Genomic DNA, 576,716 nt, shown 5'->3' on the forward strand with positions numbered 1-576,716 from the left:
TCTCTAGGCATGTGGGCCATCCAGCAGAGGCAAGTAGTAGGCCAGGGGCGAGGCACCAATTTACTGCCTCCTGCACCTGCCGACTGAAGCTATTGACTTCTTTTGCCTAATTGTCATGAATACATGCTCATTGTTTCCAAGACTCCTTGACACTAATGGAATGGAAGGGCCCCAGAATGACACATTACAGAGAAGAGAACTCGGCAGCGGGATCCTCTTTTCATCAAGTGGCTCATGTTCTTCATAGCATGTAGATGCGTCCAGAGAGGTCTTCTGGTTTCTTAAAGGACAGTCCAGGCTGCCTTGTGCCTCTCCCAAACCGCACATGCTTGCTAAAGTTCATGATCACCTAACACAGAAGTCTAACTCTTCTTGATGATTGCTGATAAAGAATTCATATTGCTCTGCTGCTTCATGGCACTTTGGGGAACGGTGGGCCTCTGAAGCTGCAATCAGAGCTGACAGCGTTGAGACAGCGCTGCCATATATCTTTCTATCCTGATCTGCAGAGAGAAACAAGCCGGTTGAGACATTCTCCACTGCTCTGTGTTCAATTGCCACATGGGGCAGGATGTGTGTGAGAGAGTAGCATCCTCTGTCACCACAGTTCAAGGATATGGGTGCCACTTCCTGGTGGCAAGTTGTGAAGCAGCTGAAAAACAGGCTTCTGCATTCCAGCGAAACCACCACCGGTGGGATTTCCAATGGGGTGTTTGCCGCTGAGATGCAAACTTACAGCAAAATGAAGGAATTCACAGGGGAGACAAAACAGTGTGGGGTGGGGGGGTGGGGAGAGGAGATGCTTGATTTCATGTGCCTCGAGACCATATCCTAGGACAAGTTGGTTATTCACTTTACCTTGGCCGTGATGATTAATGAGCAGCAAAGCAGCGCTGGGTAGGGAACTACTTCTTATGACAGTATCTGATGCCAGAGCTCAGTCGCCGTTGTAAACAGGCAGACTAGGAAGCAGGGAATTGGCAGTGGTGGGAGTGGTGGGGCAGAGAGAGAGAATGTTCCCATACAGCTACTTTATTTTGTTACTTTGAGGCTGTTTTACAGCAACCATAAAAGCTTGCCATAAATCAGAGCCTAGGCTATAAAATACAGGGACAGCCACATTTAGATGAATCCGAAAGGGGCTAGGCACCCCCCCCTTCTGCCACCGGTAGCCCGGAGGATGGTGAGAAGCTCCCCACCTTCTCTGCTTCTTTACAGCCACCTGGTGAGTGGAGAAGTAATAGGGGGTGAAGAGGAGCTGAAGGAGCCACTGCTGATATGAAAATATCACTCCAGGCACAAGCTCGGTGCAACAACTGGGCTTGTTTTTGTGTGTGTGTGTGTGTTTTAAAGGAGACTTTTTGCATTGCAGAAATTTTACATCCCTCCCCTTCCCCTCGTCAATTTTATGGGCAGGCAATTGGCGCAGGGGGGGAAATAAACTCTTTAAAAGAGCACAATGTTAGTGTTTTGTTTGTTTTTTTAATGTGATTACACTGCCTGATATATTCATAGCTCAAGTGCCTTCCTTTAAAGAGTCAATTTTTTATGATTTTATTGTCAGATCCAAATTCAATTAAAGGGCTGCTGTGGAAATCAAGTCCACTCGCTTTTGGAGGAGGGAAGGAGGACACGGTCATTTTTATTGGGCTGAGCTCATTTCGGCGACACACAAGTTCTGTGCCATCCAAGTTCCCAGAAATCAATGGGATGTAAGCCTGCATTATCTTCCTACTGGATTGCAGCCTTAGGGCAAAACCAGGCTGGACTTTTTGCATGTGTACAATATGCTGCTGATAGTCAAATAAAGAAGAGGCACAATACTTACTGCTTCTTGTGATATGTCCCTGTCCCCGCTTTTCTTCTTCTTCTTATAAAGCACAAATCTTGTTACTCATTAAGTGGTACAGCCTTTGGGTCAAATAAGATCATAGGCAAGCTGTCTTATACTGTGTCCATCTAGCTCAGTATTGTTTACCAGTGTTTCCCAAACTTGGGTCTCCAGCTGCTTTTGGACTACAGTTCCCAGCATCCTTGACCACTCGTTTTGCTAGCTAGGGATGATGGGAGTTCTAGTCCAAAAACAACTGGAGACCCAAGTTTGGGAAACACTGGCCTAACAGAGCTTCAGAAGTTACATTCCCACTCTACCTGTAGATTCCTGGGATTGAACCTCAGACCTTCTGCTCCCAAGCAGATGTTCTACCACTGAGCTTCAGCCTTTCCCTGGTCTGGGTGGAACCTTTGAACCGTTCCACCTTCTGGCTGCTGTGCTGTGCATACCTCTTCAGGATCGGACCACTGTTAGCAGTGCAAGCTCCAGGTTTTGGGGACCCCTTGGGTCTGATGCCCCCCAAGGTCTTCCTTCTCATCCCCCCTGCCATTGGCCACTTGCTTTTCATCTGCAAAATGGAAAGGATGGACAGCAGACCTCTGCTGCTGCTGCTGCTGCTGCTTCTCCTTCTTACTGCTTGCTCAAGCTCTCCCTTTGGGTGCAAGGCTAGGAAACTCTTGGGAGAACATAAACACGACATCAAAACCCAAGTAAACCACTCCATGTAGCCTTCCTCAGACAATTTTTAAAAATCTCTTGTTAAATATATCAAATCTTATTAAGGACACGCTTTAAGGCCGTATAACACAATATTTCTGATACAACAAGCAAAATGCAAGATGGGATACACAAGTGCAGACTGACACCTCACGTCCCAGAGTCTTTGCCCTGCCTAACAATTATTCATTAGGTTTTCTATCATGCCTTGTTTTCTCTCTTGGTCACAATGCCACCTTCCCCAACCTAGTGCCCACCAGGTGTTCTGGACTATAATTCCTATCATCCCCAGCCAGCATGGTCAATGGTCAGCAATGTTGAGAGTTGTAGATATCTTGCAGCCTCTTGCACCAGGTTGAGGAAGGCTGGCATAGAAGACTGTGCCCATTTTGAGGGACAATAAGCAGGCAATTTGCTGCAACAAGAACATCCTATTGTACCTGGAATCGATAGACTTTATCTGGAACAAACATCTACAGAGAATAGTTGAAAAGGTGCTCTTGCCTGATTGGTTTTTTGTTTCTGGGGGCATTCTGAACTCTGAGAATCTTTCAGGATGTTTCTAGAATCTATTCTGGCTGCTGAGTATAAACCTGTACATTTGATTAGTAACAACAGAATCTCCTCTCACAAGAAACTCACTCTTCAAAAGCTGCTGTAAAAATTCTAGGATTGCTTGAGGGAAAGGGCGTGAAATATTATTAATAACGCTTTCTTATAAGATCATTTACGAAAGTGGGTCTCAGTATTACTTTATGAAGTCCAAACACTTGAGCTGCTAAAGAGGTCCATGGTGCTGAAATGTGGTCAAAATGAGGCCGTTGCACTGGATTTTAGGGGGATCTCAGTTCCCATATGTGGTTTTCCATTGTGACCTTGTGCAAACTCTCTGGAGGCAGCAATTTTTGAATGAAATTTGCTCTCCTGGTGTGCCCCTCAGGATTTCAGGCTTATGCCCATGAAACTTTCTCATTGCAAGTTGCAAGGGATAGGAGGCAAGGCACTATGACAACTAATGACCTCTGTTTTCTCTTATCAGCTTGTATAGCAATTGTTAATACTGTGTGAATCTGACCACTGTACCAGGGAAGAGAGCACTTGCCATAATAATAATAATAATAATAATAATCTATTTATTTTATTTTAAAGCATGTATAAACCACTTAATGTTTGAAAAATCTCTAAGTGATGTACAACATAAAAATAAGGAAGACTAGCATTAAAACAAAAATACAACACAGAAGTTAATTAACAGGAGTTCTATCCCTGTCAGATTTTGTGTGTAGGGGGTGTGTGTTTTTTAAACTGTGTGTGTTTGATATCAGAGTCGTGGCAGGTCCTGTATTTTGATAAACAGGAAATTCCCAGTAAGCAATCTGAAGGTATCAGGGGCAAGGCTGAGAGGGAACCAAAATACTATCCTTGGCCTCATTTAGTCTCATCACAATTAGCCACAGTTTGTCTTAAAACAGTGGTTTAATTGTGAATGTGCTTCTGCCCCCAGGAGTGGTAAACCTCCATTCCTGTGGGCCAACGCTGACCCACTAGAGGTTCCAATTTGTCTTCCAATAACTTTCCCCCCTTCAAATCCACACCCACCCGTCAATCAGCTGACTTCACTCCAATGGAAGGGTGATGAGCTGATGGGCAGGGTTGGAGTTCAATTATGTGTCAGCTGCACACACCAGTTCAGCCGATGCAACAGGATTTAACTCCCTGTTCATAATACACAAATGGAAAATACTGGAAACGCAAATGCAAATACCACAGACTATGTGCACCCTTAATGAGGAATTTCATTATGGTTTGGGCGGGGAAGTCTCATTTTTGTGATTCTTAGTGCCTCCCTTTCAACTCAAGTAAGTGTTTCTCCTTGCCAACTTCTCTAGTGCCCTTTCCCCTGAAATGGAGACAGTGCAAGGCACGGCTTGATGTTGTTCTGCACCCGTCTGCCCTGTAAATCTGCTGAGAATACAGAAAGAAAAAAGACAGAAGAGACTGAAAGCAAAATATCGGGGCTGGAGTTTGAGGCAGAGATAGGGAAAGCAGAATAAAAGAGAGAGCCAGTGTTACTGTTCCCTGCATTCTTTATTGTACTTCCATTGTCTCATTTGCTGTGTTTGTGTCATTTATCTCACTGTTCAAGGAAAAGTTTGGAAGCAAGAGAGAGCGATTAGTGGTGTTTAAGTTGCCATAGCAATATAGTCCATATTCTTTCCCCCAAGCATGCACACACCTATCTTAAAACCCCGTTGTAGTTCTGCACGGTTTTTGTCTCTTCATTTCCATATGAAAGGGAGGTTCCTCAGCCTCCAGGCATTGCTTGCTCCTAACAATACAATAATGGGATCCCTGATTTTAGTGCTGGCCTTTGCAGCTGAACACACTGATTTGTGCAAATAAACTACAGGAGGGGAAAGCAGCCTTTATGAGTTACAACTCTCTCTCCCAATCTCTCCCTTTACTTCTGCCATTTCCCTCTTACTGATCATGAGTACAGGGACTGCTGGTGAGAGCAGGACACAGAAATGTGTGGCTGCTGTATACTGGAAGAAGCTGCTTCTCTCCTGGTGTGTGTGAGGGGGGAAGTTGTGGCTCCTTATTATTCTCCACACGAGCATAGCGTATATCTGAAATCGGCGTGGGCAAAGATAATTGTGCCAGTGCTAATGTGTTGTGCAAATACGCAGTAAAAACCCCCGAAAGGGCTTGCAATTTCAAAAGAGAAATAGAAGTCCATACTGAAAGATAAGCATCTTCCATTTTACTGATGGGATCATAGAATCATCGAATAGCAGAGTTGGAAGGGACCATTAGGTTCATCTAGTCCAACCCCCTATGATGAAGAAATCCTTTGCTCAGCATAGGGCTTGACCTTGAGATAAATATTCTCATGCTCTATCAGTTGAGCGAGAAAGATTCCAGGACTTTAAAGCAGCTCTGCAACCATCTTGTTTTTTTTTTTATTAAACCAACTCAGCTTGCCAATCTTGTTTCAGATCAAACTTTTCAGACTCAGCTGTTCTTTTTTCCTGAAGATGTGAATAATCAGTTCAACACCCCTCCTTTCACCACCTTGATGAAAGGCAATTATGCAAATAACCATGTAGACACTGATTGATTGGCTAATATGACTTCAGTTAGTCACATTCCTTCCTGTCAATGCTTCCTGTGTTCTACTTGCATATTGATCTATCTATTGTTAATCGAATAACTTTAGAAAAATATTTCTGATTATCTATGCTTCATGTGGGATCTGACATCACAATACATTTTTAAAAAAATCTTAAATACATTTTAATTCACTGGGTGCATTTGGTTCCTTTGAGAGCTCTGTCACCTTTGTCACAGACACAAGCCACATGATTGTTTGAAACTCTGCATCTTTGAGGAGAAAGGCTAGATATATGATCTCTAAAGAAATAATAGAATTGTAGAAATGGAAGGAACAACGAGGGTCATCTAGTCTAAACCTCTGCAATGCAGGAATATTTTGCCCAACATGGGGCTCAAACCAACATCTCTGAGATTCAGACTGTCATGTTCCACCAACTGAGCTATTTATGTTAGACTGCTGGAAGCTGAGAGTGAAGGAGAATAGATCAACTTTATTATTGCCCACATTGGGATAGCCAGTGTGGTGATCTCCACATGTTTCCTGACCACAGCTCTCATCAATCCTGACCATTGACTGGGCCTAATGGAAATTGGAGTTCACCCACAACTGGAGGTGACCATGTGAGCAACACCTGTAGCATTGAGGAAATGTATCTAGAAATATTGAGGTAGATGAGCTTCATCTAAATTTCACTAAAAATTTGGTGTCATGATTTGTAATTACCTGGTTTGGTATATATATGAAATTATCTAGCTCACAGGCTCCACCTGTCTTATGAGTTCATCTCCAACTCAGTTTGCTAAATAAGCATACTTAGAAACTTTAACAATCAGCAAACCAGATTCCTATAGCCAGCTGCTTCCTAGACATGGCCTCCATGACAATGATGCATTGAGTAAGGAACACCTTCTACCCAAGGATGGGACCAAGCTAAAATTCACAATGAATGGTTGTGACTGACACCTGGACACAAATGTTTTTCCTTCTGAAGATGTTAGCTAGATCATCTCTGATGCAAGCTGGAATCCTTCTGTCAAGGATTGTGCTTCAGTTAAATATGTTCAAAACTGTAAAGTAATATCATGGAATTACAAATAATAAAGTTCAATAATCATGAAATCCAGGTTAAAATATTTCACTTTTTAGCAAATAGCACACTTTATTAAAATAAGTTGTTGTTCTATTCATTTCTCTCTCACCTTTCCTCCAGGAAGTTCAAGGTAGCATACATGGTCCTCTCCTTCTCAATGTTATCCTCTCAATTTTATTATCACAACAACCATGTGAGGTAGGTTAGGATGTGAGACAGTCACTGGCTGAAGGCCACCCAGTGAGCCTCATGACTGAGTGGAGATTTGAACCCTGGTCTCCCAGGTTCTAGTCCGGTTCTCTTAACACACTATAACACAATCACTCTGTTATATTGAAAGCAGCAGAGTGTGTTGAAAGCAGATTGCTGTATTCCTCAAACAGTAGAAACATGAATTCTGAAATACAATCAAGAAAACAAAGCCTTGTCTGCAGAATTGCCAGCCTCCTTTTAGAGGATCTAGACATGGAATGCATTGCTTGCAGTGATTTTATGTGTGGGGTTCAGCTGTTGTTTAAAAAATGGTTCCACATTCTTCCCAGCAGAGATGACAGCAATCCTCCAGTCTCCCGCTTCACCAGCCCTTCAGCTGCTGCCTTCCTAAGCAAAACAGATCCTTCATTAACCATTACCCCTGGCTCGGAACATTGCTAGCCCCAGCCTCAGTAATCCCATTAGTTTTTCTTTCCTGCCTGGCATTATGGCCTCTTATCAGAGGCCTTTCAGAACCCTGGATCAGAGCTGCTGTTCCCGTTCAGTGTCTCTGGGAAAGTCATGAGGCAAGCACACTGTGCTTGCTGCTGTTATTTTCTTTAATTGGAATCTCTGTTGAATCTGCTAATTAAGTTCTTTGCCTGCAACTAATATTCGGCTGCTAATTCCTCCCAGGAGTGTTCCCTGCAGCAGAGGTTGCATTGGCTGGCTTCTTGCCATAGCATCTTCAAGGCAGGAGGGGAAAGAACGAAAGAGTCCTTTTAACCACAGGAATGACTCGTGCATTGCCTCTTCCACATCTGAGTCCTGGTGCAGTTTTGTTTTGATATTTGATGGTCTAGAAGTGCCAGAAAAGAAAAGAAGTCATCCATTTCTCTGATGGACAGCACCTATTGTGCAGTGCCTGTGACATCACTAATGAAGTATACCAGTGGTGAAGTTGGGAGTGGGAGCAGCTCAGCTAAGGCTTAGTCCTAGCATGTATGGAAAGGGGTGATGCAAAGAAAGGGTTCTGCTGTTGTCACATTGGATGGCCATTACATCCTCTTTTTTCTTCTGATCTTTGGCTACCCTGCCTTCCTCTATTCCACAAGGCCTGTAGGGTGAAGGAAGCTTCAGGGGAATCAGTCATGTGCATCTCCAGTTTGGTCACCCTCGGCTGCGGTCCATGACTCCTCCATGCACATCTGTGGGCTACACAGGTGGCAAACCAAGTAAAAATGCTTTTGCTTTTTCTCAGAAAGAGCGAGAGAGCAAGAGATTCTGGATTTACTAAGGAAAAAATATTGCTGTCAGCCAGTCCAAATTTCTGGCTTCTGCACATAAATTCCTGGCAACTGGCCCAGAGTTCTGTTTTGTGCTGAACTGTTCTTGTTCTCGTTTTGTTTTCTTACTAGTCGACAGGAAATCCTAGTTTCTTACTGTGCTGCAGACTCCCAGTGGAAACTAATTTATAATACTTCAGTGTCAGGGGCAATATGCTTCTATGTAGCAGTTGCTAGGAATCACAAGTGGGGAGAGCACTGCTGGACTCAGGTGCTGCTTGGAGGCTTCCTCCAGGCACCTGGTAGGCCACTGTGAGAACAGGATGGAGGATTAGATGGGCATTTGGCCTGATCCAGCATGGTTGGGCTTTTCTTATGCTACTGCAAGACACATTTCCTGAATGTGTGTGTGTGCTAAAGAGATTAAATCAGGTGCATAGATGATGAAATCCTGAGAACTGCATAGACACGGGTAGGCTGATAGCTATAAGCTAATGACAATGACAAGCGAACAGCTTAGCTTTGCACCCCCCAAAGTCCTTCCTTGACATAGCATCTCTGTGTGAATTGTCATGGGGCAAAGAGGCTCCCACCAGTTGCTCTTAGACTTGGCACAGGCATTGGGCTCAGATGTTGAATTAAATGACATATACGGCAACCCCCCCTACGTGTCTTATCTGACATATGGAGCCCAGTGAGACTAATTCCAAGATAAGCAGGGTATAGGATTGCAACCTTTATTTTTTTAAAGGTGAAGTACCACTTAGCCTTCCCTTGCAATTGTTTTCCAAGAAGCGACAAGCCCACTGTCCCATTTCTCTCGGGAAAACTATGAAAAATGAGGCAACTTCCGAAGTGAGCAGGGGAAGCTGGCAGAGCAGCAGGATCCCCTTGCCAGCTTTTGGGGAGATTTAAATGGCATTTAATTAGCTGCATTCAGGTGGCCACAATGGTTTTTTTTTTCCATACAGCAGCAGCAAGGAAGGATTGCAGTTCCTGGCATTTGTTAATTAAAGCAGCTCTTGACAGAGACTAATGACTTCTTAATGAGTCTGTTGTCTTAATGTCTTATTAAGTTTTGACTCTTCTCTTTCCTTCCCTGGCCGCCATTTTCTTGGGAACTTTGCAAGTCATGAATTATTGATATTCCCCCTCCCACTTCTCCCCACCAATGTTTTTTTCTCATGTACCTCCTTGATTTTGTGGCTTCCTTCTTTAAAAAGGAGATCCAACCAAGCTAAAATAATCAGCTGGATTATAGCCAGGATAAGGAGCATAGTAATAAGGAGCTTAGTCCTTCCCCTAAAGCAATTTATATGACAATTTATATGTTGAAGTTTGGGTGCAAGTTAGCTTGCAAGTTAGCTTGCAGAAGAGGGATTTGCACGGGTCAAGACAGACAGAGTTAGGAACCTCCAGATTCCCAGACTATCCTTGTAACGTTAAACTCTTGAGCTGACCCCTCTCTCTGAAGTTTAGACTGATATTCTCAGGTTACATCTTGTTTTACAACGTCCCACTCCTCCTCACACTTCTCACTCAGTCCTCAAGATGCAAAGTCACCTTGAAGATATCTTTTGGGAGAATAAAGGAGCAAACATGACTGACTTTGTTATTCTCCGGACTAGTTAGACTAGAATGATAAACTTCTATCCAAATTATGTACTTACTACAATGAACTACTTTATTATTTTCTTAATGACAAGCATCTGTGTCTGTGAACGGCAGCAAGAATCTTAACCAAGATTCACGTGCCAAACACTGCTCACACTCCATATGAAAGGGTTTCAATAAGTAATTGATCCAGTTAATCCCCAAAACAGTTCATACAAGTAGGAAAAGGGTTCTGGAAGGGTAAGAATGAGGGTTGCTCCTTTGGCTTGGAATAAGAACAGAAGAACATGAGGTCAATGGTCCATCTAGTTCAACATCCTGTTCTTGCAATGGCCGACCAGATGCCTGTGGGAAACCCACAAGCAGGACCTGCAAGCACAAGAGCACTGGTATTCAGAAGCATTGCTGCCTCTGACTGTGGAGGCCGAGCATAACCATCATGGCTAGTAGCCCTTTCCTCCATGCACCAGAAGATATGACCCATCTGATTGATGTGAACAATGGAATGGGGTCCTAAATGCCACATCTACACTTCCCTGGCCAGTGGATATGGTTATGACATGAAGCCTGCCCATGAGGCAGATGAGGCAGCCGCCATGGGCATTGAATGCCCAAGAGGCAACATCCCTGTGGGCACCTCACCCATCCCACAACTGTCAGAGAAGCAGCACTGGCTTCCAGCAAGATCTTGTGAGAAAGCTGTATAACCCTGATAACATGCCTTTCCTTTGAGGTGGTATCTGTGTGAGAGATGTTTCCACAACAGTAACTTCAGTCTGAACTATAAACTCATTGGGTTGTTGTATCCAGCACTAGTTCTACTAGATCCATTGAAATTAATGAACACAATTAACTTAGGCCCATTAATTTCAATGGGTCTATTCTGAGGAGTAGCATTGGATGCAACTCTTCATTGCTACTCAAGCAACATGATACATGGAATCACTGCTATTCTTTCACCAAAATGCCCAGGGGGCAGGGAACTCAGAAGCAAGTGGCTCTAGTGCCAATGGATAGCAATTACTGTTAAATCCCACCTATCTTTTTATGTGTTCCACTTTCCCAGAGCCTAGAGCAGTTCCAGCTCAACAAAAAAGGTTGCAAGGCAGAAAGCATCCACTGCTGGCCAAAAAGAAATACATGTCCAAGCATGGCTTTGGAGAACACTTGGGTTTAGAGATGCAACACATCTCGCTATTCTGGGGAAGAGTGTGTTTCTGCTCAGTCTGCTGTCCAGGTGCTAACTGTTAATGGAGAACTTGGAGCTTTCTGTTCTCCCTTCTTATGCTTCTTTATATTTTAACTGGTCTTTGACTGGACAACCCTTCAGACAGACAGACACGTGGCCACTGCACTGGAAAACCAACTCAAGAGCAATGTTTTCTCTTTGGGTCTCCCTGGTGGTTCCTGCAACCCTTTTTCCATTGTACCCTACTACTCCTCTCTTTAACTTCATATTTATTCAGGAACGGTCCCATTTTTTCTCGCCGATATTTCAGCTGGCTGTCTCAAGCATTTGTTGTTTGTGTTCCCCTGGAAGCATTATTTATATTTGCAATAACTCATAACTGCAGCAAAATGATATAAAGAGAGAGAGAAAATAGGCATGGTCCAGAAGCAAAACAATTTTGTTGCAGCCGTGCTGAACTTTTACCAGGTTCAAACCCAAATATGGTTAAGAGAAGGAATATCTCATTATCTTGTTTGCTCTGAGGACAATTCATGCTTCAAAAGCTAGGCAGAGTACCGACAGCAACCTCCCTGGGTTAATTGAGTGTAGTGTTGCCACAGAAATGCCACCGCAAGCTAAATCCAAAGCAGTTGTGAAGGTTCCTCTTTAGATGGAGCATTTAAAGAAAAGTCAGTTGGAGCCAATATGGTCCTATTGATAAAACTAACAGAAATTCTCAGGAAGGAGATAGGGATGTTCTGCATGCCCTTAAGGTATCAATGGAATTAAATAAAGAAAAGGTTGAAGTGAATCTGTTCAGGCTCTTTCTTTGGTAAACTCTCCAGAGATTTTGAGGGAATTGTTTTGAATTTACTGGAAACCGTTTCAAGAAAATTAGCAAAAATTATCAGTAAGGTCACACCCACACTATACATGTAATGCACTATCATACCACTTTAACAGTTCTGGAGAATGCTGGGTATTGCAGTATGTTAAGGCTGATGGAAGCTGAAGCTCTGTGAGGTCAGCATCCTTAACAAACTACAGTTCCCATCAAGGCTTGATAATCATCAAGGCTTCATACATGCCTAATTGAGGAGGACCCTTTCCTATGGAATGCTCAGACCTTGGAGTTTGCAGCATTTTCAAGACCTGTGAAAATATTACAATGAACACATGCAGAAGATGGAGTGAGTTTGTATCTGCTGACCATGCCTCTCCTGTACATTCAGCAAAACTTCTGATAGGGCCTACAGGCATGCCAACTGTATGTCAGTAAGCAGTGTCTCCATGATCATGAGCTCTAGAAAGAGGAGAGGGCAAGGCTGGTGGCCTCCATTCTCCTCTGTGTGCATGCACTGGAACATACAATCCAAGTGATGTTCCCATTGCAAGTGTTGTCATTGCAGAGAAATCACACTTTCCCAGCACTCACATTGTTGGGAAATGACAAAATGAAATGCTTCCTAGAGGAAGGCATAGAAATACATAAATACATCTTTTCTAGAGCTGTGCATTTGTCTTCGATGAGGAAGCCCACGAAAGTACCCCTGCTTCAGAGCTACTCAGACCACCTTAGCATTCAGGGTTGTTTTGGAACAACTTTAGGGCCTCAGGAGAGCTTCTAAATTGGTTTTTTTCTGATTCAGTCTTGTAACCTTTCCCCAGGTACAGAGGAGAGGGGTTCTAGCTTCCAACCAGATAATGATTCTCCTTTCACTTCCAGTCACCATGCTTTGGGGAGTGAAATACAAAGAACATATTTCAGAAGCTGTTTCCATTTCTGTGATTTTTGATGCAGATTGATTAGGAAACAAAATAATCATTCTTAACATCTCAGATACTGTTTTTCGGTCATGCCTCCCTAATCCCTACACCTATCCTTGTGACATTTTGCAGATAACAAACAATTATACTTTCATGTAAATGATGTTCCAACAAATTGCCTACAAAACCATAAGAAAGCACATCAAACTTTAACACTGAATTATAATGACACCTGGCATAACCTCCCCAGGGGCGTAGCTAGCTCCTTCAGTACCTGGTGGGGTGGGGTGGGGTGGAGCGACCAGCCCACAAGGCCACCACCGCGATCCTAACACAGGGCGGGGGCCACCGATGCAATTTCTTCTTTATCTAGAAGATTGAGTGTCCTCAAGAAAAGGTTAGATAGCAAATGAGTTCTCTCCATACGCATGGGCCAAAAGATAGTTGGAGGTTTCCTCAGCTTTTTATGAGGCATCACCAGTTTGTTGCTCAAATATTCACCACAGACATCATGCCATAATACTTCCTGTGATGGCTTCTCTTTCTTACTATCTCTTCCTTTCAATAATTGGGTACAAGACTTGATTTTTAACATTTTTTTACAAGGGTAGATGTCATCATCTCAAGATTACAGCCACTTATTACACCCCTAATTTCAGCTCTGCCTGAAGCAATATGGGCAGTGCAAATTTCAGAAAAAGTACCTTACATTTTACAAAGTGACTCTTATTTGCAGTCATTATATCGGGGAAGGTTTAATTTCACAGGCATTAAAATTCAGTCAAACTGGAAAATAATCTATCATCTTCCACCAACTTCAAAGCAAGGGACCAGGTGCTGTAGAAGGAAGCCAGTTTTCTGAAGTCCCAGGTCAGATAAAAAGATATTGCATCACTGGGCTGTCCCCCCACCTGCCTTTGGCAGATACGTTAGGAGGCCCTGCAGTGTAAGAGCAGAAAGTATGACAGTTCCTTCATCTTTAACTGCTTAACCAGAGAGCTGTTGAAGACGGTGGTATGCTCTTGTTGTTAAATGGCAAAGAGCACAGCGTGAAGTAGCAGCTCTTGCCCACAAGCAGATGCAACAGTGTTCCACTATAGGTCACAAAGGTCTGTGGATGCTCAAGCACATTTACATCCTTTCCACTGCCTGTCCTGTTCATAACTTGACCTTTCTGCAAGGAGTTCAGGGCCGTGTATGTGGCTCCCCTCATCCCTGTTTTTATCATGACATAAACCCTAAGAGGGGTTGAGTGATCGGCCCATGGCCACCCAGTGAACTTTATGGACAAGTGGTAATTAAATTCTAAGCCTTCCAGTCTAGGTATATTGGCTCTCATCCTCTCCTCTAATTTTAGCCACTCCTAGTTGCCAATGTGGTAGCCATTTTAAAACAAGAACACAGTGCACCTGGGAATGAAGTGAGCATCATGACATGGTGTGTTGGGGTATTTTGAAGGATTCCCTACATGAAACCCTAGAGAGCTGCTACCAGTTAGTATAGATCATGGGTGGGGAATCTCCAGTTTGATCCCAATTTGGCCCACAATGACATTTCCCCTAAACCACACCTATGTGCCCTGCACCTGACATCATCTGTAGATTCAAAGGAACAACTGTGAGTTCAAAATCACCTTCCAATTTTTTAAAGAATAGGGTTGGAAAGGAATATCCATGCTCAGGTTCCATCCTGCCCTCACTTTCCAGAAAGCACTGCTGCAGCCACAGGGTTTCTGCTCTTGTGACCTAGCTTGATAACTGCAGGAGAGCTGTGGTTGGTTCCAGTTGCTGACCCCAACCTAGACTCCATGCATACCCACTATCTCCAATTATCTCAATAAGGTCAGTGAATCTTGATTAAATAGCTTATTCACACTGGGAACCTGCAGTTGATTTGTGGGTGTGTGAGTTTCCTAATGCGGCCCTCTTGTCATAACACAGGCTGCCAAACTGCATCTGTTGAACCATTTTACTTTCTGGCTATGGGCTTAATAAAGACTGACAGAGTCTGCAGTTCCAGGTAATTCCATTGTCAGTTTCCACAGCCTATCACACCTAGTTAAACAACGGCAGAGAGAAAGGCAAGGATGGAGGAAAGGTGGGGGGAGTCAGGTGGAACTCGGGCTGCCAGAGCCCATCTGTTGAATTAGCCATGCTCAGGCACCTGATACCACTGCCTAGAGCATCTCTGCAGTCTCTGACAGGGGCTGGAAGGAGGTCACTAACGCAGGCCCAAGAAAAAGACCAGATCAGCCTGCTGCTCCCAAGGAAATAAACACATTGTGGAATGATGAATGATCCAATCAAGATTGATGGGGCGAGTGCCCTCTGGTTGTGCTTCTTTGCACGGATGCTGTCAACTCGGGGCAGCCACCTTTTTCCTTACAGAGGCTTGGAGTCTTCAACCATCTGCATAATAGGCAGGAAGAAGTGCAGCTTTTCATTCTATGGCTATGCAACGATGGAGGAGAAAGCGGCTGACTAGATTTCTGGCTGTCCCAGAGCCCATATCCAGAAACGCTGGTATTTGTTGCCACATGTGATAATGCTGTATTGTTTTTAACACTTGATTGGGAGCCGCCCAGAGTGGCTGGGTAAACTCAGTCAGATGGGCAGGGTATAAATAAATTATTATTATTATTATTATTATTATTATTATTATTATTATTATTATTATTATTACAGTTCATGTCCCCTTGTTTATTTGGCTAGCATGGTGAATAGCATTGGGGTCTGTTTTTAGTCACATGGAATTAGAAAGGCAAATGTATGACCAAAATCAATTTGGGTGCTGTGAAGAGTCAGCGTTCATGACATGACGCTAGCCTAGGATGGCCACACTGGGCTCCCATATCTTTAAGAGCTGTATAGAAGAGAAGCTTTTGGTAGGTAGATTCCACCTTCTGTACAATTATTAAGGATACAGAAGCCTTATCCTCCTTTGCATCTGATCACTTTGGGTGTGTTCATATTGCAGCCTTAGAATGCAGTGAAGTTGTTCCAACCAACCCAGTGCATTTCACAGCTCTTTCCCCCTATCAGCACAGCTCCATCAGTGTGAGATTCATTTCTGTTTGTGTACACACCGGGAGGCATTTGGGATGTCTTTGCCCTATGCAAAGCTGTTCACACCTTGGCTAGAGATGAATTAGGAATGGCTTAAGGACTCTAATCAGTGTGAAGCTGGTTTGAGAAACGATGCATCAAACTATAGTAATTTATAGCGAAGCACAGGATACATATGCCTTTTGGATAATGTTGTGTAAAAACCCTGGGAATCTCGTGAGTGCACAATAAATAGGAATGTGAACACAGCCTTAGATGAGGCTTTTCTTTTCTTTTTGGGAGGGTGTGTGTAAAATTATAGAATGTGGAGAACAAAAGCTGGTACCAAAATGGGGACAGGCTCCAACACTGAAGTTTCCTCTCTGCGTTTCTTCTGACTTTCCTTAGGCTAAACTCAGAGCCAGGGTTGTCGTGAAGACTCAGCACTCATCTTTTTCTGAAATTGCACAGCAATAAGAACATAAGAAAAGCCCTGAAGGATCAGGCCAGGAGCTCATCTAGGCCAGCATCACATCCTCGCAGTGGATGTAGAGAATTCTAACTCCCTGCTACCCTTGTCTCTCTCTGCCCACAGGATGTCTTCATATAAACATCACTATCATCACCACATAGTTGGCACTCCCATTTGAGACAGAACTCAGCTCAAGGAACCAGTTTTCAATTCCAATGCTCCGTTCTGGGGAACCTGTGATGTTATAATACTAAACACATACAAGGATGCCATCTGCACATGTGCAGAGTACCAGTCCATCATCAGTGAGTGACTAGTCAGATCTCATACATCTAGATTCCATGTCTGTGCACATCAGCTTCAAGCAGGTTTCAGGCCTAGCCATCTCGTCTTTTGCAAATGGTGCACTGACTGCATCCTCAAAAGTAAAGCCAACGCAAACCTTTATAGTTGAAAGGATCCTGAGTACAAAAGAGCTTTCAATCTTTCAGCTAAATGTTCCATGTATGTCTACGGCTTCCTCTCTTCTGGGGCCGCCCCTGTATTATTTCCATTATCACAATGATTGCTACGGAGGAACTATAACGACAACCTTGGCCTCTTTCTGAATTGCAAAAATCTCAAAGCTTGCAGGGGAAATCAGAATTCTATCACCTGTTAACATAATAGCCTTGGTTACCAAGCCCCATCTACAGAGCCTCCTCCCTCAGCAAGGCTGCAGCCTCAAAATGAGGGGAATATGATTGCCAGGTAAGCTTCTTTGCAGTGGTGGGGGCAACTGGTTCCCAGAGCTATTTATCACCATCTGTCAGGGCTCCCTACAAATGGCTGAGACCCTGCAGAAATGCCGGGTGGGCCTGTCATCGCTGAGCAGGCTGCTCAGCACCCTGATTTATGGCTCTGCTTTTCCGAGCTGCCTGGATTCGCTGAGATGTAGGATTTCTCTCTAGATAGAACTACAGCAGAGGCCCAAAGAGAAAGTAGCTGGGGGTGGAGAGGACCTGCTGGGCACAAGCAAATTGCTTATAGTTAGGTTCAAACTTGGAGCAGCCACCCATCTCCTGCAGAAAGGCTACTCCATCTGATCTCCCCCTCCTGAAGCAAGGTCATCCCCTGAGCTCTGTGATATTGGATTTGATCTAGCACAAAAGTTGATCTCAGAATAAACATGTTAGTATGGTAGTAACCAAAATGTTTGAGTTAGATCCAGAAGGGCGCTGCAATCCAAACCTGGGGCAGAGTCAGGGGGTGGGTGGGTATTAATTTTAAAAATACATTTGTATTCCCCCTTTCCACAAAGAAGTTCAAGGTGATGCAAAGTTCTCCTCCCCCCCGTTTTATCCTCACAATAAACCCGTGATGCAAGTTAGGCTGAGAGACAGTGGTGGAATCTACACACATATAAAAAAAACGCTGTGAAAATGCTTAAAAAAAACCACGTTTTGAAAAATAGATTGAATTTGTCATAGCTCACTATCGTCATCTAGTGTCACATTTGCACACTGCACTTTACAACACACTTAATTTATTTGCAGCTGTATAGCTGAGTCCAGTGACTGGCTGAAGGTCACCTAGCGAGCTTCAAGGCTGAGTGGGTTTGAACCCTGGTCTTCCAGGTCCTAGTCTGACAATCCTGCCATTCTACCACACTGGATACAGTGGAGGTGCTTCTTTCCACCCAGGATCGCTGGCCTCCATCTGTGAAGTGACACTGGATGAATGTGCTGGTGGACCTGCTGGCAGAGGTAGCCTATGGAAAGCCCTGAATGGGAGTTTCCTGGGATGGGGAGGTGCTGAGCTGGGTTGGGATCAACTGGAGTTCAGGTCTGCCCCGCTAACATCACATGGCGGCATCAGCCCTGATTTGGGCCCAACCACTGCATAACCTTTAGGCTGTTGCAATGATTGATTTCCTTTTCCTACTACCTTCTGCTCTGGGCTAGCAGTGGCCCCACCATTCTGTTAAGCCCCACCTGGATTTGGATTGCAGCCTAAATTAGTTGCTCTGCTGAAATTCATTTGAGAAGTTAGTCATGACTAAGGGAGGTTTCAGTGATTTCGGTGGGAGCTAAGTTCTACTAATTTAGTCTGGATCCGACCCACAGAGTTTGAGAAGTGAGATTCCAACCAGGTGAGAGAACCAGAAGCCACTTTGTTCAGTCCAATAAGATTTTATAGGTCTGTTAGGCCAGCTCAGAATTGCCAAAGCATAACATTAACCATCACCACTCTTTTATACCAGTCCAAATATATCTGCTGAAAGCTCTCCGTGGGGCATCAAAGTGTGCTGAGGATGGAAAATCTCCCTATTTAATGTGTCTTGGCAGGAGATGAAACACTTGAATATATTCTGACACCTCTTTCCTCCTCTCCTTTCCCCCCACTCTATACATCATTACATTGATTGGACACGCTATAGACACTGAGATATACAGTTATCATCACCAACATTCACATGCATTGAGGTGGGGAAGTATTTATTTATTGATATAACATATTTAATTCCTTTTCTCTTAAAAAGACAAACACACACATCCAAGATGATATGCAACAAATATGATTTGAAATGAAGACAATAAAATAATAGCATAATTAAAAGAACAACAACAAAGCTCAGCAGCTTCAATTTAAACCATTTAAAAGGCACAGAAGAAAAATGATTGAACTTTGTGCCTAAAGGACAGTAATGAGGTGCCCTTGGTATGCACACACACACTGTCAAAAACTTGCTCATCCATTTACTAAAAAGATATACTCACTCACACATGCAGAGTCAGGGACAATTTGTGCAAATATTTTAGCATTCTGACAGGTGGGTTGACTCAATTTGCAATGCAGTTAGGTCTGCAGCGAAACAGTTTTCTGATTGGTTTACCAGAAGCCTAGATTGCAATTTGCCACACATTTAGCAAGTCAATGCACCAATCTGCTTTCAGAGGCTTTGCAGAGTTGCAGTCAGGGCTTAATACACCAGTATCACCACACCCTTATGAAACTCTATAATGCTGCTGCATTTGGAATGGCTGTGTTCAGGTTTTGTCACCCCATCTCATTGGAAGGATATCATAAAACTGGCAGAAGTGCAGAAAAGACAACCCAAAATGATCAGTGGGCTGCCATACCTTTCCTACAAGAAAAGGCACTATATTCAAACCACATTCCACAAATATTCCACAACCATAAAATTTGCACATATTAGCAGTTATTACTTAGTTATTTTTAAAAGTTATGTAGAGACCATTTTGTAATCGTTAAATAAATTACGCATTACTAGCATTTATTTCTTTATTATGACATTACTATTAGCCAACATTGGATACAAATCTGTACACTCATGTGCCCTGAATCTGTGTATTCATAAACACACACTGATATATACCACAAAATCAATTGCCCTGTGCCTTATGTGCAAACTAAGCATATTCCACTTTTGTGATCTCAGATACAGATGTACAGGCTGACATACATTCCTGAACAATCCATCTTTGGCGAGTCATTCAAATATAGCTGGCATCTTCCCTCCTTGATCCTGACCTCCCGCCCTGGCTCTGGTGAAATGCCTGGCACAGAGCAAGAGACTGGAAAAGTGCCTTTGCCATCATGATGGGAATAAAAGGTAGGAAATCTGGCAGGCGACTTTCCTGGCTCAACAGACCACAACAGCCAGAAAAGCAGGAACAGGGCTGTTATCTCATAGAGCCACCTTCTCTGCACTGCATATCTACAGGCGCTCCTGGAGGAATTAGCCATGGCACACTGAGTTAAACTGTCCCGGGAAGAAACAAATGCATCTCTGTTTTATCTTGCCAGGGGAAATGCACTATATATACAAATGTAGCAAGGCCTGAAGAGCAAATTTAAAGTGGTGACTTCTACCTTCTCCATTCCCCAAATTGTGGGATTCTAACAGACCCAATTTTGCCTGTTAACTCATTTTCAGTGGTTTGGAGATGTGCATCTGCAATGCAGGACACAACTGATGCATCTCTGAGGAATGGTGTCCCACCCCTGCTTAAACTTCTCCCATGAACATGGGCACCAACTCCTAGGGGCCAAGGCAGTTTTGGCTCCCCAAATATTTTTTTTATGGGGACAGGGCCCCCTCAATATTCAGAGACCGTCACACGTGTGACATCACGCGCATGATGTCAAGATGTCGTGCGACATCATGTCAGGCCTCCTAATCCTCTGGAGAAGCTGGTGCCTCCGCCTATGAAAGTTAGCATTCTTAGCAAACATTCCCAGGGTTCTTTGGGGGAAGCCATGATTGTATAAAATAGTATGATACTGCTTTAAATGTATAGTGCAGATGTGGCCTGAGAGGACAGGCAGGAGAAGAACAGTTGGGGAAGGAGGAAGCAAAGGGAGAGAACAACAAAATAAAATCTACTCCTGCTAAAACGTGCTCCCTGGGGTCTGAGCATCTGTTGCCTGCTGAGGCATACAAAGAGGATGGGTGGCTCTTTCACTCCCCCCATAACCAAAGTGGCTTTAACAGCATAGAAATAAGCATTCATCTGACTGGGAGTGAAACGAGCGCACAGCATGAAAACAAATGCAGCTAAAATAATTACAGGTTGCAAGGAATCAATCAGGGCTGCGTAAATAGCCTGCAGGAAGGCATCAGACACACTTGTCTTTAGTTTCACGTGGTTAGAGTGCACAGACCTCCCAAAACACAAACACAGTCCCACTAGAACTCGATACAGACAATAGCTTTTCAAAGACTTGAAAGGAGCATTGTAGAGCTGCTATTACACAACACATGATCTTTTTCTTCTTCTTCTCCCATCCCCGTTCTTTGGTCAAACTAGGTTTGCAGAGGTTTCTTTTTTTGCAGTTCTTCAAACTGCAATGCTCCAGATGCCCTAAAAGAGGCACCATGTGCAAAGCTGCACAGCCATCCCCACCCCTAGCATCAGGCAAAAACTACAGCTCCCAGGATTCTTTGGGGGAAGTCAAGCCTGTTTACAGTGGTATATACTGCTTTAAATGTAGAGTGCAAATGGGGTCTCATTTAAAATGTGGATGCATATGAGCCATGGGTAGGCAAACTAAGGCCTGGGGGCCGGATCCGGCCCAATCACCTTCTCAATCCTGCCCACGGACGGTCCGGGAATCAGCATGTTTTTACATGAGTAGAATGTGTGCTTTTATTTAAAATGCATCTCTGGGTTATTTGTGGGGCATAGGAATTCATTCTTTTTTCCCCCTTCAAAATATAGTCCAGGCCCCCCACAAGGTCTGGGGGACAGTGGACTGGCCGCCTGCTGAAAAAGTTTGCTGACCCCTGATATGAGCAGAAATCATACTTCTGTGCCTGGTTTGGGATACAGAAAAACACTTTCGCCAGAGCAAATTCTTTTCTATAAAAGAAACCCCTTTCCTTCTTTCAGTTTTATCCCTAACATGGGTGGAAATGCCTCTGTCATACCCCCTTACTTTAAAACGGTGGTCTGTCTCCTTCCTCCAGACACTGGGAAAGTCCAGGACTTTCAGGACAGACAACCTATCATGCATTCATGAGGTTCTTTTAGGCTCAGCTGTCGTTAGGTATTCAGGCAGTTAATTCACAGAGACACACTGTGAGAAATGAGAGGGCAGAATCATTGTAGTATTGAAATTTTCATGGCTTGCAAGCCTCATTACAAAACACTTTGAGGGAACAAGACAGAAACAATTTTCCAAGATGTTTCCTTTGCTTTCACAAACCCAGATGAATAACAGCTCTGCACATTGCTCCTCCGGCTGCACTGCAACCCAGCTAGGGCACTAACCCCAAATTTGGTTGCCTCTTCGCATCGACCAACAGCGACATTTAGCCCATCAAAAGCAGTTCCGTGGCTTATTAGTGGTCATTGCTCAAACATGGAGGAATCTACGGACAATGGATCTGTGGTACAAGAATGTGCGGGAACTGGCCACACCTGGAAAAAAACACACCAAACAAAATACCCATGCCCCTCCAAGGAAAGAAGAACTCACAGATGCCTTTTTTGCAACATGGTGGTTATTTGTTACATACACAAACACCACTGGACAGCCAAACCAGTTACCAGCAACAACATCACAAATATGCCTCTGAGTGATTGCCAATTGGAATATTCCATGACTCCTTACCTGCCCACACTTCATGCTAGCTATGACCAGAAAACAAATCATAGCACCCAAATGGAACTAACTGCATAATGAATAGAGATGATCAAGGAACATCTCTGCTCCTCTTACAAACTCCCCCTCCCATTGTCTCCTTATCTGCATTCTCAGTTGTCTCAAGGTAACTGATTCCCAGAGAAACTTGTATTGGGACTGCAGCCCAAATAGCATTGGACATAACATTCCAACACTGAGTACCAAATATCTGATGGATGTTCGACATTAAAATCTGCAGAGGGTGGTTATGAGGAGAACTGGGGGGATTTGTGGATTCCTTTCACCTCTAACACTAGCCTCTTAAATATCTTGTCTCTATAATCATCAATATGCTAATCAGAAGTGGTAGGGAACTGAAAATGAGGGAAGGAGCCCCTAGATAATTGGAATATATTCACTGAAATCTGTTTTGATTTGCGGTAGATCGTGATTATGCTACAACAAGAGCCCGGCATTTTGTTTGTGTTTTATGTTATGCTGGCTACATAGTGAAATTTTGTACTGTTGTGTACCTCTGCACTGCGTTTTGGGGAAGCATTCACAAAGATTGAAAACTAGGGTCCCTGTACTTGGTATATTTATTGTATTTTGCCAGACGGGGCGGGGGGAGCGGGGAAGAGAGTTCTGAGGTTTTCCAAGGGCAGGGAAGTCATTTTCACCAGAATAGGAGCCAGCTAGCCCAGAGGTGTGTGCTGCATTATAACAGATTCAAAACACTCATAAAGTCATGTCAGTGATTTAGCTTGCCCTATGCACACTTACTTGGGCACAAGCCCCATTGCAAACAACAGAACTTACTTTCAGTGAACATGTAGGTTGACATGTATTAAAAGAACACCAAATGAGAGCTACAATTGGGAGTCTTACTGTGATAGGAGCAAGACTCTCATCAATTTCAATTTTCTTTATTTCTGCTTTTTCATTGGTAGGCTGATATATCTAGTTAAATAAAGTACATTTGGATTCTATTTAGGTTTTAGAATGCAGTCCTATATATGTCTACTTGGATGTAAGTTTCGTTGAGTTCAGTGCGCTTACTCCTTGGTAAGTGAGCATAGGATTGCAGCCTTACTCCCAGGTGAGTGAGTACAGGATCACTGTCTTAGTTTTAGTTCTCTTTGTGTGAACTGGAGGTCACAATGTTCTTTTGCATGCAGAGGGAGGTTATCTGATTTCAATAATGCTAATGGTTATATTTTTTAAAAAAAGCCACCACAATATCTGCCCTCATACTATGTAATACATCAAGGCCTTCAAGGTGGCTTACAAAACAAAATCCCATGGATATACCAGCAGATTAAAATTCACAATAATGACAAGGGTATCAAAAAGCAAACCTGATATAATCACTCACAGCCAGGGACAGCACTTAAAATAGCAATGCACAGCCACCACTTCAGTCTATTTCCATTACGTGGAATGCCTTCCAAAAAAGCCAGGTCTTGAATGACCTTCTAAAGCAGTAATCTATGGGGAATCCATGCCCCTCCAAGATGGTGCTAGACTACAACTCCAAACATCCTTGGCTATTGACCATGCTGACTGGGGCTGATGGAAGTCCAGCAACATCTGGATAGGAGGGCAGAGGTTAGCCACCTTTGTTCCAGCAATAACAATGCTGAATCAACCAGTTCTCACTGACAGTACAAATAAACTCACCTCCTTTCCCAAAGATAACTAAAGATACAGAGAAGAGGAGGAATGATAACCATCCTATTCCCTTTCCAATCTCAGTCAGTTTCCTTCTTCATGGATGGATCAAGCCACTCACTTATATTTTTTGAAGCATCCCACAGAGAGGGAAGGCAAGTTTATTTAAATTATTTTATAAAAGTATTTAGAAACCACCAATTCTTAAAACAAATATCACAGTAGTATACAATCATTAAAACATCGCGTAATTTTTTAAAAAATCATAAAATACATACCAAATGGACCAACACTGCATCAAATTAATTCTCAAAAAAAACAAAAACAAAAAACAAAAAACAGCAACAACAGAAATGTTTTCAACAGGTGATAAATGTCAAAATTGGAGGTGTCTGTCTGATTTCAGTGAGAACGGTGTTCCAAGTTCTGGTGCCACTCACAATGCTAAAAGCCTTCGTTCACATACACACTCCAAGGCACATGAGATAAGTGTGGAACACTTAGGAGGGCTTTTCAGGCGATCACAATGATCTGTCCAATCAATAAGGGACAAGGGACATTCAAGTAATCTGGTTCTAGGCCAGTTAGGATTTTTATTCACTTAAAAGTAATACATTGAATTTAGCTTAGGCTACTCATATATTTCTATTCAGGAACTACAATCTGTGTTCCTTGGACTGAACAAAGTTTGAGCACCTTCCTTTTGGCTGACAAAGGATGTTCCGGTGCGCATCAATGCTCCCAAAGGAATTAACTTGTCCCTTCCCTCCCCCCAATGGGATAGAAGCTGGTGTGTAATTATCTAAGCACATACAGTACAATAATTACCATGGCTCTGTGGGAGGAGCACTTAAATAGTCAGCATGTCAGATGAAAGGATACATTGACAGGAAAATCCTTCTGTGTAACCTATTTATATTGGATGCTGAATGGAGGGGGCTAGATTGTCCCAGCAACTCCATTTTCATTTATGCACTGCAAGTTGGGAGACACACACACAAATGGTTGCTTTTCTTGCCTCCATTAGGCGAGCTTTCACCATAGTCAGGACCTTGGCCAGCCCACACATGAGATCCCAAAGTAGATCTTCTCTCACTCCTTCCCTAGTGGGGTGGTGGGCACCATTTCATGGTTCAGCTTAGGTGCCAAAGTGTCTTGGGCTAGCCCTGGTCAGGAGGACACAGAGAAGGTTCCCTCTGTCAGATCTGAAGCAGCCTGGTGCGGGTGTTCCTAAGTTATCCTGGGCCACGGCCATTCAGAGCTTTAAAGGTCACCATCAACACACCTGGATTTCAATAAATGGACATATCCTGATGATTTACTTTGCTGCATTTTGCATTTCATTTGTGTAGCATAGTCCATATTTTGCTACTTGTTTTCCTCTGCATGGTTTAATTTAGGTAAGTTTTCGATGACTTAAAATGTATATCCTGCCTTTCCTCCCTAAAGGCAGACCAGGGCTATTCCCAATAATAAAATTGCATAAAAACTATCCAAAACAACACTATATTACAGATAGCAGTTAAAATCAGCATTGTAAAAAAAACACAAAAAACAATAACACTTCATAAGACTATTGCCCAAAAGCCTTTACATATTTCCTGAAAGCAGGTAAGGAGGCGGACTGTCTGATTTCCCTCGGGATGGAGTGCTGCAAAAAAACCAAACTGAAATTTAAACAAGAGCACTGATTCTAACATCTGGATGGAAGGGGTTAAACTTCTCTTTCCAAACAGAATATCCATCACTGCCAATGCCTGCTCTCTGTGAAAGGATTTGCCCAGCCCGCAGTAGCAGATGGAGAGAACTGGTCCATTAAGAGAGGCTCTGAGCCATGAAAGTTATTTTCAAATTTGGTTCATCACGAGTAGCTCTCTGAAAAGAGGGGAACAATTTAGTTTGGGACGGGTTGGGGAAACCACTTTGGACCAGGATCTAAAAACGACCAACCCTCCATGAGCCACGTTGACAAGTGGGTTGGGGTACCAACATCTCAAACGCATGGTGCCATAAATCAGTGGTGGAGAACCTCTGGCCTAATTTGGCCTACCTGGCCTCTGAATGTGGCCCATGAGATGGGGAAACCATGCTGACCTTTCCCATGATTGACCTCATATGATGTCAAGAGCAAGGAACTTTCAAATACTGACTGCCAATGGCCCATCTAATCCACCACCCTGTTCTCAGAGTGGCCACCCAGATACCCATGGGAAGCCTATAAGCAGGACCCAAACACAAGTGCACTCTCCCCTCCTGTGGTTTTCCAGCAACTGGTATTCAGAAGCCTTATTTTCCATGAATTTGTCTCATCCTCTTTTAAAGCCATCCATGTCGGTGGCCACCACTGCCACCTGTAGGACTGAGTTCCCTAGTTTAAGTATATGCCACATAAAGAAATGCTTTCTGTAATCTGTCCTGGAATCTTCCAACATGCAGTTTCATTGGGTGTCCAGCACTATGGGGGAGGCAGATTGCACTGTTAGTTATGAAATTCAGTGCGTACATCTTCTCTCACCACTGTTGTTCTGTGAAAGGAGAAATTGGGTCTGCCAAAATTCTCCTTTCTCTCAAGGCACAGGAGGCTTGACCCATATTGAATCTGGCAGTACTGTATGCAGGCTGCACAATAAGTTGCATATCTGAGCACGTCATGCCTTTGTTAGACCTTTTCCCCCTGAGGCAAACTGGGAGGATATTTCCTCAGTAGCAACAAATGAAGGAGAATTCTTCTTCTTCTTTGGCAATCACTTGTAGCCGAGTAAGATTGCCTTCCATAAACACGGTTTTAACAATGGGTCCGTAAGCGACTGTGGAGGCCAATTCTGGATCCACACATCCTTCCACAGTGGGGACATTGGTTTCTGGGCAGGAGGAAAGGTGAAGCATGAACAATTACATCTGAACAAGCACAGTAGTGGAGAGGGCAGGTGGAAGGGGAGGGAGGGAGAGAACAAAGCCTTTTGTGATACCATATCTTAAGGGATGATAACAGCACAGCACAATTTGCTGGGAAACTGATCCAAGGAAGCTAGACCAAACAACTCAGGCTGCAGACATGCACTCACTGGTTTGTCAAGGGCATCAGAAATATGAACGTTACACCGAACCTGAGGGGAGGGGGAAATTCCTATTCATTTCCCTTCCACTTTTCATTTTGACATTTTCTAGCTGATATATTGCCTGCACAATGCTCCTTCCCAACTGATTGATCTTCTCTTGCCCCGAGGGATGTTTAACTAGATGCTAATTTAGTGCCATGGTCAGCTCTGAAGCATATCAAAATGAACAAGAGCTCATTTGGCAGCATTAAAGCATCGATTATTTCTAAACATGTTGGTGGGTAAAATGCTACCTCAAGGTTTGGTTGAACTACAGACCTAACACAGCTTGAGTAAAGCATGTCAGCTTTCTTTGAATGCATAAGGGAGTGGTTCCCCTTTTGACATTCAGCACCCCCAGTAGAGAATTCTCCTCCACCTCTCTGAATTCAGAAAAGTGACTGAAGTTCTTCAACTGAGATTTCTGGCTTGTTTGTTTGTATAACCAGCAAATTGCTTCTTACTATAAAATAGATCAGTGGTGGAGAAAAAACAACACCAAACTTTTCCTAGCTGACTGGGGAGGACAGGCACAAACTCTTCATCCCCAGATCTGTGCTCCCTGTTTTTATTTCTCTAGTTTTTATTTTAAGCAAGCCATGTACTGTACATACTGCCAAGAATTAGGAACACTTCACCCCCCCAAAAGGGGTGGGGGCATAAAATTTATACACACAACTTGTGAACATCCAATGCAGCTGAATGCTGGAAGATTCAGAACAGTTAAAAGAAAGCTCTTCTTCATGCAGCACGTTGCTGAACTGTGGAACTTGCTGTCACAAGAGGCAGTGCTGGCCACCAACTTAGACTTAAAGCAGAATTAGGCAAATTCATAGAGGGCAAGGCTATTGATGGCTACTAGCCATAATGCCTATGCTCTACTTCCACATTTGGAGAGAGCAGTGCTTCTGAGCACCAGTTGCTGGAAACTGCAGAAGGGGAGAGCGCTCTTGTGCTCAAGTCCGGCTTGGAAGTTTTGTTATGGTTTTTTAAAACAAATACAAATATACAAGCATTTGGTTGGCCACTAAGAGAATAGAATGCTGGACTAAATGTGCTATTGGCTTGATCCAGCAGGATTTTCTCATGTTCTTATGGATTCCTGTCAAATGTGACCTCCATAAATCAGGGGTGGGAAACTTGTGTACTTCCAGATGTTTTAAGACTCCAAATCCCATTGGTCTCATCCAGCATGCCCAATCTTCAGGGATGATGGGAGCTGTAGTCCAGAAAGATCTGGAGGGCTGCAGGTTCCCTATTCCTACCCTAAATGAAGTTAAAATTCAGCCTTATCTTTCTTCTTCGTAGACTGTCTGTGTCTGTAAACACCACCCAGATCTGCCATCCTCAGCTGAACACAGAACCAGAAGACATTAGAATGATTCCTTCCTTTCTGCCCCTTATGTCTGGACCTCTCTCCTGGAATACCTATAATAGCCATAGGCAAACTTGGCCCTCCAGATGTTTTGGGACTACAACTCCCATCATCCCTAGCAAACAGAACCAGTGGTCAGGGATGATGGGAGTTGTAGTCCCATAACATCTGGAGGGCCGAGTTTGCCTATGCCTGGCCTATAACTTCTATCTTTTCCTTCAAAGATCAGCTTTCTCTGAAACCTTGCACTTAACCGCTTATTTCTCATCTCCAACTAAAAGTAAACCTAAGGCTGACCTGAACTTCTCCCATCGGCCCTTGGAGCCCAGCACACAGAAGCCACAAAATGGTGGCAGCGTCCTGCCATGCAGCTACTGCTGCCCAACTCTCAAGCAAGTGAGCAGATATTTACATTGTTAAGCTTCTTTTTGGGGCACAGGCCTGCCATTTTTGCTTGTTATTCTGTAAAGCACAATGGGTACTATAGCAATGAAATTGTTGCTGCTATTGTTAAGAGTACATTATTATTAACCTTCCCTCCCTTTTTGGAGGGGTGGAGGGTGGGAACAAACCAGAACTCTCAGCTGAAGTTGTTTCTTGCAACAAAGCTACCTAACCAAGTGAGGGACCACACTGTTCACTAGCACCATTAATCTTTGTACATGGTTCTATGTAAAGCAGCAATGATCCAGTCTGTAGGTGTCCTCTTGGACTGCTACTTGCTGCACGGGAACAGCATAATGCTTTTTAAATGAAGGGTCACTGTATTTACCTTTGCTATGAGGCAGAAGCTTGGAAATTTTAACTCCACCTGGTCTGGTCCTGTGCCTCTAAGAGAGATGGAGCAATTAGTGGATTACCATCTCAGTGGATGAAAAGTGCCAGTTAATCAATGTCCCGTTGGCAGCACATCTACACAACTGGCTCCTAACCTTTATTTTTCATTGCACAATCATCCAGTTTCCTGAACATGCACATTTTAGGTGTGGGCATACAAATGGTCTAATGCAGGCTGAATGTGAAAATGTTCGCAAGGACATTTATTCAAAGCACAAAGGTAGCTTTGGTGCAATCTGACTTTTTAAGGGTTTTAATTACACCTGCTCTTCTCCCTTTGTCACGCAAACAAATAATGCTTAATAGAATTGAAGGACTTTTGTATGTGAAAACCCCATGTTCTTATCATTCACATAATGTGCAGTCTTCTGAACATATGACATCAAAAATTAAACAGTTCAGTATGTAGAAGATCTTTTAGCATTGAAAATATGAGGCAACTTACTGTAAGTTTCAAAATAATCTTCATATTTTGAGGGTTAACTTTTTGAAACGCTAAAGACATCTGCAAACATTTCAATTCAAAGCTTTCTGAATTTGAATCTCTACATTCAGCATTTGTAGACTGGCAAATTAATCAATGTCTAATTCAATCTTGACATTTGATTCAATTTGCTCCCAGCCCACAAAGCTGAATTGAGGGCAGCAGTGGCAGTAAGTGCTTCTGAAAGGGGTGAGTCTGTTGTCCCCAGAGGAATCTAATTTGTGTCCCTTTCCTACTCTCATGTGTAGGAAGGAAGTTTGTAGCCCTTCTTTGGCTGTCAGGGTGACTTAGAAGGTCATCAGCAACTGCAAAGAGCTACATTAAGAAGAGGTGAAGGTGGTGGTTAAAAATGCCTTTTCTCCCCTTGAACTCTCTACTTTCACACACAGTCTCCTATCCTATTCCAAGAAGGAGCTATTGGCCAATGGTGTGATTAGCGCCATGGAGAGGAACAGTTCATAATGGTTCTGTCTCACTTCATGATGAGTCTGACTCAAGTCTTTAATTTGGGCTTCATTCTTTTAAATTGGACCTGCTGTAAATTGAGCATAAGGAGCTCCCCAACACTGCAAGCTCTTTCACGAAGTTACTGGGGAACATAGTTTGAGTGGGGTACTTATAGCAGTGGAGGTCTCACATGTAAGGCACTATATTTCACATACTCCCCATCACTTAATTTTGTGATGCTATAAAGCTTCCCCCATCATCAACCTCTTCCCATACCCTTGGTATGTTCAGGAAATGGAAGGGTGGGGAGATCTGGTGATTAATTAAGCCTATTGTGAGTTGCGCCCAAACCTCTTTTTAGCATTCCAAACCTCACAATTTAACAAGAGAAGGCACTATCACTCATGAAGATACCTTATGTTCCTGCTATAGATATATCATGAGACTTCAGGGCAACTTCAGGGAATACACAGTGCAAAGAAGGACTCTAGGGTGATAGGTATGCCTTCAGAACCATGGACAGCACACAATGTAGTTCAAACTAAGGATAGCTAACTAGTGAACGAATCAGTAATCTGACCTGATTCTCAGATAAGGCCAAAATAGCTGTCTACTGAGGTGCCTCCACACCATTAGTATGATTTGTTTAAGCACACATTTAGGTTTGTGGAACTAATGTCAATTAAAGTGCTCTAGCACAACAAATCCATTTTTCCCCCAATGGACTTTTGTGGTTAGAAAAGTGATGGGGAAATGCACTGAAAAGGGAGGGATGAATGGATGATTAATGGGAAGACATATAAAAGCCCTACAAGCAAGTCAATATGAATGCTTGTTGTCATATAGCTTTCCTGCAATCACATCATGATGAATGCTCAATAAAGATTGGGCATAGTCTAACATCAGCATAAGTTTTGTGCAATCAAATCAGGATGAATACTTTTTTTAAAAAAAATGCTTGATGTTTTTAGTATGTTTTTAGATCTGCTGTAAGTCACCCAGAGTGTCTGGGGAAACCCAGCCAGATGGGTGGGGTAGAAATGTTGTTGTTGTTGTTAGGTCATCTGGAGGAGCTCTGAGAGCAAAAATACTTGCTCCACCTCTCAGGTGGAAAAGATCCCATTTAAAGGATAATGTTCTGGTTTTTCTGAAATAGGCACGCCAGCAACACCTCTGGAACTGACTGGCTTGCTGATGAAAGCAGGATAAGACAAAAAGGAGAACAGGCTTCAGTGCCCAATGATGCAAAACTCTTTATTGTAGCTCAAGGCATTTCAGAGTGAAAAACTTCTTCTTCGGGAGCTTGAAAGGAGAATTATTAAAATTCAAAAACACCTCATTCCACTTAAAAAAAACAGCTTGAAAAAGTAGTATAGCAGTATTTTCTCTGGATGCTCACATCTATGTTGAACCTTAAAAGGTGACATTTGGATGATGGGTGACTTAGGAAGCAAAGTCTTCTCAGTAGGGCTATCAGCCTGTTCTGTGGATGTCTCTTTCTATTGGTTGGTTCCTGGGATGGTCAAGATATAGGAACCCTGGGGGAGAAATAAATTTTTCCCAAGGCAATATTGAGCCACAAGCTTTGAACAGTTCATTGTAAATGTGACCTGTGTTTATTATAGAGCAAGAAAGAGTCAAATGTCTGTAGCTTTATGGCTGGTGTCCTATAATGCTGTGACAGACAGTATCTGACAAGCACACCAAGGATTGAAACATGGCCCTTTTGAGTCAGCAATAGCTAGAAATCTCTGCCTTGAACTAACAACTCAGTTTCTGAAGGTATAATATGTGGCACTTAGAATGAGTTATGACCAATCCATCACTTAGCCACAAAATACCAGATGTACTTGTGGCTAAGTGATGGATTGCTCATCAGTCAGGCCTACTTTATGTGCTGTACAAAAAAATAGTGTAAGTTCAAATGCTTAATTTTTGCAATGTTTTTCTGAATGTATTTGGGGAATAGGGAATTGGCTGCCCATCTTGCTACTCAATATAGCTTTTGCTGTTTCAAATGTGCCCACTGGCCCCAAAAGGTTGGCAACGCCAACCCTAAGCTGTGGGAGAGGCAGATTTATAGAAAAGGAGCATATTACTACTACTACTACTACTACTACTACTACTACTACTACTACTGCATCTGACTGGCTTGCCCCAGCCACTCTTGGTGGTTTCCAGCAAGATAGAAAAACACAATAAAACATCAGACATTAAAACTTCCCAATATAGGGCTGCCTTCATAGGCATACATGAAATAAAACGTATTTTTCAGTCCGTCAGTGGAAGGTCCAGAAACCCACAAAGAAATATCAATCAAAAGAAGCTGAATATCAATGCAAGGTATACTGACTGAGATATAGCTGAAAGTGAAGGAAGCCTTCTGGTCTCATTAAGCTTGATATGACATCTGAGAGGGACCAGAAGTGACCTCATGTGTCTCCTGGCACTTGCCTATATCTCCATACGGAAAGATCTGTCCTTCGCTAATGCCCCTCCTCTGTTTCCATTTTCAGCATGAAGCATTTTCTTGTTTGTCTTCACTGTGTCTTGGCTTTATAAATATTTATAGGATGTAACACTGAGGTTTGTCACATGTAATTATGTGAAAGTAACATGATGCTGTCTGCAGGTGGCATGTGTAGGTTGAGATGCTTTGCCAAAGGACATGATTGAATGGCATGAGGCAGAAGGAGAATTGCCTGATAGTTACGCTCTCAGCAGCTAGAGAAACAGAAGCTCTTTCCTAAAACATAAACAATGGGGACCTGGGCAGCTCAAACCAACCCTTTCACAGTGTTCACCTATCTCGTTGAGTGCAAAACAGGCAGTCACAACGCCATCCTTTCATTTTGCTGTCTGGTGGGAATTTAGGAAACATGGATTCACTTTCCTTGCTCTTTCTCCATAAAGAAGCTACTTCAATTTTGTGCACTTATAAAATTCAGACTTTCCCAATCTTGCCAATGCAACATTTATGACAGAGATTGCAAAGTATTGTGTTGGTTGGATAGTGTGTATATCTGATGTCATATAGCAATTATTTAAATAGCTTATCTGGAGACAAAAAGCTCCTGTCACATGGAAGTCTATCACTTCTGTCTGGGACTCCAGGCCTTTCACCAGGAATTGCATGGCCTGAAGATGAGACCATGCTTAGTAAGGTACCCAAGAGTATTTATGTTTAGGCTTTAGAAGAATGCAGGAGTGTGCAAAACTAGCCCCTGTAACTGGCAGTCAATATGAAGTCTCTGGGTTGGCCAGGTCTGGTATAAGCATTAGGAGCATAGTTTTACGACCTAGTGAGATCAGCAGGGTATGTCCAGAAGGATCCTGTCATACTTCTGGGTCTCAGGTTGGAGAACACATGCTCCAGATTCAAGTACAGGTCATCCTAACACAGTTGTAAGAAGAATGGAGGTTGCTTCCATATTAAGGTCCTTTAGTAGTGCAATTTTGCAATTAAAAAATGGGAGAGGAAATCCATTGCCCTGCTCCACCCCCCTCCAGGAAATCTGTAGCAACACCAGTGACCGGAGATGGGGGCATCTTGGGCAAACCACATCAGCAGCTAAATTAAGACGAAGACGAAGACGAAGACGAAGACGAAGACGAAGACGAAGAAGAAGTTATTATTATTTATACCCCGCCCATCTGTCTGGGTTTTCCCAGCCACTCTGGGCCACTCCCAATAGAATATTAAAAACATGACAAAACATCAAGCATTAAAAACTTCCCTAAACAGGGCTGACTTCAGATGTCTTCTAAATGTCAGATAGTATTTTATTTCCTTGACATCTGATGGGAGGGCGTTCCACAGGGCAGGCACCACTACTGAGATGGCCCTCTGCCTGGTTCCCTGTAACTTCACTTCTCACAGTGAGGGGACCGCTAGAAGGCTCTCGGAGCTGGACCTCAGTGTCTGGGCAGAATGATGGGGGTGGAGGCGCTTCTTCAGGTATACTGGGCAGAGGCAGTTTAGGGCTTTAAAGGTCAGCACCAACACTTTGAATTGTCCTTGGAAATGTACTGGGAGCCAATATACAGCCACATATTTTTCAATTGTAAGACTTTTAAAGGCATCTGAAAAAAACCCAGCCTGAAAAACTGTGGACTAGCCTGAATTTGCCATTACTGAACTGTTCCTTTCTCCTGATATCTAGTGAAACAGGTTTAACTATCCAGGCAGCAAATTTCTAGCAGGAGAGACTCTTGCTAGTATCAGTCTCCTCTGTTTTCTCACTCAAATGTTCCCAGAGCCATTTTGCATTAGTCACTCTCTCCTCCCACAGACGACAACAAATACTAATGGGATATGACACTGTAACAGCTGAATGAAGTGCCACTAATGGGACGAGGCTGTCACGTTGTCTCAGTGCAAGGGAAGCCTTCCATGCAGCTTCAGCTTGTTCTCACCCATGCCTGCAAGCGCCAGCCTGCCCCTTGGGCACCCAGGGAAATCCAACCTCATGAGCATCCTCCAAACTGTTCATATAGTGGCAGGGAGGAAACTGCGCAAGCATATGCCACGGAAGACCGTGACTTGGCTGGGCTTTGTCAGCTAACCACAGAGGCATGACCTTAGCTACAGCACTCCCGAAGTCCCCGCAGTGAGAGTGCACTGGCCTCTGACCAGCTCAACAAATACAGACCAGAGAACCTGTCTGTGTTTCACAGGCATGTCCACGCTTCAGCTTGGTTGGGTTTCAGGAGCTCATTATCACACACAGCACTCATCCAGCTCCCAAGGCTCCAGTCAGGCATCCAATACGGTTTCAGCAGCATGAACTGGGGGATAGCTCAGTTGGTAGATCATGAGACTCTAAATCTGAGACTCATTAGTTTGAGTACCATTTTGGGCAAAAGATTCCTGCATTTCAAGGGGTTGGACAAGTTGATCCCTGTGGTCACTTTCAACTCTACAATTCTGTAAGTTGTAATCTAAGTCTGGGTACAATCTTATACCCACTTACACAGAAGCAGCAGTTAATAAATCTGTGATTTCCACCCCTCCATTCCATTTCTCATTATTTCCAGTTTTAAGTTCAGTTCATCCTATTCCTGCACCAGTTTGTGATTTTAAAAAAGAGAGTCCCCATAGAAATTCATCTGCATTTTGTTATGTTATGTTCTCTTCATTTATGCATTCTTATCTACATTTCCCCCTAATATATGCATTTTGAACACTTGTTTTGGTTAGAGAACAGCACTGCAGCATTCAGAAAAGTGTGAATTCTGAAAGGTAGCTGTGTTTTGGTTCACATATTGTTTTCAGCAGTGTGAATGAAGTGGGTTTGCATTAAAATGTAAGTGGAACAAAATTTCTCCCCCCATCCCTACCTGAGAGAAAGCCTCATTGAATGGGACTTACTTGTGAGCAGACATCTATAAGGTTGCACTGAATATTTACCTTCAATGTGCATTCTGAACTCCATAATCTCATATTGGAGAAATACAGGATTTAGGGAGACTGCTGCATAGAGAGAGCTACTCTCACAGCCTTAAATCTTTCTCTTTTGTATAATGTCTGTGAGCTCTTTGCATTGTTATTGTTATTGGTTTGGTCCAGATACGAAAAGAGTCTCAAGCCCAAGCTGACCTCCCTCACGCAAGTCTCCAAGAAGTTACAGCTACTTCTTCAGCCTTGGTCAGCGGTTTTCCCATTGAACAATGGACGGTCACAGTATCATTTTTGTATAGCAGCCTGTTCTTTCACTTGAACTTCAACCATATGAGCATGACTCACAGGGTAGGATGACATCCATCCATAATAAACATTGGTCTCCAACATCCTGGAGCCACCCACACTTGGAGCTGTGATGATTACAAAGCCATTTCCCGTATTGTCATAACCTTCTTTTTATTATAAGGGATCACCTAATGACCACTTGTGCTTGTCAGTGTTGCTGCTGTGTGGCCCCAATTTATGCACTTGTATCTACCTACATGCCTGCATACCCATTTGTAGGCAACAGATCTATATAAGAGCATGATTTTCTTTTGTTCTGAACGTTTCAGCTGCTGGAGGCTTTTGAATTGCACACCCAGACTCTCAAATAGTCTTGCCATTGTTCTCTTCACTTATCACTGTGCACTGAGTCATACTGTTATCTGACAGTGCAGGAAGGACGGGTCTCTGAGATATCAGATGCAATCCAGTCAGCATCAGGCTGTTTTGTTGGTTTGAGTCTGTGCTTTGCCTTCAGAAGGGTAGCAACAAGAGGGGGAGGAGGGGGAAAACTAATGAGATTAATCCTCTGAATTCATTATGCAAAATCCTGGCATCCATCCAAGCTCTCTTGCACGAGCGGTCAATGCCTTCCTTTAATAGCATTAAGCAAAATTACAAATCACAATGTTGGCTAATCAATCTCAATAGGTTTCACTGCATCCATTAAAAAGAAAAGAAAACTCCATCCAAGAGAGCCTGTAGTCACTGGAATTCAGGGTGGGGGTGGAGCTTTCTAAGCATCTTCAGCAGTAATTGCTGGAGAGGATGCTGATGACTTTTATCTGTTTTGAAGTTCTTATGCAGGCAGGCATAAAGGTGGATATGAGGAAAGAAGAGACAGAAAGGTGGTTGGGGGGAGAGCAGAGTGAAAATAATCGGGAAGGGGCAGTGCACAGGAAAGCAAAAGCAAGGAGGAATCTGGAGTCGGGGGGGGGGGCAGATGAGCTCAGTTTATCTTTCTCAAGCAGACTTGACTGCTTTTCTGTTGCTGAAACTGACCAGAGATCAACCTATCACAAAGCCATTCATCTGCACCCTCCACCGGTTCTTTGGCCCTATTTTGATGGTTGCCACATGGTTGATGAAGAAACATGGCATCACAGCAGGCTATGGAGAAGCACCCCAACATTGCCCCAATGAACTCAGTGGGACCTGTTGAAGAAAGAGGCAAAACTTTTTTCAAGAACTTCCCTTGATTGATTACAAATGGAAACAGGGCTTTTCCTGAAAATTAGGCTGTGACAGAGACTGGGTAACCAGCATGGTTCCCTCAAGATGTTGTTGGACTACCAATCCTATCAGCTCCTGTCAGCATGGCAGATGGTCAGGGCTTATGGGAGTTGTAGTCCAGCAATACTTGGAGGGCCACAAATTGACCACCTGAGATTTAGAGGAGACTTACTTTTTTTAAAAAAAAAATCCTTATAATTACAGGACACATATTGAGAAACAAGGGAAAACAATAATTTCAAGCTCCCCAACCCTGTCTAATGTCAGTTCTTATCCAGATAGTACAGTCTGGAAGATGTTTACTTGCAGCAACTGAGCACAGCCTGTTTCCAAGCTAATGCTGAAAATAAGAGTACAAAATGTTGACCAGAGCACACGGAAAAATCTAACACCACAAGTCCCTGTTCTGTATTAACCCAGAGTTTAAAGGGGCCACCAGTCCATCAAATCTTCTCCAGCACAAAGCATTTCACAGGCAGCTAGTAGTTTCCTAAGCAATTTCTAAGGGCAGGCCCCCTCCAATAATCATGTGGCACAGGATAAAGGATCAGCAAACATCTAATAAATCCTTGATTCAACAAAAATGGGAATGTATTTGTGTTTGCAAGGGGGTTATAACTCACTCTTTTGACAGTACAGATTTGTCTCTACAGCACATTTCATAGGTTTAGCGGGGGTCTTTTAAAAACCTCCAACTTTTCCTCTTCAAATTCTGAATTCTTTAAGAAGAGCAGTTGGCAGTGAAAGACACTTACTAGCCTATAAAAGCAGATGTGGAGAGCCTTGCACTCATAGGCTGCATACCTCAATCTCCCAGGCCACATCCCTAACTGTCCCTCCTGTGATCCCTACCTGAGTGCTTTTGCCCCCTGTTTACATTTGTTTAAATATTACATTTATCCCTTCCTCTCCCCTTCATTTATCCTCACAACAACCCTGTGAGGTAGGTTCAGCTGAGAGATAGTAGACCAAAGTTACCCTCTGAGCTTCAAGGTTGAATGGAGATTTGGATCTGGGTGTCTCCAATTCTAGTTCAACACCCTAACCATTACACCACACTGCCGTCTTGGTTTGCAGAGACCTCTGCCTCTGGAAATGCTGGGCAAAATGCAAAACTCAAGTGCCAGTAGGAGACATCTGTTAGAGATTTGCATGTGCAGAATCAGGAGAAATGGTAGAATGGGGAGGTGGCAAGGTGAACTCCTCAGAACTAGAATCTCAGGAGGTCAGGATGAAAGTGAACTGGTGGCCCTGTGTAGAAGTGGCATAGCAGGTGAGCACTTCTGATACCACAGATTTTGACATTTGAGAACACTAGAACAGCAAAGGCATTCATGTCTCTGGAGCTGGAGTTAACAAATGAGCTATTTCAGCAGAGCTGCCTCAGGGAGCTTCAATGCACTGGTATGCTTGTCTAAAGTCAATACCTTCAACTCTGGACTTACATGAATATTGAGCTCTTCTCTCTCTCTCTCTCTCTCTCTCTCTCTCTCTCTCTCTCTCTCCATTCCCCCACCACCTTGTTCAAGAAATAGCAGAAAAGGGGTCTGAGGGAGATCCCTTACCAGAGGCATGAGGAATCCTTGGCCCTCCAAATATTGCTGAATTACAGTGCCCAGCATAGAACAGCAATGCTGTACACCTGAATTGCCAGCAGCATTGTCACTTCCAGTTACTGGAAGGGCGAAAGGTGAGGCAGCAAGGATGTCAGTGCTGTGCAGGAACCCTTGTGGAGCCAATCTGATATTCCCACCAGTGCACCCACACAACACCAACATCCTCCCTCCCTCCCACCCTTCTGGTAGGAGGTCAAGTTGCGGGAGGTCAAGTTGCAGTGGTGACCCTTCCTGCCAAACATTGTGGGGATTACTACAACTCCCAGAATCCCCAAGCACTGACTGTGCTGGCTGGGGCTGATAGGAGTTGGAGCCAAACAACATCTGTTGGCTACATCTTTGGAATAAGAGTCATGTTCAGTGGGGCAGTTCACTGTTAATAGAGACAACTCTATATTAAGGAATTGGGGGCAGTATCATGACTTGGGCTTATATAACCTGCCTGTGGTGTAATAAGATATAGTTCATCTCAAACAATCCTACCACACAATTTACCTCAGCCCAGGTTTCAAGACATTTGGTGGCCCAGTTTCTCTGACTCCCACAGCTTATCCAGGCTAGTATAACCCCCTCACATTACCTCATTGCCCTCATACTCTTTCTACCTCAAAGTTTCTCTCACAATGCGTTCAATTAAATTCCAGTTGTACATAAAACTATTTTAAGTTATAGAGCAAGAGTAAGGCACTGAGATTTAAAGATGTAATGAAGGACTGTAGGTTTTTCCTCAAAGTCTAACTAGAATTGAGAGAGAAGTGGTCCCTTGGTACCAATACCTACAATGGAGTAATTTGATTCAAGACTAGCATTTGTGCAAAACTAATTGGAATCTGGCTGCGTTAAAAATCAGATCACTAAGTGACTCAGTCAGAAGGGGGCACATCAATATTCTACAACTTACTGAGGCCTCAAGTACGGCAAAAATAAAAATAAAAATCCCACCACAACCATCTCTTTATGCTGTCAAATGGTTCCAGGTCTTTTCCCCAGAGGAGAAATAGAGGCAGGTATGGTCCATCACAGTCTTCAACACAACTTGAATCTTCCTCAAATTTTTTTTAAAGAGAAATCTCCCCTGTGGTAACAACAAGGAGCGCACTCCAGCAAAGTTGCAAAATATTAATGAACAATGTTCCAACCATGGTTGGGTGGACATATTGTCAGCTTGGTTGGTTATGTCCCCAAATCAGAAGATTCTGAACCTGGATACACCAGTTTATTGACTCAGTTGTGAGCTATTGCATCCTATTAGACATGTGGGAAGCCCTCCTAAGTATCCCACAGTTATCTTTTATTCATTTAGTGGTTACACTGTAGAATCTACAGTGTTGCTAGGATGTTTAGATATAGAAACTGTGTGAACAACAACAACAGATGCTGAATTGCGACTAAATGAAAAGACCTTCATTTGCTGCCTTTTACAGGTTGGCATGATAAAATGTGGGAACCTTTAGTAATGGATGAAATTTCAGAAAGAGGCATATGACCTGCTCTTTCTAGAAAAATTGTTTCCATGTATTGTTAGCTCAGCAAAAATAATACATAGAAGACAAGTGCATCTAAATCAATATTTATTGTTTAATGTTAAAGAGAGGGAGAGAAAGAAAAAAACAAAGAAAAATCACTCTTCAACTGTAAACTTTAGTGATCTTTGATTTTTTGATACTGTGGAATGTAGAAGAAATATTGGTTGTTATTATTGCCTGTTTTGTCATTGCTTTCTTTTTTCTTTTTTAATTAAAATCTATTAAAAATACAATTGGTGGCGATTATGGAGTATTGAACAGTTCTGAGAAACAGAACAGTAAAACAGTATTGCTGCACGTTCTGGGACAACACCTACTTGGAGGGCCCTGGAGAATGAGAACTGTGTGTTTGCACAGCTAGCAGAAAGCCTGCTTTGTTGGTTCCATTCTGTTTTCCTTTTAAAAAGTCAACGAGGGCGGGGGGGGGAGCCCAGGGGCCCAAATCAGGGACTCAACTTGCAAAACCCACTTTACTTTCTCTTTACCATGGAGTCAGATTTGAGAGACAGAGGAATTAACCAGCCGAATCTCTGCTATGCTGCAGTGCCACCCCCATGGGGGGGGGCTGGAAATGCAGCTTCCCAGACTGGTCAGGATCATGTGACTTGTGGAACCAATGGGGGTCTGGCTATACAATTCTTGCTCTGAGGTGTGTTCCTCAATCTGAGTAATTTGCTGGGTGGATTAATAACACAGATTGCCACAGTTCTCATCTGCCCAAACTGTTACCCAACTTTCAGCCTGTGATTTTGTGCTCATGTATATGGGGCCACTGGATAAGGGTGGGGCAGAACTTCAGTTAGTGAAACTGTTACGAAAAAGGAGCAATGCAGAAGCAAGCACCAGGTGGCTGGAATGGTAAACAGGATGTGGGTGATATTGGATTGTCCCGTGGGAAACTGGGACTGTCTGTAAAGTGCTCTGAGAGCCGGATGTTACCTCAGAGCAGCACATGACCCTGTACTGGAAGTACATGGGTGGAGTTTATCCTCTCTCTGCAGTGGGAAGCAGAGTGTGCAGACATGTTTTCTCTGTACTGCTGAAAGACAGAAATAAAGACATGTAAATATATTTCTGTCTGTCTCATTCCCCCCCCCTGGAGATGGGAGGGGGAGTGGTGGTGTGTTCTCCTTCACGTTGAGGAGAATCGCCGAAGAGACCTCCTTTGATCTTGCCGGCAGACGCTGGCAGGGGAGGTCAAGGATTCAAGCCGGGCACCTGGAGGGTGGCCAAATTCCTCTGGACTAAGAGCTGAGCTGGAGGCTCTGACTTTTGGCTTGAATCCCGATAACTGGTAGCAAACCGATGGTTATCTGATCTATGAGAATCTGCATGAGAGGTGAGAGGTCGATGAATCGTTGCCATCCTCTGCACCTAAGGAGATAAAGAAAAGCGTCTGCCTGCAGCCAGAAGCTGAAACAGACAGCTGGACACCGAGAGGAGTGTATTTCAAGGCAACGGAGCCAGAAAAGGTATGCAGCATTTCGGGCTAAGAGAAAAGTGAACGCAGAAAGGCTTAATCTCTGGTTCACAAGAAAGAGCTGCATTTTAAGAAAAACAGCTCTGAAAGGGCAAGCTTGCATACCAGGAATTCCTGTGGTGAGATAAGGAGTTCCGTCCTGAGCAGGTTGCTAGGCAACGTCTGCCAGTTACTGAGTGGCCTAAAAAGAGCCTGGGAAATCGAAAGTGTATCTGCGCAGCTGTGCAAGGGTTTTGAAAAAAACAGCCCAAAGGCAAGCCTGCCAGTGAAGCAGTAAACAGAGACTTTTGGAGTTTTACTGGCTTGAAAAGTGAAAGCTGGCTTGGGATTGAGTGTAAAGCTGACCCTTGGATTCAGCATGGATGCCAAGAAGGGGGGAGTGCCCCTGAGTGCCGTGGTTCTGGATGAACACAGCCGGCATGCTGCACTGGAAGTAAAGGACCGGGGGAGGGAGGAACGGAGTTCTAATTCCCCCACCGATGAGGCTACTGGAAAGGATGCTGTAGCTTTGAATGCTGTGCAGTGTTACAGTTGTGGACAGGCTGGGCATCTTCAGCGGAACTGCAAGAAGCCACGTCAGCCAAAAGGAGCGAAGGGCCGCTCAGCGAAGCCTGAGGCGTCAGGCAAAGGTCGTACCAAGCCTATGGTGAAACCTGGAAAGGCTTTGATGGCGAAAGGAACCACGCCAGACGTTGGGAACTCGTTTATTATCGACACTGCAGCGACGGTTCATATGTCCCCACACAGAGAACTCTTTTCAACGTTTAAGAAGCAAAGCTTCACTGTGACACAGGCCAATGGTCAGGAGCTAGAAGCGGCCGGCGTGGGGACTGTCTATCTTAAGAGTCTGGACTTGACAATAAACAATGTTTACTTGGTTCCTGAATTGAAGTTCAATCTGCTGAGTGTTTCGCAGATTGCAAAGAAAGGACTGAAACTGTCCTACGATGCTGAGAGCTGCGAGATCTACAAAGATGGAGAGTTATATCTTTCTGCCAAACAGAAGGATGGACTTTATTTGTTGACTTTTGCACACAGTGATTACATGGAATGTAATTCATCTGTGTCTAACCTAGTTTCTCTTGCAGGTGTGAGCAAGAAGAAGACCGGAGTCAACAGAGCATTTCAGCGGGTGTATGCTGATGTGATTGGTCCTCTAGAACCATCTAGAGGCAATGCAAGATATTATCTTGTGTGTGTGGATCATTTCTCTAACTATGTCTGGGTTTATGTGTTGAGAAAGCCAAAGGAAGCCTTAGAGAGGTTTCAGGAGTTTTGTGACAAAGTTAAGAGTATGCATGATGCTAACATTGATTGTCTATTCACAGATGAGAAGCAGATTTTTCTTTTACAGGATTTCCAGAGGTTCCTGCAGAAGAAGGGAATAAGACACAAGGTTTCTGTTTCAGCGGAAGCGTGGAACAGGAGTGTCTGTGTACGGGTGAACAGAGAATTGCAAAAGGGGATGGAAGCGCAATTGCTTAGTTCACATCTGCCACATGAGTACTGGGCCGAGTCTCTAATGTCGTTCTGTTATACGAAAGTGAGAAAGGTTTCAAAAGAGTTGGCAAGTTCTCCTTTTGAGAAACTGTTCCACAGAAAACCTTCTGTTGCCCATTTCAAGGTTTTTGGGTCTCATGTGAGAACAGAAGCTCCAGGTGGAGTAAAGAATGCCAGAGGCATTTTTGTGGGGTATGAAAAGGGTCTCTACAGAGTAATTTTGTCTGAATCTGGTCAGGTGATTCTCACAAAATTTCTAGAGAGTGCTCCTGAACAGGAGAGAGTGATAGTACACACATTTCCCACTGAGGACGATTCAGATGATGATGATTTCACTGATTTCAGCTGTACAGAAAGTGATGACACTGATAGCTCGGAGAGCTCAGTTGTCACAGTCATTGAGAGGAAGTCTCACACAATAAATAGGCCTTCACAACTGAAGGATGAACCACTGTTTACCATTGAAACTAGTTCTCCAAAGAGTCCTGAGACTGGACCAGTGAGCAGAGAGGATCAGCACCTCATACGTAGGTCTGAGAGAGTTACAAAGGGTCAACCACCCAAGAGGTACTCAAAAGAGTTTGCTAACTTAGCTGTTGCATGTGTTGCTGTTGTAAACAACCGAGGACAGGTTGGAGCTGTGTCTAAGTCAGAGACAAAGACACAACAGAGAGTTGCTAGCCAAGGTAATGCAGATGCACTCATTCCTTGGAAACCAGACAACCAGAGAGGTACACTGGGGAAACCAGTGGCGGGGAGTTCCAAGGGTGGAACTGAAACAACAGGGGAGTGTTATGTGTATAACAACTGTTTGTTTTCTTCTCTGGGTCATGCTTTGCTTGCTGCAACACGCATTGATTCTTTTGGGGGAGGATGTTACGAAAAAGGAGCAATGCAGAAGCAAGCACCAGGTGGCTGGAATGGTAAACAGGATGTGGGTGATATTGGATTGTCCCGTGGGAAACTGGGACTGTCTGTAAAGTGCTCTGAGAGCCGGATGTTACCTCAGAGCAGCACATGACCCTGTACTGGAAGTACATGGGTGGAGTTTATCCTCTCTCTGCAGTGGGAAGCAGAGTGTGCAGACATGTTTTCTCTGTACTGCTGAAAGACAGAAATAAAGACATGTAAATATATTTCTGTCTGTCTCATTCCCCCCCCCCCTGGAGATGGGAGGGGGAGTGGTGGTGTGTTCTCCTTCACGTTGAGGAGAATCGCCGAAGAGACCTCCTTTGATCTTGCCGGCAGACGCTGGCAGGGGAGGTCAAGGATTCAAGCCGGGCACCTGGAGGGTGGCCAAATTCCTCTGGACTAAGAGCTGAGCTGGAGGCTCTGACTTTTGGCTTGAATCCCGATAGAAACTACCTAGTTCATACTTCGTGTAACAATTTGTGGATCACAAGACAGACATCCTTCAAAAATGGCACTTCATATTTTTCAATGTAGCTATCTAACCAAGGTTTGAACACAAAACAGCATGTGCATAAAATGCATACATTGGTGGAAACCACATATAAACATGGATTATATTTGCAAAAGGTTAATATCAGGCAAAACTGCATACAAAAACATATGTACAGTGGTACCTCGGGTTAAGTACTTAATTCATTCTGGAGGTCCGTTCTTAACCTGAAACCGTTCTTAACCTAAGGCACCAATTTAGCTAATGGGGTCTCCCGCTGCCGCCGTACGATTTCTGTTCTCATCCTAAAGCAAAGTTCTTAACCTGAGATACTATTTCTGTGTTAGCGGAGTCTGTAACCTGAAGCGTCTGTAACCCGAGGTACCACTGTATTAGGTGAAAATCACATTACAGAATGCTGATGAATTTTCAAGAGGACTTTGGGGGTGGGGAGCAAAACTGAACAAAACGTAAGGCTGGAAAAATGAGAAACTGAAACTGACACTTTCGCCTGTCCCTCTCTCTGGATCCGAGTCTGTTTCACTTCTATAATGCCCAGATATTGGTAGTTGTATAACCCTGCAGGAGTGTGCATTGCAAGAACATGTGCCTGCAATATAGCTGTGATCTGTAATATGGCAGTATGAATGCATGTCTCCAGCTTCAGATCACAGTACCTGTGTACAACCATCTGCAAATAAGCCGGCAAACAGAGAATCCACTCCTCGAAGGAGGGAAAGCCATTGCTGTAGCTTCCCCTTAGCTTCCCAGCCTCCTCCTCATCTAATCTAAAATTAACTCCACTGTTCAGCTGCATTTAAGCAAAACCAGTTGCTATGGCCACGCCAGGGGCTCCTGGATGTAGCGAACGAGGCAATCAGTTAAAATGAATAGCCACCGAGCTGATGCTTGCTGTAGGTTACATATGAAGTTCATTCACTTGTTAAACCTAATGGACTGGATTGCCCGTGAATTGGAAATGTAAATTTTGTCTCTTTCAGTGGCTAGAGTTCGAAGCAGGAAAGAAAGCTAGGGAAAAATGTCGTCCGGCAGCTGCTGCTACTGGTGACATGAGCTGACAAACGCCGCAAGGCGTGACAGCTGACGGGTGGCGTCGGAAGGGCTGCGCTTTCGGCAAGTAAGTGGCAGAAATCACAAGGTTGAGCACCCCAGTAATTCCTCAGAAGGTGCCTATAATATTTAGTTAGTGCCTGTCCTGGTGTTTTCTCCATTAATGCTGCTATTCCTTTAATCTTGACCCCTGCTACTTGCATAGCCCCTTTATGATTATAGGACCTTTGCAGGCAAAACCATTAGAACTGTGAAAAGCAATGTCCCTGTGGCTTCATAGACATGACCATTTTTGACAGTAGTTGTAACACTGAAGTATATCACCACTGTTTCTAATATCCAGCATGAACACACACACACACACTCCATCCCCTCCCCCTCCAATGTAAGATGTTGTCAAAAGTCACAGATTTTAGGGGTGTGTGGGGCATGGCAGGGAGTGAACCTCAGCAAATTTGAAATACCCAAACAAGATTAAATTGCAAAAGTTAAAAGTATAGTCAGGTAACATTTGTTGTGATGAGATGCAGAGCTTCTTCCTCAAAATAATAAGTTCAGATGTAATGCTGAAACAGTTTAGCATTAAAAGAATGAATCTAGGCAAAGTAAAGCCATGGGGATTTTTTCAACCTTTTCCTTAATTTTTTTAAAATTAACTTGCCATGCCATCTGACCCAAGAAACTGTGGGTGATCTTGCCAATGGTTTGCTGAAACAAGCCAAGTTCCAACTGTGTTGTAAGAATCTAGATTGTTTGAGCAAATCACAGTTAAGATAAACCACAGTTCAGCTTTGATCACAACACTAAACTGTGGTTATTAGAACACTAAGCAGAAGCTTCTGGTACCTTCTTCACAGCCACCCTGGAGGAGAAGGGTGTTTGAATGGCTGATCCTCATAATGCCAAACCTTGGTTTAGTGTTACATGTGAACCCCACAACCCTTATTTTAAAGCAAAGAAATGCATGCCATTTCCATGCAAACCTCTTGTAATTTTTTCTATAAAAATAGTGTCTTTCTGTCTAAAGCCAGTAAGCTGGCCAGAGTTATAGGAGCTGCTGGAAAACTTGTGGTTTGAAACACAGATGGCAGATACTACCTGCCCAGCCCTATCATCCCTAAATGGGATCCTGGATACAGGAAAACATTTCCATGGTAGTCACATGTTGCCAGTTAGGAGCACTGGTAAGGGTTGGCCCAGGGGACTTTGGTGTGAGTGTGTGTGTGTGTGTGCGTGCGCGCGTGTGCGTGTGCTGGACCTCTTAAACTTAATTTTTAAAGGCAGCAACAACTTTGCTTATAGGGTGGGCTGGGCACAGTGCTTGTGAGAACCAGCCATGTTCCATGGAAATTTGCCCAGAGGTCCCCAAATGTCAGCCACAATTTGCATGTATGTATAGGAACATAAGAAGCTGCCTTGTACTGGATTATCACTGGCCCATTTAGGTTAGTATTGTCCACACTCACTGGCAATGGCTTTCCAGGGTCCCAGGCAGGGTTCTGTTCCAGCCCTACCAGGAGATGCCAGGGATTGAACCTGGAACCTTGTGAATGCAAAGAAGGTGCTCTACCACTGAGCTATGACACTTCCCCTGCTCTGAGTCTCCTTCTCCTCCATTCAAAATAAGAACAAGAAACCAGGTCTTCTCAGGTATCACCTTTGGAATGCCCTTCTCAATGAGGTTTGTCTATTTTTCGGTTGCTGCCAGGTGAAAACCTTTTATTTGGCCAGGTCTTTTAATTTGCTGAGTTTTATATTACCCTGGAAGTTGATTGCTGCTGTGTTCTAATGTGTTTTACTGTTAGTCATTTTATTCTTAATGTTGCTCTGAGAGCTTTGGCTGAAGTGCAAGCAGCTAATAAAAGTTTTAAATGAATAAATAAATTTTACTATATATAATATATGAGGAAGGCAGAGAGCGTAGGTCATGCTCTGCTGTTGGCCCAGTCAGCGACCCATTTCTAGTGCCTGTTGGTTTTGATTTTTTACAAAGAATGATGGAGTGAGAGGATCTTGTCCTCATTCAACTCAGCTGGACCTGGGCACATGAGCACTCTGCCCTCCTGCAGTTTCCAGCAACCACCAGTCAGAAGCACAACTGCATTGAGGCAGAGCATAGCCATAACAGCTAGTAGCCATCAAGAGACTTCTCCTTCATCAATTTGTCTAATCCCTTTCTAAAGCATGTAAATTGGTTGTGAGTTGTCCAGAGAACCGTGTTATTGGGCAGCCTATAATCTATGCTGTAAATACACAAATAAATAAAGTTGGCAGAAACAAAATGGCAGCTGGGCCAATGAAAGAAGAACTCTGGTGCTGCCTATAGCTGAAGCAAGAAGACACCTACCATGTGGGTGGATCACCCACAGATTCCAATTCTGAATTTTGTAGGGATGTGCACTGGATTCAACCAAAGCCTGGACTGAATTGGTTCAGTTGGGGGCCAAGGATCCAAGTTCAGGCCAAGTCAGGTTGAGACAGCCCTGGATCACCCTGGGTTAGGTTGGACCACCTGGAGCTATCTAGGACTGGCAGGGGTGAGGCATCAAGCAGGAAGGCTGCTGGTGAGTAGAGCATTTGGTCCTGTGGGCTGTTGGTTGTTGGTTGTTCCTTCTCAATGGTCTTCCCCACAGGCATTGATCCTTCCTATTCTGGGTCTGGAGGGTGAGATCAGATGCAGCTTCTCCTTCCACTGTTCCTCTCCCCACCATATGCTTAATTATTAAACGTTATCCCTGCCAGGCTGGATGTTCCTCAGGTCATGGACAATCCAGGACTCAGAATCAGGGGCAGAGAGGGTGCTCTGCACAGCCCTGGAATTTTGCACCTCTACTGAAAAGACAGAGCAATACTGTCCCAAACTTTGCTGCCTGCAAATGGGGTGGTGAAATTCAAGGTCCATTTGGGTTCAGTCAGTCAGATAAATCCTGGTTAAAACATCATTAAATATATTATACAGTCCATATAAATATATATTGGCTATACATTAATAGGTTTTAATGAACTATTGCATATCCAGTGCTATAAACAGTTACCATTGAAACAGGATCCTGGCTGCTTGGGATCAGCTGCAGTTACTGCCCCCCTGCTAGAATGAATAAGATACTTTATACTACAGTATGTATAAATAGTATGCATGTTATGTTTGTCATACCTTACTTACTGCTAGGAAATAAACTGCAAAAGAGGTGTGATGTTCTGCTCTTTCGTCTTATATTTTTCTTAAGGATTCTGCTACAACCAAATCATCCCTTTATTGTTCCTAACCCAGCAGCCCAAAAGTGCCAGCAAAAAAGTTAATACCAAATTAACTTACCAATTTTGTGTTCAAATGTCAAAAATAAAATAAAAATTGAACATAAGAGAAAAATTTAGCTCAAAGAAGACTTGAGTTATTTCCAACACTGAAGCAGTCTTAATTTAAATTAGGAGTGAAGAATTGAAACACCGTATTTAAATGTTTTTTTTTAAATACCCAGAAAAAGGAAGATAAAGTAGAAATCAAAATAAAAGCAATACAAGCATCAATACATACATTTTACAGCAAAAGATTCATACTGGGTGATATTTGAACTTCTTTGAAGTATTCTTTCTCAATAGCAAGGCTTCTTCAATATTCTAGATGTGTTTACTATCACTCGGATGGGATATCAGCCTCAAATAACCAGCATGCTTAGCTCTAGTTAATGCACAAATGGGTTAAGACCATAGAGTAAGCTAATTTGCCAAAATCAGCTTGGTCATGCCTTCTCACCTTGGGATGAAGGGTTAAGCAAAGGTCTCTGTTCACTCTCTTCCACCATGTGAATCTGACCAGAAAGGACATTTGGACTGATCACGCCAAGCCTAGACCATGTGTTTCGAAACATTTCACCAAATTTTGAAACTAGGTGTTACTGCCTGTGTTTGATGCTGTATGGAAAAGCACACGAACCTGACCTTTGAAGAGGTTGTAAGTAAACCATTTTTAACTTGCCAAACTCTGTGGTCTTTTCTAAGCTAAAGGGGAAGCATTGGAAGCGATTTAAAATGGGATAGTCTAACAGCCTATAGTTCGATGCTTTACTTTGCTGCATGTTTTGTGATTTAAAATCTCTGCTGGGACTCTATTATCAGGGAGTACTTGCCCCAAATCTGGATCTAGGCATTCAGGGAAATCTTTTATTATTACCAAATAATAACCAAAACTAACACGTTCTTTCCATGCCAACTAATGGATCCACAACTTAGTTACTTATCATTTGCTGATTCTGTGCAACAATCACATGTGTACCGGTAATTAGGATTCTGATCTACCAGGAAATTGCTGCCACTCTGAGAATTGCACGTAGGCAATATGTGCTTATGACATTAGCCCACTGAAATACAGTAACGTACAGCTGGATAGGGACCCTGTTCAACCAGAAGGCTGCATTCCATTTTCAACAGCCTCCCAGGGGCCACGGGCCAGAAGCAAATGTAGGCAGAGCAACACATGTTAAATCACCTTTCCAATGACTTGTTTCTACACATACAAGCGGCAACCATTTTTGGCACATCCAACTGACATACAGCTGCTGATGTGTGGGTCCTTTTTGGACCTGGGAGAGGGAGGAATGGGGGCAGAATGGTGGGGTGGAATAGGGCAGGCTGGGCTTAGGCACATTCTGCTGACATTCACTTTGACCCAGAATACCACCTTCGGAGAACTGGGGAGCTGCCTGTAATCAAACATCCCTCTCTATCTTCCATTCAAACAAGCAAGAGGATTTTTAAGAGTTCAAGAATAAATTCCAATCAGCAAAAAGTACTCAAGGAGGTGTAAGCAAGGCCAGTGAGGGGTATGGCCTGGGAAAAGTCCAGAAAGCAAGACAGAGAGACCTGGAGGACTGAATTTGCACACACACACGCAGACTTGAGGTTTCCCATCGCTGGTGTAACGCAACATGCCAGCCAATGTAAGTATAATATTGTTGTCAAACTGTTTATTCAAAGACTTGATTCTGATAAACAATTAGTGCCCTTAATATGTAGTGGGAGATTTTGTACCATATTTTGTAATTTTAAGTCAATACAGAGACAGCAAGAGAGATCCTTTCGGTTGTTGTATTGTTTCCAGAAGAATGGTTGTGTCTAGGGTGGCTGGCTTTGTGCACTTGGTAACATATAAAACCCTCCAGGAGCAAGACTGATAAGGAAATTGTCTGTCAGATCTCTTTACCCCAATATACATGATAATGATGGGATTCAATCTTTAAAATAAACATCAGAACATAGGTTATCATCACTTTAGCTACAGCAGATCCCTGCTTGTAATAACTTTACATTCAATGGATAACACTGCCTACGAATACAGGATACAGCTGTCTGCGGGACCTGCTTGACTCCATTTTATGCAAAGCTGTTTGTGGGGACACTTGAACAAGGCATCCTGAAAGAGCCTATTTGTAAACCACTTATATGGCAGTGGTATGTTGCTGATGACTTTGTGATATCACCAACTGTATATATCCCTCTTTCAAGTTTGCGTTTGGTAACACCACCAATAAGCCATCCATCCCTTTCCTTGAGCCCTACCACCAGAAACAACAAAAAAAGTCACTGATCACAACAACAAATGCACTGATGCCCACAGCTATCTAGAGTGGAAATACAGGCATTCCAGACATATGAAGAGAAGCATTATCCACAGCTCGAATCAAAGTCATCTGCAACAACAAAGAAAACGACCAAAGAACCAGTTAACCTGAAGAACACCATCTGCACAGAGGATATCCTCTACATGTTAATACAACATCTACCAGGAAAGCATTTTACCTGAAAACATGTTCTCCATGAAAGTGATGTATCTGTCAACAAAAACCACCTTATTCTGTGTTTAGTAGATTTCTATCCAAAATCTCCTAGGTATCACCCGGCAATCAGAGAAAGCTACCCATTACTAGCAAATTCAGAACATCTTGCTCAAGCAATCAGCAAGCCTCCTGTTATAGCATTCTGCCAGTCTCCAATCTATGGAGACTATTAGTGAAAGTTGTACTGAAGCCACCAATCAGCAATCCTAGATCACATCCTCATGACTCAAAACACTGTATTGCCTGTGTTTATCTCATGCAGACAGTTACCTTCAAAAGCACTATGACTGGTATAATTTATTATATCAAACAAAACATCACTTGTGGGCCGTGCAATGTAGTTTATTTCAATGAGTGCAAATGCCCAGAATGCCACTCAGTTCATGGGTAAAACAACAACTGATCTACGCACACTTTTTAGGAACCATAAGTCCACAACCTTGATTGGAAAAATGGAAAAACTAGTTGCAAAGCACTTCAATTTGAATCATAGTGTCTCTGATTTATCAGTTGTTGTAACAGAGATGGCCGTCTGACCCAAGAGCATTGGAAACATCTGGGTCTATACACTTGATGTTGACACCACATGAGCTCAGCTCAGACAATACTATTACCTGACATCACTCACCTACAGAAATGCTATACCTCTGACTATTCCATCCTCAGTGTCCTAGAACTGTCAATCTCTTGGGGTATGGGCGGGGAGTCTCGGGCCCCAATGTGGCCCTCTGGGCCTCTCTGCCTGGCCTTTGGAACTCTTCCCAGGCCACGGTCCCTCTCCACAGGTCACACCTCTCATTGACCCTGCTTTGCCCCCCAAGCATTTTTGCCTGGAAAAGAATATGCCCTTGAGATCTGATAATGCCTTTGGTATAATGCTGTGGGTGGTAACTAGCCTACTATACAAAGATAAATTTTAATTCATTGCAACAACCACTTTTGCCCCTAGCCACACCCACCACTGCCACGTAACCGTTGGAAACTCGCTCAAAAGAGATCACAGTCCTTGGGCTGAAAATTGTTCCCTGCTCTATATTTCTCTTTTTCTTTCATCCCTCTGTCTTTCTTCACTCCCCCCTCTCTCTCTGTCTCCTCTTCCCCTCCTCCTTGCCACCCACATGAAATTAGACAGAGGGTCACATTAAACTGCATGGAGGGCCATCTCTGGCCCTGAGGCTGCCCAACCCTGTTCTAAACCCTGGAGCTCTGAATAAATTAATCTTTCTGATGAACTAGATATCCAAACACCACAATATTTCAAACCTGCTGCACAAGCACAAATTCAAATATTCTTTCCCCAAAGACCAGCATTTGAATCAATACTTAAAAAAGAAAGAAAAAAGCAGTTTCATAGTACTCCTCCTGGGGTTTGCTCTGAACACGATTCCCCAGAGCAGCCTTTATTTGTTCATCGTGCTGTTTCTCATAAAAAAGTTTGGAAGAGAAAAACATAATGTGTCATTGCCTTGTCCCTCTCAAGTATGCTACTTTTACTCTTAAAGCTAGACTTGTATCCTACTCCACCTTATATGTGAATGGGACAAACTATGAATACCAGTGACAATTTATGAATATAAACTGGAAATCCTTTGATTTGCATTTGCATCTTGCCTTTCCCCCAAAGAGCTCAGGATGCACCAAGAAGTGGTGGCTGCCCAAGTCTTTAGTATGTCTGTTCCATGACTGAGCAGGATTTTGCACCCAGCTCTCCTAAATCAGAGTTTAACATTCTGTCTGTTACACCCCTCTGACTCTCACGTATTTAAGGCCACAGTCCAATGGAGCACTCACTCTTATTCAGCCTCCTGTTTGACAACAGGTGGTGACTTATCCTTTATTTTGAACAAAGGTCATCCTCTTAAATGCCTCACTGGATTCATTGCTTTTATGCATGTGACTGACCAGTGCAATTGCTGTGCTGCCTCCTTGACCTCAATGCGTGACCCAATGACACTATTAATTAGTGGCATTTTTCAGAAGGTTCAATTGATTGCATTCAGTTACTAATTGGATTCCAGCACAACTATAAACTAAATTGGACGGGTTTGGTTTCTCCCCAACACCCACATTACCTATAACACTTGCAAAATGGAACTGTTTTACTTGCCTGGATTTTATGTTGGTTAAATAATTGATTGCTAATTGTTGTTGTCCCTTCATTACCCACCATCATTACTGTAAAGGGCAAGCTAGAGTTTGTTTGCTGGGTCTAGTTACTTGGGCAAAAGTCAAGCCTGCATAGAAATGATCAAAGCTGGATCCTCATTATGTGCTAGCATAAGTACATCTCCATAGATTTCAGCACCGTCACTCTGATTTATATTGGCTAAGGATCTAACCCAGAATAAAACTCATGATCTGTCTTGCTCTTAATGGCTTTATTTACTAATCTGGGGAAAATGAACTTTCCCTCTGACAGACAGCACAGCCATCATCTCTGAATAAAAAGGCTCCTGCTCTTAGCAACCCACAAATTATAGCTATGCTGAGTGTTTTATCAGTAACAGTTCTACCCTGACAATTTATGTGTGGCCAGGCAGAACCCATTTGGAATACTCAAGCACGCCGACTCTTTGATAAGTTGCATTTGGGTCTTCAGATGCTTCACATTATAAACAAAGAGGATGAGTTATATATAGTAAATAGGGACCCTGGCAGGGTGGCTGGGTTGGAAACACATTCTCCATTGTGTGTCAATAATTGCAGAAGTCTCTCTTCTCTGTGTTATAACTTTCCTTTTACTATATAACTCTGGTGCCTTTGTCTGATCCTTATGGCATCCAATAGGTGGAAGCTAGCTTTGAAAATATAGGCTTCCTGACTGGTCTTTAACTTGGTAGATGTGATGCTGTATCTGTGCCAAACCACAGGCCAGTGGAGTCTAACATCCAAGGCTGAATGAACCATTATGCTAGGCAAACAGCAAACTAAGGCCAAATGGAAATGCTTTTGTGGTGCAATTAGGATTGCTTCAAGAGCATGATCTTTGTACTAGGGTCTTGCAACATTTAAATTGCTTAGATCAATTTAGAACATTATGTCTACTCCTACAGCACAAAACACGAGAACAGTGGGCCAGTTTCCAGTTAGAATACTGGTAGATTTGCCGCTATCAGGAACAGAATATAGTGTTTACTGCCAAATATATCAACAGCAACATATAATGGGCAATCACAAGGTTCTCAGCGTGCGGCTAGGTGTACATTGAGCAAAGGTGTGTTCACACTGGCAGTGTATTGTGATGTGTGGGGGAAATTGCAGTCAAACGTAAGTATGCCTAAGTGCTAGTTAGCTCATGAAAGGTTTAAGACCAAGGAGGTCTGTTCCTGGACTCAGCTAGGTCACATCTGCTCATCTCTGTGAGGGAGGAAGTGTAACTCTCACCAGCCTTATCCAGCATGGCCATGGGGGCTGATGGGAGTTGTAGTCTAAAACATCTGGAGAACACCAGGTTGTCAATGGCTGCTTTAAGCAATACCAAATAGGTACCACTTGCAGAACCTATTCCACAAGACAATGCCATCACAATCTTGGGGAAGAATTGCATTTTCCAAGACAGTACACTTTGAACAGCCTCAGTAAGAAACATTGGCTTTTTAGTCTGTTTTTGTTGTTTTCCAGAGTGTTGAGCCATTATTTCTCATGATACTTTTTTCTTCCCCATTATATTTTTTGCAAGTATTTGTAGTACTTCAAAAACCTGCTGAATGTGCTGGACCAGAGACAAGGAAAACGAGAATAAGTATGCATATATACCATGGGTAACAATCATGGCTCTGTTGTATTAGCTTCAGTTGGCTTAAGAATGATTGGCCCCACTGTCATAAAATGAGATTTCTTCACAACAGAAGCAATATATTGAGAGAAGACATCTGCACCTCAAACAACAAATAAGCAGAGCATTGTGCAACTATGTATTTACTGGACGGGGGTGGAGGAAGAGAGAGAGAGATAGTTGCATCCAGCCCATTGATATGAACACTGACAGAACAGAGAGCCTGTTTAATGGACAAGAAAGGCAGGTAAGCTGGATGTGATTCAACACAGAGCTCACATGCCCTTTGATGTGAACTTGCAAGGATCAGCTCATTCAAGAAAAACCCTTTAACCAAGGCGCCAATGTCATGAGATATTTGGCATCTTCAGAACTGACTGACACCTACTCTGTGGTACATGGGGATTTTCTTTGCTAAGCCACTCACAACCCATTGGTCATAGATAATTGGATAGTCCTTATATAATGTATAATCCAGCATGTGCGCATGAGCACCCAGACACTGAGAAATGAACTGCTTACCAAGGACAGGCATAAGAGACGTGCACTTGGAGAGTGGAACCTTGTTAACTTTTAGACTTATGAAGCTGCCATTTCATAAACCCTCTGAAGAAACAAATTGTCCCTCCCCATTTCTCAGTTTAAAATTAATAGCAGAAACATCCAGTTACGGCCGATAGGTAGCTGGACACCATCTGATTGCCACTGAACATGAGCCGTATCTTATCTTCCTCCTTTGCAACTGCTCAGAGAAAGAATTATAAACTGGTTGCCTGGGAGACGAGAACGGCACTGCTTTGGGTGATGAGGAGTTCTGCTGCACCCAGGACTCACTTAAGGCTGCTTCACACAGCAATAAACCCAAGTTTGTTACCAACATTCAAGAAGGACCTGCCAAATCTCTGGGCTTTCCGTTGAGCTTGTGTGTTCTGTTTTGGTTTTTTAAAAAATGCTATTTGCATTCACAGTTTACATTTTTCAGAGTATTCTTAAGGGGTAGACGACACAAAAGCTGATGTCTAAAAAGAGAGATGCCAAGGGATGGACTGCAACCTACCTAGAATCCAGTATCTCTGATCTAGAATTGCCATGCAATCTCAGACACATGGACCAGTCAGTGGTTGCTCAAGTGGAGGGAGAAATGCACTCTTCATATGCCCAGATAGATTTTTTTCTCTTTGGGTTTCTTTACATGGTCCAGAGATGAGCTCTTGTGAACAGGTTCTGAGCTGAGACCTGAATCAAATTTATTTATTTCATAACATTTATACACTGCTTGATTGTTGATTGATTGAAGTTGGTTTTTTACAAAGTTAAACCCAGGTAATGTCTATGGAGATGGCAGAAGAGCAGGGAGGAGGGGAGATGGGGACTCACCATTTTTATACATTATGGCTGTAACTTGCCTTCCTCTCAACCCCCATTTCGTCTGGAAAAACACTATGTACCTGCATCAATCAGCTCCTATACACATGCCCAATGGAAGAAGAAAAAGACATTATCTCAATGAACCGAGGGTCCTTAGACCTTATCTTTGCCACTCTTGGTAATTTCTCTAGGGAGGATTTCTGCTTGCTGCCTCTACTTTTAGTGCTAATCAGCCATTTCCGGCTGCAAGGATGTATTGATCGGATAACGCGGGATGATAGGCAGAGGTGGGAAAGAGAAAACCGAGCAAGTACAGAAGAGCATTACCTCCTTTAGATACTGCAGCTGTCAGCTTGGAGAAGAGGCAGACTGCATCCCATACAGAGCAACTTGCCAGTATACAAACATTAGGATGCTGATATGACCTCCAGTGGGGGTTCAAGAGAACACCTCAAGGGGAAGCAAGCTCTGGGAGAAAAGGCAGTATTGTAAGTATATAACAAGAGCCTGCTGGGTTAGGCCAATGGCTCATGCAGTCCAGCGTCCTGTTTTCACAGTGATCAACTAGATGCCTGTGAGAAACCCACACAAAACCCAAGCACAAGAGCCTTCTCCCCTCCTGAAGCTTCCAGCAACTAGTATTCAGAAGCATTACTGCAGGCATCCCCAAACTTGACCCTCCAGATGTTTCAGGACTACAACTCCCATCATCCCTAGATAACAGGACCAGTCATCAGGGATGTTGGGAATTGTAGTCCCAAAACATCTGGAGGGCTGAGTTTGGGGGTGCCTGCATTACTGCATCCAACTATAGAGTATAGCCATTATGGCTAGTAGCCATCAACAGCCTTATTATTTGTCTAATCCATTTTTGAGGCTGTCTGAGGCCATCATTGCTTCCTGAGGGATTGAGTTCCATAGTTTAACAATGCACCTTCAGGTTTGTCCAAAGGCAAGGTTGCTTTTGGTCACATGGCGAAACAAAGCATAGTTACCTTAGGAAACTGTTTCATACCATATTCATGATGAAACAAATAGTTATCCATAGAAAATTATACCCCTACCTTTTGAGAAAGGTCCTCTATAAAGCTGCTTACAATCTCTGGTAAAAGTCAGCTACACCTGGCAATCAAATACACAAAATACAATACAGCTGAACAATATAAACCATCATAAAAAGTGAAGTACAAGAATGGACTATAAAACATAATGTGGGCCATAAAACAGTATAAAAAACACAAACCAACAGGAGTGAAAAAGGCAGAAATAAAATAGGCTGATTTGGGGAGGCTTGGGAGAAAAGTTTTCAATGCATGTCAAAACATTGCAACATTGCGGTTTGTTTCACTTCTAAGGGAAGAGGGCAGCACCGGTTGAATGGACTGCACTGCTAACCTGGATTCCCAATGCTGAGTGTCGCTGCTGGTTACCAAGAGGGGAGAGACAAAGAGCAGGAAGGTCTGCAAGGTGCCTGTACAGCCAATCTGATGCTCTTGCTGCCACGCCCACCCACACTGAGCCTCTCTAACCCTTGGTAACCAGCAGCAAAGCTCAAAGTTGGGAAGACGGGCGAGCAACAGTGCTCTGCCTGCACCCCACTCCTGGAAGTGATTTCCACAGACATAGGCTCCATTGGTGCTAATCTTGTCCCAGTTCAAATACTGAATCCACCATGCCAGGGAACTTGTACAATAGCCAGGAGTGTCAGCTTGGCCCCACAACTGTGGGACTTCATGGGGAATTGTGTGGGTGCTTGGGCACCCAGGGCGCTGGCACCTGTGGCAATAGCTGTGTCCCTGGGGCAATAGCTGTGTCCCTGGGGCAATATGCTAACACTATTTTCCAATAGTCCAAATGGGGGAAATGATTTTCCTGTTGATCCTATCCCACAAGTTATCAATCAATTAATCCTTTATTATGTGGCCACAGGCCTGTTAAAAATATTTATTTATTCTTCCAACCATTTCACCAATTGTTCTATATGCTCCTTCATTTCACCAATTGTTCTATATGCTGCTTCTCTGCTCTAAAAGGAACTTCCAAAATGTCCCTCATAAAACCACAAAACCCCCACCTAGTTTTATGAGTGGGTATGCTTCTGAATTCCACCCCACATCATTGTAAAATCATCTCTAGAACCTGGTATTAGAGACAAGGAGGCACCAATGCAAGTTTGGAATCCACTGCAAAAATCCAGTAAACTTCTCACAGAAGCATCTGTCTCTTTCTTCCCAGCTGCCCTTCCATTGAGTTCCCATGCTCTTTCAATCTTTAGGACCTTCTTCAGTCCAGCTCCCTGCACAGCTCCTCTAAAGCAGTGTCTTTTTTTTTTTAATTTATATTTATTGAGGTTTTAACAATAAACTCAACAATAACAATAACAATAACAATAATAATAACAACAAAAACCACTACACACTACACAAATACAAAAAAGAAAAAATACGAAACAAGAAAGAAAGATGAACAATCAAACACGTAAAAGAAAAAAAACTGCATATAAAATTAAACTTTCCAAAATGTCCTTTCATTAACTTGTTCCTTTGACTTCCTCTCGCCTCCCTTTTTGCATTCTACTTTAATTTGTTATTTTAGCAAATCCTTCTGATTTAACATTACCTGCTTTTTCATAATAGTATATTACACACAATCTTAAAAACAGCTTTTGCAAAAGTCAAATTGTTTAATACCAGTCTCTTTCTAAACTTCTTTAATTTTGCCGTATTTCTGTAAATAGTCTTTAAATTTCTTCCAATCTTCTTCCACCTTCTCTTCTCCCTGGTCTCGAATACTGCTGGTCATTTCTGCCATTTCCATGTAGTCGATCATCTTCATCTGCCAATCTTCCCGGGTGGGTAAATCTTGTGTCTTCCAATGTTTTGCAATAAGTATTCTTGCTGCTGTCGTAGCATACATAAAGAAAGTTCTATCCTTCTTTGGCACCAATTGGCCGACCATGCCCAAGAGAAAGGCCTCTGGTTTTTTCAGAAAGGTATACTTAAATACCCTTTTAATTTCATTATAGATCATTTCCCAAAAGGCCTTGATCTTTGGGCATGTCCACCAAAGGTGAAAGAATGTACCTTCAGCCTCTTTACATTTCCAACATTTATTATCAGACAAGTGGTAAATTTTTGCTAGCTTGACTGGTGTCATGTACCATCTGTAAACCATTTTCATAATGTTCTCTCTTAAGGCATTGCATGCCGTAAATTTAATACCAGTGGTCCATAACTGTTCCCAGTCAGCCGCCATAATATTATGTCCAACATCCTGAGCCCACTTAATCATAGCTGATTTCACCATCTCATCTTGAGTATTCCATTTCAACAGCAAGTTATACATTTTTGACAAGTTTTTACTTTTGGAATCTAATAGCTGTGTTTCCAATTTTGATTTTTCCATCTGAAAACCAATTTTTTTATCCAAATTATAAACCTCCATTATTTGATAATAATGGAGCCAATCACGCACCTTGCTCTTTCAGTCGGTGGAAGAAGATTGGAAGAAATTTAAAGACTACTTACAGAAACACTGTAAAATTAATGAATGTTAAAATGATGCTGGAATGGACCTAAGTGGACTTAGTAATAAGATCAGTAAGAGTACGAAAAAATGGTAGGACAATTGGTTAACTTTATACAAGTTGTAAATTCGATGAAAATCAATCTAAATGTTATAATGAAAAAGGGGTAAGGATATGCTGAACTAATGTTATGACTGGGAATACAAAAAAGGGAGGCGTGAGGAGGTCAAAGAAATAAGCGAATGAGAATTTTGAAAAAATGAGGAAATTGAGTTGGTTTTTAATTTTTTCTTTTTTTCTTTTCTTTTTCCCCCTGTTGTTATGTGTTTGAGTGTTTTTTCTTCTTTTTGATGTATTTTCTGTAGTTTTTCTGTTTTTGTATGCATTCTTTTCGGTTATGATTATTCTTTGCTCTATTTGTGAAAACTTTAATAAATATCTATAAATTAAAAAAAACAAAACTCTGTAATTTCAACTTATCTCCTTCCTGTTCTAAAATTTCCCAATACTTCGGCCAATTGGCCTCCATATTGAGTTTTTTCAGAGCTTTCGCTTCCATTGGAGACAGCCACCTTGGGGTTTTGTTTTCCAATAAGTCCTTATATCTTATCCAGACATTGAAGAGGGATTTTCTAACAATATGATTCTTGAATGCTCTGTGTACTTTGACCTTATCATACCACAGATATGCATGCCATCCGAATGCATTATTAAAACCTTCCAAATCCAAAACATCCGTATTTTCAAGAAGTAGCCATTCCCTCAGCCAGCAAAACACAGCTGATTCATAGTACAATTTAAAGTCCGGCAGGGCAAACCCACCCCTTTCTTTAGCATCAGTTAAAATCTTAAATTTTATTCGGGGTTTCTTGCCCTGCCAGACAAATCTTGAAATATCTTTCTGCCACTTCTTGAAACACTCCATCTTATCTATAATCTGCAATGCTTGAAACAGAAATAACATTCTAGGCAATACATTCATCTTTATAACAGCAATTCGGCCCAGCAATGACAATTTCAAGTTCGACCAAACCTCTAAATCCCTTTTCACCTCCGACCAACATTTTTCATAATTGTCTTTGTATAGGTTAACATTCTTTGCTGTCAAATTCACCCCTAGATATTTCACTTTCTTAACCAAAGTTAATCCTGTCTCTCTCTGGAATTTCTCTTTCTGTCTGTTAAATTTTTCTCTAACACCTTAGTTTTCATTTTATTTAGTTTAAAACCAGCTACTATTCCAAACTCTTGAATTAATTCCAGTACTCTTTTTGTACTGGACTCTGGTTCCTGCAGTGTCAATACCAACTCATCTGCATATGCTTTCAATTTATACTGTTTTGCTCCCACCTGAATACCTTTAACCAATTGATCCCTTCTTATTATATTTAACAGGACCTCCAAAACAGATATAAAAAGCAATGGGGAGATTGGGCATCCTTGTCGTGTACCTTTCTCAATTTTAAATTCTTCTGTTACTACATTATTAACAATTAGCTTGGCCTTTTGCTCTGAGTAGATTGCACCTATACCATTCTCAAACCCCTGACCAACCCCCATCCCTTGTAGATTTTTCTTCATAAAACTCCAAGAAATGTTGTCAAAGGCTTTCTCCATGTCCACAAATATAAGAACAGCTTTAGTATTAATGTCCTCTTGTAGTTTCTCCAAAATGTTTATGATGTTCCTTGTATTGTCAGACAAATGTCTGCCCGGGAGAAAGCCCGTCTAAAGCAGTGTCAATGTGAAGTTTTAATCCCAGCCAAATTGAACCCTATCCAGTTTTACTGAAGCTGCGCTATTGACGGACATGTTGTCAAGTCACATTAGTTGAAACAGTTGGTGCCAGTGGTTTTCAATATAAATTCAGTGGCTTCCCCTCACAGAAACATGTGCATCTTCTACCTCCTTGCTCCCAAAACACTAGAAGAACGCTGCACCTGCTGGAGGTCTTGCCCACCAGTCTCTGAGCCAGTGGCGCAACAGAGATGGTTGCTGTGGCAAAAGATTGCAGCTATTCTGAGTGTACCGACACAGAATGCAGCACGATAGGAAAGGATTGAATGCAAGTGTTGTCGCGTTCAGGCTCCAGTTCTCAACAGCCCATGTAAAAGAGGACACAGCAGAATCCCATGCAAGATTGCTCAGATCAAAGTCCCACCATGCTCAATGGAGCTTATTTCCTAATAAGTGTACATATTTAGGAGAGACATTGCCCATTCTTTTGTAATTCAAGAAAATCTTTAATAAAAACTATTTTGCAATGTGGTGCCAAGGGATAATAATGACTCTGCTAGCTTTGCACCTGTGCAAGGCTCCAAAACACCCAGGGGTTTTGGAGTGGGAGGGAAGCAATAGAAGAGGGGAAGAACTGGGAAACAAATGAAAGGTGGTACAAACAAAGCATGACAACTGGGTTCTGTGGACATCCTTTCTTATAACCATCCTCCTAGCTGGTTGCCTTAAGGTAAAGGGTAAAGGGACCCCTGATCATTAAGTCCAATCGTGGCTGACTCTGGGGTTACGGCGCTCATCTCGCTTTATTGGCCAAGGTAGCCGGCGTACAGCTTCCAGGTCATGTGGCCAGCATGACTAAGCCGCTTCTGGCGAACCAGAGCAGTGCACGGAAATGCTGTTTACCTTCCTGCCAGAGCGGTACCTATTTATCTACTTGCACTTTGACATGCTTTCGAACTGCTAGGTTGGCAGGAGCAGGGACCGAGCAATGGGAGCTCACCCCATCGCGGGGATTTGAACCGCCGACCTTCTGATTGACAAGTCCTAGGCTCTGTGGTTTAACCCACAGCGCTTACTTGCTGGCAATTCTGGTTTCTCTGTTTCTTATTTTTCAAATGTTCAGTTCTTCACATAAGTTTAATATTTTATTTTAAGGGGGGGAAATCACCAGATTTTAGTGTGAATTTCCCCTAATATACACATGTTTGTATGCAAACTTGCCTGATATGCAGATTTCTGCAAAGCAAATTTCCCTAACTTAATGCATTATGTGTGTTATCCTCATTAATGCATGCATTTCAGTGCAAATTTTATGCTAGTATATACATTTTAAACACATAGGCTAGGGAGCTGCAGTGCAAAATTTGTAGAGGTGTGGGTTTTGAATAATGGCTTTGTTTTGGTTCAGAAAGTGTGAATTAGGTGGCTTCACCTTGAAATATGAACTGAATCAAATTTCTCCTCCATCCCAAGCTTTATTCATCAGTGTTCCTAAAATGAAGGCAATATATTGAAAGCCAAACAGTGGCTTCTCTTGTATTTAAATGTGAATTCTCTGCTAGGGACACATATACTGTTGAAGTATAAAGCTGTCCTAAACAGCATTTAATTATTATAGTGGTGCTGCAGAGCAGTAAAGCAAGGAACTTTGCAGAGTAGAATTTAATGTTTGCCTACTGTTTAGCAGAAGGCTGGCATGGGGGGTGAAAGGCTGTTTCCTAATTCATGGAGTCATATATAGCAATTATACAAGACAGCAAAGGCTCCTTTAGCAAAATGACCAATTTTGGCCAAAGCCCCAGCCAGTGTCAAGCAATGTCACTCCATCATATGCAATGGAACCACTTTAGTTACAGAAACAGGAAAACTCAAGCATAAAAAACCCCAGCAGTTAGAGGGACCAGAATTTCAGAGAAAGTTTTCTATAGGATCTCAAATAGTGGTCTTCTTTTACTACATTTTTGAAATGAACCCCTAATGTTCAACAGAGCCCCTCTGTATACATCAATTAGAAACAAGACCTATGTTCTCCTGGTATGCCCAGGTGTAGCTGTTTGACAAAATACAGTCTGCCTTACTTGGCAATTAACTCTTGTCACTTGGCTAGTTATAATGAGTTTGGAAAATATGCTGATGTGATTTGTGCATTGTAGGGAAATTCACGTCAAAGTTAATATTGTTTCATCTACTGTTGCTATTGTAACATGCAAATTGGAGAGGCGTCTCTATCTCTAGGTTTCGATGCAGTCTGCAGCAGCTGGATACAATGGCAGCAACTACTGTCCGGTTTGCACGTTACCTTTTCTGCCATGGCTCAGTGGTAGAGCACATGTAGATAGTCCCAGGATCAGTTCCTAACATCTCAAGGCAGGACTGATACTGAGAGAGATGCCTATGAAAAGCATAATTGCCTACAAACATGTATATTAGAAGAAAGGGACACTAAAATGCTAGTGGGGGAGGTGTTTTTAGGACTTTATATGAAAAAATCTGGAAACTGATGTAGAAATGTGGCCAACTGAAGTGAAAGTTAGAAAAACAGGAAACCAAGAGAAACTGAACTTGAAATATTTATCTATCCCTAGGTGCAGTGTGTGCGTGTGTGTGTTCGTTCCCTGTAACATATGCTGGAGGGTGTGGAACATTTTCAGAAGGATACAGCTGTCTGCATAAATAGGAATTCAGGTTTCCATCAGCAGCCTAGGGATTCAATACTTGGGTCAACTCCTGATATGTTTTGAGAGAGGGTAGAAAGGTAAAGGGACCTCTGACTGTTAGGTAGTCGTGGATGACTCTGGGGTTGCGGCACTCATCTCACTTTACTGGCCGAGGGAGCCGGCATACAGGTCATGTGGCCAGCAGGACTAAGCCGCTTCTGGTGAACCAGAGCTGTGCACGGAAATGCCATTTACCATTTCTGCTGGAGCAGTACATATTTATCTACTTGCACTTTGACGTGCTTTCGAACTGCTAGGTTGGCAGGAGCAGGGACAGAGCAACGGGAGCTCACCCCGTCGCGGAGATTCAAACCGCCGACCTTCTGATCAGCAAGCCCAAGAGGCTCAGTGGTTTAGACCACAGCACCACCCGCGTCCCTTTGAGGAAGGGTAAATGGATTTAAAACAAGACAGGACTCCTGCAGCTTTAATGCTTGTGTAGGAAGAGGGAATTTCAATAGGTGAAAGTCTCATTCACCACAGATATTAAACCTGCAGGCCCCCTGTTCTCTTTTCCACCTGGCCACCCTATTGTGGGGGGGGGGGAGCAGAGCAGAGCAGAGCCTTTCATGTGTACAAACTAGCCAACTAGGATGGTGGTGTCTTTAAACTCTGACACTTCCAGTTCTTTGTCTGCAAAAAAGAGATCAAAGTTTTATGCTATTCACTTGCCTTGTAAGTGCTGAGGACTAATCAGCACAATCAGCATGGTAAAGTGCTTTGGAGGCTAATGGAGCCTTGTAAGCATTTTGTATTAATATTTATTACTCTTGATTAAGATGGGAACCAAATTGAGTTTCTCATCAATGACCCTTACAGCATACTCTGGGCAAATATTTTCCCTCCCTCCTCTCTCTGCAGCGGTCCAGGTTTTTGGGACTTGTCAGTGATACCACCTACATGAGAAATTCTCATTCGTAGGGGAACAATCAATTTCCAGGTCAGTAACCATATATGAAATTGGAACACTTTGTAATTTTCACTGAGTGAACTGTTTGTTCCAGTAGGAGAAAGCTGGGTTAGTCTGCTCCAGTGAGGGCAGGGAAGTGCATGTCTGCAGGGATGCTTTTAAACACGTCCTCTGAAGAGAACAGCCAAAGGATCTTCACCTAGCCTGACATTTCAAGCTGGGCAAAGGGAGACAGTCAAAATGGGACTCCTTGCTTCAGATAAGAGTCCTCTGCAGAGCCACACACAACTGCTAAGGAAGTGTTTTGATCATCATTAGCACTGCTGCATTTAAGAAGCTGACCAAAAACGTTAAAGGATGCATGGTTGCAAAAAGGAAGACAGAATTATTAGCCAAACCGGAAATTATTTGACTCTTCAACTATGGGATTCCAGACTGTCCCATGTAGCTAAATGGGGGTGGGGAACCAGTGGCCCTCCATGTGTTGCAGGAGTTGTTGTCGTTGTTTAGTCGTTTAGTCGTGTCCGACTCTTCGTGACCCCATGGACCAGAGCACGCCAGGCACGCCTTTCTTTCTCTGCCTCCCGCAGTTTGGTCAGACTCATGCTGGTAGCTTCGAGAACAGTATCCAACCATCTGTTCCTCTGTCATCCGCTTCTCCTTGTGCCCTCCATCTTTCCCAGCTTCAGGGTCTTTTCCAGGGAGTCTTCTTTTCTCATGAGGTGGCCAAAGTATTGGAGCCTCAGCTTCAGGATCTGTCCTTCTTGTGAGCACTCAGGGCTTTCCTTAAGAATGGATAGGTTTGATCTTCTTGCAGTCTATGGGACTCTCAAGAGTCTCCTCCAGCACCATAATTCAAAAGCATCAATTCTTCAGCGATCAGCCTTCTTTATGGTCCAGCTCTCACTTCCATACATCACTACTGGGAAAACCATAGCTTTAACTATACGGACCTTTGTTGGCAAGGTTGCAGGAGTAGTGAGAAGCAAACATTTCTCTCCCCCCCCCCCCTACAATGCTGTATTATGACACTAGGTCTGGGATATTGTGGAAGATGCAAAATGGATGCCGGGCTGCCAAGATAGTTGCTGCTGTTGGCGTTTACAGCAGCAGCAAAACAAAAACCACAACTGTAGGTAAAAAGAAAGAAGACGAGCTACCGAGCTACTGCTTCATGGTGAGCTCTGCCCTTGAGAATGTATTGGAGAACTTCTCCTTCCCCCAGAGAAATTTGGTGAAATGCAGATGCATCCCATTTCTAGATAATGTCAAGAAGCCATTTCACAGCTCCAGACTTTTTCACTCCCCTCTATAGCCATGCCTGGTTACTGGGAAGCAAGAGTTGTGGTGCAAGGTGGAAAGAACTGGTTAAAGCTTGCAGTGGTCTGTGCTGGATGGCTGTCCTGGTTGCCCCAGGAGTTAAATTTAGACCAGTTGTACTCCAAATGCTGAGCCTGTGCAGCTTTTTCTAAATCCATATTTACATATACATTTAAATACTTAATCACAAGATATGTATTTAAATATGTATTATATATCCATGTATGCATTTTAAATGCATTTTATCCTAAAATAGAGATCACTTCTTGAGCCAAGAACTGCACTGTAAAATTCCAAAAAGTGCGAAATCTGGATGGCAATGTCATAATTCATGAACTAGCCCAGGAGATTTAGTTCACTATAAAATACAGACCAAATGAAATTCTCTTCTATTCCTAGTTTCACCTTATCCAAAATGCTCCTGAGAAGTTCCCAGGGCCCTGCAATATCACCAGACACTTCTGAAGTGAGCTGTAGCTTTGTGGGGGAAAACAAATCATTGGCAAACAATAATGAAAAGGCATCAGATGCACGTCTGGCAGAGATCAGCACAGCGGGCAGTAGGATTGCTTCACGCTGGGCTCTTCCACTTCAGAAGCCCTTTGGCTAATCAATAGGGTTTGGTGCTAAGGAGAATTTTAATTATTCTAGGAGTGATGCATAGAAGTCTCCTTGCACTGGGGAACTGTTTTTCTGTAGATAATAGATAACATGTTCCCCTCCCCACCCTGCAAAAAACCGTGAGGATCAGGTCAAGTTGACTGTGACTCACAAAAAGCCTGTATTAAATGGAACAATTGCTTTTGTCCCAGTAACCACTATCCTCTGCACAGCCCAGCTTCTGGATAGAAGTCATGGTACCTAGCCACGGCCTCCACATTTTATGGGAATCTAGTTCAATGCAGTTATGTGCCAAGACCAGTATTTGGTTTGGGGACTTGTTCAAGCATGGGCTTCAGCACCCCACATGTTCTCCAAAAATGGGCTCTCTTGACATTTGTGGGGAAATTGTGACCTTTCAGATAGGCTTTGGCTTTTGACTTGCCTTTCATTTTAGTTTTGATGCTTCCACAGGTATGTAAGCATCAACAATTACTTTGTGGCATTTTTAAATATGTCCTATTGCCCAACTGTGCTGAGCTCCTAATACAGTGGTACCTCGGGTTACATACACTTCAGGTTACATACGCTTCAGGTTACAAACGCTTCAGGTTACAAACTCCACTCACCCAGAAATAGTACCTCGGGTTAAGAACTTTGCTTCAGGATGCGGCGGCGCAGTGGGAGGCCCCATTAGCTAAAGTGGTGCTTCAGGTTAAGAACAGTTTCAGGTTAAGAACAGACCTCCGGAACGAATCAAGTATTTAACCCAAGGTACCACTGTACACAAATATTTGGGTGTTTACATGAGATTTGAGGGTCAAATGTGACGAGTGGCTAAGAGATCCATAACTGGATCTCCCATGGGTACTGCTATTTGTTATTGTTTAAAGCAGCTGGGGCGGTGCGCAAATAAAGTCAGGGAAGAAGGCAACTCTGGTGGTTGGTATTTAAGCTTCTCCCCTGCACTTTTTTTCCTGATCTAATTCACACATTTTCCAAACCACCTATCTGCACCCTGTGGAAAACTTACTGGTTTTTGTATGATGCCTTTCTATTTTCTCCTGTGGAACACCAGTTTTTGGGGAGGGAGGCAATTTAGATTGGTAAAATTGTCTGGTGGAAAGGGTCAAATAAACACCCAGTTTTTCACCATCGCTGCCTTTTTCAATGTACATACTTGTTAATTGATTTGAACTTAAAAAAAGAAAAAGAAAAAAAGAAAGAAAGTCTGGAACCCCTGGCCTACCTGGCAGCAAGTCAGTATGTCAAGTCCAAAGTTCAAAGTCCAGGGGTCCATCTACACAATCAAAGTCCAAAATCTAAAGTCCAAAGATCAGGAAACACAGTCCAGGGCCAATCCAAGTAAGCAGTCCACCAGTCAGGATACAGCCCAAAGCATAGTCCCATAGAGGTCCAGGAGAAGCCAAGGCCCATCAACATGGGCAGTTGAGCAGATACAACACCTCAGCTCTGCTTCCCTTTTGTACTTTTCCTGCTGATTTCAGCATCTGGGCTTGATGAGGCAAGTGACCCTCACCTGCTCCAAGCCTACTCCAGCTGAGGAATCACACCCCTCCTCCCAGAGTTAGCAAGCCCCACCTGGCCAGCTAGAGAACTGGGCTGTGGACTCTTGCCTGCCTCAGACTCCTAGAGCACTTCTCCCATTGCTCCCTATGCCTCAGAGTCTGTTGTGTTGATGGAGACAGGGGTCCCTCTGGTTCTGGTGATGAGTCCTGCTGCTCTGGTTCCTGTGTACTGACCATCATCCCCTCGCCATCCTCCATCACCCAGTGAGTACTTACTTCCCCATTCACAGCTTGCTCCATTGTGTCCCAGTCTCAGCTACACCCCTTGCTGGGATCCTCCTCCTCCTCTCTGTCATCCTGCCAGTTCATAACAGAAAGTGGGGAAACCCTGTCACATATTTCCCAGTCTCTCTACTTTAGACCTGAGGGAGTTAAAAATGTGAGCTTTAATCTGCCTGCACCCAAGTTACTCATCTCTAAAATTGAGTTGGTTTTCCCTTTCCCATACTCTTTGATTTTTGATGACTGTAACTTCTATAGTATATATTTGACCAATACTCTAGATTGGTCTGCAAAGCAATTCATTCTATATGTGCAAGTAGCTTGTCCAGTGTCTTCCCCAGGCTCAAAGTTCCATAGAATTCCGGCTCTATGTACTCACACTTCTAGGCTAGTATTTGGTTAGGGAGGACTAAGCAAGCAAGGCATGAATTGCACAAACAGTGTAGTCATGAAGGCCAGGAAGCAATTCGTAATACAGCAAGGGCCGAATCTACCCCCAGATCAAATCATCTCCACTGTACTGTATTGACTTGGTCTGGGGAGCTATGCCAGTTTACAGCAAAGAAACCACCCGCTCTCCAAAGATGTATTAGTGCTCCTGCTTATCTTTCATTTACAGCCTGAAGCTGCCATGCTTCTTTCCGTTTGCCAAAGGGGTGTTCTTTAAACAACATATAAAGGCTCTAAAAGCAAGAGGAGGAAGCAGACAATTCTCCTGAAATTAAAATGGCCAGAATCTCAGGCTTGGCAGGTTCCCAGCCCAGCTCTGTATTTTCAATGCTTATTTGCAGAAATGCTGCCACAAGAAACTAGCAAAAGCTTCGTTCTATTCAGAGGCATCTGCTGATGGAGCTTTTTGGGAGAGCGGCAAGCCAAGGAAAGGGAGCAAGAGATAAACACTGTGTCATTTAAGATCAAAACTCTTCTTTAAAAAACACAAGATGGCCGTGCATTGCCTGCCTGAGGGCCCCACTTTGGAGAGAGTCTCAACCCAAAACCAGTGCATTAGCCTTGCTGTTTCCCACCTTAAGAAAACCTGTCAAACTCTGGCTAGAAAACATTGCAGGAATCCTTTAAGTTAGCAATGCCTAGGGAGGGGAATAAGGCAAACTTCCTACAGATGAGGCATAGGCCTGAGGCAAAATATATGTTTGATCTCCTGGAAGGAGGGGGAATTAAAGACCTTCTTAAATAGTGTACTCTGCACCAAGCTAAAGGCAAATGGCCTTTCCCTAGGGGAGGGAAAGTGTGTTTGTGAGCCAGGAACTGCTCTAACTATTGCAGTCTTTATTAGGGAATGGTTTTAAGATATCTCTCTTTCATACTTTCTCCAGAATTCTCAGTTTGCCTGCTCCGAAATGTTTTAGGCAGGAATGGGGGACCTGTGGCTCTTCATGTGTTGCTGGACTCCAGTTCCCATCAGCCCCAGCCAACTTGGCCCATGCTCAGGAATGATAGAAGTTGTAGCCAAACACATCCAGAGGCCCATAGATTACCATACCCTTGTTTAGGGGATAACTAGAAAATAACAGGCGCAACAACAATGTAGTGTATTTCTTACATACAGCTTTTGGCAGCTCTAATAAAGTTTAAGGACCCATCACTGTAGCTGATTCCAATCTACTGCTAAGTGTAGTCTAGCTACACTGTATTTATAGCGACTTCAGAAGGTGTGTCTATTTTGGAAAATGTTGCCAAGCTTCATGATTCTTTGGCTTGGAATACGAACCTTGGTAAACTGTAATTAGGAAGAGGTGAGCTGCTGTTTGCTTGGCTCACAAACCATCTCAATCTTTTCTAAGTATTGCTAGTGAGTACAGTATTTAAAATTCAAGTGCTGGGTGGGGGAGTTGCAAGTCCCCACCAGGAAAGCTTGCAAACATTGAGATGCTGTATGTTTAGACATATCTCCTCCCTTTGCATGCAAAGCTATCCTGTTACATTGTGTTAGTGGGAGCGAGACCAGCTCACTGCCTTGCAGGTCTGTTCCATATGCTGAAATGATGGTAGTGTGGTGTAGAGGTTAAGAGCGGTGGACTCGTAATCTGGGGAACCGGGTTCACGTCTCCGCTCCTCCACATGCAGCTGCTGGGTGACCTTGGGCTAGTCACACTTCTCTGAAGTCTCTCTGCCTCAATCACCTCACAGAGTGTTTGTTGTTGGGGAGGAAGGGAAAGGAGATTGTTAGCCGCTTTGAGACTCCTTAAAGGGAGTGAAAGGCGGGATATCAAATCCAAACTACTACTACTACTACTACTACTACTACTACTACTACTATTCTTCTTCTTCTTCTTCTTCTTCTTCTTCTTCTTCTTCTTCACATGCTCAGGACTGCAATTTTCTGTCAGGATCAAGAAGCATGTAATGCAAGACCAATGCCACCAAGTAAGATTGTTTGGGGACTCACAAGCCTATTCCCATCCATAGCAACACTGTGAGAGTTAATCCCTTCGTGATCTGTCAAAAAGTATTGTGGATTCATTGATTTTGTGAAGTCAAGCCACTTGCATAGCTTATTCACTACAGTGATGCACTTGAAATTGAAGGCCTGGCCAATAGCCTATGTGGTAATCCTCCCAAACCCTTGCTTCACATTGCAAAGAGCCAGTGTGGTGTAGTGGTTAAGAGCGGTAGTCTCGTAATCTGGGGAACCGGGTTCACGTCTCCGCTCCTCTACATGCAGTTGCTGGGTGACCTTGGGCTAGTCACACTTCTCTGAAGTCTCTCAGCCCCACTCACCTCACAGAGTGTTTGTTGTGGGGGAGGAAGGGAAAGGAGAATGTTAGCCGCTTTGAGACTCCTTAAAGGGAGTGAAAGGCTGGATATCAAATCCAAACTCTTCTTCTTCTTCTTCAAAGTGACCTGGCTTACCTCCTGGCAGTGCAGCTTCTCTTACTACTGTACAAATGTAACTAAAGAATATGGGTTTGTCAACACGCACACACACCTGACCATCAAGCATAGGTGCCTTCTTTGAGTTAGGAGCTATTAAATGGGCTCACCAGCCACCTACTTCTAGGTACCCTCAACAGCTACCTGACAGGCAGAAATTCAACAGGTGTGGTTTCCCTTCTTCTCTGCACCTTCATGTTGGCAAAATGTTTCCCTGCTCAGTCATACATCTGCTAAAGGCACATGAGCTTTGCTGAGTGGGGCTGATGTAGCACTCCTGTTGTGGTACAGTTCTTGCTGCTCAACATGATAATATGCATGTACCAAAACTGCTCGCAGAGCAACCCTATGAACGTTTACTCAAAAGCAAAACCCACTGTCTCTAATGGCACTTACCCTCTGGTGAGTGTGCTTAGGATTGCCACCTGTGTCCAGTAACAGCAAATACATATTCTGAAGGTCTCGTGCATCTATCAAAAGCAGTCATCATTAGGTGCTGAGTATATTATTATTTTTTGTTGTTGTTCTTTTGATTAATACCTCCATTCATTTGCAACACCCTTCTCTGCCATGTGAATTTCTCATGGTTATATACATAGTATTGGTGGAAAGCGGAAAAGAGAAAAGGGGAGGGTGTTGTTAAGGAAAGAGAATTTGCCAGGGACTTGATCCTTAACTTAGATCAGTGCTAGAGCCCACTGGACCAGCAGTATGTGCGATAATAATAAGTAACATCATGCTTCTTCTGAGCAATGCAAAACAACTTTGCCTCACTGATGAAATATCATAGTAATTTGCACATGCATGTACGTGAACATTCATGTGTACACACAAAGATATAGATTATGAACAGGAGACTGGATTCGTCTACCTGGAGCCCCAACACACATTTTTAGCAATTAGTCCTGGAAAAGAGCATTCTGTTTGGGTATAGCCTAGTTAATGTGGAGTAGAATGAAGTATTCTTCTGGGCTCCCAGCAGGAATGCTCACTCCTTTGATGGAGAGAGAAGAGAGTGAAAGGATTTGTCTGTGTAATAGATGTTTCCCCTGAAGGTCTGCGTCAGATCCCCAGGTGGGGAGCCTGTCTCTAGCTGCTGATATTCAATTCCATGTCACACATAAATAAGGGAGAACAAGCCAGCTCCTATTTTTATAGGCCTTTTATCTTTCACTCTCCCTGTCTCTTATTCTCTCTCTCAGATACACGTCTTTTCCTGCATATTCTGGGCTTTGCAGTACAGCACTAATTAACTTTGCTAATTAGCTCAAGCTTGCACTCACTGACAATAAATATGCAGTGCACTGTGAGTGCAGAGTATTATTAATGAAATGGACACAGACACCTTCACTGGGGAGAAGAAAGCTTAAGGGCTGTGTGTGCGCCAAGCGGCATCGAGAAATATAACGGATGTGGCAATGAATTTATTCTGTGGCTCATAAACCTAGTACATTTCCATCTCCTGAAGTAACAGACACCAGGGAAAGGAGCAAGGTACTATCAGTGTGTATGTGTGAGAGAGCAGATTCAGTAGTGGCCAGGACTCCTGCAGCTTTAATAATTGTATAAAAGGGGAATTTTTGACAAGTACATCTTTCCCAACTGCCTATGACCAGAATTGCACCATCTACATCAGGGGTGGCCAACTCCCAAGAGACTGCCATCTACTCACAGAGTTAAAAACTGGCAGTGATCTACCCCATTTTGGGGGGTTCAGGTCAAAGTTCTTGAGCTTTTTTAGGAGGGAAAGCCCTGCTTTTTGGGGTTCAGGTCAAAGTTCTTGAGCTTTTTTAGGAGAGCCCAAGTTGTTGAGCTTCTTTGGGGGGAGGCACTGATCTACCAGTGATCTACCACAAACGTCCACTGATCTACTGGTAGATCACAAACTACCTGTTGGGCGTGCCTGATTTATATAATGCATTAAAAGTGAAGGAGGTATGTCTTATACAGCACAGACCAAGTCACCCAGCAAACAGGAAAAGAAAATACTTTGTTTTTTTAAACATTTATATACTGCTTCATCATTTGCATTTCTAAGTATCGTGCGCAAAATTAAAAAAAAAAATCTACAGAAAATGAGACAATAAAACAACAAAATTACCATCAATCTGAACACAGCCTTACAATGCCTGCCAGAACGAGAAAGCCTTAGCCATGCACCTGAAGTTCAGCAAGAAGGGTGACTGCCTAATCTCAATAGGGAGGGTGTTCCACAGGTTTGGAACAAATGCATGGAATGCAGTTAGGAGCCATGTGTCTGAGTCATGGGGAGCCACCAACAAAGGCTCCTCCAGATAACTCAGGCTAGGATATAAGGGATCAGGTGATTCTTAAAATTATCTGGACCCATGCTGTTAAGGGCCTCGTAAATGAATGCAAGAACCTTGAACCTGGCACAGTAATGCATGGACAGCTCCCTGGAGGCAACAAATATGATTAGGCTGCAGCTTATCAATCATGTGGGGGAAAGACCATATTTCAGTAGCAGCGGTGCTTTTCTTCTTTAAAAAAAATCTTTAAAGGGACTCTCATTTTCCTACAAATACTGAAATACTGCCCCTCAATGAGGCCAAACTTTGATTCATAAAATGTTTAGGGGTATGCGTACCACTGTGTCCCCCCAGAAAAAGCACTATCAGGGTCCCCGGTTTGCAGGCAGAAGGTCAAAGGTTTTGTTCCTGGCACCTCATAGGAGTGCTGGGAAAGACTCTGTCCTGAATTCCTGGGTATCTGCTGCCAGTTAGTGTAGGCAATACTGACTCAGGTGGACCAACTGACTGATTTGGTATTAGGCATTTTTCTATGTACAGAACAAATAATTCAGGTACTTCGAGGGCTGCAGTATGGGACAAGGCTGGTCTGCCTTTAATTGTTGTGCAGAGAAGGGTAACTTCAGCAAGGGAACCTCACCCTACCCCATTTTTAAACATAAATATTAAAGATACAGGAGCGAGGGAATGCCATACTCAGAAGCAGGAATCTGCACAGATGCACATCTGGATCTATGCATTGCATGCTCATCTGGGTCTCTCTGAACTGGTTGGATATGTCTTTCGGTGTAGATGGGGACACACATCTCTGCCCAGGACCCTTTGGTTGGTGTGCCTGATTAGTTGCACATTACTAGAGTTCAGTCAGAACCAATGTGTCTACTTTGTTCATACATTAATATATGGAAGTTGTATATGTGTCACCCGCATGTAAGTCCTTCAGTTTCCAAATTACAATATGACATTGCCAGTGCTTTTTTGTGAATATACTCACTGGTATAGAGTATCAGCACCTCTTTTTTTTCTGCCCATAGCAGCCATTTTGTGTGGCATTAACACCACTGATATCAAGAGTACGGGCACCTTCTTTCCACACCCAAAAAATTGGACTGTCTTCACCATGAACCACAGAAGGGTGCAGGACCCCACCTGATAGTTAAGAGTGTAAGTTCCTAGGATGAAAACTAGAATTTAAACTTAGCATTTTTACTCTTGATAAAAGCCTTTCCCCCACCGCCTTTGCTCACTGAAAGACTGCTTCTGAAGTTATTTTACATAACATATTGAGGGTGGAATAAACTTGGATTGTTAGAAATAATAAGCAGAAGAATACACAGTTGCTATGTCCCTGACTCAAATCAGTTTCTCAGCCATTGACCTGGGAATACAGCAGCCTATCCTTTATGAATACCAATTACTAGTAACTGTGTTATTCCATCAAAGTTCTAAGAAACTGTGTGCCTTTCACATATCTCTCAGCGCCTGACTAAGGGAAACATGGAGCTATCAAGACTATGAAGTCCATTTCTCTGAACTACTCTAGAGGGATTTTGGACCAGATGATTGGCTGGTGTAAAATCACTGGCCTCAAGGAAACAATGCTGGTTGGTGGCAACAGAAGATATGACCCATTGCTCTCAAAAGCTGAAGCTGTTTTGGCAGTGTGAGGCTGGATGTTCTTCTGTGGCTTTTCAAAACAACTGAAAACCTATGCAAGAGAGTTCCATTAAAAGTAGAAAGGAATAAGATGAAACTTATGGATTATTCAGTGCTTTAACCAACAGAAACGAAAAGGACCAGAGGCATTGCATTTTAAATCTGTCCTGTGGCAGGTTGTTTAGATTATCTAGCTCTAGAACAGGTGTGGGGAATCTTTGGCAGGTCAGATGTTGCTGAACTACAACACCCATTATCCCTGGCCATTGGCCATGTTTGCTGAGGCTGCTGGGAGTTGTAGTTCAGCAATGTATGGAGGGCCAAAGATTCCTCAAACTTGGTATAGAAGAATGAAACATGCTCCTCAGAAAGCTAGAAACATCTGATTTGTTTGGGTCCCTTTGATTTAGAAAGAATTCACTTCTCCATTTGGATTTTGCTAATGTCCTGTGACATAATGAGTGCCATTGGCCCAATTATGTCCAATGTGAGAGAAGAATTGTATGACTGGCTGTGACTCGGGCTGCTTTCGGACATGGGGTTTATTGTGTTCATTTTACTGCTTATAATGCTAGGACTTCTGTCCTTATTTCTAATATTCCTACACTGAAGTACCTGTTGTCTTATGGAACTTTGGTTTTTGATTAATATGCTGCCATGCTGTGCTAAATTTTAAATGGTGAGAAAGAACTGAATGCCAGGATTGTTGTTGTTCAGTCGTTTAGTTGTGTTCGACTCTTTGTGACCCCATGGACCAGAGCACGCCAGGCACTCCTGTTTTCCACTGCCTCCCGCAGTTTGGTCAAACTCATGCTGGTAGCTTCGAGAACACTGTCCAACCATCTCATCCTCTGTCGTCCCCTTCTCCCTGTGCCCTCAATCTTTCCCAACATCAGGGTCTTTTCCAGGGAGTCTTCTCTTCTCATAAGGTGGCCAAAGTATTGGAGCCTCATCTACAGGATCTGTCCTTCCAGTGAGCACTCAGGGCTGATTTCCTTAAGAATGGGTGTTGTTATGTACTGATATGTTCACCCACAACTTAACAGGAATGCCAGGATAGTGACCCAAATTTTATGTTGTGAAATTACAATGCAAAATCTCCAATGTTTTTCTGAGTTACAAAGGTTGCAAATTGTTTCTTTTCTGCAAACAATAAACAGGGAGAATAGCACGAAACTGCCACTAGATTCCACTAGATTTCCAGAAGTAGCTTTAAGTCTAAAAGGTAAAAATTATTAGGTAAAGAAAGAGAAGACGGAACAAAGTGCTGCCTGATTGCAGCCTCAGTTATGGGAACTGGGGTCTCAACCAAGCAGCTGCAAAGTAGAAGGGAAAAGGTATACTGTATTTGAAACAGACAGGTGGTGGGTGTGAGGCTTTGCTACACATTTAATGTCCCCCCACCCAGCACTTCCCCTCTGCAACCACTTCTTCTCACCCACCACCCAAGCTGCTATTTTTTATTTTTTTATTTTTTTACTATTCTTCATGAGGAAAAGCAGCTGGGGAAGGGAACTCCAAGGGAGGGAAGGGTTAAGCACATACCACCATTTTGCGCTGTTCATCAGATTTCCAGGCATGATATGCAAATCCAGCCTGAGAATGGCTTTCCTTATACCATTTGCATTATACAGCTTTATCTTCCCCCTTATCTTCCTGCTCCCCCTGTTACAAAGTCAGATGCAACAGATGTGTGCCTTGTCTTATCCATGTCTGAAAAATGCAACAGCAAAGCCTTTTAATTCCTTAATTAACAGTAACTAATCATTCGGCATTCTCCCCTTCTCTCCCCCCCCACCATTTTTTTTAATGCAAGTGCTTGTTTTTTGTGACAATGCAGAAATAGCCGTGTTGCCAGGCAGAAAATGCAGGAACAGCTTTTTTCCTTCAAAGTGTTTTTCCCCCCTCCCTGCTTTTAGAGGCTGCTGGGGAAGGGAATAAAAGGACTAGTAATAAAAACAAGCCCATCATGTTAACGCTCCAGGGGAGGCTACTGTTTCATTTGTATTAATCTGAATTGGTTGTATTTATTTGCCCCCAAAGTAATAAATGTTCATCTCCATTCCGAAGGCCTGATATTTAATAAGGCATCGTTCACTTCCATAGAGACAGCCTGTTTCTTTCATTGGAATGCATAGCCTGACCACACTTAATTTCTCCAAATCTGGCTCTTTATAAGTAGGGACAGGAATGGAATTGGAGACAGAAGATCAAAGAGCAGGGCCTTTCTGGGGGGTCTGGTTAAGACATGAATATCCAACACTTGATGGCTGGCTGGCTGCTGTATATGTGAATCGACTCCACTGACAAATCATTGCTTTTGAGGTGATGTTACGTAATACAGAAGTTCCTTCTGTGGTGTTTTATCTGTGATGGCCCCATTTGTGCATTGAAAAAAGCAATTCCTTGAAATTGCAGTTAACCACTGATGAATATAGGGACACGGATGGCACTGTGGGTTAAACCACAGAGCCTAGGACTTGCCAATCAGAAGGTTGGCGGTTCGAATCCCCGCGACGGGATGAGCTCCCATTGCTCGGTCCCTGCTCCTGCCAACCTAGCAGTTCGAAAGCACGTCAAAGTACAAGTAGATAAATAGGTACTACTCCTGCGGGAAGGTAAACGGCGTTTCCGTGTGCTGCTCCGGTTCGCTAGAAGCGGCTTAGTCATGCTGGCCACATGACCTGGAAGCTGTACGCTGGCTCCCTCGGCCAGTAAAGTGAGATGAGCACAGCAACCCCAGAGTCAGCCATGACTGGACCTAATGGTCAGGGGTCCCCTTACCTTTACCTTACTGATGAATATGCATGCCTAACCTAGTGGTGGCAAGGAATGAACTTTTGGTACCTCCAGTCCTTCCAGTAGACAGGATGCTCCAGCCCAGTCTGACCTGATGGACAACAGGGTGGGGCGACAGCAGATCACATCAACTAGATGGTTGGCCTGCTGCTTTTAGAAGAGGCAGATATGTCCCAATGTTATTATTATTTGGTATTCAAGCCAATATTTTCCACAGGATACATACCACATTGCTGGTTGTGTGCTGCGGCATCCAGCTAAGAAGGAAGCTGCCAGAAGGAAGGACTGTAGGTTAGTGGTAGAGCCCTGCCTTGCATGTAGAAGGCCCCAGTTTTAATCCCTCGCATCTCCACATATGTGTGGAAGATACCCGCTGCCTGAGACCCTTGAGAGCCACTGTCAGCCAATATAGATAAAACTGAGCTAGATGGACTAGGAAGGCAGCTTCCTCTGTTTCTATGTCATCTGAATATCCCTTTGGAATATAAGTATACTGACAATCTCCCCCCCCACCCCCATTTTTAACCATTCTAGCCATCAGAGATTATTTCTCATTGCCACAACAGTCAAATTGCAAGTGAAGCTAGAAAATGTTGTCTTGCTCTACAGTTATTGTGCATTACAGGCATTTTACAGCAGCTTTTGCATGCTGCCATTGGTAGAAGAGCTTCTTTGAGCCAGCGTTATCTCTACACAACGTTGCATTGCCAACCCCCAGGCACACTTCCTGCACCTACTGTTAAAACAGCTGCATTTCCTTGACAATGGTTTTCTTTGCCTGAAAGTTCACAGCAGCTCCAAAAGCAGCACTGTGAAATAAGCATTCCACTTACTGAACCAGGGGGGGTTGCCTGTCAAGAAGCTTAATTACGCACACTGGCAAGGCAACACTGCATAAAACCAGAGTTGTTCTGTTAATTCTCCAACCACGAGCAGCATCTATAAGGTGTGATGATAGTAGTACACAACATTTATCATATTTGCTGGTTTAGCGTGCTGTTTCTTTCTTTGTGGGTTGGAGCTCTGAAGAGTGGGATTCACATAGCTATCTCACAGCTTTGCAAAACAGAAGGATGTGTCAAATATGCATGCATAATCTCAGAGGCCTTCGCCAGCCACGCACACAAAGCAGCATACAAGGTCTGCTCCACAATACACACATGGACCATATTACTCACATAGTTTCACCGTGATAAATTCAACTCATTCCTAGAAATACCACGTCCTTACACAACTGCAAAAAGAACATTCTAAGAAGGCTGTAGGCTGGGATGTGGAAAGGATTTGTGATAGTCAGATTACTGGTATATTGTTAGACTAGCAGATAAAGAATAGCTAGGGTTGCCATATCCCCAGGGAAACCAGGACATGTCCTCTTTTGGGGAGCCAACATGCCAATCTGGCCAAATTTTTATATTTTAAAAGAAATGTCTGGGTTTTTCGGGTTTGGTCTCAGGCTCAGGCTGCTCTGCACACCACAACTGTTGCCAGCCCAAGCTTGGGCAAGAGGCTCACAACCCTCAATAATAACCCTCAAGCAATAATAAAAACAAGTTGAATGATTACAACTTAAAACAAAATTAAAATACAACATTAAAATATTGAAACATTAAAATATTAAAATGCCTCATTAAAATGCCGCATCGCAGGAGGAGAATGAAAAGAAAAAAGAGAGGGAGGGAATCAAATTGGCTCCAAGCCAAAGGCCAGGCAGAACAACTCTGTCTTACAGGCCCTGCGGAAAGAAATCAGATCCTGCAGGGCCCTGGTCTCATGAGGCAGAGCGTTCCACCAAGCCGGAGCCAGAGTTGAAAAGGCCCTGGCTCTGGTTGAAGCCAATCTAACTTCCTTAGGGCCCGGGACCACTAGGGTGTAGCTATTTATGGACCTTGAGGCTCTCCGTGGGGCATACCGGGAGAGGCGGTCCCGTAGGTACGAGGGTCCTAGGCTGTGAAGGGCTTTAAAGGTCATCATCTTCCATGAACTGGTGTAATCCTGTTTTAAAGCCATCCAAGTTGGTGGCCATTGCTACCTCTCATGGGAGTGAATTCCAAGTTTAGTAGGTGCTGTGTGAAGAAGTACTTTCTTTTGTCTGTTCTGAATCTTCCAATATTCAGCTTCACGGAATGCTCTGAAGTTCTAGTATTATGAGAGCGCATGGACTCTCACTATGACATTTCTTGTGCTCCTGGGTGCTTCTAGATTGCACCCAATGTGCAGTGTTCTGTGCTCTCTTGTCTTTGTAGAAGAAGAGCACAGATCAAAGAATAGTTTGCTGTGTTATTTTAGTTATGCCCAAGACAAGTACCTGACAGCACAAACAAGTAGGTGCAGAACAGCTTATTGTCAGCCAGACACCTGATTCTGCGAAGGCTGTACTGCAACCAAAGCTGCATCTTCACTTACTATTAATAAACCTCCAATCTAGCAAAGCGTTTGGGTAGCGTTTGGCATGATGTATCACATGCTCAAGGGTTTAGTTGATAAAACAGTGCTGTTGGGTGTGTGTGACACATTACTTTTGCCAAAGATTCCTTGCACTACCAGTGTCTTTTCTTATTATACCTCTGGGAGGTAGCAGTAGGCTCAGTCCCAGCCCAGCAGGAACAACTTCCACTGGTGATTAAACCCACAGCTACTTGCTCCATCACTCTAGGTTTCTCTGACTAGCACTGACAAGATCTGGCCCCGCTTAGTGTGAGAAATGTGCTGTGTATCAAAGAGGCGTGCAATAGCCTTAAGCCAATTGCCAGTTTGATCTTGGGACTGAGCTCACTTGCTAACTTTCACTGTAGGTGTTGAGACCGTCAGACATTGTCCCTTCAGTTTGCATTTTATCTCTCCCCCTTCTTCGGCAAAGAAGCAAGCCCCAAACTTGGAACAATTGATGGAATAGCTAATATAAAAGCTGCTGGGTTTCTTTGGCTGGTGAGGACCCCATTACATCTTGTACAGTTGATTGCTTTATATCCTGCAACACCACATGACCCACTTGCCAGGGAGAGTATCTGTCAACATCTCTGTATTCCTTTGTATCTAGAGTACATGAAGCTCAAAGTCCCATAGCTCCAATCCCACTTTCATCTCCAGCAGTCAAAGCAAACAAGACAATATGCCTTACTGGGCCAAAATTAACTGCAAGTTTAGAGAGATTGTTTTGATTTAAAAAATAATAATATCAGCAGTGCTTTTTTTCAGCTAGAGTGTGCTGTAGCACAGTTCCAGCACCTCTCAGCTGGGCACCATGATGGGCTGGAACTCCCCCTGTCCACTTCTTGCCTCTATGTACTTCTTAGAATTCAAAAATGAACATTTAAAGTCAAAATGGAAGCTGACCAGTGTCTGTGAGTCTACACTTTTTAAAAAAGATCTATGAATCCATCTAGCTCTTAGCCACTCCTAGGTGTGATTAGTCAAACTATGGGGTGGGGCCAATTCATATTTGTTTTCCTTCGAACCCTGCAGGGTTGGCCAGAGCCCTGGACCCTCGGCACTTTGGCGTGCCCTGCTGACAAGGGTCACAGCACTGGAACGGAAGGCGCTCTGCTGCTAATTTAGCAGGGCCGTACCAGAGCACCTTCTGGTCTGGCGCTCCAGTGCTTACTCACACCAGAGTGAGCTTCTTTTGGTCTGGAGCACCAGAGCGCTCTGAAAACTGGGACATTCTAGGATGCAAACCGAAGCTGGGATTGGCTTCTGTGTTTATGGATGTCCCATTTAAAGCAGGACAATTGGGAGGGGGTGCTTTCCTTATTTCTATAATGTGAATGCAGGCAAGCCCTAGATTAGCTAAAATCTAGATCTGATTACAGAATGGTTCACTTCTGCTTTCTGTCCCACATTAGCAACATTCTTCTGTACCCACAAACATCACATGAGACACTCAAAGCAGCTTGAGTTGCTATGCTGCATGTGGAAAGTAAACCACCTAAGGCCTATGTCCAGTATGTCCTGTGAGAATGAAGGAAGAATTGTCTGCCTGTATAGTGAGATGTTCCATGTCAATTTAACCCAATTTCACAACCCAGACGAAATCTCTCTGGGCTCACACAAGTGAAATCAAGTGTCTCTTTCTGTTGCCTTCTTAACTCTGCTCCCCAGAAGACAAATATTATTATTCAGAGATTAAAGTTTTAACATGCAGGCGTTTACTTAAGTTTTAAATTCACATTTGCACTTCATTTGAATTCATTTTGCTGTATAGATGAGTCCCAGGGCCTCTACCTTCTTTGCTGAGAAATCCTCAGGGCTGCTTGAAATTAGCTACTGCTATTCCCCCTGAAGGCTGACAGGACAAATTGTGGCAAACTGCTCTTTCAGAAAACTTAACCCCCCAAATGAGACATGAGAGAGCATGCAACATCAGGTAGCTGGGCTTTTAAAATATATACGGCAGCTTCCACCCCACACAAAATATGACCAGGGCCAGCCCGGGATATTTTGCTATTTGAGACAAATAATAAGATCCCCCCCCACCTCCATTCCACATACAAAAGCTGACTAGACTGGCAGCTGAACACTAGCAATGAGATAATGTCCTGCAGGCACCAGCAGGCAGCAGGCTAGTTTAGTGAGTGCAGGACATGCAAACACATTTCTGTCCTGCAACAGAGTAGAATGCCGCCTGAGGTGCTTGCCACACTCTGCCTGATGGTAGGGACAACCCTCAATATGGCTCATGCATGCAAGCCCCTAAATCACACTCAATTATGGAAAGGTGACAGATATTGAAAATATATGAATAGGCAATAAGATAGTATATATATGAAATAGTGGCCTGTGGGGTGGGGGCCACAGAGCTGCCTTCTCAACATCAGTGTTGCTGCAGCTTACCTGGATGGGTCTGGGATGCTAATGAGGTTAGAATAGCATGAGTGCACAGGTGGGAGTGTTGGGCTGGCTCTGACCGTGCAGCTGCTCAGCCTGACTTCACTGGTACCCTGCCCAGCCGCAGCCTCTTGCTCAGCATGGACACTGAAGAAACATGACAATGGAGCAGCAGTGGGGAACCTTGGAACCAGGGGGGAAAGGCAGCCATCCAAGTCTATTTACCTGTTCCCCTTCCCAGACCACCTACCATCCTCTCTTCCCAGTCCAGCCCCTTCACCAGCCCTGTTTTGCACCATCCTCGGGTGATTTTGCCTGGCTGGAATGTGTCCTTGAACTCTCCTAGTGCATTTTGCTTGCCTGGGTAGAGGATAGAGAGGGTTGTGTGGATGTGTGTAGGAACCAGCCTCCTGTACAAAGTTAAAATTGCCCGTAAGCCAGGATTATCTAAAGTGATGGAGCATCCAGCTGGCACCATGAAAGCAATACAAAGTTATCTGGAGAAGGAAAAGGGCAATGGCAAGTGAGGAAGATGAAGAAGATGAAGGTGACAAAAGGAAGCAAAGGAAACTGACATCAACTCCACTCAGCAAAGGAAGGGAGCTTTGGAGAACAAAGAAGAAAATTGAAAATATCACACTCCTCAAATCTCCTTAGATACAGAAGGGAAACCTGAGGCCGGGGCAGGTGATACATTTGCACTTTAGCCCCTATGTGTGAGAAAGAGGTGGAAATGAATGTCAACCTAATGAAGGGAGATGCATCTTACAGACTGTCTCTGCCTACCCCGCACTTACCTGGTGTACCTGCCCTGCATACAACTCTAATAATTCATCCCACTTGTTTCCTTTCAGCAGATTTGTTAGTGTCATTGAATATAGAGTATGGATGGGTCTTTTTTTTAAAAAAAACAGTGTAGGTGACATTTGACAAGCATAGCAAGCAGTCATGTCATTGCACAGCATGGTACACATGCACAGATTCGATGCATTTAAAATTGCAAGAGGAGGGAGAAAGAGGGACTGATGCTTAGCTGATTTTTACTGACCTAGATTTGTAAACTTCACTGGAGCTGAGCCGATAGACACCAGCTTTGGCTGTGGAAGCTGGACTTCACCGGAGTGGCCCCATAATGTATACAGATTCAGAATTCAAGCCTGAATCTGGATTCAAAAAGCCACTGTTCAAAATGTGCACAATCAGTTCTTCCAGCAAGTTTTGATGCATAGTTTTAAAAACAATTGGCAATTCACTACATAATGTAGTGTCAAATTCTTGGAAATAAAATATGTCATTACTTAAAAACAAACAAAAAAACCAACACATTTGCATTCCACCTTTCTTCCAAGGATAGGCAGCACACCCAGGGCTATCCCCTTTATGCTCATAACAGCCCTGTGGTGTAGCTTAGGCTGAAATAGAGCAACATGTGCAAGGGCACTTTCTTAATGTCATGGAGTGGGGAGTTGAACAAGGTCTCTCAAGAAGTCCCCAGTCAATCCAGAAGTCCGTCCGCTACTTCACACTGGAATTATTGCTCTGAACATGCACCATCATGTTCTCAGCACACTAAAAACTTGGATTGCTGCAAAATTCTCGCAGATAACAAGGATATGAATGCTCCTGTACATTTCACACATCAGGAAGTGCTGGGCACTTGGCAAGATCTGCCCAGGTCTGCATGATAATTATATTCCATAGCATATGAGCAAAAGTGAAAGCAGAAAAATCCCACCCTTGTATGTGATACTGACATCTAGTTCCTTATTCAAACTCCAAATCCACATGCCAAAAGAAATAAAATCAAAATCTCTGCTCAGACTCGCCACCAAAAAAGAAGTAGTAAACAAATTAGAAATTTGTAGAAAGATACTTTTAGATGGGGGGGGGACCCAGAATCAAGCAGACAGCAGCAATCCAGCAACATCAACACATCAGCTGGCTCTGACTTTGTTCCTTCAGCTGATGGCATGGGGCTGTCAGGTACTGTCAGAGTAATTATAGAAGATTGCTACAGGATAAACATCAATGTATTTTGAAGAGTAATTGTGCTGCAGCCTCGGGATCCTTTCTGCATGTCAGGCAGCAGGCACCAATTTTAGCTCTTTGCTTTCTGACAAACTCAGGAATTGCAAACCCATTTCATCCATTTTTCTTGCTTCTCCTTCCTCAGGTCATTCTTTCTTTGGGAAATCAGCTCCTAAGCAACATTACCCAAGAAGACATTGGCATTTCCCAGAGAGTTGGTATTAGAATGAGACTAGAATCGAAGGAAAAACTCTGCAGGTTGAAGATTTGAAGAATTTAAAAATAGGCTCATTACAATAATATTGTTGTTCCATTTCCCTGCATCTCTGCACTTCATGCTGCTATTAAGCATAGCTTTTGTTTATGTACAAGCTTTTCTTTATCTGAAGTGAACAATTTATTGTCATTGTTTGCCTTCATTACAGTAAGTATGTCTCTGAAAGTCATAGGGCAAAGTTCTGCTCAGTGTCATTGCAAAAGGCCACCTCCATCTAGTTCAGTCTGCTAAAAATGGATATCTGAGTCATTTCTCTGTGGAAACACAATGGTGGCTCAATATGCCATACAGGAAGTAATTAAATATGATACGCCCCATGTACCATATGACTTGGAAGGCAATTCCAATTAGCTGTGTAGCTCACTGGTAGAGCACTTGCTTTTCAGTTCAATCCCTGGCTTCTCCAGTCAAAAGGATGTTGGGTAGCAGAGCTCAAAAGGGACTGCTGCCTAAGACTTTGGAGATCCACAGCCTCTCAGAGTAGACAATCCTATTCTGGTTATATGGATCAATGATCTGATTCAGTATAAGCTCTTTATGTTTATATTTGTAAATACTATTCTATGTGTAGGGACACAGGTGGCACTGTGGGTTAAACCACAGAGCCTAGAGCTTGCCGATCGGAAGGTTGGCGGTTCGAATCCCTGCGACGGGGTGAGCTCCCGTAGCTCGGTCCCTGTTCCTGCCAACCTAGCAGTTCGAAAGCACGAAGTGCAAGTAGATAAATAGGTACCACTCCAGCGAGAAGGTAAACGGCGTTTCCGTGTGCTGCTCTGGCTCACCAGAAGCGGCTTAGTCATGCTGGCCACATGACCCGGAAGCTGTACGCCGGCTCCCTCGGCCAATAAAGTGAGATGAGCGCCGCAACCCCAGAGTTGTCCGCGGCTGGCCCTAATGGTCAGGGGTCCCTTTACCTTTATACTATGTGTAAGTACATAGCTTAATACCAAATTTATTGGGATCAGCTAACAGTCATAGAATAGTAAGCTGGCCTCATCTTTCCTCTACATTAATACTGTTGCATGCTTCTCCAGTCTCCAAGTGGTGTGAGATTCCAGGCACTTACTCCTGAGGAAGCTGACTTGACTTCAAAACCTACATTTACTAATTTCAGAAATTATGGGGAGAACCTGGCACCCGGGAATTTTAGGGGATCCTTGCCCCCTGCAAACCCCTAACACTACCAATTATTTCACTTGCCACGGGAGTAGGGCCCATCAATTACCCTAGTGCTCTGACAGTTGCCATCACCATTCTGGTTCTTAAAGAGCATTCCCTTGCATTCCCTTTCTGCTCTGCTACTTACTGCTTCCAGTGTACCTAAAGCTTCTGCTACCTGGTAGCAGAACCGATCAGTGGTGGGAGTGAGCCCCTTTGCAGCTGATGGTGTCCTAATGATGTCGGATGATGTCACCTGTCAAAGTTGGTCCACAAAGTTGGCCCTGCTTGAAGGAAAATTTTGAAGTTCCTTGTATCCCTCTACTCAACTTCTCAAATGTAGTAAAGGGTGCACTGGGGTTCCCATGATATCCCTGCTCCCTCCTGGAAGTAATGACTAGTCATAAAATGGAGGGAAGGGGTAGCTAGTGATCCACAATGCCTTTCACTCCAATGGATAGAGGGTGGTAATGTATCCAGCTTCATTTTGAAAGCACAATCTGTCATGATGACACAGTAATGTGTGCTGGCACACAAACTGGAAATCCCTGCTCTCTAGTTTCCCACATCTCTGGTCTTTCTGCCTGTTTCTTATGTATACATGAGCTCTCAACATGATTTCTTTTTTTCATTCTTCCTTTCCTTTTGTTCCCAGGATCAATGCCAACTTATTTAACATTGCAAACACCCAACACATAGCAACTAGGATAAACTGTTAACTCATTTCTGCAAATTTGCCTAAATTGTGCAGAATTGGGATTTTTCTCCTTGCAAAAATGGGGGTATATGGTTCGGCTCCACATGTATGCAAACAAATTGACCCACAGTGCCATCCAGCCTGAAAGGGACTCTTTGTTCGTATATTGACAGATCTTAACATTTTGAGAGCTGTATAGCCAGAAAGAACGGCAAAGACTGCCAGAACCCAGCAGCTTCAATGAAGACTCCCTTTTATGTTAATTATAGCCAATGCTTTCAGACTATTAAGCTAAATCAAAACAGGATGCCCTTAATCTGCAATAAGTATGTTCACACACAAACCACCATCAGACAAATTAAAGAGATGAATTACAACTAATTTAGTTATTTGCATTTCAGTTTGTATAAAAACAAGCCTGCAGGCATGTGCTATGGGTTGATTTTCTTTCTTTAAACCAAAACTTGGACCAGGTAGCCTTTCAGATAGAGGACTCCTTCACATGGAGGATTGTTTTCTGGCAGCACTTCCAAAAGAGAACTTCTTAAAGTAGAACACAAACCCACCCTATTAGTGAACTTTAAAGTCCTTTAAATCTGGACTTTTTACTTTCTTTTTACTAATAGTACCCAAGGCAGAATGAGTAAAGGGAAATGCTGGCTGGCTCAATCAAATGGCTTCATCAGGCTTATAAACCGGCCTGCGCTGACTGACAGAGCAGGGTCGTACTGTCAAGAGTTGCTCTGTGTGAGTCTATCAAGATACTCAGTGAAGTGAAAGACTAATAATCCTAGTTCAAGGCAGTGATTATCGTTAGGTCAAGTACTGTAAAAGAACTGTCCATGCCTCCACCTCTCCTGTGCTTCATCACCCATTCCAATAAGCAGCATGCAGAGGCGGACTCAGAGTCTTATGCTAACTCCGGAGTGACTGGATGCAGATTTTTATTGGGGACCACCTAAATGACAACTTGCCGCAAAAATCTGGCAGATGTCTCCCTCTGGTTAGCCCTGCGTTGTATATGAGGCCAGTTGCATGGATTGTAATGGCTGATGACCTTAATATCACAGGAGCTATTATCACTAAGTACCTGTTAGTACATCAGGCTGTCTCATGGTCCACCTGGGACAGAGGCTGTATCTGGAAACATATAGGCTCATTACAGACAGACTGCAAAGTAAAGCCCCCACCCCTCCTGTATTCTGCATATGGCTTTCAAATCAACATTTCTAGCCTGAACATCAAAATTGGCAGAAAGGTTAGCCAGAGCAGCCTAAGCTCCTAGCTGTGCAGCAATAAAACTACAAGCACATTTGCAAAGCTAAGCAGGTCTGGTATGGTTTTGGCAACCTGGTGCCCTGAGATTTTTTGGACTACATTTCCCATCATCCCTGGCCATTGGATATGCTGGGTGGGGCTGATGGAAATTGTAGTAAAAGGAAACACAAAGCTGATGAAGTCTTATATTTATATATGTGATTTCCAGTCATCAACATGTTGGATGTCCATATCCAGTGGGAAAACAATCACAACACATTCCACACTTTCTGTGGAGAAGAGTAGTTTTAAGTGAGCATGTTGTATCAGGAACTATTTTAATTTTATATATCACACACACACACACACCTTTTCAACTTGGGCACACTTGCTGAGTTGACACATTACACTGGTTTAGGAGAAGACTTAGGAGAAGGAAACGAGGCTGGAACTACAAGTCCCACAATGCACTGAGATTGGCCTGACTGAAAGAATTTTGAAACACATTCCACTGAGCTGGCGTAATTTCTCCCCTTCTCAACAATGCATATTGAAAAGGGTCGTTAACATATGGGACAGAGAGATTTTTTTTGTTTGCTGAGCTGCTGTCCTTTAAACCAAAGTAAAGACAAATATTTCAAAGAGGAAGGATCGGGAATGGGAATGGGAATGGAGAATGGTGAAAAATGACTCCCTGAAAGGAGGGAGATGAATGAAGGTTACGCTGGCAAAGATGTAAGGTGGCATTTTAATGATGCTAATTTCCATGCCTGTCCATTTTTCTCTTACCGACTAAGCACCTTGGTTTGGCTGTGCCGCCTGCCCTTTCGCCCCATCCATTACACCCCACAGTGGCACCAGTGAGACACCAGCACCAATTTACTTGATAAATTCTGCTGCTTGTTATTTGAGGGATCGGACAGGCATCGCGCTTTCGGGAGATTAATTTTTGATTTATGGTCGGCAAACATGATTTATTTGGATCCTTCCCCAGGGCAAAGGCAGGGCTGTAAATATTTTAAATGCTGTTAGCTGGTGACAAGAAACATCGCTGGATGGGAAGCAGGGCAGATGGGAATTTGAAATCATAGCAGCCTTTCCACTAAATTACTTAAAGGCAACTCTGAATATTTGGTAGTCTGTTTAAAGTGGGGAGTAGGGAAAAAGCAGGGAGGGAAAGATGTTAAATTGTTATCTTATTAACTGAGACAACATCTCCTGCTTTCTCAACGGAATCCATTTGCTCCCAGTCCTGCCATTGATTGCACAGCATTAAATCTCCAAGCCTGCTATGTGGCACTTCTGAGGGAATAAAATGTCCCCCAGGGAGAGGAGCAAGGTTACTGTAAAAATGCTCACGAGGGTCTACTTAGAACCACACCATTAACATAACTAGCCATAATAACCTGGCACTTTGGGTGGATTCTGGGCCATCTCTCAACTGTGCTTTCTCTTCACAATTGAAAGTTTATTATTGTAAGAGCCAAGGCTAGCCAACCTGTGGCCCACCAAAAGTTGCTGGGCTACAGCTCATATCATCCCTGACAGCTGGCCAAGATGACTGGAGTTGATGGGAGATGGTGTCCAACATTACGGGACCACCTCTCCTGGTATGATTATCCTCTACCAGGTCCAGGGCCTTCTCAGCGATGGCTCCGACCTGGTGGAATGCTCTGTCCCATGAGACCAGGGCCCTGCAGGATTTAACTTCCTTCCGCAGGGCCTGTAAGACAGAACTATTCCGCCTGGCTTTCAATTTGAACCTGGCCTGATCTTTTGTTCCCCTTCCTTTCCTCCCCTTTGTTCCCCTTTGTTCCCCTTCCTTTCCTCCCCCTCCCCTTTTTGTGAAGATTGCCCACCCTGGGATCCCACAGCTGGTTCTCCCCTGGTCTCCTCGCTGGCCCAAGTGGGACTAAATTAGCCAGCTAGCCCTGGTGATCACCTGATGTTTATTGGATGGATTTTCCCCCTAAATTGATTTTTGATTTTTGATTTTGTTGTTATTTACGTTTTATGTCGTATTTTATGCTGTTTTTTTTTTTTTTTGGTAGCATCAATTAAGTGTTTTTAATTTGTTGTTAACCGCCCTGAGCCTGGTTTCCTGAACCGGGAAGGGCGAGGTATAAATAAAAATTTATTATTATATTATTATTAACATCTGGAATATCGTAAGGTTTAGCCACCTCTGACCTATATTGTCCCATCCTTTCTCCAAAGGGCTCAGGGCAGTGTGCATGCCCCCCACTTTATCCCCACAACAATTCTATGTGAGGTAACTTACTTACCTGCCTCTAGCTCCTCTGATCTTTGCTTGCTGCTCCAGATCGTGATTTCTGCCTGACTGGGACTGTGTACTACTTGCCACTGGTCCTTCCCCCTAACAGTTAGGAGGTGCATGGGACCCCAGAAAACCCTGAGAACTGGGCAGAAAGACAACTTCTGAGGTAGATGGAGATGTCAGTGGGTGGGTGCCAGCTGGAACTCACTGGAACTTGGTTCTGGCACATCTCAGGTGGGTGCCATTACCATTATAAGAGAATAAGGGAGGTGTAAATGGTGAGTTCTGGCACCTCTTTTTTAAGGAAAAAAAGCACTGCTCATGCACCTAAAATAATGTGAGACATGAACCCTCGAATGTGCAATCACTGAATTGCCACTGGAATTATAGCTGACAGCTTGTTGTTAAATATGTGCATGTGGTTTTATGTGCAAGATATGAAAGACTATATGCATATATGTGTTAAGGGGAGTAGGGATTAAAGGATCGTCTTGATGTTGTAGGTTGAAGAAATTTTAATAAAAAATTAAACAGTAAAATCTGAAAACAACAAGCATTGGGGGAATAAGAAGCTGTGTGCAATGGAAATATGCTCATGTAATACTTATGCTTCTTGGAGGGTAAGGAAACACATTTTGAAGTGCAGCCTGCCGCCAGCTCCTTTAGAAGTTACATTTGGCTTTTTCATTATCACAGTCAAACCCCGCCTCCTTGTTCCCACAGTGTAAGACTAGCTTATTCTCCTCAATTGAAAGCTGGAGGGGATGTGAGGACTGAATTATTGGGAAGGTCAGAAGCTTACAACCATGGTCTTTAATGTCTGGTGCAATGCATGCTGTTTGTGGCAGGTGCAGGCTATGGAAAAACAGGTGGTGCAACATATTTTTCCACCAAATTGCAGCTATGAGCTCTTTGCAGGGGATCTGGGAAGCAAGATTTATTCAAGGGCGGGTGTTCCTCTGTGCCACAAGTCCCTCGGCACTTGTGCCTTGATGCTGTGCTTTATTGACAATCTGAAGACTCTGATCAAAGAGAACCTGGATACTGCTCCTACTGCGAGAGGAAAGTGTACTCTGTGAGCAACTCCAGCAAAATTATGCAAAAACATGCAAATAGGGTGGCTTTTTTTCTTTGTATTTGAAGATTTATTTTAGGCCTATCTCACCAGACGTTAGAGACAGAATTTCTTTTTCAGTGGTTGCAAGTTAACTCCTGAATATATGCCACTCAGTTACTTCAGTAACATCACTGGGGATGGACATCATCAGCTTTCACCGAAGGCTTTTGCCCACAAAGAGGGCTGGCAGGCAAGACTGATCTGAGCTGTCATTCTCTCCCTCTGAAAAACAATGTGCTAAACTTGGGGTCTGCTAGTTATAGCTGCACAATATTTCATCTCCATTGGAATATCCTGCACTGAGCTTGGAGTTGGAAACATATGTATGCAGTAGAAAGCCCATTAAAATACTCTGAATTGGGTTAAGCTGTTTCTTAATTAGTTTCAGGAGATTGTTACAAGTTTATCCAATTCGGTGAGCAGTGAAAACTGTTAACAAATACACTGATAAGCCAAAAGAGGAAAATGCTAGGATGTCTGCTCCCTTTATTGTTTATTATCTATTTGTTCCTAAACAGTGGCCACACATCACTGTGGGATCAGTTGTCTGCTGTGTGCTTTCATGCCTTGAGCACAGACAATGCTGCTGCTGCTGCTGCTGCTGCTGGAAAATGCTGGGTTATTCATTTAAGCATCTCAACTCTTCTCTAACAACAAACAACACCTGTGATCAATTAGGTCAGGGACGGGGAACCTGTGGTCTTCCAGATGTTGCTGTCCCACAACTCCCATCCATCTCTGACCATTGGCTATGCTGACTGGGGCTTATGGAGTCCAACAACATCTGGAGAGCCCATCCCTGAATTAGGTATTTACTACTGAGATAAAATACAGGGTCTTGTAAATCATCTGATCCTAAGCATTTTATTCTGCTAAGCAACCACTTCATCTGTAATGTTCAAGAACATAGGCATCTATTAGTGTCACATCCTGAAGCCTAAGGCTTCTCCATGTGACCACATTTCCTGCAAAACCTATCCTGAGAATCATAGAATTGTAGAGCTGGAAGGGACCAGGATCATTCCAGCCCAACTCCCTGCTATGCAGGAATATTTCAACCACATGGTGCTCAAACCCACGACCCTGAGATACATAAGAAGTTCCGTGTGTTCGAGAGGTGGCAACTAGGAGGGCAAGGCTAGTGCTGGCTTCACAGGCGGATAGTGCTAAAAGTAAAATAGGCAGTATGGCAGTAGTTGGGGTGTTTGTAGAGGTTGTAAAGGTGGCTATTATTAGGAAAAGAATAAGCATCATTCCTTCGAGACAAATTAAAATAGACATGAAATGGGTTCGGTGAATAGATAAGCCTAGGAGACCGAGTAGAAATGTAATTTTTAATAAGAAGAGAATTATTGACATGTTAGGGGTTCTAATAGCATTAGAATTTATTAAGTCGAAATTAATTGTCTTAGTTAGACTAACCCCCATATTCAGCCCAATCTAAACCACCTTGAGATCATTCATAAATTAGGCCACTAGTTAGAAGTATAATAATTGTAGAGGTTCATATTATGGTTGTTATGGGTTGTGATAGGTTAATTGCTCATGGGGTTGGGAGTAGGAGAGCAATTTCTAGGTCAATGGCTCATCTAGTCCAGGATCTTGTTCTCACAATTTCTGCCTATGGGAAACCAGCAAGCAGGATTCAAGCACAAGAGCACTCTGCCCTCCTGTGGTTTCCAGCAAGTGGTATTCAAAAGCATTGTCACCTCAAACCATAGATGCAGAGTAGAGCCATCATGGCTAATAGTAGACAACAGATGCATTCTGCCTACCTGGGTTGATGTGATTCATTATATTTCTATGCTGCTTTTCATTCAAACAAATCACAAAGCAGCTTACAAACAATGAATAAGTAGAGCAAAGTAGAACATCACAAATACAGCACAAATCATCGGTAAAGCAATGGCAACCCATAAAGCACCCTCACAAAACATATAAAAAAATAAGCTAAACAGCACAATTGCAGCACATGTCATATTATAGGATTCACAAAGTACTGCAGCATTCATAAACTATAAAGCAACACCAACAACATTAAGAAAATAGCAACAAAAATAAATAAATCAAGCACTGCCACATTCATACAGCACTCTCCCCACCCCCATGACTCACAATCTTTCACTCTATCCAGTTCATTAAAAGGCACACACACACATAATGTCCATGGCAGTAACTCCCTTCTGAAGGTTCCTTGGGCTGGAGGTGGGGCAGCACAGGTAAAATCAATGATGCCATGATGACAAAGTCTCTCTCCCCTCACAGTTCTTCCTCTAGAAACAGCTCCTTTATGAAGGCTCCTGGGGCTGGAGAGTCGAGCTAGGAAGGTGGAAAAAGCCATTGCACGATGGCCAGCACAAAGTCTCTCTTCTCTCACTTCATGTTGGGTTTCTTTTCCATTGACAAGCTGTGTTGTAAATACTGTACTCCCTCTGGCACTACAGGTTTAGGAGAACCAGAGATGTGGCTTGCCAAGAGAGGCTTGGCTTCCTACCCATTTCAAACGTGAATTCTGCAAGACAGCCAAAGACACCACGGGCTGTCAAATCTGAGGCATTCTGCACTATCCCCCTAGTCTTAACTGCAGGTTTTTTTAAAAAAATGTATGCCTCTCATTAGGGAGGTTTTTAATCATGGACAATTACATCCATGACAATTACATCCATCAAGGACCAACTCCAGGCCTCCTGATCCATTACATTTTGATCTCGCTAATTCATTCTTGTCGTGTGCGCTTACAAGTCCTACACCCCTCATTTTCCTCCACACATCTCCTTAGTCCCATTCATCTTTACAAAACCAGTGACACACACAACAGTGAGGGAAATGCTATGGCCGCCTCATTTCCAGGGTTCCCTTGCCACTGCAGCAGGCAGGTCTCTTGGATTGGCTCCCAAGCTATAAAGGCCATTGTGCTGTGCTAGGACTTTGGCAGGTTGAAGCATACGCCTGACATTTGCATAGGAAGATTCTTTTCACAAAAGAAAGGCTAATATTGACATTCCCTTCTTCCCTGACCCCCTTCTTTCACGCTGAAGAATAGCTTCCTTTCACTGCAAGATCCGAATGGATTTGCAGCCCAGCAACTGTTTGCTGTTCCTGATGGGAGTGAATGCTCATTTTGAGGATATTCACAAAGCCATTTGCTGTTGATGTTTCATGCAGAGACATCTGTAGTCCAAGGGGCAGCAGTACTCATTCATATATGGTTTTCAATGCCATCCCTAATGGGAAAGCTGAATAGCTTACCCAGATAAACAGTAAGACGTCTTTGTACAGTTCAGCCCCTGCTATTGGAGCTCTGGGTTCTGCCCTTTTGTGAAGGCAGCAGCACACTCACCATAACAGATAGTCTCAAATTTTAAAAAAGCACTTCTAAAAAAAAATTTGTGTTCCCTGTCTTTGTGGCATTGTCCACAAAGGCTGAAAAGATCCTATAATTCCTCATTAGCATAGCTAGAGGACAGCTACAAGGGTCATTCTCAAACAGATGGGACCAACTATCGTGCTTGGTTTAAATATAACAGAGGGACATGTGAAGCTGCCTTATGCTGAGTCAAATCACTGGTCCATCTAGCTCAACACTGTCTACATTAACTGGCAGCATCTCTCCAGGGTTTCAGGCAGGGATCTCTTCTGGTCCTACTTGAAGATGCCAGGGACTGAACTGGAGACCTCCTGCATGCAAAGCAGATGCTCTGTCACTGAGCTACATCTCTTCACCTGGGCATGTCAAAAAATGTTTTCAATATGAGGTTAGGTGTGGCTTTTTGCTCACAAGGTGGGTTGCTGGTTCCTGTGTATACCAGGATATCATGGCATAGGTGCATACTGCACCAGCATGCTAATTCTAAACAAGAAGGAAGTAGGGGTCTGTTTTAAACATGATGACAGACACATATAAGTGTGCATAAAGGGCCCAGGGTTGGGATTCAATTGGGCCTTTATAAAAACTAAATGAGAATGTGGAGGTATTTATTAAGTTAAAATATTCATACCCCACCTTTCTGCTGCAGCACCATGCTTAGGAAATTTACAACAGGGAAAATTATAAAATACAAATAAACACTAATATAATATACATAAACAATTTCCATTCCATACAATAAGTCATGGGCTGTAGCAGGAGATAAAACATGGGTAAAAACCAAAGTTTAACTTTTAGGATGTTCTGAAGAAGTCAGTGTTGTTCCTTCTGTTTATTTAGAGTCAGAACAATCTTGTTCAAGGACTAGTGATCTCACTGAACTTCATAATATATTTTGGCTCTGAATATAAACTTCAGGAAACCCTAATGCCTGTGATTGACCCAAGGTGAGCAGTACAAACCCATACAATTATGGAATAGTTCCCCTCTGACTCAGTTTGTAATCTTACCCAGAGAATAACTCTTATTTCTGTCTCCCATGTCCAGTTCAATTACTCACCTACATCCATCTATTTATTGCCCCCCTTTTCTTTCTGGGTGCAGCAGATTTAGCAATGGCAGGTGTATCCCTCCTCCCTTTCCCTTCCTTCTTACCATATGTTGGCCTTTGCCTGAGCAGACATCAAGCACCCTAAAGAAATTAAATTCCCCACAGTCCCTGTTATGTAAGCTTCTTCAGGATGCTGAGGATATGGGTGTGGAAGAGAAAGAGGGGATCATTATCCCAACTTTAAGCAGTGACATGACCACTAATTCAGAAGAATAGGTGCCCAAAATTATCAGAGAGCCATGAGGCCTGATGATGCATATGGCAAAGTACAAACCTTGACTTCCATTTAGGACCCAGTCACCCACAGGTGATCAAGTGAGAACCCCCTGGGGTAGCACCTTTCAAGCAGAAGCCCTATAGGAGCTATTGTCCTCATCCAAAGGACTGCTCAGTCTCCACCCAGCTAGAAGTAACGGAGTAGTGATGGACTGCAAGGCAGCAAGGATGAGAAAGCCTAGCCCTTTAAACAGCACATATCCCAGTGGCAACAGCACCTGGAATAGGTAGCCAGGTCAAGGAGGTTCCTTTTGGCTCCCAGGTGGCCATAATATGTAAGCAGGTCCCTAGGAAAGTTCATGTAGCAAAGAGGATGCCAGAAAAATCATGTGATATCAGACTTATATAGTATATATTATTATCCTGTGCCTCCCTGCTCAAGTTTGTGAGATGTATCTTCTTCTCAGCTTTTAAAACGGATAAAAGCCAAACACAGTTTTTGCCAAATTAATTAACTGTTGGTCCAGATGTGCTGCAAAGATCAAGATTTGTCCCTTACCTCATGTCACCACCTAGTGGCAAAGGGGAGAGGTGCGGAACACAACATCAAAGTTGAGGCGGCCTGAGGACCATTAATGCATTGTGTTTATAGCCCTATCATGCTTTCTTTCTGAATCCATTTGGGAATTGTCCGACGCTCAGAGACTCTCAGCATTTTCTCTTTGCTGTTTTGCAAATGCATGGCCAACTTGTCTGTCTTCCAGCTATGATCCGGCTGATTCAGGTCTCTGGTAGACATCTAGAGGAGGAGTCAGTACTCCAGCATACAATTTATACACCCATCACAACCACAGCTCCAGTGTAGTGGCAATGTGTTGTGTAAGCAAGAGAAGCAGCAGAAGGTGAGCATGACAGCAATCCTTGTTGCTCTGATGCCTCCATTTCTTTATTTCTTTTCTTTTTTCTGGTCTGCAGCTATTGTACCAACCTTTCATGTTAGAGAGGAGAATGGAGATGGAGGAGTCAGAGCAACAGGGGTTCCTCTCATGCTTACTTCCATGTATAGCATCTTCATCCCCAGCTGCCAGAGGCTAAAGGGCTCTGCTGTCTAGCTACCCACTTTCTGGGACCAGAACTATAGAACTCAAAAGCTTGCAACCTGACTGCTAATTCAGCCAGAGATTGCCCAGTTCTGAAGGGCCACCAAACAGTTCATGGACCTTAGCTCCAGAACTTCTTCCTCTTTATAGTTGCAGGGCAATGTAACTTGTACATGAGGATAAAATTGGTTTCTCCTGTCTCCCTCTCTCTCTCTCTCTCTCCCTGCACAACAAACAGGATGAAATCTTTTCCTCCTGCTGCTAAATTGGAAAAAAAGGAAAATAAAACAAAACAGCAGCAGCCTAACAATAAATATCTTGGAGGGGAAAAATAACTGGAGCATTGAAGATAAAAGAACGGCTGTTAAATGAAAATGTTCGGGCAGAAAGGCATTAGACAGCACTAGTAATTGTTAATTTGTACTCGGTTGGGGTACGAAAGGGCTTTTATTACTTCAAATATGCATTTATTCTGTTTTTCCATTTGGAGGAAGTAACACACAGATGAAGCTCTAAACCCCCAAGGTATTGGGTGAAATAAAGTAAAATAAAATAAAAATCTCCTGTAATGGATTCCATGCTTTTCTGGACCCAGCCACCAAGCCACATTATTTTAAACTGTCTTGTAATGAGTGACACAGAAAAGCCAATGGAGCCGGCAGCTTCTGCAGTGTGCATGCAGTTAACTTGCTATCATCAACAGGAAAGCAAATAAGCTGATCTGCCATGCTCATGAATGGCAGGGTCTTGACTGTATGGATAGGAGTGTTGTCCAGTGGTTAGTGATTAGGTTCAGATGGTATGTCAGTATATGAATCTGTGACTTAACTGTGTTTGCAGTTTTTTAAAAATAGTTTTTTCTTTCTTTCTTATTTATTTATTACATTTATAGAACACCTTATCTCTGAGGAGCTCGGGGTGGCATACATTCATCTCCTCACAACAGCCCTGTGTGGTAGGCTAGGCTGAAAGGCGGTGACTGGCCCAAGGTCACCCACTGAGCCTTCATGGTCAAGTGGGGATTCAAACCCTGGTCGCTTAGGTCCCAGCCCAGCACTCTAACCACTACACCACACTGGATCTTGCATTTGTTTTGGGAAACCACTTATAGGGCAGCAATATCGATTCAGATATAATTAGATACTGAAAAAATGAGGTAGGGGGACAATGACAATATCAGGGCCATCTCCAGTTGGATGCTCCCCTCCTCACCACATGGCCAAGTGAAACCATCCGTCCTGTGGAAATGAACACCTGAAGCTAGCTGCTGCCTTTGTGGGACTGCTTGTTCTGTGAGCTTGTGGTTATTGGTGTATCCCTTTTGATTTTTAAAATCTTTGTTAGACGCTCTGAAGACTCCTAACTGAAAAGGGGGGTATAAATTTACCAAATAAATGATAAATAATAATTTGATATGCAGCCAGCGGCAAGGAACTTGCATTCCCTGTTTCTGCCAGGACTGTGCTCTAATTGTCAGTTTGCCTCTGACTGCTGGGGGAAGGGGAAGGGCACTCTGGCTCCTGGCATGAGCCCAAGGTCTAAGGGCCATGAGGGACACACTTCCGTTTGTCCCGCTGCTTTCCCCCAAGAAAACCCGCAGTTTAGCACTGAATCGGACGGAACAAATGGCAATTGAGTTTTCCACGAGTTGCCATTTGTTCTGATTTAGTGCTGAAGAGTGGGTTTTCTGGGGGAAAGCAGTGGGGCAAAGGCAAAATAGCTCAGACCCATGCCTAGAAAGTGCAAGAGAAGCGGAAAACCACTTGGACCCATGTTTTCTATGCACACCATTTTGCTTCTTTCCCTTTGCCCTCAACTCTCCTTCCTTCAAACGCCTGGTGGCAGGGCTCATGTATCTTATTTTGATTTCTTTATGGTGCTTAGCAAATGCAGGTATAAACAGATAAATAAATAAGACACTGTGCCACGTTGCTTCAATTCCATGGTTACCAGCTGCCTCTAGATTAGCTTTTCCTGTCAGCCTTCCATATTTTGTCATTTGCTAATTGCTTGCCTGGTTACTCTTCACTTCTTTGTGGCTGTTACCCACCCAAACAACAGCTTGTTGTCCAGTCACCGGTGTGTGATTTAATAACATAAGGCAGCCTTTGCGTGATCGAATCTGCCCAGGGACCAGCAGAATCTATCTATCTGGAGTGCAAACTGTGCATTGTGGTTTCAGTTGTCACAAGCACCAGTTTTACAATACCGGTACTCACGTGATCAAGTGTTTGCAGTGCTGGTTTAGATAATCTGCTGCCTCGGATGTTCCTGGGGATCCAGGACTGCAAATCTCTGGCTGATGACTTCACAACTGCAAGGGTTGAAAAAAGATGCTCAAATACACACTCCGTGAATTAATTCTTTAGTAGTAACACTTAGCTTCCAGTTATACATGATTGATTACTGTTTTGCAACTGCTATTTCCACTCATAATAATAATGAAGGAGAGAGGAGGGAGGGAGAGAGAGGTGAGGCTTGCCCAAGCAAGTTTGTCCATCCTCAGACTCTGTTTGTTGCTTGTCTCCTTGTGTATGCATCAGCTGCCCTTATGCATTAATGATCTGTGCGCACACCACAGCTTTATGATCTGTTATTCTCTGTAATGTTTCATTAAGAGTTTGTAGCAGAAGTTCCCAGTGGGTGGGTTACGCTGGCTGATTTGTAGTGCTGGGACGGCCATGTTGCCAGCACACAGTCCGATCCATTAAAAGAGCATCACCTCCTTTCCAAACTGGTTTTCCTTTACATTTCTTTCCTCTTCTTATTTTCTCCTGCTCACTGGGTGCTTTGAACTCTCTAGTGGCAAAAGCAGTGACAGGAACCAGGGAGACAAGAGGAAGGTGTCTATAGCTCTTATTTTCCTGCTTAATAAAATATTGACCTTTGTCTAAACCAATCAGCAGAGGAAGGGCTGCATCATAACCTGAAATGCATTAAGCTTTGCCTTAGCTGCAGTTTTTAGAATGCCTCTGTTTTGCGGGTTGTTGCCATGGAATGCTGCTGATTTTCTAGTGGGCTTGGTGACATTTTTGCTGGTTGTAAAGACAAGACCTTTGAGCATCCAGGTGAAAACTTAGAAGCACTTGTGTCAATCAGAATTGACCATGGACTGGTAAAACTGTATCAAGGCCTAGGTCCTTTGGAATATCAATGCATTGACATTTTAGATCTGAGTCACCCTTGTTTCAACTCACCTGATCCTCTCCTACTGTCTGACAACCCAGTACTCTACCCACATACTTTGCTTGGTCATCTAATGTAAGCTGGAGGTCTTCTGAATGGACATGGAGACACTTCTTTTTTTGGTCTGTGTATTGTCTAGCACACTGATGACCTAGAAATGTGCATACGTTTCTCACAGAAAACAGTGGGATAAAAGTGTGCTGGTGGGGTTCTCGCCCGCCCTCAATCTCTCTGACTCTTTGACATGTGTTCAGAAGTTCTTCCATAAATGCCACAAAGCCTTTGGTCATTTGAAAAGGCACTGCTCCAAAACAGGGGACTGAATTGAAAAGCCACCAGAACTTTAAAAGAAAAGTGTGCACACCAGTATATCTGCTTAACCATGAACTCTAGGATCCTCAGGAATACAGGTCACTTGAGTATAAAAAGGGTGATGACAGCTGCCCTGAATTTTTCTCCAGTACACTGTTAACATACCGGGCTTTGTGAGTGTCAACAGTCTTCTCTGTATAGCAAGAATGCAGGTTAAAAAAACACCTCTCTCTTTCTCTCTCCGGCGCATGACAACATGACAAGACTGTTTCTTGGTGGCCCAATGCTAACTTAACCTAATGGGTGATCCTTCCTAAGACAGCTGTTGGCTCTTAGCAATTCACACAAGTATTCATAATCATAAAAGTATTCTGGGGGTTTTTCAAGTGCAAGTTAATCCAAGCAAAGTTTTATTGGGTACTGATGCTCAGCAGGAAAGCGTGTAACATAGAATTATTGTGCTGCAGTTCTTCCATCTTTCCTTGGACAAGATGATTGCCTCTCTTTTGATTATATCTAAACTTGGAAAGATATATTTGGGGAGCCTCTGTGCCAAAAAACAGAAGCCTAAACCCAAGTGGGTTCCCTACACGGGCCAATATTACTAACAGTCCAAGTGTGATGTTCTCCATTACCCCAGTCCAGTGATAAATATGTCAAGTATACTAAGAGTATGAGAATCGATTCTCTTCACAGGATCAACAAAGCAATTTGCTGTCTGGGCCTTGTTCTGCCGTGAATAATAAACAGCAATAATGGAAGCACGGGCAGTTTAACACACCTTGCGCAATCTGGAATTTGGAAAGTGTTAAGGGCCACATTAGTCATTAAAAGTAAGGAATAAAATAAAGAAGAGAGAATATAAAGAATAAAACAAAGCCCGGGACCTGATTGTCAGCATTGTCTCTGGCAGCATCTAATCCATCAAGGCCTCTTCAGGCTCCGGAGCTCTGCCATCAAACAACAGCCACTAATTCAATGAGGTGTGAAAGCGCCTATTTGTGCGAGGAGAAAGGAAATGGTACTCTTTGCCCAGAGACAATCGGCCTGCCACTTTTAATCAGTTCAGAGGCCATGAGTGCCAGGGCTGGGGATGATAAAGGTTGTATCGGGGTATGGTGTGCTGATTCAGTGCAACCATGCGTACCACAGGTCAGTGCCCAAAGGGGGGGGGGGAGGAAGCAGGATGGCTAGGCCAGACTCAGGTTTGTCCACCTGAAAAGAAGTGGAATGGCATTCCCAATGCATCTTACCCCGCTTAAAGCTCTGTCCTGTGTAGCCTATGCCAAATTGTCTGAACTGGTGTGGGAAAATTATGTCCAATAAGCTCCACCATATATCAAGGCAAGGACTTCTTCTACATAAAAATATTTCATTTGGCACTTCAGATTGTGGGTTGCTTTGTTTCATACAACTCTGGGCAATTCCTGCTTGGCGCAAGTCTGAAGTAGATAGTTGCTTTGGAGAACTCAACAGATAGCTATATATCTATATCTTTCTCTGTGTGTATGTGCAGAATTGGGTGAAATTTGCAAGGATAGCAGCCCCTTTTGAGGCAATGAAGACTGCCACATCTGAGACAAAAATGGTGCAGACGAGCCTTCTAAGGGTTGAGGTTTTGATGGTTTTTTAAAACAGAAATTGCTATGTGTGATGGGGGGGGTAGAATTGGGTGAAATTTGCAGGCATAATACCTTAGGGATGATGTTTGCCAAACTTCAGGCCAGTAAGTTGGGAGAGGGGATTGTGCTAAGTGCCCACAGAGCTACATGAGGCCCAGAATGTGTTTTATACAGCCCCGGGTATCACCTAAAGTTGCTCCTGTTCTTCCATCCCACCAGGGTTCCTTCCTTTGTATTAATTTCCTCCCGATTTTCCCCAGCTTTTAAAAGAGTTCCCCTCTCTGCCTCACTTTCTATGTAATTTCAGAACAATTGGAAAGGGCAGCATTTTATTTGATAAAATAAATTGGTTTTTTGCTTGCTATTTTTAAAAACTTTTTTCTGGTTTTGTGGTTTGGGGAAAATAAGTTTCCCTCCCAGCTGTCTGAGAACAAATTGGTAGGCTTCTGCCATGTGTGTATAAAGCGAGAGAGAGAGAGATTACTTTTGCTTGATTTCCAGTTTAGTAACTGTATTGCTCTGCTCTACTTAAAAACAATCATCTGCATACTTATTTACTTCTAATTTATATAAGAATGTATAACTATTTTGTTCATAAAGAATATTCAAGCAGTGAATAAAATACACACAATACGTAACGAATACATCAAAACAATACTAAAACAGCATCTAAAATGTCTTCATTATATGCGAAGTCAGTTACAGGAAAAATTAGTAACAATTCAGCTGACACAAGCCTGAGTAAAAGTATTATGTAAATATCTAAAGCATCACGTGGAAAACACCTGCCTGGTTATCAGTGAAACAGAGTTCCTCAACCCAGTGCTATCACACTCAAGTGCCTTCAGTCTTCAGTCTAGCATGTGACACTCCTAGTGGGGCTTACTTCTGAGTAAACCTCCATAGGGTTGAGAACTCTAATCTGAGATAGCTATGGGGGAAATTGAAGCAGGGTGGTCTTTATTCTGAATTAGTTCATTTCAAGCACCTTTATATGTGGCTCTGCCTCCACACACCACTGGCACATAACCCATTGGGCCCATGCCTGAATAAAAAGATGCCCTCCAGAGTCACCAATTTTTGTTTTTGGGCTGAGTGCATCTGAGCATAAGCAAAAGCCTTTCTCACCTGACAGGGAAAAGTTCAGAAAGAAAATTGAGTTAAGCACAGTGTGCATTTGAACATCCACAGAGTGACCCTGAATGGGCAAACAGCACAGCCATATTTTTTTAATTCTGGTATTACATCCTTCAGTCCTGGCATGTTCTTCTCAACCCTACAATCTCCCCCCATTTCCAATTTGGTATGTTAGTACCAACTCTTAACAGTACCCTGAAAATGTTATGAGGAGTTTTGGACATAATCTTCATGTGTGGGCTAATCAACAATTAAACAATTTGGCCTGGATGACACATGATTGGCTTGTGTTATGGATAGTTGCATGGAGTCAGGTGGGGTTGCCAGTTCTAGAACTAACCCTGTAGCTATCCCTTTTATAGCAGAGAGCAGGTATTAGAAGGATTTACACATTCCTTGGAAACATGAATTACGAGATTGCAGGGTCACATTGGCTAGTCTTGTCCCACAAACAATGCACGCACAGGTCATGTGCATACCAGTGGCATGAAGTAGCCCTATACCTGCACATACTGATGTGAAATTATGTTCTAGCATTCCCATTCAGACCATAAGAGGCCTCCTTTGTGTGTGCACTCCGACACACTCATGCACACAGCGAAAACTATTTGATTCTGCAATTTCAATCAGAGATTTTCCAGCCTGCTGCCACTTCTCCTTAAGAACGCGGATTTTACAAGATAGAAAAATAAAGTACAGGCTTTGAAACAGCAGCAACATTTTGTTATAAGAAGAGCTTTCTTCAATCCCAACCTCTCCACCTCGTTGCTTTCCGTGTTATCCCCCAGCCAAATCTGCTGCCTTTTCTAGACCTGTTCAATTTGAACATCATGGATAGTTAAAAAGAAACAGACCCCTGGAACGGGCACCAGCCAGAGAGAGGAGCATTTTGACTACTACTAAGGTTCTGTCCCAGCATTAAGGAAAGAGGCTCCATGGTTGGAAGGGAATGGCCACTTTGAATAAAGGACTGCAAAAGAATAGTTACTTCTTCCTAACTAGGGGTCCTTTGTCTTTCAGCTTGATCACATTCTCTTTGCTACTCAGGACTCAACCACACTTTCACTTGACCCATGTTTTGATCGTAAAGGTACCCCTGACTGTTAGGTCCAGCAGCGGATGACTCTGGGGTTGTGCGCTCATCTTGCTCTATAGCCCAAGGGTGCCGGTGTTTGTCTGCAGGCAGCTTCTGGGTCATGTGGCCAGCATGACTAAGCCACTTCTGGCGAACCAGAGCAGCGCACGGAAATGCCGTTTACCTTACCCCCGGAGCGGTACCTATTTATCTACTTGCACTTGGATGTGCTTTTGAACTGCTAGGTTGGCAGGAGCTGGGACCAAACAATGGGCGCTCACCCCAACGCGGGGATTCAAACTGCCAACCTTCCAATCGGCAAGCCCTAGGCTCTGTGGTTTAGACCACAGCGCCACCCATAATATGTACCAATTAATTCCCCTGGGTCCAAGATTAATTCCCCAGGGTCTCATTGTGAGAATCCCATTTTACCTGCTGAATCAGATCTTACCAGATGTGCAGAAAATCCAAAGCCAGATGTTGCTTAACCAAGCTTCAATTCAGTGGGAAAGGTCAGATTTTCATAAGGCTTAGCTATGGGAAGGAAAAACTATTGGATTTGGAGGATTTAAACAGTTCATAATATGATCAAAATACAAGGCAGGCGAAAGTGTGGACGAACCCTAATACTTATTTGTTTCCCTTTCCCTTCGTGCCTTCTTGTGAGCTTCCCACACCTCTTCCAAATTCACTGCCTGTGTGCCAGCTTTTTAGGGTGTCACATGCCATTCAGCATAAGAGTGGTTATTATGTCTTATTTTAAAACATGGCCTTGGATTTTAAATGTCCAGCTGCTTCCTCTTTCAATTTCCAGCTCATGAGTTGACAAATTCTCCATTTGAAGGTCAAACCCCAGCTCCTGCACACATGTTTTATGAGCCCAGGAAGAAAAGAGGGGGCATTTCCTTTGAGAACTCAGTGAGGCTTGTTATGTATATTTATGAAAGAATTCTCCCTGGATGCTTGAACACCCGTTTAACCACTGCACACAGGGATCACAGTGCAGCATTTGCCTCTTGAGGACCAAGATAACAGAATAAACTTTTGGTGTTCAAGTTCAGGGTTAAATGATCCAACTGAAGTTGAAACACCACGCTCATAAAACCTACACATTTTATTTCAACAGCCTGAGGTCTGATGAAATAACTTCTCTGCCATTGCATACCCTCCCAGTAGGCCTTCCTGAAGATGCAAGAGATCAGCACGACCTGATTGGGACCTTGGGACCCATTATCAAGTTGGCTAAGGTGTTTGTTCCCAAACCATGGGTCCTTTGTGCTGAGTCCAAGATCTCCTGCTCCTTTGCCCATTAAAACTATTCAAATTATTCTTTGCTTTGACTAGGTGCACTATAAAATGCAGGGCCAGTGAGAGTCTGCAGACATGCTGCCATCTTAATTTGACCAGAGGCACTTGTTTTAGTTTCAATATATTCACAAGTTCTTGCCAAAAGATTGTGAGATGAAATGGAGAGCCCAGTCCACGTGCAGTGCACATGGCCCATAGCTCAGATTAAGGCCAGACAGACGGTCTTGGTTTTCTGCCCTATGAGATTCATCTAAATTTGCATCTCTACATATTGTAGGGGACATCTGGAACCTAACAAGCCTCCTAAAATTAAATTCCTACATTTAAATGAGTACATGCAAATTTTATGTTAATCTATGCCATAGGTCTGTGCACCATGTCTTTTAAGACACTAGCAAAGCTCCTGGGGTTTGGCTTCTTGCCACCCTCTGTATTTTTACATGTGAGGGTCAAAAGGGTTAAGATCTGGTGAAGTAGCAGCTTGTTTTCGTAGCCTCCAAGAAGCCTCTGGTGAAGATGTCAAAAATCATCATGAGCTGACTGAGGCTTGGATTTCTTGCCGCTTTTGATTCCTTGATGCTTTGGGAGTTGTATTGTCAGGCAGTCAGGGAGGGGGGAGGCAGAATCCTGTTATGTACTCTCCTGCTATTTCCCGGAATATATTTGTGTCAGCTGGCTCCCATGGAAATCTTGGGGTCAGTGTTCCTTTCTATAGAGCTAGTGTTATCAAAATGGTAACCAACAGTGCTTTTCTGTCAAAGAAATCGGAGCACATTTATTGCAGAAAGTTTCTGCCACCTACAGACCACAATCAATAACGTTTCCAGGGAAAAGCAATTGCAGAAGCCTGACTTTTCAAAATATGTATGTGGTAGCAACTTAGTATCTAGATATAGCAAGATGTGATTTTTATTTGTTTGCTTTGAAATCTGCTTCTTCCACAAACTTGGATTTGTGGCCTTCTGGACGGCATAACTGACCACTTTGCCACCTGGACTTTAATGCCAAGAACATTCTATGTCACAAAATCATTAACAGAAGTGGCTTGCAACCTGCTTCCAACTATCTTATTGCAGTTTGGGGGGGGGGAGGAAAAACCTGTGTCTGTAAGTGATTAATTAATTGATGAAATCAATTGAAAGCCAGACAGTTAATCTGTTCAGGACATGATCTGAAGGCACATGAGGCAGCAACCTTGCTGCAGCTAATAAGGTTTGGATCTGATTAATGCCCAGATAGAAGACTCACCTGGAAACTCTATGTGCACACCTGGAGTTCTATGAAGTAAAAAAAGTTGTGAGCAGCAGCAGATGAGACTTTGCACCACTGTGCAAAGCCTTCCTTTCCTTGGCCCTTCTACTCTCCCATTCAGTAAACAGCAGTGCCCCCACTGCCAAGAGGTCAGGTAAGCACCACTGCCTTACCTCATAGCCACTATAGGGGGTGGGGTATACCTGTAATTACTAAAACCAATTTCTTCTGGTTAACAGAGTCAAGAATAAATTAATTCAGAAGCAGTGGTGTAGCTGAGGCTGGACTTCAGGGTCAAAGTCAAGAGCCCTGCAAATCAGCCCCCACCCCAAATAAATGACCATCTAGAATGTGACAGAGGCCATAGACCTATTGTGAGCACCTTGGCCTACGTAGATATGCTTCTGCCTACCCGAGTTGATGCAATATCATTGCATATTATTATTATTAACATTTTATAGTAAGAGCATAAAAAGAGCCCTGCCGGATCATGCTAAAGGGCCATGTAGTCCAACGTTCCGTTCTCACAGTGACCAACCAGATGCACATGGGCAGCCTGCAAGCAGGATCTGGGTGCAACCGTGTTCTGCCCACCTGCAGTTCCTAGCCACTGCCATTCGGACCCTGAAAGTGCAAGGAAAACATAGCCTTTGTGGCTAGTTGCCATTGATAGCCTTGTCCTTTTTTAAAACTATCCAGATTGGTGACCCTCACTCCATCTTGTGGGAGCAAATTCTATATTTAAACTATGCACTATGTGAAGAAGTATTTTCTTTTGTCTGTCTTGAAATTTCCAACACTTTATTAGCTGTCCCCTACTACTAGTACCGAGATCCCCCCCCCCCCCGTTTTACAATTTGGAATATTCATTTAAACAACCTTAAAATATCGATGACTTCCCTTCTTCTCTTTCCATGGTTCATTTTGCATAACATAAATCCCTGCATATTTTACATAAACTAAAGCATTCAGTATTCCATTATTATATCCATCAAAACTTATAAACACTGTTGAATTTACCTTAATGCTGCCAACGTTTTCAGCAGCGGTTTTCAACCAGTGTACCGTGGCATCCTGGGGTGCCTTGAATGATGGTCAGGAGTGCCGTGGGCAACACTGGCCTCTGTCCCCCTTTCCTTCCCTCCCTCCTCTGATGTCCTCTTGTGTCTCTCCCTCCCAAAGGATTGCACAGCTGTTTGTTGCAGAAGCCCTGGCTACAAGCACCCCAGGCAAATGGTGACTCTGGGGCTGGCCAGGGGGTGCTGGTTGCCAGGAGCTAAGGAAGCCTTGGAGTAAGCAGGCAAGCAGGTGAGGGAGCCCAGCCAGCCAGTCCACCAGCCCAGGTCCCTGTGGGGCAGTGTGAGGAGGCACCCCTCTTTGGGGCAGGGGCGGGGCAGCTCAGAGACCACGGGTGGCAGCAACAGCTGCTTGGAGGACTCCCAAGGAGAGAGAAGAGGAGAGGAGGCTGAGGGAACACTCCACAAGGGAGCATGTTCAAAAAAGGGTGAGAGGCTGCCTGCTTTGCAGGCAAGGGGTGACATAACTGGTGCTTCTGAGCCCCACAGGGGTGCCACATAAAAATGTATTTGGTCAAGGGAGCCGTGGACTCAAAAAGGCTGAAAACCATGACTATAGATAGAAATAATAAAAATATCCATCGCATGGTCGGCGGTTCGAATCCCCGCGGTGGGGTGCGCTCCCGTTGCTCGGTCCCAGCGCCTGCCAACCTAGCAGTTCGAAAGCACCCCCGGGTGCAAGTAGATAAATAGGGACCGCTTACTGGCGGGAAGGTAAACGGCGTTTCCGTGTGCGGCTCTGCCTCGCCAGGGTAGCTTCGTCACGCTGGCCACGTGACCTGGAAGTGTCTGCGGACAGCGCTGGCTCCCGGCCTATAGAGTGAGATGAGCGCACAACCCTAGAGTCTGTCAAGACTGGCCCGTACCGGCAGGGGTACCTTTACCTTTTACAACAATATACGATGAGAGAAGGTAAACACATAACTTGTGAAAACCACAGAAACCTTACTTCTTACTATCTAGTGTAGACAATAATTATGCACATATTAGAGGAATAAAAATTCTTTCTGTGGTGAAGATATTTTTACAGCATGCACACAGAATCATGCTCATTTCCCATAATTTGCAAGTTTCATTTGGCTCGAGCAAATTCCTTTTAAATGTCAATAAGTCAATGCATGATTGAAGTATTCAATAGCAACACAGTTGAACCAAGAATGAACTTTGACAAAAATATTACACAACTGTAATGATTTTGGCAGCATCAGTAGAAGGGATGTTTAGAGGGGTATACTCATTTCAAAAGAGGACCACAATGCTGAGGGAATTAGATGTCTGCAGATATAGCATGAATAATGTCATAATAAACTTTTACCTTCAATGCTGGTGTGGTCCATGATTAAGCCTTTATTTATTTATTTATTTATTTACTTACTTACTTACTTACTTACTTACTTACTGACATGGTGGCCAAACTTGTCAATGCTCCACTATTTGTCAAGACCACAGTCTTCCATATCCTGGCACAAGCATAGGAAACTATGGCAGAGTTTGCACAAAATATGACAACTGATATTGGCTTCGCCACATCACTACCAAGTCTAGATTGCCTACCTGGCCTTGAATATGAAACTTTGATTTTAAAATACCTTGTTCCACACCTAGAAATATGCCCAGTACAATGACATCCAAACAAGATCAAAGATGTCTGTGGTAACCATGGAGTAGGCATCTAGAAATGAATAATTCTATTGATTCTTGCATCCAACCCATTTCCCATTCCCCCTTTTCCGTCACTTTCCCCCAGATTTCAGAGTAAATTAAAGTTACATTATATTCAACACTGATGTTCTACTGCTACCTAGTGGCTACAACCTATCACATCATTCAATAACATTATTTACAAAATAGAAAGTAGGTTCTTCAGCTGTTGTACTTGGGAGACGAGTCAGTGTACTATGGATGGTGGTGGTGATGATGTATATCAAGGGTTAGGAACCTGTGGCCCTCCAGATGTTGCTATGCTAGGTGGGGCTGATGGGAGTTGGAGTCTAACATCCGGAGGGCGACAAGTTGCTCTTCCCTGATTTACGTGTATCCTTTAGGAAGCCCAGAATGGTTTATGTGGGCTCCTAGCAGCTTCCCATCCAGGTACTGATCACATCCACACATCAGAAGCCTCATAACTCTTACAGGATTTGTGCCCCCAGACCAATCACTGCATCCCATTGATTTGTAGTAGTTGAAATAAATAGAGGTGTACGAATGACTCCCAAGAACTTTCAATGTCTCTAAATAAGCAGGTATTACAGAGGTTCCATTAGTGCTCTATATAAGGCAGAAACAACAACAACAACAAAACAACAAAACACCCACAGAAGAGAGATTTGAGAACCACCATTTGAGAATTTGGTGGTTGTATCCCTGCCAGAGAATGAGAATGAGAAGGTGGATCTGGCAATGTCTCCCAGGGAGAGGCAGACTCTCCCTGGGCGGAGTGCCTGCCCTCAGGCCATGAATTCCTGCAGTGCCGAGTAGCTGGGCATTCTCCACTTCTGCTTCAAAGCTTAGCAGGGAGGTAGGGAAATTCATTTGAGCAACTTCACAGCTCACATGTAGTCTTGAAACCTGTTTACTGATCTTGGGCATCTGAAACTTGACCTTGATTCTGAATTGGTCTTTTTATGACTTCCCCTTTACCTTGTAAAAACATCTGGACTATATGCTTCTCTTCCCACAATGCTGAGTCTGCGATAATAAATAATCACTTCTTTTCTTGTAAGTGAACTTCTCTTTTGGGGCAGAAAACAGTACAGTCAAGTGTTGATTACTTTTTCTTCTTGGTAACCTGCAGAATTTCTCATTCTCAGATTCGGTTTGGTGCATAGTTTGATTCTTTGGGATCCCTAACATTATCCAGGAGTCCAGCATACACAGATTCTCTCTGTCACAAAGGAAACTGAGATAAAAGTGCAAATATAATGGGTCTTTTAAACTCTCTTCTTTACCAGCTTCAAACTTTCCCCCTGTTGAATTTGCACCGGTATCCTTTACATTGTCTTAACTTGATAAGAAGGAAGATGTCTTAATTGCTGCCATCAAGCTATACTTAATTATATCAGGGAAATAGACAACCCACAATAGAGAGCCTATATCAAGAGAGCATTTAACAATGGATGCAACGCCTGGCATATAAAGGGGATGTATTAAATAAAAGTACCAATTTATTTTAAAGAAGCAGAATGATGAAACAAAATATAGTAAGGCAAAGGATGACTTAAGAAAGGGATGAGGGACTTGTGGTCCTGCAGATGTTGTTGGGCTATAACTTCCATCATCCCTGACTTTTGGCTGGGGATGATAAAGAGTTCAGCAACATCTAGAGAACTACAGATTTCCCATTCCTGATATAGACAGATGCCTTTCTTCACCATTTTTTGTTAACATGCAGTGTACATAAATAGCAATATGACTAAATTTGTGGAGGTTTTTTGGCTTTCCAAATGTAGTTCAAGCAGTAAAATGGAAGTAGCCATAGCAAGTAAGCCAGATTCATTGTACTAGGTTTGCTAGTACTGTACAATGTACTAGATTTGAAGCACATTCATGCTTCCTCTAACCTCTGAACTGCTCCCTCCCTGAGAGGGCTGAATAGATGTGGGATGTTTTAAGTGAAACATTATCATTTTCCATAAAGGTATCAAGACACTGGCAAAGTATTCTCCTATGATGTAGCAGAGAACTAATGAAGCTTTTTCCAAGGTACTAGCATTCACACACACTGTGACACTGATCTTCGAGTTGAACTTGCAAGCAGCCCCACTCACCTCACAGAGTGTTTGTTGTGGGGGAGGAAGGGAAAGGAGAATGTCAGCCGCTTTGAGACTCCTGAAGGCGAGTGAAAGGTGGGATATCAAATCCAAACTCTTATTATTATTATTATTATTATTTTAAAAAGTTTTCCACTTTTGATCTTTTAGACTGCCATTAAATTTTTAGATAACATGTCCAGTGAAAAATGAGTCACCGGAGAAGCTTTGGGCTGTGCAGCAGTATTTTATAAAATAACAAAATATTATTGGAAGGTTTCAGCACATGCTAGATAAAAATAATAGAAAGTTAATAGAATCATTGAGTTGGAAGAGGAAGCATTGCAGGATAGGCCATATAGTTCAATCTTTTGTTTGGTGCAAAGAATTCAGACAAATAGCATCCCTAATTGATGGTTATCCAACTTTTGCTTGAAGACGTCCCATGAGGGCATGCTCATTTCCCTTCTCAATCAGAAGATGGAATTTTTGTTTTAAAAAATCACCTGAAAGGTCGTAGCTCAGTGGTAGAGCATCTGTCTTGCAAGCAGAAAGTTCCTGGTTCAATCCCCACTGGCATCTCCACGCAGGGTTTGGAGACACTCCTTCCTGAAATCTTAGAGGTCTGCTGCCAGTCAGAGTAGACAATATTGAGCAAGATGGACCAGTGGTCTGACTCAGTATAACACAGCTTCCTGTACTCATTTATATAGCAATTTATTGCAGGAGGGGACCATTTATTTAAAAGTGTGTCTTGGAGGTTGGTGGAACAGTAAAACAGCCTTTACTTTAGTGCCCTTCTCCAGGGAGGAAGCAGTTTTATGAACTTCACTGCAGTGAGCGCTTATTTTGGCACTCCAGTGAAACAGGGTGGAGGTAAAAAAGTAAAGGGGGAAATATACACACAGAAGGAAAATATACTATATCAAGAGTCTGACAACAGATGGCAACAGAGTACAACAAATGGAATAAACAATACGAGCATATTCGCAGCTGCCCTCTCTCTCCATACTCTTTATAACTTTATAAATATCTATAATATCTCTCCTTTATTTGCATTTTTCTGCCCTTAGCAAACATTTTAGATATTCCTTCACTGGGAAAGAGCTGCTACCCTTGACCAGCCCTTTTCTGCACCTTTTCCAACAACTAGAACATTATAAATGTGACCAAAGCACAGATCTGTATAATGGTACAAGGATTTCCTTTACTTTTGGTGCAATGTTTACATCTGATTTTCCACTTAAATTCCAACGTCAATTTCCTGCAAAGTCATAGACAATTTAGATTCCAGCACTGTATATCTGAAGTTAGAGGTTTTGTCCTAAAATGTCCCACTTTCTGTTGAACTGCATTGTTGGCCTTTCCTCATTTTGAGAAATCCTTTTGGGGGATATCAAACAAGCTAGGTGTGGGGACTTGCAGTTTTAACCATTATCCAAGCCTTGTTTTTGGCACAGCAACATTGCTACCGCCTTTGCAACGCAGGTGGGGCTATAGTTCAGTGGGAGGACACAGGTTTTGCATGCAGAGTCCTCTGGCACTGCCAGGTAACACTAAGAAAAACTCCTCCTTTGAAACCCTAGAGAGTTTCTGACGCAGTTAAAAATACCGTCGCCATATTGGGAAGTTCTGTCGGAGGACTTAAGTCTGGGAGGAGAAATAGAGAAATAGAGCTGTTTTTATATTGTGGGTGAAACTTCTCAGAGGGACTTAAGAACGACAGTTCTGTGATTAATGATGGAAAGAGTGATGTTATCTATGAATGCGATGATATATGGAAACCATCTCGATTTGAGGATTGGATGAATGGAAAATTCACACAGGATTATTATTGGTGTTTATTATAAGGAGATTATCAGAAGAGATCATAAAGAAAAAAGAGAAAATATACGAACAAGATGAGATGCGGAAACAGCAAGATAAGACTGGATAGAATTATGAACTTTGTTTGGACTGATTCAGACATTAACGCAGTAGCAAGAAGATGATCAGAATCCCCCTTCGGATCTTGAAATATGGGTCCCCTCAACAAAATTTAAAATTCGGCTTTGTAATTCGGAATTTATGTGATGTGATTTGATTTGATTGGTCGGTTAATAAAAATTATTTTTTTAAAAATAAATGAAACCCTAGAGAGTTTCTGCCTGTGAGACTAGTCCAGACTGAGCAAGACAGCACCCTACATTTCCAAACATTGATGCATGACATAATGTATGGATGGTCCCTAGCTGACTGAAGGAAACTATTGCTCCATTGGGGCACACAGCAATGCTTATCAATGACATTATTTATATGTACTTAATTGATCTCTCAGAGAAGCAAGCGGCTCTATCTTCCCCATGAAATGTTTTCATTGCCAATCACTTCCAGTAAAGGAGGGATTATCTCATCCTCCTATCCTCCAGGGCCCGCCTGCCTGGCTAATAAAGTCCACTAATTCCTACGGGGAATTTCCTTCCTTCCTTTGAAAAACAACAAAAATGGGCCAGACGGGAAGTGATGTCATGGTACAGGAGACAGGAATGATCTAGCTGGCCACTGTGAGAACCAGATGCTAGACTAGGCATGCCTTTCTTATGAGAAAAACCCCTGAGGTTTCTAGATTTCTGGTTCACTTGGGTGTGGAGAGGAAGCCATTGGGGCATAGGGAGACAGATCTTAATGAAAGGCTCTGGTTCCTTTCACTATATTTAGTTAGTTAGTTAGTTAGTTAGTTAGTTAGTTAGTTAGTTAGTCAGTTGGTTGATGGATTGTATTTATAGCCCCCCTTTTTTCCAAGGAGCTCAGTATATCTTACATGGTTCTCTCCCTCCTCATTTATTCCTCACAACAGCCCTGTGAAGTAGGTTAGGCTGAGAGGCAGTGACTGGTCCAAGGTCCCCCAGTGCACTTCATGGTTGAGTGGAGATTTGAACCCTGGTCCCCCAGGTCCTGGTCCGACACTCTGACCACTATACCACACTAGCTTATATATATCATGCCATGCTCCTGCTATGCATGCATTGCATCCTATGGCCTCCTATATTAAGGAATTCAGCAAGAGCACCACCTTTCAGTCTCACAAATGATAGATGCACAGTTGAATGAGGTCTTGGAATGCAACAGGAAATAAACCAGCGAGGAAGGGGTATCCACTGAATCATATTAGTTAGATCCAACTATGAGCCTTATAGTATAGCCTCTCCTCTTCCCCGAGGGGAGGGGTTGTGAGCAGGAATCACTTCCCACGCTCGCGGGGCGGCGTGGCCAGGCCCCCTGCGTCACTGAAGTCCTGGGCCGGCGTCATGTCCCCCAGCCAGCCAATCCGGCTGGGTGAGGGGCGTAGTTTAGCCGCATTTAAACGGCCGCGGGCCCACGAGCTTTTCCTTGTTTTGTTCCTGCTTCCTCGGATCACCCGCCTGCCCTCCCTCTAGGTTTTGCTTCAGTACTCGACCTTGCTATGGACCTCAGTTGGTTGCTTGTTCAAGGGGCCTGGTAGGTATTTTTTCCACTTGGCAGATTGGCACCAGCCAGTTGGTTTTTCACCTACCTTGTAGCAAATCATCACAACTTTGTAAGGTTTGGCAGTTAGGCATTGGAAAATGTGTTGCATGTTGGAGGGGAGGTTGTGGCACCTCCCCTTGTAGGGTATTCTGTTAAAGGGATCCGGCGGTTGTGGTGCCTGCCCAGGTGGTGGCTAGGGCTATGGCACGACCCTCGGTGACTCTAGGGGAAAGCTTCCAGTTGATGTGCACCAACAAGCTCCCCCTACAGGTTGTTAACCCTTGTGTGACTCCCTGCAGAGTGGGCAGGAGTAAAGTATAGTCTGTTTAGACCCAATGCCTAAGCCAATATCACTTACATGCTGTAACCAATAAAGTTGTGGCCTTTTTTAGCCCATTAACCTAAAATACTTGTGTCCTTGTGTCTTATTTCATCACAAAGCGGGGAGCGGGGCCTTGACCCACAAATAGCATTTTCTGAGATAAACATTAGGCTCTGTATCCATCTGGCTTGTAACAATGGGCAAAGAAATTAATTAGTGAGAGTGCTTCCGTCCTCCCACTATGGATCCCAAGGGACTTCAGAGCCTCAGGGGTTCTCCTGCTTTCAGAAAAATCCTGGCAAGCTTTAACTGTATGTCATATACCTGATATCTGTACATTAATGTGAACATTACAGTGGTACCTCGGGTTACATACACTTCAGGTTACATACGCTTCAGGTTACAGACTCCGCTAACCCAGAAATATTACCTCAGGGTAAGAACTCTGCTTCAGGATGAGAACAGAAATCGTGCAGCGGCGGTGCAGTGGCAGCGGGAGGCCCCATTAACCCAAGGTACCACTGTATATGGATAAAGAAGGGACAGTAAAAAATGAATGCCTAGAGGAATATTTAATACTGAGCCAAGAGATTTCAGGATGCACTAACTTTGTCCTCTGAACCACTGACATTTTGCAAACACGTTTCAGGCACATATATCTAAGAAAATAAGCACATAATAAGAACCCTGCCGGTTCAGGCCAAAAGTCCATCTAATCTGGCATTCTGTTCTCACAGGGACCAACCCGATGCCTATGGGAGGTCGATAATGGCTTTGTTCTACCTTCACAATCATATACCAGTTTCTGGGAATCACAAATGCTTGCTGGATTCCCACATGCAGCTGGTTGGCCAGTGTAAGAAGAGGATACTGGATGGACCTTTGGACTGACCCATGTCTAGCTCAGTTGGTTAGAGTATGGTACTGATAATGCCAAAGCTGCAGGTTCGATCCTTGTATGGGATGGCTGCATATTCCTGCACTGCAGGGGGTTGGACTAGATCAGCCTTTCTCAACCTGTGGGTCCTCAGATGTTGTTGAACTACAACACCCATTACCCCTAGCTAGCAAGGCCAGAGCTCAGGGATGATGGGAGTTGTAGTCCAACAACATCTGGGGGCCCACAGGTTGAGAACCACTGGACTAGATGATCCTCAGGGTCACTTCCAATTCTATGATTCTATGTCTGGAATGTGTTTGCAAAAGGTCAAAGGTTCAGGGGACAAGGCTTGTGTATCTAGCACTCTCCTGGCCTAATATTTCAAATATATGACATTTTGAGGACCAGAGTCCTGTTTTCTTTCTTAAATTAAATTAGAGATTCTTGGAGCTGAGGAAGAAGTTTTCTGCATGAGCTGAGGAAGGAGTTTTCTGCCAGAAAATCTGGAATGTGATTTGGGGCTGGGTTAATTTAGCAGGGGCTATTTGTTCTATCAGTACCTTTCTGTAGAGCTCATGTTCTCTTCTTTGTCAGGCTTGATCTCCTGGATAATGGGTAGCGGATCCTGCCTTGTAGCAGGTGGCTGTGCTTTTGGGCCTTTGGGTTAATTAGGCTCCCATGGTGGAAATAAAAATTCCCATCTTACTCAGTCCAGATCTGAACCAGATTCATAGCTGAGGCTCTGGACACAGTCCTTGCATTGCTGCCAAGGCTTCAGCACATTGTCTTGAAAACCATTTGTGAGAGATTCTTAATTTTTACATCTGCAGCACTGTCTGCGGTTCATTAGGCATAAGCATGCTGTTGACCTATTGGTACTCTGTGCTTCTTGGATTTTATTTCCTAAAATGACATTTTCTCCTCTAAGATAACAAGTGAATGCATGAATATTGATGAAGCAAAAGGTCACATGGACGGAAAAAATAATTCAAAGGCTGTGCCATGAGAATGAACTCTTCAAAGCCATAAGCTTGGTTCAGTCAACTACGCCTTTGTCAGTAATTCAGCAAATAACGTGAACACCTGATTAAATTGCAACTGCTTTGGCTAACTGTACTCTTGCTCTGCAAGTCACATGTTTGAAATGCTACTGAATTTTCCTTAAAATACAGGGGCTTTACTTAAAAATGCAGGGGCTTGTATCTGATGGGCTCTATTTTTAATAGAAAAAGTAACTGCAGAACCTGCGTCCTGTCGAAGAAAAATTGCATATTTTACTCCTAATTTGCAAGGTTGTGTTTGTTTTTTTAATGCATTAAATAGAACATGTTCCTCTGGATTTAAAATATTGAGGGTGCAACTTCAAGTTACACATACGTCTGTGACTTATTCATGGGTGTTGTTCAAACTGAGCCTGCAGTATGAAGTAGACGGCTGGTGCCAAGAGTAGAAGCAATTCTTAATCTTCTCCCCTCATGCCATTTTAAAAAGGAGCCTCCCTCCCCATGCCAATCTTCCCCTTCAGCTTGCAGCACTGGCAGCTGCAAAAATTTGTAAAAGTTTTTTAAAAAAATATAAACACATAAATAAATAAATAAATAGCCACAGAATTGGATAAGACTTGTAGATCTGCCCCCTTATGTGGAAACTCCTGGGGAAAAACATATCTTGGAGCGGGAGAAAAAATGAGCAGATGAAATCTGTTTTCCTTCTTCCCCTCCCTCCCCAACTTTCTTATACTGAATGTTGGTGCTTTGTAGAGCAAAGGTCTCGGGTTTAATTCCTGGCACCTGCAGTTAGGGCTGGGAAAGCTTCCCTGTCTGGAACTCTGGAGAGCTGCTGACAGTCTGTGTTCAGTCAGTACTGAGCTAGGTGGGCTATTGGTCTGACTCGGTGTGAGAAAGTTTCTTACAAGACACCCATTGTTGATCTCGTCAGTCACTTTATCCACTGCTTGCTACGTTCTGACCACACTTCCAGACACAAGCATTATGTAGCTTTGTGGCCTACTCCAGCAGCTCAGTCTGCAATAGGAGACAACAGTAATCCAGTTGGAGAACAACATGTTTTATTTATCAACCACTGATCTTAAGATATTGGCTCTTTCTTCCTATTACTCTTGTCATAGGTCTTGTCTCCAAAATAATTACTTACTTCCCTTCTCTCTCTCTCTCTCTTTCTCTCTCTCTGGCTTTCAGAACTCTCTTGGGCTGCCTTTGGGCTCTATCCACAAATCCCTCTGACTAGGAGGTGCCCCGAGAGAAGTGCGAGGCATAAACTTCAACTTTTTGTTATTCAACTAAGGAAATCTGTGAGAGAAACCAGACATCTACATGTGTATCATTCCTTCTTTGAAGAGTATAATTCAAATGCACCTTGAAGTATAGGTGCTGTACATCTCAATCCAATAAATGTTCATTTTCTTAACCAACTAATTTTACTGATCTGCTTTTAATGTTTGTACTGATGTTTTTATTGTAGCATTATATTCTCATGTTGTACACTTATTATTTTTCCACAAAAGTGCAGTTTATATGTTTTTAATTTAAATAAACAAAACCCTCTGAGCATTTTCTTCTTCTTTTTGCAGGGGAGGAGATGCCACTCTGGAATGATGGTGGAACAATATGGTGAGGTATAGACTGTAACCATACTTGGAAGTGAATGTGCGTCCAATTTCACCCCCCATTACTGACCCTGCAAGTGACCCAGTCACACACAATGGATTCTGTCAGTTGGATCGGGGTCCCTGGCTCCATGAAGCCCACATCAAAACCTACGTTATCAGATTTTCCTTCCTATAAGTTTTTATGATGACCATGCTATTTCAAATCTTATGGTGACTTAAAAAACAAAACAAAAAATCATTTTAAAATCAAGTCCATCAGATCTCTTGGCTGAAGACATAGGTGTCCTAATAATAATAATAAAATACTACTACTAATAATAAATGGGACGCGGGTGGCGCTGTGGGTAAAACCTCAGCGCCTAGGACTTGCCAATCATCAGGTCGGCGGTTCGAATCCCCGTAGCGGGGTGCGCTCCCGTTGTTCGGTCCCAGCGCCTGCCAACCTAGCAGTTCGAAAGCACCCCCAGGTGCAAGTAGATAAATAGGGACCGCTTACTAGCGGAAAGGTAAACGGCGTTCCATGTGCTGTGCTGGCTCTCCAGATGCAGCTTGTCACGCTGGCCACGTGACCCGGAAGTGTCTGCGGACAGCGCTGGCTCCCGGCCTATAGAGTGAGATGAGCGAACAACCCTAGAGTCTGTCAAGACTGGCCCGTACGGGCAGGGGTACCTTTACCTTTACCTTTTTACTAATAATAAGTTATTTATACCCCACCCATCTGGCTGGGTTTCCCCAGCCACTCTGGGTGGCTCCCAATAGAATAATAATAATAATAATAATAATAATAATAATAATGTGATAAAACATTAAAAACTTCCCTAAACAGGGCTGCCTTCAGAGGTCTTTGAAAAGTCAGATCGTTTTTTATTTCCTTGACATCTGATGGGAGGGCATTCCACAGGGTGGGCGCCACTACTGAGAAGGCTTTGCCTAGTTCCCTGTAGCTTCACTTCTCACAGGGAGGGAAATGCCAGAAGGCCCTCGGAGCTGGACCTCAGTGTCCGGGCTGAATGATGGGGGTGGAGACGCTCCTTCAGGTGAACTGGGTCGAGGCCGTTTAGGGCTTTAAAGGTCAGCACCAACAATTTGAATTGTACTCGGAAACGTACTGGGAGATGCAATGGGGTGCTGTTTTCAGTAGCTAGGCTATCAGATTCTCACACCTGTCAAACTCTTCTGCTAACAATACTGCACCCACACATTTTAATGCCACCCGGGTGTAAAATAATGAATTGCCCAGTCTCTGATCCTCTTACCCCTAATTTGGACTTTTCCATAGGGATTTGAAACCTGAATCCAAGTGGGGACATCTGTTGCTGAACATAATCAGGAGCACTGGGGAAATTGACAGGGTGGGTTTTTAGTCGCTACACTGACTGGGTCTGTCAGCTGCTGTAGCACCTCTGCTCCAGCAGGCAGTGCCCTTCTCAGGGGGAACCGCAGTAGGAAAGTTTTTTGTTTTAAATTGGATTATGTTCAATGAGGAATGCAATGTAACAATTTTCATTTAGGTGGTGTAACATAAGAATTGCAGTTTAATGGCTTAATTTAATTAAACAGTAATGATTGTGTTATTTTGGTGAAAGGGAAAAAAATGTAATTTACCAGTACTGTTATTATACTTAATCATTAAATGACTGTGAACTATAGTGATGTACATGTAGTTACATATGTGTGTTCTAGTCGAGCTGCAGCCACCATAGTCCACTTTTTAGATGCCTGGTGGGAACATGGCTGAAAGCTGAAGAACAGCAACTCCTTGTGCGTATGAAGTTTAATTTTCAAGAGGCATCTATCAAAATAGTGACAATCAGCATGGCTTTAAAAATTGTAATTTCGTTTTGTTTTTGAACATAGTATTGGGAACACAATCTAAATTGAATATAAACAGAACATGCTAATAATCTTTAAAAATGGAGCAATGATCATTTAACAGATGCATGGCCCTGTATCAAGCACATTGTGAAATATGGCTACTGTATTTCTTGTACAGTATATAAATCACCCTGGGGAGTTCTTAGGGGAGGAACATTTAATTTTTCCAAGTCTTTTGGTGATGTAATATTTTAACAACTGTTAAAACATATCTACTTATTCATCAGCTGCTTTTTAAAAAGCAACATGTATAGCATATCCCAGAATCACTTTCACTTTTCTATTGATCCAATAGACTAGAACTGAAATATATTTGCTCCTTGACATTCTTCTCAAAATTATCCTTTGTGAAGTTAAATATTCTTCAGGTAATATCTGGGTAGTTAAACATTAACCAAACTTTCAAGGAGTGTATTTTATATCTCTGTTATACACCCAATCATATTTGTTTTCAATATTTTATACCTGAAAAAATATTTGATATTTTGCAGTATATGACAATGGGCTCCTACAGAAGAAGAGCAGGATATGAACACCATAAATAATAATACATAATAAGAGTACACAATGGTATTAAGCATTTGACAGGTAACATGCAACAATAGTCATATTTGACAGTGAAGAGCTTATAGAGAAATGGTGTTCACACCCACTTTTGGACACACTGACTACTGCCATGTGGTCGTTGGAGAGTTGGTCAAGGGTAAATGTGGTCCTTGGGCCAAAGAAAGTCAGCCTGATGTAGACGATTAACATCACGAAAGGCGAAAACCAATTAGCCTTTCCCCCTCCTCATCTTATTTGAAAATATTAATACTTTGGTATCATAAAAACCCTCATATAAAGGCATATTTTTATCGGATTATTATTTGTAGAGTGTTCTAATCCAATGATGGGGGATTAAATGGGTAAGACTCACATACTTAAGATACTGCTCCTTCTGCTCTTCATTTAACTTAATGCATCATGACAGTAAATCCAATTCCATGTTTGGCTTTCCCCCTTTATTTCCAGTTTAGACTTAAAATTCATCAGTTTGAGTCAGGTATTGGAAATATTCTTTTTTAAAAATGTGGTTATTACATGCAATAGGTTTCTATAGCAGTTACTGTATTTAGTGTTGACCCTATTATCTCTTGCTTGCGTTTCAGTATCACTAGGCCATGCCCTATTAAAAACGTTTCCTTTGAACAAACAGTCTTACTGAATGCCTCTAAGCAGACTGCAATTTTAAAATCTCTTATTCCAGTGTAGCATGTTCGGTAGGACTGCCCCGGTCCCTGGAATATATGATTAAAACTACGTATGTGAGACAGGGTTGTTTTCAACATCCTGGGAAATCTAGGGTGCTTTTAGTTAGAAGCAGCACTGTCAGCTCCTTGGTTGTTGTTTTTTTTTTTTTTTGTTTATATAGGAAACTGGTACCTGTCTGAGGCCTGGGCCTTGGGTTGGTGTCCTTTTCAGTGCAGGGGTAGATTCAGTCTAGATCGCAGCAGTTTGGGGTGTGTCTAAACCTGGAGAATCAAGCACAAATGTTGATCAACTAAGGCGTCTTGTTTCAAAATAAAAACAAAACGGGGAGGGAGAGGGGTAAGCAGTATTGTTCTTTTTCTGGCAACTGGACAAAAGCAAAGAATAATACAGATATATCATCCCCCCCCCCCGTCAGCTGACATTCATATTTAAGCTTGCATTTGGGGGTGGTCTGCTGGCTTTACCGGCCTGGTTTTTCTTTCTTTGCTATTGTATTTCTTGGGACTCTTTCTTGCCTGTTTTTATCCTGAGTCTTGAATGCCTGCCCGTCTGAACTCCAGAATTATTTCTGCTTCAACTGCCTCAAGTTTTGTTGTTGCTTTTGAGGCTGGTGTTTCTGTAACCCTTCAAGAAATGACAGGCCCAAGGAGGCTAGCATCTACAAGGAGAGGAGAGAGATAATATATTAGTTCCAGTTTAGGCTAGGAAAAGTGGGCCTGGATGACTCCAGGGAAAACTCTGAAGGGTAGCAAAAAGCAGTAGGATAATGTTCCCAAATACTTGTGCTACCACTTTACACTGCCCCACATTTTTCACTCACAGTCCATTGAGACGCATCACTCACTTTGTACTCGATCATGTCCTCCAACCCAACAAAAAACAGAAGCCACCATTGCAGACCTGGCTACCACAATGCCACCTCTACCTAACCAGACCCTCATGGTAAGAGGGGGCAGCAGTAAGATCCCCCCCCCCACCTTCTCTTTGACAGGAAGAGAAAACTAGTTTAGTAGGCCCAGGTTGGAACATTATGCCTAATCAAGTGAAGTCCAGCTCTGTGTCTGCCAATAACATTTTAGGGACACAAAATACCTCAAATAAAAGCTCATTCTCTAAAAATCAAACAAGCATTGCCCCCGGGTTCACCAGAAATGGCTAGCCCTGCAGGGACAACACTTTCTAGAGGAGGATCCAGAAAAAGGGCATTTTGAAGGCCGGATTCCTAATGCAACTGTGGAGAATTTGGGAGAGATTTTGGACTACAGGGCTGTCAGCCCTGTGTATCATTGTTTTGTTTCCTCTCCAATATAAACGCCCACATTTAAACCAAAACATTGTTTTGAAACAGCCAGCCAGGCTTGTGATTGATTCTTCTGTGAGAAGAGTTAGGCACCAAAACCTGGCTCTCCTTGTTGCCAGGGTCAAATAGCAGCTAACATGACGGAACTTGTGTTGGGCTCCATTCCTGGAAATCTGCAACTAGTTTATGGGTCATAGTGCCATGACCACATCCTTGGCATGGATGTAGACTCTACCCATGACTGCCTACTACATCAGATTATGATCTCCAAATATATTGTATGTAACAAATCACTTTTATTACTGTGAAGAGAATAGCGTGATAACATGACAGCTTGTTTACTGTGACTCCTAAGGAGTAGAAGCCAGCATAATTCCTAGGTCAGAGAGTATCACTCTTTATGTTAGTAAAGAACTGTGAATGATTTGCTTTGATATTTTATTTATTACGTTTATCCTGCCTTTCTTCCAATAAGCACAGGGGGTACTGGGTTCTCCCTGCCTCATGGCCATTTTATCCTCACTGCAAAGTGAGGTAGACGAGGCTGAAAGAGAGCGATTGGTCTAAGGTGACCCGGTGAGTTTCATGGCCAAGTGAGGATTTGAATTTGGCTCTCCCCAAGCTGAGGGCAATGTTTTCCCAAACTTGAGGAGAAAATATAATCCTCAGTATTTTGCTGTTTATATGGTTTTGAAAATTATGTATACTGTGTATTTTTAAACTCTTTGAAATTGTCTTTTATAAAGAGCTAATTAGTGTATTTATAATATTTTGTTTGCGGCTTTTGTCTATGTTTGTTGTGAACTGTTTTGAATATACTGTATACAAAAAGCAGTGTACAAATAATGTGCCTGTGACTGACAAGAGTGTTTCTTATGGGATATGGACAGCATTTTCTTCATCAAACAAGTGAAGCCAGGTGAGCAAATTCCACCAAAAGAAGACTAATTTGTTCCCCACAAGAGCATTATAAAAACCTTATCTGGTGAAAGTGTCCTCTTCTGCACCTAATATACATCTAGTTGTAACATTTTAATTCATGGGATTCATTATCATATATTTGTGAGAGTACAAGTTCTAACATTTTTGTCAAAATAGTTCAAAATATCCCTGGAGATGTTCATTTGAACATCATCTTTTGCTGTTGCTCTCATGTCCAGTTTACAGGCTTCCCATAGGCATCTCCTCAGCTGCTGTAAAAACAGGATGCTGGACTAGATGATCCAGCGGGCTTGTCTTATGTTTTAGAAGTGGATCTTTGGCTTGTCAAGAGTCAGTCTTTTGACTCTTACATTGAAGATCTGTATTGACAAAAACTTTTCTATGGATTTAACCAGATGAAACTATGTGAATAATCCCAGAAGCCATTCTCATTGGATACAAAATGTTATTAGCACTGGTCCAAAGTGTTCAATTATATCAGGGTAAGCCACATGGTTGGACCACAGTTCCCCTCATCCCTGGCTTTCGGCCATGATGGTTGGGGCTGATTGGACTTGTGGTTGAACAACATCTAGAGAATATCATGTTGGCCCTTATTGTTTTTTCAGCACTCACCAGTCAAGTATCCGGGGCGGGGGGGGGAGTTATTTGTATAATTTTAGCATTATTCTAGGGGTCCATCTCTGTGAAGTTGATAAGATATTTGAAAATATAAGATATATGAAATGGAATGTTTGTTTAGTAATTCAGTTGATTTCTTTGCTTCTTATTTCCCAGCAATCACTGCAGCTGTAGAATTCATTTGACGGTTGTTGAATTTCTGCTGTAACAAAAATCTTGGCCCAAGCACCTTGGCCACAATCCAATGATGGACTTAAGACCAATGAAATTAGAAAGCTTAAGTGTGCCTTTCTTTCAGTTGAGTTTTGGCTTTTGTTGTAAATGAAAGGTCACAGATGGGACATAGTTGAAAGGGACACAAAAATAATCACACTGTACTTGCCTTGTCAAATATAGTACAAGCAGTTGAAGTCTTCAAATAATTTGGTTTTCTACTAAAATCTGCTCACAAACAGGATTTATGAAGTCCAATACACTTGGGCAGTCATGAAGAAAACCATGTAAATTATTATGTTAGTTGACTCAAACTTTCCAAGCCAACCTGAGAATCATATCCAATATTTATGAACATTATTTGATATATAGCAAGGAATAACAATGGGTTGTAGGCTTGTTAATATTTTGTGAGGGTTTGATAAAACCAAGCCCTTAGTCTGCTTTGCAGACGGGTGCTGTGTAGCTGTAAACAATAAATATTTGGGAAGGTAACTAAACACATCCTTAGCTTGAATGAATCCAAAACATTAGACTATTGAGACTACAGTCCCTAATGCTTTACTAGATAGTAAAGTCCATTGAACACAGTGGAACTTGCTTACAGATAAATTTATCTGAGACCATGCACCTGGTGATTGACAAAAATCCTAAGCACAGGAAGTTGCTACGCACACACTCAGCATGTGTGTACCCCAGCTGAGCTGGGATGGGGTAGTTATGGTGGTGTAGCTCAGCTGAGCTGATAACCAGCCAGCTGAGCCAGAGATTCACTGAATCCAAAATTGCTCAGAATTGCTCCCTGAGGCTCCTATATGTAATTTTCAAAATATTTTCTGGCAAACTATGCAAACTTCATCTAAGATAAAGTGAAGTACTTGAATTTAAGATGATTTAGTCCCACTGAGATCAATGGAACTAAATCCATCTTCTTTTACTTGATTAGATTATAGCCTGATCTGTAATTCTGAGTCGTAAGTATGTATGCTGTTTTATGTAGGAGGCTAGGAGCTATTGGAATACAAATGGGTTTATTAACCACCTTTTCCATCTCTGACTCCTTTTTGAATTTTCTTTTAAAAGTCAACTTTTCCTTTCATTAATTGAATAATTTCCTTAACTGAATCTCACTCAATTTGGTACTTAATTTGATGTGACAAATTCATTGTTTTTCCTAAAATTTCTGCATGGTGAATATTCTCTTGAATATATTCCCATATAACAGGAGCTGTGTTTGAATGCCTTTTGGATAATAATTGAGGACATGCAGAGTCTCAGATTTCACTATACGAGGGCATGTTTTTGTGCACAGAAAAAGTACCTTTGGTGATACTTTTAGACCAGATCATCCTAAGAACTGGTTTCAAACATTCTGCAATATTGAACTCTTACAAAGCCTTTTTAAGATGTTTATTTATAACTTTCATTTATTTATTTAGAACTACTGTGATCAACATTACACTGGAAGTTCCCAGGGCCGTGATGCATTCATATTAAAATGAAATAATGGTACATTAAAGAGAACATTACATTGTCAAAATAATTCATCATAAACATCACAAAGCAGGGAAACCATCAAGCAGTAGTAAGGTTTATCCTCCTTTTCCTGGTACCTTAGTTGGGATTTACCCCACCTACTCATATTCTTTAAATAATACACCATCACACTCAGAACACTGGAAGTGTTTAAAAAATACCTCACATCCAAGAGCATTTCTATTCCTTAGTATCCACAATGCTCAGTCCGAAAGCTTTCTTAAATTGGTTTTACATTCTTCCACATTTCAAAAATCTGCATTTTATTCTGCCATTTTTCTCATTTGATTACAGTAACACGCTAGCAACACAGCCAAATCATGACCAGCATGTTCCATAAGTTATTCAGATGTCACAGCTACAGATGGACTATTGTTTGTGGCACCTCCAGACCTACTCCTTCTGTGTTCCTGAAAGAGGGTGTGTTAGCATCACATATAACGTGAGTACTACTTAAAAAAATACTTTTGCCTCACAACTTCTTGAACACTGAACGGATGGTCCGCAGGTCATTCTTTATCACCACGAGACCTAATTCCCCACATGGTAGCCTTTTGATGTCTCTCCAGTGGCATTTCTGGGCAAGTTTGACTCATCTCTATTTAAACTACTATAATTCCAGGGACAGCCTGTTTCCAGGAGTGATTAGTGTGGCAGTATTTCGGGTCACAGACTGCACATTATTTTCCAGGCAGATTACTGTACCAGCCTAAAGCCTTTCTGCTGGCTACTGCCAGCAGGGGACTAACCACCACCATTTCCACCCATCTGCTTGGCAGGTAGAAGTGGGAGGTCTATGCCAGCAGAGTGGTGCTGGTGTTATTCTGCAGAGGGAGGGTGATGGAGACCCATAAAACTGGGCAGAGGGACACCTCAGCTCAGTCCATACCCACTCAACCCAACACAATGGAGGGCTTGGATTGCTCTGCCAGTTTGGATTGCAAGTCAAAATGATCAATGAAATGTACCAATTCTATACAAACACATGGAGGAAAAGTGGGAAGATCCCATTTTGTGGAGCTGCAGCTTGAAATATGGAGCAGCAAGCAATCCCAATTTATTCATAAATGACGTTCACATTGTTTGACATGTATAACTTTTAAATTAATTTTCAAAAAAAATTCAATTAAAAATAAACATTTTACAAACTGATTGATATCCAATGACTTCCCTTCTCTTTCCATGGTTCATTTTATATATCTTCCATTCCTGCATATTTTACTATAACCATTCAAGTCAGTTTTCCATTTTTACACCATTCAAACATTAATTACACTGTTGAATTTATCTTAATGCTGCCAGCGTTTTCAAGTTGTGTCCAATTATTTTCCATATATTCAATGTTTTCCACTCTTCTTTAAATATATGTCCTTCTGGCTCTCTTGTTCTGTGTTAAACCTGCTAGTTCTGCATATTCTAACATCTTAAGTTGCCAATCCTCTTTGTCTCTCACTCATTTTCCATTTTTGGGCTAACGAAACACAGGCCGCTGTTGTTGCATATATAAACAAGCTTTTCTGACCCCTAGGAATTTCTGTCTGGGTTATTCCCAATAAAAAGGACTCTGGTCTTTTGGGGAAGGTAATTTTAAACATTTTTTTCAACTCATTCTAAAGAATTTCCCAATATTCATTTACCTTTTTACATGTCCACCACATATTGAAAAGGTCCTCCACCCTTTCTATACAATAAATGATGCTCACATTGTTGGTTCCTCCTGCCCTTTCCCACCACTTTCCACATCTGTTATTCGATGGTAAAGCTTCTATGAGCTGCAGCGTCCATTCTCTTAAAAGCAGCTATTAATGTCCACTTTCTATCCTGCATCAACAACCCTTCGAATAGTGCAAAAGAGGCTCAGAGGTACTTGTAATGTCACGAGTGTATGTGCATTATTAGACGATGGTGGAAAGTGAATTTGACCATTGTCCCACCCATTCAACACGCTACCCGACAAGCTCTCTTTCCATCCATGAAAAATTACGCTATAATAAATTTAAGCTGCCACAAAAGTCTTCGTTGCCTTTGTGGCATCCAAGTAACATAACCCCACCTTTGAAAAATACTTGCTTTTTGTGCCAGTCCCACGTGTAATTCTCCCCTGCTTTACATTAGTTACTCCTTCTTTATTACAAAACAGAATCTGGGGTACCTCAAAGATTAATGCATCTCATCATGGCATCAGCTGAGTGGCTCAGTCCAGGAAAGCATATGCTAGAATAAAAATGTCTTTCAGGTGTCCCAAGGCTGTTGGTTGGCTTCCCCTGCTGCAACTAAGAGGCGACATTATTTAGTATTAGAGGCTTTACCTGGTGCCATTTGCTTTTGATCATTCCTCCTTCCCTATTCCTCTATTAACCCATCGTCCCCACTCAAGACCCCTGGCTAATGACTTCTCTCACTTTCTCCCCTTGCCTCCTCAGTTGGGTAATCCATCACGTCCTCCCTCTTAATTAGCACCCGCCTCCTCCCTGCCTCGCGCCTGTTATCGACCGACACGCCACTCCTTTAATTGCTGGAGGAGGAAGAAAGAAAGAAAGAAAGAGAGCGAGGGACCAGTAAGGGGAATCTCCGCGTGGCGCGTCGCCTGCCTGCTTTGACTGTTTGCAGGAGGTGGAAGCAGCGGCGGCGGCAGACAACGAGGAGGAGGCGCGCTCCTGGGCCCTGGCGCGCACTCCCGCCACCGCTCCTCCCGGGGGCGCGCACGTGGTCCCCCGGCCGCGCGCCCGATGGTCTCTGCCCTAATGCGGGAGTCTGAGCGAGAAGGCGCTGCAGAAGGATGGGAGCTGTGCGGGGAGGAGGCGGCGGCGGCGGGGGCACCGGCGGAGAGGTCTTGTAGCCCGGCGGCGGGTGCGGAGCAGCAGCGAAGAGTATCTGGGCGGCGATGAGGCAGCTGTGAGCCTGGCCTTGCCGGCAGGGAAACAGGCAGGGGACTCAGCCCGGGCGGCGGCAGCGGCGGCGGCTGGCCAGGTAAGGCGGCCGCGCTTTCTCCACGGAGGTGGCTGCATCGGGCAGCTGCGGCCCCAGGCGGGGAGATCGATGGAGGCATCTTTCGCATCCCCGGCTTAGGGCATCAGGAGGTGGCGGCTCCCGTCATGCAGCAGCTAAGCAAGCAGGGAGAGAGCCAGGAAAGGGATGCAGCTTCCACCTTTGCCCTACCAAACGTCCTGATCTCCTGTCCTGGCTCCACCAGCTCATCCCCCCCCCCCAACACACACCTCGCCCCACTGCAGACCCCAAAGGCTCTTCTTGGCCTCCGCTGCTGGTCTCACTGCAGACCAGTGTCTTGCCTGTCATGCATTGGCTGTGCACTTTGCCAAGCAGTTTCTGCTCCTCATGAGCCCCCTTGCCCCTCAGCAGGGCATCTGGAGTTGCTTTGGAGGTGGGGGGGGGGTATACTCTTGAGGCATCTACAAGCTCCAGTATCCTGCTACTGCGGGTAAAGGAGAGAATGATGTGACCCAGCCTCTTGAAATTTGGCCTGCTTTCTATTGGGTGGGGGAGATGTTTGACATTTCTGGCTGATTTATTTATTTTTTGCTGGCAAGGAGGCTGGGGAGAGACATCCCCAAACCCTCAGACATGAGGAAGCTCTGTGTAATTCAGCTTCCTGTCATATATGAAGAATTGTTGTCTGATGCTCAGTAGGCCCTGATGCTGTGACTTTTCCAGGTAGGAAGATTCTTGGAATACAGATGCAGATGTCTCCCTTTCAGGACAAAGCTGCAGATACATTGAATGGCCATTCTTCCTCTTTTTGTTCTGTCTCGGGTCTTTCGGTTCACTTTGATTTAAAGCTACAAAAAAGAACTGACTAAAATGTGTTGGATACATGACAGCTTATAGATGCTCAGTCTAGAACTCTGAACTAGCACCCCCCCCCCCATTTCCTACCTACTCAGAAGCATCAAGGCCAGTGTTTGATGCAATTTCTTTCTTTTCAATTTTGCCTATGTATCTACAGGCTCAGGTGTGGTACAGATAGCAGTGACGTGTTTATGTGTTGGTTGCTTGAGAGATCTTGCCTGCACAGTTGGAAAACAAGGAAGAACCTCAAGCCCCATAATTCCGGACCTAAAGGGGCCACTGGGAATTTATGGAAAGCTATCCCTTTGCCTGTCACTTGGCTTTAAAAATGGGAGGGCAGAACATCTTTCTGGAGCATCTGGTACTCATTTCTGATAGGAATAGGATGCTAGAATACAGGGATTTGCTCTGGTGTGGCAGCTACAACAATATTTTCTGGGGTGGGGTGAGGCAAATATACGCTGTGTATTAAAAGCCATGTTCATCATGAGCTGTGAGGATCAGAGTTGTGGACATATTTTAAAAGAAGTGAGCTTTGCATAGGCAATTTGAGTCAGCCTAGTTGGTATTGATCAAGGAGGTGAAAGTGCTGAATCATTTGTACTTTTTCTTCTCCCAGCATGTTAGGCTCTTCAGTCCCATTATCGTCTTCAGGAAGTGCAAGATCTAGTTGCTGAATTATCAGCCTTCAGCATCTTCTTTCACTTTAACCAGTACTGGCATGGTGTGGGAATCCTTTGGACCCCAATAGGCAGCTCTTAACTTCATCTAAGTGTGACTTTAGATTGTTCTTCTTTTGATTTAGCTGCTCCTCTCAATGTCTTAATAACGTTTATGACACAGAAAGTGTGTTTACAATATTAGCTGAAACGTATGCTTGGAAAATACTGCCAGTAGTTGAGAGAGGATTATTTTGATATTTAGGTATTTGTTACTTTTCAAAATGAAAGGGTCTTCCCCACTGATTCAGTCACATTTTAGGTTTTAGGGATAGGTGTTTATTGTGTCTTACTGAACACTGATCAATATCCAGTGCTGCTATTCATTACAGCTATGTGTTAACATCGAACATTTTAAAGTCCCCATTGATTTTTTATGGGAGACAGTTAATCACATGTTTAACTCTCCCACTGAAATGCATTTATTTCAGTGTTTATAGCCCCAAGTATGAAATGGCACGTTCAATTAAAATATTTGTTACCTAGAAATGAAAACTACCCTTTTTAGGGTACGACTCTGAAAATAGTACATCAATAACTCCCCAACCTTTTGGCCAACTTTATGCATATGAAGATCCAGGATGAATGTATGTTTAGACCAACACACTGACTATTTTTTTCCTGGGTCTCTACCTCCTTACAGAAATTGGATTTGGGGACCTAGACAGAACCCATATGAAAGAACAATATCTTGCAATCATCCTAAGTCTTCATGTGGGTAGAATTAGCTAAGAGGTTGTGCTCACATTTTAAAAGGATGTTTGCAGTGGCAAACATGATGTCTGTGAAAATAAGACCATTGGTGATGAAACCTGTCTAGCCTGTGTAGCATATTTTTTTTTCTTTTGGAATGTGTTTTATTCCTATAAATATATACTGTGTATATGTGTGTGTGTATGTATGATTCAACTGTGCGAATTTACTCGCGAGTAGTCTCATGGACTTCGGGAGATTTGCCTGCTCCATTTTGGCTGTATGAGAGTGCATCTTCCAGATGTTTTGCAGACTTGCCTATGCCTACAACTTACACCTGCAATATGCTGCTAGCAGCCTGATCCATTATTCTCGCAGTAAATACACCACACTAAAGGACTTATTCTTCATCTTGGAGGTAATCCTTCCAGCTCAGACTTGGACCTTTATGTGACTATTGCAGTTATTCAGCAGTCTCCAAGAATCTTTTTCAAACACCTTGTTATTTGAACTTGAAACGTGGGTAATAGTAAAAAAAAGGCCCTGACAGTTGATCTTAAAGGTTGTGATGAGGACAAGCCTGTAACTGAAGTATGCAAGGGCTAACTTTCTGCTTAACTTTTGATAGACTGTGCCTTTTGCTTTGGGCTGACATGATTTTTCTCTCTCTTTCTTGGGAGGAGAACTATATCAAGATGATGCATAAGAGGAATAGAAGCTTGCTCACTTCTTTGGGTACCTTTTGGCTCTTTTAGGGCAAAACCAGCAAGGATTCTGTTTCCCATGTGCTCCTGGCAAGAAGACAAAATAAAAATCTCTTGATTGAGAAGCCGGCGCTTCTCTTTATTTTTTTTCTTAACCATGTTACCCTAAAATACCTATCCATTAAGCAGACAGCTAAATTGATTGCCAGCATGATTGCTCTGATTCCTCAAAATGTCTTGGTGCTAATCAAACTTACCGTAGCTAATTGTTTCTAAATAAATAAATACCAACTGCCGTCTCTTCATGTTCCCATGAAAATGAAGTGCACTAAAGAAAGCATGTACTGGCAATAGAAAGAAATGGCTTCTGACTCTAATAATCAACGGAGGCAGAGCACCTCCTAAAGTTTAAGAAGCATGATTTGCCTGTTGTGTTTGGTGTTCCCTGGGACTGATAGAATGTGATAGCAGGGGCACTATGGCAGGAAATCCATTTTATTTATCTTAAGGCTTTTTCATGCTCTAGATTCTAGAATGTGGGACTCTGTCGTCCTATATTTATCTAAAGTAATTGCAGTATATAGTGCTCCGTTATAGAACAGTACAGGACAGCCTCTTTTTCTTTCTTTTTAAAATACACATGGCCTGGGGAACAAGAACATTTGGCTAAGCAGAAATTCAGGTTGTTGAGCGTGCCTGAAAATTATATAGGGTGACTTTAGGGAGAAAACACAGTGCATTTTGGTAGCTGCTTCAGATTGCATATTCTGTTGTTTCAGAATGTCTCACAGCCTTTAAATGTAAAGTAGGGATATATTATTCTTGCATTTTGAGCATGGCCGGGGATCCCACTTGGAGCTGCTTGACTCCATGGATAGCCTTCCCATGGACACTTTCTTCTGCATGTTTGTGTTTGTGCTGAACAGAAAGACCCATTCTGTTTGAAAGTATCTTCAAACTCTGCAGGACAATATGAAGAGAGAAGCCACAGCTCAATGATAGAGAACATGCTTTGTGTGCAGAAGGTCCTAGGTCATAATTCTTGGCATCTCAAGTTAGAAAGGATCAGAAAGCAAGAGATAGGACATCAGAAACCCTGGAGAGCTGATGCTGGTCAGAGGAGACATTGTTAGGTCAGCTGGACCAACAGGCAGACCTGGTATAAAATCACCCTATGTTCTTATGAAGCAAGTTGCTCCACACATAAACAGAGGTGTCCCTACAGTCCTCAAATGTATACCACCTCATTGTTCTCACTCTACTTCCATTTAGGTAAACTATTTAATTGGTATTAATGTAAGAGGATTTGCTACAGGGACTGCCTGAGAGAGGGGTTGCTTGGATGTCTGAACTTTTGCCCTTCTCTTTTCCCTTTTAACAATACAGGAGATCAGTTCTGATCACAATTATTATTATAATCTGAACCTAAACGACCACTGTATTTGTAGAGCAGTGTGCATGTGAATTACCATATATCGTCCCCTGCATCACCTCAGAGGGACTAGTAGACATGTGTAGTAAGAGCTTCAGCTTACCAGCTTGAGGCCTGTTATGGATGTAACTGCATACTGTTCATTGTGCTCTCCATGAGCTTTGGGTCCGCGTGGCTACTCACCCACCCACCCCATCCTCCAACATGGGCATGAGGAAGAGATCGAAAACTTTTGTTTCCTTTTTCAGTCAATCACAGTTTTAGTGTTGCATCCAAATTCTAAACTGTGGTTGATCTTAACAGCAGTTTATTGAAATAAGTAGTTTATTGAAACAAGCCAGGGTTTATTATCTGGAAGAATCATTATGTGATTCTGCTTTCTTCAATCTGTGTATGGAAAACTTGTCTATAATGTATAAGTTAAATGTGTAAGTTCCTCTATAGCAGGGATGTCCAACAGGTCAATCAGGATCAACTGACCGATCCCCGGAAGGTTCTGGTTGATCGCGGTCTCCTTTTCCTTTGCGGTGGCATAAGAGCATCTGACCCTGCCTGCTCGCCCCGTCCTTCTTTTTCGCATAAACATTGGAACGGAAGATGGAGTTTTTGCTGTTAGGTAGATTGTTTCGTTAGCGAATTTTTGGTGAGCGACTTTTCCCCTTTCCCTTTACTCAATTTTGACATTTTTGTCTCAAAAACGTGACTTTCTTACCTAAAAAAGCTCAACAACTTTGACCTGAACCCCCCAAAAGGGGTAGATCACTGCCAGTTTTTTATTCTGTGAGTAGATCGCAGTCTTTTGGGAGTTGGACGTCCCTGCTCTATAGGAAGCAAGTGTGTGGAGTGTGAGGAAGAAACTTTCTGACACCCCCCAGCTGAATGGTGTTATAAGAATTTTAAGGTCATAGATGTATAATAAATGTACATGGATGTACCAAGCAAACACATACATAGATATATGGACCACATGTCTGAGGCAGCACAGGAGGGCAGTCCTGAAACCATTTTAACTCCCAAACTGACCAAATGTTTCTCTGCAAGGAGGGAGGAAATGAAAAAAACCTTCCCATTGTCTCAGGAATTAAGTAATTACCATCTCAAAGGAATGGCCAGACTACCAGAAAAGGCACTTAGATAAGGCATTATCATATAACCTGGCAGACAGGAAAAACAACAACATTCAAATTTCTGTTGTAGACCGCCTTTTCTGTGATGTATGTATGATGTATGGAGGGGTGGTCTTGGGCTCCAGGGCAGGGAATTGCAAAATGGATATATAAGGCCTTGTGCGCCGTTGATTGAGGTCTTTCTCCTCTCTCCTGCATGTGGGGGAGCACCCTGTTGCAACAGTCAATAAAGAACAGGCTTACTAGCTGCTTTGCTTCTCAGTATTCTCTGGTTGGTCTCTATTATTTTCTCCTACTGATAGAGAACCTACAAAATGACTCTATATGGGCTATTGGATACCCCATAAGGGAAAAGGATCACTTTTTTTTACTTATATCAGTGGCTACACTGACTGCATAACCTCCAACATTTCTCCAATTAAGTAGTCCATAATGATTATTTTACCATTTATACCCCACACATCTTACTGGGTTGACCCAGCCACTCAGGGCAGCTTTCAACATATATAAAAACATAATAAATCATTAAACATTTTAAAAAAGCTTCCCTGTACAGGATTGCCTTCAGATGGCTTGGGAATTGGATAACTCCATACCCCACAACATTTCTCCAATGAAAATAGGGACATCCTAAGGAAAAGTGGGACATTTCAGGATCAAATCAGAAACCAGGAAGGCTTCTCTAAATCAGGGACATTCTTGGAAAATAGGGACACTTGGAGGGTCTGTGACTGTGTGTGTTACATCACTTTTACACTTATCGCTACAGAAGAAACTTGAGGTAGGTCTAGAAAAGTTCCAGATGCCACCATTCCTACCAGGAAGGCCACCTCTTTTGTAGTAATGCTCTTCTGCTGTTAAATATGGTAGTCAGAAATTTAGAGTGTGTAGACTTTCCTAAGACTGAGATGTAGGAAAGCTGCATCTGTTAGTATTTCTATCTGCTATGCAGCAATTAAAGCCCTGCTAGAATGTGTAGAAGGAGACTAAAAGCCCCATTACCCTGTCAGGCAGCTATCTCTAAACTAATATTCAACGTTTGCCCCTTCATGGATCTTTAAAAACATGATAGCAGCAATTTGATATACTCACAGAGGTGCTGCCTGGATATTCTGTGCTATATTTCATCGCTGCAGGCTGGCATCATGCAACTGACTTGATGAACTGGCTCATTCTCTGTGCCACACATTCTCATTTTCACTGACTCAGCTGTGTCCTTTGCCTGGTGAGCAGCTCATGCTCTCTCTGCAGAAGCTAATGTGTGTTTTAATATCTGTTCACCAAGGCGCAAATCTAATTTGTTTCACTGAACTTTGTGGTTTTTAGACCCTGGCTCCTTAAGACTTCTTTTAAAGAGTCAGAACTGATTATATTTTAATTTTTTTAATTTAGTCGCAGGGGGGCTCCTACCGTTCTGTGATTTTAATGACTAATCCATTCTCTTGTTCACAATACCTGCTGCAACTACTGTGGTTTGTATGTGGAGTGTGTGTATTTCTACGTTTGCATATTCACAAACAGGATAACTGGGCAGATCAAATTGCATGGTCTGGGCTTTAATTAGAGAGTTTCACATCCATCCTTGCTTAACAGGTCCCCTACAGCTGATCTGTTCACTTGACAGCAGTTAGGCAGCTGCAGTGCTGAGATCATTGCCTAGTGTTCTGATGGGCATTGTCTCCTGCTCCGCCTGTCTGTCTGTCATATCCACCTGTTATCTTTTGTTTTGCACTTAGTTGGGGTTTTCTTTTAAGCTGGGCTAATCTTGATTTGTTCTGCTTCTGTGCAAAGGGGAGGCCCCCTAATACATAAACAAAGTTCTACGGTGCCAGTGCCATATCAAAAAAGCACCTAGTTGGCCTAATTCTTGCTGCCAGAATTACAGTGCAAGCCTGTGTGTGTCTGCTTGGAAGCAAGCCCCACTGAATACAAAGGGATGTACTCTCAGGTATGTGTTTTTAGGATTACAGGCTTCATCAAAACAATCTGTTTATCAGAATGAAAACAAAAAACTAGCAGGTCTTATCTTTGTCTTGTCCTTTGGGCATGGATGCTTAGGCCGTTTGCATACTGTTTAAAGCACATTCAAAACACATTTTGCTTGAAGAATTCTGGGCACTGTAAGGGTTGCTGGGAATTGTAACCCTGTGAGGGGTAAACTACAGTGCCCAGAATTCTTTGAGCAACAGAATATGTTTTAAAGGTATAGTGTGTACACAGCCTTTCCTGTTCCCTAAATTTCCTTGGGTATTGTATTTTATTAAGATCTGCCACCCCCCATGTTAATTCCCACTAAAACAGCCTGTCAGAACCCACAGGTAGACCATTCCTTCCCCACCCCTAACCCTTCAACACGTCTCCAGAGCAGCTTCCAAAAAGTTCAAATTGCAATAAAACAAATTAAAACAAGAACATAAAAGCACTGCAATATGAAAGCAGTCAGTGAGACAGTATCTTATCAAAGCTCATTAATTCCTTTATTTATCATGTTGGAAATAGTGCGATTAGTAATAGTATTTAAAGCGAACCATCAAGGGCTATAGGTTTGCTCATTTCCCTAGTAACTCGTGTGTAACTGTCAATTAATTTTTTTATTTAACAATAATCATATAGAACTTAACTGTAAAACTATAAATATTTAATTGCATCCTTTTACCCGTTTCCAGTTCTTTCTCTCAATCATTTGGGATGGTTGTATGAGTCCTCCTGGAAACACTTTCAGAGTGGTGTCATTTGCTGTCATTGCTATGCTAATTGAATACTTTTATTGAGATTGAAGGAATCAAATGTTATGAAGGAATGGGTTAAATAAAAATGAGGCTTTTACAGTATCAGACCTCTTATAGGGATTACTGTGCATAGTTAAGAAGATAATAAGCAGGAGATTAAAAGCCTTATGAATAGGAATACCATGGGATGAATGATTCAGGTGAATATTTTTAAAGGTGATTCATGAGAAGCAGCTTTGGTCCTGGAATTCACAACTGAATTTTGGGGCTATAGTCTTGGGTGTATGATTTTAATCTCAAAAACTGAATCCCAGAGATGTGGAGTAATCAGAAGCTCACGAGGCTCTGTGTAGTTCCCCATATTTATTAAAAGGCTCTCTCCCAAGTAAGTGAAGGAACATTTCTGTCTAAATGAAATATTTAAACTTTAAGAAATGTGTGTGATGGAAGCATATACATCAAGCAGTGTTTATAATGCAAAATAGTTTGACTTTAATATTGGCATCAATTTTACAAGAAAGCGTAACTAGACTATCATGTTTTGAGTTCTCTGCCTCCTTCTGTTTAGGCTAAAGGCTGAAATGAAAAGGCTAAAAGCATAGAAGCCTCAGAAATCAACCTCTTCCTGAACCGCAGTGGCCTCACTATTCAGTGGCTGCATGTATACTAACCCAATTGCTTCCTGAAATCCTGTAAATGTTGGAAAGTGACTAACTCAAGCAAAAGGTTTTCTTGTTGCTTGCAGGTGTGGAATGAGTGAGATTGGAGAACAGATGTAGGGATTGCAACAAGCTCCTAGGATAGCACACTGCGGGGCAGTTATTCCTTTATTACCTTTTAATATGAGTTTATTAAGCACATTGAATTTTATTAAGTTCTGTACAAGATGTTGTGTTTTTTAATTCCCTTCTGAAACAGCTTATTGAAAGATCTCAGGAGGCAAGGGAGGAACAGGAAGCAGGAAAATGCACAGTAATTCTGGTATGCTTAGTCTCTGAGTAAGCTTTGTGAGGTAGGTGTGTAATTAAACAGCAAGTGGAATGGGGAGGTAGGGGAATGATGGAAGGGGAATGTATGTCTTTTGCCATCAGCTCTACATGTGTGCATACCTGTCAAAATAGATACCAGGGTTTTTGCTTCCTCTTCCCACATTCATTTTCACATGTGTAGTAAGAAATGGCCCATGTGAAGCAGCTACCAACTATATATTCAAGATTGAAGGGTTGATACTTCTCTATCCTCCTTCTCCTTTATCTCAACTTCTGCAGGCATTTTCTCTGACTTACTGTCAATCTGCATCTGCTGTGCTTTGAATGCCCTGTACCGGCATTTAAGGTAAGGGCGTCAGTTTGCTTGTATGTTTTAAAGCTATTTCAGTGCCTTCCTGAACTGCAAGCATATCCCATGCTAATTCAGTGAAAGATTTCCACCCCCAATCTATCCCATGTATAATTCATTTTAACATTCAGTAAACTATACTATAAACATGCTTGGTGTACCTAGGGTGCAACTGCAAATGCAGTTGTAATAGCGACCCCAACCTACTCTTGAAATCTAGGAGGACTCTCCAACAGAATTATCACTGCCTCTATAAAACTACAGTTCCCAGTGTTGCTTAAGGAAACACAATTATACATTATACAGTGGTACCTCAGGTTACATACGCTTCAGGTTACATACACAGGTTACATGCAGACTCCGCTAACCCAGAAATAGTGCTTCAAGTTAAGAACTTTGCTTCAGGGTGAGAACAGAAATTGTGCTTCGGCGGCACGGCAACAGCAGGAGGCCCCATTAGCTAAAGTGGTGCTTCAGGTTAAGAACAGTTTCAGGTTAAGTACAGACCTCCGGAATGAATTAAGTACTTAACCCGAGGTACCACTGTATGAAGTTAAAGGCAGCTGAAGTGTGCACTAATGCATTCAGAAGCATGTGCTGCTTGTCAAATGCTTTAATCTAGGTAACAGATGCACCCAACATGCCAGAAGTCTCCAAAACACCATTTATAAACACGACACATTATAAAGTACCAGTCTGCAGCTCTCCTATGCATACAGATCTGTGTTATACCTTTTTGCCCTGACTTTCGACACTTAAGTTCTATATTTTAGGACCCACCTTATTTCTATAATTGTAACAGAGGGAATTCAGGGAAGTCCATTGGGTATATCAAAATGCATCTGTTGTTGGCATCTGTCTCAAGAGACAGTGGAGTGCACCTCTGGAGGTGAAGTTAAATCACTTCATTAGCGGCATTGAAGTGACCTCCCCTGGGGCGCAAGCCCAGGGCTGTGTGTATGGAGATCCTGGGATGCTTAGATGATAAGACCCTGCCTTCTCAGCCTCACTGATTTGGTCCAAAGGAAAGCAGAGCAATACGATTAGCGCCAGCTTGGCTGCAGGAGTTGCTGGAAGGAGGCATACAAGGCACCATCCAGCTGTCTTAGGGACTCAACTCCCAGTTGGTGTAGAGTTTACTCCTTGGCGTTTTCTTCTCCCAAAGATATTCTGCAAGGCAGTGGAGATTTAGGGTCAGTGTTTTCCTTCTTATGGATGGGATACCTTCCCAGGTTGACAAGCCCTATCTGTCCTCTCTACTGAACATGCAGAAACTGCCTTCTTGATTGTAGATCTCGTCTGCTCAATCTGCCAGAGCCTGTCTTCATATGCAGGGGAGGTCCTTCACTTATGGATGATTTGAGACCCATCAGCTATCCTCACCTGGTTTAGCCAGCCAGTTGAAGTTGGTTCTGTGGTGTGGCTGCTGTCGCAATCACTTCTAGGTGATTGCTGAGTGCAGGGTGGGGACCAAAGGTGGACAAACTACCCCAGAAGGAGCACTACATGTCCCCCACCAGAGGTACTACCCCTCTCCTAACACCCCATATATCCCAATTAATTTAATTCAGAATTATTAATGTGTCACTTTTCTCTGTTAAAATATTCAGAGCTGCCTACAATAGAAGCCACCCAAATAATAAAACAAATGAAATCAATAGAGCCAAAGCAGCAGCAGGTATCGGAGTCAACAGAGCAGTTTAAAAACCTCCTATATGATCAACAAGATAAAAGCAACAAAACCACACATCACCCTTTAAAATCTTAGGAAATTTTTTGAAAGATGGAAACTGTCTTCCCTTAAGAATGTTGGTGCTTCATTGATTTGCCTGCGGAGGTGCTCCATACAATTCCAGTCACATGTCCAGTCACCACCCATGTAATCTTCTGCAAGCCTCAAAGCAGATCTTAAACTAGGAGGTTTATATGTGGGGAGAGGGTCCTATGAATATAGACAAATGCAGACATTTGCTTGCTTGGTATTGCATCCTTGGTGTTGCATCAAATTTAAAAAAAATGCAAAGGTGCCAACTAATGGAGAAGTTAATAAATAAATGTGTTGAGCTCAATTTTTTCCAGTCATTTGCAACAGAGTTGGGGACCACAGACTCAAGTTGGTTTTGCTTAAGAGCGCCCTTGAAGAATGTACTGTAATCAGAATACATTGGACTCAATAAGCACAGCTTTTTGCACCTGGAGGATTCTTCCCTATCCCCCCCCACCCCCACCCCATTAGTCAAATGCTACCATCTTGATTATATTTATGTAGACAGCTAGTCTGAGTTGTAGAATCATACCACTTAATATTCATTGTATTACTTCTCTCTAATCAAGTGTTGGTTCAACTAGGCCAATTCCTGTGTCTGTGACACCTTCAGTATCATGTTGCGATTTGAATAGAGCTCAAATGTAGCCTGCAGGCAATCTTATGTATTTCATCATTTTATATCCCACCCATTTTTCAGAACACTCTGGGCAGCAATGTATGCATAGAGAATTGATACATAGCCAAGTGCTACCAAAGGCAATGTAGTTGCTGCATATTTAGCAACACAAATATGCTGGTTTTGGTTTTAGAGAAAGCTGATCCTCTGCTTGCTGTTCTGAATGAAAAGACCCCATGACTTGACACAGAAAGGATGCCTTGGATTTCATTTGGACAAGAGCCATAATGAAGAGAAGATAAGCTTTGGATGTTAAGGGATTTAACATGATTCTCAATGTATATAGTGAATTGATGTTTCAAAGCTTTCCAGGGGAAAACATCTTTCCCGAGCTTTCTCCAAAGGGAAATGTCTTTTGAAAACATAACAGTAACATTCAGATGGTACTGCTTTCAAGAATCTTGCAGTTATACACTTAAATCCTCCTAGATTTTTATGAAGAGGGTTAAAACAATTTTGCAGTGCAAGCAATAAATAAACATTCCCCCTCCGACTGGCTTTGTTGTGCAGAAGTATGATGACGCAGATGTGTGACCCTTTCTGCATTTGAGTGGAGTGGGAGATCCCTATGCTGATGTGGAAAATAGCCTTGCCAAGTGAGAAATGCCTATTATCTAAAGCCACCTTTTTACCTTGAAATATTAGGGCTCTTGGGAAAGGGCAACACTAGTCTTATTAACTGTCCAGGGTGCTGAATCCTTTGAGAGTGCTTCTTTCTAGTTTCATTTCCAATAGCCTGTGTCATTCAAGTGTAATTAAAATAATTCTAAGTAACCTGTCCTTCGGAGCACAGGCAGCAGCATAAATCCATTAGGCACCCCTTCTACCTTTCACATATTTGCATAGCTAGAACATAGGCCCACTTTTGAGTAAACATTGGTGTTGATGCTAGCTTAGCTTTTAAAAATCTGTAGGTACAACCTGCATAAGCTGGCAGTGTGCTCTATTAGGTTTTATTGTGTAGCTGACATTAATGTAGTGCGTTAATAGTGTTGACTTCATTCTACTGATAGTAACAGAGATGACTGGCGCTTAGTCAGGCTGTACCTCTCTGTTATATATGGTACCACCAGCACCTAATGTTGTAATTACACTACTCTCTTTGTGAAAAGTCATAAGAGCTGCTAATGTTCTCAGTGGTGCAGCATGGCTCTGCTATGAGAAAGATCAGTCTGTATGCTGAACTGTACTCTCATGCCATTGCTTAATTTGTCTTGCTTTCAGATTTGCAACAGGCCCAGTAACAAGTGTGCTTGTTGTGAGCTCATTGGCTTTTGTACTCAAGTTCTTGTGACATACACGCAGATGTCTATAGCAGGCAGAGAAATGGGCCTTTGTAATAGGCACCCATGGGGGAAGGGTCATAACTCAGTGGTAGAGCACATACTTTCTGGGCTGGAGATCTCAGAAACTCTTAGGTAGCTGGTATTGGCAAAGACCTCTACCTGAGACCTTGGAGAACTGTTGCCAGTGCAACAGCTAGCCAAGCAAATAATCTGATCTGGTACAAGGCAGCTTCCTGTGTACCTATGATTGTGCCTGTGAAGTCCCCGAAGTTCTCTCATATAAATGGCTCTGGTTAAGTACATAGCAGGAGCATGCCCCACGGTTGTTCTGCTACTACAGTCCTTTATGAAGTGCTGTTACAAAGATTTCAGCACTGCTAGTCCTGGATGGCGCTTTAGCTTTTCTTCCTGGAATTGTCAAGCAGGGCCATTCATTCACTTTTCACAAAGGTATGAATCACCCTTCTGCTTTGAGAACAACCTTGTTTCTTATCTCCTTATGTTTGCTCTAAAAAAAACCAAAACACCAGAGGCAATATTTCAGGAGGCCTATTAAAGAACAAAACATGTATTGTGTATTATAGATGTTATAGGGGGGGAAATTGTTCCAGGACGTATTGTAATTTATGTGCATGGCACTACATAAATAGTACAATACCTGACTCTGAATGTTTTGGGCTCTCTTAACTTGTTTATAGGAAGGGAGTTTGCCTAATTTCTCTCTCTGCCTTCTAGCAGACTTCTAGGCTTGAAGCAAAGATGTATAGGTGAATTTTTCCCCCAACAGGGTGGAAATGATATATTGACTAGTCTGTTCTGGTCTCTTAAAATCCTTGATTCAGGTAGGTAGCTGTGTTGGCCTGACGCAGTCAAAATAAAAATAAAAAAATAAAAAAATTGTCTAGTAGCACCTTATAGACCAACTAGGTTTGTTCTGGTGTATGCTTTCGTCCGCATGCACACTTATACCAGAACAAATTTAGTTGGTCTATAAGGTGCTACTAGACAATTATTATTATTATTATTATTATTATTATTATTATTATTTAATTAAAATTCTTGTTTTCTTTGCCCAATTGGATTACATATATTATAAAAGTAAAATTTTGTTGTTACTGTAAAGCTGTGAAGCATAAAGTGAATTTCTTCTGAATTTTAAAGCTATTGTGATGAGCGGTGATGCTCAGAACAGCGACTTGCTGAAGGAACCAGCCAACAAAGCCAAAGTGAAAGATAGTCTTTAAGACTGTAGTATTTCACAAACATATAATTAACAATAAGGTGCATGGTATTCTTGAAGGCAGTTAATTGCATTGCAAATATCACCCTGTCAGATCACATTTGGTAGCTGAGCCTTAATGTAGCTAGCTGCATGGACTTAAATAGCAATTGTGTTTTTCTTGAGGATGTTGAAGCATTGTGTAATCGTTTTGGTAGTTTGAAAGGATGTTTGCCATTTGATTTCACCTCAAATGTAAAGAATTAAGTGTTCTTAGAGGAAGTACAGTGGGTTACATAATAGAGCAAATTGCAAACTCTTTCTTTGACAGACCAAATGCTTATTGTGCTCCACATCTGAAAATCTTTTGCATCACCCCACTTAAAACATGGTCACAAATAACTTAGCATTGTTGTGCCCTATGAGAATGTAACTTTCTTGAGTGTTGCTTTAAATTTAGGTTGCACTCAGAGGTCTAGGATGGGGTAGTGAAGGAAAGTAATAATCTTTTCCATTTTCTTTTTGTTAAATCTAGGAGTATGCCATGGAAGGTAATGTTCACTACTTAATAAGTGGTGACTAGTCTTGAGGTTCTATAATGCTTTGTCTTTCAGACAAACTACCTTTTGCCTGATCCCTTTCATTTTTCACCCCATTGGGGATGTTGGAAAATTAGCATAAGTATCCTGTCTCACTGCAGTGGAACAATCCAGTCCATCTTGTTCATTGAGAAAGGTGAGTCAGACATTTTAAGGCCTAGGGCTTTGCTGGCTCAGCTAAATACCCTACTTGATAAATTCCCACAGCAAATTACACAGTCTTTCTGTGCCTCAGTTGAAGAAAGACATACCAGGCTCCTCAGGTACTGTGGTTAATATGGGTTGGATAAATTATTATATTTTATATTTATATTATACCCTGCCTTTTTCCCAGACAAGACTCAATAAATAGCATGGCTAGGCTAACATATCTTGAAATTAAGGCCATAATAATAATAATTTATATGCCACCCATCTGACTGGGTTGCTCCAGCCACTCTGGGCGGGTTCCAGTGAATTAAAACATCAAACACAGTAAAACATCAAACATTTAAAACTTCTCTATACTATGTAAGAACAGAAGAATAGTCCTGTTGGATCAGAACAGAAGTTTATCTAGCCCAGAACTCTGTTCTTACAGTTGCCAGCCAGATGTACATGAAAAGTCCATATGCATGACATGAGCACAAAGGCCCACTACCCACTCATATTCTCAAGTAACTGGTATTCAGAGGCATTGCACCTCTAATCCTTGAGTCTTTTATCTCTCTCCTGCCTTCTTTGGCAATTAACCCTCAGCAATTACAGCAATTAACCTTCAGCAAAAGTCTGTTTGGTCTTTCTTCATATATTCTCACATATATAACTAAACACACACACAGTGGTAATAGCATGTAATAAAAAGGTTAGATAGTTCAATGTATGTACATTATCCGTGTAGGAATGCGAGTGGCGTTGTGGTCTAACCACTGAGTCTCTTGGGCTTGCTGATTAGAAGGTTGGCAGTTTGAATCCGCGCAATAGAGTGAGGTCCCATTGCTCTGTCCCACCTTCTGCCAACCTAGCAGTTGGAAAGCATGCCAGTACAAGTAGATAAATAGGTACCGCTGCGACAGGAAAGTAAACACTGTTTCCATGTGCTCTGGCTTCCATCACGGTGTCCCATTGCACCAGAAGTGGTTTAGTCATGCTGGCCACATGACCCAGAAAGCTGTCTGTGCTGGCTCCCTCAGCCGGAAGCGAGATGAGCTCCTCACCCCATAGTTGCCTTTGACTGGACTTAACCATCCAGGAATCCTTTACCTTACATTATTCATAACAACAATCCTGTAAGGTAGATTAGTACTGCAGAGAGGAGAAGAATTTAGTAGACTTAAGCAAGCCACTGTTCTATCAAATGAGTGCACAACTTAGATGAGATTTAAACCACCTTGCCTTCTTAGCAATGACCCCACCCCACCTCCACCAGCTCTATTAAGTACACATGACATGGGAAGCCTAGGCTATTTCCATAACTAAAGGTGACTTTTCCCCTTTGGGTAAATGATAGTTTAACTGGAATCTTTCTGAATTCTGGGCCTCTGGGAGCACTAACCACAGCATCAATTGTGACAACACATTTTATGATGTAGTGATGTTGACCATCACTAGGCTGAGATCACCAAGTTATTGGCCACAAACTATCAAACAGTAACATTCCCCAAGTGCCTTCTGAGCTCTGCTGACTGGAATTGGGTCAGAAGCCATGGAAGATGGGCTCTGTGGCTTCCTGCCAGTTCTTCTGGTCACCCAACACGTGAGCAACCCGTTTTGATAAGGTAAGAGGCACATTATGGCTCTGTCCTCTAACTCCACCATCCTCAAGTTTGAAAAATCCTTGGTTTGGCATTAGAGCTGTGAAACTACCTATAGACAAGCAACTTATTGTCCTAAGACCTTTGGACTGTTCAGATGTTCTGCCTGCATACACCTACTGACTACATGGGGAAGTGGGGCCACATCCTCAGTTGCTGGCTATGTCTCAGTGGTCATATATTTGCTGAGGAGCCCCTCTGTGTATACAGTGCAGGTGTGGGGCCCTCATTAACACAGAGAAGAGTGGTTAGTATATATGGACAGGAGATGAACGAAATGTAAGCAGTTCTGATCATCCCCACAGTGGCCAACCAGATGCCTGTGGGAAACTAGGGAGCAGAACACGAGCGCAGGAGCACTCTCCCTTCCTGTGGTTTCCAGCAAGTTAACATGCCAGCAAGCCCTCCCATCTATATTCTTCAGGTCAGGAAGGCTGACACTTTAGCAATGAATCTGCTCAGCTTGGAAGCTTACAGAAGAGCTGGAGGTTCTGCCCATTCCTGGCCCTGATCCAGGCAAATGCTTCCAAGCACTCCCCTCTTGTCCTGAGAAGCCTCACATGCAACCAGCCAGCGATGTATCTGAAGCTTCTCCTGGCTCACCATCTCCTTTGCTTCTGTGAGTCTGGGGTAGATGGAAGAGGGTCTGGGAGCCAGTCAGAATCCCAGGGGCCTGAGGCAGGGACCTCCAGCCCATAGGCAGGGATATGCAGATCCAACAGATCTTCAGGGTTATTGGCAGTAGAGATCTGCTGAGGGGGTGGGGTCCTGTTGCCTTGGTCTGGGGAGGGCTGAACCTTGACAATACCATGTCAAATCACCATCTTCCCTTGCCCTTGTTTGGTCCTTTTGCTTTGCTTTGTATTTTAAGATCTGATGGTCCAGCGAAGGAGCACAGAAAGTGATTCTTAAGGTTCACCTTCCTTCTACCCCTGCAGTGAAAGATTATCATCTTTGGGGTTGCTAGGTGGAGGTGTTCTGAAAGGGAGGCTGACTGAACTAAGTGGCATGTTGGCTGGCTGCTGATTGGACAGTGGCTACCCTTTTGAAGTCTCATGCCTTGCTTGCTATCAGATCCTATGCCTTTCAGCTGGAAGCTGGTCAACTGAGATCAGACTATTGTTGCATGTGGTTGGGTTGCACTGAAGGAGAGCTCTAGGTACTCATGAATGAGATAAGGGGAAAGTGGGAAGGCACAGGGGAAAGGAATATTTTGTGGAAATTAAAGAGGAATTGATTTAGAGGGGATTATTATTATTAATTAATTAAATTGTATACAATCCTTCATCCAGGAATCACAGACCTGCTTACAATATATTTTAAAAATTCAGAATATAGTAATAAACAAAGACAATAACCCCACAGTTCAAAAGGCTACAGATTGTTTAATGAGCCAAAGGCCAAATAGGAATGTTTTTGCCTGGCGCCTAAAAATGTGTAGATGGAGAGCCTCCCTGCAGAGGGCATTCCACAAGTTGGGAGCCATTGCAGAAAAGGTCCATTTTTATGTTGCTACCCTCCAGACCTCGTGGAGGAGGCACATGAAGAAGGACATCAGACTGTGATCTCAGGGTGCAGATCAGTTCATATGGGGGAAAGCGATCCTTGAGGTATTGCAGCCCTGAGTCATTTAACGCTTTATAGGTCAAAACCAGCACTTTGAATTAGGCCCAGAAACTAATTGGCAGCCTGTTCAGTTGGGCCAGGATTGGTATTATATGCTCAAACCATCTTGCCCCAGGGAGCAACCTAGCTACTGAATTCTACACCAACTGACATTTCTGAACCATTTTCAGAGGCAGCCCATGTATCACATGTTGCAGTAATTTAACTTAGAGGAATCTGATGGCCAATGAATTTTTGAGGAGAGAAGAATTTTGGGTAGAGGGGATTATTTGTGGGCTTTATTGAGCATAAGGTTCCACCTCCGCCTTGTACTCAGCTTGTGGTCTTCGACAAGTCACTTGTCCCAGTCTAGAGCAGCTTCCTGGTTCATGGTCATGCCCATTGAGGTGCCTCTGGAAAGCTTACAAGGGCAACTGCATTCTCTGCTGTTTGTCCCCAGCACCTGGTATTTAGAGTCATACTGCTTCTGAAGAGGGAAGTTCCTGTTGCTTATCCTGTAAGAGATGGTTGGTTTCCTTGAGTGGAGGCTAGGATGGCTTTAGGCAGATGCAGCCAGTGGCAGACTTTGGTAATCTTTCATATTATGGCATCCTGTGTGAGGCCAAAATTTAGCACCCCGAAATGGATCTTCTTAATGATGCATCTTCTCAATTTTACACTCCCTCAGCTCAGCACCCTGTTTGACAGAACCACTTGCATCTGTTGCAGCCAAGGGACACCGTGGGTGGGAAGGACTTGCAATGTGGGTGGGGGATGTAGCAGCCTTGGTTTGGGGAGATACTAGTGCTCTTGCTAACATATATAATGGTATTAAGATCTATAAATTGCAGAGGGTCAGTTTAGTTTCTCCCCGTACGAATTGTGAAATTTCTCCCTAAGGCCACCTGCAAATGTATCGTGACAGTGCCAGAAGTGCTGTGTCATGGATGGCAATGCTCAGACCGGCTGAGGCAGACAGTGCCATTCTTTTACTTTGCACTAAAGAAAGAAAGGGATGGTAGTACCATTTAGAAGGGCTTTCTTAACTGGAAATGGAAAGACTTGGACGTTTTGTTCAGTAAACAAGAAAGTGTACTTTCTCTGCCAAATACCTGGATTTCCGCCCATAGTTCAACAAAGGCTCTCCTGTTTGGATACAATGTCTCTTTTCTATGGCACTTTGGGTGTAAAAGATGCTCTGAGAGAGGTGTGCAAGATCTGCAAAACATTATTTTGAAAATAACAAGATGAACACCTTATTTTTGTGGCCCAAGCATTCATGGTCTACAGTCTAGTTCATCAGGTGTTTGAAGTGTGAATCTGAGCTACAGGTGTATAGTATATATGTGTGATGCATGCAGTTGTGTGCATTTGTGTGTGGTTTGGAAGGGGGAAAATACATGCAGAAAAGTACAGGTGTAGATAATTAACGTTATTAACAGTGGCCATTCACACATAGAAAGACAGTTGGTGATAGCACAGACTTCCCTGCAGTGATAAGCCAATTGACTCATGTAGCACGATAAAAATCCTTTGTCCCCATTCAGTCCACAGGTGATAGCTTTGAAGCTCTTGAAGAACTGTAATTCAGTGGTTTCATTTGCAAGTCTCTATTCATACTTTTCCTAATCATGAGGATTAAGGCTAGGCAAACACTCTTCTGCAGGCTAAATGACCCTTCCTGCTTGTGATCATTCTGCCTGTGTTTTGACCTTAGCTGAAATCATTTTTGTGATGTCACAATATTTTAGATTGCTTTGTCATTGTGTTGACATATGCTAAGAAGCTGAATGGATGAGGCAGAAAACCTCTGTACATTCTAGTGTATCAAGTACCAATAGGAATGCAAAAGAAAGGTGGAATTAGAAGTGATTCAGTAAGTTATAAAACAAGAATGGAGAAAAATATGTGGCCACACTCACCTTTTAGTTACTTCATAGACAAAAGCCATGGTGGTGGTGACTGTTGAGGTCTCTTAGATGGTCATCCTGTGATGCTTTGTAAGACCTGACTTTATGCGCTAATGAATGTCTGGATAAAGGTCAACATTTCAATTTTACTGGAATCCACTTCACTTGTGTTTTTAATATTTCCTTTGCAATACCTCTATGAAGTGTTGAAGACCTATGGGACCCATTCTTCAGACTGGAAGTCATCAAAGAGCAGAAAGTCATTTCTTTCTACAGTAAGCAGAGGGTAGCCAATTATAATCTAACAACCTTTGGAGACTTGCTAAAACCTGGGCATTTTGGAGGGGCTCTTTGGCTGGCTTTTGAGAATCATTATAATCTGTGCAGATCAGCTGAGGAGGGAGCTTATTCCCCATCTCCACTCCTCAAATGACTGATATCCCAGGAAGTGCCTCTATCCATCCCAGCACTGTGTCTATTGCTAAAAAAGAAAAGAAAAAGAATTGTTGCTACTGCCAAAACCAGTGATATCTTGGAGGGGTGAAAGAACAAGTTTCTGGAGGAGCAGATTAAGCTCTCAAACTTCAATATCACACTAGTTTAACCACCGGCTTCTATAAAATGGAGCATCGACTGTTGCTTTGAAAGAACCTTTTCCACTGATCCTACCCTGATGGAACTGGAAACCTTAGCTACAGGGTCAGGATGCTGTACTAAGCCTTACATTGGGCTAGTAAGAAACCATAGGACTTAATTGATGCATTCAGCATACTAACAATGAAAGAGATTACACACTATCAAAGCCAACAAGCAGATGTCTTGAAAGTAAAAGATTCTAGTAATTACTTTTAAGTCCAGAGAATTGGTCTTTATCTCCCTTCATTCTGTTGGATGCTACATCCTAATCCATATGAGTGATACTTTGGGACTTGATCTTTCAGGATTTGGAATAAGTACATCTCAAGTGGGTGTTAATTGGAAAGTCAAGTGCAGCCCTGTGGATCCTTACCTGGAAGTAGGCCCCATTGAACACAATGGCACTTACTTCTGAATAAACATTCATAGGCTTGTGTTCTTTGACTCTTCTGCAGAGCACTGCTTGATCCCCTGCATGAAAACAGCCACCAAACATTTGTCCTCAGTCCGGTACATGCTTATGATATTGTAAAGAAACCTAAGCGTGAATTTGAGACTTTCAATGATACAGCCAGCAACAATTTCCATGGTTGCAGCAGCACATTTTCCATCCAACACGCCCATGGCTTTATCACAGTCTTGCTACCTCTGAGTCTTTCTCTATTATGTAATACATTCTGAAAGAATGACTTCCATCACTCTGCATTCTGTGGGAAATTGCTGTGTCCAGAGATCTGCAGAAGAGCTGGCTATCGATGCCACTATTGATGCTATTTGTTGTTCAGGCAGAAAAAAGCATAGCATAATAGAACCAGATTTCCAAAACTGTTGACCTTCTTTTCTAGTTCTGCTGAAATTCTGGCCTTCAAAAGTAACAATGGGTACAGTTGCATACCTGGCACCTCTGGCACTCTATTCCTAATCCTGGAATAGGAATTTATTGCCCCTATTCATCTGGAGAATCCCTGGTTGGGACAAGTATGAAGGAGCATGCTAAAAATTCTTTCTATTCCTGTGATCCATCTTGGAGGAGATGCTTGGAAAAAGAAGATATGTGCTTCTTCCTCCATTTTAAAAAAATGAACATGGATATCATTGTACTTTGCCATTGGTTCTTTCTTTTGATGCCTTATAAATGTGAATATCTACCTTGGAGAACTTTTTAAAATTAAAATTAATCTCCTGCCTTTCTACAAGGCAGCTTAGAGCACCTAAACACAAAGAATTATACAAATCATAAATTCTTATGTCTCATTTAAGGTGATATATTGGTTTCCTGTTGCGTGCCAGTTTCTTGAATAACCTGGGTGCTCTTTACCTTCTGAGATTAGGGTGGTGTGTTTGACTTTCACCTTGGTTTCTGCTGCTTTCCAAATTGGTTCTGCCATACCTGAACTTGGGACAATTCTGTAGCCTAAATGAGAGTCCTTTCTAAGCGTTGTACAATGTTGAGGTTTTCTGCCTAATAATTTTAGCCCACTTTTTTTTGGCAACATTTTATAGGTTGCTAGGGAGGTAACTTTGCACCTGTGGGAACCGTCTACTGAACTGATGGGGCTGATTTGGTGTAAGCTGGTATGTGCATGAGGCATGTGCTTCCTACTGATTCTGAACAGATGCTTCAAAATGTCAGGCAAATGTGTTGCCTTGCACGACACTTCATTCTTCCAGTCCCCCCCCCCCACATCCCAGTACATAAAGGGAAGTACTATCCCACCCCACCCCCCAGTCTGAGAAAGTTCCAGGACATCAAGTAATCCTGACTTCAAATAATTAAGACTATAATAAACTTGCAGACTTGTGCAGCGTGGGTTCAGCAAAGATGAGAAGCTAATGCGAACCTGAAAATCTTTATTTTCACTCTTCACAAGAGATTTGAAGATGATCTAGTCCATTTGGATACATTAACAAAGCAGTTGAGACTGAACCGTATATTTATATTTAAATTTATACCCCCTTTTTATTTCTTTTTTATTCTCTCTTATTTTCGCTCTTCTTTATCCTTTTCCTTTTTTTAGGTTAGATTGGTTTTTATTGTTTCTTATGTTGAAAACTTTCAATGAAAATATTTTGAACACACACACATAGACATTCTCTTCTTTCTAACCTCCTTTGTATTTTGTATTCCTTAAAACCTACCTTTATATTTCAGCCTACCCTTTTCTTCTTTCCATGTTATATTAGTTATTCTAGTTTAACCTTTTTTGTTCTGCGTTGGGCTGTTAAATCTATTTTGTAAGTGTATTTTGTATCTACAGTATATTATAAGCAGTAAATCTATTCTGTAAGTGCTAACAGTTCAAAACTATGCAAGTCTACTAGGTCAGAATGGCTTTTTTGAAGTATTGAAACCTTCATCCATTAAAATCAGGCACAGCTGCAGGACTTGGCATATTTGGACAACAGTCATACCCCAGACACGCTGGCAGGGCCTACTGAGTTTGACATTACTTCCTGCTGCCATGGGGCCCTTACCTGACACTGCTGCTCACCTGATACTGCTGCTAACACTCACCATTGCATTGGGGCACAACGCTGCACTCGCTCCCCTGAACTTCTTTACCACAATGGGTGACACTTCTGGACTGGTCTAAATTTTCTCAAAATGCAGTGTTTAACATTGATGTCAAGCATTTTATTTGGGGTAATTTCAAATTGTGGCTAGCTGTAATGGATCAGAGCTAAGCCGGTGCTTGGCTTCCAGAGGTGCTGCCAACATCACCCTCCAGGGTTAGAATATTTGAGGTGTGGGGCTGGGTGAAGCAGTGCTAGGCAGGGGTCCAGACAACTTCACAGTGGCAATTCTGGATGCGGCCCAGGTTGGCACCCGCAGGCCCATTACTACTACCAAATTGAGGGCCCACTCAGGCCCTGTCAGCTGTCTTAATTAAATTTCAGGAGCCTTTAAAATGTCACAGTCATTGCAATCAGCCCAGGCTGTACTTTTGAAATAGCCTTCTCTGCAGTGATGAGCAACACAGGGATGTTAGAAGTCTGCCCCTTAACTTTGAAATTTGTATCCTGAAGAGGTCCATCACCATGTCTGTGTGAATTGCTCAGTTGAGATCAAAGCCATCTGCACATAGAAATGTGATGCTGGTGCTTCTGAAAACTGTTTAGCCCTATGCATCTGATAATTAGATGCTGATTACCAACATGTTTAAGGTGACACTTGGGAGTTCAACATATTTTTCCACCCCCACAGCTTTGATTGACACTGAATTCTTTATTGCTTACTTGCTTTGCTTTTGCTTTTGTCCCTCCCACATTTGTTACTTACAGTACAGAGGAACTGTGGTAACTGCATTCTGGTTGAAATACACATATTTTCCTTTTGACAATATTCAAGGCAGGCAAGATTACATGTGTGCTCCCTTCCTCCCCAGAACTTTGCCTGATCTTAAAAATATCCCTGCAATAAGTACGTGCTAACCATTGACCGCCTATATATAAATACAGACTGGAAGCATTTAAAAGAGGTTTTCTTACTTTGCTTGTATTGGGCACCTAAGCACCAAGCTTTAAATGTCACATGTGGCTGAATGTAATTTTGCACAATCAATAATTTTGTCAGCCCTGTTTCTAGCCTCTTGCTGGTTTCCATAGATACAGATGGGAAGTGACAGGTTCTCATTGTCTGTGTTGACCCCATTGTAACCTTTTGCTCCTGGACTTCCTTATTAGGGAATATGCTTACTTTGCTGTCTGAGTTCCCTCCACCACCGCCACCCCCCATCTGTATCGTGCTTATTTTGATTTTCCTTCAGATTCATCCAGGACAAAAGCGCTAGCTAAATCTGCCCTTGCTTGTTTGCTACAGAAACTTTTGGACTGACATCTCTTTTGGACTGACAGCTCTTTTGCTCGATGCGTGGTGTGTTGTGGTATGTACACAAAAACCATGCAGCATGCTTACACCAAATGGAATCCAGTGTAAAAAAGGAGGGAGAAGACTTTTAGTGTGTAATTTTCAGTGTAAGCTGTAGAACTAATGAGATGAAGTTTCAAGAAGGAAGGAGGGATGGAGAAGTCCAGTCCTTTCCTTATCCTGCTCACAACTATCCCTCTCATCCATTCCCCCAACAGACAAGCTGGGCTCTCTGCATAGAAGTGATGGTGAGAAGGAGTGGGTTTATCATTCTTCTTCCACTCATCCTCAACTCTCTCATCCATCACTGAGACCATTGCCTCAGGTATATAAAGAGTCGTGGCAAAGTCTGTTATTCCAAACCATGCCCTTCACCCTGTTATCCCAAACTGAAAAAGACAGAGACCTCTTGATCCCAAGAAGGAGGCAAATAATGTTCCCACACATACATTACCAAGACAACTTTTGTTATTAGGCAGGATATAAATACATACGCATAAATACATATCAGCTATATTTTGAAATGACTGAGGAGGAATAGCCTCCACTCCTGCCAAACCTGGGGTTTGAAAGTGAAGGAAAAGATGTCCCATGTTTTATATATGAAGTGGTTTACTTTAGGACATCACTGAAGTGTGTGTGGAGGTGTTTAAACCCGTTTCCTACTCATGATAGCACCACTTAATAATTCAACTTCTTGTTTGGGGATGGGTTTCAGTTTTGTGATAGTACAAAAGTGTTATGTGATCTTAGCAGCTGGCTTACATGCAGACACAGACACACATGCAGCCCATCAAGTTTGGTGGGTGTGGTAGAGTGAAGTGCCTGCAGAGTTCTGGTCCTTTCCCCAACCCCACTTCAAAATGATTTTAATTCTATGGATGGTCATCTCTGATGGGTTCTATAGTTGCATCCTGCACTGCAGATTCTGGACTGGAGTCTGTGTGTGGTGGTGGTGGGGGGGTCAAAGATCCTTTCAACTTTGTGATGCTCATTGCATCTTTATGTCCCTCACATGCACCTGTTTCCATCCCCCCCCCACTTATTTCTGGAATTTGTCTCCATACATAAGCAGCATACCATTTTTTTAAGGGGGTGAGAATCTTCTTGACATACTGACCAGAATGTTGTTGTTGTTGTTGTTTAGTCGTTTAGTCGTGTCCGACTCTTCGTGACCCCGTGGACCAGAGCATGCCAGACACTCCTGTCTTCCACTGCCTCCCGCAGTTTGGTCAAACTCATGCTGGTAGCTTTGAGAACACTGTCCAACCATCTCGTCTTCTGTTGTCCCCTTCTCCTTGTGCCCTCCATCTTTCCCAACATAAAGATCTTTTCCAGGGAGTTTTCTCTTCTCATGAGGTGGCCAGAGTATTGGAGCCTCAGCTTCACAATCTGTCCTTCCAGTGAGCACTCAGGGCTGACCAGAATAGATAATGGTAATTTAAGAGATCATGTTCACAGTAGAGGAACATGCATAGAAACCTTAATTACAGCACTGGATACTTAAAGAGTACCCTTTGCTTGTAAAAACCCTCTTAGCTGCCAGTCCTGTCCCCACCCTACCCCTGGTCCACCACGTCAGTGTAGAAAAGGTAGCAGAGGAGGGAAACTGATGAACAAGATGAGTGGCAATTTTGGATGAAGTCTGTCATGCTGGGTTTTCCTGAGTTTAGGGAAATCCTCGGGAAAAGCCTGTGCTTTCCCCAAGAATTCTAAAAGAGAGACTTGGAGAGACCTAACCCATTCCAAATCGAGGTGAGTGGATATTGCTATTACTGCACTTGCTCAGTATGCTGACCTCAGTGCCAGGGGAAAGGTTTCCTTTTTTATTTTGGCAGTTGGTCCTGGGTCAGTGCACAAACATTTAAGTGTTTGAAAAGCTGCCAACTATAACCGAGGGGCAGTCCTGTTTGGGCTATATTTGCTCCTGCTGTGAAGCAATTATCCTTTCATTGTCTCTTAAAGCCTCCACTGTTTTGCAATGCTGTATGACTTAAAACACTTAGCCAGCTTGGCTGTGCAGAGTGTCCTAGGGCTGGAGCACTGCAATGCTCTCAGAATATTCCCCTATCAGCTTTGCCAGCAATGCAGTAAGTGATTCAGCAGAACAGCTCCAGTGCAGAGAAGTACTGCAAGGAACTGGATGAGTCTTTTCCTATGTGTCCATGCCCAGGATCTCTTGGACCCCAGCATGTTTGCATTTGCTTGCAGTTTTAGTCAGCAGCCTTTCACATTTTAATTATGCCTAAGCCCTATTGAACTCAGTGGGCTGACTTTGAAATAAGCATGCACAGCATCAGGCGGTTAGTGCTTACATTTGCACTTTTTTGTTTTAAACCCTATTGGGTAATTTAGGCACAGGCCTTTCCTCAATCAACTGAGCAAGACAGTGGACTCTTTAAAGGAGTTAAAGGGCCACTATAATGTTGCAGTCAATGCTATAACAGTAACTCTTTAAGAGTTCTAATTGTCTGAGAGTCAGTGGTAAGTAGTGATACATGTTGTGATGGGAAGCTGTACACTTTTGTCTGGAATATGAGTCACACCTACCTGCATGGGTTGGGAGCTAGAAAATCCATCAGCTGGGTGCAAGCAGCTTAGATTTTGGTTGCCAAAAGCTGCATTAAGGTTTTAGGGAGTTCATTATACTTTAGAACCAATATTTGCTGCTTTTATAGCCTCTGTACCCCAGACAACTTGCGGAAGCTATATCATAGAATCATAGAATTGAAGAGTTGGAAGGGAATGTGAGGATCATCTAGTCCCACGCCCTGCAATGCAAGAATATACAGCTGTCCCATAGTTGCAACCTTGATCAAACCTGCAACCTTGCAACCATGGCATTATCAGCACCACACTCTAACCAACTGAGCTATAATTGTGAATATATTATAGCAAAAGTCAGTGTGTGTTCCCTGCCAGTGTAAACTAATCCTGTAAAGGCCCTCCAGAACAGCTTTCTGAAAGGAAGAGCATGAAACAATCTGTATGTAGATTTTGATTTGCATGTCCATAGATGATGTACTTAGTACTGTAGCTTGCCAGCATCTGGTAGTGGAGACTAGGAGAAAACTCAGCCTCCTCTGTTGCCTGCTGCTACAAAAATTGCAGTGGTTCCATAACAAAAACACAGCGGCAACAAAATGGTGGCCAGTTTGGCATTTGTGTGTGGCTGCCTCTCCATGGTAAAAACTTCCAGTGTGGTCACAGGTTCAAATCACTGAGAGAAGAACCACTCAAGAAGAGCATCTCTGGATGAATAAAGACCAATAGAAGAGTTTATGGCCAATCCAGTAATTGATCTTCTTGAAACGGGGACAGCAGTACAGCTCCTTCTTCTGGAAGAGCAGAGAAGACAAAAATGTCTCAAGAGAACTAGTCTAGTGAACCTCTAATATATTCTCCTGGGTGGGGGCTCAGAGCCCTCATCACAGTATTATCCAGTGATGATCAAAGGGCCTTGTTTTATGGCACAGCTCTGCTTACTTTTGAGACGGCTTCCCGAGGTCTATGAAAATGAGACCTGCTGCCCTCTCCTCATAGTTTAACTTCTGCATCATGTTTTCTGCCCTCTATGATTCCTTAGCTTCATAAACAGAGCTGGTACAAAAAGGAGACGGCATCTTTTGGAACAAGAGAAAATAGGCTGCCGTACAAGGATCTCTGGCTTGCACTGTGCAGAACATGGGGACTGGCCCTAGCTGGCACTTGAGCCTGTTTTCAGCTGACTCTGAGAGAAGCATAGAGTGGGCAGTGTCTTGGACTACAACTCCTGCATTATTCACGAGGGAAATCCACAGAGAGGGAGGGGAGGAGTAAACAAGGAGAGTGTGCAATAGCTGTTAATACGTGGCCTGGTGTGCTCTCTCATTTGCTGTGGCACTTGAAGGTTTGGTGGGCTTGAGATAATGAGCCTCTATGTAAGCCACAGAGGAGGAGGGATGGTGAGCAGAGAGTGATTTTTTTCCTTCCCAGCAGCAGTTGCATTATATCTATATTTGACCCTGGAAAAAGTCTGCTCGGTTTTCACAGCATCTGAAGGCCAGAGGTCTGCTTCCTTGGAAACAGTAAGGAGCAGCATTTTTCACCCACCTGAGCAGCTTGGAGGTTTCCTTGGTCGTCTTAGCAATCATGACTGAATTATTCCTTGCCTCGCCTGGAGGACCATCACTTTTGGGATAAAAGTGACTGAGAGACAATTGAATAGCCCTGGCAGGGGACAGAGAAAGAGGAGGAGAAATGGCTTAATTGTGAAAGGTGACAAAGGTAGGCTGGTCTGCTGATTTGATACCAAATTCTTGGAGATGTAGATTAGATTTGAACAGGTTCTATAAGATGAAATGGTGTAGAAGAGTAAGTGAGCAGTTGGTTGGTCCAGTACCTCTATGCCAGCATCCTCTAGAAGGGAGCACTGAAATATTGGGTTGTGGCCTCTCATCCAGTCTAAACAAAACATTAGAGATGGAGTTTTCTAATGCAGCTGTGTCTTTAGCATTGCTTGAGGAAATCCAATGACAACATGATTTCTGATTTTGTTTTGCGGCAATAGTTTCATTTTAGCTCCTTTGCTTTTTCTGTGGTTGCTAGCACTGCACTGTGCTCTAGCACTGTCAATAAAATTAATCCATATGTGTCCCTCTCCCTCCCTCGTGTTCTTGTCCTTGAATCTCTCGTTGATTTATTGCGTGTCTTCACATGCACCTATTTGAATTCAAAGTTCTGTTGGCAGATAGGGGAGAAGTGCATTGGGCCTTTGTTATCTGATGGGGAAAGCAGAAATAATTTGATTGTTGTGTGACTTTGATTTTCCAGTCATGGTAGAAATGGCAATATATCTTTAGATGTACAGTGGTTAAAAACTGATTTAAGGAAACACAGATGCAAACCTCAGAGCTAGAACACTTATAGATTTCCCCCCCAGCTACATTTTTAGAATACAATGCAAGATGAGGTATGGTGGCAGGGGAATGTCCACTTTCCTCCTCTATGCCTGAATATTTTGCTTTAAAAAGGAAGATTTTACTGAACTCTGAATATGTTACCCTTCCTATAAAAAGATATGCAGCCTGGGCTCTCCCCCCCCCCCAAATAATTAAAAAACACTCAGAGCAGATGAGAGTCCCTAGCATCTTGTAGTCTGCTTGCCTTTTTGTATTCTGCTGCTCTTCTATTCTTGTAACTTTGGCCTTTTTTACTGTATTATAAGCTTCCCTGAGCTTTTAAAAGGAAAGGCAGGCTATAAATGTTTTGAGTGGATAAATATTTCTGAATGATGGCAGGTTTCTTCAAAGAATCGAACATGTTGGCATCCTTCTGCTTTGTAACAACAATAGAGGTGATCAGTAATGAGAGGCAGGAAATTTCCCATTTCTAAAAATGTGTGGTTTCATAAAATGAATAAGTAATGTAATGAATGGGTACAATAGCAGTCAAAGTAGGCAGCTTCAAAGTTATAATTAACTTCTTCAGGTGACTGTTCTTAGGAGAGCATGCTTGCCTGTGTAAATAAGGGTAGTTCTTTGGGTGGGCTCAAATAAGTGCCTTAACATTCTCGTTGCCTTCATATTTTAAAAAAAATGTAAAGAAATGTAAGCTTGTCATATCATATTTAAGTATTCTAATAAAATACTTTCTAAGAGAAGCTATGCACTTATTGACTATATTTAAATCACGCAAGTAAGTGCATTTTATGGATTTCCCCATGCAATAATTCAATTATATGTTATTGCCAAAACATAAAATAAAACTTGAGACATATACATCATACTTTCCCCCCTTTTTTCTTTTTAAGGTAAGCATGTTAAAGCAGACCCCAATCAATTTTAGTCCAGCAGAAGCCCAATAAATTTAGGGCAGCAGAAAACTCTTCATAATTTTCTTGGATTCAAAACTTCTCAGAAAACCCACATCACTGGATAGGATAAGAGCAGTTTTGAGGCAAAGGGTCATGGAAATGAGTAGGAAGCTTTGTGCCAAGTCTTTCTTCCAAACTATATGGATCAGAGTCTGTGTGATTGAAAACTATACAGGAAGTCTAACTTGGGTTCACCTCAGACCGCTGTCTGTTGGTTACTTGATATGATGATCCATATGTAAGAAAACAGGAGTATAATGGAAGGTAAGCTGGTTAGCACATGAAGTTTTTTTTACTCTTCCTAGGGCAGGTGTATTATTAACTTCTCCCTACTCAATAAATAGATGCTACTGATAAACATGCAGTTGTGCAGTACATTTTAAAATAGTTGTATCTATCCCAGCAGGTAGAATCTAGCTACTATCTTTTATTCTACCTTAAGAAGTGCCTTTCCCATAGCAATCTGCCCATGCCCTTAGGTCATTTGCTGAAGTCTTTCCCAATGTCATCCTTACCAGAGGAGAAGTAAGTAGCAGCAAGAGAAAGGGCCTTTCTGTATTTTTGTTTGACACTCTTGAAGCGCATCCTGCTTTCTTTCAGACCCCAGGAAAAAACATTTTTGTTTACCTATTGTCAGCCTGTTGGTTGGGTATAAATGGAGGGGGGGAGGAATGAAAGAAAGGCAGCTCTGTATATGGAAGTTTTTAGTTTTGATGTCTTACTGTGTTTTAATTTGTTGGAAGCCACCCAGAGTGGCTGGGGCAACCCAGTCAGATGGGTGGCAAAGAAAGAAAGAAAGAAAGAAAGAAAGAAAGAAAGAAAGAAAGGTGATGATGATGATGCATCACAATAAAACATACACACACGAGAAACATGGGACTTTTCTCTTTGGGGAGCGAGTGACTGAGAGGCATAACAAATCTATCTTGAAAACGCATAGGGAATAGGGCAATTCATTTTGCGCGAGATAGAGATCAGCCAAAGGGGGGACATGAAATCTCTTAATCAGCAATTGCCTCTGGGTTTTGCCATCTGTTCTGACAGGTGCCACCCCTTAGCTCCCAGGCTTTGCTCCCTGCGTCTCAGGATCTGAGCCCTAGGACATCTGGCAAGCCTAGCTAGAACTGTTCTAGCAACAGCTGTGCATTGAATACAACGGGTCCCATTTCCTCCAGAAAAACTAGTCAAATGTTGAATATCTTAATTTGATGCCTCCTGAAAATGGGTTCTTGCATGCCGTTCTTTCTTTCATAATGTATGTCATGACTGTGCCAAGCAAGAGCTACTAGTGCCAGTGCATTGTAATGGGTGTTGACTGCTCCTACAGCTAGGAGAACGAATTTTAGGTTTCTCAATTCTTAGGGTTGGTAAGGGTTAGTTCAGAAACTCAGTATACCCAGCCCTCCTAGGTTTGTTACCACTTCAGCAGAGCCGGCCCTCCCATGACACAGGGTGAAGTGCCTGCCCACCCTACTTGCTTCTGCCACCAAGAGGGAGGCGTTCTGTTGTGTGACATTGCTGCTCATCTCCCCCCGCCCCCAGGCAGAGAAGCCAAACGAGTGCCAAAACCTGGAGGAGTGCTCCAGCTTCTGCCAAGTTGGGCAAGTGCTGGAGCTTAGCAGTGGAAGTGGGTGGTGGTGGGCAGGGCCAGGAAGTGGCAATTTCCATTTTGCCTCAGATGGTGAAATGGGATGGGCTACCCCAACCCTTCAGAATGTAGATGGGAAACAACATACCTAAATGCTCAGCTATATCATAACGAGCTTGCAAAAGGGAAACTGAAGACATTGGCAGAACATTCTGAGTTTGACATGGATGAAACATTCATGGAGTAACTTGTCCTGTCAGCTGATTGCTGAAGTGGGAAAGCTCTAAATCAGCCCCTATACTTGTAGGTTCTTGTTAAACAGTTAGGGTTACTTTTTTCTACCTGCTATCTCTATTCTCTATTTTAATTATATTTTATTGTTTTATATTTTGTGTTTGATGCAGGCTGTAAGTCACCTTGACTGTCTCTCTACACCAATAAACCAACAAGTAAAAGCAGTTCATAGAACTGAGTTGCTCAGTGTATAGAAAGTTTTAGAAATAAATATTAAATCTTCCTAAAAGGATTGAGGCATGCTGCCCCAAACTGAGACACTAACTGGACAAAACAATTTGAAAGTTGCTGCATTTTGGTCTGATTTTTTTTTTTAACCTGTGCAAGTAACAAACTTCACTTTGCATTGAGATTCACTGCCATCCAACGCATTCTCCAAATAATAATTGCATGTCACAATGCCATTATTTTGAAAGCGGTCTCCAATTATACTTTAGTTTCATGTCTCCGATTGGAGCAAAGGCAATATGAACTATTAATCATACCTTAAGCGAAAGGAGTTAGATATGGTGTGGGGGAGTAGGTGAAGTACATGGCAGTTTCCCTTGCCCATTTCATTAATGAACCATTCATGTGTAACTTCTGCAAGTGCAGAAGGAAAGGAAATGGGATTTTCAGAAGGTGTTAATAAGAAGTGCTGATTGGACCACTGGGATCAGAGGTGCTGTGAGCACATTCTATAAAATAGCACAAAAGAGCTTGGGTGGTAATTATTCTTCAAACCATTCAGTGCTTGTGTCTTACTGCCTGACCCTGTTAGCTATAGCTCCAAGCACAGCAACTCAAGGATCGTGTTCTAGGTCCTAGTGCCAGGACATAACTGAAGCTTCTAAGCTAAGGCTTGGATCCATCCAGCAATGCTCCATTAGAGCACTTGTATCTGTTGACATTGGGAGGAAGGTTTCTTTCAGTGCCTTTACTTGGCCTCTTTGCATGGTCTGCAGGAGCCTTTCTGGTATTCAAGAGCCAAGGAGCCAGGTGTGAACATGTGGGCCCAGTCATAGGGGTAATGAAGCACATGGAGGTTTCCTGGCAGGCATGTTACTTAACCACGGAAAAAGACAGGGCACTCTGGCTATCAAGTCTTACTCTGAGCTATGGGGTGCCAACAGGATATTCTGGGCTCTGTACACTGTATGTGGATTGGGCCCTTCACCACACCACACCACACCACAGGTGCCTCTGGGCACATTGTGACTGGGATCTCAACCGCACTGTGTTTTGTAATGTTCTCAGTCACCCTGTAAAGAAAGTGTGGGATTCAGTGTCACGCTGTTCCCATCATTCCATCTGCACAAACATTCCAGATTGCCAGATGAAAGGATATTCCTTTCCTCCCCTGCACACTGTTCTGGGGGTTCTCCCAACACCCCTATAGCTAATTTCAGGGGACACGCTGGGTGAAGAGAGAGGGGAAAGCCCCATTGCATATGTGGAATTCCTTGCACAGGGCTTCTTCTGACATGGCTGGTTAGGTGAAACCCACCCAAAGTTTTAAAAAATGATCTATTTTTTAAACAGGAGAAGGGACTGGAGAATGAGGGTCCAGAACAAAGGACTCGGGACTCTGTTCCCCTCACTGCTCCCCCAACAATGGACCTGTTTCCTAGGATTGAAGAGCAGTGAATGTTAGTACATTAAAAGTATTACACCTCTTTGCCTTCAGGCTTAGAAGATAGAAGATAATTAGGTATGGCCTGGCATGCTTTACATGTCTTGCTATACATTGGACATGTCTTATGTCTGATCTTTGTAAGCTGTTCTGGGAACCCTTCTGGCTAAAGAGCAGGGTACACATGGCTTTAAAGAATGATCCCAAGGTCCATCTAGTCCAGCTGCCAACTTTCAGTTTCTGATGTTGGACAGCCAGGTACCTTTTAATACTCAAGAGTGAGACATGGTGTTGATGTCCGGTCTTTGTTGTACTTTTGAGTCTGAGCAAGAATCTCTCATTCCTAATTGTTTTGGCTAAAGATCATTGTTAGACATAATCCATGATGGATTTTAGTGGCAATGGTGCACATTGCAGTTTGCACCAAGATAAATGAAGCTTATCAATGAAGCACCTGGCATTTAATCATGTTTATTCTGTTTCTTTCAAGCCATGTGAACCTGAAGTCCCCCCCCCCAAAGGAACTGTGTTTGTTAATTGGAGCAGGGGTGGAAAGGCCTTCAGACTTTTGAACTTTGTGTGGTAAACCCTCATTCATTCTCTAATGGCTGTTATCTATGCATTACCATAGGGGTTACCTAACTGAACATTCCTGCATATGGAAAACTAGTATTTCCGGGAGAAAGTGCAGCTAGAGCCTTCCTGACAGCTCAGTTTTCTACGTGCAGGAAATTTTTGTGCATGGAGAGAAGCATTAAGTCACATATGCCTCATCTAATTAAGGTTCAATTACGAATTAGGCAGCATTGCCTGATTCTTTCCTCTGCATGTTTTCTTTCCCACCCAAACCAGTGTGGGCAAGTTGCAGACAGAAGGAAGAACACTTGGAAATATTGTTGCCTTAATTCTTTCCCCTCCAGTCTTTTCTCAGCATCACAGGCCTGTTTATTGAGACAGTGTCATCATAAATCTGTGTTTAGAAAAGGAAGTTATTGGCTGTGTACACATTACTGTTTACTCTGGCTACAGTGCATTTCCACTGCTTGTTTTTGAATTCATGTACACATATTACCTAAGATCCAGAGTTATACTGTAGTGTCTTGTACAATACTGTGTTTTTATGTGGTTTCCTTCAATCCAACGTGAGCACGGTTTCCTTATTCAAGTTGCATGGAATCCCAGGTGTGTCCATTTGTGAAGACTACCTTTCCATCTGGATTTCTGGGGGCAGAGGCAGGGCAGGGAAACCAACCAGGCAGTACCATCAGGTGAAGACACCATCACCCAGTCTCTACCCATTGGTATGGGTGACTTCAGTGCACATGAACCCATGCTGATATGTACAGCAGCAAGCAAATTTGACTTGAAATGCAGTGAGAAAAAACAACCTTGCTTCATTTTAAGCCGGTAAAGTGTACACAGCCAATGTCTGTCTGAATTTATATCTTCAGTGAAGGGGTTCTTTTGTTGCCTGAATAGCAGAGTTGTCCAAAATTCAAAGTAAGTGTAGATCAAGCAAAATAAAGATAAAAGTGTATTCAAGAATTTGAAAAGAATATTGTGTGTTAAACGTGTTACCATTTGAAGAGAGAGGATATTGTGCCTATTTAATACAGATCTGTCCTCCTAAAGAGCAGCTGTTCTTTCATATGTTGTGCATATTCTGATTAATTAGAACTAGATTTTGACCTTTACAAGCTTTAGATATCACTTGTAGTTCTGAGCTTGGAATATTTATTTGAAGCATTTATAACCCACTCTTCAGTCAAACATGCTTCCAGGATGGCATATGAAAAACAGTAGTAAGACTGTCCCTGTTCTCAGGCTTAGAATCCAAAAAGACATGACACAAAATGAAAAGGGGATAGGTGGGGAGGTGAGGGGGAAAAACACAAGCCATCTTTCATGGATGCTTTAGCTGAAATTCTTGCATCGCAGTGGTTTGGACTCGATGGCCCTCGGGTCCCTTCCAACTCTTAAGATTCTATAAGCTTGGACACTAGTTCTTCTAGTTATAGCTGTTATAACACAGGCATGTAGTCCTACAGTTATATAGCTCTGCCTGTATGGGAGTGTAACTGCTCTCAATCAAATCTGGGAGCAGAACTGGTGGCAATGTCTGGGGCGTGGCAGATAGAAGTTAGAGTTGTTTCTGTGATGCAGTTCTTTCCTCAGACAGGTGACCTGATGGAAGGTGGGCTCTTCACAGGAGAGGTACTTGATGGAGTCACCAAAGTCAGTGGCAATTAGTTTAGTTAATGCACTTTATTAAATCTGCATGTTGCTTCCCAATATAAAAAGTCCTATAGCAATTAACATCCATTAAAAAACACACAAATACATATTAAAAACAAATGTAACAATATAGTACAATATATCATCACTGTTTCCCAAATGGCCAGGAAAACAAATAGGTCCTTACCTGGCACTGAAACATTGGTGCTTCCCTGGGACTTCCCTGGGAAGAGCATTCTGGTTTGGGCTGCCTTGGCCTCAACAAAGGGTAACCCCTTCCTGGAAACATTTAACCCACCCCCGATCCGATTGAGGAGCAAGAAATATTGACCAGGTCAGGAGGACACGATAGTTAAATGCCCAGTCCACCAAGCACTGCTGCCTTGTACTTTGGCCAGTGGTGTAGCGTGGGTTGTCAGCACCCGGGGCAAGGCAAGTAATTTGCGCCCCCTAACCCGTGGATTTTAGTAGGGGCAGAGAGCTGCGAGTGCAAGCGCGCCCCCCCCCCAGATGTTGCGCCCGGTGTGGCCGGCCCCCCCTGCACCCCCCACGCTACGCCACTGACTTTGGCTACCTTTTTGTGAGCCTCCTATTGAAATCGGTGAAACTTAAGAGAAGCTGCATGATAGCAGAGTTTACTGTTTCACTCCCCATAGCAAGGTAAGTTTGACTTGTTGCTGTTTGAAAACAATGTCAGAACCTGAATTTTTGCTCAGCTTCAGGTCTCCTTGAGAAAAGAGTAATTTTATTCTTGCTGATGAAAAGAGTTTATTCCCCCTATATCAAGTACTGCAAGATGTCTATTCTTATGTTATAGATTTATAGATTATAACCTTACAAATTGTTCATTGTAAATACAGTAAATACTAAGCAGTGTATATGATGACAAAGACCAAGAGCAATCATTTTGAAGGCATGGGTTTAATTGTAGCTAAAGTCATTGTGTATGGTCTTGTTAATTTGATCTCTGAAAAGAGGACGCCTGTGCAAAGAGAATGCCACATTCATGTTGCATTTCTTTCAAATGTTTGTCTATCCAGTGCTTTCTACTAAAAGTAGAACTGGAAGGTCAACTTTGATTTACCATGCAGATTCCACATAATTCAATTTTAAGAATACAAAACACAAGCTTGGCTGGCATAAGTAACAATTCCTGACCTAGAAAAGATTAAATTAAGGTTTAAACAATTGCACTATCTCTGCTAGAGATGAGAAATAGCTGGCTACACCCAGGGCATCTGGGGACTTAAAATGTGAATTTAAATATGAACTTTTAGCAAGGACACCTGTCAGTCTTCTATTCTTGAACTGAGTTGAATATATCATGTAAAATGTATCAAGCAGTTAGTAGTTATATGGCTGACATTGATTTGAAGGAAACTTGGCCGTATGCCTGGGAAAGGATCCCCATATTGAGGTCTGCTTAATTGTATGCTCAGTTGTGTTCAGCGCACAGTGCATCACAGTTCATATCCTTACTTAGACCAAGAGCAACACCTAGGGCAGTGTTTTGCCAAAGACCCCACAGAGAGCATCACGTATGTATTCATTATGTGCCACCCTCTTCCTGCTTTAATGGTATTTCTAATGTCCTAAAACATTGGCTATGAGAACCTTAATGTTGGTGGACATGAAAGTCATGAAAAGTACCCTAATGCTGAAAGGGCTGAAGTGATGAGTTGGGTCCTCTCTTTTTTCTGCCAGTCTGTGCTTCTATACCTCAGGGAGTCCATTGTTTACTTTCTCTTAGTAAATGAAACTCCATAGCCCTAATCTCCATGAAAATGAAAGCATTAAGCTTGATTAAAGCTTGCGAAAGAGCATAATGAGATCTACTTGAAAATGTGCACGGAACTCAGAGTCCCTATTAATATCTCAGTCATAGTAGCCCAGTTATACTATTTGGTTTCCTGAAATGTCTCTCCATACCTAAGGCTGAGTCTCTAAAGATAATATATTTCTGTGCTCAGTAGAGCAAGGAGCAAGCTAGTAGTTCAGAGTGTTTTAAGATCAGCAGTCCAATCTGAACCAGGAAGATAAAGTGTGACCTCTGGTAAGCAGTGATTGCAGTAGTTATTAAGTGAGGTTAAGCTGGTTATTACTCCCTAGGATTGCATTTTGGCTTGTTGCTCTCTTCCAAGTGAGAGGCTGGATTTTGAAGCAGTGGCTGTCAAACAATGCAAGACATGGGCCATGCCTACAGTTTCAGCTCTGACTTTCCTGTTACTTGAATGCAAGGAATAAATATCTCTATTTAGCTAGGAGGAGGGGGCTGCTACGATTGAAGAAGGCAACACTCTGTGTGATGTGGGTGGAAGAGGGGGAGGTGGAAGCCCTGCTTGGCAATTTCTATGCATTACCGGAGGCAAGAATCACACATACTTTTCATGAATAATTTTTGATCATTCAATTCACTAGGGAATCCCTGTGCATAAATGCAGGTTGTTATGGATACAAGAAACTGCCTTGCTCCCCATGGATTGTAACAAATGGATTGTGTTGCTATTATGGAGGACTGTGTAATTTTTATTTTTTTTATTTTTGCAAAGCATCCCAAAAGAATAAAAATCTCGGTAGCCTCATAAAAGGTTCAATAAAAAAAAACTATTTAAATTTCAAAGTCATGGGTTTTCAGGGGTTTTAGGGCATTCTTTAGTTACAATAAAAAGTATCTCTACTGAAATGTTGATCATGTAATAAGTCCTCTGATCTAGCGGTTTGCTTTGTAACTATGACTGTAGCAGTGTTGCTTTAAAATACTATTCCCTAACTAATATCTTTAGTTAGCAGCTTCTAGTTTATTTGTCAGAAGTTCAGACTGTGACTTGGCACTTGAGATAATATTTGCCTCCATCATGGACTGAGCAAGTTTCAGCTGCTTGGCCCCACTCCCTTGCCTCAGAAGAGCTCAATGGGTTTGCCTAGTGGGTAGTGGGCAGGATCCTGGCACCATGTGGACACCAACAATATTTCTGTTTCTGATACTACATTGATTTTATTATATTGTGGAGATCTTTTGTAAGTCACTTTGAGAGCCGCTAGGGCAGGCATGGCCAAACTTGGCCCTCCAGATGTTTGGGGAGTACAGTTCCTATCATCCCTGACCACTGGTCCTTTTAGCTAGGGATGATGGGAGTTGTAGTCCCAAAACATCTGAAGGGCCAAGTTTGGTCATGGCTGCTCTAGGGGCTATAAAGTGGAGCATAGGTATTTTGAATGAATGAATGAATGAATGAATGAATGAAAGCTTTCCAAAGCAGGGATGGATCATATGCAATTGTAGGGAGTTGATTAGTATTTTGGATTTCCATTTGACTTTTGAGTATTGACTGAAAACAAAACTATGTCCAAGAAGCCACATTGCTGACTCAAACACATGAATTGTCTCTTCCTTTGGTGCACTCAACATTTTGCTGTAGGTGAGTTCTTGGGATTACTATCTAGCCGACTGAACTAAAACTGAAATGTCCAAGTTTAACAATAATATAGCATATTGAAGGTTTTGTTTAGTCATTTGCACTACTATCTGACCAGATATGAGGATTGATTTATCAGAATGACTGTGGAGCTCAGTATGCAAAAAGATGCACTTTTAGAGAGCCTAACATTTCCCCATTTGGAACAAGAATATAGGAAGTGCCTTGTCAAATTATTGGTTCACCTGGCTCATTATTGTCTACACAGTGAATGGCAGTAGCTATCCAGTGTCTCAGACATGTGTCTTTCCCAGCTCAACTTGGAAAAGCCAGGAATTGAACCTGGGACATTAAGCATCATCAGGTTTGATAGCCAGCATATGACTGTAATTGGTAGTGTAAGTAAGGAGGACTCCTCCATTGGGAGAAGGAGCTGTACCAGTGTGCGCAACTACAAACAAGATTAGCATCAGCCCTTTCTTTGTCATCCCCCATATGCCCAGAAGGAGCATTTATTTGCTGGCCTTGAAAGACGAGCTGAACTCACTGTTTTTTTCTGTGGCAGGCTCTGCTTCAGTACATTTATTAGGTCTTTAGGCCATCCCCTCAAGGGATGCAAATGGTTTTAAATAGGCATGATGACCTATATCACAATTCAAGGTGAAAGCAGGTCAAAAGGAATATGCCGGTGGATTTAACCGCACTAATCTGGTAAACTGAAATTAACTCCCAGCCTTTCCCTTTCTTGGCCACAGTCCCTTGTTTGCTCGTAGGTTACCCAGACAAGGATTCAGAGTATGTGCCAGCCACATTGTAGTCTTTATTGAAAGGACAGACAAGTCTATATTAAAAGAAATCTGGGGGATATTCAGTCCAAATGTAATGATTGGTTAATAGTAGGCCAGCGATGGGGCAGAAATTTGCCTGTAAGGCAATAGTCATATTGAGCAAGTGTGGTCTAATGTGTTGTACTTAGACCCAGAAGATCTAAGTTCAGATCCTTGTGAACCATGATGCTCACCCAGACATTACACTATATGCATGCACTTTCAGCATAATTTACAGGTTTGTCATGAGAATAAAATGGAGAAAATCCATGTATACAGAGCATCTTGGGGGATGGGTGGGATAAAAATAAAATGAATACTAACAAATACTTCTGTTTGCTTCTTTAAAACAAAAATTGAGAGTTGATGTGCACTCCAGTATTAGAGGGAGGATGCTTTAAAAAGTACCACATAATGGTGGCTCATCACTGAGAGCTGACCAATGACCCATATAGTTCATCATGCTGTTCTCCAACTAGCTAGTTAGGGGAAGTCCGCAAGCGTGACATGAGTACAGTAATGTTCTTCCTACTTAGAACTCTTTTTCCTGGAGACGTCCATGGCAAATCATTCAAATCAGCCATATTTCCCTTTCTAAGGGAAAGTCTGTTTCATCTTATCAGGACAGGTAACTTTCAAAGGACTTGAACTCTTAAGGTTCATCCTTACTTTACACTGTAGATAGTGATCTCTTTAAAAATTATATATTTCTATCGGGTTCCTGCACTAAAGCTCTGCTGCGATGAAAGAAATGATTTGTAAGCTGCAGCGTCTAAGATTGCATTTGGCTTTGCCGATCCACTGTATATTTTCAGAGAGCCATTTGAGCAGTGTTGGACACACATTTGACTTCTGGGACCTTAAGGGTGTGGGGTTATATCATTATTTGTGATACACTGACTAAGGTTGCAGTTCTTTGTATATATGTTAGAAAATAAATTATTCAATTGATTTCAGTGGGGCTCCTTTCCCATCAAACACTGAGGCAATAAGGCAGGAAGAGATTTGAGAACCATGTTTCTAAGGAATATAACACATTTCTCCCAGCAGAAAAAGATTAAAGCAACAAAGAGCTGGGGTATGAATACATGAATTGTTCTTTGACTTTTCATTCTGCCTAGCTCCTCTTGTCTGCAGATATTATTAGAATTTTATGCATGTTTGAGAATGAGGGAGTCTGTGCAATTGTTTGGCATCCAGCTGTCACGTGACACCCCACTTAAAACGCTCAATAGAAAATTCTTGAGTTCCCACCCACCTGCCCTCCAATAATTGGTTTTAGCCAAACGGAAACTTTATATATCTTCTGCAAAGTATGGAAATGTTTATGTAGATAAGGAAAAAAAATGTTGTCCTCCAGTAACAAGCATATAATTTGTTTATAATCCACTAAATAATGCCAGACAATAATGCCAGACACATTTTCTAAAGCAAAATGATCTAGTATTCTATAGTAACAACTGAATTTCATCACTTTTTCTATAATTAGCAATGCTTGTTAAGGGCCAGATTGCACGGTGTGATAAATATGGTTTTTAAAAAGCAGACAAACTCACCATTTTTGTTTTGGATAAAAAACAGCCAGGGCTGCCCAGTCCAGAGTGTGCTGTTGATCTGGATTGGAGCTTTATGCTGTTTTCCTGACAAAAATACTCCCCACCAGCTGCTAATGGCCCCTGAAAATTCAATTTGCATTGAAAAGCACATCTGGGGGCAAATAACAGCCAAGGAACTTTTCAGCAAGAAACTGGCACCAAGTCCGGAGCTCAGTGAGACGAGAAGTTCTTATATTGATTTCAACTCCCCTCAGTTTCAGCCAACATGGTCAATGGTCAAGGACATGGGTAGGCAAACTAAGGCCCGGGGGCCGGATCCAGCCCAATTGCCTTCTCAATCCAGCCCGTGGATGGTCCAGGATTCAGCATGTTTTTACATGAGTAGAATGTCTCCTTTTATTTAAAATGTATCTCTGGGTTATTTGTGGGGCCTACCTGGTGTTTTTACATGAGTAGAATGTGTGCTTTTATTTAAAATGCATCTCTGGGATATTTGTGGGGCATAGGAATCAGTTCATTTTCCCCTCAAAATATAGTCCAGCCCCCTACAAGGTCTGAGGGACAGTAGACCAGCCCCCTGCTGAAAATGTTTGCTGACCCCTGGTCAAGGATGATGGCAATTCTAGTCCAACAAAAGCTGGAGGCTATCATTTTTATAGTTATAATTTTAAATAACTGCTGTGCATCTCATTCTACTCTAAGTAGCTTGGTTTGGGCCCAGGTGTGGTTAAAAGTAATTAAGCAATAACTAGTCTGTGTGAAGTGCTCCTAGGAAAAAGCCCATATTGTTTGAACATCATTTGCATTAATCCATCTATTGGCTAAAGACCCCTTGATACATTAGCTAAAAGAATTGGTGGTTTTATGGCACACCGTATTACCTTGCATAAACTGAGCAGAATGGCCATTAAAAATCCTGACATTAGGTATTTGGTACCAGGGTGTATGTTTGACTTGCAGCATATATGGAAGAATATGTATTAAATGGGGAGTCACAGCCAGCAGCAATTCAACCCTAGCTCTTAAGCAAGCAGAGTTGATCTGTCATTTATTTGCTAATAAAAAAGCTTTGTTAGTAGGATTGATGCAAAAGTTCAGTCTCTTTTTGGTTATGAAACTGCAACAAATTAAATGGGAATCCATCAGTGACTGGTCTGAGAATTACTAAACATACCATAAACAGGAGATGGCAACAAGGTATAACTTTGCACGTTGGGAAAAAATGGTTTCTCATATTTAAGGAATGTGGTGCTTACAATGACTTTTAAAGTTTAATGCTTAAGAAAGTTTTTCATTCGAAAGAACTCTGTTTCCATGTTGGCACTAACATAAAGGTCAGGTTTCTCGTTCTCCTTTCCCCAAGTGTGTCACTTGGATGCTCCAATTTCTGGGCAGATTAACAGGAAAAACTTGGCGTGCAGGAGAACATGCTGTTAGTAAAGGGCAGGGCAAACCTATTCTCTAATTATGCTGGAGAGGGAAGCGATAACGCTGGCACTGTGCTGGTGGAAAGTCCACCTTGTCCTGTGCATGTTGCCAGAACAGGAGCAGAAGGGGAAAACACACAATCAGAAAATAAATAATCATAGGATTGTAGAGTTGCTCACTGAATCCATGGAAACAAAGCTTGCTAGTGGCAACCAATCTGGGACAGTGCTGACGATGTTGACTAGCCACAGTGATGGGGACACACCCACCCAGTAATACTTCTGTATCATCATAAAACCATGCTAGAGGGCTGCTACTCAATCAGACCCAGTGGCCCAGCCAACAGGAACACTGTTCAGCCAGGCCCTGGTATTCCTGTTGACAGGGGTTCAAATCTCCTTAAAGGGGATGAAAAAAGAAAAGCAGGAATAGGGAGAGCCTATGCAACTCATGCAGTTTCCGTGGCAAGATGTCTGCAGGAAATAGTTGTCCCTCTTGGGATAAATGTTTGTGACCCTCCGAGGGAGTTGATAGGAAGGCCACCAGAATAATAGAGACAAATGTTCTTGCTCATCTTTTGCATACCTTACCAAAAACCAAAACAAAAACCCCACAATCCACATCTTATGCTGCAGACAGCAGACACAGCTTCCAGAACTCAAACCCACACTGTAAGTGTCACAGAACAGTTCCTAACTTCTCAACTGCAGCAACAGATAGGCTTCAGACACATCATGGGATATATGTCTCTCCACACCTTCAGTTTCGGGATCCAGTAAGAAATGGCAGAAGCACTGGGGCTGCAGGAGGGTCTGGTCTCGTGGAACAGTGTGTGTTTTATGTGCTGGAAGTCCCTTGGTGAACTCCATTAGCAAAAAGAGGGAGGGCCCCCACAGCCAGGATATCTAAGCCATTCAGGTGGAGTGCTGCCTGAGTCAGTAGTCCGGCTTCTGCAAGGGCCAACCAGCCAGCCCTTATGGTTGATGTAAGTGATCCTGCCCCACCCCATGTTTTTGTCTGATAAGCCAGCCTTGTCAGGTAGCCCCCCACCAGGGCATCAGCATCCTTTCCCTGGCAGCAGCAAACTCATCCCACAGTGCAACCTGAGATGCCTTTTTAGGCCAGAGGACACATTTAGAATTTTGAGAAAGTGCTGTAGAAGCCAGTCACAATAATGGTTGCTGTTGGGAGCTGGGTGGCAAGTCACAAAAAGGCTGCCATACATGAAAGCACAGGAAAAGAGTCAGGGCCTCACAATGGCATGGGCATCTCATCACCCACCACCACCAATAGGGGGAAACACAGCTACATCAGCCATCATCGTGCTCCCTCACAAATAGAAGCTCTTTGCATCTCTTCAGAATGGATGGGAGGGTGGATGTCTAGTCCTGGTATCCAATTACATGTGGGCATGTTTAAGGAAGTGTTTTTGATTAATACAGGAGAGGCTGAGCCAGTGCAAACTGGAACTGAACAGGAAGAGCAAACAGTCACTCATGTGTTAGATTCTTAAGGAGATATGTACTGAGACATTTTGTGAGTGCCATAGGAGGAACTGGTGGGCATGCTGGTGCCTGCAGGAACCATGTTGGTGAGACTTGATTATTGTTTCCAGCCAGCACCCCCACTGTCTCCCCTTTTGCTGCACAAGCCAGTTGTTTTTCCTACCATTTTCACACTTATATGTGCCACAGAATTTCTCTGAAGCATTTGTCATACTTGATGATAATGATGGCAGATGTGCTGAGTGGACCCGGGAGCTGCCTTGCCACCAAATGTTCTCTTCAGATTGCAAGGCAACATTTAAATGAGAGAATCTATGCATAGCAATGAATTTATTTATTTTTTACTCTTTTGTATGTTGAAATACTTGGCTCTTCCAAGAAAACCATCTCAGTTTTTGGCCTCTCCCTTTCTTCAGGTACCTTGAAAAGCATATTAAACCACTCATGGTTGCTGGGCAAAACATGAGAGTGCCATCTTTGGTTGATCTGCTGGGCCTTCTCTGAAGCATTTTCCACCATCAGAGAAAAGATACAGAGATCAATGGGCCTGAAATCCATCCAGTAAACTTATCCCTGTATTTATATGTTGTGGCAAGATATATTAGTTCAACACTACAGTCGTTTGATCCCACAGGAGAGAAAAGCCACTTGTGCCTACTTCGTTAAGCTAATGCCAATCGCTTGAGCCAATTAACAGTAATTAAACTGGTTGGATGGGATTCAAAAACCAGATGGGGTGGGATGGGATGTGTTGGAAACCCTTTCTGTGTTACCAGGATGCAAATAAATAGTGAGAAAATATTCAGTTCCCAAAAGTCAGAGACTTTGAAGAAAACAACCTGCTATTTGGCAGTGAGGAAGATTAACTGTTTTATGATGCTAAGTAAGGAATGATATTAGGAGAAAGTGGAATAGATAAGGGATGCTGGTATGCATTTCTCTTCCCAGAAGTCTGTGTATGGTGTAAATAACGTTGAAATTGAGCCTTGGTAAAGGAAACTCTGGAAGAGGAGTGGTATGCATAAACAAAGGCCAGAGTTTATTCTCTACTTTCTTAGTGTTCAGAAGCATCTGAGTAAGTACAGTGGTACCTCGCAAGACGAATGCCTCGTAAGACGAAAAACTCGCAAGACGAAAGAGTTTTTTGTTTTTTGAGTTGCTTCGCAAGACGAATTTCCCTATGGGCTTGCTTTGCAAGACGAAAACGTCTTGCGAGTTTGTTTCCTTTTTCTTAAAACCGTTAATACCCAGGGAATCCGTGCTTCACAAGACGAAAAAACTCGCAGAACGAATTAATTTCGTCTTGCGAGGTACCACTGTATCTCTTTCTTACCATAACTTTGGATCAAGAGTCCACCTTTAAATCACAAATGTTAACACACACACATGATTATGAGAGAGATCTGCTAAGTCACCAACCTGAATCTTTGTAAAACTGTTTCACAATTTTTAAAGAATGAAGCAACACAAACATCCATGAATTAAACATTCAAGTAAACAAACAGTCCAGTGTGTGTATGTCCCCGCCCCATGAGCTCAATGATTCATTCTGTTCAAGCTACTATTTAAATATATTTGAGGAGGGAGTGTAAACAGTTGCACTCTCAAGCAAGATGGGAGGGATGGAGATTGTGGAACAGCACATGTCTATATCAAAAGACAATTGTTTTAATCTCCCAAATAGTATATGCTTGAAGTTGGTTTCACCATCAGATGAGCATTCTAGGGATGGAAGAGAAATTGGTTTGGGCTGTATTTCAAACTGAACCAACCCAATTCACCAGTCCTGGAAGCGGATCAGAACGCAGATAGATCACATATCTTTTCAAATTTTGCAAAGCAGCTTTGGTTCAAGAAATGCTCACAAGAATGTGCATTTTATTTGTGGGCGGAACGTATATTTTAGGGAAGCAACTCTAAATGAAAAAGTGTTGTATATCCAATCACAAAGAAACTATTTGAAGATACAGTGGTACCTCAGGTTAAGAACTTACTGGAAATTTGTTCTGGAGGTCTGTTCTTAACCTGAAACTGTTCTTAACCTGAGGTACCACTTTAGCTCATGGGGCCTCCTGATGCCGCCACGCAATTTCTGTTCTCATCCTGAAGCAAAGCTCTTAACCCGATGTACTATTTCTGGGTTAGCGGAGTCTGTAACCTGAAGTGTCTGTATCCCGAGGTACTACTGTATACTGAAGCTGGTGAGCCTGATTATATGAGATTTCAGAAGATAGCAGTTAAAAGTGAAAAAGTGTTAACATAAAATACTATTTTTTATTTTTCTTATTTTAGGATTTATAAACCACTCAGCATTCAGAGAATCCCCAAGTGGTTTACGGAGATAGATGTTAAACACAATAGAGAGCATAACATTGTATTAAATCATAAAAAACAAGAATTTAAAATTAGAGAAATAAAATAGACTACCTTGGCTGGAAAGAAAAGTTTTCAACAAATGTTGGAACATAACAATGTTGGGACTTTCTACACTTTTAAGGGAAGAGGATTCCAGAGAACTGGTTTGTTCGAATCACAGCATCCTTTACCACAGGGACGTGTGGTACCATCAACAGATTTTCATTCACAGATCTAAGAGTCCAGGGTGGGATGCAGGGGCACATGTGACTTCTAAGATACCCTAGTCCAGAATCATATAGAGTTTTCTGTACACTAGCAGTAAGTTTATTAGAAGACTGAAGCTAATCAGAAGAAGTGGCATTTACAGAAACAAAGGTCCAAACAGTGACGCCACTGAGTCTATGTTGGTTTTTGAATATTGAAGGAAGGGGAAAGTATGGTTGGCTATGGGTTAAACCAAAGTGGCCTTCACAATATGCTGAATCATGAAGGGACTAGGCAGCATATATCTCAGCACAGGCTGCTTCTCCATTTTCTTGTTTTGATGTACAGTGGTACCTCTAGTTACGAACTTAATTTGTTCCGGAGGTCCATTCTTAACCTGAAACTGTTCTTAACTAGAGGCATGCTTTCGCTATTGGGGCCTCTTGCTGCCACTGGGCCGCCAGCACGTGATTTATGTTCTCATCCTGGAGCAGAGTTCTCAGCTCGAGGTAACTCTTCCAGGTTAGCCGAGTTTGTAACCTGAAGCGTTTGTAACTCAAGGTACCACTGTATTAGCGTATTGCCTTTGGGAGTGAGGGGGCATGCCATCACAGTGGTACCTCACAGTTTAGAAGGTGTTTGAACCAATAGGATGGACAAATAGGATGGACAAAAAAGTTCAGAGATTATTTTAGTGTTTCTCCCCCATGTGACATCTGAAGGCAGTCCTGAGAAGAAAAGCAGGGAGAACTGGAATGGGCATTAGGCTGCTAGGCAGTCTTGTGCTCTTAAAATAACCAGGTAGATGATCCAGTTCTTTTAGCTTTCTCACCACTTCTGCCTGTCTCCCTGAGTTTTCGCTTAATTGTTTCATTTCCCCCACACCCACGTTTGCGCTTTGCAATGTTATCTAAAGGTTGCACGTCAGATAGCTGAAGGATAGAATGTCAGATTCAGTGCTCCTTTAGTCTGTCACAGCTGTTTGAAGGGCCTGGGGTTTTTAAAGAAATGTCAAAGGCATTTTTGCAGCACATGGAAACCAGATGTGCTTTGGGAAAATGGACATCGGGAAGAGGAGGGCAACTTAAATGTGTATTTAATCTTCCTGTTCAAAAGGGTGCACAGTGCTGGGTGGCACTGAGACATGTCTAGAGAACTTTAATAACCATATTGAACTTGGCTAGGATTCTATAGTACCTCTGGACTAGACTCAAATACTTAGCTTTTTCCTGAAATAAGTACAGCTTCCTGGAGTGAATGACCAGACATTTGTAACCATACTGCCATGTAATCATTGCAGTGACTTTACTCTTCTGTGAAAAGACTTCCTTGTTTTTAAGTATAGATTATTATTCACACAAACTGTTTTGCATTTCTGAAAAATTGGTGGAAGAGCAGTATTGCTTGAGGTATGACAACTGTATTTTTACACTGTTAATGCTGTAAATTTACTAGATCTGCTGCTTGGGAAACTTCTCACACTGAAATCTGAGGAGAGACAGATTTCACAAAATATAGTTATACCTAAGGGGTCTTCACAAAGCTGGTCATGCAAGGGCTGAAAGTCTTTAATTTCAAACTCCCATCTTTTGGCAAGGCCTCATCTCTGCTATGGAACAGAGATATAGCCAAGCTTTGCAAGTCTAAATTGACATAAGAAACAGATGTTGTTATTGCCTAAGGCTCAAAAAAAATATGAGTATGCTGTTTGCTTGTTTTTCTCTTTCCCAGAATTTGTTTATTTTCTTGGATAGGACATCATTTCTGACTCAGAATAATTTAGGCATGTTTAGGACAACCCACTATCTTCATAGTAAAACTTGCTTCCAGTGCAGTCTGTGGGACTTGCATCCTGAAAACATATTGAGATTAGAGTTGTTGACCTTGTATTTTCTCATTTCCATCTTTAGCTGAGGGGTGTAAGCATATTCTACCCTAGCTTGAGATAATGGAGCATCCTTGGATGCCCAGACCCTTCTCTCGGCCTTGCTGATGTGGTCCAAAGGAAAGCAGAGCAATACATTTGGCACCAGCTTGACTCCAAGGAGTTGCCAGAAGGAGCTGTAAAAAGTGCTATCCAACTGTCTTAGAAACTCCAGTCTGGGTTTTCATAGGGTTTACCCATTAGCCTTTTCTTCTCCTGAAGATGTGCAGCAAGGCAGCGGGTACATACTTTTCCTTGGGATTTACTCCTGAAGCCTTTCTCATGAATGAGGATAGCTGCAAAGCAGTGGAGGTTTAGGATCAAAGTTTTCCTTCTAGATGGGCTACCTTCCCACATTGATAAGCCCTATTTGCCCCTCACTTCCCTCTACAGCAGTGGTTCTCAACCTGTGGGTCCCCAGATGTTGTTGGACTACAACTCCCATCATCCCTGAGCTCTGGTGATGGGAGTTGTAGTTCAACAATATCTGGGGACTCACAGGTTGAGAAAGGCTGCTCTACAGCATGTGCAGTCACCACGTTCTTGACCATTGGCTAACTATTGGTCTCATCTGCTCAATCTGTCAGAGCCTACCTTCACATGCTGGGACATCCCTAACTCACTGAGGATCTGAGACCCATCAGCTACCTTTACCTGGTTTAGCCGGCCAGTTGAACCCGTTTCTAGGATGTGGCTGCTGTTGCCTAGTGGCAACTTCTAGGAGCTACAGGTGAGAGCTAAGTGCAGGGTGGGGACCAAAGGAGCACAATATATCCCACACCAGAGGTACTACCGTTCCCCTAACACTCAACATGGGTATTTTATGTGCATTTCAGTTTTGTGCATTGCTAGAACATGGAAATCAGTTTTGTAAAGAATGGCTTAAGTGTTTAACAATGTTTAACCATATGTGTCTAGACCGTTACTTCTTTCATTGTTTTTTATGTTATTTTAAGAAAACTGCTGATATACTGAGCTAAAATATGTGAATTTAGTTAGCTTTTATTGGATAGCAAAAAAAGTGATATGAGATCCTGCCTGTAGTTAATTATTCAGACACAGAATGAGAAATTATGAGGACTCCAAAGAATTCAATCCTTGAACCATTTTAGAAACAAAATGTTGCTGTGTATATATGTGAAACCAAATCTGCCTAAAGGAGACATTTGCATTGTGTAGTCACAGGTTAAAGTCTTTGCTGTTGTATGGAATTGCTTCCCTCACAGATGTCAAATGAAGTGGCTAGCATGTATAAATTAATAATTATTAAAGTTGACAGCTAATAGTTCACACAGGCAGTGACAATGAATCCCCTCATAGAAGTGGAAATGATAATTTGCTTTACTTGGGGCTATTTTTTTAATTTTATTATTAATCTCCCTAGAGCTGCTGAATGAGGGAAAAGTTCACACTCAGACCGGAAGGGTCTTAGACAGGAGGCTTATTGCTATAAGTATTGTAGATACAAGGTGGCCCCATAAGTTGGTTCCTTCTTACCTTTGTTTTATTAAATAGCCATATAACTGATCCTCACAAGAAAGCTATGCGGGTTCATTACTACTGGGCATTTTGCATGATTTAGATAACAGGTTGCCGACACATTTAGGCCCTTAGGCACATCTGCATTTTTGAGTGAGTGCTGTCGTTGCTACTCCTTTCATCACTTATTTCTCTGTGCACCTCAACCCTGATCAGCTCTTCCTCCTTAGAGACAGACAGACAGAAAGAAAGCACATGCATGCACACTTCGCTTTTCTAAGGGATCTGTGTAAAAGTCAAATCTAGTAGAATTAATTTGACCATTGAAGCACATAGAGCTGAAAGACAAAGTAGGGAAGGGTGTCATTCTTCCAACTTCCTCTTTCTGCTCTCTTTCAAGGGAGAACAAAGTAACCATCCTCACCACCTCATGACCAAAAGGGAAGTGAGAAGTGAGGGAGAGGTCAGAGGTTTTGTGACCACCAAGAGAAGACCTTAAGGGCCAATCAACTCTTCTTGGGCAAGGTTCTTGAGCAGGTGGTTGAATACCAGATCCAGGTGCTCTTGGAGGAAACTGATTTTCTGGATGCATTTCAATTTGGGTTTAGGCCTAGTTTTTGCAGAGAAACTGCTTTGGTTGCCCTGTATTCTGTCAGGAGAGAGACAGGAGAAATATGTCTTTATAATTCTTCTTGACTTCTCAGTGGCTTTCGATACCATTGAACATGGTATCATTCTGGAGTGCTTGTCCGAGTCAGGTGGCACTGCTTTGCGGTGGTTCCAGTCCTACTTGGAAGGTCATTTCTAGTGAGTGATGCTTGAAGACTGCTCTTCGGCACTTTGGAGCCTTCAATGTGGGCTTCCTCAGAGTTTGATTTTATCCTGCATGCTGTTTAACATATACATGAAATCACTGAGTGGGATTAGCCAGAGGTTTGGAATACATTGTCAGCAATACTTTACATCTTTACATCTGCAGGTATGGCACTGGATGTGGTGGATCGTTGTCTTATTTCATTAATGGACAGAATGAGAGTTGGTTTGTTATCAGTTTACAAGCTGGGTATTCAGTTTTGTTATTTCTTTCTTGTTCTATAGACTGTTCAGTATTAACCCGGGACTAAGACAAGAGTATTTAAACAAACACCCGGAACCACAGTATTAAGGTAAGACATTCTACTTTATTAAAATAATTCTGAGAATTCCCCCTCCCTACAAGGCCTGTGGTGTGTTAGAACCATTAGACAAGCCATCTCTAGAGGCATAGCCAATAGTACGGGATGATGGGAATTGTAATCCAACAATATCTAAAAACCACCAGGTTGGAGAAGGTGGCATTGGACCTAGAGGAGACCTCCTGCTTATTTAAGTTGAACCTCTGCATCATAACTTTTGTTTGTTCATCCCTGATGCCAGCTTATGTTAGCTCATATGTTTGGAAGAGCCAGAGCTGTCTGTGTAACATTTTAAGGTGTCAAATTAATCTAATGCCTGTTTCACAGGTCATAACTTTGATGAATTTATTCTCAGAACACTGCTATAAGCCAGAGAAGTGCAAACAGCTTTATTTCTCTGTGAGGGGAATGGATCAGAGCAGAAAATTAAACCTTGATCTCTAATTTGACTAGCTTTGTAAATCATATATGCATCCTTACATCAGAAGACTTGGAAAATAGTGGATACTATCCTCATGATGATTGCATGATAATCAGCAATGAGAAAAGTTCAGAATATTCAATAACTGAATGGGAATATGTGGGACATGACAGAGGTATATAAAATTGTGGGTGATGTGGAGCAGGTGGGCAAAGAAAAGTCTTCCCCCCGTCAGAATATTAGAAGCATCAGTGAGTCCTTCATTGATGCTGAATGGTGGGAGATTCAAGAGCAGCCAAATGGAAGTACTTCTTCACACAGTGCATGAACTATGAAATTTGATACTGCAAGATGCTGTGATGGCTGCCAACTTAACAGCTATAATGGCTACTAGTTATGATAACTATGTACTACCTGCAGTGTCAAATGCATCATGCCTCTGACTGCCATTTGCTGGAAATACATCCTAGTAGGAGAGAAGGTGTTGTACTAATGTCCTACTAGTGGTCATCTGTTTGGACACTATGAGAACAGAATACTGGACTAGATAAGCCTTTGGACTGATGAAGCATGGCTTTTCTTGTGTTCTTATTCAACACTGTTCCCAATTCTGAAAGTTCCTTCCAACGCCGGAGTAGACTTGGCAGAAGGAGATGTTTCATGCTTTGAATTTCAAGGGCAGTAAGCATGAGGTGGCTCAGCAGAATATTTCCCCCTCCCTCTCCCACATTGATTACAAATTGTGGGTTTTGCTTCTGGGTTTAATAAATGAGGGCAGTTCATGTCCTTAAATATCCTTATCCTTCATCAGTCTCTTCTTGACATGCTGCACGATCCGTGCAGCCAGCTTTCTAATCTTTCTGATTTCTAATTGGATGCAGAGAAAGGTTAGGGGGCTTTGTGCGATTCTGTCCTCTGCCGCCTCTGAGCATCTTTGGCTGTAGGGATTTGTTGCAGACAGCCACATGAGCCACAGCCTCTGAGAGGCTGAATTAGTTCACAGCTATTCAACCTTGGTTTTGCTCTTCCCCTCCTCCTCCTCCTGCTGCTGCTGCTGCTGCTGCTGCTGCCGCCACCAAGACACAAATTGAAATGTAACCCATGCTCTGGTCACCATTATTTAGCATCACAAACAATGAGCAGAAAGGAGAAGACTGGCCCAGTTACTTTGGTGGATTCAGCCAAATGGATACTTCAGTGCGTTCCATCTGCATCCTTTCAGGACAGTGCTTTGTTTGCATATGTTAACCTTAGCCATGGTTCCATGTGCTCAGCATCTTTAAGCAGATGAGCCAGGAAGGATAGCCAAGCAGTACAGAAAGCAGGATTCGAGAGGAAGCACTATATTAGCAATTCGGAAATCATTATTCAAGCTGTTTGTGAGTTAGAATTTAAATAGAAGATGGTCGTGTCAGATTGCTTACAGCACAAGGCTCTGGTTTAATGGGGGTGGGAGTGTCAAAGGGAGAATTTCTGCACTTGCAGCTTCTTCCAGCACTGGGTGCCCTATGATGTGAGAAGCTACATCTGCTGAAACTTTCATTTCTAAAGAACTGTAAAAGGCATAGAAATTGTCCCATATGCAATGTGTCAGACATGTGCAGACCCTTGGGTGAAATCCCTTAGGATACCATATCCTTTACAGCACACATTTCCTCAAATGTTCATTGCCTCATGAGTGAAAGAGAGTAGCTTAATAATTTTGGTTGTAATGCTTGGGAACTTAAATGGGTTCTTTAAGGTGACACAGACCAAGCAGCAGAGCAAGTGAGCAAGACTCTGAAAGTTGGCCCATCTTTCTCCTTGGACATGCAATGGTTGCTTGAGCTCTTTGACTCATAGTCCTGAATTCAACCTAAGACTGGAGAAAACATTCGCAAGCAGTGATAATCAGGTTTGCCAGGAGCAGTACTTTGGTCCCAGGCCATTTAGGCCTTTATATGCTACTATCAACACCTTGAATTTGGCTCAGTATCTCACTGGCAGCCAGTGCAGTACTTTCAGAACCAGTGACACCATTAGACTTCCCCATTAGCAGGTTAGCCGCTTCACTCTACACTAGCTTCAGTTTCTGGACTGTCTCCAAGGACAACCCCACATACAGTGCATTACAGTAGCCCAGACAGGCCACCAAAGTATGGACAACATTTGCTACCTTTTTGTAGTATTTGAGAAAGTCTTCTGAGATACTGCTGGAAAACTTGCAGGCAAAACTTGTGGCTGTTTTGCATGTGCAGGTGTCACAAAATGTGTTTCTGTGTGCGCAAATACCATGCCCTGGTTCCTTGGACACTGGTTTGTAAATTGCATGGTGGAGAGGTGAAAAATCAGCAACCAAAATCCCAGTGCCCCCTATGTGCCTTCCTTGAGAGAGAAAAACTGTAGAACAGATGGAAGCCAAATAGCATGTGATTGGGAGAGAGAAACCCAGACCTTGCTGCAGCGATTCCGAATGTGAATTTATAGATTAGTAATCGGCTAATTTTAAAATGACAGATGCTGCTGCCTTTAGGGAGAGGCGATGAAGGGTGTTTCCACACATGTTAGCAACCTCATATGTATAGTCTATCTATCTGTGCAGTTCACTTCCTTGATTTGCATTGACTATTTGCAGGGCTAAGGGGAGCTTGGGCAGCATAGTGGTGATTTCCTTTTCATGCAGTGAGGTGAATCTCTTTATTCTACGGAATGGCATCATTTGAAAGCACTGTTGGAGAAGCCCATGGGATAGGGGAGAGAGAGAGAGAGAGAGGGATGAATGTTGCAGTTAATAAATAAATAAATATTTCCCAAGGACCAAAATTTGAAATCCCTTCCCATAGCCCAATCTGCTTTTTACCTGACTGCTGACTATGTTGGCTGGGCTGATGGAAGTTGGAGTTCAATAACATGTGGAAGATCACAGGTTATCTGATTTTGTTTTAGAACCACTACCAGTTGCTGCATGTACTCAATCTAGTCCAGAGGACAAAAGGACTTACTGCACAGATGTCTTACATCACATTGCAAATCTCCTTGTCACCCCCAGTAGCTGCCAAGAACATAATTTGTTGGGTTGGAGGCTCTCATTATAATTGTGAAGCTTCATAGCACACTACAATAGCCTTCATCAACCTATTGCCCTCCAGGTGTTGTGGACTATAACTCCCATCAGCCCCAGCCATTGTGGCCATGCTAACTATTACAACATCAAATGTGTGCTAGGCATGAGAGATAATGACCCAGGGGCTTAGTGGAGACTGAGTCTTCCCAGTCTTAGTCCAAAACTCTAAACACTGCATCACACTGGCTCTTGCTGTACATACCATCTCTATAGTGTTTATTACAAGCATAGGCAAACTTGGCCCTCCAGATGTTTTGGGACTACAACTCCCATCATCCCTGACTACTGGTCCTGTTAGCTAGGGATGATGGGAGTTGTAGTCCCAAAACATCTGGAGGGCCGAGTTTGCCTATGCCTGGTTTATTAGCACTGTTGGATTCTAGAGCGATGAGCTCCAACGCCAGCTGTTGCTCTTCTGGCCTTTTGCTATAGCAACACAAAGTGGTTTATATTTTATATGCTGTGGCATGTGCTTATTCTGAAAGGGTGGAGTGAAATGGCTTGGGAAGAATTATTTTGTCCACACAGTCTCTGGGTGGTGTTTTTTTTTTAAAAAAAAATACTACAACAACCCACACAATAATTTTGTCAATTTGCAATGCTCAATGGTGATGTTTGGGAACTGGCCAGCTCATGCCACCTTTCCAAATTTCCTAATATATAGAGATGTACATCTCATTGTTTGGTCTGTGTGCAGTTTTAGAACCAGCCATCTAATAATAATGCTTTTTTGTAACATCCATTTTAGTACCAGCATTTTATTCATACAGCCTGAGGGTTGTGAACTACTCAAAAGATCCTCCCAGTGGATATTCATCCGTGACATATCAGGCAAGATGGAGAGAAAGAGTAGGAGGGGTGGGTGCAGTGTACTGTGAAAATTGCTGTGGTGATTGGAATCAATGACTGTGAGAAATATATGTTTCCCCCTTGAAAATGGTCCTTAATGGGTGTTGAGTAGTTAAAAGAAAAGGTCTGACAAAAACAAAAAAAAGACCCCAACTTTTAGTTATGCATTTAAATGAAAGTATTATTGTCTTCCTTTCTGGCTCTTGAACTCTTCTGGAATGTGCAATTAACTTTTGATGAAGTGTGTTTGAGTTGTACCAGAGAAGCTGTCATGATATGTTGCAACTAATGGTTTATATAATAAACAGAACAAAGTTTAATTCAGTGTTTTATGAGACTAAATCAACACAATCACACAATGACAAATGCAGGAGGTCTATATATTGTTGTACAGTCTGTCCATAAACATCTGGGTATCTCAGCATATAATATTTACATATAGTACTGCTCAAACAGTACCTCAGATTTTATGCGTAGCTTTTTAGCTCTCCAGCGTTGATACCTACGCATTAGCCTACCACACAATGCCAGTCCCAAATAAATTCCTTCTCTTCCATAAATTTATTTTCAAATTCTATAATATGAGTGTTTTCATCCATCTGCTTCTTCTTTTTCTAGTGTTGATTTAGATTGTTGACTGAATTAATAGTGACCTTAGGGCTCTGATGCTTTTCATCTTTGTTTCGACAAACCTACCCAGATATGAAAAATATTGATATATGTTTTAATCTGCTTCTAGTGTATTGCTGATTTTAAAAATATTTTAAATAATTGTTTTTTATGGTTTTTATTGATAATTTTATTGTTTTATTCTCTTTGAAAACCGCTTGGAGTAGGGGCTTTGTTGTTGTTTGTTTAGCAAACAAGTGGTGTATAAATTTTATAAAATAAATAAAGTCTAGGCCCTAACAGAAAACCATTAGCTGTTTTTACTAAGGATAAGGATCTTGGTAAACAGAAGAGCTTTCAAACTGTAGGCATTTTGTTCATGGCTCTCATCTTGTTTGCAAGTAACAAAAGAGGGATATTATATCCTGAAGCTAAACAAATAAATTTCAGATTTCAGCTATCAGTCATTTATTCTGCAGCTATGGCAAACAACAACAACAATAACCTGATGTAAAATGTCTTTTATGTGCAATATCGTCCATTTATGACAAAGATATCATACCTACCATGAAGCATTCTTGTTAATATAAATGGGAGATCCAAAGAAGGTAGTTTATAATCAAGATACCACATTATGGCTGGGATGGAAAACCTGTGGCCTTCCTGATGTTTCTGGTCTTCAACTCTCATCATCTCTGACCATTGGCCATGCTGATTTAGGGCTGTTGACAGTCGAGTTCAACAGCATTTGAAGGCCACAGGCTCTTCATCCCTGATTTATTCTTTGCTTTGTGTAATCCCAGTAAGGTAAAAAAGGTAAAGGACCCCTGGGCAGCTAAGTCCAGTCAAAGGCGACTGTGGGGTGTGGTACTCATCCTGTTTTTCAGGCCAAGGTAGCTAGCATTTGTCCACAGCCAGCTTTCTGGGTCATGTGGCCAATATGACTAAACCGCTTCTGGCACAGTGGGACACCGTGATGAGTGCCAGAGTACACGGAAATGCGTTTATCTTCCTGCCGCAGCGGTACTTATCTACTTGCACTGGTGTACTTTCAAACTGCTAGGTTGGCAGAAGCTGGGACAGAACAACAGGAGCTCACCACCATCAGGCAGATTTGAACCGCCGACCTTCCGACCAGCAAGCCCAAGAGGCTCAGTGGTTTAGACCACAGCGTCACCAGCATTTTCGTGTGTTTCCGTGTGCTCTGGCTTCTTTCACAGTGTTCCGTTGTGCCAGAAGCGGTTTAGTCAGGCTGGCCACATGACCTGGAAAGCTGTCTGTGACAAACACTGGCTCTCTCGGCCTGAAAAGCAAGATGAGAGCAGCACTCCATATTCACCTTTGACTGGACTTAACCGTCCATAGGTCCTTTACCTTTTTGCCGTGATCGCAGTAGGAATCTAAACAGAAGCAGCATCTCTCTGTCGTCCAAGTCAATCCCAGTAATAGACAAACATGTAGAGATTGTCTCATATTCTCCGCTTTCAAAAAGCAAGTGAATGGAAATGAGACTTTCTTTGTTTGTTTGACCTGTGACTTCCTGAACTGGGTTTTCCTCTGACCTCTTCATTTGGTCAGGTTCTTTGATGGACAGCTACAACATATGGATTACTGTAGGAGGCGCTTCCACAATGAGGCAGATGGAGAGCTTGCAGGAGGGGAAACAAAAGCTGTCAGTGGGAGATGCAGGGGCTGCGTGTGCAAAGGTTCTGTGAAATGGTCATTGATTGGGAATCTTCCTATTTTGCAGATGGGCCTTGAGATGGGCTTTAGATCCTTTAGCTTGGTCAGTGTGTTGGTAGAATGGAAATAGCGAGGGGGGGAGGAGGAGAGGGTTGAGGCATGAAATTTTAATGAGCAGTTAATTGATAATGTATCCCAAGAGACTGGTGTGCTAGAAGGACATCTGATGGAAAAGAATAAATTGTGTTAGGCTCCCTGTGGCACAGAACTTCCTTCATTTGGAGCCAAAGGGCTGGAGAGGATACTGTAAATGACTTTTGGAATAAAGGTTGTTTTGCCGGCATTTATGCTCACGGATGGTGTAGGGCATAAAGAGGTAAGAGAGTAAAGCCAGCTTTTGTGTTTCATACATACTTAAAAATAAAGGAAAAGAAACCGCCCTGGTTATCCTGCTTGTTCCAGTCAGTCATAAAACTGAGGTGATTCAGGACAGATTAGGAGAACTGTCAGAACAGGACGTAGAATCAGAGCCCCTACAGTTGTCTTCTGGATTTGTGATAGTTTTTATAATGTATGACAACAGCCAAAAGTGAAAAACAGATTCCTTATAAAGATGGAAACCAGGAAATCCAGTCCATGTATTATGGGAAAATGTATGAGGCAAGGAAGCTGCATAACACGTAATCCTAAGTAGGTCCTAAAATGTTCTTCCTACAAATGACATTTTTAACATCCTTTTAAATTGATCCCTCACCTTGTATAAACCAGTAACAAGTTGCTGTATTCTTTGAAATGTGATGCAGAAACCTCTACAGGAACAGTTTACTACTGAATCACTTGTAATTATGTGATTAAAAGCTATAAAGCAGGAATCACAAAGTGTCTTCCTGGGGATATTAGCAACTGGCATTTTAATGTTCATTCTGTAAATTGTAAATACAGTTTAAATGCTTAATTGCTACCAAAAGTACTCTGATACTCCTGAAAGGCTGATTAAAAACAGTTCTCTGTTTTGGGATATTTCATCTCTTTAATTTTGCCAAGGAAATATTATTTTCTCTCTCACTTCTTATCTTCGCCTCTGTGCTTTTCATTGGTGCTTTTTTCACTTTTATAAATGTTCTCTAGACTTCTTAGCTACTCCTTTTCTATACTTTTCAAGGTTGAACTTGAGCCACTATTTACCATGTCTGCCCCACTGTGGTGATAATAAAGAACAGTAATGCTCTCCCACAACTTTGGTAATTAAAAATCCCAATGACCATGTTCCCAATAACCATAGATAGAGGAATCAGCCTATGTGTGAGCAATCCCTTCCCTCCTTCCAGAGCAGAGACAAAAACCACAAGACAAAGAATTACAGGCAAAACAGTACTTATGGTTTGTTTCTCTCCAAACAAACCACAAGAGGGAAGCCAAGAACAGCCCTTGGTTTCTGGTCATGATTTGTTTGGAAAGAAACAAACCATGTGCTGGTTTGCATATAATGCTAAGTCAGCTGCTCTGTAGTTTCTTTCTCCCATCTAGGAAGGAAGTACATATAGAGTGATTGAGCTGCATAAACCAGCATGCAGCTCTAATTTCCCTAACCATAGTTTATGGCCTATGAATGGTGATCAAAATCACGCCTTTATTTAGTTGGCTACTATGTGACAAGCGAAAGCTCTGCATAAAGAGATAATAAGGAAATCAACTGGGCTTCCCAATTTTACCATCTGCATTTTAAAAGCCACATATTCTTCCTGTTTGTTAAAAGCATGATAATTGTGGCTATTTTTGTACATTGATGCAGTTTAGTACTGTGTGATTTTTCATTGTGACTATAATTAGTACTTGGATGAAGTTTACTTTTAGATTCTCATTTACATAGCAGAGTAGTTATTCGCACAGATACCGGAAATGAATTAATTTAAAACTAAATATAAACTGTGTGCCTTAAAGTGTGTAGAGATGCAAAATATTACATTATATACACAAAAGGAAAAAGGATGGAGTACTCAGTCTGGGGATGTCTGGACTCTCTAAGCAGAAAATATTGGTGATAAACAACACATTCCAATTTTGAGCTATTCTTTGGTAACTTAGTGCCTCAGGGCATACAGATAGTGGAAGGGTTATTAAATTGTAATACAAAGAATATCTAAGTCTTAAAATCAAAGTCAAGCAATAGTAATAGTGTTTGATCCCTTTGGGAAGAGACCTGGAGCACTGCTGCTAGCCAGCATGGACAAATGCTGAACTGAATGGGCCAATAGTGTGATCTGAGAACAGATTTAGGGGGTGCATGAGGAGACGAGAGTGAGGGAAAGTTCCTTCTCACAGCCAAAAGTCCTTCTGCTAGTGGTTCTATGTAGCTGGATACCACTCTTTCATTTGTTCTTATGTCCCTTCTTGTTCTTACGTTCTTATGTCAACCCTCTGTTGACATGAATCATTTTTGTCTACAGCAAACCTCACCCACAAAATGTGACATAACAAGGATGCCTCATGATGTATATATGACTAGGAACTACAGCTGGCATGGCATTGCTCTTTTGGGCTTCTTCCCACAAAACATTTGAGTAGACAGCTTAAAAGTTAGTTGCCCTGGGCATTTAGAGCAGGTTCAAGCACTGGCAACCATAGCTAATTAATCACTGTTAGCGAAGATGAGAAAGGCCTTTGCCTGAGATCAGGGAGATTTTCTGCCAGTAAATCTGATGGTATTGCAATATAGATCAGTGGTTGCGCTTTATAACATTGGCACCGCCAAACAGATCTTTGGGTTTCTTATTTGCCTTTTCGTTTAGTATTTATAACTTTCACTGTACAAAACAAGTGATTCCAGAAGAAAAAATTAAAATGTGTACTTTGAGATGTGTTAATGAAGGCTTCCAGGTGGAAAAGTCAAAGTTAGAAACAGAATTGTTAGAACCCAATACTAAGAATCTGTCAAGAATGTACAACTTGCTGTTGAAATGGAATACACAGGATGAAACGGTTAAATCAGCTATGATTAAATGGGCACAGGATATTGGACATGATATTATGTTTGCTGACTGGGAACAGTTATGGACCACCGGAATGAAGTTTACGGCATGTAATGCCCTAAGAGAGAATATTATGAAAATGATTTATAGGTGGTACATGACCCCAGTCAAGCTAGTAAAAATCTACCATTTGCCCAATAATAAATGCTGGAAATGTAATGAAACTGAAGGTACTTTCTATCACCTTTGGTGGACGTGCCCAAGGATTAAGGTCTTCTGGGAAATGATTTATAATGAAATTAAGAAGGTGCTTAAGTGTACCTTTCATAAGAAACCAGAGGCTTTACTCCTGGGCATGGTAGGCCAATTGGTGTCAAAGAAAGATAGGACGTTTTTTATGTATGCTACAACAGCAGCAAGAGTTCTACTAGCAAAGTATTGGAAGACACAAGAATTACCCACACTGGAAGAGTGGCAGACGAAGGTGATTGACTACATGGGACTGGCAGAGATGACGGGCAGAATCCGTGACCAAGGGAAAGAGACGGTGGAAGAAGATTGGAAGAAATTTAAATTTTATCTTAAAAATTGTTGCAAAATTAGTGAGTGTTAAAATGTCATGGGTAAAGCACAGCAGATTTGCAGCGATAAATGATTGGACAAGAGGAAAGAAAAGGGTTAAAGAAAGGAATTTATAAGTAATTTAGATCAGGGGTTGCTGAAGAAGTTTAAAATAGGGATGCAGAAAAGGGAGGCATGGGGAAGTCATTGAAATTGGGTACAAGAAAAAAATTCATGAAATTATACATGTTTATATGTTTGTTTGTTTGTGTTTGTTGTTTGTAATGTCTTATAATATATGTTGAAAAGCCAATAAAAATTTTATAAAAAAAAAAAGAGATGTGTTAATGAAGACTACCCCTTCCTCCCACCCTAGTGCACACACATGGTAAGTGTGTGTGTAAATAGCCCTGTCTAGATAAAGATATTTTTACCGCTCAGTCTTGATTCTAGAGATTTTTATTTTGGCAATGCTTTTGACTGGCAATACTTAATCCTTCTTTATCTGCCCTTTTCAATCAGACATAGATGTAAGATTGAATTCTCATCCTGGAGCATTACATACTATTAAGCACTGCAATATGCAATCTAAATGCAAAGAAGCATGTAATATGCATCATCACAAGGCATAAAACAACACAGTGAAATTTCTGTTCAGGGTTTGTTTGATTCTGCATCTGGCCTGTACCCATCATGCTTGCTTTTAGCAGCTTGCTGGCCTGCTGTGTGAAATCGCCCTGTCTTTCTTTCTCCCTGACACTCTCTTGGGGTAGCCTGAAGGCAGCCACTTAACACAGTGATAATAAAAGGGGTCAATGTACCTTGACTCTGAAAACTTGACTAAAATGGCATATATTAACATGAATAATTAGAGTATTTTTAAAAAAATGACATTTTGAAATGGCAAAAGGGCAGTGTCAGGGCTTGAGACATTCAAGAGAACCTGAGAAAATAGCACACTCACTACATAATATTGTAGACTCAAAATAAGGAGGCAGAGCTATACTAGAGATAGGGAAAGCTGGATCTTAAGCATATCAACAGACCTCCTTTGACCTCCCCAGTTGTCCCATCGGCACAGACTATCCATTTTGGCATTACTCTTATTTTTTGTGTGAATTTCTTTTTGTATTTTTTGACCTGTGCTGAATCACGAGATGTGGAATTTTTGAAAGAGATACCATATCCAGGTAGCCTTTAAATTGTGGTTTGTTAAACAAACCATGAGTGCAAACAAACAAGCAAAACACGGCTTGATTCCCCACACTTGGTTTTTATTCCACTTGCTCTTGCCTCACGCACCTGTAACTTGACAAACGTCGGAGGTAGGGTGGGCAAACAAACCATGCTTTGTAAGTAAGACTTATGCGGTTTGGATGTAAAACTACACCATAGTTAAGACCAGCCATGGTTTATTAGCCAGCAGCAGCTCATGGCTTTACACTGGTGGTTTGCTGCCAGAAAACAGACTATGGCTAGTCTCCTGGATTGATTGTGGATGTTTAAACATAGTGTTATGTGTGGAAAATGCCATTATGTTTATGCACTTCTTAAAACAGCTATATATTTTCACCCTCATTTGAAGCCAGCATCTAGTGGAACTCCACTATAACACCTGTTACCTGGAACCCACATGCAATTCTTTTTATCTACAAAGCTAGCTTGGTGACAACAAATAATGTTCTTGTTACTGATAAACCTGGGGGGGGGGGAATTAGTCATGCATTTAATAAATCACAGTTATATCACTGTCAGCATCTCTGTGCGTTTCTCTGTTAAACCCTTTCGTTTTTGCATTAGTAAGAGTGTGGGTGGAATCTCAGTCTCAGGGACAGAAAAGGTCGGGACAGCGTGGGCTGTGTTCTGATCTGATGTACAGCTGTGGGCAAACAGCACTATGTGTGTCTCCTGACTGCAAACCACCCACTCGCACAAGTATGGCAGCAAATTGCTTCTAGGAAAACGGTGAGTTGCCCGCTCATAAAAAGATGTCAGTGGAGCTGTCAGGCACTGAGATTTCTTACATTTGGAGAGATTGCATTTGGATCTTGTTTACTCTGTTAACATGTTTGCAAAAATATGAATGGCATTGCCTGTAGGTTGATAGCTTCTGTCTTTCATTTTTATCATACAGTGAATACCATTCATTTTGAAACTGACTTGCCTTCTTAATGTAGTTTCTAATTCCCATGCAGTATATCAATTACCATGGTCTATCTCCTTTGTTACTTAGCTTTTCACAAGACACCATCAAGTTGACTCTTGGGAACTGTTTGAGGCTGCAATCCACACACACCTTCTCTCTCTCTCTCTCTCTCTCTCTCTCTCTCTCTCTCTCGTGTGTGTGTGTGTGTGTGTGTGTGTGTGTGTTCTGCCAGGCAGCATCATCAGAGTGATACAAGTGTCACTCCATTGGTGCAGATTTCTCCCTTCTGCCCATTGAACATGAGTGCAGGTATACGATCCGCCAGCACTATCCCTTTCAGCAGAGCCCAGCAGGAAGCCCTGAAACATGGTGTTCCAAAAGTGGGGCAGGGTTGAGCTGGCTTGAGAACCACTGCGTCCTAAGCCACTGTCACACCCTACCAGCGTTGAACCCAATCTGGGCCTAGTTGCTGTGCCAGCCTGGAGCTTATGCAGCGATCAGGCCTAATCTATCTATCTGCCCTGAACCTTCCACTCCTGCCACCAGGAATGGCCAAGCAGCAGATACAGCGGTGGCTTTACTGCTCCTCAGAACTGTGGCAATAGGGACTTTGGATGGTTCTTTAGGTATATTACTAGCACCTGGCACCATTTTCAAAGTAGCTTTGGAAATTGAGAAAGTCATTTAGAGTGGAAGACCAGGAGGAGGGCCATGTAACCTTTCACTGCCAGCTGTGTTTTTACTCAAAATTGAAAAAGCCATGTGGGGTTTTTCTTTGGGAAAACAGCTGGTGGGGATAGGTTATGATTCCCTTTTTGCCACTTCTCTGCTCTAATTTTCTCCCTCCGAAAGCTGATTTGCTGGTCCCCATTGAATGCATTAGCGTTAATGTGCAATTAGTCCTTTGGTCCTATGTTGCGCCGTCAGTGAGTGCCAGGAATTTATCTCCCAACTTTTTTTTTTTTAAATGCAGTCAGAGCTAGGATTGTGGAGGGGTCACAAGGGGATCTAGAGCAGGTAAGCAACTTTCCAAAGTGCTGATTAGTTCAGAAAATTTACTGTTCTCCCAAATTTGTTTTGCAAATAATGACTCGTTTCATACCTGTCCAACAGAATGAAATACTGGATAACATGTATATCAGGTGTTAGAAAGAGTAATGGTCATGAAGTTTTTATTTTTGTTATATTTATATTTGGTGACAGCTGGGAAAACATCTTTAGAACATCCGTTGGGGAATCACAAGCTAAAAAAAATCACACCCCTCTTAATCTCTAATCTGACTGGTGAAATTGGGACAAACAGAGAGGATTTGCTGGTGTGTGTGTGTGTGCGCGCGCAGTGTTGGATTCCCAGAATAAGATGCTGAATTTAGCATATCACTGATTGAAGGAACAGAGAGAGAGAGAGAGAGAGAGAGAGAGAGAGAGAGAGAGAGAGGAGAGAGAGAGAGAGAGAGGAGGAGAGAGAGAGAGAGAGAGAGAGATGCCGGCTTCCATATGTAAATTACCAGTGCATTTTAATGATAGGCATTATATGCAGGACATTGCTTAATCCGTAACAGAGCCTAACAGCACATTTTGCAAACGGAACAAAGAGTAGATCATGGCTGAAAAAAAGCCACATACCATAGATAAGTGCTGTGAGCCTTTGTCTTGCCATGTCTTCCTTGTATGAGTTCTTTGAGTCTGAAAACTAGTAAGCTTGGCCAGTTTTGAGTAGTGCTGTGCCAAATTTTCATGAATTTTGATTTTGGATTAGAAGTGTTGGAATTCATTTCATGCCCTGTCCCAACCACTTATCTGTACCCAGCTGGATTGGGGGACAGAGCATTAGCTCATTTGCCTCTGTGCATTTAGCCTTCTCCCCAATCCATAACTTTTGAAATAGGTTTTTAAACATACTTTCCGCAAAGAGCTGTGAAAAATTGTTTAAAAGCAGAACACTCTTTGTAAGGGGGGGAAAGAATGCACCCCCTTTTGTGGTGGTGGAGGTATTCTGTGCTAGTTTGGCATCAAATGAGACTTGCTTATATAGAGTACTGCCTCGGATTACCTAGCTCAGAAACCAAAGCTGTAATGGATGAGCTTGCTATAGGAGCTCATTGGCTTCCTTGAGCCTCTGGGTTCAGTTGTACAAATCCCCTGACACATGACAAGTTTTGTGGCAGATAAGGCCATCAGTGACTACAAGTCATGATACTTATATAGTACCTCCAACTGTCTTGAAAATGCTGGGACTGTCATGAAAAGCCATCATGGCTTCTCACTATGTCATGTGGAGCCCTGAATTCTGCAATTGGGAAAGGGAGTGGGGAGGGGCTGGAGCAGGGGCAGGAGGAGGAGGCAGCCTGGCCACTCACAGGGGTGCAGCAGGACCTGGAGGGAGGGGAAGGGTGCCACTGTGCTCCTCAGCTCTCCCTGTCTGTACCACTCAACACACCTGACTGTGGTGATGGTGGCGGCAGGAGCACACAGGGGCCCTTCGGTGGTCACAGCTGCTGACCATAGAGACTACATTACTGGCATGGAAGTGCTGCCTTGTAAACATCTGGTGTGGTTGCCTCCTCTGATACCCATGGCAGGCTGATGGAAGCCTCCCAGTTTTACCATACATCATCTAAGACCCCTGCATATAACGAAGACATTTGCTGGTACACTATTGTTACATACCACCCTGTTCCCGAATTCCTTCGGCAATGTGTGTTTTCATGCAGAAAAGTGGTGGGAGGCACTAGCTGGGGAATCCCTCAAGGGGGAAATGCTCAGAGCCAGGGGATTAGTGGTGGGACGGCAATGCCTGGTCAGAAGGAGCAGACTGAGAGGAGGAGCTGTTAGACACCGAAGAGGCAACAGTGTTTAGTGAGCAGGAAGAGACTGGGGCAGAGAGCAGTCCAGACCCAGAGGCAGGAGAGGAGCAGGGCAGGAGACAGGATGAGGCAGGCTACTGAAGAATCCAGGGAGTCTCCCACTCCTGCTGCAACCAGGTCTCTCTCCCCCCCCCCCCCCGTCTCCCAGAATACACAGAGAAATGAAGAGAGACAATACAACAGAGCCTTAGGCTGCTAAGGAAGGAAGTGGGGGAGGGCCTAAAATCTGTCACTGATGTGTTATGAGGGTGGATTCTTCCAGTTGTGAGATGGTCTTTAAACCAGGTGATCTAATGAGGCCTTAGAAACTTGAATTCTTTCCATAATGAACTTGCAGGCTTTAGTGGTTTACAAGCAGAATAAGAGACATGCTTGGGAATGATTTAATGTGCTTATATATTTGGCTATATTTTATTGCTTGTTGATGTTGAAGTCCATATTCCTCTCTGGTTATGTTTGTAAGCAGCAAACAGTTGTTCATTTATTCTCCAGGAACTAGGCTTTTTCTTCACCTAGTCCAGCTATTGTCTTCAGTTAAAATACAACAGGGCCATGAATCAGCAATCATGGCTATCATCTTGCTTGTAAACTGCTGGTGCTACTTTTACTATCCCAGGAAAATTGTGTTATTCCCTTGCTAAATTCCTCTTCTTTGGTACACGGGAAGGACTGAGAATGTAGACGTCATTACCCAAATTCAATAAGGGCATTTCTTGGTCCCTTCCCTGCATATTATGGAGAGGTGGTGGGGAATAATTGTGAATTAACCAATGGGTCATACTGCAGAAGCAAAGAGAAGGTCATCTGCCATTCTCTGCAGCTGTAGAATATATTTTTCCCTGTTGTACAAGATAAGCTCTGATATATACAAAAGAGCATTTCAAGTGGCAGTCTGTTAATTACTCATCGCCATCTCCTTGGGCCAGTATGTATACATCGTCATCAAGGGTTTCCTCCAATTTAGTCCAAACTATTCAATATGTTCTTAAAACATCCTTGACAAAATTGCTGTTTAAATGAACTATTACCAGTGCAATGATGCCTTCATGTTCTTATATTTGCTATTTGCATTGATGAGCTGCCTCCAAAACTGCTGCTTATTTATATTTCATGAAACTGGGGTTTCCTTGCCTTACCAATAGTTTCCTCTTGCACCATTGTCCATGTGCAACAACTGTAAACTCTGACAAGGACACAGAGTAGAAAGACAAGTCTGGGGATGCTTTCTCATACAGCTTTGTTTTTATTTTAGATATGAGCTAATGTGTCTGCATATCTAAATGGAAGCCAGATATTTATAGTTCTATTCAAGATAAACTGTAAATCAGGGATGAGGCAAGCTCTGATGAGTTATTGTAGTAGTTTTGGGAAGCAGGTTTTTGGTTTTTTGAAACTGAGTGATTTATCCCCATTTGTATTGCCTTTAAATTCACATTACCAGAGCGACGGGTGTGCGTGTTAATTCAAGACTTGTCAGAATGTTTCTCAGCCTGAAATTGTCATGGGATGTCTGTTTTGTAACCATCTTGGTTATTTCACTCAGTCATTGTGCTAGAGATTAGCAATCTAGCACTGGAAGGTAAGTTTAAAGCGTATGAAGTCTAGAATCCCCCGCATGTAAGCACTTGATATTTAATTTGATAACAACACAATGAATTATATTAGCTGGTGAAATGATTTATAATTTATAATGTTCATTAAGTATGATTGTATTTACTTCAAAATTAGATCCATAATTGTGTATATGTTACCTTGAATTTCCGAAATTCAATGAATGTTGGCAATGCCCAATAGAAGACAGGACTGGTTGGCTAGAATCCTGAACAGGAGCACTGCACACTGAAATAGATTGTTGCATGTTGTTGTAAGTACGGTAAATGTAAAGGGACCCCTGACCATTAGGTCCAGTTTTGGATGACTCTGGGGTTGCGGCGCTCATCTCGCTTTATTGGTTGAGGGAGCCGGCATACAGCTTCCGGGTCATGTGGCCAGCATGACTAAGCCACTTCTGGCAAACCAGAGCAGCGCACGGAAACGCCATTTACATTCCCACTGGAGTGGTACCTATTTATCTACTTGCACTTTGATGTGCTTTCAAACTGCTAGGTTGGCAGGAGCAGGGACCGAGCAATGGGAGCTCACCCCGTCATGGGGATTCGAACCACCGACCTTCTGATCGGCAAGCCCTAGGCTCTGTGGTTTAACCCACAGCACCACCTGCACCCATTTCCTTCCTTTGCTGCCTGCCACCGAACCCATCAATTTGCCATTGTTGCATCAGAGAGCCATTGTCAGTCAGTGAACAATGATGAGCTAAATAGACCAAAGCTCTGACTCAGTATAAGGCAGCTTCCTATATTCCTCATTTAGGGGATTAGATGAATGTGGTGTTCCAGAATATCTAATTGGTGCAGTGCACACACGTAGTGTGCTTCAGCTTGTTTTTTCTAGTTCTGTGATCATGCTTTGCAGGGGACCAGCAAACAGCTTTTCTGCTTTGAGTATAGGGGTATAAAGTATACTTGAGTTACAGAAAGGCAGATGAAGAAGTGTGCATGCACACGAAAGCTCATACCAAGAACTAACTTAGTTGGTCTTTAAGGTGCTACTGGAAGGAAAAAAATTTTTTGTTTTAAGAATACTTGAGTATAGGATAAAGGATGCCTGAGATTTCCCAGGGCACCTACTCAATTCCTGAACAGATCTTATAGCAATAAGGAAGAACATGGCAAGCTGTCAGGCAGACATATCTTTAATGACCAAGGGAATATTTTCCAGTTCTTTATTATTGTTTTTTTCCTTCAGTCTCTTAAAGCACTATTGTTTGAGCAGAAGATATTGCATGCATGAACCATGTGTTGGATCCTTGTTGAAATTTGGCTCTCAGGAGGCAAGAAGAAAGCAGGTTTTAACATTTTTAAAAACCACCACTTCAGCATTCTGAATCATGTAGCAGCTGCACCCCTGCAAGAATTTCTGAGCTATTATTTAATATCACTAGTTTCTTGTACATTTTTCATGATTGTGGTAATAGCATTCCTCTCTTTTCTCAGAGGTACTGGGAAGTTCGATATGCTAACACCAGAGTGATGGTGGCTGGGCATCTCAGTCTTTCAGAATAAGACTTCAGTAGAACAGATGGAGTCTGTGTCTTACAAACTGGTCTGTGCTGTTCTCCCTTAGTCTCTTTCCCATTGACAAAAGCGGTGTTATTTTCATGAATTTAAAAAAGCACTATGTTCTGTATCATTGTGTGTGTACACAGAAGTCACTTCCAAGATCTAAGTGGACAATGGCTGACTTCCACCAGTCAGAGGCGTAGGAAGATCAGGTCAGGTGGTACCTGGTGCGGAAAATTTCTTGTCACTCCCCAAAAAAACATTGATTATATTTTTGGCTGCAAAAATGGTTTTACGTTATTTCATATTTTCTTACAAAGGAATGCAGATTCTGGGCCTCTGATAATAAGTAGGCGACAATGGACAGATACTTAAACCTACAGGATGGGTTGTGTTTTGGCTTGTGTTATTTTATTTATATTTATTGTTTGTTTATTTTAATAAAATTTATTTTTAAAAACCTGCAAAGTGATTTACCAAAACAAAAAAACACCACAGCAGTAAAATCAGGAAAAGTGGGCTGCGTGCAGGGGGCGGGGCGAAGGCAAGACCTAATCTACTCAGCCTAGTCTCATTTTCTTCACATAGGCCAACTTTCCAGGACCCGGGAAACCCAGTGGAGGGTAGGGCATAAAAAACTTTTTTAAAAAATGCCTGCTCCAAAGGTTTTATCTTACTAAATTAGGGATTATATAACTATATCTGAAATTTCATGCATACCAGTTAATATCTTGACCCAGCTCCACTGAATTGAAAATTCCACTTTCACAACATAGGAAAACGGCCAAGTAAACAGCTATTTTCATCGAGGAGGGTCAAGATATTAACTGATATGCATTAAATTTCAGATATAGCTATATAATCCCTAGTGTAGTAAGATAAGACCTTCAGAGCAGGCATTTAAAAAAAAAGTTTTGGGTTTTTTTTAACCACCCTAGTAGGGCAGTAATTGTTCCTTGATAATTTGTCACACACACCCCTCCATGATGGCACCTGGGGCGGCCCGCCCCCCCTTCCTACACCCCTGCCGCCAGTGAGATAAGACAGAACATACAAACAAAACTTCTACACAAATTGAAGGTTAAGCAGAAGAAAGGTGATTCTGTGTCTCTTTCTGAACACTCCCTATTCCCTCCCCTACTCTAGGAAATCCTTTTCACCTTTCCTATCTCAGGCTATCTGGAAAGTTGAGTTAAAAGGTGGAAAGCTTCCTCACTAAGAGAAGTTGCATCTGAGCATCATTTTCTCAGTAAATACAAAAGTGACAATTGACCTGGTAGCATATGCTGTTGCAGAATGCTGAAGTCAGTACTATTGTTTAGTACAATAGTAATTACAAATACTGTAGTTATTATTACAGTATACTGTCAACCAGCTCAAGGGTACAGGACACAATGGATAGGAGGTGCATGCTTTTAACTGTGTGTGTAAGACTGTGGGGTGGGGGTGGGTCTGTGTGTGGGTGTGTATATGTGTTTGTGTGGGTGGGTGTCAGCCCTCTTTATCACTCCCTCTAATAGCAATGCAATCACCACTGGGGTTTGTTGACAGGACTAGAACTGAAACAGGAACAAAAGGAAAGTATCAGCATATTTGTGGGGAAAGATTTGTAGAAGTACAAAAAGTATACAGTGGTGCCTCGCAAGACGAACGCCTCGCTAAACGAAAAACTCGCAAGACGAAAGAGTTTTCCGTTTTGGAGGTGCTTCGCAAAACGAATTTCCCTATGGGCTTGCTTCGCAAGAAGAAAGCCCATAGGGAAATCTCCGCCGGCCTTCAGAAGAGGTCCTGGACCTCTTCTGAAGGCCGGCGGGGGGCAAAAGTCTTTGCTCCCCCCCCGCCTGCCTTCCCGGGATAGCGGAGAAGTGCAGCGCGTTTCTCCGCTATCCCGATGGCTTTTGAAGGCAGGTGGGGGGGAGCAAAGACTTTGGCCCACTGCCGGCCTTCAGAAGAGGTCCTGGACCTCTTCTGAAGGCCGGCGGGGGGCAAAAGTCTTTGCTCCCCCCGCCTGCCTTCCCGGGACAGCGGAGACTTCTCCGCTGTCCCGGGCGATCTGAAAATGCTGGCGGGCGGCAGCAAACGCTGCGCTGCCGCCCGCCAGCATTTTAAAAGCCCCCGGACAGCGGAGACTTCTCCGCTGTCCCAGGGCGATCTGAAAATGCTGGCGGGCGGCAGCGAAGGCTGCGCTGCCGCCCGCCAGCATTTTAAAAGCCCCCGGACAGCGGAGACTTCTCCGCTGTCCCGGGGCGATCTGAACATGCTGGCGGGCGGCAGCGAAGGCTGCGCTGCCGCCCGCCAGCATTTTAAAAGCCCCCGGACAGCAGAGACTTCTCCGCTGTCCCGGGTCGATCTGAAAATGCTGGCCGGCGGCAGCGAACGCTGCGCTGCCGCCCGCCAGCATTTTCAGATCGCCCCGGTACAGCGGAGAAGTCTCCGCTGTCCCGGGAGCTTTTAAAATGCTGGCGGGCGGCAGCGAAACGTTCGCCGCCGCCTGCCAGCATTTTCAGATCGCCCCGGGACAGCGGAGAAGTCTCCGCTGTCCCGGGAGCTTTTAAAATGCTGACGGGCGGCAGCGAAGCGTTCGCTGCCGCCCGCCAGCATTTTCAGATCCCCCCGGGACAGCGGAGAAGTCCTTGCCCCCCCCCCAGCCTTCAGAAGAGGTCGGGGGACAGACTGTCCCCGGACCTGGTCTGAAGGCGGTTTCCCTAGGAACGCATTGATTGATTTTCAATGCACTCCTATGGGAAACCGTGCTTCGCAAGACGAAAAACTCGCAAGAAGAAAAAACTTGCGGAACGAATTAATTTCGTCTTGCGAGGCACCACTGTATCTATGTTGGTTTTTTAAAGGGCTGAGCATTCTCAGAAGCCACAGAATGTTGAGTGTTAGTTGTAAAAGAATCTGGGGCATAAACTACATTTACAATTCTGAATTTTAACATTTTATGTATTTATTTTTTCCTCTAAATAAGGTGTCATGTAGAGCTAGTAAATATGAAGAGTTTCATACTGAAATTTACCCAGTCTATTAGAACTGAATAGACTTTCTGTGAAAAAGTCAGGGGGAAAGTGGCTTAATCCTTCGTGTGACCCTCTTCTTAGTTACCAGGATACAAAAGGCTAAATGAAATCTGGAATTTGCTTGCCTTTTGCAGTCTTCCTCCAAATATTTTTTTAAGAAAGATGAATACAGTGTGTATGAATCTTAGTTGCATGTCATTAAATCATTTTCTTTTCTTTTTACAGTAAATCATATTATCCTGCTGCACTACGGTAGTAAGACACCACTTTGCCTTGTTGGAGGAAACTGGGGACGTAGGATCTTAGCCAAATATTCAAAATGGTAATGCAAAGATATCTCCTAACCTATACGGGAGTGGTGCTCGCTTTATACTTTCATCACCTCATCAGAGCCATTGAAGTCCCTCGGGATCGTAAGTCCACTGATTGTTTATTCATTTATTTATTTATTTACTTTCTCAGTTCCATCTCTGGGACAGCTGTCCCCAACCTGAGGTCTTCAAATGTTGCTGAGCTACAAGTCCCATCATCTCTGACTATTGGGCACACCATAATGTAGTCCCAATAATAGGTTGAGGAAAGCTGCCCTGGGGAGTTACTCAATTCATTGGTTAGAGAAAAGACTGGATGTTTGCCCTGACTTTTTTTGCTCTATCTTTGAAGATAGTCAAGCTTTCATGACAAATGTCCTTGGAAGCACATAACTGGGTAAAAAAAAACAGACTCTGTAACTTGAACTAGACTATATTTATATTCAGCTGCTTGGAGGGGAAGGAGGTAACACAAAAGATATAAAGGCAAATTCACAGAATGTAAAATGGACCCAGGACACATGACATATTCAAAGAACATTTCAGATGTCCATATTGCCTGATGGTTTCGTTCCATGGCCCAATCTGTTTTCTATGTGTTGGGAGGATGGTTTTATTTTCATTTCAGCTCATTATGTGTTTATGATTGTCCAGCCAGAAAGGCAACTAATAGCTGGGTGCCTGGCCATAATGTTCGGTTGTAGTCTTCTTGGTCATGTAAATAGATCATCTCTCTTTTTGTACTAGCAGCAGTAACATGGCTGTTACTGCTGGTTTAAATGGTTATTAGTGGAATGGCTACCAAACTATTCCAGTAAAGAGAAAAAAACACCCAAGCTCCTTTCAATATGAATGGAAAAGCCATTTTCAGACCAATGTACTGCAGCCTCTATTTCTTTTTATTATTTGACCTAGAAAAGTAGATCTCAGGAGCTTTGAAGCTCTTGTCTGGGATTGCTTTATGTTCTAATCTTGACTCCTACTAGGAACATAGCTGCCTTATATGGAATCAAATCATTGGTCCATCTATCCCAGTATTGGGTGCAGTAACTCACAGCAGTTTATCTAAGGTTTCAGCCCTCCCTGGAGATGTCTAGGACTCAACCTGGGACTATCTGCATGTTTTCCTACTGAGCTATGGTTCTTCTCCAAAGGGGATGATTCAAAAAGAACATCTGGCCCCTACCATGTGATAACTACATGCTGTTGTAGCTGAACCTGGTAACTGTGGTTTACTTTCTGAGTTCAAATCACACTGAATTAATCCTACTTTCATATGGTGTTTGGAGTCAGAGACTCATGAATTCCTGGCATGAAAATAGGCTCCTAACTCACCTTCATCTCATCTCAGAAACAGTAAAAGCTGGTGTGGTCAGCACCCTTTACCTGATATTTGGACTAAGGGATCTGAATTTCCCCTAAGTCATATACAGTATATGCTTGCTTGCCTATATGTACTGTATGCTTTACCAGTTTACCTGATAGTATAAGGACCTCTTACATATGACCTTGTATACATTTCCTGTATACATTGTATACAGACATTTACACCTGCCCAGCATCCTTATTGTGAAATTTCAGCAATCATGAAAACTCTGGTGATTCATATCTCCTAAAGTCTTTTATTATTATTATTTGTACCTGAAACATTGAAATGTTTAAACATTAAAAATGTTTCAGTTAAAAAACTTAAAGTACAAATAAAAAGAAAAAAAGATTTGAAGAGGTATGAATCACCAGAGTTTTTGTGAATATTGAGTGGAAATGTATAGTTTAAACATTTTGAAAGAACACATATTTGCCTTTAGGTTTCTGAGTCTAAGCAATACTATTTGCATTCATGAGAATTGGTTGCATTTAATGATTGTTCATTTCAGTATCTTTTTTCTTTTGTTTACTATGCATGGATAACACAAAGCTCAGCAAAATTTCAACAAGGCTGCTGCATCATGTGATAGAAGTTTTGTTTTGCTATTGTTTTAAACTGGTTGGAAGCATCTGTTGTACATCCCTATTCTTCACAGGAACTGTAAAAGAAGAGTTCTAAGCATGGGTACCCACCCTGGCATTAGTTAGCAGTGGGTGTCATGGCCATGCTTAAGATAACTGAATTAGCAAAAACTGCTTTAGCAGGAAGCTGGTTTAAAGAAACGGAGTTCTCTCCATACGTCTCTTCTCCCCAACCTTATACTGTATACAACTTTCAAGTCTCACATCGGATGTGTCTGATCTATAGAAAGGACTTTATGAAAATTGAGACAACGTATGTATTTTGGTAACCAAAGAAAATATTAATAAAAAATTTAAATAATAATAATAGACAAAGCTCTGTTGCATTAGCAGAGAAAGTATCTCAGCTCAAACAGAGCTAAGCAAACACCCCAAAGGAGAAATTTTAATGGAACTTTCATACCAATATTGTTTCAGAGTCAATCACATAATTTTAGTCACTGGGACCTGGTACTGAATGAAGACACTACAATCTTAGTTATGCACGCTTCCCTATGAGAGAACACAGTGGAACGTTCTTCCCAGCAAACTTGCATCAGATTGCACCGCTAGAACCTTGTTGGTTTAATATAATGCAGATTTTGTTAAAAGGTCTCTTTGTCATTGTCTAACTCAGAGGTGGGGAACCCATGACCCTCCAAATGTAATTGAACTCTTAACTCCCATTAGCCTCTGACAGCATGGCTAATTGTCAGGGATGGTGGGCATTGTAGTCCAGCGACATAGGGAAGGGCAAAGGTGAAGGCTCCCCAGGCCTAACTGACACTGAGTTTGATGATGAGGGCGCTAATAATTTTATTTGGGGCACAAGCTTTGATTGCTTCTGGTTACACTTAATCAAAAACTCACTACTTGTTCCGATAGGCGAGTCTCGGAAAAGGAACACAGGGGCAGTCGAATCAAATACAAGTACTTTCTAAAGAGAGAGAGATTGAGAACTTCTTACTGGTCACAGGTTCCCCCCCTCCCTTTGAATGGAAGAATGAGTGTAATACGACCTTAGAAAAGAGAAAAAAGGCACACTCGGTACTTGTTCTAAAGCTTGCTTGCTTTTAAACAAACTTTTGCATTTCTAAAGCACCTTCCGTCTATTATCACTTAATTCCAATAATAGTCCTCTTGGGGCAGGAGATGTATAAGATTAGCTCTTTGTTGGAAGTTATGTAACTGCAGTACAGTTTTATGTGCCGTTTATGTCAGTTTTACGGCTTTCCATTTGCTGTGTTGGGGCTGTTGCATGATAAATATGTGTCACACATACAAGGAGCAATGTTCAGATGCCATCCTCCTGTGCCTCTTATGTAACACGCACATGGCCTCTCTTGGCCTGTGTTGAAAATGTATATGAAGTGGTGTCCCTAGTCTACCCCTTTCCCTAAAGAACATTTTCAGTTCAAAGGCTGCAGTCTTAAGTATGTTTACTAGAGAGCTCATTGGGACATCCTCTGCGTAATTATGCTTAGACTTTCACTTCATTTCAACTTGTGCTTTTTGACAGCTGAGCAATCCTACTAGGCAGCAGATATTGGGGTGGATGCAGTGCATATCCTTTTGGTGAGATGGTTTGACAAATGTTTTGAAGTATTGCCTACTTCAAAGTAGTGTTGCTCAACACAGGACCTTGTAACAGGATGATACAGAAAAGTGGGGTGCCCCAAATCAAAGGAAAACATTAAGGGATCTGGAATACATCTGCCTCACCCAGCTGGGCCCATTTCAAAGGTTTTCTTTCCCTTTTGCATGCATCAGGCTCTAGAGTCCCTTTTCCCTTCTTTAAGCTGCTGGGGAATTGGATTTTTAATCTTCCTTTTATTGAACACAGCAAAGTGCTCTGTCTCCCTTAGCCCTCTGGTGCCTGCCCATTGTTTGTGGCAGAGGCTCAGCTAATTAATTCATCACTCCTATTTGTGAACTTGAAAGGTTTCAGGTTTTACTAAATCGAGCAGGTGGTGCATAAATAGCTACAGCTGCTCTGGGTTTATGATAAGTTTGCAAATTGATGACTCTCCACACAAATGAGCTCTCTTTTCCCTTTGAACCCAGACCCTCAAGCCCTCCCTCTTTCATAGAGATTAGTGGTTTCTACAGGTGCAGGGGTGAGTTAGAGCAAATGTCCACCAGTGAAGCCAGGGTATCAGATTTGAATTCTGAGTTGTTTAGCCAGCAAACTTCCCCTTGATGATGTTGGAGAGGCAGCTGAAAATATATTGAATCAAACTTGAGCATCATCTGCATTCAGACAAAGGGATTCTTAAGAAGAGGCTGATGATAAACATAGACGTCTGCATGAGAAACCCTTGCTTCACCTTCTTTAGATTTTTGGGAGCTGTTGGCAAATATGTATGGAGGGAGAACCCAACAGATATACTTACATAAACTGGAGACTCCTAGGGAAACTTAGTTGCCATAGAATTAGAGAATTACCAATCTCATGGATGGGTAATTGATTAAAAAAAGAAGAGGATAAGAATAAGAATAACTAATATATTTCAGCTAATGTTCAGACATCTTAGGGTGGGGCCAGTAACATCATTGTAGGGACAGTAGGCGTGATCCACTTCACATCTTTACCATACTCAAGTAGGTAAGAAGTGGAAACCGTTCAAAAGATAAACCAAGGGGTTCTTTGGCCATTGGTTTCAGTGGGAGAGAGGGAGCAGACACTCTTTATTTTTAGTGGGACTATAGCAGGGAAAGAATGTGTTGGTTCCATGCTCCCAATCCTGATTCCCCCCCCCCACTTCATGGTTGCTGTTTAGAGTTTTTAAATGATTTGTGGAGGTCTAAATGGCATGGTTAACCTCACAAGTAGGCTAGCTCCAGATTTCTAATGTTGTCTGGTCTGGTTCGCATGGACCAAAGTGATTCCTCATGAAGTCTCCCTATCTGTATGGAATATGTATCATTAGTATCTCCATATACAACTTCCCACTTTAATTGTTGTGTCAAAAAAAATGTTACAGAGATTGTGGAAATAGCTACCGACAAGCAGGCCATACTTTAAATTCTCCAAGGGACCAGAGGCATACATGTAACTGAGGATGGTGTTGGCCACATCATATGGAAATAATTTTTGAACCTGTGGGCTAACCCTCAGCCTGGTCTTTCACATGCTTAAGCCACTCTCAATAAACTGGAAGTAGATCTTGTCTGAGGCTTTTGTCCGTCCTTTAAAACAAGAAGAGGAACCTGTGGCCCTCTAGCCCATCTCCCATCAGCCACAGCTGGTACAATGCATGGTCTGAGATGATGAGACTAGTGGTCCAAAACCATCTGGAGTGACACGGAACTACCTATTAAAAGTCTTGAATTGCCTTTGTGGTCTTGAGGCATTAACTGTAACCTATGAATTTCTCTTTACACTTTTGTTGATGTTTTATGTAACTTTTTACAGGAGCTCGGAGTACTAGACATAAGCTAATCATTGCCGTCCTTAAAACGCTAAGTTTTCAATTTAACTTTTTTAGATAGCTATATATACATACTAGATCTAAAATGTGTTAGACTAACCCTTCCTCTCTCTTTCTTTTTTAAAAATACGCTTACACCTTGGAACTAACAGCAAGTATTCAAGATACATGTAAGTCTTACTTACTGACTTGTTTTTTCTCCAAAGCAGCTGTCTCTTCTTGGGGGGGGGGAGAGAACGCAGGACCACTGTGCATAGTAACCATGTACATAGCAGAAATGGGGCCATAGGATGGGCATTACTTGCATGGTAAATAGCACTAAACACTGGAGTCTGACTTTTTGAAGCTTGATATTCAGCACTTGGATGGTAACATAGAAAAGCTGTATCATATTCTAACCCAGGCTTCCTCAAACTCGGCCCTCCAAATGTTTTGAGACTACAATTCCCATCATCCCTGACCACTGGTCCCACTAGCTAGGGATCATGGGAGTTGTAGGCCAAAAACATCTGGAGGGCTGAGTTTGAGGAAGCCTGTTCTAACCAAACTAAGGAAACTTTGTTATTTTAGTATATGGTACTTGCTACATTAACATCAAATACAGGTAAGATACAAAACCGTTTGAATGAAGCTTTTATATTGACTTAACTATATAGACAGTCATCTTCCCCAACATCCCCAATTCTTATGAGTGATTTGGGTTTCCTTTTGAACTCAGTGTGAGGTAGAGGAGTGTGTGTGAGGGAGGAAAGCTTATTAAAGCCATTGGCAGTCTGAAAATATATTATATAATGGTCACTGGGGAGAGAAAACCTCAGGAGAAATAGAATACTGTGGCTTGTTCCAAGGCAGCAGGCTAGACTTAACACCAAGCCAAGCCAATAACATAATTACTCCTACTTGGGGGGGGGGACTCACTGAGCTGCATTCCCATGTTCCCCCTCCAATACACCACAACTGGTAAGAGCAGCAGTGCTCCATTGCAGCTTACCTATCCTAGTTCTCTGCTGTCATATGCATACATATGGAGATGGTGCATCATAGTAGCTTTGGTGACAGGTTTTCCAGGTGTGATTCTAGGAGCCAAACCTTCTTATTGAGCTCTACTCTACTAAGTGGATGAACTTACTTTGTGGCGTCTTACATATATTTGCAGATGACATGTGGATTCAGATGCGGGTGTATGGTACTCTCTTGCGATGACCTCCTTGACTCCATCTGCATGTTCTTGTTTTTCTGTGGTTGTTTCTTTCCTGTCCTGATTCTTCTCTTCCCATACTTGAATTATCAGATGATAATTATGTGAAGATCAAGCAATTTGGGAGCACCACATTGTGGGGCATTGGCATATAGAGTTTGTAGGTCCTGGTATGGCTTTGTCTGGTAACATAACCTAGTCATAATGGCAAGTCTGTTATGCAGTACTTTGCTATCAGTGTGCCTGTTCACTGATATTAGATACTGAAAAATTTCTTTGCTGATTTCTGCAGCCTCTGTTGTTGCACTTGATCTTGCAAAGACTTGTCTGCGTGCAGAAAGGAAATTGTTGCTGCGACTCAGCAGGTTGCAGGAGAAGGGGCAGATCAACAGTAAATGCAGACCAACATTGGTACATCTGGCTGTAACCACTAGTCATCTCATGCTTTTCTAGAACTCATTTTCTGCAACAGATTGCTAGTCTTCTGTCCCAGTTTACACCTGAAAGTTATCCAGCCAAGTAGCCTTGGATGGATTTTGCAGGAAGAAGTGCGCGGCTTTATTTTTTTTTTTATAATATTTTTATTAAACAATTTTTATATTCATACAAACAAAACATACATAAACAAACAAAAGACAAAAACAAAACAAGAAACAAGTACCATTTCATGTCCTAATTTCTTAAACCTTTCTTCTTCGACTTCCTCATGCCTCCCGTTTCTGTATTCCAAATTCTAATCAATTGTTCAGCAAATCTTCCCTTATTTTGCTATAAATTTAAGCTAATCATCCTTATTCTCCTTGTCTTAACCATTACTAATAGTAACCATTTACTTTAGTCCAACATCATTCTAACTGTCATTAATTTTGTAATATTTCTTTAAATAGTCCTTAAACTTTTTCCATTCTTCTTCCGCCGCTTCTTTTCCCTGGTTTCGGATTCTGCTCGTCATTTCTGCCAAGCCCATGTAGTCCATCACCTTCATCTGCCATTCTTCCAGTGTGGGTAGATCCTGTGTCTTCCAGTACTTTGCAATGAGTATTCTAGCTGCTGTTGTAGCATACATAAAAAAAGTTATATCTGTCTTTAACACCCCTTGGCCGACAATGCCCAAGAGAAAGGCCTCTGGTTTCTTAGGAAAGGTATATTTAAATACCTTTTTCAGTTCATTATAAATCATTTCCCAGAATGCCTTAATCCTCGGGCACGTCCACCAGAGGTGAAAAAATGTACCTTCCTTTTCCTTACATTTCCAACATTTATTGTCAGGCAAGTGGTAGATCTTTGCAAGCTTGACTGGGGTTATGTACCACCTATAAATCATTTTCATTATATTTTCTCTTAAGGCATTACATGCCGTGAATTTCATCCCGGTGGTCCACAACTTTTCCCAGTCAGCGAACAAAATATTATGACCAATGTCCTGAGCCCATTTAATCATAGTTGATTTAACCATTTCATCTTGTGTATTCCATTTCAGCAGCAAGTTATACATTTTTGACAAATTCTTAGTACTGGATTCTAAGAAGTGCGCGGCTTTAAATGTGGGCAGAGAAGAGGAATAGTCTCTTTAAGTTGCTTGCCAGAAATGGCACTCATTGGCCCAGTTCATATGTCTCATTAAACTATGGTTTAAATTGGAGTTACACATCTGTCAAAAGTGCAAGGGGACTCGCTGTCAGTACTGATCAGCTGATTGGTGGTAACAGCAAACCCTTTGGAAGTCTGTTGGATGTCTGAATTCAGTGATGTCAGCCATCACTAAGGATGGGGAGAATTGAGTTCAGTTCTCATATAAAGCCAAATCTATCAAATTCACACTTTCAAAACAATATGCAAGCTGAAACACAGCTATCCTTCAAAATCCATGTTTTTCTGAATTTTGCAATGTAGTTGTCCAACCAAACAATGTTTTTTTAAATATGCATATACTGGGGAAAAGAGTAAAATGTCCATGCTGTCAGTCCATGCTGTCAGGCTGCCAGACTCTGGGCTGTATCCAACTAATGTGTCCCACCAGTGGAAGGATTTATGCTTGCACAATTGAACATTTCCCCCTCCCACTGTGCGCAGCTCATGGCCTCCCAAAATCAGCTCCAAAGGGTTAGGAGAACCCCTAGAACCTCTAGCTCCATTCAGTCATGCAGAGGAAATGGTGTTCCAATTTAAACTGTGAGAAGTTCGAATGTATGGCTTTGCATCAGGAAAAATACTTTCACCTACAAAGGAAGGTAGAGGCTCGAAAATATAGTCTGTACAAGCCACTGTCTTAGGGAAGTATTTGAGTCGAGGAAGGAGGTTCTTGATTGTTCCATGCCACAAGAGACCCAAATAGTCTCATTGGCATGGAGTGCCTTTATCCAGCTGTGGCCAGTTCACCTACTATAGCTGTTTCTGATGTGTTCTATGTAGGGATGCCCTTGGAGACTGTTCAGAGATTGCTGCTGATGCAAATCACAGCCACTCATGGGTTTTGACTGCTTAAGACTATATTGCATCAGATCACAATGATCTGTACTGGCTGTCTATTTACTACCAAGCCCAATTTGAGGCTATGGTGTTGACATAAAAAGTTCTGAATGCCTTAGGACCTGGTTTCCTGTAGGACCATCTCTCCCTCTATGACCTGCCCATACTCCGAGATTTTCTGGGGCCTCTCTTGTAATACCATCATCTACTGACATTCATGGGTCTATGTCTTATCCGATAGCTAATTTTGGCAATGACATTGTGGCTATAGAACATCCTCCACCTGAAATGTGGCTAGCACTGCCATTGTGCATCTTCTGTGCCTGTTGGAAATATTTCTCTTTCTCTGTGCTTTCTGAATATTTAAAGTATCTACTCTGTATTGTAGTGTGAAAAGATGGAATGTGCTTTTTATTGAATTGTGATTTCTGCTTTTAATGTGCTTTGTCTGTTTTTGTAGTTCAGTTAATCAGTACCCGCCCATGGATCTTGTGATGAATGGTGTGATAGGAATAATTAAATAACAATAGCAGCTTCCATTTTAATCTGACCTTGGGTGCAAGCCACTGAGAAGATCGCCTTTGCTCAGCTCATTTCATTTTGATAGGGCTTGCAGGCTAGAAACATCGGTGGATTGTGCTCCTTGCCTTTCACAAGCAGGAAGGCAAAAACAGTGCATAGAGAACTGATGATGTGCTGCAAATACGACAACCTTGCATTTCTTTAGAATATATGGACTGTGGAGTTCATACTTCAATTTGTAAAGGGTCTTTGTTTGTAAAACAAAACAAAAAAACAAGAGGCATGGATAATGTTGGAAAGAGCACTTGCTCTTATTAATTTGCTGTTTCAAATGGCAATAAGTGAGAATGTCTTTCTTTGCCTCCTATTTATTCTCTCTTTCTCTGTCCCTCTTGCGTATACTTTACAGTGCCTCAACCCCCTACTATTACAAAGCAGTCTGTGAAGGATTATATTGTAGATCCGAGGGACAACATCTTCATTGAGTGCGAAGCAAAAGGGAACCCCACTCCCACGTGAGTGCAGTTCTATTTTATTTGTTAGGTTTGAATTCCACCCATTCATTGTGGAGCTCAGAGTGGTATAACAAAACAGGTGCTTATAATCAAAGCAATGGCTAAGCCCACACCTGACTGTGGGTCAGAATAGCACTGCTATTCTGGCAGCCTTTCATGGTGAGTGTAAGCATGCACCGTCTCTTGAATGCAAGGGTTTTTTGTTGAATGGCTCAGATGTCATTCATTAAATTGCATGTATTGGACCACTGTCAGAATACCCATAGCAAATTATCTCTGGAGCAGTTTAGAGGAGTTTGTATCATAAAAGTTTTGTTATTGCCCTGGTAACTGGATGCCTTGCAAGAAATGACTTGCAAATGCCACCTGATGGCTATTCTGTGTAAATTATTTGACCACTTTATTTCCTCTCCCATACCGATAACAAGGAAAATATGCTAATATATTTGCATTAGGCTTATCCTAGAAAGTAGAATAGAGAAATACAACTCATGAATGCATTAAGGGTTGGTGGATCCAAAATAACATGTAAACCATGCAGTATTGGATAAAGCTCTTCCTGTGCAAAGAAGGTAATTGTCTCTTTGATGTAACTATTTTTATAGATTTTTATGGACGCGAAATGGAAAGTTCTTCAATGTTGCAAAGGACCCAAGAGTAAGCATGAGACATTGGTCATCAGGTACACTGGATGTTGACTTCCGTAGTGGTGGCAGGCCAGAAGATTATGAAGGGGAATTTCAGTGTTTTGCTCGGAATGACTTGGGGACAGCCATCTCCAACAAAATCTTTCTGCAGGTTTCAAGTGAGTATAATTATGACACTATTAGAAACCTTATTATTTTAGAACCTTATACACTGTGTCATTTGTGTTTGCAAGGGCTTTTTGTATTTGATAATTGTTAATGTGTAGTCTGTTAGAGTCTAGTTCCAGTGTCTAGCTAAAAAGCGTTCAAAATTAATACAGTGGAACCTAGGAACTCGAACAACTCTGTTCTTGAATGTTTCAGCTCTCGAATGCCGAAAACCTGGAGGTAAGTGCTCCGGTTTTCAAACGTTCCTCAGAACACAAATGTCTGACGTGGCTTCTGCTGTGCAAAAACCAGCTGTCAGCCAATAGGAAGCCACACCTCAGAACTCAGATCGTTTCAGAAGTCAAACGATCTCCCGGAACGGATTATGTTCATGGTCCGAGGTTCCACTTTACAAAATTGCAGAAGTCACCTTCCATCACAGCAACTCAGAGAATCAGTGCTTTATCTTCGTTGCTGTTCTGTAATTTGTTATTTATAACACCTAAGTCACTACCACCCTGCTTGTTCCCAAGTTACTCACAAATTTCCTTATTGGTCAAGAGTAATGTTTCTGCTCGCTTTCTTCAAAGGTTGACTTTTTTAAAAAAAAAAACACACATCCTTTATACTAGGATTTTTCAGGGGTGATCCATGGGTGAGATTCTGAAGGAGACTCTCTGCTAGGTACCAAGGAAGTATATATCTTATTCTTGACAATCATAATTTTTCTGGACACCAAAAGTGGTTTAATAGTTCAAGACTTAAATTATTCCACAGTTGTTTCTCTGAGAAAGCCAAAATCTGCATTTAAGTGATATCTTAGTAGAAAATTAATATTGCATAAGCCAGAGCAGTGTAAAGTATAGGCTAGTATAAAGTTGGAATAAATTTTGGTATTGACAAAAGGTGAAGAGGATTAAATAATGTGGATGGATCTTGTGTTGGGATATGTATCCCTGTGTGTGAAAGGGGTGTGACTATGGTTTTAGTCCCACCCACCATTGGCATGCAGCTCCCAGAAGGTTATGCAGCACTTGGAAAGGAAAAGGTTCTCCACCTCTGCTTTAGACGGCAGAGCCAGATAAAGTGAGGAAAGCACGATGGGATGGTGACTCCTCTATGGAGCAGTTTCAAAAATTAGCACCATGTACCTTTTGATGTATGCATGTAATTTCTTTTGTGACATTTTTATTTGCAGAGTCTCCCTTGTGGCCAAAGGAAAACTTAGACATTCAAGAGGTTCATGAAGGTGCTCATCTTATCTTGGCATGCAATCCCCCTCCTGGACTGCCGCCTCCAGCTATCTTCTGGATGAGCAGCTGTAAGTCTTCACACTGGCTAGCAGGCTAGAACTGTGCTTGGAAACGAAGAGGGTTCCCTAACAGGACATGAGTGTAATGGTTTAGGCTGATCTCGGTGATGCTACTGTTTCCCTCGTCTATACTGACCATTCATGGGGCTTGGTAGTATTATGGCACAACTGCAAAGGAGTGAGCTTTTCTGCCTTTCCACACTCTCATGTTGTCAAGACTGAAACGAAAAGAATCTGGTTGTGGTACATTCAATATCTGCTGCTTGTTAATATACAAAAGAAGATGGAGCTTCAGCCAGAGATAGCCCACGACCTCAGCGGGGTTATACTCCTCCAGAGCTCACCCCAGGATCTCATTAAGTATCGAAGAGGATTCTGAGATGCACTTCTCATATTGCACACTGCTTCCTTAATGCCCTTAAAAATGCTGTTCTAAGCTATTACTCTCATTGCTCTGCTGTTGGGATGTCCCTGGCTGCAGCTCTTGGAAAGAGCTGGTTTGCATAATAAATTTGAGACCTACGTTCTCAATCTAAATATTTCCTTTTCCATGTGGACTGCATGTGCATGGGGTAAACTGACTGTGTCGGCTGGTCATATTTACAAAGTAACTAGTCTTTATAGCAGCGAGCTATGTGGATTTTCTCATGTGTGTTGCTGAACACTCATATTGTGATACGATTTTATTGTTTCTATTATCCTTTGGGGAACTGCGTGGAAAACTGTCCTACTGGCAGGTGGCATAACAGTTCTGTTAACTAAGCAAGTAAGCAAAATTGGTTCTTTGTGTTGCTTTTCACCCATAGTAAGAATTTGAAGTACCTAGCTTGGACTATCAGAAATGTCTTGAATTGAGTTCTGCTGTCCAATGCTAGCTGGAAGTAATCAATTTATGTATTTTCCAGGTTGCTGGGGCTAGTAGATAATTGCCACTAGTTCTATCCATTACAAAGGTGCAGAGCAGTGAGTTCCAATAAAATTTATTGTTCTTTCTTACAGCCATGGAGTCAATCCACCAAGACAAGCGTGTCTCCCAAGGACAGAATGGTGACTTGTATTTCTCCAATGTCATGCAGGAGGATGCCCTGACTGACTACAGCTGTAATGCTCGCTTTGCCTTCACCCACACCATCCAGCAGAAAAATCCTTATACCCTCAAAGTCATGACCAGTAAGTATTTACTATGATCAGCTTGGCTGGAACTTCATGAGCACAATCCCTGCTGTGTTGGCGACGGTCAGAGAAACCATCTCCTTACAAACATGGCAGTTTTTGTAACATTCCCTGAGTTATGAGAGGGGCTTTTACTACATGTTCTTAGAGGTGTGAAAATGCTTTATTTAACACATTGGTGCTCTGTCCTTCCTCCAAGAAGATCAAGACAGCTTACATGGATTTTGGAGGTTCAAAATGCATTTTGAAGACAGCTCTTCTTATTGGGCATATAGTGTCTTATTTATCTGTGAGGAATGTAAACATCAGAGACATCAGCTGACATATCAACATAACAGGTTCTAGCGTGTCCACATATTTTTCACATACACGCAGGTCCTGCTTTCTGAATACAATGTGTTCCCAAGAAATCGTTTGTTGGGTGAGTGTTCGCATAACAAGCTGATTATTTCCATTATTTTCCTATGGGAACATTTCTATTCCATGCTTTCTCCCTCCATGCCTCCTGCCTAAAACTGCTGCAGCCAATCAGCAAAAGCCAAACAAGGGGAAAACTCTCCCTTGCCCAAAATAGTTGCTGCCAAGCAGCAAAACACAAACAAATAAGGAAGTGGGCAAACTCCACCTGTTTGGATATCTGAATCAGCCATTTTGTAACGTGGTTTGGATATAATTCTTTGTGTTTGAATATCTAAGATTTTAGATAGCAAGCATTCTGGCAGCAGGACTTGTTTGTATGTGCTTTTTTTAATGATATACTGCTGTTTTCTCTGGTTTGGTTACTGGGTTGGATTCAACTGAAGAGCACATCTATTGCAATTAATGGATATAATTTAGTCATGAAGATTAATTTCAATGGGTCTACTTTGAGTAAAACATAGTTGAATGTTACCCAGTATTTTAAAGGGGTTGTTGACTAAATGCTTGGATATCTATGATCAAACAGCAAGTAAATTCAAGAGATCATTTTTAAAAAGACCTATCAGGTTGCTCATATGACTTGTTTGATTTTTTTAGTTCATCCTTCCCTGTTTGCATAAACAGTGTTCCACAATGCTCACAAAAGGATGTGTAGGCCAATTGTGCTAATGGAGTGTTCTATGGCATGTTGGATCATTTTAGATATCCTACTGTGGCCTCTTATTGGAGTTTGTGTGGTGATGGTGATGTATTTTTTTAAAAAAAACTTTCTTGTTTTAAAAGATCTGTGTACATCCCCCCCTCCGTAATGAGCCAATATAACCTTGTCCAGTATTCCCAAAGTTTTAACCATCTCAGAATGTTTAGTAATTTATAAAGGAAATGTGCATTAGCAGTGTGCATTGTATTTAGCTTCAGCCAAGCCATGTTGTCAATCACTCCTCCTATTGCTTCTAGTGCAATGAGTAGCACTCAGGGCATTTCTGGTCCACCCAGGATGTCACTTATGCATGCTTTGAGGTAAGCGGCGCTGAGCACACCATCAGACATCACTGCCAGCCCACTTTGCATGGCGTCTATTCCCCACAGAAGTCAACAGGTCGCACTTGGAACTGTGTAAGGAGAGAGCGAAGTGAACTTGCTGCTTACTTTCTCATTTATTATATTTGAATCCTCACTGATTTGAATGTTCTTCTATTCCAGTGACTGGTGTGTCCCCCCAGTTTAAAATTGAAACTTCCTGCTTCTTTTTTTCTTCTTCTTGCCCAGCTTCTTATTACTGCTCGCTTAGGTCTGGGGATGTCTTTTAAGGGCATGCTTCATTCTGATTGCAATGACATCTGAATTATTTAGACCATTGTATGCCAAATGGGGTGGGGAGAACATGAAAACATGGAGGCCAGAAGCATGCGCCATACCCACAGTCAACCCAAAAGACACACAGAAGAGGGCTGAATTATTGATAATAATAAGCATTCTCTAACCATCTCCATGGGTAGAATGTCCTGCAGAGCGGAAGCAACTGCATTGGCATCTTCTGCCTACTTTCAGGATGACCTCAGTTTCAACCCATCAAAGAGCATCTTCTCTAAGGATGGAGAGAAGAGCATGATTAGATTTCATTCTTGCTACTTTAATAAGCAAAGGGGGAATAGAGATCAGCAGGCTACAAACTAACCTTCTTCTTAACCCTCTACTGACTGCTACATCATTTTGCTGCCGCAGCATCACTTGCAAGTTGAGCAGACCATATCAGACTTGGAACATTTGAATTGCCTCTCATGAAATTGATATATATTAAAGGAGCAAGGAAGAGAGATGGCAGGGAGGATTCTAGGACAGGGAATATCTTAAATGATTGAAAGACACTGGCTTGCTGGTGGGGCAACTTCTCATTCATTTTATTTAGGGTATATTTACTTACTTACTTACTTACTTACTCACTCACTCACTCACTCACTCACTCACTAGTTTAGTGAAGGAAAGTTTGGAGCCATTCCTGACGCTATTAAGCGTTACAGTCTTGAGAGCGTAGAGGAGAAGATTACTATAAACTCCAGCCTACAAAAGTAGCCTCTCAACGTGGCTACACAGCTAGATGCCAAATAACATAGAATAATAATAAAGAACTAAATCTATTCGTCTGTAAGAAAGAAGAGGTGTGTGCTTCTTTGACAAATGTTTTCTTTGTTTCTAAGAAAAGGAAACCAAGGATTAATGGACTTGGGAAACACACAAATATAACAAGAGAAATATACAATTGAACTGAAATATTCATTGGGATGTTTGAATTCAGTGACATCAGCTATCACTAGGAATGGTGTGGAATTCAATTCAGTTAGCATTTAAAGCTGAATCTCTCTAATTTGCACTTTCTGAAACAATATGAGGACTGAAACACAGCCATCCCTCAAAATTTGCGCTTATCTGAATTTAGTGATGTAGTTCACCAACAGTGTTTACAAAAATGTATATATTAGGGGGAAATGTGCATAAAAATCAATATATTCATCAAAATAATATAGAGAAATGCATTATATTAGGGAAATTACTTGCAAAAATGTGTTAGGATGCTAGGGATTTTTTGTGAGGATTTCCTCTAGAAATCTGTCAATAGGTGCAAAAAATTGGAGAACTGAATTTAGGAATAGGAAAATGATAAAACCAAAGTTTGCAGATCCTTCCGTCATTAGTCATCACTACAGCCAATTGGTACTAAGCAGCCCAGTTTTTAAGTGGCATTTAGGAAGGCATGCATACTCCTTAGTCTGTCGTATCAGCGCTGTGTGAGGATATGGCCTTTGTACTTCATTCCTAGAGACATGTCAGTTGAAGTTAAGAACCACATTGCTCTTTTGGCCAGCAGATGATTCTTCATTGCCTAGGCCTCTCTTCCTCTCTCTCAGGGCATTAAGTCTTAACCTCTGTTACTTTTGAAACTGCTGCCGTGAAACCTTAGCAGAAGAAATGTGTTTTTGTGCTAGCAGTTGATTGTGAGGTTACAAACACTTGGAACTTTACGGATCTCTCCCTTCAGGGCTGGATAGACTATGAGGCAATTGATGCATTTGTCTTGGATTCTGTCCTTGCAAGGGTTGTCAAGCAGCAGCTGGATATCTCCAGTGCTGGGCACTCTAGTCATGGAGGAAAATGAGTACAGAACCTGGTAAGCTTGGAGGTGTAACTGAAGTACAGTGGTGCCTCGCAAGACGAACGCCTCGCAAAACGAAAAACTCGCAAGACGAAAGAGTTTTCCGTTTTGGAGGTGCTTCGCAAAATGAATTTCCCTATGGGCTTGCTTCGCAAGAAGAAAGCCCATAGGGAAATCCCCGCCGGCCTTCAGAAGAGGTCCTGGACCTCTTCTGAAGGCCGGCGGGGGGCAAAAGTCTTTGCTTCCCCCCCCCCCGCCTGCCTTCCCGGGATAGCGGAGAAGCGCAGCACGTTTCTCCGCTATCCCGACGGCTTTTGAAGGCAGGCGGGGGGGAGCAAAGACTTTGGCCCACCACCGGCCTTCAGAAGAGGTCCTGGACCTCTTCTGAAGGCCGGCGGGGGGCAAAAGTCTTTGCTCCCCCCGCCTGCCTTCCCGGGACAGCGGAGACTTCTCCGCTGTCCCGGGGCGATCTGAAAATGCTGGCGGGCGGCAGCCAAAGCGTCGCTGCCACCCGCCAGCTTTTTAAAAGCCCCCGGGACAGCGGAGACTTCTCCGCTGTCCCGGGGCGATCTGAAAATGCTGGCGGGCGGCAGCGAAAGCTTTGCTGCCGCCCGCCAGCTTTTTAAAAGCCCCCGGGACAGCGGAGACTTCTCTGCTGTCCCGGGGCAATCTGAAAATGCTGGCGGGCGGCAGCGAAAGCTTCACTGCCGCCCGCCAGCATTTTAAAAGCCCCCGGGACAGCGGAGACTTCTCCGCTGTCCCGGGGCGATCTGAAAATGCTGGCGGGCGGCAGCAAAAGCTTCGCTGCCGCCCGCCAGCATTTTAAAAGCCCCCGGGACAGCGGAGAAGTCTCCGCTGTCCTGGGGGCTTTCAAAATGCTGGCAGTCGGGAGGAAAGCCCTCCTGTCCCCGGAGCTTACGGGGTGGGAGGTGGGGAGAAGGGCTTTTCTTCCCACCGCCAGCCTTCAGAACAGCCTTCTGAAGGCTGGCGGTGGGAAGAAAAGCCCTTGTCCCCCCCCCCCAGCCTTCAGAAGAGGTCGGGGGACAGACTGTCCCCGGACCTGGTCTGAAGGCGGTTTCCATAGGAACGCATTGATTGATTTTCAATGCATTCCTATGGGAAACCGTGCTTCGCAAGACGAAAAACTCGCAAGAAGAAAAAACTTGCGGAACGAATTAATTTTGTCTTGCGAGGCACCACTGTAGATTCCTCTGCAGACAGAAAGATAACAGTAACCTACTTTATATCCAATCTATTTGTCCATCTAGATCAGTATTGTTTACTACCTGCCAGCAGCTCTTCAGGGTCTCAGGGAGAAGGAGGTTTTTCTGTCATCTGCTAAATGGAGCTGCCAGGGTTTGAACGTAGGCCGTCTGCATGCAAAGCAGATGCTCTACACTGAGATACACTCATTCCCCTTTTCCTTCCCTAGCATGAATGGAAATAATAAACTATATGAGCCATGGCTTAGCATTATGTCTAGATCAGGGATCATGGTTCGTTTTGCCCCAAACATACCACAATCTGAAGTCAAGGTTTGTTCTTAGCTTCCAGATTTGTTTGAGCAAAACAAAGTGCAATCTCAGTTTCAGCTATAACATTAAAATGAAGATTTTAACTTGTTGCGTCCACTCACACTAGGGGAGAAAAGCTCATGGCATGCCATTAATTATGGCTTTCCATGACTGGCAAACAAGACCTTGGTGTTAATGCTGTATAGCAGGCATGGGGAATATTCAGCCTGCAAGCCTATTTAGGCCCAGCATGGGTCCCAATTTGGCCATTTCCCAAGACTGGCTGTACTACAAATGAAAAATGGGTCATGACATCGAAGTGATGTCAAGTGACTGAAAAGTGGCATGGACCCCACCTACCCAGAAGTGACCAATGCAGCAGTGTAGATGGAGCCCTGCTGCTCTTCCAGCTTCTGAACACAGCTCACCGCCTTCTGTGTTAGAAGCCATGCTTAATTGATGGCCCTGCAGGCAGGTTTTCTCCTGTCACCTATTGATCTAACGGAAGAATGTTGAAACAAAGGAACTAGAGGAATGTCAAGATCTTGTTACTAACACATAAAACCTTGAATAACTGAAGGACTGCCTGACCCTAAAAAGACCTGTACGATCATGTGGATCATCTGGTAAAAGTTTACTTGTAACACCACACTGTACTGAATTATCACTTGGATATTTTCTGCCCTCCGGAGTACCCTTCCTTTTGCCCAACAGTTGCTTCAGATGTCTTGTACAATGCATCTTCCACCCTTGCTTTCCCTGATCCCTGAGACTGGACTTCGTTGTTGCTAAGTTTCTGTTTTTATGATACCACTTAAGAAATTTAAATATTAAACAGTTTAGACAAATAGAGTTTGCAGTAAGTTGTATGTAATGGGAAACCCTTAATTTGTATGCTATGGTTGTCTTTGCCCTTTACCTAGTGACCCCTAGGTTACAAGTGGCTCCATGGAAGGCTCATTAAGAGTACTGTATGTCTCCAGCCATCTTGTTCTTACATATTCACTTGGAAATTGTGTGCACATTTCCTACCTAGAGACCCTTTCAATAGAGGACCACTTTCTTCCTGTATGTAAAATAGATTTCATCTTATGTTCAAAGGAACTGAACTGCCTTTCTGTGTGAAACGTTGTTCGGTGATCTGTTTTTGTTTCAAATCTGGATACTTGTTCAGTATTTTGTTTTGTATAAGTGCTCAATCCACAAAAGTTATTGCTTTGCTATGATGATTAATTTTCTCATCTGAAAGCGAAGTAAAGAGGCTGTAATGCTAGACACACTAACTTGAAATCAGTAGTATTTACTTCCAAATGTGTTGAGGATTAGAACATTGATCTTCTTTTGGAAATACAGAATAGTAGTCATTCCACTTCTTGGGGTGTCCTAATCCTTAAAAAGATAGTGGCCTTTTTCACACATCACAGTGAGCCATAAACAATGGCTTACTGTGAACAGACAGTATCCTCGTGGACACTGCCAGATCATTTTCGTTTTGCACCACCACCTAGCAGGAGCAGGAACAACCACAGTGCTTGGTTTACCATGTTGTCCAAATCAGGTTTGTGGCTTGTTTCTCTCTAAATGCACAATGATCAGCAAGCCAAGAATAAACCTTGGTTTCTAAATGTGGTTTGCTTATGGGGAAACAAGCCACACTAACTCCAAGGAGACATGTTTGTTGCTTCTGACAGAGGTGGAACGAAGTGGGAAGGATCTGGCAGAGTGTGTTACTGTGCTGTTTGTCCATGGTAAGACATGGTTTATGGAAGGGGTTGCTAATCTGTGGCTCTCCAGACGTAGACTCCAACTCTCACCCCCAGCCAGCTTGTCGAGACATCAGGGATGATGAACGTTGTAGTCTAACAATATCTAGAGGACAACAATTTAGCCACCCCTAGTTTAAGGGTTAGCATGATGAGCAAACAAAGCCCATGAGTGTAGCCTTAATGTTTAAGATTAAAGCAGATTACCCCTTTAAAAAAACCTCATTTTTTTCTAATGTAAGTGGTCGCTTTTGTGTTCAAACGTACTTTGCTTTTCAAAGTGTCCTAGGTCCTTATTTACCTACATGGCTTTTAGTATGATGTGGTATACTGTCAGACTTAAACCTGACAATTTTAGCAAATCTTAGACTAATAAAGGTGGTTTAAAATATATGGCCATTTTTTTCTTATGTAATTTTTTATGTAAATCCTAAATGGAGTCATGGAATTTCATGAAATGGGTGGTATCGGGTTTGGAGAGCGACATTGGTGAGGTACATTAAAGTTCCTCTGCATTTATGCCATTTTCAGTGTTATAGTAATGAAGACTTACAAGTAGTCTCCCACACACACCTTGTAAGAGGTGAATGAGGACACAATAGTTCGGGTGCTTCAGCAGGTCTAAGTGTCCATTTTGAGGATAATATATACCAAGCCATGCTTGGCGGGATGCTGGTGCTCAGCAGCACCTTCGTAATCCAGGTTTTTTAAAAAAAAAAATGCTGTCCCATAACTTTTGTGGGTTTATCTGCAAGCCTACTGTTGCTATTGGATTATTTCTAATGTGCTTATCGCTTTGCATTTTTCAAAGATGAAAGGCAGTTCATTCTAATGCTTCCATGATCTATTAAAACCCCAGTTGTTTTTCTTATACTTTCATAACTTGTTTTTTCATTGTTAAAGCTGAAAGTAATCCATCTTGTACCCTTGGAACAAATATCAGGAATGCATTCTTTATCTTTTTTCTTTTTACAAATCTGATGACAAACTAATTGTCCTTTCCAAAAGTAGAGCTGGATGTTAACAAAGTGATTGATAATAATAATTAAAATGTTTTGATTGTTTCCTGGCATTTTAAAAGTCAAACTTAAAAATCCATATGTTTTTGGAACGCATCTGAACATATTTGATTTTGTGTTAATGCGTGTTGGGTTTTTTTAGTTCATAATTTTGCATTTCATAGAAAAAAGCCGTCTTCTTCAATTGCTGCCTTCCGTTGCTGTGTTCTTTGTTTCTTTCCAAATTGTGTTGAAGTTTTTCTGGGATGTTATGTGTATGTCGTTGCCTCTTTTTTATTTTGCTTTTTGCTTTTTTATAATTTCTGTTGTGTGTGTGTGTTCTTTTCCTTTTGTACACCTCCTCTCCATTTTGTCTTTTGTTACTCCGTGCATGCTTTGTTGCCTTTGGTACGCTCACGTTCTTTTGTTTATTACAGAGCATCCCCATAATGAAACGTCCTTTCGAAATCACACTGACATATACAGTGGTGAGTCAATACTGACTTCTGGAGAACTTCACGTTCTAACTCCTCTGTACCTAACTTGACTTACTATTGTGTTAATAACACTTTTTGGACGGTCAGTGAAAACAAGGCAATTTCATGGACATATTAAACTTTTCCTATATATTTTACATGTCTCCCATCTTGAGTACTCGGACTCCACAAATTGCACTTGTTTAGTCTGTAGCACCTGAAATGTGTCTCCATTTAATGGTAGCTGTTGGCAATGATGCTGGTAATGTCTTCAAATCAGTTCATACATGTGATGTTGCACTTTATTCATGTGGTGTTAAATGGATTACTTTTGTACTGTATATATGTTTAAAAAATTACCCTGTCCAGTCTGAGCTTTTAAAAATCACATGTAGTCAAATTCTGTTAATCTAAACCTCGTTGTTTAGATAGCACGGATCAATACCTAGCTGCGAAGAAAACAGCTCTCCAACAAAGTTTTACTGAATACACACAGGCGATGAGATCTACATGTAAAAAATATTGTGCCTTTTTCCTCATTCCATTTAAAAGAAATGTCTATAATAGGTATGATTGTCAGTAGTCGGTGATAAAACCATTTGATTTTTCCTTCCTGATTGATAATCTATGTAATTTTGTATGTAATGTTGCATTTTTTTAATGCTTCCAAAGATTATTTGTTCTTTCTTCTTTGTCTAAGTGAAGAATACTTCCTCAGGAGAATGTAACACTAGGAGAAGCCTGAATTATCAATTGTGCTTTAGATATACAATCACTTGGCTCCCAGGGGGCCCTGAATCATTCTTCTGCCGTATATTGAAAGTTGTGTGCAAATGGTGTGATAATGTAAACAATTGTAGGGGGATTAACTTCAGTGGAAGGGGAAGAGAGTTTGCGGAAAATAGAAACAAAGTACTTTTTGTTTGCAATAGATTAGAAATGGATGTGTATTAGTTTATAGTGAAATAAATTGTGCACACAGGCATAATCTCAGTTAGTTACAAATAACAGTTTGTGAACTTACTTTTGTTTTAAAGAAAAACATTTGAGAGTTGTGCATCTCTCTGCTTTGGAAGTGCCTATCTCGCTACCTTTCTTAAAGTAAGAGATTCCAATAAGCCAATCTAAGACCATAAGAACCTTCAGGATCAGGCCAAGGGCCCATGTAGTCCAACATCCTGTTCTCACAGCTTCCCATAGCAGAACTTGAGCACATTTCTGCCAGGAGCTTGGCCTACACTCGAGTAGGACCCAGGCAGAGAAACATGCCCAACTGGCATGTTCTCTCCCTCCTGGTCGTTCATTCGGGAGCTTCAAAATCTTTCTTCTGCCCAAACATCACAGTAACCAATGCCAACCGACGCCGGCACACTTAGGGATCCGCAGAGTTTGCGCATCATGCATAACAGACCTCAGCAACTCAGCATTTTGGCTAATCTACTTTATTTACATATAAACACACACAGAGCACTGCAACATGGCTCCCTCTGTCTCTAGCATCAGACAGCAAAGAGAAAAAGAACAAAGGACAATAGTCCCACTTCACAGAACACAGTAACACAAACATCCTGTCTCCGTCACTTCCCACTTTGTGGAGTTAAAACATATACCATCATGTGATAATCCCATGACTGCAATCATGGAGCAGGAATTCTAACAATTTCTGCCCCATCCAACTTGTGTTTTGTGTACATTTCATTTGATTTCTTTTCTCATTGTTTGGAGACTGTGTGCTCCGCAGTTGCCACATGTGTGCCCTCAGAGGCTTACTCTGTTGTCTGTTGGGTACCCTACCATCGTTTCTCCCCTCTCTGAAATTAGGCTTGAAAGAAGTTGTTCTGTTGTAGGCAGTGAGACATATTGCCTCTCTGATCAAGCAATCTGAGTTGCAAAACATGGATCTTCCTGTCCCCATCCTCCTCCTAAACTTGGTTTTAGCAGCCACGTGCTTTTGTGTGGAACAGGTTTTCCACTCCAAGTCAAGGCTACCTTTTTAATTCTCTTGAGATTAATCCATTTCTGTAGGTTGCTAGAACCACCAACCATCTCTTGGGGACATGGGTGTATACTTCTTACTTAGTACCCTAAAATGGAGCAGCATGCATTTTCCTACTTCCTGGTTGGTTGGTTGGTTGGTTGGTTTGTATTACATTTATATCCCACTTTTCTTTCTTCTTCCTTTGGATTTTGGTGTTGCATTTTTACATTGACAGGCCAATTTGGATGTACAGGCCCCCTAACATGGAGGCTGTCAATTCCTCAAGGGGGTGAAAACTGTTGGTTTGCAAGCCCCCTCTACAGAGGCTGGCCCCTCTCACTGTCCTCGGAGCTTGCTAACCGGTAACCTCCTCTGGCTGATATCTCGGACAGACCAGGGAGATTTTGATAGGTGACATTTTCCCAAGCGTGGGTAAAATGCACAACCCCTCCTCCTGCTTCCGCAGGGGAAAGAAAACAAGTCAGAAATCTATTTACATGATGTTTATTTCTGACATTACAGCACTAAAGAAAAACACGTCCTTTCAGTTCAGTTCTTCTAGCAAGTCTGACAAACTTCCTGTACATGCGCACACAGAAGGTTTCAAGTTACACTCTTCACAAAGACTTATCCAGCCTGTGAACATCCTGGGAAATTCTTCTTTCCCACAGATAGGCGCATCATGTGATGTCAACAATCTGGCTGTCTGCAGCGGTGATGTTTCCATATACTGACAGATATCCAGATATCCTGATTGATTGAAGGGCCCCTGATCCAAGAGTTTCCAGCTTAGGCTTGGTCATGATGCTGATCAGTTTACAGTATCTCTGCCTGCAGTGCCACTGGCCCAAGTTGAGAGTCAGAGCCCATACTTATGCTTAGGGTAGAGATCCTGCTACATTTGCTAGGTGTCTGCTATAGTCTTCTTCTTTGTTATTTTGTTAAGTGTAGCTTTCTCAACAGGGTTTTTCCTGTTTCCTTAATCCACCTCACCTGTCTGAATTAAAGTTTAATCTAATAATAAATAGTTCAGATTGGTTTTTAATAGTCCTCTAAATTATATTTTGAGAATAGTATCTGCCTGTAGATCAACTATTGTTTTGGACTGCTTTGAGAGCCATTTTTGTTGAAAATCAGTGTACAAATATAGTAGATAAATAGTGAAGAACAGCCCAAACTTGAACACTGTTTCCATTAAGGTTGTTAGCACTCCTTCATTAGCTTCTGATTGGGCTGTCTGGATATAGACTGGCCAGAGCAAGATCTAAAAGATCAAACAGTGTAATGCTATGGTGTCTGAATAAAGGATGTAAATTTTGTATCGTAAAACATGGCTGATGATTTGAAGTGAAGAATATGCTACAATGTGAAAAGTCTTAAGAACATAGCTACCATATAAAGTATGGATAGGCTGGTTTTGTAGTAGCAAAAACTGCCATGGGAATACTCTAGCAAGCTTGCTTCTCATGTTTGGAAGCAAGTTTAACTGAAATCAATCATTTGTGTTTAGAACTTCTTTTTTTAACCCTCACCCCTCCCTGCAAAGTGCCTGCAGCACAGTATGTTCTAAGTAAATGGAAGAGTCACAAGAAATGTTCCTTTAATTAGAATCAGGGATGCCCTTGAGATGCCCATAGAGGACAGCTGTTGAAAAGGAAGCCACAATTTACTGAAGAATAGTCATGGTTACATGACGCAGACTCAAGCGTTCTCATGGCAAAACTAAAAGAAGGTAGTTGTTGTGCACCTAGCATAGAACATCTTTATTATGCCAGACCTACTTTAATCTCTCTGGCTGAAAAATTGACAAAGCATGCTTAATTTCCAAGAACATTTTTGATGTGAACATAAGATCTGTGCTAGATCAGACCAAAGTCCAGCACCCAGTTTCCTAAGCGGCCAAGCAGATGCCTCCAGAAAACCTATAAGTAGGGCATTAAGGCTATAGCTCCCTCCTAATGTTCCACCTCCACTGTCAGAGGCAGTATGCCTCTGATTACCAGTTGCTGGGAATCACAGGTGGACCAAGGGCTGTTGCATACAGGTCCTGCTTGTGTGCTTTCCACAGGCATTTGGTTGGCCACTTTGAGAACAGGATGCTTGCCTCTGGCCTGATCCTTCAAGGTTCATGTTTGTATGTTCTTAGTCCCCAACAACTGGTATTCAGTTACATGATGCCTCTGAATCTGGAGATTGCATTTGAGCATCATGACCGGTAGGCAGAACTTCAATGAATTTTTCGAGATCACCTTCCAAAGCTATCAAAGCTGGTGACCATTGCTTCATCTTGCAGCATGGATTCCATAAAGGGCCAGATTTTTTGCATGGATGTTGGAGAAAGTCAAACCAGCACCAGTCTGGCAAATAGATCAGGAAGTAGCGCTAGAAATAGGACTGGTACTTATCAGGCTCTGTGACACCCTGAAAGCTCATCTATAGCATCTGAACATTGTTCATGGCTGTGTCAACATTCTTTTTCATATTAAATAAGGCTCACCTAAGCTCATAAGTGTGTGCATTTTTTGAGCTCTACTGTGGGGCACTGATAATGTCCAGGTCAAGCTTCAAGTTTGAAAATTAGGCATGAGATGCTTTTTCCTACAGAGAGAATTTTACACCCAGCTGCATCAGTGAATCACTGAACTCCTCAAGGCCTGGTTCATATGAGGAAAAGAAATTCACATTAGCTCAGTGTGTATGAATCGAACTGTAGTCTAAGTGGGTGAGAGACACGATAGAGGATGTTTTTGCAGACACCCAAATGTCTGGAACAGTGATTCCCAGAGGAGGTAGCATAACATGCTAGTGAGAGAGACCAAAGCTATAGTGGGGCAGTGTGAGTGGGGCTGCATTACTGGTCTGGCTTCCCAATGCCATGTGTTTCTGTCAATTGAGAGGGGAGATTGGCTCTGATGTTGGGATTGCACCGCACCAATCTGACATTCCTGCGCCAAGCTCCCCACTGCCTTGTCCCCTCCCTCTCTGTAACCAGCAGCAACAGGCAGCATTGGGATGCCAGGTCATGCAGCCATGCTCACACACCACCAGCCGCTACTGAACCAAGGTGCAGCTTGAAGTTAGGACACTTGGTTCAATGCTTCTATTGTTCAGTGCTCATTGGAATGTACCGGCCCAATGCAGTAGTACTGATTTTCCCTTCCCCGTGCCAGTATTTAGACAGTACCATCATTTGAAGGGGGACCAAGGATGCACCAGGATTCCCTCATGTACCCTATGAAGTGGCACACAGGAGATCTTAATGACTGCTGTTTCCCAGAAAGTATGGTTCCATACCTAAGCTCTGAGTGACTGGACTTAGGGAAGGGTGAGACCATTGGGAATGATAATAACTGCGCTATCCTACAGTTCCAAGAAGGATGCATGCTGACTGACCTGGGGACTAATTGAGAAATGTGCTCTCTCTCTCTCTCACGGCCTCTGTGTGTGTGTGTGTGTGTGTGTGTGTGTGTGTGTCTTTGGGTGTAAGAGTGAAGTGTTTCCATTTTAATCCAGAAAAACGCTGACCCAGTATCAAATGTTTGAGCTACACTTCATCAAAAGTATTTTTTTAATTAAAATAAATTGTAATATATAAAATTAAATTAGGAGCTCTGTTCTTTGATATTGTTCATACTCTATTCCTTACTTTTCTAGCTTTCTTAGAATAATTTTACTCCTAGGAGCATATTAATAATACGGAAGCTTGAAATTTAGTAATGTATAATCTTTTCCTATTACACATTTGTAAATCCGATTAAGGGGATTATGCACAACTCTGCGCCTCCTGCATGGTGTGATAGATGCAAAGCTAGTGCCCAGCTGAACTCCATTATTTCAGTGTTGCAGGGTCTGTTTCAGCAACCAGGACAGATTCACAGGGAGCTCACAGAAACAAAAGTGTTGTGTGCACAGGGCAGAAGAGATTGGAGCAGAGATATTATGATTATGTGGCAGTATGAGTACCCTACAGTAAACTTGGTGTTGTATCATTATGGTAACCACTGGTCATAAACAAGCCAGAGGCAGGATTTTCTAGCAGAGCAGTTCTTCCTAGAGCCAGATATACTATTTTACTTTGTGCCTTGGTCTTAAGATGGCCATGGAGCTGCATTGACCTGTAATTTGTTGACCACCACTGTGATTTGATGTTGCTCAACTGCACTGGGATAAAAAAAATAAGAGGTGGGGGACACAGTTGGTAAACAGGACTAGCTTCAGTTGTGCAGTGGTTCAGCAGCCTCAGTGGTGCAGTTTTATTCTTTGAATTACATCTGGAAGAAGGTGTTAGCGCCAATGGTGCCCTTCCTCATGGGGAAGGTGTATGCTGCTCATAGAAGGACAGTCTTATTCTAGTGCTGCCCAAGAAAAGTGAAATACTGTTCCACTTGTGCATCCTCTAGCAAAAGGAGAAAAGCATGTGGACTGCTCTAGAACCTACCTCCCTATTATACCACAGGTGCAAGCTCTTCCACAAGCATTTGAGGAAAAGCACTTCAACCTGGTGGTGGTGGTGTTTTAATGGTTTGTTAATATTCAAAGGATTAAAAGAGTAAATTATCCCAGTTGTCCAAGACACATCCTGCATGTACATGACAATTATATTCTATGTGTTTGCGTCAATGATCACACTACAGCTGTTCTATCTGAAGATGGTCAGCATAATGAACTGTTAGCATCTCTTCCACAGGCTCTTTGGAAATAAGTAAGGGTTGCACAACAGCAACATTCGTTCTTAGTGAAATTCCCATTTGTTTCAAAGAAGCTTATGTCAGAGATGTTCCTGGTGAACTGTGCCTCTTTTTTTTGTAAGCTTTGGTTTGTGAGAGGACATTTTGTTACTGGAGATTTACATTAAAGATTCCAAGCATAGCAACCATTGCATAGGAATCTAGGAAACTCCCTTATACTGAGTTGGACCATTGGTCCATCCAGCTTAGAAATCCCTGGGTTGACCCTGTGCTCTCCAGGGCTTTAGAGAGGGGTCTTTCCCAGAGATCTCTGGAGATGCTAGGGATTGAACCAAGTCTCGTCTCTACGCAAAGTAAGTGTTCAGTGAAGCAATCTGAAATATGTCTTGTAAATGCTATCAGTTATTTACTTTGTAGTGATATGCTACTAACCAAATAATTAATTAACTACATGCTTGCACATACATATATATATATATATATATATATATATATATATATATATATATATGTATATATATATATGTGTATATATTGTCATCTCATATGTTGCTGCTGCGGCTTGTGAACAAGCCTGGAAGTTTGAATTGCGGGTTTTCCTAATGAAGTCCTTAGGCTCAGCCTGCAGGTGAACTTAATTTTGCGGACGTTTATCCTTGACCCTACATTCCTTTCCTGCCTATACATATGAGAGATCTTCAGCACCCATGCCCATAAACAGACCATAGCCTCTTGCTGAACTGCTGGTTCAGGATGGAGTTTTCATCAGTGTAGTAGAAATATTTGTCTAAACCAATTCATTCAGTACATGTCTTACATTGCAGCATCCATTTATCTTAGTCCAGTAGCTCCAGTCCATAATTTGCTTCCTCTTTTAGCCTTGAATATCTCTTGGCTAATGCCAGACATTTACCTCATTTAAGAGCACTGTTAACGTGGCTTCATCAAGCTGGAAAATAACCTGCTTTTTTGTTGTTGTTGCCTCTGTTGCTTTCAGCCTATCATGTCTCCTTTGCCCACTTCTATGTTTTATTCATGTGGTTAGTCTGTTTCCTTTGCAGACTTCTTTCATGTATTTATGGAAAACTGTTGTGGTGGGTTTTTTTCAGTCTTCCATGTACTTTTTTGGTTTATGTGTTTTAACACTTCCATGGTTCTTATACTTGTCTTGTCAGTCATCTTGCCTTAAATGTTTGCTCCCCTCCTTTGCAGGCTGTGTGTGTCATCATCTATGGAAATCTCCAGCTCCTGAAAGTGATGCCCCCACACTGAGTAGCACAGAATAACTATGTTATTATTATTATTGTGATAATGTCTTGTGACACCATTCATTAACACAGATTGTAATGTCATCATGCTACTGGGTTAATTTTCATTTAAATGCGCAAATGTTGCACTATTGTTTGCCTAGTGCAGAAAAGAGCTCTGTCTATGTACTGTGTTTTTACATCCTATGTGAGCAGCCTTCTTGTATTTATATCTATTTTAGGGAGGGTGCTGGTTTGTTCTTTTCTTTTTTTTATTATGTATTTGTTGTTTTTATCTTGTATTTTTATGCTGCAAACTGCCATGAAATCTACAGATGAAGGGTAGTATAAAAAACAAATAATAATTTTAATTTTAATATTATATCTCATATTGCCACCCTCCAGACCTCTCATGGAGGAGGCACACGAAGAAGGGTCTTGGATTATGAGGCCCTGTAGATATTGAAATATTTCACTACTATGTTATTTTCATTCCTATCCAACTGAAATTTATGTGCTCTTTCTTAGTAGGCAACACTATTATGTTCAGAAGAGAAAATTTGTGTATTTTGTACGGGAGTCATTTGTAACCCAAACTAGTCCATTACAAAATAAATCTATTTTTGAGAGATACAGGAGTGGTAAATCACAGAAAGTAATTATAGAGGATAGAAGTAATTTAGTGCATAAGATCTAAACTCTGTGTTTGTCACATTTATTTTTTCTTCCCCCAGAACATCCCTAATTAGTACTAGCAAATTCACCAAGCTGAAATTGATAATGTAGAAATGACAGTCATTCTGTATTCGCTCTCAAGTAGAAACAACAGTCCAGCTACATTTATCCTTGTCAAGGCCCATTGACTGCAGTGACATAATTTATTTTGAAGAAAAATGGAAATCTATAATTTTACTAGAGCTGCTTTTCAGAGTCAAAGCGTGTACATTGTTAAATGCAAAATCTTACTTAAATTGACGTGTTCTTGCTATGAATAAAGTGATCCGTCTGGAACATCACCATTCCTTCTTGCCATTCCCTGCTCCTTCCTGCCCTTGTCTGTTATTTCCATTTCAATTTATCATTTCAGCATCTGCCTCAACCGCTACAAAGACTTCCCCATCAAGTCTGTGGGGTTGGAAAGACTCTGGTTTTCTGTGCCTCTTGATATGTTTACATCCTGTCTCCTGCTGTTGGTTGTCTTTCATTTCCAGTAGCTCTGTAGAGAAGAAGGATTTACAAGTGTGTATTTTTCCCCCTTATGTCCTGATTTCAGCCCGAGGTATCACAGAAAGGCACCCCAGCTTCATGTACCCCATTGGGACTTCAAGCAATCAGATGGTGCTGAGAGGGGAGGACCTCTTGCTGGAATGCATTGCCTCAGGAGTGTACGTACCACTTGGGATCAGGGGAACCATGGTGTGTCACATACGTCTCTATCATCCTGGTCTAGATCTTATGTTTCCTGCAGATTTTCATGGGGGTAAAATCACAGCTGGCTGTTGATTCCTCCTTATTGGAGTGTTAGCAAATAGAAAGCGTCTCCTTTAAGGATGTGAAATAACGTGGCTCCAATGGGAAACTAAAATCCATTCATTTTAATGGGATGTGGCTTGACTGTTGTTAACATCAACAGTAATATCTATGGTTATGAGAGCTTTTCAAGAGCAGTACAGGGATAATATATGGCAGGGGTGGCCAACTCCCAAGAGACTGTGATCTACTCACAGTTATAAACTGGCAGGAAGGAAAGCCCTGTTTTGGGGGGTTCAGGTCAATGTTGTTGAGCTTTTTTGGGGGGGAGCCAGTGATCTACCACAGACATCCAGTGATCTACCGGTAGAGATCAGTTATCACAGTTTATACTGCCAACATTAACTCCTGTACCTACAAAATAGTGTTTATCAGTAGGAAGCTTCATTCAAGCAATTTATATGACCCATAAGCCAGATTCAATAGTTATTATACAACTAACAGGTGCCATCAATGCAAGGATGGGCAATGGCACTTCCCCCTTCTCCTACCCCATGCCACCCCACATCTGTCCCAGGGATTCCCCCTCCAGAACAGAGTGGGGGGAGTATGCAGTGGGGAAGGAGAGAAGGGGAAAGTTTTGTTGTACAAACATAAATCCTTGCACTGACACCACGCATTAGTTGGATACCACCCATAATTGCCTATTCTCAAGTGTCAATGGCTTACAAGGCTCTCTCAGACCAAAGTCTTTCCCTGAACTGCTCCCTGAAATATTATTACCACAGAAACCAGGGGTTTAACACAGAATCTTGTACGTGCATGTACTTAAGCATTAAATCATTGTTTTTCTTCAGTGAAGGTACATCCTCACAACCTCTTTGACAGGGCTTGTCTGGGATTTTGAGAGAATGCTAAGTGAGAACCCCAGCTTTAAATTAAGAAGCTGGGCTGCAGGGAATTCCTTTATAGTGTACATTTCATGTTGGGAGAGGCTTCATGTCAAACCCTATTCTCCTCTTTCCTGTAGCCCAACACCAGACATCGTATGGCACAAGAAAGGAGGTGATCTCCCAGCAGGCAGGACCAAGCTGGAGAACTTCAACAAGGCTCTTCATATTGCCAATGTTTCTGAGGAAGATTCTGGGGAATACTTCTGCTTAGCTTCCAACAAAGTGGGAACTAGCCGCCACACAATCTCGGTGAGAGTGAAGGGTACGTCATATTTACTATACCATTCTTATTCCTTTGCCAATTAGCAAATCAAAAGGCACCTGGGAGGGATTTGTGGAGAACAGAGTGTTCTGCCCTAGAAGGATGGGATCAGGCTAACCTGGGAAATCTTCCTCTGTAGCAACCAAAGATAAGAAATATTTCGTTCATACACACCCTTCTAGCTAAACTATTGAAATCCTCTGCCATCTAAGCTTGTGGCTCATATATCTTCCTTGTACTTTGCAGAAGAGAACATAAGCCTGTCATTGCTGGTTTGGTTTTATGGGAAATGTTCAGGAAGTATTTTTCTTAAACTGCATGAAGCCTGTTGCTGAAATAAGAGCTATTTATCTATCTGCCACATTTATATGCCACCCAATAACAGCATTCTCTGATTAACATGAGCGACAGGTTATAGGTTGAAACTGTAGTACTTTGGCTGCAGGTGGGAGATTTCAGGATGGAATGTTCTTGCATTTTTTTTAAAAAAAACACACCTGCATGCTGAAAACTAGATGTCAAGGAGAAGGATTCAAGATAACTCTTATTTCTCACATGCTTGATATATGTACCTAGGAATTTTTATTCCATAGATGAACATTCAGACTTAATACACTTAGTCATTAATATCATTAGGGAGAGAATACATCCCCTATGCAACATTCTGTCATTATGAGAGATGCATGTTTCCTCAAACCAGGTTGATCTAATTTGTGCCTCCAAAACATTACTGTTCCTGTCAATACGAAAAAAGACTGTCTTCAGCAAAGAGACAATGGAATTTTTATTTACATGAATGAGAACAGTACAGTAGTACCTCTGGTTACAAACTTAATTTGTTCCAGAGGACCGTTTTTAACCTGAAACCGTTCTTAACCTGAGGTACCACTTTAGCTAATGGGGCCTCCCCCCGCCGCCACACCACTGCCGTGCGATTTCTGTTCTCATCCTGGGGCAAAGTTCTTAATCCAAGGTACTACTTCTGGGTTAGTGGATTCTGTAACCCGAAGTGTTTGTAACCTGAAGTGTTTGTAACCTGAGGTACCACTGTACTCTTTTGCTACCTGTAATGTGAATCCTCCCTGTGTTATATAAGAAGAACCCTAGCTGTATCTTATCCTGGAGGTGTAATATCCACAAAAAAACCACTTAGTAATAATAACCAAACATTTCCAGCAATGACATCAATTTTGACCTTAATTGTTTTATAACCTATACCAAAGTGCTGATTTCCTCCCATAAAGCTACAAACTACCAAGGCAAGCTCCATGTTTGAGGGGATCATGGGCAAAGTGCCCTTTAGTCAGCCCCTCCTGGGACAGAGTCCCCCAGCCTTGCCTGGTGGTGGCAGTGCTTTGAGGCCACTTAAGTTTCCCACAATGCCTGAAAACATTGCTTTGATACTTTGTGGGAAATGAACCTGGCTGCTTACTGCTGCTGGATTTTTATTAAGTGTTACTGACACAGGCTTATCGTGTCTGCTGTTATATGTCTATGCTGGTCATGTTTAGCTGTTCTTGAGATGGTGCATTTAAAAGGATGATTATCAGTCACTTTTATATACTAATCAGTATAGCCTATGCTGAAAGAACACAAAAGGAGCTTTGCTGAGATAGCTATAATACACTTTGGTGTGTGTCTCTCACTCTCTTGTTCTAAAGCTGCTCCTTACTGGTTGGATGAACCAGAGAATCTTATTTTGGCTCCTGGTGAGGATGGGAGACTGGTTTGCCGAGCCAATGGTAACCCCAAGCCTTCCATCCAGTGGCTGGTGAATGGAGAACCTATAGAAAGTAAGCAAACCTGTTATGAGATAATGGCTTATGTGTATCTTGATTTCATGGGTGTGGAGAAGGAAATGCTGTAATTTCAAGTAACTGTGATCTTAACTGATGACCATACATAGCATCAGTGGCGGAGCTTCATGCTCCGGCACTGGGGGGCGGAGAGCAGATGGGGCGGGGCTGGCGTGCATCCCAGGGGCATGGCACACCGCTTGCGGGGCGTGGCGCCCAGCGCGGGCTGGGAGGCAGCCGCGTTGGCACCCCACCGGGATCATGCTGCCGGGGGCAGTGCATTCCCCCCACACTCCTCTTCCTCTGCCAATGCATAGCATCAGTCATGATAATCTTTTAAAGGGAAGACAGAATTCTGAACAAATTCATTAATTCCCATAGTGAACTATATTATGATATTGGGGATCTGCCTTTAAGCACCACAAAAAAAGGAAATCATTTCCACGTCGAGATGTTTGGCTTTGCAAAAATGTGTATATTGGGCAAAATTGCATACAAACATGCAGTACTGTATATTAAAATAAATTCACACTTAAATTCTGATGAATTTTCATGAGGACTTTAAAAAAGACACAAACTGATGTGGAAAATGGAAGACTTGGGAAAACAAGAAACTGAGAGAAACCAAAATTGGCAGATTAGCCGAGCCCTATTAATGGCAAGGCTAAAAACTGTGTATCACTTGTGTTTATGTCTTTCTCAAAGGTTCCACTCCCAACCCGAGCCGTGAAGTAACGGGAGACACTGTTATGTTTCGGGACATCCAAAGTGGCAGCAGTGCTGTATACCAATGCAATGCTTCTAATGAACATGGGTACCTGCTGGCTAATGCCTTTGTCAGTGTGCTGGGTAAGTATTGAATGGACAAATGGGCTCTTGACATCTTTCGATTATAGAGGGTCAGTGAAGGCACTATTTTGAAGTGAACATGAAATCATTATTTCGATTTCCCTAGCAAACCATAACATCCTTGAACGCCAACTGATCTAACTCACGAAAGGCAAAGGTGTTTACTTATATGTGTAGGCAGTTACTGATAGGCAAAAGGAATATATTTATTCCATTCCAAAGCTAATTGTGTCATACACCCCATCTAGAATGGATTCAGGACAAAAATCCATTAATGAGAACAATAAGCAAAAGCCAAATAAACAAAAATGTAAAGCTAGAAATGAAATATATTCTGTAAAACAAATGAAAATTTCTGACTACCTTTATAGGCTATCTATGTATCTATCTATCTCTTTTAAAGATGTTATTCCTCGGATCCTTGCCCCTCGTAATCAGCTGATCAAAGTAATTCTAAACAACCGGACTCGTCTTGACTGTCCATTCTTTGGATCCCCAATCCCCACATTACGATGGTAAGGATTTTTATTATTAAGCCATAGCATCTGTTTGGGACAGATAATCTTTTTTAAAATCAATTGAATTTCTATTAGAATCAAATGTGTTTCAATTCATTGATAAATGGCCATAAAGGAATGTATCTTGGATGTATCTCAACCACCTGCCTACTGAGCAGAGGATTGCTCACTTTCTCTGCAATCCTGTACCCAAACTTGGAAGTCAATCTGCACCTTTATTCTGCTTCCCTCTCTTACAAGCGTTCTCTTGTGTTGTTGTGAGGTTTAAGAATGGCCAGGGAAGCACGCTGCATGGTGGCAACTATATAGTGCACGAGAATGGGACTTTGGAAATAATCAGGGCTCGGAAAGAAGACCAAGGAACTTACACCTGTGTAGCCACCAATCTTCTGGGAAAAGCACAGAACCAGGTTCGTTTGGAAATAAAAGGTAAGATGGCTTCTGTTTAAGCAGAGAGCAAGCATCCTTCAGATAATGTAGATCTTGGGTACCCTTTGATGACAAGAATGCTATACCATATTTTTTCGCCCTATAGGACGCACCTTTTCCCCTCCAAAAATGAAGGGGAAATGTGTGTGCGTCCTATGGGGCAAATGCAGGCTTCAGGAAGCTATCTGCAAGCCTTGGGAGCCCGCGGGAGTGCCCGTCGGGCTCGCAAGGCTTGCGGGCAGCAGCCTGCAGCCTGAAGCACAGGGCGCGCTCCGGAGGGCGCCCCGTGCTTCGCGCAGATGTCCGCAAGCCTTGCGAGCCCGGTGGGAGTTCCTGCCGGGCTCGCAAGGCTTGCGGGCAGCAGCCTGCAGCCCGAAGCATGGGGCGAAAAATACAGTATTTGGTTCATGCTCATAAGGTTAAAAAGCTGTGATCTTCAGTGGGTCTTAAGGTAGCTTCAAGTATAACCAGGAGGGAAAGCAGCAATACATGCTATGATGTGACTGATTGAGTGTTCCTGAAATAAATGAACTATGGGCCTCTGTCACTTGCTGAGTTGTAGCTGATAGACTCCCCTGAACTAATGCTAAGCAACAATTTCCAAAAGTCCTGTGAGTTGGTTCATTTCCCATCCTGCTTACCTGTTCCATTATGAGAAGATACAGAGGCTATCTAGCTTTGGCCACAGAGATGGGAATGCTATGGACTCCCAACACCATGCACCACACTCCAGTGACAGGAGGGATCTGTCATTTGACCCTGTTTCACCACCTAATGAGTAGATCCTTGCAACATACGTTAAGTGGAGGGGGGTAGGGTAAAGGAAAGATAGAAATGAAGGAGAAGGAGGTGGAAGTATAAAGATTATAGAGAGTAAGGAGAAAGGGTGGGATAAAAGAAGAGGTACAAATGGAGACGGCGAGCTGAAAGGGGACACACTCTGTCACACACTCTGCCAGCATTGGGCTTCCTTGCCTTTGGGGGCTCCCTAAGCAGATGCTGAGAACTCTGAAGGGACCGCAGAGTGGGAGTAAGTGAATATATTGGAGAAGTACATATCTGTAACAGCTTATCCAAACTAGCTTATCCAAACTAGGTCAGTTCCTGCCACTGGAATTTGTGATATACTGCAATTTTCCATCTATTAGATGCCCCCATATATAAGACTCCCCCTTATTTGGGGGGACTCAATTTTAAGAAAATGAGGGGAGATGGCCCAAAGTTGTTGAGCCTCTCTGCCCATGCAGCTGCAGGCAGGAAACACTCCCTAGATCGTTTCCCACGCACAACAGCATCAAGGGAAGTTGCGCTCCAGCCAGTTGGCTGGAGGGCATCTTCCCCCATGCCGCTGTGTGTGGGAAACGATCCAGGGAGTGCTTCCCATGCGCAGCGGCATCAGGAGAAACTGTGCACCACCAGCCAGTGCCCCCAGATCGCTCCCCGTATGCAGCGGCATCTCTCCCCCCCATGCCACTATCCGTGTATTGGACAACCCCAGTTTTTTGACATGATTTTTGTGTCAAAAAACCTCATCCAATACATGGAGAAATACGGTAACTTGCTTCTCTAAAACAGCCATTTATCAAATCGATCCATAGCACAAAAGTACACGTCTCAGATACCACCACCATGTGTATTAAAAGTTGGCATTGCTATGGAATAAAAGAATATTTACAGGATTGATCACTCTTAAATGTGTAGTTATGGGTATGGAAAAGAATTGCAGCTAGAAATCTGTAGGAACTCTGCAATCTGACCAAATTATTTCTCATTGCCCAAAGTGACTGTGGTTTCTTTCCACTAGACTTCGACTGACTACTCGCACAGTCCCCAAAATTACATTCTTACGATTTATAACTTCACAGATCTAACGAGGATCATAGATGGGCCAAAGGATGCTGTGCCAAAGAAGGGTTCCACAGTTCATCTAATGTGTCGGGTTAGGCATGACCCCACGCTGAGACTTACGGTCACCTGGCTCAAGGATGATTCCCCTCTCTATTTTGGAAGCAGGTCTGTGCTGTCTTCGTTTTCATAGGCTGTATGTTTCTCAAGTTGTTAACATTTTATGTATCCAGAGGACACAAAGAAGGAATAAATCCTTTTGCTATGTTGGTAAGCTGTACTGCTGTCTTTTCTCCAGGGAGGGGGACCGTAGTTTTAAGGTCCCAGGTTCTGCCCCTGGCATCTCCAGGTAAAATTATCAAGTGATAAGTGATAGGACCCTGGAGAGCTGTTGCCAACCAGAGTAGACAATATTGACCTAGATCAGGGATGAGGAAGCTGTGGGCTTCTGGATGTTGTTGGACTATAACTCCCATCATCCCTGATCATTGGCCAAGCTGGTTAGGGCTGATGGGAGTTGGAATCCAACAACATCTGCAGGGCCAAAGGTTCCCCCATCCGTAGATGGACAAATAGTCTGACTTTATATAAGGTAGCTGTGCTGCCAAAGCCAGCCAGAATCACTCTCTTCTACCATACTGAATAATATTATTTCCATGTAATTTGTTAATTAGTGTCTTACAGTATAAATAAACTTGGAATGGCCAATTGTTGCCATATTGTTCCTGGGGGTGGTGTCTCTATGCTGCAGTTAATATTGCTTACTCTGGCATACAACAGAAGTAGCAGACTGAGTGAAAATAACAGTGGGTGTGTTTCTTACCTCCTACTGGAAATTAAAAGCTTTGCATGAGAATCTAAAGTCTAGATGACAGCAGCAAAGTGTGATAGAGAGGTGGAGCTACTGCCGTATCTCTAGCCTGGTTGCTCATACTGGCCAGGTTGGAAGGTGGAGGTGCATGTAAATTGTTGTGTCAGCCTGGAACTGGCCTGGATATGGCCCAGTGCTGGTAAATTATAGCAGGAGAGCCAGCTTGAGATCTAGCAGATCCAGGGCTAGCTCAGCCTACCCCAAAACACCATATTTTGGAGCTTTCTGAAGGCTACCACTGTTGAGGATCCCTCTGTCTGTACATCTCCTGTACGTTCAGTGGGTGCAATGAGAGTTCTGCGCCAGTGGACGGACACCTTTACCCAGTTACATGGAAGGGCATTGCAAAGGGGGTTTCAATTGCAGCCAAAGATTTTGTCACCAGAGGTCAGAGACTGTTTTCTTACCCTGCCATGTTACAGAACGTAAAATTGTTGTACTAGATCATTTTATATTTTATCTCTTATGTTTGCATTTTGTTTGTAACCTGCCCTTAGATTATAAGATGCAGGGCAGCATAAAAGTATACTAAATAAAATAAAAGTGAATAAACATACACAAGATAGCTGTTGCAGCTGGTCCTGCCATTGCTTGAAGCAAGCTGTGGGGTCAGATTATTCTTACTGTGTGTATATTTATTTCTAATGTTTTCCTTTTGTGAAAGGATGAAGAAAGAAGAAGATGGCCTGACGATATATGGAGTGGCTGAAAAAGATCAAGGATATTACACCTGTGTTGCCAGCACTGAATTAGATCGAGACACTGCCAGAGCCCATCTCACTGTTCTGGGTAACTTGATATTCCTTTTAAGTTTACAGAGCTTGAGACGAGGTCCATGGGGGGACTGACAGCTTATTTTGACAGATTTTAATACCTGTTCTCCTGTGTTGTAGAGTAACACATACAGGGTACTATGTGCAATGGTCATGAAACATATAACAAATTCCTTTGAATTTGGAATGTTATTCTTAACAATTTCTAACACCCTGTATTGTCTTTAAAGTAAAAGCTTACCCAAAAAGGTTTCAGTGGTCTTTCTGAGCAGATATCTGAAGATTAACCAGGGCACCTTGCTAACTGTAGCTAATTTTCATGAGGATTAAAAAAAAAAGTCACAAAATGCTGCAGAAATGTGGGAAGCTGAATTTAAAATTGGAAAGATGAGAAATTGAGAGAAATGAAATGGACAGTTCCTTCCATTCCTTGTTGCAAGTGACCAGGCAGGGCCCACAGGACTTTGGTTAATCTGAAGTCAATGAAGTACACTTGAGTTTTGTCCAGATGTTGAAGTCCCTGACACCTAAGCAAACATTTTGAACAACTCTGCATCTTTTGTGTTTCGGTCTTGTCTGTGAGCTAGTTAGGGAAACACTGATGATAACTGGAATACATTTAGGTGCATAGCAGGGCCTGTTTTCCAAGAAAATTCAGTGAAGGCTGGTACTCTGGTCCTTGTGGTGAGTGGTGCTGATAGGGCTGGACCATGGGACACAACTGCAAGAGGAGGGACTGTAGCTCAATGGTAGAGCATCTGCTTTGCATGCAGAAGCTTCCAGGTTCAGTTCCTGGCATCTCCAGGGAGTGACTCTTGCCAGAAACCCTGGAAAGCCACTGTGAGTTAGTGCAGACATAACTGAGCTTGATGGACCAATGGCCTGATTTAGGGTAAGGTAAGTGCCCTGTGCTCCCAAAGGGCACCACCATGGTAGTCCCTGTCTCTTCTTTTTTGAAACCCTTACAGCAGGGTTTGGTGCACAGTTGCCTTTGGAGCAATGCTCTAGACAGTTGAACCCACCCAGGTGCCTCTGGTCTCCATGTGGGCTCCATAAACACTCTGATAAATTAAAAAGAAAGATAAAACTATCCAGAGCTTTGCTCTGAATGCAGCAGCTTGTTTGCTCTGCTGTTTTGTTTTGTTTTGTTTTGTGTGTGTGTGTGTTTTTTACGTGTTGCCTGCTTCCACCCCAAGAAGGAAGAAGTGCCACGACTAAGCAAACTTTTTTTCCAAAATGTTATTTTAGAGATTGTCAGGTATGTTGGAGCCAAAGCGTCCATCAGCCTCTATAAAAAAGTTTGAAAAAAGACTAGGAGAATAAACTTAATTTGTTTTCCTGCTGCTTGTTAAGGGATGGGGAGGATGAGTCCTTTTTACTTTTTATTTTTGTATTTGTGGGAGGATATCCATTCTTTCACCCCCCCCCCCTTTTAAACGTTCCTGGTTGTAGGAAGGTAACAGACAGGTTCCTTTCTTTCCCCTCCTCCAAGCAAAAGAGAGAACTAGGGTTCTGTCCATTCCCTTCTCACCATTTAGAAGATGGGAAGCAACTAGGGCCGCCTGGTAGAGGAAGACAAAGTGTTTCAGTGGTGGAGGAGGGTCTGGAAGTCATCTTGCCCAGGGCTTCTTGAAACCTGGCACAGCCACTGCACATTGTATCCCTGCAACAAGTTGTGCTTAAGAATTGAACTAACCATCTAAATAGCTAATATCTATTTTTGCAGCTCCTTCTTCTGTTAACCGTATGACCCTACCCAAAGGTAATCACTACTGATCCATTTACCACTTTGATTATTATTAATTTTTACATTCTCTTACACTGTTGCTTGACCATTGCAATGACTGGTATGAAATTTAAGTGCCTCTGAAAGTTGGATAACTTTGGCTGGCCCAAACCTCATGACAAATATCCCTGATAATTGGACCTCATTGGGGTAGGGGATCTTGATTTCTACTGCACAAATTGTTGTTGATGTTGCCCCCTACCGCAAAGGAAGAATATTTTAACTAGTCTGCATGGATGAATTTTGGGGGCTGATGCTAAAAGTGATGGGAGGTGTTTCTCACCCTCCTTTTTATTTTTGCAAGGTGACCTTTGCCCTTCATTGTATTTATGTTCCTTCTTTGTAAAGCTCTGTCTTTGCAAAGAATGTGGATTAACTGTTAGGGCCCTCTTACGAAGAGGGCAGAGAAAAACAGAACCTTGGATAGTTCTAAGTGAGCCCTGTTGTCTGAAGTGCTCTCCTACCAAGGTAGCTTTATGAAGATGTCCCAGCAGAGGCCAGAAGCCAACTGAAGGCTGGTAGGACCTGTTGCATGGTTGGTTCCACCTATGTAGAGGAGCTGGCTGAGTTGTTAAAGGGCCTTCCCTGATCTTGTAGCCTTCTGCAAGGCTGATTCCTAATCTGAGTCCATCAATGGAGGCAGGGCTGTGTTCTGTGTCCAAGAGGTCCCCAAATGCAATACTGGCTATTCTTCATCTGAGGAAATGGCCTTAGTGGAGTTCTCTCTGCTTCATGCTGCAAGGTCCCAGAATCAGTGGTCATGATACCCAAAGATATTAAGCACCAACTCTTGAGTGGACTAGCCCATGAGGGACACCTGCTCCTTACATGTATCCTTTTGCCGATAGCACGTCCTGAACGTCCTCGTGATCTTGAACTAACTGACCTCGCTGAAAGGAGTGTGCGGTTGACGTGGATTCCTGGCGACGACAACAACAGCCCTATCACAGGTCAGCACTTGTTCCTCTACTTTGAAACCCTACAGGTGAACAGTGTTGCTGCTTTGGTTTGGTTTCCTTTCTGAAAGTCAGCTGGCCGATAATTATGTCGCAACTTTAGCAAGCCTTCACACTCTGCTCTTCTAGATTACATTGTGGAATTTGAAGAGGATAGATTCCAGCCTGGAAGTTGGCACAACCATTCCCGTTACCCAGGAAGCGTGAACTCTGCCATCCTGCGCCTTGCACCCTACGTCAACTATCAGTTCCGAGTAATAGCTGTGAACGAAGTAGGAAGCAGTTACCCCAGCTTGCCTTCTGAGCGATACCATACGAATGGGGCACGTAAGTGCTATTTGACTTGAGTGGGTGGGTATATTTGAAAGGAAAAGAACACTTACATAAGATTATGCAATTGTAATGTACACAAGAACAAGGACAGATAAAAGAGAGAGACACTAAGAATGTGGATTGTGTCATGCGTTACCTTTTTAGGTAGCCCATATTTGTCACCATGTATTCTCATCAGGCAGTAGTGGCCAGTCTCAGTTCCCTGGAAAGTGTACCTGTGAAATATATCCATGCACCTGTTCATCATGTTGTCCCATTACATTACATTTAATGTGTACACATAAAAACATTTTTGGTGCATCTTATCCATGTCATGCAGAGATAGGGAATCTGCAGCCATTCAGATGCTGCTAAGCTGCAACCTCCATCAGCCCTAGCCAGCATCACCAATAGTTAGGGAGGATGTGAGTCAAGTCCAACAATAGCTGGAGGGCCACAGAACTCCCATCCCTGGTGTAATGTACGAAGCAGCCCTGAGCTTTTTCTGAGTCGACCAAGTATCTTTAGGCTAATGGGCTTTTGTCAGAGATCCTAACAGATATGTACTGGCTTGGTATTTTAAGTTTAAGATTTTGGACTGTAGATGTGCATGGAGTGCAAGGGGAACCTCACAAATAAATACTTTTCTCAAATTAGGGAAATGATGGGCTGGATTTTGATATTTTTTTTGTACAAAACATCAAAGAAGGCATGTTTCTGTTGTAAGGCTCTTGTGCATCTTAATTTACTCATAACCCTTTGTTTAAATATGTGGTGGGAAACATGACCTCATGGGCCATAAGCAGCCGTTGACCAAATTCCATGCAGCCTCTGCAGCTGATTAGTTCAGGCCAGTGTTAATAGAAACACAGAAGGAGAGAGAGAGAAAGGGTAGCACACATAGAGGGAATTCTCTGTAGTGCTGTACACCGTAACCACTTTCTCTCTAGCCTTACCAGCATGAGCCGCTGCTCCACACTGACTTTTTTGAGGGAGTTAATGTCCCTTCATAGTTTCCCCATCTTTGTTTTAAGTGCTTTTTAAACAACTGACACCACCAGTGTCACAGTAACCTTAAAAGTTTGCTTTGCAAATAGCTTTTTTAGTACCATAGCAATTGCATAGGTCTTTCCTTTTGGCAGAGGCTTTATGTGGGTCTCCCCTTTGTGTTCTAGCCTTCCTATGTGGGAAAAAAAAAAGATTATTCCTTTAGCAATATTGCAGGGTATAGAAAAGCTTGCGGTAGCTGTGTTGTAGCATTCAATGCTTTAAAACAAATTTCATGTTTTAATTTATTTCAGGTCCAGAAATTAACCCCACAGGAGTTAAAGGAGCAGGAACAGCCAAAAATAACATGGTGATATCCTGGACGGTGAGTTAACATGGGGGCTATTGTTTATAGCACATTCTTTTCTTGCATACAAGGTTTTCATTCCATGGCCTTTCCTGCAATAAATTTTATCACAAGCTAAATAACTCTGCATGTGGTTTACAAAAATTCATTGACAGTAATGTACAAAAAAAAATTCAACACCTTCTAATACTTAAATGATATTTACAATGCCAAAATAATAATGGCATGCACAATCCAATATCTCAAAGCCAAACAGTCCAAATATTCCTGCAGCAAGTCCAAGAGAATAACTCTCCATGTATATACTTGTTGCTGGTTCAATTCATATAATTGGAAACTGTGCAGTTACCTGGATGCATTTTGCATTTGTTATCTCTAAAGTGATGATGATGATGATGATGATTATTATTATTATTAGAATTTATATACCGCCCTCTACCCAGGGGTCTCATAGAATCATAGAATAGAATAGAATCATAGAATCATAGAGTTGGAAGAGACCACAAGGGCCATCGAGTCCAACCCCCTGCCAAGCAGGAAACACCATCAGAGCACTCCTGACATATGGTTGTCAAGCCTCTGCTTAAAGACCTCCAAAGAAGGAGACTCCACCACACTCCTTGGCAGCAAATTCCACTGTCGAACAGCTCTTACTGTCAGGAAGTTCTTCCTAATGTTTAGGTGGAATCTTCTTTCCTGCAGTTTGGATCCATTGCTCCGTGTCCGCTTCTCTGGAGCAGCAGAAAACAACCTTTCTCCCTCCTCTATGTGACATCCTTTTATATATTTGAACATGGCTATCATATCACCCCTTAACCTCCTTTTCTCCAGGCTAAACATGCCCAGCTCCCTTAGCCGTTCCTCATAAGGCATCGTTTCCAGGCCTTTGACCATTTTGGTTGCCCTCCTCTGGACACGTTCCAGTTTGTCAGTGTCCTTCTTGAACTGTGGTGCCCAGAACTGGACACAGTACTCCAGGTGAGGTCTCAGGGCAGTTCACAGAATAGTCTGCTGCAGTGAAAACAGAGTGTCCTGTGACACAGTAAATACTCAAGCTGCATATTTGGGTATAAGCTTTTGTGGGCTAGAGTCCATAAAGGCTAAGAAGAAAGCTCGAAAACACACATAGAGAGGGAGGGAGGGAGAATCTGCCAATGGAGGGCAACATTTCATGCATCTGATAAAGTAGACTCTAGCATATGAAAGCTTATGACACCATGGGCTTGTTAGTCCTGTTTGTTTTTAGATCCATCTATGATTCTGTATCCTCTGGAGTCACAGAAACACTGTTCAGGTGGCAGGGATAGCAGCTGGTGTTCAAAGTTAACAAGAGTAATAATGGATTTCTTAATTTTTGTGTATCCTTTAAGCCGCTAAATGCAACCCAGGTTTACGGCCCCAACCTCAAGTACATTGTGAAATGGAGAAGAAGAGACACCCGGGAGAGTTGGAACAACAGGACGGTAAAGGGTGACACCAACCAGTTCACTGTCACACAGACGCCCATCTATACACCCTACGAGATCAAAGTGCAGGCCAAAAACGACTATGGGGTTGCTATGGAACCTGAGACCGTCATTGGCTACTCGGGGGAAGATTGTGAGTATTCTCATAGATGTAAAGAGTTTGGGGTACCAAAAAAGACTCCACCACTGGCGGTCTTGCAATCCAAGATCTTATGTGATTGGCTCTGTTAACAGGAGGCATTGAATTCCAGTGAGAGGCACTCTGGAGAATGAAACACTCATGTAGAAACTTCAGAGGTCTCTGGAGTGCCCCAACAGACCATTTAGCTTGCATGCCCATGAACTTCAAATTAACTCCTTTTTCTTGAAGATTTATATTTCCATCTCTTATTTATTTAAAACACACATATCTTCTTTATTTAAAGCATTGATAGAATATTCAAGGCAAGCTAACAGCACACACGAAAAGCAACATAACATGCCAACAATGAATAACACACTATATCAGAGGCAGAACAGCAGCAGACAATATAGTTACTAGGCTGCCTCAGCATTTTGAGGTTAGAAAAAGATATTATTCCATCTTACGGGTCTAGAACAGACTCTAACAAAGGTAAGTAAGTAAGTAAGTAAGTAAGTAAGTAAGTAAGTAAGTAGATAAATAACATTCATGTGAAGGGGGATATAAATAAAAAGTTACATGGATAAATACAAGAGAGTGTTGGATGTAAATTGTGAATACTTGGGCTCAAATCCGTATTCACTTTTACACTGAGAGTTAAGCATAGACTTAAACCTTTTCCATTACAATCACTGGAATGTAGAAGTGCTTCATTCCACCTTTAAAAGGCATCCATCTTCTATAACTTTTACTCCTGTTCACTTCATATATTTATTGCTCCACAGGAGGTTCATTCTTTTGCTGTGTTTTAAAAGGGAGGAGGAAGCATTGATCATGTAGACTTAAATGATTCGGAGACTTCTGAACATTCGTACCTTGCAGTCATGCTGTTGGTGGAGGGAATAGGGACTGTTAACACACCATATGGTAGCGGTTTTATTCACAAACAAACCTACATGGGAGTCTTGGTCAATGGCCAGCATCATTTCTAAAGTCAGCTTGGAAACAGGTGTCCGCTTATCTGTACGGCAGTCCCAGACATGCTGAGAACCAGTAGACTCTAGGATACAACCATGCAGTGAGCTCAGAGTTACAGTGCTCGGATCATCAGCCTGGTGATCTCTGCCTGATTTTAGCTCCCACAGTTTATGATTCTTAAAGAAAGTTTCATGCTGGAATTATTCCCAATATTCTCAGGAACATAAGAAATTCACCTGACTCCTCAAACTATAATCCCCTTTTATTATTCCATAACAAAATTCAGAAGTGACACATGAATCATATCCTCTGCTGCCATGTTCTGTAGCAGAGGTGGAGAACCTATGGTCCTTAGAACGTTGCTGGACTACAACTTGAATCCTTCAACATTGGTCATACGCTGGCAGGCTGGGGCTGATGGGAATTGGAGTCCAACAACATCTGGAGGCCCATAGGTTGTCTCCCCCTGTTCTAAAATCATATCCCAAAACAAAATCTATAGTCACCAAGTGAATTATGCCCTTCAGCAGCTGCCAGATAGGTCTACAAGGCACAAAAATGATTGCCAGGCATTGAAGTTAAATCTATATGTGATGCTTGTTTTGGTCATTGTGGTTCTCCAGCAATCATCTAAAAGAATTGCTGACTAAGCCAACTCTCAAAAATATATTATTCACTTTGAATTAGCAGTGTAACACATGCCAAGGGCTCTGTCAGGTTACAAGGTTTAGAAGTAGATATCTAATGATCAGAATCAGAAGGAAATGGTTGTTTTTTAAATGGCAACCCAAGTTAAAGGGGGTTCGAATGCCTCCTGAAAATTGGGTGAGTATCTAGGGAGGTCAGGTATATTCTACTATGTTCTACCAGGGCGTAAAGAGAGAGGGATCAATCTAGAATGCCCTGCTTGTCAAGTCAATATGTACAAACCTGGTTTATGAAGAAATCTCAGTTGATTTTAGGGATTGCCTCTTTACTGTGTCATGCCACAATCTTGTTAGCATCTTTACTCTAGGTCAGGCTTCCTCAACCTCGGCCCTCCAGATGTTTTTGGCCTACAACTCCCATGATCCCTAGCTAGCAGGACCAGTGGTCAGGGATTATGGGAATTGTAGTCTCAAAACATCTGGAGGGCCGAGGTTGAGGAAGCCTGCTCTAGGTTCTTACAGGCCTTCTTGGTCAAAATCACCTTGTGGATTGTGTTCAGAAGGCTCTAGCAAAGCAAGGCAAATAATGGTGTCATACACTTCCACGTGCTCTTCTTAAAATGATTTTTTCTGTGTAATTTTGTATAGATACAGATTAACAACGTAAAAAATAACTTGCAACAACAAAGAAATAGAAAGGCGAAGTAAGTGGGGGAGGGGAGAAGATGAGGTAGGAAAGGAGGGATGTAAGAAAGAAAAAGTGCTGCAGTACAATGGGAAGAAAAGGACTGTGGCAGAAAAGGACTGTGGCCGCTCCTTTTTTGCTTTGCAAAATAAAGCTAAGTAACAGTTGCATGCAACTATGAATGACTTGTTTTTTCAGGACCAAGGACAGCGTAGCCAACCTCTCAAAAATTGCTTGCGTATCAAAGCTTCCATCAGCTTGAAAGATCACAGAATTCACTTCTATTCCTATTAATAAGTAGAGCAACCCTTCCTTCCAGGTTGTATGTAAGGTCACAGTGTGTAAATGGGAGTGGGGAATCTATTTTATAGTAAAATTTTGCTGCACCAGAAATCACAACTAGTTCACACATCAATGCTGTGTTAATTAATTAACCATTTGCAGTGGGGAAGGTGAGAAAATGGGTAAACTGATGCTGTTGATGATGTTTTCAGTTGTGCATATCCTTCATGGCTGCAGTTCACAAGGGGGCAGGGAGGGGGGAAGATGAAGAAATGCCACCATCCTCTACTTAGTAGTCTGCAGAAAGAAATACAGCATGGTGTCTGGGTTTTCTTCCAATTAAAATGTAACTGTTCACTTAGGGTTGTCATATTTCAGAAAGTGAAAATCCTGATACAAAAGTTGTTGAGCTGGGGGTGGGGCAAAATTGTTGAGTTTGTTGTTTTTTCCCAAAATCTCCCCAAAAAAGTTGAAGTTTTTGAGCTATTTTTAAAGAAATTCACCACCAAAAAGAATGGGTTGCCATATAGCCGGCTTTCCCTGCACATTTTTTCTGATTTTTGTAAATTCCGTCTGGACGCTATTTCCCGGATATGGCAGCCCTATGTTCACTGCAAACTGAAGTGCTCTTCTCAAATTATCCAGATACATTGTATGTAAACTTGCATCCAGTCAGTTGCGTGGTAGACTTGTTTCATTTTGTTTTGTCTCTTGTTATCTACACTTTTTGCTATTATCTTGGCTCTACCCAGCCCTGGAGGAAGGGGCAGTAAGAGCAAATCAGCTGTCCCCCACCACATGGTGTTCAGCCACAGGAAACACTTTCCAGCAACAGCTGTTTCCCTCCTCCTTGGCCTGAGTATCATATCCTGTCCTCAGGGAATGGGAAAATACATAAGCAGGTTTTTCCTCCCATCTGCTCTGTAGCCCAGCCAGCCTGCTTACCAGGAAGCCTCTCATCCTGCTGGGGTAGCTTCCTTGCTGTTTAAAGAGGAAAGCACTTTTTTAAAAAGGGGAAAAAAGGAAATGAGTAACAAGCAAGGCAATAAACTGCATTGGTATTTTGAACAATAAGAAGCTACAACGGATGTAGTAACTGAACGAGTAAAATCTATTTTACCAATGAGATAAAGTAAAGAACTTTATAACTCCTGTAAAAGTAGTACAATGCAGGCATTTTCAAATTCTGATTGTAGGTAACTAAGCAGTCAATAGGCCAAACGCTTCCCTGGAAACCTTTTTAATCACCTTTTACTTAGGGCAGAGTGGTTTTGTGGGGTTTGTTTGTTTTTATGGCGCTGAGTGATATGAAACAAGCTTGGTTGTTCATGGCATGTATATTTTCCCACTGTTCTATCTTATAAACAGGTTTTGCAGCGGGGGCGGGTTTGGGATTGTTTAAAAAATCAATCAGTAAAATCTGTTTGAACAGAAGTGCCGAGAGAAGCAGCAAGTGTCTAAACCACTAGTATCCGACATGGTACCTTCCAGGTGTGTTATTGAACTGCATCAGCCCATCTCAATGCTTTTAATGGTCAAGGGTAAAGGGAGTTGCAGCTCAACAACACCTGGAGTCAAATATGTCTCTGTCAGGCCACCAACTCTCCTTAAAGCTATGGACAAAATGTTTCTGCACTTATTCCCTGCAACAGGAGTAACTTTTCTCTGGGTTAACAACAGCTGGATAAAGAAATTTACCTCATCGGTTCCTATGGAAATATTTGCCATATCAATATTCTGCAAATCTCTCTCAAAGAGACAGTTCTGAAGCTGAAATTTAAGACCTGCTGCTCGCCTTTGCTGTGAGGTGTTCTCCTCTTAAATGGGCATTTCTCCATCTGAAATTGCTTACTACTGCTTGTGGGGACTTTCAGTTGTAAATGATTTTATGGGTACAGCATGAACTTGATTTGTTGTGAATCAAACACCTCTGAATTTAAAAGGCATTTGTATAAATCTCTAGAGTTGCCAGTTTTCTGTTTGTCAGGTGAACTGTAACATTGTGAGTGCACTGGTGAGGTAGGCAGAAAAGAGAAATGTGAGAAATACAGGAAACTGGCACCAGAGTAGAATGGATCATGCCATCATGCAAACGCTTGTCAAAAATGTGCACTTGAAATTGCTTTATATCTCCACATGATGGCAGCAATGTTTAAGAGCAGCCTCCTGTTTACATGATTTTCTTTGGGTAAACCACTGTAGCATCAAGGGAGGGAAATGGGGATTTTCTTCAAATTTCTGTGTATGCTTAATATCTGCTTTGCTTTATTCTTGGCAACTTAGATCCTAAGGCCGCTCCCACTGATATTAGACTCAAAGTTGTAAACAGCACAGCAATCAGCCTGCAATGGAGTAGAGTGTACCCGGAAACCGTCCAGGGACAACTTAAGGAATACAGAGTGAGCAAAACCCAAACCCAATCACATTAATGTGGCTAACACCCAACACTAATGATGACTGATGGTTACATTGTCTTTTACACAATGGAGATGACATGAAACACCCAGAAATTGCTAAAATGGCATTGAAGACTATTATTATGTAGACAATAAGTATTTGCAGTTGTGTTGGTGGGCGGGTGATAAAGTACAGGTGTAAGGGCATACAGAAACCAAAATATTATTACCAGTTGTATATATCCTCTCCACCCACTTCAAAGAGTTTAGACAAGGAGACTAGCCTTTTCCTTGAAATTTAAGCAGTTTTAAATTAGTGTGCCAATTGTGGTTTCCGTCCAAGAATCCACCAAAAAAATAATTCTGTGATTTGTTTTGAAGGGTTGCTTGGGGGGGGGTAGGGCTGGGGGAATGAGGAAGGGAGACCAGAGAGACAAAGCATTTTTTTTAATTGCTCTTTTTCAATAGGGAATCCAATCCAAGTTCGATTTTAGCAATTCTTCATCCCCTATTTTGAAGAAAGCCTGTTTTGATCTTTTGAATGTTAATTGGCTTCTTCCTGATTCAAAATCATGAGTTTGTACTTAGCCTTGAACTGAAAGCAAAAAAAGTCTTCATTTCAAAGACTTTACATTATGTGCAAAAATAAATTTGATCTTTGCGTTTATTACAATTTAGATTCTCCATTCTTATGGACTGGCACATTTTTTTAACCTGTTCTATTTCATGTTCTAAAGTTGTGCTATTGAGAGATATTTTTCTACCATTTGGAAGTCAAAAATGTGCGTCCCATAAGCATTAGAAGCCATGTAACATTCTGATCATGCATAGGGCAACACATCAGGTACCTTCCTAGCCAATCATATCCAAAGTACACACTATACATTCTAGACATCTCTAGGGAACTTCTAGACCAGGTGTTCATTGAGCATTCATGCTGATATGTTTGTATGGAGGTTCTACAAGGTTGCTGGATAGTGGCTGTTACTCCATACTTTTTAGAACACTTGTCAATTACTTTTCTTTTTCAGTGAGTAAAGTAACAGAGTAATTGTACTAGAAAGTGTGAGATAACATATATATTTTTTCTGAATGAACAGCCTGTCTGGAAGCACCCCTAGTTGTGAACATCCAGTTATTGCGCAGTCAGTTGGAAACAGAGAATTCCAAGTAGCTGCTATCTTATGAGGTCTTTCTGCTTACAAAACAAAACCAACAAACTGTTTTTAATGTGGTTAAGAAAATCAGCTCCTAGAGCAGTTTCCCCTGACTTCTGTGTCATCCCCAGTGTGTATTTAGCATGTCATTAATCAATACACTAAAGTTCTGTTTCGGCCTAGTCAGAATTCAAGGATTGTGCTCAGGGATAATAAAAAATGTCTCCAGAAAGCCAAACATGTTCTGTCCTCAAGTTCATGTTTTTTCTCTCTCTGTTTTCTGTCTTAGCAAACAGAAAGCAAGCAAAAATTCACACAAATCAGCAGTGAAATACTTTCTTTCAAAATTGAGTTATATCACTGCCCTGGGATCTTTGGATAAGGGGTGGGATATAAATCTAATAAATAAAATAAATAATAAAATATATTTGAAGCATTTGCACATTTCTCAGCTCTGAGAATTTTCATTCATAGGGTATATTTTGTTTTATTTCTGCCTCTGTACTGGAGTCTGGTTTTATATATATATATATGGCCATGAGTGATTCTTGACAAATTAAAATTTCATCCTACTACTACTACTGCTGCTAATAATAATAATAATAATCAGTGAGAGATGAGGGAAGACTGCAGTTTGAAGCCTAGAAGCCTGGTCTTTGCTGAGGGGGCAGTTCTTTGATAGCCACTGCATAATCTGCCTAAATGGTCTTGACCAAGAGTCAGCTTCCATATGTCTCAGTCTCCCCATCTGTAAAATGAGCAATAAACAGTATTGACTTCCTCCTCTCCTGTGGAATGGTTGATGAGATCGAACTAATCCTTGTGTGGAAGAAGATCCATAGTGACTTTGTCCTTGAAATCCAGTTAACACTCAGATGGGGAAAACATCACTCACCTTGCATGTTTCTTGAAGGCCTACTTCTGGAGAGAAAGTAGTTTGCTGAAGAATCTATGGGTCTCTAAGAAAAAGCAGTCTATGGGTTTTACTGGAGACCGGACACGGGGCATAGTGTCCCGACTGTTTCCTTACAGCAACTACAAACTGGAGATGGTTGTAGTCAACGGGAGAGGAGATGGGCCTCGAAGTGAAACTCTGGAGTTCACAATGCCTGAAGGAGGTAGGTCTCTGCATAATATTGGCCCAGCTTGGCAGAATCCCATCCTTTTATGTGTGAAATAAGAAAGTAGAACAGAACACGGTCTTATTGAGAGCCTTAGAGTTCCTTAGGTTCTACGTCATCAGTCCTGATAAAGACTTCAAAAAGGATTTTCCACTTGAAATGAATAGTTAGGCTGGCTTCAGCTGCCAGATTACTGTGTGCTCCTGCAGTGTGGAGCAAGGCAAAAGTCAACACAGTGAAGCCCTAAGGACTGAGGCTGTTCTGATTCATGGGATTGTTTTTTACCAGCTTCAGACTCACAATACATAATAGATTATGATAGACAAATGAATGCACAAGGAAACTAACTGAAATTGGTGAGTTAGGCAGAGCACGATGCACTGACTTTTGACACCAGGTTTTACTTCTAGCTATACTGTTTGTCCTCTTAAGCATTCTCAGACAAGTCTCTCTTAGCTTTATTCTGTAAAATTGGAACAGTCATGAGATCCATTGCCGCACATGGCAGTATGATCTATGGAAGGGTTTTATGTTGCAATTACTACCTAACTCTACAAATTCCATCTGATTCTTAACATACTCAAGGATGGATTTTATGGTAGAATTGAGAGTACTGCCTGTATTTGCTTTCACAGCTAGATCAATAGCTTTTCATCAGTTCTCATAACTAGCAGTGAAAGCTTCTTTAATGTTTACAGTTGCCATCTCATATCACTCTAATGGACCATGCTTTGACTGATAAGCACCAGCGCCTTTATAATTCTAGAGATACTTAAAACCACAGAATTGCACACCAGACAGATATCTTTGTTCTTGAAGATTCTTCCAAGAATTCATTCCAGTTGTAATTTTTAGAAAATGAAATCCTGGGGTCCCCCCCCCCAGCTGTTGCTGGTTTTGGTAACTGGATTGAATGAAATCTGCTTTCTGCCTTGCTAGTGAGCCAAATTGTGCATTTATATGTATCACACAGAAGCTTGAACTGGGTCCACTGCTTGAGTGCACTTAAAAGGTAAAGGGACCCCCTGACCATTAGGTCCAGTCATGACCGACTCTGGGGTTGCGGCGTTCAGCTCGCTTTATTGGCCGAGGGAGCCGGCGTACAGCTTCCAGGTCATGTGGCCAGCATGACTAAGCCACTTCTGGTGAACCAGAGCAGCGCACGGAAATGCCGTTTACCTTCCCGCCAGAGTGGTACCTATTTATGTACTTGCACTTTGGCATGCTTTTGAACTGCTAGGTTGGCAGGAGCAGGGACCGAGCAACGGGAGCTCACCCCGTCGCAGGGATTCGAACCGCCGACCTTCTGATCGGCAAGTCCTAGGCTCTGTGGTTTAACCCACAGCGCCAACCACATCCCATACTTACCTACTTGCTAAATGATCTTTTGCTATGCATAGAATTATACTGGTAAACCCTGGAAGTTTCAGCATAAAACTCTGACCAGCTGCATATTGGAAAGGCATTTAAAAAATCCATTCCATTTCATTGTGATGCAGGGAGGTGAGAGCCCTGCATCCATTGGGTCAGTCAGCATTTCCACACATATGTGGATCTCATCCAGGCAGCAGGCAAAGGAGGATTAAAAACATCTGTAGGAAAAGACCAAACACCCACACAAAGAAACAGCTTCTGTTTGATTGAGTTCCTAATGCATTTTGAGCAAATCTCCTTTATCAAGGAAATTTCCTTCCAAGCAGTCTTTTTAAGAAGCATGGATGGAAACTACCTTTATAAAAGCAATTTTCTTGACATCATTTGTGAAGCTGTCTTTTTTTTTACTCTCTGACCCATATACCTGCCCGTAAAGGCATACTGCAATACCCTGCTTGCGAGCCCCCAGTGCTCGACTCTCACATCAACATCAATAGGACTTAGATGGCCTTGGCTTTGGTTGCATGAAGCATCATGGATAAAATGTGGCTCCTGTTGCTCAAAGTTGAGTGTTGTGATTTGTGCTCAGATAAGCCTTGTGTGCTTTGAGCATAGGAAACAGAGCTGGTTATGGTGAGGGACTTTAGCTGTGATGAAAGCAAATGGGCCAAGAAGGCACCATCCCAAAGAGATAGAATGATGAAATCCACTTACATATTAGGTTATCTGTACAGAACTAGGTTTTTAATTATATGAAAACTGCATCTGGCAATAGACAAGCTCATAGGAGTGGCTTAGCCCACAGAAGGAAGCATCAATGACTAAATTTGCACAACTATGAAACAGTAGGATAGGTTCCTGTTAATGGAGGTATGATTGTGTTGCACTGAAACTGCATCTTATATAGCTCCTACCAAGTTCTCCATGCCACCAGACTCAAACTTTTCTATATGCATACTCTTGACCAGTCTGCCTTCTAAGTTACCTTACCTTATACGTCTTTTTCCTCTTCCCTTTTCTCTCTCGGACCCATCTTTCCCTGAAGCACCCAGCCCCCCAAGGTATTTCCGAATCCGCCAACCAAATCTGGAAACCATCACTATGGAATGGGAACACCCTGAACACCCCAATGGCATTCTTATTGGATACACCCTTAGATACCAAGCCTGTATGTCCTGTGCTTGTTTTTGTTTGTTGTCTCTTTATTAACCAGGATTTAGAATCTAATTTATCTGGAATTAGAAAAAAACAATACTAATAAAAAAGTGGAGGGGAAATCAGGAATTCAGGAATTAGAATTTCTTTGGGAGTTGAATTGCATATCTTAGTTCAGGAGGATTCCATAGGAATCACTAACAGGCTAATTTCCAGATACATGGGACAAATTATCTTACTGATCATTTTGATTCTTTAGTTAAATGTTATTTACATAAGAAGATATTTCCAAGAATATGGCCAGTGGCCCCTGAAAATGTACCTCCTTCCCACCCCTTGATAGAATTTGAACAAGCATGCATCTAACTTCCTAAAATCTCCTGCCCCTAACTGTTAGGAAATGCATGAACAATGTAATTTTTGCTCAAATAATTAGAGCAAAAGCTCTCCACCATAACAAATCCCTGACTTGAAAGCCCCTGCAAAACTAACATGGTGTATTATCTTTGGCCTACATGGGAGCTAAAAGTTTAATTAGCTTAATTAAAGTTCTTCCTTGAATGCATAACATTCCCCAGCCGTTTTTGCTTAAAAGTCCTCTAAAATGAACATGCCCCATTTTAAACAAAGCCAGTGCTTTTGTCAGGTGTAATCCTAGTCTAAGAAGTGGTGAGATGCATAGCATAGCATGTTTCTCAAAACAAGACTGAAGCCTACACAGCCTGCCTCTCTCTCCAGTTAATGGATCCAAAAGTGGCAGAACAGTGGTGGAAAACTTCTCTCCTAATCAGACAAAGTTTATACTCCAGAGGACGGACCCCATATCACGCTATAGATTCAACCTGCGTGGCAGGACACAGATTGGGGAAGGTGAGCCTGCCACGGGGGAGTCACCACTTCCACTGAATGAAGGTAAGTGAGAACATGATGCCAGTGTAACTGGGGTGAGAGAGGTGTGCCCTGCCAAGCTGGACATACAAGCTTCATCCAAGAGTATTTCAAAATCCACACACGCCTCTATAAAAATCAGCCTTTGACGTGTGAGGTCTTGGCCTGCTGTAAATTGATCAAGAATCATTTGCAGCCTCTTAAATATGCCCCCTCCCTGTCCCACAAAAGTAGCTCTCTTAATCATGTCCCATTGCCATATAAAATCCTTATCAAAACTACTTGTGAAGTTCCATGTAGCTCTATGTGGGAGTTCTAAATTGTGCGATTAACATTGTGTGGAGTAGGAGAGCACCCATTGGCTCCACTCCAGTTGTTGCTTCCCCTGCCAGTACTGAAGACACATCAGGGGAAGATCTGAGAAATGTAGGCTTTCCACTGGATTCAGAAGACATCTCCACATGACGTTAGTCACATGATTTAGAATGTCCACACAACAGCTTTTGGAGTGACATTGATGCTGGGGGTGACAGGAAGTACAACCACCTGGAGTTTTTAACAATCAAGTCGAGTATAAATTTTATGAAATAAATAAGTACAAGTGCCTCATGCTGCCTGTCCTTTGCATCTCTGCCTCATGTGAAACATTTCAAGTCTTCATTTCTTTCCCCAGACCCTAGCCTGTCCCTGTACTGTAGGCATACTCTCTTTTTTCAAAAGGTGCAAGATAACATTGATAAAAGATTCCACGTCATTTCCCGCTGCTTCTCCTTTGTGAAATGATTTACCATAAATTATTTCTCCTGCTATGTGAGAATACAGATTTCCCTACTATAAAAGACAGGATTGTGTGTTTCAAAGGAACAGCTGATAACAAAAATTGCTAAGCAGCTTTTATGCAAAACCTCTCGATTTTATTCTGTAGTCAGCTTTCCTTTAAGCTTCTATTATGTACTTTTTTCAGTGCAAATACTGGAAGAATGAGCTTTTAATAACCTTTGTTGTTCATCAAATGTATTCAAATGATTTGAATGTGTTTCCTTTTTACCCCAGCCACATTTTTAAATAGCAGTGCTGTCTTATGTATTAACGTTTCCATTGTGTTTTATTGGTGTTAAATTCAGTATTTATATTCAAGAACGATGGATTTAGCTGTATTATTTTTAAATAATGAGTGCGTTGCAGAAAAGCAGTTCAGGGGTATCATATATATCCTGCATTGTTTTTCAAAATAGTTAGTTGCATCATTTGGGTCTAAAAGATATCTTTATCCAGCAGGTTGTTTGAAGGTACCAATGGCTAAGCATCACTCTTGGCATACAGTTGCTAATTTTAGACAGGGTGGATTGATTTAAACCAAGGTGATTCAAATTATTTAAATAAGCAAGGAAAAGGCTGTCATTGAACCAAGTTTCCCATTTATATTTCATCTCATATTTCCTAAAGCGTGATGCAGATCTGACCAGTAGACCGTGTTCATTTACAACTAGTTAAAGCAGGAATAGGGGAAATGTACCCCTCTGGATGTTAGACTCCAGCTCCCATCATCCCTGACCATTGGCTATACCAGCTGGGGCTGATGGGAGCTGGAGTCCACCAATGTTTGGAGAACAACAACTTCCCCATATCTGAAACAGAGCATTAATTATACTATTGTTTCAGTTTTGCAACCAGGCCTTGCCTCCCATAGTCAAACAATATGCATTTTGCATGTTTTTATTTTCTTTTACCAATAGAAAGAATATCTTTAAAATATTTCCGTATAGATTCTTTCTGAATCTATGCAGATGACAGTTTGCAAGGTTAACAGCACAATCCTGCATGTTTACTTAGAAGCAAGTAGCCTTGACTTCAAAGGGGCTTTCTCCAAGTAAATGTGTTTATGGCTGTATCCTAAGGATAGAAATGTAGGAACCTTCATACCCGTACAATGTGGACTTCAGTTCTTCTTTCCAGTATTGCTCCTTTCTGCTTCACTTGGCCCAGCCGCACCCTCACGGGGCAGTGGGAGGGGGGAGTAGCAAACAAAAATGAAGTGCTTATGGCTGATAGATCAAAGCAGGACTCATTGTTATTGGGCAGACTAAAGCAGTTTATTTTTATCTGGTGAAGATGAAGTGCCTATGTTTGGTAGGTGGAGTGTAAATCTTCATTAGTGAGAAACGATCAGCTTGGTTTTTCATTTACATATAAAAGCCATCTTTATCGGGTAGAAGACATGCAGTTAGAGATTGACTGTAGAGTTAACACACCACTGTAACTATGAGTTTGCAAAAAAAGAGAGAGAGAACCTCAATAGGCTCCTTGGGTTTGGCAAAGGAGATGTACAGTAGTTCTTCCACCATTGGCCATCCCACTCACTTGCCTGCATGGAATTCCTTGTTGCCTAGAGTAACCAGGCTAGTTGATAAATTCAAGGGTGGACAAGCATGCCTGTAGCCTCATTACTTAATGTCAAACTAGATGATTATGAGAAACTTAGTATTCATAACTTAGTTATTTTTCATCTAAATACCTGTGTGTATGGGGTGGTATACCAATTTAATAAATAATAATTTAAGTTTTTAGATTTTAAAATTAATCATCATTTTTTTAACCCATTCAAGTTTTTAGGCAATAATAGTAATTCATTCTCTCTGTCTACATCTCTCTCCCTCTCATTTTCTGATTCTCAAATATATGTTTGTGACATGATTTTATCCAATGTTAACAGGTTTCAAAGTTGACTAACATGCCAGTAACTGTTTGTGTTTGGCACTGCTGGGTCTTTTGCAAAGTAGATTGCTTTACTTGAGGTTTATTTTTACCTTTAAATGTACTTATTTGTAATAGATTGCCATTCTTTCAATGCAATAAGAGCTAGACTGTAAATCAGGAAAACAATTGCTTGATAGGCAATCATTTTCACCACCACCACCTTGCTTGCCATAATAATTTCAGATTTTAAGCAGCTCTCAAGTTTTTATTTTACTGACATTAGTATCCAGCTTCTTGTATGTTGTGTTGATTGGCTCGCTCTGTATCTGCCCACTCACAGGTCCATTAAGTATAATTTTCTCCCTTTTTTTGAAACTTGACATGTTTTTCAGGTTAGGGTATACCAGATTTGCACTAAACAAGTAGAGAAGAACTGGCTTTTGGGCAAGCAGGCTGTACTTATGCAAGCTTAAAACAACAACTCAAGAGGGCAAAGGGTTTGAACAGAACCCCATGACTCCAACACCACCAACACTCCACATTAGGTCTCTCCTAGCTTCCAGCCAGGTTCCACACTAACCCCACTCCCAAACTAGGTTCCTTGCCCCTAAAAGCCCCTTGCAGGCTTTATGTCCTTCCTGGCCTTTTCTAGCCTTTTAGGAAACACCCAGGCCACTTGGGGTCGGTAGGCACACCCCTGGCACCATGGCATCTCCCTTTGCTTACTCCCTTTTCCTTGGCAGTTTCACAGCAGTAGAATAGAATTATTTCCAGTGGTCTCTGGTTGGAAGATCACCTTTTCTTTTACTAGAACCCATATAAAAACAACCTTACATGATAATGCAGTACTTTGGTATAGCAGTCACCATTTTCATCCCAGAAGTCTCGTGGGAATGACACTTTGTCATCACCTACTGTCGTTCCCAGATAGATTCTGGCAGAAGAAAATGGCTGCCAGCAGCCTGCTGGGAAGAGCTTTGTTTGCTACCTCGGGTAAGTCCCTTATTTTTCTGCCCTTCATGACCCTCTGTCCAGAAGACACCACCTTTCCTGTTGCACTGCTTACAAAATAAATGCAGTGAGGGGGCCATTTTGTTCAACCAATGATGCTGCTTGATCAAAATACCCATCCATTCTGAGGGAAGCAAAAAGAGAGAGAGTTTTTATTAAGGCTAGCAAAAGTTCTTAGGGGTATTAGACAAGGCTGCCAGTTGTTGACTTCATTAAGGGCTTGGCAATAAAACTCATTGAGTGACTTTGAGCAGATGCTGACAGGGCTGTGGATACAACAGTTGCTCTGCCGTGCAGTCTCTTCCCCACCTTCCCAGGACAGAACTACACTGCCCAGAAGACAAGTATTTTTGCAATGACATATTAGAGTACAATTAAGACTATAATGTAGAGGTTTTTAGAGGATAATCTACAATATGTTCTACAATTATTTCTTTTCATTTATGCTAAGGAAATAGTGCTTTCTAGAGAAAGGGTTTCCTACATGGTATCAGTCTTTACGGTTGTATATACCAGGGAATGAAGACCAACAAAATCTCCCAACTGTTGGAGAGTTATGGGAATGAGTCATGGGAATGTGCTTTGTTACAACATTAAGCAGTTACATGCATTTGAAAGAAAGAAGACAGAATGTGAATACTTTTATTTGAAATTGTATATCCTTTGTTAGCTTTCGTAATAATAATACATTCTTCTGTAAGGCAATCAGCTTGCACAACGTAAGAACATCTCTGCAACTTGATATACTATTAATCAGGCTTAAATACTTCTTATTGATAGGGAAACCTATAAAACAGAGGCATCCAATAGCCTCCTGAAAACTGCAATAAATGAGCTAGAGATGCACAGCCTTTCCCATCACTGCTGTAATCAACAAACGACCCTCCATAGGAAAATGCCACAACTTGCAGACTTGTAATAGGATAAAATACTCTTTGTGAAATATCCGTCAAGCTAAGTGAAAGTTCAGTAGCCCTCTGGGAAGTGAGTGCAAAACAAAGCTGACTCTTAACATTCTGTAACGTTTCCAGAAAGACCCCCAAATTCAGCTCAGTCTCTCACATTATTTAATGAGCTGTTGCTTTTTATCTCCTGAATGGCAATATGTGGGAAAAGTATTTCCCTGAATACACATTTTAAAAATGAACCGCTTCCCATATTTCTATAAGTGGGCAGCTTCCGGGTATGTTATATATAGCACTTGCTGATAATGTTATCAGATATTTCTTCCCATACTGTATTAAGGGGGGGAGGGGATAATGTTCTGGTTGACAATAGCTAGTGAATACGCTGCAACTTTTGAACTCTGAAGGTGCTTCCCGCACTAAATTTGGATTTTTCTTAGAATTTGCAAAACTGCTTTGAGGAAGAGTGGAGAATTTAAATAATGGTTCAGAATCTTATTTCTAGACACATTTTTCCTGGATTTGTTGTATAACAGCTATGCATTTGTTATGTTGCTGGTAATTTGAATTAGCCCAAGAGCAATCACAGCAGTCTAAAAAGGCTTTCTTGTAACAATTTCTGTAGAAGAAATCTGGGGAGTGGTGAATTAGAAATTTTTCCTTCTGATTTGCAGCAAACCGTGGTTTGTCATTTCAACAGAATGTGGCAAACTGTTGCATGCAAACCGTTGTTTACAATCAAACTGGGATACCAAACCACAGCTAGATTCTCATTTGAGATCCTAGTTTTATTGTAAATTATGGGTTCCATAAACCATAGCTTGCCACATTTAGAGGAAATGAAAACGTATGGTTTAGCACAAATTTGAAGTAAAAGCTTCAAATCTGCTCCCCTTGTGTTCAGTGGAGAAAGGAAGGGGAAGGAGGAACAAGCAAGCCTAACACTTGGCTAATTCTCATAATGACAAACCATGAATTGCTGTTATGTCTGAATTGAGGCAATTACTCTATTGCTGATGCTGTTTGCATCACAGTAATCGAGTGCAGTGTCTTCCAGCATTTGCATTAAAACAACAACTATACACACACACACACACACACACACACACATTCACACTCATATAAAATAAAGATATTCTGAAAAGGTCTGATATACTCAAAACTACTCTTTCTTTCTCCCAAACCTTTGCTTATCTTTCCAAGATACCCAAGTATAGTTGCTTTGCCAAAGAGAGCCAGAGCTCTGTAGGCCCTGCAACATTTAATGGAACTTACTGACCAGTTTGAACAACAAGGTCATCTTTCATTTTTATGCTGAATTCTACCCATAGCTGTCATGTGTTAAAGTGACAGTGTGCAGACTGCCACCAGATGCAGAAGATTCTTCATACTGTGATTGTTGCTGCTTTGTCAGTGTTCAAAGCAGTGTGCGAAACCCCAAACTACATTGACTTCTGCATGTAGTGTTGGTAATGCAAGACTGCCTCAGTGTATGTGGCAACACAACTGGAATTCAGCAAAGATTTCATAAATACTGTAGTGATCTTGTGGGTCAAGGGAATTGTCCCTCAGTGGAATCTCATGAGTGAGATTTTGCAGGATCTTCAAATAAAAGCGGAGATGTGTACCACTCAGATTATTAATGAATGTTGAGCAGTCTCCGTAGGCAGAACGTTTAGGCCCATCAGACACTCCGCAATACGCAGCTAAGCATTTGGAATTGCACAAAAGCATGTTGCCTAGAGGGAGCCTTGCCAATTTTCTTTTCTCCTACCGATGCAGGGGAGGCATTTATAAATGGAAATAAAGATCCAAGCCACAGCTTCCATTTCTCGCAGACGTTATTTGAGCCAGGGGATGCGAATGAAATACAGTATTCCTGTGGTTATTTGCATTGCCTATTGTCTCATCCATCATAAGTGTCTAAGAATCGATAATGAGCTTGCAGCCAAGTTGCAGTAGAATAGAATTTGTCCTGACATTTAGGGGACTCAAATGGAAGCTGACAGGATGCGAAAGACCCATTTGGTTGAATTTAAAACCACAAACTGCAGAACTTTTGCCCCAAGAAATGAAGATACAGTGAAGGAAACCAAATCAGCTGTGTCTCCCTGCATTGGTTTGGATGGTCATTTATGGTAAAGATTGGCTGGGGGTAGCCATGGAATATGGCGGACTAACACACCTTCTCTTTATTACAGCCTCAGCCTGCCATGTTTATGTACCATGTTTGTTCTGTGGTTTTATATATTCCTGTGTTCTCTCTTTCCCTTCTTTCCTCATGTTCCCCTTCCCTGTGTTTGGCGCTGCACACTCTGAAGTTCTTCCAACCTCAGGTACTGTACCAAGCTGGCAGACTACACAGGCATGATGGGGCAGTGTGAGCTGAAGGCTTGTCTCTTGGGAGCGCTGGCATTATATAAGCATGCACCAAGTTAACCCTTTCAATGGGGGAGAGAATGTATAGACAGATGCATTGGCAGATAGCCTCCTCTTTCTGATGTAGGGAATGGGTCCATTGAAAGGGTTGACCATAATGTTTGAGCTGCTATTGCTGCTGCTGCTGCTGCTGCTGCTGCTGCTGCTGCTGCTGCGCATGTATGCATGATAGGCTTCTGCATTTTTTATTTTATTTTTGCTGTTGCTACCACTTAACAACACTGAGATACAGAGAAGTTGCATGTGTTTATGCACACGTGGGAAAACTGAAGGCTGTCTGGTGAATGAAAGGCTCAATCTTCTGCATACGTGCAGGCCAGAGGCCCCATCCTCTGCTTGCCCCATTCCCTCAAGCTACATGTGTTAAGAGCATAAGAAAAGCTTGCTGGATCAGGCCAAGGACCCATCTAGTCCAGCATCCTGTTCTTACAGTGACGAACCAGAAGGTGAACCATCCGTAGGAGAGTTGCTCCATGAGTGGACCAGGGTGCTTTTCCAGGGAAAAAAGACATCAGGTTGCCTCTCCCTACTCTAGATCCTAGTGTTAACAACAGTCTATAATGGGGAAGAGGCATTTTTAAAAAGAAGAAAACATCCTCCCCAGGTTGCATTTCAAAGTTGTGTTCATTATAGCACCCTAACCTATAACCTGAGAGCAGCTATTGTTTTCCACTATAAAACTGTGTCTAAAAGTGCCCTAGTTTTGGAAATGTGTCTCTCTGGAACAGCATCCATTTTTCAGTTGCATCATAGAAAGGTCCACATTTGCCTTTGGTCACAACTGGAGGTGGGAGTTGTTTTGTTCTCCTGAGACTGTTAGTCAGACACAAAGCAATACCCCCCCCCATTTCTTTTCCAGGGGTTGTCTGGCTGACAGGCAAAAGGGTAGCACCAAATTTCTTTTGACAGCAGATGCCAGAGACTGTCTGCTGATCAGATTGCAGGTGCCAGGAGCTTTCTGTAGCCCAGCTTGTGGAGTACCAAAGAGTGTCCCTGAACCCTTGTGTCCCCAGCACTCAAAGTTTGTTCACCGCAATAATAAAAACAGTCCCCTTTTGGCTTGGGAAATCTCAGTTGGCAGGAGTCACAAATACAGAACTCTGGGAAATGAGAATGCATTTTGGTGCCCTTGGTATTCTGGGGTTAGTTGAATCCTGGACAAGAAAAGGCTTCACCCTCTCATTGAGCTTACAGAAGCTGCTACGTTCACAGGATGAGAGAGAAATAATTCACTCTCTAGCCTTCTTGCCCCATCTAAAGTCTTTGTTTGCATTGGATTTGAATATTTTAGTAGGGTTTGGGCTGTATTTCCTGCTGATGCTTTCCCCTGCCATATTTTGTTGTAACTATTTAATTGATATTACTTTGCAAACTTACTTTCCTTATGTATAGATCCTCCCTCCTACCTTTTTAACTGTATTTTTATTCCCAGCGATACAAAGGGTAGCAGATTGATTATTCTTGATAATTAAAGAACCAAAATTATATTTCTGCTCTAGGTTAACCAAGTGCCCACACATTTTGGGTTAGGCTTGGCAGGGCTTCCTTGTGAGTAAATGAGCATCAGATCGTGCTTTTAAATTGGATCAATATACATTTTTGGATCAGAATACATTTTTTTGCATTCATTACTCCTCCCTATTATAATTATAATCATAATCGAGCCCTGTAAAGTTGATAGAGCTCAGAAGAACCTTGAAATACAGGGGATGTAATTCAGCTGCAAGCTGCAATTGTGAACCTCATTTTAAAACATGGGCAGCACCTCTCTCTGTCTCTCTCTCTCTCTCTCTCTCTCTCTCTTTCTTTCTTTCTCTCTGTCTCTCTCTCAGACATGGCTGAGGCTGGCACCCTTGAGATTTTGAAACTCCATGGAGTTGGCTCATTTGCCTCTATTGCTGAGTTGGTCCTGGAGCTTGGCAACCAATGATAACATAGGAAGTTGCCTTATACTGAGTCAGACCATTGGTCCATCTATCTCAGTACCGCCTGCACTGATTGGCAATGGCTCTCCAGGGTTTGAGGCAAGGATTTTCCAAAGCCCTACCTGGAAAGATCTTGTATTGAACCAGGGACCTTCTGAATGCAAGGTAGATGTTCAATAATTGAGTTACAACCCTCCTCAAATTTGCCACTAGTAAACTGTGATTACTGTATTTGTGGACCTCTGATGTTAACCAAACTCATTACTGAACAGCACCAATAATACCTGAATCTAATCTAGGCTCTATTTGAGCATGTATGAATGTAGCATTATATAGGCCAGCTTTGGCTTCACCCTGACCCATGTTTTGTTTGTGCAAATAGCAGACAGATTTTTACTGCTTGAAGTCAGACACATCCCACCTTGGAAAGGGAATCGTAAGGTTTTTGTTATGCTTTCCAGAAGAACTACTGTGTAGCGGAATTCAGACTAGAATCATGAGATCTAATAATATTAACAATCAAAACTGGAAAGTGTCAAGAAACCCAAGTCTGACAATTTTGGAGACATAAAATTGATAGAACCAGAGCAATATTCTGTGCAATGTCAAAACAAAAAAGCCTTTTACTCAGACTCTAAAGCTGACAGTTGCCCTTTAGTCTAGCATATTTTGTACTGATGTACAAACTGAATAGAACAAAGCTGTACATTTAGATGGACTGAAACTTCAGGGGTTGCTGGACGACAGTGTGAAAACAGTTGCATGGCCTACATAAAAAGGGCCTGTCCAATTTGGTTTAAAAGGATGCCAGTCTAGCACGGCATACATTAAAATTATTAGCTCTTATGAGTGGTGTTTTGCAGCTCCTACAGAGTAAATGCATGTGTGGTTGCCAAGATCCTATGAATGTTGACATGTGCACTATGAGCAAAAGGCTCTTAGTTCCATGTTTTCTTTATGATGTGATATTAGCCACTGTATGAGCTAGACCTAAGGTTTACATTAGGGACAGGGAAGGATTTGACGTTCCTCACGTACACTTAGGAATCCAGCAGTGTGCTCTGATGAAAGAAAGTGGCTTATTAGAGTTGTCTGCCTTGCTCTCCTGCAACCCTGATTTAAAGGATTGTAGTTTCATTTGCTAAGGATAAATCTGGATCAATTTGTTTTTTGTTATGCAGTACAACTAGTCCACAAGTGATTGATTCTGGCTCTTCTGCTAGAGAGAAGCAGTTTTGCTAATGTGTAAGAAGTTACAACTAAAATCTCAGAAAGATCTGACTCTTGAAAGAATAAGTTTTAGAATTTTTGGTTCTGTGCCTAAGAAGCAGCAGCCACTGGTTTCTGTGGAATAGGACTGGGTAGCACATTATTTGGGCTGTTGCTTTATAAACTCCACCAAGTTTATAAAGCAAGCTCTTGACAAATTTCTTTGTCAAGAAGAAAAAGACTGGATGTCAACTGGTAGAAAATAAAGAATTTGCTAGTCTTTCCCCATATGCAGAAATGGGAGATAAATGCTTCAAAATTGAGGCTAGAGATTGACATGAGGATAATGGCTTGCATTCAATGTCACGCTAAATAACCAGCCAGCCACCACAAGGATTTACACGGACAACAGGACTTTCTTTCCCCTCTCCATGCATGGCCCCTAAATCTTTCCTGCAGGTTCCCCCACTCAGTGGGGCATATTTGGAGATGGTACAGAGGGGCAGAAAGTCCTGTTGCGCAAGCATAAATCCTTACGCCGGAGGGATGGTTACTTAGTGCTATATTGTTACAAGCCTAAGATGATTAGCTTTTCAGCAGAACCATATTTCAGTCCTCACATTTGTGGTTCATTCAATTTGGCACTTATATCACTTACTGAATGACTACATGTCTGCATATTTATTTATTTGTTTGTTTGTTTTGCAGTCGTTAGACTTGGAGCAAATTAATGGGTTATTTCTCTTTCAATTTCCTCACATTGCCAAAGCAAGGGAAAACTCTCCTGGAAATAGGTTTGGCTCCCCATCAGTGTTTATAAAATATTCATCCAGCCTTCCCAAGCCTACAAGTGCTGTACACACACTCTGGGAAGGCAGTTCTTGTTAACAGCCCATTAGAATCTTCTTTGAATAATTAAATAATAGTACGTGTGTGTCTAGTTGTTTCCTTTGTGCATGGCAGTACTAGGGCTCTAGAAGTATACTTTTAAAGATGCAGCACTATACACATTTGCCAGGGAGCATGTGTCATTGAACTCCCTTCTGAGTAGACATACACAGAGATTACACTATTGGTGATGGAGAAATTTCAACTGAGTTCCATGCCTTTCTAGCAGTTATTTCAGTTTAGTGGGATAAAAGTAAATGAATGGATGCCTGTTCAACATTGAAAACTGGAAATGTTCAGCAGCTAGTAGGGAAACATTTCTACCTTGAGCCTTTAAGGTGCTACATTTAATTTTAGAAAAAAAAACGTTAAGGGGACTGGACAAAAAAACAAAACAAAACCTGCTGAATTAGAAGTTATTAACACATTGAGTACCATGTGTATTGGTTTAAATAAGGAATATGTGTGGTTATCTCACTACCAAGGGAAATTGTGCTCTGTGTACCTATTACTTGCTGTTCTGGCAAATAGAGGTCATCCTCCAATTATCTAGAACAACCTTGCTCTCAGACTTTGCTCCTTGCATTTCTGCAGCTTTTAAGCCTCAGCGTGTTGTCTTGATTTTCCCTTCCTCTTATCCATCACAGATAGAATGACTATATATAAAGGTCAGAACTCCTGTATGAAATAACTTGTATTGAAGAGGCTCATCAGGTACAGCTTTTCTTACCCCTCCCTAACGACCTGTACCTGTTAAAATTCCTTCTTCAGTCCAGCTATTCTAGGTACATGAGCACTGTCCTCCTTTGCATCAAATTGAAGTTTGGGTAATCAGTATGAATGCAATATATCTCTGTGAAATATAGATATGTATCTCTTTCTGCATGCAGATTCCCCACCTTCCCTGTTCAGCCTGCATATTTGTCGAAGCAGGCTCAGTAATAATACACTCAATTTAATTAGGCAGAGCCTCAAATTCTGCGTTCTTGTCTCTGCTAATGAAAGCAGGCAGCATTTGTATCTGGGTATAGAGGTTGAGACTATGAACATAAGTGGAGCCCTTTACTCTGGGGAAAATCATTACTTAGTGAGGGTCTCTTGGTTTCATTTACTTTTAGCTAATCAGCTAGAAAGCTGCACATCTGTGTGTTTCAGCCTGCTTTCACTGACTCTTACACCATAGCAATTAAACACAGTCTCACGGAACATACCAAGGAAATAAACCCAGACATGCTGTTCTATAAATTGTGTAAGAAAAGCCTGCCTCTAGTGCACTTGGTTTATCTGCATCACTGGCATCAAGGGAAGTGCACGGTTCCAGCAAATAATTGTCACTCCTTTCCAAAGTTAATCCTTGCTGAAGGGTAAATTGTGCACAATAGTGGTTAGAGCACTGGATAGCAAACTTGCTCCATGACACCCTTCCTAAACCTGATGCTGTACTGACAGCACCTGATGGGAATTGTAGTAAACATATATATAAATCTGATGGCCACCAAGTTCAGCAAGGCCAATTTATGGACCCTTAATAGAATTGATGGACAGAAATTCAATGTTATTCCAGCATTGACACAGTTTTACCATACAGCTAAAAATGCAGGTTTAAGCAAATGACAGATGGATGTATTAAACGTCAGGTTTTGATAGTCAAAGGCAAGCAAGCCAGCGGTTTCAAAACCAAGCCCACATTTGATGTCCTTAAAAAACAACTGAAATACCTGGCCATGACTATCTGTTGGGACCTTAACGTGGCTGAATGGCCATTGTCTTTTATGCAGCGTTCTGCTGCCAAAATAGTAACCTTAGTGGGATCTATCTTAAAATCAGATTTTTCCTTTTAGTATGTTTTCAAAGTTTCCATCTCCCATGTGGGTTGATAACGGTTACGTTACCCAAGTGCGTTAGAAGAGGGACAGGGCTTCAAAGTCCTGAAGTCTTCATTGTGACACAAGGAGGGTTATGGCTCAGATGCTGCTTCCAGTACCACACACTGTGTGCTTGCACAACTCCCTTAGATGGCTGCCCAAGTGTCCATTGCCCTTCACAGTATGTCTTTGTCACTCCTCATATGCAGCAAGGCTCTGCTTCTGATCAAAGGCTCCCTTTATCTTTAAGCCCGCAGTGCACTCTCATTAAAGGGTTGGATTTCAAATGAGAAGACAGTCCCCTTCTTCGCCCTTCAGTACCCAGCAGCTGAGCTTCTTTCTGTCATGTGTTTAATATTCAGAAGCAAATGAAGGAATACCTTTATTAGGATTAGGACTAAACCCACACAACCACTCTCCAGTGCTACACTTTGCTTCCATCTTCCTCCATCTGGCCAGTTTAGTTCTTTCTCTTCCTATTGCCGCAGCAGGGAACCTGCCAGCATCTGTTAATCTAACTTCATATCCATCCAAACATGAAGCCCAAAGATTGGACATTTTTTTGCAGCTTTATCTTTATGACAGCAGGGCTTGATTCCCCACCCTCTTTGAAAGTAAACATTCAGCAATGGTTGCCGTAGTTATGCTATACAATGCAGTTGTGCTGCCCCAAGATAATCATTTTGGTGGACCTGCTTTTTGTACTAAGTACTTTGTGTGACTGCTGTTGGACCCAGTTAAAGAAGAGTAGCTCCGGTGAACACCAGCTCCATAATGGAACCTTAGGCCACGGAAAGTTCTAGGAATTGCTTTTTTGCATCTAAGGAAACATGCCAGGTGAAAAGCTGAATGCAGTTTTAAATGGTGAGTGAAATCAGAAGCTTCAGGAAGGGAGTTCAGTAACAAATTGATTCCTAATTAAGATTAAGGGCTGCTTCTTTTCTCCACAAAAAAGTAAAGGTTGCAACAAAGTGAGAATTGTGCTATGGCTGCAGTCACACCCTTGTGTTCCTTCAGCCAGAAAATGTTGGCATTCGGCGCATGGGTAGCCCTTTCCTGGATATCTTTTTCAGGGCCAGGGTATTTAATGCCTAGTATTCCAGAATTGTAATTTTGTGGTTGTCTAGGAGACTAGAAGAGGAATTACGTGTCTGCCTGAGCTACTGCAAACCTAGTTGCTGCAATGAAATTTTGCATGCAGCCTATGATTGCTGTCAGGACAGTACTTTGACTTGGACTCTGCATTGGCCAAAGCTCTCCTCTGAACTGCTTGCACCCATCAGATGGAAGTGTTGGGAAACAGATTCCTCCCAAACAACATCCACCAACCCTCCACACAGAAAATAGGACGATGCTTGTTCACATGTTACACATGTGACATTTTGGATCTTTCCCGAGTCAGAATATTTATTTATTTATTTATTTATTTGGCAGCACAAGAAAAGGCAGCTTCTTTAGTACATTATTCCAGAATACTAGCTGAATAATGTCAATGTTGTGTAGCCAAAAAGTGCCCCGAACCTAACAACTCTATCACTATAATGATAAGTGCAGAAAGGCCCTAAGAGAACTCAGACTCTTCCACTTTCCCTCTGTCATATTCTATAAAGTATACATGCTAGTTTTCCTAAGCTTGAGTTCCTTGGTTATATAATGCACTTTCTCTGGGTTTTTCTTCAGTGTTGTTTGACAAATCTTACACACTTTAAAGTGACTTTATTTCATTTGCTGTGCTTTTGCATGATGGTATGAAATGCTATCGCTGTGGCATCTGCTGTGATGTTGAATTGAACACTTGGTTTATCATGAAGATCCTGCAATATAGACAGTATTGTTGGCTGCTTGGTGTCTTCATTTCTTTTACACCTATTATGTTGTTGGACAAAAGCAGCAGGAAGATTACCTGTATAGTGTGATGCTTTTCATTGGTCTCTGATTTTATATACTGGTTCTCTTTTGGTGTCATGCATCTTTTGTTCAAGCTCCTTCAAAGACAAAAAACCATGTGTGTGTCCACCTCGGTGAACCTGCAAGTGCTTGGGGGGGGGCATATCTTGGTTCTTCTGCAGCAGGGGAGCCATTTGTAGTCCAGACAGCTTTTGTGATTATCTCAAGTGTATCTAATTAATCTTTCACTCCAAACCTCATTTGTTATAGAAATTCATGAGAACGTGTGTTTTCGTTTTAATGCTGGAGTAATTCTCCAACCCTCACTCTGTTGGAGAATATCAAACGTCTGACCCTCATGGACCCAGAGGAGGTCGAAAGCCAGATGATAAAAGGGGCACTTAAGCCAACTCATTATATATAGTGAACTTTGAGAGATGGCAAGACTGTTAACAACAATGAAATCCTCAAGATTTAAAGCCTCGTTTGGCTTCTTGTGACTGGGAAGTCAGACTTGGGGTGAAGGAAAAGGACACTTTCAGTCATGTGTTGAGAGTTTGGAAGTGTAACAAATGAAAGCTACATTACATTGTTTAGAATTAAAAGCCCACCAATTTGGCATTAATTTTTTTAAAAAACGGGAAATTGAGAATATGGAATTTTCCCGATTGCAGCAAGTCATCAGAAACAAAATGGCTTAGGGGAAAACCTTAAGTTCACGGCCTATCAGTTTTATGCAAGATCTAGGTTTAAAAGACGTACTGAGTGGAATTCGATGTGCAGTCGGGCTCCCTCTTCCCCCTTCCTTGTCTTCTCCCCCGAGGCACTATTCTGGGGCTTCTTCTGAGGTAAAAACCCCAACCAATTTTTTTTTGGGGGGGGAACCTTGGAAGGGGGGAGGAAGCCGCATTGTGCAAGTGGAAGTCCTTACACAGGGCTTCTGCTGATGGGGTTGGTTAGGTGAATCCTGCCCACTGATTTCAATTGAGCACTGTTAGCGGTTTGTTCCTTGGAAGCTATCGTTTGCCTCCCAGATACAAACTGGAATGAGGATGGGGGGAAGCAAATTCTGTTTAGTCCAAATTAGTGAAGGGAGGAGAGAACTGGTATGTTGCACATTATTGAAGCATTCAGGACTCCCCATGTGAGATTTCTGTTTCTTGTTGGCCAAGCTGATTAATTGTGCAGATTTTTAGTTTGTCATTAAAGCTTTAGTTGATTTCAAATTCCTGGGTTAGTTGATTAAAGCTTGCAGCTGTAATCTTTCCACATTATGAGAGTGACAAAACCTAGTATTCTGTAGGATTAGATCACTAAGTGGGCCATATTTAAAGTTCCAGCGTTAAATATTCTGATATTAATTTTTACAAAAACAAACAAAAGCCATCAGAGTGTGCAGCAGGTTTTATAGGTAGAGCAGTACCCAGTAGCTGAGCTTCTTTCTACCATGTGTTTAAATTTCAGAAGCAATCTGTTTTACAGCAAACCAGCCAAGAGTTTTCAGAGACATTTTGCAGAGAGAGCAATATAACAAAGCCAAAATGGCTAGTAAGACTTTCTGCAGTTAGGAAGGTCCATTTTCATAATGTAGCCTGACCTCTGGTCCTAACCCAGACCATCTTATTTCATCTAGAATTCACTAACAAAGAGTCCATTTACAATGTTATTAACCAAAAGCACTATTTCTCTTCCCATTCATATCCTTTTTGGGATTCAGGTCCTGACCCCCAGGGAGAATTCAGACAAGACTAAAAATGCCTTAAATTCCATTTTCAGCTTGCTCTGCCAAAAATCTTAAACAGATAGAGCAAGTATACAGCACTGATGCTGTAGTAAGCAGATCAGCTTAAAACTGTTCCTTATCTACAGACTAACATTACAATTATTTCTAGTGGTATATATATTTTACAGCATGTGTGTGTGATGCTACAAAAACTAGGGTTGTTGGGTTTTTTAACTAACACAATGTGGGGATTGGAGTGTGGGAATGGGCTTCAATTTGAAGTCCAACCTCATCTAAAATAAATAATTTGAAATTTGCAAGGTGTGAGAATCTGTGATAAGTATTTAATGTGGCGTCAGAGCTTAAAAGTAGGGAAAATGTATGATCTGCACAAAATTCTATTGTCAGAAAGCTGTCATCTGAGAAATGCTTTCGCTACAGTTCAGGGTGTGCAGTGTTAATTTAATTTTTGCTCTGCCTGGTCCACAACAAATTGGATCATTCTAGTTTGCTAAGAGTTTTAAAATCTAATTGTCTGTTTAAAGGTGACTTGCCTGCTTAAGGCCAAATTCTGTCATTTTTAAGAGAATAGGATTTACCTTGCCGATGCCCCATTTAGCACAATATGCTTCCTGCCAAAAAATTATCAAAACCTAGTGCTTTTGAAGAATATGGAAAACCTTTTGATTTGGCAGAAATGGGACAATCTTCTTCCCTTCCCTACTTTAGTATTTTAGGTAAAGGTAAAGGGACCCCTGACCATTAGGTCCAGTCGCGGACGACTCTGGGGTTGCAGCGCTCAGCTCGCTTTATTGGCCGAGGGAGCCAGCGTACAGCTTCTGGGTCATGTGACCAGCATGACTAACCCACTTCTGGCGAACCAGAGCAGTGCATGGAAATGCCGTCATACCGGAGCGGTACCTATTTATCTACTTGCACTTCGTGCTTTCAAACTGCTAGGTTGGCAGGAACAGGGACCGAGCAACGGGAGCTCACCCCGTCACGGGGATTCAAACTGCCCACCTTCTGATCGGCAAGCCCTAGGCTCTGTGGTTTAACCCACAGTGCCACCCACGTCCCTTTAGTATTTTAACCCTGAGCTAAGTCCCATGTGTATAAGAGTTCTTACTCTTATTACTATTATTTATAAAATTTCTATACCGCCTTTCATCCAAAGATCACAGGGTGGTTTACAATATAAAAACACAAAAATACATACAAAAATATTAACTACCCCATACACACTTTAAAAGGCCATAGATTGTTTAATTAGCCAAAGACTTGGGTGAATAGGAATGTTTTTGCCTGGCCACTAAAGATAGGTAACGAAGGTTCCAGGTGAACTCCCTGGGGAGAGTATTCCAGAAGCAGGAAGCCACCATAGGAAATATCAGAAATATTCAGGGGGATACATAAAGGCTATTTGTATTTATTTCTTATATATGTTTGAAAAGCAAACACATGTTCATGAGCTAAAGCTGTGATCAGTTTACTTGGGAGTAAGGCCCAGATATATACAGGATCACATTATAAGTTCATTCACACGTGAAACTGTATTATGTATTTTCTTTAGATGTATTATTTGGCAACCTACTGAGTCTTAAAATAGCTATGTTTTAAACATAGTAGCTTTAGAATGGTGAAAACCACTTAGAAGTTAAGTTCATTGTTTGTGGTTTCCACATGTCTTAACGTTAAAAGGCTGAATTACAGTTTCTTGTTCTGCATTGTTTCTTGAAGTTTCCTATTTCAGTGTCGAGGGAGGAAAACTTTACTTGCTGTATCATACAAGTTGCTTCATTTTGAGGAGTCAGGCCCATTCTCATGTTCTCTCACGGAGATATGTATGCATTTTCTTGCTTTTCAATCCAGTTAAGCCTATATTTGCTGTCCACAGGGGCTGGAGTGCCCTAATGCTCTCACAACCAAGAGAAGCATTCTGTTCAGTCAGTGAATGGAACCCAAAAACAAATAGCATGTTTGTGGGCAAGTATTTGTTTTAAGCCAATGCCTCCCACTTTCTGCTGCTTTGCCCATATGTTTACAGTGCACTTGCCTACAGAAGGTTTTGCATGCGCCTTTATTTGATGGATTCCAGGACTCTCCCACACCTGCCCACTCTGCAGCTGAATTGTATTAACTGTTGTTAGTCAAAAGTGTGCCAAGGAAAGAAAGTGAAACTCAGGCTTTGTTGTCCTCTTTGCAGATGGCTTCGTTCTTTTTGCCCCTCAATTGTATGTTTTGTGTTTGTTTGTTTGTTTGTTTGTTTGTTTGTTTGTGTGTGTGTGTGACTTGATCCACTTTGCCATATCTTGCATGTGCGCCTAGCTTCAGGGAATGACAAAGCCAAAGAACTGGAAAATCTAAATACTTTTCAAAATGTAGTTTTTACACTTCCTTCTCCCAGTTGTAATCTCTCCAACAACCATCAGCCCTACTACCATTGTGGCCACCACCACCACCACAGAAGCTACTACTATCACAACCACCACAGAAGCTACCACCACAACCACGACCACAGAAGCTCCAACCACTACTGAAGCTCCAACCACCACAGAAGCTCCAACCACCACAGAAGCAGCCATCACCACAGTTATTGCTAGCACAATAGGTATCCCAGTAGAGGATTCTGGTACTGTGTTTTCATCTTTCCTTTTCTATTAGTCGTCCAATCCATACTTGGATCTTGTCAGGTTTTTTTAAGCCTGTAATTCAGGCTTAACATCAAGGTATGGTTGCTTTGAAAACCATCCAACACGTAGAGTTTCTCAGTGCTGTGATAAAAGATTAGCAGCAAATGAAAAGTAATCCTTGGGTTGTGCATTCAAGGTCTCAGTATGTTGCCGTGATAAAGTTACTTTAGATTAATTTGCTCTTCAGAGAGACAGGTCAGCTTTGTTTATGCACATGTATAACACAAGAGTTTTCCTTGCTTTCTGTAGGCTAGGATAAGCAGGTACAGCAAATACATTATAACAAAATATAGTGGGCTAAATTGGCTGTCATCCCTACAATGTAGTAAAAGCAGTGGTTGCATTAATTAATGCATCTGTTTCATTATGGGACTTGGCAAATACCATATGATGCTTTTCAGTGTTAAAAAAAATAAATCTTTACATAAGAGAACTGCTTCTTAGGGCTGCTGCAGAGAGATCATGCTAGGTCCCTACCAACAAATGATGTGCACATCCAAACGTTCACTATGCAAATATTTGGTTGCCCTGTATGAAAAATGCAACATGTGTCAAACTTACTGGAACAGATATTTAACCAAGTCCACATCTACTGCATATAAATACCTCAATCTGAAATAGGAACACATCCAGAAAAAGGTCTTTGATTGACCACTGGGGCACAATGCCTCATTTTGCTTAGCCACTTAAAAAAAAAAAAACACAACCATGTAGTATCTCATGGTTTGCAGTAAATTTATACTCCTGAAGAGAAGTTAAAGCAAACTCAAGTAGTTCTGATTAAGCCCAGCTTCAAATTTCTTGCATGCATGGAGTCTCATTGGAGTCAATGGGAATGCTCATGTATATTCTAAGCATAGGCATATGAACTTGGTGCCTGGCTTGCAATTTATTGATGCAAGGATTTCTCAGCTGTGGCTCAAAACTAAATGTTGCATGAATGAGCATGCAGTGGTAATTGATGGATCAAGATATGAAATTATAGACATTTTTAAAACTGAACTGTTATTGTTAGAAATAGCTTTTTGTAAAGACGTAAAAGTATAGCTGAGGAGGTAACTGTCATTTTCTAAGTCATAAAGTGGCTGTATTGTTGAAGAATGTGCTCTCATGTCAAAGATATATTGAATTGTTTTCACTTTATCATGTTATAATAACTAATAGAACAATTCTCTGCGTGTCTATTCAGAAGTAAGTCCCACTGAGTTCAATGGGACTTACTCCAACTGAATTCAGTGGGACTTACTCCCAGGTAAGTATGTATAGACTTGAAGCCTAATGCAATAGTCAGAGTTTCTAAACTAATGGATTGAAGCCAATTAAACTGATGTTGTCACAAACTAACTTGACCTAAAACCAGCTAATTTCTGTTACCCACTATCCAGAATAGTGACAAGAACATTTTGCTTTCCAGTATTTTCTCAATTTTAAAACAGTGAGAATTGGCAATGAATTGAACCTTGATTTGGTGCAATGTTGAAACAGATCATCATTAATAAATCTCTGCCTGTCTAGTTACGTAGATCATCAGGAGCTGCTATGTGGGATTTCTGTAATCCTGCAAAGTAGGTATTGGCATAAGGGCTGAGAACGTAACCTTCTGCACTGCCCTGTAAGAATTAGGCAGCTGAGTTGACCCTGCCCTGTAGAGTGTTGCTTTTGACAGGCAAGTGGCTCATTAATTTGTGGCACTAAAATTCCTAAGGTGATTTGTGCTCTTATAGATGTATGGACACATGACGTCCATCTTGGGCCATTATCCTGCTTCCAAGATAATTTGGCAGAAAGATTGATGTCTCTATCCTTGGCCATTTTGAAAATGTTGTACCTCTCAATTTGCTGGTGCAATGACAACCTTCACCAACTTGGTGCCCTCCAGATGTTTTGGACTACAACTCCCATCACCTTTGGTAATAGTTCAAAACATCTAGGGGGCACCAGGTTGTTCAAGGCTGCACGAGAAAATGGCTATGGCTGAAGAGAGTATTAGCATGGGCATATATCCAGGTGTACATTTTAATATGTAATTTATATGCAAACCTTGCTGTTGCAAAGGATATATTTAGATATACCCCCAAAAAAGTTCTTCTCATTACTAAAGTGACGTATGAATTGAAATGGCTTTGCAATGTTTTTTTGTTTGTGTTATGTGAGGTAATGTTGAAGCATCCACAGTCTGTTGTGTGCTATACCTGGTAGGGGTGGTGAGGAGGATGCTCTGCATTTCCTTCTAAGGAAAACAATTCATTTAAATTTGGGCTTGCAGTTAGAATGCATCTCTCTGTTCATAATCCAGTTTACTAACCTCTGTTCTAACCTGTTCACCAGCTGGTGGTGCAAAGCAGCCTATCTGGGATGTAAAAGCTTCACCTAACAGTAACTGGGCAAACATCACCTGGAACCACACATTTGATCCTGAAACTGAGTTTGTGGTTGAGTATATCAACAGTAAGCATTGGGAGCTCGAGAATTCTGCAGGGTCCTTAATGTCACCAGAGATTCTGTCATCTCTCAGAGGTTTAATGGACCTTTCATGCAATGTTCATTATAGTGTAACTAATTGTACTGCTTAATTTGTGCATGGAGGATTTTTTTTTGGGGGGGGGGAGACCAAAGGCATGGCATTTAACTTGTCCTTCAGATTATATTGACTCTGTGTTTTATGTTGCTGTTCTCTTAAACACAATAACTGCCGACTCCTTTCAGTGGAGGATTCAGAATAACACATCCTAAAAAGGACCTGCTTTTTAAAAATCTATAGATCCCCTCTATAGCAAATAATTTGGGGGTTAATAGTAATGATCACATTTCGTTTTAGTTGGAGATTTATAATTAGTTATCTACATAAATTTTGTTTTCAAGCCATTCATACCTCACTGTACTTCCTGCTGGCATGCTACCTGCAGTTTTTAAGTAGTTATGTACTGGTCAAAGAATTAAACATTGACTGTCAACCTTATAGCTTTGGGGGCAAGTTATATGTGCCCTAGCCATGCTTTCCTTGGTTTTAGTTTGCTGGGCCAAGTCCTGTTCTAGGATTTGGTTCCATAAAATTATCAATACAGTATTGTGTTTAGATTTTTAAATTAAGTAATCAAGAACTGACACTTTAGGAATTTGCATCTAGCATGATTAAATAGTAAGCAGTCAATGTAACACCCATTGTGTGGATATGATTTGGAGGATTCCTGTGTATTCCACTCAGCTGGCTGCTGCATTGTCACAGAGTGGGAAAGGGAATCTTCTTTTCTTTGGGAAGCTTCTCATGCTTCCAGTTTTGTAGTACTTTGATAAATTAGGTTTGTCAAAACCAGCTGCTTGGATTTTCTTTAAAGGACTCCTGTGATTTCAATTCTCAGGCCTGGTGCTCTCATTAACCTAGCCATTGCTAGCAAAAGTATATTTGTAGATTCATACACGTCTGTAACATTGCCGATTAGGGACTTCCATGCCTAATGATTTGCAAAGGTTAAGTTAACACAGCATCCAAGCACTTCCAAAACTCCTGAAGTATTGGAATACTTGCAATTTCATAGGGTACCTACACTGGAGTTTGCAAACAGGGTTCTTTTTATTCACTTTATGTTTGAATGCTTTTAGCAGTGTATCTTTAATATAATTTGACGTTGTGATCTGTGTGCATGCTCTTAATAAGAGTTTAGAAGTGACTTTTTCTACATATTTTGCAAAATGTGTTGAGGTTGATTCAGAAAAGGCAGTTCTAGTGCATCAGAAGCATGCTGCCAGAGAAAGAGTTGCTGTTGTTACTGATTCGGCACATCTGGCACTTGCGAGTTGCAAAAAGCCTATGCCAGTCGCTTTCTGTTCCAAGTAAGAATTTCCCAGAGATGGCTGTACAAAGTCTTCCCTCTTTTTCTGCCCCCCCCCCCACTTCTAGTTTTATGCAAAATCGCTGAACCAGTAATGTGATAAGCTTCCATCTGGTTGCTGGCTGCCTTACGATGCCAAAGCAGGTGCTCCGTTAGATTAAATGGTGTCTGGAAAATATAATTCTCCTACATACAAGTGGAGTGAGCTTCTGTAAACGAGCCCTTCAACTTTGAACTGATGGTGCCAGAAACTCTGGGTGTTCACTCTGTGTTAGTCAGTGGTGTCATCGGCAGGGACATGTGTCGAGTCAGTAGCTGGACCTGGCATTAGGGATGTTTGCCTACAGAGTAATCTGCATTTCCTGCTAGCTGCCTTTGATATGAAGTTTCTGTTTCTCAGGTAACAAAACAGTGAAATCTTCCCCTGCTAAAGGCTTTCTGGAGCTGGTTGACCTGACTCCTGGGGAGAAGTACATAGTGCGGGTTTTTCTCAAAGGGAATGATACTATCAGCTCGAACGTAACCTTTCAGACAAGTCCAGGTGAGATGGGGTTCAGCCCCACAATGTGCTGCATTTTGGAGGCACGTTCCATTCCAAGCCTTACTGCCTTTGCGTGCTGCTGCTTCAGATGGAGGAATTATGCCGTGCATGGAGAAAATGTCATCCATCTCTTCACTGACGATGTGCACTCTGCCCTTATTATACAAGTACCAAAGTGAAATGTATTCTCTCTTAATGAGGTTCTTTAGACTGTGTTCTGCTAAAACAAACAAAGGAAAAAAATATTGGCATAACTTTTCTTTTAATGAAACAAGCTTGGTTTTGGAAGATATCTATAAAAAGGGCAGAGACCCATGGTTTTCCATCTAGACTTAATAATAAACACTATTGTTAAGGAATATGCTATAGGCTACGTGTTGCTGTCTGCGCATTCATGTTTCCCTTTGTGTGCATGTGCACTGCTCATTATCATGCTGCCAGCTGTTGCATGAGCACATGTGAATTTCTGATTGGCTTTATGTCTGGGTATTCATGAAAAAGATTTTAGATATTATAATATGGTGGATTTGTCTGCAAGACATCCGCAGAGCTATGTGGCATACTCATAATTTCAAATGAAGTCACAATCTGAGAATTGGAGCAATTTACCTTTACAGAATATTGCCTTATATCCTATTTGTGTGTCTCAAAAGTGCCTTGTATAGGTTGCTTCTATGTTGCCACTCTGTTTTATGAAGAATTCAAATGAGCATCATTAGGTCAATATATTCCAGTAACTTTTTTCTGTTTCCCAAGGGTTTTTTCAGTTGGGGGAGTGGCAATAAAAACACAATTGCATTGCCAGCCAGTCTAATGTAGACAATTTCTATTGACATCTTTCAGGGCTACTTCATCTTTACCCGAAGCTTCCTGTTTTCTATTTCACTATTTTTAAAAATGAAAGGAAGCTTACAGATGAGGAAATTAAGGGGCAATTCACTAATCCTTCAGCACCGCTGAATATGAAGCAATAAAATGGCTACAACCCTAAGCATGAAGCTTTTAATTATCATTGAAAAGAGCCTTTGCTGAACAGGACTTGCCTGTGAATAAACATAATGGATATTGACCATGGTAAAAGACATTCCTGGATGGTATAACACAATATTAAATACTGTGTGGAACCTCCTTTTAGATCTATTTCCAGTACTGCCTGGTAGTGCTATAGGGCTGCAGCATGGAACCAGTCAGACTTTAGTAGATATTAGTTTATGCATTCACATTTCTGACCTCTGGTTTCAGAATTTTAGGTAGCTGTCAAACAATCAGCTTCAGTCATAGTGAAGCTTAATCAAACATAATCATATCCCAGGTTTCCTCCTGTGTCCATAATAAAAGCTCCTTTTGTCAATGCAGGTAATTAGAAAAGTAGTTTCCATGTGAGAAATAGCTGAAATGTATGCTGAGTGGAAAGAATCGGAAGGTCATTCTGTAGAAAGCTTTAAGCAATGTGTCAAAAGCTATAAGCAAAATGTCCACACAATTTAAGCAAGGTTTCTCTTTTAACTCTAAAATGATAAAGTTTATGGTGGCATATAGACAAATGGTGGAAAGAAATTGCTAACCTAGTCTGAACATGTGTGAAAACAAATGAAAAATGCCATATTTTTATAACTACCACGGGTAACTAACCAGTGGCCCACAGTTCCTATACAACCCCCAAGCAATTTCTGCCTGCCCCCCCCAGCCCCTCAACAACTTGGTTGTTCTGTCAGAAACAATTAACTTTTGTAACACTGCTGACCTTCACAGTTGCACTGGTGTGAGTGGGGAGGTTCTCATCCTGCTTCCCAGGTGTTCAGCCAGATGCTACTGGAAAGCTCACAAGCAGGACATGAAGGCAATAGCCTTCTCCAACTGTTGATCTCCAGAAACTGGTACACTGAGGCATGGTGCCCCTGGATATGCAGATTCTGTATAGCCATCGTGACGACTAGTAGCTTTTACATAAATGCTTGAGCAACAGTTCCTTTGCTGCATTTGTAAATATTTGCTCAGATGGCATACAGTTTTAGCAGTCCAGCAACTGGAGGAGCACATCCTTCCTGCTAATGGACTGAACCAGAGAGAACCATCTATTTGATCTTGGGGAACTTTATTTTTTCTGCAATCCAGTATCAGTTTGTACATAGTTACGTATGTGTGTAGAGAGTGAGATCATCTTCTGTGTTGCAGATGAAATGCCTCCCAGCTGAGGATGGATATGTTGAAAATGTAACCCTAACATAGTTCATTAGTGGTGCTATCTCACTGAAATTTCGTGGTGTTTTTCCCAGGAAACTGGATATTGAGAGCGGTGCTTCAGATGAAGCCTGATTTACACATAATGTGTTGTGGTTTACAAATAAGAATCCAAAATGCAAAATATTTTAGTTTATTTTGGCTTGGCAAACCTCCTAGCTACATCAACCAAAAAAAATACATGGGAATAACACAGTTCTTGCTCCTTGCCGTAATTGGGTAAATTGGATCAGTGCTGATAGATTTGCTTTTTGTTGTATGTTTGTGTGTGTTTCATATGCATTTTGTGCATTAAAAGAGTACTTTTTCTGTATCTCAAGATACAGTAATGGAAGATTTCCAAGATCTATGTTTTTTTTCCTCTGATGCATCCCAGGTGACTGCCAAAGCTACACTATTTTAGTGACCTTCCTTGCTTTCTTTTAGTGCCTCTTGTATTTTCATTCCTTTTCTCTTCCAGGCTGGCTGCTTCTGATGTGATAGATCAGAGCTTACTATCATGTTCCATCATTAATACCTGTGAGACGAAAGCGCTGTCCTTTTTCTTTAGGTTATTTTGAAAGTCACTCTTCTGGAGACAGCAGCTTATTTTTCTAAGTAGAAATTGCACTAGCCAAGTAGCCCCACAGCTGCAGTTTTACTACATTATTTCTTTTGCTCAGTTTTGGTTAATTAGAACAATACTTTGCCGTGCAGTGAGTGATATTTAATGTTACACAAATATACCTGGATGGAAAAATAATATTAACCTCCACTGCCCTGTTAAAAATACAGTAAGTATACATGTAAAATGTCATAAGGGTGTGGCGCTGTCTTGACAACCTATTATATGCAAAATGCAATTCATCACTGATGTTGCTCTACAGGTGGGGCCCAGAAGGAGGCCAGCAAGGCCAATCCACAAAAATTGCAGCCAACTGCAAAGTAGGTGTGGATTCCTGTTATCTGCCAAGGACTTTGGGGCCTAAGTCACATTCACCTGACACCACCTTGAGTACAATGAAGTTACATTCAATATTGGGAATGTACATTTAGGCCTGTCTTCTATTTTTTTGACACTCAAGCAGGAACACAGGGGTTGCTTTAAAGCCTTTGCAAAGCTCCCCATGCTCACCCTAACATCCGGAATTAGGGGTTTAAATGGGGAGTAGACGGAGAGTTGCAAAACTGCCGGAGGGATTTTTACAGGTGCATGACAGCACCCACCTGTCAATCATGTGACATCATATTTATGTCATTTAATTGGCAGATGGTATCACCCACCTGTCAAATTTGGCCCGCGAGACTGGTCCCAATAAGGATCTGGCCCACTGAGCTAAAGAAAGATTCCCTGCTCTGTCCTATGGCATCCTCTTTTGGTCTCTGTCACACTTCCCCCTAAAAGCATGGGAAGATTATTATTCCTCCTGTACATAGCCAAAGCAAGGCTACATCAAGTTTAGAAACTGTTGCCTCATGCCAATGGCTATAAGAGATCAGGTGAAAGCATTTTGGCTTTGCAAAACGGGATCAGGCTGTTTGCAAATGAAATGTAAGTTTAAGGAGGACACAACAACTACATTTGATGTGTGCCGTTGTATCATTTTGACATTGCCTATTTGATTTGGACAGGGTTCTGTGAATATGTTGGAGGATTTTTTAATCATTATTGTATCAAAAGTATACTTGTATATTATACTTTTCCCCCTTTCATTCTGTATATCATGCGATCTGATATTTGCCTTTCCTATCTTCCTTCTATTCTATTGAAAGCTTTTATATGTTAGCATCGTTAATTGAATCACCATTTGCTCCAAAAGCCTCCAGTATAATTCTATTCCCTCTTTGACAACCCTGTAGTTTCATTTAGCCTAATGCAATTCTGAAGTCCATGCAATTAGTGTCTTGCTCCTTCCATTAGAATAGCTTCAAAGTGGACTTTTTTCCCACAGTAGTGCTTTTAACAGGAAAAGGGAATGCATGGTAAATCAGCTGCCAGTAGTGAACAGGGAGAATGTCAAAGCACAAAGGCCAATGGGGCACCTGGCACTTTTGAGTCAATTAAAATTGCTCATACCTTTTGAAAAAACATAATGATGTAGTGGTAGATTCCTCAAATCATATGAACGTAACAGGAAATCAGTATTTGCCCCTGAGAATAGGCCTTTCAAACATTTTGAGTTTGGGTTTCCTGTTAAAACTTGTCCAACAATAGCTTTTGCTTTAGAGGCTCATAAGCTCACATGAAGGTTAAAAGTACTAGGGAATGTTCTGGAAGTTTTGCACAGGACGGTCAAAGGTTCAGCCTTGGAACATGATAGTTAAGGGAAAAAACCAGAAACTTTAAGCAGGAGTCTACAGTACACTTCTAATGATGGGCTAAGAGGTTGGGAGGGAAGTAAAAACATTGTGTGTAAGTCAAGCTGGAAAGTAGTGCAATTAAAAAGCTGCGGTGAGAGACACTTGAAGAAAAGCCCTTAAGATTTTCTAAGGGAGCTGGAACACTGGCACATCATGACAGACAAATAGCACATCATGACAGACAAAAGATGCTGGAAGATGACTACAGAGGACCTAGAGGCTGCACTGAGGGAGGCAAATTGAGAAGTACTGACTTTGTTAGGGAGAGTAGTTGGATGTGTTTGTTTTTTGTTTCAGAGGATGAAAGGGCCAAGGTGGGGCAGCTTAGACCTTCCATTTTCCATGGATTCCAAGGACAGCCAGCTACCACTTCTGGGCGTCTTGCTTGTTCCTTTCCACTTCATGCCTCTGCTCTGGATCTCAAGGCCAGCTGGCACTTCTGGGCGCCTTCCTCACCCCTGTGTTGCTCTTGATGCTAAATGGTGGTGGAAACAGCAATGGGTTTTGAGGCTGGCCAAGGAGGAGGAAGGTTGCTAGCACAGGGCTAGCTGCCTTGGGGATCTGGATCCTAGGGGCAAGGTCCCTGAGGCTGGCAAGCAGAGGAGTCAGTGGAGGGGGGCGGTACAAGGCTGCAGTCTGTTCTGCCTGTCCTTCTATGGCTTGCCTGGACTTCCCATCCACTGCCTCTCATCATAAATTTTTTTGCAGTGCTCGCTATCTGTGGCCGAACTGCAGCATGACACTTTTACCTTATTATATGTAAGAAAGATGGCTCCGGGGCCTAAATGTTGATGGGCCATGGTATTGTGTGAGTTTGGGGCTCTGCCTCAGAACCCCCAAAGATCTTGACACCAAATGCACATTTTTTTATAATTCATTCCCAGCTTTGAAGACAACCTGATTCTGATTTTAGGGGGGGGGGGAACCAAAATAACTTATATTCACTTATTTGGGTGGAATTAAAAGAGAGGGTGTCCTCTAATACATTTGCATGTCCTCCTGTGATCAAACTTTTGTTGTAAGTAAGTATTGCGGAATTGAGCACTTAATGTGAGAAGACCCAGAGAGAGTCTGAGAAAGGTCTGTTGGCTACGAATATAGAGTGTATCTTCATTATACTGTTGGCAGAGCTTCAACTCTGCGTGGCTGTGATAATCTTCCATTAGTGCTATTCAGGATATTTTTAATTTATTGTCAATAACTTGAAAGCTGCTTATACATGTTACTTCCTACTGGCGTTCTGATAAAGCCATTAGGTTATGGTTTAATAGCGCAATTCCAGTTTGATTCACAAGGAGGAAAAATTACCATTGATTTTAAAGTCATGAAGCCAACCATTAAACCCTTTCACAGTTTCTCTGAGTGAATCATTCCTATAATGAAGTGTGCATACAGTCTTGATGAGCTCTGCTTTTTTGCGAAGTTTGAAATGCACAAGTTTTTACGTTAGGTACTCTCAAATGTCTATGTTTTAGTGATCCAGGATGAACTTGGCCCAAGAAAATAAAGTGCTATATAAGCTAGGAATTGACTTCATTGAATTGCTGCTCATTTAAGACTGACTCTGTTTCACTTGTCATATGTCACTAATAACACTTACTTAAAATCCAACAGAGTACTGGGTTGTGTGCAATATTATAATAATTAGGTCAGTTAGATGTGTATGTTTTCCTTTTTCGCAAAATAATTTACCGGTAGAAGAAATATACTAACATCATAGTTGGTAAGTCACATAAGCTTCAAGCTTTGGGTGGTATTCAACTAAGTCTTACTCAGAGTAAACTCATTGAAATTAACGAGCATGACTTAGGGCTCATCCCATTATTTCTTCCATTTGTCCCATGCTTTCTAATCAGGGCTCTGAGAGGGGTTTTTTTTTTGTTTTTTTTAGTCCTGCCACTTTCCCTGGGAAAACTTTGTGATGTTTTGCAAAAACACATCATGCTATAAACCATTACTTAATGCATTGTACACAAGCTGGAACAAGCCTGGGCAGGCCTCAGTCTCTCATGTTGTCTGTGGTTTTCAGGACATTGAATAATGTGTTAGGAAGCCTTTTGTACTTGTTTGTTCTAGCTATGTACCAGATAAATATGAATCCTTGGTTGCTCCTTGAAGAACTTTGCATCCTCTTTTGAGGTACCACCTACAATATTTTCCATTACCATGAATCAAATCTGTTACCCAGCTTCTTCTGCCCCCCCCTTTTATATAACACTCCTTTGTTAGGCAATACCATATATTTATTTCTCTGCGCAAGTCTGCTGTACCCACCTGTGTTATCCTTTGCCTTCACTGCTACCCTTGGATTTGAATTGTCACTGTTAGAACTTGGGCTGTGATGTGTTTGGAAAAATAGAAAGGTCTCAAATCTGAAAAATCCCCACACACGGAGAAAGATAATGACCTGGTTTGTACATGTTAAACCATAGTTAAAATTAATTGCTTTATGTGAATGAACAGTGTGCTGGAGCATACTGCTCAAAAGTCCCTATTGCACTCTTCCCCCTGCTCCTTCCTTTGGTGTGTCAAGGAGGAAACAAACCAGAGGCTGCCTTTGTCTTCTATGTGAACCAGTGCTTATGGTTTGTTTCCTCCAAAGAAACCATGGCTGCAGTCACATGACAGTTTATTCCATTTTCTCAGTATCTCCCTAACTGATCATTTCCACATTATATTTGAGCTTTCACGTTACATAAAAGCCACTTCCACAAATATGTCAGAATATGGCACAACTTTAGCACTCATTTCTATGTTGTTTGTTTACCAAAAAAATCCATTTGCAAATAACATGAAAATAAGCACTAAACTTGCACTATGTTCTAGTGTATTTCTGGAAGTAGCTTTTATGTGGTGTAAAAGCTCAAGTGTGATGTGGAAATAAACAGTTAGGGAAACAGGGAAACAGAATAAACTGCAATGTGAATGCAGCCCATGAGCAGAACCAGGCAGAGGGCCGTCTCGATAGTGGCGCCCGCCCTGTGGAACACCCTCCCATCAGATGTCAAAGAAATAAACAACTACCTGACTTTTAGAAAACATCTGAAGGCAGTTCTGCTTAGGGAAGTTTTTAGTGTTTGAAGTTTTATTCTGTTTTTAGTCCTCTGTTGGGAGCCGCCCAAGGTGGCTGGGGAAACCCAGCCAGATGGGTGGGGTATAAATATTATTATTATTATTATGCAAAGAACAAACCTTAGCTTCCATGCTTTGTTTGGAGAGAAACAAATCACAACTGCTGGTTCACATATAATACAAAACCACCCTTTGATTTGCTTCCTCCCCGGTCACAACAGGCACTTTTGAGCAGCATACTGCTCTTTTACATCAACCATAATTCCATTTTAAATGTGGTTTCATGTGGCATCCAAACCAGGCCAATTTGGGAAGACCGGCATTGAGAGACACCAGTCCTCAAATGTGAAGCTTGGGAATGGGTGGGACAGGAAGCATCTAATACCTTTTGCTTGCTATTTTCATTTTTCAGCACTATGTGGATCAATTCTATTTCTTCTTAACATTTTTTCTTTCAACTTCTCCTATTAGCCTATAACAAGAACCAAGGGGACATTGCAACTCAGGGCTGGTTTATAGGACTGATGTGTGCCATCGCTCTCCTGGTCCTGATTTTGCTGATAGTTTGCTTCATTAAGAGAAGCAGAGGAGGGAAATATCCAGGTAAGAGAAATAGCTATCAACTGGTGTAGCATTGTTGTTGGGTTTGAAGTATTCATTCCCAAATCTAGATAGATGGTCTGATCATAATCATCCAGGGCTTTTTTCAGCCAGAACTCACTGGAACTCAGTTCTGGCATCTCTCACGTGGGTGCCATTGCCATTATAAGAAAACAAGGGAGATGTTCATGGTGAATTCCAGCACCTCTTTTTCTAGAAAAATAGCACTGATCATAGGTTTCCCAGTGGATGGATTTAGTCGTACCATTTTTTAGCAGCTGTGGCACTGAAAATAATTTATCTCATTAAAGGCAATGCAAGAGGACTTCCAGCTAGATAGGAGGTGAAGCCTCATCCCATGACTTTTGTTGGGATTTGACCCCACGTACGATAAGTGTCTTTACTCATTCTGTATTTGCAAAAGAACTTTCTCTAGAAGGGATTGCATTGATACCTTTTTTTTCAAAGGAGGAGGAAGGGCTTAGGGGTAAAACACCTCTCTCAGAACCTGCTTGGACTGCATACTATGGTTGTGTGATGACTGCTGTGTTCTCTCCCAAGATCTGATAAGGTCTTGTGTGCATGAAGGTTTTGTGCTAGACCCTTAAGTACACATAAGGATTGTGGCAGGCAGCTTCTAACATCAAGCTGCAGTGCATGACAAGAATGACAAGCCAGTTATACAGAAACAATTATCTGTTTCCTTAGTCCAAAGGGAAATAATGCCCTACCTAAAATACATGGCATGCTGTTTGTATATTATGCCAAGGTCCAAAAGAGACATAACATGGGGCATCCATGACCAGTTTCCTTAAAAGAAAGAGAAAAACCATATTATTTATGAGCAGATATGCAAGAGGGTTTTTTATTAGGGAGCTGCATTAGGACAGGGAGTTCTTAATCTTTTCTTCCTGCACGGTTTTCTATATCACAATTGCACTGATCCCTGACCCCCATCCCACCTGTACTATTAAACATAGTGGGGAGGGGGAGAGAAGTACCATACAGATTTTGACTATGCTGTATCTGGAGGTGAGAGGCAATCACATAACAGGATATAAGTCCCTTCCCCCCTTTTTTTATTTGCTGGAAGAGGTATTTGAAATTTACTCACATTTTTCAGCTGATAGGTGTACTTGTGTTTCTTTCACTTGTCCCACTGTCCTTTGCAAAAATTATTTACTTTTTCACGGGTCTCTTCAAGCATAAAGGAAGTGTGGTAATTTAAGAATACATTCACCAGTAGAAAGGGTCTGTGTGATATTGGGATGAAGTAAACTGGTTGCTTTTAATTTATTCCAAAGATGTCTTAACCACTGTTCATCAAAAAGATTCCAAAGTGCTGTACGAAAGTGTGAATAGAATTCATTCACACAACGTATAAATACAATTTAAAACCTACAAATAAGTTTGACAAAATGCAAGAGGAGAGAACAAAAACTCAAGAAGCTAAAAGCAAGAATAGAATACAGTTCCAAAAGCCATCCACACAATCCAAAATGCCTTGGCATAAATAGGAAGGTTCTCATATGGAACTGAAAAGCTTGCCATGTTGGCTTGTAATCCAAGTTGTCTGGTGTATCCGGCCACTGTATTTAGGGAGCAATCCCACATTCTAGTCAATTAAGGGCAAACCAGTGTATTTTTGTGTGTGTGTGCATGTGCACACTTGTTGCAAAATAGTATACCTGACTTGGTCTGTCTAGAGATCCTTGTTTCAAAGTAAGATAGCAGAGCGCTAAATATCTATAAAACACAGTTAAGAGTATTCAGTTAGCCCCAAGGGTATGCAGTTAAGATGAGTATGGTCATATTAAGAGTCCAAGAAATATTCTTTGTATGTTACAATAGCTGTGGTTTAGGAAAGACTTCCAAGCCATAATCTTTTACTACTATTTTCTTCTGTTTTATTATTTACCGGATATCACACTGCATGATAGCAGTCGGCAAATGTCGGCTTTTTCAGGACTGCATCCAAATAATACTAGAGCAGCAGTTCTAAAAATAAGGCACATCAGCTTGTATTTTGTCTTGCTTTAAGCTCATGGGACAATTTCCCAACAATTCTAAACGCCATATGCACAGGAAATGCTACCCTTACTATTCACAATATAGTAACATCAATTTATTTGTTGCGCTCTATTCAGCATGCAACTAGCGTGACAGTTTTGAGCCAGGCATTTGTGATGCAGGAAATAATAATGATTACTTCAATGGCAGGAGACAAGATTTGAAAGAGAACTTGAATCAGAATCTTGCTCAGCCTGGGATTTATGTGTATTATATTTTGGAGATTAAAAGCATGGAAGTGATCAAAAATGACTTTGCACATACATTTGCCAACAGCAAAACCACCTCAATGTCAGTTATTTCTTCAGATGCTTCTCATCCATTTTCACTCTAAATTCCTGACCACCTACAAGACGGCAGAGGCTGGGAGGCTAGCAGCACATCCTAAACAGGTTTTCTAAGACCTAGGAATGGATGGACACATGAACATCTGAACCAATTCTGCATGGGGATGAGACTTAAGTCCCCCCATCCCATTTCAGTGTATATTTTTAAAAAGAAAAACATGAAATATCCATGCACAAACAGCAAGGTATTAAAAAAAATGTTTGAGAGAGGTGAAGGGTCCATGTGAATTCTGGGGGCAGCAGTGTTTTTTCCCATACATTTCTTCATGAGAATGATGGAGCTTCATCAAATCCCATCGCTCCCAGAGGGACTTGCAGTCTATTGCATTCAAAGCACTAGCTGCTCCGGCCAAGGGTGGCTGGATTAACCATTTTTACAAATTTAAAGATCAGGAAACACTTTCAAAAGAGCAGAAGCAGGCCCACAGCCCTCATTCTGAAATCATGATTTGCCCAGATCAAAATGTGAGAGTCTGCTTTGGAATCAGAGTTTGGTGGATTGCTCACCCTTCCCCACTCAAGTCAGAAGCAAGTCCCGTAAGTGTGTTTAGGACCGCAGCCTTGAATACATGAAAGTAAAATGTGTGCTTATTTGAATATTTATTCACAGTGCGAGAAAATAAAGATGTACCCCTGGACCCTGATGACCAGAAGGTAGATAATGGGTCGTTTGATTACAGGTATGTTTCCTGCTTGGCATGCGTGACAGGCATTTGTTTTCTGCCCTCTACCCCACCTATTACAAAGAGCAACTTTGTCAGTTCAATAGTCATCAAGATATCACATTCCCATAAATGTGCATTTTCTACCACCCTTTGTTCTCCCATTATGTCTCAAAGATCTCTGCAAAAGAAAAAGGTGTTGATCTCCACATGCAGATAACTTGCATGGTATACTATTCCTATATCTGTACCATTTCAGGCTGCAGATAAGAGATGGTTTTTTACTCACATCAAAATTTCTCTGGAAACTTGAGGAACACATGAGGAACAGAGGTCCTAGCCTATGTTTGTGCTAGTATTGTATGTGCAGATAGTGGGGACAGGGGCATTCAGATGTGCAGTGCTTCACGTGTAGTCTGAAATGGTACAGTCCCAGGAAATTTGCACTACATGATGGATCGGAAAAATAATAGAATGTTCATTAGCATCACCACAGCAGATAGAAAGCTAGATGCTATGGGAGAGATGGAAGCAATGTGTTTGGTCTCTCTCACACACCAGATTATTCAGAGAGGCATCTTCAGGGTTTTTCAGCAACTTAACCTCCTCACGCTCGTGCATTCACTGCCCAGAAACAGGTTAACCCAACCTTGCTCAGATTGTATCTAGAGAAAAATAAACACATTTTCTCCAAAAGCCTGTGATGGGCTCCATATTCCATCCTTTTCTATAGGATCTCGGACAATCTCATTTTGTTGATCATCTCTGTATAGCCTAGCAAACCCACCTCTCTTGACTGTTGTAGTGGGGGCCATGTGCCACTACAATCACCCCTCTATGAAACTCAAAGGCAACCTTTTAAGGACATCAGCCACTTTTTATCTCAGCTTCCCAAAGCAAGGTGTTTTCTTTGGCTGTTCACAGATGGGTCCTGCGTTCAAGTTTTACATTTGTTTCCCCCTTGCTTCCAAGGCACTGAAACAGGTAACACTGCTAGCATTTTGTTAATCTATGTGACTTAGAGCAAACGTGCTCTTTGTACATCTCTGCTTGCTTAGTGCTTTTAAGCAAACAGGATGATTTACTCAGATTCAGCCAGCCCAACACCTTTTGCTGCCTGAGGCGGAACAGCAAATGGTGTACCACCATCAAGTCAAGGTGTATAGTTCGTGAGGCCAGCCAAGTTATTTTGGCACCTGAAAACCCCACAAGCAATTCTCCCTGCTTCCTGGCAGTAAAGATACAATAATAAAAAACTAAATAATGAACACTGTGCTGCCCTTTCATGACACCCCAAATTTACTGCCTGAGGTGGCTGGTTCACCCTCCCTAATGATAAGACCCTCTGCTCAGATATAGTTAATTTTGAACTGAGCTCCCATGAAATCCTCCAGAGTTTCCAGAATTTTTTGAAAGAAATACAAAAGGGCTTGATTTGAAATGATGAAGAGCAAGAACTGGTGTCATGAATAACAAGCTGCTTGAACGGTTCCCTGCAGAACTTTGAAAGAAGTACCATGCATACATCTTGCAGCATAAAACCATATAAGCAAATCTGAAATGGAGGGATTATTTGAAGGCTGATCATTTGCAAACATAACTAGACATTTAGAGGATACACTCCAATTTGTCACCCCATGAAACTTTAAGCACTGTCTTGTTCATGTAAGTAATGGGTTGGTTTCCAACCCATGCCCTCTATTCTAAAGTTCTCTTAGTGAGTTTATTATTCCAAACCATATTGATGATTATGAACTCTCCAAGCTAATGAACCCAGAATAAAAACTATGATTAACACTAGTTAATTGACTATCCTATCAGGCATTACTTACTTTATTGAATAAATGAAAGTGTGTTGATGAAGCATATCAGGAGAATTTGAGAATCACCAATTCTTGTCCAAGAAAACCATTGTGAGAATAAAAGTTTAGTCTAGAATTCTGCATAAATCTGAAAGAAAATTTCTTAACGCACAAATTGAAAATAAAGAGACAAATACTATAATAATATGGCAACAGGAGAAAACAGCACAGTACGAATGAATGAAGTAACCCATCAAAAACTTAGATTTTATAACTGAATGCTCATTTTGCAGAAGCAGTCACTGTGTTACATGCCATAGCTTTGATATTAAGCTCCTCATGCACACACATTGGCAGAATTTGCACATCACAGTAATCCATTAAACCATCAAATGCACAGAAGGCTTCCGTTTCACTCGTCCCTTGTAGCCAGCAGGCGTAACAAACCTTAATACCTAAGGTTATGTCTGAAGTAGGGATTGTGGTTTGTTTCCAAACAAACCAGGGTGTTGAGCCAAGATTTGTCTTACCAACCATGTTTTGTTTCAGCATAGCAAACTACAGTTCCCAGTCAGGCATAATGCTGAGACAGAGATCGTCGCTTGTTGCTCCCACTGTCAAGAGCAGCGGTGGGAAACCTCATTTTACCTGCAAGGTTGTTTTGACCAAGCCATACCTCGCTGCCCTTCACCAGAAGTCATAAATGGCACCAGGTGTGGAGCAGGTAAAGACATTGCTGGGCCAAAAACAGCTTTGTCGACACTCCCAGTCAGCAGGACCTGAAAAACCCTGTGCATAGTGCCTAGTGAGGCTCATAATAAGCCCCAACATTTGTGACGCTGTGTGTGACACTTTGAAGCCCTTACAATCAGCTGGTCGTTAGTGCTTACAGAGTCATGCATGGTACTTTGAAGTTCCATCAGCTGACGGTAGAGGCTTCTATGCAGCACGCACTGCATGACCTCATCTACCTGTTAAACCTTGCCCATGGAGAGTGGGGAAGATAAAGAGCCGGCCTGCAGTCTGGATCCAATTCCCCATCCCTCGTCTAGAGGAGAGGAGTGATATTTGCATTCACAGTAAGCCATTAACTGTGATTACTCATGATGTGCAAGCTGGACACTTTGAAGGCACAATGCTTTAACAACTGTCGTCCCCTTCCCCCCTAGATAAAAATCACAGATTTTTCTTCTTCTTTTTACAATTAACCAGAGTGTTAATGCAGGGTGTTAGAAAAGTGACACATCCCATAAGGAGTCAGAAGCAAAGTGGTTAGCTGCTTAAAATTCACAAGGAATCGAGCAGTCCAGGGGAAAAGTTACTATTAGTGCTTGAAAGGTGGACAGGATATGTGCTGACATGCTTTCTTTATTGGTTCTCTTCCTACCTTCATAGAAGCATGTCTAATATGCTTTCATCATGCCCTTCACATCCTTAGTGCCCTGTGCACACTGCATTCCAATCACTGCAGCCTGTAATTAAAGAGATACTGTCACTTCTTTCTACTTTGCTGCCAGAATAATGGTCTCCTTGTAAGCTAAGATGTTTGGAAGCCCATGTCCTTAAATAGCATTCTGTTCCAGTAACCATGCCTTACTAGGCCAACTGATTTGGTTGAGAGAGAGAGAGAGAGAAGCAAATCAGAACTAGAATTTTAAAACTTCAGACCTGCTGCTCCCATCCAAGCTGCTCCTTCCTGCTCCCCATATATTTTCAGGTAACGTTACTGGGCTTTCTACTCAGTCAAGCATTTGCAGTTGCAGTGGTGATTTCAACGCATCCCCAACTAAAGGTCCCTGTGTAAAATATAGCAATAGCGAGTACAAGGAATTGGCAAATGCCTGTTAAAAACTAGGAGCACTTGCATACAGCCCAGACTGCTGGCAAGTGGGTTCATGTGAACCCAGATAGCAATTTCATGATACTTGGAAGTGGGTCTATATTAGGCCAGTTTTCTGACATCGGCAGTGTCTACTACATGACAGTCAGAATTCCTATCTTGATAGAGCCTTAATCAATTCCGTATTCTTCCAGGGCCCCAGAGGTCATTGAACACAGCCACCAAGAAAGGAGCAGATGCATTTCATAATGCGTTTCTTTCCTGTTTCACTCATTCCCCACCCCCACCCCTACGCATAGGCAAATCTCTTGTGTGTCCTTTGTAATATATGGAATAAGAGTGCCTTCCCCTCCAGTCCACTCATTTTGAAACCACAATATATACCTGCCTCCCAAAAGACACTTGCCATCTGCTCATCCGGTACAATCTCCGCACAGTGGAAATGTAACTTAGAAGCACCCCCTCCCTTCATATGCAGAGCTGCCTGATTTCCACCAAGGTCAAGCGAATACCATGCTCCTTTCTTTCCTGAAGGCAGCCTTTTCTGAGAGGAGCTTGTAGCACGTTATGTCATTGGACAGCATGACAGACCACAGGCTAGTGGCTGCTCAGCTGCCTTTCAGGACGACATTTAATGAAGCCATGTGGGGTTGTATCTTCTGCCCTACTAGTGCTCTCTCCCTCCCTGCCTCAGATCTGAGGGCACATCTCATTTTGTAGGGTTTATTTGCAAATTACTTGTTTTTGGAATCCATTAGATACATATTTTGGTGTGGATGCACAACAGGTTTATTTATTTATTTTTAATTTATTTTGTATGCACAACAATAAAGTGGCTAGCTCCTTCGGGGGGTGGGGTCGGTGGATTTCCCCCCCTCAGCACTGCCCCCTGAAATGCATACTTCGCCATTTTGCTCTCTGATCAGGCTCTTTCTGCTTCTCTCTCTGTTTTATTCCCATTCTTTCTTCTCCTTTTCACCTTGTCTTTCTACATGGACCATGAAGGTCTCTTGAAAGGTAGGACTGTGGACTGCCCCAAAGTCTGGCACACAGCTTTTTCTTTCAGCAGTTCCATCACTGAAACACACCTTATTCTCTACCACCTTTCCCTGCCTCTCCACCACCAACCTTCATCTAACACCATTAAAATTTCACTTACTATTCCTTCCCTTGAAATTTCGGGCACCCTGTGTCCAATGAGTTGCATTCTGCCTGTGTATTTGGAGCCGACACACAACCAATTGAATTTGCGTGGCCTCAGCTTCATTCCTTTTTCTGTGACTAATTCAGCTGTGGCAATGACAGCCATTGGTTAGTTCAGCACTCAAAGGGAGATTAGTCACAAGAAAAGGGGTCTTCTGGGCTGCAGATTTGAGTAGCCCCCATATGCTCAGGTAAGCTACTTGTATTATGTGCCTCTGAGGTTTGAAAAGCAAGATAATGCCTGATTTCACATGCTGGGCAGTAAAACAACGGAAACATGGTGAAGAAAAAGTCAGCAGCTACCAGAGGCCTTGCATCAGTTCAGAGTGAAGATTCCCTAGAAATCTTATACACAGAAAATATTCATTCTGACATATGCAACTCTTGACCATGATGCTCCTGAACCAGCCTGAGTCAAGCTTCCCTTAATACTTTAAATAAGCTGCAATATTTCCATTTAACCAAATAAGTAAACTGTTGTTTGTGTGTTAAAAGTTGTATATACCTAACGCACTAACAAGGCAACCAAGTTAACAGTCTTCTTTGGCCTACAATCCAGAGAGCTAGGTTAAATAAGGCGCAAGAGAATTTTTTGACATTTTGCCTTTCAGCAGCAGCCCTCTGCGAAGCCACTTGGCTTGTTGTGTGAGGGAGTGCTCTTTAAAGAGAGGGGAGCGAGGAAGGAACTCAAAAGCCCCACTGGGCCCACAGAATTAGCTGTATAGTTCTCTGGACTGTAGCCTTTAGAAGGTCAAAACCAGCCGGGAATATCTTAGAAACTTCATTGGCCTGGTGTATTGGGAATGGGGTGGGGGTGGGGGAGGACAACTCAAAGGGGACATTATGATGCAGGATATATTTTATCTACATACTCTTGAAAAATGAAGATTTTAGATGAAGAGCCCTGGGTCTCTCATTCTTGTTTTTTGCCTCCTTATATTGCCTTATATTGATAGGAGTTGTAGTCCCAAAACATCTGGAGGGCCAAGTTTCCCTATGCCTGCCCTAGAGAGCTATCACGGGCTACCTTCTGTTAGACAGTTTTGCAAGATCAGGAGGAATGATGACACCACTTGTTCTGCTATTTATGCTTGTAGTGGCCACTGTCTGGCAGAATGGTGGGCTACATGTTTTATCTAACCAGATCATTCTTATGGCAAAACCAGATGATTCTTATGGCAAAACAAAACTGCAACACAAAACCTTAAATGATCTTTTTCTGTGTTAGGTTAAAAAGTTGAGCCTCATAGATATGACAATGAATTGGGTATTTATTTATTTATTATGCACCCTTCTTTTAAGTCAGGATTGGCTCCCAAAACAATCTGCAGTTGAAATGTACATGATGGTACAGTTACAATAGGTACATATGGGGATATACATAGCTGTCTCTTCTATTGGCACTTATGACAAGATCCAGAGTCCAGACTCTTTCCATCAAGGGGAAGGGGCAGAAGGAGGTACAGCTGGACTCAAATTGGCAGATGATGAAGATGTCAGATCCCTAAAACAGTCCACCATTGATCTGCAGAGTCTCCTATTCCTGGCAGTTTAATCTTTTGTTCTTGGCAGAGCCCAATACATGAATTCCTGCACATGTGGGTATACAAACATCCCTTTTAGAATGTCCCAACGGCTCCAGCACAATATTTTGTTTAGCACTGACTAGCCACACACCTCCATGGCAAGCATGCAAGTAGGCCATAATGGAGATAAATGTCCCCTGATTCTTTTTCTGCATCGGGTAGAGAGGTTCTGCCTCTAAACATAGAAGGTTCATTATAGCTAGCAACCAATGATAGGACCGTTTTCTCTATGAAGTTACCTGAGCCTTTTTTTTAAAGCTCCAGTATTGTTAAGCCAGCCTCATGAATTCTGCAGAAGGTTGTTCTTGAGTCCCCAACATCTTGGGGCCAACAACAAGACTGCAAAAGCAGAAATTAGTACTATTTGTGGGACTTTCTGTAACGTAATAAAATATGCATATTTGCAGGTCAGAAATTCCCCTTACAAAAAGAGCATGGAACTCCCCCGCTAAGTGTAGAAGTGCCATTTTTAAAAGTGTCTCTGCATCATTTTCAAAAGCTGCATAGTTAAGAGTAAATTAAAAATAGCCAAAATGGCACTTAAATATATTACATCCAATTTGGATTGAATTAGAGCCACTCAGCTGCCTTCTAAATGGCTGGTCCTCAGCACAACTCTTGCCAACCTAGAGTCTCTTTGAAGAGATTTGTGGTACCTTAAACATTAACATATTTATTACAGCATAAGTTTCATGGAATACAGCCCACTTCATCGGATGCACAAAGTCTTAATCTAAGATACACATGGAGTGGGGTGGGGATATAAACAGTGAGATCAGAAGGAAATGAAATGCAGAAAAAACCCAGACGTAAATATTATTTACTTAACAGCAGCCTCACAAAAACCAGTTGAGTTGATATCCTGCCATGCTGTCATTGGTAAGCCAATTAATATGTAGTGTAATTCTTAAAAGTCCATTGTGCTTGGGATCCTAGAACATTCTATAACTAACCATAAAAACCACTGAATCACAATAAATCAGGAGTTCAGTGCTATAATTTGTGGATTAAATGGGTACAATGGATTTTTCATCACACATGTGTTATTTAGCTTATCGGTGACAGGATGGGTGTGTTACCAGCTCAATCATATTTTGTGATAATTACTGTTAAATACATAATTATCACCACCTGTACTTTTCTGCATTTCGTTTCCTTCTCTTACTGTTCACAGTCCCCCTCCCCCCACCATGTGTGTGTTATATACAACGCATGCCTGCAACTCAGGATAACACTTCATGCAACTGATTTAAGTGGACTACTGTCCTTGAAAGCTTATGCCATAACAAATTTGTTAACCTTTTAGTGTACCAGAAAACTTTATTTTTTAATACAAGAAACTAGAATTTGATGGGACTGTGGCTTAATACAACTGGAAAGCTCAGAGTTCCTACATGGTTTATTCACTTTGTAGTTGTGGTCAGGCTTCCACCATCACAGTCCTTTGAAGAAGAGACTCCCTCCTGATTTATTTAGGTTATTGGGAAAATACTATCCTTTGCACCTGAATAGCTTTGCACTGGCAAAGATTTCATTGGTAATTTGCAAAAAGCTGCGTCGAGCCGTGCTTCCCAGATCTTCCTGCACTGTGCTTGCCTTCTGAAGTACAACCGTCTGGACGAAACCAGTTTCATATGTTTACTGTGATCCTGTCCCTTTAAAGCTATTCCTTCCCACTACTGATGGCACTTCTTTTCCTTTTGATGCTAGTGATGAAGACAACAAGCCGCTGCAGGGCAGTCAGACCTCTTTAGATGGCACGATAAAGCAACAAGAAAGTGACGACAGCTTGGTGGACTATGGCGAAGGAGGCGAAGGGCAGTTCAATGAGGACGGCTCCTTTATTGGCCAGTACACAGTCAAGAAGGACAAAGAGGAGACAGAAGGCAATGAGAGTTCAGAAGCCACATCACCAGTTAATGCTATCTATTCCTTGGCATAACGCAATACACTGAAACAACAGCAGCAGCAGCAGCAAGAAGATATATAGCCCGTGTGGGTCGGCAAAGTCACCATCAACAGAAAGCAACTAGGGTAGGACCACAGAGAGCAAACAAAAACCCGACCAGGTGGTCACCAGGGCCATCATCTCTTTCGCAAACAAAGCAAATGGCATAGATGCACCGGCTGCCGAAGCAATCTTACTGCAGCTGAAATCTGAGCTGACCCACAAGAGACCAGTAGAAGAGCAGGATGCACAGATTCTACACCCCAGGCTTCAGAACTCGAACTGAAATAAACACCCCTCTATACCCCCTATGTCTAATTTGTGAGATAATGCAACTCCTTTCATTAATAATGTACACAGCTGATTTTTATTTTATTTTTATTTTGGTTGTTGTGTTTTTAAAAGGCTTCAAAGTTATTCTCAGAAAAAGAAATGCCCAAACATGGGGGAAATCTGGAGTGAGAGGGGTGGAGATGAGAGTATAATCCCCTGGTAAAAGCAGCATGAAACCACATTGCGGAATCGGCTACTGGTAAAAACGAGGCTGTTTTATAAACAGGAACATTGATGGCAATTTATTTCTGTCGGAGATCATTGCAGCCAGGCTCTGGCTTAATAATCCTCACCGAGCAAGGTGTAGGATATTCCTTCCTATAAGAAGAAACGGTACTATATTGGGCTTCAGTGTGGAAGCTATACGCATGGGGAGGGGGGGTACTTGTTGCATTGACCCAAACTGTCTGTGATCTCAGTTAGTGCTATACAAGTATTGGTTCTGATGCAGGTACCGCCGAGGCAAGGTTTTCATCCCTCTGCCCATGCTATTTAGCATCTTTCTCCAAAGAAAGAGTTTAATGGAAACAGTTGCATCTTTCTGCTAATCCAGGGTAGGAAAACATAATTGGGTTATTGTTTTCCTGGATAAATTATTGGGGGTGGGGGTTGTTGTCCATTCTTGCTGAAAGTAGTCATTCCTCCCTATGCTCACACGTGGTGTTAATAGCCACTCCGTGAACCTGCATGTAGCAGGAAAGGGAGGAAGGGTGACCAGGGAAGAGCAACCAGTCTATGCTTTCCTACCGCTAACCAAAAAAGAATGGTACCCACTAAGAATAAACTAGCCTGGCATTAAACCCGCCAGCCTCTTCTGTGAAAAGTTCAGGGATTTCCATTCCCTATATGTTTGATGCAAAAGTACAAAGGCACTCAGAATCCACCCTGATTCATCTTTCCATTGTTCCTATCATTTGCATATCAGTCAGGGTTACATTTTTTGGGGCTTTCAAGGTAAAAGCCACTCTGACACATGCAGGGGCCTCAATTAGCCTAAAAGAGGCTTTTTCCAGTACTTAAATAAGCAGCAGCATGGAGCTCACCCTATCTTGTTAGTTACACATCAAAGGCACTCAAGCTAACTTGCTAACACGCAGCAAACCTGTTTTCCTCAGATACAGATTCTGTTGTGACACTGTTCTTCCATATATGCCTTAAACAGCTTCATGCTTTCCCTGAAGCTTAATAAACTATGAATATTTACCCGTAGATTAAGCCCCTGGTGTGATGGTCTGTAATCTGTCGATGCAGCACAAATAAGGAAGCTTCAGCTTGGTCAGTTGAGAAGGCATGGGTCATCGTAGAAGGTAGAGGTGTCCCCCCCCCCCGTAATATACAGTATTTATGGAATGCAGTATGTATTCTCTTCACTCCCTGCACTTTCAAAGTCAAAAGTATTTAAAGAGAGAGATCTGTCTCCGACAGTTTCGCAGCTGTAAAATAACATTTAGGGAAAACTTCAATAGATGTTTCAGCATCATTCTGAAATGGAAATAGTTGTGACATGGCTGAACTTTCAAACTGGCTTGCCTGAAAGGTAGCTTTGCTAACAAGGGTATTTCTGATGAATGGGCATAGACATGGGCATAGCTGCAGAGGGGCAGCTAGCCGCCCCCTCTCCAAAAAGTAAATAAATAAAAATACTTAACTGACCAATCGTGCCACAGATAGCTCAATTCTTCCCCCCACCAAACAAAACTCATGGCTACGCCCATGGGCATAGAATGCAGAAATGGGGTTTAATGTATTCAGTAAAAGGCTGGGAGACGTCGAGACTTAAGAAGAAATCAGCTAAATGAAATCTCAAATGCAAGAAAACTGTCACCAACCCAGGGAAGCTTGTGCTGTGAGTCAAGCCAGGCAACGAAAGGTTGTGGCTTGGGGTTACTGTTCCAAACCACTCCTTAAACAGGCTACAATCTGTTAGTGGTACAGTAAATGTATCTCCTGGCCCTATTGTTTTGCATGCTTAATTACTCCCCTGGCGGATTTGTCCATTTTTTTGACTTTGATTTGATCGAATTAAAAGGATCCCCTAATTCCAACATTGAGATAGGGAGCCTGTGGTCTCTAGATGTTGTTTGACTGCAACTCCTGTCACCCCTGACCATTGGCCATGCTAGCTGGAGTGGATGGGAGATGGCACCAAATGGATGGGTGACCACAGGTTCACCCTCTCTGGTGGTGGCAGGGACGCAACTTGGGACCTTTCGCAAGGAAACATGCACTACCACTGAGAACACACTGCAACACAACTAAATGCACCTTGCATGCATTTGAACTGTTTGCACAGTGGCACCACTGAAAGTGGCACCACCCAAAATGCTACACATATGTTTTCCAATCCAGCCCACCAACTACAGATTTCTAGCATTATGTATACTGTCCCTAAACTTAAGGCAGCACTCCCATATAGATGGACCTGGCTAGCTTTGGCCTATCTACAAGTCACAAGATAAAACCAGGCATATGTAGCCAGCTTTATATGAGACCTTTTAAAAACAACCACATTTAGTCTATCGTACGTACCCAGCAGTGCCTGCAATCCTATTCTGTGCACATGTGTTTTTTCCTCCCAAGCCTCCCTCATACCATCTGTTTGAGAAATATTGTGGCTAAGCGGGTGGGCTAACTTTTAGTGGATGTAGAGATGCCTTGCAGGAGTTTGATGAAAGCTGGGGAAAGATTGAATTTTAACAAAAACATTAAATGGCTCTGTGTTCTTTTAGAAGGCAGTTCTGAAACCAGATCTGACAGGGTTCTGCATGCAATGTTCTTTGCAAAACCTGCTCCAGTACCAGGCCATTTGCTTTCCTTTAACTGCAGCAGGAAGAATAAGTCTAACTTACAGTTGACAAAATATTGTTAGTATTTGCCATTATAGTCAGTATACTTACCTCAGGAATGGATTTGTGCTTAAGAGATGAGAGATGAGTTTGGAAGCTACATATCTTATTATTAAAGCCCTATATAAACGTAACAGAAATAAAAGCCAAGAACACTTGGTGAGATGTTTCTTTATCAGGCTTGAATTCTCTCATAAGGAATAAATCAACTAAATAGGTTCCTTCCCTGAAAAGTCATTGAACTGCCAGTAACTCATTCCTTGTTGTATTCTCTGTGGGCGCCCTTGTATAAATGTGGGTATGGTTTTCCCAGTAGAGAGCAAATTGCTCACCCCTGCCCTGGAGCCATTTAAGGATGTGTATTGAGATGGGTTTAGACAAGCTAAGGAAGCCTTTCCGAATTATTAGAAGCCTGGACTTTTCCTGCAGCAAGGTACTCAACCTATCCCCACTCCAGTATGAGTAGTATGCTACCCCACCCTCTAATAATGGATGGGGAAGGGGACCTCAGCTGCAAGGGAGAGGTATGTGTGTGCTCACTGCTTTTTCTTAACTTTGGAATCCATGGGCTCTAATGCAAGAGCACACTGCATTCAAAGAAGAAAACAGCACAAACTGCTGGGGCATTACTACAGAGGGGGACATCTGCTGCTGTATGCCCTTCTTTAAGGGGCTACTGCAGATGTAGAGAACCTTGGGCCTATCAGATGCTGCTGAACTACAACTCCCATAACCCCTGGCAATGAGCCATGTTTGTTAGGGTTGATGGGAGTTGTAGTTAGGCAGCATCTGGAGGCCCAAAGTTTCCCCACTCCTTGGACTATGGGGACATTCCTGTGCTTCCAAAGGACTCCCGAGCATTGGAAGAATGACATAATTTGAAAATACCACAAATTGGTGAGTGTGAGGAGATGGCTGTCCCCACTTATGTCTCCCTCTACCCAGTAGATGCTTCCACTATCCACATAGGTGCCAACTCCCTGGGGTCCTGGGTGCTTGGACACCCACAAAATTCCCCATGAAGGGACTGGACACCCACAAATTTAGGTGCCAGGGCCATGCACACTGCATGGCACTCATGGTACCAGGCTCCCATGGTTGTGGGGCCAAGCTGCCACTCCTGGCTAGCCACATTCTACACAACACTAAGAATTACACATTGCATGCTACCCAGGAGAAAGATTGCATTTCCCAGTTTTAAAATACAGTTTTGAGTGCTGAGAATATGCAACATTCCTATACAGAGTTCTACCTTGAAAACAACAACATCTGGGAGTCTGAACAAATGAGCAGCAAATGCTTTTATGCAAAATGAAAAGAGATCAGCTGGAAAGGCTCTTACCGTTGCTGAGTATTGAGGGAAACCAAACAATGGACAAAATGTGGCATGCATTGATGGCTTCTTTAACCACTGCTATAGAACAGACAGCCATAAGTAGACTTTATTGTATTTTATTGAAAAGGTTTATATCTCTGTCTCATGCACAGTATTTGAGGTCGCTTCCATCAACAGCAATGCGTTTACAATAAAATAACATCTAAGACTATTGTTAAATGCAACTATGAAACCAGGCACAATGCATATTGTGTTGTAGATACTATTTTAGTTAAGTTTTCAGAGGCATACTGCCATGCCACTGTGAACACACCTGATGCCATTTGATCTTGGAAGCTAATGGGTGTTGAACCTACTAAAATATTTGAGAGGGATGTAGCAGGCTTTGTTAAGTTAGGGGCAAGACACAAGGTTTCAAATACCACAGGTTGCTCACTGACTTTGGGGCCAGTTTGATAGTTGACTGCAGCAGAAGACCTGATTGCATAGGCTAAAGAGAGAGTGAACTAAAGAGAGAGAGAGATCCATCTATCTAATTTGAATTCTGCTCTTCCTCCTGTCTTACACCTGATAGCAGGTCCAATTCTGCAACATAATATTCATGATGCTAGGAGACAAGCATTTTCCTGTGGAATTGCCTTTAGCAGTCCCCTTAGTCCCATCCAAGAGACTAACAAATCTTCACTGACGTGTTCCACTTTAAGAATTGAGTGTGGTGCAAGCAACACAGTCAGAGAAGTAGGCAGCCATTGTTGAAACATCATCTATAGTCTTCTCAACTACAAAGGCTGCTGAGATACAGGAATAGGGAACCTGTGGCCCTTCAGATGATGGACCACAGCAACTTCCATCATCCCTGACCATTGGGCACACTGCTTGGGGCCGATGGGAGTTGGAGCCCAACATCTGGATGATCACAGATTCCCCATCCTTATTCTAATCATAAGGACTAGTGAAAGAGCACACTGCCAACTTATCACAGCAGATATAGAACCTGTTCCCCTATGCTCATCCTGCATACCAGCCAGATGTAGTAACATCTGACATTTTGAACAGTTTCCTGTTCCTGACTCCAGAGGTTATTGAGGTGTTGGCTCATGTAACCACATCAGCTATGCCGCTCAGTCACCCATTATACCATTCATGGCTTGTGTTGAAAACTATAATAGGTTTATTTCCATTTTTAACTTTACAAATAAAGATCTGACCTATGTGTCTGTTATGCAGATCCTTCATGTTTTGGGGAAATTGCAGGCAGTTCCAGATGTTGTCGCCTGCCTTCACTGTTGCTAAGTTGAGCCAGCAAGTTCAAAGAGGAGGCAATCTCCATAGCTTATTTTGTGTGTGGCAGTTTGGCAGTTAAATGAACACCTTCACCTTCTGTGGAACATTAGAGTAGGGGAGACACATATTCTGCCTTGTGTGCTGGTGATGCTACAATTACAGCAAAGGAAACATGATCTTGGACAATCCTGACATTGTCTTTCCACTCAATTACCACCCTGTAGAAGTGACCCACAGGTCAACTAGCATAACAGAGTCCTGACCCCTGCCATCGATCTGCCTATAATGACCTGGATTCATGTGTCTAAACAAGATACAACCCTGCTACCTGTCAGGAATATCCGAGGAGAGTGCCAGTCATTGATTTCCATTAGGGCTCAGCTTCTTGTTTACGTGTTTCACCTGACTCGTAATGACCTATTGCGGCCTTTCCCCTCATCTCAGCTATAGCAGCTGCAGGAAAGAAAACAAACCTTACTTTCACTTCCCGGAATGTAGAGAATGTGAAATGTGGAATATTGACTTTGACCTATAAAGGAAGCATGCCTTGCACCAGGCTTAATTCTATGCTAGCGTCAGAAGTCTTCAGCTAAGCAATAATAATAATAATGATAGTAATAAAATGTGAAATCCATTTTCTTTTACGCATTGCAGCTCATCTTAAATAAGAAGAGCCGGCAAGACTTTTCTGATAGTAAGAAATCCAGAATGTCATGTGGCTCTCCATTTAACCCAGGAGTGCCTCTCTCTTGATCTGTCCCTTTCAAGCAAATTTCATGGTATGATCGTGATGTCAGAAGGCAGTCTTGGGCCCCCACCCCCTCGTGTTGAACTGATGAAAGCGGAGAGACCACCCTTTGCACTATGGAGGTTTCAAACACCACCAACAAATTATTGTACTGCTTTCTGTTTGTTTTGTTTGTTTTTAATTTGTAAATATCCACACTCTCACACACACCCTGTTCCTTAAAGTCCTCCCCATTGCTCCAATACATTCTATGTAATTATTTGCCTTCTTTTAAAACAAATAAAAAAGGACATTCTGTGTTAATCTGCTTTCCAATAGATGAATGCATATCTGAGACTGTAAAGAATGACTTACAGTGAGTAGCTTTACAGACTACGGAGACATGTTTAATATATGGACTGCATGAGCGATTTGAAAAAGGCCAAAATATTCAGAAATGTTTTTGAATCACTGTAAAGAAAACTGATTTTCTTTTTGTATAGAGAACACTAAACATAATAAAAATATTGTTCAGAAGAGATGCCAAGTACGACATTCATTTGTCTCCCACGCAAGAGAGGAAGAATGGCCCCACAGCTAGGTTGGTAGCTGGAACCTGAAATGGTTGGATAGATCAGTTCCTTGCTCATATCACTGAACACAGGGCTCTTGAGGATCAGGCTGTAGCTATCATTGCTGAAAATAGCCAAAGATGTTTCTTTTTGAAAAGGAGCAGCAAAGACTAAATAAATAGCTGGCAGAGATGGTTTCACGGGCAAATGCTTTCTTAGCAAATTTCACATGCAAAATGGCTGACTTTCACATGCAAAAAAAAGCAGTGCTGGCATAAATGTTGGTATGTTTTGCTCACTATTTTTTCTTCTGTTTTCTGCAGTGCTCGAAGCCAAAAATCTATTAAATCAAATGTGAGTGATAAAACAGAACACTTTCAATATTAGCTTTCTTGTAACTATGTATGCATCTGCATCAAACAGTTCTGCCATATGTAGTGTTTTGTGGCTTCTAATGGAAATGCTCTGAAAAGTTATACGTCATTTATTTTTAGCATCTGGTTTACTAAGCCCAGTTGGCAAAATCAACACCAGGTTGGAAGAAATTAAAGTTAACTGTATATTTGCTGTCAGTTGGCTAGTAATATTAATGGTGATGATATAAATACTTACATAATTCCTGGAATGTTCAAGGTACTTCATCCCCATCATCTCAGAACATCCCTACAAAAACCCTGCAAGGTAGGTTGGCATACCACAAATTGCCCGATATTGTGCACACTAAAATGTAAGGTCCATCACTTACAAACAAGCGATTATTTTGGGTGAATGCTAAAAGGAGGTCCTGATGGGCTACGGTTTCCCATGGCAAGTACACAAACCAGGAAACTCACATCATCTTTGGGTGGTATAGTGTGGCCACTTATGCAAAGTCAAAAGGAAAATGAAAAAAAAGAGGACATAGAGTTGCATAAAAATTGTATACGTTAATTTTTATGCTTAGGCACAAATTTAAAAAATGATAACTCTAACTTAAATAGAAATGCAGTACAGCTCACCATTGTTGGGAAGGCTGTGCTCAGGTGATCTCTGTGCCTGCTCAGTTTGTTTTCCAGATGTTAAGTGTCAATGGGCAACTTCAAGGCTGTTTCTTATGCTTCTTTCACTTTAAACAGGACTTGGACTGGATAGTCCTTCAAATAGAGCACTGCCTTCAAATGCCTTGTAAAGTAGGACACTTGGCCACCCTGGGGTAGTATGGAGTGAAACCACCTTTTGATACAAGGGAGATAAACAAAAAGTCAAAAGCTACCCTGATGCTTGAAAACATTGCAAGAGTGGTTTTCAAAGGCTGTCTTCCCGAGGTGCAGCTAACGATCTGTACTGCTTCGGTCATCTCTCTGCCCTTCTGCCATTTCGAAATGGCATATGCTACCTGACAAACGACTGCAAGGGGAAATCATATAGGTGATGCATAAGCAAGCGTCCATTTAGGAAGGAGCAAAGCCAGCTGCCAATAAATGTACAGGAGCCGGAGAAGGTCTGAGTGAAATCTTGCCTTCTGGAAAATTATATTAACAGATGGAGCAGCCCAGAGATTGGAAGACCCTGGTGCTCTGTTAAATGGTTATGGGTGTTTCTTCCTACACACACACACACACACACACACACACACGTGCTGCTCTCTGTTCAGTAGCTGCACAGCTTCCTTTTCATTTGAAGAACTGCTCAGTGATGTGAAAAAGATCGCTTGCAATGGATGATTAGAAGATGGGGAGAATGGAGAGCCTTTTCTGTCAAGAACTCAGAATGCAAAATGCTTTCAAAAAGGCAGGAGTTCTCATCTGCACTCCGAAGGCGCAGTCTCCCTCCCCAGTCCCCATTCAATCCATGCTGATGACAACCCACTCAAGGGGTGTCGCGTTACCATAATAGTTAAATATCATTTCACTCCCCAAGGCAATCCAGTTAGATCCCAGCTGCTCTCTATTTCAGGAATAGCACAATCTAAGTAAAAGCCTACGAAATAGACCTTATATTGATTGCTCCTGTGAGCTTCTGCCTGCTCCTTGGTTTCTCATCCCATGGATCCACTTAGATAACAGCCCCATTGTACCTAAGAGCTGAGCTCTGCTTGGCAAATGAACACTGGGTCATGACTTCAGACAAAGAAGGACTTTGTCCATCCCAGAATTTTCATTCCAAAATATTACGCTGCTCAGTGTCCATCACACCAAGGAATACAGATTCATTTTCTACTATTTTATATCTCTGACTATGAATATAGTGAGGGTCTAACAAGAACATACAAAGATCCCCACTAAATTAAGCCAGTGGCCCATCTAGTCCAGAATCTTGTTCTAACTGACCAACTAGATACCCCTGGAGAGGTCTCAAATGGATATGCTCCTGGATAATGGAGATTCCCAATGTGTGGGCAGAATTCAGCTAAGTAGTTGGCATTCATGGAATGAGGTCTGTTCATGCAACAGGACTTTTATCCCGTCTCCATTGCTCAAGCCCCCTAAATCTACTCTGGGGGGTTGGGGGAAACCCAGAACAGGTTGGGGGGAGGTCTGTGGGATGAAAGTCCTACTGCATTTCTCACACACATACCCCACTGAATTCCACCCTTAGTTTTCTCTGATGATTTGTGGGCGACTTATATTAATTGACTACCTGGGGCTCCCCACCTATGTCCATTCCTAATTATATAGAAAAAATATTATTGATTTATATAAGCAAATGCTTATATAAGCAAATGCTTATGAGAGCTGGTGTAGTGGCTAAGAGAATAAACAATGAATCTGGAGGTCCCTAGTTCAAATCTCACCTCTACTGTGAACTAACTGTATGGCCTTAAGAAAGCCGCCCCCGCTGCCCCTGCCCCTGCAAAATGAAGCATAGGAAACCTGAATTACAAATAGATAATGCATCTGATGCACTTTGAAAACTTGAAAGCTCTATACAAGTACAATATAAAAATTGTAGGTGACCTTTTAAAAGAAGCATCTTGCCTTCCCTCACACATGTAGAATGATCTTCTAGAATGATTTTTGCTATGAAACTTTTGTGTCATATAAAAACAAAGAGCACACTTCTTGCTTCAGAAATATTGTTTTTACTTCTATGCAAATGTGTGCAAATCTAAATCATTACATGGAAGAAGGAACTCTCAACTTGCATGATGAATCCTGAAGATGTATCTCTTTACTCTGCCCTTTGACACATCAGACAGACAGATAGATGGACCCATCCTATTCTTATGACTGTAGTTCGTTTTAAACTGTTTATAATATTGTCCTTTTTCATTGCTTAAACTCTTCACTTTATGGCCTGCCACCACTGCCTCCCACCCTCTGTCCCCTGAGTTTGTCCCCTCATTTTTATGACCCCTGGAGTGTTTTATGATCATGAAGGTCCCTCCATATACTATGAGTCTCTGAAAGAAAGGGAAATATGAAAGCATGTTAAATTGACATCTCTTATAGCTCCTTTTCAGCCCAGATCTCCCTCCTCCATTTCAGGCCTGGCAAATGAGCTGTATGCAGTGCCTCTTCTCCCCTTATCTTGGCCAGCACCATGCAGCTCTCCTCCTCCTCCTCCTCCTCCTCCTCCTCCTCCTATTCTCGCCTTCCTCTGTGCAGCTCTTAACAGCAGGATCCCAAGGGCAAAGCCTTGAAGTGGTGAGGGTGGGAAACAGAAGAGCCTATTTAGCTAATGAAGTTGTAATTGCTTCAGATCTGACTAATCGGATGAAGATATCAGAGTCTCCCACACCCCATTCAGCTCCAGCGATGCCCAGGCAAAACAAGGCTCTGGGAAGGAATTGGTTTCTTTTACAAATCCCAGCAGCCTAGGATTCTTTCAACAAGCTTGTCAGGTCTCAGGGCTTGATATGGAGTTTTAGCTGCCTTCTCAGGCTCTCCAGGGAGGAGTAAAATATCAGATTGAAGGGCTAGTATAAGCAGACAAGCTCCTTTCTACTTGGCTCAAAAGGTTCCACTGTTCACTCTATCTGCCCATCAAACTCCACCCTGAACCACCAAGCACATTCAGCATCCTCTAGTCTCCATCCTACTGGTCTTCCAGGCACCATCTCTTTACACCAAGATGCTGCCCTGGGGAAATGCACAGGAAGTGCCAGGTAGCAGTTTGGCTATGGATTAGAATGGGATGGGATGGGAACCTGTGGTCCTCCATTGAATGCCACCCAAAGACCCATATGAAGGAAGAACAGGAGTCTTGATGTTGCCCATCAACTGCTAGAACCTGGACAGTAGACTGAGAAAATGCACATGTCACCTGGTCACACAGTTTCCCCCACTAATTACATATTTCAGATGATAGATAGATAGATGATAGATATAGATAGATAGATAGATAGATAGAGATGATAGATGATAGATAGATGATAGATAGATAGATAGATAGATAGATAGATAGATAGAGGTAGATGATTGATTGATACATACATACATACATACATACATACATACATACATACATACTTGGCATCTGTCTGTCTCAAGATACACTGGAGTGCACCTCCAGGGGGGAAATCAAACCACTGGAGAATCACAGCACCTGCCATGGCTGCAGAGACCGGCAACTCATAACTGCTGCCTCCCACATTGTTTTCGCTATGTTAGCAGCACCGAAGTGACCTCTCCAGGGCACAAGTCTGGGCAGTGTGTATGGAGGTCCTCAGCTTCATTGTGGTCCAAAGGAAAGCAGAGCAATACGTTTGGCAGCAGCTTGGCTCCAGAAGTTGTCAGAAGGAAGTGTACAAGGCGCCATTCAACCGTTTAAAGGCTCCACTCTGGATTTGTGAAGGGTTTACTCCTTAGACCTTTCTTCTCCCAAAGGCATCGGGGATGGATTTTTCCTCAGTGTTTACTCCTGAAGCCTTTTTGACAAATAACTGCAAGGCATCAGAGGTCTGGGATCAGAGTATTTCTTCTCTTCCATGGCTCCCTTACCAGGTTGATGAGCCCCATCTGCCCTTCACTTCCCTCTACAACACATGCAGAAACCACCTTCTTGACCATTGGACCCACTGTTGGCCTCATCTGTTGGCCTCATCTACCAGAACCTGACTTCACAGGCAAGGGGAAGTCCTTAATGCACAGAGGGTTTGAGACACATCGGCTACTCTCACCTGGTTTAGCCAACCAGTTAAAGCTGTTTCCCAGGGTGTGGCTATGGTCACATGCTGACAGCTTCTAGGAGCTGCAGTTGAGAGCTGAGTGCAGGGTGGGGACCAAAGGTGGACAGATTACCCCAGAAGAAGCCTGGCAGGTACTACCCCTCCCCTAACACCCCATACACATCAATATATGTACATCAGTCTATGCCAATCTGTCTCCTCTTTTGTCACCTTTCATCCTCTTTTTTGTGATGCATGGGAAGCCACCTTACTATAAACACAAATCAGCCAGACAGAAACATAAGGAGCTGCAATGAAGGGAATTAAAAGATACCAATAAAACAGACAAGGTTTTTCTTGTACACAGACAAGCCATTATGAGGGGGAGGGGAAAGGATGGAGTCTGTTCTGGTTCTAGAGAAATTACTTCTGGGCATTTGCTCTGCTGGGTCTCTAATCTTTCTCTCACACAAACACTGTGTGAAACTTTTATGGAGGAAGCAGAAGACATTTATTAGTAGAGGCAACTGAACAGGGAATGGAACTGGCCTCGTCTTCATGATCGATGCCGGCAGAGATGTTCGCGGGCATTAGCTTGAGCCACTCTTTAGGGCAAAATAACCTTCCACGTTCTCCTCTGACCTCAGCCTACTCCGGTGGGAGTTTGGATTGATTCCAATTCTCCTTCAGATTGCTCTTTCTGGCACAAAAGAAGTAAGCAGGCAATTTACCACCATCCTTCGTCCACCAGTCAGATTCTCAAGAGATATTCAGCTGAATGTCCATCCATCCCCTGCTTGCTCCCTTTGTGTCTCACACAATACACTAAAATGAAACCTGCAATTGTCTGCATGCTTACCGGGGAACTCAGCAGGATTTGTTTCTGAGTAAACATGCATAAGATTGGGCTATATGTGTTGTTCTTAAATTTAAAGCAGCAGTATACTTTAGTCAGAACACCTTTCATATTTGATGGGGGCATATCCAATTCTTGCACACAAGGAAGGGGGATGTTTTGCAGGTAAAGGACCCCTGGACAGTTAAGACCAGTCAAAGGTGACTATGGGGTGTGGCACTGATCTCACTTCAGGCTGAGGGAGCTGGCGTTTGTCCACAGACAGCTTTCTGAGTCATGTGGCCAGAATAACTAAACCGCTTCTGGCACAACGGGACACCATGATGGAAACCAGAGTACACAGAAATGCCATTTATCTTCCCACCACAGCAGTACCTATTTATCTACTTGCACTGGCATGCTTTCAAATTTCTAGGTTGGCAGAAGCTGGGACAGAGCAACAGGAGCTCACCACTGTTGCGCAGATTCGAACCGTCAACCTTCTGATCAGCAAGCCCAAGAGGCTCAGCGGTTTAGACCACAGCACCACCCGCTTCCAGATTAATTCTGTCCAGGATAATTCTAAGCTGTGTGACCACATAATGTAAACAAGAGTTATACATGGACAGACTGAATTGAAATATGTTTGTTTGTTTTTTAAAAAGAATGGACAAAAATTGGGGGGGGGGGAGAGAAAGCCACTAAAGAGAAGAGACAGGTACTTGAGAAAAGAGGCAGCTTTGTGTTTAAATGAATGTAGTGTGTGTGTTTATATAGGAGTCAGTAGATAACACAGTCAGTGGTGCTGTCAAAGCCAGACTTCAGGGCAGATTTCCAGGGCACACAATGAGTGGGAGAGTCCCCAAACAGGGATAACTTAGGTCTTACAGCTTCTTGAAGGAAGTAATAACCTTTACTGATGAAAAAGGAAATGGGTCTCCATAAGATCATTGACTCTCTGCTGTTAGTCCAGTCTAACATTACCTAACTGTACCACTGATCTCAGTGACTAGTCGATAAAGAAACAGGTGGATAGGAAATGAGCTATGGAAGAAACTTCTCTATTTATCATTGCCTTCCTACATAGGAGGTGAACCCTGACGTCACAGGGGCATTCTCATGTAATACAATCTCTCAAAGCAAAAGGATTGTGTACTTTTGAAGTGTCTGCCATTGATACAGGGTCATGCAAGTGCATTAATTACTCCTCTGAAATGGCCAGCCATTACAAAGCCGACAGTCCCATGCCCATTGATCAATTACGTTATTAAGAAACTGACAATGGTGAAAGGGTGGGGTCTGCCAGATGGAATGGAAGGTGAGAGGTCTCTCAAGCCGCCTTCTTCCCACTCTGTGCTGCAGGTCAGTCCTCACAGGTCAGAGAAAGCTACCTGAAGTTTCTATCTGTGTGATTAGCTATCTGGCAGGAGGCACCTGACAGAAACACATGGGTCTATCCATCTTCTCCTAGATCATCCTGAGAGCAGCATTCCAAGAGATGGTGTGAGGAGAGGGAGAGAGAGAGGGAGGGTGAATCCTTCTGGGAGGGTGAATCCTTCTGGGAACAGCATTAGATTTCACTGCTTTCTATACCATTTGCTGCAACAGAATTATTAGCACAGGAGAGTGAATGGAGAAGTTGCCAGAGCAAGGTTATACGACAACTCAGGACAGAAGGCACCTTCAGCTGTCCCTAGCTAAAGGATCCTTCAGGAAGAGGAGCCACACAAATTGCATGTGCTGATTTACTATGTCCAGATGTCCCAGATATAAAGGAAACCAACAGCACATTCCTTGGAGAACCCCTATAGTAACTGTTCACAATGAAAACAGCAAAGAAGGAAGTTTTCCAATAATACACTTTTTGTGATCCAAGGCATGCCAAGTCACTTTCCATGCATGCATCTATTTATTTATTTATTTATTTACATCCATATCCCTGCATTCCACCACAGAACTCATAGTTTTTCACCACCACTTTTACCCTTTCAACAACCTTGCAAAATGGGTTGTGCTTTGAGGGACAACAACAGGCAGAAGACGAGATTCATGCTGGCTTGAACCAGGGTCTCCCCAGATCTAGTCCAGCCCTTTAACCACTACATCACACTATCCGTCTGCAGCACCTGTATCCTTCCTATAGTGTCTGGAGCACTTTGATAACATGTAAAAGCAGAGCACAGGCACGTTATTACTTCACTGGAAACTGAATACAGAAAACTTTTCTCTTTCCCATCTTGCAATGTCACGAAAATGTACATGGGCAGAACTCCTGCCAATCCAACATTTGGGAATTTTGGGCTCCTCCCATTTTGAGAAAGTTTGCTGATTTCCCCACTATTGCCGCCACCCCTAAATAACTCCACAGATTTGGCCCAGTCAACAAGATGGCAGCTACTTAATTTTCTGTCGTGATCTAGAAAACCAATGGGTGAGCTGAAGATCTGGAAAGATTGCAATAAAGGAAGTGAAACATAGAATAATAGAAGTTGAAAGAGACCCAAGGGTCTGATCCCCTGCAATGCATCCTGACAGAAGACTCAATGTGATCGGACAACGATCCCACTGACTGAAGACCCAACACAAAGACCAAACACAATAGCACTAGAAGGAGCAGGCAAAACAGACATTTGTAAAACAGACAAGAGTAAACCTGAACTGTAGCTGTGGCCTGAAAAAAGGCTTGTTGAAGCCAAACTTAGCTGGCTACATCTGGCCCACCCATGAGACAAGCTGAAGCAGCTGCCTCAGGCAGCAGAACCCAAAGAAGCAGCATCTTCAGGGGTGCTGCCACACAATCCAGGTAAGGGAGCTTTCAGGCTTTGGGGACAGGGGTGTAATACCTTCCCAGTTCTCCTCAGGCAGTGAAATGGGATGCACTGCCCCTGGCCCAGCCCTGCTAGGCTTCAACATCACTCACCTGTGCAGAGCTCCCCATTCCACATGCCAAGAATTCTGGGGCAGGGAGAGGCTTATTCAATCTGGGATCTACTAAGTTTGGACTGCAATGTAAGGCTGCAAATATATATACCACTTACCTGGGAGTAAGCCCTAAGGAATTCAATGGGGCATCTTTCTGATTAGATAATCGAAGAATTATACTGGAAGACTGCTATTCTATACATAATTTCCTGGAAGTAAACACCACTGGAAACAATGAGACTTGCTTCTGTGTAGACATGTATCTGTCCATGTATAGCTAAATAGATAGATAGATAGATAGATAGATAGATAGATAGATGATAGATAGATAGATAGATAGATAGATAGATATAGATAGATAGATAGATAGATAGATAGATGATAGATAGATAGATAGATAGATGATAGATAGATAGATGATAGATAGATAGATAGATGATAGATAGATGATAGATAGATAGATAGATAGATAGATAGATAGATAGATAGATAGATATAGATAGACAGACAGACATGTACATACATGCACACCATAATACATACATGCACTTTTTCCTATAGACAGAAAAATGTAAGGCTGTAGTCATGTTGTAGTTCAGGTGGTCACCAGCAGGTGGCCACACCAACTCCAGTGTGACAACAAAATGACATGTGGGCAGAAAAGCCAGCAAGCAGTGCAGGTGACAGGCAGCCCAGGTAAGCTGATTAACAGGGGCTGGAAAGGGAAGCACTTTGCCAAGTCACTCTGAAACGGCAGCCCCTCACTATTAGATGCTGCTGGAGTGCGTTTTCTCAGAAGGGGAGAGGTGCTTCAGAGAGCAGTTTGCCAGCCCACTTTCTGACGTGCCTCCCACCCTCCTTTAAAAGGGGTTGGGGCAAGCTGTGAGGGAATAGGCAAGGAAATGGGTGTGGTGTAAAGGCAGGGGCTTTGGTCAGGTGTAAAGGGATGAGGGATTAGGCAGGTGTGGTGAAAGAGGGTTGGCAGGGGATTGGCGGGTAAGCGTGGTTCACGAGCAGAGCAAGCAGGGGCAGCAGCCCCTACACTCTCTCTCTCTCTCTCTCTCTCTCTCTCTGTGTGTGTGTGTATCTATATAGTTATTTCTTACTTTTCCTTCCAGCAGGACAATACAGCATCTCTCTCTGCAGAATGATAGCAAGTAAGCCCATTAATATTTGAGATATTATTACAGCAATATGAATCACTCGAAAGCTGGCCATAAAAAACACTTGCAGTTCATCTGTCTACTGGGAGTTGACAAGTATTCTCTAAAGACCAGATCTCTAGGGCAATGAGAAACAACATTTCCTTGCTACCATGTGTACTACTAGCGGCACCGGCCTCACGCAATCCTCACTTGATCACATTTCAGAAAAAGTCTACATGACTGCCCCCACTTTTTCAGGAGCTCATTTGTAAGATTTAAACTCTCTCTCTCTCTCTCTCTCTCTCTCTCTCTCTCTCTCTCTCTCTCTCCCCTCTACCTCACTCCTCTTGATTCTACAGCCCCAAGCAACTGCTTGCTTATTGCTGCTTCACGGAAAGGTCTTCTGTCCTGCACAAAATGTTTATGAGATGAGAAATCTCTTTAACAAACACTTATGCATTTTAATGCAAGTTGAAATAAGTGTAACATTTAACATGCTTAAGTAGCTTTCAACACGCTGATGAAGATTTTATGATGTTTTTAACATGCTTACACATTTTTTTTAATGATTGCATTTTTACTCTGCTTGTAAATTGCTTTGGAATTTTTTGTAGTGGGAAGTAATATATAAATTTGTCGGCCCTGTCCAAATGTCAGGACTGGTCCCAGCACAACACACACAGCAGAGCAAAAAGAAACCAAGAAAAGAACAAAGAGGGAAGAAGATCTGTGTGGCAATTTCCTCCATCACAGTAAACACAGAAGTGTATAGAACTGCAGTTTGTGCCTCACAAAGCAATGCAAATCAAGAATTTAATCTGTTGCATTGCCTGATACCTCACTACTGTAGGCTTCAAAATACATTGGTTTACCAGACAGTGCATTTATGCAACCTTATCTCTGACTTCTCCAAATGTTGGGGGGGTGAGAGTGGGAGGGGAGCCTCCAGATGCACAGAAAACCCAATTTATTAAACTTTATTAAACATATTTAATGTTTATCAAATATCTTATTTAGGGACACTATAGGTGCAACCAGTTTGTCTCTTGGGTCTCAATAACCTTTTTTAACAAAGCTGGAGCCTAAAGCATCCAGTTGGTTGCACCAAAAAGTGCCTCTAAAGAAGATACTTGAAACTTTTGGGGTTCAATAAACATATTTCTCTTAATCCACGCCATTTCTGTATTTGATGCCTATTTTGCATTGTCCTCCCCTCAGATTTTAGCCGAATCATCCTGCACCCCATACCTTTGAAAAGAATCAGCCAAACGGCTGCCATTAAAGGCAAGGGGACCAGGCTCTTTTTACCTCACTATGTAGTTTGAGAACTAATGTTTTAGTGTTCGTATAGGACATACTCCATACACAAGGCTCACTACATGCCATGGCAAATCACATTTGCACATCTGGCTGCCTATTAGAAAGAACTCTCTTCCCTGCAGCTGCATGGCAGCAGACTGGGCTTAACAGACTGACTCAGCAGCAGTGAGGAAATGCTGCTCTCTGCACATGCTCCAACACACTTTCCAGTCTCAGAAAGAACTAGCCTGTTATTTTGGGAAGCACAGATTTCTGAGCATGAATTCTGGGTTCCGTATTAAGCACTGAATGTAGTTATCTGGTCCATGTTAACAGGGTCCTCAATAAAGTTAGCAGGGGGACAATCCCCAGTGGGATTGCCCACCTTGAGACAGATAACTATAGAGATAGAAATAGATAATAGATGATTTAGGTCAAGGGTGCCAACTAGAATAAAATATTGGGGAGGCCCAGATAAGCCCTGTCCCACATAACCTGGTGCATGCACACCATTTGAATGGCAATGCCCATCAACTTTGGGGGAGGGGTGGCTCCCTCAAATATTTTAGGGGGAGCATATACCTCTTGGCCCCTAATAGTTGGCTCCTATGATACAGGTAAACAGGCCCAGCAGCAGCACTTGCAGAATGCCAGCCAGAGATGGGAAATCGCCTTTCAGCAGGATGTGCGCCTCCGAGGCTGGCCCTTGCACGCCGCAAATTATATCCTGTGCCACACACGCAATTATGGAATTAAATATTTGCCGGAGGTGGGCGGGGTTGGAAGTCTGGATTTTTTTTTCGCTATCTCGAATTGCCTAAGAATGTAAACGGGCAGGGGAGGGGCCGAGCCGGAGATTCCCCTCCTCTCGTGCCCCGCGCGACCATATGTCCCCGTCCCCCGCCCCCCGCAGCTCTCACCACGGGGTGCGCCCAGGGCAAGCCGACCTCCCGCCCACCCAAGTGTTGCAAGGGACCGTCTGAGCTGGGAGCAGCCGCGCCAGCTGAGGAAGACCACGCATTATGGATGCTGCTTGCAAGTCACTCTCGCAGGCGCTGACTGGTCCTGGCAAATGAGGTAACGGCGGAGAGGGGGGAGGGAGGGGGTGCCCCCGTATCTCTCTCTCTCTCTCTCTTTAGGTCCCTGGAACGTTGCGGGGGGGCGCGGAGAGGGAGCGCGCAGGGAAAGGGAGGGGAAGGGAGGAGCACATCCTAATGCAGAGATGCTGCAGTGGCTCGGGGCGCGCACACATAACACAGGCAGGCAGGCAGGCAGCAGCACAAGGCGAAGGCTCACCTGCAGAAGGAGGGCAGGCGGCAGAGAGGAAGGTTGCTGCTGCTTCTGCTGCTGCTGCATCGAGAGCTCCCGGGCTCTCCTCGCCCAGGCACGCCACACGCGCATACACGTGCCGATCCAGTCACTCTCTCTGCCCAAGGTAGGAGGAGGGGGCGCGGGGTGTCCTTTTAGGCTCCCCTGACTCTGTTCCCAAGATTTGGGCTGCTCCGGAAGGTGCAAGCTAACTTTCAGTCTAGGGGGAGGGGAGCGAGAGAGAGATGGAGATCATGACATCAGTCGTTCAGCCACGCCGCCGCACCCGAGCAGGGCTGTCTAGTGATGGCAACGGGTTTGGCGTGGGCGCATGGCACGGGCATGGCACGGATGCCAGGGAAGGGGCTGCCGGTGCCAAGGGAGAGGTGCCCAAGAGCGTCGCCAGTCAGTGACAAGGGAAGGGTTGGCGGCGGGATGGGGTGCGGTCCCTGTTGAAAACGTGTTTATCTGCGATGCTTTGCAAGGGGTGTCGGAAGAAGTGGTGGCAGGAGGGCCCAGGTTTTTTGACTTGCTTTTCTGAACCGGTGCCACGTAGGTGTGACCAAAGAAAGCGGTGTCGAAACGACCACCCACACCTGAACTGGAAGAGATCAGGGGGAGGGAGCGAACCAATAGGATGGGATCAGTTTGAGTTTTCCTACAGCAAGAAGAGTCTGTCTCCTCATTAGGGCTCCAGAGAGAAGGGAGCTGGCTTCTACTCTGTGTGGGTGTTGTATTTTTCTCTCTCCAAGCCTATTAAGCCACTTTGGACACCCCGCTCCCTTCCTAGAGCAGTATGTACAGTAACTGTAGAAGAGGCTCTTGGGGTGTGGGGGGGGGGTTCTTGATGGGATGGCCTTCAGGTATCAGAACTGATAAGTGCCCAGACAGTCCCAAGCTTTACTGATTTTGTATTTCATTCGGATCTGGAGCAAACCCAGACAACTTTTGTGACCCACCAGGCTGAATAGAGCTCCATAGTTTTGTAAGGTAGCCCATCAAGCACTAGATCACTCACTTGGTTTTTCTTCCTGCCTGGAAGTTTACTAAGAGCCTTGTAAGGGGGGGGGAGTTGTCAGGAACCTGGGAGGCTGCACTACTTGCCTTCATTTGACAAGATGGGTGACAAGTTGTGCAGGCCTGACCTATGCAAGTTTCAACTTCTTCGGCGTCAAGGCTGAATGAATGAGTTGCTAAAACGACAGTTTTAAATATGAGAGCTGTTTGCCCTTTCTCTCCAGAGCATCTCTGCTTGTGATTGCACCAGATCCATCCGGCATCATGTCCAACCATCTGCTAATGCTCCGACCCAGGCAATAAGATGCCATTCTAGCCTTTGCATTTCACAGCTTGTCTGTAAAGAGTGGGGCTGGGGCCAAACGCCTCTTCTCTACACCTGTTTGTGTGTGCTGTGCATTGACAGCCTGCCAACTGAGGCTAGTGCAACATGCTTTTGAGAAAGTGGGCTCTGCTGCTGTTTTCTGAAAAGCCTTCTTCCTCAGTAGGTGCCACTGGGTTGTTGTTTTTTGCAGCTGAGTGGGCGAGAGGCAGCTTGGAGGCTTGCAGCTTCAGCCATCACTTTCTGGATCAAATAACTGAAATGCTTGCATATTCTATCATAAACCACACACTCCAGAGCTCCATGATCAGGCATTTGTTTGTGATGCACAGTATAAATAAAAACTTGTAAGGTCAGCATTTGGTTTATGCTTTTCAATTCAGTAATAATCAGTAAACATATCATTGCCAAGGGGGCCATGTATCTGTCTAATTCCTCCTGGTAGGTGCTGAGGCTTTGATCCCAGAACCTGTGGCACCATGAAGGCAGCAACAGATCCCTAACCCTCTAGTCCAGTAGAACGTGGTCTCACTTACACAGTCCACAAGACTCTGCAAAGGGTCGGGGCTTTATAACACCAGCCTCCTTCCTCTTTCCAAGCCAGGTCCTGCCTGCTTAGCTGCTAGCAGTTGGATCACTGTCCTTTACCCAGACCACATTTCACATAAACCCTTGTGGATTTAAACTGAACATATTTCTGCTCCCCATGCAGTCACTGGCCCATCTGGCTACAAGCAAAGCCACCTGGTCCATTTCTCTTTACTTATACACACACAGCTGTTAAGAAGGCTGCTCTGAATAAGTGGGGAAGGGGGCAGAGGATGAGAAAGCATGCTGAGACCAGTCTGAAGTATGAATTAACTTGAAACAACACAGATGCTTGTGAAAATACATTGCATGGCTGACTGCGAAGGCGGCACCGATCGTATGGGAGCCCTGAACAGATAGCTACTATTGCTGTGATTGATTTGGCCAGTGATAGTTCAGCAGATTTGCAAGCAATCCAAAGTGTAAAGGAAGGTGACAGACTGGATGTCTGAATCTAGAAAGTCTAGCATCCTTTTGTTCATTCCATCTTGTCTCTTTCTGATCTAGCGACAGGCATGCAAGTGGCACATGGTCTATTTAGAACTGCCAACTTACTCCTGTATGTTTAGCAGGCAGATAAGTGGCAGTTCAGGAAGTGGATGTTTTCCTAGTGTGGTGATACAGTTCAGGCAGGAGAAGCATCGCCTGCTGGTTGTCATTCTGTCACACAGCTGTTAAAAGCACAGGAGCCATGTCCCAAAATAAGCACTGGCAACTCTAAGCTTCTTCTCCCATCTGCAGGATCAGAAGCAGGTTTTCCCCATGAGTTTTTGATTGTGGGTCATCTGTTGTAAATGATTGGGGTTGGGAGGCAGGTATTTACATATGTCTTACCCCGACTCCAACCCACTTCCCAAGTGTTATTTATTCTTCAGAAGAAATCCTGAAATATGCAACCCCAAAATATTGTCATGGTATGCTTCCTTTATTTTATTTTTAAGGAAATAATCTCTGATGTAAAAACTAGATGAGAAGGGGAATTGAGTAGAGTGGCAAATTATTGCTTGAACTTCTCTTTTGCCTCTTGGGAGCATTATTAGGAGTCTAAACAAGAGGAGGTGAAAGTTAAACAAAAAGTAAGTGAGAAGCAACCTGTGACTTCCTGTGTCTTTGCTCTCTTTAGCTAAATCTGCTTAGCTGGTGGAGGTAAGTGAAGTGGGTGTAAGTTAGGGTGCCCATTTATGCATCACCAAAGAAGAGAGAGCAAATCTGCATAAACTTTGCATGTGCTCATTTAATATACATAGATGCAAATTCAGAAATGATTTAAATAGAAACCAGTGTAGAGGGGAAGAATGTGACCAACTGATTTGAGTGCCTGGTCATTCTGCTCTGCTGTTTATGTGTTCACTGTTGATGGGAACTTTAAGGACCTTCTTCTCTATAAAATGGACTTGGACTGGACAGCCCTTCATGTAGAGCAGGGGTGGAGACCCTGTGGTTACAACGTCTATCCTCCCTGACCACGGACAATGCTGGCTGGGGCTGAAGGGAGCTGGAGTTCAACGAGGGCCATGGGTTCCTCATCTCTAAAATACAGGGCATCTTTAAATAGTGGTCTGTCCTCTCTCAAATAAGACATATGACCACTGTGAGCAGCACTGCAGGAATGAGTCCTGACATAATTGAGTTTAGGATCGGGCTTAGAGGAAGAAACTAGACAGGATCCTGGGGCAAAAATAACAGAAGTGCAGCAGGAAGTTGCTTGAAGAATATTGAGGGAGCCTAAACAACAATAGCATATAACTGATGGCATTGGTGAAGAATGACAAAAAAAAAGGCACTGTGCTCACTGTTAGAAAGCTGCTAGCGTAGGGATAGAACTAGCAATTGTCAGATACAGACTGCAAAACCTTTGTTCCTCATACTGTGATAAGAGTGCTTGCTTCACCTACCTTTCTTGGGATCTCTAGCAGCTGTTCTCCACTTGGAATCAAATGACCCTGCATGCTTTGTGGTTGCTGAGGAATGGCAGCTTTCTTCTCTTATTCAATAGGGGTTGGTGAGGTTTGTTCCACTGGTTTCATTAGCTAGGTATGAGTAGCCTTGGGTTTGCTTCATAGAGGCAGATGTGAAAGGTTGTTCAGATTGATGAGATATTATGTGGAGGGAGTACCTTCACTTATGTGGACTACAACTCAGAAAGGGAAAGAGGAAAAGGGGTGTGTGCGCTTTATTTTTTTTAAAAAAAACCTCATGCCTGGTAGGATGATGCATAAATATGAATATATACACAAAAGGAAAAACGTTTATTTGTAAATTTTTTAAAATGCATAATTGGCTACAACCCTACGTTCAGGCCTCAGAAAGTCTGCAGAAAGCAGAGACTAGGAGTGGAAGAAAAGCAGATTTTAGAAGTCCTCTCATATTATTGAAGCTCTTGGGAGCCCACTAGATAGGGGCAAGCTGCTGAACCCATAGCATTACCAAATGGTCAGAGAGCTTGATATCTTATTACAGCCCACAACTCCTCCATTGGTAATGGGTTCCCTTGAGGTGGTGCCCTTAAGAATGAGTGCTGAGAGAAAAATCATTGCCCTGGTCAACACTGAGCCAGCCATGTGCCATTTCACTTGCTTTCTGAGCTTCACTCTGTGTCCCATAGCAGAGACCTTTCCCTTATGCAGTTCTTGTTGCCTGTTATTTCTGATGCTGCATGAAGGTAGATTAATGAAAGAAAGCCTCAGGGTGAAGCAAGGGCCTCACGTATGTTTCAGGAACAAATGCTTCAGAACTAGGATATCTAAAAGGAGCTTCTTTGAGGCTTTTTGTTCCAGCATGGGAGTAGACAGGGGGCATTCAGCTAGCTCTCTAGCGGATACTGCTGTTGCTTGCTGCCTCATCCTAAGGTGTTTCCCTCGTTGACACTGATAAGGGAGACTTCTTTCCCAACAGTTCATAGGGAAGAGATGGTTGCTAGCTTCTCTAGGCATTGCAGGTTAAACGAAGAGGCGGGGGGGGGGGGGAGGCTTTCTACTTCAGCTCCCAGCCAGCCAAGCCAAAGAGGCCAAAGACTGGTGAGTGTCCTGGGAGTTTAAGGCTGTCTAGTGGGATGTTAAGAGAGCAAGTCCACATTCCCATAAATTCCATTTACGCCTATCAAGGCCCTGCCCTCAGCAGTGGCCTTGCCAATTATGATAATCATGTTGAATCTTCACTATGAGAATCATAGAAACATAGAATTGTAGAGTTGGAAGGGACCCCGAGGGTCATCTAGTCCAAGGAGACTCATCATCTATTTCTCATTTGGCTTCTAGGTTCTGGAGTTGTTTTTGTTGCCTTGTTTTGTATTAAAAACAGCATAGCCTTGTCATTGTAACTAAGGTTTAATGTTCTTCACCACACTATTTTGCTGTTCACTCTTGGTTTCCTTTATGTTTTGATTATTCCAATTTAAGGGACACCAAAGACAGGCCTAAAATCCCTGTGTGTTTTTTTAAAATAATTTATTATTATATATTTTCTTGGTTTACAAAAGTACATGCCTTGTCTCTTTTTCCAAGTTGTACAGTCTTTTCTACAGATCAGTCACATTTGTTATGAGACATTAGTGTTGAATACAGAATAAGGTCAGGAAGAAGAGGAGTGTGTGCGAGAGAGATGGTTTTGCTCAGCCATTGTTCTTCCCTTCCCTTGCCTGCCTCCGCCTTCCTTGCTCACACACCCACTCCAGGTCTGTGAACAATTCCACTCCCCTCTCCAATATATCACCAAGCACCATTGCTGATTTCCTTGAAGCACCCTGTTCAAAACACAGCTCTATTTACTGAGAATTTTGAAGGACTCTGGTTATGAATAATCCTTGGACTACATTTTCTGTAAGATTGTGCTTTTTGGTTTATGATTTCTGAGACAGGAATATTGTTTATTGTGAACGATTTAGATGGGGTTTTAAGAGGAAAGATTTGATGCAAGCCTCCTTGAACGTTTACTTACTGCAAATAGGAAGTCAGAATATACATCTTTTAAGTGTAGTCCAAGCAGTGTTTCTTATCCAAGGAGACTACAGTCCTGTTGCGGCTTTATAATTCGTCTTTCCCCCAAGTTTCCAGCTCCTTGTCCCAGCTTTATAGGGCTGGAGCAGGGACAACACCAGTGCCTTGAAACTGGTCTATGTAGGCACTAAGAGAGTGTAGCATGCCATGTGTAAAACAGCCCACCCTCTTCTCAAGGCTGTAAGTAAGCACACAGTTGTACGTAAGCACACTTACATGGCAGTAAGCCCCATTGAGCATAGTGAGGCTTACTTCTGAGGAAGCATGCATAGGATTGTATTGTATGGCTGACTCACCTTCTGTAATGATTCCTGTTAAACAGGCTTAGCTCATAGGAGAAAATAGTGTTCCAGAGACAGCAGTTCATTAGGAGGACTTTCTGGAGAACTGCAATTGTGGCTCATTACTTCATAATGCTCCTTCCTGACTGGCAGATACTCCTTGCCCTACTGGCACAGAATATCCCTGACATTTCTTTTCTGGCTCCTTTCCTTAATTGATTTCTCTGGGTTTTGATATGCTGCGTTTTGATGCATTGCCTTCCATATTCTCCTAGTCATTGTTAGAGGATGACTAATTCCCTCCCCTCCCCCCTCTCTCCTACGCCATTAATTTTTGTGGTCTCTTCTCTGCTGTGTCTTCACTCTGTCCTTGTACTCATAAAAAGGTAAACAGAGACCTTAAGCAGATGAAGCCCTGGATGGTCTCTGTCCCTGGTGGCTTATAGCCTTCGTATTTCTCTCTGTTCAAGTCAGGCATTCATCGCTGCTGGAGCTCAATGTCAGGGCAGATGTCTTGATCAGAAGATTTGACTGTAAAGTAGTTTGGAGGGTTTTCAGCCTTAATACTTGCTTGCTCCCCCCCAAAAAAATCATGGATGCTTTTCCCATTTCTTGCAATAGTCTCCCAATTGCAAGACAAGGCAATACAAAGTATATATATTTTGTTTTTTTTAGAGAAGAAAAGAAGTGTAGCATGCCCAGGAGTTTTACCCAGAAACTGTAGCAGAGCATTTCATTTCACATTTAATTTGTATACCGCCTTTCTATTTTACTATACCCAAGGTGGTTTAAAAGCTGAAGAAACAAAGAATGTACACCTTGTAACAATCTAATCCAATACAACAATGTAGTGATAAAACATAACTTTAAAATAAGCAACCAGTATCAATTAAAGTAATATCCAACAATCCATTAGAATACTGTAGTATAGAATATTAAATATCAGCATATCAAAATTAAACAGAAATCTTAACAATTACAATAAATAATTTCTAAATTATAATCAATAAAAGCAATGGCAAGTCAGAGTGCATAAAACAGTACAATACAAATTGAGAAGCAGAGTCTGGAGGGTGGGGTAAGGCAGGTGGAAAAGGCCTTGCCTGATGGACGGCTGGAAGTCTCTCCCCTCACAGTTCTTCCTCTAAGCACAGGGATGGAAAGGACTTTTCTAGCAGAAAGCTAAGCTGCAAACTCCTAAGACCCAGCTAGCTACAGTATATAAAGGCAGAGCTGAAGATCAAGTTATCTTTATGGAAAACAATTATGTGAAATCTAGCAAGTTTTGGAGCCCCAGATGCACAGAACTTATGTTTTGTCAATTTTGGCAAAAGTGGCAAGGGCCAAACTTTGTCATATTTCCACAAGTCCTTTAAATTTTGTGTGTAGCATTTCTTTGTACAACATTACAAGATTTCTATATCTTCATTTGTAGTATTAGCATTCTGGGAGGGTTACACAAATCTGTGCATGAGAGAGAGGTGGGGGGGTGTGAGGAGAAGAGAATGACTCACTATTCCCACAGGCTCAGATGAAGGAAAAGGCGAGTTCTTAAAAAGTCTAATTGAACCTTAAAGCAGTGGGAACGCTCTTTTGTCCCACCCAATCTACTCCTGTCCTTCTTTCCCTTAGTCCTAACCATCCCTAAAATATCCATCTCTATTTTCTCAGTTCCGTAGTTAGCTCCTGGAAACACAATACAGTCAAAGCACATCCAACATACATTTAAAACATGTCACTTCCCCAAGGAATCATGGAAACTGTAGTTTGTCACTGGTGCTGGGAATTGTAGCTCTGTGGTAGGAAAACTACAGTTTCCAGGGACTTGGGGGGGGGGAACCATGTGATGGGAAGGTGTATTTAGTTGTCATGTATTGTCAGATGATTGGCAGGTGGGAGGCTGCACCCACATGTCATAGTTGGGCTGTGGGGTCTAGGAGAGGGAAGCATCCAGTCCTCTGGCCAGAGCCAGCTCCTTACCCCTAGTGTGTCTGAAGGCTCTCTCTCTCATAGGTGAAATGTTCCCACCTGTTACCTTCCCTTCCCCCTCAGCCTCCAGACAGCAATTGTCCCATTGCAACTACAAATAAGAAACCAGAATCTGTTTCAACTTGTGCTTCAAGTTATCTGTTTCAAGTTATGCCATTTTTAGTGCAGTTTTAATGTTTAGGGTGAGATGGAATCATTTTATTCTTTCGTTGTTCTTTTCTATTGTCATCCACATTGAATATCCCCAAACAGAAAAGGGAGAGGGATTAAATAAATAAATAAATAAATATACGTGTTTTAATGTGGGTGTCCAGATACCATTAGCATGCACAGGGATTGGGTGCTCCATTGTCTCTTTCTCCAAACTCCAACCAAACCAGTTTTTGCAATTCTTTATAAATCATGAACAGAATTTCCCATATTAGCTCCTAATCTTACCAGACCTTTCAATCCCAGTACTAGGTGGAAGTCTGAATTGCTATGTGTCCTGCCAGTGAGTGTTCTGTGAATATCATTGAAGCACTCTGTTGTAAACAGCAAGACAGGGGAATGTTTTTCTGAGACGTTGTAGGGGAGAACCTAGGAATCTGTCTTATACCTTTGGATTAATAATCCACCTATTGTTGGCACTGACTGGCAGAAGATTTCCAGGATTTTAGGCAAGAGTCTTTCTCTGCCCTACCTATAGATTTCAGGGAATGAATTGGGAATCTTCTGCATGCAAACCATTTGACCCACCACTGGGCCATGCCCCTGCCCTCGATTATCTCCTGTGCTGGCATTTTTGACCCAGGTGGGATTAGCACCACCAACTTGCTCAAGGCAGGGATTTAGGAACATTTATTTCTGGTGTTCCCAGAAGCTGCTTCAGTTTTCAAGTTTCTGCCTAAAGTTCATCACAGCAGCACTGGAGATAGTTTCTGCATTCCCTGCTAAGGCTTGTATTGTTCAACACTTCAGCTCTCTAATCCTTCCATGCTGGATTACCAAGACCACTCCTTTAAACTAAATATTAAATACCTCTGAAGCACCTCTTTTTATTTCATCTTAGATATCCTGTAGATATGTGGAAAGTATGTCAGCATTTGGCCTGAGATATCTAAAACACAGGATTGGTCAGTGTTATTTGGGTATACCTTCATATCAGAATAACTATCATCATCATCATCATTTATATCCCACTTCTTTCTCCAAGAAGCTCAAGGTTGTTTACATGGTTCTCTCACTCCACATTTAAGCCCAACAACAACCCTGTGAGGTAGACTAGGCTGGGAGGCACTGGCAGGTCCGTGGTCACCCAGGGAGCTTCCTGGCCAGGTGAGGATTTGAACCCTGGTCTCCCAGCTCCTAGTCCAACACGATAACTGCTACACTACACTGGCTCTCTTCTTATTTCATAGGAAAGATTACATGTAGGTCAATTTCTGAGAGATATCCTCAAGTCACAAAGCTCTGCTTTTGTCCCAAGTCCCAAACTGGGCGCTGAAGATAATTTTTCATGGTACTAACATATTCTCATGAAACATGGCTGACATAGTCCACATTTCTCACCCACCTCCACCTCATCTCCAACATTATCTAAGTAGCCTTGCAAGGTTACTGTATCTCTCATACAAATCATAGCAAAACAGCAAGAATCGTACTACTGCAACAAAACACAACTCCACCCAACCAATCTAAACCTGTTTTTATATCCCTGAATCTGATAAGTTGATCCTTAAAAGTCAAGGTGATAATCCCTTAAAATCAGGTTTTAAAACTGAAAATTGAAAGTGTTCAAATTGTAAAACGAAGTCAAATTTTAATTATATTTCTTCCCACCTGATATTGAAGGGTTGGTGGTGTCAACAAATTCCTAGCCAGATGGCAATCCCGGCACATTAAGACTGCAGTCCTATGCACATTTGCCTGAAAGAATGTCCCCTGGCAATCAATGGGGAATGCTAAACAGGCATAAATCAGAGTACACCAGGGGAAGTCAACATGGCGTCATCCAGATGTTTTGAACTACAGTTCCCATTAACCCCAGACAGCATGGCCAGTGGTCAGGGATGATGGGAGTAGTGATCCATACTATTTCGGGGGCACCAGGTTGGCTAGTTCAGCAAGATGTCTTTTCCTAAGCTCTTCTTTTTAAAGAAACCTTTTCACATTCTTCAATAAAGTTGATGCCTTGTAGCTGTTGAGGAAGCCAGAAGCCAGGAGGCATCTATCAGTAGCTGAATTTGATCAGCAGTCAGTATCCATTAAGGAATTAAGAAATCAGTTACCTATAGTACGGAGTGAGCAACGCCAAAAATAAGTCATGGATGCATCTTGGAACTATTTTATGCGTCGAAAAACAACTATAATACATAGCCAAGGAGAGTTAACAAGGAGAGTTAGGTTCTGCCATTCCAGCCAGATAAACAGTCACCAGGAGCCTGCCAAATGGCAGCAGCAAAGAACAGCTGAGGGTCTTGTGAAGAAAGGCAGTGTTGCTAGCATAACATTAAGCAAGGAGCACAGAAGCTACATCCCTTTTATTCCCAAATTCATTGTAGATGCATCCTGCGCACTTATAAAATTAAGACCTTACACTCTTCAGATCCAACCCATCACACATCAGTCAATTATTCAGAATAACTCGGTGTCATGTGAATTTTATTAATATCAAAATTATGATCTCTCACTCACACGCATGTCGTCCAGAGGGCAATCACGGTTGACTCTGCCAAGATGTTGGCAAATCATCATGATGGTTCTATACAGAAACTAATGCCAAGGCCATCTCCTTGTGGATTTGCTAAAGCCAGAGCTGTCTCCCACAATGTCTAGTTCCTCAATACATTTAACAGCACAAGTCCTGTTGGTTTTAATAGGACTAACTTCCCATTACAGGAGGTGGGCTTGGACTTGGGGTGCTACACTTTACCATATTTACCGAGGAAAAACATAAGCTTGTTATCTGTTGGATAATCATAGTTTAGACATTAACCTGCAGGAGAGGCAAACTGCTTCCATATGGTGGCATTTCTGAAATACAGATTACTATTCCATATGGCACATTTTCAGTCAGGAGGCAATCCTGGAAGCCTCACTTCCACCTATGCATCACAATGCAGAGCGGTATCCCAGTGTCCATCCTCATCCAGTCTGGAACTGATTCCCAATTCAACAAAGAAATCAGTGTGTGGAAGCAGCTTCCATATGTGCTATCCTTCTTGTTGAACTTGGGCAATAGTTACTGTAACATATCTATAGATGTGATAAGGGTTATGATGAATTATTAGGCTTGTAGTGATGTTTGCTAAAATAGCTTTGATATGTGGTTTAGATTAATCATTCTGATGACTTTGAAGACACTATATCTTTGGGCAACAGTGATGAGCACTGAAAGGAAAGCAATGTTGTCCCATATTTCAGAGCTTGGATTGGTTTATGATTGATACTAAAATGCTTTCTGCAATATTCAAATACACATGGTGATACAACAACGTTTTTAATAAATAAATTAATTAAATATATAGCTTTTGGAAATTGAAGAATGAGATTTTTTAACCACCATTGATTCTTTTGAGGCTTGCAGGATTGCCATCATTTTATTATCCCAGGTCTTGGGCTGTCCTTTATGGGAGAACTATTTCTTGACCTGTTTTGAACTGTCCTTCCTGGAGGCTTATCCACACTTCTCTTTGCCCTGCCACTTTCCCCTGGGAAAAGCTGCAGTTTAGCACTGAAACAGAGCAAACAGCAGCTGGGTTCTCTGTGGATTGCCATTTGCTCTGATTTATCACTAAAGAATGGGTCTTCCATGGGAATGCAGCTAGGCAAGGGTAAAACCACTCAGATCTGTGTCTGGAAAGCACAGGACAAGCAGAAGACAGCTCAGACCCAAGCTTTCTAAGCACAGGACAAGCAGGTGTCGACAAGCCCCTAGGTTTACTTGTTGGTTGTTTATTTGTGTGCTTACTCTACAGATTTGGCCGGATTTCAGTTTGCAGGCATCTAATCAAATTAATTTGTGAAAATTCAGACATGATTGACTAGGGTCAGTCAAATTTGCCAGTATGTAGAGTGGGTGTTGAAGAGGATCTTAATGATGCCAGGCTACCTCTAGCACTCGTTTGATTGTGAATTTGAGCTGGGAACTGAGCTCTTGCATTCTGCTACTGCATCGCCCCAGGCCTTTTCACATGAGTGAGAGGAAACCCAAGAAAGAGTTTTTCAGTCATGTGATCCTTTCTTTCGGGGGAGAGGGAGGGAGCAGAGAGGCTTTCACTTTCAGCAGCGGACATGCCTTGAAACTGCAGTCAAAGGGCAAATTTTCAAGGGTAATGCTCAGCACTTGCTCCACATACATTAGTGTTCTGTTGCGACCACATCCCATCATGTAGTCGAACAATGAATCAGTAAAGCCCAAACCCCCAGTCCTAGACCAGCCATTAATGAACATACCACAGCCCTACAGGGTATTGGCAGTAGTGAGCAAATAGAAAATGGTTGGGCTTATGCCATATACTCTCTACCGCATAAGATAACAAGTTGTGCTTTCACCTATGTAAAACAAATGTTCCAATTATAGTATTGCTAAAGGATATGAGTAACACATCTCTAACTCAGCAAAGAGTTGCGGTGCAAAACCATTTGGGCTATTGTGTAAATTGTGAATAACAACGTAAGATAATAAAATATTTGTACCTACAGGAGAATCCTGATTTGTTGCAATCAGAAGCTGGTGTTGTTTATCTCTGCTCACAAAAATCCTAACTGAAAAATTGTCATTTCTTAGATTTACATCCTGCCTTCCTCCAAGCAGTTCAAGGCAGCCTACACAGTTCCCTCCCTCCTTATTTTGGATCTCAAAACAACCCACTGAGGTAGGTTAGTGAGCAGAGAGTTAGTGAGCAGGGATTGGACACGGATCTCGCCAGTCCAACATTCAAACCACTACAGTACGCTGGTGCATAAAATACAATTTCATTTGTGCTTTAAGAGAAGCAGGTTTGGGAGTTGTCCAAGATTTTCAAGGAGGTTTCCATTTTGCCAGTTGTAGTAATCGGGTATTTTGCCTGAAACACTAAAACTGGCAGATTCCAGCAGCAGCTCTGGTTTGAGCCCTTTGAAATGTAAGGGACTTTGGAATCTGGGGCTTTGATCCATTTCTGGCAGTGTTCATCACCATCAGTTGCAAATAATAGTAGTTTATTATTAGTAAAGTAGCGGACAAATGATTGGCTGTTACTATTTTGAGAATAAGGAAACAGAGACGGAAACGGCATCAATTATTTCATGGCCTTTACAAACAAGAGAGGTAGAATAGGAATCTGGTGCCTTTGTACTCTTTTGCAACATCTCTTTCTTGTTAGCAAATGAACTTTTGCATGGCACAAGCCCTTGTACCTCTGCTTCAACCACTTCAGCAGCATTGGAATAGCCCGGTTATTATGGGATGCTGCTGCTGCAGCAAAGAACAAGACTCCTGCCCAAGTCTTCTGCTGGTCCTCTGACTGGAGGGGTTTAAATGACACTCATCCATTCTGGTTTAATAGATTGCATAACCATCATTGCTGGAGACAGCCTCACATCTCATCCTGTTAATACCCTCTCCCTGGTTGTAGGCTGGAGGCTGATGAAGGGAGGGAGGGGAGAAGCACGGTACTGCCAAGCCCTGTAGCCCTGCAGGGTGATGAGCGAGGGCTTTCCTCCTGCTTGTCAGAGCAAATCAGAAGAACTCAAAGTGGGTGCACGTGTGAACTTCGTGAGGAGCAAGGGAACGTGAGCAGAGATGCAGGCTGGTACTGATGAGAAAAGGCAAGGTGATAGGGAAAGCTGAGGGCTTGGCCTGACACAGGTGCACTTCCCTCCCCAGGGAATGTGGAGCATGCATGTGTGTGAGCGACAGTGAAAGGCAGAGGAGAGATGCAGTCCTGGCTGTCTGGCGGAATGAGGAGGCATTGTTAGCTTTGGGGGTAAAAGAGCATTGGGATGTGACAAGAAGAGGTCCAGAAAAGTTAGCTGTGTTAGCGGCGGCGCTTTTAGGGATGAAAACACTCGCAATACAATGTTTAATGTTTGAAAGAGAAAAGTGTCGGAGCTCAAGTAGGCCTCGAAGCCACAAGCTCTGAAGAAGCATGACACATGCATGCATGCTTGTATGCACAAACATGCAGCCTGCTTGTGGTTACTCAGTGGTGTGAGGAAGGCGCACTTGCAGATGCTTAGAAGCCATCTCATCTTCACTCTTGCACTTCCTAATCCAGAGCTGAGCCTTGATCTTGCAAATGGCTTCTGGGAGTGAGGCCCATCTCACAGCACCGCTGTCAACTTTAAAGACCCATATTTATCATTCTGTGGGTCAGAAGTAGTTTTGTGTGTGCTAAAGGGAATAGAACTTAATACCATTACTACGGCTGCAACATTTAAACAGCACAATCCAATACTGAGGTAAATCTGGCTGGATTCATTCCCACCTAAGTGTACATAGGGGTTGCAGTCCCAATTAGATTAATCAGTTAAAGCCTTCTTGATCAACTGAAAAGGTGTCCCCAATTAACTGGGTAATACATTTTATAAAGTGCCTTATTTTTTAACTTAAAGATGTCTAGGAATTGCAACTGGCATGTGCCAAGCTGGAAAAGGTTTTTGAAGGGTGGGTGCCTCTTTTAAGATGCGCCTGCTGCAGAAGTGTATACAAGCCCTGCCTGAAAACAAAGTCTGTTTTGAAATTCACAATCTTTATTCCACTTCCCCCCCCATTATTATTGTTATTGTCGCAAATATAACAGGAGGGGGGGAAACAACAACGTTGTCAGCTGACTTTGATCCTGACTTAAGTTATTATAGGCAGCCCATTTGTCCAAATAAGATGGGTAGTCATAAGATGGGTCATCATAAGATATCCATTCAAGCACAGAAAGGTCAGTGAGAGCTTAAACTACTATGTAGTAGATAGTGGTGTTTATCCTCCCAGCTTTGAAATATAGCTTGTTCTCTATAACTACAAAGGCTCACAGGGTCTGTCCACATTTATTGTCTCTCTGTTAGTCTCCAACCCACAGGATTATAAATGCATCAACACCTGCAAGTATCAAACATTTTTTCCAAAACGAAGAATTTTATTTTTTTTATCAGAAAGAACACACCACAGGAAACTTCTAACGCTAATAGCCTGAGATTTCTTTGACTGAGTGACAACCCTAATTGGTACTAAAAGCTTCCTGGTTAGAGGATGCCTTGTAAAAGCCAGAACCAGAATTGTCAGGATTGCGTGAATTCTGTATTAAAAATAATAATAACCAACAGTCTACCCCATGTAGCTCAAATTCTGTATTTTATGCGGTGGCTTGTTTTACACAAAATAAATATGTTGGCTTGTAATTGTGAACCTGCTCTCTCCACCCTGCTCCTGTGCTTTAACAGCGGCATGGCAAATAGAAATGGAGCAACAGAAGCTTTGCCTGGCATATGGCATAGAGTGAAAATAGTTGTTTGATTTCTATGTCATGCTGATATTAAAAATGAAAGGAGGAGAGCTAGAAAGATCCTGAATTTTTAATCTAATGCCAAGTTTTGGGCTTGTTGTATGCTCGTGTTAGCCTTATAGTCAGGCATTAGCTTGGTAGCAATAGATGAGAAGGAATTACAGGCAGACAAGTGCAGGGAATTTAATGTAGCTAGTAAAGATTTTTTTCCCCCCAGGCTGGTAACTTTTGTGGACTGATTTACAAGGCAGGTTCGCACAGACCTGTAAAGTACACATTGCCTCTGTTACACAATTGGTTGCTCTCTTTGAGAAAATCACTGTTCTTTGTTAATTGGAATATTTGTCCAGTTTAATATATGCAAGCAAAGAGTTTAATATAGTTTGCATTTAACATATGCAAGCCACTGTCAGAGAATGAACTTGAGCAAACAAAAAAGAAAGCCGCTCACTGCATCCGCTAAAACAGATTTCAGGTCTAACCAACTAGCAATCCTCTTAAGCAGTCACAAACGTCTGAACGAACAAATCATTTTTTCTCTCAGGTTTCTTCGGAGTGGACATGATGAGCGAGCAGCCACAATATATTAATATGTGCTTTGTAAAAGACAAATTGTGCCAAGACAAATGGACTAACCAATGGTTTCAATTAAATGCATGTTTGTATTTATAGTGTTGACTTCAGCTAAAGTCTTGTGCGGTGTTCCTATTAACTGGATAAGAAACCTAATTATATTGTAATAACCCATGGATAGTGAGAATGGATGTATGTTTTTGTTCTCTGAGAAAGCTACTCCTAATGTCTTTGATTAATGCTTCTGTGAGGTTCAGAACAGCCATGTTATTTCTTTCTTGTTTGGGGTGCTTAGATAAGACATATTGAGCCTTGTAGACACATAACTTTTCCTGTGGTGGTATTTTTTATAATCATTCTCCCCCTCAAATCTTCATCACATTGACACTCAAACATGAGGTTGAGACCATTTCAGAGAAATTGGCCTGGTTTGCACAACACAGTAAGCCAAATTATGGCTTACTGGGACTACACAAATGTGTGGGCTCCCAGAAAGGAGCTCACTGCTGTTTTCTCGCCTCACTAATCATGAGCTGTAGCTTGTCATTAATTATAGTGAAGTAACCACCTTGGGCAATGAGGTGTTGGATGACCCAATGCTAGGGGACTGGGAGAGACAGCAGCAAGGTGTTGGATGACAGAGCTGAGTGTGGCCTGGCCTGCACCCCCTAAGCAGCTGCTGCCCTCAGGAGACTTTGTTCCATCACCCGTGTTGAAGTAAGATTCAATAGTCTGTATGGGCAGCTTCTGGGTGTAAAGGAGGAGCAGGCACCATCTCATCCTTCAGGCAGCAAAATGTTCAGGCCCAGCTCTGCACACAATTACAGTGGTACCTCGGGTTAAGAACTTAATTCGTTCCAGAGGTCTGTTCTTAACCTGAAACTGTTCTTAACCTGAAGCACCACTTTAGCTAATGGGGCCTCCTGCTGCCGCCATGCCGCCGGAGTACGATTTCTGTTCTCATCCTGAAGCAAAGTTCTTAACCCGAGGTAATATTTCTGGGTTAGCAGAGTCCCTAACCTGAAGCGTATGTAACCCGAGGTACCACTGTAGTCTCTTTATCACTCATTTACACCTTCCTTAAATGGGCCTGTGTCTAGTCTCTTTGGATGTTTTTAACAGGATCCTAAAGGATCATTTGTCATTTTATATTTTGATATGTACTGTGTTTTTGCTGATTATTCTGATACTTTGTTTTCTGTTTGCTCTTAGTCATTTTGGGTTCCCTCAGGAAGACAAAGTGGGATATAAGCCATTTAAAGTGGAAGGAAATGAAAATGGAATGGAAAAGTTGCATTTTTATCAGGATACCCTCTTAACAGCTGTGCTAGGGCTTGTCCTGCTAATGCACATAGAACTACGGAATAGCCCACAGCCATAACGTGTGATTTTTCTCCTCTATGATCATTTCCCAAAGTAGGCATCAGCTTGCTCAAAGAATCCTATCAGAGAGGAAAGCAGGAAGACCCAAAGGAACTGTAGGCATCTGTCTATAACATCAGTTCCTTGATAATGGATCCATCCTAGGTCCCGGGGGCATTTATGAGATAGCCAATCTGTCTTTGACTATTAGTAGATGTTCTTTCATGCAGCTTCCTGCACTATCCTAGTGGATAGGAGCATTTGCAGCAGGGCATCCATCAGCAGACTGTTTCACTGCCACCAAGTCAGCTCTGAAATGATACCGGCAAATACCGGTCTTGCCCCTCTTTCTGAATTTAGGTCCTGGTTTATCTATCCATCTGTGGATGAAGTGCAGAATCTGGGGGCTTCTTTGTGCCTTTGTGTGAACATGGTAAACAGGCATTTGAAACTTTGTGTGTCTTATGGAGAACAGGTACCCTTATCAGGGAGCAAAGATTGACTTTGGTTCCCTGTTGAATGGATGCTTGACGGTGAAATCTAATATGTTGCTATGTAGTGTGTAAAACAGACCTAAGAAAACATCTTATCCAGACAGAATCTCCTAAATGGAAGTTATTTTATGCAGGAAATTGTTTGAATCTCATGTGCAATTTGCAACCCATGGCAAATGTTTACATGGCCACATGTGATAAACTGCATGCAGGACTTGAGCTATTTATTTACTACATGAATAAGACTTCAGCTTCTGTGGAACATCCTCAAAACTGTTACTGGATCTGCCAATACAGGATAATCATGACAGTACACAACTAACACACCTTTTGCACAGAATATAATCATCTGCACTGTAGACTTTGCAGCCTAAAAGAGTATGGCAAAACCTTTTATTGAATTCCAGTCATATGGAGCTGGGAAAAGGATAAAGAAAAATTCTCTTCGAGCAGATATGTTGGCTTGTTTATCATTTCCAGCAAATTCCTCATTACCTTTACTAGATGAGTAACTGTAAGTGGTTTATGCTGGCTGCTCAACCATAGAACTGCCTTCAAGGCAGCAGCCTCCATACCATGATCAGCTGAATTTGCAGAGAGAAGAATCTTATAATTGGCAGGCTGAAATAATGGACTATTGAATTTGGCCTGCAAAACGTTGGCAAAGAGACTGGCAAACAAAAAATAGACAAGATGCTAGATATTTTCAGGCAGCCTACTAGATTCAATTAGACAGTGGGGAAGAGAGCAGTTAGAGAGAGAAAAAGAATGCAGGTACAGCTCTCCCCTGAAAATCTGCACTGGTATTGGAGAAATGAGTTGTTTTTAATGAGTTGTGTGGATAAAGGGAAATAGAAAATATTCTCAGTCGGGTTTGCAAGATCAATATTTCAAAGATAGGGACACTTTTGTGGAAGTATGTGCTAATTAAGATGTGGGCTGTTTCGTGTGGCAAATTTATGAGTGAATTTTGTGTTGGTAAATTTATTTCTTTAGTACATATATCTCACTTTTTTCCACCATGGCACTCACATTGGTATAGGTCACAGCTTTTCAAACTGTGTGTCCGTGACACATTAGTGTGTCGGCTACAGTGTGTAGGTGTGTTGTATGAACGCTCCCCACACTCCTCCCAGGGCTGGAAAGGGGACTAAAAAGTGTGTCAGCAACATGAAAAGTTTGGAAAGCTCTGGTATAGGTGGTGGTCTTGGGTGGTCTCCCATGCAGGCATGCCTAGATCAGACCTAGTCCTCGTTAGCTTCAGCATATTAGCCAAATCATGTGCCCCCAGTGATATTCTAGAACCCATACCAGCATTGCTTGGGAAGTCTTAAGAAACAAAGAACAACCACAAAATCATTACAGTATTGATCATCTGCCATCTTGATTCAAAGTAGCATTCAGGTGTGTGTACCCAGATGTAGATGAAAATTTACTCCTTGATCTCAGGAACCATGATGCAAAAATTGCTTTTGATGGGTTATATCCAGCAAATCCCTATTTTGAGTCAACCCAAAGAAATGAACGACCCATCAATTTCAATGGGTCTGCTCTGACTAACATTAGATATAGCCCACTGTCTTTAGAGGTGTCTAAATGCATAGTGAAAAAAGAGCTTTTCAGATTGTGAAGTAGATATGCCACACCTTTTATCAAATATAATCAGCTTTCTTAGCACTGCTAGGTTCTGGTTGGCCCTTCCTGCCTTGGTTTTTTTCTTGGTTGAAAATATTTTTAAAAATAAAACTTAGGAAGCTTTAGGTAGTGATTGATGTATGGCTGTCTGAAAAGCCCAAGCTACTGTTAACAAACTGATGAAGATCAACAGTGCTGGGATCATCCGAAATGAGGAATGGTCATCCTGTTGCTAAAATAAGCATTCCCTCCATATAAGTGGTGCTTATGAGCCCAGCCTTACGTTCACATGCACCAGAAACGTAGGTGTAAAAGAGGTCTTAAAATGAAGAAAGAAATGGCGGTTGAAATATCATTATGTGAGTCATAGAGCTCTGAGCACTATATAGTCATTTTGTACTTTTGGAAGTAATAGAAACTGAGTCTGAAGTCTGTAAATTCAGAGCAACAGTAGCTGGGGTTCAAATTGTAATAGTCACTCATGACCTACTGGAAGGCAGGGGAAAAAAGACAGGAGAATTAACACACCCAAAATTATTGCAGTTCTACTGCTGTTATTTTATTATGTGATTGCCTATTCAGCCATTTATTCCCCTGACACTATAGTTTGTTTAGGCTAAATGCCCAGGGAGAGAAGGGACCAGATTCACTTTCATTTGAATACAGCATCTATATTTTATAAAGCAAGAAAATGGAGAGCTCAGTTATAATCAGCACAGCCTCCTCCTTACTCAACGCTGTCTGCACCCCCTCTGTCTTTGAGACAAATCTGCTCATTTGACTAACTAAATGTAGCTGGTTTTGTGCTGACTCTACCTGCTGAGCTGATACAGAGGAGAAAGAGAGAGAGAAATTTTGCATCATCCATCTTTTTAATAAGCAAACAAACAAATAAATAGTCTAGGGAGACATTTGATCCAAAACTGTATTCAGTAACCTCATAACTTTGGTATAATTTAGTTCTGCATCTAGCTCATGGCCTGGAACTTCACAACATGCACAAAACTGCAGTCCTTGGTTTTAAGGCAATTATCATGATTGGATTTTAGATGAAATCTGGATGCTTTTTGATTAAACAGGTTAGTGGATGAATCTTCGAAACAGCGTAGATGAAAGGATTTCTTGCCACGATGGCTGTGAGAGATGGAAGGGCTCAGGTGGCTGACTTTGCAAATCCCAGAGGACTTGTACCCAGTGATACTGTCTTTCTACTGTGTAAACCAAGCATGCTGAATTTGAAGTCTGGGAGCAGAAATTGTGAAGGTGGCTATGCCACATCTTTCATTCATGGCTCATTGTGTTGTCAATACTAGTTTATATACAGACCCTGTGAATTACTTAAATATACATGAATATGCATGTTATATATCTATTATACAATACAGAGTACTGCAACAATCAGGACTTCTTAAAAACTGATTTGTCCAAGGTTGTATGGCAAGCAGAATCCGTGTCCTACACTTGCCCTTTTGCTACCCTCTCTTCTGATTCCCCCTTCCAAATTTGCTTTTCTTAATATGGAAAGTGTTTTGCTTAGCTTTACTCTTGTGAGAGAGAAACAGCTGAGTGAAGAAGTGTTGTGCAGGTGGTAAACCTAGTCGCAAATAATGCAAGCCCAGCAAGCCGTCCTCACGTGGCAGAAGTGTCATGAAAGGCCAAGTGAATAATGGTGCAAGAGGTGCAGACTTAGTGTTTTCCCATGCGATGCTATAAGAGTTGTTTATTTTCTTTTTCTTTATATATTTGCAAGCCATGTGTCTATAATTCAGATGTGGAATCCATATGGGTTGAAATGTACCTAAGTTCCTAACAGCAGCTCACTTCCTCCTTCTGCCTTCATTAATAGCACTTACATGTGCATCACCAGAAAGACTCAAGGTATTTAATGTCATGTTAAAAATAACCTTTGGATTTTCAGATGATTTGGGTCAGCCTTTGTTTCTTATTTGAACTAGCAAAGAACCTCAGATTCCAAAAGGAATAGGGTATGTGTATCCTGCATTCTGGGCAATGATACTTGCCTGAATGAAGTGGCTTTGGAATCTGGTATTACTAGCATCGTACCTTCATTGTAGTGGCATATTTATGAAAAGTGTCAGGGCTCAGTATGCAAATGTTTAGGGGTCATTTGTGCTTGCTCTGTGGGAAGAAAAAAGGTACTCTGCTCTTGCTCAGAGGAACCTTGTTCTTATTACATAGCGTCCAGGGCTAACATGCATTGATGATATAGTACTTTAACTAGATCACACAAAGGATCTTCCATCAATATAGTCCTATGTGTTGGAAGGGAAGTGCATACTTTTTACCACTTTATGGTAGTAGGAATGCTCCATTGCCCAGGCAACTGGTGGGGAAATTAGAAATGTCATGTCCAAAAGGATTCTAGGTTCCTTTACTACTTGGAAACATTATCCCTTGTATCACCACAAGGCACTGGCGGAGGAAGAGGAGTGCGGGGGAGCGCACCGCCCCCGGCAGCGTGATCCCAGTGGGGTGCCATTGTGGCTGCCCCCCCCACCCGCACTGGGCGCCACGCCCCCAGGACGCACACCACGTCCTCGCAGGCAGCACACCATGCCCCCAGGATGCGCGCCAGCCGCACCCCCGCCTGCTCTCCGCTCCCCTGGTGCCGGAGCATGAAGCTCCGCCACTGCCACAAGGATCATATATCCCTGTTTACTTGGAAGTAAGTCTCAGTATGTTCAGTGGAGCTGAACTCCTTTGTAAGTGTTTTAAGAATGGCAGCCTTACTTGGCTCCAAAAATTGCCTGTTTCAATCATGTAAATGGAGGCAGCTGGAACTACCCTCTCAAAAGGATTAGATAAGGAAAGTATGGGAGGTAATGAACAAACATTAATTTAGCATGTCAGCTGAGAGAGGCCAAAGATCCATCTAGACTGGGATCATTCATTTCAACTTGGTATTTATTCCAGGGCAACACTGACACACAAGAAAGGGAAGACTCTCAAATAATACCAATGTATTCACCTTTTGGTGACAGTTGGTAATATTTCTACCTTGCGGTCTTTTGCTACTCATTTCTTGGTTATGTTGCTTGATTTTCATTCATCTTGATATACTAAATGATTTGTTGTGTATCTTTGTGCCTCATCCTTGCCTCTAATGTTTTGTTGTCAGCAATTGATTGCTGGTTTTTTATCATTGATTTTAAACTTCTTTATCATTGTGCTAATGCTATATTACTTAGATGAAAAAGCATTGCCTCAATAAAAATAGTGGCTGCTTGCAAGAGGCAACACCAGCTCTGCCTCCAAAGTGTCCTAGCCAGGGGTGGCGCATCCCATTTTGTCACCTGAGGCACATTGGGAAAGTGCCGCTGCTGCGCCATCCCCACAGAAGCATCCCTTACCTAGTGCCTGCAAAGTGGCACCAGTGGGTTCTGGCAAGGTCTTGTGAGAAGCCAGAAAATGGCACCACTTCTCTGTCAGTGGTGGAAGTGGCGGGGCAACCAGAGGGGTGCCACCTCATGCGTTTTCACCACCTGAGGCAGCTGCCTCAGCCCTTCTCATGGGTGGGCTGTCCCTGGTCCTGGCCCTTCCTGCGAAATGAAGATCTGAAACTCCCAGCTCTATACTTCTGCCAAAAGCTTTAATGCTCAAATCAGATCAGTACATAAGGCAAACTACAGGTTACAAGGTTCAGCAGGGACATAAGAGGATAAATGGCTAAGAGCAAGCTAAGATGTTGGTCCAACAAGCAACACACACCCTGCACCTTCCTTTTGAAGAGTGGGGCAGGCACAGCTATTAGTGTGGCAAGTGGCCACACTCCCAAGACAGGGCAAGCAATCAGGCTATCCTTTGTGAGGGGGTTGGCTCTGCAAGATTTGTTTGCACCTGTGCTGGTGTCCCCATGTCTGTGGAGACAGCGGGGCGGATCTACATGTAGATGACATTATTTTTTGTATGATGGATATAAACAAATCAGCTTAGGAGCTAGAGAAGATACTGGAGAGGCAGCTGGCTTTTTATTATTGAAGTTTAAGACGAGAGAAGTTGGCAAAGAGAACTGAATCAGAGAAATTAACTGGCATCAAAAGATTCAACTCACAGGAATTAGATAAAGGTCCCAGAAAAACTTGTATAAAGAAAACTGTGTACCTCTTCAGGATCAAATATGACAGAAACTTAAAAACCATAAAGATCTCAAACTGCATTTGATATGTAGATTAAGTAGTTAAAATGGCTGTAGGTAATGGGAAGCTTGAGTTCTGTTCTGTGAGGCTGAATCCTACTCACCAGTTACAAGTAAACTCATCCATGTCTTACAGAATTGCACTCGCCTCCTCCGTTCCGTTTGTTGAACTGTAGCACCCATTCTGAAGCCTACAATGGGAGCATCTGTGGAGCTTGTCTTGTTTTCATTAGCCGTCGTCTCTTTTACAGGTAAGAGCTTCCTCCATCTTGGCTCAAAGGTCAGGACCAGCTTTAGGCTGAGCCTGGAGACTAACTGGACTAAAGCCAGTGAAGTAACAATCCTGTTCATACTCTCAACTAAAATGCAGAACATGAAATTATCTGCTAACATGAATTCTATCGTTGACCATATACGTTGTGTAAATGTAATTTGGTTTATATATATTTGCAGTGTGGAGTTTATTTGACGGCCGCATTTATTGTGCAAGTGGATAATGACATCTTGATGCACTGCTTAGGGCAGAGGTGGGGAGCCGAGAGTCCTTCAGATACTGCTGGGCTCCAGCTCCCATCATCCCTGATCATCGATGGGATGGTGAGAATTGGAGCCCAACAATATTTGATAGCCACTGGGTTCCCACCTGAATTAGGGGAACCAAGCCAGTGAACCAAGGCATGTTGCATTTTACAATATGTTCAATGTATGTGATAGGGGATGCACAGGCCCCAGAATTTGCCTGTGTATTTTTAAAAATTCTTACCTGTTTCTATCCTGTCTTTGCTTAAAACTGTGCTCCAGGTTCCAACCCACAGGGGGAAATTGTTGTTGTTGTTGTTGTTATACCCCACCCATCTGCCTGGGTTGCCCCACTCTGGGCAGCTTCCCAAAAAATATAAAGACACAGTAAAATGTCAAGCATTTAAAACGTCCCTTTGTAGACATGCTACAAAGCATGTCTGCTTCTCCTGCAAGGGCAAACTTTACTGTTTGGGGATGAGAGTCTCTCTCTCTCTCTCTCTCTCTCTCTCTCTCTCTCTCTCTCTCTGTTGGGGATGAGAGTCTCTCTCTCTCTCTCTCTCTCTCTCTCTCTCTCTCTCTGTTTGGGGATGAGAGTCTCTCTCTCTCTCTCTCTCTCTATCTCTCTCTGTTTGGGGATGAGAGTCTCTCTCTCTCTCTCTCTCTCTCTCTCTCTCTCTGTTTGGGGATGAGAGTCTCTCTCTCTCTCTCTCTCTCTCTCTCTCTCTCTCTCTCTCTCTGTTTGGGGATGAGAGTCTCTCTCTCTCTCTCTCTCTCTCTCTCTCTCTCTGTTTGGGGATGAGAGTCTCTCTCTCTCTCTCTCTCTCTCTCTCTCTCTCTCTGTTTGGGGATGAGAGTCTCTCTCTCTCTCTCTCTCTCTCTCTCTCTCTGTTTGGGGATGAGAGTCTCTCTCTCTCTCTCTGTTTGGGGATGAGAGTCTCTCTCTCTCTCTCTCTCTCTCTCTCTCTCTCTGTTTGGGGATGAGAGTCTCTCTCTCTCTCTCTCTCTCTCTCTCTCTCTCTCTCTCTCTGTTTGGGGATGAGAGTCTCTCTCTCTCTCTCTCTCTCTCTCTCTCTCTCTCTCTCTCTGTTTGGGGATGAGAGTCTCTCTCTCTCTCTCTCTCTCTCTCTGTTTGGGGATGAGAGTCTCTCTCTCTCTCTCTCTCTCTCTCTCTCTCTCTCTCTCTCACACACACACACACACACACGTGGGGGGGGGAGAGCTATGACCCTGTTACCCAAGGAACAATGTTGAGGGGAAGGCTTTTGCCATTATCCTCCCCAGTTGGCAGGGGGATACAACCTTGTCTCCCTGCGAGATAGAAATATATTTGCATTGTCTTGCACAGGAGAAGGGCAGGAGGGACGGGACAGGAAAGGGAAAGTTTTATGCCCCAAGCAAGAATCTTGTTATCCCAAGAATCAATGCCGGGGGTGGGCATCTGCCCCCATGATGGCTCTTTGAGCTATATCCATTGACTTGCATAGGGAGGGCATAGATCCACGTGAAAGACAAATGTAGTTTCATACCCCTCAACTGTCCTGATTAAATTGGGACACCCTGTTTTGGGGGGCTGCACAGCACCCTAAAACCTCATGCGAGTCCCAGTTTTCGGCCTTGACATGTTGGTGGGTATGCAGTTTTTAATTGTTGCTCCAAATCACTGTGATTGGAGTGCCCTGGGAAAACAATTCACTCTGATTAAAAGCTAGCCCTGTCCATCAAGCAAAAGATTCCCCAACCAATACTTCTCTACTTTATCCCCTTCTAGAGCTCTGGGCATTTCCCCAATAAGCTTGGTTTTATTTCTCCAGGCAGGGAACCAGCCGTGTATTTTTGGAGAGCTGAGGCCACAAAGCAACTCAGAAACTTAGCATGCACCTTAGGAGCTGCACTTTTGCCTCAGAAATGTGGGGGCCTTCCCCGAATCACACCGATTCACCTCTTAATTTGGGGTACACACAGAACCAAAACACGCCCCTACTATTTGAACATCATATCTGGACCATCTACTTGCTCACTGAGCTGGTTCTATGCCATTATCATTGACCCATTTGCTGCGGCAGTCCATCCTTCACCTTAATGCACAAATCTCCATTTTCCGTTCCATCCAAACTATTGCTGTTTCTTAGATGTCTCCGGCTACACTTTAAAAGGTTGATCTCTCAGTGGGAAGGCTTTTCATTTCAGATGGCTGAGAATTAGATAATGACTTGGAGCTAATTCATCATCTTGGGGAGAGGCTGCTTCGATGTCCTTTATAAATATCTAATTACCTTTTAATGTTGCCTGAGTCTCTTGGGAAGGTGGCTGGCCTAGTTCAGGAGGCAATTAGCCTGTGTGGAAACTGGTCTGACCCACATATGTTGGCGACATCAAGGCAACGCTAGGTTTTGCTGTTAACCAGCTGAATTTAGAAGACTTTCTTGTATGTGCTCAAGCAGAGACCATAAGGAATAAGTCATCTACAAAGCCCTACAGGAGCATTTCCTAATGGCTGTTAACATATGACAAAAAAGATCAGTATAACGATGGCTGGATGGGTGGAAATTTCTCACTGTGAGCATGAACAAGGAACCAGGATGAAAGACGGTCGGAAATGGCTTCATCCCAAAATGGTGTTGGCTTAAGTTTTATCGTCGATATTTGAGAAAATATCTAGAGCTTGGTATCCCAAATTAAGACTGCCTTTTCAGAAAGGAAAACCAATATTTTGGCTAGGTTTTCCTTGGGCAGTGAAACAAGGAGTCCAGTTGCCTCCCAACTCTCAAACTCTCACACAGCCAGAGTTGAGGAAATAGGAGTTGAATTGTTCTATAAATTGATAGTGACTATAAATTGATAGGCTTGCCTGTTCTTCTGTGTTTAGAGCTTTAGAAAGCATTGTTGCAAACCTTAGACAAAATCCTTTACGCCTCTGTTTTGTTGTACAATACTGGCAAACTTTGGCTAGGGAGGACTGAAGCTCTTGTGTAATGCAGTGATAAGATTTTATGGTAAACCAAGTGCAAGATAATTGTTCAAGAGAGTCTAGAAATAGCTCTGAAGAAGAAGCCTCAGAAACATCACAGTGTTACTGGCTGAAGATTTGTCCATCATTGTGAGAGCTTCTCTTTAGATCTGTTCTGGTTTTCTTACAAACCATGTCTACCTTCTCTTTTCATATGCCAAAATTCAGGAAAGGACAGGTGCATACAGCACAATCCTATGTATGTTTACACAGAGGTAAACTGCATTGCATTCTATGGTGCTTACTCCCAAGTCAGTGTGCTTAGGAGTGCAGTCTTACAACACACTTCTGAATGTGTTTACTCAGAAGTAAGGCCCTTTACTCCCTTGTAAGGGTGCATAAGTCTTAAGCACTGTATTTACTGCTTTGTGTTCATCTTGGAACTTTAAGCCAGTCTGAGCAGTAGCTGTATTTATTCTGCCTGTTATTTCTGACTTCATAGGCTATACATAGGTTTGAATAATCCAATATTTCAAAAAAATGGATCTGCTTATGAGTACTAAATGCTGTCTGAGCCACAAAGAGCCAACTGGTAGACATCAGTGTGATGGAGCTGCTGCATGAATGATGGTGCCCCTTTCCTTTCAGAGGAAGAGAGCTTCATATAGCTTCCTCAGAGCTACAGCTTTGCTTCCCCCAATAGCAGGCTGCTGGTAGGGTTGCCAGTTTTTCACCCAGTCTCTACAGCTCTGCCTTTATAGTGCATTGATAATATACAAGAATGAGCAACTAAAGGTTTGCACACAAACAATGGGTAGTTGTTTTTTGTGTTTTTTTGTGGGGGTTTTTTTTACTGCGCATCAAGCTACTGCTGAATGGCACAGGATTTCACAATCTCTTGTACTGGCTGTCCTATCAATCTTTCTCTCTCTTTGCCACTGGTGGCATGATGTGGTCCTCCAGTAGCTCACGCACGGCTGCTCCAGCCATGCTCCAGTCAACACAGTAGATGTGATAACTGGAAAAGGCAACACACTGACCATGAGAATTTTATATTACGTTGCATCTGCATTTCCTCCCCTAGGACCTGTCGCGGGTTTTGCAAACACAGGCTGCCCTTCCATCGCACTGGCACCCACCTTCTTTTCGAATCACACGTTGTTGTTTCACCCAGACACCTTGAAATCTCAGGTGGGCAGACTTGGCCGATCTTCTTGCATGCTCCAAGATCAATACCTGACAGCTTGTACTCCATGGCCCTTGCACAGACATATGACGAGGGCAACAGGGGACATGGCCAGGGAAGGCAGAGTTTGTGCAGAATTAAAATGGGAGATTAGCCAGGTTTTGCTTCTGCAATCTTCTTTTTTAAAAAAACACACACACACTCCCCTGACATTTGGAACCAGGAGCTTGAGGTTTAACAAACAGGGCTTTTGAACGCAAAATATCTTGCAATTATCATGAATTATTTATTGCGTTTTGAGTACCCTCCGTGAATCCTGTCCCTTTCTGCCCTTCCACCCCCCCTCCCTGGCTACCACCCGCCCCACAGATGACTCTGAGCTTTAAGTACATCTGCTTTTAGATACTGGAATGTCATTAGCAGATTACAATCTTCCTTAAGTCAATATTGCATCCTTATTGTTCTGCTGCCCCTCAGTGTCAAGGACAAAGCCACTTCCAGCTGAGACGGGATAAACATACCTCTTTCCACTCTCAAGTAGGAGCAAATTGGCCTTTCCGTCACTATTATTGTTTTATCTTTTTGTTGTTTTCAATTAATGCAGTGTTATTTGTTCTCAGCACAAGTGGTGCATGGATGTTTGGATGTTACCGAAGTACCCCCACCACCACAGAAAAAAGGTAGTGGGGAGCCCATTATTGGCATACTTGCAGATGTATTCTCTACAATCAACAAACCCCTTTTTGTTTGGTCACAACCACACCATACAAATAAAGCACAACTGACATGCACAAAGCACATGGCTTTTCCTCAAGTAATCCTGGGAACTGTAGGTCTATGAGAGGTAAACTATGGTACCTCTTTGTTGAAAGCCATGTGCTTTAAATGTGCATTGAATGTGGAACTGACAACGGTGTGACGTAATGGTTAGAATGCTGGACTGTGACCTGGGAGACCAGGGTTTGAATCCTCACTCGGTCATGAAGCTCACTGGGTGACCTTGGCCCAGTCACCATCTCTTAGCCTAACCTACCTCACAAGGTTGTTGTGAGGGTGAAAAGGGGAGGAGGGGGGAACCATGTACACCACCTTGAGATCCTTGGAATATAAAGGTGGTATACAAATGTAAATAGTAATAATAATAATAATAATAATAATAATAATACACTTAGGATTAAACTTGACGTGATGGTGACAGTTCTGTAGGTTTCACCTGTAAGTAGAATATAGGAAGACTAGGGTGCGGGTGGATCCAATTTTAACCACAGAAAAGGAGTGTGGGTGAGAATTAGAGAAGTCTCCCTTTCCCACAGCTTGTTTCATCATTTTCCCTCTCCCTAACAGCGCTGGATTACCAAATAGGCAGAGTAGGGACTGGCCCATGGACCCCATGCCTTTTAGGAGCCCCGCAACAACGGATCAAAATAATATTGATTTGATCTTGCAATAATTTGAATTTGGAAGAGAAATCCCCATTGACTCAGAAACCTACATCATAGCGAGCCCCCTCCCCCCTGATATTTTGACTGCCTAGGGCCCCCCACAAGGTTTAATTCGGCACTGCTCCCTAAGTCCTGTTCCTGAAGTTACTTCTAGCATTGGCTCTCTGCTGAGGGAAGTGCTGCTTGTGGGGAGATAAGCCGAGGGGCAGTTTTCCACTTCCACCTTCTTAAAATTGGGATCCCCTCCCAGTCTTGTTTTGACATAGGAGTAGTTCTGCATTCACATGGCATTTACCCTCCTATAATATCCTCTCCCGCCTTTTCCTGTGAGTTTATTTGAAGCATCCCCTTCTAGAATAGATTTCACAAATGACAGAAATAGATGAGTGAGGAGCAGGGCAGCCTGGAGAAAGGAGATTCGTTTTAGATATCATTGCTTCGTTTTTCAACTGCGGGCGTATTTCTCAAGGCGCAGTATGGCAGACCTTGCTGAATCTGTTAGCCACTATGTCCATATCAAGGAAGCCACACAGCTCAGTAGAGCACCTACTCTGCATGCCAAAGGTCCCAGGTTCAGTTCCTGGCATCTCCAGGTGGAGAGACACGGCCAGTCAGTGTTGACATTGCTAAGCTAGATAGACCGGTGATCAAACTCAGGATAAGATCATTTCCTATGCTGGTATCTTATAATATTTCCACTATTTTATTCTGAAGTGGTGACCCCAGCAGCAACTCTAGAAAGACCAATCCATAAGGATAAATTCCTTTCTTCCCAAAGCCTGGAAGGAACACTTAAGCAAAACGGGAGATGTGGCCCAACGTGGATCGGTCCCTGCTAGCTACACATAATAAAATAACTGGCTTAGCTTAGCGCTGCATGAGGTGGCTGCGATGTATAATTGGCTAATGTCTAGGCAGCTGCTGAAACTAGGTTAGTGTGTCCCCCCCTTTTTTCCTGTGCATAAACTGAAACAGCCCAGACATAAAATAAGAGATCTCCAAGTCAAGGGATTGGTGAGCCTGAACTTTTTTCCTGCTGGTCTTTCCCCTGGTCGGAAGCCACTCTTGCATAAAATATGGTGCTTGTGAGAACGGCAAGTTTGAAACAATGCCATCCTGTCCATAGCAACAAAGGAGGGAGAGGACTAACTGGTGGGATGGCGATTAACTCCATTCTAAACCACTTGGGAGCCTCCCGCCAGCCTACTGGCTTCATAGAGCTCTAATCTCATCACATAATGAAACAGACTAGCTAGGGCTGGGAATTGGTTTCAAGTGGCAGAACAGGCGCTTTCAAGATAATGGCAATGAGTCAGGGATGCAGCACAGAGTTTCTGTTTCCCACCCCGGCTACTACAGCTTTGCTGATGATTGAAAGCTGGGCGGTTCTGAAATAGATTTCGTTTTGAGGAGCCGCAAAGCTTTGTGACGCAGCAATATGCCTGTCATAACCGTTCACATTGAAACAAAGATGGATGAACAGCTTCTTTTTGTGATATATTTTGATTACTAAAAACTGGTGGGTGGGGAGAATTAACATGAGCGAAGGCAGATATAATATGAAAAGGCAACTCACATCCTATACCTCAGTCGTGGGTAATCCTGGCTTCTTTCTGACTTAGCAGCTGAAAATTCAGATGTGCACAGAAGCAAGTCTAATGTTGTGTCAGCAGCTGGAATTTATGAATGTGCCTTGTGCCAAGTCAGAGCATAGCTCTATCTTGTTCATCGGTCCATTTAGCTCAGGTGTATCTCAGCTTTCTAGCAGATGCACTCCAGAGTTTGGGGTAGGAATATCTTCTGGCCCTACCTGGAGATACTGGGGATTGAACCTGGGACTTGCTGCGTGCGAAACAGATGTTCTGTCGCTGAGCTATGGTCCATCCTGAGACAAGCTCTTGCATCTTGCCTCAGCAAATAGGCATGGGTCCCATTTCCAGAAGAAGATCTAGCAACTCTAACTAAGAACCTCAACCGGCCAGCATTTTTGGATTTTTTTACATGGTTATTGTAAATAACTTAGGATCACTATAAATGGTTGATTTAATCTATGTCAGTTCAATATTCAGGAAAGTTCAGTATTTAATTTTATTTCAGAATTTTTATGCCACCTTTCAAAACAAAAGCCCTCTTAAGGTAATACGCAACCACCACCATCAGCATCATGACAACCACATAATGTATAAAAAATCATGTGAAATGTTGCATTAAAGAGCAGTATATAATACCTCCAGGTCAACTCAGCAATCCAGAGAAAACAAATTGAAGTTTAGCATTATTTGACAGCAACCATTTAAAACTTTCCCCAGTGTCTTTAACAAAAAACAGATCAAAATAAAAACTTATTGGAGGCCTCTTTGGAAAGAGCTTGTGTGCATCCTTTGAGATTGAGTTCTGTCGACATGAGGCCATCACTGCAAAGGGCCTGTGCTTGCTGTGCTCATCCTGAAGGATAGGAAATACAAAGCAGATGCTGAAATACAGTTTTGCAAGGTTTTGAGCATCACAACACCTCTTTCGGTTTAGTGGAATGCTGAAGCTGGAGAGTTCGCAGCAGCTGTCATTTTGATTAAGTGTTTCCTACTGCTTCTGTTCTGTACTCAGTCTGAGCTTTTCAGATTTCTTTCACCTTTTCGTGCAGTGTTGCAGCCAGCAGAGAGTACTCTAAGAAACTATGGGCCAATCTTTGAAGAACAACCACGCAACATCATCTTTCCAGAAGGATCAACAGAGGAGCAAATACTGTTGGTTTGTCAAGCACGAGCCAGCCCTCCTGCGACCTATAGGTGAGGTTACGTGATCATAGCAACGTTTTTGTTGGAAAGCCTATGGCTGCGATATACACAAGTGTATGGCAATGGTTTGTTGCTGTTTTGCATTCACACATACCCTGCTGTCCTGCCCATTCATCTCAGGGACCAAAGGCAAGCATTTTATGTCCCATTGAATTAAACAGAAAAGAGTGCATTCTAACTCTTTCCAGTTGATATCCATGGGATTCTAAACAGGGCAATCCTATACTCAAGAGTAAGTTCTGCAGAGTTCAATGGGGCTGATTCTCTGGTAAGTGAATATAGGATTGCAGACTAAATATGTTGGTTTGAACTCTGTTTCATTATTTCCCTTCTCAGCTTCCTCCCCACCTTTGAGTTCAGAAAACCTGAGGGTCTTTTCACTCAGTGGAATATTTGCTTAATTCAACAAACATAAATGGCCTATTGCACAGCTATTCTGGCCTGGGTAGGTTGCTCTAACTCAGGCTTTCTCAAACTCGGCCTTCCAGATGCTACAGTTCCCATCATCCCTGCCCACTGGTCCTGCTAGCTAGGGATCATGGGAGTTGTAGGCCAAAAACATCTGGAGGGCCGAGTTTGAGGAAGCCTGCTTTAACTCATCAGTGGGGGACCTCTGGTCCAAAAGCTTAATGTGGCCCACCACATCCCTCAATCTGGCCAACCAAGCCTGTCCCAATAAACCCTGCCCACCTGCCAATCATTCCCTGTCATTTTCTGACTTACCATTACTCACCTTGCTTTGACCAATGGGTCAGTTGGCACATCTACTAAGTTCTCGTGATTAAAATCTAATCATTAGATTGGAGATATACTCTGAAGCATTGGGCAAAGGGATCTCTGATCTTAGTACTAAGCACCACAAGGCCGAGATTGCAGATAAGTCGTCTTCTGTTAGTGCATCTGTCGTGCAATGGGTCACTGCGCCTGGCTGTTAATTGGAAGGTTGGTGGTTCGAGGCCACCTGGGGACAGCTGTGGGGAGGATTCCTGCATTGCAGGGGGTTGGACTAGGTGGCCAACTGAGCCCTCAAGCTGAAATAGGTTCCCCACTCTCTCTGTAGTTATTTTCCCTCTCTGGTCTGTCTCTTCTCTCCATGAATCCACTCCAACTCTTCCCTTTCTAAGTCCTTTTTCCTTTACGCTGGTTATTTTTCTTTCCCGCCCCAATTGTAGTTGGGGTTTGGAATCATGAAGGGGAAAGGAGTCTTTAACCCAGGCATAGGCAAACTCGGCCCTCCAGATGTTTTGGGACTACAGTTCCCATCATCCCTGACCACTGGTTCTGTTAGCTAGGGATCATGGGAGTTGTAGTCCCAAAACATCTGGAGGGCCGAGTTTGCCTATGCCTGCTTTAACCCTTCCCCAATACACAATGGTCTCAATGTCCCTTCCAAAGCTGGGGAAAGTGGAGCTCCTTACAGAAGTCTGGGAATAGCATTTTTATTCCACTCTGGAAGCAGAATAGCAATGGTTGGGCGCTGCTGAAGGGTCCCTGTCTGGAAGCATCCATGAACAGGATAGGGCAAACTGAGAGAGCATTTTTCAGAAGACTAGATCTGGAAAGCAGGAAGGCCTGCAGAGCAAAGTTAAATAATTTATAGCAGTATCAAACAAACCCAGTCAGAGATGTTGAGGCCAACCCTGGTGAGTGATGTGCTTCCTGGTGAGATAAAACACAGCCTAAAGGCTCTTAGAATAATCATTGAGATTTGGATTTTCTTTAGCATTCGACAAAGTGCAACCATTTCTCCCCCTGATTACTGGGCTGGCATTGTAGCTACTGAGACAGCATCCACCATTCAGCCACTGTCCTACAATAGGTCCTATTGAGGGTTTTTGTGTACATCATAAATGCCAGTGTGTGTTGTTATTCAGGACAATGTTAATGTGCAGCTGTGATGACTCTGTTCTTTCCCCACTCCAACCAAATACCATTGTCTTGGCAGGTGGAAGATGAATGGCACAGAGATCAAAATAGAGCCAGATTCCCGTTATAGGTTGAACGGGGGCAACCTGGTGATCAGCAACCCAGTGAAAGCCAAAGACACTGGGTCCTACCAGTGTGTGGCATCCAACTCGGTGGGCACAGTAGTCAGCAGAGAAGCTTCCATTCGCTTTGGCTGTAAGTGGATTTTCTGAAGACAATTTGGTGCAAAAGAGGAATAAAACAGAAGGGAGCCAAGCAATGTGCCACCCATGGTTCCCCGGCAGCATCACAGCCAGAGGGGCAGTGAAGCTCCAAGATATTGGATATGCTGGCATGTGCCCTCAGAAATCATACAAGTTGAGCAGGCTGAGCAGAGGGATGGGGTGATAGAGGAGGCTGGGGACTTAAGGGAGCTGGTTGGGGTACCCAAATGGTCTGCATGATCCCTTCTATTTGTCCAAAGGGATCTGCGTTTAGATGAGGACAGTGGATGACAAACAAAGGGGGGGGACATGAATGAGGACCCCAGTCCTTTTCATCGTCCTGTGGGAATTGAGGCACTTGGATAATGGTTCTGAACCGTTGCCCCTCTAAGGAGAGTGAGGTGGCCCATGTATATCACAGCTATTTCAGGAGGGCCAAATGCTGGACACCAGCATAGATTAAAACTGGCTAACATTTTACTGAGCAAGTGAAGGATGGTGTTGTGAGAGCTCCAAGCATAACCAGGTTAAAGTTCTTGAAGTATGTTTTAAAGGGAACTTTTACCAACTATCTGACTTTTAGAAGACATCTGAAGGCAACCCTGTTTAGGGAAGTTTTTAATGTTTGATGTTTTATCTTGTTTGAATAAGAGCTATTTTGATGAGTATGTGGATGTGAGAAGTTCCATCACTGCTGCATGCATAATGCTGAATAGAGAGTGTGTTTAGGAAATGTGGTTGTTCTGGGGCAGCTTGGCTGTGAACTAGCTCCAGCTGCCGGGAGCTTATTTCTGATTCTGGCTTCCTGTTACTTTCCAGACAAAACTGGGTTGTGTTTTTAACCTTTCAGCCCTAGTTCCATGTTACCTCAGGGATTGTCTCCTCCTATTTGCGTAGGTCATCAGATGATATTCTGTTGAATTTTACGTATGCCTCAGACTTCTGACATGAGGGGTAGAATCTTTGTGGTGGTGCTACTCACTCTGTAAAATTGATTACCCAGGGTGGTTTAGCAGACAGATTTACCAAGGGCTTTTTGAAAGATAGCAAAAGCATTTCCTTTCATACAACAGGGAGTTGAGTCCTTCTAATTTGTTTATCTTGGTGCTGCTGCTCTGATGTTTTATTGTTTGTCCGTTGAGGTGTTCACATGTTTTAATCTTGGGTTTTTGCTTTAGTGTGTGTATTTTTTAAATTTGTAAGCCATTTTTAGGAGCCGCTGATGACCAAAATGGCTGAATATACGTTTGAAAAAGATAGATAGATAGATGATAGATAGATAGATAGATAGATAGATAGATAGATAGATGATAGATAGATAGATAGATAGATAGATAGATAGATAGATGATAGATAGATAGATAGATATTGCAGTGGGGATAGTATTGATTTAGCTAGTTCATTCCCAGCACATTTTCTGAGTGCTGTTGCTGATGCCATCTGCCGTTACTCTCTCAATTTAATTTCCCTTTGATATGATGGAAGCATGATTGCCTGTAACTAGCATCATTTCTCTCTGAGCAGAGAAAGATCTAATTTGTAAGATTGTTAGGCTCTCATAGCTCATGTTACATCACCTCCACTCATTTCTTGTGTTTAGTTTTGCAGGAATTCTCTACAGAAGAGCGAGACCCCGTGAGGGTTACAGAGGGCTGGGGGGTGATGTTTACTTGCAGCCCACCTCCCCATTACCCAGGTGAGACAATGACAGCACACTAGAAATGAGGTTCTCACCCATATTCAGGGTGCAATCCATCAAATGACAGGGGTAGCTAATGGTATAAACCCATACACAATTGTGTTTAGCAATTTGGACAAAGCCATTCCTTTCATGAGAACATAATCAGAGCTCTGCTGGATAAAGCCTAAGGCCCATCTAGTTCAATAGCCTGTTCTCAAAGCGGTCAAACAGATGCCCATGGAAAGCCCATAAGCAGGACATAAGCTGTCTCTACTTTCAGTTCCAAACATCTGGTATTCAGAGGCATATTGTCTCAAACGTTGGAGCAGAACATCGCTATTTGGGCTAGAAGCCGTTGATAAACTTATCACCCATGAATTTGTCTAATGCTCTTTTAAAGTGTGTACCTTGTTTTGTAGTTAATTCATATGAACCTAAGAATATCCTTCTGGATCAGGCCAGCTGTTCCACCTAGTCCAGCATCGTGCTCTCACAGTGGCCAACTAGATGGCTGTGTGAAACCCAGTGGCGTAGCGTGGGGGGTGCAGGGGGGGCCGGCCGCACCGGGCGCAACATCGGGGGGGGGCGCTTGCACTCACAGCTCTCTGCCCCCTGCTAAAATCCACGGGTTAGGGGGCGCAAATTACTTTCCTTGCCCCAGGTGCTGACAACCCACGCTACGCCACTGGTGAAACCAGCAAGCAAGGCACTCTCCCATCTCGTGGCTTCCAGCAACTGGTACTCAGAATCATTACTGCCTTTGATCATGGAGGTAGAACATACCTGTTACATCTAGGAACCCTTGATAGCCCTACGTTCCATAGTCAACTGTGAAGTATTTTCTTTTGACTGTCCTGAATCTTCCAACTTTCTGTTTTATTAGATGGCCCTGAGTTTCTAATATTATGAGAAAGGGAGAAAATAATCCACTTTCTCCACACCTTATGTAATCATGTCCTCCTTTTGCTGTTAAAATCACTGTTTTTTAAAATTTTGTGGCAACAATTATCCTTGCAAAATACTGGAAACATGCTGCCGTTGTTTTCTACATGAGAATGCTTAAGCCAGACTTCAGCACAGCAGAAATTGATAAACTACCGAGGCTCTATCCCAAAGGAGAAATGTATTGTATCTAAATGTCTCTCTGTTTGATTAATGGTTAACATTTATAATATACTGGAATCTATATTGTAATTACATTGTCTTTGAGAAGTCTTTTTTGTAATCTTATATCAGATTGAAATAAATTAAACAAAAGGGGGAGGGGAAGAAAAGAAAGAAAGCTCCAACTTTTCCATTTTGTTCATATAGGTATGAGCAGTTTTCCCTTTGCCCTGCCACTGTCCCTTGGAAAACCTCTTTCGTGCTAAATTGGAACAAATGGCAGTCCATGGAAAACCCAATAATCTGCTAAACTGCAGGTTATCACCAAGGGAAAGCAGCAGGCAAAGAGAGGCGTAGATAAGCCCTAAGTTGTGCCCGGTCTTTATGGATGAAGCAATAACCTATTTATCAAGTGTAAACAGTAGTTGCCATGGGATGGTATTAAATGCTAGTCCTACTCAGACTAGACTCATGGAAAGTAATTTATCTGTTTAACTTAGGTTCATTCATTCATTTCAATGGGTCTACTCACAGTAGGTCTTGGTTTATTACATCCCATGCTTTCTTGTATGTACAGGTAACTGAAATGTTCTCTGAGAAGCATGAATTGCTCTGTTCATCTCAGACTAAATTCTGCAGCTGTGAATTCTGGAATTCTCCCAGGAAACAATGAAGATCAGTGCTGTCGATTTCATGCCAGAAGCTGATATTGTAGAAATTGAATCATTAATGCTCTTTGTATAGGCAAATCTGTAGTTGAATATTTCAGGGATGTGATTTCAGTTCATCTCTACCTTCCACCCTACACATTTTGGTTAGCAGGGGACGACATGATTATTACTGGGTGGGTGGGGGGTTGCAGTGCGTGTAAGGAAGGGAAAGAGCATGTGAATGAGAAGAGATCTCTTGTGGGGATGGGGGTGGAAGAAAGGGAATTCTGGTATGGAAAACTTTGAGAAACCTCTGGCTGAGACCCACAGGACTGTTGAACTTTAGCCCACAATCTGTGGTATGAGGAGTCAGAAGTAGTAAAGGAAGAAACCAATAGCAGGTCCAAAGTTCTTGTCAAGAAATTGGAGGGCATCAGGTTCAGTTCTCTAAAAATGAACATTGTGGGAGCATTGTACATCCCGTCTAGAATAACAACAAATACTCTCACTTTTGTTTCTTTCTTCAGAGTGAATGAATAGCTACTGGACTTAGTTTGTGTCTCAGTCTGGGAAATAGCGTACCAAGGTCAGCCTCCGAGCGTCACTCTGATACAGAGGAGCCAGTGTTTCACCCTCTCCCTCTCTCTTCCTTTGCACACAGGACTTGCATACCGCTGGTTTGTGAACGAATTCCCCAACTTCATCCCAGCAGACGGAAGGCGTTTCATCTCCCAAAAAACGGGAAACCTTTACATTGCTAAGACAGAGGCCTCTGACCTTGGCAACTACTCCTGCTTTGTCACTGGCCAGATTGATTCCATTCAGAAGAGTGTCTTTAGCAAAGTTTCTCAGCTCAATCTTCTCAGAGAAGGTCAGTGCACTGGCGATCCACAATGTTGGAAGCCCAGTTGAACAGATCCCTCTGAGAGATGCCCAAGGAGGGCCAACTCTAGATGGAGGCATTTCTGAAGTAGACCTGCAGAGCCTGTGACCCACCAAGCCAAACATACCTGCCAGCCATGTATGGGGTCCTATGAGCAGTTCCTTGCCTACTTGGGACTGCAAGATGCCATGGTCCCTGATTACAGAGGGTCCCCTGTTGTACTATTCATGGGGAGTGGGGAGCCTTCCATGCAGCTGGGTGATATTCAGTGCTTATTTCCTGGCCGTCTGAATCCTCCTCCTTAGAGCCAACCAGTGGCTTTGGTGATCTGATTTTTTTTGTGGGTGGAGAGGTAGGTTGTTCTTAACATCCCCATATAGCAGATTAGGTTGGGACAGGTTAAGAGAGAGTGACTGGCCTAAGGCCACCTCAGGGGGATCTGCTGTAGCTCAATGGTGTGGTACATGCTTTGCATGTAGCAGGTTCCAGTTTGATCCCTGGTCTCTCCAGGTTGGGCTGGGAAAGGAGACAGGAGTCTAAAACCCTGGAGAGCCAGGGGCTGTCAGTCTATCCCAGCCTTTCCCACCCTGGTGTCCTCCAGATGTTGTTGGGCTCCTACTCTCATCTGCCTCATTCATCCAGCCAATGGTCAAGTGTGATGGGAGCTGCTGACAGAAACATCTGGAAGGCACCAGGCTGAGGGATGCTGGTGTAGATGACACTGAGCTAGATGGAACAGAGGTGGATCAGGATTTCCTTACTCATCGCTCTCCTCTTCCACCACAAGCTACGTCAGAGCAGTGTGGGTGATGGCTGTGTGGCAGCCACGGCTGTGCCACACCAGTAATGTAAAAACTGGCTCTGCAAATACACAAAGAAGTAAATGCTGAACTTAACTTATTGGGTTTTGAACGTGCACTTTCTCAAAGATGAATCATTTTGGAGGCCTGTGCTTTGCAACATCCTGCATGGGTAGCTTTAAAGCTTTCAACCTCTTGTCCCCCTTCCCACAGATTCCAGGCCGTTTGCTCCCAGCATTAAAGCCAAGTTTCCTTCTGACACTTATGCTCTGGCCGGGCAGCTGGTGGCTTTGGAGTGTTTTGCCTTTGGGAAGTGAGTACTTGTGTCAACTGCATTTAGCCTCTTGCTGGTGACAGCAGAAAAGTTGCAGGCCAACATAGTTAGGAGTTGAATATTGTAGACTCTGTTCTGAGGAACAAGAATACAGAAGAGCAAGGAAGAAGAGAGCTGCTGTTTTAAATATCAAAGAAACTGTCCTGAAGAAAGTTTGAGGCTCATAGCCTGCATTATCTGGAACATAACCAAGCATACATTTGATGAAGCCCTATTCCCCATCTATTTTACTCCTTTGCCCTGTTTGTGAGTGAGGTTTTTAATAATCTGAAATATTTAATAATCCTTTAGATGACTTTTGGGTGTTGGACAGTAAATGTTGACTAGTTTGAGCTAGGACCCACCCAGAAGTGGCTGGTGTGGTGATGTGGAGTCAGCCTCTCAGTATTGGTGATGCTGCCACTTACCTGGATGGTACAGGGCAGCAGTGAAGTCAGGGCTGCCTGGGTGCACAGATGGAGCCAACCAGGTGCTGCCAGTGCACTGGGTGGCCCTGCCCATCCAGGTAAGCAGTATTGATTCTGGTGTCAAGAGGAAGGTGCCATAGCACTGCCCACCCCACCAAAATAGCGCATAGGCTGCTCCTGAACTCGCCAGAATCTGTTTTTAATGTTATGCATTTACCTTCAAATGGATGGTGTAATAAATAAGAGTGCCTCTGAGCATGTGCAAAGACCACACCAAACTGAGAATCACAGGTGGGTAGGCGGTAGTGATTCCCCCCCCCCATCAAGAGGATATGATGTGTAAGAAGACTTGAATGCCAGCAGAACTCTTGTTTCTGTAAATTAAGGTGTGGGTTGTGAGAGACAGTGATAGTTTACTAACAGGTCAAAGAGAAAAGCTTGGCTAGTTTTAAAAATGGAAAACATAAGGCTCACAACAAGGAAAGGGAAATAATTGAATTGCACTGGATTCCAGTGTTTGTTGCTGTTGCATTGATGCTGAAGCTTGAAGTGCCCTTTTACAGAGGTTTATTTATAATCTAGCCCTGTCCCTCGAATAAAATGGCGGAAGTTGGATGGTAGCCAGTCCTCTGAGTGGATCACAACGGAGCCCCTTCTACAGTTTAAGGAGATTGGCTTTGAAGATGAAGGCACTTACGAGTGTGAAGCTGAAAATGCCCAAGGAAAAGACACCTATCGGGGCCGCATCATCATCCAAGGTAAAGCACTCCTGGAGGCTCCTTCACAAGTACCTTATCCTTTTATTATATTTCTATCCCAGCCATCCTTAGAATGCTTGGGGCAGCATAGTTGGAGCTCACAGCAATCCCCTGACAGGCAGCCATCAGCTCTACATCTTTCCTAGTACATTGATCTAAATGAAAAGAAAGTTGGAGGTCCCTCTTGAACCTTTCTCTTTGCTTTCCATATTTCCCAAATAGTGCACAGGGTGGGTGGAAACCTAAAGCATAATGATGAAATAAGGGATCCCTAAGGATGGAATAATCTGCAGAATCTAGGGCTAAGATGGGTTGTTCAAATCTATGAACCTCCAAGTTACACGTTTTCCCCATTTAAAAAAAATAAATCAATGTTTTGGAAATGAAATGTGGTAGGTTAGGGGTTGCACATTGTAATAAATTCCCACCACAACTTGAGCATCATGAATCTCACACTGCTTCCTGTCTGAAGTGAATACGTCCCGTTCTCTTCTTGTTCTTTTTATAGCTCAGCCAGAATGGCTGAAGGTCATCTCAGACAAAGAGGCTGACATCGGAGCAGACCTTCTCTGGAGTTGTGCTGCAGCTGGCAAGCCAAGGCCTACCGTCAAATGGCTACGGAACGGGCAGCCCTTAACCTCTCAGGTATCCCATCTGTCACTGGCATTGTGGTTACCTTTTGTAGGTGGGGTACAAAATAGAAATGCCACATAAAAACGCAATAATAAATGTGAAACCTGTTTAAACGATGGGAGCAACGGAAACCACAGTTGAAAGTACAAAGCAGGCTATCTGCCACTAACTAACTAATAGAAAACTTAGGAGCTGCCATACTAAGGTCAAGAGAAAGGATTGAGCATTCTTAGGGCCATGATTCAGAGTAGAGCATCTGCCCTGCATTCAAAAGTTTCCATGGTCAATCCCCAGCATCTCCAGGCTAGGAAAGTCTCCTGTCCTAGAGAGCAACTACTAGTCAATGTAGACAGTGCTGAGCTGGGTAGACCAGTGGACACTCCCTACCGTCCTGTGTTTGGCCACCTGTTGTCAATTCTGTAAACTCAAGCCAGTAGCTACCTGGAAACAACCTCAAATGCTCATTTCTCCTGGTTATGTTCTTAGGCCCAAACTAGATGTGACATTATGAATGCAGTTAGCAGTTGTATGATTTTTAAAAAGTAATAATTAAGAAGTAGTAAGTAGCTCGGGGGAAGACTGATTTGGATCAGAACTGTGTAGGAGGAGAGGAGGATTTTATTTTGGTTCTTGCACCAAAGGGATGTTTTTCCTAGCTGCACGTAGCAGCTGTGCAGGGTAGCCTGGATTTGGACCGCAGCCAAGGCAAAGGGTTAAATGCCCCTTTGAGGTCCCAGTCCAAATCCCGTCCCCCAGCATTCACTATATGTTTTTCTTTAAAATAATCACACAATTGTTAATTGGATGAATAATGTCACAATTTGGTTTCGCTCACATTCCGTACGATCTTCCCATTAATCACAGTCGGTATTAACTTAGCAAGAATTAGTGGTACTCAAGATGTGAATGAGCTATAACTGGGTAATAAGCAAACATGTTAATTTGGATTGTTAGGGGATATTTTAACTGAAAGGCTTTTGATGCAAAGGCAGAAAGCTTAAAGAATAAGGATTAAGCCAAAGTTGTACTAAAGCCGAGAGACTTACATGAAAGGGTAGTGGACTTTGGAGTTCACATATTAGCTAACATTGTGTGACTTTTCCAAGAGCAGATCAGAAAACAAAGGAAGGGCTTTAAATACAGAAATCCTTGTTACCCTTCAGAGAAATACATGATAAAAATACAGAGCAAGCTATGTACCGTAAGCCTATTTAGTGGCAGTGAAAGCAGCAAAGAAGGCATACTTTGCTGCCTCCATGGGAACCTCATTTGACATCCAGCAGAGCTTTTCCAGGTAGTATGGGGCCTTTTATGGTTTGGTTCAAAGGAGGTGGTAGAACTGACAGTAGCTCACTGTGATTTTTTTTGCAAAGCATTTTGAGAATAAGAATGCTTGATCTTGCCAAGACTTTGACTCTACTGTTACAGCAGATTACTCTCTAAAGGTGTCCAGAGCACTGTCTAGCCCTGTTATGTTGGATAAGTTTCAGTTAGTAAGGCTGGATGTGGACAAGTACTTCGATTGGTCTGGGTGACCACTTACTCTCTGGACCCTTGCCTTCCTTTGGCAGGTAAAAACTAGCAAGGAGGAGGATAGCTGGCAGGACCAGTGAGGTGATTAATGCCTCCATGCGAGAGGGAATGGTAAAAAGGCAAGGGTAAAAAGCTGTGGTAAAACCTCTCTTCAAGAAATCCTCCGTGAATTCGGAAAACCTAAGTAATTGCCATTCAGTTTCCAATCTCCCCTTCTTGGGCAAGGTTCCTGAGCAGGTGGTCATGGACCAGATCCAGGTGCTCTTGGAGGAAACTGATTTTCTATACCCCATATCAACTGGGGTTTAGGTCCAGTTTTGGCTCAGAAACTGATTTGGTTGCCTTGTATGATGGCCTCTGTTGTGTCATAAATCTTTCCTTTTGCTACACCAGTGTGCCACATTTTTGATCTGCAACAAAGAGGATTGCTACATGGCTGCTTTTAAGTTGGAATTGATAGAGCTGCACCTTAATGTACAAATAGCAAAAAAACAAACAAACAAACCGGGGTGACCTTTGTAAGAACAGAAGTACACATGCTCCTGAATGTCTCTTTCTGCTCCTTTTCCACAGCATAATCGTATATTTGTCTCAGAAGTAGGTTCCATTGAATTTAGTGGGTACCTCTTCCCAGATACATGACTTTAGGATTGCAGCCTCACATTGTTGTACACATGGGAGAGACCCCAGTTGCTTCGAAATGCATTAAGAACTTGAGCCTTAACTTTTGCCTCAAAAACTGTTGTGGTTTTTTTTGTGTTTTTTGTTTCCCCCATAGTCATTTTGTTCTTATTTGCCACTTCTAAATTGTCTGACTGGAACCCCTCAGCTACTGGATATTTTTAATCTGCATTGCAATGCTAGGATCTTTAAATTATAAACTGATGTCTTTCTGGGGAGAAATTGGTTGGAGAGATTTCTGGGCATGAAAGCGTGGGCCACATATAAATATTGGGGTCAGACATTCAATGGAGTGAATCTGCCGAGAACATGGCATATTCATTTGCATTGTTCTGTTTTTCAAGACAATATGTCCAGCTCTGGGTGAGCAAAATATCAAACAATAGCTTTTTAAACTGGACAGATATCCTTAGAGATGACACCTGCTGTGCTTCAGTTGTTGCAGTGTTTCTGTATACCAAAGTTGGTCTATATATATAGACAATTTTCCAAGGGCTGTATAGCAATGGAAGGCAGGGCCAGAGGCTAAAGTTGACAGAGAGGTTAATGTCTCTTACCTGTGTTTGGTGGGCTGAATTCCAGCAAAGAAAAAGGCAGAGTTTTCTATACATAAACTCATTACAACAAATACACACATCTCCATTCAAACAAGAGGCATGATCACCTTTCAATGAAACTTTCCATTCAGGACAACCTGATGAGGAACAGTGAGGGGTCATGGCCTTGGATACAGACCATGGCCTAAAGAGACTCCCCTGGGGCAGAAAGAAAGCCCGAAGGGCCAGATTTGGAGGGCCCATAGGGCAGAGGCTAACCATGCCCCCTAGGCACATGCACAGAGACACGTGAGTAGCAGCAGGCACAGAATAGGGCAAATGTGTTGAACAGCACAACCGTGTCACTACTGAGAGGGGTAATGTGATGTTCTCTACTGAAGCTCACTTCTGTGTATATAGCACTTGCATTTCATGCTCTGTGTTGTGATCTAACCACCTAATCTACTTGTTTGCACAGAATCGCATTGAAGTGAATAGTGGGGATTTGAGGATTTTAAAGTTAACAATGGAGGACTCTGGGATGTACCAGTGTGTAGGAGAGAACAAGCATGGCAGCATTTATGCAAGTGCTGAATTGGCTGTGCAAGGTACGTTCTGGATTTCTGTGAATTGTCTGGGCAATACCGATATGCTTTAGAAAGGGGGTTATTTCTCCAGAACTGAGCCCTGTGTGTTGAATGGGACTTGTTCGCTAGTATTAATGCTTGGATTTTAATCTTAAATATTGGCAGATTCCCTGTCTAAAAAGCAGTAAGATAATGGACTGGCCTAATACTTTGCCATATTGCTTCATGGTGAATTTCATTTTTAACATTTTATTTTCTTTAGTCCTGGAGGACTGCTGTTAACAGATTGTATTCTAGCAGTTTTAGTGGCAAGAAAAAGCTAAGAAACCTCAAACGGTTTTAATTTGAAATGTCAACATCTGCTTAGGTTATGAGGCAATACAGTATTTACGGCCAATCTCAGTTGGTTTTTCTCAAAGATCAAGGCACTGTCGTAGCCAAGACTGAAATATGCCTACATGCATAGTGAAACTAGCAGACTTTTTCATCCATATTGGTATGTGAATTCAGTCTGATGTAAGATGAATAGAGGTGAATTAAACTTCTCTAATTAGCCACAACATTTCCCCCTATATTGTTTTTTAGCACTATAGATTTTATTAACTGTGTGTATTTCTGGCTCATTTGCTTTGACAGGACTGAACAGAAACCAGGCAGCTGCCCTTTTAGACATTGAACACACATTTCAATCAGTTTCAAATTCAATGACTTCTGGGGTTTTGAGTTTTGAAGTTCTGACTTTGAAATTACACTTGGAATCAGTAATCTTTCTGTTCAAAAATTAAGATGTAGCTATTTTGAAGTATTAATCAAGCTTAGGTTTTGACATTTTATTCTTCAAAGTGTTCAATTTCAGAATTTTGGGCTTCAGAGATCTGAACTTGCAGCATGCTGATTTTCACAGTGTAAAACACAATCACATTTGCATTTTGTTCAATGAATTGGAGGTTTGCGTAGTTAAATTTGTCTCACTTGGACTAAACACTGAGCCACCTCCCTGTTACATTACTTTAGATGTCCAAATAACAGACAGGCAACTTTATTTAACAGAAGCTGTGATATATGTTATCGTGTTACTTTTGCACTATTATAGAATCTACAGGAAGCTTGCCTTTACCATTCCCAGGGCTCAGCATTCGTAAAACCTACTTAATCATTCTATTTTCCCCTTTAGCCTTTGCTCCAGATTTTCGGCTAAACCCCGTGAGGCGACTAATACCAGCAGCTCGAGGCGGAGAAATCATTATCCACTGCCAGCCAAGAGCTGCACCAAAGGCCATTATACTCTGGACCAAAGGGACTGAGCTTCTGAGCAATAGCTCCAGGTATGAGGACCCTTAAGCTAGTTCCTAGCTAAGACTAAGTAGCTTTGAGCATGCAGTCCCTTCTCAGTGCAACTATCCTGCTGGCTTCTGGTTAGCTTAAATTTATTGTGTGGAACTGATCCCATGTGTGCTTACTTGGAAGGGTGTCCTGGTGTGTTCAGTGGGGTAAGTCTCCTTAGGATTGATCCTTCAGAAGCAGTATCTTCTTGCGTGGTGGCTCTGCTCTAAGCCCCTTGAATTGTTTTAGGGGGGCAGTGATATCTGTTGTCCAAATGGCAGCTTGACGGAAAAGTATGACTTATGCAGGAATGTGAGAGGTTTTTATTCAGCACTTCAGTTGTACTAGGTGGCTTGGATTTTGGAGCACCACCTACATTTACTATGAAAATCTAGCAAGCAAGAAGCAGTGTTGAAACTGCGAAGGAGTGTCCTCCCTGCCACACAAGAAGATTAGTGGTTAGAAGAGTGGTAGACAGTTGCCAATCCTTAAACAGCTTGTACAGAGAACAGTATCCCCAAAGGATTTGCACAGTGAAAATGTAGGCTTGAATCACATCACCTTCAGGCAGCTTGAGGCAGAAAAACGGCAACATCCTTTAAATAAGTGTATTTCATATGTGGGAGTATTCAGCTTTGCGTGTATATCTTGTCCAATTATTTAAGAGTAAGGACATGTATTTCTTTTTGGTGAAAGTTAATCACAGCTACTGTTTGATATCCTAGCCTGCTGATTTAAAACTTCCAAAAGTAACCAGAGTTGCTTGTTTGCTTGTAAAATAACATAGTTATCCAGTTGTTTGCTGCACCTTTAACTGCAGCCTGTATGTGAGACCCACCTCCACCTTTTGTATCATCTTTCTGCTATCAGGTGACCAGATGTAAGATAACCCCTAACAGGGGGCAGGACTTAGGTTCCCCTTTTCCTCCCAGTAACCCTTTCTCCTTTATCTCCTAAAACAAAACTAAACAGAGCTGCCACGCTATCGCTGCAGCCCAGTGGCACCTCAGTCTTTGGAAGGTCAATGTTATACAACGTATTATTTCCAATACCTTTTAGCTGACGCATTTGACAGAATTCATCACTGCCTTCATGCTACATGTCCCGTGACAGGCAAGCAGGTCTGTAGTTGGCTGAATTATTCTCTCACTTTCTCCTGATGGGCTCTTCTTCCACTGCAGCATCACCATCACTCCAGATGGCACCTTGATCATTCGGAATATTAGCAAGTTAGATGAAGGCAAATACACCTGCTTCGCAGAGAATTTCATGGGCAAAGCAAACAGCACAGGAGTTCTCTCAGTTCGAGGTAAGGGCATTTTATTGCCACTGGGACCAAATGTAATAATGCAGAGATTCTCAAGCTTCCTACCCCCAGGGCCTACTCAAGAAGGCTGAAAATTACTGAGGCCCACAGTCACAAAATTCTCTTCTTTCTCCCATAACAGGTCTCCTCAGTTATCCCCTTCCTTTCTATTTGCAGTTTGTGTTGTTGTTGTTTATCATTTTATCTTATTTTCTCATTTCCTTCAGCACTCCTCTGGCACTTTCCCCTCAGAAGAGGGAGCCCTTCCCTCTCTCCCACTAGCCTCAGACTTCTCTCTCTCCCACCATGCAAGGAATCATTGAGGCTGACCTTAGTCCAGCCGAAAGGCTGTGGCATAGCTAGGGGTGGGGTAGGCAAGTGAGGAAACACCGGGCAAGCTGTGGCACTGAGGCCATGTGGCGGGTCTCTGCATGCTGTTTGAGAAACACTGCAATCATGGAAAGGTCAACAATACATTTTGCCATCATTTCTGCCCTGCAAGTACTACAGCAAGAGAAGAGTGTATTGCTAGTTCACTAAAGTAATTAAAGTGGGCTTCCCTTCGTTTCCAGCCACATTAAGCCCACAGTAAAAGATACAACTGGTTCAAGATGACAGTGTTGCAGCCCTTCTCACTGATTTTTTGGGGATGGCAGAACCATAACTGAGGTGCTCTGGGCTTTCCTAGTTTATAGTTATTTTTTTTTCACCAGCAAATCTGCATTCAGAGACAGATGCCATTCATCCTGTTCTGTGCCTGTGTTATGTTAATGAAAACTGATGCGCACAAACAACTATTGACAACTAACCATCGACTCACCTGCTTGTTCTGCAGATGCCACTAAAATCACCCTTGCACCATCCAGTGCTGACATTAATGTAGGTGAAAATATTACCCTTCAGTGCCGTGCCTCTCATGACCCAACAATGGACCTCACCTTTACTTGGTTCCTGGATGACTTTCTCATTGACTTTGTCAAGTCCGAAGGCCACTACAAGCGAGCTAGTACAGTGAGTACTGCAAATCCCATGATGCCCTATAATTTCCAGAAAGGTGGTCACAATTCAAGGAGAACCAATTACACGTCTACCTTTTCATTGGGATGTCCTCTGATAGATCTCATCATTTGCCCACTGCTAAGATGCTGCCTGATTTTCTGTTGCCTTTCTCCTCTTTTAAACTTGCATGCCGCAATTTCTCAGATTGGTTCTGACATTATTCCTATTGATTCTTCTATCATAGAAAGAGAACATTGGAGACCTTTTGATCTTGAACACTCAGCTGAAACATGCTGGTCGATATACTTGCACAGCTCAGACAGTGGTGGACAGTGCTTCTGAGTCAGCATTGCTGGTTGTAAGAGGTAATTTTTCCTGTCCCGCCACCCCACAATTTTTGCAGTGACAAGTCCAAACAAGTTGTCCCCTGCCTGCACTTGCTCCTGCTCCCACTCCCAGAAAGACAACCAACTTATATTCTCCACAAAACAGTATAAGAGCTGAATATTTATCTTGCCATCCAACTCACCCACTGGTCAAGCTACAGAGTAAAGTTGGCTCTATCTAGTAAGCCTGATGCCCTCCACATGTTTTAGGCTACAATGCCCATCATTGAAGATAGTCCAAAGTATAGAGGGTTGGCAAAGGCTGATCTTATAGTAAGGGCTGCCCAGTTACATTTCATACAAATATACACATTCACATATAAAATTGCATTCTAAAGCAAGAGAGAGAGATGGAACCTTTTTCTAACAAGGTGGAAAGATTTACTTAATGCAGATCCAGAATTGTGGTGTGTTCCTACAAATCCTTCAATGGGGGCTGTGTGATGACAGCCTTACATTTCTCTGTATATAGGAAGATACTGAGGATCAGGGAAAGCCTTGGTAAAGAGGTATGTCTTCAATTGGTGGCAAAAACACCACACGATTGGTGCTCACCTAATCTCCATGGGAAGCCCATTCCATATGGCAGGTGCCACAATGGAGAAGTCCCTCCTCTGCACTGCCCCCCTAATAGGTCCTGGTACAATCAGGATGGCTCCATCTGCAGACTTCAATCTGTACAGGAGAAGATGTAGCTCTGACTTGTTCAGGGCTTTATGTAGGAAAATGGACATCTTAAATCTGGCTCAGTAACTAAACAGCAGCAAGCGCAGCTCCTTTAGCACAGGCATTATGTGCACATGTATCATGAAGCAAGATTCCTCTCTCTTAATGTTCTTCTACGTGGTTCTGGGATGTCATTATGTCTGTTGTTCTTCCCTTTTTGGTAGGTCCTCCAGGGCCACCTGGCGGGTTGGTGGTGAGGGACATCAAGGACACCACTGTGCAGCTGAGCTGGAGCCGAGGCTTTGATAACCACAGCCCCATTGCCAAATATGTCATCCAGGTCCGCACTCCACTCTTCTCCAAGTGGAAGCAAGTGCGCACCAGTAAGTGTCTTGAGGGCAGTGGCCCACACGGAACAGGCTTCAGTAGGAGGCTTCGCTGTTATTCCTTTAGCACTGCTTGCTCTATTTGTTCTATTCTCATGCTTTTGGGTTATAGATCCTGCAAATATTGAAGGTAATGCAGAGACGGCCCAAGTGGCCAACCTCATACCATGGATGGATTATGAATTTCGGGTCCTGGCCAGCAACATCCTTGGAGTGGGAGAACCCAGTGTGCCTTCTACCAAGATCCGCACCAAGGAAGCGGGTGAGTATACCACCCGGTGGTGATGCAGGGTAGGGTCTTCTGTCTGGTGGGCCCTGTGGTTATGAAACTCCCTCCCTGTAGAGCTGTAGCTGTTCCCCCACCTGATCAGCATTTTGGTGTCGTCTGAAAATGCCTTCTTACAAAATTGCTTCGCTCACCTGCTGTATTTATCTATCTTAGTGATCTTTTATTCTGAAACAGATTTTAACTCTTTAATTATTGTGCCTGTACTTTTGTTGTATGCTGTCCTGAGCTCCTTAGGGAAGAAAGGTGGGGTAAAAATGTAATAAGGTATTTTCCAAAGCCAGAAGAAGAAGAAGAAGAAGAAGAAGAAGAAGAAGAAGAAGAAGAAGAAGAAGACGTTGTTTCACTGCATGGTGCTATCAGAATTCTTATAATGATGGAATGACTCACAGAAATTATTTTGATCCGGTGCTTGTCACAATCAATTGCTGCTTCAGCTTATGAACTTATAAGATCCATGACCTTCACATTTTCATGAGGACTACAACATCTGATTTAAAAACTCCACAAAGTTTTTGTGGTGATTTATTGGGCCTTTTTTAAGTGCATGCATTCTTGGACTTCCTTAGACTTTCCAAAGTGATGTCCTTTAAATATTTTTTAAAAATTGACACTCATATTTCACAGGTGAAAGTTCAGTGGGACAATCTACCTGAATCTCTGCTTCAATATACCTTCTTTATGATGTAGTTGATTGATTCTAATTATTGAAACGGTGCTTTTCTTCAGTATTGCTTGACTTTTGTTTTCCGATTTAACATGTCATCTTCTGTTTCTCTTTGGGGGGATCATTCCAGCCCCTACTGTTGCACCATCTGGGCTCAATGGAGGAGGAGGAGCACCTGGAGAACTCATCATTAACTGGGCGGTAAGCCAGCCACACAAAAGTGGGCAATTTCATTGCTGACAGGTCTCTGTTTTTCTTTGTGTTTCTTCTAGGAGTAGGCAAAATAATCACTGTGTGTTACGTGCGACAAAGCACGTTTGTTGTTCAGGAGCACAAATACATGGAAATAGTAGGGGTTGACAATGACCGCAGCTTTCTTTGGTTACAGCTTACCAGAGTTTGTCATAGCATTGGGCAGGGATCCCGCCTTCAGGTAGTCCACCTGCTGGCTGATGTTGCCCCCAGTCCATGTTCTAGGGCACATGTGCCACATGTGGCACCTCCACTGCTGGAAGGATCCTACTGCATCCCAGGCCACTTCTGGTGCCAGCTCACCATTTCCCATCCCATTATGCAGATAAAGTAGTTAATAAAGAAGTTCAATTTGCACGTGTTTGTAAAATAAATCTATCAATCGAGAGTAATATAGGCTTTTCTTTTCTATATAAAAAAAGATCCCTATTTGAGTAGTAGTAGTAGTAGTAGTAGTAGTAGTAGTAGTAGTAGTAGTTAGCTCAGGCGGCTAACATCATAAAACTAAGACAGTATACAAAGAACATAAGAACATAAAAACAGGCAATCAATTAATTAAAATACATCTTAAAATTAGTTCAGAGCAAATTAAAATCTGGACAGATGGCAGTCCATGGGTAAAATTGAGAGTGGTTAATATTCTCCAGGGCCAACTGTTACCACTGGTCTTATAAAGGACCTGCGAGTGGGCTAGGAGGCCTCTTTAATGCTTGTTCTTATACAGAAATAAAAGAATCAGACTGAACCCCGACCAAAGACCTGGCGGAACAGGCCCTTGCAGGCTCTGCAGAAAGATGTCAAATCCCGCAAATCCTTTAAAGAAGGATCCAGGATTATTTCCATGTGAATAGTACTTTTCTTTTCTTTAAATAATTTTTATTAATTTCCCATTTAAACATATATAGTCACATCATTGTTATCCACTTAACATCTTTGGCTCTTTAGAGCCTATTGACTTCCTTCCCTCGCACCTCTTGGCTTTCAAAGGTAACCTTTATATCATAGCATTTTCCAATTCTAATATAACTCATTACAAAACACCTCAAAATTTAAATAAATGTAGAAAGGTAAAAAAATTCTCATTACAAGTCTTCAGATAACCTTACTAAGTACTTGTCATTTCTAGGAAGGATACTTGATTTTAAACTGCACTACCCGAGTCCAGATTTTACCTCCTTTTTGTTCTCTTCCTCATTTGTCCAGCTGGCATGTCACTGTTGTGTACATAAATCTGTATAAAGCATGTCATGTGTATGTGAAATCTGGATCCAGACCAATGTTGTGGAGTCTTTCTGTTTTGTTAACCCCCTCAACTGGTCCCAACCTGCATTTCAGCCAATGCAACGGGAGTACCAAAATGGAGATGGCTTTGGATATAGGCTCTCTTTTCGCAAAGAAGGCACTCAGGTGTGGAAGACAGCAAGCGTGCCCCATGCGGAATCCCTACATTATGTTTATCGCAATGAGAGCATCGCACCCTATACTCCCTTTGAAGTGAAGATCAAGGCCTTCAACAGGAAGGGGGAGGGGCCAGAGAGCCTGGTCTCCATTGTGCATTCTGCGGAGGAAGGTAGGCTGGGATCGTAAGAGTGAATTGCATACTTCCGAGTATTGCTTCGGCTCAGTTCAATTTCCACCTGATGCTTCTCTCAAGAGCACCAGATCAATAGCATTGCAAGAGTTGTTTCCTGCCTTGCCCTTTGACAGGAGGCCAAGTGTCTGGCTCCTGATCTTTGCGCCTTGCAGATATTTCTAGACTTGGATTAGATTTGCCCATAATTCCAAGGTTTTGCTGTTGTATGTCCACAGAACCAAGAGTGGCTCCCTCTAACGTTACTCTCAAGGCAGTGTCGGCCACAGAAGCAGATTTTTCTTGGGATCCCGTGGAGCAACATGAAATGAACGGAGTCCTTTTGGGCTATGAGGTAAGAAGAAAGGGGAAGGAGTGGATCTGGAGCAAGGCTCAGGTTCAGAGACAACCCCACAAAAAGAAGCATTGGACTGGCATGGTGGCATCTCAGCAACTGTTTGCAGAGCCACCTCAGTTCAGTCTGATAACATGACAGAATCTCCTCTTGCGGATAAGCTGATATGGGCTGCTCAGAGGAAATAGTCTTACTGCTGACTTAAAAATAAAACACTTCAGTGTCAAAGGAGCTCAGATTGCCATGTGTCCCTGTCTTCAGATCCGGTACTGGAAACATGGTGACAAAGAGGAGGCTGCTGACAGAGTGAGGACTGCGGGACTTGTCAACTCAGCACGTGTGACAGACCTCCAACCCAATACCAAGTATCGTGTGGCTGTCAGGGCTTACAACCGAGCTGGGACTGGGCCAGCCAGTCCTCCCACCAGTTTCATGACTACAAAACCACGTGAGTGAGCATTAGCTGAACCTGCCTTTCTTCTCTGTAAATACTTCAGTCACCTCTGATATGTGTGTCTATAGCTTACGATGCCTGTTTTTTTCTTTTTATTGCTGTGGGTTTTGTGCCTTATAATGTGTGTTGCATCTGTGATGATTTTATTTATTTTAACTTGCAAGCTGCTTTGGGTTTATCTTCTTGTACAGAAAAGCAGTATATACATTATATAGTGTTGGGGGGAGGGGGTTGTCTGTGTGTTGACTAAGGGTGTGCCCCAACCACAACATTTGCCTTGTATTCATAGCATTTGAAAGCAGCCTGATCTGTTTCAGATCCCTATCCATCTGACTTGATTTGTGAATTGGGTCCGAATCTGATGTGTTAAGTCCAAAGCTTTGTTTCACCCAATTTAATATCATGAAGAAGCTACAAATGACGTTAACCATTTTCCTCCCTTTTCACATATGTGGATGAAATTTGCAAGCAAACGAGTCCTTGCAGAGTAAATTTGGGCTGCCAATCCCAAAGATCCATCCCAGAGTGGCTTCCTCTAACATTTGCAATTTGTCATTATTGAATGACACTCAAAATCTGATGCCTTATGCATATGGCACACTGTGCCTTGTGGTAGAACTGGCCCTGAGAGGATTCCCTTTCCATTTACCAGAGTTAGAGCTGGAGAGGGAGGGGAGCAACTTCTCCCTGTATCATCTTTATGGCAATGAGGGCTCAGTGTATTCTGTACATGTACATCAGGGAGGAGAGACATTGGGAGAGGTAGCAAGAGAGCAATGGGGATGACTAAGAATTGAGGAGAAAAGAAGAAGGTAAGTAAGAAGGTGGGAGGAAAGACATAGGGTGGTGTCTTATACTGACTCAGACCACTGGTCCATCTAGTTCAGTATTAGAAAATATCTACAGACAGCAGCTGTCCAGGGCTTCAGGCAGGAGTCCCAGCCTTACCTGAAGATGCCAGGGGTGGAACTTGGGACCTTCTACATGCTCTGCCGCTGGTCTACAGCCCTTTCCCAAGAGGCTAGAACAGGCATAGGCAGTGGCAGAGCTTCATACTCCCGCACTGGGGGGCGGAGAGCAGGTGGGGGCAGGACAGGCACGCGTTCCAGGGGCGTGGCGCAGCACCTGCAGAGGCATGGCGCCCAGCACAGGCGGGGGGGAACTGCGATGGCACCCCACCGGGATCGCGCTGCCGGGGGTGGTGCGTTCCCCCCGCACTCCTCTTCCTCCACCAGTGGGCACAGGCAAACTCCAGCCCTCCAGATGTTTGGGACTACAATTCCCATCATCCCTAGGTAACTGGAGGGCTGGAGTTTGCCTGTGCCTGGGCTAGAATGACTGAGGAGATGGGAGAAAGTGGAGCACAGGAGGAATGGGTGGGAGAGAAGAGGGAATGCTCCCAGATTTGTAGAATGGGTAGCCAGATGGCAGGTGGGAGGAAGGGTTGTGTGGATTGGATTTCATCAGCCAAAGCATTGTCTGTAGGCCTCTATCTTGCTTTCTGTTGCTGTAGTAAAGATCTCTGCCATTTTGTATCCTCTAGCACCAAAAAGGCCACCAAGCAACATTTCCTGGAAGTTTTCCAGCACCAGCATTAGCATCAAGTGGGATCCTGTGGTCGCCAATTCAGATGAGTCCGCTGTCACTGGGTACAAGGTAACTTGTAGAAAGTCTCCCCCCTCCACCACCGCCCTTGGCTGAAGGATTCTTAACTTCTGAAATGCAGTATAATAAGTCAGTGCAAAGTATACCCCCCTGAGAAATAACACTGGGTGGCAGGGTGGTATTTCATTAATTTACTGAGTGAGCGAGACTCCTCATAAAATAAATGCTCTAGGCATTGCACAAATAAAAAATAAATGAAATAAAAAATAACAGTAAATCCATACTGCAATAAAGCCACAATAAACTTAAGAGACAAGAAGAAGAAGAAGAAGAGTTTGGATTTGATATCCCGCCTTTCACTCCCTTTAAGGAGTCTCAAAGCGGCTAACAATCTCCTTTCCCTTCCTCCCCCACAACAAACACTCTGTGAGGTGAGTGGGGCTGAGAGACTTCAGAGAAGCGAGACTGGCCCAAGGTCACCCAGCAGCTGCATCTGGAGGAGCAGGGAATCGAACCCGGTTCACCAGATTACGAGTCCACCGCTCTTATCCACTACACCACACTGGCTTTAAAAGACAACCGGCATAAAAGTCCAGATACACAACCAGCACAATAAAATGCTGTGTGCAGCACAGAACTAAGGCAACTATCAAATACACACATTAAAAACCGCTAAGCTTTCCCGAGGGAATTAAATCCAGATCTTAAAAGGCTGCTCCATTCTTTCTCTGTACTGTGGTTCTGCATCTGTTGGGCAACTTTCCATTTTCTCTGGATGTGTAGCTGTGACTCTACACATCCTTATCTGTAAGTCCCATCAACATTTGATTTCTGAACAAGGGCTTAACTCCCAAGTAAATTTGCACAAGATCAGGCTCAGGAGTCTTCTGCAAGATATTGGAAAACGCACATGCCGCCCCTGTGACTACTGGTTCCTTAAAAATAACTGAGGGATGGGAGTGATCCTTAAGTTGAAGGGGACTCAACAACAGTAAACTCAACATGCCTCCTCCCAATAGATGCTGTACCAGTCGGACCCGCACTCAGCTCCTGTTCTGTACACAGCTGCCAAAAATTGGATTGAGATCATGGTTCCAGAAGACTCTACTCATGCAGTGGTGCAAATCAGGACGACTGGTCCAGGAGGAGATGGAGTCCCAGCAGAGGTGCGCATCCTGAGAAACAGTGGTGCGTCTGCTCTTCTCTTTTCTCCTTATTCTACATTTATCGTGTAGGCTCAACTTTTCGCCCCAGCAGGCAAGTTAAAAACGGCAGGATCAATTGCCTTTAGTAACGGGCACGTTTATTCTCCCCTGGCTTTGTTACTTGGTTCTCTGCTTTGGTGTGACAGTGGAAAATTAAGAGGAATAAATGCTGGGGAAATAACAAGATTGAATGCTGTAGTGCTGGGTCACATTTCTCCAGTGTGGAGGATGAATAAGGACTCTTGTTCCACACTTGAGTTGGAAAGTGTGCCTTGCCTGAACTCCTGTCCAGGGTCCATGGGTATTTAGTCAGAGCGTTTTGATTTGGTAGTGAAATGGGACATGGAACCCATCCCATAAACATTCTAATGCATATTCAAACCCTAGGTTTACTATGAATTGAAATATGTGATGAGGGGGCAAAGGAGTTCGGTTCTGCACAGACTTGGATTAAATAAAATCTTAACTGGATAAGAATTACAGGGCGACCTTACACTTGAAGCAAGCGCCATGCAGCTCTGAGGTTCATACTTCCAAGCCAGGGAGTAAGAATTTTGATGACAAGACTAGAAGTACAGGTTCAACCACCACTGTGAAATGTGTTTGGGACCTGTGTTTAGGAAGCTGAAGAAGCAATGCAGTGGTGAAGCATGGTGGAGGGTGGGGTAGCACCAGTACTTTGTTTCTAGAAAAGAAAGGTGGCGGTACTCTGGTCAGTTGCCCTGGGTGCAAAATTTCCTCAGGGCCAGGAAAAGCAATTACATGTAGAACGATTCCTTCTTGGGGAAGGAGGCAGAAGGGCTCCAGGATCCTGTCAGAGCCTTGCACCTCCTTCCCAAAATCCAGGAAGCATTTGCCCAGCTTAGGGAAGGAGATTCAATGCTGTGACAGGGTCCAAGAACCCCTCCTTCCTCCTTCCCAATAAAAGGTGGTGGTACTGTGTACCATTGCATACCACCAGGAAAAATTCAAGTTTAGTTGTCTCAAATTCATTTTGAAGAGGTAAGCAAACTCCTAAGACATCCAGTTATAGTGGCTCACATATGCACACAGAAGCAGGACTGTTACATCAGCTGCACACTCAAAAAGGTCTCTGGAACAAAGTCAGAAAATAATCATGCCAGTGTTTGGTTTGGTTAAAAACACACACACACAAAAAAAAAAAACCTTGGAGAAGAACAGAGTGAAACAGTAATTCTTCATCAGTAAATCAATAATATTGAGAAATGTATTGCAACGCAAGCAGTTGAGTGATCAATTAAGCAGTGCACTAATTGAATGACTAGATCAACAAAACTCTGTGTGCAAATACATTCCACTATAAATGGCTTGTATTTTAGAATACTTCTCTCCTGGCTGGCCTTTGTTTCACTTATGTAAGTAAAAGTTGGGCATCCTTCAACTAGCCTATCTTACCATGAGCACTTCTTTTAAGTAAAAGGGAGAGAAAGATCTGCAGTGGGAGATGGACTGAGAAGGATAAACTGGGAGTCAAGGGCAAACTGAGAAACATCTGCACAGCCTTCATGTAACAGGAGGAACTAGAAATTTAATGGGCGGAATAGGGAGGGAAGCTGGGAACTGCAGGTGATTGAAGTACCCTTGCCATGTCTCTAGGTACATAAGCATTCACACAATAGGCTTCAACCATTTCAAAAATGTTTTTCCATCAGTGGGGTGTTTTGAATAGGCCTGGATGCTCAGCTATATTGTCATGGTCCCAGCAGCTAATCCAAAGCCATAACAGGAACAGTTTAAAGGACAAACCACATGAGCCTCTTTCAGAAGCATGGGTGGTACTCCACATATTCAGTCATCACATGAATGGTGGCGGCAGGTATGTGCATGCGAGCATAGGCAAGCTACACACATACGTCAGAATGCATTCATTGAACACACAGACCCCAAGCCATGCTTCAGAAATATATCATGCATAGCCTTGATCTCCAGGCTCCCAGAATCTGCCCCCACTGGTTTTGGAATCTAGAGTTTGCTCCAGTACTGGAGCAATGCTGACTTGCTGAGCCAGTGTTTTGCCTTCCCCTTCCCCTGTAGCATAGCATACAGTGGAAAATGCAGAACAAACACTTCAGGAAATTCTGAAGCTTCTGCTTGTTCAAAACAAAGGGCCTTTTGACTTGTGTTTTTGCAACTCAACAGCATTGTTTCTTTCTTACAGGGACCAGTATGATGGTGCAAAATTCTGCTGACCGTCCAGTGGCAAATACAGTGGTTGCTCTGATGTACTCACTAATTCTGTCTGCACTAATGGGTTGCTTGGAGCTCTGATAACCAGCCCCTGTTAAAGAGAGATGTTGGATTCCTCCTCATCAAGCCAGAGAGCAAATCAACAACTGACCATTGGGAGTACAAATTTCTACTACAACTAGTAGTAGAAAAGAACTCAAGAGGAATATATATATATATATATATATATATATATATATATACTCTTTTCTTCCTTTTTCTTTTTTTAGAAAATAGAATATTTCATACAAGACGCGAGTCTTTAATCAGTCAGTGGTTTTTTTTAACTGAAGAAACAAAAGGATGAATTTCATATGAATTCTGGAAACTGGCTGTCTCATATTACTGTATTCAGTAGATTCTTCTGCCTTACAAAGCCATGTACAGAAGGAAACAGACTCTTAAAACTCAATCTTGAACCTTGTTTTCTTTCTTTCTTTTTTTAAATTACAGAATAAACGCAGTATCTTTTGGGGAGAGGTTTTCAAAGAGATGAGCATGCTCTGTATCATTCCAGCCAGTATTGAACTGACGACTCTTGGGTTCAAAGATGAAGGAGAACTCACTGAGTGGCAGCATTAGTCTAATCACTGCCTTTCATGGCAACCAACGGAAGTGGAGAAAGCTAATGGTGATGGACAAGCATTTCCCACCCCAGACTTTAGAAGAAGCAAGCAGAGCTTTGTGAATGGGTTGCCAAAAGTAGAAAATTGAGGCTCACGGGTGGAACCAAAAACATTAAGTTGCCTTGCCATGTGGCTTCCACCCAGTATGTGCTGCTTGTAATCTTCGGTGCTTTGCCACACTTGGTGCAACACACATGCATTTACCAGTTCTTGCATTTTCCTTTGGTTTTCTTTCCTTCTCCTCCCCCTGTCCCACTTCACTAGGTGTTTTGAAGAGAAAGCGATACCGGAGGAGCTTTTATGTCAGGAGGGAAAAGTTCAGGGTCTGTCTAAAAGGACATTTGAATGCGGTAGAATGGAGGTGGTTACTGCAGAAGCCTCTTTCCACTTTTACATAGTAGTATCATCTGCCCAAACTTCCATTAATCTGCCTTGGACCTGAGAGCAAATTCAATCTATTAAGTTGTCATACCTTTCCACCTGTAGGAAAGTTCTCAGGTCATGTGTGGTTGCCAAACCAATAAATATTTGGAAATGTTATGCCTCTCAATGCCTACTGATCACTGTCAGAACTGAATAGTAGATCAATCAAACGCCTGAACTGAGACATAAGAATGCTGACAGACACCTTTTGTTTCTCAGAACGTTCTTCAGTGATTTAATGTTTGTTCTTAGCTGGTTGATCTCTCTTAGTGTGCTTTACATCTTTCGTAGACTAAGGAAGGCGGGAGGGGGACTTCAGCTCCCCAAACAGCTTGTAAGAACGAACCAATAAGATTAGTGTAGGAATCCTGTTACGCACTATAAAACACCCTCGTACTTTCCTGAACTCAGAAAATAGGATGGATGCTTACTGGGGCTACCCAGCCAGATGGGAAGGGAAACGTTTAAGGTGCAGGAGTTGCTTCTTTTAGTGATTGGACAACTTCTTCAGATCTTAAACATACAGAAATGGCTTGATGATGGTGTTTTCCCCCTTGGTGATGGTGTTCTTCATATTTCACAGTGTTGAATGGATGTGGATAGCAACCCCTGTAAGCTACTCGGTTGGCTGGAGAGGTGGTGATTAACTCTGGCAACGTCTCCCCAAGCCATTATCAGCTCTAATAAGAGGGTAAATATAGGTACTTCACTCATCTTCAAAGGAGAAAGTTAGAGAAAGAAAAGGTTTGTTACAAGTCTATTTTATTGTGTCTGCTCCAGTCCTAAGGTACCTACATAGAATGTGAATTGTCCTCCATAATTTACATCCTGTTTAGGAATGTTAGTCTTAAATTATGTGCTAGCTTCCCCTTTTGATGGAAGCTCTTCTGTTGTTCAAATGCAAGTTATAGCTATGTTTTGTATATTTTATGTGGATTTTAGAGTTCTTGCTCTATTTTTATTGAAGGCTTGGTATATTTCTTGTTTGGGGTAGATGGGTTGGCATTAAGAGGTTTTGTTGGCATTAAGGGAATCTCTCTAACATATGAAGCAAAGTTCATTCCCAAATTGTTTGTAACCAGATACTGGGAAATGAACCAGGGACCTTCTTCATGTGGTCTACCATTGAGCTGTGGCTACTCAAGATATGTTACTCAGAAGCATCAGGTGTGAGTTATCTCTGCACGACACATTGTGGTATACTAGGCTTAAATTAAGCTACAGCTTGGACCAGGAACCTATCAAGTGATCAAACCAAGTTGCCTTTGAAAATGTGCAGCATACCTTAACCTCTCCTCTAGATAGCCATGGAGTGGGATCTGATGAGAGGGTGCAGGTTCCAGGCAAGTTTGAGTTCCACCATTTTGCTCTTTCAGAAATTAAATACTGGTGGCAGCGTTCAGAGTATCTTTGGTTCTCCAGATGCTGCTGGACTACCATCACCCCTGACCATTGGCCATGCTGATTACTGATGATGGGAGTTGAAGTTCATCAACATCTGGAGGGCCACAGGTTCACCATACCTGTCCTCAACAGTGAGAGGTAATATAACATGGAAGTGTTCATCCAGCATGCCAAGTTCTCCTGACAACCTGGGCAGAGAGGGCCAAGTGATTGACAGCTGGGTGTTTGAAAAACTGAGCCTTGATATTTTGATGCTTTAAACAAGATGCAAACTGAAAAGGGTGCAGAAACCTGTTTTCCAGTGGTCTTGTATCACCCCCTCAACATAGTCTGCTCTACTTTAGTAATGTGGAAAACCTAAAAACTGTAGAGTAACTTTACTATCATTGTGTATGAGTGTGATGCCAATAGTTTTACATTTGCATTCTGTTAAAAATGGCTGCTGGCGGGATACATCTTGTCGCTCCGCTCATCTCTGTTGAGTTTGATGGGATGTAGCCTTGTCTCTTTTCAAGGGCATGAAAAGGCCTTTTTTCTTCACTAAGGTGGGGTGTCTATAAATCCAGTCAGGGCCTAGGCCCTACCTCCTTAGCCAAGGAGTTCCACCTTGGTGTTAAGCTAGTTGTATCTCATCCCTCTTCTGCTCTTTCCCAGGGACACCCTTGGTTGTTCTCTCCTCCCTCTAAGGGGTGGGTGGGTGCCAAACCAAGCTGCCTTTTAAAAAAAAACAAAAAAACAAAAATCTTTAACCTGACAGAAGAAAGTATTTAAGGTGTCCTCCAGCTTGCGCTGGAGAGTTGGAAGTGAGGATGAAAGAGCACGTTTTTAAGCAGACTGACCTTATTTGCATCTCCCAGGCTAACACATGCCTAATATGTGGATTGGACCATAGTTTACCTTCAATTTTGCACTTCTTGGCCCAAAATACATACCAAAATGTGTAAAAATAATAATATCTGTTTTTTAAGGATAAAATAGATTTAGAAATGCACACATGGATATGAAATACACATTTAAATATGATTTTTGTAATAAAAATACATATTTAAATTATATTTAAATATGAATTTCTGTATTGATTTTCAATAAATTGCAGATTGATAAAGCAGGAAGTGATAGATTTGTGAACAAACATGTGAGAAACTGACAGAGACTGGAAATAGACAGATCTGCCTATCTCTAGCTGGAAGCTATTTCTTTGGGAGCTAACACAGCGTTGTGATTGGCTAAGAGACATGGCCTGTAAACCAAGAGTTCCTTGATTCACAGCTTGCCTCTGCCATGGATGCAGTAGGTGGCCTTAGACAAGCCGCTATCACTCAACCTCAGTGCCTCATCTGTAATAGGAGGTGTGATAATAATACTGATTTGCCTTTCAGGATGATTTGTAAGGATCTTTGAGATCATGTACGAGGAGCACTTTGAGGACTCCAAATTGCTTCGAAAATGTTATTGTACTTTTCAGTTGCATATATTGTTTTGTTGCAGTTCTTCCCTCCTGTTGACCTGAAGGAGTATTTTGACAGCAGTGCGCAAACTCAAGTCAGGGTGTATAGAAAAGCAAGCGGGAGATTTTGTTCCACACAGGCAAAAAGGGAGAGGCAGACCATGTCCCCTGTGTGGGCCATAGAAGAGTGTTTCATGCCCTTATCTAAAAGCATGCAAGGTAGGCATTTGTGCAGTGCATCAATGTGTTTTGGTAGGCTGTATTTTAGAATGAGGGAATTTCTCCAGAGAAGCAAAAAAGACATCCTTGTTGTATTCTAGCGTGCAATCTAGAATACTTCCAATTCCGCTCGGCTTCAAACGAAGCTGAGCCCTGTGGAGAACTTCATGCCTATAGCTGTGCTAATGAAACAATTTGTTATAGTTTATGTAATGTGCATAGAATGGGATAGAACTGGGCATGCCAGAGACACTTTGCAAATGTTAACATTTCCTTGGGCTCAGGTGGGGCTCAGGCCAGGTATATTCATATCCCTGGCATATTACTGGCAAAATTCACCTGTGACACATTGATTGGAAAGGATACCAGTTGACTTTTTTCCATGAGTGTCACTCTAGACTTCAGACTTGCTGTTTAAAATAAAGCAGTATTTTAAAATATAAAAGTGAGACACGATTAGGATGTATGATAAATAGCCCTGTGAAATTACGTGTGTATGTATGTATGTATATTTATATGTGCATTTGTTTTTGAATTTGTGCTATTTCTTCTCATGCATTGAAATATATTCTTTTTGTTACATTTACATTCATACTCCAACTTATCATGTATAAATAAAACTGCAGTACACGTTCAGGTTTTATACTGTATCAGTGTTTTCAGGCAAGCTGGCAGTAGAGAGGCATCTACTGATAGCTGTCTTGAGGACTTGCAGTAGATTGGGACACGGGTGGCGCTGTGGTCTAAACCACTGAGCCTCTTGGGCTTGCCGACTGGAAGGTCGGCGGTTCGAATCCCTGTGACGGGGTGAGCTCCTATTGCTCTGCTTCTGCCAACCTAGCAGTTTAAAAGCACGCCAGTGCAAGTAGATAAATAGGTACCACTGCGGTGGGAAGGTAAACGGCATTTGTGTGTGCTCTGGTTTCCGTCAGTGTTCCGTTACGCCAGAAGCTGTTTAGTCATGCTGGCCACATGACCTGGAAAACTGTCTGTGGATAAACGCCAGCTCCCTCGGCCTGAAAGCGAGATGAGCACCGCAACCCCAGTCGCCTTTGACGGGACTTAACCATCCAGGGGTCTTTTACCTTTACCTAGATTGGCAAAGATTTCTGGGTCCCAGAGAGCTGGGGGTAAACATAGTGGCTAAAGGGAATGACCTATGAAGTCCGTGGCTTGAATCAAATCTCTGTCATTAACTCATTGTGTTGTCTTAGGTGGTCTACTCTCAGTCTATACCTGCAATAATGCTGGCTTACTTTACAGTGTTAGTGAAAAGACTGCAGCTAGATCAGGAGTTCCCCAAACTGTCATCTATGAGCTTGTATTCAGGTGTGGATTTGTAGGTTTTCGTATTGCTGCTTTCATTTTAATATATTTTACTTTATTTAGTCCTGAAGCTCCTATCTGATACATATCTGCTTCCGAACAAACTTGCATAGGAATACACTGCAAGTGTATGTCCTTAGCTCCTTTCCCTCCCAATCCAAAAAGTGGATCCTGCAAAACTGAAGCCTGCCCACCTTTAAGCTTTCTTGCATGACATTGAAAAATATGCACTCTGGACCTACAGAGGTTTTCCCCATGCAGCTTGGCACCACTAGTAATGCCAAGGATTGTTCCAGCGGTGGAAAGCCTGTGACCCTCTAGGTGTTATTAGACTCCCATCAGCCCAAGCCAGCATGGTCAATAATCGGGTATGATTATAATCCAACAATATCTAAAAAGCCATGGGTTCCCCATCCCTGCTTTCATCAGAGAGAAGCAAGTGCCCACCTTAGGCTCAGTGCCCCTCCTGCCTGTCACCTAGTGGTAGATCAGTGCTGGTCACATTGTGGGTGTGCAGGAAACAGCTTCCTGAATGCTGCCGCAGTTCTGTATCCTCCTCTTGCAGTTGAGATTCCCTGGATCAGGGCTGTTAGGAACTGAATACCAGAATACAATACAACTTTCCCCTTCATATATATCCCCAAGATATATATATATACATACATACACACACACACACACATATACATATATATTTTCCCTATTATAGCTGTGTCCATTACACAGCATGGTTTGATTAGTCTGCCTGCTAAGTACAATAATTCACTAAGGCATGATCCACACTGTTTTTCATTTTCATTGTTTTTATCCACACTTAGACCGGCATTTTTATTTTTCACAAATAACGTGTTTTGCCTGCCTGCCTTTCACTGCTTTCATCCACTGATGGTAGTAAGGTTTTCTCCATCTGATTGGAGCGTGAAGGTCAAGCAAGGTCAGGGATGTCATTGATGTGTTCTGTGGTATGCATGGTAAGGTTTTGTTTGGAATGATTCCTGCTTTCTCTGTTTTGAAGCAACCCAGTGGCCTAAGGTGACTGCAACAGCACATGGTCATTCACTCGTTCCGAAGGCCATGTATGGAGAGGGCTGGATGTGCCCATTCCAGGTAACATGGCCATTAACTTAACACAAGCTGAATGTAGTCTGTGGCCTCCCCCAACCTAGCATTCTCCAGGTGTTTTGGACTACAACTCCTGTCATTTCTAACCACTGGCCAAGCTTGCTAGAGATGATGGGAGCTGGAGTCTAACAACATCTGGCAGGCACCTTGTTGGCCACCCCTACTCTATAGATTGCAGTAGAGCTCACCAAAGCCACATCGTAATGACACAACTGATGTGGACTCCCAAGCTTTTGATACTGACTACAGCAGGAACAGCCCATGTGGTGGCCCCTATGTGTGGACTGCTGCCCTCAGCAAACCCAACCAGCACTGCCAATGGCCCTGGGTGATTGATGAGAGTTGCAGTTCACAGCCTCAAGTGAGGGGACCACATTGGCCACCCTTGGAAGACATTTTTCTTCTGGCTTTGCCTAATCACTGATCTGGGGTCTGGCTTCCTCGCACTTAACTTGAAAACCTTACACTATCTTCAAGAACTCTCCTTTGCCTCTTCTATTCCAGTTTCATTGTACAGGAAATGGGGGTGGCGCAAGTACATTCTCAGTAATTTTGTTGTACACTATTTTTTTAAAGAAATGAATAGAACAACTAAAAAAAAAGCCCCCAAGCATTGTAAGCAGATGATGATTAATGTTACTTATTGGCTACAGTAGCACGCAGTTCTTAAATAAAGATCTTCAAAAAGACTTCAGTGAACATCTCCATTGTGACTTATTTCCAAACGTGTATTTCTTCTAACCAGAAGTTGGGAATGATTTGAGCAAGAGGTTGGAAGTGTGAGCCAGAAAAAATAAGACAGTGCTGATATCCGCACTAGCTGGACAAAGGAAGGCAATCAGGGTAAGAGTGGGGGTGGGGTCTTTGTTAAGTTGAAACATAGCCAGCACCCACCCTGGCAAATATACCATCCTGTATTGAAATGTTGAGGAAATCTCTGAGATGGCAACCATGGGAAATTGTGCAAATGCATGGAGGATAGATGCACTATGCAAATTTTTTTCATGGGGTGCAGTACTCCCCTAAATTTCAATTATGCCTTCAGGGGTGGAAAGGCGGTTCAAATTGTCTGAACTCTGCTGGGAGGGATGGAAGGAGAAGTTTGGTTGGGATTTTAATGCGAACCTACCTGATTCACACTTCCCAAAACATCCAAACTAAAGCAAAGCTCCTCTCTGAAATTTGGACTTCTCTGAATTTTGTGTTGGGAGTTTTCCAACCAAATAACGTGTGCAAAAATGTGTGTACAGGAGAACCTGTGTATAGAAACACATTAGCTTAGTGAACAATAACATTCAATGCATGCTATTAGGGAAATTTGTTAGCAAATATGTGTCTATTGTGAGAAATTTGCATGGAAACCATACAGAATTTTCATGAGAAATTAAAAAAAACCCTGCAAGCTAATGCTGAAATGTAGTGGGAGCCAATAAGAAGAAAACATTAGGTTTTTCCCTTTTAAGGTGTCATCGTCTGCATGTCTGGACTACTTAGCTCCCTGTCACACTGAGGCCCACCTGTCATAGAAAGAACCTGTCATGAATTTGGCCAAGGAACCCACCTTACAGGAATGGAACATCCAGCAGATCCTCAGATATTATTCCCAAGAGAATGTCAACTGCTCACCGAAGGTAGCTCAGGCAAAGCATGTACTCTTACCACAGAACCCACTAGCTGTTACAGATTCCCAGATTTTGCACTACCTTTTAGAGGTTTTGGCTTCAAACCAGCAGTTGGGAACCTCAGACTTGAAGGCTCTATCTAGGCCACGCCCCTTGGCAGGCCCCCTCCCCAATGTCGTCCTCAAGTGCTTTTTCCTGCATGGCATATGTCCATGAACTCGATACCTCTTGCATTATGGAGAGGTTGGTTTGTTATGTGGGCAAGTGTAGAAACCTCTGGCTTTCTCGTAGCTGGAATGCAGCCTACTGTAAGAGTCTCATCCTTTGTCCTACCCACTTTCCCCTCTGGCCCCACCCACCATCGTTATGTGGCCCCCTGAACATTGTCTATGAGAAAATGTGGCCTGTGGGCAGAAAACAGTTTCCCCACACTTAACCTTTTACCATTAAGGCACAGGATGGAATTTTATTACTGTCTAATAAATCAAATGGAACTATGTTTATGATTAACGTCACCAAATGATCTTCATAAGCCTGAAGTGATAAGATTAACATAGTGAAATTGTGATGTACAGGAGCAATCTAATATAGCAAGTCTACAAAACAGCACATCTCATTCCTCATCACGTTCATCGTTTTCATGGCGGTTGGGGCACAGGACACAGTAGAGAAGGCTGTGCAGCACAGCCCCAAGCACCAAGCCGCTTCCAATGCCAACCAGAAACACAAACACAGCCCTCTGGCGCCAAGAGCCCCACCGACCCTGGGCTGGCATGCCGGTGGCGTTCTGTTGGTTATTTTCACTTTCTGATTGCTGTTCCAGCGTTAAGGATTTGTCAAAATTCAAATCCACCATGTCGCCAGGGATCACGCGAAGTCCAAAGTAGATTCTCTTGACAACCTTGTAGTTTTTCATGAACTGCACATCACACCTGTACGTCCCCGCATCATATTCCTCAGCGGGGTAAAGCTTAATGACAAAGCCAGGATTCTTGAAAGGGGCAAAGAGAGTATCGTCTGTTGTGATGATGCCTCGGGCCAGCCTCCATGTGTAGCTGAAGCTCTGGGTGTCAGGACCTATCTCCGCAGTGGTTAGGCAGCTGATCTCGAATGGCCTGCCCACCAGGGCGGTGAAGTGCCGCATCCCACAGATCCAACTGTTCAAACAGTCCACCTTCCGTCGTTTGCAGCCTCTCCTTTGCCCATCAGGCCTAATCTCACATGACTCTTCTTCCTTGTAACCCAGCCCACAGGTGACACTGCAGCTTGTGGAACTGACTATAACTCTTCCCGAAGCTGTCACCAGGGCTTCAGGAATGGTCACTGCCTCATGAGAAGCCACCGACAGCGGTACAAAGAAAGCAAAGGCTAATGTGCCCAGGGCCAAGCCAGATTCTGTAGCTATCATACTTGGAGGGTCCTTTTACAATCCATTGGGCGGCCTCGTTATATGACCTCCTGAATATCATCCTTTGTTAAAATATCATAAATGTTTCTGTGGTGTGAAACAGATGCCTTTTCCTGAACCCGCTCCCCAGCCGTAAGACATTCTCGGAATACAAAAAGCAGCCAGGTGGCATCCTGCCAAGGGAAAGAAACTTATTCAAAAGGTGAGCAAAGTTAAGCAGGAAGGTGCAATTAGTAGCACAGCATAGCTGTCAACTGTTACCTTTTCTTGCAAGGAATCCTATTCGGAATAAGGGAATTTCCCTTAAAAAAGGGAAAACATGAACAGCTATGTAGCACAGTGCTATGCAATGCTTTGTTAAGTCATTCTCTGGGTGGCATGTTCAGGCAAGCACAGCCTCCCTAGCACAATCATATCACATAAAAAAAGCTTAGCATAATCAACAAATCGGCAGAACTTAGTAAATTAATTATGGCTGCAATCCTAGAGCCCAGAGCTGGGACAGCTGTAGCCCTCCAAGCTGTTATTGGACTATAATTCCTGTCATCAACAATCTTTCGTTTTACCGGCTGGGCTTATAGGAATTGGAGTCCAGAAACATCTGGAGAGCCACAGTGACTTCACATCTGCTAATATATGTATTGGATTGCAGGCTCACAGCTTTATGGTACTTCTACCACAGTCCAAAACCAATACTGAGTCACTCAAGATCAGGTGCTTCTCTGAAAAATGATAGAAAAAGACAGAAGCAGCACAACAGTAAACAAAAACTTCCTGGATCCCCCAACTGGTATCTCTTTACTGCCTTAATACATAATTAGACCATCAGAGCTAAACTTGGGTTTTCTGGCAATGTAAAAAAATATGCATCAGACTTGCCATGACAGCAGTGTTTTCCATTTTAACATACCAGCCCTAAAGACAGACAAAACCAGGAACCAGTTTCAATGTTACTACTTTACCAATACAGATTTTATGATCTGTGATAGTAGAGGCGTGTAAAAGGTACTTCAGGAAGAGTAGCAGGAGCACAATTATTGTAGTTCCTAAACAAACTTTCAGCAGAAGTGAACTCCAACAAGAGGCCTGCCCTGGAATTTTGATTTGAGGTCTCCAGTTTGAAATGTACTATAGTTTTCCGAACATCACAAACCATAGGAAAGTATGAAGCTGCTATACACTGAATAAAACTCTTAGTTCATTCATTTAGCACACTGCTCTGGCTTGTCAATCACTCTCTAGTCCTGCCAGCTGAGGCCAGTATGGAAAGAAATGCTCTCCAACTGCACAGATCGCTATAGCAGACCTGCCTGGAGGGGAAGAGGGCATCTCAATAAATGCGGGGGGCGGGGACTCAACTATTGTAGATGTATGACGCCAGAACCAGGATGGAGTTTGATGACTACCTTGCACTAACCCCAAATTCTACCAATAATCTTACTCTACCCACCCACTCGTAAATCTGGTACCACAGAAAGCAGGCAAAACAAGAAGCAATACTTACGCAACAGTGACTTGTGCATTGTGGATTCAAATTGAAAATACTACCAAACTACAAGAAATTACAAAGATTAGTTTTGAATTTGCAGGTAGTTTTAAATTTGCAGTTTTAAATTTGATGACGAGGAACATCAGGACTTCATCAGTCAAGCAGTTTATCATTTTGCCAAACTAACCATTAAGAGAGAAGGATCTGAACCCTGCTCTTTTCTTCAGTGTTCATTAATGCCTCTGCGATGCCGGTGCAGTTATCAAATTGTGATGTCACAAACCAGCTGTTCCAACTGTAGCATCGTGCCAGCAATGCCAAACCATTACATTCATACTGGCATAGTGTATTGTAAAGGTGATATTAAGAAGACTATACTGAACCAGGAAGCTAGCTGGTTTGTCCCTAGGGTTCTAAGAGCAAATAAAAAAAAAATACATCAACATCATAATCCTCTGCAGGACGTATAAATAGTGTGTGCATTTATTTATTTTTATTATTTTTGTGACATGTTTCTCATTCTGAATTAATTCTGGGAGCTGTGGGTGAAGGGCAGGTGATAAATTTATTACTAGCTGAAATAAAATTTGGGTCATGAAAGTTCCTAAAAGACCTGCTCTCCACACACACAAAGTGGGTGGAGTGGGGTGCAGAGAGAAGGGAAAAACATGATTCATGTGGTTTAATAAAACATACTTCTTTATTTACAAACACAAATGCTACCATCACAGCAGTACTTTATGAATAACTAGCAACCAATCACACTATCTGGCAGGTTTTGTACAAGCTACAGGAATATCAAAATAATTAAAGCAAGCCTGAAAGAAAACTAAGTGATGGACACTGAAGAAGAGAAACCTGCAAAAGCTGGTTGGAGTCCAGGACACCATATTATGCAGAGCAGTGATTGCTACCCAAGCAGCCTTCCCATCTTTGGATGGATTGGCAGGTTGAAAGTAGTAGGATTATACAGCGGAAGGCTGCACAGAACACCTGGTGGTTGGGGATGGCATAAATTATATCATACAGTAAAATATATGGGACTTCAAATCAATATTTTGAAGTTAGTTTGCACGTTTTATCTCTGCATTTCCCAATTCATCCCATGGGCCAATTGAACCTCCTGCAAGATGCTCATGTATATTCTGGAGATTGGGGAGGCGGGGGGGGGGGAATAAATCTCCTGATTTAGGAGACTGATAAGACTTTGGATAAACAACTACAATGGCAAGAAATGAAAATGAAGGATGCAACCTTTTCTAATGCAGGCCCAGCCAAAAACGGAAATCTCTGGATGGCTTAGGATAGCACACAAAGCAGAAACATAAATGACTTAAGCAGTATATTCCCATGTTTTGTGTGCAGATTCATCTAAACATTCCCAGGGAGATGCTCATTTGCCTGGCACATCCTCGAGTGGAGAGAAAACGAGCGTCTCTTGAGCTGTGGAAGTCCAGCATGGAAACATGCTGAGACGTGTGCCACTCATGCTTTGGCCTGACATCATCCCAACCCTCTTCTTTCTTTCTAGATATACGTCCACTGTGCCCTCCCTGGTTCTTGCAATCAGTATCCAATCAGTTATAAAGCTCTTTGGAGTCATTTGGATTCCAAATGTCTGTTCCAAACCTGCAAAAGCAGGCAACTTGTAAGGTTAAGTTGTCTTGCTGTATAAAGGGTACCTAAAAATCATGTCTACCAAGTCAATGCAAACCAGTGTGAATAATGCAGATGAAATAATGGTGCAAAGAGTAGTTTGCTTAACTAGCAACACTGCAATAGGAACGTGCTGGGATCCACAGCAGCATGATGGGTCTTCATGGAGACACGACAATCATCCTCTTGAGAATTGAATGATGCAACAGAAACTAAAAGACCTTAAACTTGGAGGCAAGCAGGTCTTCTCATCCTGTGACAGACTTCATTGTACTTTGGGGAGCAAATGCAGACTAACCAGCAAAAAGCAGTTCCTTTCCATCAGGTTCTCTACAAATCTTCTTTCCTGAGAGTCAACAGTTTGTTCACTGTTAGCAGGAAGAGAGGATTGGGGGAAAGCATTTTCCTCTTCCATAATTTGCATTTTCTTCTTTTTTTACTGTCCCCTGTATCCATAGGTAGCCAGGTCACTTGTCCTGACCATAGTAGCTTAAAGTCAGTCCATTATCTGACTGAATAAGGAAAGGTGAGGAAGGTTGGGAAGTCTTCATAATAGCTCTGAAATACCACCACCTGCTAAAAGAAACACCAAACCAAAAATCAAATATTTTTGAATACTAAAAAACAACATTTTTAAAAGGACTCTCACAGATACCTGCAGCACCAGAAGCTGGATTGTACAAGACCACTCCCAAATGACGCAGAGAGGTTAAAGGGGAAGCTTTTGTCCAACATGTTATGATGCTTCATTTTTCTGCTTTTGATTAGAAGTCTTTAAAAAGGTTTTTAAAAAAGGGATGTCAGAACTGGGTAAGATCTTTGAGAAACTCAGTAATTCCCTGCCACTGGGATTTCTGCAAGCTTACCTGGTTTAAATATAGGGAATAAGGAAGTTGTACAGACTTGTGTTGTAGCTAGTAAGCACACTTGCTGTCTGTGAACTCTGCATGGGAAAAGGGAAGGGATTATTGAGGATGTGGACAGCAGGCAGGCAGTTGAGGCAGGAGCTGTGCGATGATTACAGCTCGGTATCAATTTATTATCCGTGCTCTGTGCAAGGCAAGGAAGCAGCACAGTGTTCTGTCCTTTTCTGAGCTGAAATTTTCCAGAGACTAAAAAGCACAAGTTGAAATGTGCTTTTGAACAATGGAGTCTTGATATGGTTACTTACAAGTAAATACCAAGAATAAAGCCATGTTTACAGTTATATCTTTTCCTGAATCAAGATAGTTGTATATAAATATGTTGCATGGCACTTGAGTCTAAGAAGGCTTTGAACCTCAATAGGAATAGAGCAGTAAGTCAGGGAGGTGCCTAACAGCTCAATCCCCCCTGGGAGTAGATGGCACTTCTGAGTGATTAAAATCATTAGGTTTGGGATAAGCCACGAGGAGGCATTTTGTGTCTCCTCCAAGATGGAGCCTGGAATTCAAAATGGAACCTCAAACACTAATGTCTGATATGCCTAGTGGCTTGACTGCAAGGCTTCCCACACAAACCAACAGACTGAACTTAAATAAAACCTTTTAAATCCTAAAGCAGGAAAGTTCCATAAGGAACTTTTTCTGCCACATTTTACTTAATAATAAGGTGCGTGTCAGCGGATAAGGCATTCAGTATCAAGATTTTTATGTCTGACTGTCTTGACTGAACACCAGCAAATGAAACAAATGACTGCCACTCTCCCAGCAATGGTCCAAAGGAGGAAGCATATTTTTGCCACAAAACTCAACCCCATGTAGGGATGCCACAACTCTATAATAAAGCAGCCACCTAGCAGTAAGCACTATGTTTGGATCATGTAGTATTAAAATAAGGGATCTCTTTCTCCCTTACAGTTTTTAAAATAGTATTTTCTTCAACCTTTTTTTAAAAGAAAAACATTCCTTCATTCAAATCTGGTACAGCTTATTGGAAGCCAGAGAGAGATATTTCAGAGGCCTGTGGGCTGCCAGTTTGCTACCCCTGCTTCAAAATATTATACTTAAGGAAAAGCATGTTGCATAGGTGAAAAACCACCACTCAGTGGTAGATCACATGCTTTCCTTGCAAAAAGCCACGGGTTTAATCCATGGTTGGGCAGCAAAGGACTTCTGCTTAATATCCTGGACAGCCACTGCCAGTCAGCAAGTACAATGCTGAGCTAGGACTAAGGGTTTGATGCACTGTAAGGTAGCTTCCTATTTTCCCCCAGAAGGTTGTTGAAGAAAAGACAAGCATTTTCCTAAGCATTTTTAATTAACAAAAAAAAAAAAACAGGCCAGAGCTTGACTGTGAAAAGCAGAGCACCTGCTCTACAGTTCATGCCTTGAGTGGGTCAACATTTCTGAATACAGGAGTTGTATCTGAGTCTAACAGAGGATAGCCCAAAGCACCAATTTGACTGTAAGCCCACACCAGGAGGAAAGATGAAATACTGTTCTTCTGGCACAGGCATCCTGTTAACTTGGTTTCTTGCCTCCTCTCATAGGCAGGCATCTATTCCTGCATCAGCTTGAATGGTTCTGTAACACTCCCCAAATAAAGTCACAAAGACTTCATAGTTGCAAACTTCTAAACATATCTAGAAAATTGTGTGTGTGTGTTTTTTTAAGGATTTGGCCGCTAACTCTGCTCTGTCCAAGTAATATGTTTGCATTGTCAAAAACATGAACAATGAATGGATGGTATCTGACTTCTTCAGAGAAGACTCATGGAAATCTATGGACTTAAGCTGGCAAATGTTAACTTGCCCATTCATTTTGATGGGCCTGTTTCAAGTATGATTTAGTCAGATACCCATACTTTTTAACATGGTGGCTCTCCTACTATAGTTTAAGATTTCAGAAAATGTGTAGCATGGTGCCATTTGATCTCAATCTCATTTCTGCAAAACTTCAAGGGTACCTTTTGGCAGGGAGGGGATGTCTTACAAGAAGTTGTCCCACTGAGTACTTACTAAAACAGTTTTGTTGAGAAGCTACAGAACAAACATAAGTTAGCAGGAAAACAACAAAGCAAACAGATTTCTGCTTTGGAAAGCTGCCACATTTCGTTCATTGCATCACTTGTAAGCAATAACTCAATGAATTTATTAATACTACAAAAGCAACTTAACAGGAGCAGAGCAGGAAGGACAATGAGCAAGCTGGGTAACACAGGACCAGCAGTGAGGGAAAGAAAGGGTTAAAAAAATAGCTGTTCTGGAGATTATAAAAAAAAATCACAGCAATAGCTGCTGAACTTCAAGGACATACAAAATTTTGCACATACATATCACATCTGAATCCCTATTACGTGTAACAATTTTTATATAAGATATGATCAAAAGTCACTTCCTGTTCCTTGCAAAACCCACTTTCTCCTGCCTCCTTGAACTTTGTCAAACTGGGCAGAAAGCAGCTTTCCCAAATTTACACACAATTAGAGGAGTAAAATATGGGCATTGACCACCTGCATAGCACTGAAGTAACGGTATGTAGAACTCTCGCATTCAACTTACTGCCAGTATTATTGAACTTGCTTAGATAAAATACATAGAGCCAGTTTTAAAACTCTTGGTAGCAACCTTCCAACGAGCAAGCAACTGTCCAGAGCATGGATCCATAATATGGACACGTCACTAAATTTTCATAGGCAGTGAAACTCAACCACAGTCACCAGAAATGCTACTGTGGGATAGCTATTCCCTTTTCCCCTTTAATCTTTTCTCTTTTTTTTTTTTTTGCAGCATCAGATATTTCACAAGAGTGTCATGCAACAATATTTTAGCTCTGCATGCTCCCCATCATTTTTTATCTCTGCTTTGGACTCCAAAACAGCCTTCACGACTAGCAAATTTGGGTTGTGTGGCGCCAATGATGTGCACTCCAAGGAGGAGAACCCGCAAGTTAATGGCTTGATGCCATTTCTGTATGACACGTCTTAATTTTCTCAGCCTTCGCATTATTTACTTGCTGTGCCTACAAGTTGTGGGTGCCTATTGTTATTTGCGGACACAAGGGCAACCATCCTGTTCCAGGAAGCAAAATTTTGTCTGTCCTTGAAAGCAGAGCAGCTAAAACACTTAGCAAGCAAATGCCGTTTGGGGAGCTAAAGTGCTAAGGCTATGCCATGTCTGTACGAAGCAAGGTCACCAAGCAAGCAGACGCTCACGCTGGGTCCTTACCTGGCAAAGGCTGTCCCAGCTCCGCCTGCACTTTACCCTTCGCTGCTCCTTCCAGAGGTAAAGAACCTCTGTCCCCTTTGTAGAGTTTCGGTTTAAATGGAGAATCTTTCTCTTTACCTTTTGATCCTTTAGGCCTGCCTGCTTGCTTCTTCTTGGATTTACCATCTCCTTTCACACCCAGAAGCGGATGGACTTCTGCGAAGGAAGAGGCAGGTTTGGAACAGGAAGTACATCTTTTCAGTTTACAGTGCATTTACTTGCCCTGTGTACTTTGCAGATCTCTGAAGGCTCATGCCATACCACAAGAAAGGGGACTTATGGCATTTTCCTCTTTTTTTAGAAATAAGAAAGGGAGAGCAGCGGTTCTGAATCATTTTAGGACAGTAGGATGAGCCAGAAGTTAGAATTGAGTTGAGTTTGCCAGCAGTTTGTTGTATAGAACCGAAGAATAAACTGGTCTACTCAGGTCAAGACAGCACCTGGTCCAGGTGCTTTAGAGGAAATGTATAACACCACAGGTTACTAAACAAGTACTTCAGCTAATTGACCATAATTTCCATTCAGTGGTCACAGATAGGAGGAATGCCTCCCCACTGAGGAGTGTAGCCAGACAAAAAAATCTAAGCACGTGAGGAAAGATTTAGTACTGTTAGCCCCAAGTGAGTAAGATAATGAGATATAAGAGGACAAGAAACATAGGGATCTTACTTGCTTAAATTAGGATTGCCATACACCTGGATTTTCCTGGATATAGTGGCTGTTGGAAGCAGTGTCCAGGTGGAAATTGCGGAAATGTCCAGGAAGATCTGGACGCATGGCAAACCCATGTTGGAAGTCTAGATTTTGCTGAATTCCCTTAAAAATAGTTCAACAACTTCATTCTTTTTCAAGATTTTGTAAAGCTCAACAACTTAGGGCAAAACTCTAAAAAAACTCAACATTTTTTGTGTCCACTTCACTTTTTGAAATATGGCAACCCTAGCTTATCTAGCAGTTTAAGTGCCCTGTCAATTGTAATGGCACAAGCTGAGAAAGGAACTTATTTACCACTCACAGCCATTTTCGCTAAGTTCTAATATAATCTGAAGTTATGAAGATATTGGACAGCAGCAATGATAGCAATTCTCCCTCACCATCATTGGGTACTCCCTGCAGTTCTATGTTGGTTGTTTTAGGTTTCTTCTTTGGTGGCTGAGGTCCATCAGACAAAGACTGCCTCTTCTTCTCAGAGCCTATTCCTTCATCAGGTAAGGCGGTCTGCACTGCATCTGGTGGAGGACCATAAGGGTTTTCCTCCGGGTCTTCCACTTCAGGAGCAATAGGCAAGTACAACAAAGCTTTGGAGTCTTCCAATTCTTCATCACTGCCAAGGAAATTGTATTTTTTCCCATTAAACACACAGAACTCATGCTACAGGATTGAAAAAACACACACAAGCACAATTTTGTTCTTGTGTTCTTATCCAGAACAAGAGCTACACTGACCTCCAAAATTAGCCATTCAGACACACTCTACAGCAGGAATGGCTAACCCATGGCCCTTCAGATTTTGCTAACTATGACCCCCATTATCCCTGGCCATTGGCCGCACTAGATCCAGAACTTCTCCTGCAGGTCATTTTGACTGGTGAGTGGGGCTGCTCACCTGTAAATCATATGGAGGTCAGGTGATTCAACTTCAAAGGTAGAATCTGAAATGTCCTCCCGTTCTTCCTTTGCAGCCTGGTTTGAATTCAAGCTGAGTTGTAAAGGAAGAACTGGGAGCACTTCTAAGCAACTCTTCCTTTCCATATGCAATTGAGCCCTTTTTGAATTTGGCATCTTTTTCTGTCGCTGCAGGATGACAGAAAAAAGAGCCAAATTCAAGAAACACTGAACTCTACTAGAAGCTGTAAAGAAAGAACCAAGTTTAACTGTCGAGCGACATCAGGTGATGGTCAGGCGGCCATAATTTGAGCCAAACCACACAGCAGCCCAATGGGAAGGCCTGGGGAACCTAAACAGGTTCATAGGGAGGCTCTGCCTTGCTCATATGAAAAGATACGCATATTTACTCTGCAATCCTAACTGGCCTAGCCAGGGAGAGTCTTACTGAACACAGGGTGACTTTCTTCAGAGTAAGCCTGCACAGAACTGCACTGTTCATCTATTAAAACCCGTAACTAACTAAGATTTCTTTAATTAGTTGACAGTCCTAACGAACATATCTTTTTAGTGATCAGCAAATATTTATTGTGTGCAGTCTTTCAACACCCTCGCCGCCGCCACATTCACCTGCTACAAAAAGCAGCAATGGGATCTACACTGGTGACGTCCACTTCCTCATCCTCCGCAGCATCAGCACCTGATAACCAAAGAAATTCTAAATCACAAGTTGGCAGCAACAGAGAGGTCTCATTGCCAAGCTTCATCTAATGCCTAAATAAGCACTATGTCACAAAATTAAACTCATGCTGTTCTGATGCCTAACTTCTTACAAAATAATTAGCAATGGAAAAAAATGGCAATGAGAAGTGAGCCTCTTTTCTTCTCCAGACTTTTTTAAAAAAATCCTGCTGTATACTTACCTTGTTTGGCACCACCACAAATCTGTGCTTTTATTGCCTTACATTCAACCTTGTTTCCCTAGCAACAACTATGACATTTCATTACTGAAGCTTGTTTGCCTAGGTACATTGTTAAAACATAAATCTTGTAAAGGTGAAAATAAGTGGAATGTGAGCCTTTGCACCGACTTCAGTAATCATGTCCCCTTTTTCCTGCTTAAATTCTGCAGGAAGTACCTGCTTAAATTCTGCAGGACTGCGGTTTGTGTCAGACCAGATTGCAGCTAAATCAGCTGTCAGTGAACAAGCCATTAAGCACCAGTGGTAGTTTTAAATGCCCACAGAACCTTGATCAGTAGGATAACAACTCTCTGAAGACATCAAACAGATGGCTACTAAAAGTCTGGAAGTAAAGAATCGGAACAAGGATTCTTGCTTGGCTGAAAAACGCAACAGATAACTAGGGAAGAACAGAAGACAAGAACCTTGGACTGCAAGAACCCACGAGTATAGGAAGTAAGGACTGAAGACAATATAAGAATCAGTAACGGAAGACACATCAGCACCACTGGAAAGGGAGCATAGATGCAAAGGCATTCTCTGGAAACAAAACTAAATGAAAGTTACCTAGTGGGTAGTTTGGGTACTGGAATAACTAACCTGGGATCCCAAAACAACACAGAATAAGGAGTAGTAGCAGCAAAAACTAGAAACAGTTTGCTAACGCTTATACTAGACGGGCCATGAAATGGGTCTTGATATGTGGCCTATAGATTCAAAGGCTCAGACTGTGTTAAATCAGAACTGTTAAATTTGTATCTCACACCTTGAATACAAAATGTTCCTGAGGTGGACAAGATACAAGAAATACTAATACTGTATTGGCCTGAATATAAGCCACACCCGAATATAAGCCGCACCTTTAAAATTGGGGAGGAGGGGAAAGAAAAAAAGAAAAAATACCCGAATATAAGCTGTTCCCTTCCTTGCTGCTCCTGGCTGCATACTGGGGGGTGGGGGGAGCCGTACTGCGTTGCCAGTGGCCTTTCCGCTTCATTGCTCTCTCCCTTTCCGGCTTTGGGTTAGAGGATGTGGGATTATGCGTGGGGCAGGTGCCGTTTTGCGACGCTCCTGGCGCTGTTTGCCCCATGCTCCTGGCTGCATACCGTAAGGTTGTGAATATAAGCCACATTTAAACTTTTCACGGTCGGAATTTGGGGGGAAAGTGTGGCTTATATTACTGTATATCATCATACCCAGAAAGGGCATCACTGATTATTATGTTTTTTACTCTGCCATTCACACACAGGTGATGATGTTTCAGAGAATAATACTGAGGTGCTTTTTGTACCTCAGTATTATCTTGTACCATGATGTGCACCAAGAGGCGAAGATTGCTTGCAGCTCCAGTTCTGGGGGCAGAGGAATGGGGTAATCTGGGCTGATGCTACACAATAAGGATGCACAGCTATACACAGTCCATATACTTTTACACTGGGCAATTTCAGTCAATGCATTCTTTACCTGTCTGCTCTGGCTCGCTCTTATCTTCATCTTCTATGTCAAACTCAGACTCTCGCTCTTCATATTCTACATTTTCATCCAGTTCCTTAAAATCAGGTGCAAAGGCACTCCAGTTTTCCTAAGCCACAAATCCAAAGAACATTTTACGCTTGTGCCCTGGTACAGCAGCTATATAATCACACCCGAGCTATGCACCAAAGTGCCACAAACCATGTGCGACATCATAGGACCAGTCCTTCTTTGAGATACAGAGTCACAAGGCCTACTAAACAAGAGGGCTAGTTACTTGTTTTACGTAACGTGAAATCAGGATCTCTTTCATCTCTTCCCATTTTTCTTCTCTCCTCAGTGAAAGTCATTCTTGCAACCCTCTGGCTACAAACAGTTTTTTTATCAGTTTTGAAATTATTTGATTCTCTCTGGTGAGTATTTTTAGAAAGATGTTGGTCCTGCAGTGTAAAAGCTTATGCAAATAATGGCAAAAAATAAAACCAGAATGACCAATGAAATAAGGGTCATCCAGGGAAATTAAAGTGTAGAAATGGAAGAAAATGCATCAGTACTACTTACCACTTGATTTTGAGCCCATATGGATACTACACCACTGGAAATAGAAGCGATGATAGGTCGGACAGGATGCCACTAGATTATACCAGAAAGAGGGAAGAAAAGTGGTACATTTTTTAAAATACAGTCTGGCCCATTGCTGTGACAAGATGAATCCTGTTAGAAGGAGACAATGCAGTACTTACTGCCACATCTAGCAACAGCTCTCCCCTTGTGCCATGGAGGATTTTCACTAAGTTCCCAATGCTCTTCTCCCAGATGTACAAAGCATGCTGACGTGCTGACCCTGCAACAATGTACTCCCCATCGCCAGAGAAACAGCATTTCTTCCAAGGCGTCCTGCAGAAATAGCAATTAACAGGACCTTGTTCAAGTGTACACTAGGGAGAAGCAAGGGTTCAAAAGAATTGCAATTGTTAAAAGATGATTATGCACAGCTGGAAGTGGGCTTCTCTGAAACTGCAAATAGTAAATTCTGCAATGCAAGTTATACAAATCGGTCAAGTCAGGATACGTTCCCCCAAAATAACTTCTTTGATCTTAAGTCTCACGCAAACAAATCTAGAAGAAAATAAGAAAGCTTGAAAAACTATGTGAAGACTGCAGTTGCTTCACTTGCCTTGCTATTGATTTGTTGCAGACTTTGGTGCTGTGTTCAGTCACTTTTATAAGCAACCAGAACTGATGTGAACTTATAGAAAAATATAATAATAGGACAGTAGCTGGTGCAGAGGAGTGACTTAAAAACTGTGAGAAGGACTTCGCTGGCAACTAAGCAAGGAACTGTCAATGACTCCCATCATTCCATCTGGCTGCTTCAAAGGGAGCATTGAGATGAGCCCCCACCAGCCTAGCAAAAACCAGTTCTATTTTCATTAGCAGCCAAACAACCTAGCTGCATCAGAGGGAAAAGTGAGATAGCAAAACACCCCAAAATGCCACATGCCCACCCCGTTGCCCCCACCCTCAGACGACTGGCCATGACTATCTTAGTTTCCTCTTCCCAGACTATGAGTTTTCTGTTCTGCAGGGCATTTGAAGGCTTTAACTGTAGTGTGTCTTAGTGGTTTTAGATCTGCTAACCAATGGCTGTTCTAAGCTCCTGTGATCTGTGTTGCATTTTATTGTGTTGGCTTTTTGCATTTGGGTTTCATCCTGGGTTGGAAATTTAAGATTGACTGCAGGTTTTACAATTTAATTGTTATGTTTTAAACCAACTTGTCTAGAAAACTTGTTTATGAAGCGTTTAACAACTAGAAGATATAATATCAATAATGAAGATTTAAAACTTTTAACTGCCTTGAGTGCACTGGCAGAAAGATGTTTTATAAATGTAGTAAAGGCAGCAATTAATCCAAACACTGCCCTGTCTATGAATCTCAGGCTTCTCTGTACACTACATGATACTATGTTAGAGATTGTATTTTGAATTTAAGTAAAAAAAATACAGCCTATTTTTTTGGATTACAGAAGACTCATTACACCCCCACCCACCCATATTCAAAAGGTAATTGTGGACAGTGCTGCACAATGTAGAAAGGGGATTCTGCTTTACTGCAGAAGAAAGGGCTCTGAGAGCCAGGAAGCAGGCAATCTGGACCTAGTTCCTTTAGAACAACAACACTCAAGGTCTTTAGGGGGTAGAATGCTTGTTTTTCAAGCTTTGAGAAATGAAGTTATACCAGAGGACAAACTAGCAGTAGGGCCTTTGAATACTGAAAAGCACATGCCCTTGACTCAAGACAGTTAATTCCTACCTGTTCACCAAGTCCTGCAGCTTTTGCATTGGCTCTGGTTCTCCATCTCTACCACAAGTCAAGATTTCCCGACCATCATAGACTCTGATTATGCGATCAGCAGTATTTATTAGAAAGCAACTGAGGGAGGGGAAAGAGATACAAAATGCTGTAATTATACCATTCATTCCAAATATATTGCTGAGCCACTGTGCTCCAGCAGGTTATATAAGAAATAGGATAAACCCATAGACCAGGATCCTAGTATTATTATTAATACTTTGTTGAATTTATTTGTTACACTTCCACCCAAGCCTCTAGGTGATATACAATAAGAGTTAATTAAAAGCATCCAATATAGGAATATCACTATAAAATAATTAAAACTAAATCACCAGCCAGACTAAAAAGTAATGAAACTCTTACCCCTACAAGCACTGGCAAGTTAATCGAGTACAAACTAAGACCAAAGGTACAACCAAATACCTCCTTTAGGCCTTCCCAAGGACAATGTTATTTGAACAGCAGCTCTCCATGTATGAAAGTGTGAACAGAGTCAAAGTCTTCAACTCACCTTCCTTTTCGAGCAAACTCTATAGATTTAATAGCTGTAGTATTGCTGGTTCCTGTAGTTACTCTGAAGGAAGCAACAAGGTCCTGAGTGTCTGTCTTTAAGACCAAGATCTAACAACGTAAGTAAAAATAAATCAGGTAACTTTCACTGTGACCTTTTCACCACATACACTTCTTGTTTAGAGTTCATAAGGAAAGGCAATAAAAGTCTGCACAGACATCAAAGTGTGCTATTAAAAGTCAGCCCTGTCAGTGATTTATGAGACAACTAAGCAAGGAACCATGTCTTCCTCTCTCATCAATAAAAAGGAGAGGTTAGTGGCAAGTTCAACACCAGCAACACCATCAATTTAAGACAGTGAAATCCAATGGAGCAGGTATGGAATTAGAGTAGACAATCTCTGTGCAGCAACTGCATACAATTCATTCTCTAAAATGGGATCTGTCCAAAAGAAAAAGTCCCATGACGACATTGTTCACTACATTAAATTCTGAAGGTTTCTTGGACACAGATGGGTGCGGGGTGGGAAATTTCAAAGCATTTGGGCTGTTTATTTAAATAGGAAATATTATGAAGTTACACAGAGTTAGTATCTGATTCGGTTCACAGCAGATATGTCAGAGTGCCTAAGCTGAATTCTTTATTAAAAAATATAAGCTTTCATTAGAAATGTAAAGAAGCCAGCAACTGCATACACTGCTAGAACTGTTAGGGAAGAATGTCAATAATGTAGATCAAGCAATGATGATGTACAAAAGGGTGCCAATGGGTGTGTATGGGTGTGTGTGGAATCTTCTCACATCCATCAATGGGTTGAATGTGGCATACACAAACTATAGTCAAGGCCCTATGGTGCAGTTGTCTGTGATCCTCACATGTTAACAACCTTTCATTTCTGAATAAGATAATTTTTTTCTGCATAGTCTATTTTAGATAATGTGTACCCAGCTGCTTCATCAAAGCTGAAATAATTTTTGCTTAGACTCATGATATTCCTGGAATATTCTGAGCTGAGAGAGAGAAACAGAGACAGAGACGGAGGGGGAGGGAGGGAGGGAGGGAGGGAGGGAGGGAGGGGGAGAGAGAGAGAGAGAGAGAGAGAGAGAGAGAGAGAGAGAGAACCAAGACAGCAATAAAGGGAAGCCCATTTCTTCTATTTACAACACTTCTAAGGCGAGTCATACAAATCAGATAACTGAACCCGCTACCCACCAAATATTAGTTCAGTGAGTTCTCACCTTCCCTTTAGCATTCCCCGTGTAGATATATTCCCCTCGCCGGTCAAAAGAAGCCACCACATTCAGATCAGAATCATCATCCACTGGTAGGACAACATGTTTTGAATCAGACAATGTTAGCATGACAGGTGCAGACTTCATTGGACATACCAACACCCTGTTTCTAAACAAATAGAAACCAACAAGAAACAAAAAAAGAAATTTTCAAATTTTCTATTTTCTTACCTGGTGTCTCTTTTGGAAAAGGGGAAAAAGGGGTGGGCTAAAAGGAGGTTTCTAAGGATGCAGGAACTTTGTGTATGTCTGAAAGAAGAGGCTTCAGAGCTAGAGATCAGCGAGGACAAGAAAAAAGAGAGAACACAGAGATGAAGGGGATGGGATCAAGGCAGGGAAAGCCCTCCAGGCAAAAGGCTTAGGGATGCAGACAAGAGACTGCAGATAGAAAGCAGAAGCTTGGCAGAGCCCTTTCTTGCATGAGGTGTCTGCATCTTTTTCTTTAGAATCATAGTGGTTTTCCACAAATGCAAATTAATGCAGATTTAATCTATTACATGGCTACTATTCTTCAATCACATGGCAGTCATGCTTCAAAACAAGTAGCAGCATATTGAATTGGGCCATAAAGATGGCCACCCACTAGGATTAAGAGTCTCGGCATATACAACTATCTGTGCAAAGACCCCCTCAATGCCAGATGTCAGGAGGTGGGAGTGGGAGGTGAGCAGTCAGTGGTCTCAGGCTGCACGGCAGGATCCCGGTAGCCCTCTCCACGGGTTGGCTATATGCATGGAGGGGCCACTTCTGAAGACTGCTATTGAACTATCACCAGCATATTGATGACTTCCAGGAACAAAGCTTCAGACTTGTTGCACGGGCTCCCGCTAGAGAAGTGATTTTGATGAATATGGCCCACAGTAAAGAACTGGGTTGAATAAGGCAAATGATGGAATATAATCTTGATTAGAATACGGTAGGCAAGAAACCATTCAGTTTTCAAAGACTGCTCTAGGGAAAGGTCTTTGTTAGTATTACTTACTGATCGCGGGGATGGTACTGGACTTTCAGGATCGGAGAAGGGAAACGAAACCTCTGGTCACAATCACCAGTCAGAACATCCCACTGAGATACCATATTATCAGTTGACGCACTCACCAATTTGTGGCCATCTCGACTCCAACTGGAAGAGAAAGTTCAAGATCGCAACCTTTGTTTTGTTGCTATCCCCACATATATTATTTAAAATGGTCAGAGCTACTGGCTCATAATATGCTTTCAAATCAAAAGAGTGTTCTATCAAAGGAACATCCAAGTAAATGTATTTAAACTGGGGTGCCAGTATACAGAACTGACCAGTTAGTTTATCTGCTTTTGGGACTATTATTTTAACCACACTGAAGTGAATAGTGCTCTATACTGCAACTCAAGCTATATTTACTCAGATACCAATGCATTTATAGCAGAGCCGAATGGTGATTGTAAACTTTCTTGAAACAAAGCATTTGTAATAAAAAATACTTTATGGCTTTTGCACTAAAAAGCCTACAAAACCCAGAAACAATACAGCAAAACACTGAGGGTTTTTTTTCCTACTGCATGTTATTAAAAAATCCAACAATGAGGTCCTGAAGTATCCAATAAAAAGTAACAAGCAAAATATTTCTAGAATGATGAAGTTCAAATTCAAAAAGTTATCCGTGCTGGAAAAGGGAAGTTATTTATTTATTTAAAGCTTATATTCCACATTTTCCCAGCAGGTGGATGCAAAGCAGCGAGGATCAAAAGAAAGGATAATTTCATGAGCTCAAAGGGATTTAGACTTGTTTTTCTTTGATAGCAGCATCCCATGTTGCAAGTTAAACTGATTTTGAAACTGAAGGGCATTTCAAAAGTAGTTTGTGATACAGAATGGAGCTCATCAATTCAAAGAAAAGATCAAAAGATCCACCGGGTGAGCATAAGCCCCTTGCAAGAATCTAAGAGGCAATCGGATTCTCAGTCTATAGCTGTGATCCAAAGATACTGAATGCATGTGGGGAGGGGGGCATGAATCATCTGTGTAGCTGGATCTTTCGTTGATTTTTTCCCCCTGCAGCAGCTTTCACTATCAAAGAGATGACTTTAAAAACCAACTTTCTTTTTTAGCTCTTGGAGTGTAAACGTCATGCAGAGTTCAAGCTGTGTAAGTTTCAACTTGTGAAAATGATATACTGAACACATGACATGCACACTGTGTTTTTTACTTAAGCTGAGAGTATGCTATCAATCAATCATATTTAACTCATATCGAGATAAATTTCTTACCATAAAGAACAGACCGGGTGGATATGAGCACTTATGATTTTTGCTATGCCTCTTGTCAAGAAGTCCCAAATGACAATCCGACCATCATTACAACCTACTGCTAAAAGTGTGCCCCACCTGTTAAAAGTACAAGTAAGGGCCATACTAATGCAGTCCAGTGTGCCATCAGCTTCCTGAAAACAATGAAAGGTATAAAAATCAATGTCAACCAATTTCACTTCAAAGCTATATAGCCAGTACGCTTCACACCTTTGAAATGTCTTAGGCAAAGTAAGGCCACTGCTATTTGAGAGATCACCTAGACACTGAAGGGAAAGTATGCACGAGATTAAAAATCAGAAGTTGAAGGGATGCTCGTTTTCAGATAGACATGTTTTCCTGACGCACTTTAACATACACCAAGTATCCACATTGCAGTTCAGCAAACATCTGCTTCCCATCTTCAAACATAATAAAACCAAGTCACAAGCCAAACAACATTAGAATAGAATGTGTCAACTTTGAGTGAGGGAGACATTTACCTCTGGATAGTTCTGTCCAAATGATTCTGAAATAAAACAGAAGTATAAAGCATGAAATAAGTTATACAGTACCACATTCTTTGTGTTATACAATACTTCAATTTTTTTTAAAAATGAAAGTATGCTGTTTATAATGAAAAATTTGATCCCAAATGTCAGGCATCGGCCCTTAACTCTCATCAGCTCCAGCCAGCACACCAAATGATCTAGGATGAGAACAGTTATATAGTCCAGTAACATCAGGAGGGCCACAGGTTCCCCACCATGGTTATAAATCAGTGGTGAGTGCTAAGTGGGCCCATAGTTCAAAATCTGGAGGTAGTTCTAGCAACAAAGCACAGACAACTAAAATATTCTTAACTTGGCAAGGTGGGTGCAAATCAGCTATCTAGGTAACAATAAAATAAGACTATAGAGCAGAATGTAAGTGCATGACATTTGATGTAAACATGCAGATGCCAAGCATTACAAAATTATCACAACTCTCTGTAAGAATAACCTCAGTATTACCTTGATGTAATAACCTTCAAAAAGAAAGGGCTCTGCTTCTAATCCTACTTATATGGGAAGTGAGGAAGGTAGAAGAAAAATATGTAAAGCCATGCTTATAGGGGCTTTTAATCTGGGGTGCTCACATTGTTTTTAGGCTACTTGTGTTAACAGTAATTATAAACCACCATAAGATATAGGTTATTTTATTGCATTAATTACGAGCCATCTAAATGTGTTGAAAATGAATGGAAGATAATAAATTTAATAAAATTGTTTTGTTTTTTAAAAAAACCACCCTAAGACTGAGGGTCAAACTACATATGTTAAAATGCATCTTTGCACTTTGCAGAATTCTTAAAATGCAAATAACATCAACTGAGGGTGGGCTTACCATTCGTGGGAGGCAAATGGGGGATTTCTTCCCAATGTAGATACTGGTTTTAGAGGCGGGATTATCCTCAGGGTAATAAAAGGTGGGGAAAGGGTTAAAATTCCTCTCCATGGCTGCCCTCATGCCCTACCAGCTGATGCTATTTGCATTTTCAAAACTTTCGTAAATACAAAAATGCATTTAATGCCACATCCACTTTGACTCTCTGTTTTTCTCCTATTCAGGGGCTGGTCAGCTAGGACAGGTGTGGGGAACCTTTGATCCCACCGCATGTTTTGAACTACAATTCCCATAATCCCCAATAAGTATGGCCAATAGGCAGAGATGGTGAGCCCAAAAGGCTTCCCAGACCTGAACTATCACTTAATGCAATGATTCCCCACTTTGTCAAGTAGTCTGCTTTTTCTGGTTTTGTCTTCCCATGTAGGACGTGTCATGGACCACTTGCATAAATATCAAGAGGCATTTGCCCTGCAAATACCTTTCCAAAATGCCAATGGTTTCTGCTTAAGATACAATAATTTTGCAAATTCATCCTTTGTATGTGTATGTGGGCACTTTGCATGTGGATCCTCTTTCCTTTGGAGCAGGCAGTAGCACCAGGCGCAGTTTGGTCCTTCCCAGGTCTTAAATCAAAAGCTAAAGAACCTAAATTATTCCCCTTCCCTACTGAGAATACACCAACTGAAAACAGGTTTAGAAATCAGTGAGACTGGTTAGGATTGGGCTGTAAATATGTCTAGGAAAAGCTTTGATCAAATTCTGAGAAACCTTTGAGCAGGATGGCAAACGGGTTAAAGTGAACCAGATCTTCCAGGGACAATGTGGGGTATCACAATGTTTCAGCACACTGAATGGACAACGCTTATCTCGCACGTTAAAAATGTGTGATCCCTAGGGTGTACCCTTGACGCATAACCAAACGCTGGGCAGCACAAACACAGAAATGGTGCGATGCTACACATGCTTGCTTAGAAGTAACAGCCACTATGTTCAGTGGGGCTGACTCACGGCTGTGTGAACAAATACTGCAGCCTGAAGAAACTTCTTTGGTCCCAAGATACTAGAAACCGAGTGGTCAAAACTGGCATGGCTGCCATGGCAACGGGACTGTCAGCTTGTTAGCAACAGGGCAGGCAGGAGGAAAGAAACCTGCCATGGGAAATCAAGCACCCCCATGACTTCAGGGAAGCAGTTTCTGCCAGTGGAGGAGGAGGAGGAAGAGGAAGAGAGGAAGAGGTGAGCAGCGAAGGTGGGCGACGACGAATTTACATGCCATTAAACCAGCCCCCAGGGCTGCATCCCCTGACTTTTTAGCTGATGACGAACTTAAAAGAGGTGTCAGTCGGTTTTACTCTGCCAAGCCGCGTTTTGTGCAAGCGGCGTGAGGAGGGGGACCTTCTCCCAGGAGCCGCCCCAGCCCAAGCGCTTCTCCGGCCCCGGGTCCGAGTCGGGTGCCCCGGCACTTCGCTGCCTTCCAAGTCCCAGGCGCTCCGGCCCCTTCGCGCAGCCCAGCCGCCCGCCCCGGCCCCCTCCCGCCCCACCAAAGGGAAGGACCGAGGAGGTCTCGACACGACCATTTAAAAAGCCACGCACCCAGCAGTTCCAGATTCATCTTGGCCACTTTCTCGCTCCGTCCGATCCCGCTCCGGAACCAAGGACCCCGGGGTCCTCGCGCACACCCAGCCAAGGGGCCCGGCTTAAGGCTCAGCCTGACACAACCGCAGCCCACTCGTTTCGCAGGGCTCCGGTCCGGCTTCCGAGTCACGCCGAACTCCGGGCCTCGACGCTCGCCTTATTCGCTTCGGGACAGCGGCGAACAGCGTCTCGGGGCAAAGGGTTTGAGTGGCGTCAGGAGCAGGCAGTCGCCAGGGCAGCTACGAATCCCAGTCCGTCGAATAAAGAACACCGGCTCGAAACGAAGCAGCGTGCGCGAAGAGTTCCGGGAGGCGGGCGGCAGCGGAGGAGGAAACGGGGCTGGCGTAACGCATGTTATTCTAGGGCAGGTATGGGAACCTGCGTGCCTCCAAATGTTGTTGAAATCCGGCTGCAACCAGGTTATCCTGGCTGAGGCTGATGGGAGTTGTAACCCAACAAGATCTGGAGAGCACCCGGTTCACCTTCCTGGCCTGAAAGGGAAATCGAGAGGCATGTTGTGATAGCCGCAGGGCTTGTGGGGGAAAGGCATCTACTGAGCCGCCTTTTCTCTCCAGATTACAAATATCCATAGCTGTCAATTTTTCCCTTTTCTTGCGAGGAATCGTATTCGGAATAAGGGAATTTCCCTTAAAAAAAGGGAAAAGTTGACAGCTATGCAAATATCTGGAGAGAAAGAACTGAGATATTGAAAGCAAAGCAGGGTAGCTATGCTTGGGAAATGGCTTCTCAATCAGTGCTGTTAAATGCTGTATGTAAAGGTAGTAGAAGCAGCAGCTGTAACGTGTTTTGACATGATTTTATGCGGGTAGTTTTTAGACTTCCCTTCGAAGCAAATCCCAAATTTTCTTGTACCTCTTTCTGATAAACCACTGCCCTTACTGTCATATAACCTTACCACATAGTCTGGAATTGTTTCAGCACCAGAAACACAACCCTTCTGTCTCTAGCAGTTAAATCTGTTGGGACATTTACTAAATATTTACTAACTTGTATTGTTTCTGAAGCAGGTTCAAGACAGGCGGTTGCAGAGTAAATGAACACACCACAATGCAGCAAGTGGAAAGCATCTTTAGCTTTCCTTAAGTGGGTGGTGGTGATAACAGTGCTCCTTCTTGGGAGGGATATGAGTGATACAGTACATAAGTATTTCAATTTTATGGACGGTGCACTTTTTGAAGTTATGTTTATATGGAAAGTGGTATACAAATAAAGTGTAAGTGTCTCAGTTATCATTTGTAAAATGGTAAGAGTATCACAACATAAGACATCTTTTTCTGTAAACTGGCTTACTTCTTTTTTCAGGTTCTTTTTGGTCTTGGTGGTTCTTTCTCCCAAAAATCAAAAGTCATGGTAAGGCTGTGAATATTTACCTTCCAATACATTTTTATCCCTCTGTGAGTTACAGTAATATATTAAACAGAACACAAATACAGTGGTACCTCTGGTTACGAACTTAATTCATTCCGCAAGTCTTTTTCTTAACCTGAAACGGTTCTTAACCTGGGGTACCACTTTAGCTAATGGGGCCTTTCCCCTGCCGCCGTGCCGCCAGTGCACAATTTCTGTTCTCATCCTGGGGCAAAGAGGAAGTAGTACCTCTTAACCCGAGGTACTACTTCCAGGTTAGCAGAGTCTGTAACCCAAAGTGTTTGTAACCCACAGTGTTTGTAGCCTAAAGTACCACTGTACGAGTGCTACTTTTTCTGTGTTTCTTCCCAAAGTGTGGGATAAGCTGCCTTCTAGAAGTTAAGAAAATGCTAAGAAAGTTGCAGTTCACTTGCTGCATTCTACATGACTTGAGAAGAACGAGAGGCAAAATGCCTTGTTTCTTGCTTCTCAACAACAAACATCCTGTTTCTTCTATTGACAGTGGGGTGAGGAAGTGGGATGTGAGCAGACCTCAGGCCCAGGGATCAGAAGTGAGCCTCCACATCATTCTGTCCAGTGCTCAGGACTCTGCCAAGGCCACATTTCTCACTGGTTCTGCTCTGCACTGCCATCTTGTGTTGCAAAAGGTTCAAGGAATGTGTCCTTGAACCTTTTGCTTGCCTGGATAGAGTGGTATTTGTTTGGCCACACCCACTTTGGCTACACCCACCCCTTGATAAGTGACCCCTGTCATTGTCCAAAAGGGAGTGTGGCCCTGGAGCTGAAAATGTCTGCCATTTCTCTAGTATTCTTTGGAAGTTTCCTGGTCCTCCATTTTAGTCTTATCTCAAAGTCCAGGGCCACTACCCAAATTCTCAGCCAAAATTTGGGAGGGGTGGAAGAAGAGTCTCTTCAGCAACTTTTCGAACATGCTTTGAATGAAAATAACTACCCTCTTTTTTGCTCTGAGTGTTTGGAAACTCCTATATTGTACAGGTTTATTTGCCAAGGAGCCAAGCTTAGCTGGAACATCTTGCCAGCGAAAACAGGTTTGCTGCAATGTATTTACTTGCAGGAGGCAATGCTTCTTGAGTACCTGTAATCCTAGCTTGATGCTGGAAAAAATATATGCAAGAGGGCAGCCTAATTCAGTTTTGTAGATTGCAACAGGTGCTGTGATAGAGGCTGTTTCTGTTTTGTGTGGGGTTCTTGCTTTGTCATTAAATTCATCAGCAATTGGGATTTCTATAAAACATTTGCTGGTTATATGATTGGGACTAAAGACTGAAGAACTATAACAGAGCACCTCTGTATTTCTGACAGGCACAAATCCAGTTTCATTTTCCTGCGCTAATGCTGACTCACTTGTTGACAAGTTGGTGTACCTTGCCCTAGGAAAAATGCTGAGAAATGTTCACAATATTCCATGAGATCAGCTGAAAAGCTTGTCTATACTCATGTGGCTTTTTAGATTTGCAAATATGAAAAAGCCCAGGCAGATTTTAGGTTTCCAAATAGGTGTAGTCCTGGTTAGGTTGTTCTAGTTAAAAACAAGTTTCTTGAGCACCTTAAAGACAAACTGTTGTGTAAAGGTTTCATGGACTAGCACATAGGAAACTGCTTTTATGGAGCTTGGTACTGGTCCATCTAGCCCAGTATTGTCTACCCTGACTGGTTGCAGCCGTCTAGGATTTCAAATGAGTGTCTTTCTTAGCTCTACATGGAGATACTAAAGATTGAACCTGGGGCCTTTTTCATACAAATCATGTGCTCTCCCACTGAGCTACAGCACCTCCCCATACATATTATCAAATCCATGAAACTGTAACATTAGTTGGCATATTATGTACATACATCTGGATGGGTGTTGGTGAGTAAAAAAAAAGGGAGGGATAAAATGGTCATGAAATGCATGAAGTACAACCTATAGCAATTTAGTTAAGGGCCAAACTACACGTTATGCAATTTGTACTTTTGAAAAAGCATACTTAAATTCATCACCATTTTCCTGGGGGGGGGCCAATCACAGGGCCCCGGTCTAGAACATGCTCCCAATGTAGATGGGGGCTCTGCGCCAGTTTCCTTGTGAAAATCCCTCTTACCCATTGATTTAGCTAAGCCCTGCTATGTGGCGATGTGTGGGAAAGCCTTCCTTATGATGGCACCTTAGCTTTGGAATTTCCTTCCCTCTAAAATATGGCTTGCACCTTTTTTAAAAAAAACCAACTACTAATTTGGTTGTCAGCTGAAGACCTGGTTATTCACCTAAGCTTCTTGTTACAGTTTAGTGCCAAAATGTTTATTTTAGCATTGACTGGCTGCAAACTTACCTGCCTTCTTTTGCAGTGATTGTATCAGGTATGTGGATGAACTGTACTGTAACTTGCTCTGGAATTGCAACTGAAATGAACAGGTAAAGAAATGCTTTAAATAAATAACTCTCTGAGAATGCAATTTCCTGGAAGGAAATAGCAGCTGTGGGTGGGGGTTTCCAGGAGGAAACTGGTGTAGGACCACCATTCAAATCAGGAGCTCTTTTTAGATTATGGTGCTCTGACTTTTTCTTCAGACGGAAAATATCCAGTTTAAGCATGAACAATTTAGCCCTAAGTTTAGCCCTAAGGATCATTCACAGTAGTGACAGTAAGGAATAGGTAAGGTATAGGACTCCTGAATGTCCAGCCAAAGGCAACTATGGGGTGCAGCGCTCATCTTGCTTTCAGGCCGAGGGAGCTGGTGTTTGTCCAGTTTTCCAGGTCGTGTGACCAGCATGACAAACGCTTCTGGCGCAACGGAACACCATGACGGAAACCAGAGTGCACAGAAATGGTGTTCACCTTCCCGCTGCAGCAGTACCTATTTATCTACTTGCACTGGTGTGCTTTTGAACTGCTAGGTTGGCAGGAGCAGAGACAGAGCAACAGGAGCTCACCCCATGGTGCAGATTCGAACTGCTGACCTTTCAATTGGCAAGCCCAAGATGCTCAGTGGTTTAGACCACAGCACCACCCACATCCCTACAGTAAGGAATGATGTGTAATGGAAGGGGGAACTGTCCTTATTCAAGCCTAGAATGCAATCACATCTTCGATAAATTCTAATCCAGCAACCACACACTGACAAAAGATCTTGTACTCACTTAATTGTATTTTATTATAGCACAAGCTTTCATGGACAGATGTGTTTGGCCTCCATGATTAGCTATTAGCCTTTACTGTATGCATTAGACTAACTCTAACCAGCACATTGTTTTTTAGCACACCTGCCCTGCTACTGTAGTTTTTAATTACTCCTTAGGGATAAATTAGATGGAATAGCAACAGACCTGGATGTCAAAGGCAGAAGGGGAGCATAGTACACAGGATACCCTCCTTCCCATGGGTACTCCTATTGCTGCAGCCTGACAGAGAAAAAATAACCTTGAAAACTGTGGGTGGGAGGGTGGGAAAGAAAACAGAGCAGGCAAGGGTTAATTTAGCCTCAAATGTTTTAAGTCCTTCTGTCTTCTTACACATCCCAAATGCCCCAAGTTGTACTCTCTGGCAGCAAAAGTAATTGGGAGGAGTCATCTATCAAGTCTCATTTGCCATCTAAATCCAGGATGTTAAACCTTTAGAAACAGTTAAAGGAATTCATGTTAAGAAACATGGCTGCCTAGAGCAGCCAAGAGGAAGTGCCTTTTTTCCCATCTAATTTCAAGAGCTGTTGCATTTACAAAGAGATTGATTAAATTTGTAAAACTGGCACTTTGTCAAGAGCTGCTGAAGAGCAAAGCAACTCTGGATTAGGATATGTCAGTACATGGCTTATTAAGTTTTATTCGTTTAGAAGAGATGTTTGGGGAACCTTTACAATAGAGGTGAACATGACAGAAGCATTTTTGTTTCCGTATTACAGTTCTGTGTATAACTTCTCTCAATTTTATTTGCTCTTTGCCTTTTTATTTGCTCTTTTCCTTTAAAAGCTCTTTGCTTTTGCTTTTTTGCTTTTTTGAATATCCAGAATTACAAGCAGGCAGTTTTTTATATACTATAGTAAGAAATTGTGGCAGCCTTATATTTTTCTAATGCCAGACATTACTTAATGCAGTAGTAAAATAGAAATCTCTTCCAAACTAATCCTCTAAAATCCTAGGCCACCTTGAAGATGCCTATGGTAGAATATAAGAGGCAATGACTATGGGACAAATGGCTTTGAATGGACCTTGTGAGCAGACCCAAAACAGCCTATCAAAATTACAAAGACTAACCCATTTCATTCCATCATAATAAGATTATCTGATTAAATGAGCTCTTAATCCATTGAAATTTATTATGCCAGAATAAAATTTGCCAGCTTTAAGGTGCCACAGGATTTTGACATCAATGATTGCCAACGTGCCATCTCCAGAGTAGTAATCATGTTGACTGCAGCAAAAACAGATTGCATTTTATCAAGCAAGGCTGCAATATAGTATAGTGAAGAGAAAGATTAGGTGGAAACTATTACAACAGGAATTGGGATTATTACTGTGTATACTATCCTAGGGGCAGTACTGGCACATCCCCAAATAAGTGATGAATTTTGTAATGCAGTTCAGTACCCACAAGGACATCCATCCATCCCCATTGCCAAAGAGCATGTACTGCTGTAGCTTCATCAACACAAGCCCCCACCCTTGTGGCTCAATATCCACTTGATCAGTTTATTAGCAGGTATTATTGCTACCCCTCCCTAGGTGGTGGTGTGACAGATTCAAAACTCAGCAAAGTCTCTGGAACAATTATTGGAAAAGTAAAACCACACAAGCAGCAGCAAAAAATGTTAATGCAACCTTTATTATACAGCACAGCACTTCTGTGCATTCTACTCTCTATTAAAACAGACTTTCATTATAGCACTAAATGAAGTCTTGACCCACAGTCACGTCTCTTAAAATACACGTAATGGGGAAAGGGGCTGCAGTGGAGAGTAAATTAGTATTACAGAATACAAGGGAAATATTTTTCTCAATCATGTCATTTTCCATGTTATTGCACTTTTCCTATACAGTTGGTAAGTTTGTTACCTTTGCCTTTAACACTAATATACATAAGTTTTTAAAAAATAATAGTACAAAAAATCTATAGGCATTACATTGGAACTGTACAACTCTTAACTCAGGTTTCTACCTCCCCCCAATAGCCAAGTTGTAACAGTTGACCATCAGTTTAATAGAACCAAAACAAAGGGAAGCATTAGAAGTTCAAGAAATACAGTGCTATTTAAGCCCCTGAGGGAGTTTTAAATGCTGCTGTGCTCTTATTCTCTCCCTGGAGGGGAAAAAAAATCATAGTATTAAAATTTAAAAAATAACAAAGCAAGGACAACTGGCCAGGAGACCAGTAGATACAGAGAAGGCATTATGTACATCTCTAAAAGTGAAAGCTCAACAGAGAACCACATTAGATTGGGATCCAGTACTGATGGTCCTTCCATTAATGACAGTCACCCTACAAGAGCCTACATTCAAGCAGCTTCTGAGCCTCCAAATACTATCCAGGAGGGAAGGGGCTGAGAGAAGGATGAACACAAAAGTGCTAAAAAAAGATAAATAGAATAGCTTGCACTTGAATTCAACAAGCTAGAAGGGCTTGCATTGTATATTCAAATCACTAGAAGTACTACAGATGGAGGAAACGCACACAAAAATGGTCAGTTGCCAAACAAAAGCTCCCATAATCCACTGCACTAGACAGCAATGTGATAGACAGCAGCAATGCACTAGCAAGCTGAGGGCAACACTCCAGCATCGCAACATGGCAATGTGACATTGCATTCAAGCCTTGCTTTCACTCATGTGAATCCTATGTAGTGTTCGTATCCAGAGCCTAAATTGGCCACAATATCCAGAGCAGAAATAAGTAGCCTAGCAATTGGTCAGCTTTGAATAGCTCCATCTTTGAACCATGAGCTACTAGCACCACTATGGATTCCTCCAACTCTGCTTTCTGTAAGTATGCTTGTTTTTGTAAACTAGTTTGATTTATCATGTTTCCAACTCTAAAGAAACCTCTTTTTTGGAGCACCTGCTTTAGCCATCCAGTCAGTGGCAACCTGTAAACGTTGCATAATACAGTTTAGTAAACAAAGTTTCCTTTTGGGTACAGAAGAAAGTGGGTAATGAAATTAACTTAAGAGGCAGGTGGGGAGAGAAGAGGTATTTTGCAGTGCATAAGATAGTTGTACGTGAGCACAACAATAACTTTATTTTTAAAACAACAACAAGCAGGAGTTGCTTCTAACAGATCTTCAGTTTAATGCTTTTTGTCAAGTAACTGGAGTGGGATCGCAGTGATAGATGCTCTGCACTCACAGCTGGCCTGAATACACAGATAGCCACCATTACCCCCTAACATAATACCTGGTAGTGGCATCTGTTTGCCTCTATTGAAACAGCTATGAAAAATTTTAGTGTGTTCAAAATACATGCTTCTTGGGCCGCAAGGGTGGTAGTAACGTAGAGAAAGCATACAGCATTGCCAAATATGAACGAGGGTGTATGTTTTAATCGAAGTCAAATGTGCTTTAACTAGAAGATCTTTAGATGACACAAAACCCATCTCTTCCCTCTTGTGAGGCATGTCAGGGGGCCTGTGAAATCTGATTCAGAGCTGCTCAGAATAATTAAAATTTATGCCTAACAAAGGAGCACATGCATGGTTGTACGTTGGGAAAGGTCTACTGAGCCAGAGGTGTCCATGGGGAAGACAGTCCTAGTGGAATTTGATAGAATACATTAACTCAAGTTTTCAAAAAGGCACAGGGTATTATAGAATAAGGAAGTGGCTGTTTGGGAAAAGCTATACAAGCCGTTTTCAAATAGTTTTATTCATTTTAATTTTACATAAACTGTATACTTCCAAAAATACTGACCTAGACCCTCCTAACTCTAAACAAGGTCACTAGCCACTGTAGCACAGAGTAAACGGGTATGAAATGAGTAATACTGTCAAATGACTGGAACAGTGGCCTAGCTAGTACATAAGTGACATTTCTAATATCTATTTGAGAATATATGTGCTTTTTTGTGAGCATGCTTGGCAACCGTCGCTGCCCATTCAAGTTGCCAGATGCTACAATTTGTGGACAGAAGTGTGAATAGAGTTTTGATCACCACATAGCAATGAATGCCCATTAAGTAAAAAGCAATCATTTTAAAAGCACAGTTTCAATTTTATTGCACACAGGAAGGGTTCATCTAGGCTGGGCCAGTAACATTGCAAGGTCACTTTTGTCTCTAGTAGTTTATGTAAACAGGCAAGAGGCTGTAATTCTGCTTTGTGCAACAGAAGCAATGGACTGTATGTTGCATGTTTGATTGGCTTTGTATAGCGCACACTCAATTATCCTATGACGATGAAATCAGTGCATGCCTCATTGTGTGGAAGAAGGAGAATAAGGTTTCACCCTTCATTCTCCACACGGGAGAAAAACTTTGACCTTACGTCAGTTGCATTCTCCAGCTCATCCTACACCTCTCCTCAAAACATTGTTGTACTAAGAAACTAAGTCTTGCACAAACAAATGCAAACAAATCTTTCTCTCGGGGTGCGTCAAGTACATGAGAAAGAGCCCTTCATTTTGCAGGACTCTGGACTGTCCTCCCCATGTGCTCCCTGCAATGGATTCCTAAATTAACATAGTCTAACACAGCCAAACAACAAACCCTAAAGAAGGAAATGGTCAGAAATAGCAATCATGCACATCTATGGAATGATGTTGGGTCTCTCTTAGGTATTCTCCAAGGGAATGGCTTAAAAAAAGTAGCTGAAGAAATATTTTAAAATGCCTGTCAATAATTAGTTTAAAACAGTCACTGCCTTTATACTTGGGTTCAAAACAAGAAAGCTGCTGTAGTTAAAAACATGGCCTGCTAGTTGTCCACTGGGTACAGGCAGTAGTTAGTTGCAAGCAATTATGTTTCAATTTCTGTATGTGCAGAGTCTTTTTTGGTGGAGTACCCATCTTGCTGTAAGATTGTAAAAATAAAAATAAAAAGGCCATCTTTAATCAGATGTTGCAAAAATTGCTACTAAGCGTTTACCAAAAAGAGCTTGGTTCACAAGATAAAGCACAGGTAGCTTATACTTTTTTTAAAGGGCATTTCCATTGCAGTGTGGCCTTCCCCTCAAGAGAATAGATCCTTTGATCCTTCCATGTAAACATACCAAGTACTATGAAGTTTCTATTAGCTTAACACCCCTCAGAAACCACGCTAAGAATAGCTGGAAAACCCATCCTATGAAAGAGATACTACTTTATGTCTTCCAATAATCCACATTCATGTGTGTGACCTTCAAGGGAGCCCTTGCAGACACATAGCAGACTGTAGTTAGGGATGCAGATGTGCTGGCTGCCCCAGTTACGAAACATACAGTGCTTTCTTCCTTTTACTGGAATCTGAAGGGGATAAGCAAAATCCTTTCCAGACAGCAAGGCCTGAATTTCCCATCTTTCTTGCTTTTTAAGGGAAGAGGGAAGCACTAGCAACTTGCAATTAGTAGTGTATTGGGGATGACTGTCCCTGGCTGCTATATGAGGTGGAATTTCGGTATCGTCTCACCCAAGCGCCCAATTTCTGGCCAGTCTCTCTTCAGAAAAGCTACCCTCTTGAGCTGCCCACGCCAAAGTGGGGGCCGGCATTCTCACATAATAGAACAGTTCTTCTATGGCTTGTTTTTCAAGTAGAGTCATCTAATCCTTTATTCAACGGTGCTGAGTTTGACCCGCAAAGCCTGTCCATTATGTTCTGCAAGGTGGGCTGGACAATGCCCAGGAGTGGGCGCTGAGAAGGGTCTCCATCCCAACAGGCTTCCATCAGCTGCCAGCATTCCTCATCAAAAATGCGAAGGCGTTCAGGGCGTACTCCTGGACAAAAAGGAGAACATGGTTAATTGACTGAAAGGGAAAATAATTCATTTGATCTTTGCTACTTCAGCTTTAATTACACTGGTCAGAGGCATAAGCTGCTTACCTGGGCCATCTGGAAAGAAACCAGACGTAAGCTTCCAATTATGGACAAGGCTCTGAGTCAATACACACATTATTAATAGGTATAAATACTGACTTACACAAAGTAGGGTGCACTGGGAAGGTATGGCACCTTACTCATGGAAACTGCTGTTGTGACCACGAAAGTGTTGCCAGCATTACACTGTTCACATGAGTTGACCACTTATAAGCCGTTTTTCATATGTTGTAACAGTTCTGAAACCTAAAAATTAACACTTTGAAACATGTCAAGGCTGCAGCCCCAAGCACACTTACTTGGGAGCAAATCCTACTGAACTGAGGAGACATGTATAGAATTGCACTGCTTAGTTGTACTACAGGTGCTAGTCCTGTTTTTTCATGAGATACTACGAACTGTAATTTCCACAACTACCATTATCCATAAGACAGGGAAGCTTGGGAAGCTTTCAAATTAAGTATGAACTTCATCTTGGGAGGTCGTGTTTGGAGAAGCTTGAAAATAGGCATGAAGTTAAAAGGGTACATTTTAATAACAAAAGGAACTATGCAGGAGGCTCCACTAATTTAGGTAGCAACTAATAGAGCCCATTGTCCAAAGAATGAAGCATGTTCACAGAGATTCCCAACACTCCAAGCACTGTAAATTCTCAAACACTTTAAGGGGATTTAAGATATTGCTGGGTGGTTGTTGTTTTTTAAAAAAGAAAACTATTAGTCATGCATGCATGTTTTTGAAAGAATTAGATTGCTGTTGCCTTGTTCCAAGAAAGTACTGATTATATCTAGTTTGAAGATCTCTAGATGTCTCATTTCTATACGAACATAATACCAAGAGTTGAAATCCTGGTTCTCTGTCAACATCTGGAACAGCAGATGAAATTAAGTGTTGTCATTCGTATCTGGCCTATATTTCTGTCGTAGCCCTCATAGCAACTTATAGACTCTTGGGACAGTTAGTTCTAAACAAAGGTACTCTTTATGTTACAGAACCTTCCTTAAATCACACACGCTATGCTTTGCAGTGCAATTCTAGGCATGTTTACTCAGAAGCAAGTCTTCCTGGGCAGTTTTAAACTGAAAAGATCCACTAGTGCAAAGCCATTGGGCTGTGCAAAGGAACTTTGCCTCCATAACTCTGTTCTGGGTTCCTCTCCAACCCTCTGGAGCAGATTGAGGGAGAGGAAGTTCCATTGTGCAAGAAAAAAATCTGTGCACTAGAGCAGATCTATGTAGTTGGATACCGCCCACCAAGTTCAGTGCAGCTTACTCCCAGGTAAGTGTGCATAAGACTGCAGCCAGAATTTTTATGCGTTCTAAGCTATCAACAGTAGCCTGGAAACCACAGACAAAATGAACTGCTCATTTTCCCATTTCTCTCAGCCCACCTTAGCTGCTTCAAGTTTTCAGCTGCTGTGAATATAAAGACAACAACACCAGGAGATGCAAAGACATGAGCACTCCAGTACTACCTTATCTAGCTTCTGCTGAAAATGCAGAGGGTGTAAAGATTTAGTCAAATGGCTCATTCACTTAGGACAGTTGCTCCAAAAGCATTTAGTCAAAGCAAATTTCTCTATGCAAAATTGCTTCAAATGTTGGAAGTCTGCTACAAAGCAGCTCACTCACATAAAAAACACTGCATTGGAGCTCTTTGTTCCTTCTTCAGCCTTGTTTAGGAACAGCAGTTGCACAGCACTGAAGGAGGTTTCTGAAGCTGCCATGAGTTTCAAGGGCTGGCTTGTGTGGCAGCACAGAGGACTGTGGTTGGAAGAAACAGACCCCAAAGCTCCACCACGAGAGCAGATCTTGACATGCGGTCATTTAGATTAGGAACTTTAGATATAGTCTCCATCCCTTCACAACACTGCATTATGTGTTATGCCTACCTCTTCGTACATTGTTCCAAAGGTGGTCCTTGCTTGCACATCTCTCAAAAGCCTCTGGTAACTTGACTTGACCCGAACAGATGTACCAGAACAAGATGCCAAATGCATATACATCCACAGAATTATCATATTTCCCTGTGGCAGATGAGCAAGAGATACTGGTTGAAGACTAGAAAGCATAAGATTGTTGTCAGGAAATAGCAGCACACTGGGTCACTGGGGACTCCCAACACAACCTAGAGCTTAGTTAAGGCAACTTTATTTTCAGCAACGATACTACTCTTAAATGCTCCTGCTTGGGACAAAAGCACACTCAAATGCTCTTCCCACACAAGTCCACTGGATCAAGTCAGGCGCCACCATGCCTTTGATGCTCTGATGTTTATCCTGGAGCCTGATGACAGTGACAGTTCCTTCTCATCTGATCTTGTGGACTCATATGGGAAGAATATTAAGATGTTCTTCAGGGGTGTGGCACTCGCCATACAGCTACACAATACAGTGGGAGTTAGCTACACAGTTTGTGGAGAGGAGAAAGGGATATCCTATCGCTAGCACTGAATTAAATCATTTCCTACATGTGCCCCATAACAACCACCAAGGATCAATACCAAGGGCACCTTTAGTTATTACATTTGTGTCAGTTCAACCATATGAGCACAAAGAGGTATTCTCTGTGGCCATTCCCACCAAATTAGGAAAATTCCCCCTCCAGGTAGACTTGCTGAAGTCCAAGTGTGAGCACTTTTTGGAAGCTTTGTAAGAGCTGTTTGAGCTTCATGGTTTGAGCTGGTCTTTTAGAGTGATGCTATTTTACTCTGGTTTGCTAAGGGTTTATGTTGATTGTCCACATCCACCCTGGGTCTTCATAATGAGGCAGGTTATAGAATAGAGGGCCCTGCATAGCTAATCCTTTAACAAAAATAAAATTCTAACAGGACAGAAGTATCGAAGCATTCATTTGGGACAAGAGAGATTCAAAGGTAAGAATTAATTTATCTAAGGGTATTTTGATCTGCAATCCAACATCTACCTGTTTCTTCATTGGTAATAACCCACACAGTTCAATGTGTCATATCTCCTTGAAAGCATACTCCTCCCCTCCCTGAGGATACATGCATGTAAATGCCAAACTTCCTGGCAGAAGCATCCCTCTAACTGTACACATGTAGTTTTGTCATCTTAAGGGAACGGACCTCAAATTCTTCATGGCTAACAGTCCATAGGAAGATCTATGATAAGTTTACCTGTGAAGAGTTCAGGAGCCATATGGATAGGGGTCCCAACAATACTGCCGGACATCATCGCCTCAGGTTTGCAGAATCCCAGGTCTGTGATTTTAGCTCTACTGTTTTTATCAAGCTGTAAAGGATACAAACTACTCATACCCAAAGCCTCAAAACTTATCAAAAGAGACCAGCATGCCATCACTGTAGTACAAGTGTCTTCTACAAACAATCCCAGCTAGCACATTATTAATGTATTTGCTGAACCAAGCTGAAGTTCATTATCTAGCCCAGCACAAAAATAATCACCAATTCCTTACTTTGTTTTTTCTTATAATTTTGTGTTACCTGATGCTGGCCTGGAGATTCCTAGCTAACGGCCACAGATACACCTAATCCTTTATGAAACGGTAACAGTGTAAAAGTAGTCCTCTAAACTAACTGCCATCACCACATCTTGTGGAAATGAAAGTCTGAACAGATGAAGGGTATATTAGCCTTCTGATCATTCAAAGGATCAGAAAAGATAGCTCTTTGTTACTCCAGTCAATTTTACTCTGGCTGAGCTCCCTTTAGATGTGCCTCAGTTTCTGATCTTTCCCCTGGGTTTATCTGTGATCGGGTATGGTTGTCTTTTCTTTATAAGGAAATTGGTCCAGTCATATGAAAACCTAGATATTCTTGAGTTTCTTGTTCAGCACTTGAGTCTGTCTTTTTGGGCAGCACCATTGTCCTTTGGTGTTCTATATACAGCAAAGTACAGGTTTTGTGCTTCACAATGGCAGTGATCACTTTTCCTCGTGCCTTTCCCCCACCCCCACCCCCCTTTTGAAAAAAGTGCTTTTTACATTTTTAAGAAGTTATAAAGCAGAGATACAATTCCAAGGAATGGTTTTAACAAGGCCATTATTTATGTACTGATGTCTTGTTCCATTTTAGCAAAGAGAATGATGCTCGAGGCAAAAAGCTGTCCCTTACCAATACATTTTTAAGTTTGATGTCTCTGTGAACGAGCCCCTGGCTGTGAAGAAATCGAATCCCTTCTACTACATCCAAGGCAATCTGCAATCTTATCTCCAATGTCAACTCAGCCTGAGGGGAAAGTGGGGGAAAAACCTTATTATCAATCCCTTAATGGGATTCACATCTATGGTTATTAGGCAGTGCTTCTTGCCTAAGATGAAGCAACTCCAACAAAACAGATCCTTTAACATTGTTTCTTCCTTAAACAAGCGGGTCAGAGAGTAGTTCTGCTGCTATTGTCTTATTCTGTTCTACTGAAGCATACAGTTTTAGTCCCACAATGGTAGCCAGGATCAGGTGTTGTGTGCGCTCTCTCGCTCTATCTAATGAAATATATAACAATATAAAAAAATGCCTTTACAGTTGTACTTGTGATCAGACCATTAACCCTAGATTTTACCCGCTGCTAACCAAAAATGTAGTAGGGCTGAGGTTGGGAGGTGAAGAAGAGACCATCTGATCAACCAATAGTCAGGATCAATGTGAAGGGAGCATAGCTGCCAAAATTGTAAAGCCAAATTATAACTTATCAACTTGTCTATGGATGGGCAGTTCACTGCCCAAGGCAGTAGCTTCTGTATTCTCTAGAGACTCCAAGAATGCAGAAGTATATTAGCTTGTAAGTTAAAAGAGATGTGGGGGGCTGAAACCTAGCACAGCCCAAAGAGGACTGAGCATCCTTAGTAGCTTTCCAGAGCTATGGAATAGTGAAGGTGTCATGGTTTGGGGGAGCAGGAGAAAGAGAAAATTGACTTGGCTGGACCTTTAACAACTTATAGTAGCCACAGTGACAGTTTGGGTACATGAGTGAACCTCTCCTCACTGAAATACACAGGCTTCAGGAGGCAAAAGGAAATATGCCATTGCCTTTTATAACTCTAAAGTCTTTGCCACCCTGTAATATGGCAATATAGGGCTAATCCAAGTGCTTTATAACACAGTTGGGGAATATTTCAGGTGGGTAGGAAACAAAAAGCCTGCAAAAACCTCCCCTCCCACAAGAACCCTAGAGCCTTGCAAGGCTTGTGTTCCATGCTGGCTAGAGGTCTGAAGAGGAGTACTTGTGTTATGAGTTGGGGATACTCTGCAACTTTTTATTATCTCCACTGATTCGAGTATAATGAAAAGCTACCAGAGATGATCAAATATTTACACTGTCCATTTTCCATTTAATTGTTTTAATTCCTCACCTTTAATCCTGTATAGAGGTCTCTGTGCAATTGTTCCATTATCAGTAGAACAGCAATGCTGGAACCTCCACCATACCCATAATCTATCACTGATCCATGAAGATCTACCAACCGCTCATGCTTTGGTAAAGATCTGGAGAAAGATGCAGCACAAGAGTCAAGAATAATGGATTTATGTCTTCTAAGGAGATAAGGCATTTCCCCCTAGTCCCCTGTTCTAGGAAAACATACAAGGCACACACCATTATTTCCAAATGACTATTCATGTTAACAGAATAACTGTGCAAGCTAGATATGCAATAGAAATGTGCAGTTTCAAGATATAGCAAATGCCAGCTTTCCCCAACTGCTGCACTTCCTAGGTGTTTTTGAACTGCAACCTTCCCATCCTAGGCCATTTATCATGCTAGCTGAGGCTGATTGAAGAATTAGGTTGCCTATGTCATCCTTCTCCAATATGGCATCCTCTAGATGATTGGCTAAAACTCCAGAGTATGAAGACAAGTATCAACTCAACATTGTTATTTTATATTGTCATGGTTTCAATTAAGAAGGTTCCAAATAGCCCTTTGTGCATACGTGAGAGGAATTTTGTGTCAGTCATCGGACTCCGTCAAACCACTGCTACAAAATATAGTTAAGCTGCCAGGTTAATGTATGTTTATTACGGAAGACTTTAATGCCACCTACCTCATATAGTGAAACTCAAGTGCAAGGTCATTCCAGTGCTTCTCATCTGGTGGAACAACAGATTTGAGGGCACAAGGGAAGTGGCCCCCCCAGGCATTGCACAAGTACACCACTCCATACTGCCCTCGGCCCAGCTCACGGCCTAGCTTTGGTTTACCTGAAATATAAGCACCTGCTTGTCAACTTGTTTTCTCTTTTTATTTTATTTTTAGCCAATTATTTTTTACTGGTTTCCCATAATTTTTATTGTCAACGTGTTTTCTATGTCCCTCCCTAGTAGCATGTATTCCTCCGGATTCATTCCCTCAGTGTGTCTGGAACAGTACAGAACAAGTCTCATTGTTTCATAAGAAAATTCTGGAAAGTCATCAATAAAATGAGATGTGCAGACAAGGCACTGCTCACCATGTAACAAAACATCCTGTAAGGACCTGCTTTCCAGTGAGAGGCGGGCAAGCCGAGGGGCATGGTCTTTTCGCACCTTCAACCAAAGATCTTCTGTCTTCTCCAGCCTGCCCGAGTGGCCAGCCTCTAGCTAACAAAACATAAGGCCAAATTTAAGTAAGGTTTTGCTGTCCTGCTGGTCACACCTAGAACTGAATTTCCATAACCTGCTCCCCTGTTTCCTCTTTGTTAAAGAATGAAACAGGTTCTCAGTTTGAAATGTTTGTTTTGTAGAGTATTCATTTCCATGGATTATAGAATCACAGAATTCTAGAGCCGGAAGGGACCACAAGAGGCATCTAGTCCAACCCTCCTGCAGTGCAGGAATCTTATTGCCCCAAACACCTGCATATTCATGTGATCATAGTCCATGGAGAATGTGCTAGGACATATTCTCTTTCTAAGCTGCTCTTCTGGAAAAAAAGCATGTAACATTTTTTTCCTTGTGAAAAAACCCTCTATGAACTACATGGATGGAATGCTGTGATAAATGTTCCCTTTGCGAAGCATTTCAGCTTGCTAAAGGTAAAGGTACCCCTGCCTGTACGGGCCAGTCGCGTCCGACTCTAGGGTTGCGTGCTCATCTCGCTCAAGAGGCCGTGAGCCGGCGCCGTCCGAAGACACTTCCGGGTCACGTGGCCAGCGTGACGAAGCTGCAGCTGGCGAGCCAGCACCAGCGCAGCGCACGGAAACGCCGTTTACCTTCCCGCTATAAAGCGGTCCCTATTTATCTACTTGCATTTAAGGGTGCTTTCGAACTGCTAGGTGGGTAGGGGCTGGGACCGAACGACGGGAGCTCACCCCGCCGCGGGGATTCGAACCGCCGACCATACGATCGGCAAGTCCTAGGCACTGAGGTTTTACCCACAGCGCCACCGAAACAATTTCCCCTCTCCTCCTCCCACACACTGTTCTGTGGGTTCCCCAAACCCCGAAGAACCAATTTCAGAGGGTGTAAGGATGAACAGGAGGATTGGGGAGGAAATCCTTATCGCACTAGTGGAAGCCGTTAGGTTAAGAGCTCATTAGGAGAATCCTGCCCTAAGATTTTCAGGTCACGTTATTGGAATATATTGCCCAACATGGGGCTTGAACTCACAACCCTGAGATTAAGAGTCTCATGTTCTACCAACTGAGCTATCCACAGCCCTTGTGTTGCCTTATTAGTTTAGCAAAACTATATAAAAAGGTGCAGTTTCTCATCAACAGAGGTTCATAGTACCTAGGAAGGCAGAGAAAAGGCAGCACTCTCAACTTCTCCATAGGTTTCAGAGACCACTACTATAGCTGACTCATTTAGTTCTTTAAAGCTCAACATGACACTGCCAAAAAGGGCACATTCTCAGGCACTTTTGTGAGTTGGAGAATGAACCCTATTGTGTGGTCACTTCCACCTCTATCACCATTAAAATGCCCCTAGAAGAAGCAATTGCAATAATGACCCAATGGTCCTCCAGTCCCATAGAACAAGAACTGCTAGTGTTTTTATAGGCATTTTTGCCCATCTTAAAAAGTCAGAAGAAACAGCAGAGCATCTGTGTGGCTTCTTCTTCTTCTTCTTCTTTTAGTGGCAAGGAGTAGAGAGAGGATAGGCAGGCAATTGTCAATTATTTGAAAAATGGTTAAGTTTCATCTAAAGAGAATTGCAATGAACAACAATCCAACTGACCTGTCGCAAGGAAGCTGCAAAAGCATCATGAGAAATGTATAGTCTTGTTCGGAACTGGCTACAGATGCTCTTGGCCAGCCTTGATGCGCTGAGACTCTCAATGGCATCCTGAGCTACTTTCCTTTTCCACTCTGTGGTGATAGCTGGTGGGCTCACCCAAGTAATCCGCTGTATTATCTGAATAAGACATATGTCTCATTGTCAAAACTCAAGCATTAAAAAGTCTACTTTCAGTTTCACCTGCCCAAGGTAGGGCATGTGATGGTATTTCTTCTCTCCCCAACAGCTTGCCATGTGCACCCCAAACCTTCACAGGAGGGTTATGAGACCCTCTGGAGCACATTTCAGCTGAGTTGTGGGAGAAGAATAGAAACAGCACACCCAGTTGTGTAAATAAATTTCTGCTGTGCAAGCAGGTAGACATCATTAGATGTCACCCACCATACAGGCCAAATAACAAGAAAATCAGAATAATGGGGAATGAGCGAATGAGAATACAAGTTGTTTGTTTGCAATTGTGGTATGGGTATGTGGGTGATATTGCAGCATTTTTACCACATTCTTCAGCTGAAAGTGCTCCCAAAGCCACTGACATTCAGGCAATTTAAACAGGATGGCCTGCAGGTTTATAAAAACAAACCAGCATACGTACAAAAATACAACATACAAGGAAAAAGGAATAGGAAAGGAGGAGGAAAAAAGCAAAACCATGTGCCAATTCTTAAACAGTAGTTCTTGTAATGACCAACTAGAATGGAGATTCTTTATGGAGCTGGAATTTCAGCAGAGCTGATAGAATAAGCCCTGCTTCCAATCTTCCCTATTAAGGCAGCTTGCTGGAATGACTGCTAACATTGTCAGTTGAGGGACAGAGAGACTCAAAGGATGGTACAGACAAAGGCAGATCTACCAAAGATAAGGTCCCATTACAGTTACTAGGAGAGAGCTTTTACGATCAGAATATTTAATACCTGCTTGATTTGTTCCCATAGCATTCTAGATACTGTTGAACCGGAGTGAAAGGTGATCTCAACATTGTAGGCTGCATTCAGTATCTATAAGCAGAAAATATATTAAATAAGCCACTGAAAACTGAAGGAATTGCTTATTCGGTAGATTAAGCAAACAAATATAATACCTTAAAAGCAAGTGTCTTCATTTGTAATCTGGAAGAATTGCAATGAGCTCAAATTCTTTCCTTAAATTACAACTTAAAGCAAAAATCTGTTTGGCGCCATAACACAAAAGATATCAAATTATTTTACCAATTCACTTTGTCACCACTGATTACAGGCTACAGCCAACATTCTAGAAACTGATCTGCAATACCAGGTCAGTAATTTTGCATTACTTTTACCTGCTTTAGATAGTTGCTTGTGATATGTACTGTAACATCTTGCTGAGATTTCTCCAGACTCTTTAGACATCTTTCCAGAGTTCCCACAAAGCTCTCCCGCAGATAGTCCACAGAATTTATCAACTTGTTGGCAACTGCTTGGTTTAACCGTGATATTATCAGTTCTTGGATTTGCTTAATGCAACATTTAACATCTCTGGAACTAATAGGCTCTCCATTTTCAGGAACTATAATATCTAGAGGGAACAGAAGGAAATCCAAGATTGAAAAGAAGCATAATTTCACAATTCCAGCATATTAGCAGCCACCCAGAACTAGTGTACAGTAAATTTAATGACTAAAGTGCAAAGAAAGCCTCACTAGCTGGACTGGATTGGTTCTGAAATACTGCAATAAATTAATCACTTTGATCCTTTGATGTCAATGGGGAGCTAAGCATTGGCTTAAATCTTTCTAATTTAATTCAGTGTGACAAGATGTAATCTTATACCATGTACCTGGGAATAAGCCCCCCTGAATGCAACAGGATTCACCTCTGAGTAGAAATATATAAAATTGTGTTGTTTTAAGTGTTTATACCCAGGTTGGGTCACACTTTTGATTACAGTTATAAAACTGTATTCAAGAGATGTTTACAAGCTTTTAAGACAATCAAATCTTGTTCACTTGGATACAAATATCTGCAAAGTTTGACTAAAGTTTAGCTAAACATATTATGCTACTCTATGCTGACATTCCTTACAGATTATTGGGGTGGGGGGAGAAATCTGGTGAAGAATTTCACTATACAACGGCTTGCTCAGAGTTGAAGTGCATGCACGCAGCAGGTGAAAGAAGTTGAAAACAGAGGTAGCTGACCCACAGCCTCCAGTTCTTGTTGGACTAAACCCCTCATCGTCTCTGACCCCTGGCCATGCTGACTGATACTGATAGGAGTTGGAGTCCAACAACATTTTTAAGGCTTTTGGTTTTTCCGGAAATTACCTTTGAATTCCATATTAGCAGCATCTTCCAGCAGTTCTTCTTTCATGTTATTGAGAGTCTCAATGATCATGTCCTTCATCTCCTCTTGTTTGCGGTTAGCTATGAGCATCAGAGATTCATACAGCTCGTTCTCTTTTTTCCGTGTGTACTCTAGACGCTTTGGAGTGATCTGAAGGTCTCGTTGCATATCAAAGGCCTGGTTGATGAAAATGTCCAGGCAACGGCAGTGGACTAGGTTCAAGACGGTCGCTGCATCCACCAAGCGCTGCTGCAGCACCTGCCTGGAGAAAGTGCTAAGAAGACGGATCTTATCCGATTGTTCCACCAGCATGCTCTGGGCTTTGGCATCAGAGCTGGGAGCTCCACAGCTGCAATGGTTTGTACTAAGGTAGCCTAAATCCAGCAGCTGCCGGTAAAGGGACGACTTTTCATTCTCCGCATTCTGAGGGGATATCAGTTCAGCACCCAAATTTGGCACTTTGAAAAAGAAGACGGGCAGAGAGAATTTCTCTTTAATCTCCTGCAGTTCATTCACATCCAGCGTGGAGAGTTCTGCCTCACTGATAGCAAACGTGATGACTGGAAGGAAATGGTTCACGTATTCTCCCAAAGTGACTTCGGCTGACTGGAATCCCTGACAAGGAGCTACCACAATGTCCACTTCCTATAGGCAGCAAAAGAAATAGGATTTTAACATTAAGTCTGTAGCAACCCGAGCTTTGCAGCTGGCACTCCACCCATTCTTCATCTACAACAAGAAACCTCCCCTACCTGCATTCAAGTGGAATTGGAGAAAGACGCAAACCACTTATGTATTTCCTTTTGTTTTTAATGAAGAAATTCAGAAAATGCTTCTAAATGAGAAGAAGAAAAAATAATTCTTTTCAGGGCTGCCTTTCCCAAATCTAGTGCCCTCAATAAGTTTTGGACTCCCAGATCTCATGGCCAATTATCAGGGATGGTAAATTACATAATCCAAGAACAGTTGAAGGGCACTTGGGTCAGTAAGACTGGGGGCGATTTTTAAAACCCTATGTGCAAAAGGCCCTTTTTTCATTCCTATGGGTTTTGTTTTTTAAACAAGTCTAAGCACTCCACCCCCACCCACCCCTTGGCAAGGTACAAAGAGCAAACACGAAACCAGCAACAAGAATGTGACCTAATTCCTCTAGAACAGTGGTTGAGAACTGGCGGTCCCTGGACCCCTGGGAGTCTGCATAACCTACCCAGGTGGTCTGTGGCACCATTCACATAACAAAAACTATCACACAGATATCAAAACTTTCAAAAGTAGGAGGGTCCATGGCTTGGCGTTTGAAAAACAGGGTCCACAGTACTTAGCCAATCGGGAACTACTGCCTAGAAGGCTATCCAGCGAAGCAACTGATCAGTGTTTTATACTCCCAGTGTGCCAGATAGTTAGGCCTAGATTTTAATGAGGCCATAAACCTGCATATATTCTACAACTCTACACCACTTCAGACTGCAGGATACAGGCTCATAATGGAAGGCTTTTCCGCAACACATTCTCCCAAACATCCACTTTTCTAAACAGAGGGAAGTTTCTGTATAGAGAAGCATCAGTCTAAGCAGTCATGTACATTCTGAACTGGTACAACTGAGACATAGGTTTATGGTTATGGAAATTTAACTAGGCAGATGATGTGGTAAAGCCGAGAGAAAAATTAAGAAATATTTAAGTGAGAATTAGGCCTTAGCCCCTCCTTGAATTCAAGCACTTGCCAGGTCCATAACTTTTGAAATCCCCTCCGATGACTCCCATTCAATTAAGCCCTTTACACCATGCATTTGATATTCTGTAAACTGCCTTGTGCTTCTTTGATCCAGATATTTTTTATAAGTACATGAACAGTTAAATGCTGTAATAGCTTCTGAGATACCCTTCCTGAGTCAGTTAATATCTGCTTGAGCTTTAGATATACAGTATTATTTTACCTCAGACACAGCAATTCATTATACACAATCCTAGGCACACTCAGCGCCTCCAATATGCTTCCCAGAAGAAACCAGGAGCATGTTAGGTATTTTTCTAGGTATTTGTCACAGCGTCTAATTTGAGGTATGTTCGATATTCTGGATAGAGAGCCAAGTAATAATAAATATGTTAAAAATAAGATCTATGCTATGAGTTACACACAAATTATGTCAGTTATGGCCAAGTATCCATAAGTACACATTTGTATAAAATTGACCTCCTTGTGCCCTAAATGTCCTTCTGAGGGAACTGCTGCTTCAAATAGCATCATCGCTTCTTCGGCCAGCCTTGCAGCCTTAAATTACCATTATGGAAACTTAACTAGGCAGATGAATTGGTAAAGGCATAAGGAAAATCAAGAGGCATCTTAGAGGGAAAGTTGTTTTAAGCACTCATGGGGTCTGGCACATTAATCTTTTCAATATCAATTAAACAGCAAACGTTTAGATTCCCACACAAAACTGCCAAAGCTGTAGCTAAGGCATGAGCAAGATCTGTCAACAGCTGACAGAGGAATTATGATAAAAGTTATAAAGCCACTACTAATTCACTACTAGGCTTAATTTTTTTATTTAAAAAAAAATCCTAGCAAGTTTCAGCTATTCCATGTATCGCTAGATCCTCCCAAATTCCCTTTCTGTTACTTCCAAAACAAACATTTAACATTGGTTTGCCTGTTATGACTGTCATGGGACTCCCAAGCATGGAAACACAAAAACTGATGTGGTCAGACAAGAGTGCAAGTTAAAGAGTAAAATTGGATGTGCAAATCAACATTCAGCATGCGAGATGACTCACGCGGATGGCAGTAAACAAAGGAGGAAACCAATGCTGTCTCTAGGAGACATAAAGGAGAGAAAAGTTAGAAAAGATATGTCTCAACTAATAAGAACAACTAATCTTGCTTAGGCAACAGTTAATGCCTTGCTGCTGGGTATTTTTCTGCTAGATAGCCTTTATCTGTGATTTCCTTCTAGAGTCTGCAGCTCCTCACAGAAGGCAGCAGAGATGTTATGCAAGAAGGTTCACCTTTAACAATAAACCCTCCAAGCTGGAAGCTCATTTTTGCAACTGACCTCTTTGATTCTCTTCATTTCACTGAAGGGAAGTACGTCAAGAATCGCATTTAAACATGATTTCGAGGTATCAAATTCAGTATGTACATTAAGTGAACTTTTTTAAAAAAAGTTCAATGTTTAGGCATGCGGTAGTGGCTTCAGAGGAAAATAATCATCTCTAGGGCTACAACGCTTAATAGATTAAAAAATAATCAGAGACTGAATCAAAGATGCCTGATTAATCAAGCAGATTTATATTTAAACACAATGTCTACAGAGCAGCATTCAATTAGCTCATTCTGTAAGTGAACAAATTTCTCCTTGCTCAATGGAACTTCTCTTTCCCCTTCCTGCATGTTCCCCGCTGAGCAAATCCATTCTGCAGGGTTGGAGAAACCCCTAGAACAGGTTTAGAGGGCACACAGAAGGTAGCTGTTGAGTCAAATGCCCCCAAATTGTTAAAAATAATAATACTAATCATCTTGAGCTTTAATTCAGAGCTAAAACCTTTGCAGACTTGAAGATAAAACATGCAATCCTGGTAGTCTAATTCTCTTTAAAGCAAAATGTTCAAAAGTCCGTCATTACATTTTGGTCTTGATGCCCGCCAAACATAATTTCCTTAGCACAATGTTTGAATCATTTCATCTTACTCTAGATAGGTCAGCCTTACTTCATGATTCTATGCCCATGACATTTTTCCTGTATGCATGAATCTCTCACACATCTTTGTGCACATGTATACATACATATTTAGAAACAGCAGCTGGATAGTCTGTCTCCCAATAGTTGATTGGTCAGTCCACAACTCATAATAGGCAAGGAAGATTCACATTTGTATTGACTGGGTAAAACTAGTTCCTTCCTCTTCCAAGAGAATACAATGTATGCATGGATGTCCAGAGACCAAGCTAATACAGTGGTACCTCGGGTTACATACGCTTCAGATTACAGATGCTTCAGGTTACAGACTCCGCTAACCCAGAATAGTACCTTGGGTTAAGAACTTTGCTTCAGGATGAGAACAGAAATCGCGTGGCGGTGGCACGGCGGCAGTGGGAGGCCCCATTAGCTAAAGTGGTGCTTCAGGTTAAGAACAGTTTCAGGTTAAGAACGGACCTCCAGAACGAATTAAGTACTTAACCCGAGGTACCACTGTACTCAGCTGGTTTCACTTTGCTGAGTGCTGAAATGAGGCAAAAGAGAGAGGAAGACAGGGCTATTCTGAAACAGTAGAAATGTATGCTGTGAGATTAACACATGGACAGGAGAAGGCACAAGGCTCAGCCCATAGCAAACCAAAAAGCGCCTGGGGTTGAGGCTTGGCTTTTGCATCTTAAAGCAGCACACAGCAAAGGCCATTAGAAGAGAACACAGAAAGTGCAGTGTGCTTGCTCTCATTCAATTTTCTCTTGTAATTTACTTATTCTCCTTATTCCATGTAAGCTTTCTAAGCTTTCCTTTGAGTCAAAACTTGGGTCCTGCACTCTTAAGGAGTAAGAAACAGATCTGGCCAGCTGAAGTACAAGGGGGTGTCCCAACTCACCATAGGAGCAATGATCCATTCCAGTTCTTTGCAGATATCCTGAAAAGGTTCTGGAGAAGAACATAGAACATCAGGCTTCAGAGGAGCTTTTTTTTTCTGTCCCAGGGTGGATGGGATCAGAAACTAAAAGCTTAGTGGATGGCAGGTCAAAACTAGCTTGGAGGAAAAGCAGGGCAATGAAGGGCTATCCGAGAGCATCACATTTTCCTACATGGAAGGACACATCAATGATTCCTTGGTTGAATTTATATGAATTACATAATGAAACCCCACAAATATTAATGTATTAGAAGCTAAATGTTGCATAACTATATTGGGTCTTAAGCAAGCCCACACAGAGCTTGTCTGAGGCCCAGGACAGGAGTTTTGTTAGAATAAAGATATGAACTCAAACAAAAAAAGCAGCTGGTCTGTGGCCGGCTTAGGCCTCTGAGGTCCAGGGCAAGTGAAGCTGGCTGCCCCCACTCTGCACGGGCCTGGTCTTAAGTATGCCCTTGGCTTATTTTCTATTAAGAAAATCAGGCGTAACAAAATTAGCAGGGATCTAATGGTCAAAAATCAGTTAACTAGAAGTTAAGGAATCTCCCATCCAGAGATATCCCATTTTATATATTATTCTGTAATTTATTCCAAAGAAACACAAGTCTTTGAAATTATACCTAATGGAAAAAGAATGCACTATTATTAAATATATTTTCAAAACATCAAAATAGCTTTTAGTGATATTTGCAAGTATGATAACCACAATTTCCTTTTCTCTAATAATATTTTCTTGCTGGAAAGGTGTTAGAATCTGTAAATGGACCAGAAAGTGAACAAAATGTGAAGGCTTGCTTGCTGGAAGGATTGAAAAAGGCCTACCTAGAGTTGTCAAGACTTTTTAAAATAAGGTTGAACAAAGACAGATGAAACCAGCAACAAATTTGAAGCTTTAAAAAGGCAACAGGAATATACAGATAGGGGCTTTAATACATATTGCCTCTAATCTACAGATTATTTGCCCGCAACAGTCACACATAACATAGACAGGGATGCACACCTACATCTGAATCATTACAAAAAAATATTTTCCTTCCAGTAGCACCTTAAAGACCAACTAAGTTAGTTCTTGGTATGAGCTTTCGTGTGCATGCACACTTCTTCAGATACTGAATCATTGATGTATTAAAAAAGAAACTGCTTTAAACTATGGGCTTATCCTGCTAGACCGGCATACATTCATCGAAAGCTTTTAAGGAGAAGAATTTCAAGACTGTTTATATATGATAAATGATAAAAATGCAAAAGGAAGCACTTCAGAAAATACCGTATTTTTTGCTCTATAAGACTCACTTTTTCCCTCCTAAAAAGTAAGGGGGAATGTGTGTGCGTCTTATGGAGCGAATGCAGGCTGCGCAGCTATCCCAGAAGCCGGAACAGCAAGAGGGATTGCTGCTTTCACTGCACAGCGATCCCTCTTGCTGTTCTGGCTTCTGAGATTCAGAATTTTTTTTTTCTTGTTTTCCTCCTCCCAAAACTAGGTGCGTCTTGTGGTCTGGTGCGTCTTATAGAGCGAAAAATACGGTACTTGAGTGGCTCTAAAAGAAGAGCAGACATTCACATATGGCAGGAAAGGCTAATTAACAAAATGTTTTTTAAAAATGTGCTACAATAATGAGATACAGAATGCCGCATTTCCTATGAATGTAAAATATTCCCAATTGTGAATAATGTTTTGTGCTCCCAGACAGGATGTTGGTCTTGAACTTAATAGTTAGAACAGAAGTAGCTGCTGAAATGAGATATGTGCAACACTAGACGCAGAAAGGGAGGTAACTTTCTTTTACACAGATAAGGGGAAAACCATTCGAAAACAACTGGGAGCAGCTCGCTGAATAAAAAGATAGAAGCAGAATGAAAATTCAGATACTGTACTATGAAACTGACATAAGTTCTGGAAAGCAGTTTAGTATTGCCACTTGGATGCCAACTAGTTAATCTGAAGAGAAACAAAACCTTAAGTTTATAACAGAGGTGCATATATCAATGGGAAAATAATTCTTAAATACAGAAATATGAGTGGGATGTGCAACAAAAAGCTGTTTCGTATCCTCAGCTCCTAACAGAATTCCAGAAAACCTGGAGCGGGGGGACAGCGAGACGGGAGACAAATTAAAGAGGACACCTTTTGTCTCTCCCACCCTAATGAAACTTTCCCCTACTGTTCAAGTGCTTTATTGATTCCCCTCCAGAATCTGCACCTCCAGGACACAAGTTGTTGTTAGGGGCTTGAGCAGGCCAATCCACTTCTCCCCAAATTCTTCTTACCTCCTACTTCAACCACACACAATTACTCTCAGCATCTCCTGGTTCCTAGAGGCCACTGAACATACCTCAGTCCTTCAGCTATTTTAGTTTCACCCCTCAATTTATAAACTAGTATGTCTGCATACCAGGGGCATCAGAGGTATTCAGTAATCACTACTGTACAGTAATGTGGGCTGTCCCATTCCTCTACCAAACTGATAGGGACAGTGCTACTAAACATAGCATTAAAAAGAATGATGCCTCTATACATTTAGATCATATCTGTATGATCGTTAAATACAAAACTGTAATAAAGCAATATAAAAATTAGGACAAAAATGAAGTCAACAGACTAGTAGTCCAACAAAACTTGGGGTGTTTTAACTATGGACTGGTCCTGCAAAATCACCTCCTTTGAAAGTACTGGATTCTCTTGTAGTACCTTTTAAAGCTTTTAATTTTTTTGCTAACTTTCTTATTTGCTACTCATACTGCGCTCCCCTCCCTAAATGGAACTTACTATACTATTGGTAAAGTTAGATGCCCCACATGCAGGAGTATTAACTGAAATGAAGGAAGGGCTGGAGCTACAGAGTTCCTACAGATGTGAGAGAATCCTGACACAATAACTCTTTTATAAGTTCTTTCACTGATAATGGATTTAATAATAATAATAATAATAATAATTTATTATTTATACCCCGCCCATCTGGCTGGGCCTCCCCAGCCACTCTGGGCGGCTTCCATAGAAACCAAAAATACAGTAAAATATCACACGTTAAAAACTTCCCTGAACAAGGCTACCTTAAGATGTCTTCTGAATGTCAGGCAGTTGTTTATCGCTTTGACATCTGCTGGAAGGGCGTTCCACAGGGCGGGCGCCACTACCGAGAAGACCCTCTGCCTGGTTCCCTGTAGCTTTGCTTCTCGCAATGAGGGAACCGCCAGAAGGCCCTCGGCGCTGGACCTCAGCGTCCAGGCAGAATGATGGGGGTGGAGATGCTCCTTCAGGTATACTGGACCGAGACCGTTTAGGGCTTTAAAGGTCAGCACCAACACTTTGAATTGTGCTCGGAAACGTACTGGGAGCCAATGTAGGTCTTTCAAGACCGGTGTTATATGGTCTCGGCGGCCGCCCCCAGTCACCAGTCTAGCTGCCGCATTCTGAATTAGTTGTAGTTTCCGAGTCACCTTCAAAAGTAGCCCCACGTAGAGTGCATTGCAGTAGTCCAAGCAGGAGATAACCAGAGCATGCACCACTCTGGCGAGACAGTCCACAGGCAGATAGGGTCTCAGCCTACATACCAGATGGAGCTGGTAAACAGCTGCCCTGGACACAGATTTGACCTGTGCCTCCATGGACAGCTGTGAGTCCAAAATGACTCCCAGGCTGCGCACCTGGTCCTTCAGGGGCACAGTTACCCCATTTAGGACCAGGGAATCCTCCACACCTGCCCGCCTCCTGTCCCCCAAAAACAGTACTTCTGTCTTGTCAGGATTCAACCTCAATCTGTTAGCCGCCATCCATCCTCCAACCGCCTCCAGACACTCACACAGGACCTTCACCGCCTTCACTGGTTCTGATTTAAAAGAGAGGTACAGCTGGGTATCATCCGCATACTGATGAACACCCAGCCCAAACCTCCTGATGATCTCTCCCAGCGGCTGCATGTAAATGTTGAAAAGCATGGGGGAGAGGACAGAACCCTGAGGCACCCCACAAGTGAGAGCCCAGGGGTCTGAACACTCATCCCCCACCACCACTTTCTGAACACGGCGCAGGAGGAAGGAGCGGAACCACTGTATGACAGTGCCCCCAGCTCCCAGCCCCTCAAGACGGTCCAGAAGGATGTTATGGTCGATGGTATCAAACGCCACTGAGAGATCCAGCAGAACTAGGAAACAGCTCTCACCTTTGTCCCTAGCCCGCCGGAGATCATCAACCAGTGCGACCAAGGCAGTTTCAGTCCCATGATGAGGCCTGAATCCCGACTGGAAGGGATCCAAATGGTCCACTTCTTCCAGGCGTGCCTGGAGTTGTTCGGCAACTGCTCGCTCAATCACCTTGCCCAAGAATGGAAGATTTGAGACTGGGCGATAGTTGGCCATCGTGGCCGCATCTAAAGATGGTTTTTTAAGAAGCGGTTTAATAACAGCCTCTTTCAGCGGGTCTGGGAAGGCTCCCTCATGGAGGGAAGCATTCACCACCCCATGAAGCCCATCGCCCAGTCCTTCCCGGCTAGCTTTTATAAGCCAGGATGGGCAAGGATCCAGGAGACAGGTGGTTGGTTTCACTCGTCCAAGCAGCTTGTCCACATCCTCAGAGGTAACAGATTGGAATTGATCCCACTCAACTTGACTAGACAGAACTCTAGCACTCTCCCGCCCCGGCCCTGCTCCCACGGTGGAGTCTACTTCTTCCCGAATCTGAGCGATTTTATCTGCAAAAAACTTTGCAAAATCATTGAGTCCGATAAGTAATTTTAAGGGATTGCTGTTGTGTTGTTTTATTTTCTTAATTCTAATGTTTGGTACTGGTGGTATATAATAGTTGTTGCTCTTCAAACCAGATTTGAAATTACAGAATTCAACAACAAATTCTATTAATTTTACAACATGCATTATTATCCTGAAGACCAAGACTGAAATTTAAGTTGCTCATTTCCTTTACCTAGCTAGATGCCTCCTGCACACTGCAAATCTCTCTATGAGTAAGGTCTAACACAGTTCTCAATAAATATGCATAGAATATATTGATATTTTCAGAGGAGATACAACATTGTTATGATTGGGTTCAACTTATGTTCAGGTTTAAGTTATTTTATCTTTTATTTAAAACTTAACCGTCACTCTCCACAACAGTTTTCAGTGTATTCTAAGGCCACACTAAATTTCAATAGACTTAATTCAGACTCAAAATGTTGGCTCATGGTGGTCAATAAAATGTGTAAAACTAATTGCACAAGTGGATAAAGGAACGTTAGTATTACTGTATTTCTATTTATGAATAACTTTGTAGGTGCCAGCCCTGTTAAAAATAACATTTCCATCTTCTGTCACACTTTCTATCAGATCACGTCGTATTTGATTAAAGAATACACTGTGAAAGATAGGCTATGTACGCCACACAACAAACAGAATCTTTAACTATCAAACCCTTTTCTTATCAATGCAAGAGAACCTGCCTGACAAACCGGCAGCCATCTTTTTGTATCTGATGAATGAGGCGTTTGTTTACAAAGGTCCATTTCTCAGTTCGTTAAGATTTGGAGGCTTACATAAAGCTGCCACTTATATCATAAAGTGGAGTCTGGGATAGTGCTCAACTTTCATTCTAACTGGTTAATTCTTGCTTCTTGATTAGTCTAACCTGCCTGACATAATTACTGCAATTGTATGGTGTGCAAATTTTATTTTGGAACCTGAAGTCCACCTGGTATGGATTTTAACTTCCTGTGTCACACAGAGGGGATGGCTGTGTATAATTCTATCTAGACTGCCTTTCCTTTCTAGAGCTCCCAACGAAGTGAATTAGCATTTAGATTACTGTGCAGATGTGTTTCTTATTGGCAGCCATTAAATACTACAGTAGAATTGGAACCCATTTCCTATAGCCTTTCTACTTATTTTGCCTGGTGCCATTATTCTACATAGTAAGACAATAGGATTTATTTCAAAACTGTCATTAGTTTTAAAGCAATTCATTTCACTAGAAACTCCTGAATTTAAACATTTATCCAAACTTTTAAACATGAACATGGCACCAGTGTTGCCCTCAAACTACAGCAGAAGAGGATTGGTGCTAAAGGACCCAAGCAAGCTGTGGGAGGTATGAAGCCTAAGGTGGTAGACAGCACAATATGTTAGAATGTACAACTTATTTACTGGCACACAATTTCCACCTCACAATTTCCATGCTTTTAAAGCAATCATGGATTTGCAAAAGCCCCAATGCTTTTTTCAATTGACTTTTTAAAAATGTGGATTATGTCCGTTTTTAAAATTTATACCATGCCTCTCCTTATGGTGGAAGTATTTCCTTGTTACCACTCATTGAAGCTTGCAAATTACGAAATAGGAAGATCCCTCCCTGTAATTAGATATGCAGTTTTCACATATAAGATGTAAATGTTAACTTCCCCTGTTTAAAAATTTCATTTGTAAGAAGGAGTTTTTCACAGTGGCTCTCCTACACAGAACAGAGGAAACAGTCCTGTGCCACTCCTTACAAATTAATCCGAGTGGCTGTTTTCATCTGATTTGTCCTAGATATATCTGGAGCCTAACAAAGAAATCTTTGTCACTGGTTTGAAAAGTTTATGAGAGATATTTGAGCTGCCCTGTGTTAGCTGACCTATTAAAAAAAAAAAGAGCAAGGCAGACATATTCAGTTGAAGTACACAAAACCAAATTCAACACTCGGAGCATACACTCACAAACATTCAGAACAAAGTTATACTCAGGAACAGACAGGCTGGCAAACCCTCGAGGGGTAGTGGTATCGTGAACATGACTCACACGGGAGGCAAGAATCCCAAGTAAAAGGAACCCTTTCAAACATTACCTCCCCTACACTTGCCCTGAGCTACAGAATGCACTAGATAAGTATTTCGACTTTGAAGTCAAGGGATGGAGAGAGAAGAACATAGTATCCATTCTATTTAGTTTTAGAACAGGGGTTGGCAATGTTTATCTTGCTGGATCGGTCCCACGAAGATCCCTTCGTGGGCTGGATCATGTGCACAGATGCAATTTCCAGTGCTGCGGAAGCGAGTCCCTGCGCTGCGCTGGTTTAGCGCAGTGCGCGAGCAGGCAGCTCAGTTTGGGGGCAGCTCGTGGGCCGTTCAAACAACCTCCACTGGCCGCTTCCGGCCCATGGACCTTAGGTTGCTGAGCCCTGTTTTAGAAGGACTCCTTAATGCTAATTACAACAATTCAAGAAAAAAATTCGGTGAAGACAAGGGTAACTATTTAGGCATGTCTGCCCCTTCTTCAGGGTATCTGGCTGTGTATGGGTTGGCCCTATGCTACCAAGAATCCTCCCACAATCCCTGGAGCAGGTTTTGCATAATAGAGCCCCCCCCCCCACTCCTAGATGGAGGACAGAGGAGCATAAACCATCAGCACTTATTTCACAGGTACATATGACTGTCATTTCAGATTCAAAGCCAGGAGGAAGCTGGGTTCAACACAGGGCCCAAGGTGCCACTGTAAGCACTGTGCTTTATTACCATGTCTGTCTACACCCTCAGATACTTTGCAGAAATCTAAGCAAGTTTATACAATCACAGGTCCGGCACCTGGGCTGTAGGAAAAGCAAATGAGTATGGGCAAAACCAGCAGTCAGGGGAAGAGTTAAAGCTTCACTGCTGCAAACTGCACCCTCCGCCCCTCAATCATCCACAGCAGCAGTCAGACTTCAAACAAGAACCACTGGGTTGAGGCAGAACATGTGGTATCCGCCCTCAGAAGTCTTTAGGAATGCAGACAAACTCTGTTCTACTTCTAGGACTCCTCTAGTTTCTATGTAGAATTTACTCAACTAAACGTAGGTGCAAAATATTCATTAAAATGCTTCATGCCAACGCTCCCTTTCTCATTAAGTTTATACAGGGCAGGGCAAGTACATACACACTGGATCTCGTCAGTACCTGTAATAAAGTGTGATTCAGTGTAACCTCCAGCTCTGCAATCTGGTGTGCGAGATCTTCATTATCGCAGTGGATTTCTAAGTCCTCTTCTGGTATTGTTTCCCATCTGCCTTGATGAGCTGCCAAGTTGTGAACCAATTCATACTGTCCTGGAAGAGCCAAACTAATCCGTGTTTGTCTTCCATGTGTGAAGCGAATTCGACGCCTCTTACAGTTCTCCTCACTGCTAACTTTGGAGGTCGGTAGCAGTCTTTCACCCAAAAGCATGTTGACTAACTGACATTTGGCATTGCAGTTCTGACCAAAGATTAAAAGGCATGGGTGACAGCTTACTGTCAGCTGAAGATACTCCTCTTCACGCCGGGGAAAGGCAATAGAGCTCAGGTGCCCTAAAAAAGGCAAAAAAGAAGTTATTAGCAATTATATTCTGAAGTGACCTATGGAGCTTCAAAAGGATTCTATAGCTCTATGTCAGTACAGAATGAGACATTCCAAACTCTGACTTGAAAAATATTTTTGCACAGGAGTGGGCAGCTAAGACTGAGGGTATCACAAAGAGAACTGAATATGGAGCAATGGTCACTCATTCCAGGAACCAAGATTACCTTCTTCCCGCATTCCCAGCCCAAATGACATTTTAGGCAGCAGGGACAGAAGAAGCAATGCAGTTTGCCACCAAGAATCAGAAGCCTTTAATTTGCAACATGGCAGGAAGAAGTTCAGCAAGTATCCATTCCACATACATCCCATATCAATGCAGTACTACGAAATGAAGTTATCAACCCAAGGTTTAAATGAAAAATGATGGCTATTGTGCAAGGTCAGGAAGATATGGTCAATGGCCTGGTATGTCTAAACTTACTAAAGAAAGATGGAAAGATGAAAGGAGGAACATATAATTTGGGGGAAATGATTTCCTTGATTATTAGAAATATAATGTTCAAGATAATGTATATTTGCACTTTTTCTTTCATATATTGTTGAATATGCACTATTACTGCATGGGGTGAGGATGTATTTTGTGTTCTTTGCACAAACACTAGGGTAAATTGTAGGTGGCTCTGTAGTCTAAAGCACTGAGCCTAGGGCTTGCCAATTGGAAGGTCGGCGGTTCGAATCCCCACGACGGGGTGACCTCCCGTTACTCGGTCCCAGCTCCTGCCAACCTAGCAGTTCGAAGGCACGGCAGGAAGGCTCCCTCAGCCAATAAAGCGAGATGAGCGCCATAACACCAGAGTCATTCGCGACCGGACTTGACTGTCAAGGGTCCTTTACGGTTTTTTTACCCATAATAACCCAAGTGGTCTACCTTATAATAATCAGAAAACTGTAGAATAAGATGTCACTGAAAACCTGCCTAGACCTTATCTCCATTTGTGACACACAAGTAGGTGTCTATGAATTCCAGTGTTTACTTGTCCAACACGAACAGCTCACCTTTGTATATCACTGTCTCATTGTACTATGTATACTCCTCAAAGATGCCAAAAAGAATTTTAAAAATCCAGTGGTCTCTTATTTTCATCTTAAAGGGTATTTATGACTGGAGCCTTACACCTTTAAGCACAGCTCCTTTTAGAAAGCTTGAAGTTCTCATATTTTACTACTATTATTTGTTGACCACTTAACTCAGGTATGGGGAACCTTGGGCTTTCTGAATATTGCTTAACTATAACTCTCATAATCCTTGGCCACTGGGCATGTTTGCTAGGGCTGATGGGAATAGTAGCTGAGCAGCACCTAGTGGCATCAAAGGTTCCCCATGCCTGATTTGACTAATTAATAGTGTCCAATGTGCTTTTTTCCTTCTTTCTCCCTCCTAATCCCTTTTTCTTAGCCCTTTAAGACTAAGTTTAAGGGCAAGGTCAGTCTTACCATAAGAACTGATAAAGCTGCTCTGGAAGTATTTTTAGCTGAAGAATGGGATAAAAGTGTTTTCAATATTTAAATTTAAGGAGCAACCCTATGCTCCCTGGGAGTGGCTGAGCAGCCATAGTAGCCTGCAGAACTCTATCTCTGGAGTTCCCTGATGCAGCAAAAGAAAGCTCCACTGCAGTTGCTGAACTACCAACAGTCAATGGGTCTTTGGGATCCTAAGGCCCATTATTACTCCAGTATGCCCTCCCCCAACAGGACCCAAAACTATACCAGCCCTGGAGATAGCATGGTTAATTCCCTCTCATTTCGGTGACGACAGGTGAGTGGGCAGGTAGGTATGGGGAGAAAAGCTAGGAGGGAAAACAGGAAAAGCTGCCATCCCCATCTCCAGTCCTCGTTTCAAGTAGCCAGCAGGGCATAGAAGTGGCAGTAACTCTGTCACAGGTTCAGTAAAGGTGTCCATATTAAAAGCAACTTTATGTTCAGTGCCTTTAAAAGGGCGTTTCACTCATGCTGCACTACATTCTTAACCTAAGCATAACATTTTCCAAAAGGTATTTGGTACAAAAATTATGAAGAACAGAAGAAGAGAACAGCTTGTGTGTTTTATTCCACCCAGCCAACATAGAGCGATTCTGTTCCAAGTCAACTGCCAAACTGCTTCACAGTAGTGTCTTGTATGCACGGCAAGAGAAGTACAGTAGAAAAAATTGTTTAGTGGCAGAAAGAGCCCTGCTGAAAATCATTTAAGACAACAGGGCCCCCAGTCACACCCTCAGCAAGGCAAGATCGTTTTCTACAAAACCTAAAAAATCAACATTAAAAATGAAGATGAAGTAAGGTACATATAGCTTTAGACCCTGTGAATATTCAGCTGGTATGTGAACTTTTTCTTCTAGACAGGTCATAGCTTCATTTACCTTTTCCCCAGTCTAGGATGGGTACACTAGCCAATTGATCAGACAAATATTGCCAGTTGATTGCTTATTCACCTGTTGAAGGATACCGCAAGTGCTCGATCAAGTTCAGAATGCCACTGTGTAGGTAGAAGCTAACTTCTTTTAAAAACTGGATTATTATTTTTTACTATGCCATTCGCTAACAGTGAGACATACAAGACGAGAAATTTGATGATGGAGGTGAAAAACCGGTTGAAGGTGACGCAAAGGAAATGAACAATTGGCCTGCTGCCTACTTAACATTGACTTCTGGATGTACAAGTTACTTGGTTTATTTTTTATTTTTTCTCTCCCTCTCTCTCTTTTTAAAAGTGTATTAACTGTAGGCTGACCCTAACTTTCCAGGAATAAAGCCAAACTACTATTCAGTGACTTGTTTATATTTATAAAAAACCTTACCTGCAACAATTTTTAAGTAGTACTTCCACTCATTAATCATTATTGTAAAACAGTTTGGTTTTGCACTCAACATGCATATCCAACCACTGACTACTGGAATATTTTTATAATAAAAATATAAAATTCTGGACCATTATTTGACCAATGTTTGCTCAAGTCAAATGCCCAGCTCAACCCTAGTCAGAATTCTATCTTCAGGGTCACAAAATAGGTTCAAGGATATTGGCTGAAAATGCCTGGGCAAACAGAAGCTGCATTGCAGCAAGAAACCTTCTATGCTGCAACATGTAATCCAGTCTGACTACACAGCAAGTATATTTTTGTTGACTGCATGTATAGTCCTGATGCTGCCAATGAATAAGTCTCTAGACAGATGGTTGACTGCCACTAATTAATATCCTTCATGAATATTTTAACTGCCTGTTAAGTATCCATTTCCAGAGGGGCAGCCATGTTAGTCTGTTGCCAGGGGCAGGGGGGAAGGGTCCGGTGGTGCTGCTGTGAGTGACATTATATATTTGTATCTTGCTTTCTCACTCAAGAGCTCAAGATTATGTGTATTATCCTCCCTGCTCTCCCACTTTTATCTTTGCAGTAGTATCCACCCTATTCCTATAACTGTAATTTATTTTAAAACAGATTTTAATAGTAAATGCATGTGCAAAAACATCAGTTCTTGACAATACATTGTGGGGTGGGGGTGGGGGAGGCAATCCACATACAATGTTCTGGGCCCAGGAAATCCTGTGGGTGTCTCTGCTAAAGATCAACAGCACAGAGAATAGTGATTAAAACTTATATTAATATTTTCATATCCATTGCTAACGTACTAACAGGCTGAATAACTCCAAAGTTACTCAACTGAAGAACTAGCCTCAATTCAGCAGTTAAGAAAATGACTTTTTGTTGTGCCCAGCTGTCAACAAACAAGAATTCTTACACTAAAAGGATTAGTTGAAGGAACCATTTTGCATCAGTTGAGAAAACATGTGATCAGCACTTCAAAAGTGCGCAAAGGGTCTGCTTTTCCCAAGAAGAAACTAGGTAACTGATCTCAAAATAACTATATGAGCAGCACAGAGGAATAGTTTACATCACGTTACAACAAGTAGAGCATGTTCACATAAGATAGAGCACTTTGGAAATAAGATCTGATAAGGAAAAAGCCGCCACTGAAGCGGCCTAGTTAGAATATTTCTGAAGTTAAAATCTAATGTAATGATAATGGATCCATGAAGTGGGATCATGGGTCCTGAATGTGAGCCAGCTCCACCTGGAAACTTGGAGAAGAGACTTGCACTCTCTGGGTGCGAACCAGGCATCGGGTATCCTGCTACCTTGATGGAAACTATCTTGCCACATCTTGGTGATTATCAAAAGGCTGAATGTGTTGTGTGGGTCTGAGGGGGCTCTTTGCATGTCTGATCATATACAAATGCTTCCTGAGACAAACAGCAATTGCTGTCAAGACCAAGAGGTCATTTAGGTAGAGGTCAATCGCTATGCCTTTCAGCCCCGTGGCCCCTGCTGAGGGGATTGCAGGAGAAACATCAGTGTGGCTGCAGTTTCTCATACCACCGTGCAGTCATACCACCACTGAGCAAATGGGGATGGGGGAGAGTTGTCTCTGTATTTGGTGCTTCACCCCATTTTACAGTCAACTGAGTCTAAGGTACTATGCTGCTCTCCACTGTGTCATGCAGTGCCAATCAGGACTTGTGCATCACTTCTGCCCCAAGCACAAGGTGCACAACTGACCCTGCCTCACTAAGGCCACAGTGAGTCAGAGAAAATGCCAGCTAGCCACTGCTTCCTCTTGACCAGTGTTAGAAGCACAGATATATAAGCTAGGTGCCAAATGGCTCCTTAAACCTATGTTTCAGTCACCAAAACAGAATGTCAGTTGCCATTTTGGGGCAAGGTGGCTCCAAAGTCTTGCTTTTCAAATGATGGACTGACTGTGATTGATTTTCAGTTAAACATCTGGCTAATTCATATGAAAACTTTGAACTAGGTTAACAACTCTGAAAATTTAAAGAAAAGTCACTTTATCCAGAAAGAGTCCACATATATATTGGCTTATTTCTACCTCTTTCTCTTAATGGTGACACGGACCACCCCTACCCCCAAAGGAGTGCAACACAGAGGTCTAAGATTAAACATGCTCTCTCAAGGAAGGCAGAGTCAAGACTGGTGTAAGGTTGCTTCCTCTTTCAGGATGGCCAACAATAGCAACTGCTTCTTGTTTTGAGACAAGGGTGGTGTGTTTTTACTCTACTGCTGAAAAAAACCAGAGTGCAAATTTTACAATTTGCTTGTCAAATGTGATCATGTAAAGTGTCTCTAGTTCAACAGTGCAACTTCACAGGTCCCTTTAACGATTCACCAATATATCCATCAAGAATCAACCTGGCCAGTACTAAGACACTTGCACAAGTATAACCAAATATGCAGAGAATGGGGTGGTGCCTTAATGGTTCACACATCTAGCAATGGATTGTTAGATAACATGGATAGCAAGGTTCAAGTCCTGTCCCTCATTATGCAAAGACTATAGGAAAAACCTGTTGAAATCAGAGGAAGGTTACACAAACTTGAGAAGAGATGACAGCAAAGAGTTTAGAACAAAAAACTGAAACACCTTCTCAAGAAAGCTAGAGGGAGCTTTTTGTGGGTGGGGGAACTCTACATGATAATTGAAAGGGGTAAAAGAAAATCACAACAAATCCCAGAGGAAAACGTGTGGGTTCTCAATTAGGTTTGCACATTACATGGGCAATGTTTCACAGTTCAGCTCCCAGGAATCATAATCTAGGGTTAAGGCTCAGTTCCTGAGAATAAGTTTATTCAGGGAAAAGAAAACCTTCACTAGTGTGATATTCAAACTTAAGCACTATTGAAATATGTTACTATTAGTATACTGCAACTTCACATACTATTTCTACTCACAACACTTACATAAGTTTCCACTTGAATAAGAACTTTCGGCACAACCTTATTTTCTTCACCATAGAATTTCACTGCACCAAGGGTGTGGATCATTAAACTTTGCCAAGATTAGAAGTCAAATAGGGGGAAATGGGGTGTATATAGAGCCAAAAGCTGTAGGCTAGCCCTGCAAGTGTTCAACAGGCCACTGCAGACAGCAGATATGGTGGTTATGGGATTTTGTTTGTTTGTTGCCAACACTGACCTTAAGAGAGGATGGCTTACAAACAGCCCTGACCTTTTGGGATAAGGTGGCTTACAAACAAAATGCATAAAGCCACAGAAAGGACTGCATTTTGAGAACAGGCTCTGTACCATTTGGGACTTTGTTAATCAAGACACAGCAGAGCATGTGCATGCTAATTCACAATCCAGGATATTGTCATAGTATACTCCCTATACCACTATCAGACTAGACACCACAGTCTTTGCACCACTAACTCCATCCATATGTCATATGAAAGAAAAGAATTTCAGCACACACTGAACATATATAGATATTCTACTAGCAGAGATGTTCAAGCATGAGAAGAATTCTATTTGATCATTGTTACCAGTTTTGAGTGGATTCTAATATACTGAACTGGTTTTGAGCTTCAAGAGCTCCCAATTACTATTATTGGTTTGGGGCTTAATTTTCTAATTTTGAATCCTTGCCCAGAGGTTTCCTTTGTCCCAAAGCATCTCTGTTTTAGAAACTTCACTTAATTTTATTACTTTACTCCTTTATAAACCCAGCATCTAGATTTTTGCATTGCATTGCCTGAATGTATCTTGATTTAATGTTAAATTTATAAGACAATAAAGCAAGTAATTGCTTTTTAGCTGATTATTTAGATTTAGCCAACTGATAAGATTTTACTCTATTTACATTTGTAGAACCTCACTGAAGGAGGCCTTAGTGCATTTTGAGAAAACGTAAGAAAACAAAATTTACAGTCTAACCAAAGATTATGTTTCTTTTAGAAATCAGTGCCATCTGAGTATGACATTTCCTTATAATAATACATTGAGACGAGTTATAAAAATAACTAAGCATGAGATCTGTAATGTTTGTTTGTTATTAGTATTTATTTTGTTGAAAACCCAGTGAAAGCTCCATAGAGACCAGCCTGGATTGGTGAAGATCCAGCTAAGCCTTCTTGTACTTTCCTCCTAAAGCAAGAACCAATAGTTGTAATAACTGAAAGCAAATTATGTAAAAAAATTTTTTTATCTATGCATCCTACATGGCAGCAGTTTCTATAAGTATCCCAAATCAAGTCATTGTTCATCTGCTCCACCATTTACTCTGGGGCTATGTTTAAAGATTAATCACACTGATAATTAAACATTGCAAACCTGGTCCTTTTCATGTTATGAATCACCCAAATGCTGCGCCTGGTTTTCCAAATCAAATACCATAAGAACAGCTCCCTGATAAGATTTGCCGGTACCATGTAAATAATGTGTGAAACTATCATTTGCCTATCTTGTAACATGAACACATGACTTAGTTTCCAATCACGTGCATAATTTTTATGCAGAGTTATGTATATGCTTTCTCACCAAAGTCAAGCAAGAAGAAATGTATTCTATGAAGCCATCCTCTGTAACTTGGTTCAGACAATCCACTAAAGAAACAACCTTTGGGCTTATGTGTTCCCCCACCCCCAAAAAAATCCCACAGCAATTATCTTCCAAGGTCTCTGGTTACAACAGAATCAGATAAGTACTGTTTGTCCATATCCTATATAAATCACCATCTCAAAACACAACATGGCAAGGAGGGAGTGTCTTAAGCCCATGCCTTGTTCCTGTTTTGTTCAGAAAGCGCTGAAGTTTATGAGGCAGGAATTTTTCTTGTGCTTTATTTTTCCACAGAATATTGTCCGTTTCATGCATTCATTAGCAACACTGAACGTATGCTAACTGCAATACTGGAGTTTTTGCCAACTGGAGGCAGGCAAATGTTTTCTACATCTTTAAAAAGGCAGGTGGGAGGAAGAGGACCCATGCAACTACCAAGCGGTCATCAATATCAGGAAAGGTATTAGAACAAATAATTAAACAGCCACTCTTTGAGTAGTACTTAGAAAAGCATACTGTGACTACTAAGAGCCAGCATAGGTTTCTGAAAAAGAAGTCATGCCACACAAATCTTATTTCTTTTCTTTTTTTTATATAGAGTTACAAGCTTGGTGTATCAGAGGAATACTGTGGATGGAGCGTATCTTGCTTTCATTAAGGCTTTTGACAAAGTCCCCCATGATAGTCGTTTGGAGAAGCTGGTAAACTGTGGGCTAGATGATGTTACTGTTAGGTGAATTTGTAGCTGATTGACTGACCGAACCCAAAGAGTGCTCACCAATGGTTTCTCATCATCCTGGAGAAAAGTGACAAGTGGGGTGCCACAGGGTTCTGTCCTGGGTCCAGTGTTATTCAACATCTTTATAAATGACTTGAACAGATAGGATGCTAAGCAAACATGCATACGACAACAGACTAGGAGGGGTAGCTAATACCTCAGAAGATGGAATCAGGATTCTATATTACCTTAAAGTTCAATAGGGACAAATTTAAAGTTCTATTCTTAGGCAGGAAGATCTAGGGGTCTTAGTAGACCACACGCTTAAAATGAGTCAGCAGTGCGATGATGCAGCAGCAGCAGCAAAAAAAAAAGGGGGGGGAATGCTATTATAGACTGCATCAACAGAAGTATAGTGTCCAGATCAAGGGAACTAATAGTATCACTCTTCTGTCTTTGTCAGACCAGTACTGTATCCAGTTCTGGTGTGCAGAGGAGAGCAACCAAGGAGATAAAATATCTGGAAACCAAGACTTATGAGTAACAGTTGAGTGAGTTGGATATGTTTAGCCTAGAGAAGAAAAGGCTGAGGGGTGATATACCAGCCATCTTCAGCTATCCAGAGGACTGTCATATGGAAGTTGGCGCAAACTTGTTTTCTGCTGCTCCAGAGAGTACCAATTTCAATTCAATTTCAAGTTACAAGAAAGGAGATTCTGACTAAACATCTGAAAGAACCTCATGACAGTAAGAGCTGTTAGACAGTGGATCAGAGGAAGGTTTTTAAACAGATGCTGGATGGTCATCTGTCATGGATGCTTCAGTTGTGGTTCCTACATTGCATGGGGCTGGACTAGATGTGTGAACTTGCATATATCTGAGAGTTTGATTGCAGTTGCTCCAAAAATAAAAAAGTGTTTCAATAACAGAAACAATTGCCATCATGTATCACAGTGCAGTTCTTATTCATGCTATTCTGCTGCATAATTGCCAGTGCCCAGAAACCATAGCTTGGTAGAAATCCGGAAGTATAAAACAGCCCTAATGCTTCTTAACAACTGCAAAACCAGAAGGAACCAAGGCATAAGTAGACACCTACATTTCCATTACTATGTATCTTTGTATTATTTATCTTTGTAAATAAAACATTTCAGGTATTATATCAGTATCAATCAAAACTTGCCAACTATAATATATCCAAAGACATACACAAAAGAAACAAGTTTTTTTAAGGGTTGCCATACATCTGGACATATCCAGAATACTGTAGCTGCAACCAGTGTCTGGGCGGGAAAATCCAGGCGTATGGCAGTCAATGTCAGTGTCGTCTTTGCTGATTTTCCTCAGAAAAAGCTCAAAAATGTCTAATTTCTTTGCAACCCTATTTAATTGGCACATCAACAGCTGGTTTACTCACAAGCGTAAACAGGACTGCAACTTAAAGCTTCTGCCAACTCCTTCTGATCTAATATTTTAAAAAAGCACTTTGTACAAAACTTCCCAATGAAAGAGTGGGGAAATGTACCTAGAAAGTTAAAGCTGTAGGGCAGAATCAGAAAGCGGAAAACATCTGATTGTTTTGACAAACACATTTAAAAACGTCTCTATAAGAAGAATCACATTTCAACTAGGTGCAGATTTATTACAAGTTCAGGGCCAACAGCCTGTGTAGCGAACCACTTGTTTCCTGAAGAGGCAGGTCATGTATTCCAATCACACATCCATTCGGATCCTCATTCCAATTTTTGTCTTATTTTATTCATTCTCAGAACCAGTTTTGATTCCGTTACTCATTTACAAACCTCTAGTGTCCATCCAGATCATTCCGTCCAATCACATCTATGCCATTTCTAGTTCACTGCTACTTCATTCAGCATATTTCAATGCAGTCCAACCTCAGAACATTTGTTTCCTTCCATCTCAAGGAGCATTTCTTCTCATTCACCAACAGAGACCAGAATCACAGTATTTCAGAGTACAGTGAAGAAGTTGGGGCAACAAGCTACACCAGCATGCATACTGAGAAATTAAAATACTAATAATAAACATCAAGCTATTGCTTAGACGTACAGGAGGCTGCTGACCTCAATGACTCATGCTCCAATAAACCTGCCTCAGAAGCAACTTCTCTCTGCTATCCATCCTGGGGTTTGTTTGGGGGGGGGGGACTATATTAGTTTGTAGCTTACCATACATAAAATTCTTACATTTTAGTAGAGTATAGGCAGAGCCTAACACAAGAGAGCACTTAAAGCAGTCACTGATGGTAATCTTCACTCCAAAAGGCATATATGGGGGTGGCAACAGTGCCATACCAAATTCTTATTCAAAGCCAGGATGCCAAACACTTAAAGGGCAGCCAATGCCATTTGTTTGTGCATAGCAGAATTCTTCTTGGGTTCTGGGCAGCTTCAAACAGCAGCCACCTGTCAACCACTAGTTCCTTCAGCCTTCAAGGATTCCTATAATTACTCCTGAATAATCACCTTTTTTCTCAGCTACCTCCCTCTTCATCTTGGCTACCTAAAGGCCTCTCAATTGCCTTTTCCCACTCCCTCTGGAAAAGCCAGGATCCCCTCCACATACCTTGCAGTCACCCACAGACATGGATGCCAGATACAGAACCATGAGCATAGCATGTGGTCACAGATTATAGGACTTGCAGTCCAGCAACATCTGGGCAGCCATAGTTCTCCAGCTCTGCCCCAGCAGGCCTCTCCCTGCTGTCAATCTTCTGTTAATCCACACCATACATTTTAAGCAGTCTTATACCACTTTAACTGCCCCCCCCCCATTAAGTGATCCTGAGAACAGTGGTTTGTTAAGGGTTCTTTGAGGAAATGGTAGTTCTGTGAGGGGTAAATTACAATTTCCAGTATTCTTTTTTTGGGGGTAGAGGGAGAGCCATGATAGCTAAAGTGGTATAAATGTGCTTTAGCTGTATGGGGCGGATGTGGCCTTACCTGGGGGGATAGGGAGAGCAACAACAGTACAGTCCTAACCATGTGTACTCCAAAGCAAGTCCTACGGAATTTAACGGAGCTTTCTCCCAACCCTGCAGCTCTAGCACCTTGGCGAACTCAGCCAGAGTTACTTGGGAGTGCAGATGCACAAGACCAGACTGCAAGGGCTGCCCAAGAGGGGGGAATTCCACCCACTGACTGCCATTCCCACACCGCTTCAGTGATGGAAGAAGCCACACCGGTTGGAGTTTCCCTTGATACATTTTTTTTTTTAAAGGGAGAGGAATATCCCTGCGATTTGGGCAGAGACCCAACATAAAATGCGGAAGCTCCTCCTCCCACCGACCCGCCCGGTTCCCCCGATACGCCCCTCCCCCCACTCCCGAGCTCCTTACCGGCCTGCAGCGAGAGACCCTCACCAACAGGAGCACAGACATCTGGGGAGGGCTGCTCCTGCTGAGGCCGCGGCTCCTCCCCGGCCGGCCCAGGGGTAGCGGCGGCGGCGGCAGCAGAGGCAGCGCCGGGGCCCTGGGAGTACTTGATGTCGCGGAAGAACTTCTTCGTCTCGCGCAGGTTGTGCTGCAGCCGCGCCAGGTGCCGGTTGTAATGGCCGAAGGCGCGGCACAGCTCGCGGCTCAACCCTCCGCCGCCGCCGGAGCCCCGGGTCGAGGGGCCTCCCGTTCCCCCCGACATCTCGCCCGCGGCGGCGTCCGCCTCAGAGCTCTCCCCCCACCACGGCGGCGACTCGGGGGATGCCAGGCTGTTCTGGCGCCGCCTGGGCCACGGACTCGGCCTCCTCCTCTGCCAGCAGCGTCGCACCGAGCCGCACTGCGCACGGAACGGAACCTTTATCCGGGCGCTCTGGCGGGGAGGCGGCGGCGGCGGCCGGGGGCGGACCCCATTCTGCGCGCTTGCTCGCCTTGCACTGTGGGGGATGTAGTCGCCGCTTCCCTCTTGTTGCGGAGTAGCGGAACTGCACCCTCTTGGCGGGCGGGTGAGGGCCTTTCCGAAAGGCACTCTGGGATTTGTAGTCTTCTGCCGGGAGACTCCCTACTTCAGTTTGCAAGTCAAAGGACCAGTGCCGGATTTACGTATAAACTAAACAAGCTACAAGTATAGCTTAGGGCCCCACTCTCCAGGTGCGGGGAGAATAAAAGGGGGGTCGGAATCTGGATGTACATTTCCAAAATATAAGATAAATAACAAATAAAATAAAACCTGCATACAGCAACAGTGTCAAATGGCTTTAGATACCTATTAGGTCCATAAATTACCATATATTCAACACAAAAAACGGACAGTTTGTTGACAAAGGACAGCTGGACATATAAAGGGCCCCATTACCTTCAGTAGCTTAGGGCCCCATCAAACCTAAATCCACCCCGGACGGTGGGCTTGCAGGGTTGGCAATGCCTCCAATTAAATGCAAATGGCATATTGGGGGGGGGGGACACTGAATTGGAATGTTGAAAAAGTAACGTTTGAAGCCACAAGATACTGCTTTAGGGTGGTTTTAGAAACACTTCGCTTGTCACAGTAAATGCTAAAAAAACAAACAAACCTACAATCTAAGACCAGGGGTCAGCAAACTTTTTCAGCAGGGGACCGGTCCACTGTCTCTCAGACCTTGGGGGGGGCGGACTATATTTTGGGGGGAAAGAATGAACAAATTCCTATGCCCCACAAATAACCCAGAGATGCATTTTAAATAAAAGGACACATTCCACTCATGTAAAAGCACACAGATTCCCGGACCGTCTGCGGGCACGATTTAGAAGGCAATTGGGCCAGATCTGGCCCCTGGGCCTTGGTTTGCCTACCCATGATCAAAGGAATTTGCCTCCATGAGGAGAACAAACCTTTCCGTGCAGAGCAAAGCTAACCATAATTGCTTGAAAGTATATCCTACTGAATTCAAAGGAGTTTACGCCCAGGTATGCGATATTAGGATTGCAGCAGTAACCTCCTTCCCTTTAGAGTTGCTCCTAGAAAGAAAAACAAGACATCTTGTGACATCTTGAAGAATAACATATTTGTTGTGACATGAGCTTTTGTGGGCTCTTTCATCTTTTGCTGCAACAGACTTAATACGACTTGTCTTCTGAAGTTGTCATTGTAAGGATGAGCCCGTTTATATTGAGACCCTACCTGCCCATGGATGGGTGGCGCTGTGGGTTAAACCACAGAGCCTAGGACTTGCCAATGAGAAGGTTGGCGGTTCGAATCCCCGTGGCGGGGTGAGCTCCTGTTGCTCGGTCCCAGCTCCTGCCCACCTAGCAGTTCGAAAGCACGTCAAAGTGCAAGTAGATAAATAGGTACCGCTCCGGCGGGAAGGTAAACAGCATTTCCGTGCACTGCTCTGGTTCGCCAGAAGTGGCTTAGTCATGCTGGCCACATGAACCGGAAGCTGTATGCCAGCTCCCTCGGCCAATAAAGCGAGATGAGCGCCGCAACCCCAGAATTGGTCATGACTGGACCTAATGGTCAGGGGTCCCTTTACCTTTATCTTACCTGCCCATGGACTCTCTTGCCTGAGTGGTGCATGCTCTGGTTATCTCCTGCTTGGACTACTGCAATGCGCTCTATGTCACCTTTGAAGGTGACTCGGAAACTACAACTAATCCAGAATGTGGCAGCTAGGCTGGTGACCGGGAGCAGCCGCCAAAACCATATAATACCGGTCCTGAAAGACCTACATTGGCTCCCAGTACATTTCTAAACACAATTCAAAGTGTTGGTGCTGACCTTTAAAACCCTAAACAGCCCATACCTGAAGGAGCATCTCCACTCCCATTGTTCAGCCCGGACACTGAGATCCAGCACCGAGGGTCTTCTGGCGATTCCCACACTGAGAATTGAAGCTACAGTGAACCAGGCAGAGGGCCTTCTTGGTAATGGCACCCACCCTGTGGAGTGCCCTCCCATCAGATGTCAAGGAGATGAGTAACTATATAACCTTTAGGAGACATCTGAAGACAGCTCTGTATAGGCAAGCTTTTTAAGGTTTAATGTTTTGCTATGTTGTTACACACCACCCCAATATCCAAGTGGTAAGAGACTCCAGGGTTTCTTCCAACACTTGGGGCTCATTCACACTTACCTTTGGCCCCATATTTCTAGGCACAGGTCCACATTTTCCCAATGTCTGAGCACTTCCCATCCCCGCCACTGTACCCAGGAAAACCAGCTCTTTAACACTAAATTGAAACAAAGTGCAATTCGGGTTTTCCATGGATAGCTGTTTGTTCTGATTCAGCAGTAAAGAGTGGGTTTTCGTAGGGAGGAAAGTCAGGGCAAAAAACAAACACAACAGTCAGACAGGGAGCTTTAAAGTACAGAGCTGAACCTAGAAAAGTAGAGCAAAGATAAGTGTGGGCTGATTTCCTTGGAATGAAGGACAGCAGAGACTGGTGGTTTTATTTACACATATATACAACTTGACCATGCGATGGAAGGGCTCACAGCCTTAACAACATAAAAGATATTTTGAAGTTTTGAATCCAGCACAGCCAAAATACATCTGTCTGCATCTCCTGGCATTCAGCCTTTGAGCTCTTGCTCTTTTGCACACACCTACGTAGCAGCTAGGTGAGAGGTTGGGGAAGGCCTACCCATCTGTTTTGTGGCACAGAGCAACTTCTTTGGTTAGGTTAAATTGTGGTACTTAACTGGCCAGCCAACGCCATTACCTTGACAAAGGAACTGGCTTGGAAAGCTTTTCCTTATCCAGTCAATCCTCACAGATACAGGATCGTCAGTTCTGGAAGAGGACCCAGGGTTCCATCCAAACTGACCCCTGCCCAAACTCATAACAATACTAACCTTCATTTAATGTGGAGAGTTATTTTTCTGTTTGCCTGGGGATCTGTGTAATGTGGTGGGCTTGAATGTTCTATTCTATCTCCAAAGTTCTTACAGCAAAATACTTCTTACATTTTAAAGCTTATAATTAGGGATCAACCGGAAAAGAGTTTTCTGTAACAAACTGAGCCTGACCAATTACAGGGAATTCTTACCTGTAGTCCTTAAATAATTTCATTGCTATACTTGATAATTCATACTATTAATTATCTGAAACATTTTGGAAAGCTACTTAAAATAAGGTTACCAGACGTCCCCGTTTCCTGGGGACAGTCCCCGGATTTACAGATCAGTCCCCATACAAAATCCATTGAACTTGAAAAGTGTCCCTGGATTCATTGAAAAAAATCTGGTAACCTTAACTTAAAAGCTATTATAAAAAGTTTACTATAGTAATGAATAGCTCTCAGAATGATTTCTTACTTCCTGCATTTAGACCTGGATAAAATCCAAAAAGCACTTCAAGTATGAGAAAAGGAAAATGCAAACAACATCTCAAAATATAAAACTGAATGTCTGGAGAGTCCTGCAATGTAAATAGATACTCTAGTTATAAGTAATTGATTCATGGCAAATCACAACATAATTCTCAAAATTCATAGACTAATAAGGAAACCATCTCCTTTGTTTAATTAGAGCAATTGCTTTCAGCAGTCCTAGATGACAGATGCAGACAAATTCCATACAATTCTCCCCTTTATTTTTGTGGAAAAAATGCTACAGAGGATCCCATATTTTTCAACTCTTTTATTTTTTGAAGTCGACATGTATGTCACTTTATATGAAGTTGTTCTGATTTGCAAAACAACTTTGAAACAGAAATGTAGTACAGCAAACAGCTGTATTTCTTACCATGTTACAAAAAAAATAAAAGCAAATATTTTTATATGCATGTGACAGATTATCGGGTAAAATTAATCCTTTTTGGATTCTTGTTCTCTGGACAAATTGATTTATACTGGATGTAAAAATGAAAATCAATTGTAACTGGAATTTTGTAATCTGGAAACATCTCCCCCCCCCTTTTTTTTTTTTACTGGTATGCCTTTATTGGTTAATTGTATTTCAGTTAATGGCCAAACAAATAAACTTTGATTGATTGATGAGACAGATTTAACCTCCAAATGATTTAAGTTCTTTGATTCTCCCTTCAAAGGTTGAAGTAGCTAGGAACATGATGCTTCTTGTAAATTGCTATTTAAAGAAAAATGAAGAAAAATCCACATATTAGTTAAACCAGATCCTTTCCAGTGGCGTAGCGTGGGGGGTGCAAGGGGGGCCGGCCGCAACATCTGGGGGTTAGGGTTAGGGGGTGCAAATCCACGGGTTAGGGGGCGCAAATCCACGGGTTAGGGGGCGCAAATTACTTGCCTTGCCCCGGGTGCTGACAACCCACGCTACGCCACTGATCCTTTCTCATCCTTGCTGACCAAATGCATGCTTATTTGGAAGTTAGCTGGGTTCATATTTCAACAACTGTCTAGAAAAATGGAACAAACTGCAAGATGGAACTTGAAAAATCCTAACTGCCTTCACTATTAACACATGATGCACATACAGCACTAAGAGGCTTCCCCACTCTCACATTTTTGATGAAAATCACAACACAATATAGGAGGGAAGGTAGATGCAAAGGAAAATATCACATAAGAAGAGCTTTGCTGGATTGGACCGAAGGCTTATCTGTATAATCCAGCATCCTGAGTGCAGAAGCATTCTTCCTACTTGGGATTCCCAGCGATGATTATTCAGATTTCTCCTGATTTGTAGGAGAAATATGGATGTCAAGGGAAGAACAGGCTTTGCATAGCAAGGATTGTGAGATGGTACAAAACAATAAGACACATTATTCATTACATTTATCTCACCTCTGATCCTAGTGCTCAAATTCAGATTATTATAAACTGAACCTCATATTTCTCTGTGTTTTTATTTAAAAAAGCAGCAATAGTAAAACTAATCACAGTCACTGAGACAAGCTTTGTGAAAAAATGCAACATTATTAAACCGAGGGAGTCTATTCGGATCCCCGTGAATATGCATTCTGGATAATTTGGTTTATAAAAGCAATATTATCTGCCTAGACACATACCCATCTTCTGGGTAGAGGATGTGGCTCTTCACATTTCCCATACAATAAAAAATGACCTCCTTTATTCCTGCTCCTTTTTTAATGACCTTCAGTGCCCTTTGGCCATTATGATCTCACATGAGCTGAAAGGATGATTTGTGCAAAAATTACCCACACCATTAAATTGGATTTTTGTGTGACAGCTCAAGTTTTCTTATTTCCTGCAGGGAATTTAGAGGCAACGTCTTATTTCTCCCAGTCATAAGTCATAAGATCATCTCAACTCATTGGCTCAAATGCTGCAACCAATTCACAGAAACAAAGCCCAACCCTATGTATGTTTACTCAGATTTCAGCAGGATCACAGCTTTATGCACCATAATGTACTTCTTGTGCATGATGCACAACTGAATCATTTGAATGTGTAGAGGCATGTTCTCAGAAGTTCTTTTTAAAAAGAACAGAAATTGGACTATTCGTCTATGGATGTGTTTTTCTGCTTGTTGAAGAAATGGTAAGCAGGTTGTGCAGGGAGCTGGTTACTGGATGAATATACAACCCAGCACTGAGCATGTACATCACCAATTTTGCAATTTATCTATATTGCTGTTTGGTGCGACACGGTACCCAATACATAAAAATTAATGGAAGAGAGATCTAGTCACAACTGTGAGCTATGAAATCTCAAAATCACTTTTGTGTTTCAAAGGCAATATACCTCTGAATAGTAGGAGTGGGTGTGTGGAAACCATGGATAAGAGCTGTTGCCCCTGTTCCTTATGTCTGGGCTTCCCAGAAGGATCTGTTGGAAAAAGGATGCTGCACTAGGTCACATCTGGCAGAAATATTATATTCTTATGATGTACTGAATCCTGCTTATTGAAATGATAGCTTCTTGGTATTCATTTTCACCAGGTCACTGTGTGAGCCAGAAGCGGTAAGGCCTCAAGGGGGATCCACTATTACTTTTGTCCTTCTCTTCTGTTGGATTGTAGAGGTTCAAGCCCCCATTTTCTTTCTAAGCAAGAAGATGGAAACTGCCATCTCACTATTGCAGCACACTCAGCTTGCATAGCCAGGATTGGTCCGGGTCCCCGGCTCTTAATCTCCAAATGCTATGTACAGAACAAAGATCCAGTCATTGTCACCTCAGTTATTTCAGGGTTGTCGTCCTGAGACAACAACCACTGACTACACAGGCATGGAATTCATTGAGCCTTTCTTACGTCAATAGATGTCTTTATGGCAGCAGATGCCCTGCCACCCTGCACACACCAGAGATAAACCAGAGATTGCTTAGGTGTTTACTAAATCCTGGAGGAAAGTGAGATAAGCTATTGGACAATGATCTTGCCAGAGGTTGTGGACTTTCTTTCAGCTTGTTCTAGTTTTCTGATTCACTCTGTAAACATGTTTAGAACCACTAGGGGTGATGTGAGTTCAGGGGTTAGTAGCCCAGAATATGGGACGCTGGTGGCGCTGTGGTCTAAACAACTGAGCATCCTGAGCTTGCCGATCGGAAGGTCGGTGGTTCGAATCCCCACAACAGGGTGAGCTCCCGTTGCTCAGTCCCAGCTCCTGCCAACCTAGCAGTTCAAAAGCATGCCAAAAAGTGCAAATAGGTAAATAGGTACCGTTCCAGCAGGAAGGTAAACTGCGTTTCTGTGCGCTGCTCTGGTTTCGGTGTTCCGTTGTGCCAGAAGCGGCTTAGTCATGCTGGCAACATGACCCAGAAAAATTGTCTGCGGACAAACGCCAGCTCCCTCGACCTGTAAAGCGAGATGAGCACCGCAACCCCAGAGTCGTCTGCGACTGGACTTAACTGTCAGGGGTCCTTTACCTTTACAGTACCTTTAGCCCAGGATTACTGGATGTGTTGGTGACTGGTTGGAAACCCAGGATAATTGATCTTATGTTGCTTTTGCTACCTTCTTCATATGCTCTCACCTGTAGCTGTAGTTTCTATCAGCCTTTCAGCCATTGCTCATTGCCAGCCCATCCCCCTCATCAGGCTTCTTGTGCCCCTGGGAATCCCTGTGGCAAGATGTTGAAAAATGAACAACAACAAAAAAGACCTGCATATTAGTGCATGCTCATTATGAGAGTATGGTCCATTTAAGCATTCGTTCAGCATGGTGATAGCTCTCAGAGGCAAAGGAAGTAGAACTTCTTCCAGCAGATGACAATAAGGCTGTGGGCACGCTATATCTTTAAACCACATTCTTTCTCTCAAAGCATGCTGGGCACTGTAATTTGTTAAGAGTGGCTGGGAATTGTAACTCTGTGGGACGTAAACTACACTGTCCAGAATTTTTTGAGGGGAAGAATATGTTTTGAATGTGCTTTGAATGTATAGTTTGTACACAGCCTTTAAGAAATATCAGTATTTTGTTTCCTTTGCGTTCCCATTTAAGTTACTTGGTATAAATACTCTCAGTAAGAGGCACTTATTGTTCAATGCTTTTTATCATATTGTTTGTGAAGCCTCTACATTATAATCTAAAAGCACATTTTTTTTCTCTGAGACCTAAAGAGCTGACAATGGGTAAAATTTTGCCTCAGTCTCGAAAGCTATCATATGAAGGTACTGAATAAAAGCATTTAAAGCGAAACACAAGTTAAGAACACTTGGGCCCATTGATTTAAGATTTAAATCCAAAACACATTTAGTAGTAATTCCTATTGAACTCAGAGGGACTTATCTCCAAGTAAGTATGCTTAAGATTTCACTGTATACCAGTAAGTGCTTAACTCTCTGTTGAATTGAGAGCTCTTGTTTGGACCTCAGAGTGTTTCACCCAAGGGCATGCATGGTTTGGAGCTGTTTAGCTAAGATTCCTTAGGTACCGTGTCCTCTTGAAAACAGACATGCTTGCAATCCCTAGACTCTCTTGGTGGCAGATGTGTCTCATTTGCCCATCTGTTCCTCCTGTTAAATTTATGGCATGTAGGAAAGGAATCCAACTGGATATTGTTTGCATACCCACAGGGTTTCCCAAACTTGGGTCTCCAACTGTTGTTGGACTACAACTCCCATCATCCTTAGCTAACCAGACCAATGGTCAGGGATGATGGGAATTGTAGCCCCCAAACAGCTGGAGACACAAGTTTAGGAAACCCTGCTACAGTATAGGGAACGAATTTGGCAGTTCCCAAATGATTACATAATATAAACTTAAGAAACACTATCTGTGTGACTTTTCTTTCTCCTTCCCTGAATCTTTACATGTATGGAGATTGAAAGAAAATCGGTATGCCGGAATAGAAGAGGGATCTAAATGGGTTTTACCTACTGGGACAGCTGCATGATCTGAGAGAGAATGTTCTGTTGAGTGATATTGCCCTCAGATGTATTTGGTCATAGGGCTGGGAGAGGGTAAAATCACATTCTATAACACCCTACCTCTTCCCCATAGCTGATCATTTAGACTAATAACAACTAGTTAATCCTCAGTGGGGCACCTTAGATCAGTTTTATGGGATATGAAAATAGTTTATCACTGGCAAACATGGATGTAGGTGAGGTATAGCACTCCAGAAAAACAAAACAAAACAGGAGGCCAGGTATTATCGACACTTGCCTGTACAATTGCCCTAGATTTTTCCTGTATAACAAAATCAATGCTAAGGAGCCCCAAGCAGGAGCCTTTTGTATTAAATTTAATGAAGTGAATGTCCCCAAGGCCCTTTCATAGGAGGTTATCTCTGTCAACCTGGTAAAGTACCCTGCTGTCTCAATGCCTTAAATTTAAAAGTGAATTATGCAGCAGGCACATAAAGGCTTCAGCCTTCATGCAGACTAATGAATATGCTTATAAAGCTATATTAGAGCTATGCATGTAAAAATAACTCTTTACAGAAATAGTCAAGCCAATGAGACCACCTACTAGAACACATCTGTTCTGTGCTGACATAACTTGCACTACTCAGAAACAGGAAATGCTTTAAAATAAGATGAGAGGAGCTTATGTATCCATCACGGTTCATTTTCATCAGAGCTCTTTCCTTCGGATGAAACAGGTCATTCTGTGGTCTGTTGAAGCAGTTTTCTCAGTGAATCAATCAATTTATGTGAAAGCACTGAAACCTCATATTATGGCCACAGGATGATATGAAGCCCTTAATTAGTTTCCCCCCGATCAAATTGCTGCCAAAAGCACTTGGACTTCCACTTCAGGGGGGAAATAAGTAAGATAAGCTGAGAATTTCCCAGCTGATATGACTGACGCTCCTGCTGAAGCCCTGGCTGACTGCTGGAACATTTGGATGGCTCAGGCCATTGATATGATCGCTGCTAAGCACCTCTCCTGCTTCATGGAGCCCACTTGGCTCCCTGATATACTCCAGTGCTTAGACAAGGACACAACCTAGAAGATGGCTTAAATGTGAGTGAAGGAAAACTCTAGTCGAGTGCAACAAAACGCTGGTGAGGGCTCATCATTGGGCCTACGTAGTGGCTGTGAAGGCACCAAAGAATATATTCTCCATTGCATTGTCATTGTGCCAACTGAGTTGTAAAATGTTTTACTCTGTCTCTGCTGCTTTTATGTCATTTTTACTGATATATTTTTAATTATTTTATTTTAATATATTGCATTTTGCACACTGCCTAGGCAATTATATTGATGGGCAGCCAAATACAATCTAATAATGATGATAATAAAAATACATCTTTTAATTGCAAAATGTTTTGCTACCCCATCCAGACATTCCTCCCTTTATCTCTTTTGATTCTTTTCTGAAACAGCCTGCTTCTCCTTGGTGTGTGGTGGGACCAGCCCTGATTGAATCACTTTACAGTGATGGCCGTTCACAGACCAATTAAATTTGTTTCAATGACTTTCACGGGACTAAGATGGCTTATATCAAAGCAGTCCGATTTAAATTATTTATGCACTAGGTTTTTATGTGTGGTTGGTTCTGTGGAGCCAATATGGCACAGTACCATTGAAAAATAAATAAAAATAAATACATGCACATATTTACAGAACTAGGATCCCATGGATTTAGCATTTAATGGTTTTCATGGTGAAGATTTGGATCTTCTGAAAATATTAGCAGTCTATCTACCTGTATGGACTACAATAAGGGTGGAAGCCTCACATACGCAGATCAGAGGTAGCCAGACATATGGGCAGAGCCATAGATGTATTGTATTTGATTAGCGAGTGTGACAAGTCCATCCTGCTATTTTTCTTTTCGGTTACAATCCTATAATAAATGTCTATTTTTCCCAACCTTGGATAAGTAAGTTTACACTAACACGTTTGACTTTGCAGTGGTCAAAATGCCACTATACCATATTTGGTCAAAATGACTGTTTTCAGTGTAGCGTTAGTACTGAACTACTACAGTGGTGTGATGACCTGAACAGCTAATTATGCAATCACATACCATGGTGGGTCGCAAGTCTGCAAGGAAATGGCATTTATTGCCAATGCCACATCATAAATGCCCTTCACCCCAGTTCTGCACAGTGGCTCATCACATAATCAAGGCTGTGGTTCTCAAGCCACCTACTCTAAACTTACTTCACTGAATTATATTGCATTTTTCTAGAATGTGTAGTTTAGCACAGCAGCCCGTAGGGCTTAAACAAGATTAAAAAGATAGTGTGGGAGTACTAGACTTGGTCTTCTGTTCTGAACTCATCATCAGCCTCAAACGATAGTCTGAAGTTATTGATTATAGCATGCTACCGTTTTCTGCCTGGACCACAAAGCTTGTGAGCATTTTAAAAGGCAGACCTATAGTTATAGCAATTCACAAATTTAGGGTCAGCAAAGGTTATCATCATTCTTAGGAGCAGAACAAAACTGCCTGGTACCCAAGGATTTTGTTGCCAAAGCAGCAAATGCCTCTGTCATCACTGGATTCAGATGTGGCCTTTGATGTCCTACAAATGTATCACAATATGCAAATAGAGTATCATTGTGTTTCAAATTATATACACCAACAAACACCGATATATGTCAAATAACAAAGAGGCAAATGAAAGGGTAACATAATTCCAAGAGGATGTTACTTACAGACAGAACACTGAGTCACATATTGCTGACAGTGGCCCCCTGCTTTCTTATTTTAGGCCTCCTTTGCATATGACATTTTTCTTTTAGGATTGTATAGGCTGGATCAAAGACAAAGTGGGAGATTGTAGGAAGTACATCATAGAGAGGCTACAATACATCACAGACTGCCCAGCTTTTAAAGAAAGGAATATCCACCCTTGTCCACTAGTGGGAGGAAACCCATGTATGCTGCCTTGAGCTTCTTGTTGGTGGGGGTGAGCACAGGGTACAAATAAGATTTTCCCTTTTTTTCCTTTTGCAAAGGCCAAATATTGTGTGGTTTTGACAAAGTCTGGGGGACGAGTCTCTGTTCTGCACAGATTCTGGTACATCGCAGTCTGACAGAGAAAGAGAGAGATGTCGAAAGCGGCAGTCTCCACACAAAATGAAAGAGTGCGAGTTAGAGGCCTGTGTAAGGCTGAAAAACAAGTTTAGCAAATAGGCTTCCATCCTTTCCTAAAGGAGGAAAAGACGAAGAAGAAAGGGGGAAGAAAGAGAAAATACTTGGAATCTGTGTGTCCTCGGGAATCGAAAACATCGATGATGTCTGCGTATCAGAAAGGCACAGACACAACAACAACGGTAATAATGGCAATTGTAATAATAATAATAATAGTAGGAAGGAAATCAAGTTGATGAAGCTGCAGCGTAGTCCTTGGGTGGAACCTGCTGACGGATTAAATGCAAAACCAGCCCCCGGCCAGGAGCGAGGTGGTGGGAGGAGTTCCCATGGCAATGGGAGAGGTGGCGCTTCTCCTCCTCCTGATGCATCACGGAGACCGTTCGCCACGTTCCCACAAGCAGCGCCAGGCGGGGGTCCTCCGAGGAGTCCCTACGCACGGCGGAAGCGCCTCGCCAATACAGCCACCGGCTCCCCCCCCGCCCGCCCCCCCCAGTCTCCGCAACGCTGCGAGGACGGCGGCTGCCTGCACTGCAAAGCCGCAGCCCTGTGCAGCACCATTCCCCCATCGACAGCTCCCGGGAAGCGGGCGGGGGCCGGCACGGGGGCGAGGCGGGGAAAGCGGAGGGGCACCGGCCAACCAAGCCTGGAAAGTGCCCGGCGGGGTCTGCCTCCTGCCGCTCTCCAGATCGGGCTCGGGCTCTGATTGGCCCGGCCCGGCTGTCAGTCAGACTATCAAGCCGGCTGGCTTAGATGGGTGGGTTAGGCTGAGGGATTTGCTCTTGAGCCTGGGCAGGAGCGGCGTAAAGTGGGTTCTCAGAGTGAGAGAGGGAGAGGGTGGGTCGGCCGGCGGCTGGCTGGCTGGCTGGGGAGATAGCAAGGCAGACAGAGAGCAGCTATCCGGGACATTGAATGAAAGGGAGAAGACATGCACTCATCGGATGGGAATTTGCAGCCCTGCAAGGCGGCGCGGAGAGCCGAGGCGCTCGTTTGCTTTCCTAAACAGTGAGTAGCATTGCCAGGAGAGAGAGAAGGAGGGAGGGGGGTGAGTATCAACCCATGACATCTGCACACGCACCCCATCAAATTCCAGCCACTGCCTTTTGCAGATGTGGCTGCAGCCAAAGTTTTAATTTGGGGGAGGGGGTAGTGGTGCTAGTGGTAATGGTGGTGGTTCCACTCCTGCTTCTACCCAATGCAGTGAGTTTGGATAGAGGCATCTTCTCCCCAGCTCCTCCCTATGGCCTGTCTGGTTCCCTGCATCTCACAGGTGAAATGAACTTCAGTCTTCAGTGGTGATCAAGCCTGTCTGGTCCTCTTCTCTCCTCTCTCTCTCCCCCCTTCCCCATCTCTTTCCCCCTGTTTTTCATCTGTAAATGCTTTCAAGAAGCAGAAGGGCAAGCCCGACCTCTCACCCAGCATGAAGAGGTGCAAATCGGATGAGCTGCAGCAATCAGACGAAGACTCTGCTGGGGCTGAAGATGCCCCTGTCCTGTCCACCATGGATGCCAAGGCTGGGGATTCAGCTGCCGCCCTGTCAGATTTGGCTGCCTCCAATCCAAACCCTCCACCCCATCCTGTTACCCGGAGTAAGCCTCCAGATTTAAAGGTAAGCTTTGGTAGGTCTATCTCCCTTTTGAAAGAAAAAGAAAAGAAGGCATATTTTCATTTGTTTTGTTTTATTGCTGCTTGGAACGCACATTCCAGTTTCCAACTGGCAGACGTTTAAATTATTGACAGCTGCAAAAATATTACAGGTGTCGCATTTATGAGCTGTCTTTTTGAAGGCATGTCAGTCAACCCAATGTTTACCAAATGGTAACACTAGCCAACTTGCCTGGCAAGTTCCTGGTGTGAGAATTCCTTACACTCATATAAATAATATTGGTCCACCTTTAAGTTATCTTTGCCATGTTCCTGTTATACAGATAATTTTTTTGTAATGCATCCCAGCACTGGTGCAGACAGTGTTGATTCAATCAGATTCAATCATTTTTTTGAACATCTGTGTCACACAATCATTTTTATTATAAATGCATTTGGACTCCAGGCCTAGAAAAATGAGTCCTGTCAAATTCAGTTGGACTTACTCTTTGGTTGACATATTGTGCTCTTAATAGTATCTAGCACATTTGATTGTGCTCTAGTTTCAGATTTTGCCCAGTGGCTGTTCCATAAGAACTATGACTTACTGTTATTTGTTCTCTGTGTGTTTCAATTTATGCCCAGTTGTATGCCTTTGGCATAATACCGTGAGGTGTCGTAACAGCCAATAGCATAACAGGGACATTTCACATGTTTATTTCTTTGCCAAAATGGTTCAGGCATGCAGCTTCGTCTCAGGCTTGCTAGAGGCCAAGTGTGAATGTCAGGAAATTGTTCATTCTATTGTAATGGTTGTATCTTGTTCTTTGGTTTCTCTCAAACCTTTAATATTGTATGTGGTCACAGGTAGGATGCTGGATCTTAATGGGCCATTGGGGTGAACCAACGCTTATATGTATCCATTGCACGATACAATTCAAAGCTTCCTTTTCTCTTACAGTGTAGCCATGTAAGTCTTTATGTGGTTGCAAAATGCATCTGAAGAAATCTTTATCAGTGATAAAATAGAACTTTTATACACAGCTATGACACAGACACATTATGCAAAATAGCTCTTCTGAGCAGTACTATGCGTTAAGGCTTGTGTGATGAGTATAATCTGTATGAATGGTTTATTGGCTTGCGGTTCAGGAATTTCCCAGCATTCACAGCTGCCTCCTCGTGTGTGTGCTGTTGAGTCACTTTGCTTCTGTAAAAATAGAGTGATATTTATTAACCTGTTTGGTAAAGCAGTTTTAAGTGTATAGACAAAGAGTGCAAAAGGTTACACTCAAGTGGAAGTTCTAATACTATGTTTTTGTAGACTTCTACATAGTGATTTAGTCACCTTTGGAAAGCGAGACTCCCTTCCAGATGACCAAGCAGGAAAAATACATTTATATAGTGGAAGGAAATTGTTCAATTGTTCCTGTTGCTTTTTGATTTTATCACTATTATGTCACAATGTTAGGCAACCTTCACCAGCCAGGTTACCTGCAAGTATTTTGGACTACCTATGTTGACTGGTGTTTATGAGAGTTGTAGTCCAAAACATCTGGAAGGCATCAGTGAAGGCTTGTAATATCTGTGGACTTTTTTCTAAAATTGCATGGCAGCAAGCTCCTTTTCGCTTGACCTCAACAGGAGATCCTTGCTGCTGTTCTAATAGAAACAATTCTGCAGAGGCAGCTTGGAAGGCAATAGGAAGAATTGCTTATTTATTTAGTGATCAAATGTTTAATAGAAAAAGTAGTCTTCAAGTTGTTCACTTATAACTTTCAAAAATCAACAGAAATGCATATAAATATACAACAATTGAATAGAACTTTTAAGTAGCTGACTAAAACTATATCTCATAGGTAAAACTAAACTGTGCATAAAAAGTAGAAAGTTGCAAAATTAGGTAAAAAAGTCCAGGAAAGTTTGGGTAAACATATTTGTATTTTAAAAACGTTTAAAACTAGTTACTGCTGCCTCTGGAGAAAGTGTGAGTGCGACCACTGAGAAAACCCTCTTCCATGTTGTCACCAGGTGACAATTTGCTGGTTGTAGAACAACCAGCAGGGTTTCCTTGGAGACGCTTAAATTTTGACTTGGTCTGTACCAGGGAAAACAGTTTGCTAAGCCCACTGATCCCAAATCATTTAGGGCTTTAAAATGTCAACAGCAAAATCATGAACCTGGCTTGGTAGCTAATAGCCAGCCAGTGCAGACATTGCATCGCTGTTGTAACATGTGCAGAGGTGAATTCCCCCTTGAGTATTCTAGCAGCCAGATTTTGCACTAGCTGCAGCTTCCAAATTGGATGCAGGGGTAGAACACCTGCTTTGAGTGCAAAAAGCCCCTGGCTCAGTTCCTTGCATCTGCAGTTAAAAGGATCAAGCAGCAGGTAATGGGAAAGGCCTCTCTCCCTGAGACCCTAGAGAGCCAGTGCCAGCCAGAGCTGTGGACGGGAGGGGCAAATAGATTGACCTGTATAATGTCAGCCATGCTTAATATACAACCACACTTACCATAGTTTGTGTCAGTGTAATTCGCCTTGTGTTAGCCTGATCAGTAGAGGCCTCTCTTACTATTCAGGCTGCAGCAACTGAAGCAATTTGGCTACAGTGGGTCTTTGTTGAGTACGCTGAAGCAGGACTTAGTGCCCTGAACATAACCTGTTGAATACACAGTAGTAACCCATTGCAGCAGCCACTAAGGAGATCAGCAAGGAATGTTCATCTCCTCTGATAGGATTAAACACATTTACAGTCAGAAAATGGCCCCTGCTCACTCCCCTGGGATGCTTTTTCTTTGGCTGTACTAAGACCAGAGAGCAAGAGCATCCACAGGTGATGGAATATATAGATTAGAGTGCGCTGCTGTAGAGGAGGCTATTTAGCAAGTTCCACTGCAGACCTTTTATGGCTTCTTGGAATGGGAGAGGCACAAATGGCATTTTAGGGAGTATCAGGAAATTTCAAATAGTGGTGTGCTAGACATAATGTACTAGGAATAGCAGTGGCATCAAAGAAAAACAAAAGGAACAATTTCCTTCCAATTCCAGTATTTAACTGGAACACGGAACAAACTATGACCAGAAGGGAAATGGAATGCTAATTATTTATTATCCCTTTTTCTTGAAAAGAACAAGATAAGAGACCAAAATGGGTGTGTTTTTTCAGAAACCCATTATATGCTAATGCATGAAAAAATGTTCTCCTCCATTGATAACATAATGGTCAGTAATAACAATTAGCACTTAGCAATAATTGCACTTAGTATGTGTGGTGTTTTCCTTTTCCTTTCTTTTTTTTGCCATGCGTTGCAAAAATGAAGAAGCATCTGGGTTCTCCATTTTATAGTATGAAACAATAATGTAGTGAAGCAGGAAACACAGATGGCTGTAACTCATTGTCTTCAGTAGAACTGTGTTAGTTTACACAAGCTAAAAAGTAGAGCTGCATTACCAAAAGTGCAGCCGTTCACAACCCAGGCCCGATTTTTAACATCAGGGTAGCCAATCTATTAATGACTGAATATTGATTATATTTTATTTTGCAATTTTTCATAATTTCATGGTTTGAATGCCTGATGGAACTAAAAAGGGATGCTGTTTGGATTTTTATTGCATTTTTATTTCAAGCAAACATAAAACAATAAGCAATATATTTTACAATACAGAGCAGAGTAAAAAAAGCAAAGAAATATGTAAATATAATTAATAAATAATAAACTTTTATTTGTATCCCGCCCTCCCTGGCTGAGACTGGGGTTATATGTCGTAACCAAATACTTGAATACACTGGAAGAACGGGTTGGTTATATTCTGTTTTATTTGTATAAGAGATAGAACCATACTGTATTGTGAAAAATGCATCATGTGTGCTTTGTCCTCTGGCTACCTTAAATTCATGTTACTCCTCACCCCCCAGTAGGGTTAAGTGTCATACACATACATATACAAAAAAGAAAGATTGCATAAATTAAAAGTTTTCCAATATGTAATACTGGTAGCAGAGGACCTACCAAGAATTGTGTGATGAGTTCCTGATTTGTAATATTTAAAAACATTTTAGAAAGGTAGCTATGGAGATAATGGGACCAGCTGATCAGTAATGAGAACAATTTCAGGAAAACCTGTCATCCCCCAAACTGCCCCCAAATTTGGGGCAGTTCCACCACAGGTGTTGATAGGAGCCTATAATTCCACACCCCTTCTAACATAGAGGGGACAAATCTCGCACACAAAAGAGAACTGTCTTGACATTTTGGAACTCTGTCTTTTGATATCAAGCAAGTACCTTCACTGTATTTTCTTCTGCGCCTGCTGAAAACATTCTTGTTTAGACAACCCTACCCAGATGCTCACAAAGTTGTAATTTTTTTTTGCTTTTATAAATTTTTATTCATATTTGCACATATATCCAGGAAAAACATAAACAAAAAATCCACCACATACCTTATACAAATTATATCCACTTCACAAATCATAAATAAAATACATAACTGAGTTAGTCTCAACTGAGCCTTGTTTTGTTTTATTTTTTTGTATACTTCGTTGAGGTTTTGGTTTACAGTCATGTGGTGTATGAAGTTTATGAAATAAATTAAGTACCAGCTGTGGACCAACTTCAAACACAGCTTCCTAATTTGCACAGATAAGGACTTTAAGGTACCGATAGCTTTGGACTAGTTTTTCCTCCAAATTTCATCATTGGTTACCATATCCTAATTCTGCTCTCACCAAGTTTATTGAGCCAGATTGCACTTAAATGAAGCCAGGGGCATACTTTGGTATTTCAGTTTTCAGTGGCGCCCTGTGTGTGGCCAAAATTCAGTGCTCCCCCCACCCCTTACCTTCTGTTTTGCTCAGTTCACTGTGTCAGAGTTGCAACCCTGTGCAGTGCGCCATAGGCTTGGCAGTGGAACTAGTAGTGCTGCCCTAAAACCTCCTGAGGAAGCTTCAAGCAAGATTTTGTATATAGTTGAAATGAATCCTTGAACCAAACCAAACATAGGCGTTATAAAGCAGCCGGTTGTCACCTGTAGTCTCCTTTCTATAGCTCCGAGAGCAGACAAATACAAAATGCCTTTTTAACGCTTTATTCTCTCCTATGTTAATACAACTCTTATAATCAATACTTCACTAAGTATTAAGCACAGAACTTCTTCCAATAATAATCTAACACCTTGAGCGAATAGTTGGTATACTATCCCAGCACAGCATCAATCCTAGTAACTGGTTGATAAACCAGTTAGTAGGTAGGAATGTTACCAAGGCAGGAGTTACAGTGCTTGGATTAGATGTAGTCCCTTTTTACATGTGTGATATGTGTATCCTAAAGATTTATCACTGGACCTTTGTATGATTTTTCTCAGAATTACTCTCCTGGGCAGATATCATCATCATCATCATCAAATTTGTATATAATTTTGAAGTTTCTGAACTTGAGATATTGGATAACTACTGCCCAGTTGTGAATGTTCCTTTCTTAGGCAGGGTAATAGAGAGGATGGTGAATGGCCAGCTGAATTCATGTCTGTATGAAGCCAATCATCTGGACTCATTTCCATCTAGTTTGAGGCTTGAATTTGATACTGAAACAGCCTTGGTTGGCCTTATTGATTAGCTTTATTGAGAGGCAGGAGGAATGCTACCCTGTTGATTCTCCTAGACCAGCTTGGTGACTTTTAATACCATTCATTATGGTATCCATCTGGAGGGGCTCAGTTGATTGGGACATTGGGCGCGGGGTGGGCAAGTTTTGGTGGTTTGACTCCTACCTTCAAGACTTCAACCAGAGGGTGCATTGTGGGACTTCTGCTCTGTGCCTCTGTGTCCCACAGGGTTCCGTCTAGTTGCCCATGTTATTTATCATTTATTTCAGGGGTTCTCAGACCACAGCCCATAGATCACCAGTGGTCCAAGAGCTTTACTCAGGTGGTCCATGCCTGTAGATTTGTGGTTGAAGATGGGAGAGAGCACATCCATTACACTGAATATCCATATTGGTTTTTAATTAATTCAAACCGTAATACAACATAAGAAATAAAACAAGCAATAAGAATACACTTAAAAACCATGCAGCATTTAGCATGGTGGATTATAAATGCTATCACAGGCAGAAAAATCATTAAGTGGTTATTCAGCAACTTTCAAGTCGTCTGTGGGGGGGGGGAGTTTGGGAACCACTTGGATCAGAATAGGTAACAGTGGGAAAGAATGCAAAGAAGTCTGACACACAGCTGTTTAAGACTTTGTAACAGGGATGGAGAACCATGCCTCTCCAGATGTTGTTCAGCTCCAATCAGCCAGAATAGCCAAAGGTCAATGATGATGGTGATTGTATTCCAGCAACATTTGGAGGCCCATAGGTTCCCCATCCCTGTTTTACAACTCAGAATGATGAGAGTGAACAAGTAAGTCTGCATTCCTACTTTCTGCCGCAAGTTGTAGCTTGCATTTTGAGATGCGTGTGCTGCAGAAGTGGACAGGACTGACAAGTCTCCCTCCATGCAGCCAGCTCCAGGGGGGTGGCAGGATCAGGCATTTGCCAAAACCTCATGACCAGCAAAGCACTTAAAATCCACATGTCAGCATTCAAGAGGTGCATAGGTCTGCTTTCAGCATATTAAACTTTGCACTGGGAAGCAGAAGCATGGGACTATTCATGCGTCCATTTTCTCCAAAAGTGGAATCCCACGAAGACTCATTCATACAACTCCTTTTGTTAAAATCTGCCCAGGGTGCCCTTTTAACTGACATATTGGGAACTGAACCTGGACCTTCATTCATAGACCTCTCTATTTCAGCATTGTATCAATAGCCCCACATTCACCTCCTTGGTTAAAGCTGGGTTTGATCTGTTAATTTAATAACAAAGGTGCTGTTGTAAAAATACGCACCTCTTTGTTGCAAAACATTCAGACTTTAATGTTCTGCTGGATCTTTAGCAGGAAAGAATCTGTTCTCCTGTGATTGAGGAGGAGAGAGTGCAGGATTGCGTACATACCTTTATCCAAATAAAAGTTCAAATCATCTGGCAATGAGCAAGCCTTTTAGAGCAGAAGTGGACTAGGAAAAAGTCCTGGCAAGACACAACAGCAGATGGATGACCTAATTCTGCCTAAGATTGGATGGGCAGCAGTTATAAGCTCAGCAACAGGATGCCTGAGTTCATAATAAATTCAGTGTCATAAATAAATGCACACCCCTCACTTTACTAAAGGGAGAATTGAAAGTCCTATGGAGAATTGGTTTCTAACTGCTGGCCAAGCTTTTACTGATCTGCTGTCAATATAATTTTTTGGCAACCTTCTCCCAGATGTAGTGACATATCCCAATTTTTCCCAGTAGCATCTCCCAGAGATTAAAAACACATTGCTAATAGCAGGCCACAAGTTCATTTGGGATTTCTGCAACTAAAAATATGCACCTTGCAGAATCCTTAGAGTGAAGATCGGGGCATGAAGCATTGAGTGATTCCACAAAGTGAACCTTTGTTGCCAGCTTGAGGCAAAGTGCTTCTAGAAAGCAAACAAATATTCCCATTTTTACATGCCTGCTAATTTTGCTAGGAGTGGGGATAGTTTAAAGAAAAGATGGAGGACCTTTTTCCTATGAAGGTCCATTTAACTCATTGGAAAAGGCAACCAGGAGTTAGAACTGCAGGTGGGCACACATCTGATGGAGAGTGGAGCAGCAGCCCAAAGTAGTAGAAGTGCACAATATTGCATCACTCTCTCTGTTATCCCTTGATCTTCCTCTGTGTCACCCCATCTCTCTCTGCTTCCTCACCCGCTTCCATTACTCTGAAGAGCTGGATGATGCTATGGGTTGTATGATGTTTGGTTGTGGATTTCCTGAAGTTTGGTTGTGGGCTGCAGGCTCCTGTTGACATAGCAGCCCCTGAGTCTCTGTAACCTTGTGTTTCCTTCTGTTATGGTCCTCCTTCCTCTTGGCTGCTGCCCAGTGGCAGTGACCATCTTAATTTTCATAGGAAGCTGCCTTATACCAGGCCAGACTGTCCATCTATCCAGCCCAGCACTGTCTCCTCTGGTCACCAGCATCATTCCCCCAGCATCTCACACCAGAGCCTTTCCTGCCACCTGCTCTCTGATCTGCTTGAATAGGAAATGCCAGAGGTTGTACATGGGACCTTCTGCAGTAGCAGCTGGCGGGGTGGCACAGGTTGGGACCCAATGCTCTCCTCACTTCCAATGGTCATAAATAGAGTTGTATTCCAGAAACATTTGGAGGGAGACTGGTTCCCTACCTCTGCCTTATGCAGTCACTGCCCAAACTCTAACACACCAACCATCACTGTATTTTTTCTTTATAAAGATTTAGTGCAGTCTTTTGAGTGAAAACTTAGTAAATGACAGCCTTGGGTCTCATTTTTCTTTTTCTTGTGTTTACAGGCATTCTGTCTTTGTAATAAATGAAGACCTGAATGTTTTAAGCTAGCAGATTTTTTTGGTGTGTTTTGGGTGTATTCTTCTCTTGCACATTTTGCTGAGTGTAACAGAATATAATTTAGTCCTTGGTGAAGTACAAGTCAGGCTCCCTCTAAGCGTGACTGTATAGGTCCTGTTCTTTTACATAACTATGAATGTTTTGCATTGTAAGGTGCTGTCATAATTCTTTGCAAGCTGAGCGCTTAAACTTTGTGCTGGGAAAATGTCCCCTGCAGTTAAATCATGGGCTCAGACAACTCTCCAGCATAGTAGCAGTATAGCTGTTCACCCTGTTTCCTGACACTGTTAAGGTGGGAACTGAGAGCTACATTAGACAGGATGCTAAATGCACCATTAGCAAGTACCATTGGTACCAATGGAAGCTTTTTCTGGGCCTAATAGAAGCATTGGCGAGCGGGGGTGGGATTTTTGTTGGGATGGCTGTGAAGCAGGATGTCATGCTCCAGGAAATACCCTCAGGTGCTAGGGTCCCAATTGCAGGAGATACGAACCTTCACCAAAGGACTCACGAATGAGGGCAGGGTTGCAGATGCAGTATGTTTAAACACATTAAGCTCAAACACAGAGATTTAGTCTAGGTTCAAACATGACAGAATCATGCAAGAGTCCAATGTCAACATCACAGGAAGTTCAAGCAAGGTTCAACACTGCATAGCAGGAAGACTAGAATCAGGAATTAGGAGCCAAATAACAAGGATCCACAAATGTGTTGTTGCTCCTTGGTCTGGAGCCAAAGCTTTTCAACGTAATTACATATATAAGTATTTTGTTTTTCACCCCACAAGAAGCCCAACTTCCATTTGGAAACAAAAGTAGCAAGTTTCTAGTCCTATTGTTGCAGCAATAAACATTATAAACCAGATGGTAAAAACTGAAATGCTGAAGGGCTTGCAGTGGACTAAAAGGGAACTCAATGTACAGTATCATTATACATTTTCAGTTTCCACAAAGATTTTGCAGAAGCTGACTTAACCTTTTTCACATTTGAGTGGTTTGATTTTGAAATAGAATGTTGCAGAAATGCAGTCTTTTCACCATCTGCAATTTGGCATCTGCCATGTTGGTTAAAATAATGTGCAGGTTATGTTAATTAACAGCAGTCCATCAACTTGCAAATATATTGTGAATCTGGCACAAATGTGTGAACAAATTTCCTAACCTTGCCTTGTGAAAATAGGTGATCTCCTTTCCTTGCTTTGCTGTGCACTTCAAAACCTGAAGGGAGAGCAAAGGAAAATCATCCCCAGAATGGGGATAGCTCTAAATTAAAATGCAGTATTGAATACCTATAGTTAACTGTGTTCAGCTCAGTTTTAAAACCATTTACCGTCTTTGTCTCTGGCACCATTCTGGAGAGACTGTTTCAGGGTTCGACGTCTCTGAAGATTAGAAGCCTACTTCTGTCAGGAGACATTAACGTCTCGCCTTGTGGGATAGCTGGAGTGGGTGGATGTGACATTTGCCCTTTTTTACCCGTGAAGATTAGTATGTCCAGTGTCAGAGCTCTTGCATAGTATGCTTGAAATGTGTGTCCTGCGGGAGAATAAGCTATTGCCTTTCAGTCTTAGAAGGTCATTGTCAAGGTGAGCCAAGTCCCCTACGGGTTACCTGAATATATTTGCTGTCAGGCAGCATGAACAGTACCAGCTTGGGCTCTGGAATGACATGATTAGTGACCGCCCTGTAAAATCATTTATCAGCCACTGTCTGGTTTGCTACTGTGCGTTTCAGTCCTTTTCTTGCATGCTCAAACATTTGGTGCATGGAGTGTTGTGCTCTATAACTTATGCTAAATGTTAACTTTATCATTATGCCGCCCTTATGATAACACAGTGTTTGTAAGTGGACCCTTTGCAACACTTCATGCTTGCTGGCAACTCTTTCTTCTTGCCTCCTGCACTTGTTGTGGTGCTCACACAGAATTGTGCCATAATCACGATTATGATACTGTGTTGTACCGGATGCTAGTTTGATGGTCTTTTATATTCATGTTATGGTTTAATATTTTACTACACCCTGACTTTCGTGAGATCATGTGGGCAAAAATTACATTACATAAATAATCCTTAAACAATACTTTGCTAAACCTGTATGTGGGATTTCGAGACATGTAAATGTTCAGTGATGTTTAATAACCTTTCAGGAGGAATAGCACATGGATCTTGAAGAACCAGTTTTTCCAAGTGGATTTGTGTGAGTTAAACAAGTAAATTAATTAGATATAAAGGTCACAATTCCTCAGGACTTCAGATGGCAGATGTGTGCTGTTTCTTTCATTTCTGTTTGAGGTGACATTTAAGGTGGATAAAGGAAGGCATGCGTGCGAGCACAGACACACGTACCGTTTCAGGTCACATTTGATTTTGCTTCAAGAACTGTGGCCAACCTCATACTGGTTATAAACTGTTCAGTTGGCCTGAAGTCTGGCTTAAAGAAAGAGAATCACTGCAGGGAGAGTGAGCAAGGGCCCTGAAGTTCCCCATCTACAGTGAGCACATGGAGGGCTGACTGAGCAAGCACACAGGTCATCTGCTCACAGTCTACCCCACTATGGTGAAATGTATTGCATTACTGTTTAAATTGTAGTGTTTGTTGCATCTAGGCATATAAATTAGCATATAGAAATTTTATTCAGATCTATGTCCTCTTTTTTGATTCTTCATTTCTTCTTCTTTTTTTGGTGATGTATAAGTGATGTGTCCAAAGCAGGCACCAGCGTGTAGACTTCAAGCCAAATGGAGGAGTTATCCATTAGAAGCAATAACCAACAAGAGAACATACAAACTGGGATAGGCTTGCCATTCTTAGCTGGTGGTGCTAAACATCCCTTTTCACATTGAATTACGTGGACAGTTGTGTGCATGTGTGCTTTCATGGTTCTGCAGCTTGCAGCTATGGTGTGGTGCCTCTCTACCCTCCAGAGGAGATTTAGGTGAGGTGTAGGGGGCGTGCAGCGGAAGGGGGGAGCCCTGTTGTGAAGGCTAGAGCCCTTTCCCTGGCGGAATGGATTTGCCGAATAAGATAATATTCTCAGACAGCATTTGCCCTCTTCTGCAGCATAACTTCACTTTAGCTTCTGTCTGTCTGTCCTGGATTTGAGCAACAGTCATTCTATGTCAGCCATCTGCCATTTGCAAAGCAAATATTGGCTGATTCCAATGATAATAATAATAATAGTAATACTTCAACAGTGAGTGCCCAAATGACATCACCTGTGCACAAAAAGGAGGTCTCAGTAGGTTCAGGGGGGAAACAAGGGAGCAACCCCCCCTCCCAAAGCCCAGTGAGAGTTTATCGTGTTCAGGGGGCACAGAATGCTAATGCTATCTGTTGGGGAGAGAACCGGAAAACTCAGTTGTTGGTGTAATGGAGTATCCTGGAAGAAGATGAGGACATGGCTGGCTGGTTGGCTGGCTGGCACTTTGAACAGGAGCACTCCACAATGAAACATTTTGTGACAGGTCCCACTTGTGTTGACTAAGTTCCATTGGAAGCAGTGGGTCTTGAGTTAGTTGCAACTGTCACATTGGGTTCAGTGGGACTTATCTCGGACTCACGTTATCTACATTTGGGCCCAGTGTGGTATAGTGGTTAAAGTGCTGGACTAGAAGTTGGGAGACCAGGGTTCAAATCTCCACCCAGTCATGAAGCTTGCTGTGTGACTTTGGACCAACCACAATCTCTACCTCTATCTCTACTGATCTACTTCATAGGGTTGTTGTTGACATAAAAAAGGGGGGGGGAAGGATTGCTTTGGGGTGAAAGATGGGTTATTAATTTAATAATAAACAAATATATATATATTTCATTTCTTTTCAACCAAGACTCTTGTTTGTCCAGGAACGGCAAAGTGCTTTCACCTTTAAGTCATGGGAGAGGGGCTTACTGAAACACAGTAATTTTTTTGAACTGAAGGTTGTATCTATGGCCAGAATCTTTCTTTTGATGTGGTAATTATCCGGAACAAACACCACCACCACCACCTTTATCATTATTTACCAATGTCGGTTTCATGTCATACATACAGTATTTTGTTTGTCTGCCCCCCAGTGGTAAAAATCAGTATTCACTAGATTGGGTCAAATTCTGCCTTTTGAATTTTTCTGCTTTGCCATTATAATTATTTGCTGTTGTTACATGAGAGTGTACACACATAAACCATGAAATTGCTGCCATAAGATCACTTCACGGTGACTTTACCATGTCAAAAGTTATCATGAGTTTGGGCCTCAGTACCTTGAGAGCAAGCCCTGCAAGCTGTTCCAATAAAAACGGATTTAAATATGTACCTTGAAGTCCATTTTACAATTACAGTGATTGTTGTTGTTTAGTCGTTTAGTCGTGTCCGAATCTTCATGACCCCATGGACCAGAGCACACCAGGCACTCCTGTCTTCCACTGCATCCCACAGTTTGGTCAAACTCAAACTTACAGTGATACCTCGGGTTAAGTACTTAATTCGTTCCGGAGGTCCATCCTTAACCAGAAACTGTTCTTAACCTGAAGCACCACTTTAGCTAATGGGGCCTCCTGCCACTGCTGTGCCGCTGGAGCACGGTTTCTGTTCTCATCCTGAAGCAAAGTTCTTAACCCGAGGTACTATTTCTGGGTTAGTGGAGTCTGTAACCTGAAGCGTATGTAACCTGAAGCGTATGTATCCCGAGGTACCGCTGTATTATTTTTAATTAGGTCAGTTGTTTAGCCAGAACAATAAATTAGATTATCCAAAGGGATGGAAGGTTTAGGTGTCTGCTTCTACATATATGTAAAATATCTCTGTATATATGTGCAATATTCGGAAACAGACTTCTACGCTTTTGTCAGTAGCTGTGCGCATTGGTAATTTGTCTAAGATTTTCATTTGCATTGTTTGGAAAATGAGTCATGTTTCATGCTTTGAAGGCTGTTATTGACTCACTCAGGTTAAGATTGGCAAGTTAATACAACCATGATTGAATAGGATGCAGTTTTATTATATATCAAGGCTTGGGGTTAATTATATTAACACAAAAAGTGCTGTGCTGGATCAGGTCAAAAGCCTATCTAGTCCAGCCCTCTGTTCTCACAGTGGCTAAACGGATGCCTCTGGGAGGCCCATAAGTAAGTTCTTTGTGCAATAGCACTCTTGCCACATGAGATTCAGAGGCATACTATCATTATCATGTCCTCCTTGTAATGTGTGGCATGTAATTATTGTTTTGAGGTTATGGGTGGTGGTTTTTATTTTATTTTAAATCATTGCTTTAATTAGGTTGTATCCAACAAAGTCATTGCACTCGCAAAGCAACTTTGGATCATGCAGTTGGACTCCTCTTACTCTCCTCCCCACTACTCCTCTAAATCTCTTCCATTCATGCAGTGACTGTATTAGATTCAACCAATGGTATTGCACTTTTGTATGTTCTGGCGAAGAGCAGGTCTTTTATTTATTGCTATACCTATTACATTTATATTCTCACTTTTACTTCAAGGAGCTTCAGGGTGATCATACATGACTTTCTTCCTCCCCATTTCATCCTTACAACCACCCTGTAAATTAAATTCTGCTGAGAGGCAATGACTGGCCCAAGGTCACCCAGTGAGCTTCGTGGTTGAGTGGGGATTTGAACCCTGGTCTCCCAGATCCTAGTCCAACACCTTAGCCACCACACCAGTGGAACCAATCGGCAGGTTCTGGTGCTGCTCTGCTGATCTCCCAGACCCTCTAGGTTCAGAAAGCAGTATGCCACTAAATATCAGTTGCTGGGAACGAACATCAGGGGAGGCCTGCTGCTTTCGTGGTCTACTTATGAGCTTCCGAGTAATAGTTAGCTGGCCACTTTGGGAAGCAGTAGAATGACCATGCATGCTTGTCAAACAAACAAACAAAAACAGAGAGGAAGGAGATACTTCACCACATAGAAAGGAAAAAAGAGGTCACAGATCTGCATACAATCCCCTATCCTCATTTATATGTATGTGCAAATGTGGAAAAAATGGCCATCATTTAAACAGAAATACTATATATCTCAGGGTTGTGGGTTTGAGTCCCACGTTGGGCAAAAAGATTCTTGCATTGCAGGGGGTTGGACTAGATGGCCCTTGGGATCCTTTCCAACTCTACAGTTCTATGATTGGATATATCACTATGGTAGAGAAGACTAAAGCCAATGCCCTCTTCGTGCCTACTCAGTTTTGCTGTCCATGTGTTGTCAGTGGGCAGCTTCAAGGCTCCTGCTCCTCTCTCTTTTTATGGAGGAAGATAACTGGACTTTGGGTGCATTTGGATGTGGGGAATCTGGCGCCAGTTTTTCTGATTATAATGCTAGGACTTATGTCCTATTTTCTGATGTCCCTTTCATACTGCAGTACCTGTTATACTATGGAAGTGGGGGGTTTTTTGACTGACATGTTGCCCTATATTTTGTTCATACCAGTGGGTGTGGCTTGACACAGCAATGGATGTCATTGGGCAATGCTCTACACATGCCTGATTCTGTTTCCACATGAAAACAGCAGGAAATAACTGTATGCTGGTATACTGTTCCAAACTCCATCACTTTACTACCACAGTTTTCTAGGCTAAGGGGGCTGCACATGGATTTTTTTCCTGGAATCAAATAGCACAGAAATGAAGGCTAAACATGTGCTATATTCCTTTAGTTTTTTGGGAGTGGCTCTTACATTGTGTGAAAGCTCAAATCTAATGTGGAAATTACCTGCTTGGGAAATGTCAGGGAAACATGATGTTAGGCTTGGTAGACATTTGGCCTGACTGTGCAGGGCTTTTCTTACTTTCTTTTGAGAAATCCATAGATCAGAATAATTTGCCAGCGTACATTTGCATGGTCTGGTTATGTCAGTTGTCATCTGTCCATTTTCTCCCAAAAGGAAACACAGAGAGAACGCAAGGCATGGCGTGATGCTGTGAAAATAGCCTATTTTTCCTTCCCGGTCCCCAGCCTCTTTTTTTAAAAAATGTTTTTTTAATGGTTATTTTTAAAATGTGGGAACCAGGCATTTTGGTTCCCAAGAGCCTTTTTGTAAAGGGCAAACGAAGAATCTAAATCCATTCTGTACCATGATGCAGAAATCTGTGGGTTTTATAGTTCTTTTCTACCTTACGTGCGCTCCGTTTCCATAGAGACTCTATAAATAGAATAAACTTTAAATCATGATGGCCCAAAGCAGCAATTCAATACAGTAGGGTTTTTTCCCCTTTCTTTCTGGTAATCCTTTTCACAGGTGAAAATCGGTAAGACGTTCTGATTTTTAAAGTCAATTGGTTGATGAGGAAAGCTTGAGCCACTTTGCCCTTCCCCTTTGCAACTTTAGTGGCTAGTAAATTATTCCTAACTTTTAATGAGAAGAAAGGAGGCCTAATGATTTGGGTCCTAGTGGGAGTTGAGTGACTTGAGGCTAGTTTGCAGAAAGCTACACATTAAATGTTCTTCACTTTTGATTAAACCGTGGGGTGCTGAAGTGAGGCTCCCAGGAACCATGAGATCAAGTTGATGTTTGGGAAATGAATGTTTCTGCCCCTTCTCTGATACTTCAGTGGAGCTTGTTATGTACTGAAGTTCTCACCCTGGGCCAGCAGGGGGATACTGTAGATAGTTATGCAAATGAAGGATCGAAAGTGACGTTCAGTGATTGGCTAGTTACAGAAAATGGTTACTGTTGCATTCTAGTGGAGCTCTATATAAGCAGGCTGACTGAGCTCCTCAGTTCAGTTCTGTTCCAGCTTACAAATAAAGAGCTGCTTTGGAAGAATCGCTGTGTCGTCTGATATGTTCGCCCACAACTTAACAGAGCTCAAACTAGGATTCAGGCATAATGCAAAAATACGGTACATGGAAGGTTCAAGGTTCTTGTGTTGGTATGCAAAGGGCTGAAAAACGAGTCCAGGCTCTTAAGCACTTTCCCAGCAGAATTCTTGAGATCATCCAAAGGAGTGCTGTTAGTTGTGCTGTGTGTTCCAGAAGCCCAAGTGGCCTCAAGTGGCTATCAGGCATGTAGTGTCACTAGTTCCCTGCTGTGGAATACTCCTCCTTCAGACATTTGGCAGGCATTCTCACTTTTGGTTTTCAGGCATCTCTAGAAGACTTTTTAAAAAGCAGACAGGCCTATTCAGTTGTTTAAAATGTCTCTTGATTAGCCAGTCATTTTAATGATTGCCCTACTGATGTTTTGTATAAATGCTTTTATTAACAAATAGATAAGCCCCCCCCCCCCCGAAAAAAAGTTCCAAGGAGGGAGAGGCTCCTGAGAGAGGAATTCCCTGGTTGGGACTGTGTAGAAAGGACTAACCCAGACTACAGTGGTACCTCGCAAGACGAATGCCTCGTAAGACGAAAAACTCGCAAGATGAAAGAGTTTTTCGTTTTTTGAGTTGCTTCGCAAGACGAATTTCCCTATGGGCTTGCTTCGCAAGATGAAAACGTCTTGCGAGTTTGTTTCCTTTTTCTTAAAACCGTTAATACTCAGGGAATCCGTGCTTTGCAAGACGAAAAATTCGCAAGACGAAAAAACTCGCAGAACGAATTAATTTCGTCTTGCGAGGTACCACTGTAAGTCCTTAACATGTCTATTTAGGAGGACCACGTAGCTGGTCATTAAAAAAGACCTCTGTCTGAGACTGTAGAGAGCTACTGCCAGTCAGAATATGCATTACTAGGCAAGATGGACCAATAGTCTGATCTGCTATATGGTGGATAGCTTTGTGGCAAGATGAGTTTTGCGTTCATAGGCAAACCAGAACACAGGTGGGCTGAAGATCCTCTGTGGTCTGCTTTGGATTTATTAGATATTTGCTCCCTACCACTTGCCCCATGTCGTGCCCGTGTTGTGACATGGAGCACACAAGCCTTGAAAAAGCAAGGTGACGTCCAGAGGAGCAATTTTCTTCAACAGTGCCTTGACATCTAAATCCACCCCCTTTTTGAAAGTTAGTAAAGGTAAAGGGACCCCTGACCGTTAAGTCCAGTTGCGGACGATTCTGGGGTTGCGGCGCTCATCTCGCTTTACTGGCCGAGGGAGCCGGCATACAGCTTCTGGGTCATGTGTCCAGCATGACTAAGCCGCTTCTGTGAACCAGAGCTGTGCACAGAAATGCCGTTTACCTTCCTGCCCGAGCGGTACCTATTTATCTACTTGCACTTTGACATGCTTTCAAACTGCTAGGTTGGGAGGAGCAGGGACCGAGCAACAGGAGCTCACCCCGTCACGGGGATTCGAACCGCCGACCTTCTGATCAGCAAGCCCTAGGCTCTGTGGTTTAAAAGGCTTTGAAAGGGAAGGCCTCTGGCCTGCAGCCTGACATCTCTCCAAGAGTTTTTTTAACCATTGCATAGGCTGCACTGAGTGTGAGATCCTTGGAGGTGAATATGCTGCTCTTTTGTTAGAATTGGGCCCAGTTGCTTCTGCTTCAGGGACTCCTGCCTTGGCTTAGTTCTGTTTGCTTTGATGGAATGTGATGGAAGCTTGCACTTCTCATTCCAAGATTCACCTGCATGGTGGCCCTGATCCCACAAGAAAGCCCTGGTCTCAGGTCAGCTGCTATTCTTGCACCAGCAGTGGACTTTTGAGTCATTAATTTAATTAGATGAGAGTGCTGATGCAGACTCCTTGTCACTTTTCTAAATGCTCTTCAAACTGCAGCTCCTGTAGGATCACCGTTTGTCAGGTTTTTAAAAAGAACTCAGCATTGTTGGGCTTGTTACATATTAATGATTTCACATACCCAAGCTCAGTCTGGTTTATTAATAATGAAAGAGCATTACATGTTAATCTTTCTGCAAGAAAAATAAAACAAGATAAGAAGTAATGTATGGCCAAATACCATGTTCTCCTGGGAGAGCAGAATGTACAGAATGTCCTTGTTGTCATCCTTCAGAAGATCTGATCCCATAATTAGAGATGCATACAAATGAAATTAGAAAATTTCCCACATAGTTTATTCATGGGGAAAAAAATCTTTAACTATGTTTGCATCCACTAACATTAGCTAAGTCCTTTCTTTTATGACCATGGACAGCATGTAACATGGATTGGAAATACCTTTTATTTCATCGCCTAGCGATCCTTGGTCAATACATAGGAAAAACTTTTATCTACATTCCATGCATAACCAAACCATGCCCCATAAGCACCACAAACTAATGAATGGGTTCGGAGAAGCCCAGGTTCTGGGAGTTGCAGGCTGGGAGCAGGCTCCACCATGCACTTCTCTTCTACAGATCCACTGATTTCCCATGTGCATTAAACACTCACAGATATGGGATGATCTGGTGGGAAATTTGTCCTCTGCTCCAAAAATAGCAACAAGCTCATTTGAAATGGCAACTGACACAAGTTACCACCCAGCGGTCTTTCTGGGGGACAATCTGTTGTTTAATTGCTTTGATATGTTGCAAGATATGGCAGGATCAACACTTTCCTGCTCCTGACTTCCAGCTTCCTTGGAAAGATTATATGGCTCTTTCATTCTATCTTGAAGCAATGTTCCAAAAGGAAGTTTGTTCTGCTTATAAGCAAACTTTTATACATACATACGTACGTACGTATATACATATATATATATATATGTGTATATATGCATATGAGGGACGCGGGTGGCGCTGTGGGTTAAACCACAGAGCCTAGGGCTTGCTGATCAGAAGGTCAGTGGTTCGAATCCCCGCAACGGGGTGAGCTCCCGTTGCTCGGTCCCAGCTCCTGCCAACCTAGCAGTTCAAAAGCACATCAAAGTGCAAGTAGATAGATAGGTACTGCTCCAGCGGGAAGGTAAATGGCGTTTCCGTGCGCTGCTCTGGTTCGCCAGAAGTGGCTTAGTCATGCTGGCCACATGACCCGGAAGCTGTACGCCGGCTCCCTCAGCCAATAAAGCGAGATAAGCACCACAACCCCAGAGTTGGTCACAACTGGACCTAATGGTCAGGGGTCCCTTTACCTTTACTATGTATACATACACACACACACACACACACACATATATATATGCACACACACACATATTCATACACACACACACATATATATTCACACACACACACACACACACATATATACATAGATATATATACACACACATTTTTGCTGCATAGGCGATAAATGCCTTGGACTTTTGTAGCCTGTATTTTAATACAGTAATAGCCAAATCTGATTCTCTCAAGATGTTGTTAGGCCACAACTCCCATCAGCCCCAGCCAGCAAGGCCGATGGTCAGGGATGATGGGAGCTGCAGTCCAACAACATCTGCAGGACACCACATTGGCTATCCAGGGTGTAAGACCAGCATTTTGTCCCTTGGGATTCTTTCCGGCCTCATATTACTTGGTTTGTGGAGGAAACCCGAGTGGGCCACAACCAAGACTTTTAGCTATTAAAGCCACATAAACTCTGAAGAAAGGAAAATCTCCTATTCAGTTTTCAATGATGATTTAATGAAGGAAGCTATGGTTTGCTTTTGCACTTATACATGAAATTTGGTTACATTGCCTGTAGCTTCTATAAGATGCATCTGGTTAGGCTTGACTTGAGTAACTGTAACCATAGCTTGCCTTGTGGTTTGGCAAAAGCAGCAGAGCATCCAGCTCTCTTCTAGACTTTCTTCTCTGTCTCCCTCAGTCTAGTGAAGCTGTGACTTTGGCAAAAGCTTGTGCCAACTCATAGGACTCCTTAAAGCAGAGTTTGCAGGACAAATAAAGGTAAAGGTACCCCTGCCCGTACGGGCCAGTCGTGTCCGACTCTGGGGTTGCGTGCTCATCTCGCTTAAGAGGCCGGGAGCCAGCGCTGTCAGAAGACACTTCCGGGTCACATGGCCAGCGTGACGAAGCTGCTCTGGTGAGCCAGCACCAGCGCAGCGCACGGAAACGCCGTTACCTTCCCGCTATAAAGCGGTACCTATTTATCTACTTGCACTTGGGGGTGCTTTCGAACTGCTAGGTGGGCAGGAGCTGGGACCGAATGACGGGAGCTCACCCCGCCGCGGGGATTCGAACCGCCGACCTTGCGATCAGCAAGTCCTAGGCACTTGAGGTTTTACCCACAGCGCCACCCGCGTCTTGCAGGACAAATGGACAGGAGTTAATATCTATAGCTGACAGGTTCAGTTGGGAGGGAGTATATCTTGTTAAAACATATTTAAAGGCCAGGAAGAAAAGCACCTGCTATGGAGAATGCTTTTGCAAATTGAAGAGTTGTCAGCAAAAAGTGTGGAAATGACCATAGGACACCTGCCACACCAGTCATAGTTAGGGTGCAGATCAGGGGCAAAGAACCTGTGGCCCTGCAAATGATGCTGTACTCCCATTAGCCCCTGCTAGCATGGCCAATGTTCGGGGATAGTGGGAGCTGCAGCCCAGCAACATTTGGAGGGCCACAAAACTTCCCGACCTCTGCTGCAGATCTTAATGCAATATAGTGATCGCCTTTAAAACATCCAGCTGTGACAATGGATAGGGCATACTATGCCAGGCTTTGATTGTTGCATGGGAATGATGAATAATCCTGATGTTTAGCACCCTTTCCACACCTTAAGAAATATGTCGGGGGGGGGCACACACGACAATATCACAATTGTCACTGTGCTGTTAAATGGTATAAATGTGATCTCTCAGCCTTTCAGTTGCTAGATATTGTACAACCATCATAATGCTTACCCCACGTTGCTCGCATCCATTGCCTTCTGCACCGGCAAAAGTGCTCTGACAATGGTTCTTGCTGGATGCTAGCTGACGTAGGATCTTTTGGGAGGCATGGGGGAGCAGTAAGTGTGCATAAGTGTGTACTGGTGATGAATTGTGATAGTTCAACATATGGTGGTGGTGGTGGAACCCTAGGGGTTAATCAATACTGAGAGTGCTGGATCCCTAGGTTCATGGTCATGAAATGCAAAATATTGTACTCCAGATTGTTATGTGTGGGTGAGCCTGGACTTCAAAAACGCTACACCAGTTCGTAACAACAGAAGATGCAGCTGCAGGATTATGGCAATATTGCGAGCTAATTTTTCCATCTGTGTTCTGTGCCGTCTGTGTTATGTAAGAGAAGCCCTGTGTAGCCCCTGTGCTTCCAATGCTTTTGTCTCTCTTCTCCATGCAGAAGATACAACAGCTGTCTGAGGGATCTATGTTTGGCCATGGCCTTAAGCATCTTTTCCATAGCCGCAGACGGTCCCGGGAACGGGAGCACCATAACTCCCAGGAGTCATCACAGCAGCAGCAGCAGCAGCACCAGCACCATGGCATGTCTGACCACGACTCCCCAGACGAAAAAGAACGTTCCCCTGAGATGCACCGTGTCTCCTATGCCATGTCTCTCCACGATCTTCCGGCTCGGCCCACTGCCTTCAACAGGGTGTTGCAGCAGATCCGCTCCCGTCCTTCCATCAAGAGGGGGACTAGCTTGCACAGCGGCAGTCGGCGAGCCAAGAGTGGCTCCCTGGAACCCCAGAAAATCAGCCCGCACCTTGTCCGCAAGGCCCCCCAAGATAGCAGCCTGACAGCAATACTGCACCAACACCAAGGCCGGCCAAGATCTTCATCCACCACTGACACTGCTCTCCTTATGGCCGAGGGTGGGACCGTATACCTCCTGGCGGAAGAGTCTGACTGCCTCGCTGACAAGGTAAGACTGAAGGTCCAGAAGTATGAGGTGTCCAGTAACTGGGAAACCCATTTCACTTCATAGTATTCTATGTTCCTGTTGCCCTATGTTGATAGGGAATTCAAGGCCCTGGAATCCAATGAGTTTCAACATCTGTCTTTATCTAACAAGGTAAAGCAACTTGGCAGGGTTGCTTGGTGCCACCTGTGGGGTTTGTGAGAAGCACATAGGAATGGGTGAATCTGTCAATTTCAGGTTCTTTGGGTTTTCATTTTTCTAATTTTTAGTTCACACTTCCACATCAGTTTGTGATTTTTTTTTGTCTTCATGAAAATTCAGCAGCATTTTAGTGTGAATTTCTCTAAACATACACATTTTTGTGTGTGCAGTTTTGCCTAATATACCCATTTTTGCTGGGCAATTTTACCTCATAGAATGCATTTTGTATATGTTTCTTGGCTGGAGGGCTGCATGACATACTTTGGAGAACTGCAAATTTTGATGGATGGCGGTGTTTTGGTTTTCATGTTGTTTCAGCAAGTGCAAATTACATAGGTCCAGCTTTAAATGAAAACTAAATAAAATTTATCACCAGAAGCACCTCCATGCTAAAGAGAGATGCAGCATCCATCAGATGCACCTAAAACAAATCGGGTGGAATTCATATCAAAAGGCTAAACCTTAGTTAGCTGAGCTTGGCCAGCATTGCTACAAATTAGCCTTCTGAAATTATTATGGTATTGCCAATTATCTCCATATGTCTGCTTGCCTGTCCTTTCATTAACAGAGTGTGAAAAGTTCTGTCATTCCCTAGATTAGGGTGGACAGAGTTCAGGGTTGTAGGATGAGCTTTGTTTTTTAGCCAAACCCCACAATTTACTAGTCAGAACCAGCTGCAAAAGACATAGTTGGAATTCTATGCCTCTGAGCGCCTCCTGAGACTAGGAATTTATTTTTGGTACCAGATCTGAATTGAGCTCACAGTCCTTTAGGGCAAAATCCACTTTTGCTTATTAGCGGTTTTCATTGCAGCCGCCCAATTTAGGTAGGAAAAGTTGATTTGTTGTTAAACAGTTGGGAGTCATAAATGTTTTTTCTCAATCTACTACAGATCACCTAGAAAACTACCAGTAGATCCCAATCTACCTTCTGCCTGTGCCTACTGTAGATTATCTAAATAAGACTGGATTCTAGCCTGCATAGCACTTCACACTTATTGTGACCACAGAATTTTAGATTTCTATGTTGATTATTCAGTATTCCACTAACACAGGGCTGGGGACCATTTGGCCCTCCAGATGTTGTTGCATTCCATCTCCCATCAGTCCCAGTCGGCGTGGTCAATGGTCAGGGATGATGGGAGTTGTAGTCCAACAACAGTTGCAGACCCAAGTTTGAGAAACATTGAATTCTAGAGGGCCACAGATTCTCCATCCTGGCACCAAGGCTGCTATGACAGTGAGTCCCTGAATGCAGAGTCTGAATAAAAAATCAACAGCTGAGAATGGTGAACAGTTTACTTGGATTCTGAGCCTAGGCAGTTGCCCTATATCTAGACTGCACCACTTAATGCTAATTCCTTGCACAAAGAAAAATAGCATGTTAGGGTGAAGGGTAAACTAGAATCCTCCATGATACCTAGCTTTCTACGTGGTGGAGGGCATTGTAATGCATGGACATTCATTTATGTGAGCCTGTTTCTGTATTTCCACATAGAATGGGTTGGCCGTTATCAGGAAGGTTGCAGCTATCACAGACTGCACACTCTTGTAGCACATTGTGACTACACTGTTAATGTCAGACATCAGGGCAACTGCTTAATCTATGGGTGTGGCAACATTGCATGTCCTACATTGTTTCCTACTTGCTGGTTTTCATGTTGTCTATTTTTAGCATTATGCTTCCTTCCTTGCTTGCAGTAGGCTTGCCTTTATGAATGACCTCACTAGTTGGCATCATGGTCAGCCATGCTGCCATTTGATGAGCTAGAACGCTATCCAGTAAGTCCATGAAATCTTTGTCATCCACTGAAAGTGGATGATATCATTATAGCTGTGGGTTTTCAGAATCTAGTCATTTAATTAAAATTCAAGTCAAGACCAACTTGGAGTGGGAGCAACAACTTTAGCAGTTGTTCTATACCATGGGTAGGCAAACTAAGGCCTGGGGGGCTGGATCCGGCCCAATCGCCTTCGAAATTCAATCTGCGGACAGGAATCAGTGTGTTTTTACATGAGTAGAATGTGTGCTTTTATTTAAAATGCATCTCTGGGTTATTTGTGGGGCATAAGAATTCGTTCATTCCCCCCCTCCAAAATATAGTATGGCCCCCCACAAGGTCTGAGGGACATTGGTCCGGTCCCCTGCTGAAAAAGTTTGCTGACCCCTGCACACACACACACACACGCGTGCGCACATATACACACACAGAGATCGCAAAAGTTTTCTGCCTGGCCTTGACAGCTGCTGTTGTGGGTAGTGCCTGATTCTGATTCTTTCAGCAGGTTTTTTTGTGATTGCTGCAAGCTCACAAATTCAGAAAGCTTTGCTCTCCCTCTGGATCGTCTTCATTTTGCCTTAGTGATGATTTCATGTAGTTAAAACTGATTGGCTGAATAGTGCTGCCACATCATCCCTCTCATTATGTGATCCCTGATTGGCTGTGATTGCCCATATGACTTTTTTGAGAGGCGGGGATAACTATGAAGCAGCAGAAACAATGGAAGGCACAGGATTTTTAAAGACTGAATATTTGAACCATTTGCAGGATTTTTTCTGTCCCTGTGAAAGCAGTTTCCAAGCCAGTAATCATGAAACATTTGGCACTGCTCTAATTAACTTCCCCCATTATATAGATGTTGACAACATTACCACTACCACTGAACGCTATGATTAAAATAAAGTAAAAATATTTAAAATATGCAATTACAGAATTAACTGAATTAACAGTGTATCGCGTCAGCCCATTGTGATATGTAACCTGGTACCAAAAGACAAACCCCCTAAAACAGAGTGTACCAGAAAGCCCTAGATCTTTCTTGTCCCATTATTGTCCCATTTTATGTGCATAAGAAGAAGACTCCAAATTTGTTCTGCAGGTTCAGGAACAGAAATCTCAAAATGTTTACCATTTCTAACAGCAGCAAAATTATCTCCTGTCCTTATCTTCCTGCCTAAGAATCACAGTATTAAATAATGTTGTGCATGACCTTACTGAGAATCTGATTAGACAAGGTCTTGCTCTGGGGCTTAGAGCTTGGAGCTGAGCTCTTGTCATGGAGTTAGATGAGAACTTCCAATGGGACAAGGATTCCAATGGGACAAGCTTAACCACCTGGCCCATGCACAGCTTGCCTGAGATCCAGAGTTGGAGTCTTGTTAGAATAAAGTCATAAACTCAAACAAAAAGGCACCCAGTCCCTGGCAGGGCCCCCCAATCAGCTTGGCCCTCCAAGTCCCAGGGCAAGTGTACCTGGCTGAGCCCCTCTCTCATTTCTGCATGGGTTCGACAGCCATAAAGCCAAGCTATCCCGAGCATCTTTGCAAAGTTTCTCTTTTGGCCAGAGCAACACTGAGAGATATGAAACAGCAATTACCCATGCCTGTGAGCTGAATTTTAATGCTGCGTAAGCAGCCCATCTTTACTGAGCAAACGTGTTGTTTTGGGTGCCTGGAAGATGCCTGGGCACGTCTCTGGGTGAAATGAAGGTGGCGGATGTGACTGTGAATATTTTCAGCGAGGGGATTTGGGGGAGTTTGTGAGGAGCTTTGCAAATCCTAAGTAAGGGCTTTTGCAGCTGCTAAGACCTTTCTGCTAGGAGAACAATAAATTGTCTGGTTCCTTTGGGGTCAGCAGGATCAGGCTAATTCCATACTGAAGTCTTGGTATTTTCTTGTCGTTCTGTACATGCACTGTTTGTTGCTCTGTAGAAAATATTTCCTATCAAGCAACTGCAAGTAGTAATCAAAGTGGAGGTCATGGATACGGCTGCTTCTCATAAGAGAGGATCTTGAACGTTCCTTGGAAGATCATGCAGGCATTGCCCCTTGCACATGTGCCAGATGGAAATGTACATTGAAGCGGGGCTGGGATAGTGTTGGGTGAATTCCAATCCCTCACATTATTTTTAGCCCATTCTGAAGTCTGGGTCCTGTTGCTGTACCTGTGACATATGAGAACTCTTCTGTTGAGACTTGGCTTCTTTTTAAAAATGATGGCAGTATCAAGAGAGCCTCACCCCCCAAACACTCCTCTGGCATCCCAAATCCCCTTCTGCTGCTCACTCTGATTTATAGTGTATAAATTTCTTGTGTGTATGTGTGGGTGTCTGTACACATTAGTGTATGGTGGGGTAACTGGCTGCTGCTTATATGCTTACCTGACATACGCTTAGACCTTTCTCATTGTTTTGAACATATCTACATAGTTACAGCACCTGCACTGTGCAAAAGAGGTACAATCACATGTGTACTGATGTGTGCGCATGCACAAATGCACCCACACACAATCAAATGAGAGACAATATTTCATAGGTGGCAGGGGAACTACCTTTTCATAAATAGGCCGAAAAGTAGATGCCTTGGGTGAGAGCATTGGATCACACAGCCATCAGTACTTCATTGTGACTTGTTAGTAAGGACAGTGGGTGGAATACTCAGGGGTTTTCTTTTTCAGCCTGCCAAAGGTATTGGATCATTGGAACAAAGTTAATGCCAAGTGGTACAGTTTTAAGGTTTCTTTTTTAAAAAATTGATTTTGGCCAGCAAGCTAGCCATCTTGCAGGCAGCTACCTTCTCCATTTAGCAGCTCCCTTCTTCCTTCTGTCTTTGACTATGAGTGCTGTCATTTCAAAATGATAAGGGGCTTCTCTGGATGTTTCTCTCACTAACTATGGGATCCCAGTTTTTAAGTCCCCCTTCTCCGAAGGCAACATCCTCCAAATTGTTTAGCAGAGGTATCCTGATACCTTTCCCCCGCCCCTCTTTGGGCTGCCAGAGAACATATCCCTTCTCAGTGTCAGAAATAGAACCGATAAAGTCTTGATCCTCAATTCTCTCTTGCTTTGTATCTTACAAAACCAACAGCTGTGTCTCCCTGTAGACTGAGAGAGTGAGTATCGGGACTGGAGAGCTGCAGGCTCCTGCCAAAATGAATCTGAGCTTGGAATGACATCAAGGGTGCCAGCTTGCTTATTTGCCTGGGAGGGTTAGAGATAAGTGAGAGCTGCAATTTTAGCTGATTGCTTTAAAGATGGAAAGCCAGTTGCCTGGCAGAGAGAAACACACACACCAGGATTATTACTGTTGTTGTTGCTGCCGCTGCCGCTGATTGCTATTGATGCATTAGGCAGGCATTCCAGACAGGCTCAGAGACTTAATGTGTGATGCTCCTGTGTTCCAGTAGTGTCTTGTCATGGTTACAGTGCTTTGTGCAAGCTTATAGGCACATGGGTCCTTTTTAATGACCTATGGAGGGATATTCCCTTCCCCTCAATTACTTATGGTCTATCCTCTATGCAGAGCAATTGTGGAAGTATTTGGTACTTGCTAGGTTGACTGACTGACTGATTACATTTATATTCTACCTTTTTTCCAAGGAGCTCAAGGTGGCATGTATAGTTCTCCTCATTTTAACCTTACAACAGTCCTGTGAGGGAGGTGAGGCTGAGAGGCAGTGACTGGCCTAAGTGTAATAAAAACGTACCACTGAGCTATGGTCCTGGCCCTCTAAAACATAGTCCCATCATTTCTGCATATTGAGATTCCCAGCTGCATTGAGCCAAAGTTATTCAGTACTGAACTTAGCCAAGGGAGCTAGTTAGACAAGGAAAGAGACCTTAAATTGCAAATGTCTGTTATTTGGAATTAATTGCACAATTGCTTTTGCATGTTGCTCACATAGAGACTGAAATTGAGCCATGCTGATTATTATTTTTTTTGTCCACTTCATCTGTCTCGACCTCCCCCAGCCTGGTGCCCTGCAGATGTTTTGGACCACAACTCCCAGTCAGCACAGCCATGCTGTTGGGGGACTGCATTAGTAGTCCAAAACATAGGGGGGCACCAAGTTGGGGAAGGCATGATACAGTGATGTGGACCCCAAGTAGTGAGCCAGCACCTTTCCTTGTGACCTCTCTTTTTCCAGCAGCCACACAGGAATAGCTGACAGCTCTCTTCACATTCTCATCTTTCTACATGTGGTCATCATGTGAACCATCTGGAGGAATTTGACAGTGTGCACTCGCTGCCACAGTTGGACGGCTGCTCTTGAGCATCAGCTGAAGGGTGGAGTGACGCAAACTCTGCACCATAAGGTTATGGCAGAGCAGCATTAAAGAGGCTGCTCCCAGCCAGCAGTGTCTTGCATCAGCCACTGACGTTTTGGCTGAAGCCTCTGAACCTCTGAATGCTGGGACTCGCAAGTGAGGAGAGAGCTCCCATAGGCATCTAGTTGGCTATTGTGAGAACAGAATGCTGGACTAGATGGAGCATTAGCTCCATCTAGCAGGTCCTTCTTACGCCTTATCTTTCCCATGCCTGAGATCTTTTCTCTGAAGATGCTGAGGATCTGAACTGGGGCTTTTCTTTTTATGCCTGCAAAGCTGAAAAGGCCATTGAGCTGCAGCCCATTCTACTTTCATCAGGATGGGCTTTTTTTTTGTAGCTTCGGCTGCAGATGCCAGATACTTCCAAACTTCTATCAATCTGACCTTCTGGAAGCCTTGGCTTATTAGAATTGTTTAGACATGCTGGCTTTCATGTTTATCTCACCTGAGCCCCAGAGCTGAGGGCAAGTTAACAAAAGAGAACTGATAAAGCCAGTCGAGAAAGTAGTTGCTGTCAACTTAACAAGAGCAGTGGAAACTACCACAAGAGGCAGTATTTAACTTTTCCCCTGGATGAAAATAAGTTTTTCTCCAATAGTCTGAGAACAAATTGGTAGGCATCTGTGCACTCTCTCTCTCTCCCTGACACACTAAAGCTTTCTGGAACGGTAGCTATATTGGTCTGTTCACAAGCAACTCCTCCCAATCCCTGTGTATATTTATTTGACAATAACCCCATCAAACCCAGCAGGGCTTACTTCTGAGAGATCTGCATAGGATTGAGAATTCTAATCTGAGGTGAAGATTGAAGTCCAGCGGGTGGGGGAGTCTTTGTTCTAGATTAGTTCATCCGGAGCACTTTTGTCTCTGCTCATCATCAGATATGGCTCCATCAACTATTGGAACATGGCCCCCAATGGATTACTCTAGTGGGAATGTGGCCCTCAGCAGAAGAAAAGGTTGCCTAGTCCTAATATAAAGGATGAGACAGGCTATACATTTGAAAATAAAAATCCTGAATAGCAGTAAATTGTAAGGGAGATTCAGAGGTCTACAATGAAATTCTTGGGCATGGTTCTTGAGTGGGTGGTTGTGAACCAGATTCAAGCGCTTTTGGAGGAAACTGATTCCCTAGAACCATTTCATCTGGGGATTCAGGCCAGGTTGCGCACAGAAACTGCTTTGGTCACCCCGTTTGATTTACCTCTGTTGGGAGAGAAACAGAGGAAATGTGTCCCTCTTAATTCTTCTTGACCCCTCTGTGGCTTTCAGTACCACCTACCATGGTTAGGGATGGGTGGCATTGCTTGCAATACATCAAGGACCAGCTCTCCTCATATGAACTGTGATAATCATCTGAGGCCCTTCTTCATGTGCCCTCTCCATGAGAGGGCTGAAGGCTGGCAACATGAGAATGGCCCTCCCCAAGGAGGCTCACCTGGCACCTTCGTTACATATCTTTTTGCGTCTGGCCTTTTCAATGTGTCGGGGGGGGGTATTGGTTTGCTTTGCTCTTGCTTTTTTTAATTATGTATTTTGTGTTTTCATTTTGTATTTTTATGTTGTGAACCATCCTGTGATCTTCAGATGAAGGGCAGTATACAAATTTAATTAATAATAATAATAATAATAATAATAATAATAATTGCACTGTATGTTGTTGTGAAGGCTCTTCATTTATAGTCTTGCTTGCAATGACATGTTTCTGGTTGCTTAAGCAGAAGTTTTGTTTTATATCGTCTGTGTTTGTATGGTTTTGTAATAAACTTTGGCTAGCACAATAAACTTACTTGAAAATAAATGAATAAATACAAATAAATAAATGAGATAATACACTTCAAACAAACAAACTTCATTAGGAAGGCTGCCAGTATGCAGCTTCCATACAGTCATCTAAGGCAACCTCCAGAGAATATGCTACAGTAATCTAAGGGTCACTTCATATGTTACATCTTTAGGTGTGCACCTGTTGTTGTTGTGTGAATGGGATGCCCATATTTGTAGTTGAGTGTACCATGTTTTTAGAAACTAGTCAGGGAGATATAGCTGTCTATAGGTCTCCTCTGACTGTGAGCTCAGGCTTGTTTCTGCAATAAATGGGGGGGGGGGTTTCCTAAGCCTGAATGACAAGATTCAAACAAGCAAGTTTCCCAATGTATAAGCATCTGTTTAGCCACATTCACATGTTTGTAAGCTGCAATGCAGAGCAGCTTCCAAAGTCTTGTAAAAACACATTTAACAAATGAAACTATGCAGGCAATGAGGCTGTGAGGCTCTGGAACAAGCAGCCGTTTCCCCCAGTTATGTTAGCTCTAGTAACTCTAAGGCTCATATGCACCAAGCTGTCCTGTGTTGGCCTCTCTGCACCCTTTGTGGCCTTGGCAAAGTTATCCCCAACCAAACATTAAAAGCTCACGGAAACCATTTGATTAGTGGTAGAAGAGACAGGGCTCGCTTTATTTGGTCCCGATTTAATTTCATAACCGAAAACGAAATGTGGAAGCCACTGCAGATTTCAGTTTCAACATCTGAAGCTAACATTTGGGTCTGAAGCAGAAGGATATCCCAAACCACATATTGAATATTTATTTCTTTAAAAACAACTAACTGTTCAAAAACAGGATACTTTTAAAGTTAGCCCAAGATTGATTTATTTTTTAAAAAAGCTTTCTACAAATTGAAATTGAAAACATTTACCCCATACTTACATTAATTTCAGCAAAAGCCTATTTGGGCCCTGAAAAACAAGGGGGAAATAGCCTCTTGGCTCGCGTTCCAAAGGCTTTTATGCCTGCTGTGACTGAGGTGCCCTGTATGATGGGTACCACCAACAGAGCTTTTCTTGCTTGAAAGGAAACGAAAGGTCTCGGGTGACAGGCTCCTGTTCCACGCTGATACCATTCAGCAGCACAGCGACCTCCTGGCATCCTGATTTATAAATTCAGAAGAAAAGGATCCAGAGGAGAGACACAGATGGATCATGACAACCCACAATTGCCCCTTGAGCGGCTGAAATGAATGTCTTTCTGCGTTACCCTAAAGAGTGAAATGTGATCTTGATCCTTTTGTTGCATGATGAGCAGGCAATGGAAAAGCGGCTTCGGCATTTTTCTTCTCTTATTTCAATTGCCATTTGGCACGTAGCAACAGCAGACACGCATGAGCACATAATGCACCCAGCCATAAGGACCCAAGCAAAAGCCTGGTTGTTGTTGGCTTAAAAAACACACACCCACGAACCATCCATCTAGCTGTTATTGTGCCTGTGGCAATGGCCCTTTCTGATTTTTTTAGGAAAAGGTCCTGAATTTTTCACCAAGTTGGAGATAGAATTTTATACAAAGAAAGAACAGCAGGGAAGCTATATTGTTGTTTGTAGAATTTGATGGGAGATCCACACTGGGATTGGTTTGGGCTTCCTGTAGAGCATTGTTTATACTTTACCTTTGGGCAGCTTCATGTCTGCAAGTACATTTGATTATGTATTGCCACAGTAAATTTTTCTGTTATAGTCAAGAATTTTAATTGGTAATTGTTTCTTTCCTTTGCCCTGGTGCATTGTGAGGGCAGTAATGATGTTTTTCTTCAGGGCTTTCATTGCAGACTTGCCAGGTATCGTTCTTAGGACACCCTGGTAATAGTTTCACCAATTTCGAACTGCTAGGTTGGCAGAAGCTGGGGCAGAGCAATGGGAGCTCACCCCATTGCATGAATTTGAACCACCGACCTTTCAACGGGCAAGCCCAAGAGGCTCAGTGGTTTAGACCACAGCACCACCCACATCCAAGTGCAAGTAGATAAATAAGTACCTCTGCGGCAGGAAGGTAAACGGCGTTTCTGTGTGCTCTGGTTTCCATCACTGTGTTCTGTTGTGCCAGAAGCGGTTTAGTCATGCTGGCCACATGGCCCAGAAAGCTGTCTGTGGACAAACACTGGCTCCCTCAGCCAGAAAGCAAGATGGGTGTCACACCCCATAGTCACCTTTGATTGGACTTAACTATCCAGGGATCCTTTACCTTAACTTTTAGTTTCACCACTACATATTTTTAATGGTTTGTAAGATAGTCCAAGCCCTTATTACACTGGGCTGGTGTGTGTGTGTGTTTGGATTAGGTGGAAGGATTCGTCCACTCTTCTCAGCCAGCTTCCTACTGACTGCTGAGTAGGCATGTGGATAGTCCATGGTGGTATCTCTGCTAGCATGGGCAAGAAGAAAGCTCCCAAATGGGGCATTCCAAGTGTGAGGAGGAATAGGGTTGAGCCAACCCTGGATTTGTTGGATCCCAAGTTGGTGTCACAGCTGTTGCACATCAGCATTGGGCGAAAACCTCCTGCCCCCACATTGCTTCAATTGCTGTGTATGTCAGGGCTGTGGTGGTACTTTGGTGGGTAGGTTGGATCTGACCTTGCTTTGGACAAAGTTGCTCACCATATTTGGGGCCAATGAGGAATTTTCCCTCCAGGTCTATTGACCCTACTGACCCTGGCGAGTTTCTGCTGCCTTGTAGCAATTGTCACTTTGGCAGAGAAGACATTGGGTAAAACCTAGTCATGGTCGGCGGGGAGGTTGTAAGCCCCTGCCTGCCCCTCCAAGGGAATGGGGCACCCCACTAAATGGATCCTGGAGGAAGTGCTTCTGTCCAGATGCTCAAGTGGAGGCTAGACTTATAGCACTATTTGAGTTGTCAATCCTGGAGAGGTGGCTCCTATTTGGTGTATGCCATAGGGCCTCCTCGATATTGGTTTGATCCCTTGGTTGATCATCTAGCAGGCAGGTTGGCTGATATTGGTTGACCCAGTGCCTATGCCACACCCATTGCACCTATAATCAATAAAGTTGTGGCCTAATTTGAACCCTATAATGTTGTTATAAGTGGTCTTTTGGATTGCAGTGCCCTATGGGGCAGTGAGCTCGTGGCACCTGGGTATGCAAAGTCCCACTGGGGCAGGGAGTAGGAGTCAGAATTGTGTCCTTTAACTATAAAACTGAATTGAGACAAACCCAACCATATGGCAAGATTGAGAACTGCCATTTTTGTTTTGTTTTTAAATCAGCTGAAATCAACTGATTTACCACACTGGGATTCAGTACAGTTTTCAAATACTACCTAGTGATGGGTTAGGATTTGGATGTAATGCAGAAAATCATCATGATTTGGTTCAGGATTCCAAAATCCCATTTAAGAGTTGACTTGTTTTGTCTACACGAGACTACTGCTCAGAACCATTGCTTTCCTGCTATGGGCTTTTGACAAGGTTCCACCATGGCTCTCATGCTTTGCAATATCTACATGAAACCACATAGTGAGGTCATTTGGAGTTCTGAAATGAAGTGTTAACCAAAAGGCTGACAACACCATGCTCAACTTCTCCTTTTCACGTGAGTGAGGCAGAGGAAGTGCTGGGTTGGAGTACAGGACCGCAGATGAGAAGCTGCTGCTCATTTGCGACAAGGCAGAAATGCTTTTGGTTAGCGGCTTGTCTGACATAGATCTGGTGCTCACCCTGTTTTGGATGGGGTTGCCCTTTCCCCAAATAATCGTGCTTGCTGTCTAAAGGATTGATCCTTTTTTCCCAACGGATATCCAAATGGCTTCTGTTACATGAAGTGTTTTTCACCAAGTGGTGTCCTAGCTGTGACCTCTCCTGACCACAGTTCGTCACAGTTTGGTAATTTCCAGAGAAGATGACTATAATGTGTAGTACATGCACATTACATCTTGGACACTACAGTTAGTACAAAATATACAACTGCTAGACTCTGAACTGGGAGTGGCTCAGGGGAAATTGCCTTGTTATTTTTTAAAAAACCCATGCACAGTCTATTTCTGAGCTCAGTTCAAAGTGCTGATGCTTACTTTTTAGAGCCCTTACTTTTTAAAGTTGAAGGACCACCTTTCCCCACACAAACATGCCCCTATACTTAGGTCATTGTTGGGGCGCCTTCTGTGGGTGTCCTAACCTAGTCAGGCAGAAAGAGGGCCTTCTCGACTGTGGCACCTAGTGATGTTAAATTCTCGAGAATAATCTATTGGAGAATATTCTCGATTAATGAGAATTTAGAGAATTTTCATTTAAAATAGGAGAATATTCATTTTAATGCATTGAAAATGATATAATTTTAATGCATTGAAAATGATATAATTAGTTAATATACATGTTTATTCATGGGTAAACTTGTTCAGATGGCAACCAAAAACTGTACAGATACTTTTATTCAATGGGGCAATGCAGTGAATTCACATTCTTGAACAAACTTGAAATTGAAAATTCAACGTTTGGGGAGAATATTCTCCAGAGAATTTTCCAGCAGAGAATATTCTCACCTCACATCACTAGTGGCACCCCATCTTCAGAATGTTCCTCCCACTCTCAGGCCTTTTGAAACGGTTTTATTTTGCTGTTTGATTGGTTTTGCTGTTCTAATATCTTTCATTTCTTATTTTGATTAGCTGTATTTTTCTATTTATTAACTGATAGCTGCCCGGAGAGTAGAATACCAAAGGGCAGGACATATATTTTTTTCAAAATTTTAAAATAAACAAATTATCATTCATTCAATTTCTGTCTCTCTCTTTTTGGCAAATTTGGGAAAGCAATAAGAATTAGTTGGCATTTATTTGATTTCTTACCTACACTTCACCACAAGGTTCCACAGTGGGTTACAGCCAGTGTTTTTTTTTCTGGGGGTACGCATACCCCTAAATATTTTGTGAATTTTTGTCCATTTACTGTATTTATTTCCCCCCAATTTGAACTATAAAACGGCGATTTTCTTGAGTCAAAATGAGAGTACCCCTAAACATTTTTTTAAAAAAGCACTGGTAACAGCAATTTAAATTGCCATATTAAAAACCATTTAAGACAAATCACTGTTACAAGAATAAAGTGGGTGCGAAAATATATATAGTTCAAGTGTCCAGGATAAAGAGGTGTGCCCTCAGCAAATAACAGGAACTATGCAATGAAGGTGACAGACTCACCTCTGAGGGGAGGGAATTGCACAGCTTAATGGCTGTCACAGAGAATGTCCTTTCCTGCCCCCTTTGCTGATCTTAGCACATGAGAGGGCTTTAGGAAAGGAGGCAGTCTTTCAGATATTTGAGGGACTAAATCCTTTATGGCTTTAAACACTGATGTGAGCACCTTGAATTGGGCCCGGAAACCAGCCAGCAACTAGGTAAAAGATTAAAAACGCATTGTGTGAAGTGGCTTTAGCTTAGATTATAAAGTGGGCCCTCTTTATCTTCAGTGCAGAGTAGGATTGCCACCATTTTCATCGCTTAGGCCCTGTGTATCTTGAGTAGCTCTGCATCATAAGCAAAAATTTAGGGCATGTGTCCTTCTGACAAAACAGGACCTGTCCCAGAAAAAAAGCTGGCAAGTCCATGTGAGACTTATTCAAAAGGCTCTAGTATTAAAGGCAGCATCTTGTTCTCCTACTTGTTAGCATGCATTCATGTTTTAGTTTTCTAATGTCCATCTAAAAGCTGAGACAAAACTGGTGCTCTATTAAATATATATATATACTGTAGTTAACATGAGAATTTAAAGGTCAGGGCTTGCTTGCCATTAGAGTGATTGTAATATTCCTGTATCACATACACTTATTTCAGGGCCAAAGCAATGTATGGCGATAAATAAAATTGTAGAATTGCAGGTGGAATATGAAGCGCTGGGTGGAAGACTAATGAAAGACACTGAATTAATCATGAAAATTCTCTTCTGGAAAGGCAATAATAAAAACACAAGTTTTCTTGAATACCAGAACTGAATGGGCCAAACTAATGCTAACTCGAATTCCACAAAAGAAGGGTGAAATGAATCCCCTAGAAAAGGAATATAGCAAAACAGAAGTCCTAACATGGAAAAAATTAATCTGAGTTCACTAAACATTTGTGCTTTAAATAGTGCTAGTTAATCTTAATTGAGTTTATGTGTGGTTTTAACAAGATTAATTTAGGTGCGTGCAGATAAGCCTTTGTCTAGTCAACAGGTTTGTACTGCCACTCTTCATGATCTGCCAGAAACTGACTTGACACTAAAGGGTGCTTGGACCAATTATCGTTCCCTCCAAAGCCAGAGTCTAATTCCTCCCATTGCGACAGTGCCAAATTGTGTGCATTAAGCAAAAGCGTTGGTAAGAAAGCTTAAATGAACACAACCACCGCACAATGAATAATTAAGCATGCCACAGGAAAGAAAGTTAAGGGTTTTGTTGCTGAGGGGCCTTCTTAGAGCAATGGAAAAACAACAACAACACCACAGTTTGTTCTGAAAAGACAGTAACTCTAACCTGTACTGTGTCATATATTTTTTCCATGTCCCGTGAAACAAAAGCCGCCTTCTTTGTTCAGTGATTCCTATTATGTATGTTTTTGTGTGTGCGCACACATGCATGGATGAATGGGCTCATGTGAGAACCACGTGTGTGTTGGAGGTTATATCCTGACATCTCAGTGACTCTAGTGCCATTCCAACCCCAGCAGCAGTGTGGCCTAATTAATGCTGTAAAAACCATACATACATATGCATGCTCATGCATTCTTGCACATGTGCTTGTATATGCGCACTATGTGTTTTAACAGTACATTAAATGTCCAAACCTATGAACCAAAGAGCATTCTAAAACATACACACCCATGTATTGTATAACAGTTTGAATGGCTCTGATTAGTCTCTTGATGCCATAAAGAAATGGCTGTGTTATTCCTCTACCCCTCCTCTGTGCTGCACTTGAAGAACTATGCTTCCCATTCTCTGTGCAGCATGCAGTGATCTTGGGTGACCTAGCCAACCGTGAAGAGGTTGCAACAGTAAAGGTATCTGACTCTACCTATTTCTCTTTCCCTGAGAGGGATTTCTTACATGTGCCTCTTACGGCTTTCATCCACCTGCTGGCACTTAAACTTAAGCCTCCAGAACAAATGGCCTCTTAGGGACATGGGGCATGATTTCTAGGAGGGGTCATTTGCCGGTGTGCTTTTAGGGCATGAAAGTCAAAGCTGTTCACAAAATGTTGGGAGCTTGCATTTAGCACTAAGCGTGTATGTCTTGTGAAATAAGTTTGTTAATTTCATGCAAGCCTATTAATAAATGCAGGAGGAGCACAAATCAGGAAGTGATCAAGGAAAATCATCACGCATATATTAATCCAGACACTGATGAAGTTACCATGGGATTGCAGAGCTGGAGGGCAGCATATTCTCGCCTCTGTTATTGGCCAAGTGCCCAAAGGCTAGGGGGGTGGAGGGGCCTGCTCCTCCTGCCCTGCCTCTCAGGAACCACATTGTGGCAAAGGGGAGACCAACTTTGGCCCCATCCATCAGCCACAAAAGGAGCAGCTGCAGCAAGCTTGCTTCCCACCTCATTGCCCCGGAACTGTAGAATCAAAGGGAAAAGGAAACCTTGGCCCCATCCATCAGCCAAAGGAACACGAGTCATTAGCTGCTATTCAAGCAAGAACAGCAACAAGGTAAGATCAGCCCTGCCCAAAATGGATATAAATTTGAATTGCTTAGGATTTTGTTTTGGCCTGAAAGGACTGCTCTCCTTCATCTACATTGTTTCTCCACTCCTTTTGTCTTTTTCTCTTGGCATCTCCCCCCTTTTTTCTGTATTGATGTGAGCCACTTTCCGAGACAATAATTCTCCCAAAAGCAGACTCAAAACATAATAAACAGATATCCCCTTAGCTCTATCTCTTTTACAAATGCAATCCAGTTTAATTATAATGGCTTCAACTCCAGGAACCTGGGTCTTGTCATTTTATGACAGCACCAAGTCTCCTTCGTTAGCAGCAAATGTTTGGAAAAGTACAGCCAACATGATCAAGGGGATGGATCATCTATAAGGAAAGACTGCAACATTTGGGGCATGTATATTTAGAGAAAAGGTGAGTGAGAGGGGCCATGATAGAGGGGCATAAACTTATAGAAGGAGTGGAAGAAGTAGCTAGAGAAAAGTTTTTTCTCCCTCTCACATAATAGAATTTGGGGAAAATCCAAAGGAAGCAGAATGTTGGAAGATGCAAGACAGAGAATAAAAAGAACTTACGCAAACAGTGCATATCCCAGAATTTGCTTCCACAAAAGGTAGTTATGGCCATCAACTTGGATGGCTGTAAAAGAGAACTAGACAAATTCATGGAGGACCAGCTATCAATGACTTCTTTTCACAGTGACTATGCAGGGGTTCCACTGGAGCTGGTAATGGGAGCTGTGGCTTTAGTATAGGGAAAGCATGTATGAGTCAAAGGAGGAGTATTCCAAGGGTGTCTTGTTTTCAAGCTCACAAACTGATGCAGAGAGCCTAGCTCTGGATAGTTTTGTTATGTTCAGAGACAAGGAGATTTCCTTTTGCTTTTTAAGGCAAGCAGGACAGAGCTATTCCGTTTTGTCCTGTTTTGCTTGGGCAGAATGCCTCAGCAGCTGCAGCAGTGATGGTCACTGCTATAAGATGGAATGGGACAGAGCAGTTGTTGTGTAGACCTATCCACAGAGTAGATGGAATCATATCATTTTGTTGGTCCATGTTTTGGGCTCATTGCATCCTATTGCCTCAGAACTTTTATCAGTAAAGGAGGAATCTTCATTTGCAACATGACCCATTGTGTTTTGGAAACTTTTTTTTAATAACTGCAAGCTTTCCAGTGGGCACTGGGTAATAATAATGGTATTTGATTTTGCACTTGTATGCATGTGAAATTATTGTTTGACCATTCCTTGATCTCTACATGTTTCCTTGTGGTTGGCCTTCAGGGCCTTTGTTCATTTCTACCAGTTGTTATTACTGGTAGTGGATATGTGGTGGGTAGCTGAGTCACATATTAGTTAATTTTTGAAATAATACTGTAAATAATAGTATGTATGTTGAAAGGCCAAAGTATTGCTTGGCACAGTTGCTTTAACAACATTTTCCTTTCGTGGACTCTAGTTTCCTTGTTCTCCCTGTGGGAATCTTTTGGAACCTTCCCAACACCTGTCCCAGTTGGGCTAAGTTCTGTGATGTTTGAGACTATAGCTAATTGAAGCCAAATTTGTGACAATCTGAAACCAGCTGCTGTCCATTTAATTAAATCTCTGGTGTCTGTTATCTGGACAATGGGAATAGCCAGTTCATTTTCTCAGCCTTGCAAGTAGGTCATGAGAAGCTTTGATCTTATGGCTGTGGACAGGCAGTATCTTTTCCTGATTTGTAGCTTTTTGCAGTGTTACCAAAATAATAGCTACTGGCACAAAGGTGAATGTCGAGGAGACGCTGTCTGAGATTGTAGGTCTGCTGTGAGTGGAACCCGTATCATGTTAGAACTTCAAATCAGTCTAAAGTTGATATCTTTTAGTTAGGAGAAATCCCCTACAATCAAGAACTTTTCAGTATAATTGAAATGGTTTGGTGCTTTCAGACAATTGAAAACCAGTGATGACACAGCATTTTTTTAAGCAACAACTTTGCTTGCTATACTTAAGAACACACACACAACTTGGCTTCATTTATTTTAAAGCCCTTCATAATTGTGCTGCTTTGGGCCGAGTAAGTAAAATCGCTTACCAGTCCAATAAAGGAAACTGGTGCTTCACTGCAGGATTATTTCCTTATGGCATTAATCATCTGCCTTGGCCTGCTTTCTGGAACCGATTCACTCACATTTTAATGAATGGTTCCAGTACCTCATTATTACAGCCTTCATTCAGGTGAAGAGATCAGTAGACGGGGCTTAAGCGAAGGGTCCATGGAGAATTTCCAGAAGGTGTTCTGGGACCCGTCAATGGGTCGGGGGACATTTCAGATGAGCTGTGAGGCTACCAACAATGGGTAAGGGGATCCAAATGATCCCCTTGCACTCATTAAAGGAATGTGTGACAGGGTGTGTGTGCTGTGAAGCACTCCAGTTGGAGAACAGCCTTTACCAAAGGTGTTGTGGACTTTGAAGAAGCTTGAACTCAGGGCGAAAGGGAGAAACGTGCTAAGAAGAAGGCACGTTTGGCAAACTCTCACCATGATCAACTCTTGCCTGGAAACCTATGTTCCCAGAACTGGTCTCCAAGGTCAACCTATGGACACACTTTAAGACTGTGTTCATGGAAGACAATCTTACTTGGCTCTGAGTGATCACCAAATAAGAAGGGTAGGTCTGCCCCTGCTGCTTAAACACCTATGGTCATGCCTCTTCCTCACTTAGTATGCTTGAAAAAGGGTTGTGTACGCTTATCGAAATACAGATGTAAAGCTCAACCATCAAGGGAGATCCTGAGTGACCCAGGATCTCCCCTTGGATGGTAGAGCCTCCACTTACATAGGGCACCTTCTTATTCTCATACATAGTAAATGCAGGAGGGTGTGTGGTTTCTGAGCAAGTCAATAGCTGGGCATGGAGGGGCAGGAGCAGCCTTATAGCCATGTGACACACACATTCCGGCATTCTTTGAGCACATGGGGTAGGGGTTTCTCAGTCCCCCTACCAACAGTGCAGCAGCAGGGGCTAATGGCTGAGAAAGTTCTGGCTTAAGGGACAGGACTGACAAGTGAGTTCTGAACAAAGTCATAATTTAATTGGTGGACAGTGCTCAAAAAACAGGAGCAGCAAAACTCAGCCCCCTTATCTTTTGTGATAGCTTCCTTAACTACTCTTTTATTGAAGGGAAGGGGGAGCAGGGTATGATTTGGGTAAAATTAGGAGGAGGCTGGGTGGGTCTTGGCGGTTTTATCAAGAATCATCCTGCCTTTCTCCCACTTTAATTTCAAGACTCGACTGTCCCACATTGTTAAAGTTTGAGGACCTTCAAAATACACAGGCATAACAGTGCAGCATAAAGCTCCTGTCTAATTCTGTAGAGTGGCATATGAGAGACTTTGCCTAACTACTTATAGAAGGCATTTAGAGAAAAAATTAACAAAATGTATGTGGCAACATAATCTTTATTTTATTTATTGAATTTATATACCGCCCTATACCCAGATATCTTAGGGCAGATCACAGAATAAAATATTGGCAGTGTAAGGACCTTTGAGGCAATAAATAGCACTTATGTGCAGCCTGCTTGAAGGTTAAAACATTATGGGAGAATGTTTTTTAAAGTTGTGTCAGATGCTGTAAGGATATGTTCTTCTAACATCTCCATGTGGAGCGAATGCGTGGAGAGGGGAGTTGTGCATGTGCTCAGTTGAATGTTGGCAAGGACTCCTTTTGAATTTAAGTGCGTGCACACAAATGGTGCTTCCAGATGGGGGCTTAATATTGTAACTGGTCAATGAGATGGCAAACAAGTTGTTGGCAACATTAGAAAACAAAAACAAACTTCTAAATTTCTGCAAGAAAGGAAAAAATATAGATTAAACAGGCATTAAATTGGGGGGGGGATTGTGGACTGGCTAGGACTGATAGAAGTTGTAGCCCAAAGCATCTGAAGAGCACCAGGTGATGGTTTGTTTAAATGCATAGTCTATTTCTAGATAAATGGATTTATGATTTACTAACATTTTAGTTACAAACAGAACGTCAATCCATATCTTTTGTCCTTTCTTTGTGAAGGTCTGTAGGGACTCGTATGTGCTGAATATTTGTAAAATAGTAAGAACACACCAGATAAAACCTAGCGATAACAGAACAGAAAAGAAATCGGGAGTTCATTGCATAATATCTTAAGCGTAAGAGCTAGATTATTTATCTCTTATATAATTGCTCTGCATCAGCAAGAGCTTTTCATTGCTATTGATACGTGCAATTAAGTCTCTGCTGTCTGCCATGTCAAACACAGTTTTGACTCACCATCTCCTCTCCAAGGCCACTCTATCCCAAGACGCCCCAGACGACTCCATTCTTCTGCTCGAGTTCTGCTAATCCAGATCTCCCTCTGCTGGCAGCAAAATAAAATGATACAAAGTTAGAATTTCACAAAAATCATGCTGGGCAGGAGACATTCGGGAATCAGGTGATTGATTGGGCTGCTGACTAAATCAACCCAGTATTTAATTATTTCAGGAACTGCTTCAAGGCATATTAATCTTTTTATGTCCCTTGGAATAACAGAGTGAGATTAAGAAATCCGGAAGCTCTCATTGTGGAATTTATTCCAGTGGATTTACAAACCTCTCAGATGGAATACTGTGGTACCTCGGGTTACATACACTTCAGGTTACAAACCCCGCTAACCCAGAAATAGTACCTCGGGTTAAGAACTTTGCTTCAGGATGAGAACAGAAATCGTGCTCCGGCGGTGCGGCAGCAGCAGGAGGCCCCATTAGCTAAAGTGGTGCTTCAGGTTAAGAGCAGTTTCAGGTTACGAACAGACCTCCGGAACGAGTTAAGTTCTTAACCCGAGGTACCACTGTATACACTGGAAAACACACTTAACTTCAGACTAGGATGACCAGGGGAAAGGAAAATAGAGTTTGTGTATTTCAGAAATTGTGTTACAGTGGTACCTCGGGTTAAGTACTTAATTCGTTCCAGAGGTCTGTTCTTAACCTGAAATTGTTCTTAACCTGAAGCACCACTTTAGCTAATGGGGCCTCCTGCTGCCGCCGCGCCGCTGGAGCACAATTTCTGTTCTTATCCTGAAGCAAAGTTCTTAACCTGAAGCACTATGTCTGGGTTAGTGGAGTCTGTAACCTGAAGTGTATGTAACCTGAATCGTGAAGCATATGTAACCTGAGGTACCACTGTATTTAAGAAATTTGTGTGAGTTAGGCAGATTTGCCTTTAGATTCAAACCAAATTGAATCTTCCACCCTAAAATACTCCTATTAAAGTGTGTATATCATGGCAGCCTAATGTAACCACCACACAAGGCATTTCCTATACAGTATAATGTTGCTGCAGCAAGAGCCTGATTTGGGGCTGAGGCCCTTAATGTGATAGTATGAATATATCAGTGGCGAAAGGGAGAGTGGGCACTGATCCCCAAGGCCCCCTTCCCCCACCATCCAGAATGCTCAAACCAGCCAGAAGAACAAACGAGTCTTGAGACGCCTTAAAACCTACAGTGGTACCTCGGTTTATGAACTTAATCCGTTCCAGAAGTCTGTTCTTAAACTGAAACCATTCTTAAACCGAGGCGCGCTTTCCCTAATGAGGCCTCCTGCCGCCGGTGCCCTCCCACCATTTGGATTCCGTTCTTAGACCGAGGTAAAGTTCGCAAACTGGGACACTACTTCCAGGCTGCTTGGCGTGAAATTCACTGCCAGTGGTATAGCCCTTTCTCTTACCCCATTCAGAGCTTTGCAAGCTTATTCCTCCCCAGATAGGAAGTGTGAAAAGAGCTGCCACTCCATATTTCCACTGAAACTTGGCAAAGTCTGGTAGCTTTTAGAGTTCCCTAGCCTGCAATCCTGCACATACTTTTGAATATGTCTATTGCACAGAGTGAGACTTAGTTCTGAGTAAATATGGAGGGATTGTGTTGCATGTATAATATGACTGCCAGATCTTGCCATCTGACATGTTTGCTGCTAATTACTGCAGATTAAGCTTCCTGTTTCAATTTGAGTTCAAGGTGGGGTTAGTTGAGATGAGAGATTCCATGACTACTAGCATGACTGTTATTACCACGAGTACTGTTTATTTGGGGGAAATGCAGGGCCATACCTTTTAGCCAGCATAAGTAAGGAAAAGGCTTGTATCTGTAGATGCATAGGAGAAAGGGACAGGTTTGATAGCAAGGTAGTGAGAATGAACAGGGTTAAGTAGCATTAGATAGACTCATAGAGTTGGAAAATACCCTGAGGATCATTCCGTCCACCCCTCTGTAATGCAGGAATATTCAGCTGTCCCATACGGGGATCGAACCTGCAAAAGTGCAGTGATGATCCAGAAAGTGGAGAAATATTGGGTGGGGGGGGAGAGAGGAAAAAAGAGAGAGCATTGAATAAAAGTATTTATTTATTTCATAAAAATTATATCATGGAATTATAGAACTGAACAGTTGGAAGGGACCCCAAGGGTTATCTAGTCCAACCCCTGCAATGCAGGAATCTCAAGTAAAGCATCCATGACAGGTGACCATCCTACCTCTCCTTAAAAACCTCCAGTGAAGGAGTGTCTACCACCTTCCGAGGGAGTCCGTTCCACTTGATTTTAAGAAAAGAAAAAGCTTGACTCTAAGGAAAAACTTCATCCCCAATGAGCTCTCTCTGTGTTGTTTATAACATATAAAAAATAAGTAGCTGAGTCAATCCGTAATTCCCCCCCAAACCACAGTAAGAACTTGAAAGCTTGTTCCCTATTTTGCAACATTTTAGTTGGTCTAAAAAAACAACATTAAATGCCCTACTATAATATATTTGTTGTTTGTTAGCCATGTATCTCCCCGTTATTTATTATAAATAATTTATGTTGTATGTTGGGGCAGAGACCGATCTTTTTTGCTTATGCAAAACACCTTGTGCACTGATGACACTATATAAATACTAACATGGGTTATTATTTTTCACAGCAACATTGATTTTATTTAAGAAACATTATGTCCAGCTTTTTTCAGCACAATAGTTCTCAGTGTAGATTTTCCACTGTATTGAAATCAACTACAATTTTTATTATGGGATCTGCCATTTGAGATTTAGCGCGCAATTAGTATTTCATTATTTAATTAGCATGGGTGTTTAATTAATTAGCATTAGTATTTAATTAAGGATACATTGCTATTACCACTTCCACAAATGATGTGCAAGCAGGATGTGGAGCATAGGATTAACCTGCAGCAGCTCAGATCACGAGTCTGTGAAATCAGATGTCTTGTATCTCAGAGTGCCTGATACCTACACTTGGACAATAAGGCACAAATCCTGTGTTGATGCATTTCTTCCTTTGAACGTTCTTGCACATAGGGTGGGTTTCCTGCTTGCACGATAATGCACACTGCCAAGGAGGAGGAGCAGGAAGATGCGAGTTTCAGCATCAGCTGTCTTGCTGATGAGGCTGTTTTCTTTGTAGTGAGAGAAGGTAGCACAGCATTTCTGTCTGAAGCCAGCTGGTGATGCTGCAGCCTTGCAAGAAGGATTGGCATGGTGGTGGGGAATACAGATTTCCCATCCGCGCACCAAACCACTGCTGGGTGCCTGAAGCATCTGCCTCGCCTGGAGAGGGTGATGGTGCTGTGCAGACCCCAGCAATGGAGGTAGGAGTGCTCCAAGGGGGGCGTTTTCATTATCTCACTAATCTCCCCTTTGGTGACCTGCCAGACTTCCCTGGAAGAGAGTGAGACAGAAGGGGATTACCGAGACTGGAATCACCCATCTCGCTGAGCAGCCGCAGGGGGAGGTGGGAGGGATGGGAATGATTGGTGTTCCACCCGCAGGCCTTAATCCCCACTGGCTGTCGCTCAAGCAGGATGGTTTGCAGGCGCTGTCGGATTAAAGCAGAATGGAAGGGTTCTGTAGGGTTGAAGCCTTCCTGCATGGCTGAAGTAAGATTTTACCTTCCAACCCTCCGCCTTGCCAAGAAGGGCTGCTGCACGCTGGGACCCCAAGCAGGATTTGTACATGGTGCCACAGGAGAGAGGGGCAGAAGGTCACCTGGGATTGCACCCCCTGCCTGATTCCACGAGATGGTTCATACCCAGGTGAGCGCTCAGTCTGGACATCCAACCCGGACTTCCTCCCCCAAGTTGGAGGCTTTGAAGTGCATTGTTCTACCTTTGGAATGTGAATGACGGGAGAGAGGGGAGGGGTGCCTGATAGGCAACAATGGAGCAGGCTGTTGAAAGGTGGAACAAAGAGGTAACTGATCGCTCTCAGTTTGAAATTCAATAGCGTATGGATACATTGGTTGAAATCCAGGGTCGGAGGCTTGTAGCATCAACAGTGGAAGACGCTTGTTGCAGCATTATTATTTTTTTCGTTTTTAACAAAAACAATTCAGTGTGAATCCAATGTCACTTCTAAAGCACAACGCGCCCCCAGCCGTGTTTGCCAGCAAATACAGAGCTCTAGAGGTGGTGGGACAGTTGAAATGGAGGCAGATTGGCCTCTTGCTGTGATTTTTGCAACCCAGCGAGAGAGAGTGGGAAGTGTGTGTTTTGGGTATGTGCTGGGAGTGTAGGATGGTTGCACCTGTGATGAAGCAGGCTGACTGTACTCTCATGCGGGTGGAGGAGGCAGAGCAGCTGTGCTGATCTATTTACAGTATTTGCCTGGCTCCAGCGGGAGATCTGTGCCTTCATGTCCTAGATAAAAACCTTTCTTTTGCTCCTGCTCAAACAGATATGGCACACTGGAAACCTTCTAATGTAAAGTGCTCTGTGCTACAGCGTTCCAGGAACCTCTTGAATCCATTGATGAGAGTTTTAAGGCGATTCTGATAAATAGGGCAGTATCTGTACAAATAATTGCTGTATTGTGCCAGAACAAAGATCCCTAGCACAGCATTCTGTCCCCGACTAGAGCCTCTCATATGGCCAAAGGAAGCTTGCAAACAGGGCAAGTCTGCAGGAGCTATCCTTATTCTTTGCTCCTAGCATTGTGTAATTATCAGCAAACTGCCTCTGAATGTGGAGGCTCCATTGCTAGCTATTATGTCCTTCAGTCACTGATGTCCCTGTCCTCCATCTAATCTGATTATTGATTGCTGGTGGGTGGACAATGTATTTTTTTATTGCTTTGGGCTATTTTATAGTATCTTTGCATTTTTACAATGTAAGTCACTTTGAGACTCTCTTTTTTCATAGGAACATAGGAACCAGTCTTATATTAAGTCAGACTTTTGGTCCATCTATCCCAATATTGTCTACAATGAGTAGCAGTGGCTTTTCCAGAGTTTCAGACCAGAGTCTCTCCCAACTTTAACTGGAAATGACAGGGATTGAACCTGGGACCTTTTGTATGCAACTCAGATGCTCTACCTGAGCTGTGGCCCTTTCCCTTCTATAAAAAAGCAGTTAATAAATTGAATAAATCATCACCATCATAGTCAATCTACTTCACTAATGCTCATCTCAGCAATCTCTGTAAATGATTTCCACAGTATGATATGGTATGATGAGTAATGATAAATTAATTGTGATATTTCTCTCCCTCCCCAAATCTGGATTTAGACTAGTGACATTCTCTGTGTGGCCTGGGTACTGCAGTAGCTTTGCTGGTTCTTTAAGTTTATTCCAATTTCTTCTTCTAGTAGCAGAAGACATGCTGGGACTCATTAAATCAGAACTTGGCCAACATATTTCTAAAACAAACATGTGCACACAAATCACTGTGTAATTAGGATTTGGGGGTACAGTGCCCCCCCAAACAAATCCAAACACTTTTTTAGTTTCATCTTTGGCTGTTTGCAGCCATGTTGATCAGACAAACACAGGAATGTGCCTTATGTTGTGTCAGATCCATCTAGCTCACTGTTGTCCACACTGGACAGAGCCCATCTATATATACTAGTAACAGTAAGAGCTCCCCATAACCTGTTTGAAGATCTCCCATTCCCACAGCTTTGTTTGTTTGTTTGTTTGGTTATTACATTTCTATACTGCCTTTCCTTCTTAGGAGCTTAGGACAAGGCACTTGGGGTGTTCTTTGATCCAATATTGACAGCTGAGACCCAAATGGCCTCAGTGACCTCAGTGACCAGTTTCTGCTTGTTTGTCAGCTGCGGCCTTTCCTGCATAGTGATAGCCTGGCCACAGTGATCCTCCAGATCTGATAACCTCCAGATAGGATTGCAATAAGTACATGATAGGTATCTTGAAAATGGTTCAGAAGCTCCAGTCTGGCTGCTAAAATTCTGGAGATGTATTAATGTCAGTTCATAACAAACTACATTGGCTTCCAGTTCACTACTGAGTGAAATTCCGGTGTTTATCTTCAAAGGGCTTGGGCTCCAAATATCTGAGGGAGATACCTCCTCCCATATCAGCTCGCCTGTGCATTAAGATAATTAAAAGAGACCCTTCTCCATGTTTCCTCTTTAGGAGAAGCACATTACAAATGCATAATAGAGAGGACTTCTCTGTGGTGGCACCACCACTATGGGCTTGTCCTCCCAAGAGAGAAGGTGCCAACATTTGTTTTGTTTTTTGACACCAGGTTAATTCCTTGTTTGTTTGTTTTGCCAGGCATTTTAGATTACAGTGTTTCAAACTGGTTGAATGTTTTTATTCCTCTGAATTGTATTGCATTGTTTATTATATTTTATTCTGCATTTTCAAGTCTCCTTGTATATCATGGTGTGATTAATTTTTGGATATAGGGTGGCTTTATTTTTATTTTTAAAAAATTAAATGCATATATGTAAATAAATTCATGCAGCTACTCAAGTTTATCATCATAGCAACCATTGGGGGTAGGCTAATTTTAGAACCATCAGGGATCTGAATGCATTCTTCCTAGTTTGGATTTAGTACTTTACCCATTGCACACACATGGGCTGTACACACCACGTGCAGTCTCTAGAGACTCTGGATTTAGATCAGTTGTAGATTATCCAGATTCCATAGGTTTAATTAAGGATTGTTGTTATAATGCCCATTGTTTGTGTTTCTTCATAAGAGCTGGTTGTCGAAGATCCCTTCTGGCATATTTTTACTCTGGTACATGAGATGTACCGGGAAAACTGCTGTTCTGCCAAATATTGTGGTGTAGCTGGTTGCATTTACACTTCCTGCATCATGCCTTTTTCCTGATTCTGTGTGAGACTGAGATTGATTCCTGGCTGGCAACAGATAGTTCATATTTCATAAGCTGTTCATTGAATTTGTTCTTTCAGTAAAGGTCTGTAGTGGTGTTACCTCTATAAAAGGTTCTACACATCTTGAGTAGCTATAGACTGATGATTACTCTTTCGGAATGGAGAAGGTCGGTGACCACTTGCACTTTCAGAGTGCTTTGTTACCCAGAGGGAAGCTTCTGGATCTGAGAAGGAAGCCCGCTTTAGTTCATTATGACCAGGAAGCAACAGTATACAGAAGGACCTGAGGCTTGTCAGTTTGAAAGTCACAGATACTCCTTCGGCAGGGGGAGCATTGGAATTAGGTTTGTGACATCCTTCCATTTAGCTGTCACACAGATACACCACCCTAACATTATGTTCAAAGTTCATGCTCTAAAACAATGGCTCTTTTAAAAATGTAATCTTGTAGGATGTCACTTAATTGCTAGAAAAGGTATAATCTTCCCTCTGCTTCTGCTTAGTGTGAGGGTTGGGCTCAAAGATAGAGCTCCATTGTCAACCCACCCTAGGCCCTCAGTAGCAAGTGCCTGGTATTGTGTGCTTTGAAATTGCAGTATAGAAGCCACTGCTTTTGGTCTGGTGATAGGAATCTAACTCTGCAATTGTCATGTACACACTGCCGGGTGGGGAAGAGCTCTCTGGGTTTAGAAGGTCCAAATTTGATGACGTGTGGAATAAGTCAATGCATTTCATGTTATCTGTTTTGTAAATTAATTAATTAATTAATTAATTAATTAATAATAATAACACAGAGGGGACGAGGATTGGGACTGTAGCTTGCTAAAGGAGAGATTTAATTGTTGATGTCAATGGCTTCTTCCCCACCATGGCAAAGAGTTGCTTCAGTGGGAGGGGGGCAGTTTTAATTGCACAGGAAGAAAGGGTTAAACTCTACCTCCCTGTTCATGATGGTCCCTATCCTGATCCATCCCCCCCCCCGAAAAAAACCACATACACAAACGCTCAATGCATTCAGACATTTAATGTGTCATCTAGCTGGGTCATTCTGAAATGCTTGAGTTTGTTTTCAGAGTTAACCCTGGCTCTCTCGGCCACAGTGTAAAGTTGCTCTAGCAAACATGACAGCAGCAGCTGTGCCCTGCCTGCTCCCTTTCCTTAAAGCATTGTCATCATGCTTTAGACATTCCAGGGCCTCAGTTTGAGAATTGCTTGAAGCCTGCGTGGCTTGATGGTAACGGGCCAGATTTAAAACTCTACAGCTGGGTGGCTGTATGTCATCTAAGTTACCTCATAGGGAAGAAAAGCTGGCCTGATTTTGCGTGTGGCTTTCTTTCCACCATGCTTCAGAAAGGCACGCTGTGATTGCCACATACATGTCTCCTGTCATCCAGCAATGAAATACAATCGCATTGCCTCTAGGGTGAAGCATGCTGTTTTATTTTGGTCGGAGAAAGCAGGAGAGTGTATGATCATGTTGCACTCTTTTGTTCGTGCCAACCAAGTCTATTTGCGAAGTCCTGTATAAGGAAAGTGGGATAGAAATCACACACACACACACGCACAAATAAATAAATAAATAAATAAATAAATAAATAAATAAATAAATATGACAGTGGCTGTTCCTTCTACTTCCTCTGTTATTTGCTTTGCCTATAGCCGTCATTTACCCTTACTATGTTTATGTAGCCTCAGCTAGAACTGAAACATGAAAAGTCATGTTCTGTGTCTCCCCCGCCACCCCAAGTTCTTGTGCAAATGAAATCAGTTGGCCATAGAACTCCTGGCTTCTTTGGGTTCCTTGGAGCACAAGGCATTTGGATGCCCATCTGCTAAGCATTTTCTCAGACTTTCCATTTCGCTCAAAACTTCCCTATCTGTGACAGTGTCTAGAAATAGATGTCCTTTTAATCCAGCTTTCCTCAAGCTGATACCTTCCAGACATTTCGGACTGCGGTTGTTATGCTCCCTGGCCATAGGCCATGCAGGCCAAAGGTGATGGAGGCTGGAATCCAAAACATCTGGAGGACACCAACTTGGGGGTGGCTATTTTAATCGTAATACTTAGATATCAGAAACTCTAGGAAGTAGAACTATTCCTTTGCCTCTGTGGTTTCACTCCAAATTTGGTGCCTCATTAAGATGGAAATGTTATTGATTCCTAGTTTTCCATAGTGCCATATATTGAATTATGGTCTATTTCTTAAAGCGATTGATCTGAGGTAGTGGTGGTTGATGGTGTGTGCATCTATATTGTTGCACGCCACTCCTGTCTCCAAGCAGTGCGGGATTCCAGGGGTTCCAGACTCTTACCCAGGGTTCGTGTTTCTTTTGGAATGATGCACAGTGGAGACTGTGGTGTCTTTATGAAATATGGTTTATTTACAGATATATTCAACCTGAGCCTACGGTGGAGGGGTTCACAGCATCAACACCCAAAGAGTATCTTGCTTTTCCTGTAGGCCACAGCCTTGGATTCCAGCATAAATCAGGCATGGCTCTGTCTCCCAGCTGCCCAGCCTGCAGCCTTCCCACTTCCACCTTTTAGATCACATAAGTTAACTCTGGCCTTTGTTTTTCTAACTACCAGGGAATTGAGGACGGGTGGGGGGCCTACCCATTTACTGTCTGGCACAGAGCCACTTCCTTTGTTACCTTAATAGCCTGTACTTAGAGGACCATTACCTCACTAGGAAGTTAGCCTGGCTATTCCTGGAATTGAATCTATGCTGGATCCAGGAATTAGAAGGAGGCTCAAGCAATGCAGTCTACCCCACAAAAAACTCATAACAATATGTTTTAATTAGAAAAAGATGAGAGTGGTTCCAGAACTTTTCAAGGACTGGGTGCTTCTAATCTTTGCAAATCCTGGCATGCCATCAGTGAGCTGCCTGCTCTTCTGACTGGAACCCATCACTCCAGAAGGCCTGTCCAAGTTTGTCACTTCTGACAAGGCATTTTCTTGTTGGCTAGGACTTGGGTGCAGCAGCTATGACTCCTTCCTCCATGCCAGCTGGCCTCTGACCGTGTTCGGTTTCGGGACTTTGCCTCCCTTTGCCCTTTTAAAGATTAGGTTACTTAGAGAGTCGACAACTGTCTGGGGCATGAAAAACTGCCTCGGAGAGCTGGAGAGTTTGGACGGTTCCAGAGAAACTCTTCAGAGACCAAAGCAAGTAAACTAGAGGAGAGGAGTATTTTCTGGCTGGAAAGAAAGACAATGGTAAAGGCAAAGGACTATCCTTGGGAGACGTTTTGAGGAACGAATAGAACTGACCTAGCACAGTGACCTTTTGGTCAAAGGAAGCTGGAGATCAAGATTGGCTTCTCAGCAGAGGAGATTGCCTTCCAGAGTATCCTTTGTGTTTTCCAGCTGTGTAGCATGGAGATGGGATGTTATGTTTTTCTACATTACTGTGATTCTTGATTTTCGCGCTCTCTGTGTAAGGTAGAGGGGATTTCCCAGGCTTTCCTTAATGGTGAGGAGGTATGTGATTGGAATGCAATTTTTATAAGCAGATGTATGTACACTCTTCCTAGAAGTCTTACTATCCCATTTTCTGATTGCTTCTAATCTTTGGGGTTCATTTAGTTTCAGGTCACCTGGGTGTGTTAGCTCACAGAAGGCATTTGTTTCTCGTTCAGTTTTGGATGTTGACCCAGGTATACTAATGTTATACAGTAATCACAGTTAACAATAATGCTTTATAGTAAAACTGTAAAATGTTCAGTGTTTTATTAATGAAGAGGGTTACTCTTTTCCTGAATGAATCCTTTGCCAAGAGAGTTAACACAGCCCTGAATTCAATGGATGGAATCGTAGTAACATGAGCTCTCCTTCCTTAGGTAAGACCTCTGGTTCCTTAATCCAGAAGGACTGAGCACAGAAGCAAAGGAAGAAAAAATTAGGAACATTGCACTAATTTATTTCTCTGTGCAGAAACACATCCCTAGATTGATGGAAGTGGGTTGTGCTTACATTTAATACATGCTGTTACTACTACTACTACTTTATTTAGTGCATTTCAAAATTGCAAAGTGCATTATATCCATTGAATAGTCTTTTTTTCCTATGTGTACATAGATTTTTTTTATCACCACTGTACACCCAGTACAAAGATCTCCTTCAAAAGGTAAAAGATATAAGGCCGGGTGGGATGAAAAAAACCACACCTCCCAGCAGCCATAAAGCATCTTATTCCAGTAATCTTTACAACAACCCTGTAAGGTAGTCTAGCAGTATTATCCCCATATAACAGATGAAAAAGCAGAGTGCGTGAGTGGGGGTGGTGGAGACTGAGGCTGAGTACAATCCTCTGTATGTCTGCTTAGAAGTAAACCCCACATAACTGAATGGGGCTGGCTACCAAGTACGTTGGAGCTACAGTTCTAGTAACCTAGTACCTAGTAACCTGGGAAAAGCCCCACTGAATTCATAGGGACATGCTTTTGAGTAGAGGATTGCACTGTGAATTACTTAGTGACTGTGTGACATTGAAATGAGGGAGTTTCCAGCTCTCTATCCTGTGCCATCTCTAAAGCCATTTGAAAAATATAAACAAAATCAAACTTTAGAAAATGCAGTTTTCCTGTTTCTTTCCTCCCTCTTTGTCTTTTGTTGGTACGGAAAGCAGTGAAGTCAGCAGGGCTGAACCGCATGTCATACAGTGCCCAATGTAAAAAATGGAGTAAGACTTTCATAACCAATTCCTTTGATGCCATAAGCATGCTTGGAATTGTATTAGTAAGCCTGTGGCCAACCAGATTTTGTTGGATTACAAGTCCCACCATCCCTCCCTACCAGCTTTGCTGGCTGGACTAGATGTGATTTGGAGTCAGAAACATATGGAGAGCCACAGGGTCCCCCCCCCCCGACCTGGACACTCACAAGTCCTGCTGAACTCAGCTCCAAGTAGAGCAGCCAGATGCAAAAGAAGGCAGGACTCTGCACCTTTAATAGTTGTGTAGATGGGAGGATTTCACCAGGTGTATTGTGTGTGATGCTGAAATTTCTTCTGCACATCTGTTAAAGGTGCAGGAGTCTGATCTCCTCCTTCCCTTGGCCACGCTAACTTCAACACTTCTTCAAATCTGAACCCCCCCCTTTAATTTGGACCTCATCTAGAGCAAAGGAGTTGGTTTTTTAATTTTGTACTGAGGCTGGTTTGATAAATAAAGCATGTCATGTATGATTTGGTCAGAAATAATACAGACTTTGACTCTTAAGGTTGTAAGAACATAGGAAGCACCTGCTGGATCAGGCCAATCATCCTGTTTTCACAGTGGTCAGCCAGATGTGTATTCTTAATTTGGTGGAGGACTTCACACACTGTAGGTTTAATTCTTTTTCCAAGTTCAGCTGAATGCATGGGAAAAGCTCTAGGTCTGTTAGTCAGGAATTCTACAGTTTTTAAGTTTTTAAACTTAGGTGAAACACTGGTTCTTTGGATGGTGGTGGTAAAATTGTCACTGATGTACAAGGGGGCAAAAGAGTCAGGAGCTGGTTTTATGTTAGTTTATTGTTTTTAAATTGTGAGAGCTTGGGAGCGGTGAGAACATATTTACAGATGTGTATACTTGGTGTGTATTTTTGCAAACAGGAGGACCAGATGTAATGAATATAATGCAGCCTTTACATCTTATATTACCACTCCCCTTTAAAAGTCTCTTCAACTTGGAGAATGTGAGGAGGTTGCAGTTGGGCATCGGTTAAATGTGGGCAAGAGTGCTTTCAAAGCAGCCATAGTAACATGGTACCCTTCATCTCCCCTCAGCCTCAGCTAGCATGGTGAATTGTCAGGAATGATGGGGATTGGAGTCCAACATCTGGAGGGCACCTTGTTGGCTGCCTCTGTTCTGGGGGGGGGGAACCCTGGTCACATTTTGCAGCTGTTATACTGGAATAAAGAATCCCTATAAATTGTGCAAGAAAAAGCCCGAGCAAGATATGGATTCCTATGACCTTCTGGTATATCCTTTCTGTGTTCTTCCATGTGGGATCAGTAGATGCAAATGGAGTAGGAAATGGATGAATTATAGATTAAAAACAGTAATCTCAAAATGCTGGCTGTTCTTGGATATGTTGATGAAAAGCCTAGTCTCCACAAGAAGAAAGAGGAAGGTTGACCACTAGTGGCAGCTTCAGGATTCATTTCTTCAGTTCAGGGGTTTGTAGAAACCAGCTTATGACCAAAATTGGAGACTTAAGGATTGTGGTAGGAGGCAGACTTTATCTCTCTTTAGCAAGAATATATACTCTAGATTAGTTACCCTTTCACACACATGAGCTAGACAGGCATACAACTAAAAGCAAGCTTGTAAATAGGCAGTCACTTGCTCACCTGCGGCTAGTCAGAATTGCCACCAGGTGAGCAAATAGGGAGATTTTTAATATATAAATTGAGTTTGCGCCCTCCCCCCATCTCCCAGGCTGTAGATGTGCTTTATCAATGACTTATACTGGTATGCATGCACAGGTGAGCATAGAAAAGTGTGGGCTGGCAACTTATTTGTAAGGCTGGTTAAAAGTAACAATGCTAGTGGTGTTACAAGAAACAATGCAGTTAGTTGGTAGTGAAAAACTGAGAGGGAGTTGTTCTTGGGGACTTTTCTCACTGACTCTCTTTTTGACTGTGACTAAATAGCTTTGAAATGTGTTATTAAACCTGATCTCTGGCTCTTAGTGTCCCACCTGGTAGCACCCTCATGTTGCCATTTCATAATTTCAATTCTTGTGAAAGCTGTCATTACACAATACCTCTGAACAGCTACAGCAGACGTGTACGCAAGGTATCTCATAATATGTGTGGGTAGCCTTTCTGGCTTTCTTGACAACTTTGCTTTGTTTTTGCCTTATTTTTGTACTTATGAAATGATCTTGGGTGTCTGAAGTAGGGCCAAACAAGATGCGATGGTGACAGATAAATGCTGCTTTTTACATGTCTGCCCCACTCATATGTAAATCTGGGGTGTTTCAGGAGGAAGGGAGGTATATTTAGACTGAAAACAGTGAGAGGGCTTCTGGAAGAGCCTTGCTGCTGTTAAGAGTTGTGTGCCTTCACTACCAGTCTTGAAGGTGCCATGACAGGCCGCCATGATTGTACTGCTAGAATTGGGCCACCAGGATATCACTGTACCTCTGATTGTTGGAAATAGGGAGTGAATAAGTGAATGAGGTTGAATCGCTCCGCGTATTGTGCTGTGGTGCCACAGGAAAATAGACATTAGCTGTGGATGGGTGGAGGTGATACAAGGCTTGACTAACCATATCCAGACAGATCTTCAGATACCCAGCATTTCTTGTTCACATTTATCAGTTTGCATTCAACCAGCATGGGCCAGGCAGAGTACAGAGTGGCTTCCCATGCCGAGTGACAATATCATGTGCTCCCATTTCTGTATTATGGCGCCAAACCACAGGAAACTGTCTGGCAGTATCCTTAATTAACTGAGATAATTAGGCTGCAGATAAGAATTTCAGAGAGAGTATGCAGTGACATTTCAACCTGTTGCAGTTGCTCTGTAATCTAACTCTCTTCAAAGCAAGCTTTGTTGAGTTGCCAGCAGGTCCAGGCATGTGCTGTCATCCATAACAGCACTGGGTTGGACCCCAGCAGTGATCATGAAACTTTTGGAACTTTCCCTGGCAAATGAAAGTCCTTAAATAGCCTTCCCCTGGATTCCAATCAGAGAGCAGCAAATCTGCCTGCTTACTGGATGGTGGTAAATTTGCAGAGGTGAGTCACTGTTTTTTCACCACCGAGCTATTTGTTGAACAGTGCAGTCCTGCATGCTTACTCAGAAGTAAGCAATATTGTGTTCAACATTATGAATGATTCCCATTGAATAGGATTGCAGCCTCTGTTTAACCATAACATCTGTGCCCCAAACCCAAGTTTTGTACTCAATTGCTGGTTTTTTGTTTTTTGTTTAAAAAAGCATACAAAACTAAAGTCAAATCTGGGGCCATTTGTTAAAATATCCCTTTAAAAACCACAGGATTTTGGTGTTGTTTTTTTGCTGAATTAAGCCATGTAATTACCCTGTTTTAAACGACCATTGTTTAAGGGGCATTTTAATGATCAAGAGGATGGAGCAACTTCCCTATGAGGAAAGCTTACGCAGCGGTTCTCAACCTCTGGGTCCCCAGATGTTGTTGGACTACAACTCCCATCATCCCTGAGCTCTGGCCTTGCTAGCTAGGGGTGATGGGAGTTTTAGTTCAACAACATCTGGGGACTCACAGGTTGAGAAAGGCTGGCTTACTGCATCTGAGACTTTTTAGTTTAGAGAAACGGTGAGTAAGAGGTGACATGATAAAAGTTTATAGAAATTATGCATAGCATGGAGGAATTGGAGAGAGAAAAGTTTCTCCTAACACTAGAACTCATGGAGATAGAATGAATCTGCAGGCTGAAAGATACAGGACAGATAAAATAAAGTACTTATTCACACAGTGCATAAATTGTGGAACTTGCTCCCATAGCAGACAGTGATGGCCACCAACCTGGATGGCTTTAAAAGAGGATTAGACAAATTCATGGAGGATCTGGTTACTGGTGGCTGTTAGGCACGATGGCTGTGTTTTATCTCCACTCTGCTTGCCAGTTGATGAGTATCACAGGTGGGAAGAGTGCTGTTGTGCTCAAGTCCTGCTTGTGGGCTTCCCATAGGCTTCTGCTTGGCTACTGTGAGAGCAGGTTGCTGGTCTAGATGGGCCATTGGCTTGATTTAGCAGGCTATTCTTAACAAATGGCTTCAAGATTTGACTTCCATCTTTTTTTCATCAAAGAGTTTCTACCGCCCTCAAAGCCTATAAAAACTTGAAAAAATAAAAATTGTATCAAAACTATACAGAAAGTACAGTGACAATAAGAAACCATGCTATGAATGCTGCCTTTTATCCTTCTGCCGTTATTAGTGGTGTTTTGCACTGCAGCAACACTGAGGTGTTCCATTATGCTAGGAGCTGTATGGCTACCTACCAAGATGCATATTTCACAATCAGCATGGGAAGAGAATGTTGTTTCCATTCTCCTAATGAAGAACTAAGAGACTAATTAAAATAGCCTGCTCAAGGTCACTCCTTTCTTCTTCACATACAGTTTTGTTGAATCTGTGCCTTCCGCATTGCAACCTTGCATTTTTATGGTAAGATGTAATCCCACAAGAAATGATCCCAGAATGAGCGCAACAGAAGAACAATCTGTGGGAAGCTGCAGAGATATATTTATAAATCAGAAAACAGATGGGAGAGGCTGGTGTTCAAATCTTCCTATAGGTGTCAAAATGCTAACCTGTTTGGAGACTCTGCTTCTTGATAGGAAGCTTTTATGCTTGATCAGTTTTAAAGCTTTGCATACTCTAGTTCAAAGGCCTCTGGATTTATTCCACATGCAATGAATGGGAGATAGCTTCCTAATAAACAGGTTGGCCTATGGGAGAGCAGGTCTTCTCTCAAGTATCCAGGCCCCCAGTTGTGTATAAAGCTCTGAACAAGTATCAAATCTTTGAAGTGGTTTCAGTGGTGTATTCCTGCAGTTCCTGCAGAATATGTTCGCAGTCAGCCACTTCCTACAGCAGCCTACCTGCAGTTTCCAGATAAGCTTCTTGGACAGTTCTACATGGCGGTGTCCTATCACTGGGCCTGATACTAGCACCCAAAGCAGATTTGCAGGAGCCTGTGCTCATATGAAGCTCTGGCCAAGGAAAAGTTTCACTCTCAAAAGCAGGAGACTTAACAGACTTCATAAAGCACCTGACACTACAGTCTTAAACACATTTACTAGGGAGTAAGGCCTCTTGAGCTCGGCATAATTTACCTTTGAGTAAACATGCTTAGGATTTAATTGTAAGCGTTTTTTGTTGTCCATGGATGCACAAGGCCAGATAATCTGTTGCTGTCATGAGCATTGAGTGCTAGGTAGGCCCCTGCTTGTTGATGAAATTGGCATGGCAGAAGGGATCTGCCATAAGATCTCTTTTGTGGCTAACTTGTTCTGTACCACAGGATTTTCTTCTGAATTGCTCTCTTCAAAGAGCACACTGCTTATTCAAACAGGGCTGATTGGTAGTGTTTGTTCTCTGAATGCTTTGGGGAGGAGGGGGGCGGTGCGGGAAGCAAGCACCAAGGAGACAGAAAAGCTTCTCCCTGCATCTTGCATGTTCCTTCTGCCTCCGGGTTCACTCTGTTCTCCGTGGCACTAGCCAGGGCTTATTGTACTTGGCTGCTGATTCAGAAGCTTCAGTTCCCCAGCGAGCAGCCGAAACACACATGCCTTCCTCTCTTCCTCCCCCCCCCCCAATCCGTGGTTCATATGCTCCCACCAGTACCCAGCCCTCCAATCCTTAACTCAACTCATGACAGGAGGAGGAGAATTTCCCTGTGGAAGGATCACACAGCCGGGCTCGTTACCAACACTGCTGCTCATGCCAGAAATGCACCCTTCTGAATCTGACCCCTGCCCTGGGAAAAAGATATTGCTGCTCAACTCTTTATTAGGAGTCTTTGTAAGTACAGCCTTCTTTCTTCTGCATTTTCAGGAGCATGGGCTCATCGGAGGGCAGATGGTAGCATGCAGGACCAGCCCAATATGTCTCGCTCCCTAGGATGGACAAGATTTCTCTCCCACCCCAGGTCCATGAACAGAAGCTGATCAGATTGGCAGTTGAATTGAACTTGAGTGCTGGCTGCCTCCACCACAACAGAAGGCAGGAGGTCGCTTACAGAGTGCAGGGCAAGCTGGGCGGCAAACACAGTTCTGTCCTCCAAGTCTTTACCACCTGAGGCAGATGCCTTACTATGCCTAATGGCGGGGCCTGTCCTGGTTGCAGGACATTTGGGGGCACCTTGAGTGGGGTGATGAATCTACTGGGTTTATACTGGTTCTACTAGACTGCAGGATTCCTTATCATACTATATCTCCTAAAACCAGCCAGCTGGAGAAGAGGGCAGAAGAAGTAGGAGGTGCTGTTGCCAGAAGCTCCCATATGGTCCCTGTCTCTCTGCCTCTTCCATGATAAGCAGAAACATTTTGAGTGGTTGCAGTGCTAAACCTCTGCTGCTGGAAGGTTTTTGATGTTCCAGATGTTGCTGATCTTCAACTCCCGTCATCTCTGACCATTGGATATACTGGCTGCGTCTGATGGGAGCCCAGCAACATTTGGAGGACCGCAGTTTACCCACCCCTGTTTTAGGTCTGTTTGCTGCAGGATCCTCTCCCACCCTGGAACTTTGCACCCTCTTCCCAAAAAGGAGAAGGCTATCAGTGGCTGGTAGCCATGATGGCTGTGTAGTACCTCCAGCCACTGAATACTGGTTGCTGGGGAACACAAGTGGGGAGAACATTTTTGAGCTCATGTCTTTCTTGCAGTCTTCCTATAAGCGTCTGTTTGGTCACTGTGGTGGATGCTGGCCTAGATTGACCTCTTGGCCTTGCTACAGAAGGGTTCTTATGTTATGCTTTTGGATAGAATACAGTTGTGATGCTCTGCTTCCCCTTTTCTGGGGAAGAATATCATGGTGATGGAGGTGGTTGGAATGTGCAGATTTTCATATTTATTCTGATTGTGTTCTTGAATCTTAGGAAATTGCTTTTTCAGGGTTTTTTGCTTTTGTTTTTGTTTGTTTGTTTGTTTGTTTGCAAAAGTAGGCTACTGTTCCTGCTGCAGCACAGTTCTCCTGCTTACCTTACTAAATGTGAGGTGGCTTGGCAGCTGCTATGGTTAAATGAAACAACTTTGTCATTTTTTGCTCAAGAAGTTGCGTCAGCTCAGGTCTTTAAGAGAAAGTGGTGCCCATTCCAGACAGTGTTCTGTTCTAGCACTGCCAGTCTGCAGATCAAATTGAATTTCAACACACACACATACACACTGGTGTGCATTTGTAAGGTGACCCTTAGCTTATTTTAGACACTTAGGACTGAAATTTTTGAAACTCCGATGAATATAGGCCAAGTTTCCTCCACTGCCTCCCAAAAAACCTCAGTGTTCTGAGCAAGCCAATAGAGCTCCTTTTTCTTGTAATTGGCAGTGTCTAGGAAAACATGCCTTGTGCTTACTATTTTGAGCATAGGTTGCTTAGCCCTTTTCTTCCTCTGCCCTGTTTCTGAGCAAACTGGTTATCACTGAGCTGAATTTTATTCAGCATAGACTTTCCATTACCCAGCTTACAGAGGGCTGGCACTGCCGTTGCAGAATATGGCTCACTGGCCACATTCAGTACATAGAACTGAACACATAGTGTGTTTTCTCCTTCTGTGAAGCTGCTCATTTAAGGTGGCCTCCTACCACCCAAAAGAGATGAAATATACTGCCAAAGAAGAAACTGATCTACATAAAATTTGGATATGCTAATTGATGTGTACGGATGCCAATTTAAAAATAATCATTGGAATTTACATAGAAATTTACATAGAAAGACTTGTGACTGGGTGACCTGAGTGACTGCTCAGTCTGCTGTCCAGGTGCTGATTTCAAGGTCCCCAACTCTTTCTTGTGGTTCTTTATATGGAAATAAGACTTGGGGCTATTCAGCCCTTCAGATAAAGAGCGTCTCTAAACAAAGTTCTCCTCAGTTTGGCTGCCTCTCAGCTCAAGGAAACTGGATTTGTGCTAGAGTTTTGTTTGCTGTTTAGATTTCTCTCCTACCAGTCCATTTGCTTAAGATGGAGGTTGTGTCTGTAGACTCACGGCTCTGTTGTTTCTGATGAAACAGCCATCAGGCTGTTGGTGCAAATGGATGTTTACAAGCAGGCATTGCTGCTGGATCATCAGCTTAATGCTCATCCGCATAGTACTTTTGAAGGGGAACAGGTGTGTATTTGACTTCATTCACAGTAACACCCTTTGGTCCTCTTTCTGCATGTCTCCTTGAGTGCAAAAAGGGCCAATTCCAGAGTACTGGGCTATTGCATCTTTTAGGTAGAAAAGAAAATATATCAGAACGCCATGGACTAATGCAGGGTCGTGGCCAACCTTTTGGGCAAGTGTTCCATAAGTCTAATCCAAGTATGAGACAGCACCACTCTAGCTCATGCTCAGTGGCGGAGGAAGGGGGGGTGCGGTAGGTGTGGCCCGCCCAGGGGGGTGACAAAATGCCGGGCGGCACTCACTTGTGTGCACCCGAGCCACACGTCTTTCACAATCCTGGGAGAGACTCAGTGGCTTGGGCACGCGCAGGCTCTGCAGTGAGTGCCGCCCGGCATTTTGTCACTCCCCCCAGCTGTATGGAGGCTGAGTGGGAGGAGGCAGGCAGACTCCGGAGGCCCTGTGGTGCGCCCCACTGCTATGGGCGGTGCGCCTGAGGCACCCAAGCAGCTTTCTCCACTGCTGCGCAGATCGCCGTGGTGCCCTCATGTGCAGATTGCTGCAGCACCCCATCCACCCCCTGTGGGAAGATCACCCCACCCCCGCCACTCCAGGTGCTGGAGCACCTAGCTACGCCCCTGCTCATGCTGCAGTATTTATGCAGCCCCCAGGAATTGGGGGAGTTTTGATGTTCTATGTTTTGATGTGCTGAGTTACAGGCAGCAGCAAACCATGAAAAGACAGAATGTAGGCCTGACTATGCTGAGATGTACCCGGTTTCTTTTAAAATTATAGTACTTATTTCTAAATTCATATCTAGACATATAAATTAGTACACAGAAATTTTATGCAGAACTGTGCCCTCTTTTGTCCTCTTTTTTATTATTCCTGATGTGTAAGTGGCCACCCTATTTCCACCACACCAGCTTTAAATCCTGCTTTTCCTCCTACATATCCAAAGGAGCCCACTGGCTTTCTGTGGAAGAGAACTTTAATTATGATTGAACAACTGCAAAGCTTTCCCTCCGTACAGGGATTTTAGTTCATTTTATTTGGCTAATCCTTATGTCAAATCTATTGCACAGACATTTCAGGTTTGCTGGGGTTTATTAAACACTTTGCCCTTAAGCGTTTCTGGCATCCCAATTATCCTTTTGTTGCTGAAAACAATAAAACAGATTGATTTGCTGTAGGAGGTTTGACATGACTTTGCATTTGCAAATGAAGTATTCCACTCCGGTAGGTTTAGGACATAAAGATTGAAGGGTTATGATATGGTCCAGATGCAGGAAATGATGAGGTTCCATCCTGTTGGAAACTAGTGTTGATGGTAGTGTGTAAAGGGTCGGCCAGGACTGGACCTAATGATCAGGGGTCCCTTTACCTTTACCTTTTTAATCCGATGCAGGCAACTCCCCATTTACATGGGGGTTACATTCCGAGGCACGATGCATCGAAGTGAAATCGTGTATATTGGGAAGACCATTGAAAAAGCCTGCAAACACCACAGTTGCTCCCTTCAAGCCTCCTTGCTCAAACTTTGTGCTAGGTCTCCTGGGATTGCAAAGCCTTGCTAGATGCTGTTTTTGGGCCATTTTGCCATTTCCACGCTCTTTTAGGACCATTTTTGCCCCTATTTGTGCCACTTCCGGATTTGTGGGAATGCGTGTAGTCACAGTCGCATTTGCCTTGAACTCCCGCAAATGGGGAGTTGCCTGTATATTGTCTGAATCTGCTAATATGTTTGCTGTTGGACAAGTTTGCCGCATTGACCATTCAAACTGGGATAATTTGCTTGCTGTTGTAATGCTACTCTGAGCATGGGTGCATCCAAATAGGGTCTTCCTTAACGTCAGATTTCCCCTGGACAGGGGTAATCTGTGAGGTTGGTGAGCTGTGCAAGTAGTAGCAGCATACTCTAGTACAAAAACATTTGTTATTGTCTGAAAATAGAAAATCTGTAGCACTACCCAGTTTGTGGCTGATCCCTGAAAGTTTAAAAGAGCTTTATCCTGAAAATCCCATTACCCTGCTGTGGTTTTAGTACTATTCCCTTTAGTCTGATTACGTAACTAATGTTTCCATTTCCACATCCAATGTGCATTCCTGTGTTCAAAATGAACCCAGTATTCATCACCTTTAGGCAGCCAAGGCTTTCCTGGGTTTTTAATTTTGTCCAAAGAGCCTGGGAGAGGAAGTTCCTATAGCTTTATAAGGCGTGAGACACCCGCTACACACCCACACATGCTTCCTCCTCTGGAAAATCAGGCTGCAGGGCCCCCATCAGAGTCAAGAGAGCCTGGCTCACTCAAGCCAGCTGGGTTCCTGAACTCTGCTGCCTAAGTGGGAAAGAAAAGGTTCTCTTGGACTGTACAGATTGACTTTGCCCAAAGGCGTTTACACAGGCAGCCTAGAGTGCTGAGAGTGCCCTAACCTCCTCCTGACGTTAACGGGGAGCTAAAGGCGCTTAGCACCTTGTAGGATCAAGGCAGTTGAAAAAGCTGCCTCAGCGCTCCTGTAACCTCTGCGCTGAAGGCTGGCTGAAGCTCTCCTCCTCCTCCAAAGTAAAGTGCTCTGCAGCTTTCCATCTTGTGGTGTTTAATGGCAATGGCAGCCAGTCCCCACCACCACACAGAAAAGTTATGGGCAACCCACCAACCCTTCTCCCAAACATCTATATGTACCATATACATGCTCCCCTTATATGCACAATCTCATGTCACTCTTTTCACCTTAGGATTTCATATTGCTTCTTTGTTTTTCTTCCTTTCCACTTCTTTCCCCCTCTGAACTATCTCCTTCCAAACCCCATTTCTCTCTTATTCCGTGCTTCATCCCATTTCTCGCTCTGTTTGTTTTTTGCAGCCTCTGCTCCACCTTTCCCCTCTTAAACCCCAATTGTTTCATCTATGCTCAGTCCCCACCCATGGTTTACAAGCTTGATTCAAGTGGTCTGTGAAGTGTCCGTGGATTTATAGTTGAAGATGGGAGAAGGCACATCCACCGTATTAAATTTTTATATTGATTTTTAATTGTATTTTATTGCTTTCATCTCTCATATGTTGGTATTTGTATTACAGACTAAATTCTGTGGAATTCAGCTGTAATACAATCAAATGCAATATATAAGAAATAAAGGAAGTACTAAAAAATACAATTAAAAATCATGTCACGTCTAACGGAGCGTTACAGTTTCAACAAGGGGCAGAAAAATCATTCAGCAGTCTGCCAAGACCTGCAGCAACTTTTCAAATGGTTTGGGGTGGGAGAAGTTTTGGGAAATACTGCCCTAGTGCATGAAAGCATATTACATAATGAAAATTTGTTGATTCATAAGATGCCATGAGACACCCTGGGTTGTGTCCAATGCTAGTGCTACTTAGAGTATATCCACTGAAATTAACCAACCTAAGTTGGTTGTGTTCATTTGGTTCAGTGCATCTTCTTTGAGTAGAATCAATGTTGGGTGCAACCCTTGGTTTTTTCTGCAGCAGACTGACATGGCTGCCCCTCTGAAAATTGCCTCTGTTTCAGTCAATCACTCAAGTTGGCTTGGTTTTCCTCAGGCACTATGACCTCACTGCTACTGTCAGCAAGATTGCTTGCCTCCTCTTGTCACGCTGCCTGCCTTTTGAGTGCAACCCTTCTCTCAGAGATGGCTTGCTCCAGGATCACACAAGGCTCCTGCTGAGATTTCAGACATTCTGTGCCCCTTCAATATCATTATCCAGTCAGGCTGAGGAAATTGCTTCTTTTGTGTGCATTAATTGAGGAAGCATATAACCTCCCTGTGGGACTTTTGTCTACATAGTAGGCAAGGGAAATGTATTTTTGGCTGTTTCCAAGGTCTTGTCACTAATTTGTGTATTGATATTCAAAGCACTTGGTCAGCCATGCTCTTCCTTCCTTCAAACAATTACTTTCTCCCTCTTTCCTATGTTGATAGTATTCTTTTTCTTTTGAGGTAGCTTTTATACTCCGTAACACAATATAAAAAGCACACTGTGCTGGTTGCTATGCTAACCCAGAATTTGGTCCTCTCTTAATAGGTATGCTGTGGTCACTATGACATACAGTTCTGTGAGTCATTTTGGGGACTGGGTTAAAAAAAAAGAAATAGAAGACCATCACAAAAGGCTAGCAGTTTCTTAACTCTTTTCTGTCAGGTAATTCCCCCATCAAAGATCTTCCCCGGTCCCTAGCTGCTTTTATCCCTGTTATGAAAGAAGATAATTTCCTATCTTTTGCACAGTTGGAGTAAAAGCAGTGGGGAATGGGGATTTGGGGCAGGAAAATAGCCTCAATGGGAAAGGATTCATTGCTTGCATTTTGTAAAACAAAAGTGTAACATGTAGTTCCACCCTACATTGATGTTATTGGGGAGTTTCACATATTCTGCAGGGAAAATTTGATGCTTGATGGGGAACCTCCATTTTGTATCTTGTGTTTTGACACCCTTAGGCAAATAAGAAGAAACCTCTTTCAAGAAACCTCTTTCAACAATTGTGGCTTCCCGCAAAGAGTCCATAGCTTGTTGAAGGTGCTGAAAGTTATTAGGAGACCCCACACAGAGTTATAATTCGCACCACCCTCAACTAGCTACAGTTTCCAGGATTTTGTTAAAGTGCTATAAGAGTGCTTTAAATGTATGGCCTGGGTGTGCCCTTGGACAAGGTGGCATATGATAAACCTCCTGTTCTGCCACTCACCTTCTTTGGTGCTTCATGCAAGGGGAGAATAGGTGTGCAGTTGGGGCATTAGATCCCTGCCAGTGTTGAAGGCTTGCTATTTTATGAAACAGCTCTGCATGCTTGTAGCTTCCAGACTTTGTAGCTTCCAGGTTAGGCTGAGAGGCAGTGTCTGACTCAAGGTCACCCAGATTTGAACCCTGGCCTCCCAATCCCAGTCTGTCATTTTGACCACTATCCCACACTGAACCCCATCAACAGAAGCCCTATGCAAGGATTTGTACTTCCACAACAGGGTCTCCCTCCTGCTCCCCCTGCATGCCCCCAAAATTGGCCTTGAGGGGGCATCAAGAGAACTCCAGAGCAATGCACGAGGGGAACAGGGAATTGATCCATCTGATAAGCTGTTATGCTTGCACAGACAGAATGTTTTAATAGCATAGTGCTGAATTCCACCACACACATGGTGATATTCAGTGCTGGTCCTACTCAGAGTAGACCCACCGAAGTTAATGGCCATGACTAATATAGCTTTATTAATTTTAATTGGTCTACCCTGAGTAGGATTTGGTTGAATATAACCCATATATATATATGAGAGATAGCAGCTAGTTGGTCAATTAAAAATTCAGCATAAAACAGGACAAAAAAGGCAGGTTTCCCCTAGTGCCATAAAGAAAATAGAGAGAGTGCAAGGTGAGTCTCTCTAAGAAGGGAGTTCCTTTAATGAGGCACAGCAACTGGAAGACTCTGTCTCTGGTTACCACCTGCCTTACTTTATATGGCATGGGGATGTGGAGCAGGGTCTCTGAGGTTGGTCTTAATGACTTGGCAGATTTAAGGTAGAGAAACAGTCCTTTTGGTACCCTGGTCCTAAGACATTCAGGGGTTTGTAGGTTAAAATTAGCACTTAACATTTTGCTCAGAAATGACCTAGTAACCAATGTAGTTGTGCCAGAACTAATGTTTAGATGCTTTGTATGACTCACCCCAGTGAACAATTGTGCTGCTGCAGGTACAGTGAGTTGCAATAGCCTGAATGAGATGTTATCAGTGCATGGATAACTGTTCAAAAGAGTGCACCTGGTTTTGTTTTGACCCAGACTAGTCACTGTCATGCATGCTACAACTGGGTTAAAGTCAGTTGGAGAGGACGAGGGAAGAGGAGGTGTACAGTACAGGCAATAACCATTTTGCACGTGTTAAAAGCTCGCGTGATAGTGCACACGCACACATCACCGTGAACCCAGAAGAGGCAAGGAAATAGGTTGGATTGAGGGTGGAATGGGGTGTGGTAGAACACGCTCCACCATCACACACATCCTGAATGCAAACCCCACGGAAACTGGGGGTTGCCTGCATTTCTAATTCCTAAAGCCTAGTTTCACCAATAATTCTGAACCTGACCTTGGCACAGGCCTGGGATTAGGAACATGTTTCTTGTGTTCCAGAAAGTTATGCAAGCAGTTGTGCCGCAGAGGGACAGGTTCATTTTTGATAATCAGGAGTTTTGATTGTCACATTGCCACACTTCCTTCTATTGTATCTGCACAGTTGGTGTTGGCTATTTGGGAATCTGATATAATTTATCGAGTAGAGCTCTGGGGACAGCCGTGCTTTCCCCTACCTCTATCTCCTTGAATCATACTTACCTATGTCCTATTTTCAGCTTCTTCTATAAAGGAGTTTAGCATAAAATCAGGAAGAGGCTGCCAACACAGGTTCCTTAAAACAAAAACAAAAAACCTATCTTGGCTTTGGAACTTGAAATTACCTCTTGTGCAAGTCTGATTCACAAGACAGCCTGCCAGCGTTGCTGTGACTTTTGAAGGCCAAAACAGACATGTTGCAGGAGAGCCATGATTAGATCTCTTTTGCTCCCCATTTTAAAAGATGCTGCAAATTCTGATTGGAACAGCAACATTAGGGTAGGTAGGAGATGATTAACTGTTTTCCATCTACCCTTCCCCCCCATCAAAAATAACCACTCATGAAGCTGCTAGTAGTTCTAAAATGGAAAAGAGGAAGGTACCTACATCATGTCTCTCTTTCTTCCCACTGTAGTGCTAATACCAGCTTTGAGGATGGGGAGGAACATTTAAATAGGGGAAATGACACATTGGGAAAGAGTTAAAAGAGCCTTTCCCACAGTACTGATAATCTCACAATCCAAGACCCATCTCCACAAATGTCGGGATATCCAATCTCCTGTTTTCATGTCCCTACCTTAGCTGATGATAGATAAATAGTTTTACCTATACATGTCTAATTGAGTTGAATGGAAGTTGTACTCAGTCTTAATTTTGGGGTGAGGCTGGATAAGTTTACAATGGGTGGGGAGCCTGTGATATTTCATACACTGTTGGACTTCCAATGCCCATCAGGCTCAGTCAGCGTGGCCAACATTCAGTGAAGACAGGAGTTAGAGTCCAGCAGCATCTAAAGCAGCCTTTATCGACCTGTGGGTCCCCAGATGTTGTTGAGCTACAACTCCCATCACCCCTAGCTAGCAAGGCCAGAGCTCAGGCATGATGGGAGTTGTAGTCCAACAACATCTGGGGACCCACAGAATATAATAATAATAATAATAATAATAATAATAAAAATTTATTTATACCCCGCCCTACCCAGCCAAGGCCGGGCTCAGGGCAGCTAACAAGCAATAATAAAAACAAATTGAATGAATACAACTTAAAAACAAGATTAAAATACAACATTAAAACATTGAAACATTAAAATGCAGCCTCATCACAGGAGGAGAAAGGAAAAAAGAAAGAGGGGGGGATCAAATTGGCTCCAAGCCAAAGGCCAGGTGGAACAACTCTGTCTTACAGGCACTGCGGAAAGAAATCAGATCCTGCAGGGCCCTGGTCTCATGAGACAGAGCGTTCCACCAGGCTGGAGCCAGTGTTGAAAAAGCCCTGGCTCTGGTTGAGGCTAATCTAACTTCCTCGGGGCCCGGGACCTCTAGGGTGTTGCTATTTATGGACCTTAAGGTCCTCCGTGGGGCATACCAGGAGATATGGCTAACCTGATCCAAAACACCCACCCACCCCACTCACACATGAAAACAAAGATCACCACAGCCAATCACAAACAAACAACCACACCCTAGAACAACCCCAACCTCTCTCACCACCAAAGAAACACAAGTGGCTATCTGGGGACCCACAGGTTGAGAACCACTGATCTAAAGGGTTGCAGGTTCCCTACTTTATATCAGTGGCTGACCATTCAGCTTCTGACAGTTAACCCTAAAGAAAGCCCCTGTTGGTAAATTTTCTACAGACATATTTACTACCATGTCTAAGAACTATTTTCTAGAATACATCCAAAAGTGGTGCGTTGGGTTTGTTCCTCCTCTGTTGTTTCCTAGTAGCGGTTTCTCCATCTCCACATGGGTTATGTCCTGCCTTACTTAAAAAAAAGGGGAACTGAGTGACGTAGTCTTTGCAATAATTGCACACTTCATGGAAATAGAAGTTGAGCAACTTCTCTAATAAATTGACTTGGTTTCCTCTTTCAGCTTCACCAGGCTTGCTTTTATCTTGACCGTACACAAAATAGTTCTTTAAAAAAAAAAAGAATCTATATCTTGAAGGTTTCAGTTCAATTCCTGTGAGTCGATAAGAGAGAAGGAGAAACTCCTCACTGTGTTCTGGGTCCTGGAAAGCCCCCAGAGCAGCTCAGGAGCTAAGAATAGGCCATCGGTCAGTGTTTGTAAAGTCTGCAGTTCCTTGTTGTTTTTTTCCAAAAAAAGTGCTGATCTTATAAGGTTGAGGCAAGTTTGTGGCTGCTCTGAATGATGTTGTGTGTGGGTTGTGTTTTCCCCGCCTGCTTGCCTTTGTCACCCAGCAAAACAGATCAGTAGGATGTCTGAAGCAGAAAGATAACAGTAGCCTGGGCAGGACTCCGGCAGCCTTTGGATAGCTTTGTCGGTGCTTCCCTCATGGTTTTTCCTTTTCCAAGGATCTTCCTTTGCTCAGCAGTGAAGCTTAGACTACTATGAGAAAGAAGAGAGTGCTGGAACCAGATGAACACTGGAAGGTATGGTACAATGATTGGTGCAAACTGGCCTTTCTTGGGGCACAGCTGTATGAGATACCTCTGTAGAATCAACAGGATTTTTAGCTTTCATAAGTTTTGAGCTGGAACTTCAACACTTGAAGAGATAGCTTAAGAGCTATTTCACTCCTGCATGAAGGTGGGAGTAATACAGTGAGATAGGAAGGCTAACCTCGTGATGAATACACAATGGAATCAGTGTATAATGTATACTAAGTCACTGGTTTAGAAGTAAGGAAACAGGGTTGTGGCTAGTGCCAGTACCAAGCAAAATTGGGCAGCCGCCCAGGTGCATGGATGATAAATGGGCCCCTTAAGCTGAAGCCAAGACCTGGCACAGTCCTTAATTAACCACCTCCTTGCTTTCCCAGCACCAGTAGGGGAGTGGGGATCTGCAGTGGTCCAGATACTGTGACCTTGGACAGGTATTCTAAGATAGTGCCTCCCATTTTATGGAAAACTAACATACCACAGCTGCAACATCATTCTAATATAGGGATGCTAAAAATTGGGGTTCTGTTTTCCCACTTAAAGCAACTTGTCTGAAAATGGTTATTGTGGGTGTTACTATCAACTTTCACTTTTAGTTCTGGTGAAATTACACGTTTCTTTCGAAGAATATTTTGACTGGAAGCAAGGGGAGTAGAACTTTGTTCTATTCTGTTATGTCTAGTACCTTCTGTAATACGACTCCTAACATTGCCTCATTTTTTAAGCTACTCCTGCACAGTATTATATCATTTGGAAAGGGAGACGTTGTAGTCTGTAGAAGTATATTAGGCAGTGCCTATCCATTCAAAGTTGTTGTTTAATCCTCTGTGTGTATGCATATATATATATAATTTATTTAAGAAAAGCAAATATGTATGTATAATATAATCTCATTTATTTAAGGAAAACAGAGTCAAACTCCTTCATGGCAAACATCAGTAATCTCCATTCAGCCCCATGCCTGTCAAGACTTGTTTTGATTTGGATATGAATTTCAGTTGCCATATCTCTTGAAGGCAAAATGGATGAAGTCCTTTTGTTACTATGCTGAAAAATTATGAGAATTGAAAAGGCACTGAATTGTACTACTTCAGTTTACAACTCAGGAAGATTTTTACAGGCAGGTATAATATCTGCCATTAAACTGCAGTCATCACATGTCTGAATGAAATACCAGCTCCTGGGGTTCAGCTGTGCTGGTCCTCAAGCTGGGTAGAAAACTTTGTAAGGAGAAAAACTAGAGAAGCCTTTGCTCTTTGTTTGATGGGAGTTGTAGTCCAAAACATCTGGTGTGATCTCGATCTCCTGTCCAACCATTCATTTTGAGCGCCTAAACAAAACTTACATGATGAAGTAGACTCTAGTTCATGAAACCTTATGCTCTAATAACTTTGTTGGTCTTTAAGGTGTCATGAGACACATCTGTTGTGTTTGCTGCAACCATGACACCATGATAATGGGAACAGATGATGGCTATAATAATAATAATAGTAATTTATTATTTATACCCCACCCACCTGGCTGGGTTTCCCCAGCCACTCTGGGCGGCTTACAGAATATATAAAGGTAACGGGACCCCTGGCCGTTAGGTCTAGTTGCGGATGACTCGGGGGTTGTGGCACTCATCTCGCTTTACTGACCGAGGGAGCCAGCGTATAGCTTCCAGATCATGTGGCCAGCATGACTAAGCCGCTTCTGGTGAACCAGAACAGCACACGGAAATGCCTTTTACCTTCCCGCCGGAGCAGTACCTATTTGTCTATTTGCACTGCGTGCTTTCGAACTGCTAGGTTGGCAGCAGCAGGGACCGAGCAACGGGAGCTCACCCCGTCATGGGGATTCAAACCGCTAACCTTCTGACCGTCAAGCCCTAGGCTCTGTGGTTTAACCCACAGCGCCACCGGCGTCTTCTACAGAATATATATATATATATATATATATATATATATATATATATATATATATAAAATAAAACATCAAGCATTAAAAACCTCCCGATACAGGGCTGCCTTCAGGTGTCTTCTAAAAGTTGTATAGTTCTTTAACTCCTTGACATCTGAAGGGAGGGTGTTCCACAATGCGGGTGCCACTACCAAGAAGGCCCTCTACCTGGTTCTCTGTAACGTCCCTTCTTGCAGTGAGGGAACTAGCAGAAGACCCTTGGAGGAGGACCTCAGTGTCTGGGCTGAGTGATAGGGGTGGAGATGTTCCTTCAGGTATACTGGACTGTATATATCTCTGATCAGGCAAACCAGATGTTGCATTTGTCTGTAGGAACAAATCTGGGATGGCTGGGACTGCTGTTGTGGACAAAACATTTATGAGTTAAGTCTCCACTTCTTCTACGTTGAAAGCCTTTCTGTCACTGTAGTCTAGTAACAATGGTTCATGGCACCAGAGGCTCTTCCATGAAAGCAGTATGAAAATTACTTACACAGAGTCTACAGAATACATTTAACTTTTGCCATCTCCAAACTGCAAGTCCCATGCCTCTGATGCATCACTTCAATCTGCATAATATTTTGCATAGAAAACTCAGTGAGTGGCAAGTATTTGGTAGTGTCCTTTGTTACAAATGGGAGACAAATATGCTTTAGGGGCTTTATTCTGGCTGGCAATTGGGCAGAGTTCCTGGATTCTGAAGCAGCTTCCTAAGAACATCAGGCCAATGTTAAGCAGGCTTTACAAAACCCATTAACTACAGCCCGTATGTAATTATCAGCTTTCTGTCATTCTAGTCTCAGGGGATGGCCTGCAGAGTTACTTTTCTGCTGAGCAAAATCAGGAGACCGGGGAGCATTATTAACCAAACCCTGAAGAATATCCTGAGGTGCTCTCTGGTCCTTTCACCTCTACTTATGACACGGTACAAAGTTTGGCTCTTGCCTTTGCTTTCTCATTTCCCTTACTCAAGTGGTATGATAGGCTGATTCTCAAAGGGCCATGAGTCAAGATTCCTGAGTTCTGTTTTGTTCCAATGCCCTGAGGAGGAAAAATAAGCCAAGGGCACAATTCACAAATTTATCAACACAACATCAGTGGAAATGTACTATGAAAGTCCTTAAGGCAGGGTGGACAACCTGTATGCAGAAGGTTCATGCTGGGGAAATGAGGGAAATGGGGTGGCAGGAGGAGAGGAAGAAAGGGGGGTGCCATGCTCAGATTTTGCTCAGGCCCTGCCCACCACCAGCATGCGTCTCCTGACAGATTACTCCCAAGGGAATGAGACTACAGACTGAAAGAATGTTCCCTGCTTCCCATTCAGGCTTCCAGATTTCGTGTACAAAGATAACAGACATTCCACTGTAAGACCACTGTTCCATTCCTTCCATCAATAGGAACCACAGACAACTGAGGATGGAAGTCTCAAACTGAAAAAAATGGGTTGTTGTTTTTACCTGAATCTTCAATAATTCTGATGGGATTTGAACTAGTTTTACTCTTTTTTAAAAAGCCATATGGCTCTGTTGTCTTGCTGTAATACAAAAATATTCTATATTCCATACAGTGGTACCTCGGGTTACATACGCTTCAGGTTATATACGCTTCAGGTTACAGACTCCGCTAACCCAGAAATAGTGCTTCAGGTTAAGAACTTTGCTTCAGGATGAGAACAGAAATCGTGCTGTGGCGGCGCGGTGGCATCAGGAGGCCCCATTAGCTAAAGTGGTGCTTCAGGTTAAGAACAGTTTCAGGTTAAGAACGGACCTCTGGAACGAATTAAGTACTTAACCCAAGGTACCACTGTATTTCCAAATGCATGAAAAAGGGAAATATGATAGAATTCAGGATATGCCCTTCCATCAGATAACTTCAAAATGGCATCTGTATTGAGAGTTTGGTAGCAGGCATATTTAAATCCATTTTACCAATGAATTGGTAATTGAAAGCCGGATGATCAGTTAAAACTCTGTGATACGGTGACCGTCACCTGAGTTCTCATATCTTTTTCTTCTAGCAGTTTTTGGTAGTTCATCACCATTTCTCTCTCTCATGCCATCATGTGTTGTCTTGGGGAATGACATTATTTAACAGAGCCTTTTAACTCAAGTCTCTTTCTGTGCTCTTTCTCCTCTCCCACAGTTGGATAAAGGGGATGTGAGCCAAATCAGCCTGCCTTCTAATACAAGCCACGGTGATGCTGATGGCAACTTCTGCCTTGACGTTCCAGACGGCAACCCAGACCCGCAGAGGACAAAGGCTGCCATTGACCACCTGCACCAGAAGATCCTCAAGATCACCGAGCAGATCAGGGTTGAGCAAGAGGCCCGAGATGACAATGTGGCTGAGTACCTGAAGCTAGCTAACAACGCGGACAAGCAGCAGGCCTCTCGTATCAAACAGGTCTTTGAGAAGAAGAACCAGAAGTCAGCCCAGACCATCGCGCAGTTGCACAAGAAGCTTGAACATTATCACAAAAAGCTAAAGGAGATTGAACAAAATGGGCCCTCTCGACAGCCCAAAGACGTCTTCCGGGACATGCACCAGGGCCTCAAGGATGTAGGGGCTAATGTCCGCTCCAGCATCAGTGGCTTTGGAGGCGGAGTGGTGGAGGGTGTCAAAGGTGGACTCTCAGGCCTTTCTCAAGCCACCCACACAGCTGTGGTCTCCAAACCCCGAGAGTTTGCAAGCTTGATCCGTAACAAATTTGGCAGCGCGGATAACATTGCCCACTTGAAGGACACGCTGGAAGATGGGCACCCTGAGGAGGCCTCACGGACTCTGAGTGGCAGCGCCACTCTGGTTTCTAGTCCCAAATACGGCAGTGACGATGAGTGCTCCAGTGCCACTTCTGGCTCTGCAGCAGGGAGCAACTCGGGGGCGGGTGCTGGTGGCTTGGGCAGCCCCAAGTCTAACACCTTGGACAGTCACCACTATAATTTTGAGACCATCATAGAAGAACTGAGGGAGATTAAGGACATTCAGTCCCACCTTGAGGACTCCATGGAAGACCTCAAGGCCCAGCTGCAGCGAGACTATACGTATATGACTCAGTGCTTACAGGAAGAGCGTTATAGGTAAGACTTGTTGGGTGTGGGAAACTTTCACACTTAACTACCATATTTAATTGTTGTTGACTTGTGGAACTGGGCATGCTGGCCAGTCTTTATGTGGTGGCTCTTGAAGGGTCATGCTGTGGGGTACAGTAGATGAAGATGCTGGCAAATAATGTAATTAGGCTTTATGTTCCTATGCAAAGAAACAAATTGTCAGTGAATTTCCCCTTAGAAGAGGCTGTGGCAGAGAAGGGGAGATGAGATGCTATAAAGCATATGGCAATGAGGGAGGAATTCAGCCTTTGACCTCAATCCAGTCAGTTATTTAGCAGCCACAAAGGATTCTGGGATATCAGAACCAGGCATGCATCATGGACACTTGCTTTCCATTTCCTAATTTCCCCCAGTCACTTCTATTCCTTTCTCCTGCAAAGTTCTCTTTGCTTTGGCCACAGTCCTGTGCACAATTACCTGGAAGTAAGCTCCACTGAGAACAGTACGTATTTCTTTATTTTTAAAAATAGCTATCCACTTTTCTTTATAAATCCAAAGTGGCAACTTACAGGATAACACAAACCAAACAACAACCTAGCACCAGAAACCGTATAGAAACAACAATAGATAACACCTAACACAATTATATGCATATGATAACACTTGTTATCCTTCAAGAAAGTAATTTTGCTTGTTATCCTTGCATGTTTATGTAGAGAGAGAGCCAAACAGAAATTTGTCTCCTTTTTTCTAAGCCTATAATAATTTTGCGGTGGAAGGCCAAAGCTTTTGGATTTATGTTCTTTAGTTGAATTTAGGCTCCCATTTAGTCACAAACCAATATGCCTTAATTGCTATAGCAACCATGAGTATGCATGCTTGTTCAGGAAATGTCTGAATTTCAAATGGGGGGGGGGAGTTGAATTTTAAATAAGTGATTCAAATAAGTCCTCCTTCCTGGTGATTTAAATCATGATTTAAATCCTGCCTAGCTGTCACCAGCTTTGAAGATGTCTGCTGGAATTTCCTGTACTGTAAGTTCTCCTCAAGAAGAAAGACACTGCACTATTAACTGCTTCTATTTATAAGACACAAGAGGAAATGCATTCCTGGCTGAATGCTCAGTGCCAGCTTCTTGCTTCTCTCCACCGGTGGAAAAATAAGGACCAAGAACTCTTTTGCCTGTGGGCTTCATTAAAATTGTAGGCAGTGAGGAAAGAATTATGTTTCCATTTTTTTGTGAGAGAAGGGTCATAGGCTCAGTCCTGGGATGACACTTGCGTGCAGTTGCTATGTTTAGGTTCTCACAGATGTGGGGAGCAGAAGTCTCTTGCAGGCTTATGGTCCCAACCAGCTCTCATGTCTAGGGCTGGTTAGGGCAGTGGTGGAGAAATCGTGGTCCTCCCAGATGTTGCTGGACTCCAGCTCCCATTAGTTCTAGCCACCTTAGCCAATGGCCAGGGATGATGAGAAAGGTACTCAAGCAACATCTATGGAACCACTCATTCTGCATCCCTGGTCTAGGGGTATGGCTCTTCCTCAGTGTCAGAGGTCTCTGGTTCAAAGCCCAGACAATTGTGCTGGGGGCATGGAGAGGAGAAGGAGGCTGGTTGGAATTTTGGGGAGATGATGTAGGTCAGTGAATGAGCACTTGCCTTGCAGGCAGAAGGTCCCAGGCTGAATCCCTGGTATCTCTACTAAGTAGCAGAGCTGGGAAAGACCTTGAGTCCTTGGTTAGCCGCTGCCAGCCAGAGTAGACAATTCTGGAGTAAATGGACATATAGCCAGACTTTGTATAAGGCATCTTCCCACATAGTCCAATCACCATAGAATAAATAGCACACAGTCTCTGTGAGTGTTTTCTCAGTGAAGCATCTCCCAGTTTTCTGAGAAGTGTCTCACAGGATCTAATAGGATCAGCCAAGGCTGCATGCACTTATCCCAGATGGCCATAACAAATCCACACTTTAACACTACATGTCTGATGAATATTTTTTTTTTGCCCTGAGCTTTTCCTGTGAAAACCTGCTCTTTAAAGCCAAATTGGAGCAAACAGCAATTTGGGTTTTCCACAGGTTGATGTTTGCTCCAACTGAGCTTTAAAGAGCAAGCTTTCACACAGAAAGCTCTGCAGCAAAAAAAAAAAAAAAAAAAAAAAAGAACAAAAAGAAAAAAGGTGCTCAGACGCAAAGCTTTCGATTGCGGACTATTCCTGGAAAGAGTGGAGGAAAGGTAAGTGTGGATAAGCCTTCAGTGTGAATACAGTGCTTTTCATGCAACCAACTGTACATACAGTGAACGTGCCCAGAGAAAGCAAGGTTGCAGTGGCAAATCCTACCTCAGTTCGCTGGACCTTACAATCTTCATGTGCATACAAAGTGTATGCTTACAGTTTTCCTGCCTGCAGTTGGGGCTGTGCAGGGCCCCTTACTACACTTGTCTTCCCTTTGTATATGCACAGAGATTGTACAGACAGTCTAGTGCAGTGTTCCTCAACCTCAGGTTCCTTATATTTATTAGACTACATCTCCCATCACCCCTGACTATTGGCTAAGTTAGCTAAGTTAGCTGAGGATGCTGAGAGCTGTAGCCCAACATCTGAGGACCAAAAGCTGAAGAACACTAGTCTAGTGAGCATATGTAGGTCAGGGAGGGGCTCATCACCACGAGCCCTCTTCTCCCCACATGCATTCACTAGATGCCTGTTTGATTGTTTGAAGTGCTTATCTGTGTCCTCATTTATTTTGGATGTCCATTTTGTCCTACCCTGGTGTTTGATGCTCCCCATCCCCTGCTGTTTGGGAGTTTTTTCCAGAAGCTGGAAAATATCTCAAAATATCCTGGAAGGCAATTATCAGTGACAGCAGGGATGGAAACAAAACTCATTGTTCCCAAAGGCAGGCTTTTTTCAGAAGAGACACCCCCCTTCTCATTTGTTTTCCACTCACCCACATGTATCCCATTTGAAGGGCTGAGAAAAACCTTTAGATTGCAATTGAATAATGACCACCAAACCAGGAAAGAGGTGGGGAGAAAAGAGGAAGGAACTGCAGGTGCTCCAGAGAGAAAGATATTTATTTCAGGCCTGACAAGTTCTGAAATAATCCTTTGTCCAAGCCACATTTTTAATAGCAGCTTCCACCGAATGCATAAACCACTAATGCAGGTGTGAGGAACCTTTGGCCTCCAGATGTTGCTGACGTACAACTACCACCCCTGCCTATTGGTACTGCTTGCTGGCTTTGATGGAAGCTGTAGTTCGGCAACATCTGGAGGGCCAAAGGTTCCTCACACCTACACTACAGTAACTCTTATAGAATAGGTTATCCACTTGATAGAAATTGCTGTTCAAAACATGCCTTCCAGGGAAAGAATTATTATGAAATATGTTAGACCTGAAATATTTTTCTCTTTAAGCCCCATGACTTTCTTCCTCATCTCCTCCTCACCCCCAAAGTTGAATGACATTTATTAGGAAATCAGCTCCATTAAATCCATTGGGACTTATTTCTTTATCTATCATCTATCTATCTATCTATCATCTATCTATCTATCATCTATCTATCATCTATCTATCTATCTATCTATCTATCTATCTATCTCTCTCTCTCTATCTATCTATCTATCTATCTATCTATCTATCTATCATCTATCTATCTATCTATCTATCATCTATCTATCTATCTATCTATCTATCATCTATCTATCTATCTATATCTATCTATCTACCTATCATCTATCTATCTATCTATCTCTATCTATCTATCTATCTATCTATCTATCATCTATCTATCTATCTATCATCTATCTATCTATCATCTATCTATCTATCTATCTATCTATCTATCTATCTCTATCTATCTATCTATCTATCTATCATCTATCTATCATCTATCTATCATCTATCTATCTATCTATCTATCATCTATCTATCTATCTATCTATCATCTATCTATCTATCTATCTATCATCTATCTATCATCTATCTATCTATCTATCTATCTATCTATCTATCTATCTATCATCTATCTATCATCTATCTATCTATCTATCTATCTATCTATCTATCTATCATCTATCTATCTATCTATCTATCTATCATCTATCTATCTATCTATCTATCTATCTATCATCTATCTATCTATCTATCTATCATCTATCTATCATCTACCTACCTACCTACCTACCTATCTATCAGTTATAAGGTTTTTTATATACAATGCTTCAAACATATTTCTTGCTTTGTTTACCAAAAGAAAATAACACAATAAAATGTGGGTAACACAGGCATAATAAGGCCAGTAAAATCCTTACTAGTTCCTCAATAACTAATGGAGTTGGGTGATGTACAGAATAATAATAAAAACTCTGAAACCTTAAATACAAAATAACAGTTCTAAAAAGCAACATTAAAACCATCTATATCAGGGGTCAGCAACCTAAGGCCCATGGACTGGAAGCAGCCTGTGGAGGTCGTTTGACTGGCCCACGAGCCGCCCCCAAACCAAGCTGCCCGCTTGTGCGCTGCACTAAACCGGTGCAGCATGGGGACTTGCTTCCGTGGCGCTGAAAATTGCATCAGCGCACACGCTGAAAATTGTGGGCATGCGCGCTCACACACATACGTGATCTGGCCCACGGAGAGATCTTCGGGACCGATCCGGCCCAGGCAAGATAAACCTTGCTGACCGCTGATCTATATGAAACTTAGTGGAAACCAAAACTCTACCAGCAGCACACGATTGCAGCTTAGAGCAGCCTGCACCAACCTGGTGCCCTCCAGATGCATTGGATTGTGCTGAAGACAACTCATGTATATATAAAAGAGCACATAACCTTAGGCAGTGCCCTAGAAACAGTCCTCGTTGCTTCAGGTAGTTAAACCATGTCCATCTACCCATCAGCTGATATCACTGGTGGCGTCAACTGATGGTTGAGAAGGCAGGGTTAAATCTCATTCTGACTGCACACACCTGTTCCCAGGACAGAACAGGCTCCTGCAGCCAAAGCAGCAAGATTTAATCCCCACTCATCAGCTGATGATCGGGGTTAAATCCTGCACAGTTTTAAGCAGTCCAGCAATCTGGTTTGAGCCTCTGATTTTCAGCAGCTCAAAGAAGAGAGGAGGGGGCTGCCTGAAAGCCCTTTACAAAGGGTCTCATCTTCAGCAGGGGAGCTGCAGGTTGCTGTTTGTGACAAACACCATGTGCAGGATTGATACCCTCTGCTCTCAAATGATAGAACCACCGATAGAAATTTGGCCACCACCAAGTGGGGATGACAGGAGTTGTAGTCCAAAATATTTTGAGGGCCCCTGAATGGGGAAGGCTGCCTTAAAGCATACTGCATGTAGCACAGGAACGAGATGTTAAGAAACAAAGCATTGCAAGTAATCATTTAGTTGTACTTAGGACAATAAGCCTAACAAAATGTTCAATGCAATCTGATGCCTTCTTTGATGGCCTGTTCAATAAAATGAGGTGATGGGATATGGTTCTGTGAGTATCAATGTAACATTCAGGACATGTAGCCCTTTGGCAGGTTTACGCAGAGGTAATCATCACAATAGGGGACATGGGTGGCACTGTGGGTTAAACCACAGAGCCTAGGACTTGTCGATCAGAAGGTTGGCGGTTCGAATCCCCGCGACGGGGTGAGCTCCCGTTGCTCGGTCCCTGCTCCTGCCAACCTAGCAGTTCGAAAGCACGTCAACGTGCAAGTAGATAAATAGGTACTTCCAGCGGGAAGGTAAATGGCGTTTCCGTGCGCTGCTTTGGTTCACCAGAAGCGGCTTAGTCATGCTGGCCACATGACCTGGAAGCTGTATGCCAGCTCCCTCAGCCAGTAAAGCAAGATGAGCGCCGCAACCCCAGGGTCGTCCACGACTGGACTTAACGGTCAGGGGTCCCTTTACCTTTACCTAATCATCACAATAGCTCTTAAGAGGGGCATCCACTGTCAAATTGGTTCTTCTCACAGCTGTCTGACAGCCAATTAGAAAAAGTAATCCAATTCCTTGTCAACATCTTCCTGTGTTGCAGGAACGTAGGAAGCTACCTTCTTGCCCTAGGTTAGACTGTATGTCCATTGATTCCAGTATTTCCTCTGGCTAGCAGCATCCCATGCCACCTGATCTTTGCCTCTCCCAAGCCCTTCCAATCCTGGAGTTGTGAAGGACTGGACAAAGCAGGAAGAGATGGCTTCCGATGGAAGAACAGGGAGTTCACCAGACTGGTTCCTATTAGTCAGTTTTTAAAGACATCAAGTCAGTGACAGTCAGCACCTCTCATGGCAGCGAATTCCATGAAGAAGACTGGGGGGAACAACTACAATTATTCTAATTTGTTTTTGGACTACTTGTATTTCATTGTTCTGCTCAGTATTCTAAAGAAAAGTTATTACGAAGAGACGAACTGCTCATGCAATGATTTTATTCAGTTCCTTTTTTTTGCTATTTTTAACTTGCCATTTGCTTTTGAGTTCTGCTGTTTGTTTTTCTTTTATTTTCTATTTCAGTGCAATAGACAAGCCACTGGCTTGGTTTAATGCTATATAAGGTTAAGCGGTGGAAATGGGAACATGTTTTGAAGCATAGTTTTCCGTGGTGCTCCAGGGGTAGCCTTTGTTGCTTTGTTTTGTTGCTTTAGGTGAGGAGCAGGACTTCATCTTCCACTCCCACATTCCATGTACAGAATTCAACTGGACTGGCTGCTGATAGAATGCATCAGGCTTAGGCAAACACGGCCCTCCAGATGTTTTGGGACTACAACTCCCATCATCCCTAGCTAACAGGGATGACAGGGACCAGTGGTCAGGGATGACAAAAACCAAGAAGAAGAAGAAACATGAACCAGTAATGCCCCCTCCCACAAACACATTTATCTGTTATTTTCAGTTACTTCCTATTTTGAGTGGCCAGATATCACTGTGCTTATTCATTTAAGCTTTATATATAGAATTGTCCAGAGTGCACTTTCATGTTTCCTGTCCATTTGATGCTACCGTTTACATTTTCTTTCCTCTGAATCCATGTAGACATATATATTCCAGTCTACAAAGGCTGATGCCATAACACATAGAGTGCCAGAAGGTTCCTTTTTACTTGCTAAAGGACCCCCCTCCCCGGTGGGTTTTTTTTTTTTTTGGGTGGTGGTTTACACTTAAAATTTAAGTGGAGGAGGAGGAGAAAGATTGCCAGTGCCACGTATCACTATTGGCTCCCAGTAGAGGGAAAGACGAGGCAGTGAGGAGCCCATTGCAGGCACAGCAGCTGAGCCAATCTGATGCACCTGTTTCTGTGCCCACACTGAGCTGCCCACTGCCTGCCTCCCCCACTTGGGTAAGTGGTAGAGGTAAGTGGCATTGGGTGGGGAACTCTGCCCTACTTTCCCTGCCAGTTGCTCCTGCTTGTACAGATGACAGCCAGTCATCCTGGGACACAGCCTTGCTCTGTGGAGGCTATTTTCTGATCTAACACAAGGGTTGGCCAACCAGCATTGTGCAAATCTGACCTCAGACAGTCCCAGGGAAGGGGCTATAATTGGGTTGCAGTTGCAGTGAGTTTGCTTCCACAGTGGTTTAACTGTTCACAGTGAAATGACACTTCCCTTTCTGTTCTGCTTGACTGTCAAGGATATAGCAACATCCTGAAGGAACGAGGCAGGGACGTTTCATAGGGATATAAGAGGAAATCCGGTCTCTTGGAAAGTAGAGAAAATATATCATTAAATGCTTTCATCATGTAGAGTGCTCCCTGGAGCGGCTGCTTCTGTGGCCTGGCATTACCTTCCGCCATCCCCTGAGACCATCTATAGCTCCTGCTGGCTTTTTACTCAAGAGGGAAAAGGCTGGAACATGGATTGTTACATCAGCTGCTAAGGACAGAAAGACTCTGGCATACATACAGTGGTACCTCGGGTTAAGTACTTAATTCGTTCCGGAGGTCCGTTCTTAACCTGAAACTGTTCTTAACCTGAAGCACCACTTTAGCTAATGGGGCCTGCTGCTGCTGCTGTGCCGCCGGAGCACAATTTCTGTTCTCATCCTGAAGCAAAGTTCTTAACCTGAAGCGCTATTTCTAGGTTAGCGAAGTCTGTAACCTGAAGCGTATGTAACCTGAAGTGTATGTAACCCGAGGTACCACTGTACGCTATTTCTAAGTGCATTCTAATCATCTTTGTGAACCTATCAAGGCTGAAAAGCAGGATATTATTTAGTCAACTGTTGGTGTTCTTAAACGGTTGTTCAGCTCCAAGGAAAGTTAAAGTTGAGTGTTGTTTGTGGGCTGGTGTTTTCATTAGCACTGGCAAGTTCATCGCCAGTGAACTCATAACATCCTTCCCTTTCTCTTCTCCTTGAGGATTTATCAGCCAGTAGCTGCTGTACATAAGAAAATGGGATAAGTGAGCTCTGTCTCTTCTTGCCTATCTCTCTGGAACTTGAAAGGTTTGATGGTCCATTAGAGATGTAGCACTGCTGTCAGTGCTACTCAGGAGGGGAATAGACAGAGATCCCTCGTTCCTACTTCCTGGGTGCCTCTGCTAATTCTAGCTGGTGAGTCTTGAGGGGAGAGGGGAGTTTGGGAATTGGGAAGCATTGGTGTAGGAGATTAAGGAAATCTGAGCCAGAGGAAAAATTAAGGGATTTGAAAAGTTCACATTTTCTTTGACACCAGCATTTTGAGCCCCCAAAGCTCATACCCACACCTGAATACCGTGAGCTTCCCTGACTTCTCCAGCTCCAAATTCTCACCCACTGCATGTGTTTCTCCCTCTCCCACTACACAGATATGAACGCTTGGAAGAGCAGCTGAATGACCTGACGGAGCTCCACCAGAATGAAATGACCAATCTCAAACAGGAGCTGGCCAGCATGGAGGAGAAGGTGGCTTACCAGTCCTATGAGAGGGCCAGAGACATTCAGGTATGGGAAGGCATAGGGATGCTTGTACAGCTGGCCTGACATCTTCCCCTCCCCATTGGGTATTAATTCTTTCCACATATTCAGTCTCCCTCCCAAAAACATAGAACGGCTTACATATAAATACAAATCCTAGGTGATCTGCTATACAGGCAGAGCTCAGGACCAGACCTGCAACACTAGAAGTGTGGTATATTCCTTCAGATCATTCTCTGAGCATGGATGTTTGGCACTGATAAGACTAGAGAACTGAAAAGATGCAGGAGGAGAGGAATGAGACTTGCATCTGAAGAACTGAGAATTTGTCTATGGATCTTAGCTTTAGATTGCTAGTCTGCAATCCGTTCCCTCTTGTCCCTAGATCATAGAAGGGCTCAAGCTCAGTAGATGTGCCACAGCTTTCATAGGAACCTTGGAATCTGCCATATAATAAGTCACACTGTAGGTCCATCTAGGCTAGTTATTGTTTGCTCCAACTCATAGCCCTTCTCCAGGATCTCAGAAGAGAGGATCTTTCACCTCGTCAGCTTTCCTGGACATGTCTGGGATTGAAGCTGGTACTCTCAGCATGGAGTGCAGATGTTCTAACACAGCTGCAATCTCTCATCGCTCAGCTAAGCTAACACTGGTCCTTTTTCTATTTCCCCTGCAGGAGGCTGTGGAATCCTGCCTGACTCGTGTCACCAAGCTGGAACTTCAGCAGCAGCAGCAACAGGTGGTGCAGCTGGAAGGGGTGGAGAATGCCAATGCCCGGGCCCTGCTAGGCAAATTCATCAACGTCATATTGGCCTTGATGGCTGTGCTGCTGGTCTTTGTCTCCACCATTGCCAGTTTCATCACGCCCTTGATGAAGACCCGCATGCGTCTCCTGAGCACCACCCTGCTGGTGGTTTTTCTCTTCCTCCTCTGGAAGCACTGGGACTCCATCACTTATCTTCTGGAACACGTGCTGCTCCCTAGCTGATTCTCCTGGCAGCCAGGTGTCGGGGCTGCAGGGTGTTTCGGGTTTTGTTTCATGTAGAGAGAGAGAGAACGAGGAGACCTTCCAACTCCGTTCCTTTGTCTATACAGAGTACGTAATCCTCACTCGCTCTTCCCCTGCACAGCCAACTTTATTCACGTCCAACACCATCTCTCAGCCGTAGGGAGTGTAGCTGCATCTGAGCTTGTGAGAAGAGGCTGAATAAGTCCCTCTTCCAGGATGCCTTTGCAAGGGGTTGTGGGAAAGCAAATGAAGTCCGGAAGAATCTTTAGCTGCAACACCTTAGCCTTTTCTTTCAAAGCAAACAAAGGAAGTGAGCGCGATTGCAAAGCTTTGTGCGCAGAGCTGCAGAACGCCAGTCTCCAGAAAGCGTTTTTTGCGGGGTGGTTTTCTGCCTGAGAAGGATGATAAAAGGCTTATTTCTACATATGAAGACAACGGTTCAACACTGAAGATGAACTTTTTTCTTTTTCTTAAAACTGATGCCCCTTAGAAACATGCACAGATTTCATGGAGCAGAATGATGTACATATCACACCAGTTTATCCAAGTCACATGGCTACTTTACTTTCCATTCCTGCAGAACAGCTGATGTGCCAGAAGTGCACCTGGGCATCTTTCTTATGATGGACTTGATGTGATTATGGATTTGGCTGGGTTGTTTCACCTGTTCAGTTTTGCCCAGTGGAGACAAGATCAAAGGGGGGGGGGAATCTACCACTCTGGTGCAAGTTCAGCATTTTTGGTTGGCTTTGTTTTATTTATTTATTTTTGCTTTTGTTTGATATCTTCAGGGAGTAAATGAGAAATTCTGACAGTGCACCTGCGAATCTTACAATCTTTGCAAATGTGTATGTGTGCGTGCGTGTGTGTGTGTTAATTTATTGATTTACAGATGGTTCCTTTTTCTAAATCGAGTATTCAGCTGCCTTCACATCTCCTGTGTACCTAGAGAAAATAGAACATGGTTTTAAAATGGTTGACTAGTCCATGCAAAATTTGTGAGTCTCTATTTGAATTTGGCAATGCTTCATCAAATTTCACCAGTAGAAATTTTGCTCATTACTTGCTCCAAGAGACAATCCTCCATCTTCATATTGAAGCGATTCTATTAATAGTACATTATTGTAGTTCTTTTAAAGCAGACAAAGAAGCAGCCATCATATGCAGTATCAGGCCCTTAGTGGAGGTTTCCTCACAAAAGAAGAAAAAGCAACTAACTGATAACTTCTGCTCTTAAGCTCCTGACATATTTCATCAATGTTTATTTCAACTGCTTATTTATTCACACCTGCTATTGTCCGGAGCATTTTATTTTACAGCAAAACTGTATAGCACGTTTTAAAGCACATTTTAAAAGGTTTAAGATGAAATGATCTGGGTGAGGAGTTATTAATATAATATTCACAAAAATATAATTGCTGTTGCTGGCAAAAGAGAAGCTTATTGTAAGTTGAATTCAGGTGGTTATTTAGGGGAAGCTGTAAGTCATGGGTAGAGACGCTCTCCCTCCCCAAGGTAAATTCTAGTTAGGCCTGCAGTCACCCCCCACGTTTGCACCCGCTTACCCTCTATCAATCCCCCATTTACCCCACACTTCCTCTCTTTCATCCACACTCCCCCTACGTACATAGACTCTCCATTCTCTCTTGCTCCCTTTTCTCTCCTCTCTCACCCTGTCCTCCTTTCACAAAAAAAATCTATTGGGGGGGGGGACAGAGAGAGTAGGATTTAAGCCTTCACTCCCCGGTTGTCACCTCCCACAAATACCCCCCACATGGCAATTAGGCTTTGGGGGGGGAGTCTCAGTTGCATGTGGATGTAATTTTTTTAAAAAAAATTCTAAGACTAATTGAAAAATAATGGGGGTGGGGAAAGAAGGAGAGGCTGTAGGCTGGATTCAAAAGTGCCACAGATGATGCCCCCCCTTGCAGTAAAGATAGTATGTAATCAATGGACTAGAATTGAGGTTTTCAGTACAAAACTCAAGCTTGATTTATATGTGTCGCAAAGTGAAGTGGCAGAGTCTTAAGGTGGTGGAATGGCCTCTTCTCAATTCAGTGTCATGGGTGGTGTGTCTAAGTGTAGGGTTATATTTTTGATTGCTTGTTTATGTTAAAAACAACATTCCTGAAAGCAGAAACTCAGGAGAGCAGACAGAAAGGCTGTCTAGAAGAGGCTCCCTTCTATGCCTTGCTAGGTTTCTGCTTGCAAGAGTCATTTTTACATAGGGTTTTCAAAAACATGATTCACCTGCAGCCTAAGTTATACAATCTGCTGCACTTCACAGGACTTTACCACCTCATTCTGTTCCATGTGTAAATTTAGCCTTAGATGTGATTAAGGTCAAGCTTGCGCAAGTTTTGCTTCGGTGAGAACTTTGGGCGGATGCCAAACGGTTTTGTAGAAAGAGAAAAGGAATGTGTTTTGTTACGATACAATATCTGATCTCTTCTGATATTGCTCAAACCCATGAGGATATGCACTTTATGATGCTTTCATCTATGGCCAATGGCTGTGGTGTAAGATCTTAGGATCCAAGAGCTGTCAATTACAGTACAGGACAAGAAGAGAGAATTTTGGCAGGTCAGCTCCCACCCCAGTGACACTACAACAAGAACAGCTTCATCTGCTGAAATGTTCCTCCTTATGACTGTTAAATGCAAAATAGCCTGGCAGAGTGGTTATCTACTCCCTTTATTCTGGTTCTGCCTGCAGATCTGCTCTTTATTACATTAAACATTTTTATTTTATTTTTGCTTCTCTGTTTGAGGATGCTGTCCATAAGCCATAATCATAGTCTAGGTGACAGGTTTTCCAACCCAAGCACCTGATCTTTGCTCTTGAGAGCCTACATGTTACTCTCCCTGGCACCTAAAATGGAATGGTGGCTTGAGGCATAACCTCTGGAATGTATCCCCCTCTTTGCTAAGGAAGCCTCTGATGTCAAAATTCCATCATATGTAAGTAACATTTGTGATCTGCCTTTAATAACCCCAGGAGATGTGAAGGCTCTCAACTTTTCTTGTATACATCTATTATTTTGTATATTTTCACGAGTCAGAAAATCAACTTGCCTTCCTTCCCAATTATAGGAGGAGCTGGTTTTCTAGTGCAATGTGCATGGATAATTTATTTAATGATGTCAGGATGAATGTTGTATGAGTTGGAAAAGAGAGTTCAATAACAAACACAAAACTGTTCCAGAATATAAAATGAAACAGATTTTGGCCAAAATCCACAGTGAAAGTTTAACTGAGGTGCAGGATTTGTGCTTTCCTCTTTAGTTCTGACCTTGCACTATTCCTGACCCAGCCCCTGTCACCAAGTAATGAATAAGAGATGCATCTTGCTGCAGCAGGTTAGTCTTGCAGTGGAGAGCTAAAGAGGATGCTGTTGTGCTCAGCTTCTAAAACATATAAATGGGGCTAGATGAGGGTTCCCATGCAGGCTTTGCAGAGCAAGAGGAGAACATAGTCAGCTAGGATTTTTGTTTTTATTACTGGCCTATTTATGCTCATGGGTTACACACACACACACACACACACACACACACACACACACACAAAACACCAGACGCTTGTGTTTTGATGTAATCAATTGAATAGTCCTTGCGAACGTTGACTGGTGTAAGATCAGCTGGGTAACATTTTCCCATGCTTGTGTGCACCAGAAGCAAACAATTGCAATAGTCCTTTGTGGCCTTAGAATCATGACTGCATGATTTATTTACTGATCTAAATTCAACTGATATAGCATTTTTGCCCCACCCCTCCTGCCTTATTGAGAATAGGTGTGGCCTGTGGCCACATACTGTGTTTTCATGGGAAACCTAAATCAAAATTAGTTTAGGACTGTTTGATGACATTGGTCATGCCTATTGTATCCATATAAATGTAATGGATTAGTTAAAGCAACATTTGACACTTGATAGGGCGATGCTGTCACTTGCAGCACTGCCCTAGCAGAAGGAGGGCTTGATTTATCCAACAAACTTGTGACTGGAAAATTGTGGTTGGCATTATCACATGATTGTTGCAATCATATAGTTTGGCATGAAAGGTGTTCCTTGTGAATTGGGTGCTAGTGGTTCCATAAGGTTTTAGAGTGCTAAGTTTCTAGCCCTCGTGACAGGCTTGAATCGGCAAGGTTTGTGGTCTTCTGTCACAGAGGGCACCCAAGCCCGCTCCATGGCATAACCCTCTTCTTATACTGTTTGACTGTATTTATTACGTATGCTTGAATCTTGTCCTGCCCCTTACCCCTTGATATTATGTTTGTTTTCCATTGGGAAGCCCATTCAAAGGAAGCTTGGATTTCATTTCACTATATTTTTCCATTCTTTTTTTTTCCAAATAAAGAATTTTAAAACACTGGCATAAGAAAAGTCCTTTATTCTTAACTCCTGCAGTGGCACAATGAAGCAGCAGCAGCAGCAGCTATTCAGAGAGGTGCATTCTATCAGATGATGGATGGCAAGAGTCTACTTTGCCACTAACATGCAGACAGTGATGGCAGGCCTGTGGATTCCAGGCTTCTGTGATGATACTGCCAAAATGCAGCATTTTGCAATACAGTTCCCTGCTATTAAAAAAAAAAAAAGTACCAGCATGTGCACACCTAGACATACATTGAGATAAAATACGTATTTAAATATGAATTTTCACATGGACTTTAAATCAAATTCACGAACAGGAGGGACTTGCGGAGAAATGTGTGTGAAATTGACACCAGCTAGGAATAGGACTGATTCATCCCTCCCTAATGCAATGAGACTTAGTCATGCATATGATGGTGCTGAGAGAGATTCTCCTGGTATTTCTAACCTGATCAATGCTCCCAGTGCAAATCTGCACCCTAGCTGCCTGCCCTTGGTATACACCTGCCCTTTGATCTGTCTGTCCCCGCTACTCATTCCCCAGCAGCCTTGTCACTTGTCCAGAAGGAATCAACTTTTTGCAACTTCTGAAGAATGATCAACTTCCTCACACCCAGATGCATTGAATTCCTTCATTTTACATTAATGGCTGGGGTACAGGAAGCCACACATTTCCCTTGCCAGTCCCACTGATGAGCCTTCATATATCTCTGAAAATAATACAATAGCACAGAATACAATCTCTGAATACAATAGCACAGAAGATTAATGGACGCCTTTGGTAAGGCCAGCCTCTTTCAAGGGGGTTGGGAATTTTGGGGTTAGGGCTGGCGTTTAGCTGCAATAGGAGTGTGGCCTATTTATAAGGCACCAGAAAGTGATAGGCTTTCCTAATGCTCAGGTTAGATTTCACTGTTCTTCATTTGACCTAGTAGGACATTATATATCATTCTGAAATACAAGCCCAAAGAAGAGCAGTGACTTGGACATGAATGGCTCTAGGCAGCTAATAGGCTTTGGAGACAAGGCTGGTTGCATGCTATAGATACCTTCAAAACTACTGATCCATATGGCATATTCAATTAATTGAATATTTACAAGCATGAGCTTAGAATACCATTCTCGGCAACACTGGTGAGGCCAGTATGGGGCTATAGCACCTGCAGTGCCAGCTGTTCATCAGAAAGCATGATTTTTTAATTTTTGTTATTTTTTAAATGGCCCGTATCCTAGCAGGATATCCAGCCGCTGCTTAGTATATGGGCTGGAAAGCTGTGGCCCTTCAGATGTTGCTTCCACCATCTCTGAACATTGGCCCTGCTGGTTGGGGCTGCTGGGAGTTGGAGCTCAAACAGGAGTGACCATGTGCCCTGTTCTACAGAGGACAACCCCTAATTTTGAAATTGCCCTCCATTTGAATGCTATCCAGGTCTGGCGTAAAGATAAGGAACCATACACAGGGAGAGCAGGAGACTTGAAGTTGCCTGTCAACAGCAGCTCCTGACCAGCATACTGAGCATGCTCACAATTCACCTGGTGTCTTTCCCTCTGTGGTGCAATGTATTGTATTTCTATTTTAACTATACAGGCAACACCCAATTTGTGTGAGGGTTGTGTTCCAGGTGATTGTGCACATTGATGGAGTGCTGTGCCCTGTTCTGCCCCTGTTCCACCCTTTTCTGAGTCCAAAAGGACCTGCACATCAGCAGTCATGCGTCAATTGTTGTTGTTTAGTCATTTAGTCGTGTCCGACTCTTCGTGACCCCATGGACCAGAGCATGCCAGGCACTCCTGTCTTCCACTGCCTCCTGCAGTTTGGTCAAACTCATGCTGGTAGCTTCAAGAACACTGTCCAACCATCTCATCCTCTGTCGCCCCGTTCTCCTTGTGCCCTCCATCTTTCCCAACATCAGGGTCTTCTCCAGGGAGTCTTCTCTTCTCATGAGGTGGCCAAAGTATTGGAGCCTCAGTTTCAGGATCTGTCCTTCCAGTGAGCACTCAGGGCTGATTTCCTTCAGAATGGAGAGGTTTGATCTTCTTGCAGTCCATGGGACTCTCAAGAGTCTCCTCCAGCACCATAATTCAAAAGCATCAATTCTTCGGCGATCAGCCTTCTTTATGGTCCAGCTCTCACTTCCATACATCACTACTGGGAAAACCATAGCTTTAACTATACAGACCTTTGTTGGCAAGGTGATGTCAACTGGACGTGCCTAAAATGGTCGCTGCCTGTAGTACTAAGTTTTCAATATGAGCCTGTACATAAAAATTACGGTATGCCAAATTTATGCAGATTGGTGCCCTGGTTTGTCCTCTTTCCTGGTTCTCCTGATCAAGCCACACCTGGAGGGTCAAAGGTTCCCCAGCCCCAGCATAGGATGTGGTTGCCAGTCACCATCTATCTGGAAGCCCTATTGAAATGCAAGACAGCTGCCCAAGACCAAAGAGGACACTCTGGAGTTCGCCCTTTATTGCTCCAGTCCCCTGATCCATGGCTAAATTGGAAAAGTGGAAATGGAGACTATGTTGTGTTTTCATACATGGGGAATCTCCAATGGGGTTGCTCAACACGCCCAGTCACTGTGTTTCCAGAAATGGTTATTTTGTTTTATTTGTTCTGTATCTCTTTGATGTTTGGCTGGTGACTGTCTTTCAGATAAGGCTAGGTTGCAACATATATTTTAAAGGAAAAAAAAGAAAAAAGAAAAGAAAAGGGATTATAACAGCAGTTAAAAGTCCAACAGAAGACCTGCATATGATTCAGCGCAGATTAAAAATGTCAAAATGATTTTGCCACCAGCGCTACTGTGACACCATTAACAGCTAATTTTATTAAAATGGAAGTTTCTGAGATGGTAGTAACTAAATATACTGAGTCCAACAACGGCTGCACAGGTTTTTGAGGCAATCATGTGAATCAGTTGTGATTCACAACAGCCGTGGGAGGGTCTCTCTTTGGAGCTGGGCGTGATATGGAAGATACCACCTTGAAGTTTTGTTTAGCTCCTGAGTTTACAGAGCTAAGAATAACAGCAGCACAGGGAACTCAAACCCTCCATGTTTGGAAAGCGGCTTCTGCTGCAAAGCAGGAGCACACGGCAATCATTTGTACACATGGACTTCGCAGGAATCTGACCTGTTCCCCCGCCCAGCATTCATTCTTTCCTTTTGAAAGTACATTTTGAGGTTGTGATTTTCCACTGCAAGTTGGCTAGCCTGGTCAGCAGAAGGCACCAGGAAAATCTGTGTTTGTATCTTCATGGAACACCGCAAACTTTGTCCCGTCATGGACAGCATTTTATAGGCTCAGTTCCTGTGTAACACGTTATAGAGACAAGCTGTAGCAAACCTCGAGCTCACCAACTCCTCTTCCTGTCTCCTTTGGCATGGCTGTGAAGAGGAGAGCAAACATTTCTGCTTCCATTTTTATCCTTATGTCATCAAAGTGCAAGTAGATAAATAGGTAACGCTCCGGCGGGAAGGTAAACGGTGTTTCCGTGTGCTGATCTGGTTCGCCAGAAGCGGCTTAGTCATGCTGGCCACATGACCCGGAAGCTGTATGCCGGCTCCCTTGGCCAGTAAAGCGAGATGAGCGCCGCAACCCCAGAATCGGTCACGACTGGATCTAATAGTCAGGGGTCCCTTTACCTTTTTTATCCTTATGTCAGAGCCCTAAACTGTTCATTCTTAACCATGGCTTTTTGGACCAAGCCCACTTTTAAAACTTTGGTTTGAAGTTGGCTTGTGTTGGCTAACTATGGCTAAAGATTAACCACAGTTTGTTGGGTTTGGACAACCTAGCAAACTGTGGATAAACTAAAATGGAAGTGAAAGTTTATGGGCTTTTCCTTGCAACTGTGCTTGAGGAAAAGGGGGAGCCCATGAGCCAAGGCTTATGTAAACTCAGTCTCAAAACACTGAATGTGGCTTATTGTCACATTCAAACTGCCTGAACTAAGAAATCATCATTACAGGGCAATAATTCAGGTGGCATTTGATAGGAAAGCAAAAAGAGTAGCGTACAAAGCCAAAACAGCACAGTAATAGAGCCTTTTATTGATTTCAAATCAATTGAGGAAAGAGCTGGAAGTACAGTGAGCCCAAAGCCACCTTTCCCAACCTGGTGCCCAAACCTGAGGGCAAAAAGCTGGGTCTTCTTACTGATTTATGCTTTTGCTTCTACTTTAAATATTGCAGGGGTCACTGCATTGAACACACAATACGTGCTTCAGCCTTTCACATACTTGGGAAGAAAGAAAGATAAGCATTAGCTGTGTGTCAGCAGCACTGACCTTGCAGAGCCATAAACAATCCAGATCTGGCATCTTTTCCAGCATGCACATGGCTCCTGCTGGTTGAGAAAATAGCAAGTGATGAAATTATTCTCAAGTTACGACTTTGGATGGCCAAGACCTACATATAAGAAAGCTACTTCTCAGCCAGTGCAGAGATCCTGTTTTGTGGCTCCATTTACTCAGATGTTCAGTGAGGCTTATTCACATGTGCACTGGACTGCAGCCCAAAATCTATCACAGAGAGTTGGCAGGTGTGGGGGCGGCACATTTTGCTGCCAAATAAGATGCAAATAATCAATCTGGAAATGGTGTGTTTTAATATCAGACTCTCAAAGTGCTTTTAAAAGAGTTGCGAGAACTTGCATGGAGGGATAGGTGAGCTAGTGTAGAATTCAGGGTGGTCCAATGCACAGCCCAAGGGCTGCATGTGGCCCCCGAGGTCTTTCTTGGTGGCTCTTGGCAACATTTGACACACACACCAGCCTTCCCAAAGCCGAGTAAGCCAGGCGCTGGGCTTTGGGGAGGAGTTGTGAAGATTGACAGTGTCGTAGAGTCTTCCAGCCTCCTTCCCAATGCCTAGTTAGCACTTTCCCAGCTTTGGGAAGGAGGTGGGAGGGCTCTAGGACCCTGCCAGAACCTCCTGCCTCCTCCCCAAAGCCCAGTGCCTCATTTACCTGGCTTTGGGAAGGCAGCATGAGGGCTGGGCAGTAGGGAGGGAGTGTCAAATTTTGGCCTCGCTCCCCCCTCCACATAACAAGGCAGTGTGTGGCTCATGGGTTCCATGTCAAAGTACAGTCATACCTCGGGATGAATACGCTTCAGGTTGAGCGTTTTCGGGTTGCACTCCGTGGCGACCTAGAAGTAACGTAATGTGTTACTTCCAGATTTCGCCGCTTGCGCATGCGCAGACGCTCAAAATTACATCACGCGCATGCGCAGAAGCGGCGAAACGCGACCCGCAGACACGCAGTAGCATCTTACGTTCCTTTCAGGATGTGAACGGGGCTCCGGAACGGATCCTGTTCGCATCCAGAGGTACCACTGTACTATGGCAGTCTACTTTGTATGAAAAGTTGGACTGCCATGGCTGTAGATGACCTCCAGGGCCCCATTCTAATCTAAATTATTTGAATCCAGAGCCCTTTTCAGGCATTCTGCCTGACAATGTGGAGGTAAAAAGTGGGGAGGGGATGTGCATGTCAGCCTGCCCCGAAAGTCACTACGTGTGTTGGCCCCATCGCCTCCTTTGGCAACTTTTGCATGAAGGTCTGAACCACTCTTGTAAGCATTTACAGGCTTCGTTGTGATGGGAACCCTCCCTTATCTGTGAATTCAGCATCCAATATCTTATGACTGGTTCAGGTTTATGGTTTCATACATGTGTCAGGAAACAAACATCCTTAAGTGTCTTTCGGTACACTTAAGGAGGTGAATGCACAGCCATTATTTATTTGATTTAGGTGCATATTTTCTTACACAGGTATGAATCGCCATACAGTGGTACCTCTAGTTATGAACTTAATTCATTCTGGAGGTCCATTCTTAACCTGAAACTGTTCTTCACTAGAAGCGTGCTTTTACTAATGAGGCCTCTTGCTGCCGCTGTGCCAACGGCACACGATTTCCATTCTCATCCTGGGGCAAAGTTCTCAACTCGAGGTAACTCTTCCAGATTAGTGGAGTTTGTAACCTGAGGTGTTTGTAACTCGAGGTACCACTGTATACAGAAAAGGGACACAAAGGCCTAGAATTGCCCTAAGGTATGGGCACACTTTTTTCAAGGATCAGATGCAGTCTGTTTGTACAGTGAGGTACACATCTCCTATTTGTAAAAACAAATAGCTTTCGGTAGAGCTGTCGCCCAGCTGGGACTTCAGCTAGTATGTCCAACTTTCTGAAATGACATAGGAGAAAAGTTGCCTGACTTTTCAAGGACACTTCTAGGGTTACTTTACTCCAGAAAGTTCTGACAAATGGTGCTTCTGCTACAAAGTGCTGTATAAACTGAAATGGTTCCAATTTAAGATGGTGATTAGTGAGTAATACCCCCTACGCACCTTTGCTAAAGTACTGAAACAAGGAGAAAGACAGTTTGGCCTTGATTCATTGATGTTTTCTACCACTAGGGAGCAGGGTAGTTGTTGAACACAGGTTCCAGAAAAGTCGGCATGCCAGAGGTTATTGTAAGAACACAGCAAGACCCTGGCTGGGTCAGACCAAAGCCCACCCCCAGGGCCAGCATTAGTCTGCTGTACCAAAAGGAGAAACTTCGCTTGGCCTTCGTATGGTTAAAAACACAGCAAACCTTATTTGCTTCCATTCAGTTTTTAAGCAGTTTTCTTATACTGATCTGGAAACTGGACTCAGTCAAACCTCTCTCAGACTCAAACCTAATGTTTACATTGTAAAGTGCGATATAAGGAGCCAGGGCGATGCAAAACAACCAGGATGGCTAATATGGTATAAGGAGGAGCCTTACTTTCTGGCATTTTTATAAGCCTTTTCAAAGTTGCAAACTAATTTCAATGTTGTCCGCTAGAGGCCGCCCTTTTTCCAATTTTCAACATGGTGACAGTCCTCAAATCTTTGCAAACCTGACACTGTGTATTTTTGTTTTAGCATTTAATGGCATTCTTTTCTGTTCTTACGGTTTAATTTTTATTAGCCTTCTTTTATTTTCTGAGCTAGCCTGTGGACACGCTATACCTTAATTTTGCAAACTGCTTTGCAGCCCTTATTGTGTATTACCTCACAACAGTCTTGTGAAACAGGAACAAACCAGTTGGGTGGGAAACCTAGGTGGGTGTCGGGTGGGCTGGTGAAAAAGAGAACATAGCACCAAGGAAGCTGCCACACCTTGCTCCCTATTGTCTCTGCATTGACCCGCAGAGCTCTGCAGGGTTTCAGACTGAGCACAATTCTAGCCCTACCCGGAGATGCCAGGGATCAAACCTGAGACCTTCTGCATGCAAAGCCCTCCCTCTGAGTTGTGGTCCTTCCCCCAAGGGCTCCTGCACCTTTAATCATCATGCAGAACAGGGGAACATTCTGCAGAACTATGGAAGCTTCAAGAACCCTGCCTTCTTTGTCATGTGGGCACCTACCAAAAACCTGTCCATGTAAGGCAAACAGGTGTGTTGCTTTAACCCCATGGCATGCAGCCCCAGCCCCCTAATTTCCCCTCCCTCTCCAGTCCCTCAACTGTCTTCACCATTTCACAGGCCCTGGAAGCAAGGGTAGAAGGAGGAGAAGAAGGGTTTGGATTTGATATCCCGTTTTATCACTACCCGAAGGAGTCTCAAAGCGGCTAACATTCTCCTTTCCCTTCCTCCCCCACAACAAACACTCTGTGAGGTGAGTGGGGCTGAGAGACTTCAAAGAAGTGTGACTGGCCCAAGGTCACCCATGTGCATGTGCTGCATGTGGAGGAGCGGAGACGCGAACCTGCTTCACCAGATTATGAGTCTACCACTCTTAACCACTACACCACACTGGTGTACCAACTTGAATAAAATATGGGGAGGGGGGCAGATAAAAGCCAGCCCACATAACTGATCACAAGATGGGGCACATGTCAACCCAGGCCAGGGTCCTTTGCACCTCCAGGTCTGGGTAAAGCGTCTCCTCCCTCTCCACTCATCTATGCTTGGGATGCAATAATTGAGATGAGATAATTTGTGGAATTTTTGGGTAGGGGGATCTTGACAGAATGAGCAGTACTGGGAGCGATGGGCCTTGGATTCCAGCATGCTCAGGTAAATAGCAATCTCTGTTCTGAAAATTGTATGTTGATGGTCCTATTGGACAGCATTCAATCAATGATGCCACGTTGTTCTGACGGTTCTGGGCTGAAATTCTTATCCTATTTTTTAAAGTCTTTGGGGGAAAAGAAAGGGGAGATTTCCAACGTGTTACGGTCAACAATGAAAATAATCTTGTCCCCATGAGTTTGACTGTCTCACTTCGATCTTTTGGACACACTCAATTTTTGTCTCTGATTTTCCCGCTTTGAAAATCGAGGAGGATGCTTCTCAAGTCCTGAAACTTGCATACAGTGGTACCTCGGGTTACATACGCTTCAGGTTACAGACTCCGCTAACCCAGAAATAGTACCTCGGGTTAAGAACTTTGCTTCAGGATGAAAACAAAAATCGCATGGCGGTGGCGTGGCGGCAGCAGGAGGCCCCATTAGCTAAAGTGGTGCTTCAGGTTAAGAACAGTTTCAGGTTAAGAACAGACCTCCAGAATGAATTAAGTACGTAACCAGAGGTACCACTGTATTAATGTGAGCTTAGTAGCCCATTAAAATTATTCACATCCAGTCACCTGCACTACTAGAGACATTCAGGTATAATAAATCATGATTTGGTTACAGAGAAATTACAGATGTTCACAACAGCAAGTGGATCAGCTTTAATAAAGGAAACTCGCAAAGGATTGCAGAATGTTTTGCTGAGCAAGCCCTCCACCTTCTTGATACCACATTATGGATGTGAAACTCCCTCTGGTGGAAACTCAGCAGCAGTTCAGCGTAGGCTTTGCCTTGGTGGACATTTTTACTTATCGGTTCAGTTAATCTAGTAGTCCATATTCCCAAGCGCCTATTATCAGAGGAAGTGAAATACTTCCAGTGAGGCCTAGTCAACTGTCAGACTGTCAACCAACGTTCTGGCTCAGAAACTCCTTCCTGAAGTTTCACATCTGTACACTTTTGGATTTGTTAGCACTTGTACTGAAGAGTGATTTTTTTTCAAGTGCACAATAATTAAAAATTGAATCCTGTACAGATGAGCAGTGCCTAGGCCTTGAAATTTTGTGAGGCAGAACTGAAACAAAGGGCAACAGTTTTCTTCTGTCCTACTGCCCTGGATTGCTTAAAGAGAGGTGAGGAACCTGTGGTCCATCTAATAAAGTTCAACTCCCATCAGTACTAGCTAGCATGGTCCAGAGGTTTATGAAGTTGTAGATCAGTTGCAACTGGTGGACGACGAGTTCCTCATTCCTGGTTTAGAGGTAGACATCATCTCTGGGCAAGGATCTAGCAATCTCACCTGCAGACATGGAGGACGGGAAGTTGGACTCCCACAAGGCCCAGAGGAAAGGAAATGCTTACTTTTTGTGCAATGCGACTGTTGCTGACAAATCCCATGCACGCCTGCAGACCCATCCAATGCGCACTTACTCACTTACTCAGAAAGAGAATCTGATGAAACACTTACCCAAAGTGTGGGCAATTCAGTTCTGGGCCCATTGTTCAGTGACAACCAGGAAGAAACAGATTTTGCCTTCCTCCAGGCTCACCTTTCTCTCTGAGTGACCAGTGACGAAAGCTTTGTTCCTGGTATATGTGCTGGACTTCCCCCAGCATTCCTTAGGAGGAGAGGGGAGAAGACTTTGTCTTGGTTTATGTAACAGTGCAGGTTGGCAAATGAGGACAGGTTCTGCGTAACTCTGTGTGTTTTCTTACTGCATAGTAAAAGCAGTAACTTCCACATGGGTCATTGGGTAACGAGATCCGCCAGGTTGCTGCTTCTGGGCATAATTATAAATATAGGTGTGGTGTGAATTGGTAGCTCGCCTTACTTCAGGAGCAACAGGTAGCAACTGAAGCATAATACAGAACATCAGTGATTGCTTGGGTCAAGCAAGGCCTAAATAGGGCTGCTGTAGATTTCCCAACATTCACAATAAAGAGTATTTTTAAGATGTGCCTAAAATAAGTGGCATCCATTATGTTTAAAGAAAGGGTGCTATAGTTATCAGTGATGTCTGCTATGTAATATGATGTGATGGTCTCTGCCAATAAGCCTCAGACAGGCCTGTAGGCAGGGGTGAGGGAGTATATTTTTTTTGGGGGGGGGAAACAATTTTGCAGAGCAGCCTCACAACATTAGTTGTTGTTGTTTAGTCGTTTAGTTGTGTCCGACTCTTCGTGACCCCATGGACCAGAGCACGCCAGGCACTCCTGTCTTCCACTGCCTCCTGCAGTTTGGTCAAACTCATGCTGGTAGCTTTGAGAACACTGTCCAACCATCTCATCCTCTGTCATCCCCTTCTCCTTGTGCCCTCCATCTTTCCCAACATCAGGGTCTTTTCCAGGGAGTCTTCTCTTCTCATGAGGTGGCCAAAGTATTGGAGCCTCAGCTTCACGATCTGTCCTTCCAGTGAGCATTCAGGGCTGATTTCCTTCAGAATTGAGAGGTTTGATCTTCTTGCAGTCCATGGGACTCTCAAGAGTCTCCTCCAGCACCATAATTCAAAAGCATCAATTCTTTGGCGATCAGCCTTCTTTATGGTCCAGCTCTCACTTCCATACATCACTACTGGGAAAACCATAGCTTTAACTATACGGACCTTTGTTGGCAAGGTGATATCTCTGCTTGTACTAGTAGCTAAATGAAAGTTTCTTTACTGGCATTGCTTCCTGGTGAGCGATTGGAGAGGATATTAACCTACATGCATTTCAGTATATTTATACAAGCAAGTGAGCTAAAGTCTTAGGCTCCATCTGCACTATAGATTTAAAGCAGCATCATTCCATTTCAAACACACTGAAGCATTTCCAATTTCTTTGATTGACACCTAACAAGAGAGAGAGAGAGAATTTTTGAGGAGATGTGTTGTGAGAAGGCCTTAATTTGAGAAACGGGTCACTGCAGAAGTCTCAAAATGTGATAAGAGGAATAACAAAGAAAGATGGGTTTGACTCTGTATGGCCTCAATTCATATCATTTATTAACAATAGCACAGTAATCTCCCTTCTTTCTCAATCGCAGCAGCCACTATTGAGAAATTATCTTGAGTCTTCGACTGAAGTACACCCTGTGGATGTGAGGTTAATTTATAATGTGAAAGACTTTCCAAGTCTGCTTTGATGCCCTGTGGATGACTCCATACAACACTGGATGACAACACTTGATGCTTGCAATTGTTTTAAAACTTTTCAATAGAGTTTGTTAATAAAAAAAAAAGCCTTTGGTGACGTGGGCACCTGTCTGTTAACCCTCCCCTGTGATGTCTCACAGATGGGCATTGAGCAGATGGCACACACAGGAGACGGGATCTGACTGGGCGTACAATGAAGAGCAGGAGGGAGCCTCCTGTGCCCTTGAAAAGCTGGTGTCCTTGCTTATTGTTCTGATTCCACTGCCCCCTCCCCAAAAGCAATCCCTTCTCCTCCTGGGTCTTGGGCCTTCTTAATGACTTGCATTCCCAGTGGCTGGAATAGGCTCAGCGGGACACCCTGGCTCATAACACAGCGCCCCCCTCCCCCTTTGTCTTTGCGGCACGAGGAGAAGGGAGGCTTTTACGTCACCCTGGGTGGAATTCCTTAATGCTATTCAGGCCTGCCTTCGCTAATTGCGCCTTATGTAATAGCTGCAGCTGGGTGCCCATTGCTCTATTGAAAGAGGGATAAGTCAGAGTGACAGGGGCCAGGCTCTCTCAGCAAGGAAGCAGGGGCTGCTGGGAAGCGGCAGGCAAGGCTCCCTCGCCACGCCATTGAATGGGGAGGTGGGGGCAAGGATGCCCTACAAGGTCCCAGTCAGCCCAGCCCATTCAGCAATGCTGGGGCGACACACACACAGACACAGACACACACAGAGACACCCACCCACCCACCTTCTTTCACGCTTGGGCATTTGGCCTCGAGGCTCCAAGGTGGCTGGAAAAGCCACAACAGAGCCCAGCCCCTTCTTTGCGACAGCAGTGGCTGACAACTGCAGCTGGCTAAGAATGCAAATCCCCGAGGGAGGGTCGGACAGGAGGGCGGCCTATGCTCCTCACCCGCTGTGGGGAGCTTTGCAGGGGTGCTAGCAGAGGGGTTGACACAGCAGTTTCCCAGGGACCTTTTCCTCCCTGCCCCCCCCAAACAGTTTGGTGGAAGCAGGAGCATTCAAGAGGAGCTCAATGGGAAAGGCACATTCCAGGGTCTCTCAACACAATGGAGAGAGCTCTGGGAAGATAGCAGGAGAGGAGCCAGAAGGCCGGGGAAATGTGGAGAGCAGTCAGGATGAAGGAGAGCTGTCCAGTTTGTGATATCCCTGCTTCTTGTCTGGGTTTAATTCTTCCTCTTCCACTTCCACGCGTCTCCTAAGGTAAAATAAAGTAGGAGGGGGTTGTCACAGTGTAGTTCATCTCTTACTCTAAAACTGCACCAGATACTCTGCAGATTTGCTTTTCAGGTAGATAAGGTAGATTTACACTGTAATAATTCATCCTCAGCCTTGGAATCTTCCCACCCTGGTTCACTTTTATCGCTTTATTGGACATCATTTCCTCCTTGCTGTTGATACATTGGGTTGTCACTGCTTTCTTCTCTTCTGGAATAATCAGATGGCTGACCTGACCCCCATCATGGGTCACGCAATAAACAGGACAGTGTCACAACACCGCGCAGACAATCAAATTTGATTTCATGGTGACATCATTAAAAGCAATTGGGGGCATGGGTGAAGTAAATGAATCAGTTAATGTTTTCACAAGTCATAATGAAAAATCACTGGGAAAGAGAGGCATTTTTGAGCACAGCTGACAATATTCATACACCCCCTGCCCCCCCAAAAAAACCATGAGTAATTGAAGCACAGTTATATCCAAAAGGCACCATAGACAACAGAGCATCGAACATACTTTGTGGAAGGTTTTGATATTTTTGGATTTTAACAGTTTGTAAACAGGTGTGCCCATTGTCTTATATGAAGGTGGGTGATGTTCATAGGGCTGGGGGTTATTCTCCTGAATAATAGAATCACAGAGTCAAAGAATTGTAGAACTGGAACGGACCCCAACTCTAGTCCAATCTCCTGCAATGCAGGAATCACAACTAAAGCATCCACAATAGATGGCCATTCAACCTCTACTTAAAAACCTCCAAGGATGGAGAATCCACTACTTTCTGAGGGAGTCCACTCCACGGTTGAACAATTCTTCCTGTCAGAAAGTTCTTCCTGATGTTTAGTAAGAATCTTCCTTCTTCTAACTTGAATTCATTGGTTCATGTCCTACCCTCCAGAGCAGGAGAAAACAAGCTTGCTCCATCTTCCATGGGACAGCCCTTTAGAAAATAAGCATAATAATAAGTTCTTTGCATTATGCCTGTATCTAGAAAGCTCAGTTTTGTATTCTTTGTTGCCTGTACTCAGAAGGACTGGCTCTGCCCTAAAGAGGCTATGGGTTCTAACTAGCCATGAAGTATCCTAAGAGTTGTTATGGAACTGTACAATTTTCTACACAAAGAAAACTCAAACTGTATTCTCAGATTAAATAAATATAATTAATATTATTAGTATTCATTTTATTCTGCAGGGTACAGTATTCAACACTAACTTCCCATCAAATAGTTCCTAACAAAGTATAAGGCTGCATTGTCTCAGAACTTGTTCTTCCAGTACGTAATATATACTTCCAGTATATATTCTTCCTGTATATATTCTTCCAGTACATAATATATACTCAAATAAATATGGAACGTCTGCATATAAAGGCGATCGGTTTGTCTGCCTTATTCTGAATCAGAAAGCAATAATGCCATAGCATCATGGAAGCATGACAGTAGAATTAATATCGTAGAATGATGTGTGGATACTCTACTCTACTAATGCACTATGTGTCAATGACATGTTGCATACAACACCTGCACACAAAACTTCTCTGCTGGGCCCGTGCTTGCTGGTTGGAACTATCTGCCCTCTTCTCCTCCTGCAGGCTG

General features: G+C 42.6%; 6 protein-coding genes and 1 long non-coding RNA gene across 55 annotated transcripts; 3 read left to right on the forward strand and 4 right to left on the reverse strand.

Annotated features, from left to right (window-relative positions):
• The first annotated feature begins 130,879 nt into the window (after window positions 1-130,879).
• Window positions 130,880-311,820, forward strand: NFASC (neurofascin). 33 transcript variants are annotated; one of them, XM_053393248.1, is made up of 36 exons: window positions 130,881-131,297; window positions 140,807-140,873; window positions 183,615-183,682; window positions 205,264-205,451; window positions 210,922-210,939; window positions 215,368-215,473; window positions 216,079-216,278; window positions 217,466-217,588; window positions 218,579-218,749; window positions 227,036-227,086; window positions 236,261-236,372; window positions 237,488-237,672; window positions 239,334-239,465; window positions 240,174-240,317; window positions 240,721-240,832; window positions 241,098-241,264; window positions 243,130-243,277; window positions 244,645-244,769; window positions 246,480-246,515; window positions 247,388-247,489; window positions 247,625-247,822; window positions 249,109-249,179; window positions 250,532-250,760; window positions 255,624-255,739; window positions 257,807-258,011; window positions 260,434-260,556; window positions 261,282-261,455; window positions 265,056-265,121; window positions 268,366-268,380; window positions 280,388-280,612; window positions 283,002-283,190; window positions 284,904-285,044; window positions 293,169-293,300; window positions 296,325-296,394; window positions 301,024-301,035; window positions 304,518-311,820. In XM_053393248.1, the coding sequence occupies exons 4-36, from the start codon at window positions 205,358-205,360 to the stop codon at window positions 304,747-304,749; spliced, it is 4,224 nt and encodes a 1,407-aa protein (XP_053249223.1). In that variant the 5' UTR covers window positions 130,881-131,297; window positions 140,807-140,873; window positions 183,615-183,682; window positions 205,264-205,357; the 3' UTR covers window positions 304,750-311,820. The 33 variants fall into 33 exon arrangements, 32 of the variants coding, with proteins under 32 accessions (XP_053249230.1, XP_053249223.1, XP_053249221.1 ...); XM_053393246.1 differs by lacking the exon at window positions 140,807-140,873; XM_053393252.1 differs by lacking the exon at window positions 140,807-140,873 and having other exon boundaries at window positions 280,388-280,591.
• A 12,166-nt stretch (window positions 311,821-323,986) lies between these two features.
• Window positions 323,987-383,805, forward strand: CNTN2 (contactin 2). Of its 4 annotated transcripts, none has more exons than XM_053393284.1 (23): window positions 323,987-324,220; window positions 348,463-348,577; window positions 357,065-357,209; window positions 359,164-359,339; window positions 360,948-361,043; window positions 363,444-363,653; window positions 364,679-364,778; window positions 365,789-365,964; window positions 366,473-366,609; window positions 369,826-369,955; window positions 371,109-371,259; window positions 372,439-372,566; window positions 373,399-373,574; window positions 373,807-373,927; window positions 374,839-374,997; window positions 375,113-375,262; window positions 376,084-376,154; window positions 377,541-377,775; window positions 378,015-378,130; window positions 378,392-378,578; window positions 380,128-380,240; window positions 381,209-381,355; window positions 383,574-383,689. In XM_053393284.1, exons 2-23 carry the CDS (start codon window positions 348,523-348,525, stop codon window positions 383,583-383,585), a joined length of 2,991 nt encoding a protein of 996 aa, XP_053249259.1. In that variant the 5' UTR covers window positions 323,987-324,220; window positions 348,463-348,522; the 3' UTR covers window positions 383,586-383,689. The 4 variants fall into 4 exon arrangements, with proteins under 4 accessions (XP_053249259.1, XP_053249258.1, XP_053249256.1 ...); XM_053393283.1 differs by having other exon boundaries at window positions 381,209-381,446; window positions 383,574-383,678; XM_053393281.1 differs by having other exon boundaries at window positions 323,989-324,220; window positions 381,209-381,377; window positions 383,574-383,805.
• An 8,463-nt stretch (window positions 383,806-392,268) lies between these two features.
• TMEM81 (transmembrane protein 81) lies at window positions 392,269-395,236 on the reverse strand. 2 transcript variants are annotated; one of them, XM_053393292.1, is made up of 2 exons: window positions 394,915-395,236; window positions 392,269-393,411 (listed from the first exon to the last, which is right to left on the reverse strand). In XM_053393292.1, exon 2 carries the CDS (start codon window positions 393,236-393,238, stop codon window positions 392,444-392,446), a length of 795 nt encoding a protein of 264 aa, XP_053249267.1. In that variant the 5' UTR covers window positions 393,239-393,411; window positions 394,915-395,236; the 3' UTR covers window positions 392,269-392,443. The 2 variants fall into 2 exon arrangements, with proteins under 2 accessions (XP_053249267.1, XP_053249266.1); XM_053393291.1 differs by lacking the exon at window positions 394,915-395,236 and adding an exon at window positions 394,743-394,839.
• Window positions 395,237-395,408: 172 nt separating this feature from the next.
• RBBP5 (RB binding protein 5, histone lysine methyltransferase complex subunit) lies at window positions 395,409-414,302 on the reverse strand. Of its 5 annotated transcripts, none has more exons than XM_053393286.1 (14): window positions 414,016-414,302; window positions 411,537-411,562; window positions 411,016-411,188; window positions 409,751-409,891; window positions 408,715-408,877; window positions 407,477-407,586; window positions 406,924-407,043; window positions 405,352-405,505; window positions 405,170-405,241; window positions 404,600-404,717; window positions 402,804-402,873; window positions 401,664-401,893; window positions 400,531-400,725; window positions 395,409-396,956 (listed from the first exon to the last, which is right to left on the reverse strand). In XM_053393286.1, exons 1-14 carry the CDS (start codon window positions 414,032-414,034, stop codon window positions 396,931-396,933), a joined length of 1,617 nt encoding a protein of 538 aa, XP_053249261.1. In that variant the 5' UTR covers window positions 414,035-414,302; the 3' UTR covers window positions 395,409-396,930. The 5 variants fall into 5 exon arrangements, with proteins under 5 accessions (XP_053249261.1, XP_053249260.1, XP_053249264.1 ...); XM_053393285.1 differs by having other exon boundaries at window positions 395,409-396,959; XM_053393289.1 differs by having other exon boundaries at window positions 400,648-400,725; window positions 414,016-414,299.
• A 5,942-nt stretch (window positions 414,303-420,244) lies between these two features.
• Window positions 420,245-459,875, reverse strand: DSTYK (dual serine/threonine and tyrosine protein kinase). 4 transcript variants are annotated; one of them, XM_053393293.1, is made up of 13 exons: window positions 459,316-459,836; window positions 447,447-447,835; window positions 434,910-435,573; window positions 433,926-434,161; window positions 433,540-433,623; window positions 432,569-432,745; window positions 430,861-430,990; window positions 430,456-430,612; window positions 429,766-429,898; window positions 428,531-428,644; window positions 427,574-427,688; window positions 426,327-426,461; window positions 420,245-424,335 (listed from the first exon to the last, which is right to left on the reverse strand). In XM_053393293.1, exons 1-13 carry the CDS (start codon window positions 459,611-459,613, stop codon window positions 424,148-424,150), a joined length of 2,820 nt encoding a protein of 939 aa, XP_053249268.1. In that variant the 5' UTR covers window positions 459,614-459,836; the 3' UTR covers window positions 420,245-424,147. The 4 variants fall into 4 exon arrangements, with proteins under 4 accessions (XP_053249268.1, XP_053249269.1, XP_053249270.1 ...); XM_053393294.1 differs by lacking the exon at window positions 426,327-426,461 and having other exon boundaries at window positions 459,316-459,875; XM_053393295.1 differs by lacking the exon at window positions 447,447-447,835 and having other exon boundaries at window positions 459,316-459,469.
• A 3,790-nt stretch (window positions 459,876-463,665) lies between these two features.
• LOC128416109 (uncharacterized) lies at window positions 463,666-471,440 on the reverse strand. The gene is made up of 3 exons (XR_008331130.1): window positions 471,077-471,440; window positions 466,800-466,886; window positions 463,666-463,975 (listed from the first exon to the last, which is right to left on the reverse strand). It is a non-coding gene; the product is annotated as an uncharacterized LOC128416109 (long non-coding RNA).
• A 539-nt stretch (window positions 471,441-471,979) lies between these two features.
• On the forward strand, window positions 471,980-559,041 carry TMCC2 (transmembrane and coiled-coil domain family 2). Of its 6 annotated transcripts, XM_053393297.1 has the most exons (6): window positions 471,980-472,325; window positions 472,708-472,929; window positions 494,451-494,975; window positions 547,526-548,460; window positions 557,220-557,355; window positions 558,005-559,041. In XM_053393297.1, the coding sequence occupies exons 2-6, from the start codon at window positions 472,741-472,743 to the stop codon at window positions 558,314-558,316; spliced, it is 2,097 nt and encodes a 698-aa protein (XP_053249272.1). In that variant the 5' UTR covers window positions 471,980-472,325; window positions 472,708-472,740; the 3' UTR covers window positions 558,317-559,041. The 6 variants fall into 6 exon arrangements, with proteins under 6 accessions (XP_053249272.1, XP_053249275.1, XP_053249278.1 ...); XM_053393301.1 differs by lacking the exons at window positions 471,980-472,325; window positions 472,708-472,929; window positions 494,451-494,975 and adding exons at window positions 524,912-525,244; window positions 532,258-532,400; XM_053393300.1 differs by lacking the exons at window positions 471,980-472,325; window positions 472,708-472,929; window positions 494,451-494,975 and adding an exon at window positions 518,204-518,394.
• The last annotated feature ends 17,675 nt before the right edge of the window (window positions 559,042-576,716 follow it).

Source organism: Podarcis raffonei, chromosome 6, assembly GCF_027172205.1.
Source record: "Podarcis raffonei isolate rPodRaf1 chromosome 6, rPodRaf1.pri, whole genome shotgun sequence".
Classification (NCBI taxonomy): domain Eukaryota; kingdom Metazoa; phylum Chordata; class Lepidosauria; order Squamata; family Lacertidae; genus Podarcis; species Podarcis raffonei.

Coding starts and splice junctions, on each gene's coding strand:
- NFASC (XM_053393248.1), top strand. CDS start 205,358: ATGGTAATGCAAAGATATCTCCTAACCTATACGGGAGTGGTGCTCGCT. Junction 215,474..216,078: donor AAAGGGAACCCCACTCCCAC/GTGAGTGCAGTT, acceptor CTATTTTTATAG/ATTTTTATGGACGCGAAATG. Junction 244,770..246,479: donor AGCCCATCTCACTGTTCTGG/GTAACTTGATAT, acceptor CTATTTTTGCAG/CTCCTTCTTCTGTTAACCGT.
- CNTN2 (XM_053393281.1), top strand. CDS start 348,523: ATGGGAGCATCTGTGGAGCTTGTCTTGTTTTCATTAGCCGTCGTCTCT. Junction 373,575..373,806: donor ACTACAAGCGAGCTAGTACA/GTGAGTACTGCA, acceptor CTTCTATCATAG/AAAGAGAACATTGGAGACCT. Junction 373,928..374,838: donor AGCATTGCTGGTTGTAAGAG/GTAATTTTTCCT, acceptor CCTTTTTGGTAG/GTCCTCCAGGGCCACCTGGC.
- TMEM81 (XM_053393292.1), bottom strand. CDS start 393,238: ATGATAGCTACAGAATCTGGCTTGGCCCTGGGCACATTAGCCTTTGCT.
- RBBP5 (XM_053393285.1), bottom strand. Junction 408,878..409,750: donor CAGTACCATCCCCGCGATCA/GTAAGTAATACT, acceptor CTATTTGTTTAG/AAACAGGGTGTTGGTATGTC. Junction 404,718..405,169: donor TATGGGCTCAAAATCAAGTG/GTAAGTAGTACT, acceptor TTTGTGGCTTAG/GAAAACTGGAGTGCCTTTGC.
- DSTYK (XM_053393293.1), bottom strand. CDS start 459,613: ATGTCGGGGGGAACGGGAGGCCCCTCGACCCGGGGCTCCGGCGGCGGC. Junction 435,574..447,446: donor TGAATCACACTTTATTACAG/GTACTGACGAGA, acceptor TGCTGCCTATAG/GAAGTGGACATTGTGGTAGC. Junction 434,162..434,909: donor TGCTAATATGGAATTCAAAG/GTAATTTCCGGA, acceptor TGTTCCCTCTAG/ATATTATAGTTCCTGAAAAT.
- TMCC2 (XM_053393297.1), top strand. CDS start 472,741: ATGAAGAGGTGCAAATCGGATGAGCTGCAGCAATCAGACGAAGACTCT. Junction 494,976..547,525: donor CTGACTGCCTCGCTGACAAG/GTAAGACTGAAG, acceptor CCTCTCCCACAG/TTGGATAAAGGGGATGTGAG. Junction 548,461..557,219: donor TTACAGGAAGAGCGTTATAG/GTAAGACTTGTT, acceptor CCCACTACACAG/ATATGAACGCTTGGAAGAGC.